The sequence below is a fragment of the Camelus ferus genome, chromosome 1 (genome assembly GCF_009834535.1).
Source record: "Camelus ferus isolate YT-003-E chromosome 1, BCGSAC_Cfer_1.0, whole genome shotgun sequence".
Lineage (NCBI taxonomy): Eukaryota > Metazoa > Chordata > Mammalia > Artiodactyla > Camelidae > Camelus > Camelus ferus.
In genome coordinates this window covers 9,931,997-10,493,328 of record NC_045696.1, presented here as the reverse complement: position 1 = coordinate 10,493,328, position 561,332 = coordinate 9,931,997, and the positions used below count along the sequence as shown (strand labels likewise).

Genomic DNA, 561,332 nt, shown 5'->3' with positions numbered 1-561,332 from the left:
AAAAAGTACTTTTTGAAATAATTTGACATTTTTTAAATGAAACATCATGGGGGAAATAGACCAGAAGTTTCTTGACCTGTTCAGTATTTTTACATTGCTTTCAATAACGAGGTGAGGGAGCAAGCATTGTGTTTTGGGCTCTCGGTGTCCCCTGATCCTGGTCTGGGGCTAGTCTTACAACAAGGGAGAAAGCAATCCTCTTCCCCAGTAAATTCTTCTTCCCTGAAGGAAGAGGACAAGGACTGTGAACTTCTATGCATAGGCTTGGGAGAAGGAAAGGAGACACCTCATTATTCATCTGATCCCTGCCTAAATCCCCCTCATGTGTCTGTGGAATCTCCATCGTGCAAGTGTGAACCCCTCTCTGTTTTTAGGGGCTCAAAATGACACACCCTCCAGGTGGTCAAATAAAACTTCAGGGTTAACAGTTACAAATCGCGAGCCCGAAAGGAAAGCATCACAAGCGAGAGCCAGCAGAAGCCCCAGGCAGCTGAGCCAAACCCGCCCTGACTTCAGATCCTGATACGAACAGTCAGAGAATACACAGCATGCTGTGCAGTCAAATAAATGTGAGAAGATAACATCAGGACAGCACAAGAGGCTGAATGATTCACAGGAACCCCAAATCTCAGTGGCTCTGAAAACAAAGACTTCTTCTTCACTCATTTTATGTGTGGCTGGCGGTCAACAATGGGTCTCTTGTAATCTCAGTGATGCCTTAATTCTAGGATCTAAGCTGGAGGACATGCCGAGTGGGGAAACAACTGCCTGCCTGTCCCTGCTTAGAGCTCCTGCCTGGACTTGGAGCCTGTCCCTGCTTCCCACTTCCTTCAGCCAGAGATATGGCCAAGCCAATGTCAGGAGAGTAGGGAGGTGGACTCCTCCCCAGGGAGGAGCTGCGAGTCACGTAGGACCAGTCGGATGTATGATTCTCCCACAAGGAGAGAGAATAATGGGGAGCAGTCATTACAATCTGGAGAGTTAAGAAACGATCAAACAGATTTGGTGGCAGGGGTTGGGGGGAGAGGTGTAGGAGGTGGTAAATAGACATCTGGGAGATGAAAAATATAATACAGTTGACAGTACAGATTTGAGCTGTGCAGGTCCACTTATATGCAGATTTTTTTTCGATAAATACATACTACAGCCCTACACAATCCACAGACGGAACTATGGCTACAAAGGATGACTGTAAAGTTACAACATGGATTTTCAACAGTGCAGGGGGTCAGTGCCCCTAACCCCCCACTGTAATTGACATTTAAAAGTCAGAGGATGGACTTAACAGCAGATTAGGAAAAATTGAAGAGAAAATAAACTGGGCAGAAGGAGGAACATATTAGTCAAGAAAAGAAGCAGAGCCAATAGGATGTGTGCATAGAGAGAGAGAGAGACATTTATATTAGGGAATTATGGGAGGCTGACTAGTCTGAAATATGTAGGGCAGACTGACAGCCAAGAGATCCAGGGAGGGGTCCATGTTTCAGTTGAGTCCAAAGGCAGTCTGGAGGCAGAATTACCCCCTTCCCCTGGGGACCTCAGTCTTTTTTCTCTTAAAGCCTTCAGCTGATTGGATGAGACCTGCCCACATTGTCGAGGGTAATCTGTTTCTACTTAAAGTCTACTGATTTAAATGCTAATCTCATGTTTAAAAAACAAAAACAAGCAAGCTTCACAGCAACATTCAGACTGGTTTTTGATCAAATCTGGGTACTATGGCCTCACCAAGTTGACGCATAAAATTAACCATCACTGGGAGGGTAGAGCTGAAGTGATTATCAAGGATGCAGTACAGAGAAACATAAGAATGGAAACTATAAGAGGTTAATAAATAAGATACATGAGGATAGAGTGAGATGATCTGTTACATGTCTCATCACAGTCTCAGGAGGAGATGTGAGGAAAAAAAAGATGAGGCAAAAGCAATATTTGAATATCTGTAAAGATAATGGCTGATGAAAAGCACCACTCGAAAAATTCAAGAATTTCAACAAATTCCTAGCTGGATAAATAAGAAGAAATCACATCAGAGTCAAAGTGCAGGACAACAAAAACAGAGAAGGCAGATTACCTTCCGAGGAAGAACAATTACATTTCTGGATGATTTCTCAGCAGTATTAGAAGCCAAAAAGTGTTCGAATCTCTTCCAAGTACATCAGAAATCTTTGTCAACTTAGAATTGAATAGCCTGCAAAAAATATCTTTCAGGAAAAGGGATAAAATAAAGACAGACAAACAAAGTTGAGGGGTTTTGACATCAAAAACCTTATTTCAGGCAGAAGGAAACCATTCCCAGATGGAAGTTATGATATGTAAGAAGAAATAAAGGAAAGAAACTGGTAAATAGGTGAGTAAATCTAAACAACCTTTGGCTGCATACAACAATAATAAATATTCTAGGTTTAAAAAACAGCTGAAACACAGAGAGGAGAGCACTTGAAAATGAAGTGTTCGAAGGTCCTCTTGTATTTCAAAGAAGATGAATTTGAGACATGGATCAGTATATTAAAAACTTCTAGAGTAACCTCATTACTAGAGAAGTGGTTCTTAATTAAAGGAGAGGGCATTTTGTTTCACGCGGGACATTTGACAATGTCTGGAAACACTTTTGATTGTCCCAGCTGGCACTGAGGGAGTAAAGGCCAGGCTTTGCAATAAATACTTGACATTTTTTACCTCTTTTATTTTTTTATGGCCAAACTTCCCACATGACCCTCTGAAGCCATGTACTGAAACCCAAGGCTGACGGCAGGAGCCACACTAAGTATTCATCCTGGATGCTTGACAAGGTGGTGGCCTGTGCCCTGCTGGCACCCGGCGTAGATTCTGTGGCCTTGTTGAGTCTCTGGAGCCCAGCTGTGTTGAGGAGGATGTGGGCAACTGGCTGCTGAGACTGCAAACTTTGCAGCTAAGAAGTGAAAGAGGGAGGCACCGCCCTGGTGAGAAAATGTCCAAAAATTCTGAGACCAGGAAGGGATTCAGCAGGTCATCTTGTGGGCCACCCCGAAAACATTGTAGCAGAAGCATGGGTCCTGTTTGTTTGAAAGGCCCCCTGAGGGAAGCCAGCCTGGGCCAGCCTCCCTGGTCCCCAGCCCTCCCCTTGCCGGCTCCTTCTGGGCAGCCCAGCCTTGCAGGAGGCGCTCGCTGCACCTCTCCATGGGGCTCCTGCCCCGCCCCCCCGAGACCGGATCCGCCTCCGAGCACCCCGTTCCTTCTCACAGCTGTGCCCAGCCTCACCCTGACCAGTCAGTTCCAGCTTTCTGGAATTGGATTCAAGCATCACTATGTTTGAAAGCTCTCCCAGGTTATTCCAGTGTGCAGCCAAGGTACAGACCACTACTCTGTCAGAGCAGGTATGAAAGGTCCTAAGTACCTGTTAACCTGCTCCCCCGTCTGTCTTCTAGTTCTCTAGCTGTTAAAGGTGTCACGCTTGCTTTTAAAACCCAGCTAACAGGGTCCATCCATCACCCTCTGCTTTTACAAGAAGGTCAGAAGTTATTCAGGGTTGTGAGACCCTCTGGGACATATTGTCATGGCACAAACATTTGCCTCCAAGCACTGCTCCAGGCTTCCAAGCTGCTCACCACTGGTCATTTGGGAGACAGTTCTCCCCACTGCTACCCTTGTCTCCGTGCCAGCATCTAACACAGTGCTTAGTACTAGGAAGTGTTTGTGCAAATAATGGATAATAAAAAATGGTAACCTGAAGCCTTCTTGATTTTTTTTTTTTTGATGGGAGTACCAGGGATTGAACCCAGGACCTCATGCATGCTAGACATCTACCGCTGAGCTAGTCCCTTCTCCACTGAAGCCTTAAACACCTGACAGCTACACCACAGATCAGAGTCATTGACACATGCAGATTACACAGAGCTAATTCTGTTTAACAAAACACCATAAAACATATGCAAGAGAAAAACAAAATCAGTGAAAACATTCCAGGTAAAAGAAAAAGATTATATTGTATAAGGTCATCCTGACTACTTTTTTTTTATTGAAATATAGTCAATTTATGTGTTAATTTCTGGCGTACAGCATAGTGATTCAGTTGTGTGTGTGTGTATATATATATATATATATACACACACACATACATATATATATTCCTTTTCATATTCTTTTTATTATAGGCTATTACAAGTTATTGAATATAGTTCCCTGTGCTATACAGTAGGACCTTGTTGTTTATCTATTTTATATATAGCAGTTAGTATCTGCTAATCCCAAACTCCCAGTTTACCCCTCCCCCCTCCTTTCCCCCCTAATCTGACTACTTTTAAATTGAGTTGAAGTTGTTTTTTCACTTTCAGTTGTATATCAGAAGTTACTCAGAATTTTACAGCATCTCAATTCTAATCCCTATTTTTAATGTTTTTATTTCTTGTTACCAAAATGCAGCCCTTATTTTAGTTAGCAGCAGAAGGGTGAATTAGAAGTCATACCCTCAGTGGCAAACTTTGTTTTAATGTTAAAAGCCATCTTTGAGCACAAGGACCAAGGATGGAATGTTTTTACCAAATCAGTTTTTTAAATTTCACTCTTTGGCTATTTATAAAAGCCTAGTGCTACGGATTTTCTCGATCCAGTGTTTGGTCAAATGTTCTCAGTCATCATTTATTACTCTGACCATCCTTAGAGGATATGAGAATTAAGGGGCTGCTATGTCCCCCAATTTTTTTCTCAAAGATTGGCTCTACTGTTTCCTGTCTCCTTGTGGTTCTTTCTTTATATCTTTAGCTGTGGAAAATCTTTTTTTGCTAGTCTTCAGGTGGTTCTTGTCTATAGTTTCCTGCTGTGTTGGGGTCCTGACGCTACCACCATCAATAGGGGTTTTGTTTGCTGCTTTCAAAGTCACTGGAAATGCCGTTTAATTTATCACAACTTCATTCTTGCCAAAAGGTAAAGAAGAAAGAAAGAGAGAGCTGTGACAAGAATGGACCAAATACTGTGAAAGAAACTTCAGTTAAAAAAAAAATCAAAGGACAAAGAAGATGGCAGAGTAAGAAGACCCTGAGCTCACCTCCTTCCATGTACATACGAAAATTACAACTAGTTACAGAGCAACTATAGACAAGAACCACCTGAAGACTAGCAAAAAAAGATTTTCCACAGCTAAAGATTAAAGAAAGAACCACAAGGAGACAGGGAGGAGGGGTTGGGATGTTGTATGATGAAGACGCATACACTCTGTAGGCGATCCACAAACAGGAGGCTCAAAACAGCTGTAGAGACTCTACCCCAGCAGGGAGGGGTCTGAGCCCCACATTGGGCCCCCAGCCCAGGGAGGTTCCTGCACCAGAAAGATGAGCCCCTGGAATACCTGGCTTGGAAGGCCAGCGGGGCTTGCGTACAGGAGAGCCAGAGGGCTGTCAAAAACAGAGACTCTGTTCTTTGTGTGCAAAAGCTCACACTCTCCAAGACCCAGCACAGAGGGAGTAATTTGAAAACCTGGGTCATACCCACTTATTGAGCTTGGAGAACCTCCCAGAGAAGCAGAAGGACACTGGGATGCCCCTGGGGACATAAGTGCTGGTGGCAGCCATTTTTGGAAGCTCATTCTACCACATGGACACTGATGCTGGAAAGCACAATTTTAAATCACTTCCTCTAGCCTGTTAGTTCTGGGGGCCTACCTCTCCCACCAGCTGGTGAGCTTCAGTCCCACAGCCGTCCAGGCCAAGCAGCCAGCCACACCCACTACCAGGCCAGCACTGCCCTGCAGCCAGATGTCCTAGGACATGTCCCCACAGCCAGCTGCCTCGGGACCCAGCTTCAGCCACCAGCACATCAGCAGCCCATCCCAGGATCCCCCAGCACATACAGCCAGGCACCCCAGAACCCAGCCTCTGCCACCAGTGGCCTAGCAGACACTGCAAAAGGCAGAACCTCGCAGCCAACTAGGCCAAGGGCCAGCCTTACCTACCAGGGCACCCACAGTAGTTAGCTGTCCCACAACAGAAGGACCCATACAGCCCACATAGAGGGCAGCCCTAGAGGATATAGGTCTCATGACTGGAGAGGAGTGTGCTGCTAGGCCCCATAGAATGTCTCCTACATAAGGCCACTTCTCCAAGATCAGGAAATATAACCAAGCTACCTAATACATACAAATAAACACAGTAGGCAAGATGAGGCAATAAAGGAATATGTTCCGAATGAAGGAACAAGATAAAACCCTAGAAGAACTAAGCAAAGTGGAGATAAGCAATCTACCTAATAAAGAGTCCCAGGTAATTATCATAAAGATGTTCAATGAACTCAGGAGAAGGATGAGTGAATACAGTGAGAAGTTTAACAAAGAGTTAGAAAATAAAAATATGAACCAAAGAGATCTGAAGAACACAATAACTAAAATTTTAAAATACACTAGAAGAAATCAGCAGTAGATTAGATGATACAGATGAATGGATCAGCAAACTGGAAGAAAGAGTAGTGGAAATCACCCAAGCTGAACAGAAAAAAAGAAAAAAATTTTAATTGGGAAAGTTTAAGAGAACTCTGGGATGATATCAAGCATATTAACATTCACATTACAAGGGCCCCAGAAGAAAAAGAGAGAAGAAAGGGGCAGAGAACTTATTTGAAAAAATAATAGCAGAAAATTTCCTTAACCTGGGGGAAAAAAACAGACATCCAGGTCCAGAAAGTAGAGAGAGTCCCAAACAAGATGAACCCAAGGAGATCCACACCAAGACACATTGTAAGTAAAATTTAAAATTTTAAAGGCAAAATTAAAAAGGCAAAAATTAAAGATAAAGAGAGAATCTTAAAAACAGCAAGAGAAAAGCAACTACTTACACACAAAGGAATTCTCATTAGGCTATCAGCTGACTGTCAGCAGAAACTTTGCAGGCCAGAAGTAGCATGATATATTTAAAGTGATGAAAGGAAAAAACCTACAACCAAGAATACTATACTTGGCAAGGCTTTCACTCAGATTTGAAGGAGTGTTAAGAGTTTTATAGACAAGCAAAACTAAAAGAGTTCAGCACAACTAAACCAGTTTTATAAGAAATGTTAAAGGGACTTCTATATGCAGAAAAGAAAAGACCACAACCAGAAATAACAGAACTGTGAAAAGAAAAATCTCATTTGAAAAGGGAAATATACAATAAAGATAGTAGGTCAATCACTTATAAAGCTAGTAGGAGGTTAAAAAACAAAAGTAGTAAAATCATCTATAGCCACAATAAATAATGAAGGGATACACAAAACAAAAAGATTTGAATTTGATGTCAAATATATTAAGTGGGGAAAGGGGGATGAAAATGCAGGGTTGTTAGAATGTATTCTAATTTAAGAGATCATCAACATAAAATAATCCTATACCCTCATGGTAACCACAAAGTAAAAATCTATAATAGATACGCATACACAAAAGAGAAAGAAATCCAAACATAACACTAAAGATAGCTATCAAGTCACAAGAGAAGAAAGGAACAGAAAAGAACTACAAAAACAACCAGAAAACAATTAACAAAATGGCAACAAGTACATACCTATCAATAAGTACTTTAAATGTAAATGGAGTAACTGCTCCAATCAAAAGACACAGAGTGGCTAAATGGATATAAAAACAAGATTCATCTATATGCTGCTTACAAGAGACTCACTTCAGATCTAAAGACACACATAGATTGAAAGTGAGAGATGAGAAAAAAGTATTCCATGGAAATGGAAAGAAAGCCAAGGTAGCAATACTTATATCAGACAAAAAAGACTTTAAAACAAAGACTGTAACAAGAGATAAAGGACATTACATAAATGATCAAAGGATTAATCCAACAAGAAATATAACAATTGTAAATATATATGCACCCAACATAGAAACACCTAAATATGTAAAGCAAATATTAACCAATATAAAGGGAGAAATTGATAGTAACACAATAATAGTAGGGGACTTCAATACCACACTTACATCAACAGACAGATCATCAAAACAGAAAATCAATATGGAAACATTGACCTTAAATGACACATTGGACCAAATGAGCTTAATAGACATATATATACAACATTCCATCCAAAAGCAGAATACACATTTTTTGCAGGTGCACATAGAACATTCTCCCAAAATAGATCATGTGCTAGGCCACAAAACAAGTCTCAATAAATTTGAGAGAACTGAGATTATATTAAACATCTTTTCTGACCACAACACTACGAGACTAGAAGGCAAATACAAGTAAAAAGCTTCAGAAACCACAAGCGTGCGGAAGCTAAACAATATCCTATTAAACAACTGAAGAAATTAAAGGGGAAATAAAAAATACCTGGATACAAATGAAGGTGGCAACACAATGATCCAAAATCTATGGGACACTGCAAAAGCCATTCTAAGAGGGAAGTTTATAGTGGCTAAAGCCTACATCAAGAAACAAGAAAAATCTCACATAAACAACCTAAACGTACATCTAGAAAAACTAGAAGAATAAACAAAACTCAAAATTAGTAGAAGAAAAGAAATCAGGAAGATCAGAGCAAAAAAAAATAAAACAGGCTAAAAAAAATAGAAAAGATCAATGAAACTAAGAGCTGGTTCTTTGAAAAGATAAACAAAATTGATAAACCCTTAGTCAGACTCATCCAGGAAAAAGAGAGAGGGCCCAACCCAAATCCATAAAATCAGAAATGAAAGAGGAGAAGTTACAATCAACACCACAGAAATACAAAGGATCGTAAGTTATTACTGTGAACAATTTTATGCCAATCACATGGACAACCTAGAAGAAATGCATAAATTCCTAGAAACATAATCTCCCAAGGCTGAACCAGGAAGAAATAGAAAATATGAACAGACTGATAACCAGTAATGAAACTGAGTCGCAAATCAACAAGCTCCCAACAAACGGAAGTCCAGGACCAGGTGGCTTCACAGGTAAATGCAATCAAACATTTAAGGAAGAGTTAACATTTATCCTTCTCAAACTATTCCATAAAATTGAAGAGGAAGGAATGCTTCCAAACTCATTCTCCAAGGCCAGGATCACCCTAACACCAAAACCAGACAAAGAAAGAAAAAGAGAGAGAGAAAGGAAAGAAGGAAGGATGGATGGAAAGAAGAGGGAGAGAGGAAGAGACGGTAGCGGGGGAGAAAAGATAATTACAGGCCAATATCCCTGATGAACATAGATGCAAAAATCCTCAACAAAATGTTAGCAAACTGAATTCAACAATTCATTAAAAGGATCATACACAGTGATCAAGTGGGATTTATGCCGGCAATGCAGGGATAGTTCAATATCTACAAATCAATCAATATAATACACCACATTAACAAACTGAAAAATATGATCATTTCAATAGATGCAGAAAAAAACCTTTGACAAAATTCAACATCCATTCATGATAAATATTGTCAAAAAAGCATATATAGAGGGAATATACCTCAACATAATAAAAGTCATATGTGTTAAGTCCCCAGCTAATGTCATACTTAATGGTAAAAAGCTGAAAGCATTTCTCCAAGATCTAGAACAAGACAAAGATGTCCACTCTCATTTTTATTCAACAGATTATTAGAAGTCCTAGCCACAGCATTTGAACAAAGAAAAAAATAAATAAAAGAAATTGAATTGGAGAGGAAGAAATAAAACTATCACTATTTGCAGACAACATGACACCATACATAGAAAATCCTCAATATGCTACCAAAACACGACTAGAGCTCATCAGTGAATTTGGTACAGTACAAGGATGCAAAATTAATACACAGAAGTCTATTGCATTTCTGTACACTACCAATAAACTATCAGAAAGAGAAATTAAGAAAAACAAACTCATTTACAATCATGTCTAAAAATATAAAATACCTAGGAATAAATTGATTTAAGGAAGTAGAAGACCTATACTTGAAAAACTGTAAGACATTGGTAAATGGAATTGAAGACAACACAAAGAGATGAAAAGATATACCATGTTTAAGGACTGGAAGAATTAATACTGTTAAAATAACCATACTACACAAAGCAATCTACAGATTCAATGCAATCCCTATCAAAATACAAATGGCATTTTTCACAGAACTAGAACAAACAATTCTAAAATTTGCATGGGATCACAGAAGACCCGGAAGAGCCAAGACAACCTTGAGAGAGAAGAACAAAGCTGGAGATACCATGCTCCCTGATTTCAAAGTGCACTGCAGTCATCAAAACAGTTTGTTACTGCCACAAAAACAGACACATAGATCAATGGGACAGAAGAGACAGCCCAGAAATGGACCCGCACTTACATGGGCAATTAATCTGTGGCAAATGAGGCAAGAATGTATAATGGGGAAAGACAGCCTCTTCAATAAATTGTGTAAGGAAAACTGGACTGCTACATGCAAAAGAATCAAACTGGACTACTTTCTCACACACGCACAAAAATAATTCAAAATGGATTAAAGACTTAAGTGTAAGAGCTAAAACCATAAAACTCCTAGAAGAAAACATAGGGAGTATGTTCTTTGACATCAGTCTTAGCAGTATTTTTTGGGTATGTCTCCACCGGCAAGGGAAACAAAAGCAAAAATAAACAACTGGGGTAACATCAAACTAAAAAGCATTTTTACAGTGAAGGAAACTATCAACAAAACAAAAAGGCAACCTACTGAATGGGAGAAGTTATTTACAAATATTATATCTGGTAAGGGGTTAATATCCAAAATATAAAAATAATTCATACAACTCAACACCAAAAAAGTAAATAACCCAATTAAAAATAGGCAGAAGACAGATACAAAGAACAAACTAGTGGTTATCAGTGGGAAGAAGGAAAGGGTAAGGGGACATACAGGGGTAGAGGATTAAGAGGTTCAAACTCTTATGTATAAAATAAGCTACAAGGATATATTGTACAACACAGGGAATAGAGCCAATGTTTTATAATATCTATAAATGGACAATAACCTTTAAAAATTGTGAATCACTATGTTGTATACCTGTAACTTATATAACATTGTACATCAGCTACACTTCAATAAAAAATATAGGCAGAGGACCTGAAGAGACGTTTTTTCCAAAGAAGACATTCACACAGCCAATAGGCACATGAAAAGATGTTCAGCGTCACTAATCAGCAGGGAAACACAAAGCAAATTCGTAATGAGATATCCCTTCACACCTGTCAGAATGACTATTATACTTCAATAAATATATATATATATATACAAAAAAACACTGTTGATGAGGATGTGGGATAAAGGGGACACTTATACACTGTTGGATGGGGATGTAAATTGGTATAGCTACTGTGGAAAACAGTATGGAGTTTCCCCAAAAAATAAAAAATAGAACTACCACATAATCCAACAATTCCACTTCTGGATATTTTTCCAAAGAAACAAAAACACTAATTTGAGAAAATATATGCACCCCTATGTTCATCACAGCATTATTTACAATAGCCAAGATGTGAAAACAATCTAAGTGCCCATAGATAGATGAATAGATACAGATGATGTGGTATATATACAATGGAATATTACTCATCCATAAGGAATGAAATCTTATAATTTTTGACCACAACGATGGCACCAAAGGGTATTATGCTAAGTGAAATGAGTGAAAGAAAGACAATATCATATGATTTCACTTTGATGCGGAATCTTAAAAACTTAACAAATGAACAAACGTAAAACAGGAACATCGAAACAGAGGACGAACAGGTGGTTGCCAAGGGGAGGGGGCTGTGAGGATGAATGAAATAGGTGGGGGAGATTTAAGGAGTAAAAACTTCCAGTTACAAAATAAATGAGTCTCAGGGATGAAATGCACAGTATAGGAAACAATATTATAATCTTGCATGGTGACAGTTGGTAACTAGATCTCTTGGGGTGATCCCTTTGAAATGTATAGAAATATCAAATCACTATGTGGGGCACCAGGAACTAACACAGTGTTGTAGGGTCAATTATATTTCTTTTTTTTCTAATAAATTATTATTTTCCCTTTCTTTCTCTAGCCTTCCAGAAAGTCTATGTAGAACTTGGGGCTAGACAATATGGTCTTTTAAAAAGTGACAATGGATTGCATTTGCCAAATACAACAAATGCAGTTTACATTTGGATGGATTCTGTTTAAAACCAGAGGAAGTTTTGTGGCCAATCACAATGACCGGGAGAGCTGGAGCGGGGAGGGGTGGGGCGCTCCAGGAAGCTGTGCAGAGAAGCAGCACTATTGACATCAGTACAAAGAACACAGGAAGTTCACAGCAAACTCCAAGCTACATTAGTCCTGCCCTAGCAGTCTGTGTGTGTTGCAACTTTAGCACTTAACAAAAAATAAAAAAAAAAAACAATTCAGATGCAATTCAGATATCAAACAATTCACCCATTTAAAGTGTAGGATCTGAAAGTTTTTAGTATGTTCACAAATTTGTACAGCCATCATCACTATCTCATTGCAGAACATTTGCATCACTCCAGAAAGAGGTCCCTTTCCCCTTAGCAGTCACTCCCCATTCCTCCCTATCCCCTCCGAGCCCCAGAAAATCGCTAAGCTTCTTTCTGTGTCAATGGATTTGCCTCTTCTGAGATTTCATGTGAGTGGAATGATATAGTGTGTGACCCTTTGTGACTAGCTCCTTTCACTAGTGTGTTTTCAAGGTTCATCCATCCTGTAGCATGGAGGGACATTCCACTTGTTTTTATTGCTGCATACTACTCCATTGTGTGCATTTACCATATTTTGTTTATCCATTCATCGGTTGAGGGACACTTGGGTTTTTTCCACTTTTTGAATACGGTATGAATAATACTGCCACGAACATCTGTGTATGGCAGGTTTTTGTGTAGACGTGTTTTCAGTTCTCTTGGGTATATAAACAGGACTTGGAATTACCAGCACACATGACAAATTTATGTTTAAGTTGTTCTTTGATGAACTGCCAGACTGCTTCCCAAAGCAGTTCAGCACTTTTTTTAAAGCATAAGTTTTTAAAAAAAATTTTTATTTGTTTTTGTTGTGGGGGGGTAATTAGGTTTATTTATTTATTTACTTTGATGGAGGTACTGGGGATTGAACCCAGGACCTCGTGCATGTTAAGCATGCACTCTTCCACTAAGCTATACCCTTGAACCCCCACCTTTTTTTTAAGTTTGAGTTCTATATTTTTTAATATTTTACTTATTTTTTTCTTTGTTTGCTTTTCAGCACTTTTTAACATTGTCTCTCCACAGCGTTAGTTTCACCCTGTTAGCTATTAGAGTGGTGGGACCATATTCTAGTCTTACCCTTGTCTCCTTAGCACTTAGAACTACAAAGGGGCTGATGGATGGTTGCTGAGATGTCTGCTGATTTAAAGTTCTCTATTCTTCACAGCCTATTAGTCCGTGTAACAACCTTTACACTCACTGTGAAACAGAGAAATATCCCTTGGTAAAGCTTCTCATGCTTTTACTGCCCCCTCCCCAAGCCTAACTTCGTGTTACCTCTTCCTTAATGAATCTCTTCCTTCTTATAATTTCTGCTTCCAGCCCTTTGGAACTGTCAGGATTTCCTTTCATGAGCTCCATGTCTTCGTCTGGCTCATTTGTATTCAAGGGGAAAAATGATGGGGTGTTGGGGGTGTAGAAGGAGGACCTGTGTCCAGGTTTGGAAATAAGTGAGAGGGAAGAGGGGAGGGAACTCTCAAGAATTGAATCCTGTGGATTCAAGAGATATACACTCTCAATTCTCCCTGAAAAGGACAGAGAATAAACATTCAAAGATAGAAGTGCCTAGTTAGCTAGCTCTATATATCACTATTAGATAAACTTCATTACTACTTTTTCAACTAAAGGTCTCCATCCCCAGCAAATCTCCCGAAACTCAAAATCATTCTCTAGACCATGGTTAATGGATTCTCTACATGATGAGTCAAACTGGAGAATTTCATGATGTGAGGAACCCCATCTGCTCCAGAGTTTCCAGGCGCCTCCCTCTCCCTCACTCCCCTGGCCCCTCTCCAGCGCCCCCACCTGTATTTCTCAGATATTACAGGGGCTGGTCCACAGTCACGTCTGCAAAGTCTTCCTGCCTTGAGGGCAAGAGCTGCTTCCAATGGGCCCCTTAACTACGCTGGTCTCTGGCTTTGATTTGCCTGGCAGCATGCTGTCGCCCCGTCTGTCCTTTCCTGTGTGATGACACGTCCCTTTGATGGTGAAGCCAGAAGCAAAAATAGCAGGTGAACAGTTTTGCTTCCTCTTTGTTCTCCATTTACAAAACACCTTCTACCCAGAGCAAAGGGCCCGCACCTCTTTATTCTCCCTGCTGCAAGCGTGGCTTCTCAGAAGCCCACCTCTGGAGGATTCTTGGCTCTTTCTGGTGCTGCAGTCTCACGGGCACTCTTGTTAGAAGATTCAAGTCGCTCTGAAACGCTTGCCTATAGCTGTGTGCCCACTTTAAACCTTTAGAATGAATCCTCTTTGAGCTCAAAAACCATCGATAGGTAAACGTTATTTAGTTACACTCCTTCATCTTCATGTGTTGCCTCTTCCTCTGCTGTGCCTTGGTGGCTGCCTTAATTTGTTCTAAAACATTTGGAAATGACCTTCCCACAGTCTATGATTTCAGCACATCTTGGCTTTTCCATGACTGGGCCATGAGGGAAGCTGTTTCTCCACATTTTCCACGTGGGCATCCTGCATTAATTCAGTCGTGGACTTATTCAGGCAGTACGACGGGATGGTGTGGCAGAATGAAAAATAGTCCCCTTAAAGATACCCAAGTCCTGGGGAAAGAACCACGAAAAAAGCACGGAATAAACCATTGCCAGAGAGGAGGCGGGAACTCTTGGGGGCAACTAAAGATTAATGTTGGCAACCATAGCAAAAATATGGCCAGTGTTTGTCCCAAGGGTCCAGAGAATGGCAGAATGGAGCTGAAGGCAAGAAACTTACATAGGATAAAAAAAATAAGAAACAAGAAAGAGAAAAACAGAAAATAAATAAAGAACAAAGAGGGATAGAGAACAAACATTCTAGGGGCCCTTTGGAACATCCCAAAGTTGGTTCAAGGTACCTCTTATGTCTTTAGCTTTTCATTAGCTTTTTGCAATGGATCTTTCAATGAAGCTGTTTCGGAATCTTGAAGACTTTTGGAGGCTTCTTCAATGCCAGTTAAATCCCATTCTGGTTGTTGATTTGAGAAGCCTTACTTTCTTTTCTTTTTTTTCTAGTATATATATTTTTATTGACGTAGAGTCAGTTTACAATGTTGTATCAATTTCTGGTGTACAGCGTAATGCTTCAGTCATACATGTGAATGAAAAATACTGCAAACCATATCAGTAAACGAAGAATGCTGAAGCCATCAAGTCATCAGTCACCACCCCACCTAGAGGAGACAAGCCTGTAGCCCGGCCTCTGCAGCCACTCACAGTGGTGCACTCTGAGGGGACTCAGAAAAAGAAAGGACAAGACACTGGCCCTAGATAGCTAGGTGCTTGTCAAAGGAGTGAATTCAGTGAGCTCAAATGTTTGCTTCATCCCATACATAGAAAAGCACTAAATTCTTTAACTTGAGATGCCTGGTTTTCTTTAGATAACAAGTAATCTTTTATTGTTCCAACTACCCGGTCTCTGTTGTAAAGCTCCTATATATCCTAGCTCCTCCCCTAGCTCTTTGGAGCAGTCCCGCAGAGTGATCTGAGAGGCTGTCATCCCGGCTAGAGTCCTCCTGCCACATAAAACATAACTCTCAAAAAAAAAAAAAAAAAAAAAGATACCCAAGTGCTAATCCCTGCAACCTGTGAAGGTGACTTTATTTGAGAAAAAATAACATAAAATAAAATTATATACACACACACACACTTTTTTTTTTTGCAGATGGGATTAAGTTCAAGGTCTTGAGATAAAAACATTATCTTGGATTATCAGAGTGGGCCTTAAATGCCCTTACAAGTGACCTCGTGTGAGAGGCAGACGGAGACAGTGGACAGAAGAGGAAGAGCCCATGTAACCGCAGAGACAGAGACTGGAGTGCTGTGGCCATAAGTCAGGAGATGTCTGGAACCACCAGAACTACAAGGAACAGATTCTCTGTTAGAGCCTCTGGAGGAAACAGCCTTGCCAACATCTTGATTTCAGACTTCTGCTCTCCGGAACTGCGGGACAAAACATTTCTGCTGTTTTAAACCCCCCAGCTGGTGGTAATTTGTTAAGGCAGCCACAGGAAACTAATAAAGCAGTGAACGCCTCCATTGTTTTAACCTGACCAGTTATAACTTCTTTTTTGTTTTTTAATTGAAGTATAGTCGGTTTACAATGTTGTATTAGTTTCTGGTGTAATATAACCTCTTTTTAATGTTTAAAATGGGAAGGAGGGTGAACAGGTGATTGTTTGTGAACCTGATACTACCCTCTTCCCCAGCAGGGTACTTAACTGAGACTGACTGCCTGCCATCTTGAATCCTGAACTCTCTAGTTCAGACATGCTCAAGCCAATCCACTTCCTTGGGAAGAGAAAAACACAGAAAAAAAAAAATGATCTGTCTCCTGCAACGAAGACTGTACGTGATTTTCCTTCCTGAGTCAAGTTCACATTCTGTCTCCTGGCTGCCTCACCTCTGGACCAAGCAGATGCCAAACACTGCCTTAGTTTCTACATCCATCAGAACTCTTCATTCAACAGCCACTAACTAACAGGCTGGCACTTTATGAACTGGATTACAGCCCCAGGATTGTGACTAAAAATACGCCCAAAAGGTTAAAGCTAGGAGGGGTAAAACCTTTGAGCAGGAGAAATCGTGGCAAAGACCGACTCTAGATCGGATCAAACAATTCTACAAAAACAGGAAACACAGGGCAGCTGAGACTTCCGTTCATTTGAAGGGCGCTGAACTGCCCCAGTGGAGCTGGAGTAACAGCCAGTCCTTCCTTAGCACCCTCTGGATGCAGGCCCTGTTCTAAGCACTTTTGCATTTTTACTGAATTCCCACAAGAGCCCTTTGAAGCAGAGACTATTATTTGCCTCATTTTTCAAAGGTTGAAACTAAGGCACAGAGAGATTAAGTAATTTACTTCAGATCACACAGGGGAGAAGTGACAGCAGGCATTTGAACCTAGGTGGCTTGGCTCCAGAGTCTGTGCTTTTACCCACGTGACAGGCAGACTCTGAGATGGCCACCCGTGCTCCCCATCCCCTGGTATTCACACCTTTGAGTAATCGCCTGGTCTTGAGTGTGGACAGTACCGATGACTCAATAGAAAGTGACAGCAGGGGTGGGCTGCCGCTTCTGTATTTAGTTTATGGAGGATCGTGGCTCCCTTCTTGCCAGCACTCTCTCTAGGGCCTTCCCAGCATGTACACTTTGTGGAAGTGAGCTGCCAGGCTGGAAAGGCCCACATGGCAGGACCCGAGGGTGCCTCCAGTCACTAGCCAGCAAGGAACTGAGGTCCTCAGTCCAGCAGGTAAAGGACTGAGACCAGGCAAGCCTGAGTCCACAGCCTGAGGTCTTAGTCATCAGCCTTCCCTGCTTCTCCTGAATACACCCTGTTGTGATGCCTTGCAGATAAGAGGCATGCAGTTATTATATCGCATACTGCGGGGAGGCGGGGAGGGAGATTCCTGGCTATTTCTACACATAAACACAGAAACTCTTCCTTGTCCTCAGTTTAAGCCTCTCTTAACTGACCTGTCCCAGTCCAACGTAAAATTTACTTCAGACGTCTGCCATGAAGCTTACAACCTGTAGGGGACTTTCAATTTTCTTCCTCTGTTGTGTCTTAAACAATAGTCAATTGTTTTATTGCCAAGTGGCCTCGCATGTGTCTTTATGTTTTTACTCCATTTGAAAGAAACAAACCCAGAAATAGAAAGTGATTTATTGTGTTACGTGCTTTGTGCAAGAAAGACAATGTAAAACTCCACTCAGCAGTTCCATACGCAGCAGAAAAGTCCCAGCAGTTCCATACAAAACTCAGCTAATTGGACACATCTGTTTATCTCCGTTCTTCCCGTGGGAGGGCAAACAGACCTCAACTCAAATCCCAGCGGCGTTATTTTCCAACTGACTACGTTGAGGAAATGACTTAAGGTGCCAAGAGTCTGTTTCCAAGTACAGAAAACTCCAACCTAAATCACAGGAACAGAATAAAAGAGCACAAACCCACATGTATAATAATGGGAGAAGAGAAAAAGAAGACAAGAGATGTTGACAAATATTTGGAATCTGGAAAGTCAATAAAGGAACAGCACTTGGCAGAGTAGAGAAACCTAGAAATTAAGTAAAGAATACTGGCCCATGAGATGGCAGATAAACAACGAGGAGCCTCAAGAAAGGCTCCAGAAATGGATGTGCCAAGCACCCCAGGGGGCAGGACCACAGGATGAAGTTGAAATGGGGGAGTTGGTAGTGTGTGTAAGCAGTTTTTACTCACTCCAGGTCCCCCCCAACCCCAGCTTGCACATAATCAGCTTCCCTTCCTCAAATCCCACTGGTTTATTCTCTTCAAAAAAGCTGAGAGGTTGGGAGCATTAGGCTCTGGGCGAGTTGAGGGGAGGCACTGCCCTGAGGGGACTGAGCTTCACTCTACAATCCAGGAGACTCCAGCCCTCTTTCCTTCTCTTCTAGGCGGCTGCCAAGCAGGCAAAAGCCACCCCTGCAAGGTGCCCCAGGCAAGGGATCTCGCCTCTTAGGAAACCAGATATGCCCTGAGAAAGAAAGCCTGCTGAGACCCAAACCAGAAGTGGGGGTTCCCCTCCAGACCTGCTGCTCCTCCATCAGCGAGCTGCACCTGCACACACAGAACAGCCGCTCACCACTTACTACTCGTCTTAAAAGCGGACAGTGAGGGCACCAGACATAGGAGGAAAGACAGACCAACACTAATGGCGCAAAAGAAGTCGGAAGAAATGAAAAAGATGCACAAAGCTGAAAATTATGGTTTTAAATTTTTTTAACTTTAATCTATTTTTAATTGAAGTTTAGTTGATTTACAATGTTGTGTTAGTTTCTGGTGTACAGCAGACTCAGTTATACAGATCCACATATATATTCTTTTTCATATTCTTTTTCATTATAGGCTAGAAAATTATGGGGTTTTTTTTTAACTATAATGCTCTCAGAGATATACAAGAAGAAACTGCATCCGTGAAACAAAAAAGCGCAGTAGAAAGAGCAATCAGAGACCAAGAAAGAGCTCTTAAATTGAACAATATTTTAGATGAAATACAATCAAGCACATTAAAACATCTGGAATAGACGTTATGAATAGTCACACTGAAAGAAAAATTAAAATTATAAACGGATTCACATCCAGTTTGGTCACATTTTGCAGCAAATAAGGGCAGGCAGGGCTTTGCACCCAAAGGAGTTCTAGTCTGGTTTTGCTACCAAAGGAGTGACAGAAAAGTGCTTTTGGTTTTCAGAGCTCTTTGGATTTGGAGGATTACAAGGGAGTGCTCATGACAGGTATTTATTGCAGAGTTTTTGTAACAACCGTGTCAAGATCACAGCAGAGTCGCAGCTTTGATAGTCTTGGCTTAGCCTAGACTTGAGGCACAAAATCGCTGTGCTTGTGATTGCAGTCAAGGTCAGGTTCCAGTTAATTCTCCACACTTCTCAGGGCAGCCGAAAGAGATGTGCTTACCTGCTTCTCCCCCACCCCACAGTGATCTGTTGATTGCTTGAATTTTCCAAGAAAATGGGAGTTGTGTAGAAGAGCGTCTGTTGAAAATGAGAAGTGGTGGGGCAGAGATTCGCAGTGCGTGCAGAAATTTTCCAGTTTCTGCCCAGTTGAGGTTAGACAAGGAAGTGTTGCCCTCTGGGGCCACGTGATCCTTCAGATCTAGCAGAACGAGATCTTCCCCACCACCACTGAGTCTTTCTGAAACAGAAAATACAATAACCACAATGGTCGGGGGAAAATGACCTTTATTGAACACCTTGTGCCAGATACTGGTGTTGGGGCTCAGGGAGGGTCACCCCCAAAATATACCAATGGCATATTGATTATTTTGGATTGAAGTTGCTTGAGAGGCAGCTGATACAGGAAGGAAACTGATCTTCCTCTGTCTCTCTGAAAGCAGGAAATAAATCTCCCATGCGAAAGATGTACTCCCTGCATCTGGAAAAAGGACACCTTTATTGCCAGAGACAGGAAATACAGGACCAAGGAGTAAACAAAGTTTGTTACTTCTTTAATTTACCCAAGCCCAAACTCTGTATAGATTTTTCACTAATTAAGCACCCAAAACCTAAAATTCTTTGTCCTGTCAATTCCTCACAAATGTACTATTTCTTTATCTAAAAAAAGTATAAAAATTGCCAGTTTTGGCCACTTCTTAGGTCCTATTTCTATGAGAACTCCATGGGTATGGATTAAAATTTGTTTCTTTCCTCCTGTTAATCTGTCTTGTGTCAATTTTATTATTAGTCCAGCCACAAGAACTCAAGAGATGGAGAGGAGGAAATTTTCCCCTTCCTGACAGTTGGCAATCCAGCAGGACTGGCTAAACCCTTCTTCTCAACCCAAGGTGCCACAGCTGAGAGCCTCTGGGACAGCTGACAAAGGCCAGCAGAAGGTCAGATTTCTTACCACATCAGCCTCCCAGATCTCTGCCTACAGGGTGGAAGGGAAAGTGGTAAGAGCCCCTTTTCTCTCTCTGTCTAAATTTAGATTAGCAGGAGAAAATATTTTTGGGAGCCAGTTCCTTGTGACATAGTGACTGGCATTTGGTAAATACATACTCTTGGTTTTTACTGATTCTTTTCTCTCAGAGATGGTCACGGGTTTTCCTTACTCTGTTGTGTCATCTGTCAGAAGGAGGAAGAACCACAGGGTGGAACACGGGCGTAAACCCGATAAGCCTGCTGTTGGAGCTGGCCTCACAAACTGGTGAGTTAACGGTTCTCACTAGACCAGCGTTTACTTAGACAAACTTGCTGTGGATCCTCTATGCAAAAACCAGATGAGGTTTTTCCTTCCATGTTGTTCTATGTCCTGGCTTTGCATCCAATAAAAATATTCTCTCTTGTCTCTACCATCCAGCAGGTGCATTTACCAGAGTGCATCTTGTGGCCAGTTAAATAGACTGGGGTTCTGAGATAGATGGTCACAAACAGTACACTCTTGGCCTGGCTGTCCCAGCTCTCAGGGGAGTTTGTCATAACAGGTCCCAGTCCATATGAAGTCTTTATTTTCTCAACCTTTGTTGCTTGTTAGTGCTGGGAAAGTCCCATTTCTGTAGCAGCTGCCTGGTGTCACAGGCTAGTGGTCTGTAACTGGAGCCATCACACATGGGAAACTGGAGATGCCATTTTCACTACACCATCCTTACCTGTGCAACAAAGGCCTTTGCTTTCTTAGACTATTCTTGGGAGGGGATTGTTGGATCATGGGGACTACATCATCTGTGCCCTCTTCAGGGACACGTCTTGTGTCCATAGTAAGAATCTGTTCTAAACCTGGAAAGTTACCTCCAGGTCTTTCCATAAAAAGTCACCTCCAGGTCTTTCCATAAAAAGTCTTATTGGATTGAGTCACTATTGGAATAAATATACTAATGAAATCCTACTTGTCAATGACCAAACGATGGGTCTTTTGAATTGGAAAAACCTCTATATTTGAAAAAAATGTTTGAATTGCTCTCATCTCGAGTAGCTGCCTTACTGGCATTTATGGGAGGTTCAAATTGAAAAGAGAACTCAGAAAAGCATAACGGCTAAACTTAGAGATTTTCCTTAATAAACAGAAAGAATAGAAATCAGATTTAGAGCAAAAATTTTAAACCAAATCTGACGTAAATCCCACCACTTCTCCCACCTATTCTCTTCTTTGTCCCCAACTCCCTGTCCCTGACCTTCTAGAAGATTTTTGCATCTCTGGGCCCCTGGTCTAACCCCACTCCCTCAAAACCCAGTTAACCCAACTCCATCCCCTTAGCCAATCCTCTTAAATCCTAAAGGTCCTCCAACTCCCCCTGAAAGCCCCTGAAACTCCCAGTTGCCTATTTTAACTTCAATATCTTTACAAGACTTACAGAGGGCACTCCAGCCCAGCTTCCAAGTGAGGGGGATACAGGTTACTTGCGTAAAGTGCTTAAAGTCACGGGGTGAATTTAGCAGAAACATGTGGGACTTCATAGTCCCTTAGAGTGACGCCTACTCTCTGGGACTCTGTAATCAGACTCTGCTAGCTTCAGGCATTCATATGCAATGTCCTTTGTGGTGTATCCTAACTCCCACTGCAAATAATTCTTGTCCTTTGGACAGCAGAAGGTCTTTTAAATTATAAAGCTCTTTCCATCCACTCTCAGAAGACCCCGCCAGGTTTAGAAAGGAGTTGGAAAGACTGGTGGCTATTCACACCCCGACTCACAGGGACCTGGATTGACTGTAAGGGGCACAGTTGACAGCCATGATTATACTGCAGTTTTGAGACAGGCCAGCAGATCCCTCGGGAAAACTCCCCTCCCAGGAGAGACATGTGACCAGATCCTCTCTGGAGAATGACCTGGAAGTAGCTCAGCTGGAGGCTGATATCCAAGGCCTGATGGGAACAAGAGCAGAGGGCTTCCCCCCAAATGAATTAGTCTGAAGTTGAATTATGCACTCAGAAGAAGGGAGAACATCCAAAAGCCTTTGTTGAACATGTGAACGAAAAATACTGCAAACCCTATCAGGAAGCAAAGAACGCTGAAGCCATCAAGTCATCAGCGGCTGCCACACCCCCCCCCCCCCCCCCCCCCAGTGAAGACAAGCCTGCAGCCCGGCCTCTGCAGCCACTCACAGTGGTGCACCCTGAGGGGACTCAGAATAATAAAGGACAAGACACTGGCCCTAGAGAGTTAGGTGCTTGTCAAAGGAGTGAATTCAGTGAGCCCAAATGTTTGCTTCCTCCCATACCTAAAAAAGCACTAAATTCTTTAACTTGAGATGCCTGGTTTTCTTTAGATAACAAGTAATCTTTTATTGTTCCAACTACCTGGTCTTTGTTGTAAAGCTTCTATATATCCTAGCTCCTCCCCTACCTGTTCGGAGCAGTCCCTCAGAGCCATCTGAGAGGCTGTCATCCCGGCTTGAGTCCTCCTGCCAAATAAAATGCAACTCTCAACTTTCAGGCTGTTGCTTCAGTCGACACTCCCTGGGCCCCAGCACCCACAGGTTTATTTTTCCCCTCCCGAGGGAAAATTCCCCCTCAGATCACAGGGTCAATGAATCCTCTGTCCAACCCTAGAGCCTACCATTAAACTTAAAATATAAGGTCGGGAACTGGATTTCTTAACTGACACTGGTGTTGTGAAGGAAAAGCCGGGCTGGGCTAACAAGCTAACTAACTCACAAATCTAAGTGTAACAAGTGTCGGATTACTGATCTAAGTTCTGCTGGGCTAAGTCGTAAATCTGAGTTAATTAGTGTTGGTTTGCTGATTTCCTGTTCATGGTTTTTTTTTGCTAGCCAGCTGGATTTTCAAAGAGACATATCTGGCCTTGAAATGTTGGTTTGCTGCCTCCCTGCCTCTACTTTTATGATAATGATGCTGCTAAAGCTGTTCCCTGCCTAATGGCCGAATACCCCAAGCTTGTAATTAACCCTGTAAAACCTCATGCACACGTCTTGGAGGTGCTCAGAGCTTCAGAGCAGAAGCCCCTCTGAGCCCGCCAGCATAATACATCTGAGTACTCCAAGTCTCCCAGGGGTGCTTGTTTCTTGGCTGGCCTGTCGTTTCCGTAAAGTGTAACATTCTCCATCACCCGCTCAGAGGATGTGTCACTACCTTGCCACCTCTGAGTCTACTCAGGCAGCTAACCTCACTGTCCATCCCTCAGCCCACCCCAGTATCTTTAGGGCCTCTTAACATCCATCATGCTTCTATTTTCAAACTCCTCCCTAGCTAACCTTTGGAGTAGAGATTTGCTATAGAAATTTAATGCTGCTATACAATGTAATAAGAAGGGTGTTTTTATTTCCCTGGCCTCAGATCAAGCCCCAAATTTCCTCCTTTTCTTATTAGAAGAAACTCATCCTGATTTAAAGTCTTCTGGAAAAGATGAGTCTTTAAAAAACAATCTCAATTAGTCTCTGGGCCACAGCCGGGAATGCAGTGGGATTAAGGCTGTGTGCAAGGCCTGGGAGAAAAAGAAGCCAGTCTGATCAGTCATACCCTCCCTCCCGGAAAACAGGGCGCGGAATTAACCCTATAATGGACTCTCTCTTGCAGCTGGGTGTACTCGGCTTTATTTCCTCACCCTGTGTACTCCAATCTTGCCAGTAAAGAAAGGAAATTTTGACTTAGAACCAAATCTATTGATTTGTACAAGATCTAAGGGTTAGAAACTCTTCTGTAATTCCTCAGGACCCTGGAGTCCCTAATTTGGCTATCATTCTTACCTCAGTTCCTGCTGATTCAGCCTGGTTTACGGTGATTGTCCTCTGCGAGGCTTTCTTTTCAATCCCATCTGTACCCTGACTTACAACTTCTTTTTGCACTTATATTTAAAAGGAGATAATTAGCACAGGCTCATACCTCAGGGATATCGTGAGTCTCCCTCAATAGTCTCCCAGGTCCTTAAAGCTGACGGATTTGTTCAGTATGCTGACAACCCTTTACTTTATAATCAAACTAAGCTAAGACAATGTCCAGGCTCCCTCATTCTCCTAAAGGCACCAGCTGAACTGTTATGGAAACGACAGGCCAGCCAAGAAACAAGCACCCCTCGGAGGGTTGGAGTACTCAGATGTATTACGCCGGCGGGCTCAGAGGGGCTTCTGCTCTGAAGCTCTGAGCACCTCCAAGACGTGTGCATGAGGTTTTATAGGGTTAATTACAAGCTTGGGGTATTCGGCCAATAGGCAGGGAACAGCTTTAGCAGCATCATTATCACAAAAGCAGAGGCAGGGAGGCAGCAAGCTGATATTCCAAAGCCAGATAGGTCTCTCTGAAAATCCAGCTGACTAGCAAAAAAAAAACATGAGCAGGGAATCAGCAAACTGACACTTATTAACTTAGATTTACGAGTTAGCCCAGCAGAACTCAGATCAGTAATCTGACACTTGTTACACTTAGACTTACGAGTTAGGCCCACCCCGGCTTTTCCTGCACAGAACAAGGCCCTAAAGCCCCCAGATCTAAACTTCAATGGGTGCAAACAACTGTTAGCTATGTAGGACATGAGATTACTTAGGACATTCACCCACAAAACGCCTCAAGGCAATTATATCTATACCCGTCCCTAGAATGATAAAACACTTATGTACATTTTTAGGGGCAGCTGGCCAGGGCCACCAATAAATTGCTAATTTTGCAGTCCTTGCTAAACCTCTGTATCCACTCCTCTGAAGCCATGAAGACATTAGCTTCCTCTGAAGCCTTAAAACTGGCCTTGTCCACACCTCCAGCCCTGGTTTTGACAAAGCTTTTCATCCATACTGCGAAGAAGATAACGGGATTCCTGCAGGCATCACAGGACAGACTTTTGCCTCTCACATGCATCCGATAGCATATTTTCTCGTGCCAATTAGACCCTGTGGCATTATGTACAATGGCCCCATGCTTACTTGTGGTGGCCACAGCTGCCACCTTGACTGACAAAGCCAGTACTCCTGTAAAAGGCTCCCGCATTCATTTTTTTTTCCCATGGTGGAAGGTAATTCGGTCTGTTTATTTATTTTTAGAGGCAATACCAGGGATTGAACCTAGGACCTCATGCGTGCCAAGCAGTGCTCTACCACTTGAGCTATACCTTCTCCCCTGCATTCATCTTGATGTTCCCCATGCTGTGTCTGCTGTCTTACCAGGTCACGGGATACAGCATCTCCCTACATGGGCAACAAACCACCTACCTCTGAGCGGGCTTTTAACACTAACCCTTCCATCATCTTCCATCACGGTCATACGCTAAAACCAGCTACTTTACACCTGCTCCTGACGGTGGAGAGCCCCACTCCATCCACATGATTGCCTTGAAACTATAGAAATGGTCTCAAAGCCACAAGAAGATCTCTTGGACATCCCTGACTTACTTTTATTTTGTGATGGCTCTCAAAATTTCCAATAATAACTGGCTATGCCATAGTTTCCCCACCTGAAATGCTTGAAGCATAATCTTTGCCCACCATACAACCAGCCCAAGCTGTTGAACTCATAACTCTTACGAGAGTGTGCACATTAGCAGAAGGGAAAGCTGCCACGATTTACACAGATTCCAAATATTCTTTTGGAGTCTGCCATGCTGTTGGCTCAATCTGAAAACCTCATGGATTCTTAACCTCTGCAGGTACTCCTGTTGTGAATGGGCATGTAATTGTTGCCCTATTACAAGTTCTCCACCTCCCTTCTAAAATTGCTATTGTTCACTGCTCAGCCCATACTAAGAAATAGATGCTCTATCTTTAGGGAATGATAGGGTTGACAGAGCAAAACAAGACCTCTTACCCTTTCTCCACCTAATTTTTAAACGTGCCTTCATCCCTGACTGATACTAGTAACTATCAGGCCAAAGCCCCACAATCCGAAAAAGACAAATGGATACAAAATGGCGCCAGTTATCAGATGGGCCAAATGGACTTCCTGGAGATCCTTTTCTTTCCACTTTCTGGCTTGCACTTACCTCCCGTCAAACAGGATATATGTGTTGATGCGGGAATAGTTAAGGAACTAAACAAACTGGTTTCATCCTACCATTCACAAAATTTCTGGCCAAATTACTTCCCAGTGCACTACTTGTAAATCTCACCAAACTTCCGGAAGAAATCAGTATACACCCCAGGAAGTCCTCCCAGACTTTCACTGCCCTTCATGGCAGAGCAAGTGGCCTGTATAGATTTGCCTCCAGCTTTAGGCTACTCTCCCTCTTTGTTATTGTCTGTACCTTTAGAGGATGGACTGAATGCTATCTGACCAGGTGTGCCAATACCACAGCAGTGACAAAGAAATTAATAACCAAGATTATTCCTTGTTTTGGCATTCCTTTATGAACTGAATACCAAGGAATTCACTTTACAGCAGGGATAAACCACACGTTTGCAAAAACTATGAGGTACTCCTCAAAATTTCATCCTTAATCATCAAGGCAAGTGGAACATAAAAAATCCAGACATAAAAAGAACTTTAGGAAAGATCTGTCAAGAACTGGACTTAAATGGCCAGAAGCTTTGCCCCTTGACCCCTATAAAGATCCAGAATATGCCAAATAGGAGACATGGATTGACCCCTTTTGAAATAGTTCTTGGACACCCAGTGCCTTTGGGTATCCCTGAATTTTCCATTTCTGGATTAAGTGGATATTATGGGAACTTCAATAAACAATGTGATGCTCTGGCTTCTATATGCACACGTTAACTAGTGTGCTTGAAGTGTATCAGCAACAGGTAAAAGGGGCTTGGCCTCCACCAGCTGCCACACCCGCCATCCCTACTGAGCAGGAGGCCGGGTTTACAGAAAGGGCTTTAGAAGAAAGCAAGTGCTGTCAGCTCGCCGGGATCCATGCCAGCCACACCAGAACAGACCCAGAACATCACTCTCAAGGCAACTGGGGACAGTTCCCACAGGCGACCTTAAACTAGAGATTTCAAGGGTCAATAAAATTCTACTTGCATTGTTAGATAAATAAACTAAGCTTTACTAATATTTGATATGTGATCTAACACCAGCACCTTCACTTACTGCCAGTGTCAGAGGGTCACGTCACATTCAGTGCTGCGTGACACACGTGAGAACAGAGTGGCGTTCCACAAGGTGGAAATGTGCAGTGGGGCTGCTACTTGGTCACTTTTGGAAAATGTGACTATGTCTAGCTCTTTATTTGGCCCAATGAAGTGTGTTCAGTAATTATGTTTGCTGTTTTTAACCAAATGCTCAGAAAATGGATTTGACAAGGTTCTTGTAAATAAACTGAGATTTAAAAGAGACTATTGTCTTTAATACTATTTTGTATTTCATTAATAATTTTTATACTGATTACATGTTGAAATAATAATATTTTTGGTTGCATTGAGTTAAATAACATTTATTTCACCTATTTATATTTACTTTTATAATGTGGCTACAAGAAAACCAAATTTGTCTGCTCTCTAGTCCTTAACTGAATTCTTTTTTTTTAACATTTTTTTATTGAGTTATAGTCATTTTACAATGTTGTGTCAAATTCCAGTGTAGAGCACAATTTTTTTCAGTTATACATGAACATACATATATTCATTGTCACATTTTTTTTCGCTGTGAGCTACCACAAGATCTTGTATATATTTCCCTGTTATACAGTATCATCTTGTTTATCTATTCTACATATGCCTGTCAGTATTTACAATTTAATACTGTTAACACAAGTGAATAACAACAGAATTGACTCTTGGCCTATTGCTAGTATGAACTTTTTTTTTTGGCACCACGTTATGATGTAAAAACAATGACAATCTGATCAGAACCTTCAAGAAGTCAGAAAGTGATGAAAGAAAATCATCACAAAGGCTGTGAAATGATTTTACACTCATTGTCATTAAATATTCATCTCCTCCTAAATTATATTGAGCCTTGGGAGACTAATGACAGTAGGAGGCCATCACACTGGGGAAACTGTGAAAGCAAACCTTCGCAAGAGTGTTTAAGTCACATGATAATTATCCACTCCAGCTCTTTCTAAAATGTTCCTACACTTGATGACAATGTTTAGAAGCTGTTTTTGATGTTCTTACTTAATGAAAACAATCACACACACACACACACACACACAAAAACATGTCATGAGGAAACACTTCTTTTTGCCTCTTTATGATGATAAAGCATATTCCGCTGTCCAAGGATGGAGAAAATACAGCTGAAGCTTTGAAGAAACAAGAGTTCAATTTCACAGGGTGGGAAGTTTGCCCTGCATCTACACAGCAACATGCCAGAGACATGGCTGTTTCTACCAAGCCCTCTTCAAAAGTGAAATACAGGAGGAACTACTTTTCTTTGTTAACCACCAAGGAAGAGACAAGATATATGTGCAACATCAATTTACTTCTTTAATTAAAACAGAAAGTTTTAGTGTCCCAGTTTTGGCTTTTAAGCACTATTCCCCACTGGAAGAAACCTGGTCCTGTTGGAGAAATGGCTAATTTCAGGGCTGGGCAGGAAAAGTATAAAATGAGCCTAGGACATCTTATGCCTGAAGATAAAGAAGTGCTTAAAGGTTAAAAAAAAAAAAAAAAAAAGACAGGATATATCCAAAGGAACATGCCCCAGCTTGAAATGGCTCCCACTGGCCAAAACTGGGACAATTTGAGCATTAAAATAAAAGACGGTGTATCTTCTAGTAACCTATAAGGAAAAAGAATATGAAAACATATATGTATGCTTATGTATGACTGAAACATTATGCCTTACACAAGACATTGACACAACATTGTAAACTGACTATACTTCAATCAATCAATCATTCAATAAAATAAAGAAGGTGTACAGGTGGAGTATAGGGGATTTTTAAGAGCAGTGAAACTATTCTGCATGATGCTGAATAGTGGTAGAAAAACAACATTATCTATTTGGCAAATCCTATAGAATTACACAACACAAAGAGAGATCCCTAATGTAAACTATGGACTTCAGTTAATCATAATGTTTATCAACAGAAAGTCATTCATTGTAACAAGTATACCATACCATTGCAAGATATTAACAATAGGGGAACTTGATGGGGAGACGAAAGGGGATAGATAACTGGGAACTACTGTCTATACTTTCTGCCCAATTTTTTCTATAAATCTAAAACTGCTCTAAAAAGTGAAGTCTATTAATACATTTTTTAATAAATAAAGCTATTAATGAACTATAAATAATTGAATAAATTAAGAAAGCTATTAATCCATACTGATAATAAACAGAAAGAAGAGAAAGCTCTCTCCTACAATATGTGGACCAATACTGACCAATATTTGCATTTGGAGAGGCAGGGTTCATACTATCATAGGAGACTGGTTCAGGCAGGGATCAATGGATGCTAATTCTAGATGTAAAAGTCTGATGAAGAGCTGGGTATTTGCAGGATCTCTCCACAGATTAGTTGCAAGGGGAAAATAGGAACAACTGAGTGGAGACATTGAATAACATCTTGACCATCCATTCAAAACTAGCATCACCAATGAGGGACAGAGGAACATTGTTTGCCTTCAGATGGGATAGCAGAGAACACACACAATTTATGCAGTATTCCAGACAGGAATGCATAATCTGATTCTAATCATGAGGAAACATCAGGCAAGCCCAAATTGAGAAGCATTCTATAAAATAATTGGCCTATTAAAAAAAAAAGTTGGTGTTGTGAAAGACCAAGGCCACAAAACTGCTCCAGATTAAAGACAGCTAAAGCAGTTCGGGGAAAAAGAAGTTTGTATGTGTGTGTGTGTGTGTGTGTGTGTGTGTGTGTGTGTGTGTGTGTGTGTACACAGAGATAAAAATATGGCAAAATATTATTAATTTGGTGAATCTGGGCAAAGAGTATGCAAGGGTTCTCTTAACATTTTTGCAACTTTTCTGTAAGTTTGAAATTATTTTGAAATAAAAAGTTTAAAAAAAATATGCTTTAGGGAAAAACTGCAAGTGTAACCTCTGGATCATTGTAACTTGAATGGAAGGGGATTCTGGGTTAAGGGACAGAGCTAGCACCACACAGGAAAGTAATTCATGCATCATCCATATACACACTATTACAGCATGTAGGTTGAAAGTGAAGTGCATAAAGTGCTACAGGGCGTCACAATTAAATTTTTAAAATTCAATTCAATTTTATTAAAATACAATCTAATCTTTACAATTATTGTATTAAGATGGGAAAGGCCATGAAAGTCTTCTGTGCCATGCAAATACTGTCAACTTAAAAACGAATTGTGTATTTTCTCAAAAGATGCTTACTGACCTTCTCTTTAATAAGTGGATAACATTAGCAAGTGATGTAGTGCTAATTAAAAATTGGCACTTGCCATCTAACTCTGCTTAGATTAAATCATGAGCCGTTGCAACCACTGACCAACACACCCTGAAAGGAGTTCAGGATGGAAGTCAGGAATGAGGCGCTCTGTGCTCTGGGAAGACTGGCTGAACAGGCCTTCAGATAGTTAGGTATTTTCAGGGGAAGATTTTATGATCCCAGTTCTCGTGTCTCCTCATATCTAGAAAAGCACTAGAATCATTAACGGTGATGACTGCTCCTCATGACTAGCAGCAGCCTCTGCCTGAACATGTGCTTGGCTGCACGTCCCCCCCTTCACTGAAATCACATATAATACTGAGCTTTCCCCCTGCCTCCTTGGTACAGTTTCTCAGAGCTTTCTGGGTTGCTCTTTCCCGGGCTATAGTCATCATTTTGCCCCCAATAAAACTTAACCCACAACTCTCACATTGTGTGATTTTATTTCAGTTGACAGTAACAATGTTGAAAAACAAAACAAAGCATTATATCTCTCAAAATTGCTTTTATTGTGAGCAAATGAAAATCAAAAGACACTATACAGGTATAAACTATATACAATTCTTTTGGAATTGTATATTTGGAAGTATTTCCATTTGAATTTGATTTTTGTTGCCAAAAATGCTATATGCATCTAAAAAGCCTCTAGTTGCCCACCTAAGAAAGTGGGGGAAAAAATACTTAAGACATATTCTGAATGAAATATTTCAGTCCATGAAATGTTTTGGGCCCACTGTTCTAAATATAAAAATATAACATATTCCAACTAGTTTGGAAGACAACTTTTGGACAGTAGGAAATAAAAATTACAATGAAAACCGTAAGTCAAAGAGTTGTTGGAAAGGCTTTTTATGTATGATTCAGCACATGCAACCAAGAGCTTCCTTCTTCCATTTGGATCCACATTCTCCTGGGGTTATTTTTCCATTGATGATGTCGTTAAAGCACTGACATACTCAGAATCAAACCTAAAATTTTATGAATCACTAAGTAATAATCTTAAGTTTTTAAAAATGAGGCCTAAAAACTGGACAGATTTACTAAAAATCATCGTTCACTTAAAATGGGTGAATTTCATGGTATATAAATTAGTCCTCAAAGTTGTTTATAAGGCAACATTGAAGTACATCGGTCTTTACAAATACTCATTATACCTTATAATTGATAATTAGTTTAGTTGTTATAATTAACAGTAAGCGTTTGACTGCTTATTTCATCTTTCATTATCTTTTCCCTTTTGTGTGTTTTCATAATGTACATAATCTATTACTAATATACTTAAAGTATGAAAATGAATATACTTATGTATATGCATGACTGGGACACTGTGCAGTACATCAGAGATTGACACATTGTAATTGACTGTACTTCAATTTAAAAAAAATTCATTGCAGTAAAAAATAAACTAAAACAATTTTTAAAAGATATTTAAATAACCATTTGAATGGTGGACTCAAATTGTTTACTGGTAACAACGGACGCTCAAAAGAGGTTACAGAACGCTGTTCTGGAGACCACCTCCAACCCAGAAACTCACGACCCCCTCCAAGGGGCCCATACGCCCCGGGCCAAGTTGCCCCGAAAACGAACGCTCCATGTGTCCCGGTTTGACTCGAGCCTACCCCACGTTCATCGCGCTCTGCATAAAGGAAACGGCCTGGCTCTCCCGGGAGCTTCCTCATTCTTTCCTCCCTTAATCCCCAAGCCGCCCCAACGCCGCTTTTCCAGGCTCCCGTGTCCGCGAGCCGGGCGGGGGAAGGCGAGAGCCCCGAGGGCCCGGCAGTGCCTCAGGCTGCAACTACCCGGAAGGAGTGCGGGGAACTACAGACCGCAAGGGCTGCGCATGAGCACTGGCAAAGCTCCGCGTGCCTCCAAGGGTCAAGGCCTCGGGCTAGGCGTGGTCTTCCCGGAACGAGAGGACGGAAGGCTACTGGGCAGTCCCTGACCGAAAAGAGGCGAAGGGAGGCGGCGGCTGGGCGGCACACCGCTGTCCCACTCGCGTGCACGGGAGCAGGGGGAGGGGACGAAGGCAGGGGGCGGGGCGACTGAGGAGGGGTGGGGCGCGCACGGAAGGGACGGCGCGTGCGCGGGGGTCGGGTGACGAGCGCCGAGGGGCGGGGCAGGGCGACGCGGAGGGGGCCGGTGGAGCGTGGAGCGCGGGGTCCAGAGTGGTTTGTGCGCCAAAGCTTCCCTAGCGCCGCGCTGCGCTACCTGAGGCAGCCGAAGATGTAACTGGAGGGGTCGACGGCGGCCCGCGGACTATGCTCGCGCTCCTGGGCGTGGCGACCCTGATGCTGGTCGCTGGAGCGCCATGGGTGTTGCCCGAAGCTGCAGGTCAGAGATAGGGGTCCGCGCGCAGGATCGGGGGCGAGGCGCGAGGCTGAACGGCGGCAGCTTGGGAAACCTGGGCATCTGGAAGCGGGTGGGAGGGACAGACTTCCTCTCTGGTTGTCCGTGGTCACAGCGCTCACATTGAAACCGACTTGGGCTCGAAAATCAAACGGGAGAAAGTGATGTTCAAGATCTTTCCACGCCTCTTGCTTGGGGGCGCCCTCCTCGCTATCCCTCCTGCCCTGTGACTGTTCCCGGGGCTCCCACCTCCGCGGGTTCTGGGTGTGCGAGACCCTTAAGTGTCGAGTTTGTTTCCGATAAATCCGACAGCTCGCCTGGACTGTTTGATAATAAACAAGCTATGCTGTTGTTCCTCAATTTAGTAGACAGTTACTCCGTCCCGCTTGGGAGCGGGATAAGGTTTGCAAGGATTTCTCTGCCCTCAGGAGTCGTGCAGTCTAATAAAAAGTGGTAATAAAAGAAAAATACGCAGCCAAAATACAGAGGCTGGGAGCCACCAGTCTAGTTTGCTGGCTTTCCTAACTTGGCAGAGGTGCGTGGGGAATGGCAACTATTATAAGGTTGACTTTGCAGTGAGAAGGGGTACCCAGAGACAAACAGGGCCATGCAATGAGCAGGAATCCAGGGGTTGGTAAGGCCACTTAGTGGGCTTAAATACTTTACTATTTGTTTAGAAAAGCATACCCTGGTTTTCTGGGGTACATAATATCTTGTAAAAAAAAATAAATAAATAAAACAGCCAGTTAGTTATTTTACCAGCATAGTGGGTTTCTTCCAGAGTAGCAGAGGAATTGCAATTTAGGGCAAGAAAGCTATAGGCAAGTACAAGAAGAAAAAGAACATTACTTTATAGAGAAAAAGGAGGAAGGAAGTTGGGTGGGATGGTTTTGAAAGACATCAAGAGTTGAGATGGCCGGCCTTTCCCGTCCGCCGGGCTTGTTGCTGGAATAGAATCCTTCGTGTCGGATCTGTAATTGAGGATTACTGAGGCTTCTTGTTGAGCTGCTGGCGCTTCCTGTAATTGATGGTGAGTGGAAGTGCGTGAAGGCTCTGGCCTCTGGCCTGCTGTCTTCATTTTAGGAGTCCAATACGCTATCCATTGCGCGACGGAGACACCCTCCTGTCTTCATTTTAAATGACGTTTCCTTTATCCTGTTTCACAAATGTTTTCTCATACTCTTCCACAAACATGGTATATAGTATAGTATATGGGTACTAGGATCCTGGTGTAACCCCTGGTAATTTCTTTGGAGTCTTTTGTTCATGAAAATTTTGCATTAAACCTATGTTTGCTTTTGGATAAAAAGAATTTCCCCAGAATTTTCATGTAAAATTAACACTCCAGGAGGGTGTTCATTAAGATCATAATTTTAACCTAGATTAGAGGAGAACTGAAATAAACTTTATACACAACTGGCATTTATTGCCTTCTTAACCGTGGTGCCACACACTATTCTAAATGTTTTAAAGGTATGAACTCATTTAGTTTTCAGAACAAAGCTGGGCACCATTATCCTCACTTTGCAGGTTAGGCAGACTGAGGCCATACAGCTAGCCACTGGTTTAGGGGGAAATCAAACCCTGGGAATCTGGCCTCAAAGCTCTGGGGGCTAACACTAGACTTTTTCTAAAGGTCAACAATTTAGTTCTTTTTTTTTATTTTTAATTTATAATTTGTTTACTTGTGTCTTATTTTCTTGGGGGGGAGGTACTTAGGTTTTGTTTTTTAAGTAAGGTACTGGGGATTGAACCCCAGGACTTTATGCATGCCAGGCATGCACCCTACCACTAAGCTATACCCTCCCCCTACAATTTAGTTCTTGATTATCCTATATGTTAAGCTTAGGTATCTTTCAATTAACTAATCTACTTTTTTCTCAAAGGAATAATAATATTCAAAACTAAATGAAATGGTAACTCTAACCTGAGATCATAATGTTGCCCTGTTTTTCAAAGTCATCAGAATATTCATGCTTTTTTAAATATGTGTGTGTGTGTGTGTGTTTATGCTTTATTTATTTATTTATTTTCCCCTTAATGGAAGCACTGGGGCTTGAACCCAGGACCTCATGGATGCCAAGTGTACGCTCTACCCACCTCGCCTAAAATATTCATACTTTTAAAGCAATTCTGGGATCCTAGTCTAAGAAAACTATCTAAACTATAGGAGGAAATTTATATTTGTATGGATGTATGTTTTTGGATTTATGTCGTACTTAAAAATATAGTAAATCATTTCTTGTCATCAATATGAATGTGAAAGGTTGGAAGCAACCAATTGTATAAATAGAATTATTGAATTAAGTACCCACTTATATATTTTACATGCTAAAAAGGTGAACTAAATTATTGTCAAAGGGATATTGTTAATACTAATGGAACAGAATCCACGACATCTAAGATCCTGTTTAATAATTATTTCCAATGTGTTCATTTATCAGTTGGTTATTTGTTTGTCTCCCAAATGCCAAGATGCTTCTAACTCTGGAGTTTCCTTACCTTAATAGCAGAAGGATTGCGTCCCTGAGGAATTACCTGGCTCTATCCCAGGCATCAGATTTCTTTGTTCTTGCTCAAGACCCAGAATTACTAGAGTTAGAATATTCTAGGCTAGAGACTACAAATGCCATCAGACCTTTTTGTTAATCCTGTAAACCCAATCACTGTTCTTTGGCTGCATGGGATCTATAAACTTCCAACAACTGGGATGGGAATTAAGTTTAGAGTGGCATAAGGGGAAGTATTCTAGTCAATGATGGAGTCCGAGAATGCGAGCGCAATGCAGAAAGTCAAGGCTGGGGAGGCTCAATGAGCACCTCACCAAATTAAAATAAATAATTTAGAAAATATTTTCTCAGATGTCTCCCATGTTGACTCCATACTGTAGTATCTCAAACTGGAAAGTAGAGGAAGCAGCCCCCATAAAAAAAGATCTACACGAGGACCCCTGGTGTAGAAGGTCTGCAGGAAGATAACATGCTTGCCCTGCACAGAAGTAAAGGCTAGAAACACTGGAGGAAAAAAATAATAAATTTAAAAGCTGGTCTTTTAAAAATTGTAATTCATCAAAATCAATCTTTTGTGATATTGAGAAAGTTCCTGTGAACTTAGCATTACTCTGAGGACTCTGAAAAACGTAGATTAAGTATGAAGCTATGTAGACCCTGCCTTAAGGAACTTGAAATCTGGTTGGAGGTTTGTGTTTAACATAAAGAAGCAATTTTTTAAGACATTTTTTTCTTGTTTATTTATTTATATATGTGTTTATTTTACAATGTCATTTTTTTAATTGAAGTATAGTTGATGCACAATATTATATGTTATAGGTATAGTATACATTATAGTAATTCACAGTTTTTAAAGGTTATACTCCAGTTAGAGTTATTAGAAGATATTGGCCATATGCCCCATGGTGTACAATACATCCTTGAAGCTTATTTTATACCTGGTAGTTTGTACCTCTTAATCTGTCACCTCCATGTTGCCCCTACCCCTTCCCTCTCCCCACTGGTAACCACTAGTTCCTTCTCTACATCTGCGAGTGTTTCTTTTCTGTTATATTCACTGGTTTGCTGTATTTTTTTAGATTCCAAATGTAAGTGATATCTTACAGTATTTGCCTTTCTTTTTCTGACTTATTTCACTTAACTCCTGGAGTTAAGCTCCACTGGCCTTCAAAACCAGGTGTCCTGGGGTCTCCTCCCAATGCCGGAACCCCGGGCTGGGGAGCCTGACGTGGGGCTGAGAGCTCTCACTCCTGTGGGGTGGGCCTCTGCAACTTAACTGTTCTTCAGCTTGTGGGTCGCCCACCCCAGGGGTATGGGGCCCGGTTATATCCCGAGCATGCCCCTCCCATCATCCCGCTGTGGTCCCCTTTTTATGTTTCCAGTTGAAGAGGATCTTTTTTGCTAGATTCCAGTCTTTGGTTTTTTCAGTGGTTGTTTAGCAGTCAGTTGTGGCTTTGTTGTAGTTACAAGGAGAGGCGAGTTCTTGGTCCTACTACTCCGCCGTCTAGACTGGAAATCGCCAAAAAAAACTTCATTCCGCAAGTTTTGAGAGCCTGCTCAATGTCAGGTACTGGGCTGAGTGCATGTACTTAATGTGAAGTTCAGTGTGCAGATTCATGACACGGCGGAAAGGAAGAGTAAGGTCAGCATGAGCTGCACTATTTGAGGAAGGTTTTCTGTTAGGGAGCGGACTTTAGCTGGGTCTTGGAGGATTTGGGTGGTCAGAGAGGAAGAAAAATTCGGATTGGAGGGGCCAATGGGAAAAATCAGAAAAGAGGGCGTCCAACTGGTGGAAGATTTGTGCTAGAACTATAAGAAATAAAGGGGAAAGGGATGGGGGAAAGAGATTCATTAGCAGTATGGGACTAACAGATACAACCTACTATACATAAAATAAGCAAGAATATACTGTATAACACAGGAAACTATACTCAAAATCTTATAATAACCTGCAGTGGAAAATAATCTGAAGTATATATATATATCTGAATCATTTTGCTATACACCTGAAACTAACACAGTATTATAAATCAACTATACTTCAGTTAAAAAAAAAAAGAAATAAGAAATAGGTCTTCAGATGGAAGTCCTTAAAAATACAGAAGGGTTCAGACTTGATATCTTCAGCAGTCAGGATCTTCTCAGATTCCTGTAGGGCTTGGCTGACATGATAAACCTTCATACCTCTACCTCTCGGTTTTATTGTGTAAATATTTTTTCCTGTGACTGTCTGTCACCTTGCAAACCACATCTGTTCAGTTCTCTCTCAGAGTATATCCCTCTCTGAACAGAGAATGTGAAACCAAATGGAGGCTGTTAAACAGTTGACCCATATATCCTTTATGTCATTGTCACTTTCAAGACCAAAGAAAAATACTGTTTTCATACAGAGACTTGTTCTAATTAAAACACATGTTTATCTTTACCTTTTTATGATCTATTTTTTCTGCCTTTATTGAGATATATTGGCATATAATGTTTGCTTTTTATAGATTAAAAAAACTCTGCCTTTTTCCAACTCTTGAATGCAGAGTTAGAAATAAATTAGCCCCCTCCCCGTGCTGAGAGTAATCACTAGGTTTTTGGGTTTTGTTTTCAGATTTTTAAATAGACTTTGTTATATTTAAATGTATTCATTCTTCAGTCAATGATATGAAGGAAAGAATAACATTTTTAAAAATGTCTATAGCATTCAGATGTAGATATAACTGTCTTTTTTGTCGTTGCCTTTACAGAAGGAACAAATCTGAAACCTCCTGAAAATGGAGAGGTCTCCATCATTGATGACAGTTTCACCCTGAAGTGGAACAGGAGCGGTGGATATTTCAAGAACGTGACTTTTTCAGCAGAGTATCAAATGTACGTCACTTTACTTACTGATTTGCTGAATACTTGTTATAATTTTAACCCGATTTTTTTTTTCAGATTTGGGAAACTTGAGTTTTTCCACTTTTTAAAGAAAATGTATGGCTACTTTGTATATTTGTAACTTCATTTCTACAGAGACTTAGTCACAGTCATCTTTGGGCATTGAAGCAAGAAATTTGGAGTGTGAGGATAGCAGACAACTTCTGTAGCCCACAGCCATGCCTTCTCTGTTCTGGATGCTCCAACTTCTTCAGACATAAAGTAGGATCTGACCTAGAGCATGCCTTGAGGATATGAGAGAGTGCCCCCTCAAGGCCTAGCCGCAGTTTTGGTATCAGCTGCCAGGCTTTCTTGTATCCCCATCATACACAAAATTTCCATTTTAGATACACGTTATAAACATCAGTATATTGAGCCCTGTGTTCCCACAGACCCAGTGTTTCTGGAGTTTCTGCCTCCTCCCTAGTGCTCACTTTCCAGTTACTGATTGCCAAGGGGACGGGCAGACAGGGAGTTGAAGAAGAAAGTTTACAGGAGGAAATACAGCTCAGGAAGTACAGTAGTTCGCTTTGGGCATTGGAGCCCTGTCTGCTAACCATGATCCCTGTGCAACAAACAGCCTAGGGATGCAGGCAGTGACGAAACGGGGCGTAGAATTTCCAGGACCAGGATTCCACTGCATCAACCACAGCCCTGTTGTTCTCCAGTTGACTGTTAGTAGTGTGTGTGTGTGTGTGCAGTTGATCCTTGAACAATGGCAGGACTTAGGGTGCCAACCCCCAAGCAGTTGGAGATCTGAGTGTGACTTTACAGTAGGCCCTCCATATCTGCGGTCTGCCTCCGTGGATTCAACCAACCTTAGATCATGTATTGTAATATGTATTTATTGAAAAAAAATCTGCATGTCATTGGACCCATGCAGTTCAAACCAGTGTTGTTCACAGGTCAACTATATGTGTGTGTGTACACGCACACACAGTTTTTCTCAGAATTGATAATTGAAGAATTTTCATCTTTAGAGATTTTCTTTAAATTGAACTTTGAGTTTTGTTACCAATTTTGTTCTTTGCCTTAGTTCAGAATGTTCTTATTAAACAACTGTTTTAAGTATAACAGATTATTTCACATATCTTTATTTAAAGTTACCCTCAGAATGAAGAACAGAGCCAAGACCGTGCTCTCGTATTCTTGTTCCTTCACGTGTCCTATTGTTTATACTAAACTCTCCAGTGCACAGTAATCTTTTACGCTTCCATTCTGACTTTAGTGTCAGATGCACTGTTTCAATGCGTTCTGACTCTATTCACTTCTAGCTTTATAGATGGTTGCCTTGTAAGAATATGCCAGGCCACAAGTTTAGGGAGTCAGAGTAGCAGTTAGCGTGGTGTAGTGTGGCAGTTAGCGTGGTGTAGTGTGGCAGTTAGCGTGGTGTAGTGTGGCAGGGACTTGAGCCAGGCTGCTTGGGTGTAAATCCATCCTTTGCTACTTTTTCTCTTTATCACAGTTTCCTTATCTGTTAAGTGAAGATAAAAATTAATCTGACCATATGTTATCATTCAAACCAGGATACTTCTGAGAGTGAAAAGAAGCACTTAATTTTAGATAAGCTGAAGCAATAAGCTTAAACCAGGACAGTGGCAGGCACACTGGGCTGGGACACCCCAGTGATGAAGCATCTAACTCAGCAGGTTGTGAGCGTCGCACAGTTGTGTATAAGTGTGCAGAACAGTGGTGCGGAGTACGTGATCGGCTGAAGTGTAGTTAGTGTCAGCAGCAGACAGACACTTTGCAGTGTAGTCTCAGAACGTAGGACAGACGCCACTGGTGAGAAGTAATACACAGACGCATAAATCAGCCGCTGGGGTGCCAGTGCATGTCGAACACACGCTGTCAAAGACATCAGTGTTCGTGACTTACGTCTCAAATTTATTATGCTGTGTGTAGTTTTCATTCAGCAGATACTGAGTGCCTTTTATGCCAAACACTCTGCTGGGTACTGGGAATACATTAGTGAACAGGGGAGACAAAGACAGCATGAAGTTCTGTCCTGAGATGGCTCTTATGAAATGAATTTCATATTGGTTACATATTCATTTTCAGGTTATATTTCTGCTCTAATCTAAATATTACATATGATAAAGTTTTTTTTTAAGAGCATTTGGAGTGGGGCATGCCACTGTGCCTCCTGCAGCAGGAAGGGCAGATGTGAAGCGTGCAGATGGGCTGAATCCATATCAAGGCCTAGTTTTAAATTTTTTATAAGGTTTTCTGTTCATAATAGGAGCTGTCCAGATAAATGGACCAGAGACACATTACTGGCTTTTTGTCTGTAGTTCCTTTTATTTTGACCCTCCATGCCCCTAATTTAAAGAGGTTTGTGTACTGTACCCACTTCCCAGGCCTCCTTACATCTCTTATTAATTTCTCTGGAATTAAATTTTCTAATAAATGACATTTGAGAAAAACAAAATCTGAATTTTGGGCTTAGATTTTTTAAACCTGGACTTTTTAAAAATAGACTGTGATGTGGAGGAGTTTCTCAGGAAGATTTGCATTTAAATTAAGGTATTATTAATGCCAACTCTAATCTCAGAGCACAGATAGGTAGAGTAGAAGGGGAAGCTGGCCAGGATTGAAGTGTCCCATATGCTAGTGTATGTTATTGCTAATTTTTTAGCAATAATTTTTATTGTTTCCTTTTTGAAAAATAAGGTAGACTTGAATTGGAGTCAACATAAAAATTATTTGGATATCATCCGTAGTTTATATCTTAATAAAAAGCACCTTACCTTTTTATTAAAGATGTTGTAGCATCTTTAAAATGAGGTCTGCAGTATTACCAAAAAAATTAAAGTTAGCTGATGCTAGAACTTTGAATTAGTCCTGACAGAAATGCCTTCTCAGAGGATAGTTTTTCTGCCTGGTGTAAGGCAGACAGAGCTTATCATAGGCAAAAATTTTGAAACCTATTATCTGTTTTCTGTCCCTCACCTTCACTTCAGCCTCCTCTTCCCCCTCTGTAGCAACATGACCTCTCTGTTTCAGGCACTCCATGCCGACTGGATTTCTTCATGTGGTTAAAGAATCTCATCAGTCACTTAAACCTTTTTTTTTTTTTCCACTTAAACTTTTTGATGGACTAAATCCACTTTGAGAAGTTTGTTAGTTTATGTTAACATTTTAAGTTCTTTGTCTCTAATGATGTAATAGAAGGAATTACGGTTTGTAGAAGGAATGGTCTGGTTTTGAGGAGAGCAGAGGAAATTCTCAAAGCATGCCGATTCTGAGGTCTTTCTTTGGGCTTGTAAATCTATTCGTAGGAGGAGGTCAGAAGGGAATCATCAAATCCAGTTCCGAAATTTTCAGAAAGGAAGAGAGGATCCCGAATACAAGCAATGGGCCAGAGGTTGTGCAGCTGTTTTTAACAAAGGCAGCACTAATCCACTTTTACCTTATGGGTTCTTTGTTTCTCTGCTTCTTTGAAATCCTGATGCAGCCACCCACAGAATTATAGAACTGTATTAAAAAGTTAACTGTATGTCAGAATTATTCCATTGTATAAATAATAACTTGGTATATATGCATTGAAAAAGAGTGGAATGTTTCCCACTTTAATGCTGTCGGGACCTTAACTCAAGTAGAAGAAATAACTGCTTATACTTGCTTTATAATGATGTAAATAGCAAACATGTTTGTCACTTTTTTGTATTTATAATGTTCATTCATTCATTCACTTTTTTATTTTAAAGACCAGGGATGGGTAATTGGAGAAAACTGCTTGGGTGTCAGTATGTTACTCGTACCGAATGCAGCTTTTCTTCACTCCACTTAAGAAGTGTTTACGAAAATATTAAATTGCGCATAAGAGCAGAAAAAGGAAACAGCACTTCTCAGTGGCATGAGGTTCCCCCGTTTGTACCATTTAAAAAAGGTAAGAAAAAGCTGCCAGCTGAATTACATTGTGTTCTTTATTAAATATTACCAGAACAGCTCACTTCCCAGGCCCGTTTATTTGCATACTATAAAATCTTCCATCTTTAAAAAAAAAAACAAAAAACAAAGATTCCCTAAAATCTGTATTTCCCTCCTGCTATGGCCACATTTCCCTGCTCTCCCTAGAGTGGTGGTTCTCAAAGTGTGGTCTTCAGGACCCTTTCAGGAGGTCTCTAAGGTCAAGACTTTTCCTAATAATTCTAAGGCTTACTTGCCTTTTTCATTTTCATTCTCTCTTGAGTGCACACTGGCATTTTCTAGAGGCTGTTTGCTGTGATCTGATGACTGACTGAATGCAAAAGTAGGTATGAGACACATCCGTCTTTATTAAGCCAGACATTAAAGGGACTTGAACAAAATGTTCAAACAGCACCAGTCTTCTCACTAAATTTTTTGGTTTGTTTTAGCAAATGTAGTCATTTTTATATCACAAATATTTTTTATCATGTAATAGGTTTATCATTACTATTTTTTAATGAGTTAATAAATATTTTAATTTTTTATCAGTGTCAATGTTTAATATGCTAGATATTCAGAGACATAGCCCATATAAACAAAAGCTCTTCCGGACCCTCAGTTTCTCTAAGGGATCTTGAAACTAAAAAGTCTGAGAACCACCGCCCTATACCGAAACACACAGAACAGTGATCTGTACCCCTCTCTGTACTCTTTCTCCCCCTCCCTCTTCCACCTTCTGCTTCAAGCTTCGTTCCCCATCACTGCACTGAAACCACTCTTGCCAGGGTCACTGAGACCTCCACAGTGCCAGGTGGATTCCCAGTCCTCTTCAGGCCCAGTCCCTCTGTGGCATGGGTGTGATTACCACTCCCTTCCTCTTGAAACCCTGCTCTCTAGGGCACTGTGCTTTCCTGGCTCTCCTCTTGCTCCTTGGTTGTTCCTTTGCCTGTTTCTTCTCGTCCTCCAGACCTTTAAATGTTGGGAAGCTGCAGGGCTCAGCCATGGAACTTCTCTCTACCCGCCCTCCCCTGGGAATCGTATAGCTCTCAATACTGTCTGTCCTCTGGACTCCCCACAATTGTATCTCCAGGCCCCTCCCTTCCCCTTACTTTGACTTGTATCACCAGCTCTCCTCAGCCTCTCTGCTTAGAGGTCTAAAAGTCAGCTCAGATTTGAAAGAGCCAAGCAGAGCTCTTGATTTTCCCCCTCCGCCCTGCTCTTCTTGCAGTGTTTTCCATCTCTGTTAATGACATCACCTACTTATTCGCTCTGGCCGAGAGCCCTGGTGTCACCTTTGACATCGCTTCCTCACATCCCCCATCCAGTCCATCAGCAAGTCCCGAATGATCAGCCTTCAGAGTAGAACCTGCATTGGGTCCCTTCTCACTTCCACCCCAACTCCCAGCCTTCGCCAAGCCACTTCCATTTGTCATAGACCTGCGGTAGCTTCCCCGCTTCTGCACACATTAACCCAGGTGGTCCTTCCAAAAAGTGAATCAAATCTCGGCACTCCTCCAATCGCATCCTCCAGTGCATCACGGACTCAAAGTCCTTCCCGTTGGCTGGGTTCCAGCTACCTCTGAGCTCATTTTCAACCACTCGGCCATTCGAGCGCCCCCTAGTGTCTCTGGAAAACAGTGAGCCCGTTCCCATCCCAGGGTTTCTGCACTTGGTGCCCCTCAACCTGGGACACTTCTCCCTTAAAGTCGTGAATGACTGAGTCCCTCGCTTTGTTCAGGTCTCAGCTCAAACGTCTCAGGGGGCCTTCTCCTCACTAACTTAGCTAAACAGCTCTTGCTACCATTCTCTGTCCCTTTATGTTAATTCGTTTTTCTTATAGCATGCATGACATACATAATTTGTTTTGAATTTTTTTTTCATGTCCTTCACTTCATGAGGAACTTTCTTTTTTTCATACGCCAGGCACATAAGTGCTTAGAACTGTATGAATGTTTTGGCTTGTGTTAGTGAAGTTCTATAGTTAATGTTTTGATTTTTACAGCTCAAATTGGTCCTCCAGACGTACGTTTAAAAGCTGAAGATAAGGCGATAATAGTAAACATCTCTCCTCCTGGAACAAAAGATAGTACCATGTGGGCTATGGATCAAGTCAAACTTTCTGTATAGCTTGGTTATCTGGGAAAACTCTTCCAGTCTAGAAGTAAGTGTTACTTTCACTTTTGTTTGATGTGAGAGGGAAAAAAATGATGTGAATTGATTCTAAAATTTGACTTTACACTTTTTTAACAAACAGGCTTCTGTTTTTTTAAATTATAGGAAAGGACTGAAAGTGTTTATTCCAGAGATAAAATTTATAGACTCTCACCAGAGACTACTTATTGTTTAAAAGTGAGAGCAGAACTGCGTTCATCAAGAAAATTCGGTGTCTATAGCCCGGTGTCTTGTATAACTACCACAGGTGAGGAGGGAGTTTTGCTTTAGATTCAATAACTATATACATAGATTGGCAATCTATTAATTTTGGCAGTTTTTCCATCGTTGCTGAAGTTTATATGATGGTTTTATAGATATGAAGACAAGCATTCTAACAGCATTTACATAAGCAAAAAGGTGTTTTGGGGGGTTTTGTCGCAAATTAATAGTGATGAAAATATTTTCTAATGACAAAAACTTTTTATTCAGAATCCACAAAAAGGGGAGGGAGTTGCCAGAGAATAGTTAGTCTTCCAAAAAGCATACCTTTAGAGATGAAATGTTAAAATATGAACGCATACTGATACATTTAATCAGTGACATCTTGCCAACAACTAAGGTTAAGGGAGGGAGCTCGGATTTATTATTTTAATTGTAAATTTAATATGCTTTGTTTTTAAAATCAAACAGTACAGAAAGGCTTAAAGTAAAGATTTCCTCTCCTGCCTTCTTACCCCCAGTTCCATTGATCAGAGGTAAGCGTTGCCAGTAGTTTGTGTGCAACGTCTCACACTTTTTTCAGGATTTATACAAACGTATTTGCAGAATTGCAGTTGGGGGGAATGTGCCTTTTAAATTAAGAAATAGGGTCCTGCTAGATTTATTTGAAACTTGCTTGTTTAACCTAATGTAAGGAGGCTCCCTTTTTCATGTTGGTACATACAGATCTGTCACGTTCTGTTAAATGGCTGCCTAGTATTACTGTGCGTATATATGCACCGTAGCTTATGTAGCTGTTACCTCATAATGAATGAAATGCAAGCCTTTTTATCTTCTTGTCCAGGCTGTTAAGAATTCTAACCATGTGTTATCTCCCTAGAGTAAATGTGTGTGTTTTTCTGTGTATTCTTTGTCTTGCAGTGGAGCATAAACTGCCTTCGCCAGAAAATATAGAGATCAGTGCTGAAAATCAGATCTATGTTCTGAAATGGGATTACACATTTGAAAACATGACCGACATGACCTTTCAAGCTCAGTGGCTCCAGTAAGTTCTATTCCATAAACGCCCCCTTGCAGTTTATTTGGCCCAGTTTATTACGTTTCTTTTCACTCTGCTTCAGCCACCCGCAGCCCCTTGCACACATGAGGACTGATGGAGAGGTAGTTAAGACGTACTGGAAATGGGGTGCTTAATTCTAGTCCCAGCTCTGCCGGTAACTGGCTGGATGACATCGAGCTAATCGCTTACCCTCCTTGGGCCTCAGTTGCTTCATTTGTTGTAAATTGAGTGTTTTCTAATAACGTCTAGTGTTCTTGCTGGCTCTTTTTCTTTTTTTCAAAGGTGTGATTCTAGTTGCATGTGTTACTTCCTCAGTCTGGAATAATTGGCATGTGACCCCAATCTTTACTTCAGAACCCACTTCCTCCATGGGTCCTTGAAATGACCTCAGTCCAGTCACTCTGTCTTATTCAAGTTAGCCCTCCCATCTTCTGGATTATTTTAGAAGTTTTGGCAGATTTTTTAGTGATTACTTTAGTGGAGAATTAACAAAGTTGGAGAGAACTCTGTAGACTGGGTAGAGACTAACCAAATATGAGTGAAGTCTTGGCACCACGTAGGTGGAAGAGGACGGCATATAGTTTATATTGACTGGAAATCGTAGGGGATAACTAGGAAGAAGAGAAGAGGAATGTGGAAGGTGAAGTGCATTATGGGGAGAAAGGGGTGGGAAAGAAAGAGACACTGAGGGCAGAGGACTAGAAGGACCAAAGGCAAGTACAGGTGAGGCAGGAAGGGAAGAGTGAAAAGAAAGACTAGAAAGAAACAAAAAACGAGGGGGAAGGGAAGTCGATACTGTGACTGATTTCTCTCCATCCTTTGATGTTAGTTTTGAACTAATAAGTTTGTATAATAAGTGCATTTGTGGGCATCCATGCCGCTACACATATGTGTGTACGTGTGTGTGTGTGTGTGTGTGTGTGTGTGTATAGACCGATCAGGAAACTGTGCAGGAGGTTTTATGTGTACTTCACTGTCAGAAGTACATTAAATAATAGGGCCCCAAACTAGACAGGGATAGTGCTTTCTGATGGCTGGTCTCTAAGTTTCTTTTGGGTACTTAGCACACTGTACAAAGCACTGAAGGAATTGTAGAGAGACAGCAGAATAAAACACATGGTTGTAGAAATCCGAAGAAGTCAGTGCTGATTCTGCGTAGCAAAATGTCATTTAAGACTGAGGAGTGGTACCCAAATTATAAGAAGTCAAAAACGGGGTGGGAGGAAGGGTATGGTTCAAGTGGTTGAGCACATACTCTGCATGCAAGAGGCCCAGAGTTCAATCCCCAGGACCTCCTCCAAGCAGAAATAAATGAATAAACCTAATTACCTCCCCCTCATAAAACAAGCAATGCATAAAGGTAGAGGGGGCTGGGGAGACCGAAGGAGCCATTTGGAAGGAGATGCGATGTGAACGAGGCCATGATTGTTGAGTCAGATGTTTTTAAACGGCAAGAGAGGGCATCCAAGGCCGGGCTACACACAAGGTGGAGCTCAGGATGTGGAGAGACCAGAATTAGGTGGGCGTAATGAGGAGGTATTCATTTTCCATTGCTCTCTAACACACTGCCACAAACTTAACAGCTTAAAAAACACCATTTATTATCTCTCAGTGACTTGGGGTCAGGAGTCCAAGCATGGCTTAGCTGGGTCCCTCCCAGCACAGGGCTGTGACTGCAGGTGTCAGTCGGGGCTGCTGTCTCCTGAGCTCATGTGGTGGTTGGCAGAATCCATTCCTTGAAGCTGCAGAAATCATGGTGGCCTGCTTCTTGGAAGCCATCAGGAGAGAGAATCTCTGTCCTCCAGACCCTCTTTTAAAGGGCTCATTGGATTGGGTCAGGACCCAATAGCCTCTCATTTGATTAACTCAAAGTCATCTGGTTTGGGGCCTTAATTTCATTTGTGAAATCCCTTCACCTTTGCCAAATAGTGTAACCTTTTCAAGAACTCATGGGTTCTGCCCACACTGAGGGGACAGGCATTTTGTCAGTCTTGGTCCCAGAGATAGGAATCTTGGAGGCCATCTTGGAATTTTGCCTACAAAGGAGGAAGACCTGCTTTGAGAGCAGCAAAATATTTGGGCGTGGAAGAGCAACGAGAGAGAAAGTCGAATAGTAGGACAGAATAAATTAGGCTTAGCCTCAGACTATCCTATAGGCAGGTGGGTGCCATTGGGAGTTTTGTGTGGAGGGGTGGGTGCCATGAGGCCTGTATTCGGGGAAGGTGAAGGTATGTGGTGTGTGTGGTGCAGTGGACTAAGGAGACACCGAGGACAAGGAAGCCAGTCAGGAGGCTGTTGTAGATCCAGGCTGGAACTGAGATGCTTTGAGCTGTTGGTTCTGAGCAGCTTCCTTAACCTCTTCAGGCTCAGTCATCTTCTGTGTAGACTTGGCTCTTATAACACTGTGGTCTGTATGTCTATTACAGCACTTACCCACTGGGGTGCTGGGACCCGTTGAGCAGCTGGCTTACCAGAAGGGAGGAGCCTTATTTGTAGTGTTTGCCAGTTTTCATAATATGAATACTCCCACCATGGTCACTTTCAACTGCCAACCACCATGTCACTGAACACGGAGTTGGGAAGACACCCAGTAAGCACTCCATCAATGGTGTTTTTTTGCCGTGTAGACACAGTAGACATAAATAGCCTTGCGCACAGATAATAAAGCAGTAAAATAATGAGGACAAGGTGAGATTTGAGTATTTATTACTTTTCAATACAATGTACTTATTTGTAAGTTTCTGTAACTTAATTTTTTATAATGGCCGTATTTAACAACTAGCCACCAATATTCCTGAAAATTTAGCAGTGGATTTTGTGAGCGGGTACGAGCCAGCTCTCGCACACCACCAGTTCATCACACTCTGGAGCTTTTGTGAATGTCTCTTCCACCGTATTGAGTTTCCTGATGAGGGGGAGGACTATTTCTGTCCCTTAGCCCCTAACAGAGTGTCTAGCGTACTATAGGTACTCAGTAAATGTTTACTGAATTAATGTGTTCGGAATTTTTAAAAAAAGTTTTTTTGTCTTAAAAGTGCCTTTTTAAAAAAGATTCCTGGGGACCATTCAGACAAATGGAAACAAATACCAAACTGTGAAAATGTCAGAACAACCCGTTGCGTCTTTCCTCAAAGTGTTTTCTCAAAAGGAATTTACTCCATCCGTGTACGAGCAGCGGATGGAAATACTACATCTCTGTGGTCTGAAGAGAAAAAATTTAATACCGAAATGCAAAGTAAGCCAGTAGTTTTTACTTTTACATTCTAATTCTCCAATTTGGTGCAAATTCTTAGGATTATTTTTTAATCGGATTTGAACTGTGTATCTTTACACATTTCTTCTAGCTGTCATATTTCCTCCAGTCATTCACGTGAAATTCATTGGTGAGGACTCACTGCGCGTCTCCATCGGGGCTCCAGAAGAGTCTGAAAACAAGTCTGGGTACCAGCTTTACCCGCTAATTTATGAAGTTGTTTTTCGGGAAAACACTTCAAATGCTGAGGTAAAAAGACTGCAATAAAAGTTTGTAATTTAGAGTTCTAACTGTGATTTGGGTAAACAAAGCTAGAAGTTAAAATTGTAGGGAAATTTTTAAACTTGCAAGACAATGTGATTAACTCAGATATTTACCATAGAAGTGAGCGTTTTTCTGAGTTTCACGTGATAGTTATGATTACCTGCATCTGGGCCCAAGTTAGTTTTTAAAATTCAGATCCTGAGCTCGTTCCTACTCAGAATCTCTGGGAATAGAGCTCAGTAATTTGTACTTGTAGCATGATTCCCATGGATTCATGAACCAGGGTTTCTCAACACTGTTGACATTTGGGTTGGATGAGTCTTTGTTGCGGGAGCTGCCCTGTGCATTACAGAATGCTTAGCAACACCTCTGGCTCACCCACTGGGTGCCAGTAGCCCTCACTCCCAGTTGTGACAGACAAAAATACCTCCAGATAGTGGGGAACCACTGAGAGGGCAACGATTGGCTTTTGGGGAGCAAAAGTATCTTAGCTGTTACAGTGGTTGACCTTCCAGGAGGAAAACGTGCCTCCCAAGTTCAACTTTGCCCAACAAAATCTTACTAATCGAGGAATCAACTTTGAAAAATCTTGTGCAGTTGAGTTGGTAAATTCTGTAACTTCATTTTCTGTTGGAAATCTAAGAAAATTCCGGTGACCTGGCTGCTTTCATTTTATCTGAACGCACTGTGACCATAGCATAATTTAGCCCTAATGAGTATTACGGCCAGTTCTCTGTTGTCCCTAGGTAAGAAAAACCTAAATTTGTGTCTCACACTGCCAAATCATGTGACCTTAGGCAAAGGTACTTGACCTTTGAGACTTTGTTTCCTCTTCTGTAAAGTGCTGGTGGTCATAGCAACTTAATTTTTTTGAAAGGATGTTTATAAGGTTTAAAATGAGGCAGTATATATGAAAATACCTACCACATTGCTTGACAAACAGTAGAGATTCAGTAACTTCTAGTTGCCATCCCGTCCTATGCTGGGTAGTGCATCAATAATTACAATGGTAATAACAACTCAAAGTTTATTGAATAAGTATTTTATATGAATTGTCTCAGTCATTCATCAAAACAACCCTGCCAGTTTGGCTGATTAAATTACCATTCAGCAAATCCTTGGGATGGAGTATTCGTGACTGCTTCACTGATGCTGGGCTGTAGACAATGGAACATGAGTGGACGTGGTGTGAGCAGAGGCCTTAAGTGCATGGTTTGGCTTAGCTCTTGTGCCTCTCCTGTTTGCCAAGAGGAAGGCAAGCTTCATGTGGTGTCTGGGCCACGGTGCATGAGAGACTTGTGGAGCAGACCTAAGTCTGGTCCACAGCCTCAGTTAGAGCTCTCCCAGACAGTGGGGACACTCACAGGGAGAAGAATTAATAGGTTTGGAGCCACAGACTGTTTTGTTACACAGCATTATTTTGTTGTACTTGTAATATCTTGTTACACAACATCATTGTGACAATAGCTGACTAATACAGGTGGGAGTAATAATTTGTCCTCATTTTATAGATCTGGAAATAGGGCCCAGAGAAAGTAAAAAACTTGCCTAAGGCCACATAGCTGTAAGGGATATCTTGATACAGGGGGTTTGAGGCCAGAACTCCTGCTCTTAATCATTCTGCCACTAAGCAGAGGTCATACAATGGCAATGAAGCCAAATCAGCATGTACTTATAAAAAGTTTTGAGTTGTCTTAGGAATACATCATATTATTTTTTTGGCAGCAGCAGTTTTAACTTTTGAGTTTGGTTATAAGGTGTTGTCCAAAACAGATATTTCTTAAACATACACCAACTAAGTGTTTGGGACAGGCCGATCTTAGATTGAATATTTAAGGAATTCAGAAAATAGATATTCCCTGTATGATTCCACAGAGAACTGCATTTTATCAATGATTTACTTATTTTTTATAGAGAAGAGTTCTAGAGAAGAGAACTGATTTTACTTTTCCTAACTTGAAACCGCTGACGGTATATTGTGTCAAAGCCAGAGCACTGGTTGAGAGCAACAGGTGGAACAAAAGCAGTGTTTTCAGTGACACTGTGTGCGAGGAAACCAAACCAGGTCAGGATCTTTTACTGTATCTTTCCTTCTTTAATGCCATAAGACTTAAAAATAATCAATCCATTGGAAATCGTAAAGTAATTTCCTTTTTACTGCAAAGCTATAGAGAGAGACTGTTTTCTCAGACTGTGTGAGTCAAAAGTAGACCTTCAAGCTGAGTCTTTCAGTTTTAGAAAATATTTTTAATACTCAACCGTGTTGTGTTTTTTGTATCCTTTGTGTTTCGTGCATAGCTGCATAATTATTTTCCTTTTATGATTACTCTTAGCATTTAATGAGACTATTTTTATTGTTAAATGTAATCATTGATGTAATTATCACTTGGGAATCACTCAGTTAGTTCAGCTGCAAATTTTTTTATGTGAGAATGGTATAGTCCCGTTTTGGATTTTACAGTGTCTGGTGTTGACTTGTAGACGCTGAGTCACAGAATGTTTTGGATTGTGTGTGCTGGCTGTGTGTCACAGAAGAGGTGCTGGAGAATACTTCATGTGGTTGGAGCTCCGTGTCATAGTGTTTCCTTCGCTGAGGGTCTCTTATTTCAGTTCCCTGGCCACTCTTTACATGTCAGGGCGGTTACCTGCAGCTGCTCAGTGCTACCAGCAACATTTCTAAGGGTACTATTTAATAGATTTTGTATTTCCTTTCACATGGCTGTATTTCTTTCACATAGACTGTCAGCACTATTAATGTATTGTGTGTCAAAACCTATACTGATGCTAAACACCATTTATTTGTTTTTAGGAAATACTTCCAAAGCCTGGCTCATAGCTGGAATTTGCACTGCAGTGTTTTCTATCGTCGTTGTCATTTACGTTGTGAAAGCCCTCTTGAGATGCGTCAGTTATGTGTTCTTCCCGTCAAGTAAACCTCCTTCCACTATAGATGAGGTATGTTGCTTTTCTTTGTCAACAGATTAGCTGGATTTTTCTTTACAAGAACAGGAAATATATTTGATTTTGACAGACTATAAATGTTTTCTTGATATTCAAAAAATAATACAGACTAGGGTTTTTTTCTTCAGAGTTTCACAAAATTAACTTTAGAAAGTCATTTAATAGGATATAAACGGAATAGTAAGATGTGTCCTCACGCCCATGTTGTATCTGGCAGCTTGCTTGCTGTGGCATTTCTTTTAATCATTGAAAGCCTTTTTTCACAGAAAGATTCAAACACTGTCATCAGTGCAGAAACTATTCTGGACAAAAATCACAGAAAAGGAAATAACAAAACATGGGTTTCCTCTCACAGCGCCTCAATGTTTCGGCTGGCGCTCGTGTGAGGCTGGCACAGTCAGTGACAGCCCTGACTGGTGGAGACCAGGGCCCAGAAATCTCCCTGGGGGTGCGTTCACTTGTGTGGGTTCCACTTACCTGCCTTGTTTTGGGTTCCCCTGGGCTTTGGAGCTCCAGACAGGAAGGTGGATGGTTGATGAGCTGTAGTGTGTTTGCACTTCCTGGCTCCATGAACTTGAGCACATCTCCTATGCAAACTTGAGCACGTGCCCTTAGGCTGTAGAACAGAGGAGCTGACCCCACCTTCCAGTGGAGTTTTGAGGGCACAGGAGGTAAACCAGAAAGGCCTAGCCTTACAGTGCTCTGTAAATATGAACTGTTTTACTCTTTTATGTCTGACTTCTTTAATATCATTTTATCTACCCTTCTGTTATGCAAAGAACTTAAAACTAGCTAATTATTCTTAATGGGACAGGGAAAATTAATTTATCTCTTGTGCTTCTTCTGGACATTTATGGATTGGATACAAAATTTTTTATCATTTCAAAATAAAATGTCCCCAATCCCAGTGCTCTCCCTTCCCTTCCTCACCCCTCCTCTTCCACCCCCGCCCCTGATAGCACAGTGCTCTTCACATAATTACCAAAAACGTAATATTAAGATGGATGTGAACTCCCTAAGGATGGTTTTATTCTAAACACTATAGTACAGTCAGTTTGCTCTTAGCTCGCTTTTTAATATGCATGCCAAAAAAATAGGCCTCCTAGATTGTAGATGTAAGAACCTGAAGCTCATTAGAACTAGAAGACTGACTTTTGTTATTTTAAATAATCTTGTTTATATGTTTGCCCTTTTAAATTAGTGTTTCTCTGAAAAGCCACTGAGGAACCTCCTCCTTTCCACTTCTGAGGAACAAACGGAAAGATGTTTTATAATTGAAAATACAAGCACTGTTACTACAATAGAAGAGACTGATCAAATTGGTGAAGATTACAAAAAATACAGTTCCCAAACTAGTCGAGATTCAGGAAACTATTCTAATGAAGATGAAAACAGTGGAAGTAAAATAAGTGAAGGACTTCTCCAAGAGGAACCTGTGTGACCGGAAATGAACTCTAAAATATTAGGGAGTCTAGTGGGAGTTGTAGTGGGAGCCAAGCTCCGAGCTCCTCTCAGTAACCATCAAGAGACTATGTGCTTGTGGGGGAAGAGAAAATCATCTTCCGATCATAGGTCCTAAAAATACAGGAAAGCACTTAACTACTTAAAATGAATTTGGAGAAGAGTTTCCTACCGTCTTTTCCTGTGTAAAGTCTTGAGAGACCTGTCATTGGACCTGCCTGGGATGAAATGAGTTAAACCCAGAAGCTGCCCCTGTCCTCCGGATGACATCTGAAGTCCCCGTGCTGTTTTGTGGGTAAGGGTAGGGTTTAGGGTTTGTGTTCTCATCGGCTAATTCTCTCACAGTGTTTTTCAGGGGTTATTTAGAACCTTGGGTCTTTTCTTTGGACACTGAAGTGTAGGCCCTTTGGAAATGTCTTTACAAAAGCCTGAATACCGCTATCACTTGGTTTCCTGAGAAGTTGCTTATTCTGAAAAACAGCTGCAGATACCAGAAGCATGATCCTTCCAACTTTGTCAGGGGAATTCTCTCCGTTTATCCCAAGAACATTAGCTTCTACATCACAGTTATCTATCCCTTATACCGTTTAGGATTAAAACCAGATAGTATTTTTAAAAAATTAAAAATTTAAAAAAAAACAGTCTTTTACTATGTGTACATTAAAGACTTCTCGATTCAGGACATTAGCACAATTGCTTCTGATTAGAATGTATAATTACTAAAATTACAGAGAAATGGGAAACTCATTAGAGAAGTTACTGATCCCTTTTAAGATATGGAGTATGTGACATAAGTCCACAGTGTATGCAAGAGGCCTGGGGGCCAGAAAAGACTGGCAGACTAGACAGAGTGAGAAGCAGAGTAAATCAGGAAGAAAGAAGCAAGCGACTTGTATAATTAGAACAATGTCGTGTCTAATCAACTTTTGACCATCAGCGTACTGTGGGGCGGTTTGTGTTTATGGCTTACGTGTATCATTTCTAACCCCAGGCCAGCTTCTCCACACTGTCTGACGCTGTTCAGGTATCCCTTCTGCTCAGCCCACGTGCACTCAAGAGAAAGCAAGTTAGGGGGAGGATATATATAGCTCAGTGGTAGAGTGCATGCTTAGCGTGCACGAGGTCCTGGGCTCAATCCCCAGTCCCTCCATTAAAAAAAAAGAAAAGAAAAGAGAAGAAAAGAAAAAGCAAGTTATTTCTACTCTCTGCTGGAGAATCCCTGGGGGACCAAACACATCTTTGATCTTTCTGGCCAGAGGCATCCGGTTTAAAGCAGATCTTGGTTGGCTCTTCACTTGTAAAGGCCCCGTCAGTGGGAATTTTCCTCTTAAGGGAGGACATTGGGAACTTGCCAGGGCCCTGCCCTGCCCTGCCCCGCCTGGCTTTTCAGACTGTCCTTGTGATGGGCCTGTCAGCACTCGGAGCCCAGGATTTACTGCAGGAAAAGGGCTGTGTCAGACTGGATGTCCATCTTTGCCTTGTCTTCTAGACTGAAAACTGAAATTCCATTCTTCAGTCTCTTCCCCATGTAGCTTAATCAGGCTATGCTCACTTACAAGGTGGTATGTATTTTTCCTGAAGGATAGTATAGTGCCTCAGTTACAATATTGATAGTCCTTAGGCTGGATATAATCTAAGAATTTATGTAAAAGATTTGTATTATTACAGCCAGCAATAACATTTACTATTAAAACATAATATAGATGAATATGTATGTAAATGGTGACTTGGGTCTTAGACCTACACATACACACACGATGTGGACCGTTTTCCAGGAGTACAGCCATAAAGTACTTACTAACATAGATTCTAATTAGAAAATTATAAATGCTACTCCAGAAATAAACACTTCAGGGTCTGACCAGAAATTTGTAACCTATAAAAAAGTTATTTTTAAAATATGATTTAGAGTTTGTATCTTCCCCTTAAACTGTGACCTTCAAAGCAGCCTCAGATTGCTGTTAAAAATTTGGAGAACTTACAGCAGCTTTTCCTTCCTCCCCACCTCCTCCTTACGTAACCCTTGGACTACCTGGCATCTTTGTGTGTGTTTCTTGTGGTGTCTGCCCCGCCTCCCCGCCCCAGGAGACCGGAAGCCCTGAGAGCAGAGATTTCCTTTTATTCATTTCTGTAGCCCGAGCACCCTTGCACGTAGAAACACAGACAGTAATAGTTCTCAAATGACCGAAATCTAAAAGTTGAACCAAGTAGGTGTTTCTGACACTTTGTATGTCTTGTTGAACTGGAGAAGAACATACCCGTATTTCCAATGTTTTTATTCAGTGAACTTTTGTATCTTACTTCATTTGCGTTTTTGTCTTAACCCAATTTGCTATTTGTTAAACAGTTTTTTACAATAAACACTCAGGCCAGAAGCCTTGGATTTTGTGGTGGTTGTGCTTGAATTGATTAAACTTCTGTGCATCACAGCTACTGCAACGAATGCCTTCACGAGGTATTCATAGCAGGGCTGCTGCCCACACCTGGTGTGGCCGTGTCCGGGGTTGGGATCCTGAAGGACTCACCGCTGCTGCCACCGCCCCATGGAGCTCCCAGTCAGGGACCCCGCTTGCTGGCTCTTTGCCTTTTCACCTCTGCTTAAGACTTGGCTGGAGCACAGCCTTGACTTAATGGGTTTGCGGCAGTGTCGCAGACCCTGCTCTCTCAAATGTTCCTTCTACCATCATTTCTTCTCAGGATAAGCTCTTTCGAAGGACACTCACCAGTCGCACGTGTAAGTAGATCTGCCATCCAGACATTTGAGTCTGAAGTTAAAACACCATTGACATTCAAGCTGGGAACCCTTCTAGAAGAGTTTGTGTTTTTAGTAAGCTCCCTCAAATGTTTTTTTCCAAAATGTACGGGGAAGTAAATATTTTAAATTCATCTCTGATGCCCAAGAAATGCCCTGTTACTTAACAGTAATAACAGACACCACTAACATCCAGTTTCTTCACCTGAGGGAGACAAGGCAAGAAGAGAGAATTTGATACATTTTTCGTGCAAAGGGGATACCAGTTTCCTGCCCTCTCAGTGTTCTGTCCCTGCTTAGAATTCATGTTTTAACAGGAAATGTCTTCTGGATGAAGTAATTGACACAGACCAAGAAAAGAAAAAGTGAGCAGAGCAGATATTCTGGCTTAGAAAAAGGTCTTGGGAAGAGGGAGGAAATGAAAAAATGACATCTTGTGATAGCAGACTTAAATTGAACATTTCTTCTCACAGAGACTCTCACCACTCCCACCCCCGACTCCCAACCCTCCCCCACCAAATTTCCTAAATCCATCAGAGAGGAGGGAGCTGAGGAGAAAGTGAATGACTGAATCAGAAAAACATTTTCCTATCTCTCCAGTAGAAAAATGGCCCATTTTTCCAAAAGACTGGAATTAGTCCTTAAATATGTAACAAATATAGCGTGTCTTTTTGCATACTCAACTCTATTGTCCGTTCCCAGATTTTATAACGCTTTAATACTCTGGAATTTAACATTTTAAAAGATACGGTTATGAGTTTTTAAGAACAAAGGTGTGTCATCCACTCTGCAGTCTTCCTAGAAGACCACCATGTACACGCATAGAAGTTGCCTTTGTGCCCATATGTATATATACGTCTGTCCAGCTCGCTCCCGAGGAGAGATTTTATAGCATTTGCCAACATAGATCCCCCTCTGCTAGGTGGCAAGCTCCATGAAAGCAAGGACTATCTTTTCTTTTTTTAACTTTGTAGCTGACACTTGGGAAGTGTTTAATAAGTGATTAAGCCGAGCGTTGAATTACATACTTCGACTGGATTCGCCACTAGAGGGAGGCAAGTCGCCCTATTTAGGTTCACAACTAGCTGGTATTTTGGAAACAGATTCCTGAATGGCTGTGTCATGAGGAAACAACGCGTAGCTAAGGACTATGTATACCGTTTAGAGTGTCTAGATTTAATGTGTAGCCAAAGGCTGTGTATGCTGTTTAGAGTGGCTAGATTTAACAGAAATACGGGACACCCAGTTCAATTTGAATTAAATTTTAATCTCAGGTAAACAGTAATTTTTTAGTATAAGTGTGTCTCAAATATTGCACGGGACATCACTAAAATTTTGTTGTTGTATAATGCTTTGAATAGTCTGGCATTTTACTTAAAGAAAGAAATGGTTATGATTTTTTTTAATATGAAAGTATATTGTTCCCTCTTCGAAGTCTTCTAAATGACTTCTACCACGTAAACATGGAGAAATCTTTGTGCCCCATCTAATCTCAGATGAACTACAAAAACCTTTTTAGCGTATGTCCCATGCAGTATTTGGGACATACTTACACAGAACATTATCCATCTGTTTATGTGAAACTCACATGTTACTGGATGTCCTGTATTTTAATCTGGCAACCCTGGTAATGTTAGCTTTAAAAAGTACTGTTAGGCCCTCCCAACCCCCCAAAACCAATATAAATAATGCTTCATACAGAAATTTATTCTAGCTCCATTACATGGAACCTGTTCTTGTTACAACTGCAAACAATGGTTAAGAGAGTTAATATTGCAAGCATTATATAGCCAGAAAAATAAATTCCAACCTAATTCTGTCCCAAGGAGGCGGCGTTGAGGGAAACATCTCCACGCTGTGGGGGTGCAGGCCTTTCAAGGGAATCTGGCCTCCTGCCAACCTCCCCTCATTGGTCAGCTGGTTCTGCTCACAGTTACTCGAAAGCTTACCTTTCCCACTGGACTGTGAGCCAACTTGAGCTCAAGGGCTTTGTTCCTTTGATCCTCAGGCCAAAGAGTGCCTGACATATCGTGAGGAGTTGTTCAAAGAAAGGGTCTGTTGAATTGAAATGGATTCACTGTTTTCTTTAGAGTTATTTCCTTCAGACCACTCTCCAGGACTAGGATTACTGGTCAAAAAGCAGGAATATTGACAACTCTATCTACTGCCTTGCGTGTATTTGTGTTTCTTTCTGGCCTCCTAGACTGCCCTCCTTTGAGGCAGGGACAGCCTTTTACTCTTACTCTTCTCAGCACCTCCATGTACGGACCTCTTACTAGGAGACCAGTAAATGCAGGTGAAAAAATGGACCTCCAGGCCCCCCTCCACTGCACTCTTTGCCAGCTGAGGACAAGGACCCATGGTGCATCCTTTTGCTCAGACCAGAAACTTACGAGGAGTCTTTGACCCTCCCTTCCTCCACACCTTATCCAATCCATCCTCAAGTCCCGTCCACTCCATTTTCTCAATCACTCTTAACTCCTTCCGCTTCTACACCCATTGCCCCCACCCTGGTCTATGTTGCCATCCCACCTCCTCCCTGGTCCTGCTCCTTGTCTGTCCTTCTCCAAGTCATTCTCGTCACAGGAGAGTGGCCCCTTGAAGACAATACTTGGGACGTATTAGATGTCTTTCCGTTGCCCTTGGATTAAGCCCCAAATCCTAACATGTCTCCTTTCTCCAGCCCAACCTTCCCAGCTTTACTCCTGTTCCTTGAACTATTACTCTCTAGGTTGTGTCTCCCTGCTGTAGCCCCCCCACCCCCCCACTCCCTACTTCCACATCACCCTAGAAAGTACTCAGATAATGAGGAGGGTAATAGCTCAGTGTTAGGGCGCAGGCATGGCATGTGCAAGGTCCTAGTTTCAATCTCCAGTACCTCCACTAAAAAAAGAATAAGAAAAAGGAAAGGAAAAGAGGAAGGAAGGAAGGATAGGAAAGGGTAAAGAAAGATAGAAAGGAAGAAAGGAAGAAAAAGAAAGAGGAAGGAAGAAGGAAAAGAAAAGAAAGAGAAAGAAAGAAAGGCAGAAACAATAAAGTCACGACCGCCCACCTGCAGCCCCTCCATCACCACCTACACTCCAAACCCGCTACGACCTACCTCAACCAGAGAACGAAGAAAAAAGAAAGAGGAGAAAAGAAAGAAAGAAAGGAAGGAAAAGAGAAAGAAAGAAAAAGAGAGAAAAAGGAAGGAAGGAAGGAAAAGGAACAAACAAATAATTATTAATTAAAAGAGAGGAAAAGTACTCAGATAGTGACGTTTCCCCTACTAGACTGCCAGCTCCTCGCAGGCAGGGACCTGACAGGCCTGCTCAGTACAACGATCCCAGTTCTCAGCATCCTATCTGGTACAAAGTAGAGCTTAACACATGTTTTTAGATGAATGAATGAATTACATGTCTTTACTTGGAACTGTGAATCCACCAAAAGGCCTGGAATGAAAGAAATTGGAAAATCCAGGACAAAGCAGTCCAGGGAAGGGACAGGTCTTGGTGTCTATTCTTTTTGATGTTGTTGTAAATGGAATTATTTTCTTAATTTAATTATCAAATTGTTCATTGCTAGTGTAAAGAAACAAAATTACATCTATCTGTCTATCTCTTGTATCTTGCAACCTCACTGAATTTGTTAGTTCTTACAGCGCTGTTTGTTTTGTTTTGTTTTGTTTTGTTTTGTTTTTTTTTTGGTGGCTTCCTTAGGATTTTCTATATACAAGATTTTATCATCCGTAAATACAGATAGTTTTACTTCTTCCTTTCTAATCTAGATGCCTTTTGTTTGTTTTCCTTGCCTGACTGCCCCAGCTAGAACTCCCAGTACAAGGCTGAGCGGAAGTGAACAGTGTCCTGTTCCTGACCTTGGGGAGAAAGCTGGTGGCCTTTCTCCATTCGCCGTGGGACTTTCGTGGGCGCCCTTCATTAGACGGAAGAAGTTACCGTCTATTCCTAGTTTGTTCCGTGTTTTTAGTTTTTATCATGATAGGGTGTTAGATTTTTGTGAAATACTTTTTCTGTGTCTACTGAGACCATCTTTTTTTTTAACCCTTTATATTATTAAAATAGCATATGACATTGATTGGTTTTTGTATATTAAACCAACCTGCATTCCTGGGATAAATCTCACTTGGTCATGGGGTATAATTCTTTTTACATGTTGCTGGATTCCACTGGCTAGTATTTTGTTGAGGATTTTTGCATTTATATTCATAAGGAATGTTGACTTGCAGTTTTCTTCTGATGCCATTGTCTGGTCTTGGTATCAAAGTCATACTGGCCTCGTAGAATGAGTTGGAAAAGGTTTCCTTCTGCTCTATTTTTTGGAAAAGCTGATGAAGATTTGGTATTAATTTTTCTTTAAATGCTTTGCAGAATTCACCAGGGAAACCATGCTGACTTGGTCTTACATTGTGAGAAGCTGGACTGTAATTGGCTTCTTTGGTGTTTCCCAATACTGACCATTTTAAAATTATAATATTCCTTAAGTACGTGTGAATTTAAAACTGAATATAATCTTCAGTTTGTAGCTCTCATACAACCACAAAACCAAATCAAATTTATAAGTGAATTCTAATCAAAACTGTAAAACAATAAAATTAAGGCAAAAAACATTAACCCAATATTTAGAATAATGTTATTTGTTAAAATTAAATTGCCACTGGCAGAATGAATCTAAAGTGAAGGTTCTTATGAGCTCAGCATGGCTTGTCTCCCGTGTACCCTATAATGAACCAAATTAGTATGTAATTACTTTTTTAAAAAATCAAACTATGATGAATCTCTGATTGTATAGTACATAGTTAATACCACTTAACCATATTTGGCAAGTTTAGAACATGTTAAGTCTGTCTCTGTTTATGTCCCATTACCTGGATATGGTCAAAATAGTGCTAGCACACCCCAAGGAAACCCTAAGCACAAACACATGATAGGTTCATTCTGATGATTCCAGAATTTGCTTATATATGTTTTTTTAAAGATTACCACCAAAATGAAAGCAAATTCTTAAATTTCTGGAAGATACTTAGTGTGCCCCACAAATAAGTCTGCAATTTGGGAAACATCGGCTTGGAACTTTTTTTTAATGGTGTGCCTCAATCCGTGCCAAAGAGCTCCACAGTGAATCCTTAGGCATGATTACCCTCAGAAGATAGTTACTCAAAGTATGGTTATACATGTAGCTTCTTGAAGTTCTTCCACTTATAAATATCTCATCTTGAACAACAAGGAAAGAAAAAAAAAAGTAAAAATCTTGTGCAGGTCACCATGACCTGACCCAGAAATGACTTGGTTGTTGGTTTTCCTAAGCAAGAACAAAGCAGTTGAGCAAATACTTAGCCACCACCTCCTCTACAAAACCACTTTTGCCTTTTAATGAGTAGGACTTTATAGTGAATGAATCATTGAGAAGGAAGCCCCACATCTATAGAAATAGCCTTGGAGAGGATGGGAAGCAGTAGACCCTGCTTCACAGCTGAGTTGGACCTGACCCCAGCCCTGGCCCCAAGGTATGACCACTGCACTAACCCTCCTGGCTGAGTTGACTCTGACTCATCCTCTTACTCTCATCTTTTGAACAAGATCCTAAAGACGGGGGTTACAGAACAGTCAGAGCTATGATCCAAGACAGATGACTAACATTGCAGCATCTCCTGGCCCATCCGCCCCAGGGAGAAGCCAGACCATGCTGGGTACCACATTGAGGTTATGGCCAAAGTGCAGTGTGGAACAGTGTTTGGAATCACTTCTTCCATCTTTGTCTACTGAACCCAATAAATAGCCTTAAAATGACCTAAAAGATCTCCTGTCACTACAGAGCATCGTGTAACATGTTCACATCAATTGACTCATGTGGGAAAGTTTTGCGGGGACTTGAATGCTTTCCTTTCATCTTAATTCAACTAGTTAACTCAGGAGCCAGATGGAAAAATGGTCAAGCCCTATAAGAAATTGAAAAAAACAAAACTAACTTTCCAAAATGGTAGGCAAATTTGTTAGGTATACTCTAAAATTCTCTTTAAAATTTCTTCTCAACAAACCAAGAAGCTGAGTATCTCCATATGTTTTATTTGGAGGGCTTATTTTCGGGCCAATTTTTATGACTGAAAATTACTCCATTTGCATCTCATTGAAATCTGTTCCAAGTTATGTTAAGACTTTTTACAATGTTTACTGCACGTTCTAACTGCACAGCATGCTCGAGGAACATGAAATAGCTTTCTAATAGAGGAATTAAGGAATCAGTTCCTTAATTTTCACCATCTGGCATCTCTTTTCTCCCAACCACATCACACATCTAAGATTCAGGCAGTCCCCAGAGAGCTCACCGTAAGAACTGCTATCCTGTCTAAGCATGGCTGACAGTACAGTAAAGCATCAAAGAGAGCTCATCTAATCATCCACTTTTCTGAACATAGAAAGCAGCAGATGGCTGGAGAGGCTGTGGAGAAAAGAGAACCCTCCTATATGACTGGTGGGAATGAAGTTTAGTGCAGCCATTATGGAAAACAGTATGGAGATTCCTCAGAAAACTAAAAATAGATTTACCATATGATACAGCAATCCCACTCATGGGTATATATCTGGAGGGAGCTCTAATTTGAAAAGATACATGTAACCCAGTGTTCATAGCAGCACTATTTACAATAGCCAAGACATGGAAACAACCTAAATGTCCATCGACAGATGACTGGATAAAGAAGTTGTGGTATATTTATACAGTGGAATACTACTCAGCCATAAAAAAGAATAAAATAATGCCATTTGCAGCAACGTGGATGGAACTAGAGATCATCATTCTAAGTGAAGTAAGCCAGAAAGAGAAAAAAAATATCATATGATATGACTTATATTTGGAATCTAAAAAAGGAGAAAAGAAAAAAGAGGACACTAATGAACTCATCTACAAAACAAAAACAGACTCATAGACATGGTAAACAATCTTATGGTTATCGAGGGAAAGGGGGTGGGAAGGGATAAATTTGGGAGTTTGAGATTTGCAAATGTTACCCACTATATATAAAAGTAGATTTAAAAATTTTTTCTTCTGTATAGCACAGGGAACTTATATTCAATATCTTATAATAACCTTTAATGAAAAAGAATATGAAAACAAATGTATGTATATGCATGACTGGGACATTGTGCTGTACACCAGGAATTGACACAATGTAGCTGACTGTACTTCAACAGGGAGTGTTTTCCCTGGCTCATCACAGAAGAGGAAGTCAGAAATCCAAAGCATGAAGATTCAACTCAGCCTTTCTGGAGAGAGGGAGCCCCATCGCAAAGAATTTGGGTGGCCTGTCGCCACTGGTGGACAGTCAACATGGAACTAAAGTTCAGGTCCTTAGAACTACAGCTTCAAGGAACAGAATTCTGCCAACGACAAGAACAGGCTTCAAAGGGGGTTTTTCCCCAGAGTCTCCAGACAAGCGCTCAGTCCAGACAACACTTTATAATATGCTGAGCAGAGCACCTAGCCATGCCTGCACAGTATGGTCAACAACCTGCAGGCTTAGAAATTGGGAGAGTTCATCTTAAATGACCAATTACCTATGGGGGTTGAGTGCATATTTCCCCTGAGCAAAAAGTGTTCATTTGACCTCATTAAAATCATAACTATGTAGAAAATAATAGATGAGTTTTGACTTCTTTCGAGAGAGAGGAACTGGTAAAATGAAGCATTTGTCTTGCATATTTGTTTTCCTCAGAAACTGTACTGAGGTTGTACCCAAAGCTGTTCTCTGTAACTGGCCCTGTAGCAGCTGTGACTGGTATCCACTTCCTGTAACTCACATCTCGATGACAATAACCGTCAAGAATGAATATGTGAACTGAAGCCTGCGTCTTCCTAGTTCTGTTGCTGTCTGTTATTTCAGGGAAAGGAAGTTGAAAAAAACAAACAAAAGAAAAAGGAGGCCAAGAGCATTCATCCATCCTACAAACCTCGATTGGTTACTAAATGCCCATACTGTGTAGTCGGGGCAGACCACGTTCAAGGATCATCGACATGGGCTGATTATAAACTTAGGATGTAAGGTTGCTTTTGTGTTGTCCATTCAGTTTTAAACAATTGTCACGGAGAAATGTGAATTTCTCTAATTCTTTGGCCTGTTAACCCACTTCCTCAAATGTAGAGTGTCTTTTATTTTGAAAATTTCCCCTCGACCAAGCATGCAGTTATCTAGTTACACTTCCTCTAATGCAGGGAAGCTTATTTTTTTAAGTGTGGAACTTAAGCAAAAACTCAACTGCCATAAGAACAGATAAACTACAGAGTTCACCCGAGAGCATGGGAATGGATAATTTAGAATTCTTAGCAAACACTTCTTTCTGATGTGACGCAACATTCGTTCAGTTTTGCAATTAGACACCAAACTGTGTGTCCAAGGGACAGGGGCTTCACGGCCAGCAAAATCGGTTCAAATCCCACCTCTGCCACCTACTGGCTGTGTGAGCTTGGGCAAGCAGCGTCACCTCAGCCTGAAGCCCAAGAAGTACTCAGTAAGTAGGAGCGATCATTAATTACACCACAGGTGTAATATAATCCCTCATACGGTAATAAATCCCTCATACGGCAGGTCACACCATGGATGAGCTAAGATAAGCAATTACTGAGCTAAGCAGTGATGGACGTACAGTTTGCTGGACAATTCATGGTTGCAGGATTATCTAGAAGATTCTAGAATCGGGTGCTTCAGCTGATTTGAAACCAAATCACCATTTCCACCCCTGCGTCTTCCCCATCACAATAAATAGCAACTGATTTCCTCCATTTTTCAAGGCCGAAAACCTTTTGCCACTCTTGACTCCTGTCTCCCATTCTATCTGCTGGGAAATCCCATCAAAACATCTCGTATCTGACCACTTTCACCTGCCTCTGCAGCTACCGCCTGGTCTAAGCCACCATCATCTCCTGGTAAGATGATTGCAGTCGCTTCCTAGCTGGTCTTCCTTCCTCCTTCAGCCGTTTCCCCTCAATCAATTTTAGGTGACTGCTAGCAATGTAAGCTAGATCATGCTACACTTTGACACCAAACCCTTCTGTGAGTTCCTTCTCAAAGTAAAATCCCAAATCTTTCCAATGATCTACAGGGCACCTCATCACCCCTCTGGTTTCATCTCCCCCTCGCTTTCTCCTCTCCAGCCACACTGCTCTCCTTGCTATTGCTCAAGAACACTAGGCATGCTCCTGCCTCGGGGCCTTTGCACTTGCCAATTGCTCCGCCAAGCATGCACTTCTCCCATGCTTATCCCCATGGCTCACATACAGGTTCACTTCCTTCAGGTTTTTACTCAAATGTTATTTTCTCCAAGAGGTCTGTGTCCTGTTCACTCTATCTTAAATTGCATTCCTACCCTTGCCAACACACACACATACACACATTTCCTAACCCACTTCCCTGATTTATTTTTCTTTTTAGGAAAAAAAAATTCTCTTATGTTTCTTGATTATTTTCTGTCTCCCTCACTAGAATGTACATTCCACAAGGACAGGAATCTTTGTTTTTTCCTTTTAATCTCTTTTAGTCACTGGAGTATCCCTGATGCTTAGAAAGTACTGGCACGCAGTAGATGCTCAGTAATATTTTATGGTTAAATGAATGAATGAACAAATGAGTGATTTATTCACTAAATTACAAAGTGTTAAGAAAAAGTGTTAAGCCCTATTTCTGGACTTTACTCGGAGTGACATACTGGAGGGGAAGTCAAGTGAGGAGAGCTAAACCTTCTTCACAGAGATTTCAGGTTCCTCCACGCCTTTGAAAACCTGAGCAAACGCAGGCAGCCATGGTCACTGTCATTCTCCAGACATCATGGCTTTGACAAGAAGGTTAAGTTAAACCCTTAATGAACTCACATGATTAAAAATTAAATTTTGACCTTCCAATCCGGGTGTTGTGGACTGAGTGTTTGTGTCTCCCCAAAACTCATTTGTTGAAACCTACCTGCTATATGATGGTATTAGGAGGTAGAACTTCGGGGAGGTAATTAAGATTAGATGGGGTCATGAGGCTGGAGCTCTCATGAATGGGATTGGTGCTCCTATAAATGTCACTGGAGAGCTTGCTTCCCCTCTTTGCTCTCATATGGGTGAGGACACAAGGAGAAGTTGGCCGTCTGCAACCCAAAAGAGAGTTTTCACCGAAACTCAATCCTGCCTACATCCTGATCTTGGACTTCCAGCCTCCAGAACTATGAGAAATAAATTTCTGTTAATAAAGACACCCAGTCTACGGTGTTTTTGCTGTATCAGTCCAAACTGACTAAGACGCTAGGTGAAACTGTTTTTTTCAAATGAATATCTCAAAAGGAAAAATAATAAAGGTTTAAAGGAAGTTAGCCAAGGAGACCAGCTTTTCATCTGCTACAGGCTGAACTGGGTCTCTCCTCACCTCCTAGAAACGTAGATGTTGAATTCTTAACACCCAGTACCCCCGAATCTTACTGTATTTGAAGACAGAGCCTTTGAAAAGGTAATTAATTAAGGTAAAACCTTAATCAATGACCTCATTAGGGTAGAGCCTAATCCGATATGACTGCTGTCTTTATGAGGAGAATAGGGAACATCTAAAAAAAAATACCTTCACAGAAACCTCTGGACTAATGTTTGACCAAATATCTGGATACCATGGCCAAACCAGGTTGACACATAAAATTAACCATTATGAGATGCTTGTTAAATTATCCCATAGTTGATTGATTCATTAAAATGAGTTATTGGCTTAGTTTAAGCTGTTGTCACTGAAAGAAAAAACACACTACTTTAAAATACTTTCAAATTTCATGGTTTTTAAAAAATAGACATCCATTTTTTTCTTTAACACTAATTGTACTTGAGGTATTTTTAAGAGCGAAACAAAAATGAGCAAATATTCTGGATTGTGGTAGTGGTTGCCCAACTCTATAAAATTACTAAGAATTATTGAATTATAACTTAAGATAGATGTTTTATGATATATAAATTATACCTCAAAAGTCTACTTTTATTGAAATATAGTTGATTTACAATGTGTTAGTTTCTGGTATATAGCAAAGTGATTCCATTTTATATATATTCTTTTCCATTATGGTTTATTACAGGATATTGAATATAGTTCCCTGTGTTATACAGGAGGACCTCGTTGTTCATGTATTTTATATATAGTAGTTTGTATCTGCTGGTCCCAAGCTCCTAATTTATCCCTCCTCTACTCCCTTTTCCCTTGGTTAACCACAAGTTTGTTTTTTATGTCTGTGTGTCTCTGTTTTATAAAAACAAAGGTTCATTTGTATCATATTTTAGATTCCACATATAAGCGATATCATATGGTATTTATCTTTCTCTTTCTGACTTACTTCACTTAGTATGATAATCTCTAGGTCCATCTGTGTTGCTGAAAATGGCCTTATTTCATTCTTTTTTATGGCTGAGTAGTATTCCATTGTTTATATATACACCACATCTTCTTTACCCATTCATATGTCAATGGACATTTAGGTTGCTCTTATGTCTTGGCTATTGTAAATAGTGCTGCTGTGAACACTAGGGTGAAGGTGTCTTTTCATATTAGTGTTCTCTCTGGATATATGCCCAGGAGTGGGACTGCTGGATCATATGGCAACTCTATTTTCAGTTTTTTAAGGAACCTCCATTCTGTTTTCCATAATGGCTACACCAATTTACATTCCCACCAACGGTGTAGGAGGGTTCCCTTTTCTCCACAGCCTCTCCAGCATTTGTTATTTGTAGACTTTTTGATGATGGCCTTTCTGACCAGTCTGAGGTGATACCTCATTGTAGTTTTGATTTGCATTTCTCTAATAATTAGAGAAGTTGAACATCTTTTCATGTGCCCATTGGCCATTTGTATGGAGAAATGTCTATTTAGGTCTCCTGCCCGTTTTTGATTGGATCAAAAATCTATTTAAAAAACAAATTGGGCAATAGATCAACTGTAAATCATGTAAAACATGTTTCTATTTCATGAAAAACATCCAAACAAGAGAGAATTCCAGGGCTGAGACAAAACTAGACTCCACAGTATTTCAACATAAGTAGGATAAACTCTGGGGACACTTGGAAAATAGTACTGTGGACAAAATCCTGACAGTCACAGAAAATCATCTTCTAAAAAAATAACTTTTTGTCTACTTACAAAGGAAACAAGTTTTTTGTTATAAAGTTGAATGACACCAAAAATGTCCACTGCTTTGGGAAGAAAGGGACTAAAAAGCATCTTTTGGATTTAGCCACAAAGAAGTCATGGTCCCCTGGAAAGGGCTGGGTCTCCCTTTGTGCTAGAATGACGTCCAGACTGGGCCCCCAGAGGTGTCTGGAGGAAGGAGCTCCCTTCACAACCCCTCGACAACACTTCCAGAAGACTTGGCCACCATCTGCTCACATCTGGGTCCCTCATTTTCTCCCAACAGTCACATCATCCTCAACCTGCCTTTTCCTTATTTAGCCTTCTTCTTTCCACCTGGCACCTCTGTCTTCTCCACCTTCTCCAGCTTTGCCAGTGTTTCTTATTGTTTTTAGGACAAGTGAGGTCTTTTTTTTTTTCTTGCTACCAAAATTTCCCACCCTCACGACATGACTGCCCTCCTCACAGTCTCTTGACAGGTGTCAAATAAGACTCAATCGGCAAATGCCACCGCCTGCTTAACAGCCCTTCTGAAGGGCTCTGGGCTATGTGAGGACATAGACACAGATGCCAGTCACAGTTACTGACTCACTTGAGGCTCAGAGACCCGCCTGTACAGACTGCACCCCCTGATGGCAGCTCCTGGAAGGAAGATGAACTGGAGGAGGAGAGAGCACTGCCCCGTGAGAAATGTAGAGGTCTGGTTGGTGGGTCAGGTGACAGAGAGGGTGGCAGATGCCAGAGATTTTGGGAACATGCCCTTCCTGAACACCCCTTGGGCCAACTTCTCAATCACCTGCTTCCCCCACTACCCAGGAGCTATGGGAAGGTCAAAGCAGCACTGATAGAACCGTGGGGTCCTCTCTCCAAGGCCCAGCCAGGGAGTCCAAGATGTCAGCAGCACAGTGTGGGGCAGGACTTGGAGGGAGGGCCAACAGCACACAGTAGGGCTGCTCACAACAGACGCAGCTCTGATGACACATGTGAGCCCTCCGTCTCTGCCTTCTCATCCTGTCTTCCCTTCTTTCTGCATCCAGGAGCCCTAAAAGGAATGGCTAGAGGAAAAGAACCCTCGAAATGCCTGGACTCCCAGCAACATGAGACAAAAGGACATCTGGATTGTAGAGATTCCAGATTTGCTATAAAGGTGACACAGTGGCTACACACACACACTGAGTGGAGCCTGGACATTGCAAAGATGCTAGTGTACGGGAAAACAATTCGTTTTCATATATTTATCAGTATCTAGCCACTTTAGCAAGCTAACAGATACTAGTAAAACTTTTAGCTGAGTCTCTTGAGTGTTCCAGAGCAGCAGTTGTCAAAGTGTGATCCCAGAAACCCTTTCAGGAGGACTGAAAGTTCAAAACTATTTTCATAATAATAATCAAGAGGTTATTTGGCTTTTTCACTCTCATTCTTTCAAGAGCGTGCAGTGGAATGTTCCACCAACTGCATTATGTGTGACAGTGCACCTGCTGAGTGCAGAGCAGACACAAGGACCCAGCTGCCTTCCACTCGGCCAGAGATCAAAGAGATCTCTAAAGTTACAAAAGAGTAGCATTTTTCTTATCAAATGCTTTTTTGTTTGGGAAAATACAATTATCTTTCATAAAAAATATGTTACACTAACATGTAATTGGTTTGTTACTTCTGAATAAATTGGCAAGCAAATTTTTTAACATTTTTTTCTCAGTCTTAATTTCTAATATGGGAAATATCAGCACAGATACAACCCAAATAAACAAAAGTCTCTTGGGGTCCTTAGGAAATTTTAAGAGGATTTAAAGGGGTTCTGAGGCCGAAAGGTATTTGAGAACTGGTATTCTAGAAAAAGTATTATACTGAATACCAATAGTGGTGATTTTGTACGCTCATTCCGAATAATTTTACCTCTTTTTTAGTTTTTTATCTTACTTAATCAGCCAGAACTTCCAGAACCATGTTAAATAATGGCCAAGAATGAGTGGGGAGCTAATGTCATTCCTGGCTGAGACAAAAAGCCTTCTAGCATGTCCCAAAGCTGGGTCCTGTTCCAGGAAATGTTGCTAAAAGAGCAACAGTTTGGGATGTACTGCTCTGATGTTTCAGAGTTGTTTCAGGATAAGGAATTTTCTTTTGGTATTAAAAAAAAAAAGTAGCTTTTGATTGCTAGTTATTATGATTCTGAGCAAATCTTTTTACCTACCTTTACCTCAGTATTTCTCATCTGTAAATGAGGCTGGTGGACCGAATCGGTGCTTCTAAATCATGGTTGGTTGACATTAAAATTACCTGTGAAATTAATGAAGGAAAGCTTTCTATATAGAGGAATTCCAGCCAATAAAGGAAAATTAATGAAAGAATCATAATATTAGCATTTTGCAACCCCCTGTATAGTTGACTCAGGAAAGGCTCATCAATGGATATTAAAACCATTCAGTTGGGGAGTGGAATATTTGCACCAGCGACCACATACTACTCCACTGATTGCTTACTCATTGCAGTGGGGAAATGGACCTTTACAATGGACACATCCAGTTGTCACCACCTGCACTGAGTGGTCACTAAAATTGAGACACACAGACATTACTGGAGCACTGATGTGATGTTTAAGTATGAAACATTCTCGCCAAAATGTTTAACTTGAACCTAAGTGAGCCTGTAGCTGAGGAATAGATCCTAAGTCTTGTGGGGCATAAAGCTTACAGAATCTTGGGAATCCCTTTTTAAGAAAAAGATTACAAAATCAGGTGCAAACATGAATGTCTGTACAGAATGAGAAGATAAAATTACAAGTTACAAGCCTCAAAAAGGAATAAAATAGTATGGACATCACAAAACCCAGGAAAATAACATATTTATATTAATTAACTGCCTGACACACATCTGTAATGCTTTGCTCCTCTGTTTTTGCCTGCATGCTCTTTGATCTGTTATGTAATATTTTCTACAGAAGAAGGGTTCTTATCCTGGCTGTATGGTCAAAGGTGTGTGTGTGTCCCCACCACCCACCCCAACTGACCCAGAGACTCTGGAGACAAGCCTGGGTAGTGGCAGTCTTTAAACAGACCCAGGTGTTTCTGAAGTGCAGCCAGAACTGAGAACACTGAGAGGGGCCGCCTCCAGGCCTCCCACACCCGCAGTTATGACTTGTTCTAACTCACACAACAGGATGGCAAACAGGAACTTGGCAAGAGACAGGAAACCAAAACCCCAGGGCAACAACCAGCTCGGTGACCCAGAAAACCCGCATTTGGGCAGAAGAGACTAAGGGGGCTGAGAGCACAGGTCGTGTGGTCCTCCGTCTGGCTGTGTCTGCCTGGCTTCTCCCTCCTCACCCTCCCCGGGCCTCGGAGACTCCTTCACAAAGAGCTGGTCTTGTTGCATAAACAGAGCCCACGGGTAATGGGCCCACCAGGTTAAACTGGCATGACCCCAGGGGGCACTGCGGGAACATGTGACTCGAAATTGATCTTCTGAACCCATTACTTTCCCTCCCAATACCCCACCTGCCAGCCCCTGGCATCCATTGATCTATTTTCTGTCTATAGATTTCCCTATTCTGGACATTTCATATAAAGAGACTCACACAACATGTGACCCTCATTTAGCACAGTGTTTTCGAGGCTCGTCTGTATTGAAGCAGCATGTATTAATTAGCACTTTGTATTTTCTCTCAATTGCTGATCACTTTCCATTATATGGATATATCACAGTTTGTTTACTCATTCATAAGTTGATGGACATTTGGGTCGTTCCCACTTTGGGGCTGTCATGAAGAGTCCATTAGCTGCCCACTTTACATTCACACGCAGCCACTTCCCGGAAGGCGCTGCACGATGAGCTGGTTGTCGCGTCCCTCACAGGCTGACCCAGACTAGCGCTCTTCCCAAATGACTTAGGCTCCGGGACCACGGGTCAGGTCCCCTCAGTCCTAACCCTTCAGGCACCCGGCCCTTAGGGTGAATCAGAGCCCCTGTCGTTCTTTCTTCCAACAGTCATGCTCCAAAAACACGGAACATTAAAGAGAAATAGTAGAGAGTCCCAGCCAATCTTTCTCGGAATCTCCTTGGCATCCGTGTAAATTAGTCAGTCTATTTGCATCTCCCAGGTTGCGGCATCTCCTAATTTCACCCACTGACTGTATCCAAGCCCCAGGTTCTGGTCCAATCCAGACTGTCCTGCCAGGCTCCACCCACTACCATTAGCATAATCCTTGGCAGGTTGCCTTGCCTCCCTGTATCTTGCATCCCGACCACAACATGGACCTCAAAGGAGATTCCAGTTTCCACTACAGAAGGAGAAACTGCTCCAGCCTCTCATCTAGTGCCTGGTTCGGATTCACTGGTCTTAAAATCTGGCCTCCTGCCCTGTCACACTTCTCTGTGTGACTTTGAGGGAAGACCATCTCAGGGTGAGAGAAACTGGGATTGTCCCCAAAACTGGAGAGACCATAGCCTTGACTTCTACAAAGTCATTTAACCAGAGCACAAGATAGAGTGAGCTACTCATCCCAGTTTACCCGGGACTTCCCCAGTTTCAGCACTGAAAGTCCCTCATCAGGGGAGACACTCCACCCCTGACTAAGCAGACAGTCACCCTGCAAAGCCTGGTATATTTTGGCCACAACTTTGGCTAATAAAGACTGAAGTGTGATGAAGCTAGAGGAAGAGGCACGCTGTCCACGCAATGAGGAAATCAATGGGGGTCGTGTAGTGCCAGGCGGTTGTTGGCCCAACAAATATTAAGACCCCCATTTCAGAGATCAGCAAACTGTGGACAGGGGTGACTTGTCCGCATTGCAAAGCTAGTGAGAAACAAACCCTTGAAAGGAAGGATGCAGAGTCCAGCAATGGGCAGGGCTTGGTATCATTTTGAACTGTTGGTTTTTCTTTTTTTAATTTAGATAAAATTCACATAACAGAAAATTAACCATTTTAAAGTATATGTTTCTGAAAATCAGCCCTTGACACAAGGATTTGTTAAAAAAAAAAAAAAGCAAAAACAAAAAAAGAAAAAATAATGAAGTGTATGTTTCAGTAGCATTTAGTATATTTCACAATGTGGTACAACCACCACCCATATCTAATTCCAAAATATTTTCATCACCCAAAAAGGAAACCCTGTCCCCATTAAGCAGTCACACCCCACACCTCCTCCCCGTCATCTCTGGCAACCACCAACCTACTTTCTGTTTCTATGGATTTGCCTGTTCTGACCATGTCACATAAATGGAATCACACAGCATGTGACCTTTTGTGCCTGGCTCTTTTCACTCAGCAGAACGTTTTCAAGGTTCATCCATGTGGTAGCAGGTGTTCCATTTTACGGCTGAGTACTATTCCATTGTGTGACTAGACCTGAGCTGAGCTCAGACTTGCCCTGAGCCCCTCCAGGAAACTAGTGAGACCTCAGCAAATGCTTGTTCTGGCTGTGGTTTTCTAACTCACCAATAAACTGTGAAAACGTTCTCACTGTAAAACAAAACTCAGAACCATGCTCATCAAACGGTGGAACACTGGTGCTCAGGATGTGCTGCAACAGTTAGGAAGCAGGGCTAGGTCTGCACGTGGGGAGAGCACGTCACCGGCACGTGGTCTGCTTCTTCAGTCCCTCCTCTGCAGGCACCTTCTCCCTGCCTGTAGACACCCCCAGGCCTCCCTCTACTTAAAAAAAAAATAGACACCGATTTCCTTTGGCCCTACCACTTCCTCGGCTCACCGCTGGGCTTCATCGCCACACTTTTCTCAGCTTCCTCACACCCACTCACTGGTTAATCCCTCTCGATTCGGCTTCCCTGCCTGCTGTTCGCTGAAAGCCACCGGCTTCCCCAGCAACCTCACCCCACGCTTTGGTCCAGTCTCCCCCATCTTGTTCCTCTGCAGAGGTGGACCCTGTTGACCAGCCCCCCTCCTTCTAAGCACTCTCTCTGCCTTCCTCCTCCTCTGCCTTATTTGTGTTCCCATCTCCCTGTCCTATTTGATTGCAAGATCCTGGAGGCAGAGACTATGATGTCACTTTATGCCCTTTGGAATGTCTCATGCCTTATCAGTGCTTCAATATTTGTTGATGTGAAGTCACTTGAGTTGTTCGTGTACATTTATTTCCAGCATGAGACAGGGTCCACCCATCCCACTCTGAACCACCCTGCCTCTCAGTGACGTGATCGGGAACCTCTCAGCTGCTCTTCTATGGGACTTTAGAATGTACCAAGGAGACTGGCTCACTGGGGTCTGATTTCTCCACACTCTGAGAGGGGTTTTTAGCACATCAAAGAGCATACGACCTCTGTCTAAGAAGAACCTATTCGATTTTTACGCGGTACTGGAGGTAGTCAGAAGGCTTCGAGGAATAGTTTCCTGAGTTTCTTGATGTCTGCAGTGCTTACCAGTACTTTCACACTTAGCTAAGTAACCTTTGATACTGTGTGGTTATAACATAATAACCACATGTCGCTTTGTCTTCTCCATCAACGGCGAAAAATCCGAAGGGCTTTAACCACTGGTAAAAGTTTCTTCTCACGTTAACCACATAGCAGCAAGTATTATGTGAACCAGATGGCTATTTTCATTAAGCGGGCTGAGTACAAATTACAAGCCAATTGCAAGCCGCAGGTTCTGCTGGGTGTAGGCTAGCCGAAAGACATCACCCCAGGAAGCGGACTCTCCTCTAACATCTCTTCCCTGTTGGTTCTAAACCAGTCTCAGCGCTGACACTCCTTCCAAGGTCTGTCTGATGATGCCATCAGGAAAGTCCAATCTGTGTTTACCTAAGCATGCTCAGGGCCTCCCCAGGCTGCAGGCACACCTTCCTGTGCCTTCTGACCTTTCCCCAGCTCTAGCGGACGTGCTCCTAGGAGGGCAGGTCCTGCCCAGTGGGTGTGTGGGGCAGGGACTGGCCACCAGTATCAAGTGTCCGGGGGCTTCTCCAGGATACAGCTCCCCTCTCCTTTCCAAGGAGAAGCCCAGACCCTCCCTGTCCTGAGGGTCTACCTTCCCCAAGGGACTCATTAGTCCCAGCCACTTCACTGCCCCACAACGCTACATCTGGGAAACTTGTCCTAACTGGGGCAGCTCCCCTAAGTGACCCACCATGTCCTTGGCCACCAGCTGAGAGACTTGACTCCTCTCCTTTAGCAATCGTCTCTCTCATTCAACTCCTTCTGTCCCACGTAGGGGAATTGCTGAAATGCTCAATAATTTCCAGGCCTTTCGCTGCCATTGTTGATGGTGAAACTGACCCCGGAGTTACACTGTGAACCACATCCCAGGGGACCCCACACCAGCCCCAAGTCTCCGCACCTTTTCAGGGCCCACCCCTTTCAGATGACAGCGTGACTCCAGAATCTTATTGCTCACACTCAACGTCCCTCTGGGGCTGCCCCACCAGCACCAAGGGGAGGTTACTAAGCAACCAGTGCCTTTAACTGGCAGCCAAGCCACCCACTCTTAGTCCCGTCCTGACCCTGGGAGAGGGAGGGGCATCTATGCTGGCAAATAAATTTAGCAAGAGCTATTAGAGATTATTTTGAGGAATACAAAAGAGGACTTGAGTAAACAGAAAGATCAACTTTGTTCTTATAAAATATGTCAATTATCACCAAATGATTTTCTAAACTCAGCAGTATTTCAATTAAAATGCCAACAGGAAAAAAAGGACTGAGATTCTAACTGTATTTTTTACGTAAATATGAATTACAGACTGGTCAAATACAAAACTTCTTCTAGGAAAATATGAATGAATTTGTAAACAATGCTAAACTACAGAAGTCCTTTCTTTCCAAGGCAAAAAAAAATCAGAAGCAGAAACGGAAATAATTAGCAACTTGATTACATTAAATCATTAATTAATTGATTAATCTTTTAATTTCTATATGGGAAAAATTACCACAAACCAATTCAAAAGAAAACTACAATTTGGAGGACACATTTGCAACACACATGACCAAGTAGGGCTAATATCACTAAAACCAATCAATTTAAAAAGGGACAATAACCATCCCCAAAAAGAGGCCAAAGATGTGATCAGACAGTTTATAGAAAAGAAAATTCAAATGTTCTTAAACAAACAAAAGGTGGTCAATCTCATCCATGGTCAAAAGACACAAATCTGATTTTTTTTTTCTTACCAAATGGGCAAAAATTGCCTAGTTTAACACCTGGGTGCTAGTGAGGTTTAGGAAAAGAACATGCCCAGGACTGCCTAGAGGTGACCGAAGCCCATTCCCCTCCGTGGGGCTCCAGGCCTGGCCTGTGGCCCTGCAGGGATTCTGCTTCCTGATATCCTTTCATACTCTCGTTTTCTGCCTGAACTAGCTGGGGTGGGTTCCGTTGGTTCCTGTTTAGACCAGTTTAGAGCCTCAGTTTCCTCTCAGGTAAGAAAAGATACCAACTTCCTCTTTACAAGTTGGTTGAGAAGATTCCCCAAGATACCAAGAGCTGATGTATGACAGATGGGAGTGGCTCCCAGTGCAGACGCACACCCCTTACCTGGAAACCTCTGGCCAGGTGTGTTTTGCATCTTGTGGTTTCAGAAAGGTGATATGCTGCAGGTGATATCATGCATCACCTCCAACAGCGTATGGGCCAGCGCCCTGCAATTACACTAGTTATCCATCTCAAGGGTAATGTGTAACTTTCAGATTTAATGGCATAATTAAAGACTATATATAGCCTTATGTTAACTCAGATTATGGATTACGAAAGTTTGTGGTTTTCAGAGCTCTGGGTTTTGGAGTTGTGGATTGGGATTGTGCACCTGTATTATTTCCCATGGCCTCATTATTCTGTGATACTTGGTCTTTTAAAAATTCTTCAACGCCATCCTGAAATATGACGTACCCAATTCTCAGTGGAGACAACTCTGGCTCCTTGGCGTATTTTCTCTTCTTATCAGCCCCAGTGACCTTTAACCAGCAGGTAGGGTGAGCCCCAGTTTGCGTGACATCACCGGGTTGTTGGTATGGCCAAGCCCAAAGTGGAGTTTCCCCAGGCCTTGGAACTACTTTAAGGGATCAGAGCCACTAGCTTTGAATTGGGGTCGCTTTTTATAGGGGTCCTGGTCTGATTGCCAAGGGAAAGATTGCTAAATCACATTAAAGATGGAATATCTTTAGAGTTAATATTCTCTCTTACTGAGGTTTTCTAAAAGGTGGAATGACTCCTGGCATATATAGATTGATCTGATGCCTTGACAATCATTGAATAAGCATCTTGCAACTCTGTTTTAAGATCTTAAACATGACATACAATTTTTGTTTCCTTTTTTGCAGCTTGACTGAGGTATAATTGGTATGCTTTATCCTGTGTATATCTGAAATGTACAGTTTGATGAGTTTTTACGTATATGAAACCATCACCACAATCAAAACAATGAATTTCCATTACCCCCAAAGTTTCCTTATTGTGCACAATTTTAAGATAAAGTTTGTTGAGATTATAAGGAAATTAAAAATCTCCCCCCTTATCAAATGCTTGTAATCTAAGCGTCCGTCTTTTTGATCTGGTTTATTTTTAAAAAGCAAACAAAACTCAAAAAGAAAAAGGTCTAGGTTTCAGCAGCACCAGCAGGAAAACATACAATTAATTCTACCCTTTCTGTAATCCTATATCTGCCACTTCAAAAAGAATCCAGTGTAATGTAATGTGGTACCCTGGACTGGCTCCTGGAACAGAAAAAGTGGAAACTGGTAAAATCCAAATAAACCCTGAGGTCTAGTTAATATTAAGGTGTCACTGTTAATTTCTGGGTTTTGACAAATGTAAGATGTTAACTTTAGGGAAACTGAAAACTAGATGAGGGGCACACAGAACCGTCTGTATTATCTTTGCACTTTTTCTGTAAATCTAAAATTATCCAAAATACCCACTTTATATAAAAAAGAATCCAATGACTGTTATTTTCTCAAAGAAAGTCATGTTTTATCACAGGTTCTTTTTAAACATAGAAGATTGTATTATATCACAAAATAATGGGCAGGCCATAACTCATCCATTGCAGTTTTTAAAAAGTAACAAAACAAGTTTCACTTTCTAGGGCTATCTTTCCCTTATAATGTTTTGGGGTTTTTTTTTCAATCTTTCCTCATGCTTTCCATTGTCACTTTAGGGGGTCCTTTACCTGCCAGTGACAACCCTGTCTAAATGCAATGTTGGGCAGAAAGTTCATATTTTCACGCTCAGAAATAAGACTAATCTGCTTTCAAGCGAAGAGACTAAAGAAGAATTTAATTCACGGACTAGAAATAATCTCTTCTGTTTTGCGTTTGCCCTGATGTTGGTATTGCTGTAGTTCAGAGCGGGAGATGAGGCGTGGGTAATGTTTGTGAAACATGTCTGTAAGGAAAAAAAGGGGCTCTCCCTTTCCCCCTGGTGGGGTGGGTGGAGGGGGGCAAGGAGGTGGGGCGAGGCTTTGAGTGGCAGGTGGGGGGGCGTGGCGGGGAGGACCCGGATGTGGACGCTTGGGTCCCCTAGGGATGCCGGCCATGGGCACGGCATCTCCGCTGTGTTACACAGCGCGCTCCACGCCTGCCGGCACGCCTCACGTTTCCTGGGCTTTGTCCAGCTCTAGAGCCCTGGAAAGTTGAACATGGGGCCTGAATTGATTTGATTTGATTTAGTTTGATTTACATGGCAAAAATGGTTCCATGGTTCTGTTTCCGGGTGTTGTGAAACTAGCGATAGAGGCGCCCACCTTTTTAACAGACTCACTCTTTCTGCTGATGAAAAGATTTATCTGGGTCAGGAAGTGCAGAATATTTTCAGTAATTAGTTTTGCCCGCTAGTCTTCTCTCTGGCTTCCTGTTTAAATGACACTTTTTTCTTGTAGACATTTTTTTTTAACATTTTTTTATTGATTTATAATCATTTTACAATGTTGTGTCAAATCTTGTAAACATTGATTAAATTATTCATGTCTGAGGGTATGTTGACCTTTACATTTAGTGACAGCGCTGGGACTAGAATAACACTTGGCACATGGTGAGTGCCGATAAATACCTGTTGAGGAATGAAAAGGTAAATGGGTTCCTCTCTGTTGATACTTGGCTAAATCAGCACTTCAGTGCTAGCTGCCTTGGTTTGAATCAAAGTTCTTTAGGACTATTCATTTCCCAGACAACGTGAGTAAGTTCTATTTGGGAGACAAGAGCATCGCTCCGGTCCAGCGCCTCACAATAAACATTGCACTTCCCTTCACCACAACCCAGCGTCAGTAGGTTGGCTTTACCGCCCTCTGGGGAGCGGACCCAAGTTTGGTTCCGTAACAAGGACACAGTACTGAAAACTTGACCTTGTGCTTTCTAAACATGCTTCTCTGTGCCTGGACCCTTTCTGTTCTCGCTCTCACTAACAAATGTACCGAAGTGAATTTGTGTTTATTTTGTTTCGATTTGTTTCATATGGATATCAGTAAATCACATACGTGCGGTATTTGAAGGTTCAAAGGAGAAAGGGAAAGAAAGCTCGAGATGACAAAGGTTTATGACTCTGCAAGAGAAGGCAAGTGCGCAGGCACTCAACACCCATGAGACGTCGGCCAGGTGCTTGTCACGGCTTGCTGCGCCGTTTTGTGGGGAAGGAAGGGGTCAGCCTACCAAAACCCTAAGCCTGACGGTTGCTGAGGAGTGAATGTGACGTGTCAGGTATCTCTTTTTCTCTCCGGCCCAAGCGACTGTTGGGGCTTTGCAGAGTCAAAACTGTATCTGTATAATGTCCTGAAACTATAGGCAGCCAGATTTTTGCACGGTCACGAAAAACAAGCATGTGAAAAACAAAAGATCCCTTTCTGTTCCATCCTGAATGTGGTTTCCACAGTCTTCTCAAAAATGATGAAGTAACGTTGCCCCCTTGCCTTACTGGTACTCAAGAACTAGATGTTTCGAGTTGTAAACTGTGGTTAGCTCTGGGTTGTAGGACTATGGTTTCTCTTTTTATTTTTTCACTATTTTATGGATTCATGACAATAGAAAGTTCTATTATTATAACAAGGAAAAAACAGTGATAAGAGCTTGTGTGTATTTGTTAAGTTTAGAAGTTCCAAATCAATTAAAATCCCAGGTTAAGTGAGGCCACGTACCAAGGGCCCAGCAAAGGCAAAAGTAGCAATTATCTGGAGCAGACATCAGATTGGAAGCCTGTCTTGTAAACTGCCTTTCTCTTTCCTCAGATACAAGTGCACCTTTGGACATTAAGCAGCCTGGTTTTTATTTTAGTTGCTAAGAAGCTGATTTTAGTAAATGCGTAGGACTTTTTGACTACATGTGGATATACTGCCTCCCCACCACAACACATCCTCTGACTTTAATTTCCCAGACCTACATCTTTTCCATAGGCCTATAATTTCTTAACCTAATATTTTGTACCATGTATTCTTTTTTATTTACAAATCTTTACATTGAAAATACATGCATATAGTACAAACTGCCATATGGTATATTTATTATTCCAGACTGCCTTAAAATTCTAGGGAACGAGGTATGGCATTCATGGTTTTTCTTGTTGAGTAGTAGAATTCTGCTGCGGTTTGGAAGGTCCTGCCCAAGCTAAGCCAACATGCTCATCCAGATTACTGGCATTATTATATCAAACACCAGCTTTTCCTGGAAGTCTCAACTCTGGCACAAACCTTTTCAAGAAGAATGTATACCCAGAAAGAATTGTGTGTGTTGAGGAAAGAGTTAAGCAAAGAAGACTGCTATTCCAATGATAACACTTCCCTACCAGTGGACCGAATGACGGGTCAGGACAGCCCACATCATGAGCCAACTCATGAACTTTTGCAACCAGAAAGTCTTGTTCACAAATGAGTGTACACAGATGACTGGAGAAATGCAGCAAGTCTCTTCCACCCCCAGCTGCCCTAGCCCCAAGCCCCAGAAAACAATGTTAATTCTTCTAACTCCCCCTTTTTAAGGTAGGCTTTTAAACCCGCCAAGTTAACAATGCACTGAGTTTCACAAGAAAAGGATGAATGCTAGCCCCAGGAGGCATAGCCCTGCAAGGACCACAACTCGGATTTTGAGAGATAGTTGGTATAGTGGCCAGCCTGGGGGTGCCAGGCTTTAGAAATGCATGTGTGCTGGGTGAAGGGACCATGCAGGACTGAACCGGCAAGAGCCCAAGGTAGAGGTGCTGTGAGCAGCCACCTACTTGTCTGGTGTCATCCTGGGCGATGGGCTGAATGATGGCCCCTGAAGATGTCCACATCTTAGTCCCCGCAACCTGTGACAATGTTACCTTACTTGGCAAAAGGGACTTTGCAGATGTGATTAGGGTAAAGATCTTGAAATGGGAAGACTTTCCTCGATTATGTATGTGGGATCACTGTAATCATAAGGGTCCTTATAAGGGATAGATGGGGCAGGAGTGTCAGAAAAGGAGATGTGTCTCTTGATAGATGAATAGATAAAGAAAGTGTGGGATGTCTACAATGGAATATTATTCAGCCACGAAAAAGGAAGGAAATCCTGCCATGTGTGACAACATGGATGGCCTTGGGGGCACTGTGTTAAATAAGTCAAACACAGAAAGACAAATATCACACAGTCTCACTTATATATGGAATTAAAAAAAAAGAAGAAGAAAGAAAAAACTGAATTTACAGATACAGAGACCAGATTGGTGGTTTTCAGAGGCAGGTGGTAGGGGTGAAATTCATAAAGGTGGCCAAAAAGTACAAGCATCCAGTTGTAAAATAATGAAGTCCTGAGTATGTAATGTACAATGTGGTGACCATAGTTAATAATACTGCATTGCATACTTGAACGTTGCTAAGAGAGTTAATCTTAAAAGTTCTCATCATAAGAAAAAAAATTTTGTGACTACATGTGGTGATGGGTGTTCACTAGACTTACTGTAGAGCTCATTTTGCCAAATATACAAATACTGATCATGTTGTACACCTGAAACTAATAAAATGTTATACATCAATTCTATTGTAAATTTTTGAAAAAGGAAAGAAAAGGAGATGTGATGACAGAAGCAGAGACTGGAGAAAGAGAGAGTTGAAGACACTACACTGTTGGCTTTGACGACAGGGGAAGGGGCCACATGCCGGGAATGCAGGTGGCCTCTAGAAGTGGGAAAAGGCAAGGAAAGGTTCTCCCTTACAGCCTCCAGTGTATGTGCATTTTTTAATGATGTCTGTACATAAGGCAGTTCTAAAATAAAGGTAAAAAAAATTTTAGAACCATTTTGGACTTCTAGCCTCTAGACTGTAAGATAATACACTTTTATTTTAAGCCACTCAATTTGTGGTAATTTGTTACAGCAGCAATGGGAAACTCATGCAGCCCCCCAGAAGACAGGGTCCCAGGCAGGCCACCAGAAGGCACCCTGGCAGAAGTGACCCCATCTCACAGTGGTCCCAACAGTTCACAGAGCCCCAGAGAAGTCATTCATTTGCCCCCAAAAAGGCTTCCCAGGTGAGTTACAGCATCAAGTTTCTTTACTACAGCTGGAATCATACTCTCTCCATGTGACAATGTGGTTCTGCCACTAGAAACGCTGACTGGCGACTCCAGAGTGACTGTAAAACAGGAACCTCACCATGTGGGACTTGATTCATGCAGGGCAACTATTGTGTTGTTACTGAAAACTCAGCCTCTGCACCCTGAAAAGCGAATTCCATCTCAGAAGCAGAGTTTTGGGAGCAAAGAAAAGAGCAATTTAATTGCTTTGCCCGGCAAAGGGAGTCACAGCAGGCTAACACCTTATAGGCTGTGAGCCCATCTTGGGGCTGGGGTCTTCAGGTTTTCTAGAAAAACTGGATGGAACAGAAAAGGTGATAATCTGTGCCAATTTCCTCTTAACCTCTGTGAATCTTCCAGAGGAACTCCGAAGGCTCTATCCAGAGGTTATCAGCCTGTTATCTGCTTCCTGGAGTTTAGTCTCGGGGTTAAAGTTATTCTCAGTAAAGAATTAATCAGCAAACAGTTTCGCATCAGGGAAGTCAGTTTCTTAGTCTGCTTTATACTGCTTCGTTGCAAGAGTACAAGCACAGAATTTTAAATGTGACTCTTGCTGTTCCCTAAACAATCTCCCTAAGCTGAGACGAGCATCCTCAGAACAGAAGCCAGGTGACTTACTCACTGCAGTTCCTAGCACCTGTTTTATGAGTCCTTTTTGACACATTGTCATAGCCCTCGTCTTAGTCAGTTGGAGCTGCCATAACAAAATACCATAGACTGAGGGTCTTCAACAACAGAAGTCATTTTCTCACAGTGATGGGGCTGGCCGTCTGCGACCAGGGAGCCAGCATGATCAGGCTCTGGTGAGAACTCTCTAGCTGGTAGGAAATGTGAACTAAAATGGAGTCATTTATGTTAAGGGGTTTTTTAATGGAGCCCTGGGGCCATTAAGGAGGTTGATCTTTCACACGTCCTCACCAAGTGGAACCATAAACCTTTGAACTGAGCCAAACCATAAATATTCCAAGGAGTCTGAAAGAACACCTGCCCCTTGTCACAGTAAGGAACTCATCCTCCTCTAGTGACAGTTTAACCCTCACACGCGTTTAGCCAAGACTAGCCTCTGCCTCCAACTTCCATTAAAATTCTTTGTGATGCAAATTTCCCTTCTTTGCCTTTAGAAGCCCCTGACTTTTATTTAATCAGACACTAGGTTGCTACTGTAAACTCTGATTGCATTTTTCTGGTCTCAAATGAACATTTCTTTTTAAAAAAAAAAAATTTTAATGGAGGTACTGGAGATTGAACCCAGGACCTCTGTCATACTAAGCATGCACTCTACCACTGAGCTATACCCTCCCCGACTCCCCCCCCCCAAATAAATACTTTTTGCTTGATTATTGCCTCCTAGGTTTATTTAGGTTGACACTGGCTTGCAGAAAAGTCACTAATCCCAACATAGGGGCCCCAGCCTCATGACCTCACCTAACCCCAGTTACCTCCCAAAGGCCCCACCTCCAAATTTCATCACAGGGTGGGGCTAGGACTTTAACGTATGAATTTGGGGAGGACACATTCTGTCTACAACACCCCTTCTCAAAACATACACCTCTGTGGGTGTGTGTGTGTGCACATGTGCATGCACACAGAAGAAGGCCCTCGTTTCTCCCAGACAGACACACAGTATACATCTGACAAGAGATTCCAGTATACATTTTCCAAACAAAAAGAATAACAGTAATCAAATCATAATATGTGTTTTTTTAAAAATTCACATATGTTTTAAAATAAGGGGGATCACAGTAAACAAGGTAAAGAAAATATCTGAAAGAGTATTCATATAAATCTGCAAAGAAAGAGAGTTAGAATAGTAAGTGTTTTTACTTTTTAGGATATGTAACAAAATTCTTTTAATTATATAGTGCTGATTTCCCTCATGAGAAATTATTGAACTGGGGTCTGAGGGGAACTCCTGGTGGTTCTTGGAGGTGAGATTTTTCATGATTTTTGGCCCAGAGAAGGTGTATAGTGAAGGAGGCTGGGAGCAGGCTAAGCGACGTGGCTGCGAGGGAGACTGGGAACCAGAGTTTTCTGGAAGGGGGAGTACTCAGAAAGCTGAGAATTCTGCAGATATACTGAGGGTATTCAAAACGTGCTGAACAAGACCACTGTCATGACTCCAAAGGTTTGTAATGAGGATGGAAGGGTGACATTGGGCAAGTCTCAACAATGGGACCAAGTAGTGTAGGAAGGTGTGGGCATGACTCCCGATTTGCTCACGGTGCTTGTGGTGACTCAGCAGAAGCCCCGTCTGACACTTCCTGGCTGCATTTAGCAGATTCACAGCAGCCACCACCCAGCCTGAGCCTGCATGTTAATGAACCACTGCTACTCAGGTCCAACCTGCCAGATTTTTCTTGGAAGTCTACAGGACCCAGAAGGCAAATTTAAACACAGAAAGATAATGATGCAATCTTAATCTTTCCCAAAAACTGGGATCCATTTGCGTTTCTCTGAATTACAAAACCCGGGAGGCTTCATGACACAAATTCTGCCCTGACAACTCCTGAAGACATTTCCCACCCGCCCCTCCCAGTTCCCACAGACAGCTTCCTGAAGCCCCGGCCTGGAGATGCTGGGGCTTTCCCAGGGGACTCGCCAGGGGAAGGAACATTAAAGCTTTGGTATTTACCTAAAATATAGACATAGTTTCTCTCTATAAAGGGATTAAAAGGGCCTGTAAACTTCCTCCTCCCTGTCCATTCTCTCTTCTCCCTGCCAAATTCCTAGATACTATCCATCCATGCTCTGTTTTAGAAAGAAATGAAATGCAGATTGTCCTGTTTTGTAACAGTCATTCCTGCAAGGGGACTTTCATAGGAGGGAGTAGAGGAGCAAAGGGGTGTGTCTTTTGGCTTCCCAGTACCTCCATTAAAAACAACAACAAACAGTGGGGGAGGGTATAGCTCAGCGATGGTGCCCATGCATAGCACACACTGGGGTCCATCCCCAGTGCCTCCACTAAAACAACAACAATAACAGGAGTATTCTTTTAGGGATTGGCCTTTATGGCAGCCTCACTGGGGAAGCAGAAGTGCACTTGCAGGGAACTGAAAGGAGGGTGCTGGGGCCCATCATGGACACAGTGAGGAGACAGGATCTAAGATGAATGTGTCCTTTTACTTACGTGCTAGTCCCTCTGACCCTGCTGCTGGAATGGCTTGGAACAGAGGCCACCCACTCAAGGCCCCGCTTAGCAACGCTCAGGACCTACTTTGTGTTCAGAGTTCTTGCTGCTCTGCTTGATTCGATGGGGGGCACTCATCCACCTACACTTTGGAGGTGCCCGTCTCAGCGGAGCTCAACAATGCCAGGAGATAGTGTCGAACAGCAGAAGATGGTAGTCGGGGATGGAGACAAAGTTCTCAGAGGTGGAAGCTCAGACAAGAGAAGGGGTTTTACAACTTAGATCATGAGGATGGGGAGGGGAGAAGAGGGTGAAGGAAGGAGGGGGAGTGCATAGGTTAGGGGGACAGCCTGGGAAGAGAAGTGGCACACACATGGCCTTCCTGAAGTACATCTGCAAAGACTCACGGATGATGGAGGGATGAATTAGTAGTATGAGATTAACGACACACACTACCACACATACAACAGATAAACAACAAGGATTTACTGCGTAAGTACAGGGAACTATATTTAATATCTTGTAATAAACAATAACAGAAAAGAATTTTTAAAAAATATATGTATATATACAATGAAATAAAATTCATATTTTTATGGCAAAAGAAAACATTTAAACATAAAAAAATTCTTCTCTGTTCTTGGCCTCCTCTCTCACCTGAAACTAATACAATGTTGTAAACCAACTATACTTCAATTTTTAAAAATCCTTAAAGACTTACAGATGGAACAGCAGAGTCCTGTGGGAGACTTCAGAAAGTATGATCAGGTGGGCAGAGCCAGGCCTGATTATGGAGAAACTGAAATGGCAGGATTGGAAGTTTGGTGTGAGATACAAGAGGCTTTGGACCTAGACAGGGCTGGCTAGGAGCTCACCCCACCACATATGGGCTGTGTCAGCTGGGGGTACAGTCAGTCAGATTTTGATGAGACAGGCAGAACCACTATGCAGTGTATCTGCGTGTGTGTCTGTGTTAGGGATGTGACCTTAAGAAATTGCAAGAGTTGGCTACACAGTCTACGTGAGACTCTTTTTTTCTGTGTCTGGTGTTGGAGCCTGACGTTCTCAGGGAGGAGGCTGGGAAGAGAAGATGGACAAGAGGAAGAGGATGCAGGGACAAGGGGAAACCCTCATCTTGCCATCTCCAAGCCTCCAACAGGGTGCCCTGCAGGAAAAGCTGGCATCCTTTGCTGGGAAGCTAAAGCTAAACACACACCTGGCCCAGGAGATGGGGAAGCTGTAGCAGAGGATGCAGCAGGTGCTAGAGAATCTACAGTCCTAGCTGCTTCCCAGGACACTAGCAGATAAGCCATGATGTTGTGAGCTTCAGCAATGCTCCATGCCCTGCCCCAGCCTCCTGAGAGTAAAGGAATGTGGCTGAATCTTCCCTTCTACCTTCCACATCCTATCTTAAAAAATCCCCCTTGGCCCATGGTGACTCAGAACTATGAAAGGAGGGGAATTCTAGTTATGGCTTCACTAGACAGATACAGTACAAGTCCACAGCAGAGCAAGTTACTTAATTCTCTGAGTCTTGGTCCTCACCCGAGAGATGGCTCTCGTGACCCCCCGAAGTGTGAGGACCTAGCGGTCTGACATAGCCAGAAGCACTCCTGGCTTCTCTCTCACCCCTCATCCACCCTCCTGAGGGAGGGGAGGTAAGCCCCTCTAGGTGATTAGCTTGAGGAAAACATTTCAGGAAGATCAACTGGCCAGAAGGTCGCAAGTTCACAGGAAGGGACTGGGTGATCCAGGTTTTGTAAGGTTGAAGTTTATATACCATGTTTATACAACATTTGTAAAAGAATACACAATTAAGAGTACAAAATTAGGTACAAAAGTATTTACTTAGAATGAGAAAATAAATCAAAAGTTACAAAATTTCAAAAGCTGCCAAATACCACTAACATCACAAAATTCAGAAAAATAAAATATTTGTACCAGCTAACTGCCTGACATACCTCTCTAATACTCTCTAACAGGCATTTCTGTTTAGGTACTCTTTGCCTCTCCCTATGACAACCTTTTAAAATATGCTCTACAGAAAGAATAAAAAGTTAATTCAGTTTTTCCTCGAGAATGATTTATCAAAATGTTTCTTCTTTTCGACAATTTAGAAAAGTTTCTTTTAACTTCACAATTTGCTGTTGATATATAAAGTCAAGACTTTTCTGGAAAACACCGCCACCACTGCCAACAGCAGCCTATGTGAGAAGTGTCAAAGGAGAAGTCAAAGAGGAAAGAGACAGAGGTCTGAACGACTGTGGCTAAAATCGCTTACTTGGCAGATTTCACAAAAGCATATGACCAAGTGAACACAGTGCGGGGAACCCCTTGCAAGGCCGGGGAAGAGGCTGTGGAAAGGAGGGCCGCTGAGGTGTAAGCACTCAGCAGTTTCTCAGTAAACCTGCCTACAAAGAGGGAGGAGCTGCAGATAGGAATCCACTTACAGGTCACATGCAATAACCAAAAGTATTGCATGATGCTCTGTGGCGTAAGATGGAACCAGATAAAGGCAGTAGATGCTAGACCTCTTTCGCAAGAAATTTCAGCAAGATTGACTGCCTGTTCTCTTCAGATTGAGGATTCCGTGGAAGAGTCATCCATCCATGACTTCAAAGTCTTCTACCCAGGAGGAAGAGGAAACCTGAAATGCCAGCCACTGGAAACTGGCCTTTTGATGGCAAGCAGCCTTGGAGTTGGGGAACAGTTACTTACTCTTGATGCAGGAAAACAGATGTGGGGCTCGGGGAGGGCTGTATTTCAGGTCTCGGTTGAGCCCATGGGATGTACCCCGCCAAGTGTGGGTCCTTGGCTTTGCGCAGGAAAGAATTCAAGAGTGAGCCACAGTTGAGTGAAGGTAGATTTATTCAGAGAGATACATTGAAAGGCAAGAGAAAGGCCACGAGGTGTGGGGGTTGGGTGCTCAGATTAAAAGTAGGTACACACTCCACAGAGAGAATGTGGGCCATCTTGGAAGAGGGAGAGGGGCAGCCACTAGGTGCCGAGCCCGCTAGTTTTTATAGGCTTGGTGGCTTCATATGCTAATAAGTGGAAGGATCAGTCTAAGTAGCTTGGGGAAGGGGCTGGGATTCCCAGGAAGTTGGCCATTTCCTACTCTTTGACCTTTTGTGGCTAGCCTTGGGACTGCCATGGTGCCTGTGGGCGTGTTACTTACCATGTTAATATATTACAATGAGCAGTATAAAGAAGCTCAAGATCTGCTAGAAGTTAAATCTCCCACCATCTTGAGCCTCAAGGCCTACTGGGGGTTGAATCTTACCATTTTGATGTTAATTGCTGTAGCATTCCTTGAATGGCTGTGCCCCTGTCCCCTTCCCATCTCACTCTGACACTGTGTGCTTGAGGTGACAGCAGGATGCCTCTCTGAGTAGTGAACTGGGTGTGCTCCTTCTAGCGTCTGCCAAGGATTGTCAGGAAAACACAAACCCTCTTTTTAGCAGAGAAGACCTTTGGAGGGAGATTCTCCAGCGGAGGAGAAAAAAGTACTCCCGGGGTTTTGCATGTACTCCTCAAAGACCACAGGGTTCACCGTCACTGCTCCTGAGAACTCTAAATCAAAGGCGATCATAAGTCTTCCCTAGCCTGGGCCGGGACACAAGCACATCTGTCCTTTTCTTTCACTTGATGTTTCTTTCCTGATTATAAAAGGAAAACATACCCATTGGGGAAAAAGAGAAAAGCATTAAAAAAAAAAGAGAGAAAGAAAACAGAAATTCACATCAGTGTTTTGGCGTACTTCCTCCAGTCATTTTCAGTGTGTCATTTTCGCAAAGATTCTGACTTATACCCTGCTTCTTTGACAAATGTATTGTTACGCAAATGACAGGCCAGCCAAGAAACAAGCACCACTCGGAGGGTTGGAGTACTCAGATTTATTATGCCGGCGGGCTCAGAGGGGCTTCTGCTCCGAAGCTCTGAGCACCTCCAAGACATGCACATGAGGTTTTATAGGGTTAATTACAAGTATGGGGCTATTAGCCAATAAGGCTCAAACAACAAAAAGCAAGGAATCAGTACACTGGAGCTTATCAATTTGGAACAGATCACGTTACTGACACTTGTTGAGCTTGGATTTACGAGTTAGCTTGTTAGCCCAGTAAACTGACACTAAACTTCAGATTTATAAGTTAGCCCAGCAGAACTTAGATCAGTAAACTGACACTTATCACACTTAGATTTGTGACTTAGCTTGTTAGCCCAGCTGGGCTTTTCCTTCACAGTATAAACACGTCTGTCTTGAAAAACTCATTCAAAGCATCATTCAAATACTGCTAGATATTTCGTCACACATTTTTACAACAGTGGCTAACTGCAAAAGAGATCTATAGTAAGGAAATAAAATGCAGAAGGTCCAAAAGTAAAGCTTGGCGTTGCCAAACATTAGGCTGCCAAGTAGTCCAGCAGGCTCCGATAACCCTCTTCTTTCATTCTTGGTCTTCCAGCCAATCATTCCCTTTTTTGCCCCCTTCCTTCCCTTCTGAGCTCGGTTTAAGCTGCATCTTGGGAGAACAAAAGAGACTCACATCCTTGCTAGCATCAAACTGGAGAGAGCGCAGCCTCAGACTCTGAGAGCAGGCCTCCTCCCTACCTCCCCCCGCACCCACCGGCTCCTGAGGTTCCGCCCTCATACACTTCATAGCCTGAACCAGGGCCAAACCCACAGATCATTACGAAATGTAGGGCATTTCTCTCTCCTTCCGCGTTGCTGCGCGTCCACTGTCCCGCGAAGCCCCTCTCCTTCCTTCACCAGGCCCTTTCAAACTACTATACGCTTAAAACTATTTTCCAAAAAGGGTCAAGAGCCGAATCCGTACTTAAGATACTAATAAGCAGGCAACAGTTTAAACGTAAGGGAGGAATGGCCGAATTGTGTGACCCCAGGCATCAGGGAGAAGAGGAGGTGGGGTGCGGGTAGGGGGCTCCACAAGAGCCCCGCCCCGGCCTTGGGATTCACGGGTTCTTCCAGAGGGGTCGCAAGCTCCCCAGTCGTGGCGTCCGGCGGGGTCCGCCCTCCTCGGGGCCAGGCCCAGGCCGGCCGGCTCTGCGCTGGCTCAGCGCTGGCTCGGCGAGGCCGGCCTCGGCGGGGTCCCGGCTCGGGCGGCCGCAGAGGAAGGCCTGGGCCGTGCTGGGCACTCGGGCCGAGGGGAGCCGTGCGCCCCGGGCTGCGGTTCCCAGGAGCGCAGGCGGGGATGGGGGGCGCGAGGAAAGTCCCTGCGGCGGGCGGGGGCGCAGGAGCGCGGCGGCTTCTCCGCGCGGGGCGGGGCGGGGCGCGGCGCCGGGAGGGGCCGGCCTGGGCGCGGAGGCCGAGCGGGGCTCCCTGTTGCCCGGGACGCGCCGCCAACGCCGCCTCCGCTCGGGAAGAGGCGGGCCCCGCGCGCCCTGCGCCCGCCATGGCCGCCTCAGCGGCGACGTGAGCGGCTTGGCGACCCCCGTGCCGGGGCCAGGCCGCGCCCAGAGCCGCCGCCGAGCCTGCGGCGCCCAGAGCCCCGGGCCATGCGGCCGCCGCCGCCGCCACCGCCGCTGTGGCTGTTACTGCCACTGCTGCTGTGGCTCAGCGGCTGCGGCGCAGCGGCGCCCCCGGCAGGTAAGCAGGGCCTGGGACCGACCCCCGACGCCCGACGGAGGCGTCGTCGCACGGGTAGGAGTCCGCGGGGAGCCTCGGCATGTGGGGGATCCATGGGAACCCCGATCGGTTAGATGTAAACGGGGTGTTCCTAGCGGGTGGGGGTCTGCAGGGAGTCCCGATCGGTTGAGGGTCTGCAGGGCTGCCCCGATCGGCTGGGGTCTGCGGGCAGTGGATAGGGGCCAGCAGGGAGCTAAGCGGGTGTGGGGTGGACGGCGCGGGGCGGGGAATTCCGGGCAGCCTCGGGGCTAGGAGCTGCCGCAGCCCGAGGAGCCGCGGGACGGCCGGAGCCCCACCCTGCTCCTTGTCTCCCACCCCCGCGCCTCCGCACCCCAAAACTAACCCGGCTGACCTCTCCGCATTTCTCAAAATGAACAAAGAAAAAATCGAATCCAGGGCTGGAGAAAAGGCTGCCCCTACCGTCCCCAGACGATTCTCCTGGGCCGCCTGAATGTAGCCTCTGCCTGGAGTGACCCCACTGGCCTGAGCTAGAAGCCCGCTCCCAGGCCTGCCTGCCTTCCAGCTTCGTGCCACGAAGGCCAGTCATATGCAGAGACCTCCGTCTTGGAGGTCGCAACCGTAACTCAGTGTTACTGTGGCCAGGTGTGTTTGATAGCGGGTGTGACCTCCAGATGGTCAGCTAGATGGGAAGCAGCACTCAGGACAGGACCCAGAAGAGTCCGGACCCCCAGTTGTGTTGCCTATAGGGGGTCAGCGGAGCCAGACTTTTAATCCCAGCTCTGCTCCCATCTGTTCAGTCCCTTACCTGAGCTCAGCCTCCTTACCTCTGACACTAACTGACCACAGGTAAAAGCCAAATATAAAAATCACCGGCTCCTGTACTCAGGAAGGAAGGGAGGGAGGGAGGGAGGAAGAAAAGAAAAAAAAATATAAAGACCTCAGTGACAGATGGACATAGGAGAACATTTTCTCTGTGCATGTGTATGTGTGTGTGTTTTGCTGGGCTCTTTCCCATAGAGAGGCTGATATCACTGGTTGGGTAACACTTAAAAAGTCTCAAGAATTTAGAAGTTTCCTCCCACTTGAAATCTCAAGGTGTTGTTTGGGTTTGTTTCTTCTACCAGCCAGCATCCCTTACAAAAGCCCTTAAATTCCTCAGGTCCTTGACAAGAGGGGCCTTGCATGTGAGGATAAGTGCTCCTGCTTAAATGGCAGCTCCTCCCTGAGGGTCAGACAAATAAGTTTGAATCCTGACTCTACTGCTCCCCAGCTTCAAGTCTTGAACAACCTATGTCTGCCCCTTCCCTGGGCCTCCTTCCGATGAGATTTGAACATTGGTAAAATGTTGGTAATTGCCCAAGCTGGGTGATGGCAAGTGGTGCCTTATACTAGTGCTGCTCCCAATTGGTCTGTAAACTTTTTGTGACTTTATTTTGTTTGTGACTTGTCTGCCATGACTCCAGAGGTTGGGAGAAGTATTTAGAAACTTTGCAATTTGATATTGCTGCAATACCCATGAGCATGTCCATCTTTCTAGTGATGACCTTTCACTGTAGTCTGCAAAAGTCTGGGTCTGTGGGATGCATGGTGAATAATCTGGTCCTTTATAGATCCTTTGCAAAGCAGCACCACATTATACTACCAAGTAGCTGGAATACATGGTGGCAAATTCTATAAAAGATAGTAATGGCCACCATTTATTGGGTCACTCTTCTAAATCAGACGAGGTGTTAAGTGCTTTATATACATCATCTCTCTTAATTTTCTCTCCCATTCTTTGAAAGTAGGTCATAGCCCCGTTTTACTCCTGAGGAAACCAAACCATCCTCTTTCGCAGAAAAGGGTTATATGTCCACCTAGGGAGAGTTACAGTTCCTCCTTTACATACAAAGAAAAATATGTTAATTTTAAAAATGCTTCATTGATCAAAAAAAGGGCTAAGAGCTGTAAAGGAAGAGACAGGTGGTCTAGGTAAATAAGGTGATGTCCAGTATTTACTGACGGGAGCGACTTCTGGTTGTGGGTGAGGACTCAGGGAATGTGTTTTGACTTCTGCTCGCCTGCCCGGTGCTGGAGGTGGGATCACTGATGTTCATCATAGTGACCCATCCATGGAAAGATCCTGAAGGGTCTTAGATTGTCAAGATTGAATGATTAACTTTAATGTTAGTTGTACTTTATTTTAGTATCTGTGTATGATGTGTTAATCAAACTAAGTTCTTAAGACCCAGAATAGCCAATTCTTAAAAACATGTAAACTCTCAAACATTCGGATCCAGGGTGGATCAGAAGTGGCCAGTTGAGGCCAGAATGTGGAACAGAAAGAGCTGTGAGATGCGGAGGACACACTTGACATCTACCTAGGTTCTGTCTTCTAACCATTAACAGTTAATGAACCATGGCCCCAGAGACCATGGAAAAGGAAGGTCGAGCGAGGCTGTGTACACCCTGCTTGGGACTGTGAGCTTTTATCACGTTGGAGCTGGGGTGTCATTAAAGGTGTGGTATCCATCTCCAGGGACCGTATCAGTTCCCTCTTGTTGCTGTAACAAATGACCACCGACTTAGTGCCTCAATACAGCACAAATTTCTTCGTGTCTGGAATCTTTGCTGTGAGCGCCTTTGCGATAGCTACCTTTATTGCAAGTATTTTCACTTCAAACATTTTCACTGCATAACTAATGGGCCATAAAGGCAATTTTGCCACAAAAGATAAAATAACTGGTTGACAGTTTGGTTTGACAGTTTGGTTTCAGGTGGTTTGAAATGTGTTAGGATTTCTTCCAGTTAGTGAAATTATTGATGGCTTTATCCAGCTAACAGATAGCAATGATTTGCTCCAAGAATTGGTTTCTTATTTTGAAACATACCACCTTGGGAAAGAAAGAGGCCTAGAGGGCCGTGAAAGCACAAAGTTGAGCGAACATTTCCTATGGAGATGAGCATCTATCAATGGACCTGTGACAGTATGCCAAGAACACACAACAGTACAGAGGCCCTCACAACACAGTACAAAGCTCAGTGACAAACATGTGACCCGTTGTGTGGAAACCAACTCCTCGCTTACTGAAAGAAGAAGTGTGAGACAAATCAAGCAAAAAAAAAAAAATGTGAAATTTGATGAACGAAAAACTTTGAAGACTAGTGCTTTGTAAAACCCACAAAATAAAATCAGGTATTTGCCCAGTATTGCCATGAATCTGTACACATTTTAAACATACTCAAATAGTTTTTATTTCACAGTGAAGTCTTTTAAATTTTGTTATTCATTTTTTCATGTTTCATCCTGTTCTTTTAATGTCTCTCTTTTATTTTTCATTATTTTACTTTTTACAGCTAAATTGCCTTACAGCCAGTTAGTTATTCAGTGAAAATGTTTGCAGTGAAAATGCTTGTGGCAAAGATGTCTATAGGAAAAAAAGCTTATGGCGAAAATACCTAGAACTAAATTGAGCATCTTACAGTCCTGGAGGTCAGCCGCCGCGTGCAGGTTTCACTGGGCTAAAATCAGGGTGTTGTAGAGATGGGTTCCTTTCTGAGGGTTCTAGGAGGAAAATCATTTCCTTGCCTTTTCCAGCTTCTAGAGAAACATCCTTGAGGTGACATTGGGTCCGCTCAGATATTCGAGGATAATCTCCTTGTTTTTAGGTCTTTGGATTAGGAACCTAAATTTCATCTGCAACTTGAACTCTCCTTTGCCGTGTGACCTAATGCGTTCACAGGACACAGACATCTTTGGAAGGCCACTGTTCTGCCTATGACAGGGTCAGACCATTGAATACAGTGGTCAGCGTGGAGCTGGGCGCCCTGTTGGTGGTCACTGAAGGCAGGGTCTGGGTCACAGGTTGCTGCTCGCCACCTGCAGAAGCAGCCATCCATCAGGACACCCTGAAAGAGTCACGTCTTAAAAACCACACTGAGCAGCAGTGTCTGGCTTGCTTTTCATTCATGGTCCTGCATTTGCCACTCACTCCATCTCTGGGAGAGATGGTATCATTTCATTATTCATGGGGATACTGAGGCTCGGGTTGGGTCATGGCAGGATCCCGGGGCTCTCGGAGGCAGGATTCCAGCCAAAGCCCTTAGTCCAAAAACTCTCTTCTCGCAGAGCCCTTGTTAGCACCACTGACAGCAGGTGCTAGGGCCCTAGATATGCTGACTCTTCAGATCCATCCAGATAAGTCCACAGTCTAAAGCTGTACCCACCCCCTGCCCCAGCCTCTGAGACCAGAGAAAAAGGCAGGACTTACACTGGAAGCAAGGAAGGGAAAGAGAGCCCAAGCTTAGCGAGGGTTTCGAATGGACAAGTGCAACGCTGAGGACACAGAAATGGGCTCCGTGATCCCTAAAGGAGAGCTGGCTGCTGGGCTGCAGGCTACTCCTTCCCCAAATCCTCTGCCAGGCACTGGGGAGTGAAGCAGCCCCCGAATCCAGCCGCACCCCACCTTCCTGGAGCTCGCTGCTCAAGAGTCTGGAGGAGGCTTTTGATGAGCAGCTGCCTAGAGAGGAAGCAACCATGTGCTCACGCTGTTCCCAGCTCCGCATATAAAATCAACCCGCGTGTGCCTCTGACTCCTAACGACCCTTTTTTTTTTTTTTTCCATTTAAGACAGGGAATACTTTATTCAAATCCATGAGAGAAATGGATAGCTTGGGCCTGTAACAAAGCGTTGTATTTTAAAGCATAGGTCAGTAATTGTGTATGAGAGTATATACTGATACATACAGATTAACTGATCAGACCACGACTCTTCAATGTTTAAAACAGAATAAGCTTCCCTGTAAAAGCAGCACCTTTGTGACATTTTAACTTCGGTGTTCCTCTCCTCCTTCCTCTCCTTCTCCTTCAACAGAACCTACACCCACCTCCTCATAATCCTTCTCAAGGGCAGCCATGTCCTCACGGGCCTCAGAAAACTCTCCTTCCTCCGTGCCCTTACCCACGTACCAGTGAACAAAGGCACGCTTGGCACACTTGTGGCCCAGGCGAGCCCAGGCCTCAGCAATGGCTATGGTGTTGCTCAGCATGCACACAGCTCACTGTACTTTGGCCAGGTCTCCACTAGGTACCACGGTGGGAGGCTGGTAATTAATGCCAACTTTGAAGCCAGTGGGGCACCAGTCCACAAACTGGATAACGCTTGGTCTTGATGGTGGCAATGGCAGCACTGACATCTTTGGGGACCACGTCACCACGGTACAACAGGCAGCAGGCCATGTGTTTACCATGGTGAGGGTCACTTTTCACTATCTGGTTGGCTGGCTCAAAGCAATCGTTGGTGATCTCTGCTACAGAAAGCTGTTCATGGTAGGCTTTCTCAGCAGAGATGACAGGGGCATATGTGGCCAGAGGGAAGTGGATGAGAGGATAGGGTACCAGGTTAGTTTGGAATTCTATCAGATCGACATTCAGGGCTCCATCAAACCTCAAGGAAGCAGTAGATGGAGGATACAGTTTGACCTATCAGCCTATTCAGGTTTGTGTAGGTTGGGCGCTCAATATCGAGGTTTCTACAACAGATGCCATAGATGGCCTCGTTGTCTACCATGAAGGCACAATCAGAGTGCTCCAGGGTGGTGTGGGTGGTGAGGATGGAGTTGTAGGGCTCAACTACAGCTGTGGAAACCTGGGAGTCTGGGTAAACGGAGAACTCCAGCTTGGACTTCTTGCCATAATCAACAGAGAGACGTTCCATCAGCAAGGGAGGTCAACCCAGAACCAGTTCCCCCACCGAAGCTGTGGAAAACCAAGAAGCCCTGAAGACCTGTGCACTGGTCAGCCAGTTTCCGAATTTGGTCCACAACAAGGTCAATGATCCCCTTGCCAATGGTGTAGTGACTGCGGGCATAGTTACTGGCAGCATCTTCTTTGCCTGTGATGAGCTGCTCAGGGTGGAAGAGCTGGCGGTAGGTGCCAGTGCGAACTTCATCAATGACTGTAGGTTCCAGGTCGACAAACACTGCCCTGGGCAGATGGTTGCCAGCGCCTGTCTCACTGAAGGTGTTGAAGGAGTCGTCTTCTCCCCCAAAGGTCTTGTCACTTGGCATCAGGCCATCGGGCTGGATGCCGTGTTCCAGGCAGTAGAGCTTCCAGCAGGCATTACCGATCTGGGCACCAGCCTGGCCAACATGGATGGAGATGCACTCATGCAAAGTTGCTGTTTTGCGGCTGCTGAGCAGATGGCAGAGAGGAGGAGAGGTTGTTGCTTCTTACAGAGCTACTCTTAAGCGGTTGGTATAAGAGAATCTGCCCATAACAACCCTTTGAAGTCGCACTGTTTTCATTTCCATCTGCAGATGAGACAGCCGAGGCACACAAAGGTGAAACAACTTGCCGAAAGTCCCGCACGGAGTGTGTGGCTTTGAACTCAGGCAGTTTAGTTCGGGAACCCATGCTCCTCACCACCAGGGCGTATACCAAGGACCCAGGTGGTGGGAAAACCAGGAGACAAGCTAAGCAGGGATCGGGAGCCCCGTGCCCTGAGCTTTTTAGGCAGGAAACTGCTCTGTATGGTGGCACCTGAAGGGAGTGGGCAGGGAGGGGGAGCCATGGCACAGAGGGAAAGAAGGTTCCAGAGAAATGGAGCAGCAAGGTCAAGACGAGGTGGAAGTGTGCCCAGCGTTTCCCAGGAACAAGAAGGTGGCCACGGGAGGCGGGTCAGGGAGGGGCCTTCTGAGAGGCGCGGAGGGCCGGGTGTTAGTGAGTGGGCCGTCTCTCGGACTTGGCTGTGAAATCCACGGTTTCTAAGATGCATTTTCTTCTCTGAATGTGGTGAGACAGGGGATTCCGAGAAACTCAAATACAAGAGCAAAACTGCAGGTCCCCTCTCCCCACCTAGGTAAAATGAAAGCTGAAGAAAGTGAAAGACTCATCTGGAGACTCCAATTCTTACCGAGAAGTCTTTCTTCGGGTACACGTGTCATTTGGGGGTGGAAGCCTTTCCTTCATCACTGGCCCCTTGGTGCACCCTTTCTCACCTCAATGTCTAGACTGGGGCGAGGGTGAAGGCAGAGGGAACTCCCGCTGGCTCCTCCCCGGAGATGGGGAGGGGGCACTATGGCAGGCAGAATAATGGTCCCCAAAGATGTCCACGTCCTAATCCCCAGAACTTGTAACAGTGTTACCTTACGTGGCAAAAGGGATCTTGTCGTGGGGAGATGATCCTGGGGGTTGTTGGGCTCCGTGGGCCCCGTATAATGACAAATGTCCTTGGAAGATGGAAGAGGGAGGCAGAAGCATGAGGACTCTGCCCAGCATTGCTGGAGGAGGAGACCGCGAGGCAAAGAATGTGAGCGGCTTCTAAGGAAGGAAAAAGACAAGGACCCATTTCTCCCTTAGGGCTTCCAGGAGGAACAGAACCCTGCTGAGACCTTGACATTGGCCCAGTGAGACCTGTTTCAAACTTCTGACCTCTAGAACTGTAAGAGCATAAATCTGGGTTAAGACACTCCATTGGTGGTAATTTATTTCCGCATCAGTAGGAAACCATTAGACAGTAGAAGGAGGGCTCTGAGACGCTTTGATGGGTGCTTACCCCTGGGGCCCTGCACAGCCCCTTCTGGAAGCAGATGTTTATCTCTTGGCTCAGTTTTGGGATCTGCTGGGCCATGACAGCCACGGTGTGTGGAATGGGCCTGCCCCGGAGACCAGCCTCCTGCCACCCTGTCTGTCTGCCTTTGACCCGGCTTCCACAAGGCCTGGTGTGAATGAGCAGGAGTGTCAAGTTAGCTGGTTGAATTAAGATCTGGAATGAAGGTCAGCCCAAGGTGGGAGCTGTGAAGACCATGGGTGTTGTGTAAAGGAACAAGCATAGCTAATGCCTCCTTCAGAAGAGGGGCGGCAGGCCGGGCCATCAGCCAGTGCAGGCACCCTTCTTTAAGACTGGATGCATTTACTGAAAATGTGTGGTTTGGATTTCCTGCTTTGAATTCTGGAACAGCATGTTTTCAAACTTTCCTTTCCACCTCTGGGTGTTTCTCATTAATCTTTTAATCTCAGAGAAAGTCTTATCATTACCCTCTGTTTTCTTACAAGAGGAAAGGCTTCTGTGCTTGCAGCCTCTAGCCCAACCCTGTAAACCAGCACCTGCTTGGGGCGGTTGAGATTGTGTCTTCCAGGTCACCCCGGGGAGGGAGATGCTGATTTTGGTGATGGTTCCCTGGGGAGCGTGTTATTTTGTCGTTTGTAGTTCTCAGACTTCAAAGTGCCTAAGAATCACCTGAGAAGCGGCTTGAACTTGCAGATTTCCTGGTGGGAGGTGGGGCCTGGGACTCTGCATTTTAACTAGCACATCAGTGATGGTGATGCTGGGGTCCTTGAGAAGCGTGGCAACTCTGATGAAGCCTAGAAGATAAGTCCTGACCCTCCCAGATGCTTCTGGGCTTGGCACGCCTGGCTCAGTGTGTGTGTGTGTGTGTGTGTGTAGGATTACCCATGAACTCCCTTGGTACTAAGCCTGGGGCTAATGCATGTCCGTTGTCCACCAATTTAATCCTCCCTCAACCTTCTGCAGATTCCTAAAGAGGGAACTGAGATCCGGTCTATTAAATTACCTGCACTTACTAAAGGTAGGCCAGGTGTTTTGGTTCCGCCAGACTCCATGCCCAGGACCCTTTCATAAGAACTGGAGCCCGCAGCTGGAAAGGCAGCCTCAAGCCCCTCTTTTTCCCACAGTCTGTGTCAGTGGTGCTGTCTTCAGTCAGAGGCTAAAGGGGTGGGGAGACGTGCCAGGGAGAAAGGGTAATTCCAAAAACCGAGGCGAATGAACAGTTTGGTAGAGTGCATTTGAATATTTTTGTAATTGATTTCTCTCCTCTTGACCCTCCCTTTCTCTCCCGCCTCTTCCCTCTGCTCTCATTCTCTGCCCCTTCCCAGACTCCCTTTCCCAGCTGCCTGCTCCTCGAAACCTGAAGGTCTACCTGTACAACACGCAGCAGGCTCTGAGCTGGGAGCCGGTGACCCTGAGCAATGACTTGAGACCGGTGGTCTACCAGGTGCAGCATCAGTAGTAAGCGACCTTTCTGTCCGCCTCCTTCCTGGGTGTGGAGGTGGGGTGGAGGGTGGGTTGTTATGGGATCTGAGGCCAACTGCTTTGTCTTGCTCTTGGCGGGATTGTAAGCAAATCCATGGGAAGCAGATACTTCTCTTGTATTTTTAAAATCTCCAAGGACAGAGATTTCACAACCTCCCACTCGTCTGAAGGCTGCAAGGATGCTGGCCATCAGAGAGCCCAGCTGTCTAAACACAGGGCTTCTTAGTTTGGTGCAAGTCGATTTTCTTATTGGTTTCAGGAAAAAGGTTGTATAAAAGGGCTTCCTGTCTTGAAAGGGCAGGAGGCATCTTTTAGCCTTCTAGGCCACGTCTGGCCTAATAGGGCTTTTATTCATTTAATGAACAACTAATTCTCAGTTTCTAAACTGGTGTTCCATTTTGCATTTTATTCTGGTCCCTTGTTCTGTCTCTCCCCTTTTCAAGCTTTTTTACAGTTGGCCATCAGTCAATTTGCAGTCTAGTCACATGTAGAAAGAAGAAAGGTAACGTCCAACTCCTTGTGTACCTTGTTAAAGGTGTTAATTGTAGACTAAGTAAAAATAATTGGCTAAGTCATTTTCAGATTACTGAAGAAACAAAATTAAGAGACATGGGAATGCTCGGTACTTGTGAGAACGTGGCTGGTGGACACAGGGCTGGATCAGGGTCTATTATTAGCACAGCCCTCTAGGAAAATAATTCAACTATTTATTTAGAGTCATGGGAATGTCCACATTAGTTTTACCCTAAGCAGATAATACAACCCACCATCAGGAAATATGAAACTTAATTCATGGGGCTATACCTCGCAATGTCTGTTCATGTCCATCAGTGGGAAGGTAGCAAATTGTGTCAAGTTAACTTGTGGTTGAACCCTTAGGCAACCTCTAAAAAGGATAATTATGTGTCATCTGACAGCAGTTGCAACTGTCTACAGTTTGGAATGTATCTGTGGTCAAGAACAGGTAGAGAATTTGGAAAAATCACAGGCAGGTAATTTGCTAGAGGAGTACATTTCCAGACGACTTCTCTTTCACCTTTCAGTGTCCATTGTAACAATATTTGTGTAGTAAGCATAGATTCTAAATTGGGATTTGAGGCCCATCTCTGAATCACATTTAGCTATTTCTTCAGTGATTGTAAATTACCAACATGATCATCTATAATCAATGGACCAGTCCACGAGAACCAGCTACATAATTTGTGGGGGCCAGTGCAAAACGAAAATGCAGGGCCCCTTGTTCAAAAAGTGTTGGGGATTTCAGGATGGCAACAGCAGAGCTTCAGATCAGCTGCTCTCTCCTAGGAGTACTGCTTTGTGCACTGCACAGGTCACATGCCCGTGAAGCTTGTCCTACTCGGCATTTAGTGAATATGGTCTCCTGGAACTAAACAAGATTTCAGTATGAGGAAGTCATGGCTGATTTATTGACGAGCATCCCTTAGCCTTGGCCAGGGAAATACATTTGTGGGTTGACTGAGTACCTCTAAATATTAGAAATATTTGCTAAAAGCCTTTGACAGTTGCACATCACAGACCAACTTCACTTTGTTTTCTACTTGGAAAGCATTCTGTGGACAATTTTTCAGGATAGAAGTTGGTTTTAGTAAAAAGAAACAAAGAGATGGGTTGAATGTGAGTGTCTCTGTCTGCAAAAGCTGAAGGTGTCCCTGAAAACTCAAACCAGGGCTGATTTTGTTTTTTCCAATTGCAGATTTGATCAAAAAGGGCCTTTGCTTTTTGTTTATTTGTTTTTAGATACATTTTACATGTTTAGGACATCTTAGTTGCAGTAAAGAATTTAATTTTGAGGCTCATGAGACTTAAAACTTTCCCTCCTGTTTCTGTCCAGTAAAGCGTTGCTATAATCATAAATGAAGGTGCCTCTGTTTTTTGATAGCCACAACAGCAAAGCCAAAAGTATGCAGAGCACTTTGTGGGAAAATTTAAAGTTTAAATCAGAGGTTGCAGTTACTGTGGCCTACAGGCTGTGTTTGGCCCACAGTCTTTAAATTTTTTTCCCCAAATTCACTCCAACATTTTAAAATCTGGAGATTTCACTTAAGGAGAAAAGGACCCAGTTTCGGGTTTTTCTTGAAAACAAAGACAAGCAGACAGCGGGACTTTTTCTTGGTCACACCCTACTTGGGCTGCTGCCAGGCAAAGACCTGCCCAGCCCAGTCTTCTCAGGGTATTTTTTTTTTAATTTCATTTTTTTCTAATTTTAATAGCAATACATGTTCTTTACAGAAAATCTGGAAAACCCAAAAAAGTAAAAAGAATAAAATGTAAACAACCTGGTGTCCAAGAAAAATCACTATTCTCATTTTAGTGTGTTTCTCTGTAGACTTTTTTTCTAAACGCATGTACTTGTTTGCAAATGTGCCAGTGTGTGTACGAGACTAAAACAAAACCCAGATGACTCTTCTGGGCCTGCTTCCTCTTTTATTTTTTTTTCCCTTTAACTTGATGTAGTTAAGTGTGTGACATTTTTTCATGTGATTCTTTCTGTGTGAACATTTTTATCCCATGTTTTGTTATGTGATGTATCAGACGTGATTTTTGTAACTTTTCCCCACTCCCGGGTGGTGTAGATAGTTGACAGTTTGTGACTGTTGGAAGTAATGTCCTTGAACATAAATCAGCCCCGATTGTTTTCTTACATTTCTGGAAGATGGCTTGCTGGGTTCAGCAGGGACAAACTTACTTAATCATTTTTGGAAGTGATGTAACAGAGGCAGGGCAGCAGCCCCGGAGTTTAGCAAATATTTACTGGGTGCTTTCTAGGCCCCAGGCCCTGGCCTAGGCACTTTCCTGGTGTCCCCTGGTTCAGCCTTCATGACAAACAGACTCAGATGCCATCGTTTATCCCCATTTTATAGATAAGGAGACTGAGGAACAGAGAACCCTGGTGGTCTGGCTCCAGAGTCCTTGTGTTTAATCACTATGCTCCCTCTTGTGATGAGGTTGCTTTCAAAATTAGATAAATTCAGGGACAGAGGCAGTCCCTATGAGTCCATTGCTGGGAGCCAGGACCACCTGCTGAGTGAAGCTCAGGTGGGCTGATTTGACTTACGCAGGGCAAGAGGCTGGGGTCTGCGGATGGGCATGTGAGGCTGTGTTCGTGTCATTATTCACCTAAGGGACCCACAGCACCTTATTTTCGCCCTTTGCAAATTGATTGGAGGCAGCATTCCAGAATGCCACTTCCCCACAAACTGCTGACCTGCATGTGCCAGCTGTCATTTACATTTGGATGGCTTGTGCCCTTTTAAACCCTGTTTTTGAGAAACAGTTTTAAGAAGTGGTTCTGAGAAAGGGGCAGGTTTGGAGGAGAGGGGAGGAGGCAGAACACAGGTGGTGAGTTCCCTGGCGAATCAGGGAGGGGGCCCTTTGCCCCGGTTCAACAGCTGGAATCGGCTGGGAGGAGGTTAGAGTGCCTTTAAGTATCTGTATAACTTAAAAAAAAATCACCTTCCCCCTTCTGAGGCACACCCCCCAGTCTGAGAAGGGGTGCCTGCGGTTGGGGTCCCTCTCCCCATTAAGGTCTGTGAGCCCAGGGCTTGGTGGTGTGCTGGTAGGACAGGCACCTTCTGTGGAAGCCCTGGCCACAAGTCTTGATGGCTTTCATCTTGTCAGTCACTGCTTTAATAGAAGGTAAGCCTCCAGTCAAGGTCAGAAGTACACTTAAGTCCATGTGGTGTGTGAAAGCCAGTGGCCGTGACCCCTAGCCTCATCTAACTTCTGTCTCCCCTGGCCTGCTTTCTAGGCCAGAGTTGCTGTCCAGAACATGGCCTGTCCCTAGAGGGGACGCTGCCTGCTGCTCCCCACTGAGGTGTCTAGAGCCACCTCCCTGCCTTTTCTCAAGTCTGTCACCTAAGGACAGAGCTCCAAGTTGGGGGTTAGAATCCCATGTGAGAATGAGAAGCTGGGACTCTGGGGAGTACATTCTCACTTACAAGGATGCATGGCCTTATATTTGGCAGGGTCTTCATGTGGGCAACCCTTTCTTTAAATGAGCGGCTTTGGGGTAAAAACAAACCCTGCACTAGCTGGAAGCAAGAGTGTGATTTGTATGAACACAATCTAAGACGTAGGCTACAGAGGCCAAGTTTGGAGCATGCAAATCAGTTGTAGGACAGAATGGGAGGAAATATTTGCCAGCTATAGATCTGGTGAGGGACTTGTATCCAGAATATATAAAGGTGGGGAGGGTATAGCTCAAGTGGTAGAGTGCATGCTTAGCATGCACGAGGTCCTGGGTTCAGTCCCCAGTACCTCCTCTAAAACTAAACCGAATTACCTCCCCTGCAAAGAAAAAAAAATTTATACAGAATATATAAAGAACTCTTACAACTCAACAATTAAAAGACACATGACCCAGTAAAAATATAGACAAAGGATTTGGGTAGACATTTCTCCAAAGAAAGTACTCAGATAGCTAATAAGTATATGAAACACACTCAACATCATTAGTTATCAGGAAAAATATAGGCACTAGGATGGGTCTAATAAAAAGGCATAATAACAAGTGTTGGGGAGGATACGGAGAAACTGGAACCCTCATACATTGTGGATGGGAATGTAAAATGGTGCAGCTGCTTTGGAAAATAGTGAAAAACAGAGTTACCATTTGACCCAGCAATTCCACTCCTAGATATATAGACCCTAGAAAACTGAAAACACATGTTCACACAAAAACTTTCATGTGGATATTCTTAGCATTATTCACCATAGCCAAAAAGTGGAGACAGCCCACATGTTCATCAACAGATGAATGAATAAACAAAATGTGGTGTGTACGCACACGGGACATTATTTGGCCATAAAAAGGGATGCAGTGCTGACACGTGCTACAATCTATCATGCTTGAAAACATACTGAGACAGGCTAAGTGAAAGGTGCTGATCACAGAAGGCCACGTCGTTTACAATACCATTTGTATGAAATGTCCATAACAGGCAAATCCATAGAAACGGAAAGTAGATTAATGGAAGAGTAGGGCTTTGGGGGGTTGGGGGGAAATGGAGAGTGACTGCTAATAGGTATGGGGGTTCTTTTGGGAGTGATAAAAGTGTTCTAAAATGGATTGTGGTGATGATTGCACAGCACTGAATATACTGAAATTGTACACTTTAAATGGGTGAATTTTGTGGTATGTGAATTATATCTCAATTTTTAAAAATCCTTTTATCAGGGGAGGGATTAGCTCAGTGGTAGAGGGCACGCCTAGCATACACAAGGTCCCGAGTTCAATCCCCAGTACCTCCATTAAAGATAAATTTTTTTAAAAAAAGAAAAGAATACCTAATTACCACCCTCTCCAAAAAAAAAGGGAAAAAAATCATTTCAAAAGCTCAGCTCTTGGCATACAATAGGCACATAAAAAATGCTTGATATGCTAATTAGCAGAGAAATGCAAATCAAAACAACAGTGAGGTACCGCCTCACACCAGTCAGAATGGCCGTCATTCAAAAGTCCACAGATGGTAAATGCTGCAGCGGGTGTGGAGAAAAATGAACCCTCATACGCTGTTGGTGGGAAGGCAGTTTGGTGCAGCCATTATGGAAAACAGTATGGAGACTCCTTTAAAAACTAAAAATTGACTTACCATATGATCCAGCAGTCCCACTCCTGGGCATATATCCAGAGGAAACTCTAATTTGAAAAGACACCTGCACCCCAGTGTTCACAGCAGCACTATTTACAGTAGCCAAGACATGGAAACAACCTAAATGTCCATTGACTGATGACTGGATAAAGAAGTTGTAGTTTATTTATACAATGGAATACTACTCAGCCATAGAAAAGAATGAAATAATGCCATTTGCAGCAACATAGATAGACCTGGAGATTGTCATACTAAGTGAAGTAAGCCAGAAAGAGAAGAATACCATGTTGCTATCACTTATATGTAGAATCTAAAAAAAAAGACAAATGAACTTACTTACAAAACAGAAACAGACTCACAGATACAGAAAACAAACTTATCGTTACTGGTGGAGGGGAAGGGATAAATTGGGAGTTTGAGATTTGCAGGTACGAACGACTATATATAAAATAGATAAACAAGTTTATACTGCAGAGCCCAGGGAACTGTATCAATATCTTGTAGTAACCTATGATGAAAAAGAATATGAAAAGGAATGTATGTTCATGTATGACTGAAACATTACACTGTACACCAGAAATTGACACAACCTTATAAACTGACTATACTTCAATAAAAAAGAAAAAAAAAAACTCAGCTCTGGGGAAACTTCTTTACGATCGAAGTGAGAATTCTGTGAAATGAAATTCTTTCTTTCCTTTGCAGCAATCCCAGTAGTAACTGGTACGACGTCAACAAAGAAAACAGTAAGGTGGACTGTACAAACATCATTGTGCCAAAGTGTGTCTTTTCGACAAACAACCTCTCAGAGGGTTTCCCCCCGAGTTTCAACATCTCTTTACGTGTTCAAGCTAAGCTGGCAGGCCTCGTTTCTGATTGGGTGATGGCGCCTTGGTTCCAACACTATCGGAATGGTAAGAGAACTTGGGCATCAACTTCCTTTATCGTTTCCAGGGTTTTTTCACTTTCCCCTGCACTCAGCAGTCTGACTCTGTGCACCTGACTCCTGCCTGTCACCCTGAATAACCAGCAAACAGGTGGGTATGATGGTCAAACTCAGGTACTAACTGCGATGGCTGGTGCTTGAGGAGGGTGACTTACTAGACCAGAGGGTTGCCAAACCACAGCCTGTGGCCAAATCCAGCCCATCAACCTGTTTTTGTAGATAAAGTAGATAAAGTTTATCAGAAAAAAAGATGTCAATATATACAGTGGAATATTATTTGGCCATAAAAAAGAATAAAATAATTGCCATTTGCAGCAACATGGATGGGCCTGGAGATTGCCATACTAAGTGAAGTCAGACAGAGAAAGACAAATATATCTATCACTTATATGTAGAATCTTAAAAAAAATGATACAAATGAACTTATTTACAAAACAGAAGCAGACTCACAGACATAGGAAACAAACTTATGGTTACCAAAAGGGAAATGGAGGAGGGATAAATTAGGAGCTTGGGATTAACAGATACACATTACTATATAGGAAATAGATAAACAACAAGGACTTAATGGTATGGCACAGGGAACTATATTCAATAACTCATAATAATCTATAATGGAAAAGAATCTGAAAAAGAATATGTGTATATACATATATAGATACCTGAATGACTTTGCTGTACATCTGAAACTAACTTTGTAAATCAACTCTACCTCAATTGAAAAAAAAATTTTATCGGAACGCAGTTTCCCCATCTCTTCATGTATTTCTTGTCTGTGGCCGCTTCCGTGCTACAGCAGGTGAGTTGAGTAGTTGCAAAAAGGTCTTTCTGGCCTGTAGAGCCTACATTTACTTTGGCATTTTAATGAAAAAAATTTGCTAACCTCTGTGCTAGGGGGGTTACTAGGCTACTGGCTTCACTGATCACCCTTCCCTGGCACTAATTCTTTTATGTTCAAGACAGACTTTAATTCAGCCTTAAACAGTGCCTGACGCATGGCAGATATTCAGTAAACACTTGTTGAATGATTGAATGAACACACGTGTGCTCCCAGATATTGGAAGGGGGGCATAAGACTCACCTGATACTAGTTTATACATGTGTTTTCTCAGTGGTTCATTTTCCGCATGGCCAGCTGAGCCTCATGTTTCCTCAGTGTCTATGCAAACACAAAGTATGGAACGTCTTGGGAATCTGTTTCAAGCTAGACAAAGGTGTAAGACAATTGAGGAAAGGTGATCACAGTCTAGATATTTTGTGATATATTAAGCAATTGTTGTTTGTTTATTTTAGGTGTTATAGTGGTATTTTGTTTACTTTTTTTTAAAGGAGAGATCAGATCTTTTCAAGATACGTACTGAAGTATTTACACATTTACACATATTTGCAATGACGTCATGTCTGAGATTTGTTCAGAATAATCCAGAGGTGGGGAGGGGCAAGGACAAGGTGGATGGGCACAGGAGAAACAAAACTGGCTGTGACTTGATGGTTGATTTAAAGTTGGGTGATGGGTGGGTATAGCTCAGTGCTAGAGCACATGCTTAGCATGCATGAGGTCCTGGGTTCAATCCCCAGTACCTCCATTAAAAATAAATAAGATAAATAAACCTAATTATCTACCAAAAAATAATAAAAAGTATAATAAAATTGGATGATGAGTCAGATATAGAGAACAAACTAGTGGTTACCAGTGGGGAGGGGGAGGAGCGATTCAGGCATAGGGGGAATAAAAGCGCTTTTGTGGGATTATACAAAATCATATGTGTGAAACTTTAAAAAATTGCAAAGCACTATAGAATTGAAAGAATTTTTCATTCAATAAGAAATAAAGTTGGGTGATGAATCCATGACCTTTGATTACCATCTTCTCTGTACTTTCTATGTGTTTGAAAGCTTCTGTAATAAGAAGCTGAGAAAAAAAAAATTGATGGTTTGTGCTGGTGATTTGGGGATGGGAAGAGGAGACGGTCCAGTCCCTGCCGGCTGGTCACCTACTGGGGACAGGTCATTTGTCTTGAGTAGAGAACCATCACATGTCTGGGAATTAGTAGGGAAAATAAAGTAATGGTGGTAACAGAAGCAAGACCTGTGGTGAAAGTCTCGGGTCTAGCGTCAGCCAGCTGCTGCGCTCTGCCCTCCCGGGCTGGTTGGGCAGCAGTGTTCTCGGTTAGTTACTGGGGAGGGGATGTCATGCTCGGCTCCCTCACTGGTGAAGCTCGAGGCAGTGGTGTCCTCAGAGCCCATCACTGCCTTCATCACTCGTGGTGGAGCTGCGATGTGTAGGTCCTGTGAAGATGCTTTACTAAGGGCTGGAGAGGGGAGAATGAGATGGTGGCTGGAGGGGGCCGGCATTGGCATCACACAAACCTGGGATCACATCCCAACTCTGCCACTTACGGGCATTGACTCTGGGCAAGTGACATCCCTTCTGGGCTTCAGTTCTCCCCTCCTCTCCTGGGACATGGTGATGACCTTGTGTAGCTGTTACACAGATCTGTGTGGACGTGCATGCAAAATCCATGTCCAGGTTTATAGGGATCATTCGGTGTATGGAGGTTGCTCTCAGTGGGTCACCTGTGGCTCCTTCAAGCCTTCCTTCAGGACTGGAGAGAAGGCAGATGATGTCTGCCCTTGAGACACAGACTCATTAGGTTGCAATCAGATTCCAGATCCGGGCCACTCTTCAGAAATGCGAGTCTTTCAGGGCTGACCTTTCAGCAGTTAAGTGATTAGTGGTCCAGGCTCCCATGCCCTCTCCCATGGGTAAGGCCCAGACAAGTCTAGAGAACACGTTCAGGGGAGGCCGGGCCCTGAGGTCAGTGTGCTTTCCCGAGCTCTGGTCAGAGAGCTGTTGGAATGGAAGCGCGGGATGTGTGTGCCAGTGTCTGTGAGCAGGTTATTGGGGGGTTTTTTGACCATTTTTTTTTAAGTAGTCAGTTTACAATGTTGTGTCAATTTCTGGTGTACAGCATAGTCTCAGTCATACATGTACGTACATATATTCATTTTCATATTATTTTTCATTATAGGTTGCTACAAGATATTGAATATAGTTCCCTGTGCTATACAGTATAAACTTGTTGTTTATCTATTTTATATATAGTAGTTAGTATCTGCAAATCTTGAACTCCCAATTTATCCTTTCCCACCCCGTCCCCTCCGGTAACCATAAGTTTGTTTTCTATGTCTGTGAGTCTGTCTCTGTTTTGTAAATAAGCTCATTTGTGCTTTCTTTTTTAGATTCCACATATAAATGATATCATATGGTATTTTTCTTTCTCTTTCTAGCTTACTTTACAGTATGACAATCTCCAGATCCATCCATGTTGCTGCAAATGGCATTATTATATTCTTTTTTATGGCTGAGTAGTATTTCATTGTATACATATACCACAACTTCTTTATCCAGTCAATCTGTCATTGGACATTTAGGTTGCTTCCATGTCTTGCTATTGTAAATAGTGCTTGTGAGCAGGTTTAATGAGAGCTTTTTGTTACTTGCAGCAAATCTGCTAACATCACTGTAGCTCAGCCCTGTCTTTGTTTGGACTTAGTTCCTCCACCAGAACAAATGAGATCAGAGGGCATGAGTCCAAACCCTGTGGGGACCAGTTCCTTTCACACAGAGAGAAAGGTGACCAGACCACACGCCTAACCCTGCCCAACCTGTGAGAGCCCAAGTGAGAGTGTGGAAGCAAGAGAGAAATCCAGCCCCACTCTTGTGAACACATGATCATTCACATCATCTGTGGGTGTAAGATGTGCAGAAACAGGCTTCTTAGAACTTGGAGGACACAGCTGTACTTTGATCTGAGTTTCTCTGGCTAATTACACAATTTAAATGCTTACTTGATACATGGTGTAATCTTTCATTTATTGCTCATCATGAGTCATAGTCCTTGCTGTCCTGAGAATTGTATGAAAAGCCTTAACAAATAGACTTATGGTGGTAATACTTCTCAGTTATTATATTTAAGCATTGTATTACAAAAAGCTAGAAGACACATAAATGTATTTTAAAGTTTGTAAACACCACTTTAGGTTCATTTATATAGAAAATATGTAACTATATATATATAGTAGAGAAGGACTAACAAAATCTTCTCCCCCTCTGCATGAAAATTTGAACTATGCTTAACCTTTCACCTCTGCTTCTCTGGAAATCTGATAAAGATAGCACGTAAACCATGTTATTAAGCAGAAATGTTTATGGTCAGGAGGACCCCTGACTGGTAAACTGCATTTCAACTGGGACAGTCTTAAGTACCCGGTTGGCAGTCATCTTTGGGGTGTTGCTGAGTGCAGGGATTCTTGTAACTGGGCGTGTCCCTTGTGGGGACTCCAAAAACTATTCTGGAGTTGTTATGAGAGATACTGGCTCGTGTGGCTTTCAAGCCAGGGAGGGTCCTGTACCTGCCCAAAGTGGCTTCAGATACTTGTACCTGAGCCATCTCCAGGGGCGGCCAGCAGCCGTGTGGGCGGCCGCAAGGACCCCAGAAAGCCCTGGTGCTGCCCTGTAACCTTCCAAGTAAATCTGGTGCCCAGAGAGCGTGTGGTAGTCTTGTGTGCCGGAATGCAACCTCATTACCAGTACAAATATGTGTGTATGTACATAATTATATATATATGTTATATATCATTGACTGTAATTACACATACAATATACATATTGTGTGTATATATATATATGACGTGGTTATGTATGTATGTGTATATATACGCACATAGGTTGACTGATTGACTTTTTAATTCTATTTCAGCGACCATCGGACCTCCAGAAAACATCTGGGTGACCCCAGAAGAAGGCTCCTTTAACATCAAGTTTTCTTCTCCCTTTGACGTCCCTGCCAGTGAAGCCTATTTTTTGTATTACGTCTATTACTGGGAAAAGGGCGGAATCCAACAGGCAAGAGCATTATTCTTCTTTGTTTTGAGTTTCTTTTCTTTGGAGTTTCTATATAGCAAAAGAAGGTCTCCTTTAAAACGGCCAAGGGAAATAAGGCATCCCAGTATCCCCTGAGAGGCCGAGGCTTAGTGGGCAGACCCTCCTCTTCAGGACCCCTGCTTCTGCTCACCGTGCGGAGACTCCTCTCCCACCAGACCCGCCTTTAGGGCCCTCTCTGCCTGGTGTCACACGGCCCCGCTGTCTGCACCTGGACTCAGCTGGAGTCCCTGGTGCTTTTGCCACACTCCGGAGTTTGGGGAGGTTCTGTGGGCCTGTTTCTACAGCAAGGAATCTGCTACTGCAGCCTGCAAGGTTTAACCATATAAAAGCCTCTGGTTTGAACAGTTTGCAAAGAGTGTGATGTGAATAGGTGACAAGTTCACTTACTGGAAGGAGAGAGAGCGTTCTAGGGAGAAGGACCAGTAGGTTCAAGAAGGCGCCGCACATTTGGGGAGCTGCAAGTGCTTGGATCCATCAGAAATGCAGGCCGTGTGCGAGCCTGGGGCGGGTGCTGGGTTGACAGAGGTGGGTCAGACCCAAGGGGCCCGGTCAGCCCTGGGTGGCACAAGAGAAAAAGGATGGCGTTTAATCACCTCCAGTGTCTGATCAGCCAAACTGCAGTTAATGATGTTTTATTATCTATGTAAACTTCATGATTTCCTACGTCCCACATTATTATAATTTTTTATAATATAAGAGCTTATGTTTATACAGAGCTTTCTTTGTATCTGGCACTGGGCCAGGCACTTGAGATACATTTAATCTCATTTAATCTTGACACCACCCTGTGTCACAGGGAGGGAAACTGAGTGGTTACGTGACTTGCCCAAGGGCGGCAGCTGACAGCTAGCGGAGCGGAGGGGACATCGAGCCTCATGCTCTTAACTGTCGCTCTTCTCCAACATAGTCCACGTTTGCACGTCGTTTCTTTGTGGTGACTGAGAACACGGAGAAGGCAAAAGTCACTGAAGAACAGACTCCCAGCATACAGGGATGAAGGAAAGACTCATTTTCCAAAATCGGAGGTCAAGGTCTGGTCCACTGGAATAGAGAAGGCCTGGAAAAATCCAGAAGGGATTCCTCTTTCTGCTTTTCAGCCAGAGCATCTATACTTTGGACTTTTGTGAGCAAAAGATTCTGGGGCCAAAGTGACTGTGAAAGCCACCGACCAGTATGCTTTCCATTGCAGCTGTGAGTCTGCATGTCAGGGTCCCCAAGACCAACTCCTAGGTTTGCTTAAAGGACGCACGAGACTCAGCACCTAGCTGTCCTCGAGGCTGTGATTTATTACAGAGAAAGGACACAAGGCAGAGTCTAAAGGAATCTAGGCAGTTGCTTCCAGGAACTGTCCCTAGTCCTCCAGGACACACTTAATTCCCCCAGCAAGAAGCTTGACAGCGTGTGAAATGTTGTCAACCAGGGGAGCTCCTTAGAGACTCAGCGCCTGGAACTTGTACTGGGGGTGGTCACATAGGCACCCTCTGCCTAGTATATACACCCAAACTCCAGGCTCCCAGCAGGAGAGCAAGTGTTCAGCACCAAAAGCATTGTTTATACACTAAACCACCCTTATCCGGGAATGGTGAGGCCACTCCCCGAATGCCAGCCGTGCGTCAGCCGTGCAACCAAGCCTTTCTCCGGACTGCAGTGTCAGGCCTAAATGTTAGCTCTTCTCTGCGGCCTGTGATTCTGAATTTTGGAAAGGCCAAGTGGCTGCTGAAATAAACTCATAAAGGAATGCCGTCCTTAAAATTGCTGGATGTGGCATCAGGAGCAAAAATTTCTCTCCTCTGCCCTGGTGGTCATCAATATTAAACAGGAGGGGAAAAATTAAAAGTCATCTGTAATCCTGCTATTCGTGTACAACACGGTTATTTTGTGTTTTTAAAAATAAGGTCATGTTCTATATACTGTTGAATAATCTGCCTTTTTTCAATCAACATATATATGCAGCTTCCTCTTTCCACAACACTGAGCGTGTGTTATGTCCCGCCATTCCAGATGGCTGTAGCCTGTCTACTGTATCTCATAATAAGAAAGCAGCCCTTTAAGGAGTCCTGTATTGCCATAATATGGTGTATCTTTTCCTTGTTTCCCTGTGGAGCAATGACAGCCTTGTCCAGGCCGGGAGTGAGAAGCCATTGACTGGAGGTGTGGAGGTGACAGGACCTGAGGGAGGGTAGAGGCTGGGAGGTGGAGAGGAGACAGACTCCTCTAAGAATTTGGGACCCAGCCCTTTCCTGATGACATGAGTCACTAAGACCTTTTCCATCTGCACTCTAAAAGGAACCAGCACTTTCCAGTGAAAGCCAGAAGCAGCTTGAGAACCAAAGGAACATTATTTCTTAGAATGACTGTTCTTCTGTTTGTTGACTAATTTCAAGTATCTAGATGAGATTCACCATGAGATACAAAATGTTAAGTTGAAAGGAGGAAGCTTCATCCTCGCAATTGAAATTTGCAGTTTTAGCTTCGGACCCTCCGTTGCCGTGATGAGTCTTTGGTGGGACCCCTGAGGCCTCATAGCCAGAAACACAGCCCTGAAGACATCAGCCTCTTTTTATTTTTTTTAATTGAAGTATAGTCGGTTTACGATGTTGTGTTAATGTCTGATGTACAGCATAGTGATTCAGTGATACATATGTACATATATATTCCTGTCCATATTCTTTTTCACTGTAGGCTGTTACAAGGTATTGAATATAATTCCCTGTGCTGTGTATGTCAGCATCTTTCTTGATACTATTCATCAGTTTTCATATATGAAATTTGTCCACTGTAAGCATGTAGAATGTGTATTCTGTTTCTTTAACAACAGAATTATCTTATTCTTTGGTTATTGTGTTCAGTGTGAATTTGAGGAAACATTGGAATAGATGGGAGGGGCTTGATCATGTCCATGCGGGTAATTTTCACATATGGTTGTTGGTGTTTTTTATGTAGGTTACACGCCCTAACAGGAGCAACTTCATCACGTTGAATAATTTAAAACCCTTAAGAGCATACTGTTTTCAAGTCAAGGCAGAACTGTTTTGGATAAGCGGGAAAATCTCGAGACCTGGGCATTTAAGCGACATATCTTGCTCCGAGACAACAGCAGGCGGTAACATACGCTTTCTGAAGTCCTTTCTGAGCTGGGAAAAGATTACTCCTAAAATCGTGAAATCAGGGGTTGCTAATTAGGTGAAGGGCGGTGAGCATGGGGAGACCCAGAGAGAAGGGGCTGAGCAGACAGCACTGAACTGTAGGCATAATGAGCTCGTGTTAAAGTCTCCAGGAGGGACAGCTGCCAGACAGCTAACGCTTTGTTTTAGCATTGCCTTTCCTAGCTATTAATTGAAGCACACAAGGCTGGGTGGAAGCGGGGCAGTACCCGTCCATTTCGCTGGGACATGAACTCCATGTATCGCAGCGGCGGATGAGAAATTACCGTGTTTGTGTTACGTGTGGGATGCTCATCTTGTTCACTTTAATTTTGTCTCTTTAGCCTCTGCCAAGCTTCAGCAAGTCATCCTGATCGCCGTGGGAACCTTTTTGTTGCTGTCGGTGGTGGTAGGGACCTGTCTCTTCCTGGTCCAGAAATACAGAAGCTTGGTTAAATACTGGTTTCAGTCTCCGCCAGGGATCCCAGCACGATTAGAAGAGGTATGTGTGCACACACGGAAAAGGGGGATGTGTCAGCCCTCCACGCCTCCTGGTACCACATGGGAGTACAGCCACAGGCAAAGCCAAGGGCGCAGAGATTTGCATTAAAAGTGGTTCTTGGTTACTTGTACACCCATGTTCTTAGCAGCACTATTCACAATAGCCAAAAGGTAGGTGCAACCCAAGTGCCCCATCGATGGATGAATGGATCAAGAAAATGTGGTGGACGTATGAATGGAATATTACTCAGCCTTAAAAAGGAAGGGGATTCTGACACATGCCACAACATGGATGAACCTTGAGGACAGTATAATAAGGAAAACTAGTCACAAAAAGACAAATGCTACATGATTCCATTTAAATGAGGTACTTAGAGTACTTATCTTCATAGAAACAGAATGTGAAATAGTGATGGCCAGGGTCTGGAGGGAGGGAGGAAATGTGGAGTTAGTGTTTATACTTTTTTTTTTAAATTGACGTATAGTTGGTTTACAATTTTGTGCCAATGGAGTTAGTGTTTCATGGGGACAATTTCAGTTTTGCAAAATGAAAAAAGTTCTAGAGACAGATGGTGGTGGTGGTTGCCCAGCACTGTGAATGTGCTTTACACTATTGAACTGTACATTTAAACATGGTTAAGATGGCAAATTTTATGCTATACGTATTTTACCACAATTAAACATTTTTTATTTTATTTTTTTATTGAGGTATAGTTAATGTATGTGTTAATTTCTAGTGTACAGCACAGTGATTCAGTTACACATATATAGATACAGATATGGATGTCCTTTTCATATTCTTTTTCATTATAGGCTATTACAAGGTATTGAATATAGTTCCCTGTGCTCTACAGTAGGACCTTGTTGTTTATCTATTTTATGTATATTTGTTAGTGTCTGCAAACTTGAACTCCCAATTTACCCCTTTCTACCCTCTCCTCTCTTGGTAACCGTATTTGTTTTCTATGTCTGTGAGTCTGTCTCTGTTTTGTAAATAAGTTCATTTGTGTCCTTTTTTTAGATTCCATGTATGAGTGATATCATATGGTATTTTTCTTTTTCTTTCTGGCTTACTTCACTTAGTATGACAATCTCCAGGTCCATCCATGTTGCTGCAAATGGCATTATTATTGTGTTCTTTTTTATGGCTGAGTGTATCCCATTGTATAAATGTACCACAACTTCTTTATCTAGATCTGTCGATGGACACTTAGGTTGCTTCCATGTCTTGTCTATTTTAAATAGTGCTGCTGTGAACATTGGGGTGCATGTATCTTTTCCAATTAGAGTTTCCTCCGATATATGCCTAGGAGTAGGATTGCTAGATCATAGGGCAAGTCTATGTTCAGTTTAAGAAAATTTTTAAATGGCACGAGGTTGGCCAAAAAGGTGGCCTGGTCTGGCTGGACCAAGAAATCGGCTGCAGGAGGTTCCGAGGCAACACATCAGTCCCAGGGAGCCTGGCTGGAGGACGTGATGCCCCCAGGGAGCCTGGCCGGACTACGTGATGTCCCCAGGGAGCCTGGCTGGATGACGTGAAGGCAGTGGAAACAGCAGTCAAGAGCCCAAGCTCTGGGTCAGACAAAGTGCACTCAGGAGGATTCTGGGGTAAACACACCCTGAGCCATGAGCACAAAGCCTTGCACATCGAGGGCTCAGGGAATGTTACTAGTATTTTAAAAGATTTAAGAAAGAAAAGTGGAGTGAGTGGGTCTTGCGGAAAGTCTTGTTTTCCTGCCCAGCCCCAGCCCTGCTGAGGCTCCTTGTGGCAGCCAGGCCCTCTGAGGTCACAGCCAGGAAGGACATTATTAGGCTCAGAAGTTAGCTGATCAAGAATATGTAGACGTATTTAGAACCTGTAAATGCTGTGTTTGTGCTGTAATAGTTATGTATTTCAAAAACTGAAATCTCTTTAAAAAATTTCATCCGATGCTTTGATTTTTTTAAAAAAAGAATATTTAGAAGTATTTGTTTCTAGGGGGTTTATCGTTCATCAGTAACATCAAGGTAAAATACTGGAAACAGAATCTTAGGGTGTTATATCTGGTCTATAAAGACAGAGTGGTGCTTCTAGAAAGAGCTCTAGTCTCTTGTCTTTATCGGTGTCAGGTGTTTAAGGTACACAGACATTATGCAAATTGTATGTTAAATTCCATACTGGAACCTCCATACAAATGCTGCAGGATTCTATTTGCAAGAAGCATCTAAAATAGTCACACTCACAGAAGCAGAGAATAGAATAGTGGTTACCAGGGCCAAGGGGAGGGAGAAACGGGGAGGTGCTTTCAAACGGTGTTAAGTTTCAGTTCTGCAGGATGAGTAAGTTCAGAGATCTGCTGTACCACGTCGTGCCTGTAGTTAGTACTGTGTTTCGCACGTAAAAATGTGCTAAGAGGGTAGAACTCATGTTACATGTTCTTACCACAAAAAGAAAAACAAAAACAAAAACCTTCCATGGTTAATATTGTCACAACGTACATAACAGCTCTCAACTCAGAGTTTTACTTGCATTCGTAATCTCTCTCTCAGAGTGGAAATAGCAGCTGGGCCCTAGTATGTGAATTTACTACTAGCTGTTTCCTTCTGAGCTTTAATCTAAAACAATAAAGTCTTTCGATTCACTTTCCTGGGAAAGTGTGAAAAATCTACATCAAAGGTCACTGAAGTTAACGTGTGAAAAATGAATCATGTTTCACTTATATTTTCGAGCTTTCACAAGTGCACATGATCCATTACTGTTCCTCTTTGAATCAGCCAGCGCTAAGCTTACTGTATTTCAGTACCTTTCAGGCTTTCCAAGAGCCAGGCAGTAGGTTCTTGGTAACTGGGTAAAGTTACCAAGTAAAATCAGGGTAAAATACTGGAAACAGAATCTTAGGGTGTTACAGCTGGTCTATAAAGACAGAGTGGTGCTTCTAGAAGGAGCTCTAGTCACTTGGTTATGACTTTAGGCTTATGGCTAAGCCCAAAGCACAGGCAGGAGGGCCAGGGAGAGTCAGGCCGGGTGGGCCATCACTTCGCATTGAAGACCTGCACTTTCTGACCCTCCCAGAGCCGCACTGCCACCACTGTGGGCCCAGATCCTCTGTACCGTGTGTGTGTGTGTGAAGTAGAAACAACCGGTGGGCAGAGTGGGCTGCGAAAAATGCTTGTGAGCTTCCCCTCTTTGCCCCCATTGTTGGTGAATGAGAGGTCCCGTTTCCTCCTTCACCGAAAAGTTAGAATTCCAGAGACCTTTCAGGATGAATAATCCACCAGCGCGCATCCAGTGCAGCAAGTGAGAACTTGCTTTTCCTGAGTGATGCCCCTTCACGCCTTCAGAGCGTTCCCCTGGTTGGTCCTTGGATCCGTGTGCACGTTACCGAGATGAGGGGTGAAGGGGATATTCAGGTGTTAGTGGTTTTTTCGTTGGTGGGCGGAACAGGAAGCTACCCCTGCATAAAATAGGATTGTGCCAACTAAAACTAAAGCAGAAAGGTCTGGTGTTTTGAACTGAGAAACTAATCATGATGGTGGTTTTCAATCTTCTCAAGTATTTAAAGGACCCGGATCAGCCCATCTTAGACGCCTTGGACAACGACAGTTCGCCAAAGGATGATGCCTGGGATTCTGTGTCCATCGTTTTGTCCCCAGAGAATGAGGGAGAAGATGTTCTCCAAAGCACTGTGAACCAAAGCGCAGGTCCGAGCCAGCAGCCCGTGGAAGGAGGACTCCAAGCCAGTGAACCCACTGATGTTACCGTCAGGACTTGAGGGAGCTCAGGACTCCATACTCCTGTCACCAAGAAACCCGTGGGTGCCTGGGGAGAGGTCGTGGCTCTCATGGGAGAGACAGACTGATTTTTTTTCTTTAAACAAAGAATTTTCTAAATCATACTCATTTCTAGAATGATTCTACATACCAAAACAATCAAGATTTCTTTTAAACACTAAAAAGACACAGAACTATTGGTTAGCAACATGGCCGTGGCCCCACGCTGATATTTTGTGCATTGTTGGCTGGGCCAGGCAGTCAGGAGACGGGGTCTTCTCCTTGATTCTGGCAAGGAGTTTCAGCCCCTCGGGCAGGTCACGTAACCTGCCCTGGCCTGTCCCAACAAGGGGCACTGAGCGGCCCTTCACATCCAGTCTCCTGGCTTAAAATGTGCTTAATCTTGTAAATAGTTTCCTAGTAATTTAAGTATTTTTTTTTTCAAGCTAGAAATAAAAGACTGCATAATTTGCTTTTTAAAAGCCTACGTGAAGTTTTTCCTCTTCACCTTCTTTATTTGGGCGTATCTTCGGCGAAGTTTCAACTTCTAAAAATTAGTGTAGCTAAGCTTTTGTTTTCTTAAGTAACACCCAGTAGAGCTACTGAGGCCTCGTGATCACGTGACAAGAACTTTCGACCTGTGTCACCTGATCCCTTAATCCCCTGAAAGGTTGTGAAGGGGATTTTCAGCACTGTGTAAGCACTTCATTTGTACATGATGTGTCACTTGTATTGCGCAAGGCTTATAAAGAGAATTAGCTACTGGACAGCAGTAATACCTACTGGGCCTGCAAGTCTTCTGAGGGTGCAAGTTTTTTTTTTTTTTTAATTGAGTTTTAGTCAGTTTACAATGTTGTGTCCATTTGTGGTGTATAGCAGTTTTTCAGTCATACATGAATATACATATATTTGTTTTCATATTCTTTTTCATTGTGAGCTACTACAAGATCTTGTATATATTTCCCTGTGCTATACAGTATAAACTTGTTTATCTATTTTATATATACCTGTCAGTATCTATAAATCTCGAACTTCCAGTCTGTCCCTTCCCACCCCGCTCCATGCTAGCAACCACAAGTTTGTATTCTACGTCTGTGAGTCTGTTTCTGGTTTATATTTAAGTTCATTTGCCTTTTTTTTTTTTTTTTTAGATTCCACATATGAGTGGTATCATAAGGTATTTTTCTTTCTCTTTCTGCCTAACTTCACTTTCTCCAGGGACATCCATGTTGCTGCAAATGGCATTATGTTGTCATTTTTATGGCCGAATAGTATTCCATTGTATAAATATACTACAACTTCTTTATCCAGTTATCTGTTAATGGACATTTAGGTTGTTTCCATGTCTTGGCTATTCTAAGTAGTGCTGCTGTGAACATTGGGGTGCAGGTGTCTTTTTGAATTAGGGTTCCTTCTGGATATATGCCCAGGAGTGGAATTGCTGGATCATATGGTAAGTCTATTCCTAGTCTTTTGAGGAATCTCCATACTGTTTTCCACAGTGGCTGCACCAAACTGCATTCCCACCAGCAGTGTAGGAGGGTTCCCTTTTCTCCACTCTCCCCAGCACTTATAATCTGTGGACTTTTGAATGATGGCCATTCTGACTGGTGTGAGGTGATACCTCATTGTAGTTTTGATTTGCATTTCTCTGATAATTTGTGATACTGAGCATTTTTTCATGTGCCTATTGGACATTTATATGTCTTCATTGGAGAATCGTTTGTTTAGATCTTCTGCCCATTTTTTGAGTGGGTTGTTTATTTTTTTTCCTATTAAGTTGTATGAGCTGTTTATATATTCTGGAGATCAAGCCTTCGTCAGTTTCATCTTTTGCAAAAATGTTCTCTCATTCCATAGGCTGTCATTTTGTTTGGTTTATGGTTTCCTTTGCTGTGCAGAAGCTTGTAAGTTTCATTAGGTCCCATTTGATTGATGGTGCAAGTATAGATGGGCTCTTTTGTTCAGAGGCTATGGGTTAAAAACCCATTTACACGACTCATAAGATTTAGGAAATGGACACGTAGCTTCACTCCTCTTCTCGACACACACACACACAAAGTGACACTGCCATAAGGTCTGCTTTAGAAAGAAGCACCTCCTGGCAGCCTAACTTTGACAGTGGGAAGAGGAGACGCTGACGGCAGGTACACGAAGCTTCTAGCACTAGTTGATGGAATCACCTTCTCTTGGCTGGGGCCCTGTGCCTCTGGTGAGGGATTAGCTCTTGGGCTGAATTTGTAACCCATCATTGTGTACGCTGCCATCCAGGGTGATAAGAGGAAAGGACGCCTACTCGCAGCCCCCACCCACCTCAGGCAAGTCCTCATGTGAGACATCTTCTTTATCAATTAGGTGCACCTTGAGTTGGGACAGCTTTGAGAGAGTTAGTAGATGGAAATTGGAAAGACGTCCCTCAGATCATTTAGGAAACTTGAGATAGAAGAGCTTTCTCTGTCGGGCCATGCGATGCTGCCCAGTGGGGAGAGGAGGACATGTACATGGCAGAAAAAACTGGTTCAGAGTCCAGGCCCAGCAGAAAGCGGGACAGATAATCAAGAAGTAAGCTCTTCTGTGCCACCCTCCATTAAAGGTATCCCAGCTAGTAAGGGGCAAGCAGGCTGGCCATGGGGACCAGATTCCGATAAGGCTGAACTGGGTTTGGGGCAGAATCCGTCCATTGTCCTGGGGCAGGTGGTCACTGTGGTTCAGGCCCAGAAAGCCCTTCTTGGTTAAAGGCAATGGCTTAAGTGAGTGGCAGACTCAGAGTCCAAGCCCAGGGCCAGCGCTGTTTCCAGGTTCCTCTCGGGCCAGGCTCTTCAAGGTTATTGCCTTATGGGGAGGGTTTCCAGTGACACCCGACTGGCTTCACCCAACGGAGTCCGACCACGCTGCCCCTCTGGGCACCATCCTACTTCAGTAAACATCCAGAGGTGGCATGGGGCTGGCCTGTCATCTGGGGTAAAGGACAGGAATTATTTGAGTAAGATAGTCCTTTTTTATAGTATTCTACTTTGTCAAATAAATGACTAACAGATGGGATTAATAACTTCGGACTTTAATTTCTAGTCAAGCCAAGTACATGATCATAAAATGTTTGAGCTGGAAACAGTCTTGTAAATTATAACAGGGCGAACTGCAACTCACACGCCAAATCCAGCCTGCTGGCTGTTTTTGTACAGCCTATAAGCTAGAAACGGTTTTACAGCTTTAAATGGTTGGAAAAAAATCAAAAGAAGAATAACATTTCAGCACACATGAAAAGTATATGCAATTTAAATTTGAGGGCCCATAAATAAACTTTTATTGAGACCCAGTGACATTCATTTATGTACTAAGGCGTTTTGTGCTGTAAGGCAGAAATGAGTTTGTAAGAGACTGCCCCCAAAGCCTAAAATATCTACTATCTGGCCCCTTACAGAAAGAATTTGGTGACTCCTGATCTATGCAATATGTTCATTGTACAGGAGAAAAAAGAATTTCCATAACATTGTATAGGAGAAAACAGACCCCCTCCCACTATTTAGGTTTATTTGGTTACAGAAGTTTATTAAAAGACCCCATTTGATATTGAGACTGTCTAATTCGAGAGTCATATATTACACGGGAGGAGGAGTGTTTTAATTCTTGCATGTATTCTATAAAGCACGTTATGGACGAGGACTAGGGAAGGCTAGATACGGAGCTTTGTAGTATGCTGGTCAATGGAGGAAAGTGGGTCCTGGGTGAAGAATAGGTCGCCCTGAGATGATGGATTATCTGGATCAAAGCCACTGCTGGCCCATAAGGTACTGCTGTGTGAATTAGATGAAGACGTCCGTCTTTCAAGACATTTTGCTTTGTACTATGAATTTTCTTTTTAAAATTATTATATTTTTTAAATTGAAGTATAGTTGATTTACAATGCTGTGTTAGTCTCTGGTTTACAGTATGGTGATTCAATTATACATATTTTTTTTCATATTCTTTTTCATTATGGGTTACTACAAGACGGTGAATATAGTTCCCTGTGCTATACAGTAGGACCTTATTGTTTACCACCAATTTTCTTTTTAAGTGAACGCACGATCTCCTGCGCCCGCACTGTGAATAGCGCCCCCTGGGGGCTCCGCAGTGCTCAGCCGTGCAGTTGCAGGCGGGACCTCAGTGCCCTGGGAGAGGAAGCGGCTGGGCGAGCCCCTCTTGTTCCCGATGAGGCCAAGGCCAACAGGGTGAGGAGCTGATGGGCGTGGGGGTGGGGAAGGGAGGTCCCCAGGCAGGCGATGGAGGCGGGGTAGGGGCAGAGAAAGGAGGCTGTCCTCCGTGTCTGTTGGGCGCCGGCTGATGTATCGTAACTGGAGAAATGTCTGCTGCCATCTCACCCTGAAATCGCCAGCGTGAAGAACAGCTCAGGTCCTAGCCCATGCTTGGGGCATCTGCCTTTGTGACTTTTATTTCATTTACCATCACTTATTTCTGTCTATAGTGTTTTTAAAAAGCCTGCATAGTCACTAGGTATGCTGCTTTCTGCTGCTAGAAAACAGCCGCTCATCTCTCAGGTGCCCCAGAGCGCCCCAAAATGAATCTGCTGTATGTCAGAAAGCCCGTGGTTTAGATGAGAACATCCGAAACCGTCCTTACTGTTTGGTGAGCGAGGCATCTTCATGTGGTGCAGTCAGACCTCCTGCTCTTCACGGAGCCCCTTGGCTCTCTGATGGGAATATAGGAAAAGTGACTTCCTCCTCCTTGCCTTCAGCTTGTGATGAGGGAAGGTGGCCAGCTGCATCGTGAGGGCGCGGAAACTGGTCAGAGTGGGTACTTGGAGCAGCACTTGGCTCCGGGGAGGGCTCGGGTCAGTACATTCGCCAGCACTCTAGGAAGACGGAGGACGATGCCTGCCTAAAATTTAATCCTAGTGCAGAAATACAGGCAGGAGGGGCTTCTCTGGGCCCCCCAATTATTGAAAACAGGGGAGAGGCAGACCCCAGGGTTTCTTTACATACATACTCCTAGTTAAAACATAATCACTTGCAAAGGATATTAGCTACTTTTTCCTTGTAATTAAATAGTGATGTGTATAACAATTTATAATGAATATGAGTATAAATTGGACTTGTTTCATTTTTGCATTCAGGTGAATAGAACTATTTGATATCACCTCTGTGGATAATAAGTATACCTTTTGTAGTTGAGAGCGTAAGAGAAGACCTAAGCCCTCCAAGAGCCGATGAGCCCAGACAGACCCCAAGGTCCTTGCGAATGGGCAGGCTAAGGGCTTGGCATAAAATTCAGTTAATCAATTCAACCAATTTTTTTTCATTAGTTCCTTTCTGCTGTGAACCTTAGTATGACTGTGTGTACCTGCAAGTATTCCCCTGAACAATTCTCAAGTACCCAGCCCTAGGCTACAACTAAAAGGTGTACATAGCACCAACAGTCAGGGCCATGCATTCATTTGCATAAGTTGTGCACTGCACAAACCCAGGAGTGCCCTTTACACACACAGAATACAAATGTATTTGATTCCTTTGAGACAGAATTTCTTCATGAACGACTGTCAAAATTAATGGTGACAGCGGAGGGTATAGCTCAGTGAGGAGAGCATGCTTAGTATGCACGAAGTCCTGAGTTCGATCCCCAGTACTTCTGTTAAAAAAAAATATATATATATATATATAAGTTTTAAAAACTATCTCTCCCCAAAAAACAAACAAAAATTAATGGTGAGGTTTCCGTGCTAACTTGCAAAATCAGATTTAAAACTTATACACCAAAAAGCCACTAGTAGACTTTAAGACAGTAATGTGAATGACTTTTTTCTACTATTTTCCAGCCATTTTCTAGAGAATATTCCTTTTTATAATGAAATAATATCACAAATTTTATACAAAAGGAAAGCTCAGTGCTCTGGCCCAAGAGACACTGGGCTGGAAGGGAATGAAAACAGGCAGATTTCAGGATGAGGTTAATTCCTCCCCCTCCCCTGGCATCTGGGTTTTTCTTCAACCAGACGAGAAGCATTTATGACTGTAAGGTAAAGATTACAATTTGTCACACACCTGTCATATCACAGGGCCACTTTAGTGCAAGTCTACAGAATGCTGTTAGTAAGAAAATACAAAGAATTTGTTCTATTTGATTTATTAATCAGTCTCTCTTCTGCAAGGTACTTTAATAATTACAGAGAAAAACAGCTACTTTACAGTGGATTCTGGAACAGAAAAAAATATATTTTTCTTTACTATAGAAAGCACATTAGTGGGCTACCTGGCAAAATTTGAATAAAGTGTTTAGTACCACGTCAACATTAACTTCCTAATTTTGGTACTGTACACCAGTTGTGACTCGGGGAAATATACACAAAAGTATCCAAGGGTAAAGAGGCATCTTGTCTGCAGCATGTGGTCAAATGCCTCAGAAAAAACAGACCAAAGCAAGTGTGGTAAAGTGTTAACATATGGGGAATCTAAAAGTTATACAGGAATTCTCTGAGCTACTTTTTGTAACTTTCCTGTATGTCTGAAGTTATTTCAAAATAAAATATTAATCTGTAAATTCACAACCTGCACACCAGGAGGTAAATACACTTAGCATCATACCGAATCCCTTTTTGGCACCTGGAGAGGGTGCTCCCAAATCAAAGATCCGGTGATGTATGCGCTGGCATGATCCATGGTGGTCGAAAGCTTGTCCTGCCACACTTGCAGAAATTTAAAATATCCTATTTACTGCAGCTTAAAAAATTGAAGATGCATATATTATCATCTAAAAACCCGTTTAAAATGACTTAAGCTGTCTTAAGTCGGCTACAAAAAATAAGCACTGGCAGGCTCCAAACCAACTCCAGACTTCTTTTTAAAGGCAGCACGCCACCTTGTGACAAAAGGCTAAAAAGCCATCAGATGAGGAAGGGAAATACCCCTTCAGCCAAAAAGTCACCAAGGAAAGAAGGGCTCAGATTTACTGATCACTTATTGTTTCCAGGTACCATTAGGCACTTCTTCATGTTAATTCTCAAACCACACTTACACACAAACAGCCTCAGGGTTTCATAGCTAGTAAGTGGCAGTGGCAGAATTCAGGAATAGGAAGCCAATCGCCGATCTAAACGTAAATTCATCTTCCCCCAAGAATACCAACTCCAAAACCAGAAATCTCCAATAACAAAGCTACTGGAAATCCTCTTCCTCCTCCCTCCAGCCTCAGCATTTCTATTGTCCATGTCAGGCTGGCCACTGGCTTTTCCTAAGGCCACAACATCCACACCTAAGTTTCCCTCTCCTTTGGCTAATTCTCTGCCTTCTATCTATTTTTATGAAGTCAACAGAGCAGCAGTTTCCCCAAATTTTATTTCTCAAAGTGTTCCCAGAAATAAATTTCCAAGACTCAAGTATGGAAAACACCACAGAATTAACACTTCCTAAAACCATACAAGACACATTTTATACAAAGCTCTAAGAAAACACTTCACAGGAAACAAAAAAAAAAGTTTTAACTTAGTTAGTTCAGCCCAGGGTGTCCCACGCTTCTGTGACCAGGGCACACTTTTTCCTAAAGGAACACCCATGTGCTAGGGCGGCTAGGGAAGGATGGCTAAAGTTCCTACGTCCAGTAGTGAGAGCGAAATCAGATAGTACACAGGACACGGAAACTTCTCAATACACGTTAGCTACCAGTGCTGAACAGAAAATGACACGGAAAACCGCGCCCAGCAACGCGACGATTCAGCTGGCCGCAGAGTACTGAACAAGGAAAGCAACACGGCGGGCCGTGACAGGAATGCTGATGAAAAAATGACTCTGTGCCAAAGGAAGACACGGCCAATCCGAGTTCTTTATAAACTGTAGTTGAACTTCGTTGTCTGCAAGTTCATTTACTTGCTAAAATACTTGTTACTCCCAAAATCAACCCATACAGCACTTCCTGGTCATCTGTGGACGTGCCAGAAGGGAAGCTGGAGACGCCTGACACAGATTCCTAGCTGAGGTGGGACAAAGCTCCGCCCAATGATTTCAGCTCTCAAGCTGTAAGGTGTCCTTTTCCTGGCCTATTTTGTGCCACTTTTTTTCACATTTTTGTGTCTTGTCACTGATTTCACTGTGTAAAATGGCCAAGGCTGGGGATGGGCCTTATGGAAAAAAATGCATGAGTTAGAAGCTTCCTTCAGGCATAAGTTATAGGGAGGCTCTGAGCTCAAGTTAATGAATCAACTATATTAAATGAGGTGTTTTTAAACAGAAACACACATGAAGCGACCTTATGTATTGATGGCTGAGGAAAACATTGTGGCCGAAGGCTCACCTAACCCAGCGTGTCCCCCAGGAGCAATGATTCAGAATTCGCTAATTCAGGGTGGGGAGGCTCCAAAGAACCTACCTATTGTGGGAATTGATTGTATTCGGAAAGCTCAAAAGCCTAAGGTATCAGGGCAGGGAACAGAAGAGGTGGGGAAAACATCTGGGGCTTGGTCATGATGCAGCTGAGGGGAGAGGAGGGTAAGAAAAGTGATACTGTCTTTAGATATCGAAGAACCAGGCTGTAAATATAAACTTTGTTTTTAATAAAATGCAAATATAATAAAGACTATTTTTAGGGAAATGGGGGTGGGTTGTGAAAACAAAATTTGTGCCACAATTCCCTCAAGGTAAAGAACTCCTCCAGGATTAAGTGAGCATGTTGATTTTCCTCAGTAATTCTTCGGAAAAGCACTGAGCCTATCAATCACTTTAGGCTATTCCTTTGTTTTCAGTCAAAGAAATAAGAAAAATGATCAGCAAAGGGACCAAAGTAATAATTTCTACTTCAAGTAGTTCCTACTTCAGTCCTTCCAGTCTGAACAGATGATACCGTGAAGAGACTGCTCTGAAATAACAGCACAGGCTGTTAAAAACAAAATGTGTCTAATTGTTTAGAGCAGAATAAAATTAGCATTAGATGTTTCTCTCTCAGGATTTAACAGGTTGTTATTTGAGATTTAAAATGTCAAACACTAGCCTCAAGCTTTTATAAACTTTAAACAGAATCAAAATGAGAGTGTGATGACAGGAGAGTACAGGAAAAAACTTGGATAAATCTCTAAGATCGGCAGAGATTATCAGATATGGGGTAATTAAGTATAAAATGGAGCAATGGGCGGGGGGGTCCCGAGTTGACATTATGATTGAAAACCATCCCATTGTAGAAAAATGTAGAGAACCTGAGCTCAAGCATCTCTGTCAAACACTCCTGGGCTCTTGCTCAAGAAGCAAATGTGACATGGCATTGATCGGAGTCTTAAATCCTGCTACTTCATTAGGTTGATACATGTCAAAAATGTATATAATGGAAAAACCTAGCCTCTGAGGCAATAACACAAAGTATACAATGAGGATCTTAGAAACAGTGTAATCAATAAAACAATGCTCTGGTTAGTACTCGTCTACACAATGAACACCAAAAGATACTCAGATTCAACAGCCCTGAGTCTGTGTAACAGGGAAACCTTTATATTATGGGAATCACATTCATTTTTAAATGATTATGAGGGACTCAGATATTCTAACTCACAAAGTCTGTTAAGAGTGGATACTAAAATTGTCTCCTTTTTTCCTAAAAATGAGGAAACAGGGAAATTAAGGGATTTGCTCACAGTTAAAAAACAAATTTGTGGCAGAGTCAAGAGTAGAAAAACCAGCCACTATCTGTAGTCAGCCTTCTGGAGGCCCTTCCTAGCCTTCCCGTTAGTATTTTACAAACCTGAGTATAATTCTCCTTATTTAATAAAGTTGACCAGGTCGACTTGAAGAACTGAAAAATGAACAGCAAACCAAATTTTATGGTTCATTTTCTCCAACAGATTTAACAATATTAGAACGTTTGAGAAGTAGTATTTATTGCAACAGGTTACAAGGGAATGGAAACAAGTAATTAGTCTTACAATCTGTTGGAAGCAAGACAGAGTTTACCGACATTCTGAGGAAAAAACACAACAGAGAAAGAAGTAACTGAACAGGACGGTATCCAGACAAAGGCACAGCATTCCACAGCCGCTTCATACTCTGTGCACACTAAGTCCTCAGGGAGAACAGACGTTAAGCAAAATAAGGCTTATATTAGAAGCTGCATATAATACCGTTGATATTATTCTGTCTGACAGCAAAAGGCTCTAGAAAAATCTCTCTGGAGAAAAAAAGTGCAACACAAAACCTGTGTAACAAAGGAAAGGAAAAGTAGAGCTAAAGACCCAGTGGTCCCTTTGAAATCTCTCACGGGAATACACACAGTGCAAACACAGTGTTCCAAACTCAGCAGAAGTTTCTGCCTGGAGTATGAACTTTCAGGTTAAACATGTATTTTGCAGGAAGAGTTCACCCTAAAGCTTGAGCGCCAGAGCGAAGAGAGACTTGCAGTCAGTAAGTAAGTGGATGAAATGCCTACTTTTTCACTAGGTTGTAATAATCCGCTTTGGGAAGAAGTGCTTTATCTTGAAACTAATTATTCCACCTTTTGTTATATGGTTCATGCTTTCAAAGTGCACTTGTCTCAAATTTGCTTGATACTGAATTTTGTAACGTCAGATAATAGCAGGCTGTCAAAAGAGAACCCCGGGGATGGATGGTTTAAGCTGCTTTTTTAAGAAGCATGCTGCTGAGCTGCCTTACGGTCTCCTTGCACCAGCCATACAAAACTGAGCCTATCTGCTCAAGTATCGTCCCTTCACAAATCAAGTCATATTAGAGGAATTGTTTTTAAAAGAGGCTTTCAAACTAGTCCTTCAGGCATTTAAAAAAATCTTCATATAAAAGTCCACTTCTTTTATACATAAGAACAAACACTTTTTTCCTTTAAAAAAATCTCATTTTTAAGCCAAAATAAATTAAAACTTGCTGAAATACCCTTTTTAATGGCTCAATGCTTATTTCAGCTATAAGGAGCTGTGTTCTTTGCACATCTTTGAAAATTAGAGATACTGAGACAAAGTAGTTAACTCTAAAATGATATGATGATACAACTCTGGCTCAGGGAACAGACTAAACTTGAAGTCTTTAAGAATAAAAAACTGACACTCATCATCCCATCTATATAGTCTTATGTACATATTAATAATCTATTCAATGAAAAAAAGGACAGAAATTTCATAAAACTATCTCAAAACTTAGAGCATAAAAGTGTAAAGAAACAAAACATTTAATGTACAATCTATTCCATTTGGCAATGTGTAAATTATATTGAGAGATAAAAACTTATCTACAAATAGAATATAACAAAAGGAAAATGTGATTTGAAAAGTGATCTCAGGTCCATAGCTCTTCAGTTCTTCCAAATTTGTAGATCAGAGTGCTAGAAAGATATTAAAATAAATTAGGAGGAAAAATCACACAGAACAAGCAACAGAGAATTTATTTTCTAAATATGTTTTGCTGGGTACCTCACTGATCCCTTTTGTATCAATTTCTAAAATTAAAGATTGTGGTGGTGTTGGTCTGAATTTGCTTGTTTTTTAAAGCCGTTTGCTGACCTTGATGGCTAAGTTTAATTAAATATCCTTTCTTAAAGTCTAGAAAGTTATTAGATAGGATACTTGTAAGGAAAGGGGGCATTTCTCATAGTGGTTGGCATTAGGGCCACTCACATCTCTAGGATTCTACAGTATCTGACTTACAAAAACTGAAGAATCCTAAAACAGACCATGCTGCCATTCTTCATTCATTTAACAAATAATTATCATAACTAAGTACTGGCTAGGCACCAGGCACCTAGCTAAGCACTAGAAAGGTGACTGTGAACCAAAACAAGACAAATGTGCACATTAACGGAGCTAAGAGTCCAATGAAGGAGACAATCAAATCCCAACTCAAAGACATGCTCTAAAGGCAAAGCACATGGCACCAAGAGAGGGAAATACAAGGATCTGACCTAGTTCGAGGGGGCAAGACAGTTTTCCTGAGGAAGTGGTGACCGAACTGAGATCTAAAAGAAGAGTGGGAATCACCTCGGCAAAGCATAGGGGAAGGAGGAGAGGCGCGGAGGTGGGACACTCTGGGACCCTGAGTTGAGTTGTGGGTATGTTGGATGGCTTGGGTTTAAAACGTCAGCCACCTGAGAGGGTATAAGTAAGAATCCAGACACGTGGTTTAGCCGTGGAGACAGACATCTGTGCCTCAATGGCATGTAGGCAACAACTGAAGTCTTAAGATAAAGGAGCTCACCTGGAGAGAGAGAATGAGTCAAGAAGGGGCCTAGGACAGAACCTTAAGAAACTCCAGAAGTTAGTGGGTGGAGGATCAGCTTGCAAAGGAAACAGAGGCAGAGCAGCCAGAGAAGCAGGAGCTGTATACAGCTGGCTGGATAACTTGCCAGCCTCTGGGCAGAGCACACAGTTGATGTGGTCGGCAGTCACTGTCCACGTGAGCACAGGCCTTTAGACTGTTCATCCAACTATCATTTATATGGACTCATCTACCACTATAAAGGGCTGAATCTGAACTTAAATTTGATCTCTAAACAGTGCCTAAGATGTCTTCATGAAAACTCACTGTATTCCCAGAAGGTTGTCAGCCACTTGCCAAGAAATACAATCACAAGATAGCAGAAACCATCAAACATCTTTCAAAACCAAAAGTGTCCAGGCCACAGTGCAGTAAGAGGAAACCCAGGCAGAGCACGGCGAGCTGAGGAAACAGTTGAGAGTTCAGGGCTAGAGTCTGCAAGGCAGAGTACAGAGAGCCGGAGAGAGGGAGCCCCGGAGGTCTGCAGGGGTCCCCCCTGAGTCTTCTGTCAAGTACTGATAGTAGATGCATGTGAGGAAACTCCCCAAGAAAAGGGAAGGAACCTTTGGAAAGAACAACTCCCAGAGCTCCCACAGGGCTGGGAAGACTTCACAATCTCATAAAGCAGAGTAGAAAGCCTCAGAATACATGGAGCATCGGAAAGAGTACTCAGAAGTGTAACTGCCTCAGTAAGGGGGACATGCAACCCTCGTCTAAAGCTGCTCTGGTCCTGCCTTATGAAGCTTAAAAGCAAGACTCAAAAGGATCAAGCTGTTTCCCAGTGACTGGATTGCATCCAGAACAAAGCTCAAAAACGTTTAAAGAAATACCAAAAAGTCCAGCCCCCAACCAGCTGCATGCAAAGAACACAAATAGGGGAAAAGAGACCCAAAATGGAAAGAAAATAAAAATAGTCAATAGGAACAGACTCAGAATTGACACAATCAGGCAAGGACACTGAAATGGTTACACACATACTTCATATGTTCAAGGAGGTAGAGGGAAGCATGTTAGAGAGAGATGTGGAGAATGTAAAAACAAAGACCTAAATTACACTAACATAGATGAAAAATACAATGTCTCAGATGAAAAACACACCAGATGGGAGTAACAGTGTATGAGATACGACAGAAGCAGAGATTAGTGAACCTGCAGATACAACAATGGAAACCATCCCACGTGAAACACACACGACAAAAACGAGAAGCAAGCATCAGTGCGCTGTGGGACAACTTCAAACAGTCTAATACACATGTAACTGGAATCCCAGAAGGGCAGGGTGGGCAGAAAAAATATTTGAAGAAATAATGGCTGAAAAGATTCCCAATTTGATGATAACTATAAATCCACAGATCTAAGAAACTCAATGAGCCCCAAGCAGAAATCTGAAGAAAACTACACCATAGCACATCATAATCAAACTGCTTAAAACCAGCGACAAAACAAAGTTCTTCAATGCTTAGATCTTAATACTTTTGTGGGTGGGGTGGGGGGTAGGGGATATAATTTTCATAAATGATGCCTAAAATACCTATCTTTACATTAAAAGACATTTCATTCTGAAAAGTATAGGATACAGGCTTCACTTTGGAAGCTTTTTAGAAGACTGCCCCCCAAAAATACTTTTAATATTGTTTTATTTTTATACTTTTAAGTTATCTTAAAAACCTAATCAAAAAATCTAATTCCCCAACCAAGTTTTATATATGATGTGCATACTATGTATTAATTCTAACTTCCTTTCTTTGTTTCTTTTTTTATTAAAGGTACATGATATGGTTTCTTAATAAAACACAGGTTATGGAAGCAGCAGTCTGGGTTCAAATCCCTGTTCTGGATTTGCTAGCTAGGTGTCCTTAAATTATGCTCTGAGTCTTATTTCCTCATCTACAAAACAGGAACACCATCTGGGTTATATACTTAAGATAATTAAATGGGCATGTAAAAGGTAACAAGATCTCAGCTGGTAACATCCAGCTGAGGTCTTGGCACATAGCAGGGCCCCACTTAAACGCTTGTGTATGCTTCTATGCAACTGTAGAATTTTCACCTTTTAAAAGAAGTTCTACACATTGTAACTAATCCAAGGGATTTTACATGTCCCATTGCACATGCTGCCCTTACAATAAAGATGACATTTCTGTAAAAGTATAGGTCTAAGTAAGAAATTAGGCAACTTACCTAAAAAATATAAGTGCATTTTGAAAAAACACAGCTAGTCCTGGATAAACATCAGTATCTGCACAAAGTAAAACAGATCAGAAGATCACAAAAGGCAAATGGCAGTCACAAAGTCTTTGTGCCATTCACAATGACATGCTCTGTACACTACAAAATGCTGTGGTTATTCATTAACTCTAAGAAATCCACGAAGAAACTGAAATGAGAAAATGCCGGTCTCATTCTCCCAAAAGGAAGGATTGCTGTCACTCGGATAAAAGACAATGAATTTATCAGGTTCTCCTTTTATCTAAAGTAGTTGCTATGGTTTGAGCTGCATGGAAACTGCTAAGGAAGCAGCAGCTCATACCTCCGTGTCCTGTGGCCAATACAGAAATACACAATGTCACACAGGTACACATTAAAACAATTTTTTAACAAAGGTACTGGGGATTGAACCCTGGACCTTGTGCATGCTAAGCACGCACTCTACTACTGAGCTGTATCTTCCCCCTACAAATTAAATTCTTGATGATTTAAGAGTCTGTTCATTTATTTTCTTTCATGAATTCAGGAATTTTATTGTGCAAATCTGACATATATAAAAAGAATTGTAATTTATCATCATGTTCTCCTGGGGAGACAGGTACTATCTTCATAGGAAGAAAAAGAAAAAACTGGAAATGACTTATATTTTTATGGATAGTTAATAAAACTATAAATGTTGTTTAAAAATACTAGATAGGATGAAGAAATGCTCAATTTGTAGCTTTGGATATCACACAGCAAACAATAGAGCTGCATGCTTAAAAGCTCCAAGTTTGAGTCATACACCCTGGATCTGAATCCTAACTCTACCACTGACTAAACGTATGACCATGGGCAGATTATTTCACCTCATTATGCCTTAGTTTCCTCACTGGTAAAACGGACATTGTAATAGCACCTGCCCCAGAGCGCGATAAATGTGGACTATGCATAGTGCCTAGAACAGTACGCGGCCCATAAAGTGCTATGTAAACACTAGCTGCTGTTATGATTCCAGAAAATCTGCACAGCAAAAGATTTGAAATACTTGTTAGAAATGCTCTAAGTATATTCAGTTTACAAACTGAAAAGTGTATATAATGAGCAATGCTGTAGAAATATGAAGATGAGACCCGTAATTGAGAAATTCCTCAATATGTACTAGTTCTTCAAAGATTAAGATCAACCAATGCGTGTATAACCTTTACAAACTTAATACTTCCCTACATACCTTTCAGGAATGATCATTTATTCCTGATTTCATAATGGAAACTAGAAAGTTTCACATGTTGCTTCATGTACGTATGCAGACTTTCCAAGGAAACTAATAACAGCAACCCACCCTTCTTAGAGTCAGGGATAAAATGAGCTTAAAATGTCCTTCCCGATATGATTCCATTTAGAAACAGGCAAATCTACAGAAAGTAGATTAGTTGTTGCCTAGGGCTGGCAAAGGGTAATGAGGAGTGATAGCTAATGGGTAAGAAGTTTCTTTTTGGGGTAATAAAAGTGTTCTAAAGTTGGATTATGGTGATGGTAGCACAACTCTGTGACTATACCAAGCATTGAACTGTACACTTTAAATGGGTGATTTACATGACATGCATATTATATCTTAATAAAGCTGTTTTTAAAAAAGCACTTTCAAATGAGCTTCATACTAGAACTGTCTGCTCCGTTAGTATTTTTAATTAACTAAAATAATATATTTTAGATATATATGATGAGTGGTACTAAACATTAGCCAACGACTGTCCTCTTGTACTGACTTATTTTGTACAAAAGACAAAGGTGTTCCAAAGATCTTATACTCATCATATCAAGATAGTAAAAGGCCAGCTGTGAATCAGGACAAAGAGATGTGACAGTTAAGCAGAGTGACAAAGATTCCAGAGACAGAGGTATCAGAAGGCGAGTAAACTGTTATCTGAAACTGATTCACGTCTGTGGCGTGAAGGGAGAGAGCCAGTGCAACAGCGTCTTCTGATTCCTCCACTTCTGCTTTTCAGCCCCAACCTGGATGGAAAGCTGTCGTGACTGGAACAGTTGCAAAGCTCAGAATGGTGCACAGAGAGCTCTCTCCACTGTAGCAAGTTTCTGCATGAAGGCTACACACACCTTCAGTCTTACCCTTAAAAAAACTCCCCCTTGTACCTAGCACTGAACAATTACACGCTGGGGTTGGAAAGAAGAGGTATTAATAGAACAAAAGATACTAGGGTTCATAACGCCTTGCCTTGAAACCCTTGGGGCAAGGCATGTTTTGGAACTCAGAATTTTTCAGATTTAAGAATGGTAACAAAGGGTATAATATCACATAGCACCCCCAACTGAGTTTGGACGAGCATCCCATAATCAAATACAACCACATTCCTCTAAGAAAATATGTGAATACTTATCATATGAAATAAAGACCATAAAGAGCCCCGGGTCAATTGAGGCCAGGTTTTGCTGCCAAACTGGTTATGAAAAACTCGACCTTCAACACTTTATGGATTTTAGAACAGTGTAGAAGGGGCTGTGGATCTGTACAGGCTTCTCACTTTTACCACCAGTCAGTAAACAGGTCTCTAGCATAGAGCCGGAAGGAAGGAAATCAGAACCTCCAGAGATGGCTGAGTTACCTGGTCTCTGTCAGTGGCCTGGATTTCCTAACATGGTTATCCCACTGCACTCAATGACCCTACCAAGTTTTATTAAACAACTTATAAACCTTTGCGTAGAGTTTTATCTCCATGCTAACTGAATAATTAAACTAAATTTTACTCCAGGTGGGGTTAACACACTAAGCCAAATATAAAAGACATCGGAATCTCTCCTATGAAATAAAGGAGGAATAAATACTTACTTTGGGTAACATACGCGCCAAAAAGAATCCACATAGAAGCAATAAGTGACCCAAACATCAACATGAAACCAATGAAGAGCCAAACTCGAGCACCTGTGTGAAGAATGAAGAATAGGTTGTATGACTTTGCTCATTTCTGCATTCTGCAGCTCTTTGTCTTAACAATACATAATACCGGAACACGGTTAACCTAACATATGTTATGCCTATCAAAACAGTCATGTATTTACATATACCTGCTATAACAATTAACTGAATTAAGATAAAAAAAAAAAAAGAAATTAACTAAAAGGTGTTAAGCCACACTTGGAAATGGAAAAGAGGTAAGTTACTATTCTGCTGGCTAACAGTTGAATAAACTAAACTAGGCAAGCTTCATAAGTAATTATTTGACTAAGCTGATTAATTAAACCCTAACTGAAAAATTACCCTGTTGTATATATTATCAAGGTAATTGTTCTATTAGAAATAGCAAATATATTTCAGATAGCCATTACCACACAGGAATGAAAGACTGCAAATGAATAAGAAACATATGCCCCTTTTTCATCAATGTTAATATCATGCCACTACTCAATATGGTGCTAACAGCAGCCATGTATTCAGTCTCTTATGGCTGAGGCAGGCAATCTGTACCACATGCCCTTGAAAAGATCAAGGACAAAAGCATCTCTTCAAACCTCTACTGTATAGAATTCTAGAATTTACACAATAGAATCTCAATAAAGTGATCATCCAGACACTTGAGTAGATTCAACACATTTTTAGGAAAGAAGGTTAGCATTTGTGCCAAACCCTGATCACAGGTATATTGACAGCCTGTCGCCCTGTGGAAGGGGAATAAAGCTTCCCTGAATTGAAAATAAAATCTGAGCCAGTTTCCATAAGAGAAAGCTAAGTTTGCCGCAACTGCAGATATTCTGTTACTAGGTGAACAAAAATTCATATATTTTAGGCACCAGATATGCAGGAAGCTCAAAGCTCAACACAGTAAGAACAGCTGATATTTGAGAGAAATGGGTCCCTAGATTATCTAAATTTTATTATAATACTAAGCAGGTCCCCAGAAATACACAGTAATGTTTAGTTCCTTCGAGAAAGACATCCTCCAAATTCAATCACAGCTTTTATCTAAAGTGAATGAAAGGAACTATCACAAATTCTTGTAATTATCTTCCTTCATGTCCTTTATATATGACCACACAAAAACGTTCTAATAGAATTAAATAAGAAAAAAACTTCCCTTGAAAAATGAGTATGTTTTCCTTTAGCAAAAAATAAACTATAACATTTTCCCTTTTTTGCTTTGACTGCAAGGAAGCTCATGGCCAACGTTAATGAACAATTAAGAGGATCCATCTTATCCTAGATTCTAAGTACATGATCTTTTTTCTACCTAGTATCTGTTCCTTTTTATAGCTTTCTTATTTAACAGTTCCATTTGTAGTGTATTATTACTTTGATAATACTTTCCTGCAAATTCCTCTGGGAATTAAATGGGGCTAAATTACAAATAAACCATTTAGGTAGCATGGAAGCTTAGTGTGGCAACATCTGAGCAAGCCTAGAAGACAGTCTGCCCTTAAATTTTGAAGCATTAGACAGAAATTGCACCTAAGGCACTACATATAAATATAAATTGTATTGTGAATTTTAATTGGGTAGGGAATAATCATGGAAGAAAATATAACAGTCACTTACTAAGAGTAAAAACTATGGGCTTTGGAACCAGACAGACCCAAGGCAAATACAAGCTCTACCTTTAAGCTAAAAAGCTTTCGTTAAGTTACAGTGAAATTTTCTACAGAAAATAAGATAATAGTAACATAATCCACAGCAATGTCTGAGGAATATTCTTTAAAGAAAAATGATCAAATAAATTATCATGTGCTCTATGTACATTTTCACTTGCCAATACATGCTTTCTTATTTTTTACTCTCAACCATTTCTGACATTACTGGGGCACAAGACATGCATGCATGTGTATGCACGCACGCTCATGCACACACACACAAACGCACTTTTAACTTAGGTTTGTCTGTCATTTGTCACTATCCGCATCCTCTCCAATTCTTCAACGATCCCAATGGAAGTGAAATTATAAGATCTGCATCAGCAATTAAAGCATCAGGAACAAAAGAAAGCTAATCTGTCCCCCCTGTAACTGGCTTATTTCACCCAGCATAATGTCCTCCAGGTTCATCTGTGTTGTCACATATGGCAGGATTTCCTTTTTTCTGTTGTCACATATGGCAGGATTTCCTTTTTTCAAGACCCATTCCCTTTATGTGAGGAATCTAAGAGTCAAACTCACAGAAACAGAGAGTGTAACAGTGGCCACGGAGTGGGAACTGGGGAATTGCTGTTCAGCGGGTAAACAGTTTCAGCTATTACAAGATGAGTAAGTTCCAGAGGTCTGCTGTACAGTATTGTGCCTATGGTTAGCAATAGTGTATCATGCACTTGAAATTGTGTTGAGAGTAGATCTCATGTTAAGCGTTTTTACATTAAAAAAAATTTTTTTTTAAAGCTAAGCTCTTTGGCTCCTTTATTTGGTTTAAAGTCTCATGATACTTGCTCTATGATTCCATTTATAGATTCTAGAAAAGGCAAAACTACACTGATAGAAAGCAGATCAGTGGGGGCCAGGAGGTGGGGTAACAGGATTAACTACAAGGGGTAAGAGGGAACCTCCTGGAGTAACAGAAATATCCTGTATCATGATTGTAGTAGTAGTTATCTTGCTGTATACATTTGTCAAAACCTGTTAAACTGTATACTTTAAGTTGGTGAGTTTTATTTTATATTTCATACAAATTATCCTCAATTAGACTGACCAAAAAAATACACACACACACACACACACACAGTACTACAGACAAAGAGACGAAATGGTTCCTGATTAGAGACGATCACAGAACGGTAGCTAAAAGCATGGGATCTGGAACCAGACTGTCAGTGCTCAGGTCCTGGCCCCACCACTTATTTGCTTTATGACTTTGGACAAGTTATTTAAGTTCTCTGTGCCTTAGTTCTTCATCTAAAACTGAGGACAAGAGCACCTACCTCATAGGACTACTGTGACAATTAACTGAGTTAATACGTGTCAAGCATTCAAGCCAGTCTCAGGCACACACTAAGTACTCCACAAGTACTTGCTATTATTCTTAATCATCCTTCAAAATTCCCCTCCCACCTAGTCCAAATTTCCGACCATAACACAAATCACCCTCCCTAGTCCTCAAAGGTTGGAGATAGGACATCTAGCATTGTGCTTTTCATGTATGGCATGGAAATTCCACAGAAAACAAAACTACTGGAATTCTAACAGAATGTGTTATAACCTGAATAAGAGAAAATACTACTAAATGACAATTCAAAAGAGTTCAAATTAAAAAAAAAATGTATATGCAGACAAACAGCGTGTTTCTTCTAAATACTTTCGTTGTAGTCTGTTGGTGTTAACTCAGGTGATCACAACTGAATGTGAAAAACACTGCAGTCCTAGTTTTGATCTCTTAATGCATGCATACTTTGTTGTTAGTAATCATGGTCAGCCATCTTGTAACTAATATTATTGGTCAACATTTGGGATAAAAATAAATCCATCATTAGCACTGGAGGAATAACCTGGAGCCCAAGATCCATCTATTTGAATGGTAACATTTTACCTACATATTATGGGCATATAACACGACAAAAAATAGAAACTTCTGACAGTAACTTTAATTTTCTTAATGATTTAAATAACACAAAAAATTTTTCTTAAAAGTAAATTTTAAAAAATCCTATATAATCATTACCATTCCTAAATAAAGACTCACTATGGGCTTTGCTTTTTCTGCTGATAAATCTCTCTTTTTTAGCCAGCACACATTAACAACTCAAAAGTGCATTTACCTGTTCTTCCTAAACAGCCGCTTTCATAGCTGTCACCTCTCACCTGAGCATTGGACACAGCATTTATCCTAGAACAATACAAAATCATCTAATAAGCTTTCATGCTGCTAAAATATTCACAGATATTTACATACCATTTAGAAGGGAAACATTTCCTAACCAAAGTCAGTATCTGAATAACTGAACGTATCTTTTAACTTAAATATCCTAGTGGGTAGAAATGTTACGTTAGTTTTATTTTTCTAAAGTACACCCAGAAAACACACTTAATTTTAAGAGATTACTATCACTTGTCTCCAGTGATTATAAAAGAGGGGTCAATTTTCTGACTTCTTTGCCTGTTTCACATTTATACATGAATGACTCACTGTGAGGTATCTCATTTTAAGGTTCTTGTTATAATCAGGGTTTAAAAGTTTCTCTTGGTGTTAAAAGTCAAGTGATTTTCTCTGATCCATTTCTCAAATTCAGAGAACACTGGTCTATATATAAGAAACAGGTCCACTTTGTTCAGCTTCTCTTTCCATTTTTGTTATAACAAGGTGCTTTGTAGAAGGAATTGTCTTTTCTTAGCATCCTGAATGAATATAAGTAGTTCTGTCTTCTACAGTTTCTTTTTTAAAACCCCTAACATTTAAGAAAATTATGTAATCTTAACATTTAACATTTTTTTAATTATTAAAAGATATCCATGAAAAGCTTCCAAATTTTTATGAAGTGAAATAGTAGATAAACCTGAAAATGATTTAATAAAAGAGAAAAGCCATGTATCAATCTCATGTAAAGCCAATCCTGCCCTTCCCCAAATATTGGCAAACACAGTCAAGTATCACATTTAAAAAATATAATACTCCATGGTAAAAGGTAAGTGTGTTAGAATGCTCCAGGATGAATCACTACTAAAAAATCTAGAAATATAACATATTTTGTTACAGCTAAGATGCCATTAATTTTTAAGATGCACCATTATTTTTTTATACTGACAAGAAGGAAAAAAATACTATCTTTTGTAATGATGAGATACCACTGACTACAAAAAGCATCCTGATGTTCAGAGATAATAAAATATAAAAATAATCTTAGGACCTATAAAACATAGTAATTGGGGAGAGGGTATAGTTCAGTGGTACAGTGCATGCTTAGCATGCACAAGGTCCTGGGTTCGATCCCCAGAACCTCCATCAAAAAAATAAATAAATATACCTAATTACCTTCCTCCAAAACAAAACAGAAACAACCATAGTAATTAGTCAGTTAAACAAATATAAGGACAAACATCACAAGATAATCTCTATACATGATAAAAAGATTATCTGACTAAATTCAACACTCATTCTTGATTTAAAAATCTTAATAAAGTGGGAATATATACACACATATATTTATGTTAAAAAAGAATCTATTAATTAAGTTAAAAAGTTATTCCAGATAGTATTAAACTTTGAAGCAAAAATGTTTATAGAAAAATAACCTTGCATTGAGAATTACCTTCATACTTACATGAAGAAAGCCAATGTGGAAAAAACACCACATGTGTGAAAGGCATGGTTCAGCTGTTCTGGCTTAGGATATACCACGGCTGCGTCAATCATTATCCACCAACCTGTAAAAAACTTGAGAAAGAATCCATGTCATTAAAGTACCACTGACACTTTGGCTTAGCATGATACCTGTTCCTTAACATTACCCTTTTTCTATGGACCATGTAACTGAAACATAAAATATGCCTACTTTTAGATATTGAAATACGAAAAATGAGAATCCCTTGTTTACTTATTCTCTATAGCATATGAGGTGAATATAATGAAATCTCTGTAAGATTCTGAAGTTCTGCTCTCAATGCAAAATGAAAATTTTACTATCTAGGAACGAATTATCTCCTTCTTTCATCCACCATAAAATTACATGCAACCAAAGCTCTCTTAACTAACCTCCAACTAACCAGCTCCTTGATTATCTCATGTGTTTCATTCTCTCGTTCATATTCAAAAGAATATGAATATTTCTTTTTAATGTGCCCAAGCATTTTTGCTTCCACAAATGAGATGCCATGTCTCCAAAAAATATCTAAGCTCGGTATAGTTTTATTTAATTATTTAATTGATTAAATACTGTAAAACTGACTAAACATGAGTTAGTAAAATGTAATGTTTCTAGGTAAACTAGGCTGAATAGACTTAAAGCACACAAGTTACTAAGAATTTCACAGACAAATTAAGTGCAGACGAGACAACCATAAAGAGCAAGAAAAACTAACAAACAGATAAAAGAATTCTGCATGCAGACTGCTTCATAATTATTTTTAGTTCTTACTCTGCTTTATTTATTCAATTTTTTCTACTAGACTTCAGGTATAGAACTATATACTGAAAAGATGAATTTATCTATCTTTAATTTTTTATTCTCTTCAATTATAGTTTACCTGAAGATATTTAATATAGTTCCTGTGCTACACAGTAGGACCTTGTTATTTATCTGTTTTATATATAGTGGTCTGTATCTGCTAATCCCAGATTTATTCCCCACTTCCTTCCCCTTTGGTAACCGTAAGTTTGTTTTCTATGTCTGTGAGTCTATTTCTGTTTTGTAAGTAAGTTCAACTTAGATTCCACATATAAGTGACATCACATAATATTTTCTTTGTCTGACCTACTTTACTTAGTATGATATCTTCTAGGACCATCCATGTTGCTGCAAATAGCATTATTTTATTCTTTTTGTGGCTGAGTAGTATTCCCTTGTATATATGTACCACATCTTCTTTATTCATTCATCTGTCAGTGGACATTAAGGTTACTTCCATGTCCTGGCCATTGTAAATAATGCTGCTATTAACACTGGGGTGCACGTATCTTTTCGAAATTAGAGTTTCTTTTGGATATATGCCCAGGAGTGGGACTGCTGGATCATATGGTCAGTCTATTTTTAGTTTTTAAGGAACCTCCAAACTGTTCTCGAAAATAGCTATACCAATTTACATTCTCACCAACAGTGTAGGAGGGTTCCCTTTTCTCCACACCCTCTCCAGCATTTATTATTTGTAGATCTTTTGATGATGGCCATTCTGACCTATGTGAAGTGATACCTCATTGTAGTTTTGAGCATGAAAAAGATGAGTTTAAATTAAGTGTAACAGATACTGAAATTTGCTTCAAAAATGTAGTAGGGGCAGGGAATGGCTGATGGAACACTAAAAGATTAGACGTGATCTGATTTTTTTTTGAAGCTCAATGATAAGTGCAGGGGATAAGAAGGGACTCTTTATACTATTGTCTCTATTTTTGTTTATATGTTTGACATTTTCAATAATAAAAAGTTAAAAGAAGAAAAAAAAATGTTGGGAGGAAAATTAAGCAATAGTTTGTGAACAAATTTCTTCCTCTCACTTCCTGCCTGTCCTGCAGCCAGGGAATGGAGATGGCAACCCTTCCCTAGAGCACCTCAGGGCTTCAGTTCTAATGCGGCCTGAGATTGTTACTGCTGTCTACACATCCCGGACTTCGATGAGTCACAACATTAGTTACATCAAATTCTGAGTCTTTGAGAACCTTAAAGGAATTATACATATTATGTAATTGACTTAAAAATGCTACTGCTTACAAAAATTGTATTATCACAGGTATTCACAGTTCAAAGGAATCAGGATTAATTTTCAGGGCATTATGCTGTACACCTGAAATTGATACAACACTGTAAACTGACTATACTTCAATAAAAAAATATATATATATATAAAATTTTTCTTCAGGGCAAAAGATGAGGCATAATGTCACCAACCTGGCTTTTTCACTTACCAATATACCTGCTACCACAGAAGCCACCGCATTTCTTCTTTCACTCCAATCAATACATTCACATTCTGGCCAACGGAAATTATCTAGGAAGCCTGCCATTTTCACCCCTTAAGCATGGATTTTTCATTAAATACTATAATCTACAAGTAAAAAGACAAAAAATAATCAATCTAAGGAAATGTTTTTAAGAAGTAAAATACCTTACTCCTTTCATAAAGATTTAAACAAATTTACTTTAGGTCTAACTCTACTACACTGAAGAAGAAAAATTCAATACGTCAATGAATGTCTATAGAGATGTACGTAAGACTGTGCTAGGACACAGAGGGAGCTTACTGTTTATTAAATGAGTGTGGTAGTTGTAAAACATGTCTGCAAATTCTTTGACACTTCTCGCATTGAGAGGTGGATCTATGTCTCTCCCTTTGAATTTAGGCCAATAAAAAAGGCTGGTTGACCAATAAAGCAGAGAAAGTGATGCTATATAACTTTTGCCAGACAACTTCTGAGACTAGATAATAAAAAACAATGCAGCTTATAGCTGGTTCTCTGGAACACAATACTTGTGTCCTGAGTTGCTTTGTAAAAAATCCAAGGCCACAGTGCTATGAGGAGACCATGTATAGGTGTTTGGGCCCACAGTTTCAGGTGGGGGCCCAGCCGACAGCCAGCCATCAACTGCCAGATGTGTGAGTAAACACTTCTGGGTGACTGCTGATCCATCTATTAGCATTAACCCCACACTTCAAGCCTTCCCCGATGAGGTCCCAGATATACAGAATAGAAACCTGTCATGCTGACTATGCACTGCCCAAATTCCTGACCTACAGAAATCATAAGCATAATAAAATGGCTATTTAAACTACTACATTTTGGAGTTACTGCAATAGATAACTGGAAGGATAAAAATCACATGCATAAAGAACCATAAAAGTACAACATGCTGTGGAATTTTCCAAATAGTATATTCAGATGTGATGATTCAGGAACATCTTAAATTTCAGAAGGAAAACTATTTGAAAGCACAGAAGAGTGCTGAAAAGCAAGCAGAAACTGGAGGGGATTTGACCCTTGAAAGAGAACACAATGAATAAGATCCACTTTTATACAGCTTTTCCCCAGAAGAATCCCTTAACCTCCAACTCCCAGCCAAGTGAATCCCTGTGGTGCAGAATAGCTAGAACTTGAGCAAAGTCAGTCTTTTTGGCTTGAGGTATCAGAGGATGAAGTTCAGGATTAACAAGAGCAGCTGGAAATTGAAGGAGAAATCTTGGAGAGGTGTAAGTCACAGGAGGGAGCGCCAAACACTTTAATATAAACTCTCTTAAATACCTTACAGATAACCCCTTAACAGCACGTGCATAGAGGAGACTCCAAGGACCTCTGCAGGAAAAAAATAGCTAGAAGGCTGAAAGAACTAACCAGATTTCAGGTGATGCCCCCTGCAAGACATTTTGGAATCTGAGTCCCACCAATGCAGAAATCAGTAAACACCCTGAAGATTTCCAGATGTACTCTATCAAAGTGTAAAGCCAAATCTCCACAATTTCAGGGTGATCAGCCAGTGTTTTAACAGCTGTTAGAACAAAAAGTAACACTCTTCAGATGAAGATAACTGAATCCAAAGTGTCTATAACATATCATCCACAATATCCACTACAGTTGACCCTCAAACAACACAGGTTTGAACTATGCAGGTCCACTTACATGCGGATTTTTTTCACTAAGTACGTTCTACAGTACTACACGATCTACAGTTGGCTGAATCAGAGGATGCAGAACAACAGATATGGAGGATCAACTGTAAAGTTAAACATGAATTTTTGACTGCACAGAGGGTTGGCATTCCTAACCCTGTGTTGTTCAAGGGTTGTGTATAGTTAAAAAATTACTATTCACAGAAAAAAGAAAAATGTGACCCTCAAGGAGAAAAAAAAAAGTCAATAGAAACAGACCCCAAAATGACTCAGATATTGAAATTAGCAGACAAGGACTTTAAAGTAGCCAGTATAAACATTTTTAAAGGAACATGGTCAAAGTAACTGAACTCATAGAGAATCTCAATAGAGAAAAAGAAACAAATTTTTAACATAAATTTTAGAACTCAAAATTATAATATTTGAAATTTAAAATTAACTAGATGGGTTTACTAGGAGATTAGAGCCACTAGAAGAAAAGGATAGGAAACTTGAAGAAAGATCAAAAGAAATTATCCAATCGAGAGAAGAGGGTTTTTTTTTTAAACTGGGGGAAGAATGAATAAAGCCTCAACAAACTTAGGAACACTAGTAACTGGTCTAATATATATTTAATTGGATCCCAGAAAAATGAAAAACAATTTGAAGAAATAATGGCTGATAATTTACCAAATTTGGTGAAAAATATTAATCTGCAAATCCAGGAAGCTCAGCAAAACTCCAAGGAGGATAGATACAAGGAAAACATCATAATCAAACTGCTGAAAGCCAGAGATTAAAAAAAAAAAAAAAAAAGAAGAAGAACAAGAACAAGAAGCAGCAACTTTAGAGGGAAAAAAATCACATTACATACAGGGGTAGTAGAACAAAATGCATGATAAATGACTTCTCATCAGAAACAATGGAGGCCAGAAGACAGTGGAAGGACAATTTTTGAAGTACTTTTAAAAACAATCCCAAATTCTATAACCAGTGAATATATTCTTCAAAAGTGAGGGTGATGGCAATTCTACTCTAATCTACCCAAGAGAAATGAAAACATATGTCTACCCAAAAACTTGTACACAGATGTTCATAGCAGCAATAATCATAATAACCAAGGAGTATAGCAATCCAACATATATCAATTGACGAATGAATAAATAAATGTGGGCTACCATACAATGGAATACAAATTCAGCAATAAAAAGGAACAAAGGACTGATACATGCTACAACATAGATGAACCTCAAAAACATTATGCTAAGTGAAAGACAAAAGACCACATATTGTACATTTCATTTATATGAAATGTCCAAATGAGGTAAATTTATAGACATAAAGTAAATAAGAGGTTGTCTAGTGATGCAATAGGGAATGAGGGCTAACAGGCACAGGGTTCTAAAATTAGACTCTGGTGATTACTGCACAACTCTGCAAATATACTAAAAATTACTGAACTGTACACTTAAAACCAGTGAATGTTATACGTTTACTGTATCTCAAAGCTTTTTTGCCTTTTTTAATTTTTACTTTTTATTGAAATGTAGTTGACTGATAATGTCAGTTTCAGGTATACAGTAAAGTGATTCAGTTACACACACACATATATATATACACATTCTTTTCCATTACAGCAATAAAGCTTTTTTTAATTAGGATAAAGTAAAAATATTTTCAGGTAAACCAAAACTAAGATAATTCATCATCAGATTTGCACTAAAAAAATGCTAAAGGAAATTCTTCAGGCTGAAGGGAAATGACACCAGATTAATCTCAGATCTACTGGAAGGAATGGAGAATACCAGAAATGATCAATATGTGGGTAAATACAGATGACTGTTTTATTTCCTTCTCTTTATTTAAAAGACAACTATTTACAGCAAAAATTATAACACTGTGTAGGATGTCCACAAAGATAACTTATTTCTAAGTAGTATATCAGTTACATTTTCAAATAATATGCTTAAATACGGATTTAGGTGAAACACTTCTAAATTTAAAGTAATGAGTCCAGTTGTTAACCTGAAAAGAAGGACAATAAATATACCACAGAAGGTCCAAACACTAGAAACACAGACTGGGAGACAACATCTGCAAAACAAATACCTGATAAAAGATTCGTACCTACAAGTAGAAGGAACTCCAAAAGATGAGTAATAAAAAGATAAAATATAAGCAATAAAAAGTGTGCACAAGACCTGAAATGGGCAAAAGACTTAAAAAGACAATGAAAAAAAAAAAAAGCACATGAAAAGGTATTCAAAATCATTAGTCATCAGGGAAACACAAATTAAAGAAATATCATCACATATCCACTAGAATAGCTAAAATTAAAAAGACTGTTGGTTGTAGAACAAGTGGAAATCACATACATTTCTGGTGGCAGTTCTTTACTAAAGTTAAAAAATAAACCTCCCTAGAACCCAGCAATTCCATTCCTAAGTATTTACCAAGGAAGTAAAAGCACATATTCACACATCAAAAAAGACTTGTACAAGAAAGTTTACGGCAGTTTTATTCATATTAGCTCCAAACTGAAACAACCTAAATGTTCATCAACAGAAGAATGGATAAGCAAATTATGAGTGAATCACACAATGGAATACTATTCAGCAACAGAAAAGAATGAACTGATACATATAACCATGCAGAAAAAAGAAAATCTCAAAAACCTGATTTACATGAAAGAAGGCAGACACAAAAGAATATATCCTGTATGATTCCATTTAAATGAAGCTTAAGAGGCAAAACTAATCTACAGTTCCAGAAATCAGAGCAGTGGTTGCCTGTAGGGGTTGAGGACTAACTACAAGGAAAATTTAGGGGTGATGGAAATGTTCCATACCTTGGTTGTGATAGTGATAATGCAGGTACATACATTTATCAAAAGTTACTGAAGTGTATACTTAAGAACTGTGTATTTTACAGTATGTAAACTTTGGCCACAAACATTTTTTTAAATGTCATCATTCAGATATGCTTTAGCTGCATTAAAGCCTTACTCAGTATGTACTATAGGCACATTTTATCAAGATATTTCTGCAGATATGGAGATGAATCGTTATCAAAGATTAAATATTAACTGGTTAAAAGCAAGTTTAGGGAAGGTTGTGAATTTGAGACGTCTGAAGGTTAAAACAAAAATCTTACTCCCTGTTATAAAATATCTATTTTATAACAGTTCTATAAACTATTCTATAAAAAGTTCTATTTATAAACAGTTCTATAAACAGAAAATATACAGTTGTCCCTCAGTATCTGCAGGGGATTGGTTCCAGGACCCCCAATGGATACCAAAACATGTGGATCCTCAAGTCCCTTATATAAAATGGCATAGTATTTGCATATAACCTATGCACATCCTCCCATATACCACAATTATCATCTCTAGATATAGAACTTAAAATACCTAATACAATGTAAATGCTATGTAAATAGTTGCCAGGACTTGGCAGATTCAAGTTTTGCTTTTTGGAACATTCTGGAATATTTTTTTCCTGAATATTTTCAATCCCAAGTTGGCTGAATCCATGGATGTAGAACCCAAGGATACCGAAGGCTGAATGTACAGCTATTTCCAAATACTGACTTCTGGAATATCATGGTCTTCTCCCTCCTTGGGCTTCAGCTGATGGGTCAAGGGAAACATCAAAACAAGTAATACAAATTGTTACTATGAAGAAAAGAAAATGCACGGGATCCTAATAAAAAACAAAAGGGACATCTATTTTAGAATGGTCAGGGAAAGCCTCTCTGAAGAGGCAACATTTGCTAAAATTTTTAAACACAGTGAAATTTAAAATCTGAATGAAGTTAATTATATTAAGGAGAAGCAAAAGAGGTAGAGCAGGGACAGGAACGATTATATACAAAGCCAAGTCCCTTTGATACTAGCAAGGTAGAATGAGCTGGTACCAAAGAGAATCAGGATATAGTAAGTTAGTGGAGGAAGTGACTTGCAATAAATATAAAGAGAGACAGTTAAGGGCCAGGTTACACTGCAGATTAATGTGGACTTCATAATGGATTTGGAGTTTCACTGAGTTTGTAATGGGAAACAAACAGAATAAGGTTAGGATAACAAGAGCAAAGGCACCAAGACAGCCACTACTGGTAAACATTTACAAGGAAAGTGACAGCTAGTATATTAACAACTAACATTCTGAACTGAGAAGACTGACTTTCATATGGGTTTTATTATTGATATTTTCCCAAAAAGAAGCATATTTTATCATGACACAGTCTTGATTTAATGAAAACCGACAATACAAACACTGATCCCCTGGATTAAAGTGGAAACAAGTACACAATATTTAACATAAGATAACAGGACTTTGGAGACTAAATGAAGGCAAAGACTACTTAGAGAAAATCTGAATGTTAAAAAATAGAATAAATGTTTAAGTTAAACAGTTTACTTCATGCACACATTTAAAAATCTATTTTTGAAAAATATTTAATGGCATGAGAAATAGTAATGACTAATACTAAATGAAAAAAAGCAGGTTATTAAAACTGTATCTATAGCATTATTTCCTTTAAAAAAAAGAATCAACACTGTATATATGTGTGTGTGTGTATATATACATATGTACATAAAAAACACATACATATGTAAAAATATTGGAAGGACAAATACCAGTACTTTCATAATGTTATTATACATATATGTATGTTTGTTTTACTTTGTCTATTTTCAAAATTTGCCACACTGAGCATGAATTACATTTTTTCAAATGCAAAGTTTTAAAAAGTTATTGTAATTAACACAATGAATTGTTGATATTTAGTGCCTATTGAGAAATCTCTTATATAATGTAACAGATCTGTAACTACTTTTAATAAACTTAAAAAAACTTTTTTGAGGTCAAGGAAATTACTGGTATGCTCTCCCACAAAACTGACCCCAGTACCAATTTAAAAAAAACAAACAAACAAGATTACTGAACTGAACTAATGGACTCACAAGTCTTATAATACATTAGATAGCAATTATTCCTACTAAGAGAGGCAACTCTTTTTAAAAGGAAATGAATTCTTTTTAGAGGGCATTTTAAGTGATTCAACTATGAAATTTTCATTTCCAAGCAGTTTAAGAAACCAAAGGACAACTGCAAAAAGCAAGAGGAGAAAACTACACACTTTAACATACAAACATAGTCTAAGCAATTTCCATATACATCAAAGTTCCAAATAATACAGCTAATTCAAAATTTTTTCCTTTAATCAAACCTTCATACCAGCTATTTGTTCATCTATCCTTTCACTAGTTGTTAAACGCTACTAGTGTTAGGCACTGAGTATACAAAATGATTAAGACAACCAATGTAGGGAACAGTCTAGTGAGGGACATTGTCAGAACAACAGATAATTGCATTACAAAATGTGCTATAATACACATACACTTGGGACTATAATACAAAAGTGCTTTAACAGAAATACAAAAAGAGTGTTATAGAACACTACTTGCTGGGAATAGCTGGGGAAAGTCTGATCAAGGATTTGGTGTTTTGAAGCATGAATAGGAGTCTAACAGATGAAAACGAAGGAATAAAATACGCAGAATTACATAGGCCCACAACAGAACAGGGTAGAGCTTAACGAATTTCAAAGAGTGATAGAGATTAACCTGTTTGGAACAAGATCATGAAGGATTCTTCAGCCTACTCAAATCTAACCCTATCCTCTAAGCCAGGGATTAGCAATCTTCTGTAAAGAAGCAGATAGTATATATTTTTGGTTTTGCAGGCCAAACAATCTGTGTCAACCATTCAACCCTCATATGCCCGCATAGCATAAAAGCCACCATAGACAATATATGAACAAATGAGCATGGCTGTATTCCAATAAAATTTAATTTACAAAATAGGTGGCAGGCCAGACTTGGCCCACAGATCATAGTTTACAAGTCCCTGCTCTAAGTAAGAAACCACCAGAGGCTTGCAAGCAGAGAAGTGACAAGATCAGCTCCATGATTTAGAAAGGAAATCCTGGTGACAGCAGTGTGGAGGGACTGAAAAAAAATGTGAAAGGCATCTCTAGACAGGAAGAGAATAAGAATATAAACTGAGGCCATACTGACACAGGCTAAAGAAAAGATTTTAGTTTGAAAAATATTAAAGTGGTAGCTTTTAGCAAGCAGGGAAGAGCTAAGAATGATGATGTTTGGGTGCCCAACGGCTGGCGAAACACCACTAACCAAAACAGGGAAGGGAGAATGAGAGAGAAGAGCATGAGCATAATGTATTTGATATGACCAAAGGACATGCAGGTGGAAATGTACATAAGACAGATGTACAGAAACCACTGAAAAAGTGGTTTAAGACAGAAATACAGATTAGAAGTTCACAGTGGTAACTGAAGTCAGGGGGCAGCTCAGGGAGAAAATATGAAAGAGGGCTGAGGACTGATTCAGAGTTCATCTCTGACTCACTTCCTTTCTTCCTTGACTTACTGTGTGTCAAGCATAATAGCAGACTTGCATATATAATGGTATTTAATTAGCAAAACACTCCTCCAGAGCATGTATGGAATATCTACAGAACATCTTCTACAAGCAAGGCACCATGGGCAAAATAAAGACTGAATAAAACTTTGCCCTCATCATTAAAGGATTTACAAACTGGCAGAGAAATCATTCAACACTTAATTAAAATTAAATTACAATTTGTATCATTAAAAAAATCTGTTACAAAAAAAAAATCAGGAGATTGGGGTCGGTGGGGAACTCATGCTTAGCATGCACGAGGTCCTAGGTTCAATCCCCAGTACCTCCATTTAAAGATAAAAAAAATCAGGACATTAACAAAATTTAAATGTCATTCAAGATACTATGTCTACATAGCCAGAGCAAAACAAATTGGCTCAAATGAAACAAAAATAAAATCTATACCCTCCCCATTATTACTAGTACTACTATTAGTTACAGGTGCTTATAGGTTACAAACAACTCCATTCCATCCTCAAAAAAACTATTCCTTTGAATACTCACAAATATTCTAAGGCAATTACTATCATTACCTTGTATTACTAAAAAGATTTAGAGAACAACTTGCCCAAGGTCACACCGCCAGCAAGGAGGAAAGACAGGATTCCACTGAAGTTCAGATCTGATTGCAAAATCTGTGCTCAAGACCATTACACTGTACTGCTGTCATTGGACCAGTTTCACAGTATTTCTCTCATTTTCAGTTTCTTGAGGAGAAACTTACTATCCCACTGCCATGGTGAAGAGAGCAAGAAGAACAAGATGGAAGAGAAACAGTCCCAGTTTAGAGGAACAGTGTGATCATCTGGAAGAAGAAAGCAGTCCAATGAGGTCCACAATGACGGCGGTGATTACTGTTGATTCGTATCTTGCCAAAGGAGTCTGGAGAATATTGTTTTTCTTCTTGGGTTGCTATAAACCTGGTTTCTAGGCACTCACAGTGTGAATATTTAATAGGCCCTAAAATCCAACACCATGAATTATTCAGAGAGCTAAGTACTTTTGGAAAAGACATTTTACATACTTAATCTCAGGATGCTTATTATTTACTTTCTGACTTGTAAATCATATATAACAAGGATAAAATTTAATATTAAGTACCATGAATTTTGGTATAAGATTTAAATCTAAAAACCAAAGTAAAGGATAAGGAACACAGATTTTTAAAGACACTTTAATTTTACAACTATATAACTTGCCCCAGTAATATCCTTAACAACTTTTAATTATTCAAAATGTGAATCCTCCCCTCTGCTACCTCCCTATGCAGTTGATTTGCAGATTTAAATATCCAGTTTCAGAGCCATACATCCAACTACTTGCTTGACATCCTCAGATGTCAAAATCAACATGTCCAAATCCGAATTCATGATCTCCTGCAAATCTGATGCTATTCCAGGTTTCCCTACAATTAATGAATCCTCATTCATCCAGTTATACAAGCCAGAAATGCAGGTGTCATCCTTGTTACTTCTTTCTGACCTCTCACATCCTATCCATCACCTGATTATGCCTCCTAAATATCTCTCGTCTAACTTCTCTACCTAACCCCTCCACCACCATCACCTGAGTACTGCTCTCTCACCTGTCCCATCACAATAGCCTCCCAGCTGACCTAGCCACATCCACTCCTGCCCCCATCAAAATGTTCTCCACACTGCAGCTGGAATTATTTTTTTTTAAAGGGCACAAAGCTGGTATCTCCCTTCTGCTTAAAATCTTTCATTGCCTTCCCAATTACTATCTTTAAGATAAAGATAAAACTGTAATATGGCCTCGTCCTTACTTGCCCCAGCCTGCTCTTAAAACATTTTCTCCTCTTTCTCCAGTGATTCTGGTTTCTCTTTTAGTGCCTTATGTTTGCTAAATCACCCCATCTAAAACCACACCCCCTCCATCTGATAACTTCCATCCCCAGCTCACCTAGTTAACTCCTGCTCATACTGCCAGATGTCTGCTTAGTTGTCACTTTTCAACTAAAACATCAGCTTTCCCTTTGTTCATTCAACATTTATTTACAGAGTGCCTGCTACATGCCAGGGACTGCTGTGGACACTTAAGATACAACAATGAACACATCAAAGGCACTGGTCATGTGAAGCTTTGGGGGATGTGGGGAGGCAGAATAAACATAATTTTTAAAATAAGTTAAGAAGGGAAAGAAAGAAAAGAAAGAAAGAAAAGAAAAGAAAAGAAAAGAAAAGAAAAGAAAAGAAAAGAAAAGAAAAGAGAAGAAAAGAAAAGAGAAGAAAAGAGAAGAAAAGAAAAGAGAAGAAAAGAGAAGAAAGAAAGAAAAGAAAAGGAAAGGAAAGGAAAGGAAAGAAAGAAAGAAAGAAAGAAAGAAAGGAAGAAAGAAAGGAAGAAGAAAGGAAGAAAGGAAGGAAGGAAGGAAGAGAAAGGAAGGAAGGAAGGAAGGAAAAGAAAAGAAAAGAAAAGAAAAGAAAAGAAAAGAAAAGAAAAGGAAAGAGAAGAGGGAGGGAGGAAGTAAGTAAGTTAGTTAGTTAGTTAGTAATATACCATGTCAGTGATAAATGCCATAGGGGAAAAACAAAGCAGAGTAAGGGGCACTGGAAGTACAGGTGATAGCAGGGACAGCTGAAATGTCAGGGTAGGCCCCCTTGAGAAGATGACACCAGCAAAGACTTGAAGGTGGGGAGAGAGCCCCTGGGCATCTGCCAGAGAGAACAGCAGGGCAAAGGCCCCAGGGCAGCACCAGGTATTCAAGGAGCAACATGGAAGCCAGGGGGGCTGTAGTGGAGTGGGTGAGAGGGAAAAGTAGGAGAAAACAAGGTCAGAGAGGGGACAGGGGCAAGGAAGAATAATTACAGAGCCTCATGAGCTACTGTAAGAACCTTAGTTTTTACTGATTAAAATAGGGAGGCCTAAGAGTCTGAGCAGAGTGACTTAATGTTTAAGAGGATCCTTTCGGCTACTGTGCGGAAAACAGACTGCAGGGCTGAGCGGAAGGAGAGAGGCCAGTTAAAAAGTTGCTGAAATAATCCAAGTGAAAGATGATGCTGATTTCCATGACTAGATCTAAACCCCTTAGCATTTCATTATTAATTTTATTATCTGCTTAATACCTCTCCCCCTGCGGAGAGTAAGCTCCATAAAGGACAGTTCAAGTCCATTTCTGCTGACTAGTCTTCCCAGAGCCTAGCACAGTGCCTGGCACACAGAAGGCACCCAAATACCTTTTGAGTGACTGAATCTAACTATTTTGTCTTTCAAATTCTCAAATGTAATACATGTCTCATTACCCTGTCTCACACACACACACATAGAGCCTACTTTATAGGTAGGTTTATTTAAACCGATAATTTGTGGATGCTGGTAATATGAAGTATCATTTCAGTGAGGGAAATAAATCTTGTGACAATATATTCAAACATATTATTCCTTAAAATCATCCTCCTTGCTTTCCCAACTCCATAGTCTGCTAGAATTTTCTAAAACTCAGATTGGATCATTCCATTCATTCAAAATTCCAACAGCCTATGAGATATAGTCCAAAAGATACAGGGTACTTAGTTTTCCCCTAATATAGCTTTCTTACTTCCTAATATCCTGACACACTGTATACTCCAGCCACAAAGAAATAAAAGGGACAAGGTAGCCAATACTTATATCTACTGTTATGCAAACTGCCACATACATATACCCACATATATTTATATATATATATAAAAATATATATATATCTGTATCTCCTTGGAATGCTCCTTTCACCCCTTTGTCTACACACGAACTCCCAACTCAACCTTCAGGACACACATCAGTCAAGTTTGGAAATCACTGAACCAGATTATTTCAAGGGTCCCTTCCATTGCTGAGATTTGTGAAACGCCATCTTTCCAGTAATGAAGCAGTCTCCAAGAACAATCTGAGCTAGAAACTTCAAAATATTTCATCATTAATTCCATTTATGTCAAAACATATAATTAACAAACCAAGTGAAATGTGTAAGCCTTTATTGATCCTGGTTCCAAAAAAAAATTTTAAGGTAGTCTGGGCCATTTGGGGGAACTGGAATACAGGTCAGACAGAGAAGATTACATTATTTTCCTAGATGTGATAATGATACAATAGTGGTTATGTAAAGAAAATAACCTTATTAGAAGAAGCATGCTTCCATATTTAGGGGTTAGGCGTCAATGTCACCAACACACTGTCAAATGGTTAAACAAAGAAAAAAAAAGAATAAAACAAATATGGCAAAATATTAAAATGTTGAATCTACTGTTCAATTTTTCTGTATGCTTAAAATTTTTTTGTAAAAAAAGTTGAAAACATAGAAAGGCATACAATCATGAATTGCCACCTAAATGCAGATGCCTGCTAAACAATCCCAGAGCTCATCCAGCCCCGGCAAAATTCCACTCACTCTCTGAGGTCATTTCTACCTAGGGTTCCCCGCAGGAGCCCTGCTTAGGGAATCTCTGCATCGTCTGGGATTGCTCAGTAAATGCCCTACTCCCCAGTTCAGAGAAACTGGCTTCAGGGTCACAGCTCTGAACCCACACAGCTGAAAGGGAACCCACCTGGCAAGCAGTAGAGGGAAGGCAAAGGCCTACAGTAAGGACATTTCTAAAGGCTCAAAGGAAATGGACACCTTGAAGTAACAATTACCCTTTTTCAGCATTAGCCACCACACACAGGTAGCTGAAAGACTAGGCTGAGTTAGCACTGGCCTGGCCCACTCCTACATTCAGCTTCCTCCCAGCTGTGACTACTTGGCCAGGCTCGTTTATCCATTCCATTTTTAACAGAATAGTCGCTGACTGATAGGCACTGTTCAAGCTTTAAACCTCCCCAGGCTATTGTCTTCTGGTACGTAAACTGGGGGTACGACAGCACGTCCCTCAGTGAGAATTAATAAGAAAAGCAGTGTCCAGCACATGTGATCACTCAATGCTGTCAACCACCAGCTACCAAGAAGATGGTTCACATACATACCACTGCTTTGTAGATGGCACTGTGTTCCTGGCAGTACTGCCATTACTGTTTAATTGAGAAAAACTATTACTACTTCTGGGTGAAGATGGCAGATGTACATAAGCATCTCATTTTGCTCCCTCCTGAAACTTCACTAAAACTGCAATAAAAGTTTTTAAAAAGTCATAAACTCCCAAAGATAGCAAGAACAGAAGAGGAGACCATAGCAATAAAATTTTGAAAGCTAGAAAGCAGATGGACAATGGTACCTGACTTAGCACATCCAAGAAAACTGAATTTCCAAGCCAGCAGCAGGGAAAGCTAAGAACCAATCCAGTAAAAACTTGGTGGAAGCAGGAAGAAAAGTCAGATCCCACAACCTTCCCTTTCCTCTTCACAGTACTGGCAACTGCTCCTTCCATATCCTGGCAGAAGTCTGAGGTTTACCCCCTATTTCTTGTGTTCTGGACTGGGGGATCCAGGCACAATGGAAGATGTAGGTATTATACTGAAAACTAGACATAAAGGACTGCTGTCCCTCTGTTCTGGTGCAGGAGACCGGCAACCAAACCCTTTCCCTCCAGACAGGAATCTGGAAAACTACGCAGTGAAAGAAAACTTTAAACAAAATCATTATAATGTCACAGATAAGAGAACATATTGCATTTTAAAACAAGACTAGGAAGCTATCATAAGAAACATTCAGAGACTAAAAAACAGCCTTTGAAAATAAAAAACATGATTGGGCAATTTTTTAAAAAATCCAGGTAGAAAGGTTGGCAATAAAAGTTAAGAAAATCTAGGAATAAGTAATATAGAAAACAGATAAGAAAATTAGAAGACTTTTAAAAGGTTCACATCTAAATAACAGGTGTTTTAGGAGAGACTACAGAGAAAATAAGAGGGAGAAAAATAATAAAACATTCAAGAAAATTTCTCCAGAATAGAAAGTACTGTATTTCCATATTTAAAGGGCCCATCAAATACTCAACCTAATGGATGAAAATAGACCCACACTAAAACAGACCATTTTAAATTTCAAATCACTGGAATCAAAGCATAGATTCTATAACTTTGCAGAAAGAAAAAAAAATAGACCACATACAAAAGATCAGGAATCATAATAGTATGGAATTCTCAGCAGCAATACCAGAAGCAAGATGACAATGGAGTAACAACTTCCAAATTCTGAAAAAAAAATTATTTCTAAGTAAAATCTTAATTACCAGCCAAAATATCAGTCAAGTATCAGGACAGAATCAAAACATATTCAGACAGGCAAGGTCTCCAAAAAACTTAACACTTCTTGTCAAGAAGCTACTGATGGGGCAGGTTATAGCTAAGTGTTAGAGTGCATGGTTAGCATGCATGAGGTCCTGGGTTCAATTCCCAGTTCAATTCCCATTTAAAAAAATAAACACATAAGCCTAATTACCCTCCCCACCCCCCAAAAAACCAAGACAAAATAGTAAAAAAATAAGGGGGAGAGTATAGCTCAATGGTAGAATGCATGCCTAGCATGCATGAGGTCCTGGGTTCAGTCCCCAGTACCTCCATTTAAATAAATAAACAAACAAACCTAGTCACCACCCCCACCCCAAAATGAATGAATGAATGAATAAATAAATAAATAAATAAAATTTTTTAAAAAAGAAAGAAAGAAACTACTGGAGTTTGAGGGTCACCCAAAGGAATAAATCAGTAAAAGAGAATACAGGGAAGATATCCACACAGGAAGGCAAAAGAGAACCAGCTGTGCCCCAGACAAGGAGGGCAACCAAGCCGGACTGAAGCAGTGTAACATGTCCCAGTGCTCTGCCAGCTTTTTAACCTGAGGACTGAATGCCCCACGAATTTGGCCCAGATTCCTATCTGTACTCAGCTGGGCTTGGCTTGAGCTTGAGCATATGCTGATGCAGTTCCAGTTCTCCTTCCAAGCCCTGCAGGCTGCATCAGCAAAGGATATTCACTTCCCTCCCAGAGGGTTCTGCTTTGACCTACTCTGATAGCTGCAGGCAGGCCACTGGGAGCAGCTAAGAAACAGAAAGCACAGAGCAACAGTCCACTCCCTCTGAGAGTATTTCTGCTGTCCTTTCAGAACTTGGTCCACACTAGAGCCCTCCAGGTGCCCTCACTGTAGGGAACCCCATTGCCCAAGACTCACTCATAACACTGCCCACTAACTTCCTCAGAAAGGACCCCTGTAAACACAGGGAAACTGAAGTCAGTCTGTTCTGCTCATCTTTTCCTGGAAGCTTTCATCTAATGACAATATTGTCCTTTGCTATCAGGTATGTGCTTATAATTATGAAGCAAAATGTTAATATTAAGTTGAGAAAACTCTAGCATCTTCTAATAAGCCTGTCTGGACCTGATCTGTGCTCTGGGGGGAAATAACTTTGTTATCACAGTTTACTTAATGAAAACTCCACTGTTAATAAAGACACGGTTTATGGTTCTGCAAGGTATGAATTTAACTGCAGAAATTAATAAGGTGTTATGATTTTATAGCCTGGTAGAAAAGATTAATCCCAAAGGTCTTATGATTTTGTTGCCCTTTGCAACATTAACCAATTACACCTAACTCAGTAATTTTATTGAGCCATTCCTTTCCCTATAGACTACATAAATATGCATTCCTTAATTCCTGTTAAAACCAGCTCTTTGTGGTACTCAATAAGTTAAATAAAACTTTGAAAAATGCCCATAGTTTGTATGAGAATTTTGTTTTGAACACTATTTATTCCAAACCAAATATATCATTTAAAATATGTGTAAATATTTATATACATGTAAATACATATATATGTGTATAGTTATGTATTTATGTGTAAAGCTTATTTTAAAAAGCAAGAGATTTAACAAAAAGATCAGGATAGAGGCTGTTGGGCCAACTGAGTTCCTTCAAAATCCAACGACCCCATTCCTGGGCTCTCAGATGTCTGACATTCTTTGCTAGGTGTGTTTGCCCTAACAAAGTAATAGCCCTAGGTAACGCTCAGGCTGGCTTGTTTCAGCCTACCTTATCAGAGTCAAACGCCACCACACTTCAATGACCCTAAACCTCTTACCTCACCTACAACCAATCAGAGACTTGCACACAAGCCCACCTTATAAAAGACTCCAACAACCGGCCCTCCCTCGTGCTCACAAAGGCACCCCACAACTGTGTGGCCCACTGTTGTCTATGACAGAGTACCCCAATAAACACCTTTCTATTCTTATACTTAATCGCTGGTAAATTCTTTTACCAACCTGCGTGTCACTGGCTCACCAACTGGCCACCCCGCTGTGTATCACAACAGAGGCTACCCCTGGAAGATGTAAATGTTTTGTTTCTTAATTTGGTTGTAGATACAATGCTGATCACTGCAGTAGTAGTATTTAAATTGTACACTTACATGTGCTCTGCAGTTTTTTCAGTACCTGAGGTACAACTCAAAACAAAACAAACTTATTTAAAAAGAGAACAAGAATTTCTGTTATTGTTGGATATTCAAGGGGATTACCACAGGAGGGTATTACACAACATATGTCCCTTCATATCCTCTCTTCCTGAAGGCCCTCCTATTCATTCCTGCCAAGCCAATCAAATGAGTCAATATAACTAAAGTCCACACCACTAAATGACAGCAAGGTTAATAAATTCATCATTGTTTAACCTGGTCTTCAAAATTTTCTTGATCCAGTCTCTAAATATAAAAAGATCCACAGATTCTAAGAAATGCATTTGAATCAAACTAATTAGCTACTGCCTTTAAATTAAAAAATCCTCTAAGTTATAAGAAGATTCATAGTGAGACAAGAACTAAAATTATACTCTAAAATACAATAATCTGTTTAAACTATCTACCTGAGGGGGAGGGTATAGCTCAAGTGGTAGAGCGCACAAAGTCCTGGGTTCAATCCCCAGTACCTCCTCTAAATATAAATAAGTAAATAAAGCTAAATACCTCCTCCTCAAAAACAAAAACAAAAACAAAAACAAAAAAAACTATCTACCTGAAACTTATCCCGTAATCCCAAAATGCCATTTTCATGCAGCAAGGCTTTTAATTACTAAAATCCATAAACAACCAAAACATCCATTATTATGGGAGTGATAAAATTACAGTACATCGGGTGGGGGGACAGCTCAGTAGTACAGCATGTGCTTGGAGTGCACAAGGTCCTGGGTTCAATCCCCAGTGCCTTTGTTGGCGGGCGGGGACAAAATTAAAAATTTTTTTTAAGTTTAAAAAAAGTTAGAGTACACCCAAATTGTGGCATACTATGCAGCATTTTAAAAATGAGGTAGGTCGTTGGCATGTACTGATAAGGAAATGTATCCTTATGTTAAGTCAGCTGCCCAACAGTATTATGGGTATCATCCCCTCCTTGGGACTGGAATTGAGGATGTAAAGGATGCAAAGTGAAGAAACAAGGAATTCTAACTTTTTACTCGATATACTTCTGTGCTGTTTTAACTTTTTACTTGATATTCATTTTTAATATTTTTAAAATGTTTACAACCTGAACATATTACTGTAATCATTTAGAAGGAGTAGATAAGGATAAAATAATAACATAAGTGTTTTACCTTGGGCTCCAGAAGTGAATTCAGAAATGACTAGACAGTTAGGCTGCGGTAATCCTAGCGGGCAGAGGAGGACCGGGCCGGGCGAGGAGGGGAGGGCGTGTCTCCAGAAGAGGAACGCTACATCCTCCCCCCACCTATTATCAAACCAGCTTTTCCTGCCGCATCAACATTCAAGTCAACTTTTGGTTTTCATCTTAAGAACGAAGACGCTTGCAACACTATTCCGGTAAAAACGTCTAACGTTTGCTCTACGTCTGAAACCTATGCTTGAAAGATGACAAGTGACTGAAGATGATGGAAAAGAGGTGTGATAAGCCTGGGAGTAAGTCTTGGGACTTGCTAAGAAAGGAATTTATAGTACAGGTAAGTGAAGATTTGAGAGAAGAGGTGGGACACTCTGAAAAGAGAAATTAATGTCATTGAGAGGCAAAACGCTGATTATACATTCATTCCAATCGGAGGCTTGAATCCCTCAAAACACACACACACACACACACACACACACACACTAGCAGGGGTAAGGGAGCGAGCACATCACTGCTTTGGCTTTAAAAGGTCACAGATTTACCTTTCAGATTAAAGCACCTTCCAGTGATTAACTCGGAAGCCAATTTACAGGTTAAAAACCAAAATGGTCTTCCCGAAAACAACTACCTTTGCTACATGAGCAACTCTCTGCTGCTCCTTGTCTAAAAGGACACCAAACACTTTATGATTAATTCCCGAAAGAATGTTGATCCACTTTCACTTCCTCTTCCCACCTCGGTACCTGACTCTCATAAACAGAGTCGGGAAAGTCCACTAAACACTGACATTCCCATCGATGGTTCAGAACAGACGGGAGGGAGGACGAAATACTTGAGTGGCCCCCACACGCCTCACGGACCGCACACCGTCTCTCCCCGCCCGCCTGTCGCCCCGGGAAGCTGACAGGCTCGAGATGGAAACCTTTCCAGACCACCCCGGGAAGCAATTAGACGCCGAGATAACGCGGCTTGCGTCCCGCCTGGGCCAAGTGCGGGCCACGGTCGCCTGAGGGGACGCTGGCAGGTGCGGAGGGGGCGGCGGAGGCCCCCGCCCCGCAGGCCGCCCAGAAGCTCCGCCGGCCCGCTCCGCCCAGCGGCGCCGCGCAAGAGAGAGGCCGGGCCGGGCGCCGCCGCACCTCGCAGGCCGGGCCAGGTCGGCCAGGGGCGCCTCCTCACGCGCGGGCGGTGGGCGCGAGCCCCGAAACCGGCCGCCCGCACTCACCCGGCTTCCCCGACGCCCACGCCGAACCCAGGCGCGCGCGCAGAGGAGGAGGCAACTGCGCCGCTACCGGGCCGGCGTCCTCCGCTCCACCTCAGCCCCCGGGAGCCGGGAGTGGGCGGCGGGTGCGAAGCGAGGGCGCCGGCGGGGCGGAGCGCGGCGCCGTGCGCACCGCAGCAACCAATCGGGACGCAGCAAGTGGCCGGCGGGGGGCGGGGCTGGCTGGGGCGGGGCAAGAGGGGCGGGGCAATTACGCCAGTGGGAGGGGCGAGGGTGTGGAGATTCTGCGAGCTTCTGGGACCCTACGGCCGGACTCCGCACCTTATGATTCGCGGCCCCATAGAGAGCTCACCCCTCGTGTTATTTTCCGGGCGGCAGCACCAATGCATTTCTGCTCAAGGACTTCAGGTGCAGCATCTGTGAGATCACATGCGTGGGGAGCCCAAGACCCAGAGGGCAACGGCTCTCTTTGCCTTTAGGCCCAGCGGCGTTGGTCGCGAGCCCCCCAGTGTAGGGCACGTGCTCCAGGAGGGTTCTCAGGAACTGAAGGTCTGCAGAGATGTCCTTTTCTAATCCCCGCCACGCAGAAATGAAGGCCTAGAAAGGTGCAGTTACTCGTCCAAGCCTACCAACTAGTACTGTAACCTGAGGTTACCAACACAACTAACTAATCTTCTCATTCTGTCCTGATGCTTTTCTGGGCCATCCACCAGATTTTTGGTTTTCTTATAGTCAGGTCTTTTCCTACTGTCTCATTTAAAGATGCTACATCTTGAATTTTTCGTATAACTTAAGCCTTTGAAAGCCCCGCCTTTATTTCCTACAGAATGTAAGATGCCATTTAGTTGTTTGGGGAAAAGACATTGTGTAAGTCCAGTTATTATCAATGGGAGTCTTAAAAAGTTCTTATCTGAAGTATCATGAAATAAAAGGTTTTGTGTCCCAAGTTGTCACAAAATACCGTTCTCGTACTCCTATTACTCCTTTAGATCTTTTTTTTAACATTTTTTATTGAGTTATAGTCATTTTACAATGTTGTATCAAATTCCAGTGTAGAGCACAATTTTCCAGTTATACATGAACATACATATATTCATTGCCACATTTTTTTTCGCTGTGAACTACCACAAGATCTTGTATATATTTCCCTGTGCTATACAATATAATCTTGTTTATTCAACATATGCCTGTCAGTATCTACAAATTTTGAACTCCCAGTCTATCCCTTCCCACTCCCTTCCCCCTTGGCAACCACAAGTTTGTATTCTATGTCTATGAGTCTGTTTCTGTTTTGTATTTATATATATATATATATTTTTTTTTTTTTTAGATTCCACATATGAGCGATCTCATATGGTATTTTTCTTTCTCTTTCTGGCTTATTTCACTTAGAATGACATTCTCCAGGAACATCCATGTTGCTGCAAATGGTGTTATGTTGTCTTTTTAACTCCTTTAGGTCTTATACTTGTAAGAGGAACAACTCTATTTTTTCTTATTTTTTCCATTATCTCTCAGTTCTCATTTTCAGGGATACTATTTTTCTATTGTTTATATTTTATCACTTGGTAGATTTACACTTGTAGTTACATCATCCTGATACAGGGCTAGGATCTTAAGTGCTTAATAAATATTTGTTGAATAAGTTACTTTTGAAATATGTGCAGCCTTAAAACCAGTTAAATTGCTGACCTATAAAAGTTGACTTTTTAAAATAAGCTTTTAAATCTTACTTCTTTTTTCATTATTGTATTAGAATTAGATTTGGTTACAAGGAGCAAAGGAAAACAACCACAATATAGCAGTGGCTGAAACAAAATTGGTATCTTCCTCTCATGTTGAGGAAGTCCAGAGTTAATCTAGAGCTGGTCTGGCATGTCATGGAGTCAGATCCAGCCTCCTTATTCCAGCCAAGAGAGTCACACAATTACTTACTTATGCTTTCAGATATATGGGCATTTGAAAGATATCAGCCTCTATTCCTAATGTCACCTCATGGTATAAAAGAGCTGCTGGAGCTCTAGCCATTATGCCTGCATTCCAGCAGATGAGAGGACAAAGGGAATACCCCCTCTCTTTGAGAACCTTTCCCAAAGTTTGCACATAGCATTTCTGCTTTCATTCTGCTGGCAAAAAAAAAAAAAAAACAAACAAAACAAAACAAAACAAAAAACTTAGTCACTTGGCTACACTAAACTGCAAGAAATGCTAGAAAATGGGATTTCAGGTACTGAGGAAGGAAGAATAGATATTGGGGGACAAGTAGAAATTTCTACTATAGTCTCAAATCTCATCACTATTTAAAGTATTAAGTATTTTACGATTCATTGACTTTTTTTTTTTTAACTTTATTACAGAGTATCTGTTGGCAAATGCTTACCTCCATTCATGAAGAAAGATGTTACTGTTGACCTGCCATTGGGTACACATGCTTTGAGTTGCCTTCTCAGACTTGAGTGGGGACTAAAACAATGCAGCTCGTTTCTCTATCATTCTATAAGCTTCTACTTCACAAACAGAGTCAAACATTTATATAGCTATGCTTTCAAAAATATGGGCATTTGAAAGATAATGGGATTAATTTGCTGATGTTGACATTTCAGTGTCAGCATTTCAAATGTACTGATTTGAGTATTTAGTAAAGTTGCAAATCAGCTGGGGAAAAAAACTCCACACATGCCCTGATTTCAGTTGGTATTCCATTACGTAGCTACTTAAGCATATGTTTTCTTAAATTCCTATTACCTGAGGACCTTGGAGGGGCTCTCCTAGATTCTGGAGCCTTTGTGACTTCAGGACCATTTTCAAGTTTGGGCCAGGACAGGTTCTAAAAGGCCTCCTTCATCTAAAACTGGACAGGTAGAATTCAGTCCAGTTGGTTCAACCTTCTTAAGAGAAAGGAACAATCCAGGCTGTCCTTCACACCAGGTCCCACGGGTTCTGGTTTGTTCTCACTTTCTCAGGTCTGCTTCGTGAACTTACTCTAATGGAGTGGTGCTCATGTCCCATCTTTTGAAAGTACACACCCAAGTGTACCGCAGAAGCTATGTTGAATAAAGCATATTGTGTAAATATGTACTTCCAAAAATATTGTCTCACTTTCTCCATAAGCTTATGGGGTCATGAAACAAAAAGACTTCTTTTTAATAAGTCAGTTAGAACTGTTGTATTGGGATAAAGGTGTCTTGAGACTAAGATCACACTCCTGTGGATCTGAAATGACGGTCTCCTGAAAGGATGAATTTTCAGTGTCAATCATTTGGGGAGAAGATGGTCTTTAGACGGGAAACAGGATACTAAAGCTTGGAAGACCATTTGACTCAGGCAGAAAAGGAAACACTTCTTTCTGAAGTCTAGACTCTGATGCCAGTGGATACATTTATCAGTTGACTTCTTTCAGTTACAAGTAAAAGAAAAAAAAAATCTCAAACTGGCTTTTCAGAGTTGTATAACAACAACAAACAAACAAAAAGCCCTAATTTTAGAACAGAAAAAGGGGAACATAATCTCAGTTGAAATAGAGATATATATGGGAAAAAAGAGAAGTATGATACTCTTACAAATGAGTCAAGGTTTTTTGTAAGTCTCATGTTAAAATCATCATGTTACGATATAGGAAAAGGTAAAGGTGAAATAATTACAGGTACTCTTTTTCAAGGATATAGTCGGGCACCAGGGTTTAAAAGACTGCTGAGGCAAATTCTTCAATGGATAACAGGGATCAGAGGATGGGTCAGAAAAGATACAGTAGTATATTAGCACAGGAAACCATAGAAAAGTTAGACAGAAGGCCTCTGGGGACAGTAGAAGCTGGAAACACAATAGGTGACCCCAAAGTTAGTGAATCAGTTCAATATGTAATTTTTATAGTATAGATTGACTTTAATTACACTAGGTTAGCACATATAAAATATTTTTTAAACGCTTATTGATGAAATTAATGAGATTGCTGACTTTCATATATATATATATATATATATATATATAATCTACTGTATTAGTTATCTATGGCTATATCCCAAAATTTAGCAACTTAAAACATCAAACATTTATTTATAATTTTGCACAATTTTTAAGTGTCAGGAATCTCAGAGCAGCTTAGCTGAGTTGTTCTGGCTCAAGATTCCTGATAAGCTTATAATTAAACTGTCAGCTGGGGCTGCAAACATCTGAAGACTTGCCTGAGGCTCTGCTTACAATAAAGCTCACTCTCATGGCTGTTGGCTGGAGGCCTAGGTTCCTGGATACAAGTGCCTCTCCACAAGGCTGCCTCAGGAGATGGCAACTCGCCTTATACAGATTGACTGGTCTGAGAGAGTGAGAGAGGAGGAAGCTTCCAGTGTCAAAAGTGACATACCATCACTTCTGCTATATTCTGTTGGTCACACAGACCAACTCTAATACACGTGGGAGAGCACTAGAGAATAATGTGAATATCAGAAAGTGGAGATCTTTGGGGGTCCTCTTGGATGCTTGCTATGACCTCCATTAGTTTAATAACATTTAGTTCTAAATTAAAAGGGGTTTCCAATCTCCTCTGGTACATACTTGCATTCAGTACTACAAATGAAAACTGTAATAGATGTGTGGCACTGATAATTTAAATGCCATAAGCCATGGTGCCATCAGTAATGTTTTCCTAAAATAGGGTACAATGCTTGATAAAATTCCCAAGATTATAAAATACAGTTTTCACAGTAGTTGCACCTGTGGAAAAAAAATAGTGTATTTAAAATCATGCAAAAAGTATGTCATGTTTATATGTAAAATATAATCCCATTCTAAGCTTAGATGACTACAAGCAGACTTTTTCACCCACGTGAATGTCTGGTGGGACATTTGAATGTTGGGCAGGACATGGAACAATACCTCTATTTGGTCAACTGCCGTGTACATTGCAAAACGCCCAGCCTCCCTGGCCCTACCTCCTAAATGCCTGTGGTCAGGGGTGATGTCTGAAATATTTAACAACTACGATGGCATGGACTTACCAATCAGTCAGAATAGATGCCAGCCAGCACGACGTACTGGTCCAAGTGGGCTAAACAGAAGCTCTGGCAGTAGCGCCCCTCTAATGATTTTGTCAACTGAAGATTCCCCCATACATTTCCAAAATGTCCTCTAGGGGGCAGGAACGCCTTCGCTGAGAACCACTGATTTACCTTTGAAGACCCCACCCTGCACCCAGCATTTCATGTTCATCATCCCAGAGGATTACAACACTCCTGCAAGTTGGGTCTGATGATACTCATTTGACAGATGAGAAAACAGAAGCTCAAGAAGGTCACATGGCTAGTGAGTGGAAACCCCTAGATCTGAATTCAAATCTCCTGAGCTCCAAAGCCCGTTCCCTCTCCCCTACATCACATTTCCTCTCACTCACTGGTATTAGGGACAGCTGGGGAGGCCAGGACCTCAAGGGAAATAAAGGACAACGATAATAGTCCAGCTATAAAAACACACTGAATCCCAGTCTGGAATCTTCACTCACTAATGTGATCTACTCCAGTCTCTTTTCTGCCAACACCATAACCTCGTGTGGGTAAGAACAGGGATCTGAAATCAGACCAACCACAAACAGCCTGAATTCAAATCCCCAACTCTGCCGCTTTCCAGCTGTGTAACCCAACCAAGTTATTTCATCTCTGCTTTAGTTTCTCCATCTCTCAAAAAAAGTTAATAATAAATAATGTTGCTGTTAATAGTGGGGTGTATGTATCTTTTTGAATTAATTCTTATTTTGTGGTTGGCTTTCTTCCTTTGATAACTATGTAAGTTTAAAAAGCTAAAGCTCTAAACATTCTTAGAAACAATAAACAGTACATATATGTAAATTTTAAAAAATATGTGCAGTATATTGTGTATATGTATTTACATGCAATATATTGTATATATGCAGTCAAATTGTAACAGTTCTACCTAATAAAAGTGAAAAAAAAGTTAATAATAGTAACTATGTTATAGGATTGCTGGGAAGATTAAGTTAGTTAATGCAAGGAAGGTGTTCACCTCTGTACCTCACACCCTGTGACTCATTATTATGACACATCTCATTCCCGATTCATGATAACTTCAGCTTGCATTTTCTGACTCTATGCCTCATAGTCTGTCCTTATGTAACCTGGCACTGCTATTTATTTCATTTGCTCAGTATTGATTAGTTCTACTTTCTGTGAGCACGTACAACAATCTCATGCTGGCTTAACAGATAATGAGGTAGAGCTATATGTGTTGATTTGGAAAGATTTTGAAGATACATTAACAGACAAGTCAAATAAAAGATAAGAAGAGTATCTATAGTGTGCTCACATTTGTGTGTTTTGAGAGATGGAGCCAGCGTGTGTGTATAAATCATGTACAGTTGACTCATGCAGAAGTTAGGGGCACTAGCCATCTGTGTAGTCAGAAATCTGTATATAACTTTACAGTGGGTCCTCTGAGTCCGTGGTTCCCCATCCGCAGATTCACCCCACTGTGGGTCATGTAGCACTGTAGTTCGTTTATTGAAAAAAAATCCACATATAAGTGGACCCTCGCCATTCAAACTCATGTTGTTCAAGAGTCAACTTGAACACACTGTGAGTGTACAAAAATTTTTGGAAGGATATTGTGGTCGCAGGATAATGGCCCCCTAAACATGTCCTGACCCCCAGAATCTGTGAATATGTCATATTGCATAGCAAAGGGAAATTGAGGTTGCAGTTGGAATTTAGGTTGCTAATCAACTGACCTTAAAATCAGGAGATTATGCTGGGTGATCTGGGTGGGCCTTGTAACCACAAGGGTCCTTAAAAGTGGAAAAGGGAGGCAGGAGAGTCAGAGTGATGTGACATGCAAAGGACTCCACCTGCTATTGCTGGGCTTGAAGACAAAGGAAAGGGCCACAAGTCAAAGATCCAGGCAGAAGTCTAGAAGCTGGACAAGGCAAGGAATTGGATTCTTCTCTAGAACCTCCAGGAGGAATGAAGCCCCACCAGAACCTTGATTTTAGCTCAGGGAGATCCACTTTGGACTTCTAGAACTGTAAGATTATAAATTTATGTTGTTTAAGCCACTAAATTTGTAGCCATTTGTTACAGCAGCAATAGAGAACTAATACAGATAAGCAAGAAACTGTTGATAGTGATTAGATCTGGGGAGTAGGCTCAGGAGGTCTGGATCTCGGGGAGTCTGGGGTAAAGAAGAACTCGTTTATTTATTGCCTATCCTTTTTCATTGATTGGATTTTTTACTATATACATGTGAATTTTCAAAATAGATTTTCTTTTTCCAAAATAAAGAACCTTACCTTGTACTGTGTAACACTTTATCATCCAGTTGATGTACTCGCTGTCCTCAGGCCAATGACTTTGGCCCCTATGGGGCTGTCGGCAGGCAGGCTCCATGAGCGATGCATTTAGAACAGGCATCTCCCAAAACTCTCAAGATACTCAAGTTCATAAGGGTGGGACCCAGAGGCACATACAGATGCTCTTCCAGCCTTCGCCAGCTCATGTCCAGAAGGCCACCCAGTCATGACTTCTCAGGACACTTTTTCTTGGTGTTAGAGAGAAGAAAAAGGGCAGGTGGGCTCTTTGCTTCCCCACAGGCTGTGGGCAACATGATGTACAATGGGAAGCAGTGGGAATTGACATCCTAACTACTGCTTGATTAGTTGTAGGAATAAAAAGTTTTATCTGTGTAACTAAACACCATTCTCTCTCACTTATTTTCACAAAACATGCATTTGCTTTTATCTAGTTTTTCTCTACTTTGTGGATTCTTGTTTATGGAAGGCCACCACTCAGTTTAGTAAGAGTAGCTATTTGTTGTAAGAAAGACACCAGGGCAGAGGGGTGGGTATAGCTCAAGTGGTAGAGTACTTTAGCATACACAAAGTCCTGGGTTCAATCCCCAGTACTTCCTCTAAAAAATAAATAAATAAGTAAACCTAATTACCTCCCCACTAAAAAATAAATACATACATAAATAAAAATGCAATACATTAAAAAAAAAAAAAGACACCATAGCAAAGGCCTGGGAACACTAACAAAGTTTTGTGGGGTCTTGGCAGAAATTGATAAGTAATAATCAACTTTTGCTGCAGCTGTAAAAGCATCTAAAATGAAATTCTTAAAATATTGGCAGTCATTTTTATGCTTAACACAATTTAAAATAGTTCTCTTATTTCTTGTGCTTCTGATGACATGTCTTGCCTATAGAAAAGTAGCAAGCAACCTAGCAAACTCAGAACCCCTCGACATCATCCTTTACTGTTTTCTTTTTTTAATAAAAGCTTTCACATGTCATAAAATTCATTCACTTAAAAGGCACAATTTCATGATTCTGAGTATGTTCACAGAGTTGTACAACCATTATCACAATCAATTTTATTTATTTTATTTTATTTTTAGGGGGGTAATTAGGTTTGTTTGTTTGTTTGTTTATTTGTTTATTTACTTATTTTTAATGGAGGTACCAGGGACTGAACCCAGGACCTTGTGCATGCTAATCAGGCCCTCTACCACTGAGCTATACCCTCCCCACATACCACAATCAATTTAAGAACATTTTTCTCACCCTCAAAAGAAAACCCATAACCATTAGCAGTCACTCCCCATTTCCTCCCAAACTCTCCAGCCCTAGGCAACCACTGATTTACTTTCTGTCTCTATAGATTGGCCTATTCTAGACTTTTCGTATAAATGGAATCACACAATATGTGGTCTTTTGTGACTGCCTTCTGTATTTTCATTTAAAGCCTGCAGCTAGCTGAAAGCGTGACAGAGAACAGTTCCAGTCAACTCAGGAAATTGACTGAAACTGGCAAGATTAGCTTCGAAATCAATACTGCCCCCAGAGAAGAACTATGGAACATTTTTTCTTCAACAAGTCTTAAACAATAATAAGAACTTCTGTTCTTCTTGTTGTATTAGTACAACAGAGGACATAATTTAATACTTAGGATGGAGTGCTCTTCATGTGTCAGCAACCATGCTGGATTCTTTACATGTGATAGCTTATTGAATCTTCACAATAATTGATCTGAGAAACCTAGATGTCAGTGAGGTTTGGTACTTTGCCGAAGATCACACATCTACAAAGTGGCAGATCTGATGCCCCATGCCCTACAATCCAGTATATAGTCCCTGTTTGTCCCAAAGCCATGAGGTTCCCATAATCTCATCTGTTTCGGTCACATTTCTTAGTTGTAAACTGCAGTCCCCACTCCAAATGGATTAAGCAGGAAAGGGATTCATTCTAGGACACTTGGAACTTTGCAGTGCATGGAGAAAGTGGTTCAAGGTTGTTTCCAGAAACATGCCTAAAACCACACTGAAGAACTGGCCTGGTGAGAAAAACGCCAAAATGGCTGTGGCCACCACCACACGCTACAAGCCAGGAACTTGACTGCCACCGACACTGATGCCACTTCTGTGCCAGGAGCTCCACCTGGCAGCTACTGCCTCCTTGCACCAGCCAAGTGGAACTTTCAAAAAGAGCCAATGAATTTTCTCCCATGCCTCATTCTGAACCCATGTCTCCCAAGGACAAGCCTTGTTGGCAGAGCCTAGATCACGCACCTATTTCTGAGCATATTTAAGAAAATTAGGATTTTCTCTTCTGCCAGGACCAACTTCAAAGGTCTGACTTCCTGTGCTAGGAACCACATCTTCCCCAGATGAACGACACATGCCATCATCAATATGGGTGGACAATTTGGAAGATGATGGGCAGCCAAAAGTAGAACTGTCCACTATATCATTTAAGCAAAGCTCACTGAGACTCTTGGGGCTCAATGGGCAAATTATGGTGAAAACTGCGACTGAATGGAAAAGTTGAGAGGACGATGCCACAGAATCAGGGTCCCTCACAGAAGGCATAGAGGTCCAACTATAAATGCCAAAGCCAAGTTGCCGCTGGATCATATGCTCCTCACTAGAAGTTCCTCACAGTGTACCAGGAAAGACCCCTCCAACAAATACACACACACACACACACACACACAACTGTGAGTAGGTCTCCTCTTGTAACCACATTAAGCTCCCTGGGGTGTATTCGGATGTATGTGTCCTGTTGAGACCTTCAGGTAGGGTCTATCAATTAGTGGGGCTGGGAGACAGTGGCATATATCAATCATCTGGGGAAGATGTGGGTCCTTGAACAGGAAGCCAGACCTTTGAAATCAGTCTTGGCAAGAAAGAAAATCCCTAGCCCTTACTTTCCTAGGCTAGATTTGGGGCAGTGGAGGCATGCTTAGGGTGTTTGAAGGCTCTGCCAGAGGCGGGAGAAGGGTGGGCTCCTTCACTCCACTGCAGGCTGGGTACTGGACTCAGAGGCAAACTAGAGAGGGTCACAGCTGGATTATCCCATCCTAGGGGCTGTCCTCCCTTCCCTTCTGCCGTCCCTGAGCCTTGAAGAAAGCTGTATTTGGATGTTCCAGTCTGGCCTCAGCCAGGCAAGAGGTACCATGACAATATTTGTGAGTCTGCCCTTAGGCCAGAGAAGGAGAGGAAGCGCAGTGTCCCCCTCCTGGAGCTGGGGCAGTGAGGGCAGCAGGAACACCAAACAAAGCATCTGAGGGTTACATTTGGGGTTGAGGGGTCCTTTTACTGATTTCTGAGGGTCCAGATGCTGTGAATGGTGGATCCCCTTGTAGGACTTCAGTAAATGCATGCTGAATGAGCAGTACTTTGTTGAGAAGGAAAGGCAGTAATTCTAGGAACAGGCAGATCAGCACGAGTCATGCCTGAGAGGTATCAGAAATGTCCCAGAAGGTGGCTGAAGCCCAGGGATGGTGACCCAGGCAGTTGGTAGCAGTGAAGTATAATCCTAGCCATAGAGACAAGGTTAAGGGGACTCCCATCTCTGGGAGGAGTACCCCCGAGAGCAGGGCTATATCCTAGGTATACAGTGAAGCAAATGAATAGTAATGCAGTTGTTCTTTTAAGGAACTTAAAACTATTGCACTGACCAACACCAAGCCTTGAGCACACAGAACAAGGGTGACCCACACTTCACATGGTTCGGAGCTCCTAGACGTGATCTGAGGCTCTATCCTCAGGGTGTTGGGCCAGGGTTCTGGTCCTACAGTTTGAAGAAAAGAGCCATGAAAGGCTGGGAACCAGGCAGTGTTTGATTGTACCTATGAATGAGTTCAGATATCTCAATAAATTACTACTATACCTGAAAAGCTGACAAAGTTAGAAGGTAAAAAACCAACAGAAAAAGTCAATGCGGCATCAAAACAGAGGTGTCAGATTCCAATCCCATAAACTCCAATGAACTGGCCCAAATCCCTTTTTTTCTAGCTTGGGAGTTAAGTTAAATAAATGACTCTGTTTTACATAAGCGAACTTGCCTTTTTAACTATAACCCATGTCTCAGTCAGTTTTGACATCATCAATCAAGAAGATAAAAAAATGAAAAAAATTAAAATCAGAAAGATAAAAAGAATTTGTGTTGGTGGCCAATCAAAAATATGCTTTTTAAAAATTATTATTAGTTGTTTATACAATGGACCATTGAATAATCACTAAAGTTAATTTTATTAATTAAATTTATTAAGATAGACAACATTTACAAACATAAAGTATGCTGTGCTGAGATTAAGGAGTTACTAGACTTTTCTGGTAACTTTACTTTCTCATTATGTAATATTGAAAATGGTTTCTTTTATATATGTTGCTGTAGTGTAATTAGGCATCATGTATCTAATTCCAATGTTTAACAAGATTCACAGAATGATAGCCTTCTAAAATGTTTTGGAACTACAGCTCTTGTTATAAAAGCTATTATTTTACACTGCTCACAATTTTATTTAGAGTAATATATTCATTGCAGAAGCTAATAACTCATTCAATACAATAATCAAAAAATCACATATTAAACCAATTAATGTCCCATCATCTAGGTAGAAATGCCTGAAAAGTTTCTTTTGATGATGAAGTTTTATTTAACTATCATACACTGTACAAAATAACTTGTTCTTTCAAAATCAAAGTGGCCATGCTTCTGAGCCACATCCAAAACACAGCTCTCTGAATTAAATTAAGGAAACAGACCTGCTCATTTTGACAACTCTCCATATCCTTCTAGGTGCCCAATTCTGTGAATAAGGCAATTACACAGACCGAAAAGAGTCAGGTTTTCTGAAAGTGAATGGGACACAATCTCTCATCCACTTCTGTAAATGGATGTCAATCTCTTGTCATTTGCCAAAGGTGCAAGAGAGCACAAAATTCCAACATCTTAAAAAAAAACAAACCCAACATCTTGTCTTTGTTTATTAAAGGGTTCCTAAGAAAATAAGTTGAGATTTCCATGTTGCTGAAAAAGCCTCTGGGGAGTCTGATACAGGAGAAAGAGAGGCTTCATGTAGGTTTATGTAAACCTAACATTTCAACCTCTGATTAGGATGAAGGCAAAAGTGAAATCTTGTTTCCACTGAGCCCAAGGATTTTTTTTCACCTGTCAAAGAGTCAGAAAATACACTCAAATTCTTTAAAAGTGGACACTGGAGTCTATTTCTAGAATGGCTAAATCAGCTGGCTTGGCTGATGGATTTATGCAGCCAATGGATCAAGAAGTTAGGGAGTTAAAAATACAGCCCAGATATTTGATGTTTTTCTTATTCAGTCAGTACCCACAGAGAAGCCCTTTATCAAAAAAAAAAAAAAAAAAAAAAAAAAAAAAGAAGAAGAAGAAGAAGAAGAATGCAGTATCTCCATTAGGCTAATTTTCTGATCTTAATATTTCTAACCATATAGAGAATGTCCCAAAAGATTTAAAAGTTTTGAGCTTTAATAACCTCAGGTGTACAAATTCAACAAACTTGGAAACAAACATACATCATTTGGAGGTTTACTTGCCTACATTCCATGCTTTGGGACTTCTTATAATACATTAGTTGTTGTTGTTGAAGTACCTTGTTTGAAGATGGCAAACAGAAACTATTTTTAAGTTATTAGAGCTAAAAACTGCACTAAGACTTTGGAATACCCTTTACGATCTCCAGCCTGCGTCCCTGACCTAACTCCTTTCACCTGATGACTGATATTTAAATTCTGAAATGGGTTAAATTGTTTCTTTAAAAGTAATTCTCTTGTCTTGCCTTATTCTCAGAGCAAAGCTGGTTGAACATTTTTCTAACTCAGTTTCTTACAGCTTTCTCATTCATCAATTGGAGATCTGATTAGTTTTGTGAAAAGTACAGAGACACACAGTTCTCAAACTCTTGTGTTACAGAAATAAATCTCAGCCTCTATGTAATGTCAATACTATGGAAAATGATTTGGGGCAGTACTTTGAACACTGACATGGTCATATTTTAATAAGTTTCCACACATTTATCCAGTTAAAAAAACCTGTCTTAACTCCAGGTGTTTTCTCCCCTTCTCCCTGATCAACGTTATTCAGGTTTTTATCTGTGACTTCTTTTGTTTTCATAAGGGTCTCATATATTTCCTGGGCTCTGGCAATTTCTTTATGAGCATCGAAATGAACTTTTTGCCTGGTCAGGAGAGGAACAATTAAATTAAAATCATTAATTCGCTTGTTTAGTTTTCTGATGTTTTCTTGAAACTGCTCACAAACTTGGTTCCACTGTTTCTGTTCAGTTGGTGTCATTGGATTCCCAAGTTTTTTCCTCGACACTAAAATTGCCTCTCTGAGTTGATCAATAGTATCCTTTATTTCCTTTTGCATTAGGATCCACTCTGGTTGATATCCATTATCTATCAATATTCTATTTAGGTTGTGAGTCATGGGATCAATATATGAACAGCCAGAAAATTTTTTTAGAGGTTTTCCTTTCCCACTGAGATTGTCAAAGTCTCCTTTTGCCATTGATTCCTGAATGAGATCCTCCACTAAACGCTCTATTGCTTGAGTTATCTTTTGTTCTCTACTGTGTCTTACATCTTTAACAGTTATACTGTCAGTGAAATACTGGCTTTGTAGCTTCTGCTTTTGGTATTCCATCACTTGCTCAGTTGCACGGTCTGCTCTAAATTGCCTATACTGCTTCTCTCGTTGGCTTGGAGTCCCAAAACCAATACCTTCAAAACTTAAATAATGCCGGTGTTGGGGTGTTTTATATTTAAATTTTTCTTCTTCTTCTTCTGCTTCTTCAACTTTACTCTTTCTGGCATTTGTTTGTTCTATCACGTGGGAAAGCACCTTCCTATAAGCTTCTTCAATCCTTATAAATGTTGCAGAATCAGCAGTACTAGAGCCACCATCTGGATGGTATCGCTTGGCAAGCTTACGAAAAGATTCCCTGACATCATCTGCAGAGCATCCTTCATCCAGATTCAGCAGCCTATAATACTCTCTCATCTTCTTTTTGGATTTATGAGTTGACATCATTCTAATTCTAATGACACCAAGATATGAACCCATTTTCATTTGATTAGGAATCAGTGAAGCATTTATCAGATGAGATCTTAAGATCTGAGCCATCATCACATACATTGTGTTCATCATTATACCGAGTTCTTCCTAGCAATGATCTATAAAATGAAACAAATATAGGGTGAAGAATGTCGTACTATCAGCGAAACTCATATTTTCAGCAATAAGGACAAAATTATACATACAGTAAGGGGCAGTTCTTTCTAATATTGCTGAGAGAGAGGATTAGATAGTCTTACTGACCGTGATTGGCTTCCAACAAGGGGAAGAAAGTGCCAGACTGATGAAAGGCAGGACATTGCTCTTATCCCACAGCTGGCTCCTTAATTCCAAGGACACAGTCTGGCAACAGGAGGATTTATGTCCCACAGCTGCTGCATTAATTCCAAGGACATAACCCAGTATCTCTTTGTTCTTTTTTTCCCACCAAAGCTTCTGTTTTAGAGCTTAGCTCCACAGGAGGAAACAGACAGTAATAGAAGACTGGCATCACTGGAATGAAGATAAGAATGGCAAAGCCTTCCAATAAAAGACCCTGTAGCCCACTCAGGGACTGGAGCTGCCTGGACCAGCTATCTGGCGGATGGCTCCCCACTTGAGTGTTTTCTTTTCTTCTCTCTCTCTCAGCAATAAAAGCAGGTCTTTCTTCACTCTATCTCTCTGCATCTACTGAGAATTCTTTCTCAGTTGGCGGGCAAGGATCCACACATTTGAGGGAATTGGCCACCCGCTTGGTGGGCTTTCCAATTTGGGGGTCCCTCTATCCACTAACACTGCTAAAACTCGGCAATAGCTATGTTTCACCTATGTTAGCATAGAAAGGGAAGTTAATGATGTTTTGCATTCACATACTGTGATATAATCTGGGTTCTACGCCTTACTAATTAACCACAGAATTTTAGAGGTGGCGAGTTCTCAGAGATCATCTAATCCAGTCTTCTCATTTTATGAGAAAATGTAGGTCCGGAAGGTTAAGCAGCATAACTAAGTCACATAGCAAGGTGTAAGCAAAATGGGTAAGGTTAGGTAGGGCACAATAAGCCTCTCCCTTAATTGTCTGTAGCCCCAGCCAGATTATAAACTTCATCAGCACCACTGTTTCTTTAGTTAGTGTATCACTGTCCTTATCGTCCCAGGGATTCTTCTCATGTCATGAGAAGACTTACGTGAGACAATCAGAGAACATGACAAAGCATGTACCTAGTCTGACACTAAATCGAATAGAATCAAGTGTCCAAAAGACTGTAAGCTCTACAGCTTGTTACGAAGGAGCTGTCTGCTGCATGCCGTAAAGCCAAGATGAGAGGTGATCCCTCCCAATATGGTAGCTGTTATTTTAAAAACGCACAGCATAGTAGAGGAGAAAGTCTTGTACATCGATAATGGCAATTAAATGCTTAAAGTGGTTTAACTGAAAATAGGATTTTGATTTATAAACGCTAAAACTGAGCTCCTGGGGACTCCACAGTTTTCTGGACAATTGGGGTCAACAGCTTTCAGAGTTGATTGGGATTGTGGTGACTGTGCTAACTGCGGCCGTTGAGGGGAGCGGTCAGTCCCAACTCCAGGAACGCCCTGTCCCGCCCCCTACTCACCTTCTCGTACATTGGGAAGGGGCTCAGCGGCTCCCGCCCCCATGCTGAGCCTCTGCGCATGCGTGCGCTGTCTGCCCTTCACTCCCGTGGTGATTCCGCCCAGGCCGGTAACCAGTGTCTCCGCTGGACTAGACCATCCGCCGTTTGGCACTGAGTGATCTCTCGGGGGGTGCGGAGGGCACTATTATACCTAATCGGGACATATGTCCTACCTTACCTAGGAACCCCAGGATCTCGCTTAAAACGAACTCTTCCCAAGAAGACACAAGCAGGACATTTCGGGAGGCTACGCCCCGCCCCGGGCAATCTGCTCCGCCTCCGCCTCCTCCCCCACCTCGAGCCCGAGATGGTTCGGTCGATTGGGATTCTGGGCGATGTAGTTCGCCGGGAAGGGCTGCGCGCGCAGGGCCCCGCGGCGCGCGTGCGCCTTCCGGGAGGGAGGCGGGACCAGCCGAGTGGAAGAAAATGTTGTCATGGCCGGAGCAGTGACGGGTAGAGCTTATTGTAGACCTTGGGGAGTGTAGGTTGGGACCTTTGAAGCCCTAAGGCTTCCGAGGGCGATGCCGAGGGGAGGGGAAGGCGAGTCCGTTTCCCCAAACGTTACTTGAACAACCTCTTAGGGGCTGCAGCCATGGACACCAGCTCAGAAACATGAAAGTTCCACTTAATCCAGAAAGATCTAGGTAACCCAGGCTAGAAGCCTACTCTTTCATTAGTTCAAGTACTTAGTGAGCAGCTCGCTTAGTCAGGCGTTGGTGAGGAGTGAGGACGGTCGAGGACAAAATCAAATTATGTGTTTACTGACTTTAAGTTAAGCCACTGTCTTGGGAATTTGCTATTTCCCCCTCCTGTACGGGGGGATAATTAAAAACAAAAAAGAAGGTGGCAGAAACTTGAGGAGTCAGACCTGAGTTGAAAATCCTGTTTCTTACGCTTGCTTTTTTCTGTTATATTATATAAATGAGGGTACCAGCAAATGGTAAGTGTGTATTTAGCACTTTTTGCCAGAAACTGTGCTAAATAAATGCTCTCTATATAGTCTCTTAATGCTTACAGCAGCCCTGTGAGAAAGTGCTATTGTTTTCTCCATTTTACTTATGATGAAATAATAATGGCATTAAAATCACTGAGTTTTTGTGAGACTTATACAATGTATGTAAACCACTTTGCACCGTGCCTCGCAATAATTTTTTTATTATGACTATGTCTCCTAAAAGGAGCCAGAAATAGGTACTAGCCTAGAAAGACCTCTGAGTCATAGACAATAATCTGTTACCTTCTGCGTAGGTGCACAGAAAATGGTTTAAAATCTGATTCAGTGAGATTTCCTTAAAAGCAAACAATGAGCAAAAAAGAACTGTATGAAAGATGTGTTTCTATAAGTTTTAACTCTTGCCAACATTTTAAACATAGCTATAAAAGGGGAAAAAATACAGTTTAAAAAACTACTTATATAGCACTTTGTATTTTCCAAAGCACTCATCACAAATGGCATTTTGATGTTTGCATCTTATAAGTAACTATACTTTAGCCCCAATAGTTAAATGATTTGGTTAAGTGACTAGACTTTGTAAGTTACTGAAACTGCAAGTAACATTTCTCTTTTTAGAATGTCAGTTTTATAGTGTGATTCTGTACACGTAGAAGGTGAATTGGAATCAGCTGAGTTATCAATAAAGCACACTTTCAGCTGCAAAGTGTAAACTAGCTAATGAACTTGGATTTTTCTCATATATACGGAGTGTGGAGGTACGCAGTTCCTGGTATTGGTTCAACTACCAAGAGTTGCCACATTTGCTTTACCAGTTTTCTCTCTCTCATTCTTCTGACATCATTCAAATGATTTTCTTCTGAATCTTTGCATGTAGTGCGGTGCGACAGCAGCTGGAGGGCAGAGGAGGTGGCGTGGCCCGTCTTGTCCTTGCCAAGAGGCGGCAGCAAGCGCCGGTGTCCGGGAAGGTCTTCATTCAGCGAGACTACAGCAGTGGCACCCGCTGCCAGTTCCAGACCAAGTTGCCTGCGGAGCCGGAGAACCGGGTACGCAGCGTGGCTTCCTGCACCTGCCCCTGGGCGAGGGTGGGAGCCTCCCGGGGGCAGGCACGGAATGGGTCGGGGCCAGGGGGATACAAAGAGGGCCACTAAGCAAGACCTGGTTGGAGGAGGAAGAATAAGGCCAAGCACCTGGGTCTGCTGCCCTTCCGGAGCTATGGTACCCCGTGCCAAGAATTCGTATGCCACGGTCTTCCCCTGCTGTCCCCCACCCGACCCCACCCTACTCCGGCTTGTTGATAACAGTGATGAGGAACTGATTCCTGACGCTCCAGGCCACCTACCTTAGCGTGTTGTAAGCTGTATCCTCCAATCTCACCACGCAAGAGACATCATCATCATTCTCGTGACTGGCGTTTGTGGCCACTGTGCGGCCGCGCTGCTCGGCAGAAAGGGTTCATTTAAATGCTCTGCTAGGCAGTGCAGAGAAGTCTTCTTGGAACTTGAAAAACGCAGAGTATTAGAGAGGCCTGGACAGGAAACTGTCTCAGAACCAGGCCTTAAACTTGTCCCTCGGAGTTACGATCACTGGAGGCCAGCTGTGTTGTGTTGGCTTGCATATAGAACTGTCATCAGGATGTGGGTCCTTTGGGCAACCCTGCACACAGAAAAGGATGTGTTTCCCCTTTCTACAGACTGAGGAAAAAATACATATGTATGTTGATCTTTGTATCTTACTTTAAAGGTGCAGCGAAGCGAGCTTAGGTGAGTAGGTGCGTTTTCGTGGGCCCACGTGTGTTCACACACCCAAACAAAGACTGCTTTGGTCTTGATCTATGAAAGGTAAACTTTATTGTGTGTTTCCTGTTCAGAGGATGGGAGCAGGTTTTGTGGCTCTTTCTTCTTTGACAAGGAGGGTGAGAGACTGGGAGGTGATTTGGCATGTGTGTGGGTCCAAGACATGCTGGTTGTGGAATGAGTAGGTGTAGTTGGGTCTGTATGGAGCAGTCGTTTAAAAGTAGCTTGTAGGGAGGCAGGTTGTCCTACCTGACTGCCAAGGTTGGAAAATAAACAGTGATAAATTATAGTGTCCTTCGGCTTAGAACCCTCAGCAGGTTAGTAGCCCAAGTATGTCTCTTTAAATGCCAAGTAAAGCTCAGACATGCCTTGTAAAGATGGTTTGTAGATTAGCTTGTTTGTGAAATGCCTTAGAAATGCTGCAGTTTGGTGTCACCATGTGAAGAGTTACCAGCCTGACCCTAGGTGGACGTGTCCACAGTGGTTTGAAGAGAGAGAAGTTAAGCAAAGTTGCCTGTTGGCTAGAGCTACTCAGTGTTGTTTTTAAAGTAATTTAACATCACAGTAAATATGTTTTACCTGTTAGGACTTATATGCAATAAATCAAATGTTTTATTTTTAAGCCTCTTATGGAAACTCTGACTTAACACTGTTTATGTACTTTCAAATTAGAAGGTAAACTGTTCTTTTTCACTGCACTTATTTGGCTGTTGCATGATTCCTTTGATCAAAGGTTTTAAAGTCAAACTTCCAACTTATAATTGAGCCAGATACATGTATGCGGAGTCAGACATCAATTAGCCTTGCTTTCTGTGTGTGGTGGAACCTTTATTTTGTAGTTTGTGTTAGTTTGTGTCCCAGAAACACAACATAGCCACAGTACTCCACTGGTTCTTACAGGAAATTGATGTTTCTAAATCCTGGAGTCCTTTTACTTCGACTTCACATCGCCCAGAACTGCTCGTGATTCTAAGTACTATATGGAATGTTACTTGGTGCTATTCAATTGTGCCTTTGAATTTTTTTTTTCTTTTTAAATGTTTGGGTTAAAACAGTAGCTTATACTTTAAACTGCTTGGAAAAGCTTTGGCTTTTTTTTTTTTAATGTGTTGAGATTAAATTTAAATTACAGGTTTAAATTTTCCCTGCTTTGTTTGATGGAAAATTGAAAGGTTTCATTGTTTCTCTACGACTTACCCTAGAAGTTGTACTGATTGCTCTGCCACTGGGGCTGATTTTCCTTTTGTGGGAACGTCGCACTTGGCAACTTAATAGAGAAAGAAATAAACATATGAATGTTTGGTATGATTTTTAAAAATTTAAAAAATAATAATAATTGCATGTATTATGTCCTTTACCCCAAAGTACTTAAGTATTTGTTTCCTCAAAACAAGGGTTTTCCTTTACGTCACCATAGCACACTGTTAGCAAATTCAGCAGATTTAACATAGTTACAGTATTATTTAATGTACTGTTTTGCATTCCAGTTTCAACAACTGTCCTAATGATGTCTTTCAGACAACTCATAGGCTTTTAAGTTAGCAGGTCAAATGAGTGATAAACCAAAGCATTCTTGTTCAGTTTAGTTACGAGCAGAAAGAGTTCACCATTTGAAAATATAGTTCTTTTCCTTTTAAAAGGTGACTGCATAGTGCACAGTCAACAGTCCTTGTGAGTATAAGATGTGACCAAAGGATCAAATTTAGAGTCAGAACCAAACATGTAGGTTGATTAGCATTTTTTAATGTCATCATGCTATCTTGCTTATTTAAACTCCATAGAATTTTTAAAGCCTGTTTACCTTCTACATAGCATTATTAACCATTTAAACTCATGTCATGGTTAGAATCAACATATCTGAACTGCAGTTATTTTCCACAAAGTCTAATTATTACCTCAAGTTTGTTAGCTGGGGTGTGTTACAGTCTTATGCATAAGGACCAATTTTAAATTAAAGTACATTGGATTAGATGTGTGACATTTCCTAGTTTAGAACATCTTTTTCATAATTTTGTGCTCTCACAATAGAGTTGAGCATTTTGAAAGTTTCCCCATAAACAAGGGAGAGTAGAGAGTTGGCAGGAATTTAGTTAGCATACCAAAACTTAGCCATTAATTGTGTTTCTGAGTGGGTGGAAAATAGATGTGATAGTTTTAAAAAGTTACTAAAAAATAAATTTTCTTACTTTACAGTTATATTAAATATTTTCTGAGCTACTGCAAGAAGCATGGCAAAAGTAACCTCTTCTCTTTTTGTACTCTCAAATGTAGTTCTGATACAGGAAAATGTGGGGCGAGAGGAGGGCTGTATCCCAGGTCTTGTTTGAGTCTGGGACGTGCCCCGACAAATGTGGGTCCTTGGTTTGCACAGGAAAGAATTCAAGAGCAAGCCACAGTTGTTACAGTAAAGGTAGATTTATTTAGAGAGATACATACTCCATAGACAGAGTGTAGGCTGTTTCAGAAGGCAAGAAAGGCCATGAAGTGAGGGGGTTGAGTGCTCAATAGATACACACCATAGACAGTGAGATCCATCTCACTCAGAAGGGGGAGAGGCCACGAGGTGTGGGGTTGTTAGTGTTTATAGGCTGGGTAGCTTCATATGCTAACAAGTGGGAGGATTATTCCAACTACTTTTTGGGGAAGGGGCTGGGACTCCCAGGAATTGGGCCACCGCCCACTTTTCGACCTTTTTTGGTCAGCCTTGGAACTGTCATGGACCTGTGGGAGTGCCATTTAGCATGCTAATACATTGCAATGAGTGTATAAAGAAGTTCAAGGTCTAGAAGTCAAATTTCTTGCCATCTTGAGCCTTAAGGCTTCCTGGGAGCTTAATCTTCCACCATTTTGGTGTTATTTGCTGTGTCATTCCTTGAATGGCTGTGCCCTCCCCCTTCCTTCCTGTCCCAGTTCCACCCTTTGACTAAAGCAAGTGAGGACTCTTGTTTCTGTTTTAATCCATCTGTTTCATTTTTTCCCCTTTCATTTACTTGTTCTGTGATAATGGCAAAGAAGTTGATTTATTGCCAATAAGTTCTGGTGCCATAGAAACCAAAATGACACTCCCCTGAACACTGATTTATGGCTCCGTCTGCATCCCAGAGTCACATATTGTTCAACGATGTTTGCAAATACTGTCTTCTGAAGCTACAATTCCCAGAAACACCGTGAAAATGCATTTGTCTCTCTGCCATCTCAATTCTTTTTTTTTGTTTATTTGTTTTATGATGTACGGTATTATGTTAGTTTCAGGGGTATCAAATCATTTTTTACTCTATTTGATCAAGGAAGAGTTTGCTGTTGTCAACTGAAATAAAATCACACAACATGAGAGTTGTGGGTTAAGTTTTATTCTGGGGCAAAATGAGGACTATAGCCTGGGAGACAGCATCCCAGAAAGCTCTGAGAAACTGTTCCAAGGAGGCAGGGGGAAAGCTCAGTATTATATATGATTTCAGTGAGGGGGGACATGCAGCCAAGCACACGTTCAGGCAGAGGCTGCTGCTAGTCACGAGGAGCAGACGTCACCATTAATGATTCTAGTGCTTTTCTAGATATGAGGAGACACAAGAACTGGGGTCATAAAATCTTCTCCTGAAAACATCTAACTATCTGATGGCCTGTTCACCCAGTTCTCCCAGAGCACAGAGCGCCTCATTCCTGATCTCCATCCTGAACTCCTTTCAGGGTATGTTGAAGGTCAGTGGTTGCAGTGGTTCCTGATTTAATCCAAGCAGAGTTGGATGGCCAGTGCCAGTGTGATCCAATCCCTGTAGAGGCAGATGGCAAGTGCCAATTTTTAGTTAGCACTGTACACAGGGTTGGCTTGAAAAGAAAGAAGGTGGTAGATTCGCTTAATTAGTTAAACAAGACTCAGAGTCCAGAGGGGTTGGGGAAAGGTACCCTGGAAAAGAGGAGAGCCACACTCATTTGGATATTTTTCCCATTTCCCTCTTCCCAGGTGAGTTAACCAGTTATCGACCCATCCTAAAGTAGTCAGTAGGGGCCGCACACAGGATCTGTGGAAATTTGCTGACAGTAAACGGCCCTCCCCAACCCAGGATGCCTCCTCTTCATTTTTGGTATTGATTTAGCATGATGATTTATTGTGCTTTGAGCTTGAGTTATCTGCATTTGACTGGTGCTGAGCTCTAACACTTTCTGTTCCTTGAAACTATGAATAATGCACATATCTCCCAGGCCATCAGTGGGGGAAACATGCAGATCCTGAGAATCAAGATTTGAATTGTTTCCAACCCATATTACATTTACCCTGCATGTTTATCAAAATCACAGCTTTACAGCACAACTATTCTATGCTTTTCTCAGCCTTCACAACTTGTTTTCAGCTTTATTGAGGTATAATTGACAAATAAAAATTGTATACATTTAAAGTGTACAACTTGATAATTTGTGTGCAAATTACAATTAAAAAATAGTGTAAAAAATTGTAAAAAATTGTGCAAAACGTGTACAATTGCAAAATAATAATCACAAGCTAATTAACAACATCACCTCACAGAGTTACCATTTTCTTTTTCTTTTCTTTCTTTCTTTTTTTTTTTTTTTTTTTGAGATTCCAACTACAGGGTAGAGAGCCTTTGACAATCCTTGGGAAACCTGGGCTTCATTTATAGGTAAAGAATTTTTATCTAAAGTTAAGATCCATTATGTTGTCTCCTATGCATTGGGTTTGTTCAACAGTTAAGGTCCTATGTGATCTGAGTTGCTCTGGTGCCTTCATTGTCTTTGGCTTTAAACATTCTGGCTCTGATGTGTCTGGATATGTATCTTTTTTTGAGTTTATGGAGTTTCTTAGATGTGTAAATTAATGTTTTTTATAAAATTTGTAATGTTCATAGCCATTATTTCTTCAAATATTTTTCTTGTCTCTTCCTCTCCTTTCAATGCCCGCATTATGCATGTGAGGTGTACTTAATGGTGTCCCAAATTTCTCTGAGGCTCTGTTCTTTTCTCTTCATTCTTTTTTCTCAGGTTGCATGACCTCTATTTTATCTATGTTCGAGTTCACTGATTCTTTTTTATGCCAGCTCAAGCCTACTACTACTGAGTCCCTTTAGTGACGTTTTCATTTCAAATGTTATATTTATCACTTCAGAATTTCTGTTTGAATTTTTAAAAATAATTTGTATCCCTTTATTGATATTCTATATTTGATGAGACATTTTCATCATACCTTCTTTTAATTCTTTAAGCATACTTTCCTTTCATTCTCTGTACATAGTTTTAATGGCTGCTATGAAGTCTTTGCGAAGTCTTCACCATCTAGGCCCCTGTCAAAGACATTTTCTATTACCTACTTTTTTTCCTGTGTATGAGTCACACTTCCTGTTTTTCGCATGTCTTGTAATTTTTTGTTGAAGGTGGGCATTTTAGATAATACATTGTAGCTGCCTTGGATACTGATTCCCCCACTCTGAAGGTGGTGGTTGTTGCTGGCTTTGTTGTCTATTTCTTAGCGACTTTGCTGAACTAATTCTGCAAAGTCTATTTCCCTACAATGTGTAGCCTCTGATGTCCCTGCTCAGATTTTCCCCTCTTGTTCTTATCTTTTAACAATGGCTGTTTAGGGTTGCCCTGGGTAGGAATAAGGCACTTACTGAGCAAGGGATGCGCATCAACCCTCTTAGCCACTTAGATTTTCCCCTTTGCCACTGGATGTGTGTGCGTGGCACAGTTCAAGGAATTTATGTTTTTGCCTCATATTCAGCTAGAGACTAGTTACTTGGAGGTTCCCTGTCTGATCATTCCTCAGAGGGTACAGCCTTCAGCACACACACAGTTTTCTGCTGGGGATGAGTACAGTATTTTTAGGCTTGATGTTTTTAGCAACTAGAAGTTGCTTCGGGGTCAGAGTGGATTACTGGTGAACCAGTGTTCGTCAGAGATTGTGTTTAAGCCCCTTGTGCCAGTGAGACTTGTGTGGGTGGTTCTGTGTGTGGCTTGGGGACACTTTTAAGCCCTGCCCTGATTGCTCCTGAATAGGTGCAACCTATCGTATACACATGACCTTCCCAAACCCAGAGCTGACTAGATCCCAGGAGGGCTCTTCTTGGCTGTCTCTTTCCCTGGTTAGATCAGTGCTTTGTCATTCTGGAAGTCCTGTCCTGACAAACACATTCAAGGGAAGCAGAGTGTAGTGGTTAAGTGCACATGCTCTAGATCCATACTGCCTGAGTTTGGATCTTGGATATGCCTAGCACTCAGTGGATGTTCTTGGCTAAGTGACTTAACTCTGTGCCTCAGTTTCCTCATTTATAAAAAGGGGGTGATGATGGTATCCACCTGATAAAGTTGCTATAAGGATTCATTGAGCTAATGTAAAGCATGTGGTGAGCACTACGTCAATGTTTGTTTTGAATTCAGTGTTTCAATAATCAGAATCAGGAACTTGGAGTCCCTTTCCTTCTTTTGAACTGATCTGAATTCAACCAGAATAGTATTTGATGACTCATTCTGTTCAGATTTGAGCTAGGAGGGCCTGGAGTGGAATTCTTACCCTATAGGGTAATATGAGGAGCTTCTTAATAATTCAGATTCCACATACTCCCTCTAGAGAGTCTAATTCTGTGGTGCTGGGGTGGAGCTAGAATCTGTATGTTTAATGCGTTTCCAGGTGATGCTGGTGCAGAGGACCACTGACCACACCTGAGGCAAACTGTCTGGACCCTTGCATCGTTCTTTGGCTGACTGTACCCATTGGCTTTCAACTGGACAGAGGAAAGATTTTTGTCTCCCAGGGGACCTTTGTCCGGAGACGTTTTTGATTGCCACAAGTGAGGATTTTTTTGGCATCTAGTGGGTAGAGACCAAGGATGCTGCTCAACATCCTGCAATGCACAGGACAGCCTGAACAACAAAGAATTATCTGTCCTGAAATGTCAGTAATGCTGAGGATCAGGGACTCCACTGCGGACCATTCTTTCTCTCATTCCTCCTTTTCCCTTAATTCTCCCTAGATTCATTATCTGCCAAATCTGCTAATCAAGGAATAGTAGAATGTTGGAACTAGAAGGGACCTTGGAAATCATCTAGTCTTACTCATCTGAGAGAAAAATGACATGCCCGAGGCCATACAGTTAGTGGCAGAGACTACTGCAAGATTTTTCCTTATAACCCTTCCCATCCAGAGGACGAACATGATTAAATGCTGCAGAAGGAAAAGAAGGTGCTAGAGTAGTTGCATATTGGCTTGGCACGTAGCTTTCTAAATCAACAGTCTCAATTCTGGGAGAAATTGTTTCAAAATTTAGTTAGTAGTACAGAGACCTTTGTTAAATCATTGATTAGATTTTAAACATTCTTTGTATCTGAATCATCAACCAAAAGTGCTAAGCAGTATGATTCATTTCTCAGCATAGCTCCTGGGAGCCTTTATTCCTGTCTCCTATAGCTCTGGGGCATGCCTGAACACTTATCTTCTTCTTTAAAAAAAATTTTTTTTGTTGTTGGGGCAGTAATTGGGTTTATTTATTTGTTTAATGGAGGTACTAGGGATTGAACCCAGGACCTCGGGTATGCTAAGCGTGGGCTCCACCGCTGAGCTATACCCTCCCCACTTCATTTTATAAGATGTCAGTGGAAAATGGACATTTCACTGAAGATTATTTACAGGACACAGAGGAGAGGGTTCTATTCGAAGCCACCAAGCAAAACTTCCTACAAGTTCCTTATAGACATCCCATTCTCCTGCCTTACACCTCTCACCCCCTTCCTTCTCCCTACTTTGCCTCTGAAATGCACTTCAAGTTTCAACACTTTATGTAGAAAAGAGAAGCGCTGAAGTGTACCATCTACCCAGCCTTTCAAGGACCATTTATTTTTCTCAGTTGGGTTTTGCAAAGGTGAGAGGTGAGATGGTAGTGTCTGTCTCATTTCCAGTGCTGAGTGGTTTCTCAAAGGATTCAAACTACGAACATTTCTCTTCTCTAAGGACCAGAGTAAAATTCTGCCAGTAAGAAAAATAAGATTTTTTTTTTCCTCCAAAGCATTAACATGACAAAAATACCTAAAACAAAGTAGCAATGGCAGAGTGTTCTTAATCAATAAATTCTCCATTTAAAAGGCCATGCTCAGCATAAGAACCATTCACACAAACTTTAGGATCTTGATTACTTCTGAGAATTTTAGGGGAGGGGAATCCAAGATTTTCAGTTGAACCACTATTTATAATAGCAAAAAAAAGGGGGTGGGTATTAAATAACCACGAGAGATTGGAAACATAAATTAGGAAGCTTCCAATCCTCTACAGCCTGTGAAAATACTGATGTGGATCTCTAGGCACAGACATGGAAAGGTGGCCACTGCATTTTGTGAATAAATAAGTCTTGTTAAATTATGTTGGAGAGAGGATGAACCAATCTGTACTACCAGCATATTGGAATGCCCGTTATTCCACCCACCCTTGATAATGCATTAGTAATCTCAACTTCGCCAGTCTGACAGGCACATGGGCACATACGTACACACAAACACACACTCTTAAAACCTCTGTATTGTAATTGCTAATGAGAAATGAGAGAAATCTGTTTACTATCCAAATTCCTGAAGGATCAGTTTGTCCACCCTTCTACTGCAGAAAGCTGATAAATTAAGTTACTTTGATAAGTGGTGAAACTTTCTCTGCCCTGGTGGTGAAGGCCTATTTGAGGGGTGCTGAGAAAAGAAAAATGGAAGAGAACATTTCCTAAATGTTTCTCATTCTGTAAGGTCAGTATTATCCTGACACCAAAACCAGACAGAGATATTACAAGAAGAGAAAACTACAGACTAATATGCTTTATGAATATAGATGAAAAAATTTTAACAGATTACCAACGAGTCAAATCCAGCAGCATATTAAAAGATTATACACCATGACCAAGAAAGATTTATCCTTGGAATGCAAGGATAGTTCAGTAGGATATGAAAAATCAGTCAATGGAATACACCATATTGAAAGAATGAAGGGGGAAAAACACATGATCATCTCAATGGATGCAGAAAAAGCATTTGATAATATCCAACTCTCATAGTAAAAACACCCAGCAAACAAGGACTAGAAAGCAACTTCCTCAACCTTATAAAGTGTATTTACTACAATCCACTTAATAGGTAAGACTGAAAGCTTTCCTATGTGATCAGGAACAAGAAAAGGATGTCAGCTCTCACCGCTTTTATGTAGTGTTGTGTATTTATTTAGCTATGTAAATTAGAAAAGAAAAAGAAATAAAAGACATCTTTTATTTGGGGAAAAAAAGGAGGGGAGAAAGAAGTAAAACTACATATACAGATGATTTTATCTTATATATAGAAAATCCTAAAGAGTTGACAAACTATTAGAATTAATAAATGAACTCAGCAAAGTTGCAGGATATAAGTTACAAAATGCAAAAATAAGTTGTATTTCTATAAACCAGCACTAAACAAGCTGAAAAGGAAATTAACAATTCCATTTAACATAGCATCAAAAGGAAAAAAAAATTAAGAATAAATGTTACTGAGGAGGTAAAATGACTAAATTATGACTAAAAGTCATAATATATTGTTGAAAGAAATTAAAGAAGACCCAAATAAATGGAAAGACATCCCATGTTCTTTGATTAGACTTAATATTGTCAGGATGGAAATACTCTCCAAATTAATCTACAGATTAAATAAAATTCCTTTCAAAATCCCTGTGGGCTTTTTTGAAAAAGATGGGCAAGCTGATTCTAAATTCATATGGCAATTCAAGGAACACAGAATACCAAAACATTCTTGAAAAAAACAAAGTTGGAGGAGTCACACTTCCTGATTTCAAAACTCACTACAAAGCTAGAGTAATCAAGACTTCGTGGTACTGGCATATGATGGACATACAGATCAATGAAATATAATTGAGAATCCAGAGAAGTAAACTCATACATTTATAGTCAATTGATTTTTGACAGGGATTGCAAGACAATTAATGGGGGAAATAATAAACTTCAGTAAATGGTGCTGGGACAACTGGATGTGCATATGGAAATGAATGAAGCTGAACCTTTACCTCACACCATGCAAAAATGAACTCTTGACGGATCAAAGATCTAAATATGAGAGCTGAAACTATAAAACTCTTAGAAGGAAACGTAGGTGTAAATCATTGTGACCTTGGATTTGGCAATGTTTTCTTAGATAGGATACCAAAAGCACAAATAACAAAAGAAAAAATAGAAAAATTGGGCTGTGGGTTTGTCACCAGTTGTGGGTTCTGGCCAGCAGAAGTCCCACCGAAACGGAATGAATTACTCAAGACTCTATGGAAAAGTCAAGACAGCGAGAGGGAGTCGGGAGCCAACTCCACAAACCTCTCAAATGCCCTCACATTTATTGTGTACAATCAAAGGAGAAATCATTGACAATTGTGTGATGGAATGCAGGAATTTAGGGAAAGACAGGGTGGGATCTAGATTGTAAAGTCTGGCTCAAGGTCAAAAGACCCTTTATCTTTTGGTAAGTCATGTTTGTGTTGACATCAGCGAGCCTTACAGCTTATCAGGGTTGAACGTCTGAGAAGAAGCTGCTTGACATTTTTCTTGGACTCAGGCGGCTGTGCCTGTCTTAGGTTGCCCCCCTCTGGGGGTCTTACCCGTCATTGGCTAACCAGCCTCCTCACCTCTGAGTCTGCAGCTTTTTATAACTTGTTTACCATTCCAGCCCAAGACTCGTTACTTTGGGGGCCCACAGTTTACCTTTAGGGAAGTCATGGGAAGAGGGGAGCAAGATACATTCTTATAGATACGTTAAAGCAGACCACTAGCCCAGCCAGTTCCTTGCTTTGGGGATAGAATACTATCTAACAGCAGGCACGCCCAGCGCTTATAGCCGAGGGTCTGGGTTGTTGCTTTGCAAGGAGCAGAGTGCTATCTAAAACCTCAACTGTGCAAGCAAGGCAGTTACTAAGCACATTTGCTCTTCTTTAAGGAGACAAGTGGCTGGGGTCTGTTACAATTTGTTAACCCAATCATGGGCTCCCACATTGGGCTTCATTGAAATGAAAAATAATTGGGCTTCAAAGGATACCATTGAGAAACTGAAAAGAGAAACCACGTAATATGAGAAAATTTTTTCAAATCACATATCTCATAAGGGTCTAGTATCTAGGATATATAAAGAACTCTGACAATTCACCAATAAAAAGACATTTAACTCAATTTTAAATTGAGCAAAGAATTTGAATAGATACTACTCCAAAGAAGACATACAAATGGCTGATAAGACATGGGAAGATGCCTAATATCATTAGTCATTAGGGAAATGTAAATCAAACCACAATGAGATACCATTTTGTACCACTGGAATGACTGTAATCAAAATGATCGAAAATAGCAAGTATTGGTGAGGATGTGGAGAAATCAAATGACACCTGTTTTATTTTGTTCTTGCATATAACAGAAACAGTCAAGGAATTGAGTGATATTGCTACATAAAACTATTTTTCCTATACATTTTTGGAGGTTAGTGGTGCAGAAAAATTTAAAATGCAATTGACTATCAATCTCCACAAATAATTCAATTCATGAACCTCTTTTAAAAATAAAATCAGTTTGGAGTATTGAAATCTTCATGCAGTGCTTTATTGCAATGCTCAGAACACAGGTGGGGCTTAGGAGTTAGCATTTTTAATAAGCTTACCCAGGGAATTACCAGGTTAACAGATGGAAGATTTGCGGATTAGAATTTCTGTTTAGATAGTGTTTAGCATGATTTCTGTCACAAAACATGGAAGTCTATCTGTATTCAAGTGACTTCATTCCGAATGTGAAGTATTTTGAATGTAAGTTTGATGTATTTTATAACATACGACTAAATGTAATCTTTTTTAAGTTGAAGTGTAGTCAGTTTACAATGTGTCAATTTCTGGTATACAGCATAATGTTTCAATCATACATGTACATACATATATTCGTTTTCATTATAGGTTACTACAAGAGATTGAATATAGTTTCCTGTGCTATACAGAAGAAACTTGTTGTTTATCTATTTTATATATAGAAGGTAATATTTGCAAATCTCCAACTCCCAATTTCTCTTCCCACTCCCTTTCCCCCTAGTAACCATAAATTTGTTTACTATGTCTGTGAGTCTGTTTCTGTTTTGTAGATGAGTTCATGAGTGTCTTTTTTTTTTCTTTTAGATTCCACATACAAGTGATATCATATGTTATTTTTCTTTCTCTTTCTGGCTTACTTCACTTAAAATGACGATCTCCAGTTCCATCTATGTTGCTGCAAATGGCATTATTCTTTTTTGTGGCTGATTAAATGTAATCCTGATGTTTTTAAAGAACTATGAATTAATCTTTTTATGGTAACAGAAGGAGTTTTATCTTTTTGGGAGGACAGTTTTATTGACTATAATTCATATGTCACACTTCATCCATTTAAAGAGTACAATTCATTGGATTAGGTGTGTTCACGGGGTGGTGCAACTATTACACAATAGATTTTAGAATATTGTCATTACCCAAAAAGAAACACTGTACCCTTTGGTCATCATCTCCAAATATCCTGGCAGCTATTAATCTACTCTGTCTCTAAGGATTTGCCTATTCTGGACATTTCATATAAATGGAATCATAAGTATGCAGTCATGTGATTGTCTTCTTTAACTTATGTTTCAAGGTTCATCCATGTTGTAGGGTGTGTGGGTGTGTAAGTACTTCATTTCTTTTTATGGCAGAATAATATTTCATTGTATGAATAGTCCACTTTTTTATCAATTCATTAGCTGATGGACATTTGGATTATTTCTACTTATGAGTTAATTTTTAATTGTTAATTAAAAATTGACTTCTGTTAAAGGAAAATGGCCTTATGTTGTGGTTAATATAAGGTTTACATGGCTTGTGAAAGAATGGCTATCAGACTGTCTCTTTTAAACAGTGGTGGGTCTTGGCACGAGTGATCTGGGATGTCAGCCGCTGGGAGTGTTCAGGAAGCTAGGTGTTCCCCAGCATGTCTGTCATCAGTGTCTGTGTCCTCAGAGTGAGCCACAGCCACCCTCCACCTCTGTAGAAGTCTCTCTAAGACTAGCAGATCAAAGAAATAGACATGAAGAATTAAGTAATTAGCAGATGACCTGCTCTCTTCCCCAGCTTCCCCTTCAGTAATCTCATGAGCAAACTGTGTGACCAGGGTAGCACCTAAAGGAAGGTAGCACGGAGTCGACAGACCTGCGCGCAGTGGGAGATGGCGGTGAGTCTGATCCCCTATCTCCATGATTAACTGAGATTACTTCCCCTTTTCTCTTTAAAAACTTTGATGGCTGAACACAATCTTCAGAGTTGATTTTGGGACGAGTCTGCCTGTCCCCTGATTGCCAGCTTTCTCATTAAAGGCAACATTTTCCATTTTTACCAAACCAAACCAAACAAAAAACCCCCAAAACAAACAAACAAAAAAACCCCAACCAACTAACCAAACAAAACCCAAAAAAAACAATAGCAGAGGTGTAATTTATGTATTACAAAGGTAACTGGTAAAAAGCAGCTTGGGGAGAAAAAGCTAGTAGGACTGTCAACATAACATGAACTTAAAAAAAAAAAAACCCTGGAATTTTATTAATCTTCCTGAACTACTTACAGCTGCATCTGTCACTGGACCTTTGCCAAATGGGGGCTGCTGAGCATGGGAATCCCTTGTGTCTGGGGCATCCACCATTGTGTGACAGGCAGTTTCACTGTCTCTGACAGCCCAAAGGCTGTTTTCCTGTTCTCTTTGACCCATGGCCATGAGAGCAGGGTGAGTGACCTAAACTTGACCAGATAATCCTGCCTGGGACATTAAGCCTGGACAAATGACCTAGAGATAACAGGCATTCAGAGTGCATTTCAGTTGTGGGAGCAGCTATAGACGAGTGCCTGCTGGAAAGGGAGCTGACAGAGCCCAACTTGGCTTGGCAGCAATGTCCTTGCCAGTCTCTGCCTGGGCATGATTTTGGTTGTGCTTCTGGCTGCTTAGCAGGGGAGAGAATAGCCAAGAAAATTCTGGTGAAAGGAAGTAATGAAGGACTAGCTGTACGAGTTATTAAACTTTATTATAATTAAATATCATGGTATACTTGAGTTATTTTAAAAAGTTTACATGGTAGTTAAAAGTAGTAAAAAAAAATTGAGAAGGAACATTTAAAGACTATGAAATTTCTTAGAAATTTTAATATTGCTGTTTAGACTATTTGGGTTACTTATCATTTTGGAACTCACAGTTGAATCCTTTCTCTTTGATTCCTGTGTGTAACCAACCAGCAGACTGAACCCCTTCCCCAACCTGTCCCATATCTTTCTACCTGAACACAATGTATGATCAAGGGGCTTCCTGCTTACACAAATAGAGACATCCTGTAATAAAAGACAAATATCTGTATTTATTACATTAATCAAAGTTAACATTTTCACCATTTTAAGCATTATGACTTTTTTTATAACTTAAATGACCTTTTCTCATTGAGTATCATTATAAACCAGTGGCACTCACACATTCAACATGTCCAAATAATATTCAGCTTATCAAAACTAGACAGGACATTCTTTAAGCTGCCTCCTTTTTTCTTTTATCATCCTTGCTGCTTTCAACTTTTTTTTTGGTTTCTGTCAGTCAGATATTTCACACGTTTTGATTCTATCGAAGATACTGAAATCAGCTACTTTCCATGGAGTGCTGGTTCCTTTTTGTGATTACTGTCAAAGTAAGGACTGGAGAATTAGTTCTAAAGTCATAAACTCAGTATTGATTTTTCTAATTTACATACTGGTACCAGCCTCCACTTTTATTAACAGTATGTGATTTTATCAACCAATAACATTTTCCTTTATATCTTTTAACTTTCTAAAGGCTTCATAGGATAGTGTTTGGCATATACAGAATACGTGCTTAACTATGTTGAGTGAACTCTCCAGAACCAGTGAGTCCGTTGCTTCTGCAGCAAACGCACCTGTGTGAAATGATGTACCTGTCCTTCCCATTTGATGGCAGTTGCTGACGCGGTCAACAAGAGGTAGGGTAATGTCGGCCAGCTGCCTGGGGAATCCTACTAGCACCAGAGGCAGTGATTAGGGTCTCCTGGCAAAGGTCCCTGTCGGAACTCCACTCTGCTCCTCTTGACCCCCTACTCTTTCCTGTCTGAAGGTGAGAGTTTACTGTCTTTTATACGTAACTACTGTAAGAGTCCTGTGCTGTTAGGGTTTGAGTTTAAACTCTACATGAGGACTTGAACAGGGCTTCTAGGTACCCTTCCTGTAAGGCTGCACCCCTGTCGGGTAGGCAGAGCTCTTAGGCCACACCATCTTGAAGGTGGCTCAGTATCGAAGGCTGGCTGCCTGCCTACGGGCCAGGTGGCCATTCCCTGTTTGCTCAGCTATGATAGAAATGTGGTCCCAAGCTTGGTGTCCTGTGTGTAGGGTCAAGTGCGTGTACCCAGTATGTCAACCTAAACCTCCCAGTTCCAGAACTGCATACCAGACTGGAAATGACTGGCTGCAGTGGGAAATAAATGTAGTCCCATTATACTCTTTACTAGTCTGGGTTGATTGCCCTCCATCCTCCCAACTGTGAAGCTAAAATCTGGGTATTACAGAAATTGTCAGTTATTAGAGGAATGTTTAATGATACTTCAGAGCACAAAGAAAACTGTCCCTCAGAAATGGGAGCTACCCAGATATTTTATGACACCAACTTATGATCAGAATAATTAGAGAAGTCTCAATTCAAATCAGTACAGATACCTAATATGGGGAAGAAATATTAACTTGTCAGACTTGTTGATTAACTCTTCAAAAAATAAGAAAGACTAAGTTTTCGTATCTTGTTTGGCTGAAAGTTTGGAATTCTGAACGGCTAGTCTGATTGAATGAACAAGGAGGCCCCAAAACGGTAAAATGCGAAAGACCACACCACTGGAGACAATACGTACATGTCTTAGATATTGTTTAGGCTAAGTCTATGATAAAAAGCCTCCCTGTAAGCAGTCAGAATTCTCCCGAAGCTGGCTCCATTCCTGGATTAGGAGGCTTCATTCCTCTTTGACCCAACAGATCTTGCCATTGTCTCCAAGCTGCACAGTTCCACCGGCCACCAGCTGGAGGGCTGAGGGGAATATTTTATGTTCTGCTAATTTTACTCTTTCAGATAGAGTTGCAACAGTGTCTCCCCTCTTCACTGGAACAGCTTCTTGTAAAATAATTTGTCCAGCATCTACATCTTCCTGGAAAAGAAAGCAAAAGTTTTGAACATTAACCTCTGGCCAGTACAATTTACACATAAACACTAGTAATACTTTGATAGAAAAAGACATACTCACAGCTACAAAGTGCACAGTACACCCAGTGAGTGTGACTCCGGAGTCCAGGACTTGTTCATGGGCATTTGAACCCTTAAACGAAGGAAGCAAGGATGGGTGGATGTTAAGCATTTTCCCTGGAAATTAATAAAAGCATGCATAGTGGTCAGAATGTTAAAATCTTACCTATTCTGTCAAAGGAACATACACTTTCCTGTCTAGAATCAGGAGTCAACAGGAACAGGATTTCTCTGGGATGGATGTTTCTTTGTTAAAGACAGAAATGAGGTAAAGGGAAATATAGGTTCTCATGCAAGGAGGTCCTGGGAGCAGCAGGTTTCTGCCTTGCATGGCTGAAGACACACCAAGGGACTCTGAATAGGCACCTGCAGTGACTCAGAGTTGGATGGGAGAGGGTATAATCTGGATCCTAGAGCCCTTGAAGAAAATTCAGCTTGTCGCTGGCACATAATATAAGACAGAGACAGGAGGTTCCTGTATAGTGTCTATGTGCCTGACTTTTAACCACGAAGTGGCACGCCCACCATGCCAGCGTGAGCCTCATGTCACCAAAGGCACTGCCTGTTGTCTGTTACACCACAAGTGCTCTACTCAAACTGTATTCACTTAGGAAAACAGACTCTTTGGAGAGAAAATGCATTTACTGACCAAATATGGGCACAAAAAAGGACAACAGGAAGCAGTCAAAGCCTCTGTGGAAAAGGCATTAACACCAGGTATTATGACATCTGGCAACCAAGCTTTTCTTGCCATCTTCTGGCAACGGCTCCCACTTCCTCAGCAGAGGAAGAGCTCTTCATTTTGGGATCCAGGGAATCACTTTCTCTTGCTTCTAAACAAGTATAAGTGTCTCTTCCCAATATTTATTCAGAAGATGAAATACTACATTTGTGAACCCAACCTAAGCTATATTAGAAAATGTAGTTACAGCAGACCAAAGAAAACCAATAAAGAAAAAAGGATAATAAACCACAATTGGGTCATTCTTTGGGCTAAGGCAAAGGAAATTCAATTATGATCTGTTTCAAAATAAACTGTCTCAGTAAATATCTCATGACTGGGATTGGCTGGCAACTTAACCTCCCCATAGTCCATTTTCAGTCAATTTCTCAATGTGGTGTAAGACATTTTTTGCTTACCATTCCATTTTCTGACAAAGGGGCCAGATAAAATTCTCATGAATCCTGCAAGACAGACTATGTCTGTGGAGAACTCTTCAAGGACTTGGTCAACTGCAGTGTCAAATGCTTCACGACTTTTATATAATTTATGATTAATTACCTATGATAGAGAAAGATAAGAACAATCTGTTTCCAACAAATAACCCCAAATAATTTAAAACTCAATCTTTACACAGGCCATACTTCATCTCCTTCTGAAGATGTCAAGAATTAAGGAATGGACAGAATGAAATAGAAAGGCAAGCCCAACACCCACCCCAAATCCAGGAATCCAAAGTGAACACCTAGGGGTAGATTAAGAGTTTAAATATAGCCTGCGGGAAAGACACGTTTCAAAGGAACTCACCCTGGTGGGAATTCCGGCTTTTTCTGCTTTATCTAAGCCAGCCACTGCAGCTTTGTTGGAGATCACAACAACAATGTGTGCAGAGCTCCTTGGCTCCCTAGTACTGTCTATGAGAGCTTGAAGGTTCGATCCTGAAAAAGTGAGAAAAACACAGGTGAGCTCCCATTTTTTAAAGTGTGTGCCATTTTGAACAGGGAATGATCAAGGCTTTTGACTGTCTTAGAAAAGATTGGCAAAATATGTAAGGCTTTTAAATTCCCTACCTCTTGGAATAATGGATTAATATCTTATGAAAACATAGGCATTCCTGGTTCAAGGATATGTAATTGCTCCTGCGAAATAATATCTTATGATTTAGCATAGCAGTAGAAACAATGTAACATGATTTTAAAACTGGCTGATGAAGAATAAGCTGCTTAATTAAGCAAGAAAACTCAACCCTCTCAAGAATAAACCACTACGGCCCTTTAGAATAGTTTCTCTGCTTTACCATCATCTTGGGTCTAAAGTATACTGAAACCTTAAAATGGTCTTGTAAAGCAATTATACTTTTGGAAATATATCCTAAAGTAATTAGCTATGCACTTATGGACTTACTGAATATTTACAAGAATGTTCATAGCAATGTTACTTACAATATTGGGGAAAAATCGTGCTGCATCCGTCTGAGAGAATACAGTGCTTTTATCACTTTACTCCTCTGTTCACAAGAGTCAAACACAGCTGTCATATTCTCATTACTATTAACAATTTAAAAAAGCCACAACTGTTGTAAGACTTTTCAACTACAAAGCTAGGATTCAAAAGAAGTTGAGATTTCTGTTCTTTTTGTCTTTTCTGGTTTCTCTCTCTTCAAGCATCTTCCTGACACCCTCTACCTTTCCTTTAGAAGCTGTCTCAAATGCCTGAGAAAAGTAGAAAGACTGAGGATGTAGAAAAGATAACACTCCTTAATGATACCCAGCTCCACTATGCTGAGTGTTCTCACAGTCTGAAGGAGGGGTTTCTTTGGGGGTGAGGGGGTGGGGAGGGAGAAAAGGTGGAGCATTTCTACAGCTCTGTAGTAAAAAGGAAGCCACATCTCACCTGTTCCGGATATTAAGACAGCAACTCTTGCCTTTTTTGGTTGAACAGAGAAATGATTTTTCAGGGTGCCATTCTCCAGTACTGATCCATTTATTTGCATGGTTTCAATCAGATGCTTGACTTTCACACGAGGAGAACCTTTGTTTTAAATACACCCAATAAATAAGTAAAGAACGACTGTATTCCATAACAGTAATATGGAAAGAACAATATATTTTTTTTGGAAAGAACAATATTTTATAAAAACTTTAGAATACTGTATTTTATTCTGAAAATAAGATATGCAAGGATTAAAACATAAAATAATAGGTGTGCTTTACTGATCATTACTCATGCATAAAAACCTCCCTAAGGTGAACATATATAATTACCCAACTGAAAGCTACAGCACTATATCTAAACATACAGTGGATATATTATTGCCTGACAGTGTTCTGTCTCCCCCTTCCTGCAAATCTTCCATCCACAATAGTGCTACGACCTCTTGGCCACAAGGGTAGGCATGTGACGCAAGCAAGGCCATTCAAAGATTGGATATAGGATGTTGAGAAAGAGAGGGCCTCTCTTTTGCAACATAAGCTGAAGGATGTGGGCTCAAGACATGTTTCCGGTATTTGGGGAGCCTGCCTGAAAATGAAACCCACACAAAAAAGAATGAAAGGCAAATACAAACAAAATTAACAAGACTTGACATCTCTGTTAGTGAATCTCAGTTGGTTATCTGCCACTATGCCAATTTCTAGTACTTCCAGCAGAGTCCTGAGTAATACACAGAACTTGTCAGAGTGCTCGCTCACTCTTCCTTGAATTGAGCTGAACCACAAAGCAGAGCCTGAGACAAGGTCTTGCACACGAGGAGTTTACTCTGGGAAATGATCCTAGGGGACTAAAATGGGACCCTCAAAAGAGCCATGCAGACTGCGCCTCAGAGCTGCTCCCTTCTTCTGTCCCTCAAGTGGGTATTTATTCACTAGCTCTCACCCCATTGGTCAAAGGTTGTCCTTCAGGGTGTGGTTGTGCACATGTGACTGCTACCCAGAGGTGTCAGAGCCCTGAGGCCGAAATGAAGAGACATGTTTATTACTGACAGGAGTGCTGGCATGTTATAGCCGTATAAAGACAGTTGCCATAGCAATGGCTGGGATGAAAGGTGGGCAGAGAGCTTGCAGGGTGGGGTCGGTTATATTTAAGATTATATACCTAAGAGCAACTGAATAAGGGGCAGTTACCTTCAGGACATACAACCACCCTGCCAATCACCCAGGCCTCTTCCTCGTGCTGCTGAAGATCCTGCAGAATCTGCTTTGTCAGATCCTTAGATACCACGAGGGCAGCCCCGATCCCACAGTTAAATGTTCTGGCCATCTCTTCTTCAGAGAGGTGTCCTTCCTGCTGTAACCATGAGAAGATCCTGGGGATCTTCCAGGTCTGGGCGTCTGAAAACAGGCAAGAGCTGTTCAGTTAACCTATTGACACAAAGTATAAAAGTATGCACATATACCAAGTGATGGAAATTATAACCAGCACTGCTATTTATATGCAGTAGACTATACACTGGCCTTTCAGAGGTTTTCTAGGGGGATCCATTTGTACCTGAGGCATTAAGAACACTTGTGTTGTCACACTTGGCCAGTACTGACAACTGAGTGAGGTCTGTGCTGCATTAACTGAGGATATGCTTAGAAATCCCCTTATGGACTAGATATCCTAATGGCTTTCAGGAATATGGCTAGATCAACTCTCAATTTCCTGATGTGGTGACCTTCGAGTTACCCTTAACCAGTGGTATGCTAAAGCCAGTGTGTAGAGGCCGTTAAATACAGCCACTTAAAAACCGGCTAGGATGGGAGTATTTATAGCACAGAAGCTGGCAGATGCACAGATTAGCCCTGCCTCCTTTCCCCATTCATCACCAGGCCATTGTTTTTAATGACTGACAAGGATGATGATTCCTTCTTTAAGGTTTTGTTTTTGCTCACAAGGAAGCATTACTATCCCAGGAATGTCTTAGAACTACTATATGACCCTCCGATGTATCCTTCAACTCCACACTGTGCTAATGAAGGGACTCCCATTCACCCCTGCCCCGCCCAGCTTGGTCCTTTTGCTTCCCTGGCTAGGCTGGAATCCCCCCTGACCAGGTCCGAGCTCACCCTGCCTGTTTTCTCACTTCTACACAACCTATTTCCGACTCTTCTGACTCTTCCCCAGCTTCACATATTCTGACTCTGTGGTTAGCCCAGCAGATCTGTCTACTCACCTGCACCCACAGCTGCTCCACCCCATAGCTGGATCAACTCAGTTTTTTCCTGTTCTTGTTTCAGGGCTACACACATTCTTATTTTGGGAGAACGAACAATTACACAGTGAACTTCACCTTCTGTGCCGCCTGCTGTCTCTCTCTTGTCTCTGACCTAGACCGCTTAATTACTCCTATCCTCAAGCCTCACTAGCCCTTCTTACTTCACTGGGACAAGGCATTATTTCATGTGAACTTCTTCAGGTCCTGCTACCTGAAACCAAGTGCATATTAGTCGATTATGAAAGCTGGAACGGTTTCTCTGACTTTGTCTCTGTACTCTATAAAAATATGGAGGGAAAGCCCTACCCCTCGCTTCTGCCATGACCATAGTTGTCATTCTTCCTTCCCTTTTACCAGTAAGTTTCCTGAAACACAACCTTCAGTCATTGTCTCTATATCTCTGCCTAGTCGCCCTCCACATGCCATAATCTGGGAGGTGGTATCTACCCTCACCAAGCTGCTTTTTGAGCTAATGATGAAATATACTGGCCTATTTGGGGGTCCTCATTCTAGACCTCTAAGCTGCACCTGACAATGCTGACCAGTGTCATGCTGAAATCCTGGCTTGGAGTTGATACTTTTACATGGTTTACTCCCTGCTTCTGACTGTTCTTTTTAAGAAATTCTACCTCTGCCAACCTTCAAGGTGGATGGAATACTGAGGAACAACCTTTTGGTCCCCTCCACTCTCTTGACAATAACTATTACGATCTGCACGAGCACCCAACTTAACTTCTGCTCACAGAAACATTACAATAAACACTTCAGAGACTTAAAACGCTGTATTCCCACTTCCTATTCCAAAATCTACTACTCTTCCTCCTGTGTTATGGACGTTATCATTACTCACCTACTAAACAAGAGACATTGGGACTTCTTTTTCCTTCAAAGCACAGAGTGATTCTCCAATCTGTCTCCCTTCTCTGTGCCTTGGTCTAGGTCCTCTTTATCCCCAGCACGGACTGCTTAGTAACTACCACTTCCCTTCCCAGCATGTTCTTGGTTCCATCTTGATAGAGCTTGAGCTTCCCAAACCCCTTGGAGAATCTGCTTATATAAGTCAGCTTCATCTTATATATAAGTCAGTTACACGAGATTTTATGCCTTATAAACAAGGCTAATAAAGCAAAGAGGTAGAAAAGGGTCTTATTTTTCCCCCAGAAGCTCCAATGATTAAGAATTTTGCAGGTATAATCGCGTGTGCACTAACTACCCATGGAATTTCCTCCCATAATGTATTTTTTCTCCCAGTGTTTTTCTGAGCATAAGTTCTTTTTAGTGATCTTACCTAACTCCACCCCAAATTTCTGAGGGAGGACTCTGGGGATGTTTTCTAGCAAGCCTCCACCAGTAATATGGGCAAAAGCCTTAACATGTCCTGAACGTAGGACAGGTAGCAGCAAATGGCTGTAGATTCTAGTTGGAATTAGAAGTAAGTCCCCTGTGTAAGAAAGATAAGACAAAAACTTAAGTCTATGACCACAAAAGCAAAGCATATATAAAAAACAATTCTGAAATAGAGAATGATCGTGACCCTGCTCCGACCCACCAGTTCTACAATGATGTTCAAATAGTCAAATGACAGGATAAGTAATTTGTTCCATTCTAACTTTAAGTAATGAAAGACTAACCCCTCTCAGTGGTTGCTCAGACATTTCCAAGCAGCAGAATTTAAACACGAGTATGTTTACCTAAGGTCTGGTCACCACAGCCAGAGGGTGCTGGAGAGGAGTACTGGAGGGAAGATTTCGCTACAATTTTCCTCACAAGGCTAAATCCATTGCTGTGAAGACCAGAGGAAGCTATTCCAATAACAACGTCCCCTTCAGTGATTCTTTCCAGGTGAGGGAGTTTCTGATCCCGCTCCATGGCACCAACGGCAAAACCGGCTAGGTCATACTCTCCAGGTGGGTACATGTCAGGCATTTCTGCCGTTTCACCTCCTGGCAGAAAGAAAACAGCAAACAGCTGATGAAATGTACTCTATTAGCTGCCTAACAGAACTTTCAACCAAGTACGATTTCAGGGGAAATAGCATTAATTCCCACAAAGGGTAAGTATAGCCTCCAAACATCATTACCTTTGCGTCATGAATGCTCAGTTGAATTTAATGTCATTTCTCTAGCAGTTTAGTTTCAGAAGTGCTTTCACATATATATCTTTACAATCATTCTATGTTCCGATAATGGTACAGGCTTAGATAAGTGATTTAATCAGGCCTGCCTACTCCAAATGCTCTGGCCTAAAAAATATGCCACAGTTCACTTTACCACCAAATTGTGTAAAGACAAGGTCTAGGCAGGCAGATCTAAATTAGAAACTGTTCTAAAAGATGGTTGAAAGGCAATTTTGGCTTTTGGGAAAGTCTTGCCCACAGAAATGGCAACATAAAAGAGGAAGTTTTGTTCGTTGGTCAACCTACAAATTCATTTTGTTCAAAATTCTCTTATATATTTAAGCAATATTTCTGTAAAGCTTGGATACATTTTATTCTTGTGTCATTTCTGTGGGAAAATAAGGCTTAAGATACAGAATGCCAGAAACTGATCTGCCTTTGCTGCAGGGCCAGGAGGAAACAACCCCTACTCTGTCTGTTTGGCACTGAGAGAGATGGAAGTGGAAATGGTGGCCAAGGATCACAGAGAAAGGTAAGGCCTGGCTGACGGCATATGAGTCGGGGTCTGTCCCCTCAAGGGGACAAACCCTTGACAGGGGGCCTTGAGGGCAGCAAGGTCTAAGTTTTCCTTAGGTAGTATTATCTGTATTTTATTTGGCTCATCTTGTGGTATATAGTTTCTCTTGTTAGCTATATTGGCACCAATTATGTTTATATATAGGGCTGAAATTCAATTAAGGACATGTGATTACAATGGATTATCATACCGAGGAGAGCACATCCAGCTTTTTTACAAGCTTCAGCAATTCCAGTGACAACAGCTTCAGTTGTATTGAGGTCAAGTTTTCCACAGGAAAAATAATCAAGAAAAAAGAGGGGTTCTGCTCCTTGTGCCAGAATATCATTTACACACATTGCAACCAAATCTTGACCAATGGTATCGTGTTTATGGCACTGCTGCGCAATCTGTAGAAGAATAATGTAAACATCCACGTAAGAGAATAAGCTCCAAACTGGATCTTGTAATTTCTCAGTGGAGGCTAACAAGTATTATTGACTTTTGGCTAGCTGCTCTGAATACCTAAAGACAAAAAAACCCCACGAAATTCTGATAAGCTCCTTGGTCCAAAAGTACTCTCTTTAATTCCCCCAAATTACCCTTTTATCTAGAGAGCCTCAACAATACTGTGTTACTAGAAACATGTAGATATTCTGGCCAATTACATGATTATTTGGTATGGTCTCTATGGTACATTTATGTCAAGAGGGGAAAGATATATATTTGATACACAGTAAAGCCTTATCTTTCACAAAAGGCCTTTATTCACATAAGTGTCTGATTACCTTCAGTTTAGTTCCAACGCCGTCTGTTCCACAGGCCAGAAGAGGATCATTAAAACCGGCTGCTTTCAAATCAAAAAGACCAGCAAAACCTCCAAGATCAACATCACAGCCTGTTGGAGAAAATTATTAGCTGCATTTCAATAGCCAAGAACTGATTAAGAAGGCAGTTAAATATTAAAGGGGCAGACATATCCTTTTGAGTTGAAAATCATGGACAAAAAATGCTTTTCTTAATATTAGAGACAAGAAAGCAGAAGACTAGGAGCTTGGCTTACATTGGGCAAGTCTGACAGCAACTCGGCATTAATCTGGAACATTTTCCTCAGTGAACTACAAAGCCTAAATCAGTTCACAATGTTTGTCATAGTTAACTAACGAGCAAAGGTCAGGATCTGACTTACCTGGTCTGGAGGTGGCTTTTGCTAAAGGCTTAATTTTCTTGACCAGCATATTTCCAGCTGCAATGTCTACCCCAGATTCCTTGTAAGTCAGGCCTCTAGAAAGTTAAAAAAATAAAAAAATAAAAAAATAAATAAACTAAGACGTCACCCAAATGCCAGGGGAAAATTATTTTAATCTTAAAATATTATTTAAGTTAACCCTACTTCAATAAAAAAATTATTTAGCTGAAGATATCGCTAGTGATTTTCGTATCTCCTAATGTGCTGGGCCCCATCCATAGATTTTGATTTAACTGGTCTAGGGCAGGTCCTAGGAACTGAAATGTGTTTAAACAACCTCCCCGGATGATCATCACTATTTGGAACTACTTCTCTAGCTTAACTGTTTCTTCCAGAAATACTTCTCATAGGCAGCTAAATATACTGATATTTCGCCACAACCTTTCTTTGTTTGATTTTGGTATGGGAAGGAAAGGAGTGCCAAAACTGAATCAAAAAAGTGAAAATTAGGATTATAAGAAAAAGAAATCCCTCAAAAATGAAACTGAGCTCTTACTACAATAGAGAACTATATCAGTTTCCTTATAGCTAAAGACAGTAAAAACTAAGATAAAAAAAAATATGAAAAAAGCAACACCAGGTAATGATATTCACTGCATCATTTCCACCTAGAACAAGGCCAACAAGTTGAAGCAGTACACTTAGAGATCAAGTCTGTAAATGGCACTGCGAACTGAGTGGTCTTGCCTTACAAAAATGACATGGCCCAGTAGGATGTAGTGATACATGAAGAAATATGTCAAGTCTTACTAGAAACAAGGTGCCAAAGTAAGAATAGACTTGAGAGCTTTGGCAGTTAACCCCAATAAAATTAGCAGTCCAGGGTCACACACAGATAGGAAACGAAGTTCTAGTGGTTAAAAACAGCTTTTTCTCTGGTAGCAGCTGGCACTGTAGCCTGTCATTTTCTTCATCTTTAAAGAACTTAGACTAGTATTAAGATTTCAAGTCCCTTGAAATAGATAATTTCAATAGAATCTGGTCATTTTAAAATAAAAAACAAAATTTTAGCATGGTATTTTGATATTCTCATTTCTAAAAAAAAATTCCATTATTTAAATTAAAAAAATTTGCCTATCAATAACAGTATAGCTTGAATTAAGTTGCTAAAAATTTCGCATTTTGTCCTAAAACAAATTTATTTCTCATAGATGAACTCTGTGAACAATAGTAATTGTGACACGTCCTTATATCAAAACACCCACATTTGCAAATAATAGTTCATTGATTTTACAAAGGAATAGTTAGTTGTACATGACAATAAATGAATCAATAAGGGGTTAAAAAACACACTTCAGTAATAAATATAAATGCAGTGACCAAATGAGATGGCCAAAATTTATAGTTAAATTAAGTTACAAAGTTAGATGGCCAATATTTTCATCTTGAATTCTTTGACAAAAACCAGGGACTAAGACATAAATGCAATAGTAGTATGTAAATATATAACTCAAGGGATAAAAATCTTTACCCCCTCTTTATTGATGAATAATTGACAAATGATGATTGCGTATATTTAAAGCATACAATGTGAAAAAAATCCCTAACATCACTGTGAGTTTATTGAACTTTTCAAACATGAGGAGCTGCCATGAAGTTTTTTAAATTTCATTTGAATATTATTGTAACTAGTAAGTTTTGATTCAAGCTAAGTGCAAATCAAAATCAGATCAGTCTCAGAAAGAGTTAAGAATATAGAATGCCCTAGTACAGGGTTAATGGAGTTTACTCCATAGCCATTTATGCCAGTTCTGAAGCTGTGCTATAATCACTTGGTCAGAAACTTACCTGGGCTGCTGAAGGAAAGCTATGGCATGACAGCCGATGTCCTTCCTGTAAATGGCTCCCTCAAACTTTATAGCAGCTAGTCCTTTCTTGGCTTCTTCAAGGGCTGAGACAAGATTTTCCCGGATGGCTGTTACAGTAAGGACCCTACCCCCATTAGTCACCACTTTGCCATCTTTTAGGGCAGTGCCTGCTTGGAACACCTCTAGTCCTAAAGCTTGAGCCTCAGAAAATCCTGTGAGAGAGCACATTTGACATGTCAATAGCAATAATAATATTTTATATTGTGGTTTATAATTTCCAGAATTTAAAAATAAAATATTTATTTCACTTAAATGAACCTTCACAAGAATCCTATCAGGAAGGAATTAATGTAATATAATAGTAAATAGACCCTTTCTCCTAAGAACAGTCTGTTCTATTCTAGGGTGACAACTGTAGTCCTAAAACCTTGTGTTATCATAAATCTCATGTAAGAATGATTATTTCAATGAGTGAGGGGGAAAAAAAGATGCTAAGCCCTGAAAAGTTTGAGACAAAAATACACAGTTATTTTCTCCCTGACAAGTTAAAAAAAAAAAAAGATTAAAAAACAATGAATAAATCCTGCATATGATCACATTTTTTTACTTAAAGGAATTTTTTTGCTTTTGATAGCCAACTAAATAAAGTTGCTTTCTTTCTTTTTAAAATAACCAATAAGATCATTGCAATACCAAACACATTCTTAATCTTCTCGCTAATACAACATTTATAAAATTTTAAGACAAATTTGATTTAAATTAGGTTTTGGGCTCAGCCTAAAAGAAAATCCCTGGCTTCATTTTCTTTTCAATTACTTTTGAGATCTTATTTATATTCTACATCTAAAATATTATTAGATGGCATTTTCTAAATTCTGAAATGATCAACACGGACAGTTTATACAAAGATAACCTCTTAATTAAAAAAAAAATCTTAAATCCCCAGCTTGTCCTTTTCCATTTTCACTTCTCTTTTAGCACTAATCATATGTCTTCCCTAGATGTTTTTATTATATAGAGGCATTCAGTCATAGGTACCCAAATATCTGCTGGTGTCGTTAACACCCAATAATGCAGTGTCAGAGATTACTTTTATACTTCTCACCTCAACCTTAGGGAAGTTTCACCAACACAGAAGATCTTGATTCTATCCATCCTCTATTTATTTCAAAAGGTAATCAATTTCTAGCTGCCCAGTTGCCACGTGTGGGATCAACAGGGCAATGGACTTATTGTCTGGGCAAGACAGTAAATACAGTGTTTGAATCAAACACAGGACTGGGGTCCTAAGGGAGGCCAAACTACAGCCTGCTAGGGATCAGAGAGGTCTGCTGTTGGGCTTAATGGCGCTGGGACTTATTTAACATTCTAAAATAGTTTTATTTAACATCATTTAACTAGATGCCTCATCTCCTATAAAGAGAAAAGGAAGAGAAGGTTATACTTCTGAAACTTTAAATTCTGCCATCCAAGTGACTATGGGGTGCACCGCCAACTGGGGGGTTAATCTGTGATCATTCAGAGATCACACCTCTGAAATTGATTGCATTGATGTACTTTATACCAATGTTCCTCCGACTCTCATACATTCTCATTATCTTCCTGGCTCTTGGAGGATGAAGAGAAAGGCAGCACTGGGCGATACTCTGGAAATCTGGCTAGGCCCACTTAAATCTTCATTGTGCAGGAAGGGAAACGGATGGCAGTAATTTGGATATCTGGACACTCATATCCAACAAGCAATATGGTTATGTTAAGAACCCCTGCAAAGTTACTGATGGCTTTACATCCTTAAAAGGAGAACACAGCATGGGACAAACTCCTGTTGTGGTCCTGGTCACTTGTCACATTGTAATCCAACCTTCTGTTCCCTGATATTCACCTGTTATCTCTACACCCTTGGTGTAGTCTCCTGGATAACCTTTACTCGCCATGACAACAGTTACAGCAGTGTGGCTGTCAAGCCAAATAGGAAGAGAGGTGCAGAGCAGGCCATCTAAGGTAGACTGAATCACTTCATAAAGATCGCTTTTAAGAAGTGGGAGGATCACCTGGAAAAACAATCAATGTGACAGGTGAGAGAAATTCCAGCTCTCCTTTAGACAATTTATTCACCGGGATACCAGCAGAACTTGCATATGTTTCTCAAAGGTAATTATTTCAAGGCTGATAAATCTTAAAAGATTAAAACAGCACACATCTTTTACACAGTAGTACTTTATATTACATTATCCTTATTACTCACCTGGCACTCTGGATCTCCGAAACGACAATTAAACTCCAGAACTTTTGGGCCATTGTTGGTCAGCATTATACCAGCATAAAGAATACCTTCATTAAAAAAGGAAAAAAAAATTGATAATGAAGACATTGTGTTGTGACTATGAAAGCTAGAATGTAAACTTATAGTAATCAAAGTTTTGGAATAACCATAACAAATGTTACAAAAGTGGTCAATTAAAAGGTGGTTAAAAAAAAAAAAGGGAGAAAATGGTGTCAAGGTGCTCTGTAAATAACGTCCACAGTGACATCAACATGCTTACCTGTGTATGGCACACCCTCCTGCTGCATGCCATCCACAGTCCTCTGAAGAATGGTATTTTTAATTTTTAGCAACAGATCCTTAGAAACCTGGGTAATACACATAAATATTTAAATGCAATTGGTATTTTAAAGAATCATCCTGTAAGTAGTATCACGTGAGACAATGAGAACTATCATTGGGCTAAGCACTTTAAATTCATAAACTTTTTTTTGTATATAAATTTTTCTTTTTCTTTTCTTTTATTCATTTGCAGGGGGAAGGTAATTAGATTTACTTACTTATTTTTTTGATGGAGGTGCTGGGGACTGAACCTAGGACCTTGTGCAATGCTAAGCATGCACTCTACCACTGAGTTATAGCCTACCGCCCTAAATTCATAAACTTTCAAAATCCTCACATTGACCCTATCAAGTAAATAGGTATTTAGCCTTATTCTTCTGAAATGGGAAAGAAGACCTCTGATGATCATAAGCAGAAGCTGGATTATGTATTTATTGATCAGTGTCAGCTGCCATTTCAGGACTAAGTGACTCTTCAATCGCCCTTCATTACCAAACCTAGAGATTTTTCAAACATTTACATCTTTAAAGCCCACTAAAAATAGTTTCTTGAAACATAATAAAAACTAAAAATGTCCTCATCCACCTTGAGGCTCTTTGTATACTTCCAGTATATCCTACACATACTTCATAAGCCTATAAACTTGAGAATCTAGAGTTTATAAATTGTAGAAATTAGACCCAGAGATAGTTTTCATATTAAAATCACTTTTACCAAATGGTAGTTTTAATACTTAAATAGTCTAAAGTAAACCCTGTTTGGGTTTTAATCTTTCAATTAAGAAAAATAAAGGCACTGTATACAATTATAACTATCATTAGTGAAAGGAATGGGTGAGTTTCTGAAGTGCTAATCTATTTATAATAGACTCAATGCAGATTTTTAATAAAAATTTGTCAGAAATTGTTTGGAAGCATACTTTATCCATTAAGAAGTAGAAAGACTAGGAGAACAAATGATAGTCTGACTTGGTCCTCTATTTACCACATACACTCTTACTGAGTCTTATTTGTTGGGCCCTGGATATGCAAACAAGAATAAAAGATAATTCTAGATTATAATTGGCTCCCATGGGTTGAAAATAGGGTGTAGAGAGGAGTGGCTAGAAGGATCTGCTCAATCCATACTTAAGTTAGTACTTTAAAGGCTTTTAGAAAAGGTTAGTTTTAGAGTGAGACCAGAAAAGATACTTTTCACTTAACAGGAAAACCAAATTGCTGATTAGTACTATCATTCACGGGGGGAAAAAAAAAACCCAGAAATGTGTCATCTAAGAGCTCTTTGAGAAGACCAATTACCACTGAACTTCAGCTGAGCCTCTAGGAGGTACCTGAGGTGCTGGACAACAAGCTCCCATTCCCCCAGTGTTGGGGCCATGATCTCCCTCCAGCAGTCGCTTATGGTCCTGTGCTGGGGGCATGGGGTCCACAGTCCTTCCATCAGTGAAACACAGACACTGTAGAGAAAACAAATAGTCCACTTAATCTTAAATGCCAAAAAGTGAAAAAAAAACTTAATAAGGAGGACTATATGTACCTTAACTCTTCTCAAAGGAAGTTTCATTTTTAAAATAAAATGATTTAAAACATACATAACCCTAAGATTTCTACATTAAGAATCAGAAGATATTATACACTTAATTTCTGAAGGATCTGTAAATTTTAAGCTAGGTTAGGATGGAAAAAAAAAAATCAAGCTACCCTCACAGTAAAATATTTCAGTCCTTCTCTCCTTGAAATAATGTGTGCTACAACTCCAAGTCCCCTACTGATACACTGGGGATGACTGAAAGAAGATAAGTTCTTTTTTCATTTGTATCTCTAATACTAAACATACAAATTCCTTTGTAACCGCTTGGTTTATGCTCTTAGATAAAGTAACCAGAGTAAATGAAGCTTTTTTGGGGCTCATAGATCAGATTAACACAGCTTCTTATCCTCTATAAAAGCCCAAAAGATGAATATACGTACAGAAACCTCTTCTCCTTCAAGAAGTTCTTCAATAACAACTGTTTCTCCAGCTTCTCCAAAAGCTTTATCCTTATTGTAGGTAAAAAACAAAACAAAACACAATAACAAAAAGAGAAGTAAATTATAAGCCTTTAATATTTAATTAGCTATTGTTATTTTCTACCATTTGTATTATGAAACCAATGCACTAGTATTATAATTTCTCTTTCCATTTCTGAAAGCCTTAAAGGAACATATGAATGTTTTCTATTTTTAAAGTGGCAATGATGTAGAGTTAGCACTGGTACAGATGAGATGAACACATCATTAAAACTCTCCTGGGGATCTAGCTTTCCAGTTTCAAATAAGGTTACAGAAAAACAGATGTTTTCATTATTACCATCTAACTCTTATTTCTGATTATAATCATAAATGTTTGCTTAAATAATTATAGCAAAGAATATCCGTGAAAGTAGATTTCTACAAGGGGTAGAAACCCAACCAAACCAAGATAGATCATAAAAAAGGCAAAGTGTATTAATTCTTTGCTTCACCTCTCTTAGTTCTGGGACACAAAGGACAAATACTTTTGTTCTCATGAATGGTTGAGAATTTATTTATATGTCCTACAGTCTGAGGACTTCCTACTTTTCAGCAGCTGACAAAGGATTCTGGGTAGAACCTACTTCCAAGGAATAGAATCATTGTAGATCTATAATAACCCTTTTATAGATTATGGATTATAATACATAGTATAATGAGAAATAATTTATCTGTGTGTTTGCTATGTTTTCCTTGCCTTAGGAATATTGTAAACTTAAAAGAATTTATTTATCCAGGGTGACTAGAAAATTATGAATTTCTTTCAGAGGGATCAACTTACATGCATGATCTCCTGTACAGCTTTGCAGGCCTCTTCTTTGCTCTTTGCAACAATCACCCCTTTCCCAGCTGCAAGACCACTGGCCTTCACAACCAAAGCAGGGAAGTCTGCACTGTGAAGACAAGAGTAATTTTCAACATCCAATAAATTCTTATGATTCAAAAGTTTAAAATGCTTTGGATATGCTATAGCAACAACTGATAAGCAGAAAGAAAAAAACTGCTAACACCATTTTGATGTACTTCCTGCCAGGATTTTTCCCTTATGTATTCTTTTATAGTTATCACCATGTGGTACACTTTTGCTTTTCTCACTTATCATGAGATCATATAAGTAAAATCTTTGGGGGAAAAAAGCAGTTGTTTAGTATGGATATGGCGTGATCTTTAAGATATAAAGCTGTGAATCATACTCTCCTTCAAGAAGATGTGCTGTATAAGACCCATATAAACATGGGCACACAGATCATTAACTGAAGTAAGTAACAAAATTGTTACTTTTAAGGTGTTTGGCTACTAGGAAATAATAAAATTCAATGTAGAATAAAGAACAATTAAGAATGAAACTGACCTAACTAAAAGGAAAACATACCAAGTAAGAAGTGTCAACAAAAAAGGGGCCAAAGGTATATATCTACCAATATTTTTATTGCTCAATGTTTTCCATATAATAGAGAACAGGATGTTTAATTTATGATTTAGAATTGAATAGTGGTGGCAGAAGGCCAAGTGATGACTCCTCACTTTAGTTAATTATTTATGAAAATATCAATATCCTTTATGTTTTAAGATGCCACTGCGTCAATTTGGCTAAGAATACATGACTATAGAACCAAATGTATTTTTTCCTCTAGAAACTATTCAGTAATAAATATTAAAAAATGTATCTTTCTGCAAGGCCACAAGATTGTATACCTTTATATGCATAGAATTCCATTTTATTTTGATGTTGGGAAAAAGGCAATTTACATAGTATGAGTTTTTCCCTAGAATTGCCTTAGTATAATATATATATTACTTAGTATATTATAAGTAAATATACTATATTATATATGACATATAATATATAATACCATATACTTACTATAATATATAGTATATTCATATATCATAACAAGACAACTGCCCTTCACAGGCAGTCTTCTACTTACCTCGTAATGAAGGTACAGGCCTCTTCAGGTTTGGTGAAAGCTCTCCATCGTGCAGTTGGGATTCCATGTCGGTCCATAAATTCTTTGGCAAATCTTTTGCTGGACTCTAACTGAGCTGCTTCTGCTGTGGGGCCAAAGCATCGCACTCCTGCAGATGTCATGTTATCAACAATTCCTAGTGATGGAAACAAGCAGCCTTAGGTGAGTCAAGGTCTCTGCAGGGCCTTTTCATCCTGAAGAATTAGCATTAGACTAAATCTACATTGAGCTAAGACAGATGGCAGAGAATAAGTTTTTCATGTTGTTTACAGGCTGTAAACATAAATGCTACTGATACGTGATTGAAATCCAATAAATTACTTGTTGTATTTCCCATGGCTACAAATTTGATCTCTCATTCATCACATCACTGATGCTTGGGGAAAAAAAAATTTAGAATCCATAAATTTCAAGGAGATGAAAGCTTTTTCCAATGTAATATTATATTAGAAATCCTCATCTTTAAAATATACTGGATTAGATGATCTCCAAGCTCCTGTTGGCACTGTGTATACCATAAAAATAAAAAGAAATGAACTTTACCAGCAGCCAGAGGTGCCTCTGGTCCAACAACTACAAATTCAATTTTCTCATCTTTGCAGAATTGAGCAAGGGCAGTGTGATCACTGATTGAGACATCTATGAACAGAAAAAAGAAACAAACCCACCTCATTTAAAAAACACCATTTAAGTTAACTAAATGTCATGCTGAAAAGCACTATACTTTAGGATGCCTATTAACTGTTGGTTTTCTATTACTGGTACAGATGAGTTTTACTGTGAGAAGTTCAGAGCAGAGTGCATTATAGAGTAACCAACAAAACTCAGTTCCCTGCTATCACTACAGTGATAGCAAAGAGCTGAATAAGTTTCCCAGGAGTTACTTTCCCAAGAGGTACTTTCTTGACTATGATGTTCACGTCACTAGTGTTGATTGTAAGCAAAGAAGTGTATCAGAGAATATACCCAAAAACTGGTCTTTTAATGTCATTCATTCAAGATTTCCTGAGAACTACTATGTGCTAGACAGTGCCCTACTCAATGGATTAAGATGTGAACACAACACAGGGTCCTTCCATTTAGGATGCACCGTGGGAATGTTGGGAAATAAATCTCCAAGCGAAATAATACCAAGTGTGAATACGTTAGGCAAATTTGATGAGGTAAGTTGGAGGGCTATTTCTGATTAAGCCAGGAAGGGTCTCTGTATAAAGATGTTTATGCTAAAAACTGAATGATTATAAGACCTAGCTCACTTCTCCAACCTACAAGCCAGGTAAACTTTCTTTCTTGATCGAGTTCTAAGTAGTAGTAGGACCAACCATGCACTAACCATGGGTTGGTTATATAGGCACTCTTCTGCTTCACCGCATATGGGTCACCATTCTTAAGCTGGCTGAAATCTCAAATTACTCTGCACATATGTGGTATTTGTGATGTGCAGGGGATATGTGTAGAAAAGGCAGAACTCTCAAACTACAGGAACTGCCTCAGTGGGATAAGGATGGAGTACCATGCACTCTGGGTTAGTAGCTGCATACACAACTGGGCTGAGCAGAGCCAACTATATCAGCACAGCAAAGGGTGGCAAGAGGAGGATGACACACCTAACCTGTTGCTGCAAGTGACAGCAGCCTCACCACAATCTTGGGAGACTTTTATGGGTTGGTTTGTATGACATCAATTGCACCTAGATAAAATGTGTCAGTTCTTTAAAACAAAATAAAACAAAACAGAGCAAAACAAAACAATACCTAATTCCCATAGCTAAGATCCCAGGGAAGCAAATATTCTCTTACTTATCTTTTTCTTATTAATTTTGGCCCTATGTATGCAGTTATCTTCTCCCAGTTTGTGGCTTGTTGGATCTATGTTGTCTCCGTAAGTATTATGTGCCATGTAGGGTACTAGGCATAGTGCACACAGTGCAAAATAAGACAGGTGAGTTCCTTGCCCTCATGTAGCTTACATTCTAGAGCTAATGTTCTATGGGGGAAATGAAGATAAGAGACAATAGAAAAGTAAAAGTAGGTACAGATAATGATTCATAACTGACAACAAATGAAATGGGAGTGGACATGCTTTATTTAAAAACTTTAGGAAAGTCCTCTTTGAGGAGGTAACATAAGTTGAGGCCTGAATGATGAAGAGCCAGTAATGCTTGGGTTCTAATACAAAGTCCAAGGCAGCTCTGTTTGGGAAATTGGCAGGACTGCATGGATGGAGAACAGTGAGAAGAAAACAAAGGATATAAACGATCAGGCTGGGGGAAAAAAAATCAGGCTGGAAAGGCAGGCAGAGGGCAGATCACAAAAGCTTTTAACAGGAATGGTAAGGAGTTTGAGTTTTATGCTAAGTACTATAGGAAGTGACTGAAGAGTTTAACGTAGCATAAGAACTGATCATTTTTTTTCATATTTACCAGTGGAAAAGATAAAGGTTGAGATCCATCACAGAGTAAGAACTGCCAGAACTTACATTTAATAGCACTGCTCAATTTTTCATTCCCCCAAATACACACCGAAACACTTTAGCCTATATTAAGCACTTTGTGAATTTTTCAATGGTTATGTAATCTTAAAGATTTAAAATAATTTAAGGTAAGGAAATGCCACACTCTAACAACAGGATAACTTAAATTTACAAGTATCTGGCAAGTATTCAAATTACCACATAAATTTTTGGGTTAAGAAAAGCATTCAAATCTGAATAGCAATTGATCTTATAAAGAACAGATGTGGTTGGCAGTTTATCATTTACAATCGTTAACTATCACTTTAAAACATTACCAGTATTTGAAATCTTTTCAGAGCAGGCAGTGCCTGCATTTCCTGGGGTAACCAACACCTGTTTGACATGATTGGACTGTGCAAGTTTCCAGGCCAGTGCATGTTCCCTTCCTCCACTGCCAATGACAAGTACTCGGGCTGCCATTGCTTTGTCTGCAAAGCAGGAATTTCAACAGGAAAATGAAAGCTGCAGAAAGAAAACCACAGTTGATACCTTGGAATATATATATTTTAAAAATCACGATTTCTAAACATGATTTAAGTAGTCATTTGTAATCACACAAACAACATTTTATTCCAGCAATTCACTTGTGAAATATTAGGACTCATAACTTGAGAAATACGACCACTCATAAATGGTGGCTGAGTGCCTTGCTCCATTAAAAAAAAAAAATCTACGAACAAACACCTTTCTTTGGGCTTCACTTTTAGAAGATTTAATAATCATCAAACCTCAGTTAAAAATAAATCATTTTAAATTTAGACCCCAAATTTAAAATAACTTTTTAAACCTTTAGTCTTACTAGACTTTAAAGTTATAGTAAGTTGAAAGAAACATTTAAGACTGGAGCCTGTAAAAGGTCAGAGAGTAAATATTTTCACCTTTGAGGGCCATATAGTCTCTGTCGCAATTACTGAACTCTGCCACAGAAGCACGAAAGCAGACTTAGACATAAATAGACAAATGTGGACTGGCTATGCCCAGTAAAAACTTACATAAATAGGCAGTGGGCTGTAGGTCACTGTTTGCCTATTTCTGCTCTAAGCAATAGGAAGCTATCAGACGTTTGTAAAGAAAAACATGGCTTTGTTTCAATAAAACCTTATTTATGGACACTGCAATTTGAATTTCATATAATTGGTAGAGAAGGCAAAAATCAAACTTGAACACGTCTCACTTAGTTCTGGCGTTTGGTCCTGAGCAGGATGGGCAACTGTGTCTTAACTCAAGTTAGCAATGTGGCCTTCCTTGGTTAAGCTCTTACTACCTGTAACTCAATTTCTTCATACCTTAAAAGGTGAAATTAAGAGAGTTTGCTTTATGTGGCCATGTAAGGATTAACTGAAATGAAACATAAACTATTAGTACAATTTCTTACACTCAGCAGTAGTAAATGTTAACCTGCTATATTTTATTACTTTTGCCTAAACTGATAGAAAGCAGTTTTAACAAGGAAAAAAAAAGCCAAGGAATGAATAATTCGTCACAGTCATTTACTAATTTTCAGAATATATTTAATTATGTAGAAGGCAAATTGATAACAGGAAAATGTGAAATCGGTCACTTCTTGTGAGATGCTAGGATTACACATTTAAAAGAAACTAAATTGACAATATAAAAACTTTTTTAAGCACTTTGTGCCAGATGCTACTACAAATGCTTTTCACGAATCACTTCACTTAATCTTTAGAATTCTATGAGGTACATAGGAATACTATCCGCATTTTATAAGAAACTGAGGTTCAGTTAGGTTAACTTCCCGGAGAGCACACAGCTAATAGAGGGTGGAGCCTGGATTCTAACGGAAGCAATTTTGCTTTAACAACTGAAAACATGAGAAAGAAAAGAATTACTAAATTATCATCTCAAAGAGGGGAAAACTATTTCAGATTAATGGAAAACACAGACTTGCCATGTGTATTGAAACATCTGAAATAAACATACCTTTAAATCTATATAAAACATTACGTTTAGTTTGAATAGGAGGGGCAGTAAAGGGCAATTGTTCTGATTACACCAGTGGATCGCTGAAATAGGATTAGGACTCAGCCTGAGGGAATCTACGCCAGGAGTGGTTAGGAGGCCACCAGCCAGAGTGCCTTGGTTTGGGTTAAGACTTACTGGCTGAGATATTTTGAGGGACTTAAACTTTTTGGGCCTCAGCCGTCTAAATGGATAACATAACGAGAATTAGAGAGCCAGGAAAAGCAAAAGCCATTTCAAGGATTTGGTGAATAATATAAAGTAGAATCCAATTACAAAATTGGATTAAATAATCTGCAAGAGACAAAGGGTGCTTAACGAGAAAATATGTAATTTCGGTGTGTGACCTAAAAAAAGCAAGATGATACGAAAAAGCCCTGACATTCTGGAAAGCAGAGAAAGTGACAGATTCTACGTAAACCTCAGTGAAAAGTGAAAAGCACATGGCCAACCCTCACCCACCGCACTTACAAATGAGATGAAAGTTCCTACAGCCAAACCAGTTTCTACAGTTTCATTCAACTTCTAGTATTAAGTCGCCAAACCAAACCATGAATGCACTTCACTGAAAAGCGGAGAAACTTACCCACAGACACAAAGCGGTCTAGGCGCTCTCACTTTGAGCCTCACCTGCGCGTTCGGGGCTCTGCAGCCCGCCCCGCGCCGGAAGTCGGCCGAGGGGGATCCGGCTCGCGCGCCCCCCCGCCCCGCCCCCGGAGGGCTTCGCCTCTCCATTGGCCCGCACGGTCCGTACCGCGAGGCAGTCCCGGGTGATCCCCTCCCGTTCGGGCAGGGCGCGGCCTGATCCTACTCCAGAGCAAAGCTATTAAGTCCTTGTACGTTTACAGTGTAACACTATGGTTATCAGCTGCCACGTAAGGTCGCTATTTCTCCTCCAGAGCCTCCTGAGCTCAGAGGACCGGGAGCGCCAAAATGCTAAAGCCAAATTCAGCTAATTGTATGCTGCTCACGGGTCTGAACTGACCAGCTACTGGGGAAAAGTCTCGTGACACGCCTGGCTCCCAACGAGATCAGAATGCAACAGGCTTTGGTCGCAGGTCGCTTAGGACCTCTGTCTAATGCTTAAAAAAAATTGAGGCCGATTATAGGATGCCATGCGAGCGAGACGAGGGTTAAAACGCGTTCTTATTCGCACCACAGTGGGGGCAGGCGCTGGTTAGCGCTTTCCCGGATGGATCTGCCGAAACTCGGTGCCATCCGAGAATGTTGGAGGGCCCATCAAACACCATACTGCCCTCCTTCCTTTTTTAACTCGTGAAATCTAATCTTGGGCGTTCAGTGGTTAAAATAAGCCTATTAAGCACCCCAACCACTGTTGGAGACTGACAACTTCAGCTGACACGGTCGCCTCAAGAGAGCCTTCTCCTGTAATGGCGCCTGCGTCAGTCACTAACATGGCGGACATAGTCGTGCGCGGCGCAAACGTCAGCAGCTCTACCCCAGACGCTCAGAAACAGCGGAGGAGAGCTCGGCCGTGCTCACTGATTGGCCCAGAGGCGGAGAGTGTCGGCCTGGGCGCTCCCACAGGAGCCAATCAGAACGGCGAGAGACGGAATTGGCCGCTGCGCCTCCTCCCGAGGCATGCTGGGAGCCTGGAGGACTAGCGAGGAGGAGTTGAGAGAACGGAGCGGACGCCATGGCGACCAACATCGAGCAGATTTTTAGGTCTTTCGTGGTCAGTAAATTCCGGGAAATTCAACAAGAGCTTTCAAGGTAAACGCTTCCCAGACTCTTCTGCTCCTAAGGGACCGATAGGGCTCCATGTAGCTTTCCGTGGCACCTTTCTTTAGAGACGCTGTCGTTGCTCGTCTCAGGCCCCGCTACAGCCCCGCCTGGGCCTGGGATCCATTTTCCGCCCCCCCCCCCCCCCCGCCATCCTCCCTCTCCTTTCTCAGCGAGGAATTTCGCCCTTTCCGAGGTAACCCCAGGCTCCCTCTTCTAGAACCGAGTTGAGATTGCTCATCCTTTTCCCCGATTTGGTCATCCCCTACCCTTTGGCTACTTGTAGGCCTGGTTGTCCGCTGGGGACGGGCCTAGTTCCTTCCTCAGCTCCTCCTCCGCCGCCGCGCTTCCCCTCCCCCTCTCCGCCTCCGCGAATTTCGCCGGCCGGTGCCTATGACCGGAAAGGGTCTCTAACGGCCGTTTCTTGGGTAATCTTAAATCCGCTTTATTATTGCAGGCTTCAGACCATTTGGGGGTCGGGATATTTCAATTAGATTATTTCGGTCCTAGTGTCCTGTGGCTTCCACCAGGCAGCATTCTAACATGAAAAATTTAAGTTAAAATAATTCAAATTAATGTTAGCTATTTTGACAGAATATTCGAGGTGAGGACGGAAGAGGACTTTGAATTACTAGTAATTTCTTAGTTTAGCAAATGGAAAGTGGACTTTATGTGTAGGTCTAATTTTTTTTTTTGCTACCCCCGCCCCTGTTGACGTATTTGACCAACATGCTTACTTTTGCCATTGCTCTGTAGTTTACCGTTGGTTACACAAAATTTGAATGTCAGATTTCCAAAGAAATACTTGTTTACTCAGAAAGGAAAATACCGTGGGTCATGTTGTTATTCAGTGGTTATCTTTAGTATTTTTGCTTTGTATAACGTTAAATATTTGTTCCGAGTTCAAATGTATTGCTAGTTGTATTTTAAAACTTGAGGACTAGAGCAGGACGGACGTGAATTTGAAAATCAGCGGAAAACACAATTGTAATTTGAGCGCTCAAATTAACAGGATTATTGGGCAAAGATAGAGTATCGCTAGAACTATTATTTTTGCAACATGTATTTTTAAGTTGGAAATATATCTGCTCATTCATTGAGTTGCTTTTTAAAATTTTGTTAATATCTAGTAGTTTTTAGGTTGATTAGAAACGACCTTGAGCTAAAGGAATAGTTTTTTGAAAACTTTTTAATAAATTGCACACAATAAGTAGTTAGGTTTGCTAATCGTAATGTTTTGTTTCTATACCTTTAAAAAATAGGTTTTTGTACTAGAAAACAAGTTTCATTGCTGTAAAAAATCTAGAAAAAAGAAAATTATTTTAAAAATCACCACATAGTTATTGATGTTCTTTATTGTTCTTGAGTTTTTAAATTGTGCGTACAGATGCACATGTTTCGTGATATGTGACCGTTTTGTTTTGGGGTTTTTTTTTTTTTTTTTCATCTTTGTGTTGTGAACAAGTTTGTCTTCTATCGCAGTCTCAGTACTCTTTGGAATATTTTTCACAGCTCCATAGAATTGTGTTGTAGGAATGTATTGATGATTATTTAGGTGTTTTGAAATTTCCTCCACTTTCCAGTAGTTGAATGAACATTGTAAGTTTTAAGATGATTACTTTCTTGTAGACCTACTGTTTTTTGTTTTTAAAGTCCTACTTTTCCGATTTTTAAATCCGTGGTCTTTTTAGTAAGGTTAAGCACTGTGTAAGTGCTTAGGAAAAATGTAATTGCCATTTCAATGAGCTGTAGTTTTTTTCCTCATGTATTTTACATATATAGGTTTGGGTGAGGAGGCTGATATTTAGGTAGTTGAAATGAGTTGTTTATTATATACAGGTGGTGGTGAAGACAGCTCTGGTTTTGAATACCAGCTTTATCTCTTAATAGTTGTGTGACCTTCAGCTAAGTTTTTTTGTCTTCTGTGCCTCATTTTCCTCATTTAAAAATCAGAACAATATTGCTGATTCTAGACTTTTGTTTTTTTTTTAGGATAAATGAGTTTTAAAATGTAGAACCATGTGACCCTAATTAATAGTTAATAAATGTTGAATACTATTATATGATTCATTGTATTAGGAAAACCAAATGTTCTTTAATAACACTTGGTTAACAACTGATTTTTTTTTGCTTTGGCCGTTCAGACTTTTATCAGGTAGTGGAGCGTAGTTGATCTCTTTTGTTAGCTAAAATTTAAGTTAAATTGAACATGCTGTTGAAATTTTTTTTCAAAACAATATTGTAAATTTACACAAAATAGTACAAATGGTTAGCTAAATGATTATGTTCTTAGGTCCATTAAGAGTATTCTTTCGTGAATTGAAAGTATGTTAAGCTTTCATTCATTAACTGTTAATATAAGTGAATTGTTGTACATGATTTTTGATAATTGGGTAAAAGTTATATAAAAACATTTTTCTTCTCAAACTTTATGGCATTTCAGTAAGTCTGATTAGTTTAAACCTGATCCAATGCCCCAAGTTACCCTTTTTTACCCAGTGTGTCTGTGGCTAACTTTGTGTTCCTTGAATACTGTTGATCCTTGTGATCCATGCATAGGTGTGGCTTTACTGTGGCTATAGCTTCTACCATAATGTTAGGTCATGTATTTTTATTTGGTTTTGTGATTGTGATCTGAATATTTTTCTCCCCTGAAGTAAATATGCTGGTTAGGGAGTTTTTTTTTTTTTTTTAAAGATAAGCTTAGAAACCAATTTTAAAGACTTTCATAACTTTCACGGTTCTGAAAACTTTAAATAACTGTGAATATAAAAATGTACCAACTATAAATACATAGTTTTAAGGAAGCACTATTGGTGGGGAATATGATCCAAAAGAAATACAGAATGGTAAAATGTATTAATGATACAAGATTGTTTTAATCAGTTGAGTTGCAAATGTTTATTATATGGCATAATAAAAATATTAATGAATTTTGATGATTTTTCTTGTCAAGCGGAAGGAGTGAAGGCCAGCTCAATGGTGAAACAAATACACCTGTTGAAGGAAACCAGGCAGGAGATGCAGCTGCCTCTGCCAGGAGCCTACCAAATGAAGAAATAGTTCAGAAGATAGAGGAAGTACTTTCTGGGGTCTTAGATACAGAACTACGATATAAACCAGGTAAGTTGGAGATAATCAGCTGTCTTGAAAACTTTACAATTTTTTATTAGTTAAGTTGTATTTCTTGATTGCAGGGTATAAAAGATGTTTGTTATATAAATTTAAGTTTTAGTTTAATTGATTTACTGAAGATTTTCTTTAAATTCTCTTTTGAAAATAACAATTGTAGTGGAAGATGAACATTGATGCACTTTTTTGCTTTGCTGGTGGAATATCAGTATCTTTATTTGATTCAATCTTGTAGTTCGTCAGTGCCAGGATTTTGAATGCAGGTTTTCATTGAATGATTGTTCATTGAACAATTGTGTAAACATCAATTTTTGAAGGTAAAGGAGCCTGGATCAAATCTGTAACAGTATTAAAACACTGGGAGGTTTTATTGTAAAGCTTAAGCTTAGAGATGACCTTGTTTCTGCATCTACTTCTAAAAGTGCAGTGAATGGAGAGGAAATTGTTGATGGATATTTAGCATTTTTGGAATTGATTAAATAATTGATGCTTAGAAATGAAGGATTTATGATTAACCACAAAAATAATGTTTTAGTTTTGGAAAGGGGGGAGTGTGGTATGAGGGTTTCTTTTAAATGTTTTTTATTTTTGGTATAGAGTAAGGTTTAAAAAGTACAGACTCTAGCCATGTTTAGATTCATGGTTCTGGCAACCATGAATCTAGCTGATATTTGGTACCTAACAAAGAATTAGCAGACCATGATTAGTTTCGTTTTGGAATAGATTTTGTCCTGTATTGGTACACTTTTTCTGTAATCTTAATGACCTGGATTTCTGATTAGCTTTTTCTCAGATCACTAAGGTTATCTAAGTTTATATTGGCACTAGAGTAAATCTCATCTGGTTATAAAGTGGATTATAATCTTTCAGATAGACAGATTGAAATGTTTTTAAGTTATGTGTTAAGGGCTGTAAGAATTTCCTTCCCCAGATGACTTTATTATCATTCTTTGAAATAGAAACATTAAAAAAATTATTTCTTAGTAATCTTAGTATTGGGGGGGAAGAGGTGTCATTTTTATTAGGATGTAGCATGGGTGAAAATTCAAGTTCTATATTGAGTTTTTACATTTGTTGTTCAGACCTTTATATGCTATATAAAAGCAATTACCAGCATTTGCTGAGGGCTTACTTTGTGCCAGGCATTGTTCAGTGTACTTTGTAAGTTTTAACTCACTTTGCCCTCTAACTCTAGAAGACAGTGTCAGCAGTTTGGCTATGTCCATTCATCCAGTGAGTGATGGATTGATCTCAGGATCCAGAAGCAGACAGTCTGTTCAGAGCCAGTGCCATGTTGCTTCCTGTATAAATAAAGGTTATAAAATAGTCACAAAAGTTATTTAACATGAGTACTTTTTATAGGAGTTCTAGCAGTTAATAATATGAAGGATATTCGTTTGTAAGTGTAGTTTAAAAGTAATTTGCTACATTTTGAGAGCTGGAGAAAATAATTGTTTTAAATGAATTTAGAATATATCTTAATATAATTCTAAAAGTTTTTATAATTAAGAACTTATTTTTAACCCAGGCTTTAGTTGTAAAAGAAGTATTAGAAATTTGTTAGTCTTCAGATTAACTGGTTTATGGAAAATAGTTTATTTTATTTAACAACAAGTGTCATATATTATGGTGTTTTAACATGGAATTTAAGTTCTGGCTTATATGATTTATCTAAATCTATTTAGGGGAATGTTTGACAAGTTAAAGTTAATTTTCCTTGATTTCAGACTTGAAGGAGGCTTCCAGAAAAAGTAGATGCGTGTCTGTACAAACAGATCCTACTGATGAAATTCCTACCAAAAAGTCAAAGAAGCATAAAAAGCACAAAAATAAAAAGAAGAAAAAGAAGAAAGAAAAGGAAAAAAAGTACAAAAGACAGTCAGAAGAATCTGAATCAAAGTCGAAATCACATCATGATGGGAACATAGATTTAGAATCGGATTCCTTTTTGAAGTTTGATTCTGAACCTTCGACAGCACTGGAGCATCCTGTAAGAGTGTTTGGCCTGTCTGACACCAGTGAATCTCCTGCAGTTGTGCTAGAACCTCCTGTAGTATCGATGGAAATATCAGAGCCACACACCTTAGAAACTCTGAAGTCAGCCTCAAAAATGGCAGAACTGTCAGTTGCATCTACATCAGTAGTCTCAGTGCAGTCAGAGCAGTCTGTGGCAGTAACGCTGGAACCATCCATGACAAAAATTCTGGATTCCCTTGCAGCAGCACCAGTGCCTACTACTACAGTAGCGCCGAAGTCATCTGAGCCAGTTGTAACAATGTCAGTGGAGTATCAGATGAAGTCTGTGCTGAAATCTTTGGAGAGCACACCTCCAGAGCCATCAAAGATCATGTTAGAGCCTCCAGTAGCAAAAGTGCTAGAGCCACCAGAAACCCTTGTATCATCAGAGACACCTGCTGAGGTACACCCTGAGCCAAGCACATCAACAACAACGGATTTTCCAGAGTCATCGGCAACTGAAGTGCTAAGATTGCCAGAGCAGCCTGTAGAAGTACCATCGGAGATTGCAGATTCATCCATGACAAGACCACAGGAGGTGCTGGAGCTGCCCAAGACCACAGCGTTGGAGCTGCAGGAGTCGTTGGTGGCCTCAGCGATGGAGTTGCCGGGGCCACCTGCGACCTCCATGCCGGAGTTGCAGGGGCCCCCTGTGACTCCAGTGCTGGAGTTACCTGGGCCCTCTGCTACCCCGGTGCCAGAGTTGCCAGGGCCCCTTTCTACCCCAGTGCCTGAGTTGCTAGGACCCCCTGCGACAGCAGTGCCTGAGTTGCCGGGGTCCTCTGTGACATCAGTGCCACAGTTGTCACAGGAATTGCCAGGGCTTCCAGCACCATCCATGGGGTTGGAGCCACCACAGGAGGTACCAGAGCCACCTGTGATGGCACAGGAGTTGCCAGGGCTGCCTGCGGTGACAGCAGCAGTAGAGTTGCCAGGGCAGCCTGTGGTAACGGTAGCAATGGAGTTGACGGAACAACCTGTGACGACGACAGAGTTGGAGCAGCCTGTGGGGATGACAACGGTGGAACATCCTGGGCAGCCTGAGGTGACAACCGCAGCAGGGTTGCTGGGGCAGCCTGAGGCAGCGATGGTGCTGGAGTTGCCAGGACAGCCAGTGGCAACGACAGCGCTGGAGTTGCCAGGGCAGCCTTCGGTGACTGGGGTGCCAGAGTTGCCAGGGCTGCCTTCGGCAACTAGGGCACTGGAGTTGTCGGGGCAGCCTGTGGCAACTGGGGCACTGGAGTTGCCTGGGCAGCTCATGGCGACTGGGGCACTGGAGTTCTCGGGGCAGTCTGGGGCAGCTGGAGCACTGGAGCTTTTGGGGCAGCCTTTGGCAACAGGGGTGCTGGAGTTGCCAGGGCAGCCTGGGGCGCCAGAGTTGCCTGGGCAGCCTGTGGCAACTGTGGCGCTGGAGATCTCTGTTCAGTCTGTGGTGACAACAACGGAGCTGTCAACGATGACCGTGTCGCAGTCCCTGGAGGTGCCCTCGACGACAGCGCTGGAGTCCTATAATACGGTAGCACAGGAGCTGCCTACTACGTTAGTGGGGGAGACTTCTGTAACAGTGGGAGTGGATCCCTTGATGGCCCAAGAATCCCATATGTTAGCTTCTAACACCATGGAGACCCATATGTTAGCATCCAACACCATGGACTCCCAAATGCTAGCGTCCAACACCATGGACTCCCAGATGCTAGCATCCAACACCATGGACTCCCAGATGTTAGCCTCTAGCACCATGGACTCCCAGATGTTAGCAACTAGCTCCATGGACTCCCAGATGTTAGCAACCAGCTCCATGGACTCCCAGATGTTAGCAACCAGCTCCATGGACTCCCAGATGTTAGCAACCAGCTCCATGGACTCCCAGATGTTAGCAACCAGCTCCATGGACTCCCAGATGTTAGCAACCAGCTCCATGGACTCCCAGATGTTAGCAACCAGCTCCATGGACTCCCAGATGTTAGCAACCAGCACCATGGACTCCCAGATGTTAGCAACCAGCACCATGGACTCCCAGATGTTAGCAACTAGCTCTATGGATTCCCAGATGTTAGCATCTGGCACTATGGACTCTCAGATGTTAGCTTCCGGCACCATGGACGCTCAGATGTTAGCGTCTGGTACCATGGATGCCCAGATGTTAGCATCTAGTACCCAAGATTCTGCTATGTTGGGTTCCAAATCTCCTGATCCCTACAGGTTAGCTCAAGATCCTTACAGATTAGCTCAGGATCCCTATAGGTTAGGTCATGACCCTTACAGGCTAGGTCATGACGCCTACAGGTTAGGGCAGGACCCCTATAGATTAGGCCATGATCCCTACAGACTAACTCCTGATCCCTATAGGATGTCACCTAGACCCTATAGGATAGCACCCAGATCTTATAGAATAGCCCCCAGGCCATATAGGTTAGCACCTAGACCCCTGATGTTAGCATCTAGACGTTCTATGATGATGTCCTATGCTGCAGAACGTTCCATGATGTCATCTTACGAACGCTCTATGATGTCTTATGAGCGGTCTATGATGTCCCCTATGGCTGAGCGCTCTATGATGTCAGCTTATGAGCGCTCTATGATGTCAGCTTATGAGCGTTCTATGATGTCCCCTATGGCTGAGCGCTCTATGATGTCAGCTTATGAACGCTCTATGATGTCAGCTTACGAGCGCTCCATGATGTCCCCAATGGCTGACCGATCTATGATGTCCATGGGTGCTGACCGGTCTATGATGTCGTCATACTCTGCTGCTGACCGGTCTATGATGTCATCGTACTCTGCAGCTGACCGATCTATGATGTCATCTTACACTGCTGATCGTTCAATGATGTCTATGGCAGCTGATTCTTACACCGATTCTTACACTGATACATACACGGAGGCATATATGGTGCCACCTTTGCCTCCTGAAGAGCCTCCAACAATGCCACCATTGCCACCTGAAGAGCCACCAATGACACCACCATTGCCTCCTGAGGAACCACCAGAGGGTCCAGCATTATCCACAGAGCAGTCAGCATTAACAGCTGAAAATACTTGGCCTACCGAGGTGCCAGCATTACCTCCTGAAGAGTCTGTATCGCTGCCTGAACCTCCTGTGAGTCAGAGTGAGATTTCAGAGCCTTCGGCAGTGCCCGCTAATTATTCAGTGTCGGCATCTGAGCCTTCAGTGTTAGCGTCAGAGGCTGTTGTGACTGTTCCAGAACCACCACTAGAGCCAGAGCCTTCGGTTACTTCCACACCGGTAGAGTCTGCTGCCGTAGCAGAGGAGCATGAAATCGTTCCAGAGAGACCAGTGAGTTACGTGGTGTCTGAAATTCCCATAATGTCAGCTGAACCAGCTGTGTTAACATCAGAGCCTTCTGTTATGTCAGAGATGGCAGAAACTTACGATTGCATGAGAGCTTCAGGACGTGTTGCCTCAGAGGTATCTATGTCTCTGCTGGAACCAGCAGTACCTATCCCAGAGCCATCCCAGAGTACTCTAGAGCTGCCAGCCATGGCAGTCTCAGAGCCGCCAGCTGTAGCTGTCCCAGAGCCACCAGCCGTGGCTGTCCCAGCGCCACCAGCTGTGGCTGCCCCAGCACCACCGGCCGTGGCTGCCCCAGAGCCACCGGCCGTGGCTGTCCCAGAGCCACCGGCTGTGGCCGTCCAAGACCCACCAGTGGAGGCTATCCAGGACCCACTGGCCGAGGCTGTCCCAGAGCCCTTGGCATTGTCTGAGCCAGAGCATGTTACCATTCCTGTGCCAGTTGTTTCTGCCCTGGAGCCTGCTGTACCAGTCCTGGAACCAGTGGTGTCAGTCCTTCAGCCTAACATGATTGTTTCAGAACCATCTATTTCTGTTCAAGAATCCACTGTGACAATTTCAGAGCCTGCTGTCACCATCTCAGAGCAGACTCAGGTAATACCTACTGACATGGTTTTAGAGTCTACGCCAATAACACTGGAATCTAGTGTTATAAAAAGAATGAATTTACTATCTGGTGATGAAAATCTTGCTCCAGAGACTGGCATGCAGGAGATTCCCATGCATTCGGATGAAGAGCCACATGCTGAAGGACACCTGAAAAATGACTCCTATGAAACTGAAAATGGTATAAATATTGATCTTAATATAAATAATCACTTAATTGTTAAAGAGATGGACCATAATACAGTGTCTGCTGTCAGCACTGGTGCTGTTGGTGAAATTGGTGAAGAGAAAGTTGTGCCCACCAACGAGACTGAACAATGCACAGTATTGGATACCTGCCCTAGTGTTAGTGAAGCTGATGTAGGAGGAACTCTGTCTTCCCCTGGTCCCCTTGCTCTTGAACCTGATGCCATGGGAACTGGTAAGGGTTTTGAATTTGCCACAGCATCTGCTCTCAGTTCAGTTAGTAAATATGATATTGAAGTACCTTTAACTACTCAAGATACTGAACATGACATGGTAATTTCCACCAGCCCCAGTGGTGGTAGTGAAGCTGACATAGAGGGACCTTTGCCTGCTAAAGACATTCATCTTGATTTACCATCTAATAATAACTTTATTAGTAAGGATGCAGAAGGACCATTCCCTATACAAGAGAGTGACCAGACATTAGCAGTTGCTCTCAGTTCTAAAGAAAGTAGTGGAGAAGATAAAGAATTATCTCTCCCTCCTAAAGAGATGTTGCCTGAGTCGGGATTTTCTGCCAATATTGATGATATTAATGAAGCAGATTTAGTGAGACCATTACTTCCTAAGGACATGGAACGTCTTACAAGTCTTAGAGCTGGTATTGAAGGATCTTCACTTGCGAGTGAAGTTGAACGGGATAAATCTGCTACCAGTCCGGTGGTTATTAGTATACCAGAAAGAGCTTCAGAGTCTTCTTCAGAGGAGAAAGATGATTATGAAATTTTTGTGAAAGTTAAGGACACACATGAAAAAAGCAAGAAAAATAAGAACCGTGACAAAGGTGAGAAAGAGAAGAAAAGAGACTCTTCGTTAAGATCTCGAAGTAAGCGTTCCAAGTCTTCTGAACACAAATCACGAAAGCGCACCAGTGAATCTCGTTCCAGGGCAAGGAAGAGATCATCTAAGTCAAAGTCTCATCGCTCTCAGACACGTTCACGGTCACGATCAAGACGCAGGAGGAGGAGCAGCAGGTCAAGATCAAAGTCTAGAGGAAGGCGATCTGTATCAAAAGAGAAGCGCAAAAGATCTCCAAAGCACAGATCCAAGTCCAGGGAAAGAAAAAGGAAAAGATCAAGCTCCAGGGATAACCGGAAAACAGGTAGAGCTCGAAGTCGCACCCCAAGTCGTCGGAGCCGGAGTCACACTCCTAGTCGTCGAAGAAGATCTAGATCTGCAGGGAGAAGGAGCTTTAGCATTTCCCCGAGCCGACGGAGCCGCACCCCGAGCCGACGGAGCCGCACCCCGAGCCGAAGGAGCCGCACCCCCAGCAGACGGAGCCGCACCCCGAGCCGAAGGAGCCGCACCCCAAGTCGACGGAGCCGGACCCCAAGCCGACGGAGTCGTACGCCTAGCCGTCGGAGGAGATCAAGGTCTGTGGCAAGAAGACGAAGCTTCAGTATATCACCAGTCAGATTAAGGCGATCACGAACACCTTTGAGAAGAAGGTTTAGCAGATCTCCCATCCGTCGTAAACGATCCAGGTCTTCTGAAAGAGGCAGATCACCTAAACGTCTGACGGATTTGAGTGAGTCATTTTAAAATTTAATGGTATTAGGGAATCTGGGTTTTTTGTTGTTTTTAGTCAAATGGAATACTTGGGTTTATTGGTTTAAGATAAACATTTTTATCTTTAAATTTTTATGATTAGCTTGTGTTTAGAAAATGTAGGAATGAATACATTTGTAATTAGAGTTAAAAAGATCTGCATTGGAGTATATTAGAACCAAGGTATTTCCATATGTGTTTCATTTTGCCTGAACCATGTTCCATAACTAAAAATGGCAAGTGGAAGTCCAGTTAAAGACAAGGCTAGTTATCTGCTCAGATTTTTGTTATATGTACTCCAACATAGTATTGTTGCAAATAAGCCTAAAACTAAGTGTTTCTTTTTTGTAAAATACATGTCTTAAAATGGCAATACAGGACTGTTAAGTGTTTGTGAAGATAATTCTGCTTGGTGTAATGGGTAATGGAAGTGAGTAGGAAATTTTGCATGTTGGGAGTTATTTACCTGGGTGGATGTGATAATAGGAAATGAAGTAAAATTTATTAAAGTAATTTTAATAATCTGCTTTAGTTTAAATGAAGTGCTCTAATTTCCCCTAGTTTTAAAAAAGTGTGGAGAGATGACTAAAACTTGATGGATTATGCATGACTACCTGTAAGAATAATGGGTAATGTATCATTATCTGTGTGGATTGGACATTTCCAGGTCAGGGTTGTCTAAAGAAAAAGACCCTAACAGAAAATAAGGGAGAATGTGTTCAGTTCAACAGATAGTGTCTGAGTTCTTTTTTAATTAAAAGCAGAGGAACAGTATGTAGTTCTTGGAGTGATTAAAACTTAGTAGAGGAGAAAGATAATGCACATGTCTCTTTTACCAAATAGTGAAATTGCCAAAAAGAGAAGAATGTGATGATTGCTGTTAATTACTGGTATAGATTAGGTACTGTAGGAGCACAGTGGAGAGGAAGGTTAAATTCTGATTTAAGACTTACTACTTTGAAGAAGTGGCAGTTTTGAATTTGGTCTCAAAGAGTGATTTAAAATGTCAGAGGTTCAAAGGAAAGTAATTTAAGGGTGTGATAGTTTTGGAAAATAAAGTAAACTTTGGCAAGTGTGTATCTTAGAGTGTGTGGCAGGGTGATCACTGTAGTTGTATAGTTTTAGCTGTTTTGTATAGTGTTTGAATGGAAAGGTTAATGTGGACTTAACTCTTTTTATTTATTTATTTATTATTAATTTTTTTTATTCCTTTGTTGGGGGGGATTAGGTTTATTTATTTAACAGAGGTACTGGGGATTGAACCCAGGACCTCCTGCATGCTAAGCATGCACTCTACACGAGAGCTATACCCTCCCTGCCAGTTTTTTAGAGGGCATTTGCTTAAAAACCTTGAACCAAAGAGTGAATTAATGACAGCTTAGGGCAGGAAATTGATGCCTTTAATTCTGTTAGCATATAAAACTTAGATAATACAACATGTACAGTCTTTTAGGAAAATTGCTTCTTATATTTTCCTTTTGCAGATAAGGCTCAGTTACTTGAAATAGCCAAAGCTAATGCAGCTGCCATGTGTGCTAAGGCTGGTGTTCCTTTACCGCCAAACCTAAAACCTGCACCTCCACCTACCATAGAAGAGAAAGTTGCTAAAAAGTCAGGAGGAGCTACTATAGAAGAACTAACTGAGGTAAGCTAGACAGAATTTGTTTTCATTCTTTAATGGATTATTCCAGTGATGTTGACTCTGGAGCGTGCCAAAACCCGAATTGTGGGCTGAACTGATAATGGCTGGCACCGAGTGGCCAAAACCCGAAATACAGACGTGGCAGCAGCAGAAGCTCTGTTTAGCAGGCCATTATCCGGGATGGCTAAGCTCCGCTAGCTAAAAGTTACTTCCCATTACTTTTGCTTTCCAGTTTTAGAAGCCAAACTGACTGAGGAGTGGGACGGTTCGTTTGAATGGAGGAGGTTGAGTGAGCAACACGCAGAAGCTCGCCTACAGTTTCGTTCCCATTCACGACGAGTTCACTGATCGCCACGAGTGTACTGCATATACGCAAAGACACAGACAATCTTCAGAAATGATGTTTTGCCACCGGAGCTTGGAAATTAATGAGAATAGCTGGCCATTGCCTGAAAGGAACTTCTTTCGCATCAACATTTCGGGTTTTGGCTGTTTGGTACCAGCCATTGGTGATAATGGCTGGCCATTATCAGTTCTTCCTGCGGTTCGGGTTTTGGCAGTAACATATATATTTTAAACACACTTATTTTTGTTTTTAAGAATTTGATCTTTTCAATTGAGGCTTTTTTTTGTCTTTTGGCTTTTGTTTTATTAATTTTTTTTTTTGGAGGACGCTGAAATATTGCTGCTAGGATCCAGAAATACCACACTGTTTCAGATATTGAAACTTGTTATTGGCTAGCCTTATGCCAGCCTGCCACTGTCAATATATTCTGTTCCCCTTGGTTACAAGCTTGGTATACTCTGTTTTTGGCTAAATGGGCTTTTTATCTTACTATAATATTTTCAATTGATAAGGGATGTGACAAGTTCTACTGCTTGTATAGAGAGACAAGTCCACCCAAATTGAACTCTGACCCTTTTATAAAGCCAGGTAATTGAGTCTGTTCCTTTGCTTCTCAGGAAGGAATTGACTTTGCTTTATATGTCAGACCTCATCAGTTGTACCCTCTCCACCATGCCTTATTTTCCATTCTTGAGTTCTGTTCCTTTAGAGACTCAACCTACAAAACATTTATGGCGAGACATGCTACTATCTAACCCAGTTGCAAATGTTTCACAATTTATTTTGCCATAGATTTGGGGATTATACAGTTCTTAATCTGTTTCCTCAACTAGATGTGTTTCAATATGAATTACAACTTTTTTTTTTTTAAGTTTAAGGACCTAGTGAAGGCTTCTATTGCTTGCTTATCAAATCCAAGCTCCTTATTCAAAACCTTGTGAAAACTTAGTGTTTCCCTATATGTTTTAGCCTCATCTTCAGCCCTCTTGTCCCTTCTAATAAGTTTCTTTTAACCTCTTTACTGCCACCTGACTAAGGTGACTTTCTTTTTCTTTCTCCACTAATATTTGTTCTTAACTATGAAAATCTGGCTTCAGACTCTTCCAGGAATATTCCTTAATTATCAAATTCTGCCTGATTCTTTTCTCTTTTAAGCTTTTGTTCTTTCGGCACTTATGTACTCAGTTTGTATTATATCAGTTTGCACTTGTTAATTGTGTTGCTCTGTAAAAGCGTTCCTCAATTATCCCATGTGTATGTATTCCGTCTCTTGAACTAGATTGTAAGCTCCTTGAGAGCAGGGACCATGTCTTTTACTTTATTTTTTTGTATTCCCTGGACAGTGCCCAGTACAGTGCTCTGCACATAGTAGGTGCTCAATAAATGTTGTTGACTGACTGACCAACTAGATTGTGTTTAAATAATAGCTCATAAGCTAAGTTACTTATCTGTAACCTATCATTAATCTTGTTTTATTTTTGAAAGTTGATTTTACGTGGTTTTGGTTTTAAGAAATTACATATTATTCTGCATAAAGTGTAAGGTTTATGTTTTATTTGTGTTTACTTTTTAAGAAATGCAAACAAATCGCACAGAGTAAAGAAGATGATGATGTAATAGTGAATAAGCCTCATGTTTCGGATGAAGAGGAAGAAGAACCTCCTTTTTATCATCATCCCTTTAAACTCAGTGAACCCAAACCTATTTTTTTCAATCTGAATGTGAGTATTAGTGTTTATGGACTGGTGAAATAGCACAACTTGTAGAACTATTTAAGTAAAACTGAAATAGATTTTAATTTTTAATTTAGGTTAAATACTGTGAGAAATAATGCACAAAATCATTTTCAGATTATGTTGGAAATATATTGAGTTTTAATTAAGAAAAACATTATTTTTTAGATTGCTGCGGCAAAGCCAACTCCACCAAAAAGCCAGGTAACATTAACAAAAGAATTCCCTGTGTCATCTGGATCTCAACATCGAAAAAAGGAAGCAGATAGTGTTTATGGAGAGTGGGTTCCTGTAGAGAAAAACGGTGAAGAAAACAAAGATGACGATAATGTTTTCAGCAGCAATTTGCCCTCTGAGGTAAGTAAGAGAAATATTATGTATTTTTCCTTTTTTATACCTAAATCTGCATTTTATTGTTACTTTATATCTGATTTGGATTCTGTTTCACTCTTCTTAGGGCCGGGTTAAACGGCAGGGCCGGGTTAGACGACAGATGAAACAACCCGCAGCTTCTCATTTGACAGTAACTCGATGCAATTCACTTTGTGGAACCAAGCCACAAAGTGAAAAGCATCGAATTGCAGAGAACAGTGTTATCACATCCCTACCCAACATTGGGCCCTCCTTGCACTTGTGGGAAGGTAGCCCAAGGTACAACTACTTAGCTTCTCGTTTTGCTTCAAGGCTCTATAGCTCTAGATTTTGGTGGTAGCAAATGTATTGGGTGGAGGGATTGAGCAGAGAGAGGCAGACCCTCAGGTTCAACACAAGAAGTGGATTGGAAAAGGTCATTGTAGGCTGATGTGAGCATCTTGAATACATAGCCCATTGCCCTTAAATAATGGTTTCTTACTATTTCTCTGGGTTGTTTGTCAGATAGCCGCTAATTTTAATAATTTCCCCTTCCCTGTGCTACCTTGGCCCTTTTGAATTTTTGTGTTTAACCTAATGCTCAGCCTTGGTACTCCATTTCCCTTCTCCTTCCTTTTTTGCTACTATTAAAAGTTGGAGAAGTGGATTTCACACCTTGAAATTTCCAGGAGGCTATAGTTGTATCTTGTCAGAATGACGCAGTAATAACATCAAGTGTCAAAACAACCCCATTAAAATGCCGCCTGATTAAATAATGTGCTGCTAAATAATAGTGCACATGAAAACAGCAAAACTGTATATATATGTAAATATATATATATATCTGTATCTTTGTATGTATCTCTGTATCTGTACCTTTGCTGTATCTTTTAATAAACAGTTTACTTTTATTTAACTTGTTGTGCAAAATCACGCTTGGGGGATCTGGGAGGGTGGAGACTTACTAGGGGGGTGGGAGTTTTAAATGATACCATAGACTAGTCATCACCTCTTGCTCTTGGTTTCCAAAGCCCAAACATTTGTCCAAGGACTGGACTAGATACTTGATGCCCTCTTACAACATGGGACTTCTTCCCCAGTTCTTTTCCTTGCAGTTCTGGGATGTGTAGGTCAGAGAGACCTCTGCTCTTCACCGTTAGGTTCCCTTTGTTGGCCATATCATCATCCAATAAATACCTCTAATATTACAAGTAAATCCTGTTTATAAAGTCAAAAGTGAACAGAACCCAAATCAGAAACTTTGATAGTATTTTCCCCCACCTGAGCTATTCACAGGTGATGTTTTCACTGTTTATTTTGACCTGTGGCATTTGAAAAGAGCAAATTCTATACAGTGAAGCTGTATATAACTAGCCAATCCAACTTACAGTCACTGTTGATGATCTATATTTTTACATGGGGTCCAACAGTTGAAGCAAATTGTACCACTACCAGTGAGGGGGAGAGAGCTTGTTTGGACAATATTTTAATGAAGCCAGTTAAGTAGCTCAGTTGCTGATTCCCAAATCAGACTGCCTGCACATCACAAGAAGGAAAGGTTAATTGCCATTTGCAGCTGACTTAAATCTTGCAGTAGCTGAATATAATATACCCTCTATGGTAAGAGGGCTGAACAGGCTGACTTAGAAACTCAGATACATATGCTTTTAGTAACTTCTTGAAGATTAAGCATTTAACAGAGTTGGAAAAAACATAAAGGAGATTATTTATGTGAGAAAAATTTTCCAGTGAGTGAAGCCTTATAAATAGTGCATAATTCCAAGGGATTTTCCTGAGAAGACGTGACCATACCTGTTTTAACTTGAACATGGGGAAAGTGCTTAGTGAATCCTGGTGATTATGTTTCTCTTTGCTTGAGAGTTCGTATATAAATACATATAAGTATTCAGCCATTTTCATTCTGAACACTGAAGCTGTGGTGCCTTCTTACATTGTCATCAATAGTGGTTGTTGGATTTTAATGAAAAGTTCTTTTCCAAAGAAATCCCAGGAGGGAGTAGGTGGGTATTTAGATTTTATAATAAGTAAAGGAGTCTTTTATTAAAGCAGGAGGAAAAAAAGTTCTGTTCTTGAAGCAGATTTCTCTTGTGAAGAGGATAATATACAACTATTTGACATCAGAGGTCTAAGCTAGTTTCTTAGAAGATTAGACTCAAAAAATATATATTGACTTTAAATCAAGTAAAACAATCCCAACATTTTAGGAAGGGGACACAATTTTGCTTCTGCTTTCCAGGGCTCTACTTTTATCCAGTAGCAATGATAAACACCTAGAGGAAATTGTTCATAATATAAAATATTTAGTTCCAGTATTTACCTGTATCTTACAAATATATTTGTAAGATTAATGTTCTATATGCCAGTGTTTGTAGAATGCTATTAGTGACATTTTATGGGAGCACTGACTTGATTTCCTGTTGGGTTGGAATACTTCATAGAGTAAAAAAAGAAAAGTTCTTTTAAATGGTCAATATTTTAACTGAATAGTATTTTTAATTTTTTTAACCTGTCTTTCATTTTAATAAATATAAATGGAATTTGTGGTTCTTTAGTTTTGAGCATAAAACATTTAGGAAAAGATCACAGATTTTACCTCAGCTTTGCTATGATCCTTAATCCCACCGATTGTTTTGCACGTGAGTGCTCTTTGACATAAGTATGAGTGGATAGCCGTGGATGGATCAACATAAATCCTTATCTTATGGAATATCAACTCATCAGACTGTGCCCTTCTGCCATAGCATCGTCTTCCTACCCAGAAGCCAACCAGCATCATCCTCAGTAAGGAGTGACTGCAGAACTCTGAGCATATTTGTGTGAATTTGATTTGTAAACTGAAATCAAAAATGTTGGAAAACATTTAAAAAATTGTCCTCATGGGCATTAATTCTTGATAATAAAGTTAGCGAAGGCTTATTGGGTAGAAGATAAAAATGTATCTCTGACATAAAATTTCCTTGGTTTACCATCAATCATAAATGTCCAGAGGTAGTTTGCCATTAAGGTCTAGTGATTGCTTACGTGTTAGGACAGTTTTTGTTTCTGGCAGCTGTTCCTGATTTGCTATTACTGAATATTTACATGTCCCAATGGAGCTAAAATTCCCTTACATTTAGAAGCTCTAAATTTTTGAAGTTTAGGAAAGCTGAGTTCTTATGGTAAGATGAAAATTTTAATTGGAAGTGAAACACATAGGTCTTGGCAGTGCTAAAATGTGTTAAGTACAGCCTTGTTATTCATTCTTCTCTCCTTAGATTCTTCTAGGTGATTAACATAGAATTTCTTTGAAACATTTCATGGGTTATCTGTTTGTTTTCTTGTTAGAATTCATTTAGATTAAATATATAAGTTAGCTAAGAGTTACATTAGAGAATTTAATGTGAAATAATTAAAAGATGATATAATTCATTTTTTAAAAGTAGTCAAGCCATATAACAACTGAGACATTCTGTATTTAATGTGGCTTTTGTTCTTGTAGGTGTCATTTTCTGTATTAACCTCCTTACATTTTATTAATTTTTGCTAAATATTTTAAAATAATGTTTTATAGGAAGGTCAGGTGCTTTTTCTTTAATTCTGTTTTCTTATAATTAAAATTTTCCTTTTATATCATCTCCTAATTTGAGATAACTGTGTAGAAAATAATTTGCGTATTACAGGGATTATTTCCCTTACCTGACTGATCACCTCTCCTAGTAATTCTCTTTTATATTCTTTCATTGACTTTATTCGAAACGCTTAAGGTAATTGTCCTATTTGTGTAAACAGTTGGGTTAACAAAGAGGGGAAGTAAATTGACTTGGAAGGACATTTTAAATGAGGAAGATACAAGTGGTACACCATTATAACTTAAGCCATGAAATGCTTGTTACCTGGTGTCAGTTACATTATGTATGTCATTATTCCTGACAACTTTTTAGGTTATAGAAGTAGTAATCTGTGTTGCTGAAGTAGGTGAAATAATTTGGACAGATTTTTATTAATGGGAAAACTGGAATTACAATTCAGGATAGTCTTTTTGATGTGGATTTCACCTTTTAGAACAAATCTTAGAGAAAGAAAGTTAAACATTTGCCCTCATAAAACCTAGAATAATACTACACATTAGGTAGAAAGTCTCTTTTGTATTAGTGGAAACAAGGCTGTTGATAGCTTGATAATAGTAACTTTCTATAAAATTTAAGATTATTTTTTCCCCCGTTTTTAACCTCAAAACTTTTAGCATCATTTTGGTACCTTTTACACATTACTGTTTTCAAGTAACATTAAAAGATAATTTTAAGACTCTAAAGCTCTTTTATATTAGTTCACTATATGTTATACACACACGCACACACACACGCGCGCACACACCACACTATATAGTCCAATATAGTAGTCACTAAGTCAGCCACTGAAAAATCAGTTCCTTAATTGCACTAGCCATATTTCAAGTGCTTATTAGCTATCTCTGTAGAAAATTCTGTTGGACAGTACTGTTCTAAAGGGTAGCTGTGGTATTTTGAGTGTTTTAATACTGATTCATAACACTTGGTTTAATCTTTGAATATTAATGCTTTGTGGATTATAGTTGGCTTTTTATTGCATATCATGAGTTACCTTGAAAACCTGGAAATGTGCTTTTTGATGCAAATTCTTGGGGATCTTTAAGAGATTAAGATGATCTTGATTGATTCTATTTTGAGTGTATTTCTTCATATTAAAAAGTTTGAATGTGAAATAGTCAAATCACTATTTGGTAACAAAGTTTTGACATGAAGTTGCAGCTCACTTGGTAAGCCTGTTGAATAAAAACTTCTATTACCTCAGGAGAAAACTAGTTGTAATTACATCTAAGGTAAATTTATATTAAATATCAACATTACTATATTAAATAAATATTATTTAAATAAATAAGTTAAAAATTCTTTTCAGAGTGAGATGTGAATTTAACGTAAAATATTACTAAGATTTGAAGTTTCATCCTGAGGAGAAATAGTAAGGTATTTAGGTTATTTGCTTCCTTAATAAAGGTTTAAAGAGGAAAATTCGAAGATTTAAAATGTCTTCAGAAGGATGAATTCACAGATAGGTATATTAATTTGTTTTCCAGTTGGAGAGAAGTAGTTTTATTCTAGAAGAGTTGGTGTTTTCAGAGCCATCATAACTACATATGGCTATTTTACAGTTGGAAATTGGGGGATCAGAGCTTGGGGTGGTGGTGGGTAGGTATATTTTCCCCAGGGTCTCCTCTGAGTTTCAACTTTTTAGAATAAAAACTTACTATTTATACCTAAACACCTTACCACTTAGATTTGTAGTTGGGTATGAAACAAAGTAATTCTGGCAAGGTTAGTTAACAGAACTTGAGATACATTTGTTGGGCCTTCAAAAATTACATTGCTGATCTTACCTGACAGTTTTCAGAAACATCTTAAGGCAGGTGAAAGAAATTTAAAATTCTGACCTGAAATATTTGGGTTCCCATTTAAAGTCCCAGCATTGTAATAGACTGGGACTATTGTAATTAGAAGTGAGAAGTGAACATACTGAATTTTTTAGTGTTTCAGTCTGGCTTTGCGTATATAAGCCCCAGAAATACTCTATAATTAGTGTGGATAATTTACAAAGTTAACTAAGAAATTAGGATCTTTTGTTAATGAGATCTGTACGCAGTCTAATAAATAATTACAGAATGAATTCAGTTTAATTTTCCTTTCATTTTAAGAAGGCAACTATATAGAAATCTGTACTTTGTGGTACCTTGTGTAAGAAAAAATTAATTTTGCTAAAGGAATATTAGATGATTCAGCAAGATAACTAAGAATGATGGAGTGTTAAGGGATTCTGAAGATAGGAAAAGGAAGATTAGTAATCCTTATGCATCAGATCTAATTATTCTCTCAGTCATATACCCTTCTCTACTATATAGGTCTTAAATATTTGTTTTTTTAATTACAATTTTTTAAAAAAAATTTTAAGGGGGAGGTAATTAAGTTTATCTATTTTTTTAATGGGGGTACTGGGGATTGAACCCAGGACCTCATGCATGCTATGTAGGCACTCTACCACTGAGCTACAGCCTCCTCACTAGGTTTTATTTTTAAAAGAAGTATTTCATACACGTTACATAAATTATAGGTAGCCTTACCTTAGCTTTCTTAGCTATTCAAAAAAAACTTTAGCTGTTAACTTATTTTACTGGCTTACTTATATTTGTCATATCTGTGCAGTACCTACTAATCATTCTTTGTATATGAATTTAGGAAAAGCTTCCCATGTCAGATAAGCATTTTCAAAAAATGAATTTTCATGGGTGAAATACTAGAATATATTAATGGGTTAAGTCATATTAGATGAATAAACAAGTATTAGGAATTGGTGAGTTGACACATCAACCTGAGCTCTTAATGTTAGAACAGAAAACATCAAATACTTACTTGATGGTTTTTTTCCTTCTGTTGTTGATTGAGCCTTCCACAGATTTGACAAATAAGGAATTTGCTCTAAAGGTTATCCTTAAAATTATTCCTGGACATTATAAAACATCTTAAAAAGTTAAGTCACCTCTGCTTAGCATAAGCTTTTTACAGATAGAATATGAGCTTTGAAAGTGAGGACCTAAGACATGTCAAACAATCTTAAGTGTTTCAATTTATGTTTTAAGTATGTACCCCCACAGAAATATTCTAACTTCTATCTTAAATGTACATAAGCTGAAAACAAAAAATTCATTTATTTATATAGTGAATATATTCTTTGAAGAAACTGAGTTCTTAAGACCAAACTGTATGAACAACTGCAGAGAGGTGAAAAGATGTGCACACGAGCAAGGGAAAGATCACTGACATGTTGGTTTTGTGCTTGCTTATTTAAGAACCTTGCTTATTGCTTCTGAAGGTTATGCTAATAAAAAGTAGGGTAAAATGAAAACTGCTAATGAGTTACAAAGTTAATAATTCAAAAAATTCTCAGTTTACTATAAATGACTGTTTTGTTAGTGAAGGCTAGAGGTTTTTCAGTTCTTCATGGAACTTTCTGGGTTTGTAATTTGATGTGAAAAAAACATGAAATCTGTCAGATTTTGGGTTGGGTTCAAGTGCTGCCTGATACTTTATAAGAATCCTTATGTATTTTCTAAGGTTATTTTATCTTTTTGAGTCTTCTCCCTACTTTACAGAATTTTGATACATAAGACTATTGTTTTTGACTTGTAGCAACTAAAGATATGAGCATTTTTCAGAATTCAGGGCGTCTACCATAATTTGAGATAATTATCTATGTTTTCTTTCTTAGCCTGTGGACATCTCTACAGCAATGAGTGAGCGGGCACTTGCTCAGAAAAGACTCAGCGAGAACGCATTTGACCTTGAAGCTATGAGCATGTTAAATCGTGCTCAGGAACGGGTATGTGGCAGTTTGAATGTCTGATAATTTCACTATCTAGAGGGTTGTTACATAAGCAAAGTCTGTGCCATGCTGTTGAGATGTAGAAACTTGAAAATCTAAAGAAATAAATCGTTTATCTTAATTAGCTAGGCTTATTTTAAGTGAGAGTAATATATAGCCCCCCAAGGCTAGTCATTTAATAACTATTGTGTACCATGGGGACAGGAGCTGTTTTCTTGAGAGAATGAAAATAGGAAAAATTACCTGCCCTCAAAGAGTTTATAATCTGGTATATAAGAATAGCTAAGTGCCCATACTGGCCCTGTGAGGTGTAGGTACTATAATGAGTTTCCATTTCCAGCTGAGGAAACAGTGTGGCTAAATGAGGCCCAAGGTCACAAAACCTAGAGTAGAGGAACTGGGATCCAAACCTAGGCAGTCTGAATCCAGAGTCTGCTTTTTAACAGTGGACAGCTGCTCCATATCCCCTTCACTTTTCTGTAGTAAATATATAGAAACAGTAAGTAAATGTACAGATAGAAAATACATTGCCTGACAATACCAGGTGTTCAGTAAATATACTTTGAATGAATGAAAGCTGATTCTTTAACGATCACAGTGTTTGGGTGACCAATTTCCTGTAAGTATTACTTTTTAAGCATATATCTTGAATTTATTATGAATTTATACTTCAAAGGTAATTAAAAATTCTGTTGTTGGCATTATTAGGATGCATTTATGAGATGTGTAAGGAGGGCAGGAATCCTTTGCCATATGAGCAGTTTTCTATGTTTTTCATGTGTCCATGTGATATTTTGAAGAATGAGTATTATAGTTGTGCTTTTTAGTTGTTAGAGATATAAAAAAATCTCAAATTTTGTTATTAATGGGATCCAGTGAACAGTTTTTGAACTGTTGATTTGGAATGTTTAGGGAAAACAATTTTAAATATGTACAGATTCAGTAATACTGTTTTTAAAAGTTGAATACTTAAGTCTGTTAGCCTTTTCAGGAAAGTAAACCATTTCATGTAGGGAATTAATACCAGTGGTATTTTAACTAGGTATGTCATTTTACTTAATTGAGGCATCTTCTTTTCTTCAGATTGATGCCTGGGCTCAGCTGAACTCCATTCCTGGCCAGTTCACAGGAAGTACAGGAGTGCAGGTTCTGACACAAGAACAGTTGGCTAATACTGGTGCCCAAGCCTGGATTAAAAAGGTACACAGCTTACGCACATACAGCAGTGTCCAAGTACAAAGTTAAAATATTTAAGAAAATGTTTAATTAAAAGTGCACCAAGAGGCCAGTGACTCTAACCAAAGTTGATGAGTAAATTTGCTATGTGTATGTACTCCAGGATGGACACTGAAGATGGACCTGATTCATGAGACAATGGCTAATGTATAAATATGGCTCAAGAGCCACTCAGTTTATGTCCTGAGTTTATTTTTTATTGTTGTTGCTGCTGGGTTTTGTGGGGGTGGTTTTTTAAACTGTGTTTTGAATGCTAACAGGGTGTCTCAAGGTGCTGTTCAGAATATTCCACAGTTCCTGTTGGACAACTAATGATTTCAAAGCAGTGGTTCTCAAATTTTTTCTCATCATGGGATACTTTATTACAGGTTTATTTTTGCTGAATCACTGCCCCCAAGAGCCCTATGCCACCTGATTTTCCATTCCTCTATTCCTGTCCTTCTTTCCCTCTTCTTTAGTGCTTGCACCCTCCTGTGAGCTCCCTTGGCCCTTATTCCGCACTCCTGTTGTGATCTCCAGCCCCAGATCCCTATGGTTGTCAGCTGTTGGTTACAGCAAGTGGTTGGGAGGCCCCAGTATTAGTCTGCATGTGGTGATCTTGCCAGGGGACTGGAAGGCTGGGGGAGGATGGCTGAAATGTGGGGTGGGCAGTGCTGAAGGGTGGTGAATTGGGCGGGATGAGGATGGGGAATACTATCTGTGGACCACCATTTAGGCCCTGGTGGCCTCTGGTGATCCACAGGCTCAATTTGAGAACCACTGATCTCATGAAAAAACAGGATATGTTAAGACCTAAATTCAAGGGAGAGGACGGACGCCTCGTGCTGTGAAGATATAGGTACTCCTCGTTTCAGATACCTGCAGTGAGACGTGTGAACTCCACCTACGGCTGCCTCGTTGGGGGAACCTTAGGTGGTTATGAAGGGCTTTCTGGAGAAATGTGTTCTTGGTGAAGGGATGTGGCTTGGTTGGATGGGTGATGGGGAAATTTGTTTCAGGAGTACTGACAGCATAGCAGTGCTGAAACTGGGAGGCTGCGTGGTCTAATGGATTGGAAAGGTTTCTTTATCCTGCTGTACTCCTGGCTCCTTTTGTGATTGTGGGCAAGTAATTCCTTGGAATTTCAGTCTCCAAGTGCCTTCTTACTGTCTTGTAGGATGGTGGTCAGTAATGTGAATGGGTACCTATAGAAAACTGCCATGAGTGCCACTGAATGAGCTGAATTTCTGAAAAAGCAGATTTTTGGTTGCTTTGAACCTTTTAATCTTGTAATATTTCCCCCTCAATTTTGATAGCATTACCTCTGGTGATCTTATTAACAAATTAATATAAAGTATATCCTCACTTTGCCTGCCGCCCCCATTTGGTGGGGGTGGAGAATAGTTAACACTAATATGTATATAGTGAGTACACTATTAGATTGATTAAAAATATTACAACTTTTAAGTAGTTTCCTAGGAGTTGGTGTTAGAAAAAAAAATGAAAATCTAGCAAAATATTTTAAGCTAATGAATTAGTTATGGACTAATATTACAGTATTTAAAATATGAAAGTGATCCATAATAGTGTTTGGAAAATGGCTTTCATCTCTTTGGGAATAGTTATAAATGTACAACTATTTCTTCAACAATTTTAATTCTTTAATACTGTTTAATGTTGAAGCTGAGTACTCCCTATCTCAGGAAGTTGGACTTGGAGCTTATTTGGGTATTTAGACATGTAATAATCAGTCATGTACATTACTTTTTAGAAACTTTAGAATGTGATTCCGTTGCCAAATGTTGGTCTTCATTTGTACACTCAAGTTCTGATGCGTAATGCTTCCAGACTTCTAAACAAAATCATGTTAACATAACTTTTACAAATTGATTCAATTGGTTCCCTGTAAACATTCCATTATTATTATTATTATTATTATTATTATTATTATTATTATTATTATTATTATTATTTTCCCAGGCTTGTAGATAGTTGACAGATTTTGAATAATTTACATCATTTAAGATGTAACTGTAATGTAAATCATCTTGGATAAATTATCAGGAGATAAAGCTGTGTTCATTCGCCCAATTTTTAAATAATTACAGAAGAAAGCAATGCTTTCAGGAAAACTTCCTTTGTGTGTTATTGAAGCATATTTGCTGCTAATTTCAATTAAGGCAGGAACATTTTACTTATAGAAATGAGCAAAAACATGGAAAAAGTCACTAGGCAATGTTAAATTTAACATTCATCTTCACTGTCAAACATCACAAAACTATACTTGTGTTCAGAAAACTTTTTCAAATGGTCATTTGGCGTTTCTTGCCTTGCTATAGCCCAACAGCCTCTTTTTATGTTAAAAACCACATGGAATGTCAACATTCTCTATATTCCTTTTTGTTGCAGTATATTCTTAGATAAAAAGCATGAGTTTTATTACTAGTAAAATTTTTTAAATGGTTATTGACTCGAACCAGTTATTTTCTGGAATGAAATGAGTTGGACATGATGTGATGAATATCATTTACTGTTGTAGTCTCATTAGATGAATTAGCTTTTTGGTGAACTGTGTACACACTGGTGTAAAGAAACATTTAAAGATATTAGAGAATGGAAGCAAAGTTGGAAACCTGGATTACTTGGGGATTTGTATTATACTCTGCACAGTTGCCCTTTTTTTTAGGAGTGTTTCCTGGAAAAGAGGGGCGGATGAACCTGGAAGTAAGTAAAAGTCATTCTAGGTGTGTAGCAACAAAGCAGTTGGTATCCAAGCATCAGCTAACTTTTCTCTTTATACATCAACACTGCATGGCCTGCACCAAATAAGGAACTGAACCAGGGGTATGTTTTTACCTCCACAGCTGCCTCCTTCCATCAGAGCACCTTGTTGAACTTAATGTCTAGTCACATGTCATTGGCATGTGTTCTCCCCAGCATATAATTAAAAATTTAGCTGGGAAAAAAATAAGCGTATACAGTATTACTACTGTGTAAAAACAAGATTTAAAAGATTTAGTATTAACTCATCAGTAGAGGAAGTGATTACTATTTCCAGAGCTACCAGAATTTTTGACTCCCTCTGTTGATAAGTTAGTAACTTTTGCTTATATTTGCTAGAGAATATAAATCTAAAATATTTAATAACAAAGGGAAATAGAACATAATTTGGAGATGTTACGTTATAAATTTTTTTTAAATAGCCATAAAGTTCAACACAATTCAGTGATTTGTTAAATGTACATCTATGTACACTCTGCCCTTTAACAAGAGGCATCATATTTTTTTTTAACATGTGAAAATAATTGACTGTTGACCATGCTAATGTATATAGCTGTGCATCTTGTGACATTAAGTGGTTTGCTGCTTTGATGGAAATTATGGTTCAGTGGGTTGGATACAAGAGAGATGACTGTTCACAGAATAACCTGTGAACTTTCACCCCTCTGTATGGAAACTTGTTTCAGGGCCAAATCCTTGTAGCTGTCTTCTTGCCCCGGTCAGTGCCAGCCCTACTATTCACAACACTGCTGCTACCGAGGCCTAGGTATGTAAACATTTAAGGAGTTTTTTTAAAAGTCTTTTAACATCCAGCTAGGTTTTAAAAGAATTCAAGTTCAGTTTGGTATAATTACAGGGTATTTTATGTGATTGTCTTCCATTTCTTACTGTGTAGATTTATTTAAGAGTTACCTTTTTGCTTCATAGGAATTTTCTAAGTAAAATATTTAAACTTGATTTATGGTAGAATGGGAAAAGAAAAACAACTTTGTTTGGTAACAGTATGCTTCCTTCAGTGTCCAAACTATTTCTAAATGATTTCTGGGCTTTATTCATTAACTAGGTACACCTGGGACAATATTATTGACTGTTTTAACATTGCCTTCTTTTTATTTTGCAAGCTAAGAAGAGATACCAGTGAACCTAAATAGTGGACGAAAACAGGAGTGTTCTGATTTTTTTTTTTTGGAGGGGGGCATGAGTGCCACTGTTTTAAAACTGTCATTCATTTGCCTTATTTGACTTTCAAAATACTGTCATGTTTATGTGAAAAAAAATTAGAACATACACACTACAGTATGTATATAAGTATAGAAGTTTTTCAATTTAATTGCTGAAACAACTATCAGATTTAGAAGTAAAATAAGATTTTCTCTTTAAAAGTTACACTGAGTTTGTAGTCAAATTCTAACTATAAAATGGGGTTATTTTACCTCTTTCTTTGGATAGGATCAGTTCTTAAGAGCAGCCCCAGTAACTGGAGGAATGGGAGCCGTTTTGATGAGAAAAATGGGCTGGAGAGAAGGAGAAGGATTAGGAAAAAACAAAGAAGGAAATAAGGAACCTATTCTAGTTGATTTTAAGACAGACCGAAAAGGTAAGTTTTTTAAGAATGTTTATCATACCTTTAACACTTGGGCTTTCATTGCTGTCATACATTTGTTTTCTGATTTCAGTGATCCTGAACTGGAGGCACTTTTTTTTTTTTAAATATCCCATGTAGTATATTTAGGAGAACTTTGATACCAAATTTCGTTTTATTTTTTCCTATCTTCTCTTTTTATATTTATTTATTTTTGGGGGGGGGTTAACTTCTTTTTATTGAGTTACAGCCATTTTACAATGTGTCAAATTCCAATGTAGAGCACAATTTTTCAGTTATACATGAACATATATATATATTCATTCTCACATTTTTTTTTTTCGCTGTGAGCTACCACAAGATCTTGTATATATTTCCCTGTGCTGTACAGTATAATCTTGTTTATCTGTTCTACATTTTGAAATCCCAGTCTGTCCCTTCCCACCACCCATATCTTCTCTGTTTTTAGTCTGCTCATTATTTTGTTTGTTTTTGGGGGGGTGGGGAGATAATTAGGTTTATTTATTTTTAAAGGAGGTACTGGGGATTGAACCCAGAACCTCATGCGTGCTAAGCATGCGCTCTGCCACTGAGCTGTACCTCCTCCCTAGAGACACTTAACGATATATGTACAGCTCCTTGTTAAGAAAACAAAAGTTTAACCCATTTCAGACACTACATAAAAAAAGATGGAAACACTAATTTGAAATTAAAAGGCAACTTTTATGTGAATATATAATTAAATTTTAAGTTTGATATGTTTAGAAAATGAAATTCCATTTTGTTGTCTTGACAGGGAGCATATGCTTGCCTTTGTTTCTAGAATTTTATTTTATTTATTTATTTATTTATTGGATTTATTTTTTCATTTTCAGTTATTTTACCCGATATATTCTCCTTATTTCCTGTTAGAGTGCTCTTTAGTCTTCACTTTATAAGCCCTTTTTGCATGTCCTTTTTCAAGCTTAGTAATTGAGTTCTCTATCCTGGGGCTAGAGTAGTAGACCCCCTGCTGACAACAGTGCTACCACTTCTTGTTGCATTTCTTCCCTTGGAATAATGTCCAGTGTAGTTTCTTGGGGCTGCCAGCTCAATGTGATTTTAATAGCTTGTTTATGCCTGATTTTTAAAAACTGGAAAAATTTAAATGAATTTATTTTCCTGATCTTCGTAATTAGATCGAAAGTTAAGTTGAAGTTAATGTAATTAAATTGTCTTAATGAATTTGGAAACCAACTAGCTCTGACTGAATTACGTGTTTTAAAAATGTTTTGCATCAGAATTTCTACATTGTCATCCACATAAGAATACTGTGTTAACACAACGATTAGAATTTTATTCCAAATTGGAGGGAATTTATTATAATTCTGCTAATCAAAAATAAGCTGGAAATAACCTAAGAATCATTGTATACTATAGCATTAATTCAGATTAAGTTTGAAAAAGACATTGTACTGATTGTCACATTGTCATTATACTACTTAATACAAGTTGAATAGATTCTTTGTGTCATGAAAGGTGGTTTATTGAAAGAAAACATCTGTGGATGCACTGCATAATTCCAGGGAGTAGTCCTTTTGGAATTATGCAACGTGACCTGGGTTTAGGAAAACATAGTGGCAGAATTGACAAATAACTAGTTGAAGAATTCCCCCTAGGATAAATGGAAAACATTGGTTTTAGATAGTAATATAGCTGAACCCCTTTGGAAAAATGAGGCTGTGAAGTCAGAAAGGGCTTGTTTGCTGGGGAAAAATTGGACCCAGTTATCCATGAGAAAACTTTTCTCACTTTTTTACTTTGTTTTGGCCTAAAGTCCTTGTCCCTTGGGGAACATACTAAAGTGAGCATCTTTTTTTAAGGAATGGGAAACCTTTAGAAATCATTTGCAGATATCGACTATGTTAAACTTACAGGGAAACATCTGGAGTTAATTATGGCAATTTATGTATGTAGTCATATATTCTAGTATTTTCTGAACATTTTAATTTTATACAATTTTCTAATACTAAGACATGACTACGTATAGATTTGTATATTGAAACAGCAAAACAAGTCAAGATTTAAACAGAAATTAAGGGTAGTGGGAGTTGAATATTTTTAAATGATGCTTTGAAATTTATTCAGTGAACATAATTTGTTTTTGTTTTAAGGTCTTGTTGCTGTAGGAGAAAGAGCACAAAAGAGGTCTGGGAACTTCTCGGCTGCAATGAAAGATCTGTCAGGTGAGAGTGTGCTTTTGAGTTTTCTCTTGCCCCACCCTCTCCTTGAATTTATAATTTGTTGCCACAGATGTAGAAATAATTAGTAACTTTTTTTTCTTTCTCTGTAGGCAAACATCCTGTGTCTGCCTTGATGGAAATCTGTAATAAGAGAAGGTGGCAACCACCTGAATTTCTCTTGGTCCATGATAGTGGCCCTGATCATCGCAAACATTTTCTCTTTAGGGTAAATATGAATTTCTGCATTAATTGTATACAGTTATTAATTTGATGACTTAATGTTAGAGGGTAAGGGATTAGCATTATACGATCACAGGATTAATGTGTTATGGGTTGGGAGTATGTTTATATGTGGGTATAGTAGTGGAATTTTTAAACATTTAAATATGCTTTAATATGACCTGTTGATATATTTTTTAAATGTTGGAGGGACAGAGGTGGGCAAAATCTGGTGAACGGTTTGTTGCCCTTTTCCAGTGGAACCCGGGGAAATAATTTAGTTTTTATCAGGTTTTTTTCCCCCCTTCAGTTTGGAGACCTGCTCTTAATTTGCAGTCCCTTTTCTCAAATGATTTGCTTCTTTCTGGGTTGAGATTAGTTTGACTTACATAGTATGGGGTTTTAGATTTTTATAAAGTATTTTTCTAGCATTTAGTGAAAAAAAAATACAAACCTAATAGATATTAAAGTTTGATGCTGTTCCTTGTATGTTTTTCTTGAATAGGTATTGAGAAATGGAAGCCCTTACCAGCCCAATTGTATGTTTTTCTTGAATAGGTATTGATAAATGGAAGCGCTTACCAGCCCAGCTTTGCCAGCCCTAATAAGAAGCATGCTAAAGCCACAGCAGCTACTGTGGTTCTTCAAGCAATGGGCCTTGTACCAAAGGACCTCATGGCTAATGCCACTTGCTTCAGGAGTGCCTCACGTAGATAGATTGAGGTTTTATATTAATCATTTCAGATAATTTTACTCTGCATCAAAATGTATTTCCTCTTTAATGTTGTAAATATTTGGCAATTTAAGACATTGTGTAAAAAGCAATCTGTACAAACATCTCCAGGCTTTGATTTTTGTACCATGGAAATTGTATTTAACCATACAGGGTTTTGGTATGTTTATATTGTTTACCTTAGTGATGTATTTGTTTAAGTGGCTAACATCCAAACGATTGTTTGAAGGCATCCGTAATCTTCAGTGTGGAATGTTAAATAACGCTTTTATACTGTATTTTGTACTATGATGTAACTCCCCTTCCTTACGGCTAGGCTGCTGTAACACTTGCCTGTAATCAGTGAAGGGCTGTGCACCTTGTACTAGTTCACAATGGGTTCTGCTGGACAGATACTGGGCCAGTGTTATTGAGGTAATCAAGCAAGATCTGTTCCACAGGGCTAATGCCACCGTGTCCCCTTTAAAATTTTGTAGAGGTTATAAAAAGAAAGTGGTTTGTTGTGTGATGATCAGCACTAAGTCCTGCGTTTCTGTCAAAGCCACCTGGGCCATGAATGAGAAGGGAGTCAAAATGAAGTCTGACTAGAATTCTGCAGAGGCCAAGTACATTTAGTATGGCATTGAGTTGTGATATAGTTTTACTTTGATGTGCATTTTGAATTTCAGCTACACCTAGATAGACGTAAAATGATAATTAAAATGCTGTAACCAACTTATCTAATAAAATCGGCACCCAGCCACTATTTTGTTGACTATGAGAAAGTTTAAGTTTATGTTAATTTTTAGGGTCTGATAGAATATTTCATGTGTATTACAGTGGTATCCATATGCTATGTCTCTAAACTTTATTTTCAAAAGCTTAAGGCCCAAATATAAACTTCTCTGGAATAAATGTGGTGGTTTATTTTCTGAATTGCAAAGTGAACACATACTTCTTCACTACTGTTACTTCTTTACCCAATGTTTTGATTTCTAAGTGCTTTTATTTAAGAAAGTTTGAATTACACACACACACACACACACACACACACACAAATGCCTACAAGAAAATATTAAATACTACCTTGTCACGACAGCTGAGCATACTTTACAACTCAATACTGTTCTATGTGGAATACAAAATACTCTTATCTGAATTAACGTACATTAAAACAAACTTTTAAACAGGTAGGAACTAAACAACTAGGTGGTAGCAGCAGTCAGCTTGGTAGCTGTGTCTACATTTGTTTTCTCCCTCTGTACAGCTAGAACTGGCTGGTAATCCTAAGTGAACTGTTAAAGATTTGCCCTGATGCTATTAGTCACAATGCCGTAACTGGTCCTAAGCCTCAATTTCCACTTGCAAGGAAACACTCAAGTTTTCTACCCATTTTATAATCACGTTATATGGATCTAGAATTTTCATTCAAGTTATTTAAACTTCTTAAAAAGTTCATCTTCGTATCTGACTAATCAAAATAGTAAAAACAGTATGTTGATTTTAAAACCTTAATCCTTCTGCTTACTGCATGTAATAAAAATTACTATAAAAGGTTAATGTTTATAAACACTTGAATACTTAAAAAGCTATATTCCTGTTAACTTCCAAAGTGAACTTTAAAGCCAAAGGAATAAGGATCTTGAATTTCTTTGCTAGAAGGCTTTTTTCCTCAAAAGACTCCTGTTAGGCTTACTTTGGTGTTCAGGATCTCCAACTATAAATGTAGTCACTCATTTCCACATGCCGTAAAGATGATTTCCCCAGTGTTGGTGTTTGACTAAGTTGGTTCAGAGTCTTAGGGTGCAATCCACAGTTAGCAAGCTCCTCATGAACAGCCTCCTGTGGAAATTTGAATGCAACTTAATTAAAAGCACGTCAGTCTTTGAACACTGAAGAGTTTAAGTAGCAAACTGATAAAACGGACAATTTAAGAGTCTTTCATAAACTCTAAATAAAAAACTACGTATGTCCAAAGTTTTTAAAAGGCAAACATGGTTAAATAAACACCCACAATTTATAGTAAAGGAGCCAGGCACTATTAAGTTTTGGATCTCAGAGGACAATGAAAAGAACTGGGAAGTTTCTTAGTCAATGTTGAATACATCAGCCTGAATTCATAAAATTTATCTCACAAAAAACTCAGTCTTTATCCCTTCCTCTTAGTAACTAGTGATAATAGTAAGTAGTACAGTTTAATAACTTGAAACGCCCCATTTTGGCTTATAAATCGCTTATTTCCTCCATCCAGCTTGAGGAAACGGCAGACGATCTGCTCACAGCAGTCTCACCTTATCTAGTACTTCATCCATTGGTGGGCAGATATTAAACACAGCAGTTGGCTCGTGTGTATACAGTCCTGCAGAAAATGACCCACTCTGTGAAGATCTGAGGAGCATGGTCATGGAATGTAGAGAATGAGGCATGACAGGACCTGTAATTTCCAAACTAAATTGATCTTTGTATCCAGAAAGAGCTTGTGTCTTCACATTTACACTGCGTGCCTTCAAAAAAATTTAAAGAAAATCATGGTCACCATCTTTCAAGATTTTGTCCCTAGCTAAAATGTGTTCCATAACTTCTCTCATCTGGGTTTTCTTCTCTAATAGTTATGAAACAAAAGTAGTTCATAAGCCGTCAAAAGAATGTTACACCAGTAAAAAATGTTAAGTAATTCTCAGCTTCCAGAATCCTCTTCTCCAAATTATGAGATTGTCAATTTAAGTATTAATTCTAGAGAACAGTTTCTTAATATGGTATTCTTTCTGACTTATGAGTATAGTTTCAATACAGAATATTGGGAAACTAAAAATTCAATTGTGTTACTACTATATTCAGTATACATTTTTTATTTACATGTGTAATTTTTTCAATAATTTGGATATATAGTTATTCTTTTCACTTATCCATGATCCAGTTTTTGAGACATCCTGTAATTTTACGTAACATTCTTGGCTCTGTTCATTTACTGGTTAAGAAATGAGACAAAATGAGATTAAACAACTTTTTCTTACGGCAATAATTCAAGTATAACATTTCATATAATTAATATATTTTCATTTAATTGCTCTGATAGAACTTTATACCAAGGAATTTTTTTACTGGGAGGAAAGCAAAAAACAATTTGTACCATGTAGATATTAGGAGTTATTAAAAACACATAAAGAATTTATCCTATCAAAACAAAAAGTATGACTTTAAAAGCTAGATATTAGTGTAGAATTTCCTTTGTTTTCTTTTTATTACCTTAAGCATTTGCATTGTGGCACCCCGGAAAGCTACTGGGGACAGGAGAGTTGGTGGAAGTCCTGCCTGTGGACCTGAGGTAGCAATTAAACTCTTAGAGTTGATCAAAAAATTTAGCAATGTAAAGGTGTTCAATCCCTTTACCAACACAACAGACTCAGGTCTGTGATCCATTTGTATTTCGTGTTTTTCTTTACGCCTGAAGATGACAATCAAGGAAATTGCAAATGCAAATCCCATGCCAATAGGAAAAGCAGTTATCTTGATCCTGAATCACCTGAAACCATTTTCCCCATTCCAAACTGGAACTGCTCTAGCTAATCCTCTTCACTGCAATTATAAGGCATCTATTTAAATCAAAATGATTTCCTTTGACTGTCTAAATTTGCTAGAAATTGATACCTAAAAAAACTAATTTCTTTTCTAGTCAAAAATATGTTCTATTCCCTCCCTACATTTAACCAAAATGGAACATTTTCACTTAAAAAAAGTTAAATAATTTAGGGTTTATTGGTCCTTAGGGCTTTTTTCTTTTTTGTTTAAGGATTTTTTTTTAGTGTCATGATGGAGAATCAGTTTTAATAGGATCTTAAAGATAATTTAAGATTATAGTCAAAAAAAACTGCCACTAACTTAATTCAATGAAAATCAATTCCAGTTAACAGCAAATGAAAGGATACAACTTGATAGAAAGTACGTCTGGTTTTTTGATTCTATCTTGCACACCCATCTCCTCTAGCCAGGAAAAACTTTCTTCTTCATCCTCATCGCTGACTGCTTGCTCCCTAGGAAATTGCTACAGTCAGTTACGGTTCCCATTTCATAACGCTGTTTCCTCTATAAAACTATTGCACTGAACCCCTAAGTCACCACATGATGTGAAAGGTTCTCTTAATCACATACTCATGTCCCAAGCTTGTTTCAGATGCTTTCTTCTTCTCATGGCAATTTTCTTTTATTAAAGGCAGAGAAAATTCAATACCTACATGAGAAAAGAAAAATGTAACTGAGTTTTCTTTGATATAATCTAAAAGAATTCAATAGGTGTGCCCAACTTGTAGAGTATGATATCCGAAAATGAGGTTTTACACTTGAACGGTTAAGACAGTACTTTTCAAGCTTTTTTGACAGCAGCTCACAACACACACATCCTTGAAACAAAAGGTTCAGGAAACAACACGTACTCTCACTACATCTGGTACTCCTCCATCAACTATATTCTACTCTATTTCATTTATTTTAAACTGTGCTGAATAAGCCCACTACATAGATTTCATGATCCACTAATGGGTTGACCCAGCCTTAAAATCATGATTAAAAGGTGGTAGGTTAATTTGTACTGCAAAAGAATTTCTACAGAACATATCCAGATTGAGACTTTTCAGTTCAATATATGTTTAGAGATCAGAGAAGGGAACACCACTAACATAAAGCCATGTGCAGTGGACTGCTTAATTACATGCTGGAGAAAAATAAAAAATGAAGAAATAAAGTAATTAATTAGATAAAACTGGTAAAAGAGAATTCAAAAGACAGTTCAAATTTTAGCTTTTAAGGAAACTTTACTGTATGGTGTGGTATTCTCACTTAAACCTGTAGTTTTACCTTCGTTTTTCATAGCTTCTCTTATACCTCTGGTCGTAGGAGATACGAGAGCTGTGATTACATCATTTCCAGCTAATCCTGCTGCACGGAACAGGACAGTAAACTGATAGGTACAAACGTAGAAAAAGGGGCAAAGTCTTGTCTTCAGCAGATTATATAGAGAAGTAAAGCTCACAGACCTATGAAGCAAAAAATTTTTCTTTAGGTACCATTAAACACTTAACTCAACACCTACTATTTAATCTTGTATAGTTTAATTTGATACTCACCTGATTTAAAACACAAATATTACAGATAATGGTTTGAATTTTTGCCATGACACACAACCTGGCTTTTTAAAGAACTGAAATTGGTCATGGGACTCATTGATGACTTCTAAATAAATAGTGTTCACCATTTAAACACTAGCCATTTTTTCTTTCAACAAAACTTACTTAATAAGTGGTTGCTGACTTTTAATAAGCAGCTTCTACTGATGAGAAAGAAAGCAGCCACTGATAAGAAGTAACATTTAAGATTATGTCTCTAAAATAGATAAACAAGTTTATACTGTATATATAGCACAGGGAACTATATTCAATATCTTATAGTAACTTACGGTGAAAAAGAGTAAGAAAACAAATACATGTACATTCATGTATGACTAAAGCATTATGCTGTTCACCAAAAATTGAGAAAACATTGTAAACTAACTATACTTCAATAAAAAAATATATATACAAAAAAAAAAATTAGAAAGTAATGCTGAAGTAGAATACTATTCAGCAATAAAAAGAAACCTAATTATACATGACACCATATGGATGAGCTTCAAAACCATTATTCTAAGGGAAAGAACTCAGAACACTACATTTATATACAATGTCTAGAAAAGGCAAATCTACTGATACAGAAATAAATCAGTGGTCATTTGGGGCTAGGAGTGGGATCAGGAATTAATGCAAATGGGCATGAGAAAACTTTCTGGGATGAGGTAAACGATCTAAAACTTAGCAATGGTTGTACAACGATATAAATTTACTAAAAGGCATTTAATTGTACACTTAGAAGAGTCTGTGTACATTAAGTTATTCTTCAATAAAGAGGTTTTCTGTATGTTAAAAAAATTATGTCTCTATATACTTATCGAACACATATATATTCCACAACTGCATAAAGAGTGAATAAGAGCTAAAAAAGTAAACAGTTTAAATCTTGGTTATTAACAGTTTAAATAATTCAGAAGGACATAGAAATCCTTCTACCACTTTACATTTCCACATCATAAAATAAGGTGAGAATACTGCTAAAATGAAAATTCGCTACTGGGTTGTACAAGTTTTTACTAATCTTACCAGTCACTCATTAAATTGTGTTGCAGGGTTTCATCATTCGACCATGGGTTTGTCTTTCCAGCCATTCTTCTGTCCGCTCCAATACGAGGGAACAGTGGTAGCCAAGAAAAGGCAGGGTGGAGCCAATAGATAAGGCTCTGCTGGAAGGCACAACGGAGCTCAGTGCAGAGTTTGGGATCCTAAAATCCAGACAAAACGTTGGACAGTTTTTGCCCCATTAAAAGTAGAGAATTTAATTAAAAAGACACTGAATATACTAAACACATTCTCAGAATCTTTACTGCTTCCTATAGGAAAGTGTTAGTAACTGTTACAGGGGCTAAAATGTAGTTTATTATTGTTTAGGAAAACCTTATCTGCCAGCAATTACAATCTGTTAAACCACATATTAGAAGGAACACTCAGACACAGATGGGAACATTCGCCTGTCTCTACCACCCTTGAGAACAGTAACTATCTCTACCACGAGAGCAGGGGTGTGTGTGGGGATGCATGTGTAGGAAACACTATGTTCAACCTCCTTCCCTCACAAACGGTTCCAAAAGTAGCCAGTAAAAATGATGTGAATCACAAATCATCCAGATCTATTTGTCGAAAAAGACAGGCCTCTTTTAGGTAATCTCTTATAACCTGGTTTGAGTTGATGAGCTCCTTGAAAGTAATGCAATTACATTTCTCTAAAATCATTCCAGAACTCATTATTAACTCTACTGAATTTAAAACAGACCATCACCCTAATGGCAAGAATTAGTGCATTTAAAAAACAGAGTATATATTACGTGAAAAAAATCAGTAAAATAACCAATCTGCCTTGGCAATCCTACTCAACTGCTTTTCATTTCTTTTCCTTACATTTTCTTTCTCAAAAAGCCTTAGAAAAGAATGATTAGTTTAAACAATTCCTCCATGCAACACTGACTTATTCTCAGGATAGCTCTCTAAATTTAATGAGTAGTTACTGAATCTGATTTTAAAAAGTATGAAAGTATCATTTGGGAAATTAAAAATTTTCCCAACTTTCTGTGTTTTAAATGTCAGAAGAAAAACTTAATGGAACTATCTCTGATATTCTGCAGAGAAGTACATTTTACACTTAATTTGTTAGCTTAAAACATAGCTATTTACTTTGAGAATTACCTGTATACTTTGAGGCAAAGTAACTTCTGTTGCCCTACAATGCTGGATGACACCTTGAGCCTCTTCCTGTGCTTTCAGATGATCTGCCCAGGTAAAGGGCTGAGAAGAGGTGAAAAGGAGTCGAGTTTTAATACTCCAGTCCACAGGTAACTCAGTACTTTCTGAGGACGGAATATCAGGTTCGGAGACTGATACGTGAGGAGTCTTTTAGGAAACAAAGAACACAAAAATTAGTAGAGTACCAAGAAAAAAACCCTTCAATATACAGAATTCATCAATTAACACTCATGATCACTGAAATTTCAAAATGCCATCAATTGTATAATAAATAACATTGAAAATATACACCCACTGTGGAAAAAGTCTGGAAAGAGCTACACTAAACTTCACAGTGATTATCTCTGGAAAGTGTAAATTGTTGTTGGGGGTGGGGGTGGTGAAGGGCAGTTTTCACTTTTTAGTTTATTATGGTTCTATACAGTTTAGTTATAAGAGATACACTATTTTCATGATAATTAAAAAAAAATCTACTACTGATACTACTAAAGCACAAATCTTCCAAGTATTTTTTTTTTGAAGAGTACCCTTTAAGCCTCTAAAACTCTGGACCCAGGGCTAAGCTGTTCTTGTAGGTAACTTAAGTTGGGCTCTTAAAGGTCATATTTAAGAAGCATATACTGATCTCAAAACTTCCTCCCAAACTATTTTGCTGTTCTTTCAATTCAGTCTTCTCTCCATTACAAGGATTCTTTTGGATGACATTATAAAAAAGTAACAGGGAAGGGGAATTCCAACAGAACCCATGAAGGCCATTTATTTGCATGGAAGGAAGACCCTGCTCGCATTAGGACAAACTACGCTTTTCTTGAACTATCACCAAAGAAGTAGCTGAGGGATGGAACCAAGAAGAGTATGCTCTGTGTGTGGCGGTGGTGGTAGTGAGGTTCAGTGATAGGACAAAACTTGTGGAGATCATCTGGGGATTTGAAGATTCAGTGAAGGATTAAGTTCAAAAAGCAGCTAAGCCTGGAGGGGTTGGCTCTGAGTGACAAGCTGGAGTTGTCACCACCCACAGAAGAGTATCAGAAATTTTGGGGGTGGAAGGAAAACCCACATCTACACCCATTTTAGCAGCGCTAAATTATAAACATTATACACATTATAAACATTACTACAACATACCAAATCCTTTATCACTCAGGACTCTGTGAAACTATTTTCCAAGTAAAATGCTTCTGAGAAGCACGAATTTATAAAAATATACATTCTAATGACACTTAAAAAGTATTACCTGGAGTAGTTCAGTAATAGCTGTTCTTTCAGGAAACTTCTCTTCCCATAGTAAATCATTTTCTTGATTAGAATCTAAAAACTGAGGTTAAAAACAAAGGTCCATTTACATTATAAATGACACTGGAGTTTGCTTTAAACACAGGGACGCACTGGCATACAAGTTTCTCAGTAAATGCCAAGTGCAGGAATTCACACGAGCCCAAATTGGGACATCAGAGTGTTTCACTACATTTTTGTGTCTGGACTTTGCTATCAAAATGGGGGGGGGGGGGGGGGGAACGGCAGGTGATGTGTGCAGCTAACAATAATTCAATAATCAATAATCTCAATTCAAAAGACCCAGAAGGTTTTGGCTAAGACAAATACTAGCAAATTCTGACCCCACGAATCCTCAGCATCCTTCCAATTTTGAGCGCGTGAGAAGGGAAGCAATGAAGCACGCAGGGAAGTGGGTCTTGTAATCTTCCCAGCAAACCATGGGCTGCCAGTAGTCGAGCAATCTTCCCACCAATCTCGAATGCCACACCAGAGGGCTGGAGCCCAAAGTCCCCGGGCCAGACCGCGGGTCTTTTCCTCAGGACCCGCCGACGCCCGGCCAGCCCCGCGCGTCCGGCGGCAGCTCACGGGGCACATTCACGCCAGCCCGACCTCTCGGAGCAGCCACCCCCGGAACTCAGGGATCCCCGGCGCCGTGGGCGGCTTCAACTTCGCGCCCATTTCCCTCCTGGAACGTGAGAACTTGCCATCCCCACTGCACAGCCCAGTGGACCCACGAACCACAAGAGCCCCTCGGCTCCCGGGCACAAAGACACTCACCGAGCCCGGCGCCTCCCGCTGGCCGCGGGGCGGCCCGTCCGGAGGCTCGGCGGCGGCCCGCGGCCGGTTGTCCAGGCGGGCGAAGGGGTTCCGCCGGGCCGCGGCCGGGCCACCGCCGCCCCTGCCCGCCGCCGGGAAAGGGCGGAGGGGCAGCCCGGCCGCCAGCGCGGCGCGGCGGGTCGTCGGCTCAGGCCGCTCCTCGGGCGAGGAGGCAACCCCAAGGCTCCGGCCCCTTTTCCGTCGGAGCCGCAAGGTCTCTGGCGGTCTTTTGAAACTGGGCGAGTAGCCGGGCACGGAGAGCGCCATGACGCGCGGCGGAGACCGAGGGGCCGTCCGCTTGCCCCGCAGGCGCTTCCCGCGCACGCCAGCTCCGCCCCTGGCGTGGCCCCGCCCCCGAGGCGTCTCTCAGCGCTTGCGCCCTAGGGCGCCCCGCGAGGCCCCGCCCCCGGCCGCACTCCTCTGAGGCCGCGGGCGCGCCAGTGCCCGGCGTTTCCTGGGACCCTTCCTTGCCTCTCCAGCCGTGCCCATGGCTGTAGTCGGGTCACTGGGAACTAACTGGCTGGGAAGCAGGCGGTCCAGGGCACCAGAGTAGCTGACCGCTATTTAAATCCGCAGCAGGGTGTGATGAGCCCGGGGCAGGGCGCCAAGGTGAAAGGAAACATCACACTTGAGCTTCTGCTTGCATAAACTTCCAGAGGGCAGTGGCAAAGTCCAGAGCTGCAGAGAGCGGCCTGGGCCTCCTCCCCATACCCCTAAAACAGAGAACCCTGATAGGAAATCAGCACGCTGGCTATGCAGGGACAGCCTCCCGCCCCGCTTCCCAAGCATCGCCAGGCAAGCCTTCCACGCAAATACTGCAGCAGCCACGTGCGAGTTACTGTGATGCTCCTGTTGGATCCGGAGGAATCCCTGGAGTGAATGAATATTTGAAAAACAATTTAGGTTTCTATGGGCTAAATCCTTTGGACTTGCAAATATATTCAAATGATTAAATTACAACAGCAAAGGCGTAGGTTGAGAATGGAGTTGATACAAAATACCGTTATTTGGCATAGCAAGAGACTCCAGCTTTATCGATAGAGTAGCGTGGCTTCTGCTCAAAGCAGTTTCCTTCGTGGAAAGAATTTTATAACAGAGGCAAATATATAAAAACAATAACTAAAAAGGCATCTGAATATTCCCTTTAGATGTTATAGAATTGTCTTGACCTTTAGTTTGATTTTTTTTCAAATTTTTCAAGTACTTTTCAAATACTTCCAATAACTCTGAGCATCTTGTTTCAGCAGGAAAACATGCTTAAAAATGTAAAAACTTGCTTTTGTCTTCCTCGACTTTTCTTAACAATTTCCAAGGGAACTCTGGCTTCAAATACTGGAATAGGTTCATCCAACTGAGGTCTGAGAAAGAACAAAATTAAAGTTGAACAACTTGCTTCTTTCTTCCTTGATTTTTCTGAACAACTTCCATAGAAACTTTAGCTTCATATAGTGGAATGGGCTCATCCAACTGAGGTCTGAGGAAAAATGAAATTATTAGAGATGTGAGACCTAGTTAAAGACGAATAGAGCACATAGGATGGTAGTGGACAATTGCTATAGTTCAACTCTTATCAACTTAAACAAACTTGCCCATTAATATTTCCACCATAAAAAGTGGTTAAATTTTGAAGGGGGAAAAACACCTATTTTATCCACTCATCTTTTTTGATAAACAGATCCAACTGGAAAAAAAAAAAATTGTACTTCTCCCTCTTCTCAAGCTGTGGGTTATTTAAAGTTGCTTTGGAAGGGGTGATGAGGATAAGCAAAGGGTGAGGCATTGTATGGAATGGAATAAAGAATTAACTCACGAACCACTTCTATCTTAGGGAATACTTACTGGTGTGTCACAAGACACACTTTGAGAAATATTAAAGAGCCGCTATTTATCTAAACAAAATAACAAAATATAGAGGCAACAGGTGTACTGAGAAAGCTGAAACAAAAGTGGAAATGCCCATCCTATCTCCTTGAGAAGAGAAAAATAAACAAGACAATGATTTGGTCATTTAGCATACCTAAAAACACCAGTTGATAACTTCTCCATCACGTCTTTTAAGATACGTAGCTGGAATGATTGTTAAGGTGGCAACATGAACGAGAGAGGAGTAAATAAAACCATTTGATAAGCAGAAGATACTAGGCAAGTCACTTTTTGAAAAACAGAAATTCTGTAAGGTTTCAGGTTTACCTCTAAGACAGGGAAACGGGGGAACTGATTTGAGAGAGGTGGTGACATAGCAGAGCCTAAACTAAGCACACGTGATGAAAGAAGCAAGCCTAATGCCTGTCCTCAGTAATGACTAGTGTTGTCCCAAATGGACAGCAGTATAATGGCGTCTGGGCTTCATTTTAGCAGTACAAATGGTATTTTTAGTTAAAAACAATTTCAGCATTTACATCTCTTACTTTGAGTGCACATTTATTTATTAAACCAGCTGATAATATATGCGTGCAGGAAAGTTAACAATCTGTGTGTGTGTAATATATGCCAATAAGAGAATCAAAAAAGTGTAAAATTTGAAAATCTAGTCATTTGATTGATACTATAATATTAGAATTGAGCCTATATAATTGCTAATACAGAAGAATTATTTACGGTGTATAATCACACAATTGAAAGATCTCTGTTATATCACAAACAGAAACTGAGTCATGCGTCATGCAATTGAGGGGGGTTTGCACAAGTGAGAACTAAAGTCTGATTTAGGATTTTAGAATTCAAAACTTTAGAAAATGTAAATTAGAAAATACAAATATGAGCTACTTGAAAGATGTTTAGGACCTAAAGAATACTGATTCATTTATTCACGTACTACAAATTCTTCCTACTTCTGTTAATGAAATTACCAACAGTATGTCTAAGTGTATTATATAAAATGTTAATTTCTGATTTTTGAAAATTTAACATTTCACAAGAACATGTCATGTTTCAACATGGTCCATGGTTTTGTCAAATAGGTTAAAATCTCATGGTGGGGGCTGAGAGAGTGACTGAGAGAATTAAGTAACACAGGCAAAGCAGCCAGCCTACCTTCCGACATGTAAAATTCAAAACATGGTAAATAATGTTACTTTTAATACATGGTATTCTCTATCATTGACATCCCATAGTATTCTTTATTATTACAATGTTATTGGACATTTCATTATTTAAAACTGAAATTTAAATAATTCCTTTAGGAAGTTAGAAATTAATTTTCCAAATCTAATAGGAAAATATTTAATCAGAAATACTTTACACACATACATTCACTATGTTAAGGGGATGTTCTGGTTTTGAAATGCACTCTTCAAAACTCAACATGTGCAGTATACTAAATTAAATACTACTATTTGAAATCTCTGAATTAAGTCTGCTATTGCTCCTAGAGGAAACCAGACTTGATACATTATTACACAAATATAACAGCACACATTTGACAAAACAAAAGAACTAGATTTGTCACTGAATGACCTCCATTTTTAAAAAATCAAACCCATCTTCATTTGATGATGATTTCCTAGCACTGATATTCTTAAAAACACCCCACAAACTCTTTAATTTAGACAAATATTTTGAACTGTTTTGCACAATGGCACCATCATAAGAGTAAGGATGTGACCAATAATTTCTATAATGCCAGTTAAAAATGAAGCAAAATCTTCCATGTACCCTATAGTTTATCTCTTACTCAGAACAAGCGAGGCTGCCTGGGTCTGATTCCTATCCTGCCACTAGCTAGCTGCATCCTTGGGCATGTATTAACCTTTCTATGCTTCAGTTTCTTCACCTGTGACATAGGGATAATAACAGTACTTAAACTTCACAGGGCTGTTTTAATGTTTAAATAAATTAATATCTAAAAAGCACCTGGAACACTGTTTGGCATATTCAGTGAAAGTTAGCTGCTGTTATTATTATAGTTACTATTATCATTATTAAATAACTTAATGATGAGAGTACAAGGTAAATTTCAAGCCAGAAATTCAAGGCAGTAGGAAAAAAAGGATATAAAGATACTTTCCCTGTTGTACATTTGACAAATTCCAAACTTCATCATTAAGGAAAGCCACCGTCGCTCCCTTGAGGAAAAGGCAATGGCTGTCTGGAGGATCCAGCTTGGATAGAATGTACAAAGACTGATCAGTTACTGTGAGTTTAACAGCAGAAGGTTGATTGGTATCTTCAGCCAGAAAAACTTCTATACAAATTAAATAATACCCAAATAATCAGCACACAAACTTTAATAACAGTATGTATACTATAATGTTTTTCTTTTCTAATTCATTGTTCAAAATGATGAGACAGCAAGGTCAAATGCAAGACCAATCTAGAGGTGATGAAGTGGGAGCTGGCACACGTGCAAGCACACATGTGATTTCTGGCTGCTACTCACCAGTCATCTTCGAGAGGATGTTGAAAAATCGATGAAGACTGGTATATGAGAGTTATGATCAGCCACAATAAAAATATTTAAATTTTGTTGAGAAATGTAACTTTGGAAGACAATGTATATACAAACACGTTTGTTGTAAACTCCATTTTTAATAACTAGAAATTGTCATAATTTTATATAGAAATATTTTGTTAAGTATATGTCAACAGGAGTGTTTGTTATTAAGGAAAAAGTTCTTATTAAAAATACTATTAAAAAATTCAGAAGTCACTACTTCCAAACCACTAAATAAGAGTTAAACAAATTCCTTTGCTAGGACTTTCAACAGTTTATTCAACATGTAGCTAAAAAGTGAAAAAAATTTTTTTTACCTTTCTTTAAAAATAGGATATAATTCAGAATTTATACTAATTTAGCCATAAAAGACTTGCCTCAAAAGACTTAGGCAGGAGGGAGGGGGTTTAGCTCAGTGGTAGAGCACACGCTTAGCATGCACAAGATTAGCATGCACAAGATCCTGGGTTCAATCTCAGTAACTTTGTTAAAAAAAAATACTTAGGTATTATTCTTTGTTAATTACATCCCTTTGGTGTAATAGTAATGCTTTATTGTTTCTGATAATACCTGCAAGTTTTCTTCTGTTGTTACCCAATGGCCTCCAACACCAAGCAGGGTGATGATATCATGTTTATGTGGTAGTAGTTGTAATTTTTCAGCTGGCTCATCGTCTTTAGTATATAATCTCACTTACGAAAGAATTGTTTAAAGAGGAGAGAGAGAGAGAAAATATATTTTATATTCATCTGACAAAAAAATTAATTCTTCAAACTGGTTCTCTTTTTAATGTAAGAACAAGGAAGCATTTTTCTTAGAAAAAGGTAACACAATGTATTCAGACACATTAAAATATACTTTTTGCACTGAAACTAGTAATAAAGTTTACTCTAGATTTAATTATAAGTGAAATAACTAAAGATAAAAAGTTATTTTAATTTGAAAATCAGGCAAGGTAACATACACATAACTAAGTCTGATAGTTTTAATCATACAATTGATAGGTTAATACTTTAGGAAACATTGACTTCTGAGTAAGGAACTCATACATTGAAGATAGTCATACTTTGACATAATTATTGAAATGTCTATTTGAAAAGTTAATGAAGTACATGAAGCCTACATTCACTTTTGCTGAAATATTTTTCTGAGTTAATTTTAAATCTTGAAAATACTGGCTAAAAAGAAACACAAATGATGGCCATAGAAGTATTCATTATGATTCTTATGATAGAAGACAATAGTCTAACAAAGTATAAATGGAATCCCTTTGCAGGCTTGAGAAACCTGTTTTTTAGGTGCGATGGGCCTACCTACATGTGTACAGATTAGGTGTTAAATAGATATTGGTTGAACTACAAAAGTTCAAGGGAAGGTGAAAATGCAAGAAAATTCTGTGCTTTTCCAAATAGGGACTGCAGAAGTCAACCACCCGGTAGAGGGCAGCGGTACACAACAGAACTGACTGAATAAGCATCTGGCTGAGACCTGAACTAATCTGGGAACCACCGACGAGGTCCTGTTTGTAGATTTCTTGTAGCGATACTTAAACTCCAATGCCTATGCTTTAAAAGGAAAGCATATTCTCCCTTTCAGTGTTAACAAGGAGAATAAAATGAAGACGTCCAATTTAAATAGAAAAGTTGAAAAGAAAAAAGAAAACAACTGATAAATATCAATTTAGTAAATGCGTAAATAATTATTCTCCGGTTGTATCTTTTTTCCAGAAATTCACCTATCGCATTAAAAAAATTACACAGACCACTGATTTAGTAAAGTACCCACCTCCAGCATCTAGGACAATATCTACACCGAGGCCACCTGTTTCTTCTAAACAGCTCTCAGCAACATGGGCTTTCCCGTTAGATAAATCGATCACTCGGGCTGTAAAGGACAGGAAGTCAGGCAATTGTACTGTTCTCTATGTGATCAACACAAGTCAAAGAGAGAAAGAAAAGTAAATAAATATGTTCTCTGAAGTGAATTAAATGGTTGAAACAATTAGTGAGTCCTAATTATACTTTTTTCTCATCTAACCCATTATTGGTAAGGATCAATTTAAATAAAGGGGCTGGTATAGTCAATAAAATAAAAATATGGGCATTTTGTAGATAGTGTGTTCCAAGATACAAAGAACTGTTCTCTACAGCTAAAGGATATCTAGCCAGAACTGAGGATCTCTAAACCACAGAGGTACTATTTTAAGAACTGGAGTTGAAAGGTTAAGCAATTTAGTATTTAATAGAGTTGAAAGCTAAAAAGTACAAAAACACATTTATGTGATATGGTACTTCTCTACCAGAGGCCGTTTTATCCTTTCTCAGTCATAGAAATCCCAACCCATATACTCACTCCCCACCACTTGCCCCCCTAAAACAAAACAAAACAAAATCCTGAAAGTAAAACAAGCAAAAACTCCCAGGATTATTTTAAGCAGATTTAGTGAAAATTAAACTATTTTAACTGACTGCTTTAAAGTATTACATTAACAGAATAAGCCAATGAGAGAATTCAAAAATTTCAGAATTTGAATTAGCAAACAAAGACACATGTCTTTATTTCATTTTTGTATCTTTTAGCACTTTTTCATTAAAGAGACTTCCTCTTAGAGCTGCTCAGATTTGAGGTGTAGCTGAGTAGGGATCAGAGACTCAGGGGCGGAGGCGGGGGTAGGGAGGACACAAGAGAAAGGGGACTGTAGCAGCTATGAAGGGCAATGCTTTTTTTTTTTTCCTCCTCTCCATTCCATTTCAATCTCTTTTTCCTTTTTTTCTTATTTTCCTCCTTTCTCCAGCCCCTGCTTTAACCTCCTTTCCATTTCTTGGTAATCTCTGCCAGAAGCATAATGTAACCATGGAAATAACACAGGCTTTACAGTTAGACAGGCCTGCATTCACATCCCATTCCAGGCCTCCTTCTAGTTGTATATTCTTGGACAAGCTAATTAAATTCTCTGAGATGCTGCCTCCTAATGAGTTGACACAGGCTTGTGAGGGATTTAGGGAGATACCACCCATATTAACACTCAATGACCCTTTCTTTCTTTCTTCCCTGCCTTCACTTACACTGCTCATCTTCTTTTCTCTTCATCTGGTAAACTCCAATGTTAATTCTGTTAACTGCACTCTATTAAATTCCATTCCTGTCTGTCTCCTCTTCTTTTTCATTTTTTCAGTCTCTGTTTTCTATCTCCCTTCCATATTCATTGCTGTTCAGATAAGCTCAATTTTTTCAAGACCTCCCCAGCCTCCAATACATCCTGTTTATCATAAACTGTATCTGCCCTGAGTTTCTGTGTAAGTGGCTCATCTCCTTTCCTAGCGTACCACAGGAAGCAGACAACTTCAGAGGTGTATCACTGGGTAAAAGAGGGTGAGAAACATACAAAGAGAAAGTGATGCAAAAATATTTTGATTTACTGACTAAAACCAAAGAGGCACCAGGTGTTTCTAAACTGTGTCAAAGTTCACCTAATTCATTTTGGTTAAGTTCATAATACTGGGGAAAAGAAGAAAAAACACAGAAAAATAGAGGTTTAAAAAACAAAACTATTGCTTAAGCAAATCTGGACTTGGCACAGATAACTACCTGCATTTAAAAAATAACTTGCATTTGGCATTTTGCAGTTTGTTTTTTAACAAGTGTGGTTTTTAAGGTGATACCCCTTCAAAATTTCACATTTTGAAGTCTGTTTTGAGTACTATTACCCACCTATGGAAGGCCTAAATCTTTCAAGACACTGCTTATCTTCAAGGCTGCATGCTGTTGAAATCACTTTGGCTCCTCTATGGTGTGCTAACTGAATAGCTATTGTACCAAATGCCTGTGAGGAAACAAATACACGATGCATTTATAGGGCAGAGGCTGTATCTAATTTGTTTTATAGGTTATTTAACGAAAATATAGTAGTCTAGTGCTATTTCAGTATATTTTTAAATGGTGTCTAATAGAAAAAGAAAAAAATATAGACCAGGTTTGGTAGGGGAAACATTTGATTGACTTTCTTCCTTAGGAGCAGTGGTGAAAAAGCTGTGATACATGCTCTCAGCCAGTCTGACCACAGCACATAATTTCAAGAACGAGGGCCAAGTTCAGAACACGGCCTTGGAAAGAGAAAGATGGGCCTTTAAGAGCCTGTCAGCATAATGATCGAAGCTAATTACATAATATATATGCAAGTCCAGCAACCACTCTTTGAAGACCAAAGCACTTCAAAAGTTTCATCCTTTTGCTGACCTTTTGGCTAAGTTCAGGGAAACACTACTATCCTAATGTTGGACATAAGGCTGAAGCCAATGCTCAAGACAGTTCTGCCTTTTTTTCAAAGAAAAGTAGGGGAAAAAGTATTTTTTTTCCTTTGTGGATGTTTATTTTTCTTTTTGCTACAAAGTAGGAAAAAGCATTTTTATCAATAGCCAGATTAGAAAATAAAACTATAAATTCACCCCAAGTTTTGTAACATTTTTTGATTATAATATTATACTTTCATGTATTTTCTTTTAAGGTATATTTTGATGATACCTGTAATATGTTTAAATTAGCACAGTTTTGATCTTGTGTGATTGTCTATAAATGTAACACTTTATTCACATAAGAGTAAGTATGAGGGACATGATACAAAATTGGCAGGGAGTTCTGTGGTACGGCTTCAAAGACTATGAGCTAGTTCAGGCTTTATGTAAAAGGCATGAATAAAAATGGCTTCTCTGCTTTTTTGTTTTTAATGTTCTAGCAGATTTAAATTAATAAGAAACTAAACACACTAATGCCGACTTTCATCTCCTATTGATATAAGCTGAGTATTTTAGAAAATGGGAGTTTGGTAAAGGTATCAGTGAATAAGCTAACTGGCAATGAATTATACTAGCAAATGGATGGCCCATTTCTGAATTCCCTAAGTTTACTGTATGTTGGTCTGTTTCTTGACAAAACTATTAGCACCTACACTTGCTCCGTCCATTATCAGCACCGATTTTCCAGTAGAGAGATGAGAAAGATAATGCAGAGCTGTATAGGCTCGTACTCCATCCCGAACGGTTCCAGCGGCTTCTGTCCATGTAACTTTTTCTGGTTTGTGAACTATTACAAAGAACAAGAGGAAACAATCCTTTAGCAGGTCCCATTAGCCCTGCCTCCTGGATCTATTTCCCTCCATCTCCGCCCCCACCATGGCCCTGGTCCAAACCTCTGCTCTCATTATCTTTCACCTACATTTCAGTTTCTCTGCTTCCATTCTTGCCCACGCATAATCCACTCTCAACATAGAAGCCAGTGTGTAGATGCATTTTTAAAACGTTTTACTGTTAAGAGTAAAACATGGAGAAAAGTCCATGAAACAAAGTAGGGTAGATGAATAAAGGTAAAGCAAATACACAAGTAACCACTATCCTGGTTAAGAGAGAGAACACAGCTCTCACCCCACAGCCTTGCCTCTCCCACCAGGTTTTTTTTTAACTGAGAGATAACTGATGTCAAAGCTCACTACCATTCTAACTCAATTTCTTACTTGCCTTCATATTTAATAACTCAAGTATCCATTCCTAAACAATATAATTTTATTTTGCTGGTTTCTAAAACTGATCTAAATGGAACTGTACCATACACATTCTTTTCTATCTTTTTTTTTTTTTTTTGCTCTGCATTGTTTTTTAAGACACATCCTTTTTTATACATGTGGCTATAGTGCTTTCATTTTTGTTGTTTTATGGCAACATCTAATTTAATACAATGGATGGTTAGCCACTCTCCAGTGAGAAACATTTGTGTTTTCCCCCCATTCTTGGCAGTTAAGCATTCTTAGCTAAGAATGCTCTTGTATAAAAGTTACTGTTCCACTGGTACACAGGTTTTCTCTAGGATATTTACTGAGGAATAGAAATCCAGCCTCAGGATATATTCTTTGACTTTACTGCAGATTTCCAAAGTGGCTAAATGAATTTATTCTCCCACAGCTGTTGCTGTGAACATCTTTGTCAACCCTGGTTTTACTACACATTATTTTCCCATCATACGGGTGTGTAAGGGTTTCTTACTGTGATTTTAATTTATTTCCCCCTGATTATTAATTAAGTTGAGTACCTTTCCGTGTTTATTGGCCACCTAGAATTCCTTTTGGGAAGTGCCTGTTCAAGTGTTTCATCAATTTTTCTATTGTTATTGTCTTTTTCTTGTTGATTTATAGGAATTCTTAATATATTTTAGATGAGTCATTTGCTTGTTTATGTGTTATAAATGTTATTCTCAACTTTATGGCTTTTCAGTCTCTTTAGAGGTGTCTTTGAAAAAACAGAAGTGTCAGAATGACCTTTAAAAACATAAATAACATCCTAATACTTCTCTGCTTAAAATTCATCAATGGCTTTCCAGTGCACTTGGAACAAAATGCAAACTCCTAATATAGTTTAAACTATATTAACTCTATATTATCTGACCATTAAGCTGCTCCTTAATGTTTATTTTTTGTTTTGCTTTTATGTTGTACACTGAATGTGCTGTTTTTCACAGTACAAGCAGTCTTTCCGCATTTTACCTACAATAAAAGTTTACAACAGTTTTCATAGTCTTTACCAGAAGTGTTTTTCCTCTAATGGCAATAGATTCAAATGGGTTAGCACAGTCAGCACTGCATTTACCAATTAACTAGTGCCATCTAGTGGGCAAACTGAGCATCCAAGCACATGATGAAAATGTCCAGACAGACAAGCAAGGCATTAAAACAGTAAAACATACGAAGCACCAGGTGATATCACACACAGTACTTTATTCCTTACCAAACTCTTTATGAAGGCTATTTCCCCAATTCTACTGACTATGAAATGGAATTCGGGGTAGTTAATTTGTCTGAGGCCACAGAGCCAACAAGTTTGAAAGTCTGACTCTAAAGCTCATCTACTGTAACAGCGCCTACTCAACCTATGTACAATTTATTTATATGGATTTTTTTGGGAACACCTTCCATCATAAGAATTGGGACTACCTATATTTTCATTAAGAAATCAAAAATACAGTGCTTAAAAAAATGCTAAGAGTAATAAAACTACATTTAGGATTCCAGAGGCTTTAAAATTGCAGGGTTAGATGTGGCTTAACTCTGAGGTCTTGCTTTTTTGTTAGGTCGTCTACAAGTGTTTATTATGTTATGAAAACTAAGAAAATAATTAAAAGAGAGCCATGCATGTATCAATAATAATAGCATGTCAGAGCTCAAGAATTACAATTTTAATTCTTTGTACCTCAGGTCCAAAGGAATAATGGTGAAAGGGTGTGCCAAATTTTGAATCAAAAATAGAATTATTTTTACGTTTGACAGATGGCTTGAGAACTGAAAGCACAAAAGAGCTGAAAGAATTACTGAACTTCTTCACGCTATCCTCAATATTCTGCAACAAGATTAATCTTTGGGAGTCGTCTGGAGCCTAGTTCTTTGGTTTGGTGAAAGAACGCTCACTTGAAGGTGACTAAGTTGTGAGCTTTTATTTAAAAGTATCATCAAGGAATATTTAATAGGAACTAAAATAGAGCTGTGGTAAACTGAATTATTTCCCCCTGCAAATCTTCAGGGAACATACTGAAATTACTTTCCTCTTTTACAGAATGTTGTAGTTACAGCAGAGATCAGAGGTTATCTAGTTTGGCATCCTTGTTTATAGACAAATTACATGTCTCTGGGTCTTGCCTAAAGGTCACACACAGTTAGTGGTCATTTTAAAGTACTTCTTTTAAAGAAATATTTTGTTATGTTTTATTCTCAAGAAATATCTAGAATTTTGTTCTCTGTATATGCTGGTGGATTTTTGGACTATAATCCACCTGATTTGTAGGAAAATAAAAGGTCATTTGTGTGATTCCCTTGTCTTAGTTTAAACTTTATAGTGTGAAGGAAAAGCCAGGCTGTGCTAACAAGATAACTCACAAATCTCAGTATCGGAATACTGATCTGAGTTCTGCTGGACTAACTTGTAAATCTAAGTTAATTAGTGTTGGTTTGCTGTTCATGTTTTTTTGCTAGCCAGCTGGGTTTTCAAAGATACATATCTGGCTTTGGAATGTTGGTTTGCTGCCTCCCCGCCTCCACCTTTGTGATGATAATGCTGCTAAAGCTGTTCCATGCCTATTGGCCAAATACCCCAAGCTTGTACTTTATCCTATAAAACCTCATGCGCACGTCTTGGAGGTGCTCAGAGCTTTGGAGCAGAAGCCCCTCTGAGCCCACTGGCGTAATACATCTGAGTACTCCAACCCTCCGAGTGGTGCTTGTTTCTTGGCTGGCCTGTCATTTCCGTAACAATAGCTAGAAAATTCTGGTGTTTCAATTTACTTTTCTCCTTCTAGACCATCTTACAATTCTCCAGTATTCAGCAATGCCTAAATACATGGACCTTAATTATTTGTTTATTTTTTTAGTAGTTAACCTTCTGTAACAATTTAGTTTACTTTGTCAAAACTCAACCTAGGAATCCAAACCAAAAGTTTTGTTTGACTCCGTATTTACAAGGTTTCAAAAGAACAGGGGCAATAATGGCCCGAGGAAATTCTAGAATTAAAAATAGTATAGTTTCTCATAAAGGAGATGGTGACGGTCCTCAGTTTTCAAACTGCATTATATCAAAATAGTCATGGATCAGAGATCTTCACTGCATGGTATCTGAAAGTGAGCTTTATCTTTCAAAGGAAGACATACTTGGCTCCTTATCTATGTAGCTTAATATAAAGATTAGCAAAGGCCTCAGGTTTCTGGAAAACTGCCTTTTAAAATTAATTTTTAATGAAACAATATAGTATTGCTTGGAAATTTTAGACATAGTAAATGTCATTAATTTAAATATAAATTACTTACAATTTATAATTTCAGAAATGCCAAAGATTTCACTCAAGTTCGAGTTACTGTATGAACTCAAATGTATACATTTACTATTTTCAATAGTCCAAAATCCAAACTGGCCCCATATGGTTTGATTAACAATTATATCATTCAGGAAGAAACTTAGGAAAAATCTTAATGAAATAGTTCAAGAACACAAAAGAATATGTTGGTCTGTAGATCAGATACAAACAATAACATGAATCCCACCATAAGGAACAGCCGACTGGCAGTGCCACCAGAGCCCCGAGTTCTGTGGATCTACTCTGGTCACATTCTCTTTCCTCCCCCACAAAGGTAACCTCCACATGACTTTTCATCTCTATCCTTAAATAAGATATGCTTAATTAAATTGCGTATGTTTCTGAACTTTACAGAAGTAAATGGTATCACACTGTTTGCATTCTTCTGCAACTTGTTTATTTCACTCAGCAGTTTGTGAGGTTCATCCGTCTTGATATGTTTGGCTGTTATTTATTCATTTTCATGGATGAGTTGAATTAGAAATATCTTTAGCTATGCATCTTCCCGGTGATGAACATGTGGGCTGTTCCCATTTTTATTCCACAGTTGCAAACCATGCTACTATGAACTCTTGAGCACGTCTACTAGTACACTTCAAGCTTTTCTGGGGCACAGGAGTAAAAGTGGAATTACTAGGTCTGAGGTGTTAACACATCACTCCCTTTATTAGATCATGCTAAATTATTGTCTAATGCCTTTGTACCAATTTACACTCCAAGTGCATAAAAGATTCTTTTGCTCCACATCCTTGTCAAACTTTGTAACTTTGTCAGTCTCACGGATGCTTAATGGTATCTCTAAGTGGTTTTAATTTGCTTTTCCCTGATTACTAAGGAAATGTAGCATCTTTTTACTATGGTTTCATGAAGTGTGTGTGTGTATCTATTTACCCATTTTAATTTACATACTCAAGAAGTAAATTGTTGTAAGAAAAAATTTTAATTAACATTTAAGTTAATAGAACACTGGTCAAAAGATACTAGCAACAGAAACCAAGAATAACTGTTCTTGAGTCTTTCCTGACTCGACTTTATATGTACTGTCTAGATTTTATACATTTAAAAATTTCAGTTAATAACCAAGAATAAGAATTTAAAAAAATCTGATTAGGGATATAGTTTCAGAGCCAAGGGAAATTTGCTTTTCAAACCTCTTACTGCAGGAAGGGTATAGTTCAAGTGGTAGAGCGCATGCTCAGCGCCCAAGAGGTCAGAGGTTCAATCCCCAGTAGCTCCTCCAAGCGGAAATCAATAAAGAAACCTAATTACCTCTCCCTCATAGAACAAACCTCTTATATGAGCAATGTAAGGGAAACTTAAAGGGCTATACACTGTTTAGTCTGAAAATGAATTTTACAGATACAAAATATAAGCTAGAAGTATTATTTACTTATAGTTATTTATTAGGTACACTCACGGCAGATGCAAAGAAATCACAGTTACTAAAAACCACATGTATCTGTTAGGTAAGACTTCCATGAACTCCCAAAAGACTGAACCCTCACGTACCTAAGTAATGCTCATGTACGCGAACAACTTCACAAAGTCCGGGGTCTTCAGAATCCAGGGGTAAAATTCCTGAAAATTAAAATGAGAAACTTAAGGGAAACAATCCAGAAAATGAATTCCTTCCTAATGAGGTGCCAGTAAGCATTAGTCTAAATTCTCCTCAATGGAATTTTGAAGAAGGTTCCAGCAATTACTAGTGTGGATAAGGGAGAGATTTCAGAAATAAGGAAGGGAAGTGGACAGTCTACTTTCTGACATGAACACCATAATATCTATACTACCTCTGTCTCTTTCCTTCTCTTCTTTCACCTCTGAGTAATGGTAAAGACGATGGCTGATGTACAGAGTCACGTCAGAGTCTTGGGGGCACCTGGGTTCCTCATTAAACCTGCCTTTGATGCACACTTATCTTTCCAGGATATAATCTCAGTATGCTTCCAATAAAATCCCATTTTCCCCTGTGCTAGTCTGATTTTACCTTTGGTCTCTTACAAAAATAATCTCAAATAGTACAATGTCACTGACTTCTTGGGCAGATAAAAAAACGTAAGATGGACAATAAATTTTAAAGAAAATACCTGAGTCAAAGGCAGTTCTGTAAAAGCTGATGAAAACTTTCCTACAAATTTATTCTTAACAGCTTCAGGCATGCTGTAAAGCTATATATTTTCTAAGTTTACAAGGTTTACCATGAACATTTTCTACAGAGAAATGGTGATTTTAAAGACTACTACTAAAGTCATACTTTATATTTGTGTGAATGTCTAGGATACAAGCATAAATATATGTATTTGAAAAATGGTATTAACTATGGATATGAAAAAAAAGCAATATATTAAATGTTTTCAGTGAAGTTCTAGTTTTACAAGGGTAGTGAGGGAGAAGCTCTGTACGATTCAAGTCGGGTGTGGAGAGTGAAGCTTCTACATGGCCAAGTCAGTGGGTAGTCTTCAAGCAGATGACCTGTGACTTGGCTTTTCTCTGGAGTCTTCGGTCTAGCTATAGCCTGGGGTCCTGTTTGAGAGGGGCTGCACCACAGAGAGTAACAATGGCGGTCATCTTTCTGCCATATCTATAGCCAAATACTGAAAAGTTTTAAATATTCTGCTATTGAGGTCAAATTCCCAATTCTCTTCATCAATGGATATTTAAGAAAATCCCAAACTCAGAAAAGTATTTGTGTATAAAGCAAAGTCACAATAAGCATCAACAATTGTATAGAAAAAAGAAGAGACAATAGTAAAATAGAGGAATGGAAACGGGACTATGACCTATAACTTACCAACTACTTCATCATCTGGTTGAAAGAATGATACTTTGCTTCCAACTAAAGAGGGGAGAAAATGTATAATTAGTACTATGAGGTTATTCAATATAATCTATTAAACTTTAAAAGCCATGGGTTGATAAAAAGTCGCTAACTCAGAAAAGGTCATGAACTTCTAGGACATTTTGATAATCTATGTGACAGTAGGACAGAACACTTCAAATCTGGATTCTCTATAAAAACCTGGGCCATGTGGTTGCTGACACCATGGAGAAGGATGTCTCTCTATTTAGCTAAGGATGAAGGGATAAAGGAAAATAATCCACTCCACGGCTCTCATGATTACACTGAGTTCCACCCCTACTGTGGCTAATCCAATCTATCATTATTTTAATTGCAGAATCCTAGATGCACAACGGGGAATTCTAGTGAGTCACATATAAATTTACTTTGATGTGGGATTATGGAAAGAAACTCAGAATGGTGCCAAGAAGTTTGGGGGATTGTAGAGAATGATAGTTACGTTTTCTCCGTATGTATAGAGAAAAGGCCTCCGCAATCAGTCAACTCTCCAGAATATTTTTGTTCAAATAGTTACAAGAGGAATGAGAGGAAAAATACCAAACTTCATTGAATGTCTACTTGTGCTCAGCATTTCAGCACATTATCACATTCTTCACGGCATACCCATTACATAGGATTATTACTCGTACTTAACAGACAAGGAAACTGAGGTCGAGCAGTGAAGTAACGTAGAAGCCTGAGGTTGGGAAGTGGCCTCTTCGCTGGTTCTGCCAGGGCCCAAGTTCACTGCTTCTTCGGATCCCTCCTGTGCCATCACCCCCAAATAATTTTTGCTCTTTTTCTGTACTTTTCTCTTTCCCTTCTGCTCAGGATTCTTGTCTTCCTAAAATTACTCTGTTTCTTTTTTCTTGGCTTTCTTCATACTCCTTTCAATTGTCCTTCAAACAGTGGCATTACCAAGGATTTCACGCTGTCTGTGGGTCTCCTCCATTTCTACTCTCACTCTGGAATGAGCTCATCAACATTCTATTTTTTCAAATACAACCTCTATGCTGACAACTTTCAAATATCTAAATATATATATATACACATATATGTGTGTGTGCGTATATATATGTGTGTGTGTGTGTGTGTGTGTGTGTGTGTGTGTGTATATATATATATATATATATATATATGTATGTATAATTCCAGCATAGATCTCTCACCTTTGAGTTTTTAAACTCATAGGTATTTCCAGTGAGATATCACGTAGGCACCTTGAACTCAACAAGTATAAATCAAAACTCACTTTCTCCAAATTGGACCCTCTTCCCTTATCAATTGGTGGCACTAGTTCATATCTTAACCAGAATCTTGTAAATCATTCCCAACTTTTACCTGTTTTTAATTCCCCTGTTCCAGTCAATTATTAAGTTCTGCTGACTTCACTTTCTCAGTATTTCTTCAATATATTCACCACCTCTGCCACCATCTAGGTTATGAACTTTGTTGTTTCTTGCCTGTTGGTCTACACCCAAATGGTCCTCTTGCCTACAGCCTGGTTTGCCTCAAATCTACCCTTCATATGGCCACTCTAAAAATCTCTCTACAACCCAATCTGAGATATGAGGCTCATCATGGATCTGGCCCTTCCCTACCCTCTTGCCCCATTTTTTGGGGGGGAGAAATCAGTGTTCATATCATCATTAAAATTTTTGTTCAATATTTTTTATTCTGCTACATCTGAAGGAGAATTTTCTTGACAAAATATTTTTCTGCTGCCAAGAATCCTGCCTACAACTCCTGCCCAGAACTTAACTTTGTTCCAGCAACACCAAACTCCATAATTCTTCTATATGTCACATTATTCATGGCATCTTCTCTGCTGAGTATGATTCTCCCCCTGCTCACCCCTTACTGTCTAACTTACTCCAAGAAGCCTCTCCTGTTTCTTCTGGCTGGTTGGGCACCTCTCCTTGGAGCTTTCAGAATAATCTGCTCATACATGTGTATTTGTGTTTCCTTCAGGTTGTGAGCTCTTGGAGGGCAGGGACTTTGTCTCATTTATCTTCATATCCCAAGCACTGAGCAAGTGCTTATTAAATGAATAAATGAATAGTATGATAAATGAATAAATTAATGAGTGAATGATTGATTGATCATCTTCTGGCTATTATAATTCTTATTTTTATTCTCCTATGAGTTCAGCAGAAGAAAGGAGAGGGAATGAAATTATGATTTAGCTATGTTAGAAGATTACACTGAGAAAGAATAACAAGTATAGTACAGGTTAAAATTACAGGTAAAATTCAAATAGTTTAACCACATGATAATATATGCAGAAAGAGCAACTATAAGCTGATAGATCATGAACTATACTAGCAGCGAATATGAACAGTATGTTTATTCAGAAACAAATTATTTCAAGTACTCAGGTTTATTCTTCTGCATGTTAAAACCAAAATTTACTGAAATTTTTCTTTAAGACAATCATAAAATCTTACTGGTTATTTCTCCCCAGAACCCATTTTCAGATGAGTGAACTCCTTACCTTTTACTCAATACTCAATTTTAGGTAAACTTTAAAAATGTAATGTAAATGTAGTTACTATTATAGAAAATTTGGCCCAAAGCCAAAGCCAACTTACACAAGTAATTTATGCTGGTCTGTAAACATCATGAAAAGGACAATACTCGTCATTCTATTCAATGGATTTAAATATATAATCTTTAAATACTTACTAAACTGTAGTAAGTTCTTCGATTATAAAATACCAATTAAGTTCTATTTTTCTTTTTAACTAAAAAGGGAAAACACTACTGTATAATTAACTTTTATATTTGAAGAAGCGTGTACAATTTTATGTCAGTAAACCAATTAGCTACCAATTAATTTCTTTTATCTTAGAAAATAAATACAGATATTTGTATTTGTAAACTTACCTTCTAACACAATTCCAGCAACTTCCCTCCCAACAGGAAAGAAATCCTTCTCCATCTTCATTTCTGCCATAAGCTAAGTAATGACAAAGGCTTGAATTTATTGTCAAGAATAAATCCTACCCTCTTTACATACATGAGGAAAGCAAGAGCAAAAAATTAAACCACAGAAAAAACAAGTATGACCCATTTTTGGCATCAAGACAAAGCAAGTAACTTCACAAAATAGGTTCCTCTATAGAGTAGGAAACTGAGTTTGCTGAGGAATTAGTTGATATGCAGGACTCAGGTATGAGTTTATCATTCAAATCATGATTAATATACTTCATCATCTTTATTCTGCCAAACATGAAAGGAGATAATAGTCAAAACAATTCTCAGTTGGCTAAACACTTTGTAGCAGTCATCTCATTTGGGTGGGGTGAGGGGAGTTTGGAGAGGACATAAAGGTGCTCCATTTCCACTCCTTTTAAAATTTTGAGTGTTTCTCACCGGTCCTGGGTTAGGGAGCAGGTGGGAAGAAGTGATGGATATATATAGGGAAACTGCCACATAATTTCAGATTGGAGTCTCTTCTTTTAAAGGATAAATTATTTTGAAGAGATTAGTATTTTGTTAGATTCTAACAAAATTAAGTACTTGATTTTTAAAGTGACAGGGTGTACGTAGGTAAGTCTGCAGTTTAAGTTCCCTTTACATTTTTCTAAAAGTATAAAAGTTATTATAATTTTATAATACTAAAGATTCTGAACATATTTGTAGGCATATTAATATTTTATGAACAGTAAGTAAAAAGAAATTGAAATAATTCTCTTGAATATTTCTTTTATTTTTCAATTCTTTGATCTCTTACATGTACTTGATTGCCAGAAAAGTCTCTTTCTCAGTGTGGAACTTTATACTTACCCTAAGATGCTCATATAACATTCTTACAGAAATAATGGATGTTGTACAGAATTTCTTTTTTTTTATGCACACTTTTACAGAGCTAAAATTATGGTTACAGCAATTGCACCATGCCTCCTTCACTTACCATTATCATCAATAGTTGTGCAAGATTTCATCAAACTGATTTTATAATAATTTACCATTTTTCTTTTTTTTAAATATTTTATTTATTAATTATTATATTACTTAATTTTTCTTTTTATTTTGGGGGGGAGGTAATTAGGTTTATTTATTTTTAGAGGAGGTACCGGGGATTGAACCCAGGACCTCATGCATGCAAAGTATGTGCTCTACCACTTGAGCTATGCCCCTCTCCACCACCATTTTTTTCTATTAGACATGAAGATTAATTTCCTAGACTAGGATTTTAATGGATTTTTTTGTAGTTTTAAAAAGAATATCTTGGAAGGGCTGAACACAGAACCCTGCAGAAAAGGAAGAGTAGAGTATTCCTGGTGAAAGGCCTTCAGGGCATCTCACTAATTTACTTCTCAAGTCATGCTCCTGTTACAGAATTGCCCAATGGAAGCCTATACTCTTGTCCTGTAGTTTCCCTAAATGTGACTTTACTGATGAAAACTTATATTCCTAGAAATTATGGTGACATTATAATTCAGTAAGTTAAGAGTCCAAAAAAACTATAGTATTCATCTTTAGAAAACTGAGTAAATGGACCTGCTCTATCCATCATGGCACATTTATTTACCATTTGAAGACTTTCTATGTATTTCACGGTCAGTAATGGAAGATTACTATGGAATGGTGTGAGGTGGTGTAGGAGAAAGAGAGAGAAAGGGAAATGAGAAGAATAATAATTATATCCTATAGTATATAATCAAAACTAAAGATATTAACTAGAAATACCTGTAGACTAGATAGTTAAATTAATTGATATGTTTCTAGTTTCCATTTTTACTATATTTAAATTGTTTTTCTTCCCTGATTATAGGCCTTAGTAATTATAAATTCTTAGCTTTTCACAATGTAAAGAATTTTATAAAATATTTGCATATGATAATATAAAAATACATGACTTCAGTTAGACTAATGATTTACCTTAATACGGAAATATACAAATGAACATTAAATTTTTTTCCTGGTTGTTCTATTCTTTTAAGAATGGTAATTTCTTGGCACTCAGAAAGTTATTATTAATTTTTATACACTAAATATACTACAAAACTCATTTGACTTTTGACAAAAATAAAAGCATCAATACCTTTGTATTTATTGGGCTGAGAGCACAAGCTTTAACTTTAAGTTTCACATAGTTATCCTCTGTAACAGGAAGATTTTCCTAGAATCAAATGATAAAAACAATTCATACTCCTTTGAGAAAAGGCTTTTATGTTGCAAACATTTTTATACATAACTGAACAAAATCAAACAGACTCCCTAATCTTACACCTAAATGAAAAAGCTACAAGCAAGTATCCTATAGTATACAATCAAAAAGAATATAGAGAATGCTGTGGTAAAATCTTTAAACAGCCTTAGTTAGGGCACCTATTTTGAAAATGTACTTAAGACACTGACATGGATATATATGTCGGCAACGAATATAGGAAAACAACGAAAAAACATAATCTATTTAAATAGTCTCAAAGCATCAAAACTTCACAGAGGGATAGTCTTAAACACACATACACATAATATATAAAATATACTGATTTTGGAACTTCCTTAATTCTATGAATAAAGTTCTTAGTGTCATTTGCTAATCTTTATTTGACATCTCTTGGACATTTTAGCATGCCCCATGGGACTCTGAGGTCAAAATACAAACTTAATGGGACTTGATACTCCTCATATTCCACAGCTAGATAGAACTTCAAAGGCAAAGATATTTCAAACTCGAGTGTTCAATGTCATCCACCAATGACACCAATAGTTAAAACGCTCTTTTCAATCCCTGATATGTTCAAATATTCGATCAAAAGTTGGCTAGAAGAGCTACTTGCATGGTGCCTCTTGTGTCCTATCAAAGGGATCACTGTGCTTTATCTGACATGAACACAATATTTTGGGATATCCTTTTTTAAATCTCAGATGTGATAATATTGGGTGATAATATGAAGATATTCAATATATCGACAAACTTGTGGATTTTAACTCATGATTGTGTGAACCTGGCAATGATTCTTCCTAGGAGCCAATCAAACCTCTTAGAGCTTCATCCTGACCAATGGTAGAAGCCAAGCTGTCTGAGATTTAGACTCCTAACCTAAATGACTTTGGAGTTGTTCAAAGATAACACAGAAAAACTGGATTGTGTTCATGATCCAGAAATTTTAATTACTACTATGAAATATACATACACTACGAAATACATATTGCACTTAGTTTTCATCCCTAAATTTACAGTGGAATGATTTTGGCCTGCCACAACCTTTCAAACCAATCACCAATATATGAAAATTCCACTATCTATGCTTAAAGTGGTGAAAAACTAGAAATCATTTAAAGCTTAGTGAATGAGGTTACTTTGCAAAGCTCAGAAGTTAGTTTGGAAAACAATGCTTTTCTATCTCTTTTATTTCATAATATGAGAGAAAGTATTTTCTGAAATATGGCTACAGTCTGAAAACTCACTTTATTGTGGTATTCAGAATAAACTGGGTTAATTTTGCAATATGTAAAGGCTACTGAAGTTATTCTGTTTTCCTAATATCTTTTATACCACTACCCTGAGGAACTAAAAACTCTTCAGTAGCAAGTTTTTTAAAAATACATTTATACTACAATATGGACCACTGTTTTTAAATAAGACTAAAGGTAAGAAATTTATAGAGCTTCATTTAAATAATTTTCACTCATTTAGTTCCACTCAAAATAACTTGAAACAGGCCATTTAAAACTGGGATCTATCACATAAGGAAAATGCACTATCTTGTTTGATTTAATGATTAAACAATTTTTCTTACCCTTTCTTGGAATACAAATGTTATTTCTTCACTTGTAGAACTCTGTTGAAAATATAAGCCTTTCATAGTCACCTAAAAACAAGAAAGAAAAAATAAACATGAAATAAACTAACCATCAAATGTCTTTCAGATCAAATGAAAGTAAAAATTGAAAAACAGTGCTGGTAAAGGATAATGATAACTATAAACGTAGTCTTAAACTTAGGTAATGGTTCTTGAAAGTGATCAAACAAGAGAATATGCAACAATCTGTGGTACACACCTGAGAATGGGCCCAGGACAGTTAACCTTTCACACAGAGGTGAGCATGTGCTTAATTTCACTCTACTATTCAATAAAAATTATTAGATACACTTGAAAAAAACTTACACAGGTAAAAGAGCTCATTTTAATAACCAAAGGTATCATTTAAAGGGCTTTCAAAGACCTAAAAAGGATTATTAAAAAGGAAAAAGTTAGGAGGGGAAATATAGCTTAGTGGAAGAATGCATGCTTAGCATGCCTGAGGTCCTGGGTTCAATCTCCAGTACCTCCATTAAAAAAGGAAAAAGTGGACAGTCAAGACGCTCATTGAAATTGCGCCCCTAATTCATCTGTATCAGTTTATAAGCCATTTAAAGGAAATATTTAAATCTGTATTCTTTGGATTTCTTGACGCATCTCTAAGGATTCCACAGTTGTTTCTTTAATCTTCATAGTAATTGTATGGCAAGGTAATTTTTTAATATAAATTTTGTAGAAGTATAAAATATACAAAGAAAAGTACACTATTGACAAGTGTATAGCTGCTGAATTTTACAAAGTGAACATGGCCATGTCACAGCAGGAAACACATCACTAGAAATCCAGATGCTCCCTTGTTGCCCTTCTAGCTACTCCTAAGGATACTCAATGTCCTGAGTTTTAACAGCACATTAGTTCTGTTTTTGACTTTATGTAAATGAACTCATACTCCTCTATGTCTGACTTCTTCCTTTCAGTATTATGTTTGTGAGTTTCACCTGTGTTGCTGTCTGCAGTTGTAGTTCATCCAATCTCATTGTTAAATAGTATTTCACTGCATGGATAAATTACTATTTATCCATTCCATTAAAGACAGACATTTGATTGTTTCCTGTTTGAGGCTTTTACAAATTATCCTGCTAAGAACATCCTTGTAAATACTTTTTGGTGAAAGTATTATTATTGAATTTATTTTATGGATGAGGAAACTGTCTTACAGAGGCTAAGGCACATATCTAGGGTCTCATGGCACCAGTTTGGCCAGAGCTAGGACAAACCAGGTGTGGCCAACTCCAAAGTCATTTCTCTTAACCATTATATTTAACGGTTTTCTATTGAGCTGGTAACATTAGATATATCGCTTAAAACTAGAATCTTACATCCTTTAGTTTAGGATTGGTAATTATTAAGTGCCTGTTGACAGAACTAGCAACGTAATTTGCAGGGCTCACTGTGAGATGAAAATGTGGGGAACCTTGTCCAGAAATTAACATTTCAAGACGGTGACAGGCGAGCATTAAACCAAGCACAAGTCCCTACTGACTGTGAGGTCCAGTGTGACTGTATAGGTCCCGTGCTCATGAAGCTGGCCCTGCAAGCTGAATCTTAGTGGATCTAACGGATCTGTATAGAGGGTTTTTACTGAGCAGTTCAGCAATGGTTGCTACTTTCTGGAATGTGATAATCAAACTGCTAAAACTAACAGAAATGAATATACATTCAAGACATATATGGAAATTATGTATGTAGCACGTATCAACATTAAGTATGTAAAAACAGAGTGAGTCAGGTCATATAATTAAATTAAGTCTAGCCCTTTCGTTACGGAAGGTCTTTGTGTGTGTGTGTGTGCGCGCGCACGTGTGTAAATCAATGTGTTTGTTGGGGTGGTAGGGGAGAAGGGAGGAACCTAAGCATAGAACAGCAGCTATGCAATTCCCTTTGACATAAATCTAACCTCTTCTGCCTAGCTGTCAAGGCTGTCTAAAATGCATTTGCATTGTCCCAAGTCTACCTGATTCTTCCATTTTCCCAACACATACCCAGTATGACTTCACACCATATGGTCACCACTGTCTCAGGGCTCCAGGCATTGCTTGCTCCCTGAGACTATGCTGTACTTACTCCACAAATTCTGTGAAGTAAATAAAAGCTCAGGTCCTACTCCCTCTCTGAAACCACCCACCAGTGACACGCAATCTACCCCATCTGTTCCAAGCTTCTAGATTTCGAGTGTTACATACTAACAAACAAAACCTTGTTCTATTCACTTACTAACTCGTGGGTTTTCCCAGCTCTTGCTTTGAAGAATCAATATCCATTATTATTAAATAAATAAATCTCTGTTCCTACTAAGTCTGGAGCTACTAGAGCTGCATTTTTTGAGAAATGGAATAATTTACATATCAACACTTTGATCTCAAAGCATCCTCCTTTGAATTCTGGAAGCTACTATTTTCTCTGCCCATTGCATCTGATAACATATTGCATGCCTCCCCAGATCAGCAGTCACATGGACGGTATGCACCCCGATTTCAAAGACATTGGAAGCCAACTGCTTGTGTGAACCCTAGTGTCCTTTATGTAAATATTATATGCATAATAATGTCAGTATTTTTGGTCATATCATCCTAAATAGCTCTTCCAAATTAGGTTAAAATCAGTCTGGGTGGTAGAAAAAAGTAATGTTTAGTTGGTCCAAGTAGGAACCATGTGGTAGCAAAAAAATTCTCAAAGTTACAAAGTGAAGAGAAGTGTTTTTATGAAAGTGGCCAGAAGAAAATTGAGGAAATATTATTTGTTCTGCAAACCCATGAAAGGAATTCTGAGTTCTTAACATGGAGAAAATGGTAGAATGGATTATATTCAAGGCCCACTTAGTTTCTTAGGCACTGGTCCAGATTAAATGGAACACCTAATCCATTATTTAATAACATTTTATCGAATGTAAAGATATTTGCACATAGGAAACAAAATAACTGAACACTTCATTAAATAAAAATATGAATTAAAATATAAACTATTTATCATGTCATTTCCAAGAACGAATGCCATGTAACCTCAAAATTACATATTCTACTATAAGCTTCTTTTATCAAAAAAGTGCTACATAAAACTTTTAAATGAAAATAAACCTGTTTTAAAATGTAGGCTGATGAAATGAAAGCCCTGTAAAAAACATAAAGATTTTATATTTTTCTAGATACAGCCGATTTTAAATGTATTTGACGTAAGTCCACAAGATGAAGATTATGTTTGTAGCACTTTAAATTGTTATAATGGTCACACATTAAACCTATTAAAAATCTGGAGGAACAAAAATTAAGACACCTCTTTTAAATAATTTTTGTTACAAAGCAGAACAAGGACTTTACATAAATTAAACACTTACCATAAATAGTACTTCAAGAAAGTAGTTGATGAAAGTAGTTAATCTTTTAAGGAATTTCTAAAAAAAGTCAATGGGAAGAAATTTCAAATAGCTTCACTTTAGTTATAATAGCAATATGAACCCCACTTGCTCTTCCCTGGTTATCCTTAATCCCCCAGGGAGCTCACCTATTAATAATTGCAAATAAAACCTTTATAGGTTATTTCTTATCTACACTTTCAGACTAGAAGTGTTCTAAGTATCAGATCAACCTCAAATTCAACAGACATAAAACTAGACTCATCTTTCCCCTAAACAAGATTTTGCTGTACCAATTGTCAGTCACTGAGGATATCTTAGAATCCATCATAATTCCTTCCTCTGTATTAAGTTATCGACCATAAAGCTTTCTTTTCCTTTATAATGTCCTGGCTCACCTGCTCATTTTACGTGTTAGCACATCACCTGCACTATACCAGGCCTGGGCTATGGCCACATATGGCTGCTGAATGGCTTCATATCTTTCCTTCATCCAATACACCTGTTACTCTAAGGGTAACGTAAGCCTTCTGAAAGTCCAAACTCTTCCTATGTGCTCACATTTCTATTATTCCTCAACACAAACTTTGCAATATGCTGGCCATTTCAGGCTCAGGATTCAGTTATAATGCTTCTAACTCACCCTTGTTTTTATTTTAAGGAAAGCACAGATATATTGTCAAGCAGATAGGCCACCAAAAAAACCCAGATGAAGACAACTCTGAAATGTGGCCATAATCGTGCCGGGACTAGTGTACAGCATTACGATAATAGCTGGACTGCGAGGGGTAAATCTTCAGTTATACTGAAGACGTGGCTTAATGTTAAGTTTTAACAATGTTCCTACTCATCTGTGAGACTTTTCATACACATCCGCATATCAGATAAAGAAGTATGGCAAACCATGTGCCCATAAAAAATACGGTCAGCATAATCAAAGTAACTAGCTGAGGTTTGGTTCAAATATACCTTGCAGGTTGTAGAGGAGACTGGTAGTCCTAACTAGACAGGCCAGCTCAGCTTCTTAAAGAGGGAGGGACAGCTCTACATCATGTGGGCAACAGTCTCTAGAAGTCTGTATATTCTAAGGCCACTTTACAGATGCAATGAGGACACAGGTGTTTTGCCAGATAGTGTACTGCCCTCCTGCCTGATACAGATGGGCACGAGGTACCCTGAGACAGTGGCTCATACCTGGATAAATCCTGGAAAGCGTTTCCAGCTATTAACATGTATTATAAGAACTTTTTACTTTCACATTTTAGGTTCATAATTTAAAACTTAGGAAAATGCATGAAGTTGCATGGTCCCTATTTCTAGATGGGTTTAAACTAGAGGCTGGATACACATTTACAATGGCATCATCAAGGAGAGTCGAGCATCAGGGGATGGGGGATGAGATAACCATATTAAAGTCTCTTCCAATTATGAGAATCTAGATTTATATGAACATTATCAAGACATACTCGACAGAATTCATACAATTGTGGCATAATCTTTACATCTCACACAATCTGAGATCTAAACATAGGTGAAGAATTAGGAAAGTAACATTTTCTGTTTTCGTGCTGGCTTTAGTCATTAACAACAACAACAACAAAAGCATTTGCTTTAATATGTCAAATCATTGCCTATCTATTCAACAAGTGGCTTCCAACAAGTGACCTCCAAAGGAATTTTGGATTAATTCTCCTGCCTCCAAGAGAACTTAACTTTTGTTATCTGTTGACTTACAAAATACCTTCTCACTTAAGAATTCTTACTAGAGGGATCCCTTTTCCAGTACCACGGTGGCAGGTGGGGGGGGGGTAGCGGGTGGGTTGGGGGAGTGGGATGGTCATTAATTCAAAGATTAGAAACCGCTGGTCCAGTTACTAGTTGATGTGGGGCCATTCAACATAGTACGATCCAGAACAGAAACTTAACTTTCATTTAGATTTCTGAATTAGCATCATATTTTCCAGTATTGTGTTACTGGGGAACAGGGAAACCAATGGTGGGATGAATGACAGTCTTCCCTTCATGCTGGCTTAATCATACGACACTGGGACAAAGTAGATGGTGATGAGGAAGATCCTCCTTACATCTCTACTTTCCTTCTTCCCCTCCAAATGACTTAACTAACGAATCTTCTCCACAGACTGACATTGCAGCTTGTCAGCACAATAGGATCTTAAGCCATTTCTTACTTCAGATGCAAAATAGGAACTGTAATTTTGATTAAATATTTACTAATAAATTCACAATCAAGAGAAAATAATTCACGAGATGTCATCTTTATTATAATGTATAAAAAGAGAAGAAAATTATTTTGCAAAATACTATGTTTGAACATATGTGGGTATGTGTGTTTTTGCCCTTCTACTCATAGTCTCCTTAGCTCAGAGCAGTACTGTTTATTGGGTCTAGAAAAATCATAAAGCTGTCTCTGAAATACTCTATGTGAAGCTTACAAGAGCAAGAAAATATTCATTTTTATCAATTAAAAAAAAGATTTCAGCAAAAACAAACCCCCAAAAGACAGTGATTCCATAGTGAACCACTTTAAAGAATTCCCAAGCTTTCCCATCTTCCTCCCTCAAGGAGGCACACAAATGAACCAAGAACATTACTGTCTGGGATATAGAACTCATTCAAAGGCCTAAATATCTCCTTTAGGTTTTGAACACTTTTCTTCAATCTAGAATTTTGATTCTGAATGCATAGCACAGAGAGTTGTAAAACTATCAAAATGTTTCACTGCAACTGACAGGCAACTTTACCTCATATAGTGAACCCTCTGTTCCAAATCAGATTCAGTCTCATCCTCTGCTATGAACTGGAGCAGAGACATCAATGAGTCGAAATTAGTGATAAAAGATAATAATTATACACTGCAGTGGTTGGTGGATAAGATTTAGAAGTCATAACTGAACCTACTCTGAATCCTCGCTTTCCTACTTTAGTCACTGTATGATTTGGGCCTCGTAATTTTAACCTTTTGGGCCTTAGATTCCATACCCATAAAACAGGGATAATAATAGTAGTTACCCCAAAGGGTTGCTGCAAGGCTTAAATAATACATGCGAAGCACTCAGTGCAATACCCGGCACAAAATGAACGTTCACTAAATGTTGGCTATTTTTTACTACTATTTCTGTAAATTGAGCAGAGAACTTGTAAAGTAGTTCCAAAGCCCATCTCACAAAGCAGCAAGGGGTTCTGTAAGGTGCAACTTGAGCTTTAACACCTTTTAGTTTCTGCAGCGGGCTATTAAATCATCTGGATCTGTGCTGTCCAGTATCAGCCACAGGTGGCTAAGGAGCCCTTGAACTGTGTGTGCCTAGTCAGAACTGAGATGTACTGTTAGCGTAAGATGCACATCAGATTTTGAAGACTTAATATGAAAAAAAAAAAGAGAGAATGTATAATATCTCAATAAAAATATTTGATAATGTGTTGGAATAATATTTTGCATATACTGGGCCAAATGAAACGCTAAAATTAACTGCATACGTTTCCTTCCATTAAAAAAATGTGGCTTCCATTAAATCCGTATTCAGCAGAGCTGATGCAGAACCTTGCTACTCATAACGTAGACTAGCAGCACCTGAGAGCTTGTTAGAATGCAGATTCTCAGGACCCGCCCAGACCCACAGACTCAGCATCTGCACTTCAACGTGATTCTCACGCACTGCTCCAGAGTATTCCTGTTTTGCTTAATTTGGAGGACAAAGCTGGCAGTCTAGTTACATAAATGCGAATACCCTTGCTTTAAGTAATTGCTCACCAAAATAAAAAATAAAGTGGAGGAGGAGAAAGTGGTGGTAGGGAAGGAGTAAGGCAGAAAAAAAAAAATCGCAAAGTATAGGAACAAAAAGACGTAAGAAGGGGGGAAAAGCCAACCAAGAAAACTCAGTGGAAGGGCACTTCAATACTTCAGCCTCCATAAATGTGGAAGAAGATGCAAACTAAGATAAAATCTACCATCAAAACCTGTAAGGACCAGGAAATCGTCAAATCAAGTCTTACCCGCCTCTCAGTGGCCTCAGTTAAGCTAGGCCTGGGCCCGAGGGGGTCTGAGGTTGGCGTGCGATGCGAACCACCATCCACCCCAGAGCTGGACGGTTCCGCGGGGTGTCTCCCGATCTTTCGCCCAAAGCCCCGTTTCCCAAGACATACAAGGCGTTTTTCAGCGTTCACCTGCCTCCGAGGGGCCCCAACGGCCTGCACCTTCGCCACCGCCACCTTCGAGTCCCTCCGCAGGGAGCCCGCCCCTTTTGGGTCAGGAGCTGTTCCCATTGGTCACGCCGCTCGTCACTCTCGGAGGCCCTCGCACGCTCCAAGGCTGTAGAGAACGCCATAGCAACCGAACGTGGAACTACACCTCCCGGCATGCTCTGAGGCGACGCACCAGGGGCTACCGATAAATGAGAGAAGTTGTAGTCGCCGAAGGGTTCAGTTTTATGCAAATTTCACTCAAAGACCACACCCTCCCTCATTCCAACTGTATCCCCATTCCCCTCCTTGGACTGTGTCCCGCTCCCTTTTGCCTCCACATTGTTCTCTCCTTTAACAGCTTCCGGTAGTTAGTTGGATGCATCCTAACTAGTGTTTTGCCTCTCATGGCAACGGACAGATGCACTGAAATCGTGGAACAAAATCTCCATAAACCCTGTCAGGAAAACCCCAGCCCAAAAGCCTCCAATTACGCCTTCTGGTAAGGGGCGGGGAGGAAGGAGAGTTCATCCTCCCCTTTTGAGCTTGCTGATTGGTTATTCGGCTGTCACTCGTCCTTTTCCATTTTTACTGGCTCCCCCTTATCTCGTTTCCCCGGCATGGGCGGGGCTAGAGGATAGGGGGCGGTGAGGAGCCCGGGCCTCTTCTTCCGATTGGCAGGATTTTTGTCCCCACCCACCCGTGGGCGGAGATGGAGGGGTGGATGGGAGCGGGGAAGGCAGATGAGGGAGATGAGGAGAGAGGCGGGAGCGAGGGAGCGAGGGAGGGAGCGAAGGAGGTAAAGAAGAGCGGAGGAGAGGGGAGGGAGCGCAGCTTGGTTGCTCCGTAGTACGGCGGCTCGCGAGGGAGAATCCCGAGCGGGCTCCGGGACGCACGGAGAGGCGGGCGGGCGGGCGGGGATGGTGTGCAGGGCTGCGGCTCCTGCGTCCCTTCCCGAGTCGATTGAGCTGCACTGATTTGTGCCTGGGGCGGCAGCGCGGACCCGCCTGGAGATGAGGTGAGGAGCGGGCTGGACCGCGGCGGCCTGGACCCGGGAGGCGGCGGGGGCGGGGGTCGGCGCGATGGCTGCCCGGGGCGCCCGTCCCGCGGTCGGGTGCGCGTCCCTCTGGGCGCCCTTCACCCTTTGCCGCGCTCCCGGGAGGCGCGGCACTCGCTGCCCCTACGCCTTGTCCTTCCCATCCTACCGGAGGCGGCGGTGGGGCGGCCGGCTGGCGGGCTCCGGGAGGCCGGGGCTCCGCGGCAGACCGAGGGGGTGGCGGCCGCGGGATGGACTTCGGATTGAATGGGCGTCCGCAGCCCTGGCCGACGGAGCGGGGTCTCTCCAGGAAGGAGACCCCATGGGGCCAGGGGGTGGTTGGGCTTTCCAGGGCTGACCTCGCTGCCCTCGGCCGCCTGAGCGTGGCGGGCCGGCCAAGCCTCGCCTCCCCGCCAGCCTCCCGGGGAACCGGAGCTCGCAGGGAGCGGCGTCGCGCCTCCAGCCTCTCTCCCCCAGCCTCGAGTCCCCGGCTCATCCCTTTTTTTCTCTCTCGTGTGCCTGCAAAATCCCTGTCAGTGAAGGGCAGTCAATGCCGTTTGGCCCTGAGTCCTCCTGCCGGGTCTGACTCTGATGGTATTTAACAGAGAGCGGCTCTGCTTTAAGTGGGAGCGTGTCCCCGGTGCCTGCCGCTTCCCTTTCCCCTCTTTACGCACAGACACGGTTTCATGGTGTGGACCGAAGGTACAATTGCGGGCTCTTGCTTCAACAAGGAGATGTAATCAGAATCCCCAGGAAAAGGAAACCAACGAGGAATGGATTGCGCCTTCCTTTACTTCTTGTTTGCCTTTGGATTAGAAAGCAACTTCGTAGATTACATTTCCTATGGGCATCTTTTGTTGTGATTCAGACTAAAGGCTTTGCTTTTGAAGAAATAAATTAGCAGCTTCTGTGTTGAGTTGGAGGCTATGGAGATTTTTGATAGCCTCTTAATATGAAAGTTTCCTTTAGAACTTTGCCGTCATCAGTGTTATTCTGAAGGCAGCACCAGCCTGAAATTTTAAATATCTGCAGACTCCGGACAGACGCGTTTCTTTGTGTTTATCTGCTGGCATCCTGCTCTTAATATTTGCGTAGTCAAGAAGTACAGATAATAAAAACAAGTACAATAAAAAATACCATACCAAAAAAAAAATGCGTATGGAAAGTTCCAATTCTGTCAACGGGAGGCAGTTTTTACTAATCCCTTTGAAAGGATGAAGACCATGCTCAGAGATCTCATGGATTATGTAGTGGACAGGATCTAAGGGCAGGAACTGGGGCCATGGATCCAGCAGGCCAGCTGGTTTATGCAGTGTTACTCCTAACCTCTGAAATAGAAGGAATTTGTTGGGATACCTTTATTTTTAGATGATTTAAGGTGTAGAAGATTAAGCACTCCTCAGAGTTACGATTCTCCCTATCTCTTGAGAACAAAATACTGTGTTTTTGTTTTAAATTTTTAAATAGTTAACCTGAAACATTTATGATGTTTTAATGTTTGGTTATAACTAAAGAAAAAATATTTTTAAAATACTGAATTCATGCTGTAGGAGGTTTGTAAAGACCTTAGAAACTTTAAGAAATCTAAACTGAGAAATGAGGGACACTAATTTTGGGATAGTTTAAAAACGATTTTAAAAACTTCTTGAAGGAGCATTTCTGATAGAATTTTTTTAAGGTTATTTCTTTAAATAAGAATGTATCTATTGAAATTTCTGAGGCACATGATACCTTCACAACTCTATTACTATTCCGCCTGAGTAAGAGAGGAAATGAACACATTTTTGATGTACTTTGGAACCCCGTGGATTGTTCAGATTCTAAGCATTGTGAAATAGGGCATAAAATGAGTGGTAGCAAGTTAGTTCTGCGAAATGTTTGTCCTTCTTGGCATTTTCTGCAATTGACTAGCAATTTCCTTTTTCTTAATGTTTATCTCTAATATTGGTAGTAAAACTCTGCTTAAGTTCATCTTTTCCCTAAATAACTAGATTGAGGCAAACTCAAATCTCCTATAAGGAGGTTAAGGAGGAGGTGCTGGTAAATCCCTTTACTCTTATGCAGCTTTTTAGTTTGCTAGATTCGTGAATTATAGGGAATTTATTACAGAACTGTTGGGTTTGTATTACTCAGTTCACATTCCGCTGCTGTAGAGCTTTTCTCTTCTGAATGGTTCCACTTACTGGTGGGTTTCTCGAAGTCTGGACCTCAGCTCACTTATATCAGCATTAACTGAGGTTCTTGTTAAAAATACAGGGCTTTGTCACATCACTTCAGAATCAGACTTCTGGAATCTGATTTCCTGCAAGTTCTCCAGGAATTTTTCTTGCACAGTAAAGTTGGAGAACCACTGGCATTGTGCTTCCTTCTCTCTGAGCATGTCCTAAGACCATCTCCTGAAGAGGAGAGCAAGTTTTTCAAGTGACAGAATTAGTTTTATCCCTTAGTCTGCTGATAAAAAAACTGACTATGACCTTTGGATATGTAATGCCAACATTATATAATAAACATTTCAGAAGGGCAGAGACTTTGGTTCATCATTGTACCCCCAGTGCCTAGAATAGTGCCTGGAAGAACTCAGTGAAATATTTATGAGCGAATTAAATCACAGTGAGGCCACGTCTTTAAACCTTTACTTGTAAAATTAATCTTATCACTGATTTTATAAAGTAGGAGCCACAAGTGCTATACTCCAGTCATTTCTGTAAGTTTGGTTGGCTCTGAAAGGAGAGAACCTTTCCCAGGTGTAGAATGCTCCAAGTGATAAGCTGGAAAGAAGGCTCCTAGCAAAATGTTTGGTTAGACTCAAAATGTAAATTTAAGGCACGGGGTAGTGGTAAATGACTATGTTATCTCCATATCAAAATGTCATTCTATAAGTTGTGATAAGCCCAACATAATGCAATAAAAATTGGTTTCCAAAAAATATAGAAAATTGGTATGTTTTCCAATTTCATTTTTCATACTAGTAATATGACCTTCACTCCTTTCTTTCAGAGTCCAGCATAGGCCCCATAAATAACAATTTCTGGTTTATATTTGAGGATATGGTTAGTTAAGAGCACAATCTCTAGAGAATATTGGGTTTGACCACACATAGTCTGTGACTTTGATCTAGCCACCTAACCTCTCAGTACCTCAGTTTTTTCAACTGAAACTGGGAATAGTTACAGTAGAATTTAATGCTTTTAAGTGCTTGCATAAGTTCTTGAGACATGTTCATTTAATAAGTGATAGTTAAGATGATAAAAAAATTGGGGTATATGAAAATATATAAAACTCTAGCTAGTCCATTCAGTTTTTGTACTACTGCACTTCATGGTAGTAGAAATCCACTGCTTAAAAAAAGAAGTCTCTTGCTAATTTCTTGATACTAATATGTATAATTTTAAAATTATTATAATAACCAGATTAAACATTAGAAGTATTTAGTGAAACATCAAGTTTGATGTAAATGTGTTTTTCTACATGAAGATAAATCTTGTCATCACTGTCAGCTTCATAGTATTATTTCAGAACCAAACTGGTAATCAGTTTATGTTAATCAGGTGTTATCCCTTGCATTTTAAAGAATTGTGTTTACGGTAAAACAATTGACCTGTGCATTTTTTTTCTTAACATCATGAATCTTTTCATGTCTGTATGAAGTCAGTTACAATAGTAACCAAATAATACTTCATTTGATGAATCTGTGATGATTTAACCAGTTTATTTCTACTAGACATGTTTATTTCTTTTCCCCATCACTATTATCAATAACTCTGCAATGACAGTCCTACATACATCTCTGTAAATACTTGCGAGGTTATTTATTTTTTTTCCTTAGGACACATTTCTAGAGGTGTGATTGCGGGGTCAAAGTACATACTAAGGTTTAAGGGTTTTGATACATATTTCCAGTTTGTCAGTAAGGTTGTAGCAGTTTACACTCTTGACATGGTGTATGAGAGTTCCCTTTCCCTCTCCCCTCCTTTTTTTTGGGAACGACTTAACCAGAGATAAACTTAGTGAATTGTTTTTAGGGAGAAGAATGGGATGTTATTGTGACCTGTTTGGTGGTGTGATATGGAAAGTCGGAAAATTCATACACCCATAATAAAATGATGGCTAACATTTATCAAGTCCATTTACAGAATTTCATAAGCGTTAACTCACTTAATCTTCACAAAACTCTGTTTTTTTTTGTTTTTTTTTTGGTTTTTTTAAGATGAATGTGCCTTGGAAACCGAGGTACCAGCTGGTTAGCAATTTAGAGAACCAGCAAGTGGTCGTGCAGATTTGTTACTTAGAGCCCAGACTTGCAGCCACAGGGCTGGACTGCCTAGTTCTTGGACATGTTTTACCTTTTAGGTAAAAAGGCTTCCTTTTACTTTCCTGATTTCTGTTTTGGAGTAACCTAGCAGTTCCCCAGCGTGTATTAATTTATGAATTAGATGGGGCACAGATTTGAATCCCTCTCATTGAGGAGTTAGTTGCATTCATTAGATCACAAATAAGCCTCATGTACTGTTTAGCGTTCACCTCTCAAAGCAGCGTGGTACCCTTTACTCTGTGGTGGTTTTCCTAAAGTGCCCCTGCATGAGAGACAGGATTAAAGTTGCAGAGAAGACTAGTGAAATTTGAAAAGGCAGTTTACTTGTGGTGTGGACTTGCCTTGGAAACACAAGACAACATACAGAAGTCTGATCCAGGAGACAGCCGGGAATCTTTCCAAACATTTCCACGTTGGCCAGTTTGGAGATTTGAAGCGGCCGGTGGGAGTTCACTTCAGGAATGCAAAAGCTTTACTGTAGAGAGATGTCACTGACCCACTGGGAGATCCTTTTAAAAAAGCCCTTCTATTAATAAATGTGGGGGGAAGGGTATAGCTCAGTGGTAGAGCACATGCTTTGCTTGCACAAGGTCCTGGGTTCAATCCCCAGTACCTCCTCTAAAAATAAATAAATGAACCTAATTACTTCCCCCACCAAAAAATCGAGTAGCACTAAAGCTTTGTTGCTAACATTTGTAGCCCCCAACAAGGTGAATTTCTAGCAAGTTAATCTGCTTGAATTTATCATTGCTCTTTTAACCTTTTTCTAGTAGAATTAATAATTGGCAGCTCACCTTACTAGCTTATTGCCCAGAGAGAGCGCTAGTGAAATTGTTTTGGCTTCAGCTCTCTGGCCTGAGTTTGTGCTGCCCAGCGAGGTAGGACTGCCACGGCTCAGTTTTAAGCTGGTCACCAAAACCCATTCTCACTGTTGGGTAGCTTGGGGCTCCACCCAATTGGGGTGGGAATAGGTACTGAGGACACTATACTCCTCATCCAGTGGGAGAGGCAGAAAGTGAACTGAGGGATGTGATGGAGTTTTAGATTCAGCTGCATTTGAATGTGAAAATGACAAGGTCAGAGCAGTTGGTCAAACTTTTTTTTTTTTAATTGTCCGTAGTTAAAATTAAATGTCCTCTCCTTAATGTACGAGGGCCAGGTTTTGATCCTCTGTGCTTTGGTGAACATTTTGACGTGTTCCTCTGTCAAGAACGATATTGTTCATCCCTGCATTTCATCTTCAAGTCCTTCTGGTGATTGGCAGATACAGCTCATGGAAATGGACCAAGCCAAGTGGCTTTTAGTGATCTTTCACCCACCTGGTTAAGGAGGATACTGATTCTTATGATAAAAGTTTGGAAATAAGATGCCACTGGAGCCATTCATTTTGTGTGTGTGTGTGTGTGTGTGTGTGTCTAATCACCTCTCTCTGAGGCAAATTCCCTGAGCAGTTTTATTCTACCCAGGGTAACGTGTTGTGTTATAAGCCATTGTATAGACACACACATACCCCCATTCCTGTGCATTAGCTCCAATAAGAATGTTCGATGTAGCTTCAGTGTTTTATAAAAATCAATTCATTTCTGCTGTAATCTTAAGATAATAGATTTTAGAAGCAAGTAATCTTTCAGTTTCTGGAATCATTTGAAACTCAGCTACTCTACTTTTGCAGAATTGGAGTACTGCATTTTGGTCACTGACATAAAAGCTGTACAGCTAGTGATGAGAAAAACCTTGAAAAGTTGACCAAAAAAATTAGTGCCATTTTTGGTGTACATACCAAGTTTCAATGCGTAAAGGTCCCCCTCCCTTATTTCTCCTTTCTCCTTCACTTACGATAAATAATATTAAAGTCAGTAAATGATAAGCAGTTTATTATAGATAGTACTACGTATTTTCAGATGCCTTGAGATATAGTCATTACAATTGCTGTTTTAATATTCTTTAAATGATATGAGAACTTGAGGAGGAAGAGAACTTGGTAGAGGGGTTAACTGGGGTCTGAACTCCAGGAGGCACAAAGTTTTGTCTATGATGCTCACTGTCTTACCCTCCGGACCCAGAACAGTGTCTGGTACCCTCAGGACCTAAACCAGTGTGTGGTGCATGGTGGACACATAGCAGTTATGTGCTGGCATGGTGAATAGATTAGTGTTTGAGGCCCTGATTATCTAGAGGCCTGAGTCGCCCAAGTGAAATGAGCAAGGGAGAGACAGGTGAGGCATAAGGGAGACAGGCTGGTTTGGATTTTATCCAGAGTCAGTGGAAGGAGGGAGCTAATGTAAGTTCTAAGCAGGAGAGTCCTGTGATTTGCTTTTGTTTAAATTGATCACTCTGAATCATGTGGGAGTGGATTGGAAGAGAGCAAGAGAGAAATGCTGAATTGACCAAACCTCAGTTACCTTCTTGCATTATTTCTTTTTATGAGGGGGAGGTAATTAGGTTTTTTCATTGATTTCTGCTTGCAGGAGGTACTGAGGATTGAACCCCCAGCCTCTTGGGTGCTGAGCATGCGCTCTACCACTTAAGCTATACCCTTCCCCTGAAAGCTGACATTTCTACCTAGCCTTGTACTTTTTCTTTACCATGAGGGTAATCGATTTACTCTTTGAGGTCTGGGGGATAGGGTGAGATGAATGGTGATTTGCACAAACTTTTTAAAGTTCTCTGAGGAAGAGAAAACCCCATAAAACTACTATTATTGTTTATCAAATAAAACAGTGTAAACTAAAGATCAAGACTTATTTAACTTTTAAATTTAATTCATTATTCATTAATTAACAATTTAATTCAGGTTATGACTTTAGATTTCTGATAGGAGAGATTTTTCTGTTTACTTTTTTTGATGAAAGAAACTTTAAATATATGGATGTGAATCCTTAAAATAGCTGTATTATGAACTGAGTGTCTATAGAAGCTATTCACTTTGAAGAAGATCTAGTTTGTAAAATGCAACTATTGTCTGTCCAATCTGTTGTTTTAATTAGTGTTGAAAGGAGGGAAATACTGCAGTAATTGTAACCTTACATTACTTCCTTAGTTCAATTAGTTTTAAACCATAGTCATTATCTGTTATCTTTAGCTGTTTTAACCTCATTAGATGAAGTGACATTGCAGTTGTGATTTGGTAATTTAAAAAATAACATGCTCTTTCTTACTACAAAAGCAATACATGATTATAGAAGAAAACTGCTGAAAATACAGATAACGGAGTGAAAAAGCATACCCCGAATCTCACTGTCCAGAGTTAATGACCAGCCCTACCCTGTGAGGGGTCTGCTTGCTCAAATTACCGAGAAGGTTAGGTGTGTTCAGTCGGGGAGACAGGAAGTCATGTTAGGGATTCTGGGTGCTGAAGATGATCCCATGGATGGGGCAGCCCAGGGCCAGTCAGCCTAGACATTTGTGGCCCTGGGAGGATGCATCTTGGTGTTACTACACCTTCCAGTTCTTCAAGAGAAGCTGGAAATCTAGAAATATGGATTTAACATGAAATCTCTGATATTATGTGGGCCACAATTTTTATTAAGACACTAGGGTTCAAACAAAGCATACCTGAGGACTGAATTCAGTCTTTGTTGCCTTGACAGTTTATAACCTCAGGTATATAGAGTTTTGTAGCCTATGTTTTTCACTTAATATTTTGAAATATGGAATATATTTCCAAACCTTAAAGGCATGCTTCCTTGGCAGTGTGTACCTATTTTCTGTTTCCTTACCAGCACTGGGTAAAACCATCTCATAAAATCTTAGCCAGTTTTATTTGCTTTTTTTTTGGTACTAGTGAGTTTGAACATTTATTAAATGTTTATTGGCCTTATACAGATTTACTTGGTAACCAGCCACCTTGCTAGAATTTTTAGTTCTTGGTCATTTAGTTAGTGCTTCTCAACCTTTGTGGTATTACATAAAATTTGTACTGCATTAGTCCTAGTAATTAGTACTAATGGCAGGCATTATCCCCGGAACCTGAGGGCATCAGTACCTTGAGCACACCTGTAACCCATGGTAAAGAACTAGTTTGGGAAGTTCTGAGTTCGGTCAGTGGTTCAGTGAATGTTTGAGCACATGCTCTGTGCCTGGCATTGCTTTAGGTGTCCAGCCTTGAACCAAGACAGAGGTCTCAGCTCTCCAAGAGCTTATGATTTTTTTCATTTCTCCTGAGTTTCTCATGTAGACCATCATATTTCTAAAAGACAATTTTAATTTCTAGAATTTATCATTTTTTAGCTTGTACTTCCTTATTGACATGAACTCCTAAAACAGTGGCAAATGCTAGTCAGCTTCTAATTTCTTAAATTTAGTTAATTCTCTTAAGTTCTGTTAAACTCTAGACTGTTAGCAAAAGTCTAAAATGGACTTTGGTGGCCAGTTCCTTTATTTTGATGATGAGAAAACCAGGGTACAACGCTGGGTCTGTGTACTGGGAACTTCTGGAGTGTCTGACTCAACACAAATCCCTCAAAAAACTATCCTCTAACCTGCACACCCACTCCCCAGTGCTTCTTCCTTCCCACAGAAGACACAGGATTGAACCAGATTTGAGGACCTGACCCAAGCTAGTCCAGTAATCAGGGTCGCTTTCCTGGAAATTTGACATTGGGCCCAAGAGAGAGGGCTTTGACCTTAATGTGTTCATGGGCCATAATGTAAACCTTGGAAGTTGTAGGCAGTGAGGTTCTGCTGCTGTGTCTGGGGACAGAGAAGGGTGGTTTGTGGCTGGAGAGACTAAGGCAAACATCCAGAAAGAAGCAGAAAGACAGAACACTACCTGAGACTCTGAAGACTTTAAACCTTCTCTTCCAGTCCTTTCTGGGCCTGGTTGCATCCTGATCTTGAGTTGTGTGTAGTCCTCCTATATATTCTTAAGATTACCGCTCCCCTACTCACCCCCCAACACACATTTTATTTGAAGCCAGATCAGGTTCTTTTACTCTGATCTAAGCCATATTCTTTTTATATTCTTTTTATAGTCCTACTTTGTCTCTTGTAATTCTTGACTGTCGTCTGAGGAAGTTGTGAATTAATTATTTTCTCCACATAACAACAACATCAGAAATTAAGGATAGCAACACAGAAGTGCATGGATTTAATCTAATGCGGGTAATCACAATTTTATTGGAAAGGCCATTTTGCAAATGTGGATGCCGCCTCTGACCTCTCTTAAGCCAGGTCAGATCTCTAGCTGAGCGAGAACAGAAAGGAAGAGATTTTGAATTTACTTCCAAGTGGCCTAGAATTTCAGTGGATCTATTGCCCTTCACATACATACAACATTTTGATCTCATGAAAAAAATGACACTGCAACTGTGTAGGGTGTGAGTTTGAGGTCTGTTCCAGCATGTTCTTTTCAAGTTCTTAACTTTAATGTCTAAATATCAGGAAGTTGAATCACAGTGTAATTTATCTGGGGCTATCCTTATTCTTAGATTAGCTTTCTGTTTCATGGTGACGTTGTAAATACTCAGTGCGAAGTTTAAGTATTCCTCTATCCTAAAGGAGTTGGGTGGGGAGGAAAAAAAAGTGATATGAAGGGAAGGAAAGGGCTGTATTAGAAGCAAGTTCAGTGCTATCATTTTCCTTAGTCATAATTGTATTTGTCTGAACTTTTTCATTTGCAAGTGGAAGAAGCCCAAACTGTCTTGAGAGAAAAGAGAGATGTATTGACTCACGAAACTGTCTAGTCCAAGGGTTCTGATTGGCCTGGCTTGATCACGTGCCTGAACCTGTCACCTGAACCATTCCCACCATTCCAGGGGAATGCAGGCCTCTCATTGCCTGTCCTGGGCCTTGGTTCACCTTTTGTACCAGTTGGTGAAGTTAGTAGTAGCTAGACTTCTGGAATGAGCAGAAGGAGGGAAAGTGGGGTCAATTATGAGAAGAAAGAATGCCAGGCAGGCCAAATGCATGCCTAACACACTCATCGTACACAGTGGTCATACAGGAAGGGGCTGATGGTGACCTTCTGTTTTCTTATAAATGATAGTCTTTAATAAAACAATACAAAGCCAGCAAAGCAACCCAAAGTATATATGAACTTTCTTCTCAATAAAGTTTACTTTTAAAATTTAAATGTTCATTTTATTTATTTATTTATTTATTTATTTATTTATTTATTTATTTATTTATTTATTTATTTATTTATATTATTAGGGTTTGATTTACTTTTATTATTAATTAATTATTTAGTGGGGGTACTGGGCATTGAGCCCAGGACCTCGTGCATGATAAGCATCACTGAGCTATATACCCTCTCCCCTGTTTGTTCCTTTAAAAACAAAATATATTTTACTATCTTGTGATAGAATGAAGTTTGGGATGCTCATCTGTAATCTGGCTTGATCACTAACTGTGGGCATTATATTGACTCTTTCTGTAACTGTAGATTTTCTCAGATTTTTTTTCCATGCCTAAAGGTATGTTAGCATTCTCTCTTGGCTCATGTTTGGAGGCTTTTTAACTTACGATTCACCTGAAACTGCTGGAAAAACATGTGTGCTATGGAAAAGTTGGGACTAGAAAGGGATATCCTTTCTCTAGCCAGCTGCTTTTTAAAATTAGACTCCAGGAAAGATAGCAACTTGACCTTTTTCCAAAGGGCACGGGCTGATTTTTGAGAATAGTTTTGTTTTGTTTTGTTTTGTTCTAAGAGACCAATAGCATTAGGTGATGAGAACTTCCGGTATCTGGGAAAATGTCACACTTATTTTTAAAATTATATTTCTGCAGTGTAATTTATTTCAGACGTTCTGATTACAATTCCCCTCAGAAATTCTATTTCCTGGGCTTTCTTCCTTTTATCTCAGATTGTCAGTTTCATTTCCTTCCATGTACAGCTGGGACCTCAGATTGGGTCACATCACCTGTTTCCTTGCCCTCTTGTCTCTTCTGTCATTTCTGCCCCACGGATTCCATCATTAGACCAGCACAGCTATCTGTGTTCTGTTTCCTGTATTTGTGCTGTTAAAAGCCAGTTGAAGAAAACCCTACGAACTTGTGGACTTCTGTCCTTACCCACTTAACTGTGTCCTTCTGTTTTTCTCTCCATTCCTCACAGACATTGTACCAAATTCGCCCCTTTCCTCAAGCCCCTCTGCTCCTCCCCAGAGGCCTTCACTCTCTCAGGAGCACTTCTGCCTCCTGTCTGGGCCTGCTGCCCTCTTCCCAGGGAGCTCTTGTAAATCTATCCGATTCGCACTTACTCTTTGCTTCTTGAGATAAGAGGGAGGAGGAGGAGGTAGGTGTCTCCTTCCCTTCCCCTGTTCTGGCTGCTGTCCTCTTCTGTTTCCTCTGAGACTCATACTCCCCTGTGCTCACTCGCCTTATTCGTGCCGCAGCTGTATCCCGTTTGACTGCTGTCTGCAGGTGCGGTGGTAGGAGCGAGGAGCACAGTGGTGACAGGTTCATGTCTTCACTCTATTTATATCTCACTGGGACAGACATACATACCTTTCCTCCCCCAAGTCACAGAAATAAATGATTTCTAGCTGTTGTAAGTACTATAAAGAAAGCATCCAACAGACATAGAAAACAAACTGTGGTTACCAAAGGGGAAAGGGGTGGGGAGGGAAGGAATAAACTAGGAGTTTGGGATTAGCATATACACACTACTATGTATAAAATAGATAAACAACAAGGACCTACTGTATAGCACAGATTTCTATAATCAATATCTTACGATAACCTATAGTGGAGAAGAATCTGAAAAAGAATGTATATGTGTATGTGTGTGTGTGTGTGTGTATATATATATATATATATATATATATATATATATATATATATATAAAACAATCATTTTGCTGTACTCCTGAAACTGACACAATGTTATAAATCAACTATACTTCAATAATAATAATAATAATAATAATAATAATAATAATAATAATGTGTCCAAGAGGACCTAATCTAGTCTTAGAGTCCAGGGAAGATGTGACATTTACTTGGCATCTGAAGGATGTCTAGGAGTTCATCAGGAAAGGAAAGAAGTTTTTTGGCTGAGGGACCAGCACGTGGGAGGGCTTGTGGCATCAGGGGAGCACAGTATACTTGAGTAGAAGGCCACCATGGCTGCCCTGAGGATATTGGAGAGGGAGATAAGGCCAGCCCTCGCAGGGCCTTGTAGGCGCATACAGAAGGGTTTGATGTCCATCTAAGAGCCCCAATCTGAATTATGCTTGGCTTTGTGTCTTCTGTGTCCCCATCCTCTGTTCCTTCCTTCACACCCACTCAGGTTTGGCCCCCTTGACCTTGTACTATTGGCATCTCACGTCTTCCTCTAACAGCCATGTCTCTTGAAGAGTAGTCTGTAGGGTGCTTTGTTCCTGTTACCTGTTGCAGTCTGGTTCTGCCTCTGCTCCTCCATCGCTGATTTCCTGTGCACAATTTCCTATCAGTTTGTTGACCTTTCTGTGACATTCGACACATTTTGCAGAAACAGTCTACTCCTTTGGCTTTCTCTGTCTTCTTGCCCTGTGTGTTCTCCCTTCTCTTACATCTAGGTCTTCTCAGTCTCCTTTGAAAACTCCTTATCCTTAAACGTTTCTGTCCCTACGGGCTGTTCTTTCTACCCTGTTTTGACTCTACCCTGTCTTCCAGGACAGTCATCTCCACACTTAGTTTTAGCTGCCATGATTAAGTCCTGTTATCTGCCTGTCCATACCTGGAGCTCCATCCTTTCTTCTGAGTTCCAACCCTTTATCTGAGTGTCTGCTCGGTTCCTTGGGTGCTTCAAATGCATTGTGTCTAAAACATAGCTCACCACCACCTTTCTTCCCATCGACTTCTTTCTCTGCCTGTATTCCCCATTTTGGTGAATGATTCTGTTACCTACCCTTTTGTTCATTCTTTCAGCAGTTATTTATTGAGTACTATATAGCAACAACTATGTTATTAGATACTCTGATGTAATAAAAAAATAGTTAGTCTTTGTCCCTGGTTCCCATCTAAGAGCTCCTAAAACCTTTGGACTTTCCTGAGTTGGTGGGAGTGCCTTTGGTTATTCAGAATGAGCCCTTTGGGATCGTGCCTGAATTTATGCTAATGAAGGACTTTGCTCTTCCCACCACGATGGCCTCTGGGGGAGGGAGGAGGACCTGGAGGTTGAGGTCAGTCATGCCTACATGATGGAATCCCATATAACAATCCTCCGGTGATGAGGTTCGAGGAGCTTCTGGTTTGGTGAACACTTAGATGTGCAGGAAGGTGGGCACTTGTGTTCCATGGAGAAGGAGAGGGTGTGGAATCTCTGTACCTCCCTTCCCACATATTTTGCCCTGTTAGCCCAAATGGCCAAATGGTTGTTCCTGAGTTACATCCTTTATAATAAAACTGTAATCACAAATATGATTTCCTCACTTGTGTAACTCACGAATTATTGAACCTAAGTGGTGGGGGCGGCTGTGGTTGTGGGAGCCTGGGAATTTGTAGCCTGTCTGGCAAAAGTGCTGGTAGCTTGAGGAATACTTGAGACTTGTGGCTGGCATTTGAAGTGGGACTGAGCCCTTAACTTGTGGGATCTGCACTAAATTGAATTGTAGGACACTCCCCCCTCCTCCCCGGTTGGTGTCAAAACACATATCCTGACTATAGAGTATATAGATATTTATATGATTGTCCTTCGGTATCTGCGCTGTGGTGGGGTTGGTTCCAGGACCTCTCATGGTTACCAAAATTCCCAGATGCTCAAGTCTTTCATATAAAATGGTGTAGTGTTTGCAAATAACCTACACACTTCCTCCCGTATACTTTAAATTGTCTCTAGGTTGTTTATAATACCTAATACAATATTAATGCTATGCAAATAGTTGTCAGTGCTCAACAAATCCAGGTTTTGCTTTTTGGAACTTTCTGGAAAAATTTTTTTCCATTTATTTTTCGATCTGAGGGTAATTGAATCCACAGCTGTAGGACCCGTGGATACTGAGGGCCGACTGCATATGATACAGACTCAATACCAGTCCCTAAGCCAGACGGGCTGGCAGTCAGGTACAATTTAGCCCTGCAAGTGGCAGCCTGGACTCTTTCTGATTCCGAAATTGGTTGCTAGATTTTGTCAGTTCTGCCTCCGCAACATCTTTTGAATTCATCTCTTTCTCTCTCTCCCTGTTGCTTCTGTCTTAGTCCAGGCCATCATCATTTTTCACTTCAGGATTTGTTCATCCTGGCTGCCGCTTCCTGACTGGTCTGTCTTCCCTAATCCTCTTGGTCTCACCTGCACCTTGTTGCCAGAGGAGTGTACTGGTTCCTGTGCTGGCTCACAATAAAACCTTTCTCCATGGTTTCATCTCATATGGTGATGGGTTTCAAACTTCAGACTTTCAAATCAGCACCCTTGTATACGCTTAAAAGTTATTAAGAACCCCAAGGAGCTTTTCTTTATGTGAGTTTTATCACTGTTTGTCAGATGAGAAATAAAAACTGAGAAATTTATAAAATATTTATTGCAAATATTTGTAATAAACCCATTACACACTTTGCATAAAAACAGATTATTATGAAAACTGTTTTATAAGACAAAACAAAAATTTAGTGAGAAGAGTGGCACCATTTTACATTTTTGCAAGTCTCTAACATCTGACTTAATAAAAGACAGCTGGATTCTCACAGCTGCTCTGTAGTCAGTCTGTTGCGAAATGTTGTTTTGGTTGAAGAGTTGAAGAATATCTAGCTTTATGCAGATACGTAGTTGGAAAAAGTAGGAGTCTTTTAAAGGCATCTTCAGCAAATACTTTTTGATACTATACCAAAATTTGTGGGGTTTTTTTGATACTATACCGAAATTTGACATTGGTAGTTTTTTAAGGATTAGTTGCAATTTGAATGACTGTTTTACTCCTGTATGATTTTATAACACCATGTTTTGGTCATTTGGAAAATACTGCTTCACTGAGTTCTGTGGATCTTCCAAATGTTGATACATTTCATTAAACAATATCACAAAATCTCATTTGTTAATATTACCATCCATCTTTCTAGAAAATTGTCTAAGCTTTTGGGAGGCAGTCTTAACACACAATGGCAGATGCTAGTTTTCCAAATTTAAAATTTTTACCCAAAAGCTCAACTTTTACCATCAGCTACAAATACCTCAGTCGTTTTTCTCAAAGCAGTAGACTCGCTTCATTTTTGAGAAACCATCTGCTGAATACTCAAGTCTGAATAACTGTAATTTTCCTCTTGTTCTGCCAAATAAAAATGATGTTTCATGAAAAAATTGGCTATTTCAGCTAGTAACTCATTTGCACAAGTGTGTTTCTTTGAGACATTGGTCATAGTCTGTAGTGTGCCACAGACATTGCTTTGTGACTCCTTCTCTTCAGTCACACCAATATTAAACATATGTATGCAAGGGCCAAGATTTAATAAAGTGACACTTCTTAGTGACTCATCAGGGACATTCTGGAATGAATTTTTTTCTTTTTACATCAGTTCATTTATTTAAATATGAATATGTGGCAGAGAAGAACACATTGACCACTCGTACAGTTAGGTGCCACTGCTAAGGTGGCTGCAAGTTCCCCCACCCTTGTTTTTGTATCAATGCAAATATAAATACAGTGAAAAGGGAAGGTAATGTCTGGGTACTATGAAAATAATAATTCTGATGTCAGGATCCCCAAAAGGGCCTTAGAATCTCCAGGGATCCACAGACCACACTGAGAATTGTGACATAGGATAAAGTCTAAACCTTTATGCACAGTCTAAACCTTTATGCACAGTCTAAAGAGTGCTTTATTCTCTGTCCCTGTTGACCTTTCTGATTTTCCCTCTCCATCTATACCTCACCTTTCCTATCTCTGGCCACCTGCAGCTCAAAATGTGGTCCTTTTGCCACATGAATTTGCCTTGATATTTCATTTCCCTCAACCAATCCATGTACCTTTGCCTCTTCCTTTCATTTTTTAAAAAAAATTTTAACTTTTAATTTTATTTGTTTATTGAAGTATAGTCAGTTACAATGTGTCAATTTCTGGTGTATAGCGCAATGTCCCAATTATACATATATATATATATATACATATATTTGTTTTCATTAAAGGTTATTACAAGATATCAAATATAGTTCCTTGTGCTATACAGAAGAAATCTGTTTTTTAATCTATTTTTATATATAGTAGTTAGTATTTGCAAATCTTGAAGTCCCAAATTTACCCCTTCTGACCCCCTTACCCCCAGTAAACATAAGATTGTTTACTATGACTGTGAATCTGTTTGTTTTGTAGATGTGTTCATTAGTGTCTTCTTTCTTTTTTTAGATTCCACATATGAGTAATATCATGTGGTATTGTTCTTTCTCTTTCTGGCTTACTTCACTTAGAGTGACGATCTCCAGGTCCATCCATGTTGCTGCATATGGCATTATTTTATTTTTTATGGCTGAGTAGTATTCCACTGTATGAATATGCCACAACTTCTTTATTCAGTCATCTGTCGATGGACATTTAGGTTGCCTCCATGTTTTGGCTGTTGTATATAGTACTGTGCCTCTTCCTTCTGCCTCCCCTACTCTGGCTCTACTGATAACTTTGGCCAAATAGGGTCTCCCTGAGGTGGAAGTTCCTGCCCCAGCTATTTCCCTCTGATTCCCATCCCCGTCACAAACTTTTGACTGTACCTCTTTCCATCTATTTCCTAGGTTCCTCTGATTTATAATTCTTAATTTCACAGTCCTGTCATAACAGGAAAGCATTTTACAGCCCTCTTGTGACTTAAACTTATTCATGCTGCTGTTTTGCATGCCAAATCTTTTTACTGCTAATTCAGTGAAACATTTGAACAAATAGGCGGTAGGATTTTTTTTTTTTCAGTCTTCTGTCTGCTTATATCAGAAATGGTATTGAAGATAGGTCTACCCAAGGAATAGCCTGATTCCCTTTAAAAACTACGTGAATGATACTCATTTTCCTAATTAGGATACTCTTCTGTTGTCTTCTAGATTCTGGGTTATATGCAGCTGAGTTCAGCAGATAATTGATTTAGATAAGCAATCTAGAGTTGTGCTGAATTCATGTAAAGTATGCTTTAGAATGACTTTTGTGTTGTCTGACACACACCCATCAACCCTGCCTCACACATACCCATCCCTGCTCAGGTATTTTGCAAGAGATATAGCCCATCTAAAGTTTGTTTTCCACAATTCTGTGAGATAGATGGTAAACACCCTTATGTTACTGATGAGAAAACAGAACCTCACATTTACTGCCATTTCTAGTAATGAAATGTTACAAATGGCACATTGAGTAGCTGAACTTAAAAAATTCTTTAGTTACCACAGAAGTAAATAGGAATATAACATTATGAAATGACACTTGGTGTAAATGAGCATTTATCAGGGCTTCAGTCCACCTCTTAATTCTAGAGGAACAGGAATTGTTTGTGAAGGATGATTCTAGCTATGGCCTAAAGTACCTTCAGATTCTGAGGTCCCATAACTCTAGACAGTTGCAGCAATGTTAGATACATCATGCAGTTATGCCTGTTATTATTGCTCAGTAAATGAAATCTATAAACTCCGGCCTTGTGTTCATATTGGTTTTATTATGAAATATATTACCTTTTAGATTTCTTGTAAAGTTTGAGCTTCAGTTTACAAAGCCATTAACTGATACGTAATTATCCTGCAAATTATGGGTTTGAGTTAGATGGGCCTTTAGGCCCTGGCTTTCCTGGTAACTGTAACCTCTTAGAATTGTGGTCAAGATGCAATCCAGATTCTCTTGGAAGTAGACTGTTGAGTCACATTATCCTGAATAGCCTTTTGTCAGATTCAGAGATCTTAGAAAAGTCCTAAATTGGAATGATACAGTGACATTCAGCCAACTGGTTTGGGGTTACTTCTTTGTGACATTCCTAAACCCAATTCAAGAGTTCTAGAACCAAGATTTGTGCAGACAGTGGGGGTTGGAACTTGCAAGTGACGTATCAGAATGTAGCTACTAGCATTTTCTATGAAAATCCTCAGCCAGCCATTCAGGCAAGCCCTATTATTTCATGGTTGAGAGGCAGCATAGCAAAGGGATTAAGAGCACAAATTCTGAAGCCAAACTGCTCAGCTACTGATTGTATTACCATAAGCCAGTTATTTAGCTTCTCTGTACCTGTTTCCTCATTTATAAAATGGCTTTGTTTCACAGTTCTTGCCTTGCAGGGTTGTTGTGAGGATGTTAAAGCATCTAGCACAATGCTTCACTAAATAATAAGCACTTTTTGAGAAATGACTATTAACATTATTTTATCATTACCTATGATCCAATCCTGGATTTATAATTTAAGATAAAAAGAAGGTATTATACAGTATCAATTCCAAATGATTCTATGACCTCTTTTAACTTCTCAGTTGCTCTTTCCATCTTCTGGAAGGTTGGCATTTGTCTTAAGATTAGTAGAGAGGAGAGGACCAGATGCATAGTAGGTTTAAAAGTGCCTTCATCTACTTATAAAAAGTTAATTAAACATAGAGCTCTTATAATCCAACAACAAAAAGAAACAACCCCATTTAAAAAATGGGCAAAACACATGAATAGGCGTTTCTGCAAAGCAGGTGGTGCAAATACCCAACAAGCACATGAAAAAACTTTCAATGTACTTAGTCATTAGGGAAATGGAGACCTATAGTATGAGATGCCACTTCACCCCTATTAGGATGGTTATTAAAAAGCAACAGCAAAATAAAGTTTTGACAAGAATGTGGAAAAAATTGGAATTGCTGATAGGAATGCAAAATTTTGCCACTGCTATTCCTTAATATAAAGCTAAATACAAAGTTATATGGCCTGGCAGTTCCATTCCTAGGTATATACCCAAAAGAATTGAAGAAAAGTGTTCCAGGGAAAATTTGTGACATGTTCATGGCAGCACTGTTCACAGTAGCCGAAAGGTAGAAACACTCAAATGTCCATCAATTTTTATTTAATCAATGAACAAACAAAATGTGGTATATTCTTATAGTGGAATATTAATCAGCCATAAGATGGAATCAATGATACATACCACAACAGGGATGAACCTTGGAAACATGCTAAGTGAAAGAAACCCAACACAAAAGGCCACGTACTGTATCATCCATTTGTATGAAATACTCAGAATAGGTGAATCTGTAGAAAGCAGATCAGTAGTTGCTAGGGGCAGGATACGGGGTTTCTTTTGGAGATGATGAAAATCTTCTGGAACCAGGTGTTGGTGATGGTTACACAACATTGTGAGTGTATCACGTGTCACTGAATTGTACTGTGAAATGATTTAAATGATAAATTTTATGTTCTGTGTTTTAAAAAGAAAAAACTTAGGCATGGCATTTATTTAATTTATCTTAGTGGTGGCTTTGTTAAATTTTTTTTCTTAAACTTGTTTTTTCTTTTTGGCAATTTAAAGATGTGATCATTTTCATTTCCTGTATAGTTCAATGAAATATAATTATTCTCTTAGATCTAGAAAAGATAGAAAGTAAAAGCCATGAGACTTTTGATACCTGTTCTTTCCTTAGCACACAGGTTCTCAAACTCTAGTCTGGAGCCCCCAGGGGTTGTTGAGACCCTTTCAGAGGGTCTGCAAGTTTAGATTATGTTCATAATGATGATTAAGACGTGATTTCCCTTTTTTTACCGTCATTCCTCGTAAGTGTTCAGTGTAGTTTCCAGGGGCTTTATGCATTTGATGACATCATGTCTTTAATGATTATGTGCTTATGTATGTCTTTTTTTAGAATTTCTAAGATAAGTTCTTTGAGTTCCTTAATAATTTTTAAGAGTGTAAGAGTCCTGAGGCCAAGAAGTTCGAGAATCAGTGTCTTAGCAAAAATGTTCTGTGCTAATAAAAAACAAAAAAATGTGTGAAATGCCTGCCTGCGTTATGTATATTTGAAAATAGAGGGAAAATAAATTGCAAGCCAAAATTTTCATTTTCTTTTCTTTGATTGATTGATTGATTGGTGATTTTATGTCTTTATTGCTCAGAAGTTATTAGATTTGGAGCCAACGTGTTCTTTTCAGGACATTATAAATCTCCAGTTTAGGAAAAGGATCTCGGTTATTGGTTAAGTCTACAGTTTTAAATTTGAACACATTTTACAATAGGAATGACTTTAGATATGTTGATTAACTTTATTGTATTCCGTTCCCCCTAACTTTTGTAACACATTATGTATTTGAAGCATCGTGATAACAACTGATGTTTACTGAGTGCCTACTGTGTGTAGACAGTGTTCTAGGTGTTTTCCCACGTGATAGCTCATCTAATCCTGCCAAGAACTCTGCAGAATAATTACTGTTATAAGTGGTTAAGTAACTTACCCACAACTGGTAAGCGGCAGATCTGGTATTAAGACCCATGCAGTCTGGTTCCAGAGTCTGCACTGTTAACACTATGCTATATGCTACCTCTGTGTATGTGTACCATGTAATAATAGCTCTCTGGGAATATATATAGAAAGTTCCCACTGGAAGGTCCACATTTCTACCTCACTGTATGTAGTACTGTGTGGCAGTGGTGGTAGGTTTGAGGGGGGCCTGGGTGTAGTGCCTAGGGCAGGAGCTCCAGCGAAAAACAGCTTGCAGGAGACATGGGGAGCAAGGATAGGAGGATGGAGAGGCCGAAACTCTTGACCAAGACACTTCTGGTCCAGTTTTCTAGTTGGATGCTTCCTTCCTGGAGACTGGCTCAGTTTTATGACTTGTAAGAGCATCTCTCCCCTTTTCTGCAGCCCTTTGGAACAAGTTAGATTTTCACAGTTTTCTCCTAACCTGTCTTTAAGTGATGTATTTACTCCATTTGAATGATTCTGAGGGTTTTTACTACCAACAAGAAATGAGAAAGAAGGTTGAGGTGAGGAAGGTGTTAAAGGTACCCTTAAAAAAAGTAACTGAGAACTAGTAGATACAGCTGTTAGTGGTGATAGGGGTCTTTGAGATTCAAATAAAGTAAAAGTTGTCAACCTCTAAGAATGTCACCCACCTTGATTTGGCTCCTCCAGGCTTGTTACCACTGAGACAAGGAGAGGCTCTTTGCCAGGAGGAATAAGCCAGGCCTCTAGCCATGAGCTAGAAGTGGGGAAAGTTGCCAAGAGATCTGCACTGGGCTCAGCGAAGTACCCTCCCACCTTCTCCCAATTTTTTTCTTCCTACTGTCAGTCTGTCTATCTCAGATCCCTCTCTAGGTCCAAGATCCACACTGGAGCTACCTGGGAAGCAGGGATGGGGCTGGGGATGTTCCAGGCAGTTCGTGTGAATGGGAGGCTCCACTTGTGTTAAAAATTGGGTGTTTTTGAACTTTTCCTCAAGGGACTTTCTTTGCTCTGTGACCATATGGGTCCCTCCATCAATGAACCCTGGGAGGGAAGCACAGCTCTTGCAGGGCCAGTGAGATACGGAGCCAGCCCAGGAATTCCCGCTGAAAACTGTGACCGGACAGTAGGTGATCCTCCTTCCTGCTTCTTTAAACACCTCTATTTTAAAAAAAGGTTTTTAAAGCTGAATCCTTGAAAAAATGTTGTGTGGACTCCTGAAGAAGTTGGCTGAAGGGGACCTGGGGCAGGGGAGGGAGGAGGGCAGATATTGTCTCTCCTTTGCCACCCTTGGTACCGTGGAGTGGGTTCCAGTCATGTTCATGACTATTGTCCACAAGTTCTGGTTTGTTTACATAGAAGCAGGGAGAGAAGAAGGTACTTTTAACTAGTGTTATCTCTGCATGAAAAATGGCTATTTGTGAGATATTTTCATTTACGCTTTTTATATGTTCGTGGTTTTATTTTCCACTTAATTGTTTTTATGACACAAGATGTCTATGATATTAAAATCTCTCAGAGTAACATCCTGTATACTCAGCTGCCCAACTCAGAAGCTTATACCACATCCTGGACTCCTTCCTCTTCCTTACACCACTTGTAACCCAGCACTGTTGATCTGGCTTAGTTCTCATTTTTTCAGGCCACTCAGCTACTTCTCCAGCCTTGGATCTGCTCTCTCTCCAGCCAGTTTTGTCCTCCTTCCTTTTCTTTTCCTGTAAGAGCAGCAGTTTTCAGACATTTTCATCTTAAAACCCCGTCATACACATAAAATATATTGATAACTCTCAAAGACCTTTTGTTTATGTGTGTCCTCTTTATTGATAGTATCAAATTAAATTTCAAACGGAGGGGGAAGGTATAGCTCAGTGGTAGAGTGGGTACTTAGTATGCACGAGGTCCTGGGTTCAACCCCCAGTACCTCGATTAAAATAGAAATAAATAAATAAACTTAATTATTTAGGTTTATAAATAAATAAATAAATCTAATCCCCACCCTCAAAACATATCTGAAGCCAGAGATGAATTGAAACAAACAAAAACTCTAAGATGGAAAATTTACCTATTTTAAAAACTTTTAGTTTATTAATTCATTTAAAAATTAATAGTGGAGGAGGGTATAACTCAGTGATTGAGTGCAAGTTTATCAGGCACGAGGTCCTAGATTCAGTCCACAGTACCTCCATTTAGAAAAAAAAAAGTAAATAAATTCAATAAACCATATTACCTCTTCCCCCCCAAAAAACAACAAAAAAGAAAAATCAATAATAAATTCATAACAGGTTAGCATCAAAAACTCTAATGATAATAGCTCTGTTTTTCATAACAAAGAATTGTAGTGAGAAAAGTGGCATTGTTTGCATTTTTGCAGACCTCTTTAATGTCCGGTCTAATAGAAGTCAGCTGGATTCTCATTACTGCTACATTCCCTTGGTCATCACGGCCAGCTCTCAACCTTGTCAGACCCAGCACTCCTTTTTTGTGAAGCCTCTTTTGTTCTCATGAAGTTAAATTCATCAGTAGTATACACATAATTTCAAAACTCTCAATGTAATGTCTCAATATTTTTATAAAGAAGAAATAAAGTATTTCTTTGACATTTGAGTTTGTTGGAACTTGGTCTGAATTTCACAAGGAGACAGAGAGTGAGATGCTCATTGCAAATACAGTAGCTGCCAGTGCATCCTGATGGAGATGATTCAGATATTGACAAGGGCATTATTATTATAATTATTATTTACATTATTGTTAATGACATGACTTTTCCAAAATTGTGAAGAACTTTTGGTAAAACTGAAAACAGTGTTCTTTTGAATTGTGCTCCTATCAACTTGTGTGTATAGTAAAAACTTGCAAAAGTTCCTTTGTATTTATATGTAAAATGGAATTTGGTTCTAGGCTCAGATAATTATAAGTGGATTTTTTTCCCCTACAGGAATGTCTGGAGAGACATTCTAGTCACATGGGTCAATTCCTTGTATGGGACTGTTCTGAGTAGCCTGTTAAATGCCAGTGATGCCTCCCAGTGAATGTGACAACCAAAAATACCCCACATATTTCCGAAATCCACTGGGGAATGGTACATACCTATTGAGAACCACTGATTAATGGAATCTTAGCTGGGTTAAAAAAAATTGTTTTTGATGTTGAATGATCATTTAAAAAAATAATTTATGTTATAAAAGAATTTCTAATTGGGAGAATAATTGCCTATAATCTCATTCAGTATAATCAGTATTAATATTTTGTTCTATATTTGTCTTGCCTTTTTTGGTTGTTGCTGTTCTTTTATAGAAAAATTTTCCTATCAAAAACAGGATCATTTATAAACTACTTTTTTTTAACTTGACTTAATGCAACTTGATTTTACCTAATTCATATGTCTCTCCTTTTTATTTTGTTTTTAATTTTATATATTTATTTAGCGTATATATATATATTTTATTGACGTATAGTCAGTTTAAAATGTTGTGTCGATTTCTGGTGTACAGCATAATACTCATCATACCAGAACATATATTCGTTTTCATATTTTTCACCATAAGTTACTGTAAAATATTGAACATAGTTCCCTGTGCTATATTGTAGAAACTTGTTTGTCTACTTTATATATACTAGTTAGTATCTGTGTCTCTTTTTTAATAATAACAAAATCATTTTTATTCTTGCCTTTATTCTTAGCACCAATTCATGGAAGATGTGAAAGTGCATACTCATGTCCTTTTTTGGTGCTAATGTTGGGTTCAGGGTGGAGGGGCAAGAGCAGAGAATGGACTTGTAGGGAATTGGGTGGCCTTGAGCAAGTGACAGTCTCAAGTATTAGAGAGAATGTATGTAAAGTTTCTGCCCTGGGTGAATGGACGGCAGGCTTCCAGAGGGCAGGAAGGGTATTTTGGACACCATTTTTTCTCTGGCACTAGCTCAGTATTTGGCTCTTTGAGCAGATGAATGTGGCAAAAAATTTGATATTGGTTGGGCTGTGAATAAACTTTGTTTCATTTCTATCATGGTTATACCTCTATCACAGGTAAACAACTATATTAATTGTTCACATCAAACTCCAATAGATCTTGCCCCAAATGGTCTCATTGATTAGTTCAGGTAAAGATGTTTCTAAAGTTTTTAGCACACCTGATTGTTGTATGTATGTCTAGATATGGCTTCAATATGTTATTACTCAGGAGTCTGGTTGATTGATTGATGGTGAAGCCCTGCCTTTGACACATATAATTAAATGAGTTTGCATCTAGTGTGTTCCTTGAGGAGGCCTGGTGTGTTTACCTCAAAGGCTGTCTGTCGAAGGCTTGACGTGATGTCTCTAGGACTTACTGGTACCTTTAAGACATCTCTACAGGTATGGTTTTCTTTCCTTGTTGATCTTTTAATTTTTCTTTTAAAATTTTGTTTTCAGCTGTTATGATTTAGCAAATCGGTCCCTTTGAATGATTTAATGTGTTACCATTAGAATTCTAAAAGATATAATTTGAAAAATGATTTGCCTGTTTTTAGGAGAGTTTCTGCTTACTGAAGGCCCAAAGCACGTAGGCTGAAAGTGGTTCTGAAACTTTAGCATGTGTCAGAATCACTGGAGGACAGTGATAAAACACATTGTTAAGTCCCACCCAGTTTCTTATTCATTAGGTCTGAGGTGGGGCCCAAGAATTTGCATTTCTAACTAGCTGCCTGTTTATACTGGTGCTGCAGGCCTGGGCCAAGACTTTGAGAACCACTGGGCTAAAGTGTTGAAGTCCATAATACAGGGGCGACATGGGGCCCAGTGTGTTTCAGGAGAATCCCTCTGTGCCCCCCTAAGCTATTTAGAATAATAAATAAAAACTGGTTTTGGTACAGGAAGAGAAGGAAAGTAGGCATAAACCCTTGAAAATACTGTGTGATGGTTGTAATGGTCATTCAAATGAAGATAACAAAAGAGGACTGGAAATTAATTTTTATAAGTTTATTTTACTTAAAAAAATAAGAATAATGCCTGTTCATAATGGAAGTGTGCAAATACAGAAAATTTTCTGTTCTAGAAGAGAGGAAAAATTTCCCCAAATTATATTTTATCACTTGAAAATATCACCTGTTAATTTTTTGATAATTTCCGTTCAGTATCTTTTTTATGCATAAGACTTTTGTTTTTGTTTTTCCCCCCAAAATGAAGTTATTATCAAATAAATGCTCATTATAATGAAAAAATCATGAAGAATACTTAATCTTTCTAGACACAATAGCTGTTAACTTCCTGTAATTTATTATTAGTGATCTCTTTTATGAATATAGTTACTGCTATGTATTATCCTGACTGTATGGTTTTATAACCAAACTTTTAATGTGTAATATCTTTTCATGTCATTAGATATGATTCTGAAGCATCTTTTTTAGGTACAGAATATTATAATCTGATAAGCACAATTTGTGCCTAAATCTTTTCAGTCTTCTGATATCCTTTTGGATAAATTCCCTCAAGTGGAATTAATAGGTCAAAGAGCATGTAAAGTCTAAGGCTCTTGGTATATTTTACCAAATTGTCTCCAGAAAGTACTTAGTAATTACTACGCAGGCTCCAAGTCTACACTCAATACATTTTAATATTTATGAGCTTGATAGATGAAAAATAGTATCTCCCTGTTTTAATTCAGTTCTTTTGCTGATAAGAAATTTAGCACTTTTTTAATGTGTTAATTGCTCCCTTATATTTCATCTCTTTTGAATTTCTGCCTTGTCCTTGTCACATTTTCTTTTGGAGTTAACCTTTTTTCTTAATTTACATGAGCTCCTTATACTTAGGAATATTTCTTTATTCCCAGTTTTTCATTTGCTTTTAAAACTTGTGGTATTTTTCTGTAGAAGTATTTAACACCTCCCCCTGCCCCATCCACCATTATTTTCCAGTTTTAAGGATTTCTGCCCATGGTCCAATGAGAATGTACTCTCTTAGTCCAAGATTTTATAAATATTAACCTGTATTTTCTATTTTCTTTTAGCACACATTCATGGTTACCTTTTTTTTCTTTTTTCTTTTTTTCCCGCTAGAGTCTTTAAGGCCCTTTAAGTACATTTTGGTGGTAGCAAATTTATTCTAGTGTCAACAGATGCAGTTTACATTTTCTTAACGTTTAATTATTTGGTCACACTATGCAAATATTAGGCAAATTTAGGTAGCAAGTCGGAGGTTTTCACACTGCTCTGAGGAGCACTGGGATTTCTGAGAAGTCTTAAGGGGTTCGCGTTGGTAATACAGGTGCAGCAGGAGGGCTGAGCAAAAATATGAGTAGTTCCAGCTCCAACTTCTCCCAAGATCTACAGACTTAGATGATCAGCGCGGCACCTGCTAGGCAGATCTTCTTGGGCACACCTAATGGCAGGCTGCTTGAAATTAACATGGTCAAAACAGAATTCCTGATGCTATCCCCAGTCTAATCTGCACACCCCAGACCTTTCCTTCAGAGAAAATGGTACCTTATCCACCCAGTTGCACAGGCCAGAAACCTCACTGCTCTCCTTGATTCCTCTCTCCCACCCACTGTGTATCTACTCCATTGTTAAGTTCTGTAGGCTTTCTGTTCAAAGGATATCCCAAATTTGACCACTCCTTGTCATTTCCAGCGTTCAAATGTTAGTCCTGGCCACCACTGTCTCTCACATGAGTGTCTGCCGTGATCTCCTCGCTGGTTTTCTTGATTCTGCTTGGCCTGTATGGAATCTGTTTCACCTAGCAGCTTCTACACTGTAAATCAGATCATGTTATACCCTTGCTTAAAACCTTTCAGAGACTTCCTGTTACACTTAAAATAAAACTCAAGCCTCACTTTAAGAGATGCTTGTATTCTGGTCTCTGTTGCCTCTCCGATGTCCTCTTGTGTTTTCCACACTCCCTTTGTTTACTTTGTTCCTGCCAGACTGGCTTCTTTCTCTTCCTTGAACAGATTCTTTTCTTTCTGTGGGTCTTTGCACTGGCTGAACCTTCTCTAGAACTTCCCAGAAACCACTGTGATGTCTTTAAGAGGCTCTCCTTAGCTACCCAGGCCCGTGGAGAAACCCCAAATGCTGTTTCTAGTCTTCATCTGCCTTGTGTCCCTATCTCATTTCCTTCGGAGTTGTTCTCTGTATGTGAAATGTTCGTATTTTTTTGTTTTACGTGTTTATTAGCTTTCTCCCCATTCTAGAATGTAAGCTCCCTGAGGGCAGAGATTCTGTTTTGTTCCCTTCTAAATTCCCTGTGTGTAGCCCAGTGCCTGGTTCATGGAGCTACTGGTGGGAGGTACTTGGTAATCATTTATGGAACTGCTCCCACTCTGTAGTGCCAACTCTCACTTTAATCAGAGCAGCTCAGCTTTTAAATCTTGAGCCCTAATATGAGGTTTTGTTTACAGACAGTTTTCTTGGTTAACAAAAGTTTGAAGATAAGAATTTACTCCAAGACTGGGTGAGGAAGAAGAGATTTTAATTTGACATTTCTCTCGGAATGTTGCATTCATTTCATAAAGGTATTGGTTACATGGTTCCTGACTTTTTAACCTGAAGGGGCAAGCATGAATACACCATGATTTTAAACATTTCTTGCTCAAGAGTACGCTTTCTTTACGTACTGAATTGCATAGCATAGATTGTTTTTATCCTATAATTAGGATGGTTATGAGATTATATCATCTTATATATACCCTTTCTAAGGAGTGCTTCCTGAGTCTCAAGCCAAACCATTCGTATAGCTTTATTGTGTAAATATTAACATTTGTATAGCTTTATTGTGTAAATATTTTTGTTCCAGGTGTGTTATTCATACATACAAACATATTCACCTTGATTTATATGTACATGGTAGTGTAGTTTATGACTGTGCTTCCTGTTTAACTCCTTTACTGCATTGGTAACTCTGTACCAGGTTGCTCCTCTCTAAGTATTAGTTGATTTTTGTGATAGTTGTCTTATGACAATTTCAGTATTTTAGTTTCTGGCTACTCTTTTTTTTTAAATTGAAGTACAGTTGATTTACAATGTTGTGTTTGTTTCTGGTGTACAGCGTAGTGATTCAGTTACATGTCTATATGTAGTCTTTTTCATCGTAAGTTGTTATAAGCTATTGAATATGCTGTGGTATACAGCAGGACTTTGTTTATCTGTTTGGTTTGTAGTAGTTTGTATCAGTTTCTTGCTTCTCTTATTAATCAGAAACTCATCTCAGTTGTGTTTTGAGTTACTACTTTCTGCCTTTTAGCCAGTGAGTACAAAGAGATTGCCTTTTGTTTTTGGCTTGTGTGTTTTCATGTTATAGCATTGGGAGTATAAAGTTTTATAACTGTTCCTTTCATTGTGGATTATATATTTTTATCAAAGCAAAAAATTTTTTTAATCACATATAGCTTTTTCTTTGATATGATGCTGTATTCAATTTAGTAACTTCCTTTCTTTTTGTGTTTTTGACTTTTAAATTCTCTTTTATTTTAGGTGTGTTCTGTTTAGCTTGGCCTGCTCTTTTCCCAGGAGTCTATTATTTAATAGATACAATATTCTTTTGCATTTTACTGTTTCTAAAGCAAAATGTCTTCTAATTTTAAAAATAACTTACAGTTAATTAAAAAATTAAGATATATTTGACATATAGCATTATACTAGTTTCAAGTGTGCAGCAATGACTCTTACACTTAATTTATTTCAAAGGAAAGTAGTAGATTTCATTTCTCTGGACATTTCTTGTTCTCTTTTGTCCTGTGGAATATTTTCACTAGCACAATTTTTTGAGGATTTTCAAGGAAGGAAATTTCATACATGTCTCAAGGGTTGAATGAGAGGATGGCTCTGAATGCCTGAAGTGTAGCAAATTGGTCTGCCCAGACTTTTGGAGAGAAAACAAAGCAGAACAAAACAAGCAGTGGGCTAGTGACTGCCTGGTTGGAGGCCAAATTGTTATCTGCCTCTCACAAGATTAAGTTGTAAATGATAGTGGAGGTTACTTATTTCTACCTCCTGCCCGTTGGTGAGTGATAGTCTTTATCAAAGTTTAGTCAGGGGTATATGATGACTTCGTAAGCTTTTGCTAAATTATGCTGTAGGGACAATCCCCAAATCCTAGTAGTTTACAACAACAAAAGTTTATTTCTCACATTAATGCCCTTTGTGGGCTTTTTCCAGGACCCAGGATGGAAGAATGAAAAAATCCATAATAGAACACTAGCTGTTGCAGTATTTTTTTGGATGTAGTGACATTACAAAAAGGTTTCCTAGGTTTTTGGAGGGTGTTTAAAGTTGGAGGTGGGGCAGGAAGGTTTGCAGCCTACGTTTTCAAGCACCTTGGTAGTGAGAATTTACTAGTGTACCTTCATCACCATTTTTGGGGATCTCAGCAGACAGTGGATTTAATACATGGTAACTGCTTAGTAAATGTTTGTTGGATTAGTGGACAAAGACCTAACAATAGTAAGAAAGTCTTTTTTTTTAAATTATCTTTGTGTCTTTTGCAGCTTAGCTTGAAACAGTTTTATAGAGCATTTCCTATAAATTACACCTGTTATTTATTAAATGAAAAATGCTTTTGCGGGAAACAGCCCTCAATCTGTCTATGGAGTGTGTATCTCTCTGAATAAATCTACTTTTACTAAAAAAAAAAAAAAAAATGCTTTTTTGGGGGTCATTTTTGCCATACCAAAATATTGTTTTTTAGTGACCTACATATTCATTATAGAAAATTTGAAAAATGTGCATTAAATACAAGCAAGGAAATGATCATCTTCTATTCTGGCTACACAGGACCACTACTGATAATGTTTATTAAATATCCCACTATATTTTCTTTTCCTCCTTTTTTCTCCATATAGTTTTGGAACCTTGTCCATGCTTATAGTTGTATTGTGATAACTTTTTTTTTCTACTTTTTGCAGTATCTCTTGCTTAACACATAATGTTGTGAGTCAATAATTGTAAGGGTCATGGATGATGTAAATGAGTATTGTAAGATTAATTTTAACTTCCCCTTGTTTTCTCTCTCTCTTCCCGACTCTGTACTTCTCCATATGAACTCTTCACTCAGTCAAGAAAGTTAAACCCTATTTCTTGTTCACTGCAGCAAGCATGGAGACGAGCAAAAGAATTATGAAAGGTAGAGAGAAGGCCTGAAAAATAAGATGATTCTCAGACTAGGTAATCAATACCTGGAACATCAAGTTTTCTTTTTTTTTTTTTTTTTTTTTTTTTTTTGTCTTTTTCGTCTTTTACTCAGAGATCACTTTGTCATATCTTGGAGTTTTCAGTCTTTGGAAAGTTAAAAATTTGATGCTATGTTGATTTTAGTCCTATTATCTTTCTGTGACTGATGTGCTAGATAAGTTTAATGGGAGTCATTCAAGAAGGTCGCCCCTGCTTGAACCTATGTATTGAGTGCCCTCTTTATGTAAGGTTGAAGCACTTTTCAGTTAGCAACGGATCTTTTGTAAGCAGCCCTTCGTTAAAGTTCACTGTGCCTTGTTCTTTTGTATCATTAATCATCTTCCCTCTAAGCTTTGGAAACATGGCTGACTCTTGAATCTTCCGGCCCCTCAGAGTGCTGGAAATCCACCCTGCTGAGGAGAATGCATGAAATATTTGCTGTGTCAGTGTAGATCTGAGAACTGATTTGTCTCCTGGAATGCAGAGGCTGAATTCCTTATATGTTACTAAAAGATACTTTTTGTGTCCATTTTATAAAGGGATCTGATTGGGGTGCTAGAAGTTACCATATAGATCACATGATTAACCAAACTATTAAACTCTTTCTAATATTTCTGGACTTAATGTAATTTCCAAATATTTTGAAATAGCAAATATAGACTCAGGGAACTCAGTGACCAATTTCTGACTTTTGGTGAATTTTTCTATTCTAATTGTCAGAGTTGTTGTCCGTGTTTGAAATGTCTGCTCTGCCAAATAGGTTAGGAATGTGTGCAGAGCGACAGTTTAAATAATCAGAATGTTTGCTGTTGAAGCAGATGCCTCTGAGTAAAGCTCCCAGATCAAAAGGAGAAAGGGAGGGGAAGCAGGAGAAAGAACCATCACGTAACGTCTGAGACTAATGTGGGCCCTGCAAGTTATTCTTCGGTTCCCATCCTCGATTGTAATTTTCCCAGTTCTACTAAGGTATCTCGGGAAACTCTGCATTGAGAGAGTGCTGATAACTTCTTAAAGAAATGTGATTCTGTGATAACTTTGAGTTTCCATGTGATTGCTTATCTAATCTTAACATTTCTCTCTTTTAAGAAAAGTGTCCATTATTGTGGTTAACTCACAGGTCAGACATTCATCCTGGTTGTCAAGTGTCTCAGATCAATTCTGAAGGCTAAAGTGAACTTGATGGTCCTTATCACAGTACTGATTCTGTTGAATAAAAGACATCAGGGCTTTGGTCTCTTTTGTGTTGCAGTTTTTAGCAGAATTTAAAAGAATGAAAATTTCCAAATATGGATTAGCATGATTTATGAGACTGTTATCAAGATTAAAGTAATATGTTAAAAATCAGCTTAATTTAGTTTAATCTAAGCTTAGGTCTTGGTAACTGATGTAAAGGATAGCTTAAAATTTGCTAAACTTTATTAAAAGCCTCAATTTGGGGATAGAAACAGTTTCCCTAGGGTATCTCATAATTTCCTTTATTTTGTAAAGAGTGTCTTTTGTCAGGATGAAGAAAAAAAAATGACCATTCTTTTTAATCAGGCTTAATTGCAATGACTGTATATAAAGGAGAAAACAGCAATTTAGAGAGGTAATTTCTTAATTTATTCTTTCACTCCTGTGTGAACAACAGAAAAACCATAGGTTCATCCTAATAGTTTTATAACTATAAAGAATTTAATAATTCTTACTGTATTATATTCCTCTTGAATTTTCAGTTAAGTATTTCTATAAGCTACTGTTAGCGATGGAAGGACCCCTAAATTAGGAAGCCCACCAAAGTGTGGGTTCTTGCCATGGGCTGTGAAAGAATTTGCACAGCAGAGGCAGAGGGATGAAGTGAACAGCCACTTTATTGCTCAGAAGGGGAAATGAAAGGAAAGTGCTCAGCAGAGAGAAGGGAAGAAAAGCGAGGAAGAGGTGCTGAGAGCTGTCAGCTAAGATGGGCGGCGGTTCCGGCCCGGGTTGGGCCACATGGACTTTGATGAGAGGCTCCTGCCATCATGTCCTCCTTCTGGGTGTGATGGAGCCACTCAGTCCTTGTTTGCGTTTTTCAGTTCTTGTATGGGCTTTTCCTGTTGTTGTCATGGGAATCATCAACTGTCATGGCACTGGTGGGTGTATCATTTAGCATGTTAATATATTACAATGAGCATATAATGAGGCTCAAGGTCTACTGGAAGTGAAATCCTTCACCATCTTGGACTGGGTGGATTCTAACCAGTTTTTATTTCTTCTCTGCAGCTGCCCCCTGAGACTTAGATAAGAGTAATTGGTTTCTATTACAGGGAGGGGAGAAGACGGTATGATCCTGGGGGCAACAGCCTTGGTAACAAAAAGGAAAATTGCTTTTAATCAGAATGCCTGCGATCTGGTGGATCCACCCACCCCCAAAACCATCTCCAAAGATTCTGTTCAGCCATGAAAGTTTTAAAGGGAAATGGGGCAGTAATCTCAGCTGTCTAGATAGGTGGTTAGAGCCATTGCCACCCCCCAGTGCCTGCAGGCTTGTCCTAATCAACTGCTTGAGCCTGCTCTTCTGTGACTCAGGGAGGCCTGCGAGACTTCAGCTTTTCTATAAACCAGAGATAAGGGTTAGGGGTGCCCACAGGGTCCTACTCTCTTTCACTATCAGCTAGTTGAGAGGCATTTGCTTTCTAAAACTAGATTTCTTCTCTTTCTCTATTTAACCTTTTATTATGAAAAATTCCAACAGCTATAGAAGTCAAGGGAGTAGTTAACCCCGAGATCATATCCACTGCCCAGCTTCAGTAACTGTTAACTCTTGGTCAGTTTTGTTTCATCCATCCCTCCAATCCCAACTCTAGATTTTGAAGCAAATTCTAGACCTCGTATCGTTTCATTAAAGTGAATTGCTTTTGATAATGACAGTAGAAGCCATTTTCCCTCTTGGCAATAGCACAGACTCTAAGGGCTGAATAGAATTTATAAGGAGACAGGCTCTGTATTGAGGAGTTTACCTTTTGAGAAAGGAGCTCATATTTTCACTGGAAACTTTCTTCAAGTTTCTCTTGTCTTTCAAATAGGCACGTATTTGCAAGTTCTTAAGTTCTTATCTGTTTGGAAATTCCTGTAGCAAGTTCAGGTTTAGTCATCCTGCACTGCTTTGGCTGTGCCTTATCTACATAGTATTGAAAGGAAGAAAGAATTAGTTCACCAGGACTTGGCTTTGTGAGAAGATAGACATGTTGGATATATTTAGGAAGTGCCCCTTAATACTGTAATAATATACTAGCTTTTAAAGCTACCTCATAATAATAGCTTTTAAAAAGCACAAATAAAACACTTAAAGGTGATCTCTTTTCCTGGCCATCAGTAGGACAATTTAATTCCTCTTTTGAGTCAAAATAAAATATTCTTTCAAGTACTGGAGATTTACAGGTGTTGGTTGACTCATCTTTTGTTGTTAAACCTATTGGTTTCGCAGGCCAGTGTGCCTTTTTGTATGCTTTCACCTTGCACTTTAAGCTGAATTCCTTTTGTCCTTTGAAGGAGGCATAAAACTGTCAGTTTATATTGAAGGATGTGAGAAACAGAATTTTTACTTTTCTCTATGATTTCTAAATTTCAATTAGCTTTAATAGTAATCATCATAAAAGTTTCTTGACTTCTAAACAAAAGTAGATTCAACAGATTAAATAGAATACTTGAACTGGTTTCCTTCTAAAACTAAAACCAATTTTGACTTAGTTAATTCTTTGTGTTTAGTTCTTGCACATATAAAGCTGTGGGGTTCATGTTTGTATTTTACTTTTGTTACAGTCCCTAGGGTAACAGGTGACTTGGCTGTATGGGATGCTGGAAGTGCTGGACTGAGCGAGATTGGGAATCTAACTTGCAGTATGATTAAATATGTCTTATTTTCTTCAGTAGCTAGACAGAATTAATTATATTTACATTCCATCTATTTCACAGAGATGTTGTTAGAAGTCCTATAATTAGATTTTTTTTTTAATTTGTAAAAATATTTGTGCTGCTTCACAGATAGGTGCTATATAAAAGCAAGGTGTTATTAACATCTTATTTTTCTTGATTTGTGTTTTTGACGCTAGAAGCATACACTGATTTCTCTCTTTTCCCAGTACAGGTTCTGCTACATGTTTTGAAATTTGTTCTCTTAACATTTTTAGCAGCTGGGATGCTACAGAAGCAATCTTGTGTCCTATTTTTAGTACACAGTGATGATTCTGGATAGATGGCTCAGTTAATGGCAAGGCAATTGAACTGTGCTAAGTGCTCGCCTGTGTATCCTCTGGCCTCTCCCCTTTCAGCGTAGAGTTACTGTTTACAGTACATTTCACTGTCTGTGCCTGGGTAGTCTGAATCTGTTTGCCTGCTGCCTGGTGGTCTTGAATGCAATTTTTGTCTTGTTTCCCCTCACCCCCACTATTTTATATCTTACATTTCCGGATGGATGATCTGCTTGGCTAACTACTGCAGGGAAGTTTAGTGCTGTCTAATAAAGTCAGAATGAGATCCTTCACGTTAGGTGGCATGAATGAGTGAGCAGATCTGTGATGTCACTAGACTCCTCAGTTTTTCTGGGCTTGCATTGTGTGCTTCTTGTTCCCCTTATCTGGTTTGGGTTGTATTGTTTGGAAAAGTTTGAACATTCTTCACGTATATTTTGCGGAATACTCATTTTCTTTTAGTCCCAACGGTAGTTGGCCAACTTTGTATTAGTTAAGGTTGAAAAATTCTAATTTTAGTACTACTTAAAGGATTTCCCAGCCTCACTGGAATGCATATCTAAGCATGAGATTTTCACATAATGAGAATCTGTGATATATTTAGGTTTTGATGCTGCTGAATTTATAGAACTGGAGAGCCTGAGGTTTTGGGATGGTACATTTTTAGGGAACAAGAGAGGTTCCTCTTTCTCACAGGGTGGTCTCCTTTGTTACATTGTTATTTGACCTACTCAAAGGGTTGGCTTCTGTTACATTTGGAAATGAATTAACTTTTAAGAAGTGAGGTGACTTGCTCAGGGCAGCATTCCAAATATATAGGTAGGGCCAGTTGTCAGTGGCCCTCATTGTATCATAGAACTTAAATTGGCATCCTGTGACAACCTCCTTGCTTTTAAAAGGTCCGTAAGAAACAGTGATAACATACTTTAGTACTGAATAAATAAAATAAACAAGGAAGCCTTTGATGTTAAACTGGGTTTATTTGATTTTAGGACCAAATAAATGAACATTCTTTCTAAGAAAAACTTGTGCTATGTGCAGATAAAGAGAAACCTAAGCATTTTGATTATTGCTTCCAAAATAGCAAATTTCTAGAACATAATAGCCTGGTTTATCTTTAAAAAAAAAAAAAAGGCTACCTTGCCTGTGTTAAAATACTAAGTTAAAAAGTCATCAGTGTTTTAATTCATAGCTTTTTTTTTTCTTGTAAAAGCATATGTTTAAGCATCAGCTTTATTAGTTGGACTATGTTTTGCGTATTTCTGTTGTAATTCCAGATAATTGAGTTGAAAATTGCATGGCTAATATAGTACTGTAAGAAAGTGAGTTCATTTCTGTTCTATTCCTTGGAATAATTTGTATTCCTTGGAACTTCTACAATCAATATTTGGTTTTTACTTTGGTATTTATCACTTTGGAGAATTGAAATTGGTTCCTGAACATTTGTAGGATTATACAATATCAGTAATCTGACTGGGGAAAGACTCCTTAAATAGTTCTCAGTTTATGCAGGTGACCCCTGAAGGTGGAAGGGGGATCACATGGAATTCTCAGTATTTATGTCATTCATTCATTCAAAGACCCATTCATTCAGTACACATTGTGTATCATTCATAAGCCAAACCATGTAACAGATGCTGGAAATGCAGAAACAAATCCTTGTTCTCTAGGGACCTTGGTCTTGTCTAAGGAACAGATGAAGAGTTTACACTGGATTTAATTCTAAGCTTAGAGCATGCAAAGGGAACAATAGAGGAAAGCCACCCAAACCATTCTAGCCTCCAAACAAGACATGGGGCCCAAGTTTAGAATAGCAAGAAGAGTTAGCCAGATCAGGAAGGGAGGACAGAGAGGGAGTGTGGGTAGAGTTCTGCAGGGTGTAAACTCACTTCTTTCGTAAGAATGGTTCACTAGTTAGTAGTTACCAATCTGTACTAGTTGTACAGTAAATAAAATATTTATGGTTGCCTAATGTTGACGTTTATTTTGGATCTCTTTCCCTTGGTGCTTTTCTACAAACTGTGCGCTCAGTTTTCCTCCTCAGTTTTGTACTTGTTGATAGGCAGTGTCTACATTTTCTTGCCAATTACATAATTAGTGTTTATTTGGATTTACGCTGCCACCTTCCCAAATCCAGCTTCTTAGTTGCTGCAGAGGGGCAAACTGGAAAAAGTAAACTGAAAAAGGTAAATCTGGTCCTGACACATTCCTGTTAAATCTCAGTAGCTCCCCTGCCTGAGTGCCAGTGGGATATGGTCTAGTCTCAACTCCACCCTCACACCTTTGCCCTTTGAATGACTTCTTTCCTCCTGCTTGTTCGCCCTCCACCCAGAAAGTGATTCTGCAACTTTCCCTTCACCCTTCAAAGCTTGTCTGGTGACCTTTCTACTACACTGAGTTGATCGGCTTCTCTTCTTTGCTGCCTTTGTACCCTGACCTGTCGTCCATCATTGTATGAAGGACATACAGAGTGATTCTCGGTTTTGTTCTAAATGTGAGCTCTTTGAGGCAGGACCCATACCTTTCTCTCTTTGGATCTTTATGTTCATCAGAGTAACTGTTATATAATAAATAGCCATTAATTGATTTAAGTTGAACTATGTAGAGTTTAAACATGTAGTTTTTTTTAATGTTTACTGTTAGTGAACAGAAGTGCATAAGTTAATGTTCCAAGTGTTTTATTTACATTAAAACTCATTTTATTCCCCTTGTTAAAGAAAAGAATTATTCTGACACTTGTTAAAATTGTAAGGAAGACTTTATTCAAGACTACTGAAGTAGAAGAGAGACACCAGGCTCAACTGAGTACAACGAGGATGGATCAGGGTTTATAGCCAAGGAGCAACGGGGTCAGTGGATGGGAAATTACTCAAGAGGAGACACCAAGGGTAGGGAGATTCTTGCTGAACCGACCAAACTGGAATCTTGCTAAAGGCAGGCCAAAGACTTGTACATCAAAGTTGGAGATGAGGAACTTGATCAGATATCAGATGTGATCAGGTAGCAGGGGTAGGGAGGTTCTCATTAAACTGACTTAGGATTCTTGCTAAAACTGGGCTAGGCAGACTGAGAATGGGGCAGGTCCAAGGCTGAAGCTAGGCCAGAAGAGGGCTCAGAGGAGCCTGATTAAAGTTTGTCAGGGAGAGCATCTTTGTCATTATGAGCCTTTTGAGTTAGGTACTATTATTACCTGCATTTTACAGATGAAGAATCTAAAGCTTAGAAATAGTCTAAACAACTTACACAAGGTCCACAGCCAGTAAGTACCAGAGCTGGATGCTTGCTGGATGCTCTGGAGCTGCAGACTTCAAACTTGTTGATCGTTCTCTGGCTGTGCTGCCTCACCTACTGTGAGAATCAGTAGAAGTTTGCCTTTTTTTCAGAATGACTTGTGGTCTTGCTGCTGTCAGTGCTGTTGTAATGCCCATGATTTCCCCTGGAGTAGCATGCTCAGCTTGCAGTGAAGTATGAGGTTTAAAAACCAGCAGCTTTGTTAGAATTCCACATAGACAGTGTGATTATTCATCTCTCTATATACATTTCTATTATATATATACATATACATATATATATATATATATATATATATATATATTCAGAATAACATTCTTCAGTCAAATTTCTGGATGTCACCTGTTGAAATATAACCACAGAAGGAAGAAAATATAAAGGTTCAGATATTCTGATCATAAAAGGTAACTTTAAACATTAATCCATCTATTTCTGTGCAGAACTCTTCGAGTATGGGTAAGTTATCTTGCAACTTTGTCAATGGGCTGTTTTCTAAATGGTAATGAGTATGACCATTTTTGTATGATTTTACTCAACTTTCTAGAAAATAAAAATTTAAAATTAAATAGTTTGTATAGCTGCTGCTTATGTGGACTGTGTCCAAAGGAAGCCACCTTTAGTGAAAACAAGGCTCCTTAGATTGAAAGACATTTTGGAGGTGACCCTCCACTGCTGGGTTGCCCTCCTCGCTGCAGCATCTCTTCTATGCTCTCGTCCCTTTTCCATTCCTCGCCATTCAGAAGTGTTGACTAGTTGTTGGATGCATTTTACACTTTTATATGGTGCTTTGCCCACACCCTTGGTGCTGTTCTCTAGTCTAGAATGCTGTTCCCTGTGTATCTGTATACAGGTATTAATTTAAATCACACTCCTTGCTAGTTACTCTGCAGAGTAGCTTCTTATTCTCTTGATGGGGTTGGTAGCTTTTTTCTCCAGGCTTTCACAGTCTGATGGGTTATCTCATTTGATACAATGTATTGAAAGTAGTAACTATGAATTATTGTACAAGTTTTAGGTGAAGATTATTTCGATTTTTAATTGTTAAAAATTAAGTCATAGTAAACATCTGTGGGCATAGATCTTTGCATTTTGGATTATTTTCTTAGGGCAGATTCCCAGGAGTTGAATTATTGGTTACGTGGGTAAAGAATATTTTTCCTACTCTTGATTGTCACATTGCTTTCCAGAAGAGCTGTAACAGTTCATCCCCCCACCAGCAATGGGCTATGTGTGCTGTACTATTATTAGTATTGGAAATCTGCAATAATAAACTTACTTATTTTGAGATTTTACTTCATTCCTTTGTAGTGAGCTTTCCAAGCTGGATTGACCTTAATTAAATTGGCTTAAATTTCCAAGTAAAAATTCCCTTTGACGAAAACTTTTTAAGGTCCATTTTAAAGGTTGGGGTGTAAAGGAAATAAGAAAAGCTTTGTCAGAGAGGGAATAAAAGGATTAGTTTTATAATATCCACATAGATGAATGTTAATCAATGAACTGCATGTTGAATGAATTAACTTTTCTTCCCTTCAGTAGCAATAGTTATCTTTTCAAAATCTTTTGAATGTTATTTGGAGTTGTGAAGCTTAATAGCTCTACTGGACTACACAATATTGAAATTAAATGCAGTCAACTTTATGTTATGTGCCTGAATTGTAATTCTAGATAAACTGAGTTGTAATTTACATCTTGAGAATAAAATTGGGCTCTACAAAGTTTTTCATATTATGAGAGTTGAACTATTTTAAAGAAAATATGAAATTGAGAAAGTCTGAGGTTTCCTTCGTTTTAAATTTTATTCCAGATCACAGACACTTCCAAGATTCCTTTCTGTACCTTAATGGTATAACCGGATCTACTTAAAGAAATTGAGTGAAATCCTCAATTGAGTAAATGATGACCAGGATTCTTTTCAGCTTTTCTCCTTTTTCTCAGGCTTAGATATATTTCAGTGTAATTCAGTCAAGTGAAGTGAACTTAAAGATTTGAATCATGTATCTGTTGCCTTCTCAGATGCTCTGGTTTTCTGTTGGCTGCAGTCTGTTTAGCGTTTTAGTGATGCTAATGTTATTGAACAGTTTTTTTAGTCCTAAAACTTCCTAGTGGTGATAAATCTTGTCCTGCATAGAAGTCCTCTAGGTCAACTAGCAGGGCACAGTTGGTTTTTGTTAATGACTGCATTGTCCTTTACTCTCATTCATGACACTCGGTGACTTTTCAGTGACGTTGCAGTAGGGCTTTTCCCTTGGACTTCGCCCGTTCTTTAAATAATCTTCAACTGTAACAGGAGGCAGCCGGCATCTTTGCGTGGATCAGATTATCAATTGGTAGCTATGTAGATTTCCTTTTTCTCCTGATTGGGCAAACACTTAACAGTCCTTAGCGAAGACTCTAATAAGAGATTAAAACAAATCTCCCTTGAGGTTTCCACTTGCTGGCTGGCATCAGGAGTTGGTTTAATTGTCATTGCTGCCCATTGTGGCACTACATCTGTGAAGATGTCAGAGATCTCCTTTTCAAGGCTTACATGTAGCCAATTTAATGTTGAAGAATATATTCAAATGTAGAGCATTTTATCAATACTAGCGCATGGTGGTTTTCTGTACAGCATGCGTATGTTTCATTTCTTCTTTACTGTAATCTGTAAACTCTGGTTGCAGCTGTTGAACTGCTTTTGCCAAAGCAGGCTTAAAAATCCGGCAGGAAGCCTTCCTGCTTTCTTGCTCTTTTCAGTGTTGCAGTGCTGTTTTGCACAATCAGTGCTTTCTAGGTAGTTTTTTTACTTCTTTTCTAAAACTGAGGCTTTCTCTAAAATTTTGCTCTGCCTAACCATGACCACTGTTCCTGCAGCCAAACTGATAAAATCAGGCTTGGTTGTTCCCTGTGTTTAGAGGTTTATAAGTTAATTGCCTAGAGATAAAGGTGAGAGTAGTCAGTTAGTACACTGTGTTGACTTAAGACTAAGTGTGACATCATTTCTTGTGCTGTAACATGGAAGTTATTTTAATATTTTCTTTTAAGTGTGCATTTGCCTTGTAATGTGTTGAAAATTCAATTTTTATTTGGAAGAAAACCTTAAGATCATCTCCTTTTTTTTAGTGACCATATTTATCCACATGACACAGAGGACAACATTTTGTTCTCCCATTACCTAGTTCATTACATTTTTTTTCACAGTGATAAGTATTAACAATTACTTGTGAAATTTCTATTTTGGCCACTTATTTTTATTTAGGAAGGAAGTGAAAAGTGAGTTGATAATAGGTCAAATTTATAGAATTTCATTAATTTTTTTGATGATCTTGAAATTCCTTAAATTTTTGTTTAAAACAAAAATCTGAAGTGCCCTTCTTCCACTCATTGATTCTTAAAATTATTGTTTGCTGTTTGGTTTGGGGTAATCTGTTTTTTTCCGGGAATTACTTTTTCAGCTTTCAGTACCTTGTGATAAAATTTTATTCTTAATGACCCTCTTGAAAATGGGACCTTCTGGAAGAAATAAAGTCCCTCAATTATTTTATCAAAGTTTTATGAATAGCTATCCTATAGTGCTGTAGAATCTGATTTCTTAAAAAAGTTAGACAAGCTATGGTTAAAAGTAAGACAAGCTTACTTTTCAGATGTTACTTTGCAGTTAGTTGGTGGTCTAGAGGTGGAAATAAGCTTCAGAGAGGGGCTGGTTAATTTCCATTTCTCTCCTAAAACAGAAATGCCTTTCTGTCTCTTTGTTTTGCTGTCCCTCATTTTTCAACTTTATAGCTACGTTTTGGTTTTATTGCTCCCTGATAAATTCTCTCTTATTGCAAATATTAAAGGAAGGGTGATTTAGAAGAACTGGGGTCAAAATCTGCTCCTTGAGCTCTGTAGGCGAATACCCTGGCCTTTCTCTTTGTGGAAAGTGAGCAGGAGTAAATGGACCAGTCTTTTGAAATGCCAGTGAGTGTTGCCAAGCGATGTGCTGACAGCTGGGCCTGACAGTGATTGCTGGCCACTGGTCATTGCTGACCCTTCCCCTTCTCACCTCCATCCCCTGCGACCCCTTACTCCCCCAACAACAACAGTCTGGAAGGCTTGCCTGTTCTCTTTTGAGAGGACAACTTGAGTATTCACTACAGCATTTTAGACAGAACGCTGACAGTGTCTCTTTGAACTTAGTAGTAAGGTTCTCTGTTTTTTTTATTGGATTCCTCACCCTTCATGCAGTTTTAAAATCTTATTTGTAAACCAAGCTGCACATCCCTTTCAGGTCACCTTGCTCAACTTCAAACAGTAGCACACGTAGAAGCTACATTTGAGGCCCATGACTCCAGACATGACAGTTCGGCATTGATCAGCTTGGCTGTATGTTTGGGATTTGTCAGTTCCTTTGTCCATTTATTGTTTGGCTTTCAGTACCTTTTCTCTGTGTTTCAAAAGAGCTTTGTGTACATCCAGCCTTTATGTGTAATCTTACAGGGCAACTTTCTGCCTTTTGTTCACCTCCTGCTCATTTTTCACAGGAGTGGGATCTGGTGTAAGATGTGCTTATAAAGCAGGGGAAACAGGCTCTTTTAGCTGTTTTTCATTTATTGCAGACTTTTTTTTTTTTAAATAAGAGATTTCCTTTGATTTTCCCTCTTTAAGCTTTTCTAATTTTGAATTTTGGGAGATGTAAAGGCCTCTAAAAGTAAGAGATGTAGAGACAATAGGGTTTTTGTTTTGTTTCCTGTGATTCCTTTTAATTTTTGTTCTGGAACAGGGGTGAATAGGGGTAGAGCGATGTCTAAAAATCAGACCCCCACAACTCTCAACTATCAGACAATATCATGATATGAGTGTATTATGTACTTTTATATATTCCTAAGAGTATTTTTATATCTTTTAAGCTCTTAATAATATTTTTTCTTTTTTTGTCCACATTTTAACACTTTTCCTTTCCTTTCTTTCTCAATGTTTCACTGATGTCAAATTTCCAGAAATTTAAAATTTCTATTCTGTACCTTCCTATCCTCTAGATCCTTTAACCTAAAATTAAACCTTTTGAACAATTTTCCAACAAAATTAAAAAATTTTTTTCTTCATAAGAAATTTAAACTTTATTGCCTTAGTACCATGGAAGTGTATTTCAAATAAATTATCTTGAATAAGGGGAAAGGACACCGTGAACTGGGTGTAGACAAGAGACCTGTTGAAATCTAAGCTAAAAATGAAGTCTGTTTTAAATATGGGGAAGAATAGGTCCCTTGTTTCCTTACCTCTCTGGCCTCTGATACCGTCTAGCTAGCTTGCCTTTCTCTGGTGGCATATTTGCCTGCAATCTAGAACTGTCAGAATGCTGTAAATTTACGGAGAATAGGAGGCAGAATGTAAGCCTGATACACTTACTATGTTCCGTTTGATATAAGATCCCTTCTCTCCAAGCGTGTCTTCAAATGCTGAGACCAGGTGTTCTCTGGTTAACAGTCCACCAACATGGTCCGAGCGGCAGAGGGTCCCCAGCACGGCCTGGCTCTCTGCCCCTCTTGTAACCTTTGCTTGTCTCTAATTGTTGGGGCTCGTTTTCCTTATTTATATAAGAAGATTATAAGATTTTTGTGAGGGACTGGGTATTAATTAAGTAAGAAACAGATGATGTATGTTCATAATCTCCTTTTGGTCTTTAGGGCATTAATTCTTAATTAGCCCTGTTTGGTGGTTAGAATTCTGCTAATTTGGATTGCGTCTAATTGTGAAGTTTCATTTTTCTGTGAATGAATAGTTTGAACTACCTTATTTCGTCTCGATACTTGTTTTTGTATTTGTCCTTTCCTCTTAATTTTAAAATACATTAGAAAATTTTTAGACTTTCAGGAAATTTGACAGAATAGTACTACATAGCCTGTTTTTAAAGAAGTTTTAAATAGTTTGATTATTATAAAGTAAAAATTTTAAATTATGCCAATAACTGAGTTAAAAATTTTTTTTCCTCATGATTAAATTTTGCCTTTTTAACTGCTAATTTTACTATTATGTGCTAGAAACCAATTATACATGTTTTGTGTTTTTATTTTTAAAAAAATCATTTAATATTTTCTAATCTCCCTTTATTTGTGATGGCAAAATATATTAAATCAAATAACAAACCTGTTTTAACACAATGTTAATCATGCAAAATAACATTGTAATACTGTTTTAAGGGCGACCTACCCATTTTATAAATATACATTTACAGAGATCTACATTAAATACATCAACATTGGAGATTTTAATATAAATACTGAAACTAGGAATCAGTATTTTTATAACTTTCTGTAATTAGCTCTCCTTTCTGAAGCTGAAATGAATCAAGGTTAAAGACTTTTCTCAAATATATTTTAGCTTTTGGCTGAAAAATCCTAACATTTAACCAACTTTTCAAACTACTGTTTACCTATTTCTGGATTGCTCAATATTTAGTCTGAATGTTTTTCTGTTTTTTTTATATGTAAATATGGGACAGTTTGCCCCACTCTAAAAATTAATATAAGTCCTGCAACATGTTTATGAAAGATTTTAATAACTTGGGGAAAGTATGTATAATGTAAAGTGTGCAAAAGAAGGAAACAATTGTGTATTTGCAGAGAAAAGACTAACGGGAAATAAAAATACCAAACTGTTAATACAGAAATGCTGGGCGCGCTTGTCTGCATGGTGGCTGCCTTCACTGTCTATAAGAACAGATCATCCCCCAGAAGCACTTGTTCCAGGGCAGCAGTCCTGCCTCCCTGCTCCCCAAGCAGTGTGGCCAGGCACCCTAGGGAGAAGAACACCCTTCTCTGTTTACCTCTAGATAGGTTCTCGGGGTTCTGTTTGTTTTCAGTGTAGGTGACCCACCTTACCCTGCTGAAATCCTATCATATGGGTAGAACTTGTGACTTCAGTCACTTTTTTTTTTTTTTTCAATTGCTCTGGGCTTTCTGTTAGATTAAAAAAAAATAAGACTTCCACCTTTTACTTGGTAAATGCTTACACTTTACTTTTTTGTGTGAGAAGTAAAAGCTCTTTGAACTTGTCTGGCAAAATTCTGTTAAACTTATTTCCCCCATTCAGTTTCCTCTGTGCTGCTATGACACTTAAAAAAAAACAGACACATTTGATTTCCCTTTCTTTGTTTTTTTGGTTTTGTTTTGTTTTCCAAGGCTTTTATTGCTTGGGACAGTATCCCCTCACTCCTCACCCTGCAGCTCCACGCTGGTTAGTTTACTAGGCTAACTACTTCATGAATGTCCCATTAACTTCTTAATTCTGAAAGTATGAGGTTATATACATTAGCACTGAAACCAGACTGACTCTCTTCTGTCATTTAATATCTGTATGTAAACTGAGCTTTAGTTGCACATCTGTAAGATGGGATAGTAATATTGTTTAACCCATAGGGTTATTAATAGTGCTGAATTGGCTAATATGGGTCAGGTGTAGTAGTAAGCATTTAATAATGGAGTTTTAGTTAATTATTATTTGTTGGGGTTAACAGTATAGCTCAGTGGTAGAGTGCAGTGTTTAGCATGCACAAGGTCCTGGGTTCAGTCCCTGGTACCTCCATTTAAAAAATGAATAATAACAATAATAAATTAACATAATTACCTCCCCAAATTATCATTTGTTACTTACATTTCTCTCTCTCTCTCCACCCACACACTCATACACAGATTTTTGCAGTGAACTATAATTTATTTTGTTTAATTATAAACTCATTTTAACCCCAGCTTTATTGAAGTATAATTGACAAATAAAAAGAGTATAGATTTAGGGTATACAACATGATAATTCAGTATATGTATACATTGTGAAATGATTACCACAATCGGGCTAATTAACACATCCACACTTCACATAGTTACCTTTTTTTTTATGTACATGGTAAGTGCACTTAAAATCTATTCTCTTAGCAGATTTCAAGTTTACAATACAGTAGTAGTAACTGTGGTCACCATGCTGTACATTAGATCCCCAGAAATTATTCATCTTGTTACTGAAAGTTTGTACCCTTTGACCAAGTCTTCTCATTCCTTACCCCCAACTCCTGGCAAGCACTGCTCTGCCTTCTGGTTCTGTGAGTTCAATGATTTTAGATTTCACATGTAAGTGAGATCCTTAGTATTGGTCTGTGTTTGACTTATTTCACTTAGCAAAATGTCCTCCAGGTTTATCCATGTCATGAATGGCAGAATTTTCTTCTTTTTTTAAGGCTGAATAATATTGCATTGTATATGTATCCCACATTTTCCTTATCTGTTTGTCCATCCACAGACAACTTACGTTGTTTCCATGTCTTGACTGTTGTTAATAATGCTGCAGTGAACATGGGAGCTCATATATCTCTTTGAGATATTGATTTCATTTCCTTTGGATATACCCCCAGAAGTGGGACTGCTGGATCATATGGTAGTTCTATTTTAATTTTTTGAGAAACTTCCATATTATTTTCCATAGGGGCTGCACCAATTTACATTCCCACCAACAGTGCAGAAGGGTTTCCTTTTCTACAGCCTAGCCAGCATTTGTTATCCCATGTCGTTTTGATAGTAGCCATCCTAACTGGTATGAGGTGATATCTCACTGTGTTTCTGATTTGCATTTCTCTGATCATTAGTGATGCTGAGCGCCATTTCAGTGTGCTTGTTAGCCATTTGTATGACTTCTTTGGTAACGTATCTGTTTAGGTCCTTTGCCCATTTAAAATTTGTTGTTGTTATTTTGCTATTGAGTCATGTGAGGTAATTATAAACTCCTTAATTTAACATTCTTGTAAAAAAATTTTTAAAAACACTTTCATAAAAATTCTAGAAATTTGTTTAAAAAAATTTTACAAAAAAAAGTTTTACAAAAATGGAATCATACTGGGTGTGTGTACACACACACACACACACACACACACCCCTGACTTCTTTCACTAAGCATAGTAATTTTGACATTCATACATGTTATTGCTTATAGCAACAATTGGTTTCTTTTTATTGCTAAGTAGTATTTCCTTGTGTGGATATATCACTGTTTATCTATTCATCAGTTGTTTGGGTTGCTAGTTTTTGACTCTTAAAAATAAAGCCTACATGAATGTTTATATAGAAATCTTCCTGTGGACATGACTTTTCATTTCTGTTAGCTAAATATATAGAAGTAGAGTGAGTCGAATGGTAGCCATATAACTTTTTGATGAAACTGTTTTCCAAAGTGATTATACCACTTTACATTCCCACCAAGAAGTGCCTGAGAGTCCCACTGTTCCACATCTTTGCCAGCACAGACGGTGTGGTCAGTCTTTTCCATGTTCTCCATTCTAGTGGAAATACAGTGGCACATCACTTTGGTCTAGTTTCCCTAGTGTCTAATGATGTTGAGTATCTTTTTATATATTTATTGGCCATCTTTGTGAGTTATTTTGTGAAGTGTCTCTTTATATCTCTTATCAATTTCCTAAGTTACTTGTCTTACTATTTTTAAGTTGTAAGTGTTCTTTATATATTCTGAATACAGTTCCTTTGTCTGCTGTATATGTTGCACATATTTTTTTCCCAGTCTATGGCTTGCCTTTTTGTTTTTGTTAATGGCATATTTTGAAGAGCTAACATTTCATTTTGGTGAAGCCTAGTTTTGCACTCTCTCTTTTTTTTTTTTTTTTAAATAAATTATGCTTTTTTGTGTCCTAAGAAATTGTTTCCTAGCCCATGGTCGTGAAGATATTCTATCTTTTAGAAATTTTTTAATGTGAAACTATGTTGTTTTAAATTTGGCCAGTACAAAATTTTGCTCCATTTTTAATGAATTTTTATGTATTTTGTGAAGTAAGGATCAGCGGTTTTTTTGATTATTGTTGTTGTTATTTTTTCCTTTTCTTTCCACTCCCCCCAACATGGATATCCAGTTGATCTACTTCTGTGTGTTGAAAAGACATTGTTTCCCCAGTGATTTGTCCTTTGCCACTTTACAAAAAATGGATTCACCAAAAATGTGTAAATTTATTTCTGAACTCTTCTGTCCCATTGACCTGGTATGTCTGCCTTTGTGTTAATCCCACATGGTCTCAGTTGTGTTGCTTTATAGTAAATCTTGAAATCAGGTAATAAATCATCCAACTTTCCAACTTTGGAAAGGAGTGGTACTTTGAGTTCAGAGGAGGATAACCTAGTGCCTACAGATAAAGATGAGATCAAACCAGTTTGCCCCAGGCTTCAGAATGCTTGGAGGTTCCTGGCATTCCCAAAGGCACATGCCAGTTTTCCAACTGAAAATGGAAATTCTTTAAAAGTCTGTTTCCAGATCTTTTGAACCATTCTTTCCTGCACCCCCAGCAGATGGGTGACTACTTCAGTCCCCGTCTTCCTGGAGAGATAGAAAGAGCACTAGACCAGATGCTCCAGACTAGAGGGGTGAAAATAAAGGGATTATATCCAAGTCCACCCACTGAAGTGTAGGCCTCTCATCTCCTTCGCCTTTCTCCACTCCTCCCCAGAAGCCAGCTGAACCACCACATCTAGTTGAATAGCTTCAATAAAAAAAACAAAAAAACCTCTACATACTAACCTTAGGGGGTCTTCCAGTGAAAAAGGACTGGATATATTTGATCATCATATGAATAAGCTCATCCGTCAACAAATCTGCCATCCACTCCCAGCTTCTGAGCATCTTTTAGTGCCTCATTGTTAAATATGAAGGTGCACCCAATGATCACCAGATAATAAGAGGAAAACCTCAAAAGTGAAAGAATGATCCAAAACAACTTACAAGCCAACAAACAAAAAAGGAATCAAATGATGCAAGAAACAGAAGTAAACTAAGAGTAAAATAAATTAAAAAAAAGCAGAAGAATAAAAGAAGTTGTATCCATTTTAAAAAGGGAGGAGAGGGGAAGAACACTAGGAATAAATAGTTGAGAATAAGAAGGAGCTTTTGGAAATTTAAAATTTTGTGGACAGATGAAATTGAGGAGTATTAGGGCAAGGGACTGTCATTTTTTAGTTCTAAATTTATCTAATTTTTTTCTGTGACTATTATTCATTTCTAACTGTGTACATTTATCATGTTGATAAATTAAGCATAAGGAAAGATATTAAGTTTGAATTTTTTAGTTGAGGAAGAGGACTGGCTTGGTTTCACACTGACTGTTCATGAACAAATAATGCCTGATGAGGATCTTTGAGCCGGGTTTGGGTTTGGTGTGCTGGGCAGGCACTAATACAGTGTGCATTGTTTACGGCCTTTCTCTAAATCTTTAAGCAGCGATCGCAGACGATGTTTTTCATGAGTGCAACACAGGCTACGTGGAATTTGTTGCCCCTGCTCAAATCGAGCTTGGTCACCGGATGTGTGGTATTGCTCTAACCACTTCAGCTCTCCGATCTCATTTTGTTTGTGTGTAATTTAGGGATGGTAATATAGTACCTATGTCATAGGGGTGCGATTTGACGGAAAGAGGTAAGAACTATAAATCACCTAGTACAGTGCACAGCATGTACTACGTGCTCATTAAAAAGAGCAGATTGATTTCTTGAATATGTGTAAGCACGTTGGACTGTCCTTTATGATTGGATTACTGCATTCTGTTGATTCTTAAAAAAAAGAAAGAGCAGTTGTTGGGAGGAGGGTATAGCTCAGTGATAGAGCACATGCTTAGCATGCGCGAGGTCTTAGGTTCACTCCCTAGTACCTCCATTAAAAAAAACACAAAGAACCAAAACTCAAAAAAAAGTATATTAAAAAAAAAAAAGCTGTTGTTATAACTGTCACGTAGATGGACTAGGCTGCCCTGCGCTGTTATCAGTTACCAGAGTGAAAGCTTCTTGTTGCGAAAGAGTCTTTCATCTACGTTCTGCAGTGCCCATCACTGCACCTGGCCCTGAGAAACTGTGCAGCCAAGGAATGAATGAATGAACCCTTAGTTGTAACTTTCATTCTCAGTGCTATACCCTAGCTCAGGTATCAGTCTTCAGTCATTAGTGGATTTATAAGTATCTAAGAATGAGGTTTTCATAAACTTAAAATATTGCATTTCAATTACAGGCGTCGATTAGCAAGGTGAAAGTAACAGAACCATGGCTCAGTTTCCAACACCTTTTGGTGGTAAGTTTAAAAAGATTTCCCTTTTTTTCATTTACTTTGGAACCATATTTTTAAAAACTCGGTATTGTGGCAAATTTCAGATGTACACATATGTAGAGGGAAAAATATAATCAACCCATCATAAAGTTTCAGTGACTATCCACTCATGGCCAATATTGTTTCGTCTGGATTCTTTTGAGCAACTCCCAGACATCAGGTCATATCACCCACAAATACTTGTGTATGTTTCTAAAAGATAACACTTTTAAAGATATAATTCCAATACCATTATCACACCTACACAATTTACAGTAAGTCCTTAATGTCTTCAACTATCAAGTCTGTTATAATTTCCCTGATAGTCTTTAGATATTTTTTGGGGTATGGTTGGTTTGTTCAAATCAAGATCTGAACAAGAGACACACATTGTGTTAGTTCACGTGTCTCCTCTAAGTTGTTTCATTAGTGAATCCCCTTCCATCGCTGTTGTTTGTTTGTTTTGACTTTGTTTTGTTTTTTTTTTTTTTCAATTTATTTTGTTCAAGTTTCAAGTGACGGGGTCATTTCTTCTATACTTTTTCTGAAGACTGGATTTAAAGCATGGCAGTTTTGTTTGTTTTATTTTTACTTTAGTTTATCTGCTTGAAACATCAATCTGCATAAGATGTGTTTTTCAGGTAATTTTTCCTAACATTATTAGGAAAGTGTTAAATGTTGATTTTGCTTCCTGGCCCAGTTTTTGTTTTGTTCTGTTTTAAAAGGGAGCATGCCATGTTAATGAATTTCTCTTGGCAGCTGTCTAACCTAGTCATCATGAAGAGAGTAAGTCGGCACAAAGCACCAGCCCTGTGATCACATCTGTAAAAGTGATGTGCTGGTACAGAAGTCTGCCACCTTTTCAAAACCATTAGTGTTCTTGTTTTATTTTGTGTTTTGTTTTTGTCCCCAACTTAATTACTGAGCAAGCTTTTTTTATTTGCTTGTTTGTTTTTGTTTTGTCTGTTGGTTTGAAGGCTTTGCTTCTGTTTATAATTGCAGGGACGAATTCTGACAGGGCAGTAGAAGTTGCAGGGCTGTCAGGCCTGTGAGGGAAGGGATCATATCTGTCTCAGGCACCATTTTATCCCGAATGTCTAAGGCAGTGCCTGGCACACAGGAGGCGTCAGGCAAGTCTGTTTGCAGGGCCTGAATGAACCACTGCTCCACCTGTCGCTGTCATACCAAACCCTGCAGAGAGGGGAGACACAGTGTTTAGACATTTTGCTTGTGTGCTAGGCACCGTCACATACTGCCCTTCACATATTGCCTCTTCCCACCTTTTTGGAAAATTTCTGAACTTTTGGAAGCTTTCTACCTATGTAGTCTACAGGTATTTTGGTGAATTCATTTGAGGAGACCTAGCACTCCAGTGACGATGATCTCAAACGAGAGATTATCTATCTGGTCAGTCCAAGAGCCGACGCTGAAGAAGAACCTAAGGCCCTTTCCCTTTACTTTGCCATCATTTGTTTTTTTCCAGGATACCCATTTATAAAAACAGCTTCAGTGAGTTATAATCTATGTACCGTAAAATTCACTACAATCTAGTAGTTCAATATTTTTATCACCCCAAAAAGATTCTTAGGGAATCTCATAAGATACTAATTGTGAAGCTCAGTTTTTCCATAACTTTTACTTGGGGCATTTAGGACATCTGAAAATGCTGTTTTAAATTAGATTATTGCTGAAGTTTATGTAAATAAATGATGATTATTAATTTATATTTTCATACAATCCTGCTAACTTTAGGGATATGGGGTAAGTTTTTTAAAAAAGAATTTGTGCCAGTGTCTTTTTTTTTTTTGGCTTGCTTTACTCTTAGTTTTCTAATTTTATCTTCATAACTTCCAAGGATGAACAGATGTTAATTTATCAAATCATTTGTAACATAATGACAGAATCTTAAAGTACTATGGAAACAGTGTGTGTGCACACTTTGTTTTTTTTCTCCTCGAATAATTCTTTGTCTTTTCTTTGGATTGTAGGCAGCCTGGATATTTGGGCCATAACTGTAGAGGAAAGAGCGAAGCATGACCAACAGTTCCATAGTTTAAAGCCAATATCTGGATTTATTACTGGTAATTGGAGTCAGTATTTGTACATTTTTACTTATCGCAGTGCATATTTCTGTGGAAAATCTCTTATGCAGAGTGAAGGTGGGCACATATGACTGAGGGGGCAGTTTACCTATTTTGCCTTAGCCTGGGGTCTGGATTTTCACAGTTGCTTTACCTCCAGTGTACTCAAGCCCTTTTTGCTGTCCTTAATGGATGCCAGGTCACTTGTTTCAAACATATCACTGATGGGAATTGGTTAAGGTTAATGGACCACATTCTTTAAGTAATGTAGCATTGGCCTGTTGTCCTTGAGCAAAAACACTTCTTTAATTCTGATCCTGAACTGGATTGAGAAACTTAAGTAAATTAACAGATTCTGAACATAAGAAAAAAAAAGAATCTGTCTATTTCTGTGTCCCTAAAGATTCTTTTGTACTTTGCCTTTCTAGTGTCTTTCCTCTTCGATGACTCTTCAGGAATTAGCTTTAGTAAAAAAAATGAGATGTAGGTTTCCTGGGGACTTGTTTTTGTGTGTGTTTGTCTCATAGTTCTCATTAGCTTATTAACTCTTAGTCATAGATGTGGTCTTTTAATCATTGTTACTTACTCTTCATAAATATATTAAAAGTACCAAAAATTTGAAGTGTAGATGATTGGGAGTGGCAAAGAACTTTCCTATAAAGTAGACATATGGGTCATCAGTTTCTCGAGGATCCTGTAGGTGCACTTTGTCATAATGTGTAGCTGTTACCATCTTAGTTGCCAGCAGATTGATTAAGGTGGACAGTCTACCTCTACAAAATGGTATGTTTTTTTTTGAGGTGACTTTTGTTAAGTGTTAATTTCTGAAGTCATTGCTGTTGGGTTCATTTGACTGTTGCTTATAAGCTTACCATTTGGCTTTCAAAATGTATTCAGTTCAGTATTTACAGGATTATTAGCCTCCTCCTTTTTGTAATTTTGCCATAAGAGGATATCTCTCAGCTGCTGTTTTCTTCTGAAACTTTTTCCATTTAATTCACAGGTGATCAAGCTAGAAACTTTTTTTTTCAATCTGGATTACCTCAACCTGTTTTAGCACAGATATGGTAAGTTGGGACTTCATACAAGCAGAAGGTAAAATAAAATTGTCCAGTTATATCTAATTTCAATTTCTTAAGCTACAGTAGGAGAACATATATCTCTAGTCTTAAATACTCCACTACTTCTTACCAGAGAAATACTTCTGAAAAGTATCTTTCTGATAATGGAACTTAAAAAAGAAAAAAGTGGTGACACGTGCAAGGAAGCTAGCACTGTCATAAATTTGAATTTCCAGTTGAGAAATCTACATTTTGATTTTTTCCCACCAGTTTCTTTTGGCTTCATCCACATCACCCATACTCATCTGAATGTCCCACATTTCTTGCTTTATAATGTGATGGTTCTGTATCTTTCATTAAAAAGAAAGTAAAGAAAATATTTGAGGGTTAATAGTGAAATAACCGGTTTTTATTACAACATTATACAAGGTAAATGCATAATAAATATTGTTGAATTCCTTGATTAACTAGCACAAATTAGCATTCAGTCTTTGGAAATCACAGGAAAGAAAAAGAGTAAGTGGAGAAGAGTGGTAGATACAGTTTTGGGTTCTAGGTTTACGACTTTGGGAAGCTGTGCTGAATTGTTTTGCCAAGAAGCCACAGTTTTCCACGATGTATAGTTCTAACAGTTAATACTTCATTTCCTGGGCTTATTAGTGTTGGGGAGGCAACTTGCCGTAGTTGAAAGAGCACATGATTTGTAGTTTGAGTCCCAACTGTATGACTTTCTATCTTTATGATTTGGAACATGTATTTACCCTCCCACCTCAGTTTTCTAATCTAGAAAATGGGAAGACTTAAAATATTTCCTTACAGGGTTATTGAGTGGATTAGCAGAGAAACAGTATATAAAGGACTTAGTGTAGGCCCTGGCACATGATAGGTCCTCAAAACAAAACCCTCAAAAGGTAGCTGATATCATCATCAGGGACTGGGGATTCCACATAACTAAATTATCCAACTAATTGGTTGTCCCCTTAAATCATCAACTTTTAAATTTTTTAATTTTATGGAAATTAATAAAGACTAATATAGTTCTTGTTACCTTAAAATTTTTTTAATTCTTTAATTTTTTAATTTTTTAAACATATCCATCCATACATATTTTTTTCTTTTCAGATTCTTTTCCATTATATCTTTTTACAAGAAGTTGAATACAGTTCCCTGTACTATAAAGTAGTAGATCAATCATGTGTATTCTTTAATTTGTGGGGGGAGGGGAATAAGGTAATTAGGTTTACTTATTTATTTTTAGAGGAGGTACTGGGGATTGAACCCAGGACCTCATGCATGCTAAACATGCGCTCTACCACTTGACTTATACCCTCCCCTCCTTGTTGCCTTTAAGCAGAGTCTACAGAATGTAATCTAATCTTGATTATAAGTGTCATCAGTGTGAAAATCATTAAGTATGTTCTGAAATAGCAAAACTTTCATAGGGAATTATGTATTATTTATGTGTGGGCATATTTGAATTGAAATTAAATCCTACCAGATTCCTGTGCTTTTTTTGGTATCTGCTTTATTTTCTTTTTCCTGGTTGTCAGCACATTGGCTGCCAGACAGTCTCAACTGTGTTGCCCTTCTGGTATTAACTTCTGATCTACTTTGAACTAGAAAAATGAGATAACCAGCTTTTTTTTGGAATTATTTTTAAAAATAAAGTAAAATGCAGAGAGAGAGGGAGAAAGAGAACACTCATGCGTATGTGCACACAAGGGCACTGACCTGTTGGTTCAGTGCATGAGTCTCAATGCAAGAGACTTGTGATGTCTGTGTTAAACCTCTTTTGCTTTGTGTCCTGGTATGTGTTTCACACTATCTAGTGAGTCAAGATCACTCATTAGAACTTCCTTTCCCAGACTTAACTTCATCCACTGAATTCTGCTTTTATACTGTATTTCCAATCTGTGAAGGTTCATTCAGGAAGCAGTCTTATAATGAATACTCTGCTGCAAGGACATCTTACTTTACATTTATTCATGCAACAGTGGAAAAATATTTATTACATGTCTTCTATGGGGCAATGACTGTTGCAGGTGCTGGGAATACAGCTGTGAACAAAATAGAGAAAATGTGTGCTTTCATAGAAATTGCAATCCAGTGGAAGGAGGTGGTCAATAATAGCATAAAAATTGTTACATGTTAATGAGTATATTGGAGAAAAATAAAATATTATTTAGGAAACTTCACTTTTTTTCAATTAAGACAGCTGTTAGTTTTCCAAACTGGTTTTTTTTTTAAACCAGTGTATACCAAGTCATTTTTGCAGACTTATTCTTTTCATAGGGAAAATTTTTATTAACAGTGAAGATAATGAGTTGGCAGACTTAGGTTGAATCCAAAATTTTCTTTGTCTTCAATTTTTCTCTGACATTTTGTCAAATAAATTTGTGATGGCGTATTTTACTTTTCATCAAGAATTGCTATTAGAGATTTTTTAAAAAGTTTCTTCTGTATAGCACAGGGAACTATGTTCAATATCTTGTAATAACCTTTATTGAAAAATATGAAAATAAATATATGTATGTATATGCAGGACATTGTGCTGTACACCAGAAGTCGACACATTGTAATTGACTGTACTTTAATTAAAAAAAAAAAAAAGAAGAATTGCTATGGGGGAAAAACACACCTCTAAGTATCTTTTCCCAAAATAAATTTTTTTTTAATTTTATATTTTATTGAAGTATAGTTGATTTACATTAGTTTCAGGTATACAGCAAAGTGATTCAGTTATACATGTATATGTATATTTTCAGATTCTTTTCCATTATATGTTATTACAAGAAATGGAATATCGTTCCCTGTGCTATATAGTAAGTACGTAGAAATATCTCAGGAAAGCAGTTTTGAGTTTCATGAACCACAGATGTCCCGCTAAGGTGCCGGAATGGTGCAGGGCAGAGCACGAGTGAGATCCGTCGTTCAGCACTAGCTCTGATGCTTGTTCACTTTATAAGCCTGGGCAGTACTTCACCTCTTCAAACTTAGGTTTTTAAACTTATAAATAACAGCTGACCTAATGAAATCATTTTTTTCTCCCTCTTGCGCTCATCTTGTGTTCTCCTGTGGTTTTTCTAGTTGGGTCACAGGAAAGGCCCATACCCCTTTTGGTAGAGAGAGGATTGGGTTTGAGTCTAAAGTTTTATTTTAGGCAGTCCCTGTGTCAGTCATCTGGGGAAGAAGAAAATACTGGATTGAGAACTGGGAACTGTTTCTAGTTTCCCTCTGTCTCTGGACCTTACTTTCTTTGCTCTGGACCTTTTTTCAAATACATGAGTGATGTGGACTGCTGGGGAGTGTCTGTCAGAAACCTTTATAACTTTGTTCCATGTAGAAACTATATTTCAGTTTCAACTAATTTATGAACTTTTAAATTGTAACTTATTAATACTTTGGGGCTACTTATCTCTTCAATCCAGTTTCTAATTAAGAACACAGGAAAACCTGAATTCTCCCTCAGAGGACGGATTCAAGTCAGTGTATATAGTGCCAAATTGTAACAGTGGCCAAAGACAATACATCTTCCTAGAAATTGTCTTAATAATAAGGAGCTGGACGGAAACTTGCCAATATTCTATATCCTTTTGGCAACTTACATGCTTAACGTTGTTCCAGCCTTGGCACAGTGTGGAGAGGGAGAAGAAGAAAGCAGAGGGGAAAGGACAAGATCCAGAGATGTGGGGGAAAAATTAGAACAGCTTGGTGACCTGGTTCAAGGATGGGGCAAGGGGGCAGGGCAAACACCTGTACGACGCCTTAGGATTCTATCTTAGGATACTTCTGAGTATATGTCAGAAGGGCCTTCAGCCTCCAGCAAGATCAATTTGCCAAAGTCATTTACCAAAAAAAAAAAAAAAAAAAAAAACCAAAACCCAAAACACCCTGTACATTCCAGAGTCTTCAGCATCTCTGTTCATGACACTGACCATCTGTCCAGCTACTGGGAGCCATGCCTGGTGCCTCTCCTTACGCTACACAACAGATCCATCAGCGTATCCTTTTGACTCCATTTACAGACTGTATCCCCAACCTGGCCATTTCGTTCTGTCTCCTTTGCTACCATCCTGAATTGTCATCTCTCACCTGTGTCCACTCTTGGAGCGTCCTGACCAGAGTTGCTCTTCCACACCTGCGCCTTTGGATTCCATTCTCCAAGCAGCACCAAGCAATTTTTTTTAAAACTAAATCTGTTTAAAACCCTCTATTGAAAAGAAAACCCAGAGTCATTACCAAGGCTGTAAGGACCAATATGATCTGGGCTCTTGCTTTTTCCTTCTTTTCTCATTTTGTACCACTCCCTTCCTCAATTTTTGCACTCTGGTTTCACTGAGCTTCTTTCTGTTCTTTAAATGGACTTCTTTTGCCTCAGGGGCATCACAGTTGGCATTTCCTCTTTCTGTAATGCAGCTCTTCTGGAGCCTCACCTATCTGGCTGATTGCCCTCCAGGTTTCATTTCATGTGTCGTCTCCCCAGAGAAGTGCTTCTTGACCCCTGGTCTAGAGTAGTTCCCTCTGCCACCTGCTCCTACCCAACATGTCTGCTTTCCCATGTCCTTGTTTTATTTCTTAATAGCATTTATCGTCATGTGGGATAATCTGAATAGTTAGTTTTCTTGTTGAGCGTCTGCTGCCACTGAAACAAGCTCTCTGAGGGCAGGAACCTTGCCTGTCTTTTTTCTTGGTTGTAAGCGCAGTTGCTAGATAGCGCCGAGACCTTAGTAGGTGCCCCTGTTCAAAGAATATTTGTTGCCGGGAGGGTGTAGCTCGGTGGTTGAGTGCATGCCTAGCTTGCATGAGGTCCTGGGTTCAATCCCCAGTACCTCTGTTAAAAATATAAACTCAATAAACCTAATTACACCTACCCCCAAAAAAATATTGTTGGAGGAATAAACAAACAGATGATTGAGTGATTAGACCTGGTTAATCTGCCCAGTGAGAGAGATGAGCAGCCTGTGATGAGCCTTGTGGATGAGGTGGGCCCCTAAAGGCACCTGTCGGCTACAGCTCTGGTGCAGTGAATGAGATGGAGCAAGAAGGGGCTGGTCTCCCGCCTCCCCCAAACCCTGTGATAAACAGAATAGTTGCAGAATTGCTTCACTCAGCCCTACCACCAACACCAAACCCATTCGGGGCGTTCCAGGTCACTGACAGTTGTTTTGTTTGTAGATGGAGGATATACGAAGTACTGTGTTCAGAAGTTGCTCGCATTAGTTTTTTTCCTCCCTTCCTCCTATGTGAACATGTTACTTATTTAAAATACTGTTACTTTTATTTATTTCTGTTTTTATTCAGTTGGGGGATCTCTCATCTTTGTGGACTGAATTTCATTTTTTGACTGCATAACACATTAACAAGGTTCCCAAAGCCAAACTGCACAAAAATGTAAACTCAGAGAAGGGTCACGGCCTCTCCTATCCTTTCATCTCATTCTTACTTGTTTTATTAATTTCTATTATCCTTTCTTTGTTTTTGTGGGAAAAAAGCATGTCCGTAATACATTATGTATACGAATTTATATTTAAATTATTTCCTCTTTCCTTCTTCCTTTGCAGGTAACCTCCTTCTTTTGTTCTTTGCTTTTCTTACTTAACAACATGTCCTGGAGATCACTCATATCATTCCATAGAGATCTTTCTCATTTTCTTTTTACAGTTATATAATACTTACTGTGGAAGATATACCATAGTTTATTCAACCAGTCTCCTGTGTTGTCTGCATCTGGGTTGTTTCTTTTTGAAATAATTAACTAACTAATATTTATTTATTTAATTGAAGTATAGTCAGTTTACAATGTTGTGTCAATTTCTGGTGTACAGACAGCATAATGTTTCAGTCATACATATACATATTTTTATATTCTTTTTCATTATAGGTTACTACAAAATACTGAATGAAGTTCCTTTGTGCTAAATACATAGCAGAAACTTGTTTATCTGGGTTTGTGAGGGTTTTCCTTGTAGTTTCAATTGTATGGGATAGTCTTCTAAAGTTCAGTAGGTATTCTGTGAGAATTGTTTTACATGTAGATGCATTTTTGATGTATTTGTGGGAGAGGCTGAGCTCTGTGGCCTTTTACTCTGCCACCTTGAAGCTCTAGATTATTTCTAATACTTTGCAATTACAAATAATGCAGCAAAGTGAGTTAAAGTATATGTATTTTTGTATTGTTGGAGATACAGCTTCAGGGTAAATTTCTAGGGTTGAATTGCTGTGTCAGAGAGTAAATGCATATATAGTTCTGTAGATGTTGCCAGATTTTACTCCATTTGGAGTTGAAGCACTTTTCCCACTGACAGTATATAAGAGTGGTATGTGGTTTATTTGTACAAGTCAAGCAAAAACCTTACCCTTAGAACTCAGCATGCTTGTGGTCCTTTTCTCATCTCAGCCAAGCCTGTTGTTATGTACAGATTTTAATAATAGACTAAACATTGTAGTTAAGATTTGTTTGTTTTCAAGAGTCATAAATAGCAATCATTCGACTTATTTTTTATTAGAAACACTTTTTATCATCCTGTTTTTATAACTTTAGAAGTTTTGTAAATTTAATTTCTCAGACTCTTAGTTTTTTGGGGTGATTATGAGAAATGAGTAAACTGAGAAATAACTATAAATAGGAGATGAAGTGGCTCACAGAGCTGAAATCATTTTTGCAAAGAAGTCTTGAGAAACAGAAAGAATTCTAACTTGATTCCAGTGTATTGGGAGGCGGCAGGGAGGAGAGCTGAACTTTGCAGGAGTAATGACTCTATTTCCAAAAAGACTTTGCATTTTTACTACCAAGGAGTCCCAACAGTTAAGTTTTGTTAGTTGAGAAAAAGAACTTTTTAAAAACGATTACACAAAATTCTCAAAAAAGTTTTGGGATTGTGGTAGGTATTTAGAACCTGAGCATTACATGTTTCTTCTTCCATTGAGGCTTCTTCTAATTAAGCCAGTACTAGGAAGTCTTGTCTCCCCTAACCCACTCGCTATCCCACACTGGATATTTCCGTTTCTCTCCAGAAAGCATGTTTTGGGGGCAGTGGTGTGGGGAATAAGGAGTAGGAATCTTATCTACCTGATTTTTTTTTTAAGTATGCCTGTCGATGCTGATTTTGGGGAACTTTTATCCAGGAAAACCATTTGAAACAGCTGAATATCTTTTAAAAAATATTTAATAAAAGAAAGAAAGCTCACCATTTCATTTTATTTATTTAACTTCCTTTATAAAACCTGAAAGATACTGCAAAAATAAAGCAACCAGAGACCAGTCTCAATTAAGATCATAGACACGGAAAATTGAAGCAAATGCTTAGCAAATAGAATTTCACAATGTATGAAAACTATGACCAACTTGAGCGTATGCCAGGGGTGCAAGATTGGTTCAGAATCAAGAAATTCTCACAACATTATTATATCAGCAGAGAAAAGGAAAAAGAAAATGTGTGGTCAGATCAGCACATGCTGATTAGGCATTTGGTAAAAAATACAGTAACCATTTCTAATAAGTAGAAAAGGGAACTGCTTAAATATGTCAAATTACTTTCTAAAAATCAGTACCAAATATTATTCTAAATAATGAAACACTATGGCCATTTTGTTTAAACTCAAAAGTAAGCGGGGATGCTCACTGATTCAGGGATGTCTTAGAGGCAATAAGACCAATAAAAAAGGAATGGTGTAAATACTGGAAATGAAAGTTAACTCTCTGTTTGTCTAGTTATGAGATTGTGTAAGATTCATAGAAGTTTGGTAAGATAGCTGAGTACAGCCAACAGAAATGATTAATAAAGCAAAATTTTTCTCTGTGCTTGAAATAAACACCTGAATATGGAAGTGGGGGGAATGCTGTAAGTAAAAGAGCGACAAGAAGGATAAAATTCCTAATAATACGTTTAACAAGAAATGTAAATACTTGTATGAAGGAAGTGAAATAATCTTATTAAAGGAAATATTAGTAGAACTGAACATACTATTTTCTTTGGACAAACTATCATAAATATGTCAGTTCTCTAAAAATTAATGTATCTAATGCAGTTTCATCTTCGATTTCAATAGAGTTGTTTGCAGAATAGATAAATGATCTTAATGTTCATAGGGAAGAAGAAATATCTGTGAATAGCCAAAGTTAAAAAAAAAAAAAAAGGCTTGTTAGATACTAGAACATGCCATACAGTCTAGTGCAATCAGATTATTGTCACATTGACCTGGGACTTGTTCACTCAGAGTAGATAATCCAGAAATAGGTCTCATTTCATATGAACATTTCATAAACCGTAAAAATATTTTTTACTTCAGTGGGAAGAGGATGGATTAATTAATAAGTATTGCTGAGAAAGCTAGGTATCCATTGGGATACACTCTACACAAATGCATGCAGTTACAGTTGGTTTCAAGATTGAAATATAATAAAATAATACAACCTTAGAAAATAAAGCTATATGATGAAAGGAATATTTTATATATATAAAAATGTAGAATTTCAGTACGGTAAAGATACGATACACAAGATGGACAAAGTTTTAGAAAGTCAACAACTGACAGTTGATATGTAATATACAGTGAGCTCTTTTAAACTGACAAGGAAAAGATATGCAATCCACCAGAAAAGTTGGCAAAGAACGTGAATGAGCAGTTCGTGGAAGTACCAATCCAGATGTCCAAGAAACATGGCAAGCGATGCTCAAGGCCGCTAGCAGTGAGTGAAATTCAGATTCCACTGCTGTGGTTTGCTGAAGGGGGTCATGGACCCCAAAAGGCCTGTGGCGCTCCTCCCTGAGGCAGAAGGGGGTTCCCCTAGCCTTGGGTTTCCCTTTAATGACTTTATGACCTTTTACATTTTTCCTGAAGAATAGTGTTGACTTTTACAATTCTTCCCAGTTTTAGTGATTTTTACTCTTTGTTGTATTATCACGCTTTTTATTGTGACTCATGTTCTCTTTCTTTAACTCCAGTGACATAGGGTTATCCTCTGTGTCACTTAATTTTCCTTTTTTTTGTTTGTTTGTTTTGATATTTTCTGGATGTGGCTCCTTTAAAGAATGGCTAATCATGGCATGTTAATTCCAGCTAGTCTTAACTTTTGATATTCCAAATGAACGTTTTTTTAAGATAGGTTTGTAAAATAAATCCTCACACCTTTAATATCTAGACTTCAACAGATCTAAATGACCTTTTTTAATGTGTGCCAAAGAGGTTAAATCATGAATATACACAGTTTTGGTTTGCAAAATGTAGTTTCTGGTTGCAACTACAAACCCCTTTTTTCCTTCTGCTTACTCTTCTTTGAGAGAAATACTTCACGAATAGCTCATTGGAAGTTGCATTTGACCGTTTATGTTTGAGCACCACTTTCAAATAGTTAAGCGCATTTGTAAGCTCATTTAATTAATTTTCCCAGTTTTAAAAGGATGATAGTATTATAGCATAGCATAGCAAGTCATGTCCCCATAGTGAGGTTTGTAGGACCCCAAAGAGGTGCTGATGCAGTCTAGTCAAGTGTCCTGAAATAAACTGTTTCTAAATACTTTTCTCCCTTAATAGCTTTATTGTCACGTAAAGGGTATATTCATTGGTTTTTAGTCTGTTCAGAGTAGTGCAACCACCACCGCTGTCCAGTTTAGAAGATTTTCATCACTCCAAAAGGAAACCCTGTTTAATGTCCATAGTATATATATCCTGAAACGGAGACTGAAAATTACCTTGTGTGTCATCTAAGTAAAGAGTAACACAATAAAAAGTATTTCACATTTATATAAAACCTGATCCATTTTCCCCTACAGCTTGGTAAACAAGTTTTGTTTTTGCTTTGTTTTGTTCTCCGTGGGATCAAGGGAGCTGTTTAGTTTTTGTGTGGGTGGGAGTGGTGGTTTGCGGAAGGTTCTTTTAGGGTCACAGTCATTCTAAGCATAAACTGTTGGCTTGCAGGGCGCTAGCTGATATGAACAATGATGGGAGGATGGATCAAGTGGAGTTCTCCATAGCTATGAAACTCATCAAACTGAAGCTGCAAGGCTATCAGCTCCCCAGTACGCTTCCCCCTGTCATGAAACAGCAACCAGTTGCTATTTCTAGTGCACCAGCGTTTGGTAAGTCTGAAATGGGATCAGTTCCTGTATTTCATTGTATATTTTTAAGATAAATATTTCCCCTTTTCCCCCCCCTTTTAATTTGTAGCGTTGTGAAATTCTAGGAGGTAGTTCTGTCTGAAAAATGATGGCCCTGTGCAAAAACGATAGTGCCAGAAGAGAAGTGTGTTCACAGTCTAACCCTGGAGTGAGAGTAATGAAAACAAAAGCCAAGGTGCAGATGGTCAGGGAAGCAGAAACAAGCTTGAATGTACGGTTATGTCTTCTGTCTCTTCTTGCTCTTCTGGGATTCTTGTCTCTTCACATTGACACATACTTCCTTTTGGTTTTCTGTTTCCAAGATATCTTTGTGTTTCCTTGTGCATAAATATCTCCTTTGGTTAATGGTGTCTAGAGATATGTATTCTATTCATGGTATGGAGGCAATTGGCCACAGTAAGTGCTTTCTTAGAACAAAATACCACGGGGAAAAAAGTAAACATTATCATCCCAATTTAAAAAATAATTCTATAAAAAGCTGTCTTTTAGTCAGATCTTTTTTCTTAAAAATTGAATAGTAATTAGTTGACTAAGATCACCAACAGTTCTGATTTCTTCTCTATTCTTACCCTAGACTTTAATTATTTAGGTTGATTTAGAGATCATGGTAATCAGATCTAACATCTGATTCATGGGAAAGTTCCTAGACTGTTTAAACAAAACACAAAAATTGTGGATAGAGTTTCTCTCCCTCTCTTCATCCCAGTGTATCTGATGACAAGTGATACAGTGAAGGAGATTGGGGAGGGGCAGTCGGTAGTCGTTCAGGTTGTCTCTGCTACAAGGAAGGATAAGCTGAGATAAATAAATGGCACGTTTTTACTTAATAGAGTTAAAACATGCATTGTTTAGCTGCAAGTCTGGTTATTTTAAGGGGAAAGTTACAGATTTGGGGTGAGGCAAATAGGATAGTGACCCAAGAGAAGAAGGAAAAATTCAAAAAGTCAGGTGTGAGCAAAGGCTAGGAAGAGCGGTAGTGAACAGTGCAGTCGGCTCCAAGGGCCCAGGACCCCTCTTCCCCTAGTCTATTGCCTGTTCACAGCACCCGGCCCTTATGCCAGCTTCTTTATTTTTTTCTTTAAAGGTAGTTTAATTTCTAGTTCACTTTTTTTTTTTCGGTGGGGGTGCAGTAATTACGTTTTATTTTATTTTATTATTTATTTTTTGAATGGAGGTCCTGGGAATCAAACCCAGGACCTCAAGCCTACTAAGCTTGCTCTGCTACTGAGCTATGCCCTTAACCAGCTTGTTTAAAAGTGGACGTTGCTCTGAATCTCTGAAAGTCCCTGTAGCCAACGTTTGGTTGGGACCCAAAACAGCTAAAATGTGTTTGGTTCTCTTTTGGCCTCCCCTCCAGGGCTGCAAGAGGAAACCTCGGAGTGGAGAAGGGGTCAGATAACCACGGGCATCCCATTTCCTCGTTTCCCCTCAAACCCAGGTGTCAGTAATTCTTCCTCTGACATTTAATATGTCTTCTCTTATTCCGTTCTGCTGTAGGAATTTCAGCTCTAGGAATATTGCCGATTTATTTTCAGGACGTGGTGGCCTCCCTGCCAGAGGGTTGTACAGTCATTGAGTCACCCGCCACCGCCTCTAAGGAAAGCCGGGATTTCTGAGCTGCTCTCCTGCCTTGGCTCTTCCCCTTGGCTTCTCTGCTGCCTTCCCTCCCCTCGTTCTTGTCGCATCAGCATTCTCAGTTAACTATTTTCAAGAGGATTAATCATGAGGGAATAGCAGAAAATGAGAAAAGTTAAAGTACATGGTCCAAAAAAACCCACTTTGCCCACGTTTACTCACAGATCTGGCCTTTGCTATTAAATCTAGTTCCAGCCTCTCAGCTCAGCCCAAGCTAATATTTTTCTTACGCGTCTTCTGGCGACTTGATAACTTGAGAACACACTTTATTACTGTTGTCATCTTCTAATTAATATTAGACATTATCTGACCATAGATTTCCTAGCCCTGTGGTAGGCCTTCACATAAAGTATTTTATTTGGTCACAACAGGAACCCTAAAAGTGTGCAGATGTTATTGGCCCTGTTACATAAACGAGTGAACTGAGATTCCAAGAAGTTGAACAGTTTGCTCAAGACCGTATTTCTGAAAGGGAAGTAGAGCCTCTCCAAACTCAGAGTTTTCCTAAAGATTCTTGATTTTCTTACCGCATTCCCTCTCCCACTTTCATTGTTCCACAGGCATCAGAGTGGCGTGGGGTGTCATCCCTCTTCCACGGTTAATGCAAATGTTAACACCCCATGGAATTAAGACTGGGTAGGGGTTGAACAATCATTTTGTTAAGAAGAGGAAAATGGGGCGCAGTGATCCTGTGACTTTCCTACGGGTCCCCAGCTGTATTGCAGGACATTCTATGAGTGCCTCATCCCTTCTTCCTGCGGTGAATTTGCAGACAGCATAATTCTTCTTTTCAATATTTTTAAGCCCCAGCTGTGTCCTGGCTGCTGGGAAGATGGTGGCAGCAAGAAAGACATCATGGCTCCTGCTGCAGTGGGGCTGCTTGTTAAATTGGGGGAAGCAAACAAATGGTAATTCCATAAAACAGCATAATGTGAGAGAGACTGACAGGACAGGGGTTTATGGGAGACTTCTCTGAGGAGATAGCTTTTGAGCTGGCTTAGGGATGAGAGCCATGTGAGGGGAGAAGACCACCAGGCAAAAGCAACAGGTCCTAAGGCAAAAATGAGCTTGGTTCACAGGAGGAACAATAGTGAGAGCCTTGGGGGGAGAGTGTAGCTCAGGAGTAGAGCGTGTGCTTAGTATGCATGAAGTCCTGGGTTAGATCCCCAGTATCGCCATCAAAAATAAATAAATAAGCAAATAAATAAAACTAATTACCCCTCCCAAAAGAAGCAAAAAAAAAAAAAAAAAGATACGTTAAAAAAAGAGAGAGCCCTGTAGCTGGAGTATCCTTAGGCCTTAAGGTCAGGTGGTAAGGCAGGAGCCAGATGGCTTGGGACCTGATAAAACCACTAAGGAGTTAGCATTTTTTTTTCTAAATGCAATTGAAAGCTTTTAACCAGGGATGTCACGTGGTTGAAAGACACTTAGGAAAAATAATCTGTGTTATCTGAAGACTGGATTGCGGGGGTGGGGGGAGGGTACCACAGGGAGATGATGGTAGAATCAGGGAAATCAGAGAGGAGGCTTTTTGCCTCTGGCAAGAGATAAGGCGATTTAGATCCTGGGTGGTGATAATCCACGTGGAAGTTAGGTAGAGTTGGATTCATGATACCCTGTATTGCGGAGGAAAAGTACATCAGATTTTGGCAGTATTGAGTTTGAGGGCCCTAGTACATTTCCAAGCGGAGATGTTAAAGAGGCAGATGAATCTTTGTGTCTGCGACTCAGGAGGGGTCTGTCAGCCCTGGGAGAGTTTGAGTGTGGATGGCATTGAAAGCCCTGGGACTGGATATCTTAGAAAGTTGTGAGAGGATTTCAGTCTTTCCATTGAAGCAGAGGATATAACATGGAGAATCCCACACGTGGGTCGTCAGGAAAATGAAACTTAAGGACTGAGGGACTGATCAGTCATTTACAGGAAACTGAAACTGATCCCATGACCAATGAACTTCCACCAAGAGCCTCTCCTCCTCCTCAAGTCCAGTGCTTGGACTCTGACTGCATTCTCCCCTCGTTGTTGCCCGTAAGTCCAGCCCACCCCAAAGCCTCAGAGGACTCACCTGTAGCTTGCTACAGTTTGCATGTCCTGAATTTTAGTCCTTCTGCTGTTTCTGAATAAACTCAACTTCTGGTAATGCAGGCTTGCCTCAGTTTCCCTCTTTATCTAGGTTGACAAAGTGTAGCTAGAGCAGGTTGAAGACCTAGGACCATCCCTGGCCATCTGTGACATTTAAAAGTCTAGTAGAAGGGAAGAAGCCAGAAACAGAGTGAAGTGGGAGGAGGCTGGTGTCCTAGTAGCCAAGAAAAAGTGTTTCAAGGAGGGAATGCTCCGATGTTGAAGTTGCTTCTGAGGGATTGAGTAAGAACAGGGTAGGCATGTGATGGGGTTTGACAGGACAAGCTTGTGTCTGACCTTGATGAGTAGTTTTCTGGAGTGGTCAGGACAAAAACCTGCTGGGGGCTTGGAAGAAGGGCGAGTTTAAGTGTAAGGGAGAGACAAAGCTGAAGGAGTGTGTCAGCCCAAGGATGGGAGGTGCTCCTGCAGTTTTAGAGCAGAGGGGAAAACGGTGGAGGGGAGATGGGAGAATTTCAAGAACTGAGACTTAGCAGAGTGAGGAGGGATGGCATGTAAAAGTCCAGCCCACCCCAGAGCCTCAGAGGACTCTGGAAGGTGTGTTTATTTGGAAGTATTCAGAAAATACTCATTCATTCAGAAAACGGTCTGGTTGATAAAAGGATAATAGTCTTTGCAGTGGCAATTTAAGATGAGTAAGTAACTTAAAATGGAAAGATTATGATGTTAAAAAATAGTGACAGTGATTGTGCCTGAGATAAGAAGATGAGAACAATCTGGAGCAGTATGGTCCCTGGAAACTCTCAAAACTGACCCAACAAGTCTGCCTTTTGGGACAGGATCCCACACCGAGGAGGAATGGCTGGGACCTGGAATAAAAATTAAGCAGGGCAGCGACACAGAGACAGAAGGAGAATAAGGTTCAGACCAAAGCGGGGGAGGAGAACGGAACCTGGAAATCCCAGGAAGCAGGGCTCTCATCCAAATGAACGACAGGCAGTACCAGGCAAGGTCAAATCCCACACAGAGTTATTATCAGAAGAAGAGAGTGAAGGGCTGAGCAGCGCCGCTGTGGACAGTGGGAGCACACCAGTAACCTGCTCTCTCAAAACAGGCTGAAAGGTACCAAGAAAATGGTACAAGTCATGAAAGACGGACACAGATCAGAATTTTAAAACCTCAGAAATCAGGTGACCACTCAGGAAAGAATGAGACATAAAAGAAAAAGTCAGTTCAGAAATGAAGACTGAACCAGAAGCAACACAAGAGAGGCTGTCTGAAGAGAAACATAAGATAAAAAGAGGAAGATTTCACACTTTAAAAGGAAATGAAAAAAAGAGATAAAAGGGATCTGAGAAAAAGTGGCAAATATTGAAGGCAAAGAAAAGTGAATAGATGGTGTGTGGGGGTCCCTGAAGAAGAAAACCAAAGCCAGGGCACAGAACAAATGATTAAAAACTGGTTCAAGACAGCTTTCTTAAAATAAAAGATTTGAAACTAAATTTGAAAGAATAGAGCATGTGCCTGAGAATACTGATTCTGAGAGATCAGCACTAAGTTATGTTCTAGTAAAACAAAAAAATCATTCGGGCACGTAGAAAAAGAAAGCACATGGTTTGCAAGAGAAAGAAAATTAGAAGGCCTTCAGACTTTTCTGCAGCAGTGCTTCATGCCAGGAGGAAATGGAGTAACATATTTAGGATTCTCAAGGAAACAGTCAGCCAAGAATTTTGTGTCCAGAAAAACCACACCAACCAATTTTCCAGCTCTCTGGACACTAACTTAGTACCTTATAATTAAATGCAATTCTGACGCTAACTTCCAGACACAGTGTCAGATTCCACAATTGTAAGGGCTCAGTCCCAGAGGACTGCCCTCACTTCAGGCCTGAGTCACAAGTAATGGGCCCCAGGGGACCCATGCTTCTGTCTGACTTGACTGCAAAGTCAGAGGTTTCCCGCAAACCTGTTTCCCCCTTTCTGTAATTTGCTAGAACAGCTCACAAACTTAGGGAGACATTTACTTACTTTGCTGGTCTATTATAAAGGATATTATAAAGGATACAGAGGAACAGACAGGTGGAGAGGTGGACGGGGTGAGGTCTGGAAGGGTCCAAAGTGCAGGCGCCTCTGTCTCTGTGGAGTGGGGGTGCACCACCCTCCCAGCACATGGATGCATTCACCAGCCTGGAAGCTGTCCAGACTTTGTAGTGTAGGAGTTTTATAGAAGTTTCATACATGGGCACACTTGATTAAATCATTAGCCTTTCATTAGCTACATCTGCAGCCTCTCTGCCCTCCCCTGAGATCTGTGGAGGTTGTGGGTGGGATGGGGCTGAAAGTTCCAACCCTCTCTAGTCATGCCGTGGTCTTTCCTGTGACCAGCTCCCATTCTGTAGCTGTTTATTGTCCCCCAGTCACCACTCACCTCATTCAAGACTTTCTTACCACTCCTGAGATTCCAGCGGTCTCAGAAGCCCTTGTGTCAGGAACCGGAGACCAAGGTGTTCCTGTCAGTCAGGAAATTAAAAGGGTTTTAGGAGACCTGTCAGGAACCACGACCTGGGGACAAAGACCAGATATAATATGTCTTATTATGTCACAATATCACAAGTTGAGACAGAGAAAGAAAAAAGAAAGGAAACATTTATTTTAGTTCTATCATTTCTTCATTTTTTTGGTTAGAATACTTCACTTCTATAAAGAGATACTTCATCAAACGTTTGGTTACTCTGAGGTTCAGTATGTAAAGGAAAGGCAGAATAAATGTTTGATTTATTTTCCCCCTTTATTCACTCACTAGTTTTCAAAATAAATTGATCCCCCATGGTGACAAGTTAGGATTTTTTTTTTTTATTTTAAATATCATTGTGAATCTATGAACTGAATTCTCCATGGCGGCTTTCAGTCCACTGCAGTTAACTTTTCTTACTGGCCTCAGCTTCAGCCAGTAGATTCCTGTTCAAGGTGGGCCTTGAGCCCTCTTGATGTGATCCTGGAGAATTTTTAGTACTCTTCAAAATGACTAATCTGAATTTAGATTTTCAGTGGGGCTCTACTACAACTGGAAAGTGATTTTCTTCTTCATGCAGTCCTGGGTTAATTGTCATTGAATGCTGAAATGTGGTTCCATGCGAACTTGGTTGGGGTTTTTCCCTTCACAGGTATGGGCGGTATCCCCAGCATGCCCCCGCTGACCGCTGTTGCTCCAGTGCCAATGGGCTCCATTCCAGTTGTCGGAATGTCTCCACCCCTTGTATCGTCTGTCCCTGCGGCAGCAGTGCCCCCCCTGGCTAATGGGGCACCCCCGGTCATACAGCCTCTGCCTGCGTTTGCTCATCCTGGTAGGTGACCTGCTGAAACCACAGGCTGAACTCTTACATGTAAAATTACACACAATTTCACTCTTCCTTTTTGTGAAGCCTTCTGTCTTCCCTTTCTGATTATATTTAAATGGTATTTTATTCGGAAGAAATTATCTTTTTTGTTTTCTTCTTCATGTAATGTCTCATTTTGAGGATGTGCTCGATTAGAGAGGGAAAGGAGAATGAAACGGTGCCGCCTCTGGGTGCCATCGTGCACAAAGGTGAACTCTGTAGCCAATCCAAAAGCATCATTTCCTTTTAAGGGCTTGATGAGAGCGGCTGAAGTTTGAACAGCATTTGAACATTTTTCATTTCCATGTATCAGTTACTACTTTTCTTCAGCTGCTATGGATTGCTGATAAACAAGCCAGTCCCTCAGGAGTAGAATTATGTGGGAGGGGAAAAAAAAAGAACATTGCTTTTTTTTTTTGAGGAGGTGGAGTGAATCAGACACAGAGCAGGAAGGAAGTCTATTGAATAACTAAATATATTAAGGTTATAGTATTACATGCTGGCTTAATTGAACAAAGGATTAAAAAGTTCCTGGTTTAGTTCATTTCATCTCAAGACTTTATTCAGTCTTTTTCCCTTTAATTGAAATAAAACATAAACTACACATGTAGATAGCCTTAGTCTAGCAAATCTGAATGGATTCATATCAATATGGAGTTTTTTTTTTTAATGTATTTAATTTTTATTATTTTTTTTAATGAAGGTACTGGGGATTGAACCTAGGACCTCGTGCATGCTAAGCACACACTCTTCCACTGAGCTATACCCGCCCCCCCAAGTTTTTAGGTACTTTGAATATGTCTGAGTAAATTCAGTAGCGATAACAGTGTGTGTTTGAGCCTTAAATTTGACTCTCCCTAGGCTCCTGGATTTATTACCTCTGTCTCTAAGTTACAGCCAAGGAATCTTAGTGGACCTCTTGGTTTTATGATGTTCTTGTCACATGTAGTTCATCTTTCATAGGTGACCATGACTGCAGGTGTGATGGCAGCCGAGAAAGTACTTGTGATTATTTTCCCGGCAGCATCAGTGAATCCACACACTGTCTTGTTTTCTTTAGTGGTTAATGGCGAATGTTGGAAGATAATAGACAAAGCTGAGGGGAATGTGGATATGGCTGGGTTTTTCCCCTGACACACAGCTAACCAGCCTGAATGAGACTCAGATGCCTAAGCTGGCGCTCCCAGCGTCACATGTTATCTGGCCAAGACTGCAAGTCTGTAACTGCTTGGCTCTTACATCTGGACCTAATACCTCAGCTCCTCCTGTGCCATCTCTCTATTTGAGCTATTATTTCTTTAACTGTTGGAACAGATCCTGTAAAATGTGATACTAAATGTTTAATGAAGAGTCAAATTTTATGGATGCAAACGTTACTACTTAGTAAGGTAATTTTCAGAAGGAACAAGTAAAACAGTTTTGCCTGGAGGGCAGAAAGCCAGGAGGGAATAACTCTTTTTGAGTCCAGAATGGTAAGAAGGGAGGAATAATTTCTGCGTTAGATTTGATGACTATGCATTTTAATTTTTGTAAATAGGGAAAAGTTCCTCATTTTTGTAGAATTAAAAGTCATTCAACATTTATTTATTTTTACAGCCGCCACATTGCCAAAGAGTTCTTCCTTTAGTAGATCTGGTCCAGGGTCACAGTTAAACACTAAGTTACAGAAGGCACAGTCATTTGATGTGGCTAGGTAAGTTTGCTTGTTTTTAAATGGGCAGTTTGGTTAAAGCAATTACCTGATTGACTCATAAGTTTGAAAATGAATTAGCTATATTTTTATCTTCTGTTATAGAATACTAATTTTCTTAATTCTGGATAATGTTACAAGGTTTTATTTATGTGTTGTAGAGATGACAGAGACAAAGACACGACTTTTCCTTTAAAGGCTTTGCATGTTGATTTTTTTAAAGAAGATAATAAATAGACAGTAGTAAATGTTTAAAACTAAAAAAGTAGAACTGTAGGTATGAGGGGAGAAAAGCAAATTAACTATTTTGTGTCAATCTTTTAAAAGTTTTTGTGTATAAAAATTTTTATATGAAGATTAGAGCCAAATTAGCCTTATTTAAATTTTATCTCAGATAATCTTCTGGAGTCTGTGCCAGTTATTAGTAAAACTTCAGATTACTCTTTATGAAATGTGTCATTCAGGTTAGTGGGCAGTTGTTATTAATCAAGTATGGGGTGCTATTTTGGTAAAGCTTACGTGACCTGTTTGCTCATATTTTGGCCAATTTTGGTTTCACATTATCTTTCATATTTTTGTGTTATCTTGGTTTCATCTTATCTTTCATCTTTCACATTTTCATTTAAATTTTTTTCTCCTGCATACTCCTGCACTAAGATGAAAAATTAAGTCTCCATAAGCTGTCTCAAAGCTTTTCAAATGAAAAGGTCATGTAAATGAAGATGATTCCATCTTTTCTTGTTTCAGTCCTCATTAGAAATCTTTCCTAAGTAAATCAAGTCATTTTTCCACTTTAAAGGGACGAGCATGTTGAATATAATTCAGTCATTCATTACCTTTAAAAAAATAATGTAAAGAACATCCATAAACTGAAAAGCACTGTGCCAAATGCTTTATGCACATTAACTCCTTCAATGCTCACCTTCTTCCCCATAAGAGGACTCTTATTTTCTCTATGTTATAGATGGGGAGGAAGCTCAGGGGCCGTTAGTGACTTGCTCAGGATAACTCATCAGTGATAGAGCTAAGAGTTGGACTGAGGTCTTTCTGGTTTTAAGGTAGACATTCTTAAAATTTGCTCTAGAAACTTCAGTTAATTGTAGTGTATAGGTACTTGTGTTCGTTCCATTTAATTAAGGTTTTACTGCTAAGATGCAGGAATATTTATCGGGTATCTGCTTTGCCAGACACCACATCGGTCCCAGTCAGCCCCCACAACCACCTGTGTGGTAGAGACTGTCTCAGAGTTGTGAGGGAGTAGATACCCAGAGAGGTTATATTTCTCACCCGTGGTTTACAGCTTACCAAACAGCAGAGCTGAGATCAAATTGAAATCATCTAACACTAAATTCCATGTTTTTTTATTCTTTCTCCCATACCATGTTGAACTTTGAGTGTTCTCTGACTTTTCACAGGTGATTTTGAAATCTGTCCTAAAATTGATTTGTGGCATTAGCAAGAATAAACAACCAGTATTAGCAACATTAATGCTATTTAAATGTTGGGTCCACTTGCTCAGACGGAGTAAGGCCAATCGACTGCCACCTGGCTGTGGTGAAGGAAAGTGCAGCATTTATCGTGAGGTGCCAGACGAGGAGTCTGGAGCACTAATGAAAACTCCAGCTCCCTGTTAGGTTTCAGGGAAACATTTTTAAAGGCAAAGTGAGGAAGGGAGATTGCAGGGAGTGTGGTCAGCTTGTGTACAATTCTCTGATTGATGGTGAGGTGACAGGGTGGTGTCATGGGGTTAGTGTTATCAATCCTTAGGCTCCAGCTTGTCTGGGGACTACGTGCTTATGGTCATCATGTAGTTAACTCCTTCCATTTGGTGGGAGTTTTATCTTCTGTAAAACAACTCAAGAAATGCATGTCAGATACTGTTATCTAGGTACTTCAAGGAGGAACTAAAGATTCTATGATTGCCCTGTGGCTGATTTACTATTTAAATTGTTACCAGTTCTGGTTGAACTGCTACTTTTGTGACTGCACGATCATATCCTTTCAATCATTAATTCTTGAGCCAGGCTTTAGTGACTCAGCAGAGTCCTGGGAGATGATGGCTTTTCTACAAACAAGAGGCAGGCAGAGGACATGTGGGGAGACGTCTGTCCTGGGAAGGCCCCCTAGAGTTCTGCTTGGGTACAGAAACACTGGGTATTTTGGTAGTTATCTTTTCAATAATTTAAATTTCTAGCAAGTTTTTGTAATGTGGCATCTAACTTTTTGGTTAATGAGTTTTTTTAAGTCTATGTAAATGCTCAGGAATTTGGCAAAAAACTATGACTTGATAAGTGTAATCTTGGACACCTTCTTTGTAACACCCTACATTCCTGGGGTGCAGGAGAGAGATAATTAGCTTCTTGACAAACAGGAGCTGGAATCGGCTAAACAGTTTAAAATGAGAGAGTTGTTGCAGAAGCATTCACAGCAGAGTGGACCTCGGTGCTTTTTTTATTAGGAAACTTTTAAAATTGAAACGGTAAATTCATATAGGTACTTTTCAAGTGTTGGGAGCCATTTCTGTGCTTTAAAAAGTGTACATAGTCAGTATAAATGCATAGATAACATACATAAATGATAATCCAGTAGTTCAATTCATGATTAAAATTCTACTTTAACGTGCTCGAAATAGAAACTTTTGTTGAAATGAAAGGAAATTGCAAATGGGGCGTTAGTTGTCTTCTGTCCTGGAAATGGAATGCCATTTTTACGGTCAGCTCAGCCATACTGAGCCTGTCGTGTGTAAATTGCCCGATTTAGACATCTATCTGGCTCTTAACAAGCCCTGGGTACCAAGCGGGTGATACTGTGTGGGAACTAATCTGAGAAACTAATCACTAAGGAGGTCTGCACCCAGACTGACTGCTAGCAGGGCTTCCTCGGCTCAGAGGCGCTGCGGGGAAAGGCCGGCCCTGGACCACTGTCAGAAGCAGGGCCCCTGATGCTGACTTGCCGCCGCCCCGGGAATGGTTTCATGTTGGGACAGCTCTCTGGGAAACTCTGTTTGTGGGAATTTGAACTTCCTAGAATGAAATAATTTCCTTTCATTAAGAAATACATCCTGTATCTTGGTGTATAAAAAGTTACACATTTTAAAGAATTAATATCTTTAAAGGCAGTTTGCCTTTAGCATTGCTTTTCAGACCAAAAGATTTGGAATGTTCTAGAAGTTTAGAAAGGCCTGGACATTATTGTATCACCTCAGTGCCAAGGAGCTTTTCCGTACTTTTGTAGAACCTTTAAATTATTAAATTGTATATATAACCTGAAACAGTCTCTTGGTCTCTTGTGTTTACCCTCGCTTCTGAAAAAATAATGAGCTTATTTGTTTCAAGAGAAAGGTTTATAACCTTAAAAAATGGAAATAACCATTACAGAAAATTCAGAAATAGTCATCAAATAGTGAATAAAATGCTAAAGCTCGTTTTCTGGAGACTTGTTAGTTTCCTGTTTTTTAAGGACTTAACGTAGGTTATTCCTTACTGTTCATCCTTTTTCCCTCTCCTTCCTGCTTTCCCCACAGCGTCCCTCCAGCCGCAGAGTGGGCCGTTCCCCAGTCTTCCAGACTGAAATACAGACAGTTATTCAATAGTCATGACAAATCCATGAGTGGACACTTAACAGGTACTTACAAATAAGAATTAATTGAATGAAATATGATCTCTGTTCTGAATGCACTTTGTTTCTAGCTGTTGGGCCAAAGAGTTTCCAAATGTCTCTATCTGTTTACTTTTTTTCTAAATAGGATTTTTCATTGTCCCTCTTATCTCAACTTCTTATTTACTGGTAAGGCTGTAGTTTCTCTACTTTCCAGTGCCTCAGGCTTTTGCCCCAGTGCTTCTTGGTGAATAGAACCTAGACCAAGGATCCTTCAGCACACCAAATGCCACTAGTGTGCAAATCCAAGCACTAGCGAAGAAACCCTGCTGTCAACAAGGACTGGTTCACTTTCTGAAGTTCAACTTTGTAGGTGAACTTGAAATTGCCTACAAAGAATCAGCAGTAATACAGAATTAAAGGTTTTTTGGAACTCGGCTTTGCCACTAACCAGCTGGAGGTCACTTTACCTGTTTGGATCTTATTTCTTTATGTATAAAAGGCCAGAATTATGTTATATGGTCTCTAAGGATTTTTAAAAAAAGGTTCTGTTGTCTACATCTGAGGCATACAAAGGATTTCATGATATTAATCCAGAAATCTTTCTAATAAGGGGTTAAACACTTAACATTGATTAGAAAGTTATAAAGAAAAGCATACTTTTAATAAAGGAAAATAGGGACCTCTGGTATGAACATTAAATGTAAAAGGCGGGGAAATATAACTGCTTTTTAACAAATATGAAGGGGGGGTGGAGAATGGGTTAATTTTCCTGGGATGGAGAAGCACTGATACTTAACACAAAACACTTTTAATTTCTGATTCTTACTTTTTTTTTTTTTTGCTATCACTTACAATTGCAATTTTTACTTCTAAAAGAAAAATTCATCCTTGTTTACAAATGTCCGGATTGGATGAAATTTTTTGAAGGGTTTTGATCTAATCTTGAGCCCTGTCCTAGGAAAGAGTCTTAGCAGTAATCGCAAACAAGCATGTATTTGTATTGGAAACGGTGAATTATGAGTATCCGCAAGTTCTCTATATGTTTTGCTCACTCTGCTAAAGGAGTAGCTGTCACTCTTAAGCACAACATGAAAAACCAGGCGAGCTCATTTGGGCACTGAAGGAATATTCAGCGGTATAGTTTTAAGTACAGTTTAATGTGATTTGACACCAGTGCATCATACAAACCCAGACCTATATTGTCAGTGAATCTGAAAACGTTTCTTCAAAGCATTGTTGGTGTTTGCTGTGAGTTACTTAAAATAGTATTCAGATGCAACATTTATGCAGAAAGTCTCTTTTCTTGGTAGGACGTGTGTTTTATGACTGAAGTGTAACACCTGTATCCCAAAGTCACTTGGATATTTAAAACTTTTAATCTCTGAGGCAGAAAATAAAATTTGAAACATACTAGAAAGAGCAGACTTTGGCTACTGTTTATCTCTATACTTATTACTGTTTTGCCCTGGAAAGAATTTAAGCTGGGAATTTCATTTTCATTTGTTGAGATAGATGAAATACAAAGATTATTGTTACAGGCACAACTATGAAAATAATTGTATGAATCCTCAACCCCCAAAGCAGTTACTCATTCAGCTTAAGAATAAGAAGAATGACAAGAAAGTTGGAATGTAAAGAGGCACAAGTGAAATTTTTACTTTAATTCTTGTGAATGCCATCAGATTCTGGCTGCGTCTGCAAGAATATGTTGTTAGGCGTAAGAATGCCATGGATTGGTCCCAAGAGAGGGAAGTGAGAACCTCTGAGCATGTAATGTGAGCCTATTCACTGTGGGAAGTGATGCTAATCTCTCAGGGGCACAATTTACCCCACTGATTACCTGGGTTTATTTAGCTGATACACCTGCTTAGGTGGGCACCCCCTTGTTCCTCCACAGCTTGATGTGTATGCTGTTGTGTGCTCTTAAAAGAGACACTCTTACAAAAGAGAGAAGGAGATACTCTTTAATCAAAGTTACATAAGCAATTCTAGAATTCTGGTAAGGCTGTTACTGCTTTTCCTCTGAGAAGAGGTATTGTATTAGCTCCTTGCATTCTGAAACAGTGAATGGGTTATTTAGTTATTCATATATTAATCACAAAAGCTAAAGGCCTGGTCATTTTGGACGAAAGCATTAACTTCACTGAATTATCTCTGTCCTTTTCATTCACGCTTCCCTACCCAAACACGGATGCCCACTGTAAGGTCTGTGAACTTGAGATTTCTGTTTATCCCCATAATGTTTCCTTATAAGCCGGTACTCCTTTCATGCACATAGGCTCCTACAGGATGGTTCCGTGCACACACAGCTTGATTTTATGATGTCCTGTTATGCTAAGCTACTGTCTTTGCTGTTGCTGATCTAACTTAACGTTTCACAACCTTGTCTTAGGATTTAGAGTCAGGCATTAAAGTTGCAAAAGACAGTTGTGATCTTCTAGTGCAGGGCTCGATGGGCTGTTTCGCTAAAGAGCAAAACAGTAAACATTTTAGGCTTGCAGTCCTACGCTATCGTAACTGCTCAGCTTAGCTGTTGAAGTACGAAAGCCGCCATCCACATATTGTGCTTAAGTGAATGGGTGTGGCTATGTTTCAGTAAAACTTTACAAAAGCAGGTGGCAGGCCCAGTATGGCCGATGGGCTGTGGTTTGTCAATCTCTGTTCTAGATCATTTCCCTCATTTCAGATACAAAGGAACTTCCTCTTAGAGAGGAAAGTAGTTTTGTTAATGTCACATGTCATTAGGGAGTGGAAAAGTCAGAACTGGAATCCATATCTCCCGACATCCAGGTCCAGGGCTTGTTCTTTTCATGTCTCGTTACACTTTTTACTGAGAGTAGATGAAATACGAACTTTCTTTTATATAGTTCTGAAGTAGGCAGAATTGTTTTAAGTGTCAAGTAAATCATTCACTAACGTTTTGCCAATTCTGCTTTAATGTTGCCATGTTGCCAACATTTTAAATACAGTGATAGAGACGAAATACAATGATCGGTGAACTTTCCTCATTCCAGCAAAACCACAGAACAAGCAAAATTTTATAGGTGGTTATCGTCCCAACACAGTTTCTACCACTTTCCATTCCTTGGTCTACCTGTCATCCTGGGACCACACCTTGGGAGTCAATGGTAGAATAAGGCATTTGTCTCTCCATGACACTGGTTTATTTAAACACACAACACCAGACACATAGCCTTTGTCTGGTATCTAAGGCTAGTTTCATGCCAGAAATAAAGACATTTACAAGTCTTTTAAGAAATGAGGGCTGATTTTGAGAGGAGAGTTGAAATTCCAGGAATTCTTCTTTATCGCTAACCTAGGAAATGGCTGTGATATTAGCCATTTGTATAAACTTGAGCAAGTCTATTTTTGTTTGTTTGTTTGTTTGTGTAATGGAATGGGTAGAAGAGTTCTCTCTAAGGTCCCTTCCTCCTCTAAGATTCTTTGAATCTTGTCTGAATTTGACAGTCATCAGGTGGAGGCTTCAGGTGGTGGCAGATGTTGAATTTAGAGAGAATAAGCTTCAGCTTGGTAAATAAAAACCCAATACAAATAGAGACGGTAACTTGGACAAAAGAGCACGTTATGTTTTGAAACTCTAAACTCTTACATACTCATTCTTTATGAAATATCCATTGAACAAAAATGTATTGACAATATGCCAGATGCTGTGCTGTGCTGCGTGTTTCTCCCCTTTTTCATTGGGGCTTGTTTTCCTTTATAAAAGCCCTTTAGGTAGTAGCAAATATTGTTTCAAGCACTGTCATTGCACGAGATTGCACGGTATGCATACAGAACACTGATCTGCCTAGACAGTGAAGGTTTGCTAATTCATCTTTTATTTTTTTCCCGGTTTTTGTTTAGGTCCTCAAGCAAGAACTATTCTTATGCAGTCAAGTTTACCACAGGCTCAGCTGGCTTCAATATGGTAAGGAATGAAAAATCTCCTTGGTTTGCATAAAGTGGAAACTTTGTTTCTTAAATTGATATGGCCTCATGAATCTTTAGGTTAATACTGTTATTTATAATGGAGTATATGGAGTGTACTTACTTTTCAGTGAGCTGTAAGATTACCTCATTAAAGGTCATGATTACCTCTCTTTTTCCCCTTTTGATTTTGAAAAATACAAAAATAGATTAATATAATGAATTCTCAAGAACTCAGCACACTTTAAGTAAGTCTCAGTTCACTGCTAACTCTGGTTCTCCCTTCCTCCTTTCAATTATTTGAAGTCACATCTGTCATTGTATCATTTTCATCTGTAAATATTTTTGCTTGTATCTCCAAAAGACATAGGGATTTTTTTTCTACATGACTATAATACGAATAGTAATAGAGTATTGAAGTACTGAAACTTTTAATACTAATTCTTATCAGTAAGTTAATCAGATAATATTTAAATTCCTTAGATTACTTCATAATTTTTTATAGTCGATTTGTTCAAATCAGGACTGAAATATACCTATATTTTGTAACAGTTGGTTGATACCTCTTTTATTTAAGTCTTTAACCTAAAAATTCCTGCTTGTCTTGTTCTCTAATCCTTTCCCACCTCACCCCTGGAAAAACCCCCAGATCATTTGTCCTATAGTTTCTTTTCTTTTTGTTTTTTAATTGAAGTGCTGTCGGTTACAATGTGTCAGTCTCTGGTGCACAGCACAACGTCCCAGTCTTGCATATACATACATAAATTCGTTGTCCTGTAGTTTCTTATAGTCTAACTTTTGATGGCTGCATCCTTGTGATTTTGATTCAGTCTTGTATTTCCGGTAGATTGGTAATTAGATCTAGGGAAAGGTTTCTCCACCTCCATTCTACTGACGTTTTAGGCCCGGTTACTCTGTTGTCGGGGGCTCTTCTGTGGATTGTAGATTGTTAAGTAGCATCTCTGGCCTCCTCCTACTGTAGTAACATAATCCCTACCCCCAGCTGTGACAATCAGAAGTGTCTCCAGACACTGACAAATCAGTGTGCAGTACAAAAATCAGTCAGTGGTTGAGAAGCACTCATCAGATTCAAGTTTGAATTACATCAGAGAAGTTACAGTGTACTTTTCAGGAGGTGCATAAATGTCTCTTTGTCTATTTTGTAATGATTTTTAGTAGCTATTAGTGAACATTGCCTAATTCCTACAGGGCTCCTTACATTTAAATGTTGACTAAAATGATATCTTAAGAAGTATGTATCTCTCAGTTATGTGTTATCCATTGATTCTGCCTGGAAAATAAACCCGGTCTATACGGTTTACCTGCTAGGTTTGTGATTATGCTGCAGGTACGTTGATGTGGTTGTTCCATAAATGAACAAGCTGTAGTGCCGCTCTCTTGGCCCATCCTGGTCCCTTCTGCTTTGTATTAAAGGGTCTGCCTTTTGCAATAGGATAATAATAGATCAGTTAATAAACATCTTATATCTATGACACATCCAGACTTCTTTAAGTCTGGGTGTGTTTCGGTATCCTAGGGCTCTCTGAAATAAACACTGAAGACCTAACATTTTTGAGGTTGGTGGTTCTCATGACTCTAGAATATAATGAAATGTTTAAGTTTCTCATTTATAACCTGCCCTCATTGAAAAAAAATATTTGAGTCTTCTCCTACTAGAATATTATATTCTTCTACATGATAAACAGATGCTTTAAATATTTACAGCCACTCTTTAGGCGAGTGTGGGGGAAAAACAGGAATTTAATCACACTTACCTAGGAGTGGGCAGTGGTGGGGCATGGGAAGGAAGAGAGAACAGGGTGAAACAGGCAGGGTTTTCATTTGTGACTCTGTTCTGCTTAAAAATAGGAGTCTGGCCGGTCTGGAGAAGGCAAAGCTAGAGGGGCAGGAAAGAGATCAGTGGTTGCTGGGGCTGGGGGCAAAGGAAGGGGTGACTGTAAAGAGACATGGGGGAATTTGGGGTGATCATCAAACTGTTCTATATATTGTAGTAGTTACGCAACTGAATGTTTGTCAAAACTTGCTGGTGGGGGTTGGAGGGTGGGGTGAGTAAAGCTCAGTGGTAGAGCACATGCTCAGCATGCATGAAGTCCTAGGTTCAATCCCCAGTACCTCCATTCAAAAATTAAAAACAAAAAATATTTGCAGAACTATATTCTAAAAGGGGCAAATGTTACTATAAGGAAATTTTACCTGTAAAAGGAAGAAAAAGAGGTTATGGCACCTGAGGAATTTCAGATTTAAGAGGAGTTTCTTGATTTATGGCATCAGCAAAGCCAGTCGCCCAGCGTAACATCTGTCCTGTTGGCGTTTTGGTGAACAGCTTTGTGGCCTTGTGTCCTCTTTTAGTGTCCAGAAGTTGTGAAGTAAAATCAGATTCTGCAACTTGGTAAAAAATCTGTTTACTTAGGTCCTAGAGCAAGTTGATTACGAAGAATGGTAGCAATTGAATGCTGAGATTAAGGAGCAGAAAATACCTTTCCTCTGTGGCTGGAGGCCATAAAGATCCACCCCCTGTAGGTCTGGATCAGGGGTTGGTCCACCGAGCTGAATCTGGCCTGCACCTATTTTTCTAAATGAAGTTTTATTTTAAAAACAACCATGCCCATTCAATTATTTGTATATTATCTATGGCTGCTCTCCTGCTCAACAGTAGAATTCAGTGTGATAGAAATTGTGTGTACAGCAAAGCTTAAGTATTTACTCTCTGACCTGATACTTCACAGAGCGTAGTGTTTAAAGACACGTGGAATATGAGTATAATACATTTTAAATGAGTTTGCAAGGATTGAGAAGAATGTGATTACAATCATAGTTGACATTTGTTGAATGCTGAACACCATCCCAACTAGGAGGATTGTCTCATTTTGTCTTTTCTACAGTGGTATGAAACAGGTACTACTTTTATAAACTGAGGCACTGTGAGACTCAGTTGGCCTGGAGTCAGAATAAGAAAATAGAACGTTTAAGTCACTCATGAATAGTAACAAGCAAGCACTTTCACGAAACTAGATTACAGTTAACTTTTTGTTGAACAGGAATCTTTCTGACATTGATCAAGATGGAAAACTCACAGCAGAAGAGTTTATCCTGGCTATGCACCTAATTGATGTAGCCATGTCTGGCCAACCACTGCCACCGGTCCTGCCTCCAGAATACATTCCACCCTCCTTTAGGTAAGGAACATTTGCCTCTTAAAAGAAATTGTGTGCTGAGCATGTGAATTTCAAACTTGGCTTTGCAGGCTGTGTATCTTACAGTCATTTTTATTCCCGGCAGGTAAATGAATCTATCCATGAATTCAAGACAATCTTCTGTAGGTTCTGTGTTAATCTTTGCCTGTTCTGTTCTTTATTTACAGTATATGAGCAAAATAATCAAGTAAAACCTAAAAAAAAATGGTGATTTTTGAGACAGTCCATATTATAGAAGCTCAACAAAACTTTAGCAGTTAAACCGTATCAACCTGTACACAGAAAATAAATCTAGGAGATTCTGCCTATGAATTCTATATATTTGAGAGATAACAAAATGCTGGCAATGCAGAAACTATGATCAGGAAGATAATTAAAGAAAATTGTGGTCTGAAATGCAATCTCAGTGGAGACGTTGAGAGGGTAGATCAGGGTCCAGTTGGGAGGAATCTGCAGTGACCGGTGTCCTCCACCTCCATATGTCTGCACACATACACACCTCCCAGACAACTACATCTTAAGGCTTTAACTTAAAGGACAAATTTGAGACTTTTCAAGTGTAAAGAAGAGCAAAAGAAACACAGATGAGAATTTCTGCCCTAATCACTCAAATGTCAGGAAAGACTGGTGGGAAAGGCCCCATAAAAGTAAGAGAAATGGAGTCATCGCTGTTTGCACATTCACGGTACAGGAAAGCGGAGAGAGCTGTGACTGTGCAGAAAGAGACTGGTAGCTGGGCAGTTTGTAAGATCTCACAGCTACAGGAATCACTACAAGAGACACTTAACACTGAGAGCTGATAAAAAAGCATAAAAAGAAGATAGGCAGATTGGTTTAAAAGAACAAGATTAGTGGTGTGAAGTGAAAGTAATCAGTAAACTAAGCGATTTGTTTTAAGGACTATGAAGTGTAGGCATTTCGTGTGTTGATTAAGAGAGAAAATGGAGAGACTTCTTAAAGGGAAAAGAGACGCTCCCAGTTAGCTGAGCTGCGAATCTTCCCTGGGAGGAATTTAATGTTCCATAGAGGTGATAACAGCGCACAGTCGCTCCGTCCCAGGTGCCGCCCTAGCCACTTGGTGATGAGTAGCTGATTTCATCCTTTGGAATTGCCTTCATTTTATTGATGATTCTAAACGTTTGAACAAGTTTGGCACTCAGAGTTTGATGATGTTCAGATATTCATTTTTTAAAAGCTCTTTGTAACTAGAAAAGACCAAATCTTTATCTTTTCCTCACTAAAAATGAAATTTACTCCATGCTACGTGACATAATCTTTAAAAATTTTTATTCATAATTTGCTCAGTTCTTCCTCGGCAGCTTTACGTGAATCCATTTATTTTTTTCTTTTTTCTTTTTTTTTGCAATTGCAGAAGAGTTCGATCTGGCAGTGGGATATCTGTCATAAGCTCAACATCGGTAGATCAGAGGTTACCGGAGGAACCAGTTTTAGAAGACGAACAGCAACAACTAGAAAAGAAACTACCTGGTAAGCCAGTCTTTATATTTGACTTGTAGCTTATTAGAGATTTTCTATTTGTAAGGCAAAGATGGAGGTAAAAGTAAATTTAGGTTTTGACATTCTTGCTACTATGTTCCTTTAACTTCACCTTAGTCAGAAAGAAGACACTTTTAATACACTTTGGGATTTGAATATATGTATAGAAATAAGAACATTATGTATTCTGCTACTGCACCCTTGTTCTAGCTTTTAAATTGAGGTCTGATTATTTACCACTTAACAGAAATTTTATAAATGTTATCTGTAAAACACTCAAACTTGATAAGCTTTTCAGGTGGTTGCTTAATACCACTGCAGAAGCAGAATGTAAAATTGCCCACTGTTATTTTCTCATGTTGTTAGAGAATTGGAAGCTCCTTGATAACAAGAAGCTATTTTAAATTTAGTATGAACCTAATTTAAATTATCATCATTTATAATGATAAATCATCACACTGTTAAAATATTCTGTGGTAGTTATGAATTATTAATGATGAGATGCGGATTGATATTCAGAAGTACTAATGACATGTATTATAGAGTCCCTTTATGTTACCCTTGTCAGTGTCATTTTGCTGTATTTTAAGTGTTTAAGGGATAATTGACTTGCTGAGGACACTTGCTTCTCACAGTTCTGGAAAACAGGAAGTCCAAGATCAGGGTAGCCGTTCAATTCTGTTCCTGGTGAGGGCGCTCTTCCCAACTTGCAGATGGCTGCATTCTCACTATGTCCTCATGTGGTCTTTCCTTGGTGTGTGCACATGAAAAGAAAAGGATAGCTTTCTCTTCCTTTTTTTGTAAGGCCACTAATTCATAATGAGGGCCCCATTGTTAGGACCTTATCTTAACCCCTGGCTACAACGGTCCCATCTCCAAATATCACCCACTGGGGCTTAGGGCTTCAACACATGAATTGGTAGGGTAGAAAACATTCAGTCCACGACATTGGCCTTACCTAGTCACTCTCTGTTCTCCCTTTCCCCCAGCCCCTGGAAATTACCAATCTGCTTCCTGTCTCTTTGGATTTACCTATTCTGGATATTTCATATAAATGGTGTGATGCAGTTGGTGACTTTTTTATGTCTGACTTTTTTCACTTAGCATAATATTTTTGCGATTCATTCACATTGTAGTATGTATCATTACTTCATTCTTTTCTCTGGCTGAGGGGACTTTCAGTTTTAAGGTAGCAGGAGTAAAAGGGATGCTGCCTCCTCTGAAATCATTAAAGGAGCAAGCAGAACAAGAAAATGAAATTTATTTGCATCTTTGACCTCTAATCCCTAACTACTGTGTGTAAGGGAAGTCTGTCTAAAGCAGTGAAGGCCAGGCAGGAATGTGGGAAGAAGCCAAGAATGGATGCTCACAGCCACACATCTGAAGGCAAAGTATGAAAGGAAAATTCTTGAAATAGATCAGGAAACAATGGGATGGCATGCTACACAGGCTGGCAGTGAGAGGTTCCCTTGTCTGGGTTGGCTCCAAGGACGCATGCGAGGCAAACACAAAATTGAATAGACACTGCTGAAAACATAGTAAGAGACATGGAGGATGGAAATTTTTTAAGTAAAATAAAGTGGATGTAAACAGTGTTAGCAAGGATTAGAGAAAAAAATAATTGACCTGGGAATAGATCTAAAATTCGTAATTGGTGTTCTGAAAGACGGAAACCGAATAATGGGTTAGAAAAAATTATTTACAGAATATCATCTACCTAACAATTAGGGCACAACTTGCTCTTCAGTGTGAAACACAGGGTACTTACCTTCCTACCTCTGCTTTCAGAAAGCATCATGTTAAGATTGAAGCCACATCAGCACAGTTTTAAGCAAAGGGAAAAAAAGGTTGAAAGGGAGAGATTCATGTATGAAAGGGATGGGGGTCAGGTGCTGAAATCAAAGTCATAGAAAAGGGAAAGGGCAGAGAACAGAGAAGGAATGGAGATGGAGCGATGATGCAGAATTGCTGTCGAGAGATTATTCTAGAAATCACGTTTGGTGTTTTGAACACCATGATTTGGTGTTTTGAACACCATGATTTGGCGTTCCTCCTGGAGGGGAGAATATGTAAACAAGAGGTTAGGTGGAGAGCATTTAAAAGGAGGGCATCTTCAGTGAGGGCAAGGCGGAAGGCAGCTTAGAGAGCTCTGGTTTGCAGTTAACACTACACATTTCAAATATACCATTGAGCTTTTCCTTTGACAATAGTATGTTGAAAAGCACAACTTTGTGGGTTCTTTCTGGGCAGGGTAATTAGGTTTCATTTATTTATTTTTAATGGAGGTACTAGGGATTGGACCCAGGACATTTTCCGTGCTAAGCAAGCGCTCTACCGCTGAGCTATACCCTTACTACCTGAAAATCACTTTCCCTCCCTGTTGTTTCTTGTTTTAAAGTCACGTTTGAGGATAAGAAGCGTGAGAACTTCGAGCGCGGCAATCTGGAACTGGAGAAGCGGAGACAAGCGCTCTTGGAGCAGCAGCGCAAAGAGCAGGAGCGCCTGGCCCAGCTGGAGCGGGCGGAGCAGGAGCGGAAGGAGCGGGAGCGCCAGGAGCAAGAGCGCAAAAGACAACTGGAGCTGGAGAAGCAACTGGAAAAGCAGCGGGAACTAGAACGGCAGAGGGAGGAGGAGCGGAGGAAAGAAATCGAGAGACGAGAGGTGAGCAGCTGTGACGCAGCCCCGTAATTAGCATGTGCGCTTTTTCAGAATTGTCCAAGTAATAAATTAATACAGCCTTTTTTTTCATTTTACAACTCAGTAGTTTTAGTTAGTCACGAAGTTATGTAACCATTCCCAGTAATTTATCACCCCTGGTAGGAACTCCGTACATACCCACTAAGCAGTTACTCCCATTCCCCCTCCTCCCTGACCTTAACAACCGCGAATCTACTTCCTATCTCTATTGCTTTGCCTATTTTGGACATTTTGTATAAATGGAATCATAGAATATGTGGCCTTTTGTGTCTGGCTTTCACTGAGCATAACATTTTCAAGGTTCATCTAAGCTATAGCGTGAATCAATACTTTATTACTTTTTATGGCTGAATAATATTCCATTCCATGGATAGACCACATTTTAGTTATCCATTCATTAGGTGATGGACATTTGGGGGTTGTTTCTACTTTTTGGCTATTATGAATAATACTGCTATGAGCATTCATGTACTAGTTTTTGATAATGCAGCCTTGTCGCAAACTACTGGTATCAGTTAAGAATTTTTTCCCAACCTTTTTTCTGCATTGATATACATATGTAGAAATAAAAAGATTGATATGGTAGAAAGGTTGGGGTTTAGTGTAATTTTTTTTAACCACTATAATGGTATCATACTAATTATATTGTTCTGCACCCCCACCTTTAAAATAGATGTCTAGGCATCATCTCTGTATTTTACGGAAAGCTTCCTAAATTTGGTACCATACCTGGATAGGGGCAAAGCCAATCTCTTGTCTGTCTTTCCAATTTTAGTATATTGTTACAGAGGCAATGCCATGATTCTCTCTTGTGTGAATGAAAGGTATTTTAAAGATGGGGAATTTTTCTTTATTAAAAAATACTTTATCCCCTGATGGTTGCTTTAGAAAACTTGTAACCATAAGCTGCCTTTTATTTAGGCAGACACGCACAGATACTAACAGGATTTTCATTTCTAGAATGACAGCCAAAAGACAGTCTTCCCTTCTTCAGTGTTTGAAAAAAAAAAGACATTTTAGAGCGTTTATTCAGAATTATTTAATTGGCATTTACTATGTGCCAGGCATTGATAGTCCCTGGAGATGTCGTGGTGGATAAGTACTCCACCTGTCTTCCAGGCCCTTACTGTGCAGTTGGAGCACAGGGATGTAAGAAGCAATTGAACAACTGCAATACAATAAAGAGTACCAGGTTCTCTGACAGATACCCTGCCTAGCAGTCATCTCAGTCAGAGTTGAAGAGAGCTGACGTTGCCAGAGAAATTACAGATCCTTCTGTGGTGAAAAGGAAATGAATGAGGAGGGAGATGGGGGTCACAATTTAAAACTTGAGCTAAATAATAACTTGCCATGTGCCAAAAGAAATAATAATTACTCATTTGGTGGGAGAATGCTTTTTTGGTTTTATTTTTTGTTCTGGAGGTTTTGGTTTGATTTTACTAGATTAAAGAAATGTTCCTTGTTTTTTATGAGTCAGTGAATAAGGGAGAGCAGGTTTATTTACATCAAGCATCCTTAAAGGCATAAAGAATTGAATGTCAATACTGAGACAATCCTGCCTGTTCTCAACTATATTAGCCTAAGTATTCTCTTTTTTCCCGCACTTGTCCAAAAATTTTTTTTGCTATTTTATAATAAAAATTTCTTTTAATATTTAATAATATTTAACCCCTAAAAGAAAAGACTTACTAGATGTAAAGTTTATTAAGCGATATTGTATAGTGTAAGAAATAAAAAATTAATAAATCGTCTATGTCTGTCACAGGCTGCAAAACGGGAGCTTGAAAGGCAACGACAACTTGAATGGGAACGGAACCGGAGACAAGAACTATTAAATCAAAGAAACAAAGAACAAGAGGACATAGTTGTGCTAAAAGCAAAGAAGAAGACTTTGGAATTTGAATTAGAAGCTCTAGTGAGTGGTTTGATTATGCTTTGAGAATCTGCTTACACTGAGCCATGAAAATACTAATCATTCTTATTATTTTTCATCTGTTAAAGAATGATAAAAAGCATCAACTAGAAGGAAAACTTCAGGATATCAGATGTCGATTGACGACCCAGAGGCAAGAGATTGAGAGCACGAACAAATCTAGAGAGTTGAGAATTGCTGAAATCACCCATCTACAGCAACAATTACAGGTGAGAAAACATGTCCCTTAGTAGCTTTTTGGCTTCCATGCCTTTCTCTGATTCATTTCATTCATTTATTCACTCAGCAAACATCAAGCATCTGCTAGGCGCTGGGAAGGGAAGACAAAATAGACACGGTCATTGCCTGAAAATAGGTTGTCTAGTAACTCAGCACACTTGCTGACACTGCTGCGTGCTGGCACGGTGCAAGCTCTGGTAAAAACTGAGGATCCAGCAGTGGATAGCAGAGACAAAGAGCCTTCCCTCATGGAGCTTACCCTCTGTTTCAGGGGAGACAGGCACTAATGAAATAAGACAAGTATGTAATCTATTAGAAAATGAAAAGTGCTGTGGAGAGTGAGTAGGGAGGAGTTAGAGAATTCTCAGCAGTAAGGAGGGCTGTGATTTTAAATGAGGTGGTCAAGAAATGCCTCTCTCTGAGGGTGCTGCTTGAGCAAAGACTTAAAAGAGATGAGTGGTTGAGCCAAGTGGCTATCTGGCAGAGCAAGTTCTAGGTAGGGGAACAGCAGTGCAGAAGACCTGAGGCTGTAGCCCATCTCTTTGATGTCAGTTTCAGCAAGGAGACTGCTGTGGGTGTAGCAGGTAGGCTGGATCATATAGGACCTGTAGTCCACTTACAGGACTTTGCCTTTATCGTGTTAAGCACAAGTAAATAAGTGCAGTTAAGTATATTAGGGGGAGTTCTGGAGATTTATGTATAGAGAATAGTTGGTAGCTTGTTGATAATCAATTGACCACGTTTGTAAAAATCTTTTCTAGACTCTGTTCTATTCCACTGATCTGTGTCTGTCCTTTCACCAGTATTTCACTCAGTTGATAATTTTAGTTTCATAATAATTTTTGAAATCAAGTAGTATGAGTTCCTCAATATTTTTCTTTTTCAAATTATTTTGCCTATTTAGGCCCTTTACATTTCCACATAAGCCTTAAAATCAGCATGTCAGTTTTTACAAAAGTACTTAGGATTTTTATTGGAATTCCACTGAGTTTATAGATCAGTATGGGAAGAGTTGACATCTTAATAATATTGAGTCCTATGATATCTCTCAATTTTATTTGGGTTGTTACAAATTTCTTCCAGCAGTGTTTTGTAGTTTTCAGTGTACAAGTTTTGTACGTATTTTGTAAAGTTCAGCCCTAACTATATAGAGGTTTTGATGCTATTGTGTGTAATGTATTTTAACTTTAATTTACTACCGTTTGATGCCAGTATTTAGAAATAATTCATTTTTATAGTGACCTTATATCTGTGATACTGTTTAGCTCATTTATTAGTCCTAATAGCTTTATCGTAGTTTCCTTAGAATTTCTAAATGCATAAACATTGTGAATAAAGATAACTTTATATCTTACTTTCCAATGTATATGCCTTTTATTTCTCTTTGTCTTAACTGCATTGATTACAACCTCTAGTACTATGTTAAATAGAAGTGGGGAGAGTCTTGTCCTTGATCTTAGAGGGAAAGCATTCAGTCTCTCACCATTAAGTATGCTGTTAACTGTAGGTTTTTGTTGTTGTTGTTGTTGTTGTTGTTTGTTTGTTTGTTTTTTGTAGATGCCCTTTATCAGGCTGAGGGACTTTCCTTTTGTTCCTTGTTTGCTGAGAGTTTTTATCATGAATGGATGTTGAATTGCATCATATTTTTTTCCTGTATCTTTTGAGCTGTTCATGTGTTTTTATCCTTTATTTTGTTAATATGGTGATTTAAATTTGGTTGAAATTTGAATGTTAAACTGACTTTCCATTCTTGGGGTGAACTGAACTTGATATTAGTGTTTAAAAAATGTTTTACTGGATTCAACTTGCTATTACTAGAGATCTTTTAATTTAAATTCATGAGGGATATGGTTTATCCTTTTCTCATAACTTCCTTGTCTAGCTTTGGTATCAGGGTAATAAATAAGAAAATAAGTTGTAGGATATTCTTTATTTTCTGAAAATACATGAAATGGTAGTCTTCACTTAATACCCGTGGGGAACTTGTTGCAAGTTGCCTGATGATACCAAAATTATGGATGCTCAAGTCCTTTATATAAAATGGATAGTACAGTAGTCCTTTCATGTCTGCATATTTGGATTGAAATTTGACCCTAGGCTGGTTGAATCCAGATATTGTGGACTGTAGTGGTAGCTACCATTTATTGAAAGCCTGGCGTGTGCCAGGTCTGCTCAGTGCTAAGAGTGTAATGTGAATATTTAATAGAGTCCCACAATAATCTGGTAAGAGCACTATCATCATTCTCACGTTATAGGTGAGAAATTGAAGATTCTAGAAGGGAACATTCTAGAATCAGTTTCTAGCATTCGATTTCTAGCTGGAAAGCAGGAGTCCAAATCGGAAGCCAGGTCTATGTGACTTTAAGACTTTACTTCTAACCTTGATAGCACACACTGCCTCCCTAGATAACCCCATCAGCTTCTCTCTTAAAATCCTGTGTATTTCTATAACTTTCTCTCACCTCCTAAAATAGTTACCAGATTCCAGTCTCAGTACAGTTAGTCCACATGTGTGGATTCAACCAACCCTAGGATTCAGGGGCTGATTGTACTATGCCATTTTATATGAAGGCCTTTAGTATCCTTGGATTTTACTATTGAGGGGATCCTGGATCCAATCCCCCATGGATACTGAGGGATGCCTGAGTTTCTTCCTTAAATTTCTGGTGGCATTCAGTGGTGAAGCCTTCTGGGCCCAGAGCTTTCTTTGTGGAAGGACTTTTATTGCAGAATTTATTCAGTAGAAACAAGGCTATACCAGTTTTCTGTTTTTTTTCTTTAGTCTGTTTTAATAATGGTATCTTTCAATTAATTTTTGCATTTCATCTAAATTAACAAATGTATTTATATACAATTATTTACAATATTCTCCCTATTGTTCTTTGCCAGTCTGTAGTATCTGCAGTGGTGTTAGTTCTTTCATTCCTGATACTGGGAATTTGTATCTTTTCTCTCCCAGTCCAACGCCTCCTCTCCTTCCTCCTTCCCTTCCTCCTCTACCTTCCCCTCCTCCTCCTTTTCTCCATCTAACTAGGAGCTTATTGGTTTTATTAATTTTTTTCTTTTCCCCTATAGTATGCCTGTTTTCAATTTTGTTTACTTAGGCTTCTTATTATTTCCTTCCATCTATTTGTTTTGGACTTAATTTGCTTTTTTCTAGCCTCATTAGGAGGAAGCTTAGATTATTGAATTTGGACCTTTCATTTTTGATAATGTATAAACACTTTAAGCTATAAATTTCCTTCTAAGCATTGTCATAGTCATATTACACATTTTAATGTTATATTTTTATATTCATTCAATTCAAAACCTTTTTTTGACTACCTTTATCATTTCTTTGATGGGTTATTTAGAATTATGCTGTTTAGTTTCCGAATACTTGGATTTTTTTTTTTGTTTTACAGCTGTCTTACTGATTTTTTATTTATTTATGGTATGATCTGTGAACATATTCTGTATGATTTTAATTCTTTTTAATCCTTTTAAGTTTATTGAGACTTATGTTACGGCTCAGCATGTGACTGTCTTGGTGACTATTCCATGTGCGCTTGAGAAGAATGTGTACTTTGTTGAAGTTGGGTTGGGGGTGGGTTTCCATAAATGTCAGACGATCAAGTTGATTCATGGTTTTGTTCATGTCTTCGGTGTCCTTACTGATTACCATTGAAGGCCTCATCAATTTGAGATACTAGGATATGACATACAATGTAAATAGTGTCAGAAGTTTACTGCTAGAAATTGTTTGACAATATTTTAAAATGCATGCACCTTTTTAAAGTATATTCTTTTATATGGTAACTCTTTATGTGTTTTTCATTAACTGTTTATGAGAAGTTTCATGAAATATTCCCCTGTAAAATTTAAGAGTGAAGATCATGTGCTTATTTATTATCTCACTGAATGACGTGTGCCCAAACATGTAAGATTGATGCTTAGTGTGTTCAGTTATTGGTAACAAAATAGAAATCAAGATTCCTAAAAAAGTAATGAAGTTAAAAATAATTCATACTTTGAAGAAAGCCAGGTACATAGTAGGCAATGAGATATTGATTTCCTTTCCTTACAAGAGTTAGCAGATTCCTGCTATGCAAATAAGTCAGGTAGCCCTTCATGTTGGTTTGACCTATTTTAGAAACTTCGGTTGTACATTTAAAAGTAATGTTTATATAAGTAAACCAATCTCAAAGATCTGAGCCAGGCTTCATCCTGATACTTCATTGTTTGTCCTGGTTCAGGAAAGAAACTTTGGGACTGGGTAAGAGGCCTTGCCTGAATTTAGTGAGGAGAGTAAGAGGAGAAACTCGGTTGGCTGTGCTCTTTTGGGAAAATGATCTAATTTGTGCATTCTGTTTTCTCCAAATTGGGGCCAAGAGGTGTGCACATGTGTTTGTGTGGATTATGCATATGAGAAGATGCTTCAAATCCTCTGCATTGAGCTATGTATCTCTCTACCGTTCAGACATGTAGTACACAAAGGTTTATTGTACACAAACCAGTCTGTATCTAAAGGTGGTTGTTCCAGAAAGGACTGGTTTATTGTACACAAACCAGTCTGTATCTAAAGGTGGTTGTTCCAGAAAGGACTGGTGAAAATAATAATAATAATAATAAAATATAATTAATAATAATAATAATTATTATTATTACTACTACTACTACTACTACTTTATTAATGGAGGCATTGGGAATTGAACCCAGGAGCTCTTGCATTCCAAGCATGGGCTCTATTGCTGAGCTATACCCCCCACCCCTTGAAGTCCTCATTATTTTTTTTCTGATGAAAATTTTTAATTAGGACATTTTTATTTTTTCAAACCAAAAGTTAATATAGAGAGATTTTTTTTTCTTAAATCAGGGTAAAAATAAAAGTTAAATATTCCTTAATAAAGGCTGGAAAAGCTGTCCTTTTTTCCCCCCCACTTTAGGAGTTTATGCTAGCACCTTCCATGTACCTTAGCAAGCCATGGGTGCATGCACGCACACACATGTACACACACATACACATGCACACAGTGAGTATAAAAACATGAACGCATAAACATTTTCACACACAACCAGAACCATGTGTGTGCAGACTTCCAAACACATATATGCATAAGACTTAATGGGATTCCATATGGACTGCATCTCACATCCTCAGCCTTGCCCTCATCTACCTACCTCCCTCTGTTCCCCCCAAAGCTGATGTTTTTGTGGAAAAATTTCTGGGTGTCTTCTTGTTCCTTTATGTTCCATCCTGAGGACCCTTCCAGGGACCCTGTCCCATGGAAGAGCTGTCCTTTTACTAAAATGTATAGAAACTGTATTGAATAATTTCAGCAAACACAGTTGCTTGTTGAGTCAGCCATGAAAACTTCAAACAGCTTCATACAATGTGTTTTAGCTTTTATCTATGTCAGTAAAAAAATAGTTGGTTCGAGATTTCTGTGTACCTGTTTAAAACTGTAGCTCTATCCTGAATGGTGGACAAACGTGTGGCAGCTAAGATTCTAACTGTTAATCTCTTTTTGATGTCTGTTTCCAGTTTCAGGTGTGTGGGAATCCTCATTTCAACACCATTAAAGATCAAAGTTCAAGACAGAATAGTTCCTGTTAAAACTACTGAGTCAGTTTACAGACAGCAGGGTCACTGCAATGGCATTTGATCCCAGCACAGTTGCGAGGTCATTCCTTTGAGTTTTCTCTGCTGAGTTGTACTTTAGGTACATTTTTTAAAGCTTATAAGTAAGCAGTAAGTCAACAAAAATGTAAGAAATATCAAGGGAGCTATAACTGTCTTAACTTTATTTCAGTGAAAAGCATTTGGCCAACAGTTAATTCCTCAGCAAGAAAACAAGAACCCTGACTAGCGATTAAATGCAGTTTCACTATAGAGGATTTGGGATGAGATTAGGAGAGTCTTTGAGGGATGAGAAAACTGACCTGTGCCTGCCTGCACTTGGAGGGTCTAAACACGGTAGTTTTCTGCATCATTCATTGCTGTTTTCTCTTTCTCTCCTAGGAGTCTCAACAAATGCTTGGAAGACTTATCCCAGAAAAACAGATACTCAATGACCAATTAAAACAAGTTCAGCAGAACAGTTTGCACAGTAGGTGTTTAATTTTTAAGGTTGACATTTTCCTTTTTTTCCTGGCAAGAATTTCCTTAGTTGAAATGAGAGCATGAAAAGCCACTTTTCCTCACTGCTCATTTGTTTTTTCCTTCTTGCAATGTTTTTCTGAAATAGGGGATTCACTTCTCACACTGAAAAGAGCCTTAGAAGCAAAAGAACTAGCTCGGCAGCAGCTCCGAGACCAACTGGATGAAGTGGAGAAAGAAACTAGGTCAAAACTACAGGAGATTGATATTTTCAACAATCAGCTGAAGGTAACTATTCTGTGTGCAGCCTACATGTACCTGCTACTCCTTCACTTTTCTAACTGGCTAGGTGATTAGTTGATACTTGTTCCCAGGCAGAAAAATATATTGTGCTGATTTGTCAGCCTTTATGAAAGCCTTCACACTTATGGATGAATACTGAACAGTCTAAGTTGAATTTTTTCTCCTTTAAAATATGAAAATGGATTTGGCATCTCTAAATTAGGGCTGAGTGAGAGGCCCTGTCTCCTGGCATCTGTCTTTTAACCTGAGTTACATTTTTACACATCCCCATCCTTTTTGGCTGTTGGGAACTACATCAAGTTGAATTCTAAAAGCTAGGCTCCAAAAGCTTGATCTTTGAAGACAACTCAGAACGAACTGTTGTCTCTTTTAAAACTAAAAATTTTTCTGCCTCTTCTTACCTTCAAGATTGTCCTTGAATACAGATCTGTATTTTGTTACCTCACATTTTAAAATTTTGTTGCCTAGTGGAGTAATTGCTTCTGTCTCCGTGGCAGAAGTGGTGTATGGTTTTGCCATATTTACACAGTAAAACCCAGGGAAATGCCAAAGCTCTTAGGGAATGTAGCAGGGGTTAGATCACAGCCTTTTTCTGATTTGATACTTTTCATTTAACTTTACGACTTTATCATCTTAAGAATGATTATTATCTTGTAATAAAACTGGAAGGCGCACAGTTCATTTCCTAGCAACAATGATCACATACTTTAGATTAAAGTAGTTATTAGAGTTTTTAATCAATTATGTTCTGATAACAAATTGGATTTTACACTTTTTTTCCTCAAATATTTTCTTCTTTCAACCTACAATCCTTTATACAGTTTAGCTTTTGGCACTAGGAAAAAGTTAAAATCCTGTTCTTCATTAGTAGAAATAGAAAAACAAATCAGAAAACATATCTGAGATTTTTAGTTGACTTTTGAGTTGAGATTCTAGGCCAAATTGTCTAGACATCTGAGCTAGTATTTGTTTTTTTGTTTTTTTTTCAAGGTAGTAAGTAATGAACTTTCCTCAGTTGTACAATTTCAGGAAAGTGATCTTAGGGGAAATATTATTTGAGCCAACTTAGTGTTTCGGAGATTTTTTGTCTTTATGCTTATACAGGATGGGTGTTTGTGTGTGTGTGCACTATATATGTATGTTCTATATTTGTACACATGTGATGATGTGTCATAAGTCAATATTGAAAGTACCGCTGTCAGTTCTCCTTTTCTAGAATAAACACGATAGAAATCCCTGCATTAACTCTGTGACTTGTCACTATTTCAAGCAAAAAAAGTATGGCACTGTTGCAAGCTTGTAGTCCTTTTTAACAGTCTCTGGGAATATAGACTGTTAGGTATTCAGGTTATCTTCTGAACCCAGGTAGTAATTCAGATTTCTGCCTTAATCTTAAGATTCCTTTCTCTAAAAATCTGACCCAAAACAAGATTTACATACGAGAAAATGATACTCCAGTGGGTGATTTTTGATAATGCCCAGATGATTTACAGATTATTTTGGCTGTTGCATTACTATCGTCATTGCTAAAGAGAACATCCTTAAAATATGCTGTGAGTCACTCTTACTGTGTTTAATTGACTTATGCTACCTTCAGTATTACAGTCTCTGATACAAAGGCTAATTTTTTTAGCCCTTTGTCTCACTAGTCCTTTTTCCAAATATACTTATTTTTAAATAAGAACATTTCTTTCTGCTGTAATTTTTATTTTAGTTTTTCATTATTTTAAATTTAAGTCAGTATGGCTATATTATTTTGTTATTTAAAACTCATTTGGAGGACCTAGTGACCTATGTTATGTTACCTTACTGCTTATTATTTCTAGTATTCCTCTCAAATCTGTTAAGACCAAAACAGAAACAGACTGAAGAATCAAAAGATTTATAATTTGAGACAACTCAGAGGCAGATTTAAGATTTGACCTTTTGGGTATCTCCTGCTTTCTTTTCTTCATTGTAGTCACATTGGAGAATATGAAGCCTTTCTATTCCTGACTTTAGAGCGTGTATTCATTAGCAATTACAGTATCTTGTAAGATGAAATAGACCAGGAGAGCCAGCATTCTGACCCTTTGGGGTTTCTCCCATGCTAGTCTTGATTCAGCAGTGTCTTTACAGCACCCTCACTAACGATGCAAAAATTACTCCTCCCTTACTGAGAGTGAAACAATGGCAGCTGTCCAGTCATCCCACACATTGAATCTGATGATGTGAATTTGCTAAACTTCCCTCTCCCAAAGGGAAACCAGCCCGCAGGGTATAGAAAAGAAAATGGATCGTTCATCTAGGGAAAGAAAGTTTAATTCCCTCATTATCAGCTAGTATGGTGACAATGGAGAAATACCTTATGGAGTGCAAAGGTTTAAAATCAGTTGGTCGAAACATTAAACCTATATTCAATGGCTGGCACCATAAATGAGGACTACATTCAGCAAAATCCAACTCTCACAGTTTCTTTGGTACAAAACTACTTACAATAAGCCATTCACTTCTTTTGATGCACACTAAAGGTCGTGTCCAGTTTGTCAAGTATAAGGTCATATAGGGAACAGTAACACCCTGCTTTAGCCCAGATTCTCAAGTATGAGACTGTGATTGGGAACTACACTTGGATTTAGTTTCTTGAATGAGAAATAGTTTTTCCTTTGTTTCTTTGCTTTTTTTTTTCAATATGCAATCTGGTTTAGTCTATCTACCAGATGTCTAGTTCAGATTCATTCTCATGAGAATCTCTCCTTTTTCCTTCAGTTAAGCAATAATTACACTTATGCCTCCTCACCCATAATAACTAGTAATGGAAATGCTCAAGTCATTAACTGAAGAGGGAAAAAAATTACTTTTGCAGTTGGGTATTTGTTTCATATTGGTAGCAACATACTGAGAATATAAAACATATTTATAGTGTTCTGATCAGATGTTATTCAGGGCTGTGGAGCATAAGGTCTCTAGAATCTTGGACCTTTACATTTTTGTCTGATCTCATGGAAGTTAAGAACTCATTTTTTCCATTTAGAAAAGGCTATTTTTCCATGCATTTTAGTAGACATTTACCTTATAGATACGATATTTATGTTTTCCAAAAATGATCCCAACATGTAAGTGTCTTTCTGTCTTTATCACCCAAAACCAAGAATTACTTGAAAAAGGAAACAGGGTGAATAAACCTGGCTTTTTTAGGTCTGTAGAAAAGGGGGGAAATAAGAGCACTTTGATGTTGAAGCTTTTATGCTAGAATTCCCATCGATAGCCTTTGTATTTTCACTGCCTTTTATGTGAACAGTAAATTTTAGTTTTTTGATGATCAAATGAAAAATCTGACCAGCGTTTTAACCAGGAATAATTGATTTTGTTAGTAATTATTGCTAGTATGAATGAACACTTCTTAAAGTAGTTTTAATTCAGTGGACCAGATTTTCTGCTTTTTAAATATACTCAATATGCAGCAAGTAATTTATCATGCTGGGGAATCAATAGTCTTGTATTCATGTTCTAGAAACACCAGTTTAAAATTAGCGATTATCTATGACTTTCTCTTTTTACCTCATTTTACAGGAGAATCAAACATTTTTTGGAGAATTCATAGAGTCATTCTGATAATTATTTTTCTTACATACAGTGCTGAGCTATAGGTATAAAATTGTGGTCTAACAGGTGTCAGACACCATTACCAATAGGGACTTTTTGGACAGCAGCACTTGACCTCACCTTGCCTTTGGCAGTGTTAGTAGTTACTGTAAGTTTTCCTTGGCACTGATAGCTTAGTGTTCCATATTTTAATATGCTAACTATGATAACAAAGGAGCAACCGGAAGCACAGCTTAGAGTTTTCAGAGCTCCATTGAGACTCCACACAGAGACTAGATGATGTGTTTTGTGTTGAAAAGTTGAGTCCTTGTCAGTTCCCGTCTAGTCACTGTGCAGGACAAGTCCTAGCGTGAATGCGTTTACCTTAGAGCATTTCTTTCTTTCAGTCAGTGGCAATGGAGGGAGGCAGCGTGGAAGTGCCTGGCAGTCCTCCTGGGCTGTGTCATCCACTTAGACATCTTTCTAAAGGTCTCCATGCCCTACTCAGGCAGTGCACATCTTAGACTCAGAATGGTGAACCATCTTCAGCTCTGTGCTTCACTTTCCCCCACACAGATGAGTGCTCAGTGTCTAAGACAGCATTTACCATGAAGTACTAAGCCTTCTTTGTACAAGTTAATAATGATTAGTTACCATAAATCGTGCAGTATGAGTGAATCTTTCCTCTTGACAAATTTTGTGTGTGTGTGTGTGTGTGTGTGTGTGTGTGTGATGGAAGCACTGAACTACAATCTGGATAAGGTACTATATACTGTAGTCTTTATAACAAGCGTATTTTAGATCATTGAATTTGCCATGTGGCTGCATAATTTGAAAGACAACACTTAGTCATTATTTGGGTTGATACGCATATTTCCATCATCAGATAGTATAGTCAGCATTACTATTCCAAAAGTGAATAGTACTTTATTTCTTAGAAAAATGCCACTATTTAAGACTAATTCGAAATTAAGAATTGTATTCCTTAACATACTTGGGAAATAAATGACTTGTTAAATTAGACACAAGAGGATATTAGAAATATAAATTCTGCCCGTAATGATACCTGTCCTAAAAATTGCTCCTAGGAACTGAATTGTTGAAATGAGAATGCCAGTTATAGTAAATAAGATTCTTGGCTTAACTAAGGCTTTTATGCTCTTGGTTTCAGAAACTTGCTTTCATGGCAGGCTCATTCATTATGAAGGCAGTGAAAGGCAAAATGTTTAGCAACCAGGGGAGCAAAGAAAAGAGCTGGAGAAGGAACTGCAGAACAGAATGAGAAGTCAGGAAAAAAAAATGCATGCGAAGGGAAACAAGGAAGGAAAGAAAAAGATCCAGAAAGAGGAACTGCAAAGACAGGAAGAGAAATCAGTGTGAATTCAAATAACAGCGTTGCTTTCTCTTATTGGTAGAATGTTTGGCTGTTTCATGATTTACTGTCTTTTTTTGTTCAAGATTAAATTTAATTTTTTACCTGTGTGATCCTTTTGAAAAGACCTCTTCTTTACAGAAGTAATGCTCTCTCATTCAATGTACCTGTGATTGTGGAAACTACGTAGATTCCTTAAATATGAAAAAATAATTAGAAAACTCCCAAGACTCAAAGTAATTAACAGATATTATTGTATTAGATTCTATGCCATACCAATAGATTGGTTGGTTGCCTGGGTTTTTTAGTATCAGTGTGGGGCTTTCTTTTGAGGTATAAAAAAATACTTAACAAAAGGTGATTGGGGGAGGGAAAAAAGCAGAACCCAGTCTTTTGAAAAAAAAAGTTGGTTTTGTTTTTTTTTTTAAATGGTTGTGCTGGGGATTGAACTCAGGCCCTCGTGCATGCTAAGCATGAACTCTACTGCTTGAGCTATACCCTCCCCCTTAAAGTTGTCTTTTTTTATTCTCTTTTTTCAGCCAAACCCCTTGAAGTTTTATTCTTTAGAATGACACATTTGAAACAATGGGATATTGCTTCATAAATAAAGCTGAGACATTTGGGGAAAATTCGGATTTTCAGGAGTCAGTTTTGTCTTTCTGGTAACATAAGGGTATCTAGCAAAGCCTCTTGGGAGACATGGGAGAAGATTCTTAGTTAGCAGACCCTGTTGCAGAGAAGACAGGGTTTTCCAGCTCTGCTCCCCCTTTCTGTCCACCTGTCGCCTCACCCCTTCACAGACACACACACACACCAGGCGTGCGTGCACACTCACATCCCAGCTCATTCGTCTCCGGCTCTCCCATAGCACTTAGGATACATCGACTACTCGCCTGTGCCCTGGGGGATTGGATTTACTGTTTGGTTGAATATTGACTTCAGATTTAAAAGTAATATTTAAGCATGTTTTTAAACATTAGTATATCCCTTCCCGGAATTTAAATAACCAATCAATGTATTTTTTATACTCCTCCCACTTTTCATGCATCAAGAACAAATACATTTTGTAATTTGTGATAAATGGAATATTGACTTACCTTGATTTGGGTAAAATTTCTGTTTTGAATAGTTATTTTTCAGATTTTTCCACACAGGTACATGTTCCCCTGTCTTCATGGGGTTTGTTGATTGGCTTTCTTTAATAGCTTTCCATTTGTTTTACAACCACTTAATTGGGATAAGTTACTGTATTTTAAGACTCAACAGTCCTTTAAAAAATTCTCATATTGTATCCTATGTAATATCCTTGGGTGAAAAATAAAGTTTTTTTAATTTTTTTAAATATGAAAGAAAGCATGCTCAGCTGTGAAATCTGCAATTCCCCCCTCCCTCAACATTTGTACGGAAGGCAAGACGTTGACATTTACAAGGTACTTCCATATGGATTCAGCTGTTTGCTTTTGATAACACCTTCCCTTTGCCATAGATAGGACAGGTACTACTTCCCAAGTCTTACAGATAAACAGAGGGTTGGAGAAGCACCAGCCAATGAACCTTCTTCGTTTATCAAGCTGCCTCCCAGGGACAGGGAGGGTCTGGAGGCTTCCAGATTCTTGGCATTCATTGAGGTTTTTTGTGGAAGCCAGGAAGGCTCCAGCTGAGTGTCTTGGGTGGAGTGTGGGAGGAAATAAAAATAAATAAAATAAAAGCACTTCTGCTTTTGACTTTGTGCAAGTATTAGGTTTAGACAAAACAAACACTTGAAATTTCTGTTGCTGATACATAGATCAATGTCCTTTGAGGTCAATTTAATATTAACAGTACCAAGATTGTTTTAAATATAAAGGGTGTGTCCTACACGATTTTCTTTTGATGTATAGTGTTGAATTCAGGAATTTCCAGTAATTAATCAAGGTATGCTTGGTTTTATCTTTCTTTTCCAAGAGATAGCCTGAGGCAAAAACCAGAAGCAGAGTAATCTTTCAAAAAAGTTAAATGACCAAATTAGCAATGTATGTCCACGAACTGCTCGCCTTCCATAGGCCTTCTATTGCTAGTTAATTTTTTTCTCTCTTCACAAGCCTTTATGCAACGTAATGTTTAAAAGGAATTCCGTATGTATTGTTTGGTGGATACTTCCTTATGTTCCAAGAAATATCATTTCACATAATATATTCACTTTTGAGTGTTTCTAAGACCAACTGAAGGAGAAACAGAGTTTTTTAATCAAGTGATTCTGTGCCACTTGCATAGCAATAGAACAACTGTCTTTAGAAACTTGAAAGTGAGCCATATTTCTCAGGGCAAAAAATTGGATCTTCTTGAGGATTCAATTTGTCAAGCATATTGCTTTTGAAATGCTTTGGCCACGTGCCACAGGATGTCCAGAGATGTTTAATGGTGCAAATATCTTAATTCTTTGGGGAAAATAAATGACTTTTCCCTCTTGGTTGAAGGAAAGAGGTTAAAAAGCAAGCTGATTGTCTTTTAACTAATACAAGACAGAATACTTAGTTGCAGATCATTTTCTTATTGTGGTTTATAATCTATGTTTGCTCCCACCCCCCCTTTGAGAATCAAATAAAAGCTATGAGCTTACTTAGCAAGAAAAATACCCATACACCCTAGTTTGCATGTAATTTCATAGTGTTCACAGAGCCAAAGCTGATTCATAGACCCTGGATAAGAAACTTTGCTCTAAGAATTCTACAGATATTATTGGTGAAAAAAACCTTATTATAACTTATATATAGTACACATTTTGTAGAAATTTTATTTTTCCCATGTATTTGTGTGTAGCTAAAACTTCATGAATGAATGCTTAATTATTTCTTATTATATAAGTTACTGTACTTCACTAGGAGATAATATTAAGCTATTGTCCACTAGACCTAATGTAAAGCATATCATACCCTTGAATAGAACTCAGAAGAAAAGTCATCAAAGTTGTATAATCAATAAGTATTGCTTGATAAGTATGCAGCCCATGAATAAATATGCAATTGTAGAGTTACTAATTTTAGAAAAAAGTCAGTTAATTTTAGGAATAGCCACAAGTGAGATTTTACGTTTTGATTCATAGTAGTTTCATATTTGTTCTATTTTTAACTTAGTTATAATGGAGAAATAACTGTGACGAGATTTAACAGAATTTGCACAGTCACTTAAATCAGGCTGATCTCCGGGAGCGTAGATTTTTTCTTAGCTACTTCTCCCAATAGTTCTCTCATTTCTGAATAAATAAAGAAAGAATTTAATGACGCCAGATTTATTTGTCACCTGAAAAATATTTAAAAGCAACTTTTCAATAACTGTATTGATACTTGAGTTTCTTAAACAGTGTTGAAAAGGCGGGAAGGAACATGGCCGCCCTGGGCTCCATGTGAAGGGGCCTGGCGGTCCACCACCCTCGTCTTGCATGGGAAGGCGAGCTGTTAGCTAGTTTTTAGTACATATTCCTTCATTCTCGGATTGCCTTCTCAGAAGTTCAGCGTTTTAAAAAAAGGTAATCAAGTTCAGAATCATACCTTTTCTGTTATGTTGCTTCATGCCGTCTTAAACTCCCAAATCCGAGAAAAGGGAGGAAGTACCTGTTCATAGCCTCTTGATTTCCTTACCCTTGACTGTGTATCTCTGCAGTATTTGACTTGGATGAAGGAAATGACAGGGAAACTTTTGCTGCCTTCAAATCTGGATCATAAGATGTCAGAGCCTTCTGTTACCTCATTTGACATCTGTTACTCTGTGGCTCCTGCAAGCTCTGTTTCCTTGGAGGTACTTGAAGTTGCAGCTTATTCAGCCAATTCCAAAGATAGGTTCAGCTTAGCTTCTAATTCTCTTACACTGCCCCCCCCCCCAAAAAATGTGCCATAAAAATTTTTGAGTGTCTTCCTTCATGTATTTGATGCATTTAAAAATTATTTTAAAACTGACTCATTAACATGATTTTATTCCCCCATACATTCTTTCAATTCACTTCTTACTGCTTTTCATTTTATAGTGCCTCCTCATATGTTATGGTTTTATTTCCATGTGTCTTGACTTTGTATCTGGCAATTTTTTTTTTTTAATTTTCTTTATTTAAAAAAATTTTTTTTGAAGAATCACTTATTTATTTAGGTTTTTTTTTGTGGCGGGGGAGGTAATTAGGTTTATTTATTTATATTTAGAGGAGGTACTAGGGATTGAACTCAGGACCTCGTGCACGCTAAGCTTGCACTCCTCCACTTGAGCTATACCTCCCTCTGCCGTATCTGGTAATTATTGATCTATAAATTAATATCCACTTACTAGAGCTCAGTATAGAAAGGAAATGTGCAGTGTAATTTGCCAGTAAAATGAAAAACCTTCATCGGTACACCATGGCTGGAATCCATTCTAATTGGCCAGTGCTTGTGCAGTAAGTACATGTTGTTAAGTATTTTGAATATCACTCTGCCTATAGATGCAGTTTTCTTAGATGAAGTAAGAACTTTTCTTTTTGTAGGGGGATAATTAGGTTTACTTATTTATTTGTTATTTTTTTTATTTAAATAGAGGTACTGGGAATTGAACCCGTGACCTCGTGCATGCTAAGCATGTACTCTACCACTGAGCTATACCCTCCCACTAAGAACTTTCCTTTTTTAATATATAATCAGGTTTCTGAATATCATGCTAAAATGTTATTCCTCCTCTGTCATTTCCTGCTCTTTTGTACTTAATTGCAGCTCAGAATTATTCTGCTTACTGGTTATGCCTTTTTGGTTTATGCAATAAGAATAAAATCCTAAATAAAAAGGGCACTGAGATAAAGAATAAATTTTCATGGTGATGAACTGTGTCTAAGAATTTAACAGATCTTAAAGCTTAAACAAAACAAAACAAAACAAAACAAAACAAAACAAAACCCTATAGATCATCTACTCTGATTCAGCTACTGGCCCATATCAGGGACCTGAGATTAGAATCCTCGTATCTTTGTTCCCAGTTCAGTGCCTTTTACTTATATTCTGTTACTATGAATTGTTTTTCTGAACTAATTTGAGAATTTTATGCAATTGAAGATGAAATTCGAAAATAGGGGGAAAAAAGTCAACCTTTCATCTCTTCTGACCCTTCCTTTTGCAGGATCTCAGCCATTGGGCCAATGGTAGAGTGAACCATCCCAGTCTGTGCGGGGACTGACTTTTGGTTGCCCCTCCTAGGACCTTTAGAGTTCATTTAGCAGCACTCCACTGCTGTTTTCCTTTGCGTATAGAGTTATTAACTTGAACCAAGAGAGCAGATTACTCTAATAGGAATTAACCCATGTTTTCCCTGTGTCTTTGAAATATCAAATCTTAAATATGAACCAGTTTTTTCATTCATGTTTTCAGAGATTACTATTTATGCTTGATTCCAAATTACTGTGAAAAGCAATCCTGTTAGCGCATTAACGTTTTAGATCCTGTGGTATGTCAGGGAGAAAGAATGAAAAGTAGAGTTCTTTTTACCTGGTGTTGGTTTTCTCTTAGCTGGAACTTTAAACAGAGCAAGGCTTCATCATTACTTATTATTACTTATGACCAGTCTCCATTCTTGGCCTTTCATGCCCCTCTGTAGCTAAACTTGTCCCAGGTCCCCTTCATAATTTGGAAGTCACACGCCCCATGGCTGTGGCCATAGGGAATAGGCCACCAATTTGTGCCTTACCAAAGCTGTGCCTCTTCCTGCTGCATCCTGCCTGAATATGCCCAGGCTCACCTGCTGGGCTCTCCACTGAAGCCCCTTCCTTCTCCATCTCAAGTGCCTCCTTCCCTCCAGCCCTCCCACCTCTCTCTGCCCCTGCTCCCCCTAACCTCCAGATCTCCAGGTAAACTTTCTTCTCATATCATGTTGATCCCTTTTAGTTTTTAGGACCTCTCAGTTTCACTTGTACATGCCTTCTGACTTTATCTTAAGAACAATCTAACTAGTAGGAAATGGTTGGCACCACTCTTAGGGCTTTTCTCCGGGAATAAGTGCATTTTAACACTTATCTTCTACTGACAGCCTATCTTTGATGTCCAATCTCCAGATGGAATCTAAAGGTAGGAATAAGGCAGGAAGAAACCTACCTGTCCAGACTTACCAATGAGCAAGACTAGAGAAGACAGGGCAGGCCTTAGTTCTTAAACCTCACCATATAGACCCCTGGACTGCCCCCCTAGTTAGCCAGACCAAGAAGTCAACTGGAAATTCTCTCTTGTTTCTACTGGTCACTTTGACTCATCTGATGTATTGTTGACGCAAGTAAGAGGAGGTTTGGTGACTGGATCTGTTAGTGAACATTTGATTCCTATGGAATCAAGGGGTTCTCCCACTCCCCCAACAGGTATTTCTTTGTTCTTCAGACTTCTGGGTGTTTCATCTTCTGACTTCAATACTTTAAATATCATAAAACACACTTTATTTTCAGTAACCTGTTAAGGAAATTACTTATTCCTATGCTAGTGTCAAATAAGGAAATCGGATCCAAAGTGGTGATCAAATTATAGCTTAGACTTTCAGTCTGACTGCTGGTTTAGTTTGGGGCAGCTGACAGTTTCACACATGGTTTTAGTAAGAAGAGATGCACCAAAAGAGGTCTGATTTGAAGAAAAATAGACCCAAAGGGGTGTGCAGGAGACTCAAGGTTGTGGAGCAAAGGGACGTTCTTTTGTTCTAAGGCAGCATGTCACAAGAAGAACGTGAGGTTGTAATGGTTAGATGGAGGGAGTCTGTGAAGAAGTGGGTTTATCTTTAAAGCCAGTGGAGGCTGAGTGTTGATTCATTATTGAAAGAACCTTAAGGTTGCATTCGTGATCACCACCATGTCTTAAAACTGATCAAGTTCCATTATTATTGCTGAGTCTTGAGTTGTGTGGTTTCTCTAATACTTGTCATTAGCAAACTTCTTCTAGACAAGGTGCAGTGTGTTGTGACTCAACTAAAATACGATCTAGAACAACTTTCAGAGATCAGTCATGTCAAAATGTAGAGTGATTTCTGTTTTCCCAGATCATGTTTTCCAGACCTCCTGAAGCTTTATCTCCTAAGTGTCTGGGCTTCTCCACAGTGGAAATGTCTGTCAGCTGGTGGTGTTACATGAACTGTGTCTTGACTATTTGTAGGAATTAAGGGAAATCCATAATAAGCAGCAACTCCAGAAACAGAAGTCCATAGAAGCTGAACGACTGAAACAGAAAGAACAAGAACGAAAGATCCTAGAATTAGAAAAACAAAAAGAAGAAGCCCAAAGGTGAGTCTTTTCAGTGGATTGTGGACCATCTGGAAGGAACTTTGAGTATTTACTATTCTGTGCCGGGCTTCTCCAAGTACTGACCACACCAGAAAGAGCCTTGTCTTCAATGTGTGCATAAGCACGAACACATGTATATGTAAATCTTCGCATATAGAAGTACCCCCTGAAGGTTTTGGTTAGTTCCCAGAGCTCTCTCAGGCTCTGACGATGTAGATAAATGGAATTATACAAGGAAATTGGGACACTTGGTATGCTCATTTGCATGCCAATGACCAAGATGCGTTTCCAGTTCACAGCCTTTTAATAACAGTGGCGGTCAGAGTACTGGGTTTGAAATCAAAGTCCCTGAGCTCACTGGCCACACAGGGTTTCTCCACTGGGACTGACAGTGTGTCACACCATCTTCTTTCTTCTTTTTTTCAACTACAGATTAAACAAGTTCAAAAGGAGGGAATTTGCTTTTGCTGTTGCTGTTGCTGTTTAGGACACAGACACATTTTTGTTTCTTTTTGTTTGAGTATTTGTGTTTGTTGTCTTTTATTTTTACTTGTAGCTTTCGGTAGTCAATTGTAGAAACTTATTTAACTTTTGGTGTGTCTGATTTTGTTATTGGATATTTGTTTTTTAAACTTCAAGCTGATTTTAGGCTCCCAAGAAACAAAAATGACCAAATATCCCGATATAGTATAAATTATATAATTTGGTTATTGAAATTAGACTGAGAAGATGAAGAAAGAGATGCTTTAGGAAAGTCATTGTCTTTAGTGGGCAAAGCTCAGTGTAACTGCCCAGGGTGGTGTGCTTTTGGCTTATGGGTCCATGTAGCATTCTACGTCTGGTGTTTGGGGTTTTTTTCTTGCCTTTGGGTAAGTAGGTCAGGTCTCAAACCAATTTACAGAACTATTTTATGGTTTTCTTGGAGGTAGGATTATGCCCAAGAATTAATTCCTTGGCTGTATTGATTAACTCTAACTCCATCCTTTTCTTATCTTCCTAATTTACTATTTACAATATACTGTGCCGAACTTTCACATTCCTGCAGAGTACAAATAAACACACAGTCTCATAATACAGAAAGTTTAAATTTTCTGCTTATAATTATATGATAAATAGTACCCAAAATTTAACTTCAGAAATTACGTGGTTATATGCTTTTATAAGTGGTGACTATTTATTGATTGATTGATTGATTGATTGATTGATTGATTGAAGTACCATCAGTTACAACGTGTCAGTTTCCGGTGTGCAGCACAGTGTCCCAGTCATGCATATACATACGTATATTCCTTTTAAGTAGTGACCTTTATTAGTAGAATATGTTAAGCAAATTTTATTGTGTTTTTTCTGTTGTTGTTATGAGTAACAATTAACATCCCTATCCCTCCAAAAAATGTTTTCCATTGCTTTCTTAAAAGATGTTTTAAAAATTATAAATAAAATGCTTAAGATTTAAATTACGAAGGATTCCACTGCAGGACATTTTCATGTTTATACAGAGTAAACATAGTGTTTTTAAAATGGAGAGTAGAAGTTTTATTTGTTTATATTACGTGCCCTCGGCTGTTTTCTGATTCCGGGAGATGACCTTTGTGCATTGGCCATGTCACAGGCTAGCGATTCAGGGTGTGGACTTTAGAACCAAGCTGTCTGGATTGAACCCCGGGCCAATGTGGCTGTGTGACCTTGGGCAAGTCACTTACCACCTTGGCCTCATTGTCGTCATCTGTAGAAAGCGGCTGACGACAGGACCTATCTTCCTGGTGTGAGGGTTAACTTCGTAGCCAGCAAACCTGGAGGACTAGTTATTATTAACACAATATCATTTATTTTTGCACATGAGTTTCATTTAAGGTGTTGTCTGATTTTATAAAATACTATAGAATGAGAGAAGAATCATTTCCAGTCTTCTCCTATGGATTTCAGGCTGAGGTCACCATACTTTTCAAGGCCTGGGTTTAATCACAGTTTCTCTCTTGATGTCAGCTACTTTGAAGCACAAACACAAAGTAATCAGGTTCAGTAGAATATATAGAAACTATTGCTTAGTGAGAGACGCTCACTACCTCAAGTGTTCAGAATAACCGTTTGCTTTTCCATGTCAGTTGTGGAGAGCCCCGTGTGTGCGTGTAAATGTGGCATGTCCCCTCAATGGTCTAATTATTCAGGGACTTTTTTAAGCAGTATTTCATTTGCAGTGTTGGGTGTTCTTTCTTTTCGTGGAAGTTACGTTCCTGTGTGTTTTTTGGCTTTCATTTTTCTTGGCAGTTATTTACCAGCTTTAAAATTGAGAAGTCTTTTTGTTCTTTTTCTATCGCTGTGGAAGATACATCAGAAATTGGCTTACTGTGTTGTCTAAATCATGTGATTTCATCTCACTGGGAAGGGGAGCCCCCCGAGAGCCTCTGTTTCCCTGATTCAGACCCCTCCATCTGAAGAACAAGATGCCTTGATGTTTAGCATCCCATTGACTTAGACGGAGCTTCTTGTGAAAAGAGGCAGCGGCAGTGTTGACTTGGAGTTGCTTCCTTGCTGTAATCAGGCATTTTGTTGACAGACGAGCTCAGGAAAGGGACCAACAGTGGCTTGAGCACGTTCAACAAGATGATGAGCATCCGCGGCCGAGAAAACCCCACGAGGAGGAAAAACTCAAAAGGGAAGAGAGTGTCAAAAAGAAGGACAGTGAGGAAAAGGGCAAACAGGAAATGCAGGACAAGCTGAGTCGGCTCTTCCATCCACATCCAGAACCAGCTAAGCCCGCTGTCCAAGCACCCTGGTCCACCGCAGGTACGAGAGGCCAAAATGATTCTGGCAAATAAGTCCTCTTCTCCCAGATCCTCTCGGGAAATGTCCATGTCTAATCAGGCTCCGTCTTGGCTGTATTAATAGAGATGAGAATGTTAGTGTCTTTGTTTGGATGGTGCAGCTGTTCAGTGCACCATCGTTAGATATCTGCTTAGTTCTTCTACCACCGTGCCAGCCTTTGGCCCCATTACACTGGCATCCAGAGGTCCTTTGCAGGCAAAAGTGGCATAAAGCTTCTTTCATTTACCAAGCCCCATTCATACATCTGGGTTCCAAATGGAGGTCATAACCTTTCCCGCAAAACAGAACCTGCTGCTTCTCCGGTTTGTTAACGTTCTCTGGGAATTTCTGAACTACTTCAGCAGCAGGAAGTGTCACTTCTCCCCTTGCCTGCACTGGCGTGGCATTCACCATCTCCAGTCTGCACTGCACACAACTGCTTTTACCTTGTGAGACTGGTTTTTTTGTTTTTTGTTTTTTGTTTTTTTGCTCTTTGAACATAAGTTGCCTCTTTACATCATGATAAATGAAAGACTTTGAAACAGCTGGAAAATATTATCCTTTAGATCAGATGCAAACTAGAATGTATTTTTTAAATGCTTGTGTGACTGAAGGGTATTGTAAAGCTTTGCAGATGATACTCAGCTGAAGGAAGTGATTGCCTTTTCCTTTGTATGGCAAATGATAAATGTTAATTTGTTTCCTGTTTGCCCAGTGGGCAGGGATGGGGGGTGAGGGAGGCTGACACCTTCCCTGCCTCAAGCTGAGTGCAGTCCAGGGGAAAAGGCAGGCAAGGCCTACATCAGTATTTGCTTGTCTTTTAATGTGGGAAGTTAAAGTTGTGCTCCTTTGCCCCCTTCCATGTGAGTTGACTGATTCACGTTTGGGTCGCATTCGAACTGCTGCATCGCACTGGGCACCCTGGGCGTGGGGAGAGAGGCCTCGATGCTTTACAGATGTGCGCTGCTGGAGCCTAAGCCAGGAGCTGGAGACCAGGGGCCTTAGACAGCCTCACTGCATTCAGCACTGGGATGACCTTTGTTTAGAATCCACTAATGGTCTCTCTGATGGGTTGGAGTTGCTGACATCAGACTTGGCTCTCCTTTGGTTTCAGAACCAAACCCATCTTCACTGCGTGTTCCAGAAATTCCTTGAATAGACAGGAAAAGTTCAGATGTTAAGACAGGCAGTGGAGGAGGTGTCAGTCATTCGGCTTGTGTCATGCGTTTGTGTTCCGCGTAATGTTTTGTTTTTGTTCCCTTCTCCTTTTCTTGTAAACAGAAAAAGCCCCACTTACAATTTCTGCACAGGAGAATGTAAAAGTGGTGTATTACCGAGCACTGTATCCCTTCGAGTCCAGAAGTCATGACGAAATCACGATCCAGCCAGGAGATATAGTCATGGTAAGAAAGACTCCAGAGAAAATGTGATTTCTGCTGATGATTAGCATCTGTCCTCTTTCTGTACTTTATTTAACAGCTGTGAAATTGTTGGCAAGTGTGAAATCTAATAATCTAGCATTTGGGGTTTTGAAGAATAGCCTCAGTCTTCTTCCTTTTCTAGTAGAGTGAAAAATGGTATTGAAAAATGTATCCTAACATCACTTTAAAATAGAGTTGTTGAAGAAAATGGGTTCTTAACACAGCTTTGCATATTTTTAAGTCTGTAAAGCTCTGGTAATAATAGTTTTTTAAGTGCAAAATACTTGATCATCATTTTCATAGTTGCCAATGATAACTTTTATCCTTGGGTCAAGCCGTCTTTTTTTTCCCCCTTTAATTGTGTAAACTTTGAATTGTATGAAGAGTTAGGATTTAAATACAATTAATCTGCTTTCCTTCTCCCTAAATGAACAGATGAAAGAGTTTAGGATTTTGCTGTCACAGCTTCTTTAATTACAGTAATAATTAAATATAATCCTATGATTGTAACTAAAACTATAGTAAGAATTAAGGAAGAATAATGCAAGGTGGGTGACCTAAATGATTTCCTAAAAGAAAACAGCAGTTCCTCAACCAACTTATTAACTTAAGAATGAGAGAAGTGGTCAACCTTTGCATTACTGTTGGCTTTTTTTTTTTTTTTTTTTTTTTTTTTAACGAGAATGGTTCAGAGTTGTAAAAGAACCATGAAAGTTAAGAATTGAGACAAACAAGGTTGAGGGGTATAGCTCAGTGGTAGTGTGTGCTTAGCATGCACGAGGCCCTGGGTTCAGTCCCCAGTACCTCCATTAAAAAATAAAAATTGAAAAAAAGTAAACCTAATTGCCTCCCTGCACCCCTCCCCAAAGCAACAACAAAAAAAAAAAAGAGTGAGAGAAAGAGAATTGAGACAAACACGTTTCCCATACTCGGAACCCACGTCTGAAGTATAAAAGAGTGTTGTGCATTCACTATCATTACTCATGCATTCACCTTGCATTTCTGTATTGTATCTGTATGTAGAGGATATGATCTTTCATGGGCAAAAATATATAGAAAGAACAGTGTCTAGTCCTTAAAGAGAACTCAATCCCTTCTCCCCTTACTTTCTGATAGCTTTTTCTCCAGTTCTTATGGACTGGAAATAAGGGAGTCACAGCCAATGGTCCAGAATCTTTAAAAGTCAACAGCTCCTTGACAATAATGAAACCCACTTCAAATAATCTCCTTGTCTTCATTCAGCAAACAGTTTTTGAATGCCTGGGTGCCAGCCTCTCATTCTTTACAGAAAGAACTGCTGGTTTCTCTCAAGTGTGGGCACAGCACTCTGCACGTGAATGGCGTGTTTCTCAGCCTCTGCCCCGTTTTCTCTTCCCTAATGGAAGAGGCTGCTTCACTCCTCCTGCCTGGTCTTTCAACATGGTGCCTTGTAAAGCAGATGAACTGTGAATTAGCTAAATAAAATGCAGTAGCAGAAATCTAAACATTATGAAGTTACAATGCTGTAGCAGATAGGACCTCACTACAAAGTTGCTTTTTTGCACTGTAAAAAATAAAAGAAAAAAAAAGAAAGAAAAAAGGGAAAAAAAAGCCTGATGTTTTTGAAACTGTACTTTGTTGCAATGCAAGATGTAGAAAAGTAACATTTTCTTCTTGAGATAAGGAAGGGTTACAAAGTGTTACGATGAGGAAATGTTACAGGTGATCTATATTTTAATGAGTAAATATTGCTATTTTGGGGGAAAACATAGTCTTGTTACAGTGCTTTTGAGTCCTTTTCCTCAAATTGGCTAGTAAAGCAGCAGCTCCACTCGGAGAATAGAATGTAGATATACTGTGAGAACACAACATTGCATTAAACATTTATTTTGCCTTGCTTTCAAACCTGCGCTTTCCTGGTGGAGGTTAAAGGGGAATGGGTGAGTGCCACTGACTGTCAGGAAGTCTGCATCTTATTAAATGTTTTGTTCTTTTAAATCGCTTTAATTCTGTGTAAGTACACATATCTTTGGGTGTTGTTGTGGCAGTGAAAATACGTTTTGAGTTTGTGTGGTAGGTTGTGCTTAAAATTAAAAAAGAAGAACAGATGTAAAAGTTCATGTACCTGGTTTCTCTTTGCTCGATTCCGTGTAAGGACTAATTCAAAAGCTCTGTGTTGGCAAGTTATTAGGTCAAGTCTGTGTCTCAGGTTGTGGACAAAAGTAAGTTCCAAGTAGGTTAAAGTTAAAATTCTTATTTAAAAGTTTTTTTTTTTTCTTTTTCTTTTCCTTCTTCTTTTCTTTCTCTTTTTTAAGGAGAATACTGGAATAATTTTCTGGCTAAGAAATGCCTTTCTGAGTTAAAACCAGAAGCCATAAATGACCAAAATGGACAGATTTGACCATATTAAAAAATTAAATCTTGTAGACTGCAAAATACATAAGAAATAAAGAGCCCCTCTCCATATTACATAAAGACTCTGAAAAGTTAATATGAAAGAAACCCACACCTTAAAAACATTGTCTGAGGACATAAAGAGACATTCACAGATGAAGAAAAGTAAATGATTTAAAAAATATACAAAAGGATACCGCTTTCATTGGTGATCAGGAAAATGCATATTTTGAAAAATGAGACAGCACTTTTCATCTCTCAGCTGAGTAGATTAAAAAGTTTGCTAATACCCAGCTTTGTCAAGAGTGCAGGGAAGTGAATAGTAATATACATTGTCAGCATGGTTGTATGAATTGGCTAAGCCACTTGGAAGGCAGTTTGGTGATACCTATTCAAATTTAAAATTCTCATTCCCCTTGACCCAGGAATTCTGTGACTCTCCCTCATCTAGGCTGCTTCTGGCACGTGCAGAAATAAATGTGTGCATGGATGTCTCCCTGCAGCATTGTTGATAAAAGCAAAAAACAAACAGCCCAATATCCATCAGTAAGGGAATGGTTTAAATAATTGATGATACAGCTAAACAGTAAATATAATGAAAATGCTTTTAAAAATTACATAGATCTACGTGTACAAATAAACTCTCCAGTAAAAAAGCAGGAGTATGTAGAGTATAATTGCATTTGGTTATAAAAAACCGTGTATATATGTGAATGTTTGTATGTATATAGTCTGGAAATACAGACATCAGACTATTAACAGTGGTTACCTCTGGGTAGAGGTAGAGAGGGGGTTCATGTTTAATTTTATGTACTTCTATATTCATTCTGACAAATGTACCAACATTTGTAATTTTTAATAAAACACTAAAAATGAATCCAAGTTCAACAATTATAACAGAATGTCTGTGCAGGCCCAGAATGGTGTTTACTTTATCCCAGACATCCCAAATATGTAAGGAGGGGTCTAGGCATACCATATTCTCTTGCTGAAGGGACAGCAGTGGTGCCTTCATTTTATACCACAGAACGCAACGTGACACCCAAATGCTCTCAACTGTATTATCTTTGTGAAGTTAACAATCGATGCAAAAAAAAAAAAAAAAAAGGAAATTGACATGTAACAGTAACTATTTTTAAAATTTCATAAAGTTTGCAGTTAAGGAACATGATCATGAAAACTATGCACTAGAACATTCCTATCAATCTTTCTTAGTTGAATAGTCAGGAGTTCACTTACCTTTGTGGGGATAGTAATCATCAGATTCTCAGATTTCTCAAATTTTTTTGAGAAATAGCTGGCAATACGTGTTAGATTTTAGGTCTAGCAACGTTTCCTGTTTTAATGTAGGCAGTCCTGGAGGGGGCTTTAAAAAACATTTTGCTTTTGAAGAAACTTGATTATCAGCCCAGTTTTCTCAAAAAATATTTTTTCATGATTAACAAAAATTAAAATGGTCCTTTATATATGTATATAAATGTATTCCTGTTCTAAATGTTGTTGATGATACAAAAAAATATATGAGCATGTCTGCCATTCATATACTTAAAATCTTGTTTGAAAAATAGGGAGAAACACATGAAAAAGCCAATGTGTGATGAAGTTCCCGATGAATGCTCACTAACTCTGCTAGGAATTTAGAAGAAGAGAGGAATCAGAGTAAATTCATGTGCTCAGGGAAGACTTCTGAATGGAAGTGTCTTAACTGAGTTTGACCTTGACAGCTAAGGCTTAGACACTTTGAAAATCTCTGGCCTGCCTTCTGATCCGGAGGTCCCAGTACCTGGAGGGTGAATGAGTCAGATTTGACATCCACAGTGTATTGGGATAGCAAAAGAAATTAGAACACCTCTACTCACTGTTCTGTTGAAGTTTATCTTAAAAATATGGACTCATCATCAAACTCAGCAGGTCCTAAATGGTGGAGGCCTGAGTGCATCAGTCCTGCTCAGGGAGCTTAAAAAAATAACCTAGCTGGGGCTCACCCCCAGAGACTCTGGGCACTTTTAATTGGTATTTAGGGTTCAAAATCTTCTCCAGGTGGTTCTGTCAGGGAGTCAGTTTGGGGGAACCACTGATCTAATCTTTTTTTCCCAGTTAGGACGAACCCCAAACCATTCTGGAAAATATCCTCTTCTTAGAAATAGCCAAAAATGGAGACTTCTTTAGTGGGTGTCAGCCATCAACTAGTCAGTTCGTTCAGAAAATTATCTCTTAATTGAGTGATGCTCTTCTAACAGTTTAAACTCATTCTTTTTTCCTTTTCTTCTCTTGATAAAGATTTCTTTTTTAATGTAGTCAATACCTTTTCTTTCCTGCCTTTCTTACATTTCCATAACTTTAGCATCTAAGCCTGTTGGTCATAGTATCACTGCTGTGTTGAGGGACCAGGACACACATAATTCCGAGGCAGTGGGCCAAATCCAGCTCCTGCTTGTTTTGTAATAAAGTTTTATTGGAGCACATTCAGACTTGTTCATTTACATCCTGCCTACAGCTGCAGAGTTGAGTGGTTGTGAAAGTTAGAGGGGAAATTTGCTAACCTCTAGATAAGAGCTTTAGAAAACAATTTTAATGTCCTCATCCAGGTGGTTAGGGGGAAACCTCGTATTTCCAAACTGGCAAATGCATGAAACCCGTGCTGCTCCCCACAGCCCCCCTGCCCCGCCCCAGCACATCCTGGGCAGCCACACCAGCAGGTCTAAGTCAGTGTACAGTGTGAACCTGTTTGCTCTTTGTCCTGTTTGTAAGAGGAGAGAGAGTTTCTGGCTTTAGAAATATCAGTACTGCCTGATGAAGATGGCAGTCACGAAGCATATAAATGTTGAGAGAAGAGATAGAGTATTGGGTTTCGGCCACTTGTACTTGAACCTGGTAGCTGCTGTGTGCACTTGACTGTTGCATCGGTGCCCTCCAGTAGGCAGTGCATGATCACTAACATTGTGTGGACCGGATCTGTAACATGTTCCCAAACGTGTAAGCAACATCTGGGGTTTGTGCTTCCTACTTTGGCGTTTCACTAGAATGACCCCCAAATGCTTTGAGGTGTTATAGTGGGGCTGATTAAACGAAACTGTATTAAGGCCAACACTATTATTATTAAAATCCCCCTGACTTCCAGCTACCAATAGGTGAATTTACCCTTTGTATGTATAAGTCCAAATTACAGGCAACCACATTACAAAGAAGTATGTGCTTGACTTTGCTTATTCTGTCCTAATCTTGTGTAGTGTTTTATACAATTGGATTGACATTTAAAAAATATTTTATTTTTGGGGGAGGGGGTGATTAGCTATGCATGTATTTAATTATTTAAGTGGAGGTACTGGGGATTGAACCCAGGACCTCATGCATGCCAAGCACATATATTGCCTGCCCCCACCCCCACACCCCCACCACCCCCATTGGCATTATGAGTAAAGTCTTTCAAATCCAGGAAGAAGCATTTCTCATTTTCATACTGAGACTCTGTGCTTTTTCCTAAGTGGTTAATTTAATTGAACATTAAGAATGAATTTTTACTATATTCTCTGAATCTTAAAATTTAAATGAATAGATTCCTATAAATAAATCAAACTAATTGAGACTATCGTTTGTTCACGTTGACCCGTGATTTTCCTTGATTCAGAGTGAAATAGTGATGTCACTGTTGCCCTGAAGGGATGTCACTGTTGCCCTGAAGGGTGGCAGAAACTCTTGTTTGCAGGGATACGAGGCTGAGGTGGCCCCCTCTCCCCTTCCGAAGTATGCACCAGCCCCTTGCGGCGGTGAAGCCTGTTCTCCGTCATATCAGGGACAAGGCCGGTGTGCTTAACTAGGGTGTGGGCTGGACCTGCCCAGGGAACATTCCCTCAGGGCTTCAGATCCAGTTGCAGATGTCGACCCAAAGTCTGGTTAACCAGCTAGCAGTAGGTCACAGGACATAATTAAGTAAAGCAGCTGACCTTCCAGGAGGCCCACTAGGACGGACCAGTAGGAGTTTCAGGCAGGCTGTGAGCAGGGGTCACATTCCAGCCCTTAAAGGAAGATAAGAAGGCCAACCCACAGCGCCCGGGGTACTAGACAGGTTTCTAGAGCAGGGAACTCCCCATAGAGAACCAGAAATCTCTGGTCACCTAAAGTGAGGGTCAAATAGAGACTAGGCTTTTAGAACAGAACAAAAGAGGACTGCAATACAGAGTCAGCTGGACATCAGGAGAGATGGCTTTAGAGAATCTGTCATTAAGCCCATCTCATACTCCAGGCAGTGTTCTACATACTTATCATTCCTCACAATAACCATAATAAATCAGGTACTATTATTATTGCCCATTTGATAGATGAAGAAACTGAGGCACAAAGAGATTAAACTTACCCAAAGTCAGCCAGCTAATAAATTGCAGAAGTGCTATTAAAACTGAGGCAGTCCAATTGCAGAGTCCTACTCTTGATCATTCTACTTTGCAGTCTTGAGGTGAAGTTATTGTGTGTCTGGCTCAAGCTCCTTGTTCACTGCCGCCTGACATCACCTTTGGTCCTGGGACACATGGAGGAGGCAGGAACTTGACTGTTGAACCTGCTGCGAAGTTGGGGAGGCCCGGATACAACCTGGCGTAGAAACAGCAGTATTTCCAATGCAGAGCAGCTCGGAAGTTCAAGTGCATCATCATATCACCAATAAATATACATGAGGAAGGAAAGGCACCTAGTAGCCGTTTGAGTTTAGCAAAAAAATAAGATCCAAGAGGAAAAAAATGTCATCTTAAATCCTCATCTAGAGAAGCAGTGGGGTTGCCCAGAAAAAGGAAAGAAGAAAACAGTGTTTTTTGGTGGGGAGGGGTTGAATGAGAGGTGGCCCCCAAGTGGATACAGGTGTTAGCAGGAGTAACGGAACAGTAAAGCCAAAAATAGAAGCTTTGGGAGCGGTGTTGCACTTTTTCTCAGGGAACTCCTTTTTGGAGAATTCTCAGCTTTAGAAATTGCTTTTACTCCTGACAATCAGGGTTCCCTAAGTTGGAGCAACAAGGAAGCTCTCCTACGTACTGAATATTTTATAACTAATGTGTGCAATTAAGTAGTAAGCCCTGTATTCTCCTCCCTCCGCCTCTACCCCAGGCATTTTTAATTCAAATATTACACCATATTACTCTACACTGAATATAAATGTTTCATTCCATAGTTTTGTTGTGGTGGTTGTTGTTTTACTGAATGTTTGAATGGGTCATAAAACTTGTATTTTTGCCACATTTTCCAAAGTCATTTTTAAGACCCTATCTACTCATCTCTGATTTCAAAAAAGCACTCTTAATGTCCAAGGAAGCGTTGGGGGTGTCACCTCCTTGGCAGTATGCTAAGGGATAAAAGTTGGATAAGGCCTCTGACAGAACCTTGTTTGACTTATTGTAATGAAAACAGTTTTCTAATAGTAACTGTAATTGTCCCCAAATCGATCTCCTGTTGTTCATAAAATAGTGAGGTAATTTGTAAAGATAAGTAGGGTCATTCTGGTGATTTTGACTCATCCTTTTGAGTCAGAATTAAAATTAAATGCAAACATTAAAAATACACTCCTGTGAAACTTTTAAGCCGCAGATTTCTATCGTCTCGTGCACTTTTGTGAATATTAAAGTTAAATGGATACAAAAGAAAACTATAGGACCTTAATAACACTAATTTATTGCTCTAAATAATCATTTCCCGAGTTTTCTCATCATGTCTTTGGAGCCTTTAAGTAGCTGAACATGGTAGTCAGCTTTGCTTCCTACAGAAACCATCTAAGGCTATTTTTTTTTTAATCTTTGTGTCCTTAATGCTGAATGAGTACTGCTTAGTTATTAGAGATTTTTAGAGTGCTAAATGTATACTGATTGCACCCTTTGCTTTCCAGTTTAAATAATAAACCCAAGACAAATTATTTTTAATAATTACATGACTTCCTGAGGGATGAAGTCTGTCAGATCACTTTCCAATTCAAAATAGCTCTAGAAATTTAAACTCTGGGCCTTATTAGAATTCCAAGCACTTTATCTTAACTGTTATTTTTAGGAAAGAGAAAAGCTAAACAAGCACAAAGAGTAAGAATTTGACTATAGGACCTATGGTTTCTTCAGAGTTGATGTTTAGAGACCATTTTTCCAGACTCTTAGACTAAGAGTAAGGTGAAGTGTCTGTGCCATGTGTTAGTCTGACCGGGTCAGAGGCAGGGGCTTCGTGTTTGGTGTCTTTAGGGAGATTGATTTAGTTCCACTTAAATTAAACTTTGTGACTTTCCTGTAGGTGGATGAGAGCCAAACTGGAGAACCGGGGTGGCTTGGAGGAGAATTAAAGGGCAAGACAGGGTGGTTCCCTGCAAACTACGCAGAGAAGATCCCAGAAAACGAGGTTCCTGCTCCAGTCAAAGCAGTGACTGATGCCACCTCCACCCCTGCGCCCAAACTGGCTGTGCGTGAGGCCCCCGCCTCTTCGGCCGTGACGTCCGCGGAGCCCTCCACGACCCCCAACAACTGGGCCGACTTCAGCTCCACGTACGTGCAGGGCGCCGTCTGAGGACCTCTGAAATCCCAGCATAGCGATCTTTTAAGTGTTGTTAACGTCTTGGGTTGAGCCTCTGTGTCACTTCCATGACCGCTTTCTCTCACTGGTCTTCTGGCAAACTGTGGATTGCATTCTCTGAGCTGGGTTTATTTACATCGTTGCTCAATGGTGATTTGTGCTGGGATGGTATAAAGCCTACCACCTTGTTTCGTTCAATAATTTGCCTATATCTTTCATTCTTGTGGAAGAAATTGAGGAATATAATTTCCTAATAATCTGTTTGACACCCATGTCCATCAGCAAATATTCAGTTATTTCCTGCATGTAAATAGCACTGTTTTTTGGCTGGACAGAGACAGAAATTGAGTTCAGACGTGGTTTTGAACAAGATAGATAGTTTCCTTTAAAGCTTTCCTCTTTCATCAGTCCTGTACACATGTACAGCAGTGAAGAGAGATGTGTGTTCTTGGCCACTGTTAGTGCTGTACCCTTGGTCACCAGAAAATAGCATTAAAAACAGTGTGTAAACAAAGGTTTGAAATGACAGGTGAAGCCACCATCCACACGGCCAGTTATAGGACTGATCTAGGTGTGCAGTTGTCTAAAAATATTTGCTGTGGGCATTCAAGTAAACGTGATGTGAGTAAGAAGGGTTTTACATTTATTTTCAAGTCTGATCATCTTTCAGAAGAAACAAATCAAAGGCACAAAGTCAAGGAATAATGCTGGAGAAGGATCAGGTTGATCAGATAGAGGAGACAGAGGTGTGTAATGACCAAGGGCAGAAGGAAGTGGAGGGAAAGATGCAAGTGGTTTTTATACTTATATTTTCATGTAAAAGGTAGAAAGAGTTAATGAAGGTCTTCCCTACATAATCTCTGCTAGAAAGCAGTCTTCTACAAGTATGATTGAAACCAACTTGAAACTCTTCTCTCTTGATCTTTTTTTTTAAATTGAAGTAGAGTTGATTTACAACATTGTGTTAGTTTCAGGTGTACAGCAAAGTGATTCAGTTATATATATATATATTTTTTTTTTTCAGATTGTTTTCCATTTTAGGTGGTTATGAGCTATTGAATGCAGTTCCCTGTGCTCTCCAGTAGGTCCTTGTTGCTTCTCTAGTTGGTGTACAGTAGTTTGTTTTCCCTCTCTTGATCTTGATTGCAGAGTTCTGACTTTATAAACTAAAGCTTAGGCTAAAATAGAAGGCAAATACCATGTTTTCCAGGAGTTTGTTTTGCTGTGGATCCAATCAGTGTGACTTGCTTGATAAATGTGTGGTGTGCAGCCCTCCTGCTGTCATTATGGGCATCTTATTTTCCAAACCCAAAGTCAGGATGTGCTGTCTAATGGCCATATTTTGATTTTCAAATGTCTCTATGTCTTATAAAGATGTAAAAAACGTAAATTGCACTTTAAATCTGCACTTACACAAACGTGTTTATTTAAAGTTATAAAAATCCCAAAATTAAAACGGTCACTGAGATCAGGACAGATGAGGATACCCCTTAGTTACCAGGTGTCCAGGTACATGGCCTGGTACTTGCCGTGCGATGTGTGGGACAGAGAGATGGTTTTAAGAAGCACCCGCTGCCAGACTGGCATTATTTCCTATGTGATATGAAACTTCTTTTTTGCTGATTTAGTGTGGTTGTTGCAAATGAAGATAATGATCCTGTGAGGATGTTTCTCCAGCACCTCCGGGCACTTCCCAGTTACAAAGTATTTCCCTACTTAGTATTTCATGTGACCCTCACAACTACCCAGAGTGGCAGAATGTTGTTCCCATTTATCAGTGAGGAAATCAGGATGCAAAGAAATGACTGATATTTGCCCGAGACCCATCAGTAGTGTGTGACGCTCAGACACAAACCCAAGTGCAGTGCTCTTTCCTCCCCTTCTTGTTCTTGAACGTAGGAAGCCCTGTCCGTGTACTGGGTCTGTGTTGTGTGTGGGAGAAACACGGGCATACTGGGGAGTACTTGCTACTCACGGTGGCGTGCTCTTCCTTCCAGGTGGCCCACCAGCACGAGCGAGAAACCAGAGACCGATCACTGGGACGCGTGGGCAGCCCAGCCCTCCCTCACTGTTCCAAGTGCCGGGCAGTTAAGGCAGAGATCGGCCTTTACTCCAGCCACGGCCACGGGCTCCTCTCCATCTCCCATCTTAGGCCAGGTAAATGCAGCCAGTGGGAGCGGGACGGGATGGACAGATTCAGCAAATGCTGAAGTTGGAGCCATTTAGGAGTAAGCCTCTTCGTGTGTGTCTGGCCTGCTGGCAGGGCGGGATCTGGTTCACGTTTTCTCAGTAGTCTCTAAGGAGCCTGGACTATGTCGGGGGTAGTGACCATTCAGAGGAGGGTAAGATGCCTGGGTTGGTCAGGGAAGGTCACCAGAACTGCATTTTGAGCTGTGGGTAAGAGCTTATTAGGAAACGCAGAGGGCTGGCATGTCAGACAGAAAATTCTGTGAGGGGAGACTTGCAGTAGATCAGGGTGTGTTTCAGGAAAATCACAGTTCTGTCCATTTGGCTAGACCAGTGAGTATTTATCGGAAAAGCTAAACTGATGACAGATTGGTGGGAAGCTCTTAAATGCCTTACCAAGAAAGTAGTTTCTGAAAGGATAAAGGTGGTTATTTTGAATATTTCTACTTAATGCAATAAAGATAAAGGAATTAAGTTTCTATATAAAATCAGTCAAGCCAAACAGAGAAATTGCCCACCTGGCAGGCATTTGGGGGTTAGGGGACAACCGGATTGAACTCGGGCTCCAGGTGGGTTCAGGTGGAGGTGGTGTGTGTGGGGAGATCTGAGCGGCGGACATAGGGGCAGGGACAACACTTAAGAGGATGGAGTCCCAAGTAAAGGAAGGTCTGGGATTGAGAAGAAGATTTGACCTTAAAGGGGAACAAGGAAGGCAGGCAGAGAAGTTGAGCTTTAGTCAGAGGAAGGAATTGGGTTTTAGACGTGTTCATTTAGGTGAAAGGGGACATCCAGGTAGTCCTATCTGGCAGGTGGAACATAGATCAGATCTAAGGAAATGAGGGCGCTCTTCAAAGGAGGGAGTGCAGGGAAGATGGACCATGCACGGAGCACGTGTCATCTCTGACCTGGAAGAAAGGCTGCTTCTGACAAGGGGTGTTCCCTTCCTTCGCATCGGTCCAGCTCAGCAGGTGGTGAGTCTCAGTCAGTAGTGGTGACTCTGGTGGAGGGGGAGGGCCAGGACCTGGGAAGCAGGGGAGGAGGGGGCTGTTTCCAGAAAGGGGGGGTGTGGTGCTCATATTAGAGGCTGTGGTCCGGGCAAACAGGAGACTGTTCAGTGTGGCAAGCAGAATGTATTTGTATCAGGTTGCAAAGGAATACAGAGGAAATGACTGGTGGAAAAGTGGAAAGATTTGTGACAGCCAAGAGAAGCAGCAGAGCGGAGGGAGGGCATCAGGAAAGGCAGGGACCAGCCACGTGGCCAGTGGAGGAAAGGATGAAAAGCCAAGTCCCAGAGAATCTACGTGGAAATAGCATGAAAAGCACAGAAAAGAAGATGGGATTCTTTTTCTTCTGGGAGAGGAAGGATGAAGAGAGGTTGGAGAAAGAGAGAAATAAGTTCAGGTTGTGCGCAGGCAGCTTTCTCAGGAGGGGCCCCCAGGAGCCTCTGGAGCCTGCAGAACAGGAAGTCAGCAGAGAAGAGTGAAGCCTGACTTGGCTGAATTTAACCTGAATCCGTAATTGTCATCGCACATTGTGTTAGCTTTCTCCAGCAATACTTCACACTTTGAGGCTAGAAGTAATAACCGTGATGTGAGCTACTGCCGTTATGATTATTACTGTGATAGCAACTCTACGAATAGATCTTTCTTAACAACCTTTTGAAGAAAGTGTCTGTCTTTTAGAGACATAGAAACGGAGGCCTAGAGAGATTGAATAGTCATCCAGGGTCACACAGTTAGTAAGTGACAGACTTGGGATACAAACCCAGAGTCTGTGTTCGGTCCGACCCCAGGCTGGTTATTTGGGCACATCCACGTGGGAAGATGGACAGGGAGGCTCAGCGAAGGTTTCTCAGGGTGAGAGGTGACGAAGTACCAATGAGGGCCCTGGTGAAGTGACAGAGACTACAGGGGAGTGGCTGAGAGGATGAGAGGACAGGGAAGCGCTGAGCTCCACACTGGGGTGGGAGGCTCCCTGCAGGCATGAGGGAGGAGATGGGAGTGGAGGCTGTGTGGTCCTGGGGGGTGTTTGGAATCCAGAGACCCCTCCTTGGCTCTGAAGACTGGACGGAGTGTACTGTTGAGATGGAAGGAAACGGGGATGTCGTAGGTATGGGAAGGCGGGACCCACGGAGACCAGGGTTTAGAAGTTACCAACACAGGAGCCGGAACTCTTTGACCTGTTGTAAATTCTCCACTTCTCAGACATCGTCACAGTTAAATGTCACTATGAAAATATCTTCTCAAGGCAAGTACAGGTTGATTCTGAATGGACTGTCGTTGGTCATCAGCCCTGGTTCCCACCCATTTACACGCATTGTTAAAAGTTGATGTATTTTTTTAGTATTGTTTTAAGATACTGTAAGTGTTTTGTGTTATGGTTTTGAAAATGATAAATGCCTCACCCTGCCTTTCCAGCCTCGTCTCCTACTCCACCCCTCCATGAAACTAGGCTACACACGCCCCCGGATTGTGCTTCTCCTCCTGGACCCTTTGCAGTGTAGCACCTCCCGGCCGTGCCCTCCACCCGGGGTGCCTGTCCCCAGGAGCCCTAGCTGTCACAATCCTCCTCGTCCTGCAAGGCTCATCTCAAACGCTGCCTCCTCTGTGAAGCTTCCCCTGGTGCCCTCGGGCAGCGTTGCTCCCTCTCTTCTCCTGGTTCCCACAGTGAATAGATGGCACCTCTTTTTAGCATATTTCATCCTGCCAGGTGGTATACAGAGTTGTTTGTATCTCTTTCTTCCTCATTAATTACGAGTTCCTTGGTAATATCATCCTGTCCATTTTATAGTGCTTTGTGATTAATAAAGTGTTTTAACCTAAATTGTTCTGGGGAGGCAGAGGTGGCATTTTTAAAATTCATCTTTGTATATGCCTTGCATGTAGATGGACAATAAATGGTGATTACCGTGTATTCACGCTAGTCAAACCCCTGTCTCTCTAAAAAGGAACTAACACAAGCACAATCCAATGCAAGGCGTATTTCCCTGAGTCCACTGAAACAAGGTATCAGTGAATTGTCTTTTGAGGTTTCATAAGGCTTCTACTCTGGTATTAATCCTCCACTAAACATCCAAATCCTACTAGGGGTGGGGGAGCCCTGGGCAACTTGAAAGTTAAAATAGAACCAAAATATATAAGGCACACAGCCAGGTGCAACAGAATAAATATGATGTCCTGACTTGTTTAATGGAGAATTCTAGGTGGCCAGACCATGGTTTTGCGAATAGGCTGGCAGGTTTTCCCCTCCACGTTTGGAATAAACAGTAACTGGGAGCAACAGAGCATACGGCACCCGTGCTGGCTGGAGCAGGGTCTTCTGTGGCCGCGTGTGCGCACCCATGTGCTGGTCACAGGGGAGGGAGCAGTGTTCATGTCATCTGAATTAATAACAAGCCACAAAGTAGTGAGAGGTCCTTTATGTTCTTCCACACAAGGGTGAAAAGGTGGAGGGGCTACAGGCGCAAGCTTTGTATCCTTGGAGAGCCAAAAAAGACAACCATTTAAATTTTAACAAAAATGATGTCATCACCGTCCTGGAGCAGCAAGACATGTGGTGGTTTGGAGAAGTTCAAGGCCAGAAGGGTTGGTTCCCCAAGTCCTATGTGAAACTCATTTCGGGGCCCATAAGGAAATCTACAAGGTACGTTTGTGTTTATCTGCCTCTATTGGTTGAGAACCCTGTTAGGCATTAAATTGTTTGCACTGGTTAAGATTCACAGATAGGAGTGGCAGGACCATTTTAGCTTCTGAGAGCGCGAGCGAGCCGAATCCTAACCACTAAACCACCGCAGAAGTTATTATACTTGTCAACAGAAGAGATCCTCTTACAGATAAATGGTTGTTTTTTTGCATTGACTTATGCAAAAGGGAATTCTACTCTGAGACCTGGGGACATTCTTGTGGCTTTGTTAGAGATTTTGCTCCCTTCATGCTTGGTACCCAGTGCTGTGCCAGGTACATGTGAATACTTGGAGGCCCAGAGAATTTAGGGAAATTATTGGAAGAATGAATTATCTTTTCCATTAGGAAGCTTATGGCTTGGAACCTTAACATAAAGGTTATTTAATTGTTCTAACCATGTAGATGATCAGAACGAATGTTGGGCTTGAAGAAGAGATGAATAGCTGAGATGCTGGATGAGAATCTATCAGTCATGCTTGGAAGTAGACGAGTGCATTGGCTGTGTGCCCAGCACATTAGAATGAGCTTAGAACCAGGCCTCTGTGTCTCCCCGTGATGTGTTTTGACTTAGCTGAGTGTATCTATTTGAGCTGTAGATTGTCAAGGTTTTAAATGTTAAATGATTTTTAAAAAGAAAACTGTGTCATTTGTGCTGTTTTCTTTGAGGATGAAAAGTAACATACATTCTCCCCTCTTTCAGCATGGACTCTGGTTCCTCAGAAAGTCCTGCTAGTCTCAAGAGAGTGGCTTCCCCAGCAGCCAAGCCGGCCGTGTCGGGAGAAGGTGAGAACCCCATTCAGATTCTATTCTTTAGAAGTGGGAGGAAATTGGGTCATACAAACAGTGGATGTCTGAAACGAGGTTGGATTTCATTTTTAAATAGTCTACATTAACTTGTATTCATTATATTAAACTCTAAGGTAAAATGATATTCAGCTCTTTACAAAATCATAGTATTTTATAGAGAATTTCAAAATACTGTCAGTTATTTTGATCATAAAAACTGAATTTTCCAGTTATACTTGCTTATGAGCCCTTTGACTTTTGAAAGAGGCCCATCAAAGTCCAGGGTCAAGTTCTTAGAGCATCTCTGCAGCTAATTTTTGGTGGTTACTATCTTCTGACTTACAGATAAGTATTTTGTTTTAAAACCATAACCACACGGTGTAGTAAAGCTGTCACAGTAAACATGAGTGCCATCTGTGCCCCAGATGAAATAGAAGTTTCATTTCTGTGTTTCATGTGAATAACCACACCAGATCATTTAGGCCTAAAAATTTCATTTTGAGTATTTATTACACAAATGATTAATGGCTTTATTTCCCCATCTTTACTTTGTGACATAATCTTATGGATTTTATATGCCAGTATGTGGTACGGCTTTAAAAATGAACAAAGCCTACATAATTCATAATCTCATGTCTTTTCTACACTTGGTCCAGCCATTGTCAGAGTCCTAACTGAAGAGTGAGCACTCCCCGAGGTAGACAGGCTTTCCGTGTAGAAATATGCAGTGTCTGTAGCCAACAGATGTCTACACAATTGTATAGTGTTTCAAAGTTTCCTTGAATAAATTACATGAGGATAGAATCTTTCATTTAGTTTGTCTGCCATTGAGTGTTGCATTCCTTAGAAACCTTACTTTATGAAAAATAGAATTATTAAAACAGTCATTTCAATGGAGACAGCAAGGATCAAGGTTCAGTGGTATTTCAGAAAGTAACAGAGCTACTTTCTCAAGAGGAATTTTAGAAGTAAAAACCGTTTTTTCAGTTTATGGGTATAGGTTTTATAAACCTCATCATCACTGAACAAATCCAGCATTTTATTGCATCCAGTTTTTGCCATTAACCACCAAAGCAATCATGGGTTTAGTTCTCTTGATACATTCTGTCATCTTAAATAACTTTTTTTTTTTATCCACTGTTAGGAGAACAAGGTAAAAAGTCTTTTAAACACAGCACATGTAGTCAGTAAGGCAAATTATGTATGTCACCCCTCCCCCCAAAGTCAGTGTGTTGCATACAATTCAGTCTCACTGGAGCACCAGAATTTATATCCTGGCTCTCTGATGTAGTAGCCGTATAATTTTAGTCAGGCCTCAATCTCCTCATCTGTAAAATGGGCATAATAATCACCACTTAAGGTAGGAAATTATTACGGGTTTATGAGATAATACGTGTAAGCTTTTAGAATAAAAGTCAATAAATGTCTGCTACTTTTATTTCCTTTTTGCTTCATTTCCTAGATTATTGATAGACCCACGTAAAGCAGTGAGCATTCTCATCCAACAGCAGTGTCAATGAGTGCTGATTTTTTTTTTTTAAAACATGTCCAGAGGCCTTCACACTTGGGGCCTCAGTAAGTAGGTCACAGATGAACCACACACATCCTTAAAGTTGGGCAACAGAAGAGAGTTACATTCTAACCTGGTGGCATTTATTACAGCCATTTTGAGATGATTTAGGTATTGGAAATATTAGGAAAGATTGCTGGCCTTCTGCAGGGGTGTGGGAGCATCTGAAATTCTGAGAAAAGGTACTTACATCTATTAATTCATGTATTAATGAATCAGTGTATTAATGTATTAAATGTAATAAGATTTAAAGTAAAGCCTAAACCAGATTAAATAGATTGTCACTCCAGGTAGCTCTTTAAGATAGGGGCTTGGGAATGGCCCGTGCCCTGTGTTAAATGTCTGATGGGGGAGTCTGAGTGGGGAGGCGCCCCTGCATTTCCATCCCCACGTCTCCCTGTTTTTGTAAAATCCTGGAGCGGCCAGCCTCACGGATGCCTGTGGGCACGCGGGGCAAGTAGAGCCAGAGCTCTTCCAGTCTCCTTGTATCTGCCGCTGCGGTGTGAAGTTCAGCCAGAGTTCATGCTTCTGAAGTTTCTCAAGGCATTTCAAAAGTGACTTCAAAATTTGGATCCATTTTTAAGAAAGCGACTTTTTCAGTGCAGGAATCCCTAGGAAAGGCATTGATTGCCAAGGCTCCTCTCTTAAATGGCCAAACACCAGCTAAGGAACAAGTGAGGGAGCAAAATGAAAAGAGAAGGGTCAGCATATTGAGAAATCAGAAAAAGGAATATATTAATGGGAAAAAAATGTCCTTATTAAAGCTGCCAAACTCTGATTTCCCTGTGCGGGAAATCATTTTTCCAGTTCTAACTGGGGAGGTGTGTTACCGGTGCTGGAGGGCTGAAGACAGAGAGTGTCCTGTTCTCCCTGGCACATTTGGACGACCTTGTATCTCGGCCCGCCGGCCTCCGCCTGCAGGTCAGCACGGCTGAAGCGGCCCCTTGGAGAGCGGCCCACATTAGCATAAGCATTAGGAGGGCTTCTGGTTTTTTGTGTTTGTTTTAGCTTTCATTAGGGCCTCCTGCAGAGGCCAAAGGATTCCTCCGTATTAAGTGTCTGCCTATTAATTGACAGTAGGCTCTACATATAAGGACTATCACATGAACTATTAACAACAAACATACCATCCATCATAAAATGAACTTTTCAGGCAAATGGTGGGTTTTTGTTAAATTGCTTTTTTAAAAAAAATATACAAAGACCTAGGATAAAATGGAGAAAAGTGAAAACAAGAAACTATGTTCATCTTTCTGTAAGTCTTTTATTCCCTACCTCGTGTAGGGTCTAGAGTTTTGTGTCAGGAGATCTTTTGAGACTGACTTACTATCTAAGCCTTAGTTAAACCAGCTGTTTATCATTCAAAAGAAAAATTTCCTCTGAAATGCACACCCTTCACGTTCAAGACAATAAGGAACATTTGTTCTTATCATTTAAGACTAAATTGCATGAGTAGTAAAATGTAAGAAATTGATGTGTCTTTTCAACACGTTCAGAAAGGTGTGATTATTTTCTGGGGCTGGGTGGACACTACTTTTATCAGCAGCCCACTTTACCTGTGTATGCACTCAAATGATGGGATGCCCATTTTTAACTAAATCATGTGTATTTTAAATATTGCGTTCTTACAGCTTCCTACCATCTGTATATACAGCACAATAGGACTTAAGTTTTCACTGAGGCACTTGAATAATGAAAAATGTGTTTAATTTACATAAAGGATATACCATGTCTGAAAGTCTTCTAAAATTGTGACTTGGTACCTTCAAAAGTGAATTACAGATATTTGATAAGCTCACCACGAGCCTGTGTGTCAGTGTATCTAAACCAGTGCTCGACACAACCTAGGTGCTCAGACAATGTTAGCTGGAAGTAAATGTGAAAACCATTTTCATGTAAAAAAGAATCCATGACATTGAATCGGAGTTCACTCTCGGTACTGGTGTTGGTAGACAAGCGGTTGGGTTTCTTTGTTCCTGTGCCTGGGCCTTCACAGGAATCGTCTCCCCGGCTGCAGTTACTGAATTTTTAAGTGCAGTCGGGAAATTTGGAGCCCAGAGTGTTCTGCAACTCTGTTTTATCTGTGACTAGCCTTTCTCTTGAATGGATCTTATCCTAATTTCCTTATTCATAAACTTGCTTTTGCAAAGCTGTCTGGGATTTCTGTAAACAATCAAGCTCTCTCCGTATCTCAATATTTCTCCCCACCAGAATTTATTGCCATGTACACTTACGAGAGTTCTGAGCAAGGCGATTTAACCTTTCAGCAAGGGGATGTGATTTTGGTTACCAAGAAAGATGGTGACTGGTGGACAGGAACAGTGGGCGACAAGTCCGGAGTCTTCCCTTCTAACTATGTGAGGCTTAAAGATTCAGAGGTAAACCCACATTAACTGTTTCCTCCCCTTTTCTGTGCAGTGGTTCTCTTTTCAGGGAGTCATGATGTTTGACGACGGAACACTTTGTTGGGTTTTGCTGAGTTCTGGGACGTGACAGCCAACATAGTGTGACCTGTCATTGTTGAACTTGTCTGTTGGTGCTGCAGGGTCAGCCTTGGCTTCCCAGAAGCAGGAGAATCCCCGGGGCTAAGTGGAGGCTGCCTGTCATGAGGCTGGTCAGCTTCGATAATATTCAGAATTCCTCTCCATTCCTGAATGCCACTGACTTAAAGATTTGGAGTAAATGTTCTTGATAAAGTCTGCATGGTCACTGGTTTGGGGTACTCTAAGAAAGATAACACAACAGTATTTTGCCCATGTAAACAGACATATTTTGGTGATACTGGCCCCCAAATATTGAGCAGTAGAGAGTTTTTACAATTTATATTTTTGCCTACACAGTAGGAAGACACAAGATCTGGGAGACTGGTCCACTTTGATCTTAGTATCTCTGTTAATCAGAGACTGAATTTATTTAAAATGCTGTTATCCTTATAAATTAAAAGTGGCTCCCAATTGTTGTGAATGGGGCCCTAAAAATTCAGATGCATAAAATGTGGTCTTGAGATTGGGCGAGATTAATGAGATGGTGACGTGGGCCTACCAGACTATGGGAGCCCATCTCGTAGTGGCCAGTTTCAAGTTAGTGGAGAATTTCACTGGTCATTTAACAGACTCATAGCTGCTTGTGGAGCGAGGCTGGGCCTGGTGACACCATCAGCCTTCTTAGCTTCCCTGCAGTTCCCTGAAATAATTTTATTTGCTTGTTTTTGTTTTTGTTTTTAAGGGAGTGTCTTTTTTGTTGTTCTTGTTTTTTCTTTTGTTTTCCCTTGCTTTGCTGTTGTGAGCAGCTTGCTAAAATTCCCCTGGAGGGATTGGCAGAAGTCCGCATACCCTTGGAGAATTTGGCAGAAGCTGGAAAGAAAGTACTCCTTCCCTGTAGGACAGTCATTGTACTGTCCTCTGCTGATCGGGGGCGGAGGGGGGGGGGGCGGAATTCACCTCTTCCCCAGGCCAGCCAGTTGGCTCCGCTGAGAACCATAGAGATGATATTTCAGGGGAGTGGGGGGGGGGGACATTAAAAACTAAAACTATTTCTGCTACCACACACAAAACTTGTAAAGTGGCTTTACCTTTGGGATGAGTTTAACATAAAAGCCATGACTTGTATTATATTTTAATAAATTAGAGTTCTCTACCCCCAAAACATCCAAAGTCAGCAAGTTAAAAAAAAAAAAACAAAACACTGTGACTATTTTTAAAGGTAAGCTGAGTTGTAAAATGCTTTTTTAACCACAGTCTTAAATTATCAGCCACAGAAGAACTAGCAGTACTAAAGATTTTGGCCAAACATTTAGCTACATTATTTCATAGTAATGAAAAAATCGAGAAACTCAGCATCCTACTTGGACCTAGAGTTCAGTGTGTAAGGCAATATCCTATCACACTTAAAAACCAGCCCCAGCCTCAGGTACCAGAATTGACCTGTGGGCAAGGGAGAGGTTGTCCCATCCCCGCTTCCCTCCTCTGCATGAGGAGGGCTGGGGCACGTAGCCTGGGGCAGCTTGTCTACCGAGTTCTTGAGCGGCTCCAGGACAAGAACATGGCTATCTGAGTCTGTCTTCACTTACGTGCTGGCCATGGTGTTGCAAAGCGAGCACATTGAAGCTGCTTGGACTCTCGCATTGGGTATTGCCAACTGCTTTGTTCTTTCTATGGAATATAGAGAGTATTTTATAAGCCTGTACTGGGAAAGTAACTGGTCATTTGGAATCTTGTTTCATTAGTATTCCTTTATTTTGATACACAGCCTATAAAAACTGCAAGGGAAGTGGGTAATGAGAGTAAATACTGGAATTCAAACTTTCCCTGCTAAGTGATTATTGAATATCCATATAAATATAGGGACAATGATAAGTTGTGTTCCTGGTAGATAAGTTACATATTTTTATTCTTACTATTATTCTCATTTAGTTAATTAAGCCTTTTGTTTTGTTCTGTTTTCACTGGAATACTTAATGTATTGGAAGATAGGAACACAAGGGTGAAAATTAATTCGGAATAAAGCACTTTGTAACAACAGATGACGGCCTGGCCCCGGTCCCGACTCGAGGCTCCTATGGGCTTACTCAGCTAGTTTAAAATTCCATGAGTATCCATGAAGGAATTCATCCCCAGAGCACTTTTGGAACACTTAATAGTTGGGGGGAAAATGGTCTCCTTCTGTAGGTTGTGTGTCCAGCATTAAAAGAGAAATTTTAGTGTTTAAACAGGGTAAGATTTGGGTGGAAAGGTTACACAGGAGAGTGGCTGCCTCTTTGGATAATGGATTGGGGGAAGGGGTGTTTGAATTGCCACTGTATTATTTTCATTCTTAAAAAAAAAAAAAGAAAACTCTAAATCAAAGTTCCCAAAATATTAATATTTTCATGTATTAAATGGGGGTGTTGGGCTCATGGTCGTCTGTGCTAGTTTCTGTACTTTTTTATGTGTGAAATATTTAATAACCATTTGGACATAAAGCAGGAGCTTGGTGTTTGGGGTGTGGTCTACCAGTCTTCCTGGCGGGTTAGCCCCTGTTTGATTTGCCCCACTGGACAGGTTGCGCCTGTTTGTACACAGTCACTTCCTGAGCCCTCTGGGATCCTACAGTGCCATGTACTTTGCTAATTTTTGTCTTAAGAAGAGAGTAAAAGCTGCATGCTTTAAAGTACTTGTTCTGTCCCGTGTTTCGCTGATAGACATCGCAGTGTCAGGAGATACAGTGCTACTGCGTTTCCCCAGGACGAAAAAGGGGGTTTAGGGGCTCAAGGGGGTTTGTGTCATCAGTAATCGTTTTTTTTTAAGTTGCTTGACCGAAACTCAGTATGCAAATGAGACCTTCTGCTCTGTTTTAAGGGCTCTGGAACTGCTGGGAAAACAGGGAGTTTAGGAAAAAAACCTGGTAAGTTACAAACCCTGATGCTTATTTTTCAATGTTTTGAGTGTAATTGATCATTGCTCCCAATCTTAGTTTAAAGGGCCAGAAGCCTTTAAAAAAAAAAAAAAAAAGACAAAAGAATCTTTCCTAATAGTATTTGGAGTAGATCCTTTCCTTGGGATCCATGAATAATGGAGATACATGATTATGAAAGATGGCTGGTGCTTTGCACATGGGGAGTGGGGACGTTACCAGACAGAATGTTCTCTTGGGACATGAAGAAACAATTCAGACCAGATGGTGGGCAGTTGTAATGCCCGGAGTGTCATTCCTACTAATTTTGAAGCCATTGGGGTGGTTTTCCTCAGGTACACAGTGAAGGAACAAAATTATAGTCATCCCTCTGAGCTCAAAGTGTTTTAGTTTATTTAAACAAAATCACATGTGCTATAAATAAGAGCATGAAAGAGAGAAGGTGCAGATGTGCAATCAGACAGTTGATGTGGCCCGTCTTCCTCATCTAGGTCCTTTGAGCTTTTTTGCTATTACAGCCTTAAGAAATTACAGGCTGGGAGAGTCACTGCTGTGCTGAGGGGTCTGTGTGTCTGTGCTCAGCTGCCAGTGGGCTTACCTGGCAAGGAAAAGTGGATTTTCAGGTAGTCACGGCTTCTAGGCTCAGATATTGGACCTCCCAGGTCAAATCTCTGTGGGTTTGGTTTGTTTGTTTGTTTTCTTTTTAGATTTGTTTTGTTTTGTTTTGGGGCTTGGGCGGGGTGTAGTTAGGTTGATTGGTTGATTGATTGATTGAAGAGGTACTGGGGATTGAACCCAGGACCTTGTGCATGCTAAGCATGCGCTCTCCCCCCTCAAATCTCTGTTTTAACTATGAGTGTGCTCCATTATGAATTCTCATTCCAAAGGGTCCAGAGGGGCTTAACTTTGCACTGAAACCAACAAGCTGCTCAGGGACATAAAAGACAGAAAAGAGTGTTGGGCTGGTTGCTGGCCACACAGCCAGGTCCTTTGAGGAGCAGGAACACTGGGGGCCAAATAGGGGCTAATTTGGACCTTCTCCAGACCAAAAACTCTCGGAGTGTAGAGCTAGTCCTTGGCATGTTGGGGGAATTCTCATCCCCAGCACAGACTTCCCAGCTCAAGCTCTCTGTAGAGCCCAGGTATGTGTGAGCTGGGCTCTTTCTTGCTTCCACTGAGCTCTGGAAGCATCTGGCAGGGCTGGGCTGCACCGATGGCCTGGTGCTCCTAGCATGGTGGCCACTGATTTCAGAGCAGGGTCCTAAGAGGCTAATGTGCCTCTTAGAGAAGCAGGAAGTACTGTCAGAACGTGGGCGTTTTCTTCTTTCCTTCCATCTGTCTTTACTTCATTCCTTCTTCCTTCATTTCTTTGTTTCAAGAATGACCATGATGGGGAAAGCGTGTCGAGGAACAGAACAGTGTGTTGTTCTGTATTGCTTCTAGACGTGCAGAAGGCAGTCGCTGCAGATACGCCAGAATTCGGTCAGAGAAGGATTTTGTCCTTTCCTAGTCGACCTCTTGTGCCAGTAGAAATGGACTTTTCCAAGCCTGGTCGTGGTGCTGATGGAATTTTTCCCATGAGACACTTTTAACATTCAGGAAAAGTACAGAGCTATTTATTTTTTCTTGGGCTGAATTGTTATTTCCCGTAAAATGCCTCTCTTAACTTCAGGATCCTCCTTTAACTTGAAATAAGGAGAAGTAAACTTGGATTGACACGATTTCCTACCTGCCGTTCAGGGACCACCCTCAGAGTGTGAGCTGCCAAGAAAATGGTCTTGTGGGTAAAAGAGAGAGTCTGAAGAAAGTCATAACACACCAGTTGGCTAGGAAAGCAGCTCCCAACAGTTTCTGAAGAAAATAGAATTTCTTTCTCCTGTCCTTGGCAGGTGGAAAAGCTTCACTTGATTTCCTTTATCCACTCAACCATCCCTGAGTGGACTGTGTGCTAAGCACCGTGGGAGGGCAGAGGGCAGGGTGATGAATGAGGCCCAGCTGTTGGCATTGGGGTGGCCACAGGAATGGTGGGAGGGCTGGGATGGAAGGTGTGGGACCTGGGGCAAAGGGTGGAGAGTTTATGGAAGCAAGTAGGTAAGTTCTGAGAGATGAGGGAGGCCTGGAGCAGACTGGGCAGAACCAAAAGACAAACTCAGCCCCTGAGTCCTGCATGTGCGTTGGAGGTCGGGAAATTGGGGAGTTTGGGATCGAGCCTTCTTCACTCAGTAGAAAACCAGCCCCGCCCCTGGCTTTGATGATGTTGCCCTGTGAACCCAGGAGGTGGTTGTGCCTTCTTCTTAGGCTTTCCTGCTCCTGATCTAACAGTGCCCGGCCACGTTTGATCTTGTTTTCCAGAAATCGCCCAGGTGATTGCCTCCTACACCGCCACCGGTCCCGAGCAGCTCACCCTGGCCCCTGGCCAGCTGATTTTGATCCGAAAAAAGAACCCAGGTGGATGGTGGGAAGGAGAGCTGCAAGTTAGTATCTTTTCCTTTTGTTTAAAATTTTCTGTCCAGATTTGAATATGCAAGATCTCAAAGGGATACTGTTTTCATTGCAAAGTATAAATAAACCGGCACTGCCTGAATCCTGCATTCGTGTAACGAGAGACGCCACGTTTTCTGAATCCATTTGGTTCCTAAGCTTCAGGCAACCAGTGAGAGAATTGTGAGAGCTAAGGAGTCTTCTGATTTGTCCAAATCTGTCAGATTCCTGAGTTCAGCCAGTGAGTGTTGGGATGGTGAGAATTGGTGATGCGGGATGGAGTCATCCTTAAGTGTCAGCGTTACAGAAGCAGGGCTGTGTTATCAGTGGTGTCCTAAGGTGCGGTGCATTCAAAGCCCCATTTGTACATCACGACAACTTTAGTTCCTCAGTGCGTGTGTGTATCCTCAGTTCTTGGTTCTATCAAAGCAAACTTTGGTCAAGAAGGGGAAGGTCTATGTTGTGGTGAAGTAAAGAAATACCTTTCTGTGCCTATAGGGCAGCTAATTAAAAACTAAAGTGCCAGGAGAGTGAAGAGTGAGCTGGTGGACCAAAGAAGTGCGTCTTGGCCGGAACAGAAGGCGTGGCCCGGAGTAGCCAGATGCCAGACTCCCCCTGTGAGCTTGCTGCTGGGAAGCCACAAAAATCCCACTCAGCAGGGCGAACAAGATATACTTTAAGGGCTCAGAGATCTGAGCATTGGAGTCCTGGGATCCACTCCCCTGTTTAATGTGTCTCTTCCCTCACTGGGTGGGGAAAGACCTTCCTCAGATGATGGATTGCATTTCCTGTAAAGCATCATTGCTTTGTTGGCCTTCCCGTCCATATGTGACCCATCCCTGTTCTGAAGACTTGAGCGGTCACCCTGCCCCGCTCCTCAGCCGGCCAGCAAAGGCTTCCCACAGGTGCCCTCTTCCCTTTTCAGCCAAATGTCTCACCAGTCTTGCCTCTCACAGCGACACCTCCACTCCAGCCTCATTCAGGGATTAGCTCTTGAAAACAAGCAACAACCCTCAGACTCTGATGCCTCACTGCCTTTGCCCATAGCATCTCCCCACGTGGTCATCTCCACCACCTCTTCCCCACCCCTTTCCTCAAGAGCTGGCCAAGTCCCACTTCTTCCAGAAGCTTTCTGTGACTACCCACCGGAAGCGATGTCTGTCCCGAGAACTGGGCAGCCCCGATGCTGGTACCACTCTTGGTGTTTAATATTGATGTTGGTGTTATTAGTTAGCTTTCCATGAATATTTCATATTTCCTCATGTAGGTTATCAGCTCTTTGAAGGCAGAAACTGTATTTTTTTCATCCTCACACTCCTGGTACCTTGATCAAAAGAGAGTTTTGGGTGGTTCTTGCAATCCACAATAAAATAGGTGAAATTCCATGTCCAGGAGGGCATCTGGTGCTTTGACTAGACTTTCGTGTGGATGCACAAATGAAGAACTTGCCAGTGAGCTCTGTGTTGTGCCTTTGTGAAGCTGCAGGGATGGGGGAAATAGTGGAGTCATTGTGAGCCACGTGGCAGTATATACTCAGTAGACAAACATGGGGGAGCTTTTAAATGAGTGGCTTCAACCACTGGTGATTCACTGTGAAAACAAAAGCTTTAGTCCTTGAGCCAAGGGCATGAAGTCTATCAGAAGTTAAATTTGATCAGCCTTCTAAAAGCAACCCAGAAGTATCCTTCTTGATCAATTGGCAGGTGAGAGGGCAGAGGCAAGATGGTGGAACTTTCCTTTTCTTTGAATTTTATTTCCTTATTTTGGGAATAGGTAATATATTTCACATGGTTGCAAATTCAAAAATTACAAAAGGTAATTCAAATGTCTCCCTCCCTACCCTGTCCCCTAAAGGCAAACTGTTTTTATCAGCGCCTTGCTTCTAGAGATTTGTATGTGTGTGTGTGTGTGTGTGTGTGCACGCACGCATGTGTGTGTGCATGTTGTCAGTTGTCCTGAGTTCTGCTCCTGGTGGTGTGCAGAAGGGCGGCCATAGCCCTTCTCATCATCCCTAACTAGAGTTTTCATCTCACAGAATTGTGTCAGGATTGCGACAGCTTTATTGTAAGTTCCTCCATGTCATAGTCTGTCCCTTTCCAACAACTCCCAGCATGTAAACACTCAATACATGGATTTTACGTCAAATTAGATTAAAATGAAGGAGAAAGGAGTGGCAGTGGAAAATGTGGTTGTATCCATCACACAGGCCTGATGGATTCTGAAAACAATGTCAAGTTCAGACTCCCTGAGTCCTACATATATTGCACATACGATACCTTGTATATATACGGTTATCTATTACCCGTAAGAAGATCGCAGGCATGAGTGTGAATTAACAGCTGAGAGTGAGCATCTCCTGAGCAGAGTTTTCTGTCCTACACACTACATTGTACTCTGAATGTTAGCCATACAACCCAGCCCTTGCAAGAACATTCCAGGCTTTGCTGACCATTGGCCGCCACGATTTGAATTTTAGCTGCCGTGGTTTTGTTTTGTGATACAGTAATCCACAGATTCTACTATTGATGCCATTTGTTTTGTGTATGTAAACTGTGTCTAAGTGCAGCGTGTTTGGAAGCAAACTATAATAAGAAAAAAACCCACAAACTTTGTAAACATTTTAATATAAAAAAATTTTTTTTTATTAGGCACGTGGGAAAAAGCGCCAGATAGGCTGGTTCCCTGCTAATTATGTCAAACTTTTAAGCCCGGGGACAAGCAAAATCACTCCAACAGAGCCAGCTAAGCCGACAGCATTCCCGGCAGGTAAGCAGTTTACGCTGTCTCCTCGGAAAATGGTCTGCGTGTCGTGTTAGTCTTTCCACTCAATTTTCTCATGAAGTAGCTTCAATTGTCTTTCACATCGGCTGTGAGCACTTCTTGTACTTGGTGGGACTGACACCCAGCTAATGTGATATGGAGTATGTTTTTCAAAAGGACCAAATATCTAAGCGGCTTTGCTCCTCTGGGTACAACAGAGCCCTTGTGGAGCTGGCTTCCTCGAGGGGCCATGAATGCTGTGGCATTGAAGCCGGATTTTTCTCTTGATTTCCTTCCAGCTATTTAAATTGGGATTTGGGCTGGGGGGTGAGGGGGACAAAAAGGGCCTCCTAAAAATAAATGGCTGGGGTCTAAATAGGTCAGGAGATTGAGCTGGAAGGCCACGGGGGTCTGCTGGCTGTAATGTGCTGCTCACTGAAGACTGAAATAGCTCTCCCGTGACATTTCCCTGTGAACAGAGGGGCTTCGCTTAACAGGCAGGATGTTATCCACACTCCCCTAAAGGACTAAAAAAAGGAACAGAGGGTGCTGCAGCTGAGGGTGTTGGCTAGTTTCTGATTAAAGAGAGCAAATTAGATGCTTTGGTAATATTTAAGATGGGTGAGGTTAAGGGGGCAGACTTGTGCTTTAGGTCTTCAAGCCATCAATTCTTGGGTGGCATTTGTGGAAAATGCAGAATTTTTGTTCCAGTACCTTGTGGTTAAATATCTCTGCTGTACATCTCCATTGAGATCAGAGTGAAACCTGGCAGCCTTTGCAAGAAGTGAAAGGATTGGCAGACTCTGTGGCTGATTCCCGACCCCATCTGGGCCCCTTTGCTAAACGTGGCTTCATGTGGGTGGACGGGTGTGGTCCCGGCTGGAACTCCTCTCCTTTGGGGACTCCTGTGGGGTCCCCTTCATCAGGTTGGTTGAAACCCACAGAAATAGTTTGCCAAAGTGACTGAATTAGCTGGCGGATCTTTAAAGCCTAATCCTATATATGGGTTGGTTAGGAAAGATCAGCTGGGGGCGCAACCTCACTAGGCAGACTTTTGTGAAGTGTAAAAATGTCAGGGAACGAAAATGGCATAACCTCCTATAGGTTTGAGGGAAAATGAGAAAAGAAAAATGATTCTTGAATGTGGAAATTTCTTTCTTTGAGACATGAAGATACAGCAGAATAAAACACCGATTTTACTTTTCACTAAGAGCTGAACGTTTTGGAGGTCAAATGATAATTACCTTCCACTTAAAAAAAGAGTGAGCTACAGTGAAGTCCCCAGGATACACAGCTGGGCCAGTGGTCAGAGTCAGCGTTTTGAAGGAATTCCACTGCACTCACATAGGAAGGAGTCCATGGAAGCTTTCAGTTGTCACTGTGCATTTTCCGCTGACAAGTAAACATGAACGAAAGAGGAAGATATTAGAGAAACTAAAGCTTTGTTCAGCCCTCCATCTTCCTCCGCTGCCCACGCGGCTCAAAGCCCATCAGAGCCCTCCGCGCGGTTAGGTCCTCTCCGGAAAGGGCGCGGGCGTCCCTCGGCCCCCGCGGCCGCCGCTCACCGGCCTGTCTCCCGCAGTGTGCCAGGTGATCGGGATGTACGACTACACCGCGCAGAACGACGACGAGCTGGCCTTCAACAAGGGCCAGATCATCAACGTCCTCAACAAGGAGGACCCCGACTGGTGGAAGGGAGAAGTCCACGGCCAGGTGGGGCTCTTCCCGTCCAACTACGTGAAGCTGACCACCGACACGGACCCCAGCCAGCAATGTAAGTACCCCCGCGGCGCGGTTGCCTCTCCTCTCTGGTGTCTCACGGTGAAACATGCAGCATTGCTCTGATTCTGCTGAGCTGTGTTTGCAGAACTTAAAGCTAGACCATTGCTGCATTCGCAACAGTCTCTTTGAAGACCTTCTGTAATGCAAGACTTTTATCTCGTGGGGTTTTTGGTTTTTTTTGGTTTTTGTTTTTATAATCATTCCTTCTGTAGCATGACCCCTCCCGCCCCTCCCCCTTTTCCTTTTTTTTTCTTTTTAATCATTTTGGCACCATGCTGTTTACATGCCTGACTCATTTTCCTAGCTTGAATTTTGCTCATTGTTTTGTTTTGCTTATGTGTTGTTTTCCTCCTTTTTCTAGGAATCATATGTTGTCCATCCCCCCCTCAGGCTTGAAAGTCCTCAAAGAGACCCACTATCCCATATCACTGCCCAGAGGGATGCTGGGAGATGCAGCCTTGATCATGTGACTTCCAGCATGATCACCTACTGCCTTCTGAGTAGAAGAACTCACTGCAGAGCAGTTTACCTCATTTTACTTTAGTTGCATGTGATGGCAATGTCGAGTTATTACTTGCAGATATAGAAGCAAAAATTACAAAAATACACAGGGTAGTGGGTCCTTTTGTGGCTTTCCTAGTGACTCAAATTGACTTCCCCCCACCTTTGCACAGGTGCTTTCAATAGTTTTCCAAATTATTTTTAAATAAATATCTTAGCCTTTTAATAACAATAAATAAATACATAAATAAATTACTTCTTTGCTATTTTGGTTTTGCAAAAAGACCCACTATCAAGGAATGCTGCATGTGCTATTAAAAAAAATGTTCCAAATGTCCATAAATCTGAGACTTGATGTATTTTTTTTTTTTCATTTTGTCCAGTGTTACCAACTAAATTGTGTAGTTTGGGTTTTCACCCCCTACTGTAGAAGCTCAGAGGAGTTCAGTAGATCTGTTTTAAAGACGTGTAGAATGAGGCCAATTAAACAGAAGGTGTTTTGTGCTTGTTTGTGTGTATCAGATGTACCTTGTTGAACATGTAATAATACATCCTGTACATAAGAAATTAGTTCCTTCCATGGCAAAAGCTACTACCTTGTATGATGCTCTGATCATATTGCATTAATTTTATTTTGCACAGTGACCTTGTAGCCACATGAGAAAGCACCTGTGTTTTTGTTCGGTCTCAGATTTATCCGGTTGAGTTCTGGTGTTTTCTGTTTTGGGTTTTTAATTTTGTGTGTTTTCATACCATAAATCAGTAGACAACACCATGGAGGTTGCCATGATCAACGATACCTGCAATCTCTTCTGAGTCTCTGTTACATGAAGTTTTATTCCAGTTACTTTTCATGGAATGACATATTTTGAACAAGTAATTTTGACAAGAAAGAATGTATAGTTTCCCTGCAATTAATTTCCAATGTTTACATTTTTTAACTAGACTGTGGAATTTCTACAGATTAATATGAATTGGAGCTCATGGTCTGTTGATGTGTTGGATGTGTTGTAGCTGAAGCCATGTTTGTCTTTTAAACACTAGTTGGAAGCTCTCAATAAAAACGCCGTTGCCAACAGCACAGACAGCGGGGTGGGGTGGGCAGGAGAGGGGCACCTCGAGTACCATCTACCAGTTCTACTAATGACTTTTTAACAGTAGTGGTCTGTTTTTGTCTCTCCCCTTGGGGATTCCGTGCTGGCGATTGTGCAGAGGTCCTTCTCCGCTCACACGGTGCAGGGAACGAGGTCTTCTTGTTCCCTGGCACTTCAGTATTTTCATGAACATGAATGTAAAATATATAAATATATAAACCTGCAGCTTTAACAACTGTAATACAACCTTTTGAATTAGTTATGTGTATAGATAATTAAATTCTTCATATAAAAGTTAGACGGAAATGTCTCTGTGTTCTTGATGTTGGCACCTGGCAGTGGTGACGGGGAACCAGACTAGACGTCAGCCTGTGACCTGCCTCCCACGTGTCCATTGTGATACCGACACCGTGAGCGCCTGCGTCTTTGAAACGCACCCCCTCCCACGCCCCCATCAGTATGCAGACAGTTACCCCTCATAATACTGGTTTTGAAGGATAGAACTACCACCCAGCTTAGCAACTATCTCATCAGGCTTTCGGTAAATTCTATGGACACGTTGGCAGGTGTGCGGTGTGATTCAGAGTACAAAACATTTTTCCAAAAAATGTATCACAATAAGAGTCTATTGAACATGCGAAAAATACGTGAGTAAATATGGCATCTCTCCCATGCCGTGGTTCGCCATCTGTTTCTGTCTTGCACACTCCAGCCTTATGGCCTTTGCTGAAATAAACCTGTGTACCCGTTGATGGAACTTTTGGCTACGATGGCCACATGCTTGATTCCGTTCATGAACTTTGCTTATTGGTCCTCCCCTGCCATTCAGCTGAAAAGTGATTTCCTTCGTCAACTCAGCAGATATTTGAGGGGAGAGAGCCACCGGGTGTGGACGCCTCTCTGGGTTCTGGGGAGAGTGTGCTGCTCCGTCAGTAGAGTCAGGGTCCCCGTCCTCGTGGAGTCCATGTGCTAATGGGAGGAACAAGCAGAAAACCAAACAACTGCATAAATTTGTGTACCTGAATATATGTGGTGGGGGGTGTGATCAGCTGATACATTCTGTGTGAGGGCAGATATGAATGCCAGGTGGCACTGAGCGCGATGCCCAGAGCCCTTGGGGCGGGGAGGGCGTCCGCAGGGAGAGAGCAGAGAAGCCTTCCAGGAGAAAGGGATGTTGAAGCGGAGACCTGAAGGGTGAGGAGGAGCCAGATGAGGCCACAGTGAGAAATGGCTGTTTTAGGCAGAGATGTCACACAGAGGCCCGGAGGCAGGTGGAGAGATCCCCGTCACTGTCCCCCAGCCTGCCCCCTGGTGTAGCAAGCCCCGTCTCTTGGCCAGAGCCCCTTCACCTGTGTAAGTCGGCATTTCTTCTCCAGCTTGCATTTGGCAGGCAGGGAGGCCGTTATCCAGGTGAACGTCACCCTCTGTAACTTCCTCTCCAGTGCCCTCTCGTAGGTTGTCCCTCTAGGCTATCTTCTGGATTTGCGAATCTGACGCAGGAAATTGCTGTTTCCCCTCACAGATCATTCAGTTTGCATTTAGTTGTAGAGTATCCAGCTGACCCCATGCTTCTCAACCAGAGGGAGGACTGCGGCACCCCGTGGGGAGGGGATGGGGAGTCTGCTGAACACCCTACGATGCACAGGACAGTCCCCCACGATGAGCAGGCCCAGATGTCACCAGTACCATGGTTGAGAAACCCTGGCCTCATCCCGCTGGGTGCGTGGTTAATGTCCTCCTGTTCTGCTCTGTGCGAATACATTTGCAGCTGAACTTTGGGCACAGTTTTGCCCCACTGGTGCTTGGACAAGAACAGTAGAAACAAGAAGGCCTTCCTTTTGCAGTTTTGACTTGCTTTCCCGTGGCCGGCTGCCTCCGCCCTGCAAAACAGGACCCAGAGACCTGACGGTGGCCAAGTGGCCTGGGCCCCAGACTGCCTCTGTGTAAAGCAGTGTTTGGGGGAAGCCGATGTAAAGCAAGGGTTCATTCCTCTGTGAAGTTCGAGTATTACACCATTGCACGTGCAGTGCACACTCGTGTACCCCCTGTCCTGGAAGGGAACTGGGCAGGCCCAGACTCCTACAGCAAAGGTGACTGGGCTCTCTGCGCCTTCTCTGATGCCATCACAACAGCCCGGTAACACCAGCCTAGGGAAACCCTCGAAGTGGTGGGTTTAGTCATATGAATATATTTTCTGTTATTCCTGTTTCTTACCTATAAAATGGCAATTTGATGTAGTTCAACTTAATACACTGTATGATCGCTGGACACGCAAGTAGGCTAGGTGCTCGCAAACTCCTGTTGCGTGGGTGGGTCCGAGGATTAGTGAACAAGAATACAGTGCTGACTTCCAGTTCTTGGCACACAGCACATCACCCTCGGAGAGGAGACCAGCTGTCTCTGCAACTCCCTTCCCCTTTAGGTGTGAGCTTCCCAAAACCAACAGTCTCCTTGGAAGGGGCTGCTCCCGAAGTCTCTCGTTCATTGGTCTCTGCAGGAGGCTGAGGACCAGGGATGCCAGGCGGCTCCACCTGTGTCTGGGCCAGGTCCCTGTGCCAACCTGGGCGCTGGAAGCACCCGCCCAGATCTCAGCTGGGGAATGAGCCCAACAAATCAGTCACTCCTGCTTCCTGGCAGAGAGAAAATCTCTTCTAAGAGAAAGTGAATATTCATTTTTTTCTTCTCACAAAATTGTAAGTTAATCCTATTCACTCTTTTTAGTTCCAAAAATACCCGAGAGGATTTTTATGGAAACTACATGGAATGCCAACAGTCCCGAAACTGCACAGAAAAATAGCCCTTTCTTCAAAATGTCTGATATTTTGGATCTGGTAGGATTGGGGAAACATAATAAAGTCAAGGATCATGATAGCTTTATATGAATATTTCACTGTAGCCAGACTCCTTTTGGGCCTCTCTTTAATAAAACTCCACATATTTTAAAAAACAGACTTCTGAAATGCTTTCTGGAGTGTGGTGATTCCTGATCAGAGGTCCCCATTGCCTCTCTGGGAGGTTCTGTTCTTTAAATTGGAAACTCCCTGCCATATTTAAATGATATAACTTGAGTCCTCAAAATGTCAGGTTTTGTTTGTAAAAATGAGTCAGCTCTAAAATTGTTGTGTCAATGCAACTTCCTGTTAAGTATTCTACCTCTTAGAAGCTGCCATGTTATTGTTTTATGTTGTTAACAGGCTGCGTAGGGGTGTGTGTGTGTGCGCGTGTGTGCATGTGTGTGCGAGAGAGACAGACATGGAGAGAGAGTGATCTACAGGTGACTTAAATGCCTCCGTCTGTAGTTTGGTAACAGTGGGTGAATGGTGAGCTCCCAGTACAGCCAACAAGCAGACAAACATCTCTCTGTAGAAGATTCTGGCAGAGGCTGACAGCTGCTGCTCCCACATCTGCTTGGCACGTAGCATCAGATGATGTCGCAAGCCTCAAAAGAGGAAGAGTCCCTTCCTTTGACTCAGCCCATCATGTTTCTAAAAGTTGGACAGATCCTTCTCTGGATGTGGTTTTTCCCTAACTGACCCAGGATGGGGAGAGGCATTTTTGATCTGCCATTTTTCATTAAGGATGCTGCTTCACTCAGGACTGGACAGCTGGACTCCCCTTACATGCCCTGTGCTGTCCCTTCCCCTCTCGGTCCCTGCCACACACAGTCATGCACATTGACCCACTTGTCACAGTCCAGGCCCCACACAGGGCAAGGTCTATGGTGGGGGCAGGTTTGTGCAGAGATGCTCCCCCAGATCATTCGATAAAGTTGAGATCTTGAAGAGCACTGGGCACATGCCCTGCACATTGTAGCTGAGGACACGGAGGGTCTGGGAGCTACAGTGACATTCTCAAAGGCAGCTCCCAGACTCTCTGGCTGGTCCGCTTTCACGTGGTGCCCTTTGAGAAGAACAGCCCTACCTCCGCCAGCGCCTCAGAGCCGCCTGCCTCCACATAATCAGCGACTGCATCTGTGGAAAGATGGACAGTGAGTTGCCCCTCCCTTGTGTGGTCCCTCCACCGCTGGGGTTGCCGTGGGAATTCGGAGCTGTTGGGAAGAATCCCAGCGCGTTGCTGCACCTTTCAACGTATGAGCTCAGGATGCAGCTGGTCTCCTCAACCTTTAGTCCTTCTCACCCTGACTGCAGGCGGACTATCCAAAGGCACAGGCTTACCAGAGATGCCCTCGCTCTTTGCCAACCTAAGAACACATGTTACCGTAGCTTCTCAATTTTCATTTCTTGGCTGCCAGCAAAACATGGTGCCGTATAGAATAACACAGCTTATCCACAAGTTCAGTTTAATGTTTGACTTCACTTCTCTTAACATTTTGGAATATTTTATTTTCCCATGGACGATAGTAGAGGGAAGTGTTGGAGATCAATCAAAGTGACTGTATCCTGGGCCCGGTTAGAGGCAAGGAAGCCATGCAAGATGGTGATTCAGAGCAGGGGGTTGTGTGGCTGAGGGCAAATTACTTAACCTCTTCGTGCTTCAGGTTCCACCTTTACATCTGGAGAGGTAGTAGATAGTGAGCCTGGCAGATAGCGAGCTCCCAGTAGATACTAGCCTCGTTGTTGCTGGGGAGAAAAGGGCATTTGTGCCCAGTCAGTGAGCATCACGGAACCCATTTAACCAGATTCCTGCTTTCTTGCATTAAACCCAGGCAGCATTTCAGAAAACATGCTTTTGCAGATGGAGATTTCAGAGAGAAATTTGGACCGCTTCCCTTAAAACTGTCAGACGCCTCATTCATTTGTGCACAAATCAGGGCCCCTTCTCTGTTAGCAGGAGGCCCACCCGTGTGGAAGCAAACAGCTTTTTCCAACGCCTTCCTGTGCTCCCTAAACGTGCAGGGACACTCGGGACTTGCGCACATCCTCGGCTGAACTGCTGGCAAAGCCACCCCGTGTCTCACACGGCTGCTTGGCAGCGGGGAGGCCGACAGCGCCAACGGAATGCACGAGGCTTTTAAATGTCACGTCTGTGGCCTGCTCTGGCAGGCCCATGCAGCGCTCCACAATAAACCTGTCACACAGGCATTGAGTCACTGGATCCTTTATTTCTCATCACTGCATTCTGTGGCCTTGTGTTCTCTTGCCAGCAAAGACTGGAATGTTCAGCCCCCAAACATGCCAGGAGCTCGCTGTTTTTTAAAGCAACCGTGCAGCTTGGATACGGGATGTGTGTCACATGGTGGTGCTTCTCCAAAGCGCCGTCTCCGGAGCAGCCACCTCCAGCACGCTTGAGGACTGGAAGTTCATTCTCTCCCACCACCCCCTCCGCAGGAGCACACCCCGCCGTGTTCTCAGGATCCAGAGCTTTGGGCCTTGGACACCTCTGCTCCTGTTTGCTGGGCCTCCAGCAGAGCACAAGGCCTACCATCTGCCCCAGCAGAGGAAGCAAAGCCAGGATGCCCCCTCCTCTCTGGGGCGTTACCTTGGAGTTCTGAGGGCCCCGTGGGAAGGACGCCCCACATCTGAATCCACAGTAACCACCCTCTGCTGACGTGATCTCCGGCAGGAACCTCCACCCCACCCCATCCTCAAGGGGCAGAAGTACATCTGCCCGTCCTCTCCCTCTGCCCACCCCCTCTCCCCTGCTCCGCATGTCAAAGGCTCAGGACACTGCTTGTGAGGCTAGCCTGCCTGTGTTTTCCAGCAAGCAGCTTCTCTGCTGTTGCTCCCTGAGAATCTCTGCTGAGAAACAGGGAACAGGTGATGAGGCTCAGTGGAACAGCAGCAGGCAGGGCTCCAGCTCTCTGGAAGCCTGGAGGAGCAGGAGGAGGCCACCAGCAGACGAAGGAGCAGAACCATTTCAGTTAGCGGTGGATGAAATGGGCCAAGCGTGACGGAGGGCCAGGGCTAGAGCAGATGTGAGGGCCTGGGAAGGCCTCTCCGGAGACGTTCCATGCGGGGTCGAGGTCCGACTGCGGGGAAGGAGTTGGCAGGCAAACATCAAGGGGAAGAGCATCTAAGGCCCAGGAACAGCCAGTGCAAAGGCCCTGAGGGTGGATGAGTTTCTCCTGTTCCTCCCGTAAGGATGCGCTAGTCTAACTGGTATCTGCTCCACGCTTGCCGTCTTCCAGCCTCTTTTCCATGCCATGGGCGGAGAGCTATTTTTAAAAACCAACTACTTCTGCTTAAAATCAGCCAGGGGAGTCCTGTCCTTGTGGGATAGAGACTCACATCTTACAGTTGCTCTGTAAGGCCCCGCTTGATCTGCTCCCTCCTGCCTGTGCGGCAGCCCCCACCCCGCCCTCTCCTCGTTTGTACCTACCTATTTGCCCATTTGTGCTCAGCCTTCCTCAAGCAGGGCCTTCCTTTCTGAGGTGCTGACAGGACCACCGTTAGGTGGCTGCTGTCATCTAAAAGCCTTCCAGGTTTCCGGCATCACAAGAGGTTGTGGGTTCAGGGGCAATGGCCTCTCCAACTTCCAGATGGAGATGCTGATGCTTGAAGAGGTGACGTCCCGGGCTGGTCCCCAGCATCCTGGTCTGATGTTCTTTCTAGTTCGTTCTGCTGCTTTTCAGGTCGCCATGATGGCCGTAGACAAAAAGTCCAGGCTTCTGTTGTTGCCCCAGTGGGTTTCCAACTGGCTCTCTTGAAAATTTTCTCCTCTGACCCCCATACTACGTGATGGAAAGGTCCACTCTCATCACTGGTCCCCACTGCGGCATCCTGGGTGTGCAGACAGCACAGGCACGGAGCCTTTCCCCACCTTGGAGATCCCATGACTCAACCTCCCAGAGTTGTCTTCCTCCCAGGACTCCTGTGCCTGCATGTCCGGTGGGAGGTGGTGCATGGGCTCGGGGTCCACGGACCCCATCATCCAGCCCCGCCCTGACTGTTGAGCCTTCCCTAACCAGACCTTCTGTCTATCATGTCTCTTCACCACCTCTCCAAGATTCTTGCATCAAGCTGAAACCACTGGTCATCACACCAGAATGCCCTCACCCCATCTTCCCCACCTCTGCCTGCCCACCTCACTCCTTCTTTCTCTGCCTTGGCCAGCTCCACTAACCTGCCATGTCTGAGCTCCTTGCTGAATCTTAGTTAACTAATTATACATAAGATGAGTGGGTGGAGACTGATGCACAGACAGTCTCATTAAGCTGTGAGCTGCTTGGGAGCCAGGCTCTAGTGCATGAAGACCTACATGGTAGCAGCACGAATAAGTAGCGATGGTACCGCCCTTTGTATCTTAAATTTGCATGATGCCCAGTCTTCCTGTCCTCTTAGAAACTGGAGGGCACACCTGCCTCGCATACTTGTGTGTCACCCAGGATGCTCGCTCATGGCCGTTACTCGGGAGGTGTCGGTGGCGGACCGTCCTGTGCTGCCCTCCTGTTGTTCCGCAGGCTCACTCCTTACCTCCCAGCTAGGCTGGAGGGAAAGGACGCATCCTGTGTCCAGTCTCCCACCGTGTGTGGCCTCGACCCCTGCACCAGCTGTGCTTGGGAAGGCACCACTGTTGAAAAGACAAATCCACGTGGGAAGACCCTAGAACAGGAAATGAGCTTATCAACCATAAGCCCTGTTACTCATCATTCGTATGCCGCCCTGAATACCACGTATTTATCTTGTATTTGGTTTTCTGTCTCCCCTCCACTAGAATGGAAGCTCCATGAAAGCAGGGACCTGAGCACATCTCTGCGGTTGCTGAGGGTGAGCAGGAGATGCCCCGGGGCTCAGGTGGTCTCTTGTGTTCCAGCGGGGTCAGTTTGCCAAGTTAGGAGAGACTGCAGGCTGTCCTTAGACGCCTGTGAAGATAATTCCCTTGGGATGAGAAGTACACCCGCCCTTGTGGACCGCCCAGAGCTGGTTTGGTGACCAGAGTCTCCCATGGGCTGGGGCTGCCCCGGGACTGGTCAGCCAAGGTCATTTTCAGAGGAGACCCAGCTGCCTTGACCCAGTCTGGCTGCTGCCCGCCCCTGCCAGCCTCCGGCTCCAAGAACAGGAGTGTCCTCCCAACCAGGTCATCCAGGAATGGACTGGGAGAGCCATGGATGAGGACCACGCTCAGGCCCACCCTTTAAAAAGCTCATGGTTTCCTTGTGTGTCTTCACTTCCCAAGACAGCGAGAGCAAAGGTTTTATTCCTAATCAAAGAAGTCATCATATGTCTCTGGACTCCACTGTCCCATCTGTAAAATGAGGTCACTGGACAGAGTGACCTCTCAAGCTCCAGCCCTAGAGTTGGGGGTCAGGTGGTGGCAGTGGGGCCTCCAGGAAGAGAGCATCGGAGGTCCTCTGGGCCCTGGGGTGTGGCTGGCCTTGGAGGACGGCATTCTGTGGTTACAGGCCATCACACCCCTTGGACAAGTTGCTTGAGTGACCCGCCTTGGGCTGGATTTGGTTCAGCAGCTGTGGCCACTGTCATCCTGCACGTGCCTGGACAGATCCAGTTTCTAAATTGCTCCCTTTTCACACCAAGTGCCTTGATTTCCAGGCAAGCTTCCCTCTCATGGCATGGCCCTCACTCGGCTCTGCGTCAGAACCACCTGGAAGCTTTGCAAATTACAGGCACCTGGGGTGCACCCCAGCCGGTCGGATCCGATTCGTCTGGGTTACAGCAAGGACACTGGGCTTTTTAAAAGCTCCTTAGGTGATTCTGATGTTCAGCCAAACTCGACGGCCGCGGCCCTCCTCCATCCTCCGCACGGCTGCCACGGTGATCCTCCTGAAATACAGCCAGACCTTCCCTTCCTCTGCAGCCGAAGATGACAATCCAGAGGCCTCGCTGCATTGCTCAGAACCTCCTTGACTGCGCTTCCCCACCTGTTAGGGGCTGAGTGTAAGTCCCCAAAACTCATGTGTTGAAGCCCTTACCCTTATTCCTCAGACCTCAGACTATGACTGTATTTGGAGATGGGGCCTTTAAAGAAGTTGTTAAGATGAGGCCATCAGGGTGGGCCCCATCTGATCTGACTGGTGTCCTGAATGAGAAGAGGAGGAGTGGGCACAAAGCATCCCTGGGGATGAGCACACGCGGGGGAAAGGCCGTGGGAGGACCCAGGGCGAAGACGGCCGGCCAAGCAGAGAGGCTTCACAAGAAGCCAGACCTGCTGACACATTGATCTTGGACTTCCAGCCTCCAGACCTGTGAGACAATAAGCTTCTGTGGTCCAAGCCGCCTAGGCTGTGGGACTTTGTTACAGCAGCCCGGCTGACTGATGCACCTCCCTTCGAGCCAGGCGAGAGGCACCGTGGTCAAGAATGAGAACTCCGGGGTCGGATTCCCTCTGCGCCTCATTAACTGAGGCTTTGGCATGTTACTTAACTTCTCTGTGCCTCAGTTTCCCTGTTGGTTCAATGAGATGAACAGCAGAAGCTACCACGTAGGATTATTGGTGAGGATGCCACGAGTCCATGAACTATGGTGCTTGGAACTTTGTGGCTCGAAGAAGCATTCAGTGTCAACTTGCCTTCCTCCCTGGGCCCCAGCATCTGCTTCTCTCTCTTCCTCACCTGCCTCCTGGCTCCGCCACTCTGTCCTTACCCCCCTTTTCTCTGACTGCTCCCTGCTTGGATCCCTCCCTCCTCCCCACCCTGACATTTGCCTGATGAAGTCCAACTCAAATTCGTCCTCCTCTGGAAAATATTCCCAGATCCATCTAGTCAGAACTACTGCCTCCTCCCTCATATTGCAATAAAAATGTGTTTGGACTTCTAACACCCAATACCCTGTGTTCCCAAAGAATTTATTTACAGTTGCCACTAACAACCCTAAAAATACTGTGGGATAGCGCACATTGAAAGCAGGAACTCAGAAAGAAAGAAAAATAAGGATAGAGACATAAACGGGGCCGGGAAGGAGCTAACAAATGCATACCATAGGGCATCGGACACAGCGCCAGGAATTCCAGCATCGCTTATAAAGCCAGGGTTGATATGTTTTTGATTTAAAAAAATTACTAACATTCTTTTTAAAAAAAAATTTTATTGAAGTGTAGTTGGTTTACAATGTTAGTTTCACGAACATTCTTATTTATGCAAAATGAAGAGATGACTTATTCCTGAGAATAATTTGATTTTTGCCACATCTCAACAGTCATTAAACTGCCTAGTGGCCCAGGTAGGCTGGGTTCCCCTTCTTGGGAGAAATGTAAGCATATCTGGAAACCACACTGGCAGTTTGCAGCTTCAGGGTTATGACTGAGTGCAGCTGAGTGGAAGTCCCTGGTGAGTCCCAGGACAGGCTGGAGAGGGTGCCAGGCTCACCAGGCAGCGCACAGGGGGTCTTTGGTGCCATCAGGTGGAACGTCCCCCACCTCTCACCACAGGCCTCCGCGCCCACCTGGCTTCTCTAACCACCCCCTAACAATCCAGTCTTAGGGATTTGCAACTCTGAGGTCTCGGAGACTGATGACAAGGTGCCTGGTGCCCTTTACGAGGTGACTGCAAATCGGCAAGGATGGTTTCCCACATTCAGGCCGAACTTGGAGTAGCCTCCTGTGTGGATGAGAGCTCCACAGGCCCCATTAATGTGTATCCTGCTGACCAGGGCCACTCAGCCGGAAGATTTGGGCTGAATGTCCCCAGAGACATCGGTAGATCCTTTCCCTCAAAGATGGAAAACCATCACCCAAGCTTCTGTATTGCCCTTTCCCATCCCTCCAGCATCACAACCCCTGTAATCGGCTTCCCACCTTATCTTCCACAGCATCTCTGCATTCACCTGGCATGCTGGCCCCACACCCCCAATCTAATGGCCCCATCCTCCCTGGCCACGTAGAAACCCAGCGCAGGGAGGACCAGGTCCTCGTAGAAGCTTCCTCCATCAGGATGGAGAGCATCAACTCCTCTGAGTTCCTGCAGCCTCCACCATGGGCACACACAGCCCGCAGGCCTGTTCTTTATTGCTTGCTATTGTGAATTTAATTTTCATGTCGAGTCTCCCCCACCGCCGTGAGTTTCCTGAGGACAAGGACATTATCTTGCTTATTTCTGTGTCTCTTGGACTTCAGGGAAAGTTAATGCATATTTATTGACCATCTTACAGTATATTTTGGCCCTTTCATAGCAGGAATGAGTCCTGTTTATTTGCTTTGCTCTGTGGCCAGCTTGCTGTGGGGCCTGGTTTGGTTTTAAAAATGATGGTCCCTGTTGGGAAAGGAAGTGGAATGATTGGGTGTATGGAGAGGGGCAACACTTGCTTTTTACTCTAAATATTCTGCATCTTTTGAACTGTTTATAGAAAGCATGTGTTCACGCATGATTTTTGTAATAAAGCAATTTATTTAGATTATGCTGTTCATATGTAGAGTGTCCCACTGAGGAGACAAGACTGGTCTTTTGGGGTAAGATTTTCCCCTGCTTTTCTCCAGTGGCCCAGACTCAGATCCTTGCAGAGGGACACCGTGGCTCTCTCTGTTCTGTAAATGTGTCTAACTATACAAAATTGTAAGAGACAGCACATAGATTAGGAATTTTATGTGGGTTGTAATTGGGGATCATTTTTAACTGCCTGAAGTCATTTGCAATATTATTTCAGCTGCGAGTGGATTATAGTTAGTTATAAGAACCCCTCCATCCCACCGAGATGTCCATGAAATTTATTTGCCGTGTTTTACCCTCTCATTTTTCACTGGGAAAGGAAGCCAACAAACTGTGTTTATTCTGGTTCCCAAAGGAGAGAAAGACCACGTCCCTCCACCCCTAAAGAAAGCTCTCTTATTTGAAATGTCTTTTCCATTTACCCTGCTCTGAATAATGGAGTTTTAAAACTCTCTTGTTTTTCTAAGTATTACATTTTCAAAGGAAGGATATTTTTGAGTTCAAAGCGCTGGTTTCAAGTCTTTAATAGTTCACTTGGTCTGGCATTCACCAGCAAGAATTTTTAAAACGGCATCCTATGGGGTCAGTTCAGTAGCTAAAAAGATGATTCCAAGCCAACATCATTGGCATATAATCCTGAGACGAATCTCCCCCACAAAATCTTTGTTTTTCATTATGTCCTGGGTGCTGGAGAGGCCACCTGGACCACCCCTCTGCCTCCAGGCAGGCTTTTAGGGGGGCCAACTTAGGATGGAATTTATTGGGGCAAGTAGCCCAGACTCACACAGCACTGCCTCCCAAACTTCTCAGCCTGCTGGGTCGACTGAACAAAAGCTGGTGCTGCCCAAACCTCCTCGTAATCCCCAACCCCCACGAGCAGGAGACTTCCAGTTCACCCTGAACTGGCCCTGGCACCTGGAATTGTTGGACCAATGGCCCACATCCATCCTGGACCTTCTGCAGTTGCTCTGGCTCTGAGCTTCTTCAAAACCACAGTGTGTAAATCTTGAAGACTCAGAAGAATGAACTTTTAAAGTCCCAAACAAGCCAGCTCCTGTCATCTTTCCTCACAGGTCCTTGTGTCCGGTTCCTTAGTCACTTTATGTGTCTCTGATCATGTGCACCATCCTTGTTGCAGAGTTGTCCACTTCTAGGAATGTCCCCGTTTCTCAGTGGGGTGCTATTGGCATTTGAGGTGGGCCTCTCTCGGTCCTGTGTATTGCAGGTCATCTAGAGTCCTGGCTCAGCCCACCAAATTCCAGCAGCCACCTCCAGTCATTACGACAGCCAAGAAGTCATTCTCAGCGTGGATATGGCGGGGGTGGGTGCAGTGCAAGCCTCAACCTGGTGGGGCGCAGTACCATCTTCAGCCTGTGGCGGTGAAGGTGGGGAGGGGGACGCGATACTGCCCCCAGCGGAGGACTCCAGGGTTCTTAGCTGTATGCTCTAGGGGGCTGGCACTTCTCTTCTTCCACCATGAATCTGCAGCGCACAGCACAGTTAGTGCCAGACTTGTGGTAGGACATCAGTAAATATTTGTCACATGAATGAATGAATGAGGTCTATGAACAAGCTTCAAGAGGGCCTGTGAACCCTATAAAATTGTGTGCAAAATGAGTGTGTATATTGTGTGCATTGTACACATATGTTTTCTGGGGCAAGAGTTTGTAGCATCCACCAGATTCTCCAAGGGAAATTGTGACCTATGGGGATGTTCGGAAGACTGATCCAACCAGTGTCCACTACTAGCCTGATGTTTGTGTCCCTGCAAATGTCACTGCACAGTATTTGTGAGGTGAGTTTTAGAACTGCTTCTCTGTACCAATATTCTGATATCCCTGCAGAAAGGAATGTCCTGAAAATTCCAGGGGAGACTTCCCTGAGTTCATACAAATCTCTAATGCAATGTATATTCTACCCTTTAACAAGAAATGGCCTTAGTCCTGGGCCTTTGGACTCACTAACAGGAAACTTTGGCAAGAATAGGGCAGGCTTTTTCTGCCCGAACTCGAGAGTGTTTCCTGGGTGGCTTTCCAATGAAAGACAAAGAAACTGGGAACATCACTCAGCTTCCCGTCAACCCGGGCTCACGCAGCAGCTCAGCAGAGGCTGGGTCAGCCCAACCAGTGAGCAATCATGACTTGCTTCCTTCCTTGGAATTCACTGTCAACGCAACTGTTTTAATAAAACACAATCAACGCACTGAGACAGGATGGACAGCTGGGCCAAGCTGGTGACTGAGCCAAAGACCCAGTTTCCAGAAATGTCTGCAGACCTGCGTGAAGATTCATAGCCCTGAGGAATTACAGTTTGGCTGCACTGCAGTGGCTTTGAGTGAGGTCTCAGATGGATGGGTGTGGAGGGTGTTAACATAATGATGGCACATCCTTGATGCTTCCCCAGCATCCATCTGCCCATCCTGGGACTGTCCTGTCCCAGGAAGAGAAGCTACAGCATTCTAGAAAGGGCATTTAGCCAGGGGAGGGGACAAAACTGGAGGCTTAAAGCACCCCAGCTTGGAGTTAATCTCTGGCGCAGTGAAGCATTTACCAAGAAGCCTGTGATATCATTCACTCAGAGGGATCATTCTATTTGCAGAAGCTTCCAGCGTCTAGACTAGATCAGTCATGAGCCTAGAAACTCTCTCGGGGGAAGATGGAAACTCTGAGGAACCCCTGAGAGTTCAGAACAGGCGTCTCAAACTTTAGTATCCCTAAAAAGTCACCTGGAGAGCTTGTTAAACCACATTCCAGGCCCTGACTTCACACAGTCTATTCATCAGGGGCTGAGAATCTGCATTTCTAATAAGCTCCCAGTCTGGAGACCCCAGTCTAAGAACCACTGGTTTCCAGTAGGTGGTTTTGCTCTGTGCTCTATGGCGCCCCCTTGTGGGGAGAAGAAGGGATGAGAAAAGCAAATGAATGGGACTCAGAGCTCTCACCCCCACCTACATCCAAGACACCTCCCAGTCTACTTTACACATCTGGTTTTGGTGATTAAACAAAGAACCCCTGATAGAATGGACGGGGATGGAGGGCCCACTGTCTGGAAGAGGTGGGTCCAGGCCTGCATGAGAGGTGCTGCCTAGAGCCAAGCTTCCCCATCCCTCATTCCAGTGTGCCTGTGTCAGGGGGCAGCCTCTGCCTATAACCTGAAAACATTTGAGGCAAGCAAATCCCAAATATCCAGCTAAGGGAGCAGAGGCCAGCGCAGGTACCACCTCCTGTGCGTGCACCATTTCAGTCAGCAGAGCCCACTCCCTGGGTACCTGTGGCTGCAGTGGTGACTGGCTGTCTGCGCCTGGAGGGGTTTCCTGCCCACCTGCAGGTTTTTGAGTTAGCGTCTGGGTGCAGGGCAGCACCTGGTCCAAGAGAATTTGCCCATCACTGTCCGGATGTGCCCCACATCTGCCCTGGCCCCCGGCCCATCAGGATAACCACTTCATCCTCCAAAAACCAACCTCAGGGTAACTGTATGGCCTCCTGTAGCTCGGACCCACAGTAGTGATCTGGGGTAGAGCCTAGTTTCTGGGGTCAAAGTGTCGGGGTTTCATCTCGACTTCACTACCACCCAGCTGAGAGACCCTGGGTGAGGCAACCCCTCTAAGCCTCAGTTTCCCGTCTGTAACATGGAGAAAATTGTAGTATCCATGTGAGCATTAAACACAGCTGTCCGTGTACCACTCCTGGTACTGCACCTGTCATGGTGTGAACCCTCAGGAAATGTTGGCCAATTGTTACTAAGTCTTCTCTCTTAACACTATTTCAGTGGTTTTGATGAAGCTGGAGTGTTCTGTTTGTATTAGTTTCCTGGGGCTGCTGTAACAAAAGACCACAAACCGGGTGGCTTAAAACAGCAGACATATATTTGCTCATAGTTCTAGTGGGAAGACATCCAAAATCCAGGTTTTGTCAAGGTCACGTTCCTCTGAAGGCTTCCGGGGGGAATTTGCTCCACGCCTGTAGCTCCTGATGCTGCTGGCAATCCCTGGCGTTCCTTGGCTCACAGATGCGTCACTCTAATCTCTGCCTCTGTCGTCACACGGCATTCCTTCTGTCTTTCTCTGTCATCTTCTTATAAAAGGACACCAGTCATATTGGACTAGGGCCCACCCTAATTGACTATGACTTCATCTTAATTTGATTGCATCTGCAAAGACCTTTATTTCCAAGTAAGGTCACCTTCGCAGGTACCTAGGGTAGGACTTGGACATGTCTTTTTAAGGGACAGCATTCAACCCACAACACTGTCTGACTAGAGTGAGACCACAGGGCCCGGCAGCCGTGAGGACCCTGGGGGTCTTCCCTGTGAAGCTGGACAGGGCTTCCCCAGACCTGGACTAAACTGTCCTAATGGTTGTGTTTTGCAGGGTGTTCAGACTTACATCTCCTGGATATGTTGACCCCAACTGAGAGGAAGCGACAGGGATACATCCACGAGCTCATTGTCACGGAGGAGAACTACGTGAATGACCTGCAGCTGGTCACAGAGGTGAGGGCCACTGCGGGTGCCCAGGTTGAGTGGGGACAGGGCCCTGGCAGAGGGTGGGGTGGGGGAGGCTGTCAAGGAGGCCTGTGTCTGGATTCCCAGTGTGAGAAGCTTTCTGATGCATGGGACCATCTAGACGGTAAATCACATAGGAGAGTCTTACCCAAGAGAAGATGGTGATATTCTCATCCGTGGCCAACTCTGTGTCCAGGGATCTCTGCAGACGAAGGACAGATGATCCCATGAGGGGTGCACAGAAACAGACATGCGGGCTGTGCAGTGGGAGTCGGGCTCCACTCAGAGAACTTGCTGCTCGGCCACCAACTAGTTGATGCTGCAGAGGAAGTGCCATCACCTCCCTGGTCCTCAGGGGCGGCAGCATCTGAAAATGGCAGCCCCCTGGCTGATATCTTGATTATTCCTCGTGCTACGTATCACCCCCTCCCTCCAGAAAAATCTATTGCAGAGAATGAAGATGTTTCCTCCTGGGGTCCTGTGTGCCCTCCGTCCTAGATGATGCCTCGTTTTGTCTCTCCTTCCAGGGAGCTGTTGAAGGGCCTTGGGCACCTGGTCCAGAGGATGGGGAGATGCAGAGTTGGGAACCCTTGCTTTTCAGGAAGCATTTGGTCCACACATATGGGAGGCTGTCATATTAGGAAACCGGGGGTTGCAGAGCTGGACGTCAGAGTCACCCAACAGTTTACAAAGTACTGTGATAAGTTTGGGACCCCTCCCACCCACAGCAGGTGTGAAACCACCTCCTCTGATTGTCTTCACAACCGGGAGAGACATGGCTCGGGGACCCAGTGTTGCATGAGTACAGGAGGCAGGGTGGGCTGACAGCCCCCAAGGCCACCATTAACACTTAGGAAGCATTGGTGCAAAACAGTGCCCCTTTCTCAAGACACATGACTGTCACTAAAGATACAGTCTCGGGTGTCTAGGATATGAGTGTCACCCCCTTCGATGTGGCACCTTGTGCAGTGGCCAGGTGTGTGCCAGGATCAACATCAGCTACGGACTCATGAGACGAGGGCTCCCAGGGATCGGCCTCGGTCCAGCCAGTTTATTTTAAAGACAGGCTGTCCCCATCCCTAAGGAACCTTCCAAAGAACGCCTGGCCTCCAATGGCAGATGCGGCCTCTTTCTAGGCAGGGGCTCACCATGTGGGGCTCAGCTGAGATCTGTGATTTACTGCGAGTTGTTCCACCACCCAGAGATCAGGGGGGCTCCTTTATTTCCTGGAGTCCAGGAGAGGAGCCACGCCCACCCCTGAACTGGGCGTGCTCGTGCTGGCTCTGTCCCAGGCCCAGCCCAGGCTCAGGGCAGAGCAGTGGAGTCTGTTGCCCCAAGGCTGCTAGTTGGAGGCCCAGGTGCCTGGGCTGCTCCCCTGGAATTCCCAAGACTTGTCTGTGCAGCTGGGGGCAGGGATGCGGGAGCCACCCCCACCTCGTACCTCTCTCAGCCCCCCATTTCTCCACTGTGCCCCTTTCCTCACTGTGGCAGGTGAGAGCCTGAGTGCTTTTGTCCAGTTCCACCGCTGAATCCTGGTGGAGTTGAGGTCTGTCCTCCAGAATTTAGTGGGACTCCTGGTGAAACAGTGTGGACCTGATGGAACCCCCCCAACAACGTCCCCAGGCAGAGGGGGGACCACCTGCTTCAAAACTGCAGCTCCTGGGCCTCCCAGCAAAGCTGCAGATGCCTTGGTCCCTCCCATCGCTCTGAACAGATCAGTGTGTGCGTGTGTTTGAGTTTCAAGCTAACTGTTTGCTTTCTGAACTGCTTCGTTTTCTGCATCTGTAGATCTTTCAGAAACCCCTGATGGAGTCTGAGCTGCTGACAGAAAAAGAGGGTGCTATGATTTTTGTTAACTGGAAGGAGCTGATTATGTGTAATATCAAACTACTGAAGTAAGCCTCTCCTTGCTAATCCCCCGCCTCGCCTGCCCGCCGCCCTTACACACTAGCTCCTGCGTGGTCCTCCGTGTGCCCCTCTCTGCATGCGCCCTGTGTTCCTTCCTGCCGTTCTCCCTCATTTCCACTTACGAGCACCATCACTCTTTTTCACCCTGATGCTTTCTTTCTTGGAAATGCACCCCAAATTTTTCACCGAGGAGAATAAATTGCTCAGCATCCCAGTTCATGCTTTTACTGTGGTTCTAGAATGAACAGAGCTAGGCAGATCCTGGCTCTGGATCGCTGGCCAGCTCCAACCGGGGTGGGGACAGCCCCCTCCTCAGCCCCCAGCGCCTTCCCTCAGACTCAGGTTCCACTGGGGGATTACTGAGACTTTCTTGACTCCTGAAGACTGAAAACAGTGGAGCTGTTCACACCCACGGTCAGTGGCAGTTCTCAGGATCCTCCCCTGAGAAGCTGGCCTGGAGCAGTAGATATTTTATGCCTTTTAAAGTTTTCTGAGGCAGCTGATGGGCCAGGAGTCAAGAGACCTGGGTTTGGGGCCCAATTCACTGCCCATCCTGTTTCCCCACCTGTAAAATGAAGGGATTGGACTACATCCTCACAAAGGCCTTTCCAGTTCTTAAAAACAAAAGAGCAAACAAACAAACAAAAAAAAAACCCCAAAATAAAACCCCTTCAATTCCATGTCCAGCAGGCCCTCAGTATCACATCTCTTGCTAGAGATGAAGTCCATGGTGATACTGGGAGCTGGGGAAGCTCAGGCCCAGTGAACTTGCGTCCATCCCTCATCTCTGGGTCCATGTAACTGGGAAGCAGCTATTTCCTAAATGTGGTCCCTGCGTTTTTATAAAGCAATTTCAGGTCCTCACTTTCCGGAGTGTGTTTGGGAGTGGAGGAAGGGATGGAGAGAGAGGTTCAGAGCAATGGATGAGAAGAAAAAATATAATGTCTTCTCTCTGTGTGTTCTAGAAGGCAAGTACTCAAAGATGACCCCAGTGAGGGTGTGTAGAGAAGGTATTTCTGTTATTCACCCTGGGGTGAAGCGATCACCCCACTCTTGCCGTGGAGAGAGGCTGTCTTGTCCTGGGGGCTATTGGGTTAGTTAAGCCTGAACCTACAAGTACTAAACCTAAAGTGTTGGAGAAACTTGTTTTAAAACAAACGCAAAGCTTTTCTGTTCAAAATATCCCTGCAAGTAAAAACTGCTCTCCTTGGGCGTCTACGTGGGGCGTGGGGAGGCGGGAGATGTCTGATGTCCCTGAGCGCCCCGCCCAGCCCCGCGCTGTGAGGACTGGCCGGAGGTAAACTGCGCTGCTGGCTCCCTGTACCTTTCCGTTGTCTTCGCACTCTTAACCCTCCCTGCTGCTCCTGTCCGGGAAGCAGAAGCCCCTTTCTTGAGCTCTGTCGGGGCCAGGCCTGCGTGCCCCTTCCTCCCATTAGCTCTGATGTAATCCACGGCCCTGGAAGTAGGAATTGAGAGCGCATTTGCAGCTGCGGAAACAAGGCTCAGAGAAGTTGAGTGACTTGTCTAAAGTAACAAAGAAAGTGATCGGAGCCCCGGGCTGCTCTGTGGCTGATGCCCAGGGTCCCGCTAGGGGTTCCGCCCTGTTCTGCTCCCCCCACTATCCCCAATGGAAAGAAGGTGGCAGACGTCTCAAGTTTCTATCCGGGCTCCAGTGCCTTCTAACTTGTTTTGGGCAGTTACCTTGGGCAGATAACTCTCTAGCCCTTTGTTTTAGAACCTGTAAAATGGCCGTCATGGCACCTGCCTTGTCTAGCGTGCAGGGTCATTCGGATCTGTAAGGAGATCAGGTGTACAGCGGGCAGCTGTCAATCACAAAGGACACGGGCACCGCCCCTCTCCCATCATAGGGTCCTAGTGCTCTGCCCCTTCGATCTGATTGGTTAGTTTGGCTGATCTTTTCATCTGCCAGATAAAATATGTAGTTGGGGCCTTCTGGGGACTAGATTTCTTTATTCCTTTCTTTTCTTTATTCCTTTCTTTTCTTTATTCCTTTCTTCCTTCCTTCCTCCCTTCCTCCCTTCCTCCCTTCCTTCCTTCCTTCCTTCCTTCCTTCCTTCCTTCCTTCCTTTCTTTCTTTCTTTCTTTCTTTCTTTCTTTCTTTCTTTCTTTCTTTCTTTCTCTTTCTTTTTCTTTTTCTTTTCAACATATTATGAAAATTTTCAACCAGAAAATTTTTCTTTCCAGAAAAACGGAAAGAATTGTATGGTGAGTGCCCATATTGTAGATTATACAATTTTGCTACATAGGCTCCATTTCTTCGTGCAAAGACTAACCTCAACGACGGGAAGATACAGGGCTCCTGGCATGCTGGAAGAGGGAGGCACTTGTGGAGGGAAAGAATTTAAGGCAGCTCTCCCTGGAAGGCCACAGTGGGCAGCCATACACCTGCCACTCCTGATCCAGGGGCCAGTGACTCCTTGTACTTACAGGGGACACAGGATTTATTAAACAGATAAAAAAGAAATAAATAAAAGAAACATAAAAGGGCACATGAACTTCCTACTAATGCTGTCTCTAGTTGGGGGTTAGAATGGATGGTTGACTCTCTTACCTGGGAGAAGAGAGCTGAGAAACTTGCTTTTAATAAGCAGAGTAGGGCAGAAGGATTTAGGACCTTTTAAAATTAAGAGCTAGGGGCAGCTGTTAGAAGTGATAACAGAAGGAATGCAGAAATGAGACTGGGCCCCGCAAACCCAGGTGCTGGCAGTGGTTTTTTCTTTTCTTTTTAAAATTAAGATCTTTTTCTGCCTCCTTGCTTGAAAAAGAAAAAGAAAAAGAAAAAAAGAAATGAAAAACCTCAAAAAAAAAACCAAGAGACCTTTTCTTAAGTATAAACTATCTGCCTTACTTTGTTTTTAACTTAAGAAGAATAGACACAATTTTATTTTAAGCAGAAAAACAAAGAAAAATAAAAAGTAAAAAATATCTTGGGGGGTAAAGTCAGGGTGAGAGAAGGAAGAAAGAAAGGGGCTTTGGCTGGGAGTGGGAAGGGTGAGAGGGAAGGATGGTGAGCCGAGGAATGAAGAGGAAAGACAGCAGAGAGGGAAGAGCAGAGGGGCGGTGGAAACTGGAAGGAGAGAAACTTGCCCGGAGTGAGGATGGGGAGGATGCCAGAGTGGTGGAGGTGGGGCGGGGCAGGGCGTGGAGTCAGACCCCCTGGGTTCCCAGGCTGCCTCTGTCACTGTGTGACTCTGGCCAGGCCACTCGATTTCCTGTGCCTTGGTTTCCCCAACAGTCAATAGGGATAATAAATAATACACGTTTAAAAAAAGTGCTTGACACACAGGACACATTCATAAATACCGGCTCTTGTGACCGTCACCTGATCTGTGGACTTCAGGGGGTTAGGGGCATGTATTCACTCAGCAAACCTTGAGTGCTCTGATGTGTTCATTAGCTGATTGATTATTACCACAGTTCAAGGTCCTAAATCTGTAGACCTTTAATTAGGTTACAAATCAGCTCACCAAAGGGTGGGGCTGTGTCGACAGCAACATAGTCATGTTATCCCTGAACCTAGAGACACCCCGTTTCAACCCATTCAAGCCCAGTCCTCAAAAGCCTCACCTGTGCAGTAAAACATCCCAAAAGCTGAACCTAACAGGTGCCTGGTCCATAGCAGGGGCCTGATTTTAGGTCTACCTCCTGGTTGGACCACTCAAGTCTACAGTGTGGACCTCCAGAACCCAGGAACTGGTTTAACTTCCTCATGACAGTGATGATCTGTGTGTGGTCTTTTTTCTTTTCCCTTTTTCTTGTCACCCTATCATTAAAAAAAAAAAAAAAAAAAGGAGAGAGTGGGTAGTGAAAGTACTTTTATCCTTGCATAGAGATTGTGTTGCTCCTCACTAGAAAATATGGAATGATGGAATTTCCTCCTGTTTCCATCCATAGCAAGTTTGTAACATGGTTATTCAGAGCTCTCGTTCCCCAGAATTGGTGGCAGCAACACCCTTGAGCAAATTTCTACAAAGGAGATGTTTTACACTGGCCCCTGCAGTGGGCAGTGGCCACCTGGCCATCCTGGGGGTACCAGGTACCATTCTGCACACCCCAAGTATGCAGTGCTGACAACACCTCTCCCTGCAAGGGCATAGGTGGAATCGCTAATTGTTCAGACCATATAATGTGTTGTCCCTAAAGTTTCTCTCCTTGGCTTGCCTGATCGGTTCCAAAGATCTTTTTCTTTGACCACAAATGTGGAAGAAAGAAAATAAAGTGATCTGAAGTTTTTAGAGCCTAATACTAAGATTGCAGAGTTTCCTTAGAATTATTTAACCCTACCCATGACCATGAAGGCAGCCAAAAGGATTCACAGTGACATCCTCCCAGCCTTATGTTAAAATCTGTATCATTCCATCCCTTCCTTCCTTCCATCCATCCATCCATCCATCATCTGTAATCACTAGGGTAGGCAGAACACACCCACAGCCTCATAGGTTGTCATCCTGCCCTCATAGTACATTGCTATCCCTTCTTGGCTTCCAGGATATAAATTGTTTGGATCCATGGACCTATTATCATATGAATAGACCTCTCTCTTCAGAACTCCTCTTAATCCAGTCCATTTCAAATTAGCCACAGCCAGGAAGCAGTGAACGGCATGGAGGGTTCAGACAATCATTTATACCTGGCTTTCGTGAACACAAAGGAATTATTTTCCTGTGGCAGTTGATTTACCCTCTTAATTATATTTTGTTTAGTCTGAAAATGAGCCTGCATGGCCCCTGGCAACAGGAGCTTCCCTTGGGCAGCACTGGCCCTGGAAACAGATTCAGTGCTGGGGTCCTACCAACCTGGATGGTTACTCCATAAAGCAAGACAGCCACACAGGAGCCCTGTCTGAGTTATTTAAAAAAGGAGCCCATATTTTTCCAGAAAAAAGAAGAAAAATTGTTTTTTATGCTGACTTGTTCAGCAGAGTTTTTGTTTTGTTTTGTTTTTCTAAGTTTTTCTTTCTAAGAGCCAGCAAACAGCCATCAGGTCAAAGAAAGATGTCCCAGTGAGACCTCTCTGTAGCGCTAGACTCATCGCTTGTTCTGTTCCTTGTCGCCCACATAGACCCTGTAGTGGCCCTGGATTTGTGCCCCTCACACACATTCTGTTTCTGTCCCACCTGGAAGTGCTCCGTGTCACTGTCGGAGAGCGCGAAGGCGGGGGGGCTCACTTCTCGTGTTTCCGCGCAGAGCGCTGAGAGTGCGCAAGAAGATGTCCGGGGAGAGGATGCCGGTGAAGATGATCGGGGACATCCTGACAGCGCAGCTGCCGCACATGCAGCCCTACATCCGCTTCTGCAGCTGCCAGCTCAACGGGGCTGCCCTGATCCAGCAGAAGACAGACGAGGCCCCGGACTTCAAGGAGTTTGTCAAAGTAAGGAGCCCAGGCTGAGCTGAGTCCCTGCGAGGGGCTGGCTCGCACATCTGCAGTACGTTCCTGCTGCAGGCCAACAAGGGCCGAGATCTTCGCTGAAAAACGGGAGGCTGGCCCTCACTGGCGAGTGTGGCTGAGACCAAGGGGGTGGGCTTGGAGAGGAGGGGCCAGCCGTGGCCTGGAAGCTCTGATCCATTGTCCAGGTGTGGAGTGGTGTTATCTGGATACTGGTTTAAATCCTCCACCTCATTTGTCAGGCTCAGGAGGGCTGGTGGGTCTCAGGTTTCCTATTGTGTTTAATCCAAGCATCCTCACTTCCTTTGCTGGTCTCTGCCCGTCACCTGCAAAGGAAACAGTCAATGTAGCAGCAATATTGATGGACCCTTGGTTTTTCTCTAAGTTGGTTCTTTCTGATGGGCTCAAACTCTGGGAAGGCTGTGGGGTTGAGTGTGGGATGCCAGGACCTCTGCCTTGGAGGATAACGAGGGTCTGGAGAGCCATGTGTCCACCAAGGGACATCTGAGGTAGGTGGGCCTCATGTTGCTGGAGTTCCCAGACGCTGAGCCTGCTGCCCTGGGACTTGGCCTTGGCCGGGATGGGCCCTTGCTGGCCGTCATGTCTGTGGAATCATCACTGTGAGCTGAAAGTCCCGTCCCTTCTTGGCCGCAGCATCTCGTGTTTTTTCTTTCTCCCCATTTCTCAATATTAAATGCCTTGATTTTCCATCCAATGAATGGGGCATCTGAAGTCATTCTAAGGGGAGAAATCTGGCTGAGAAGTAGGCCTAGGGTGGGCTGGAGACTGGAGAGCTGGGCTACTGGGTGCCACAGGCCACCCGGGATTCCAGCCAAGGGCTGGGTCCTCCCTGGGTGCAGGCAGGATGAGTTCATCCCTGGATGCACTTGAACTTCAGGGAGATGCTGACCCCAGCCCAGGGAGGGGCCTTGTTACCCCTCCCCTGCTCGCCCCTCCCCTCATTACCTCTCCCTGCCTCGTCCCTGCGGGACTCTGACCTGCTTTTGCCAGCTGCGAAATGTTCCTGGAATAATGGTGTCCATAGCTGGAGCCGGTTCAGGCGCGGACAGGCCCCAGGGCTTGGGGCCCAGGTCATGGCATTAAACCCGTTCCTAAGGAGTTAAACCTGACTGTCACCATATAACCCCTGTGACTTGTAGCCGGGGTCACCTTCTTGGGGTAGAAGGGCTCTTGCCCTCCAGTGAGGATGACAAAAGTGGCGGAAAGAAAGAGAGAGGGAGTCCAGGGTGGAGACAAACACATGGCCCTCACGTCTCAGCTTTGCTGTCCCTGCCCTGCCTGGGGCTCCCTCCGGCAGATGCAGACTTTGCCCGAAACAGACAGTGACATTCGACCCTTCCAGCATCTCTGAGACTCATGGGGAATTTTTATTCTGACCCTATAGTCTTGTGACTCCTTGTTCCTGGGACTGCTGTAAAGTTTCGGCAGATATCCAGAGGAAAGATTTTCTGTGCACCTAGAATCTCATTTCTGGAAGTAAGGAAGCACGTGTCCTGGGAGCAGGGGTTAATCCTGTGGCTGAGTCACATCCGCGGGCAGCTCCCACCCTCCATCTGGAGCGAGCTTCCTCCTGGCCCAGGATAGCGGTCCAGCCCTTCCAGCTCCAGGCTCCTCAGTTGTTGTCCAGATAAATGACGTGATGATGTGACGGGTGGGAGCCCCTAAATAACGTTGTTGCTGAATGGATTTTGCAAATGTCTTAACTACACTAAACAAAACAAAACACACTGTCCTTTCAGAGACTGGCCATGGACCCTCGCTGTAAGGGGATGCCACTCTCTAGTTTTATACTGAAGCCTATGCAACGGGTAACAAGATACCCACTGATCATTAAAAATGTAAGTACCTGTCTTGCCTTTTCAAGCAGAGAAATGCTTTCTCAGCAGGTCAGGGATCCTGGGTCATGGGCAGGCTCCCCCACCAACACACCTGGTGTCTGTTGTGTAGAAATCATATACCAACAGGCTGTGGGAGGCATCTGCTTGCTAACTCAGAAAGAAAAGCTGGTTTATCATGAAAAGAGTTAGTGACACACAGCCTTCAGCTGTGTGACCAAGCGGCTTCCACTGTATAGGCTGGACCATGAGAGTTCAGTTCTTTTCCTAATACAGGTGTAGTGTCTTCTAAAATTTTTTAATTTTATTTTTTTGGAGGGGAGTAATTAGGTTTTTAAAAATTTATTTATAATGGAGGTACTGCGGATTGAACCCCAGACCTTGTGCATGCTGAGCACGCACTCTACCACTGAGCTATATGCTCCCCTCTCAGGGGTAGTGTCTTTATGCCTTGGGTTTCCTAGAAAGAAAGAGAGAAAGGAATATAATTTCCACCACCCACCTTCAGAAAGCCATTGTGAGATACTCTCTGTTGATATTAGATTGCTATTCTCCTGTCTCTTCAAGAAAGCCAACATCAAAGGAAAAGAAAAAAAATGTGCCCACCTATAAAATGAGTGAACAGACTTACACATCTTCTGAGCCCATGATTCTTTAACCACAGGGAGGAGAGCTGTTGGAGAGAGGTTTCAGATCCGCTTCTTTTGAATGGAGAATTTAGAAACCCAGATCTGGACACTGGTGTGCTCACTGCCACGCGGGTGTTGTTGCCTTTGAGGCCTCTCATTGGTAGAGTCAGGAAATACATGTATGTGTATATATTCATACACACATATTTACATATATATGTGTGCAAACATATTTATAATGCCATCAATATATGTATATTATAATATATATTAAAACCCATGAGTTCACACCAATACTTCCTGCTCTAATCTAATACCACAGAATTTCTTCTAGCTTCCCCTCTTTCTGTATTTATAATTCTCTTCTCTGCAAGAAGCCTGGCTCTCATCATCCTCCATATATTTACTTATTTGCTGAATGCCCTTATATGTAATACATTTCCCTCCTGTGTAAGCTGCCTCCCCAGTCCAACCCCACATCAACCCCACAGAATACACTGTGGCCACACTGGCTGAGTTAAAGAATTAGTTTTGAAAGATACTTTCAACCTACTGTTTCCTTGTCTCCAACTTGACAATTACTATTCAACTAACTGAACACTTTTCTTTACTTCCCCCAATATTTAACTGCAAATTAAAGTTGGAAACAAGTTTTTAAAATAGATGTTCTAGATCTGGCCAGTGGGGAGGAAAACAAAAACAGGAAAGATTTGAGAGGCATAAATATTAAAAAGGAAAAAACATATTTTCATTATTTGCCAAAACACGATTGCTACCCTCTTTTAGAGAGAGAACCCAAGAGAATGAACTGAAAACTAAGAAGAGAATTTTAGAAGGTGGCCAGTTATAAGATAGATATGGAAAATTGTAAAAGTACTAAGACTAAATTTTTTTTTTTTATAATACTGAAGTGGGGCAATTCTTAGCATGGCCCCAAAGACAGAACTTGAAAGAATTTGGAGTTGTAGCAACTTGAAAAAAAAACTTATTCTGGGAACAACCTAGGTGTTCATTAAGGAGAGTAGTTAAAGTGGTGAATCTGTATATGAAAGAGACTTTTATTTATTAGCTGGAATTACATCTAGGAAGTGCTATTAAATTAAAAAAAAAAACTTTTCACTAGCAATCCTACAGTATGGTCCATTTTGCAAAACTGAGGAGAAACTCTATGTCACTATTAAATATATGTGGAGCATCGAAAGGAAACAAATGGTTGCCCTTAGGTCTGGGCACGGTTACCTCTGGGGCAGGAGAGTGAAGGGGAGAGAGCAAAATTGTTCTCTATACTTCTGCATATCAAGAATATGTTAATATTATTTGCATAAACAGTTTTCTTAAAAATTCTGTGTAACAAAAATAGAATAAACAACATTAAAAGACAAATGACAGGTATAAACTGAGTAAACATATTTTAATTGTATGTAAGTAGATACTGAAATATACATCTATCTATCTATACATGTAAAGCACTATTACAACTTGAAAAGAAAAAGACAAATACCTTAATAGAAAAATAGGTAAAACATATAACCAGACATTTTTGAGAGGTGTGTAGAGTAGCAGTAAAAAATGTGTTGTCAGGAACCAGGCTGCTTGAGTTTGAATCTCAGGAGCACTACTGTGTGCCCTTGGGCAAATTACTTAACCTCTCTGGGCCTCAGTTTCCTCATCTGTAAAATAAGGACACTAATAGTACCTACTGCATAGTGTTGTGGGAAATTAACTGAATTAATAAGTGTAAAATGTCTGGCTCATACTAAGCAGTATATCAATGTTAACTTTATCATTTAGTGTGCTTGTGTTCTAAATGTACACAAAATTTAAATTCACTGATAATAAAAGAAATGCATAACAAAACAAGAAAATACCTTTGGCTTTTGGCTTGCCAGATAGGCATATATTGAAAAGATTGTGAGTCCCCAGTGTTGACAAGGTTGCTGGTGAAAACTAAACTGGTTCAGCCTTTGGGAGGGAGGGTGATGTATACATCAAATTCCACATTCTCTTTGGTTCGGCACTTCCATCTCTAGGAATTTATCCTAAATCAGAGGAATATTGAAGTGTTGGAAACATGAAGTTTTGTAGGAAGGGAACTGTTTAAATGCATTGTGGTTTATCCTTAGAATGACATAGTATAGAATCCTTAAAAATGATGATCTAGATCCATATGAACTGCACATCAAATGATGTGCTATAACTGCTACTAAGCGGGGAGGAAGCAACGTACAAAACGGTACAGTGTAGTACGGCAGTATGATCCAATTTTTATTTTTTAAAATCTATATGTATTTATATTCAGGCAGAGTGCATTAATGAATATGTAGACAGAGGTTATTTCCAGATGGGGAAACTGTGGGTGGCTTTTTAGGTTCTTTAATGACTTTCTGAATTTTCTAAATTTTGTACATTGTACAGTAGTACTCTTATAATGAGAAAAGCAATAAACCTATTTTCATTTTGAAACAAAAGAAAATAAATGAATTCACACCATTCAGCTGGGTGGGCTCCTGGTCTAGAACAGTGGTCCTCAGACTTGGGGAGCTCTAGAAAATTCTGATACCTGAGTCCCACCCCTGGGGATCCTGATATGGTCAGAGTTGAGGCATTAGGGTTTTTCAGAGGGATTCTAATGTTCAGCCAGGATCAACACAGAGTTGGGGCTGTTGCTTGGAGATGATTGGTGGACGCACCAGACCCAGATTGGGCGTTCTCCTCAAATTGGGTGCTTACTTAGGCCTTTAAACCAAAGTGTACCTTTAGGATAAGGTATTATCCAGGCTAAGGCCCACTTGAGTTATTTGTATGTAGGACAAGATGTGGGCAAGTACACCCTCAACACCCTCCTGGTCCACTCCAAAGGTGGCTGAGGGTCATTCTTTATTCTTAGGGTCTTTCCTCATGATGCTTGTTTTTGGTGTCCTCAAAGTCCTTTGAGAATCTGATGGTAATTGCTGTCACTTACTGAGCACCTTCAAAGGGCCAGGTACTTTGCAAAGTTCTTCCCTTGTATCAAACCATTTAGTCCTCCAAAGCACCTTGTAAAGAAGGTGCTATTAGTATCCCCATTTTTCATTTGAGGAAATTGAGGCTCAGAACGTTTATGTGAGTGACCCATATCACAGCTGGTCAGTGGCAGAGTAGGGACTTAAACCCAGGAGGTCTTTCTCCAGAACTGGCTATCTTAACCATTAGCTTGGAATGATTTATCCAGAAAAATGCATCTTTGAGCAGATGCACCCATTAGCATGCAGTTCCAGAGGTGCACAGATGCCTGCAGCTGTGCATGGATCCAGGAAAGAGCCATTCTATATGGAGAAATCCACTCAGGATGTGTTATTGCCCTTGCTGCAGCCATGGCCCTCCTCATACCCCAAACATAAATCATGTGGCAGTCCTTGCTCCCCAAGGTTCCCCTGCCAGCAAGGAGCGGCCATCTTTCTTCATGTCATTGCTGAGGTGGGTGCTCAGAGCTGCAGTTGCTCATGTGGGTGCTGTTCAGGAAAGGTCTGTGTCTTTCCCTGCTTCTGCTCAGTCTGGCCCTCCAGGACAAGCCCACCCACACTGCCTAAGGCTGCTGTCTTCTGTTCTCTGATGTAGATCCTGGAAAACACTCCTGAAAACCACCCGGACCACAGCCACTTGAAGCACGCCCTGGAGAAGGCGGAGGAGCTGTGCTCCCAGGTGAACGAAGGGGTGCGGGAGAAGGAGAACTCGGACCGGCTGGAGTGGATCCAGGCCCACGTGCAGTGTGAAGGCTTGTCTGAGGTAGTGCCTTAGGGTGGGACCTGGGCCTCTCCCACCAGCTTGGCAGCCAGTCTGAAGGAGGATGAGAAAAATCATGAATTGTCTTTCTCTCCTCCAGCCTCCAGTTTGCTGATTCTGTCTTCAGCTGCTTCTAATCCATTTTATCCGTATACTGAGTTTTTAAATTTCAATTATTTTCTTTTCCATTTCTAGCAGTTCTATTTATATTCTCTAATCTGCTGGTTTCTTTCTTGTCTTTTTCCTTGCACAAAAGGCCATGCTTCTCATTTATTTCCTAACACATGTTAAACATAGTCCTGCCTATTTCAGATCTGATCATTCCAATAGCTAAAGTTATGGGTTTCACTCTTTGGTCTGTTGCTACTATTGGCTCTCACCACACATATCTGTTTCTCTGGATGTACTTTGATTTTTGATCGTATACTTTGATTTTTGACTGTGAGCTGTTTCTCTGTATGTACTTTGATTTTTTGATTGTGATAAAGTCCTTGGAACTTTATCTGTGAGATCTTTGAGGTCTGAAGTTGTATTCCCCCTGCAAGCGTTGCTACCAGGATCACCCTAAGTTAAATATAGATCACACTGGTGTGAATTATGACTGTAAACTTACATGAGAGCTACATTGTGGTTTCAAATTCTCAGGGGCATTTTTTCCCCCTCCACTTATACCAAGTTCAAAAGCAAGCAAGTTTTTGGGCTAATCCTTTCTGCGCTGAGTTACATGTCATTCTTCCTCTAGGGTCCAGCTCTTTGAAATCTCCTGTTATGTCCCTCCCCTCGCTTGGGCTCTGGGTATATCTCCTGTCTCCTGCACCCCACATAGCCTTTAAAATGGAAGCTTAAAGTCACCAGATTTAAGGAAGGGCTGTGTATCATTCTGAGGAGCAGTAACTTGATCCTAAAGACAGTGGACCTGAACAGCTCCTGAGTCTGGCAGGCTGAAATGCCACCACGCACTTTTAAAGGGGCCCTTCTCTGAGCCTCACAGCTGCAGTCACAGGACTTAGTGAGGCCTGGATCTTCATCTTAAAACATTCAGGATAAAGTAAAGTCTTGTCATTTGCTTTTTTGTGGCTTATATATACTGTTTGAAATAGACTGTTTTCTTTCGTTAGTGATGGTCTTTCCTGGCTTTTGTCCACCAGCTTTTGTTTTGTCTGTACAGTTAGGGTTCACCACCATGTGGAAAGGGGGCATGTTGATTTTTGTTCCCTGGCCCAGATCTAGACACACCAGTGATAAAGTTTCAAGTAGATGCTGTCTTAGGCATTCTTGTTTCAAGATAGAGAACTGCAAATACTGTTGCCAATTCATATGGGTTCAGTGTTAGCCTGGCCAGCTGGAGGCCCTAATCTTTGAGTGTGTATGAACCGTATCACCTCTGTGTCATCCAAGTGAATCACTGGATTCATTGCCCCCCAGTGGCTTGAACTCTCTCTTGGCAAGTAAAAAGGGCTAGATTGATCTCCAGGCTTCTGTTCAGAGGGCCAAGGGGTGAAGAGTACCCTTTGGAGGCTCCTGTTGGAGTGTAACACTCCGTCTTTGGGGATCCCCCAGAGCCTCACTGGGAGGTTAGGGACCCTCGTCCCTCCTTGTACCTGAGAGTGGAGTGGACTGGCCACTCTTCCTTGATGCCTATAGGTCTCTGTTCACAGGGGCGCCACTGATTCTTTCTCTCATATTGGAGGCAGACAGGTGGCCACCAGCATCTCTTGGAGGATGTGTGTTCTCCTCTTCATTAAGACTCTCCTCAGTGAGGTCTGTAGGGTTCATAGCTCTGGAGAGAGCTTCAGCCTTGAGGGCTGCTGGGTGGCACATACCCCTGGGGCCCAAGTGTGGGCCAACAGAGACCCTGAGGGTCTGACTCCTGCCTGGATCATATCACTTCCTGGCGACAGCTGTGGCCTTCCCCTCCCTCAGTCTTTCCCCTGCTATCCAAAAAGGAGGGCCTTAGTGGGGACATATCTTCCACAGTCTCCTTCTGCCCATTTAAACCTGCTCACAGAAAATAACAGAGTCCAGCAGAATGATAGAGCATGAGATGATAGAGCCCAGGAGGGATGACAGAGCTGTGCTTAAGGACTTAAAGCCATCCCCAAGGTTTGGGAAGTGGCAGGAAGAGAGCTGTGCTCTTCATGTTTTCGGAACCAGTGAGTTGGGTGAGATTTAATGTACACCAAACACAGTGTCTGCTCTGCTTGGCTCTGAGGGATCAGCCAGCACCTTGAATTTTGAGGTCCACCCATGCGGTGGGGGCCTGGACTCCAGCTGTGCCTTGGGAAGCAGCATTTGTCCTGTGGAATTGTTCAGCTACAGCTGCTGCTTCCAGAGTCCACACAGGACTGTTTGAGCCTGTGCAGGGCCATCACTGAAGCTGGTTCACGTCCCTTCTGGTGGACCGCCCTGCACACAGCACATACTCATCAAGGTGGGAGTGTTTTCTTCCTGCTGCCCAGTTTCCCCCGTAAATAAAATGGAGAAAAGCCCCAATCACCCTGAGACACTAGCAGACCTCAAGAAAAAGCATTAGGAATTACAACTAAGATTCATCTTGACACATGGAATCTCTAGAACCACACCTTTGACTCCTTGGCTCCAAAAGTCACTGCCTGAAGTCTTCAAAGCAGTCCTTGATTTGAGTCTAAGATACGGACTCACTGGGGCCTGGTCTCAGATTCTGCTGGAGCTCATGCTTTCAGATGCAGACAAACAAAATAAAAAAAAACAAAAATGACCTCACTTCATCATGTTTTCTTTGGGTTTTGCTTTCCTTTCTCAGCAACTTGTGTTCAATTCAGTGACCAACTGCTTGGGGCCACGCAAGTTTCTGCACAGCGGGAAGCTCTACAAGGCCAAGAGCAACAAGGAGCTGTACGGCTTCCTCTTCAACGACTTCCTCCTGCTGACCCAAATCATAAAGCCCCTGGGCTCTTCCGGCACCGACAAAGTCTTCAGCCCCAAATCAAACCTGCAGTATAAAATGTACAAAACAGTAAGTTTGATTCTAGATCGTGATCTCAGGGTTGATTCTGGGGAGGAGGAGAAAATTTCCAAAAGGAATCAGAGTTTTAGCAGGGCTTGAGGGCTCTGGCCTAGAGGAGGTGCAGGGAGTGAGTGAGGATTTAGGGTGACCGTAGCAGCACGGTCCCAGCAGTATCAGAGAAGGAACGACACTCAATGTGATGGACGAAACATCTATGAGCTGGCTGCCAAGTGGCTGCGGTGGGTTCCCCAGTTGTGACGAAGGCACGCCCTGCCCTGGTGGGGGTCATGGTACTAGTGTACAGATGAGGCCGGCGTGGGAAAGCTTAAAGCTAGAACTCAAGCACCCACCTCCCAAGCATCCCTGGGTCCCCCTCCAAACTTCTCAGGAACGTCTGAGCACCTCGCCTTTTTCAGCAAAAGCCAATCTAAACAATCAGTGTGTGGAGAATTTTCCTTAGCTGCTTGTTTGGTCTGCTTCTACATGCATGGCTGTGTTTGTGTGTCTTCATGCCACGGGATATTGTTTTTCTAAATTTGTCTCTTTGGGGGTGTTTTTACAGAAGAATTTTCTCTGAAGCAGCAGTTAGCCTTATTTTGGGAAAAAGAACAATGTACTTACATAGATTGTCACTAGCAAATTTGTATGAATGTCTTTGGAGGGTACTGCTTGGAGGTAAATTTGATGGAGACTGCTGATTAGAACGTACAACGGGAAAAACAGACCCATCCATTCTTATTCTGGGGGACTTTAAGAATACCTGTAAAATGGAGGGGGAAAATCCATGTTTGTAATTTGTAATATCTGAAAGTCAATATTAACACAAAATCATTAATTGGGTATAGTTTACTGAACCCTCTACCCTAGGCACACACACACAGACACACACACACACAGACACACACCCTCACCCTCAGTCTACTTGACTGAAACACGTGCACATAAGCACACACACACACTCATAGTTTACTAGGACACACAGCCCCCGCCCTCTGCCCTAGTCTGGTTTTATAATGTCTGTGCATTATTTTTCAGCCTATTTTCCTGAATGAAGTTCTAGTAAAGTTACCTACTGACCCTTCAGGGGACTGAACCCATCTTCCACATTTCCCACATCGACCGAGTCTACACCCTCCGAGCAGAAAGCATAAACGAAAGGTAAGACCTGTCCCCTCCCCAGCACTGGGCGCCCGGATTCCACCAGGTGTAGGACACACATGGGACATTTAATCAATCGGAAGGTCCCAACATTCCCTGGGTTGCAGTACCGCTCCCTCTGGCTGGAGGTGGGGGTGGGAAGGTCTTAATACTTTTTTCTAGAGCCTCCCAAAAAGTTCAACCCATGGCGTGAAGTTTTTAAAGTAAAATGAATTGGAACGAATTTTGCTTGAGATTTTTTTTTTTATGAGGGGGAGGTAATTAGGTTTATTTATTTATTTATATTTGGAGGAGATACTGGGGATTGAACCCAGGGACTTACGCATGCTAACATGCGCTCTGTCATTTGAGCTATACCCTCCCGCCTTGAGAATTTTTAAAAAAGAAATTTTCAGCGTTCTTTGAGATAAATGAGCATCTCACGTTTCCCAAAGTTTCCCAGGTGGCAGCAACCAGTAGGAAAGCGACTTGGGGGTTACTTAATAGGACCATCCGAACCTGACCCCCTCCTCAGTGGGCCCACTTGGACAGGCATTCTGACTCCTAGAACTGGGGGCATTTTTGCTTCATTCGTGCCTTTAAGGCTCTGCCCTGGAGCCAAATCAAATAGACGATTTTCTGAAGGGTGAACTTGACACAAGATCAACAACATTCCAAGAGCATTTGTGCCAAGCGAGAAATTGGCTAAAGTTATCATGCATATGGTTCTCGGAAAAATGAAGGAGAAAACCATCGTGCCAAAATGCTTCCCTAGCGTGTGTTTACTCTTTCACGGAAAGTGGTTCCTTATCTGGGACATGGTTTCTCCCCTTGGGTGGTTTAGTAAGAGAGGTCCTTCTGGCCTTATTGGATTAGGCAAGTATGTGATGCTTTTCAATAAGGGAAGAAGAGGAGCTGTGTGCCAACGTCTCCCCCAGGACAGCATTTATCATTATGATAGATTTCCTTCCGTGGGGACACAAACACAGGTCTTGATTCCATCCATACCAATGTCGTTGATGTCTTTGCTATGAATGGTAGAAATAATTATTAGCATCTTATGACGTAAAACCAGGCTTTGCTGTGAAAATCTAATGAACAAAGCAGAAGTCCTGGAAACTGAATTTGTACAGACCTGGAGTCTTTTCCCTGAGTTCTGTTTGGCATCTTCCTGTCTGTTCCTTTCCAAGGACTGCCTGGGTGCAGAAAATCAAAGCGGCTTCTGAGCTCTACATAGAGACGGAGAAGAAGAAGCGGGAGAAGGCGTATCTGGGTGACGCATTGCTGGCCGCGTGGCCGGGGTTTCCCACAAAGCCGGGGCGGAGAGCCACTCGGTCGGGCCCAGAATCCCGGGAACTCGGAGATGGGCCCTGAGGTCCAGGAGAGCCTGAGGGTGGATGTGGGCGGAAGAGGAGAGTAGGGTTCAGGGGGAGGTGTGGAGGGCAGATTCCAGGAGCAAGGGAGCAAGAGTTTAAGGATAGGAGGGGACAACTGTTCTTGAATGGGGGGGGGCAGGTACATAAAACAGATCATGAGACAAATTGGAAAGGCAGCAAATGCTAAAAGGAAGCATTTTGTGTTGTTTTTCTTGCGGTCACAGTCCGTTCCCAGAGGGCCACAGGCATTGGAAGGTTGATGGTGAACGTAGTGGAAGGCATTGAGCTGAAACCCTGTCGGTCACATGGTAAGGACCCGAGAAGCCCCCTCTAGCACATATTGCTGGTGGAAGCCTCTTCTGCATCCCCCCCACCTGTCTCTTTCCATAATCCTAAATTTCCTCCCAGACTTGGTTTTTCTAGCACTTGTTAAAAATCTGTAATTAAAAATATGTACTCCTTTCTGCCATTTTGCTTTCCAGAGAGATCCAGAGAGATCTGAGTGGCTGCCCATTCACGATACAGTCAGTCCCTCTGTATCTGGGGGTTCTGCCTATGCAGGTTCAACCAACTGTAGATCGAAAAATGTTCAGAAAAAAGATTCCAGAATTTTCCAAGAAGCAAAACTTGAATTTGCTGCCCACCAGCAACCATTTGCATAACAGTTACATTGTATTTATAACTATTGATATAACAGTTACATTGTACTAGGTATTGTAAGGAATCTAGAGATGATTTGAAGTAAACAGGAGGATGAGTGTAGGTTACATGCAAATACTACGCCATTTTATATAAGGGACTTGAGCATCCCCGGATTTTGGTATTTGTGGGAGTCCTGGAACCAATCCCCTACAGATACTGAGGGATGACTGTGGATTTGACACAATTTACGGCTAAAGTGAGGGGAGAGGGAAGGCTTAGTTCTGAAGCCCACTAATGTTATAATGCTGGATTGTGGAAGTTTTAGCCTGGATTTTTCATTTTATGCTACTTATTAAGTGGGGCAGTGGAGGGGGATCAAAATGAGGAGTGTAGAGGAAAGAGTTGCCCTGTGGCTGTGACCCTGCCCTACATGCAGAAGCACCAGGCAGCCGGCGGGAGTCGAGCAGGCTCTGTTCCCTCCAGGAAAGAGTAACCCGTACTGCGAGGTGACAATGGGCTCCCAGTGTCACATCACCAAGACGATCCAGGACACTCTGAATCCCAAATGGAATTCCAACTGCCAGTTCTTCATCAAAGACCTGGAACAGGAGGTGCTCTGCATCACTGTGTTTGAGAGGGACCAGTTCTCGCCAGATGGTGAGTAGAGAGCGGTCCCAAGGCACTCTGCCCCTTTCCCTGTCACTTGGCTTTCATGGATAAATGTTTTCTACCTGAGAACTTTGTGCCCAGAATCCCTTGGGCTTCCTGCCAGAGAGATGAGGTTGGCACAAGAGGAGACTCAGCCTCCCCTAGAAAGAGGCCTTCACCAATGCCAGGGCATCTCAGAGAAGATGACAAAGCATGTTTGGTCCAGAGTGGTCCAGCTGCCCGAAACAAAGACCATGGTCCTCTGCTTCCCCAGAGCAGGTAACTGCAAGGAGGGTGGTCCCCCAAAGCCTCAGGCCAATTCTTTAGTCCTCAGCTAAAAGCCACAGTGAAAATGAACAAAACTAGTCAGTAAACAAGAATGTTAGCCCGCAAAAACTGTGGCAGAATCAGGCACTGCCTTTTGGGTGACATTGCTGATGAATCAAAAGGATGGAATTCTGTTGAAGGCATCATCCCTTCAACCAACTTTCTACTTTGAACCTGGAAAAAAATGGGTCTGGCCAATAATTTCAAGGAACTTCTCTCTCTCTTTCTCAACCTAATAAAAATAAGAGAGTAAGTTTAAAGATCATGGTCTTTATTATATTCAAAAGAGTATAATTAAGTGCTAGGAGTGAGGGTCTAATGCAGGCATGATCCGCAAAAGGCTTAAATTGCACTGTGTGAATTTTTTCTTCTAGTACTTTTATATGAATTATCTCATTGTGAGTTAGTTTCTATTTGTTATATCCCAAAGATGGTCATGTAGCTGCCTAAATGTTAGAGTGTGGCCAGAACAACCTGACTCTCAAGTCTGGGCTCTTAACCACTGTGTTTCATTGGCAATTTTTTATTCTAATAAATAAAGACTTGAGGTTGATTTTTTGTAATAGTGAAATATTATGACACAAACAGCAGCTCCACTGGGTTTAAGAGTTTATGTTGAAAATCCTGGTGGTGGTCTTCCTTGGGAGATTATTTCCATGAAACACACAAGGGGTGAAATAAACCGGCATCTTCCACCAGAAAAAATTCCTAGGTTTTAAATGGGAAACTTGAAAGAAGGCTTTTTCCTGTACAGGAGGATGTGGATCATAGTGTATTCCAATTAATAACTGTTGATGAAAAAATGAAGGAATTAATGGTCTGGAGGCCTATTTGGACTTCATCGTGTGATTGGCATAGCATATACAAAAAGGTTCAAACATGTTCACATCTGTTCTCATAGTGACACTCAATGTCTGATACAAAGTGGTGTTGAGATTGTTTGGGGAGCATCACTGGAAGCTTGCAGCCCCTGGGCTGTCGCCTCCTGTCCCACCTCCTCACATCTGCTCCCTGGCACATGCAGAGAGCCATTAGAAAGACCCGCCCGCACTCACCATCCTTGACATTTCTGATAGGAAATGCAACATCTGATAGGAGTGCAACGTCACGAAACTTGCTCCTGTGACAATCCTTGGGAGAAATTACCTGTCCAATTTTTGTCCCAGAAATAGTTGACTTTCTTCTGGGCTACTTCTTTGAATTTCATGTATGTTGCAAACTGGGCAGCTGATACGACATCTGGTTTTGCATTGCCTCCCAGGAAGCTCATGGCCCTTTGGAGGTCCCCAGGTGTGAGGAAAGTCTGCATTTTGAGCTCCTTCTATACTCTCCTTTGTCCCCACCCTGGTACCTTTCTCTTTTCACTCCATTTAAAAATTATGCTGTCACTGTAATTTCTGGATTCCCGGAAACTGACTTAACTCCCTTTGGGAAGAGGGGAAAGTCTAACAAACAACTCACTGGGACGTTCCCAATATGCCAAGTACGCACCTTGAAGAGAAGGAATCCTCCCTGAACAGGGTCTGTGTGTTTCTCCTTTCAGATTTTTTGGGTCGGACGGAGATCCGTGTGGCTGACATCAAGAAGGACCAGGGTTCCAAGGGTCCAGTCACAAAGTGTCTCCTGCTGCACGAAGTTCCCACAGGAGAGATTGTGGTCCGCCTGGACCTGCAGTTGTTTGATGAGCCGTAGGGAGCCGGCCAGGGCCTGCTAGCAGAGCTCCAGCCCGAGGCAACGGATGCTGTCCAGAAATGAGGACCACCGTTTGGTGTTCGGCCACAGGGCAGCAGGAAAGCAAAGAGAGGCCTCTCAAAGCTTCCTGGGAATCCTTCTTGACAATCCTTCCCCCAAACAATCTCCCATTTTATGAAACAAAACTGTGTTTCCCTTTGTCCTCACTGCAGGTCTCATCGTGGCTTCTAGGGTCTTTGAAACCCCATAGCCCCTGGCTCTGTTTGGTTGGGAGTCTGGTCCGTCCCTGGGCCTGAGGCTTGGGTCTGGTTAATGTAAAACAGATTTATAAATGCAATGTCTGTATTTTTGGAGAACTCATGTAACCCTCCTATTTCTTACCTCCACCAGCCCCCAAGGAGGCCCCCTGACCTATGACGCCCAGTCCCTGGTGTGTTTAGAAATAACATGATGGTCTTGTCATTGTTTCAGGATCTTGTTCCCCACGCTGGGACCTTATTTGAAATGCTGCCCTGGGTCTGATCACTCGGGCAAGTGGTCTCCTGATCTCTGATCTAGGTCTAGCTCTTGGAAGAGCTGGTCCGTGGAAGATTCTAGCAGGTGTGTTGGTAGAGCTTTTCCAGTCTCCTCCAGGTCTTTTATTGATAGATGCTGATGAAAACTGTCAGTATCAGGTGATCTGATCGTGAGCGCCAGCGTGCTTGGAAGAGGGCTGAGGAAGGCTGTTACCTACAGAGTTCCACTCTGCTGGATTAGATCACTGCAGGTCACCTGAAAGGCTACTTTACGACGTTGTTGGGTCCTGGTTGCCAGCCCAGTTGGAAAGCTCTCTTTTGGCTTGGAGGTCCTGTGATGTTTTATGACAAGAGTAGTTGCCGGTGGCCAGCTCTGAGCCTGTTCTTGCTTGAATGAGCTGGATCCTGATTGCCGTGGGAAATCTCAGCAGATATCCTTGGTATGTCCCCCCTGAAAGCATCCCCAAGGTGTGAGAAGGAAAAGTGACAATCTGTGGAGGAAATCTATTAGATGGTGGGGGAGAGACCCTAGGAGCACGCACGCCCCTCAACTCCAGGGAAGAAGACCCGAGACTTTCCCAGACTCCACCATACACAACCAGCCTCTCAGTAATGGAAAAATCTGCGTGCTTGTTGCCATAGTCAGGAGTGTATGACCGTGTGCTAAGCTGTTTGGTTTGAGTTCTTTGAGTTTTTCTCCTTCAATGCCAGGAGATAGGCTGGCTAAGTAGATAAGAACTTGACTTAGGGTCATGAAAAGTGTGGGTGGTATTTTGTTCGCATGTTAATGTTCTCACAATCCCTGTTTGTCTTTTTCATGAAATGTTCTTTGCATGTTCTCTTGGTACTGGAATCTAGCTTTCCTGTGTTAGACAGTGTTCTCTCTGATTGTAGGTCCTTAGAATTTAGTTAGGGTTGTAGAGACACTTTCTAAAGACAGCATCAACATAGGGGCAGGGTGAACTACCCACCGTGCTGGGAACTGAATGTGTGGCATCATACTTTCCCATGAGACCCTGTCATTGTTCAAGTGATTTTTTTAAATGTGTGTGTCGGAAAGGGCCACAAAGTTTACATTTCATACTTTTAAGAAACACTTTATTATTTATTTATTAAAGATAGTGTAGAATTTTATATCAAGAACAACAGACATAGGTATTTTTTGAAACAAGCAGATATACCCTTTAGTTAGAAACTCTCAACTGAAGACACTGGAGACCAAGTTCAACTCCAAGCATGCATTTGTTCCCCACCTCCCAGCAGAAAACATGGTTAAAATACTTTAAGTTTATATTTTTTGGATGTTGTTAAGAAACTGTTTAAAATTAAATCTACAAATAGACCCACAAATCATGCTTTCCTATTTCTATACCCAGTGCAGTTTGATCAGTGTATTTATGAAGGACATGTTACTATGGTAGATAAAGAAGGATTACCTGTGTAAATTGGGTCGTATTGGGTCACCATCCCAGTCCCCGTCTTTCGGTCCTCTCTTTTTTTCATCGACTTTGTTTGCATGTGAATGTTGGGCATCACCGTTCATTTGGTTGGATGTCATGTGCTCAATGACATCCAAGTATCTGTAGCCTTTCTAGGTCCACCAAGTCACCTACTCGCAGAGTCCCGTTATTGGAAGTAATGTAGCATGAAAAAGCAATATGTGCGTCTTTTTCACCAAGTGACTATACTGAGCATCTCTTAGATGCTCCTCCAGGGTGGCGATTATGGATTACTGTCCTTGTCCTCTCTGGGGTCATTTGTTACATGCCCAATTGAACTTACGGATGAGTTAGGCTGGCCCTGGGGTCCAGCTGTGACTCCTGAGTCTTGTGTGAGATACAGGAATGTGGGTGATGCCTGGAGTCTAAAATTTTTTGACCTCTAGTCCTTCACTTCTACCTTTTTGGCTGCCTGGGGAGTATTTCATAGAGATGAAATGTCCCTTGCCAATAAGCAATCTGTGTCCTAGTTCTTTGCTTTCAAAACCAGGGTTTCTCCAGGCTGCTGCATCCTGGTGTTCTGAGTCCAGCCCTCCAGACATCCCTGTGAGCTTCCTTCTTCTCTGAGCCACACTGACCTCCTCTAAGCCCAACAAGGGGGCCTTTCTGCTTCACAAGACTGTGCCCTGAGGACAGAAGCCCTTGAGCTGGGGCTCCTTTGTAGACCAGCTCTTCTGAAGGAACAATCTGTACCCCCAGCCCCCTGGGGCAGGGTCTCTCTGGCAGGCAGCATCCTCTCCTGGAACCAGGTCTGTTGTGACCATGAGAGCCTGAAGATGTGGCTTATTCAGATCCAGGGCTGGCCTGACACAGGGAGACAGATCCTTCTAGGCTGGGGTCTCCAAGGATGCTCAAGAAACTGGGGCCAGGCTTCGTGGGTTGACTGTTTGGATTACACGCCCTGACCTCTGAAGGCAGAGGAGAGAGCTATGTTCCCAAAGAACATTCATATTAAAGGGGGCCTTTTTTTTCTTCTTTGCTTTTTGAACAATCTAAGCATGACCTAAGTCAATGAAAGTGACGGATTTCATCTAGTTGAGTAGCACTGAATTAAACTGGAAAAAAAAATCCCATCAGAAAATGGGAAGTTGACTGCTTGCATTGTCTTGGTGACCTGGTACCCCAAAGTCCTGTCTGTTCAGGAGTTGCCTGGTGCAAACATACAGCCACTGACCATACAGAGCGGGGGTGTTCGAGAATCTTGTGGGGCTGGATAACAAAGCGGAAGTGGAGGAAGGGCTTCTGATTTTACTTGAAAGGAGATCTTGGGGTCTATTTGAGAGTTTGCCAGTACTTGGTATGAGCAGACAAAAAGCCTTCTCTATCTCTACTCCACATCGTTCTTTTCCTAGTTGGTTGGGTCTTTTTGATTCTCAAGAAGAATTTTCGTTTTGTGTATGTAACGATTTTAAGAATTTCCATTGGGAACAGCAAGAAGGTTTTCATTTTATTTCAATTCCTTTTCTTCTCCATTTATTTTTTGGGGCTGGAGGTGAGCGTCACAGTGGACACTAGCACTTTGAAATGAACACCTGCAGACTTACAGGCAGCAGGGTCATTTCAGACTTAGAGTCATTTCAGTGTGAGGTTAGTGGAGGCTCTGCTTTCTCCAGATACACTCGCTTTACAAGTTTAGAGCCTCCTCAATGCCCTAAAGTGAGGCGATGACAACAGACGAGGCTGGAGATTCTTCTTTGGCTTTGAAGGTTAAGACTTTAGTTCCTACCAGGCGGAAGCATAATCAGTAGCACCAGAAACTGGTGACTGACACGATGAGGCCCTCAGACGCTGTGGTCTGAGCCACCCTAAGAGGTATTTGGTAAACTGATACCTCCTTCACTTTGCACCCAGGGGTGCTGAGTGCTGAAATGCCTGTGGGGACTTCTCCCAATTGCAGGGAACAGCTCAGATCAGCTGCCAAGACTCCCCTGGGGGCCCTGAGCTGTGTTTTATAGGGGCTGCTTAGTATTGTGTCAATATACTTGGGATGTTTACTGTACTGAGAATGCAGCCGTTTATTTGAGTTAGAGGAAAGGAATGTTCTAGAATGTTCTAGAACTCCCGTTTCCTCACCCTGCATTGTGTCAGATCCAGGATATGTTTGGAGGTCATTGGGCTCACCTAAGGTACATAACCTGCTTACCTTCAGGAGCCAAGAATCTGCTCCTGACAAGCTTGGAAAACATTTCACAGGAAAAGACAGAAAACGCTATCTTGGGAGCATTAAAACCCAGATGCCAACCTGCTGGAAAGTCTTATCCCTGGGTTGTGATCTCTCAGTAACATAGTAATGTTGACTGTGCATCGTTCATTCAGGGAGTCCCTATCCTGGGCCAGACCACTATCCCAGGGGCTGGGAGGTGGTGAGGAGGGACCTGCTTTTGTGGCTTTCACAGCCTAATTGTAGATCTAATTTTGAGTCATTTGAGTAACACCCAGTGCTTGTAAAAATTCATCTCCACCGCTGCATAATTATTTCAGTGACACGCAGATCCAATCAGTTCCTCCGCTGAAAGGAACTCTCTTTAATCTGACCTCGGGGAACCAGACAACACCCACATAATCATTTTTTCAGCTATGTGTGGTTGCCCTATTTAAGGGGTAGGTTCGCCCTTACTGTAAGTCAAGGTGTTTTGTGAGTTGTTTTTAATAGGCTTTTGCTCTACTTTCTATACCAGCCTATATTGTTAAAATCTGAATAGTGTGAATATTTTAGGATTCAAAGCGCACCAAGTAAACCTGTTCAGAAGTGGGCTTACATGGTCAGCCTTGAAAAAAATTGAGCGTTTCTCTGATATTTACTGAGAATTATCAGTAACCAGGGTTACTTTTAATGCAGTGGAAAGAATGCATATTTTTCTTCTTCTAGGAACTCTGGTTTTGTACTTTTTCATTTAGAAGAATAACATTTCTGTGCGTCTGTGTTTCTAAAACTATGTTCCTTTGCATTTTTCCTATTATACTCAAACCCCTTATTTCCTCCTGGTTTCTCTGTCTAAACAGAATGAGGGCCTGGGGCAAAGAGGGCGTTGCAGGAAGCAGAGAAAGCGGGGTGGCGGCTTTGCAGCTGCCGTTCTACCCACTGTGGCCGCTAGGGGGCGATCTCCCCCTGGAAACTGGCCGGTCCCTCCGGCGGATCCCAGGGCGCTGGCTCCACCTACTGCAGCTCCAGGATATCGCTCTTGTTTAAATCACAGGACGAGCTTGCTGAGTCTGAGACTGAAGGCAGGAGAGGGAAGGAGGTTAGTGGCGAGATTGGGGCTCGAAGCCAGCACTCCTGGGGTACCTGGTGACACTTTGCTTTTCTCTGCTGCTGGGGTTGGGGCTATAAAAGGGGTCTTTAGCCTTCCTGCCTTCTCTGCATCTGCTTTGGTGAAGGCCCCTGAGATTCAGCCGTTTGGGGGCCTCACATGTAAGTTGGAGGTGTCCCCTCACTGCTGGGCCGTCCCTAGAAGTCAGGTCCCCTCTGCTTGGATTTGATAACAGAGTCTCTACTTGGAGACTAGGACTTCTGGAATTTCAGATGTAGAGGAACTGTTGGGATGCAGCTCATTGCATGGTGTGTGTGTGTGTGTGCGTGCCTGCTTGTGCACCGGGGACAATGAGTGGATATGTGGACTGAACAGGGGAACACGTTGGTCTGACCCTCTCATAGTCACACTTGGGACCCACTACATAATTGGTGGGCTCAGTGCAAAATTAAAAGGTGAGGCCCCTTGTTCAAAATTATTAAGAATTTTGAGGTGATGACAGCAGAGAATTCAACCAAGAGCAGATCCTTCTAAGCACAGGGTCCTGTGTGACTGCACAGGTCACACTGCCCGTGAAGCCGGCCCTGGTCACGTATTTTCAGTTGGTTTTTGAAGCAGGTGGGGCTTCATCTTTCGCTTCTTTGTGGAGTTTCCCTGGCAGATTACGGAGAGGGGGGCTGATACACTTTTCAAAATGTCTGCTTTTATTTCATAAAAGCACAGGTGGTCTGGACCAATCAGAGGGTAGGGGACCCAAGCCACTAGCTGGCAGATATGCCTGCTATCCCGGCTCCCAGTCCAGGGCATGCTATAGATGCCAAGAGGCTTTACCATTTAACCCACTGATTTGACATAAAACCCTTCCTTTTAGTCATTAGTCATCCCCTAGGGACTTTTCTCCTCTGCTGATAGGACAGAGAGGTTTTTCCAGCCTCTGCCTTCCAAGTGAGCATCCGGTAATAATTATAAGAAGCAGGGAGCTGGGGGTGGGGTGTGTGCTCAGTGCCTGTTCCCCTGGGGCTGGGTGCTGTTCCTCAGAGGGAGGGCGTCCGGCCTGCTGCCTCCCTGCCAGGCCTGGGCCCTTGGTCTACAGGTGTCTGGAGGGTGCTTGCTTCTGAGAGGCAGTGGCTTCCCAGCTGGGCTCTCCCCATAGGATGGTCTGTGAGTAGGGTGATGTGAGGAGAGAGGAGGGGACCCCCTGTGTGAGTAGCCTCCAGCTCTAGACACCACGGGCCCGGGAGGCTGATGACCACGGAGCTGCTCCTGCTGTGTGCTTGTTACTTCCTTTCACTAGTGTTTTCTAGCGCTCGACCTGATGCACCAAAACCTTTGTGGTTCTGCTTGGTCTTTGCAAGCCAATTTCACTTCCGTACCCACAGAGCAATAATCCCATCTACGTTTCTCAGTTCTGTCTGGGATTCTAAAGTTTGCTAAGTAAAAATACTGACAGAAAGTTGAACAGAAATTGTAAATTCATCTTGCATGGGTTTTTGACTGTGTCACTTTGAAAGAAATAGCAAATTATAGCTTCGTCTCTACGTGTAATGCAATTGTCCAAACTACTGGAAGTTCAGAAAGGGTTTGCTAGAGGCATTTAATTAATATTGTGTCAGCATTAGTTGTCATGAATGAACATTTTGTTGTACATTTTACAGATTAACATCCTTCAAATGTCACCTGCTAAATATTCACTGTCAGAAAGTAGATATTCTAGCAAGATCTTTGGTAATGATATTTATTTCAACACATGCATTTAAAACATACATTGCCAATAGCCCAAGTGTCTTTGAACTATAAAACCAACTTCAGATCTTGTCTGCTGAAGCCCAGCTAGCTGAGGTCTGTACCCCCACGGACCCCTTCTTTCCACCCCTTCATAGCCCTTCCTGGACAGAGAAGTTGGCAGTCATACAATTCATGTCGCATTGCCTTAGCTACGTCACGTCACCTTGTATCCTCACATCTGTAAGTGGTCAACATGTGTGTAAATACGTGTATACAGTGGAGAATCTGCAACAAAAATGTCCTGTGTATGATAATCAGTTCTCAGCTACCGGTTTTCTGCATTTTATACAGTTTCCAGCTAAGAAAAAGGCAGAATTCCACTACCTAAAGTGAAAAAGTTATGCTCTTTAAATGGCTTGTCCAGAAATCCCTGCTGTATGTTTATGGGGCTGTCCCTGACTAGATGTACACATGGTATGGCAGAGGCCATGCTGGTGAATGTTACATAAACTAACAGAGATTCTGTAGTCATAAATATTTAACTTGTTATTGTAAAATGTGATTTGCCATCGAGAGATTATTTTTTCTGTATGTATATGAGAGTATTTTAGGAATCTAATTTAAGTGCATAAAACTATAGAAAAAAAAAATTAAAAACCTGTTCCAGGAGTAGAAAACTTAATCAGATTACTTGGGTTCAACCCAACTAAATTTCTTTTATTAAAAAGAAAATCCGAGTTGCATATGTTAGAAATTCAAAGAAATCATTTTGGGGCGGGGGCAGGGAGCGTGATGGATTTGAATGGAATGGGTGGCGGTGAGATAAAGTGATGTATCCTTCCGCCGAGACCTCAGATGAGGCCTTGGTGTTTCATTAAACAGGTAACATATTCTGGAGGGTGTTGTGTCAGGAAGGATGAGAGGATTGACAGCCTGCTTCCGTCAGGTCCGTGTGATGTGTCCCAGAAGTTTCCATGAGTTTTGGCAAATTGGTCAGGAATCTGGGGCGGACCCAACCGTCCTTCTAGAGAGGTCCGAATGTGGGCAGGTGGCCACCCCTGACTTCCTGGTCACCCTCTGCAGTTCTCTTTCAGGATGGATTCAGCATATCCCATTGGCGTTTGCATTTTCCATGCAATTTCCTGGGGCATTTCACCGTCTTTGTCTGTTTCACAGCTGGGCGGCTTGAAGGGTGATGTTTGGGGTTTCTGGGTTAAGCTGTTTCTGGCTCACAGAACAGGCAGCACAGAGCAGCCTCCTAGGTGCCTGTGTCCCCGGCGGAGATGCCAGAGGCAAGAGACACCTTTTCCCTTCCCCAGGGAAGGTTCAGAGGTCCAGGCTGCTTCTGGGGCAAGACTTTCTATACTTGCCACCAGAAATGTCCCCGCAGGCCACCTAGGGAGGGATGGAATGCAAAATCCCATGAAAGTCAAGGTCTAAACCTCTGAGAGATGCATTCAGAAGTCATTTCAGGAGGTGGCAGCCCCGCGAGGCCAGCCTCCTCTAACAGGCTGGGAACGAGGCGTCACTGAAAATAGCCACTTCCCAGGGGAGCCAGGGCATTGCGCAGAGGTCACTGTTTGTGAAAAGTTGAAGGTCGTGGCTTGAAAGGACATATGGGGAATGTGTGCGTTAGGTTTTCAACATTTCTTTCAACAAGCAGTATGCTTCCTAATGCTGGCGACCAACAGTCAAAGTCCCTTTTCACTAGGCCTGAAACTGGCAGATGCTGGGGTCCAAGTGACTTTCTGGACTTCAGGGGTGTGGGGAGCTGTGATTTCTGGAAGCTTCCTGGAATCTACTGTCAGACAAGCAATCTGCAAATTACCTTGAGGAACTGTCTGTGTGGGTGTCACTGACTTTATTCCCAAATATGGAGCTGTTCAGAGATCTCCTTGTTTGAGGTGGCCTGGGAAGGCTGTCTCAGGCCCCCAGCAGCCCACGCGGTCTGGGCCACCCGCTCAGGATGGGTCCTGACCCTTCTTCCTCAGCACCATGCCCTTGTGGCTGCGGTGGCAGTGGGGCTGTGAGTGGGAATGAGCCAGCCAGTCAGCTGTCCCCTGGGCCTAGTTGTCTGGGGACAAGAAAAGCCAGAGACCACGGGGTCCTGCCCAGCAGAGCTCACAGCCACTCCAGTTAGCCTTCGCCTGTTTGGAAAAGAATGTATCAATCCTAATGAGGCCCTTGTGTTTCCTGTGACAAATGAGTCGCAGTGCTGGTGGCATGTTGCTCCTCTCACAGCCCCGCCCAGGGGTAGGACTAAGCCACACTCGTTGGGTGTCCTGCTGACTGTAATATACTTCTGTTGCCAAATACTGGTACTGTTTAATTTCCCATCAAAGGGAGACTATATTGTCTGATATGTAAAGTCAATGGAGTTCTAAAAATTACTAGACACTATTATAAATTGTAGAATTATGTATTTGTCTAAGGTTTGATGAAGCAGGGCCAAAACATTAGGTTTCAGTTATTGTTTAAAAGAAGCTGAGGCTAGTTTTGCTGTTGGAGAGTTCCTTTGGCACCTTATTATGTATGAAATGTTAAATTTTACAGATTAAGATTATGATAACTGAGGTTTTTTTTTTCTTTTTCTTTAAACCAGTAGCAACATCAGTTTCAGACTGCTATTCCTATGTATCTTGAATCTAAAAAGAACAATCTCTTCCAAACAACTCATCGGTCACTTTGACCTGTACGGTTTCAATTCACATAGTTCGTCAATAAAAGGAGAAAAACCCAACCCTGTTACAGTGGATTATTTTGGCTTTTTTCTGCCCCACCTCCTTTCTGAGCAGACAGGAGACTGGTAACGGTGCAAATGGCATCTCTTGCTGTGTTTTCTTCTCCACAGACAGGGCTGTAGCAGTGAAAAGAAATTTGTGCAAAAGTAAATGTAAAAAAACCAAGCCAACAACCCTTTCAACTCCCCCACGCCTTCTTCAGACACGAACATTAGCACCAAGTAGAAATGGATTTCCTGTACCGCGTACTTGTGAGAACTGGAGAAGCTGTGTAGCACGGGGAATGTCAGGGGTGGTGAGCGAGACGCAAATGCAACACTGTCTTACAGTGACATTCAGAAGGATTCCCCAGGCTCTCTGCAAAGAAGTTTCCAACACAAATAACTCCCTGTGTTCAGAACCTTGACGTAACTCTGGGCACCATTAGCAAAGCAACATGGAATTTTACTGTTACCTGAATCTCCATGGATAACCTTTAGCATTTTCTTCTGTTCTGGTTTTAAGGTGATTCCTCCTTATTTCATCACTGATTTGTCTGCATATGATCAAACCCCTTAAATTCGATGATTGACTGGGACACTGGTGGAATTGTCTTAGCACCTTAAAAATACTGACCCTAAAGTGGCCTATCTTTGCCTTTTTTAAATCAGTAGGCCCCATTTTTGATAAACATAAAAAATCTTATGCCCTTTTCTTGGTTGTTATTTGAACTTTTAAAAATAAAGTAAATGTCATTAAAAGCAAATGAAATAAATTACTTTCTCCAGACTACACCTAGTCTTCTCCAAGACTGACAAGGTCCGACTGGCACAGCTTGGTGGGTGGAAGGAATCACTGGTATAAAACACGTTGAACAACGCCTATTTAACCACAGTCAGCAGCCAGCATAATCAAGGCAATATTTTATTTTAGAATATTTACTGCTTTTCTTCTAATTACAGAAGTAATATTTGTTGGTGCAGAAAATTTAGCAAGCACAAAAAAATACAAAGGAATTGAAGTCACTTAATGGAGATACTCTTCCACACAAAAATAAGTGGTGACATTTTGACGCACATCATTCCTGCATGCGCATATGCGTTTGAGATGCTTTTGTGCTATTAATGGCTAATACACATTCAGCACTTCCCAGATGCAAGGCACTGCTCAATCACAAAATTTATATAAATCATCTCACTTCTATTTTGGCTGCTTTTTAGACTCAAATCTGTATCTATCATCTCATCTATTTTTCTACAACTTGATTTTTAAGAACTGCATAGTATCCCATTGCCTGAGGGTATTCCAGTTTATCCTCATTTTAATTTTTACTACTTATTTATTTTTTATACTGATTTTTAAAAAGAATTCTCAGTGGTCACATGTTGAGGCTGTTTTAAAATTTTGACCTTGGTGAAGAAAGTGCCGTGAAGAATACTGTTGTACACAGAGCTCTGGGTTAATCTCTGAAGACCACGTAAGGCAGTGTTTGAAGCATTTCATCATTTCGTCCCATTTCTATATACTTAGTCTACAGGAAGTTTGTTGGGTTTGATTCTGAAGGATTAGGGCAGTATTACCCCCAAAGATATTTTGTCCATCAGCCGTCATGTGGGATGCCCTGTCTGGTGCAACGTGGGCCTCACTGTGGTCAGGAGGCAGGCCGGGAGGAAGGCAGATGAGTTTTGGGGAACCTGGCATATTGGTCAGGTTATAGACTCAGCTGCTGAGACTGAGAGCCCCAACATCCCGTGGCTTCAATGAGAGGTTTATTCTCTCTCCTGTCGACAGCCCAGAGGTCCGCGGTCTGGCCTGGCAGGGTGGCTCTGCCTTGAAATCGCTCGGCTTTGACCTTGGAGTGTGTCTGCTGCAGCTGCCACCGCTCGGCCGCATCCAGCCGAGGCAAAGGGAACTGCCTGCCTGTTCTTCGTGAGGCCCATCAGGAAGCCACAGGCACTGTTTCTTCTCTTCTCTCATCTGCAGGAACTTAGTTCCACGAGCAGGTACCGCAAGGGAGGCTGGTACGTGTGGTCTCTAGCTGGCTGGCCAGCTAAAAGTAGCTAAAAGCTACTCCTGGGAAAGTACCGAGAGGCCCGAAGTGGTGTCTCCATCAGTTGCCGCATCAGGCGATCGTGGAGCTGGTTTGCCAGGAGGAAGCCCAGAGTTTCAGCAACATGACAGCCAGGAGGGCAATGTCATGGTGATGGAGGGCACACTGGTCCCAGCACCAGAGCCCTAGGATGCAGGCAGTGGCTCTGGGTCACTCATTGCCCTGCAGGATTTCGTAGCTGCCATCATCCTGCCTCTGCCCACCCAGGGGAAGTTCTGGAAAAGGAGTCAGTTTGCTGTCTGAACACTTGGAGGGTGACCAAGGAGTGGGCACCTGAGAGGGCTGTTGTCTGGACAACTCTGTTTTCTCTAAGGCCAGCAGGAGGGGAAATGTGGGGAAGAGCTGACCTGGGTTAAGGGGTAAATCAGGAGCACCTCAGGGACAAAGTGGGGAGGGGCACAGGGACTCACCTACGGTTAGCTTTGCCTGTTGGCTCCAGTGGTGGGGGACTGTGTGCCAGGACGTGGCCAGTGACGATCTGGAACAAGAGGGTGGGTGTTTAGTGAATGGTCTGGGCTCTGGGACCTGACCCACCAGCTGTCCAAGCACATGACCCTGAGCAACTCTCTAGAGCCCCGCAGTGTCCTTCCTCACTTGTGAAGTGGTGACGTCAGTCTCCCCCGAAACACAAGGCTGTTAGGAGGTTAAGTAAGATATACACGAAACGGCCTTGAAAGCTGCAGAGCATCCTTCAACTAACTAGGGCGTGTTACATCAGGATTAAAGGCACTTTACTGGGGAGAGACTTCCCTGGAGGACTTTGGGGTAAGTCAGTCTAATGATCAGGGCCCAGGGGTTCCGAATGGGCCCTTGAAGACAGATTTTGGCAGGCAATACTAGATGGACGTGGTCGCGTGACTACGACCTGTCAGATGCTGTTTAACCAGTGAATCCGTGGGGTCAGGTGGCCCAGAGAAGTCAGAGGCCATCAGGTCAGTAACTGAGCCATTCACTGACACCTCTACGCCCGTGCGGCCCGGTTCTAAGCTGTCAGCCTAGCCTCGCCCGCAGCAGCTCTGCAAGTGGGCACTGCTGCTTCTTCCACTGACAGGGAGGAGACCGAGCCTTGAAGGTGGGGCGCTTCATGGGTTGGACGCAGCAGAGGCTTGCATGGACGGACATCCTCCATGTGGCTCCGAGACATGCTCTTAGCCGCCACGCCTGCTGCTCCAGAGGGCAGGGCAGTCTGCGTCATGTCCCCTTTTGTGGAACTTCCTGCTGAATGAGTTTTGTAGAGTGGTTATTACCTGACTTGGTCACTCGACAGTCTGGGAAGGGGTTACCATCCAAGGGAAGGAACACACTCACTGGCTGTAAAGGTTCTAGTCCTATGGGGATGTTTTATAACCTGAAGTGCAGTGGCCACGGTGTACTAGGCATTGCTCCAGGCAACTTCTGGGTAACTGTAATCATCAGGGAAGCAAAAAGCTTTGTTTCCTTTGTGTTTGGCTCCCCCAGCCTGGCTGGAAGGGACTTAACTGACAGGACCAATGGGCAGAAGTCCAGCCAGAGCAGTGACTTCTAACATTTAGTGTACCTGCCCCCAGAACAGCTGCTCCCAGTGGGGAAGAAAACCCTGATTCTATTCTGGGCGGAGCTTCCTGGCCGCTCCTTGGTTGTGAGGACGTTCGTGGGGGTTGTGATGGCCAGCGGGCTGAGAAACCTATTCTGCTGCCTTCTCCTGTGAGGTGGACGGTTCTGCTCTGGACCTCTGCCCCTAGTTGGGTCGACAGAGTGGATGCTTAGAGTAACTCCTTTTAGATTTTCTAGATTCTAGAATGGAGACAACTTTTTGGCCATAATCTCTCTGAAAGCCTTTAGAGAAAAATTACTGCCTTCACAGTTAGGACAACATGGAGGGCAGGGCTGTAGGACAAACCACTTTTGAGGTCAAGCCAAATGCACGTGACAGAAGTACTGTTAGAATAATCAGGTGAGTATAAACCAGCGCTGTTTTAAGAGCGCCAAGCAGCCCCAGTCACCTGGCTGATGTGGGACCTTAGGGCAAGCGATGGGGCTGGCCCGTGCGCTGCAGAAGCTGCAGGGAGCGAGCGGCAGGAGAGCAGGGCCAGCTGCCTACGTCTGACCAGCGTGGGCTCCGAGAACCACCTTCAGCGTCTTCTCTGACTAGAGATGGACACCAACAGGTGAAACTCCAGGACAGCCACCGGTTCGCTTTACCTTAACTCCACCTGTAGGCCCAGCCCCTCCCCAAGCTCTGGCCTCAGAGACAAAGGACGTGAGGCAAGATATACCAAGTACTTAACGGTGCTGGGCACAAAACAGTACCTGGAATAAATGTCAACTATTTTTCCTAAGGGATAGGAGCGTCCACAAATTCCTAAGAATAATCTACAGAAACTAAATTCCAAAGGGTCTTTTAAGTTTAAACTAAGGGTAGACACTGAAAGATATAAAAATAAGACTCCCGTATTTCCATTTTACAAGAAAATAAACCTAGTATATTCTGTTCAGGAAGCATTTTATTGTTGCTCCAAGCTTAAGAATTTTCACTGACAGAAAATCAACACTTTTAGGAAATCTCCCGCATTGCTCTGCTCAGCTTCTGAATCTTGGTTTTTGCAGACATATCAACATATTTCTCTCCAATACGGACAATCATTCCACCCATGATTGATGGGTCAGTCTAGGAGAGAAAATAGGTTGAAAATGTGAAAACACAATGCTATTTCACTAGTCAAAAGGAAAGATGAGAAAGTGCTCTGAAAAGTCTACGTGCTACATAATTGTAAGATGTGGTAATTACATCTAGAAAAAGACAGAAGTCAAATTGTCAATGGACTCTAATAATTTATATTGAAAATAAATATGTAGGTTCTACTATAGGTAAATTTTTATATACACAGATCTAATTTTCCACTTTCTATAGCCATTTTACGTGTTAAAGAACCTGAGGAAACACTGTACACAATTAAAAACCTACCTTAACTTCCAATTTCAAGACTTGGCCTTTACTTAGGAAGGTCTTCAGGACCGTTTTTAATTCAGTAAGAGTGGCTTCATCTAAAGGCTAGAAAAGGACAAAACACCCTTTAAATTTAGATAAAGCAAAACAGAAACTTACCATAGTAGAAGGAGAGAAAAAACATCCCTCTGGCTTACTTCACCAAGACAGGCCCTGTGAACTCCCGTGCCTGGGGACCCCCCGCGGCTGCACTGAGCGGTCACCATCGATACTGGTGCTCACACTGCCCACAAATGCCACTCCCTCCCCATCTCTGCTCTATGGTACCAGCAGCGCAACCCGGCAATGATTCAGGGGGAAAACCCCGAAGCTTGTAATGCCGGGGGATGCAGGCCGCTCCCCCGTGCCGCCCCCTTGGGTGTGGCCTGAGCCCGTTACTTCCTTGGATGAAAAGCTGCAGCCGACCTGGTTCTACGATCTGTGACCCACGGGTACCAGGAGCTCTGGCATGCTGCCCCCTTCTCTGAGGCTGAGAGTCTGTTGGCTGGCTCTGCAACCTGTTCATACAAGGATCACGAGTGCCCAGACTCTGTTCTCTCCCCTTGTCCCAACTTTTACTCCTGGTGGGACGACATGGTAACCATTGCTGAAGGAGCGGCCTGTTACCTGTCACCAATCCTACCTCACTACCCACACCTCTAAGAGTCCAAAAGCTAGAAAAAACCCTTTCCAGCTCTGTGAAGACCTAACAGTATGTTCTGGGGATGGCGGCAGTGAAAGGCTATCAGTGTTCAGTCAATCATGTGCTGAGGCTCTGAGGTTAGAGGACTCAGAATTACGTGCCACCTTCCATTTAGATGCGTACCGGGTGGTAAACACCTGTCTGCCAGGCGTGTTACACCACGGTCTCCTTCAATCTGGACAACCCTGGGAGGCCGGGAGTTATCACTCCCACTACACATGTGGAGAACTGAGGCTCACAGTGGTTAAGAAACCCACCTAAGGTCCCACTTAGAGCAAGAGAGGACTAGCGCCAATATTTGGAATCAGTCTATTTCTCAAGTCTGTTCCTTTAATCATTAATCAAGGTACACTTTTTTTTTTTTAAACAGTGGAAACTTATTTACCCAGGATTTTCAACATCAAAAGCACTAGGATCAATTGGTTTTAAAAAATTTTTACAAAAGCAAGCACTCTTAAAAAAAAAATCATGTCCTTGTAACCACAGAAGAATGGCTGGCATCAGTGCTTGGCCACAGGGATGGTGTGACTGTACCGTCTGGCTAGGGAAGCCGCGTCTGAGCTCCACTGTCGGGGAGGACCAGCGCGGCCATGCGGGGCTCGGGGGAACATCTGAGCTGTGAGGCTTCTCAGCCAGGTATGTGCTTTGGGGGCACCAACTACTGAACTACAAGTGCACAAATATGTACTATGTGCTAAAAGGTCTCTTCGAAATTGTGTTCTTCTGGAAAGTCAGAAATCTCTCAAACACTAGCAGTATTAACCCAGGTGAGATCAGGTGCTGTGTACCCCAAGTAAATCTACCGTGCTCTACTGACAAGTCCCAAGGCTGTCTTCCCGTACTGGCTGAACTACAGTGAGAAGAGAAGACGTATTTAAGACAGCAAGGAAATGACCTGTGAGGAGGCAGTGCCTGAGGACCCGAGGAACGTGGACCTTTGAGAGAGGCCTGTGCTCAGATCCTAGTCCCACCTTTTGTGGGCTCAGGCATGCAACTCCATCTCCATGGGCTGCAGTTTCCTCATTGGTAAAATAAGGATAATTACACTTCTGCTTCACACAGACCTCTGATGTTAAATAAAATAATAAATTATAAAGTACTCAGCCTATGGTAGGTTCCAGTCAATGGTGGCTGTTATTACAGTCAACTTCAGCAAGTCAGCAAGATCAAAGGGCCCAGCCACCTCATCCTTTCCCATTCATGACCACAGAAGATGAGAAACCCACTTCAGTAAACTACTTAGTATGGTATTTACAGAATAACTCAAACCTGTAGTAGACTGCAAACCAGTATTTCCCAACACATTTTGACCCAATCTACAGTCCTTATGAATAATTGCTGGTTAAGGAAGCACTAAGAAGACACATGCTGGTCCTTCCAAAGCAGTTCACAGAAACTGGTATAAATGAAGCAAACCCCCGAATGACAAGCCACCTTCCCAATTTCTTGATTTTAGCCTGCTTTTTTTTTTTTTCTTTTTTGGTTCTGCGAAATGTGACACATGGAATGTCAAGGCAAATGCAGCACCAACAGCTTATTACTTACAGACGCAGTGGTAACCATGCAAGGTACTTCTCCGCGGTGGACGCTCATCATGGTGGAGAAGGCAGAAATGACAGCCAGGGGTGTTGCTCAAGCGACCATTCTCAGCAAGCAAGTCTGGGAAAGTAAAGATATCTCACTTATGTCAGGTTATTCATGAAATATTATATTCACCTCAAAAGCAAACTTAGATTTGTGGCTTTAAAATACTATATTCAATGTATTTTAAGAATGTGAATGGAGAAGATCCAACTTGTTATTTAAAAAGTATATTCAATGTTAAAAAAAAAAAAAGAGACTGTGCTGACAAGCATTTAAATTTGTAAGGGGGTGTGTGTCACACAAATCTGGAACAGATTTCTTGATCACAGCTTGCAATCTGATTTTCATTTTTATGCCAGATTCCAATGTTGGCTACAAATTCTCAAAATTAACTAACACACTGTCTACATTCACAATACACTTTTTTTGGATTCTGAGTGACCATAGGATTTGAAAAGCAATCCAAAGGTACCAAAGACTGCAAATGTCTTCAAGGACAGAGGCACAGCCACTGGCTACAAACCATTTTTCTCTTCTTGGTATGAATCCCACTGGTCTCCTCCATGCGTTGCAACTACTGACTATGCAATCAGACATTCCTACATCTTAATATCCTTTAGACAGTGCTCCTCAAACTTCAGTGTGCAAACAAGCCACTTGGGGAGCTAGTTTAAATGCAGATTCTGATTCAGCAGGTTGGGAATCCCCGAGATTCTTGACTATCAAAGGCAGGTGATGCAATATTCCTGGTCCACGGACCACAGTTTCAGGAGCAGAATTTTCAAAGATTTCAGTAAAAAAGCTCTAATACTTACTGATCAGATTGGACGTGAGGGGAGAAAACCTCTCTTTTGCTGACATGTCATTCAGGCTTTTCACTTTAATGGAACGCTTTACATAGGGATTCATAATAGAAGCCGCCATTTTGGGTTCCTTCAAGATTTGCTAAAAGTACCAAAAAATAATTTCTTAAACTCTTGAGAGCATAAATGATCCCAGCTGCCACACACATACCTTCTTAAGAATCATGCATTTCATGAATGAAATTAGCACTCTCAAAGCACATAAAGAAAAGTTTATAATCAAATAATTTTCTCTGCCTTTAAGAATGCACCACAGATGATTTTACACAGGAAACTATTTCTCGAAAATATTTAAAAACACTTTTATGAAGTTTCTTACATTTATTTTTGCTTTTCAAGAGAGATTATAAAAAATTAAGCAGTCAGAAGATTCAGTTCACTGTATATTTTAATGTATCTACTGCGAGTAATACTGTAATCACCCCATGGTCAGAGGATGCTAGTGATGCCCACACTCCAGTGCAGACCTAAGATGCTCTCACTGCAGAGGCCTCCTTGCCTCTTCCTCAGCATGGGGGCCTCTCCGTCTCAGGCATGGATTCTGTCCTGCCTCTCAGAGCTCAGGGGAAACCACCCAACACTGTGAGAGAACTCTTGGTGCTTCCAGAGCAGCCTCAGTCAGTCTGCTAGGAAAAATGGACAAAAAAATGCGAGTGCAGGTCCTATGAGAGAGACCACTTTGTTTCCGTGAGGTTAAAACATAAATGTCCGGTCAGTGACAAAGTGCAGCTTCTGGCACGTGGCTCCCCTGAGTGTGGGGCCAGGGTTCCAGTGAACAAATGGCTGTTTTCATTGGGTATCTTTCAGTAACGCACCTCAATCAGCCTCCTAGTCACCTTGTGAGCACCCTCTCCCAGGCTCCTGGCCAACGTCCATCTATGATCCAGGCTACTTGCCTACACTGCCATCTAATGCTAAAACTTCAAGGTGAGTGGCCCCACAGAAACAACATTTTTTCATAAAAATTGCTGGCTAATACTAACTAAAAGCATCCTGGTTTGAATTGACCAGTTTTTTATGTTTCATATCTGTTTCTGCTGCATCATCCAGTGGACAGTTAGTGACATCTGTGTAGCGTCACACTTTCCTCTCAACGCCAAAAAATGGCTAATTTTCACTTATAAAGAGTCTTAAGGTAATAGCCTCCTTTTTTATGTCTCCACATCTAAACTGACTTCCAGGTTTTAATCAAACCCTGGTCTAATGTCCACAACCCAGGTCATTCTCTCCTTCATGAACACCACTGTTTAGATTTAAAATGGGTATAAGTGGCAAGTAGCGGGCAGTAATTACCACCTCCAAAAAACTGCTACTGCTACCCCCTCCCCTAGGTCTCTCCAACAGTAAGGCCGTTGGTTCTGTGAGGATCATAAACAGTTGATCGGACCAACCAAGATGGGAAGCATTATCTGCAGAGATAAACTGGACGGAGGAAAGAATGCAGAGCTGACACCAATGTCTGTTAGGACAAAAGTCCCAATAAAAGTTCAAAATAAAAAATGATCAAAACATCTAAGTATTATTCTATACAACTAGCCTGTGAAGGTTTTTGCCCCTCTTCACTATAAGATTAAAAAAAATCTTTAGAAATAAGTAAATTAAAAATGACAAGAAATTCTTAAAACTTAAAATGAAAAAGCCCACAACTTTCTCGAGAGAGAGTATATACTAGCTGTGCCTCCCTCTTTAATGCAGAACTGACTGCTAGAGGCGGTGACCCGGAAGTGAAAGGGGAGGAAGGAGCAAAACATGGGACAAACGTGCAGGACCTTGTTAACTGGAAAATTCAGAGAAAACTGCAGAGGAGAGTCTCCTGTGTAAGTTACACTGCAGCTTTTGTTAATTCCATTCATCTATTCCTTTCATGTTTTAAGAAAAAAAAAACCTAAAAGTAAAAATAAACTTTCCCCTGTAGCCTCCCAGTCTTTCTTTGTTGGTTCTCTATTGTCACGAAGCCCCTGCACCCCGACTAATTTTCCAGCCCAGCATGCTCTGCTCATTTCCCCCTCAGATCCTGGGAGTAAAGTAATAATTGAAACCAAGGAAGGGCTTCATAAGGAAAACAAATTCCCAGTAAAATAAAATCATAATATTTTGTAAAGACTATTGTGGAAATATCTGGAATGTAAGCATAGATTTTTTTAAAGGTGACTTTTGAATTCTCTTTGGAAATGGCAGTATTTCTTAAGTTACCATCTTAAATTGGGTTCCTAATATTAACATCCACATATGCATCTGTTTGTACCTATTGTACAATAAGTTTGGAATAATAGCACCCAATATTATTACTATAAACAGGATCACGAAAAGTTTTTTCTTTTTCTCTTAGGATAAACCCCATTAGGGATGCATAGTCAAGTATCTCAGGAAAACATATACAATGAGAACAATAAGCAATGAACAGGAAAGCTGCTTACTGCTACTCTCAGCAATTCCTTTTCCACTTGCTCCAGTTTATTCTGTTTAGATGCAGCAGAATAGAGAGCGGTGGCATAGCGACCTTCGATACCATGTATCTGAACAGGTGGCTTTAAATAAAGGCGGGGTAGGAGAGGAAGAGAAAAGAAAAATTAGGTTAGACATTATGCCATCAATAGCAAGATAAAAGATTTTAATTTAAAAAATACATCTTTTATAGCACAAAACAGTTTAAATATATCTTCAAAGAGCTACCCCAGATGACAATTCTCATACAAGTTCGGGGTGTTTCCTCGGCCAGGTCACCCAATCTTCACGCTCCCAATTCTTCATCTTAAAATGAGGGGCTTAGGAAACACGGTATCTAAAGTTCCTTTCCATTCTATCTATAATTCAATTACGTGAATTTTGAGATGAGCTTATGCTTCCTTTAAACTCAGTTAACTATTCAGTTCCAAGTTGGAAGGCTTTAAATACTGATCAAAGGCAGTTCTGAACATGTTAAAGCCAGGAAAACAGGTGTTTATGAAATGTATACAAGCATACTTTGATACATTTCACAGTGATAGTAATACTATAAATTTCCCTTACAGAGCGTCCCCATCAATGTTCAGTTTAATGGAGCCCTTTAGCAACTTACTAAGTGCCTGATGCTTGAGTTAATTTTTACAATGAACTGTAGGCCCCTTATAACCACACTACCATCAGTGTATGACTACATGTACCTAGTGGTACTGTAAGATTGTAGTGGAAAAGCTTAGGCTTTGAATGAGAAAGATTTAGTTTCAGCCCAGTTCTAAGACCAAACCGAATAACCTTGGGCAAGTTTTCCCAAAGTTTGTTTCCTCTTTTGTAAAATGGGAAGACCAGCTACTTTCCATCACTATTATCTGGTTTTAAGAAATTCTCATACTTCAAAGGTTATGGATGGGCCTGTCACACAGCAGGCTTTCAGCATTATTCAGTTCCGTAGCCCCCAACACATATCACATTTTGGGAACCACAAATCATGCAGGAAGGTTTAGGTAGTAACTGTTCAAAATCCATGCCCTAAGTGTATTGCTGTCTGAGTCAGACACATTCATCTACTTGACAACTACAAAAGAATAAGCTGACATACCCTCACAAGCTTGGCAAACGGCCTGACCACAGATGTACTGAAGCATCGCACCTTTAAAACAAAAAGAGAAAGTAGATCAAGTGAGATTACTTGAAAGATTTCTGCATTTAAACCAATAATAAAAAATGTTAAATGTGACTTCTAAATGATTAGCTTTTTATCTTCCTTTCTATCACAACACAGATTACCTGAGAGTGAGCTGCTTTTTATAACCTAGAAGTAAATCTCCCCATTGAGAATCATTCCAGGTTGCTTGGGAAAGTGCCTTCCCACTAACTTCCTAGTTTACTAGGAACAGGCTGAGGCTAGCACACCCATATGAGAGAGAAGACATTAAATTCGACGAAATATGTCTTTTAAAAAAATTTTAACAAGATTTTGGGCATTTATACTATCATCCTCGAGCATGATTTTAATAAAAAGTGGGAGGATTCCAGGTATGATCTGCAAGAGATGTACCTCCTTAGAATCCAAATGCTATCTGAAAATAAAAATTAATTCTTTGGTTACCGCAGAAGTATGATGTGAGAACAGGCCCCAGTTCTGAAAGATGGTATCTTGTCTATCAAGATACTCATAGTTCAAAAAGCACCTGCAAGGGCCCAGGTCACCTTCAAATAGCTGCAGCTCTGGGGTGTACTATACCGGTTGTGAGGATTAAAAGACTCTGTAACACTTAGGGAAAGTTTAAGGAAGCTGTAAGGTGTCGTGATATGTAAAGCATCGCGTTGACATGCAGTATAAACAGCACGACTTTTCCCCCCAACTTTATCTTCTGTGTGATTCTGTGAGTTTGAATCTCAGCCCTAACCCTTACTGTCTGAGGAGCCAAAGACAAGTCGTTTTGACTTCGGTCTCATTTTCTTTGTAAAAATGTGAAATGTGCTTTACAAATACCCCTTAGCATTATTGGTGACCCCTGACAGGCTTGATCACAACGACAGATTCCCTCTTCAGTGTCCCTCAAACCAGCTGCTTCCCGGGGCTGTGCTCGGAGGACGCTAAGGTCAGTCCTGCGCGCAGCCTCACGCCCACTTGCCCGCCAGCGACCCGAAGGGAAAGCGAGGCCGACGGAGCTGCCCGGCGTCTCCCCGACTCGCCGGGCCGCACGACCTTGAACGGCGGCCACGCTTCCCCAGCTGCGACCTCGAACCGTGGCGCTTAGCGTCTGGTACGGGTCACCCCCAGGAGGAATCCTCCCGCAGGCTTCCAGGACCGCGGTTCTCTCACCTGCCGGGAGAGCCCGGATACTGCTGGGGTGGCCATCATCTCCTGGGCGGCTGTAGGTCAAACCCGAGTTGACGAGAGAGACCGGGAGCGCACGCGTACGTCAGCGTAGCCCCTCGGTCCGCTGGGAAATGTAGGCCTAGGTGGTGAGGGACGCATGCGCAGGATCTCTTTTAGGCTGGGAGTTGTAGTCCTTAGAAATCGGTTGTCTGGGCTCGACCCACAGGACTGGGGGTGGGGCTAGTGGGCTCGTACAGCACCGGGAAATGAAATCTTTTGTTACTGATGCTTCTCATTGTGGAATGGATTTATTGTCCCTAGTTTTAAATTTCCATTTAGTTAAGTACGGTGGCATTTGTTCCGTTTCACGTGCATCACTAGCACCACTAGCTCGTTTACCCCTTCTTTCTACCACGCCAAGCGCGGTAGTCTAAATTGCGTTGTGTATGTGTGTGTATAAATTATATATTTATATTTATACGAGACTTACAGCGCCAGCAGCGGACGCTAAGTACCCAGTAGCCGGGTCGTCACTGCTCCTCCATACCTCTATCCCACCTTCACCTGAATATAGCACTGATCTCTTGGTTTGTGCAAATGTGTGAGGTTCTGGTGCTTAAATACTTGCTTTGGAGTAGAACAGAGGATTATCCGAGAATCAGACCCAAAATAGACCTGGGGTTTGAGCAAATGTGACATTGAAACTGAGAATCCAACACTAGCTTTGGCTAGTTCGTCTGCATTCTTAAAAACAATCTATTTTCAACCTATTTTCCCCTAAATGGATCTCACTCTAATTTTCTCTTCTGTACAGAATTGGCTGGCAGAGCACAGATTGGAGTTCCCTGGTTGCAGTAATGGGGTCCTGTGGTCAATTAAAAAGTGGTTTTCTGCTCAGATCTATTATAGACACACAGATTAAGTAATTAATTTACCCTTTCCTAGTGCAATTTTCTCATCATTGTAATAAACTTGTTAAATTGCAGAAAAGTAGAAAAAATGTAATTGCCCTTGTCACCACCTAGAGGCAGCTGTTGTCAATATTTGGTGTGTTGTCCCATTATTTTTTCAGATAGTAGCCTGAACTGCTCAGACTTGAATCCCAGTCCTTTTGTTTTCCTTGACCCAATTATATAACTTCTCTGTGCTTCAATTTTCTTATATATAAAATAAGTATTAGAGTAGCACCTGCCTTTTAGATTGTTAGGGAAAATAAGGAAGCTATTTTTATATGTAAAGTATTTAGAACAATTGCCTGACAGACTGGCACTCAATAATATTCTTTATTTTGTGTTTGTTTTTATTATGGATATGGACTCACTATCTGAACATAATTTAGTATTTTGCCTTTTTCCTTTAAACAAGGAAAAAAGATACTAAATTATGTATAGTTTGTAAATGCATGCTTACAATATTAGGATATATCCAAGTTATAGAATTTTCACAAACATCATTTTACTGCTGCAGAATAATCCATCAAGTGGATATTCTGTAATTTCATTAATCAATAATTTTTGAACATAATTCAGATAGTCTCCTTTTTTTGTGAGTGCCATTTTAAACAATGCTGCATCTCTTGAGCGTCTTTAGACATAAATTTTTTTTCTTCATACTTAGGATAACTTCAAAATAGATTTCCAGAGCTGGTACCACTTGGTGAGAAGGTATGAGCCCTTTAAAAGTCGTTGATGAATGAGGCCGTGCTGCTTTTCAAAACTTTTAACCAGTTTACCCTTTCACTAGGAGTGCATGCAAACCCTTGTTTTACTTCCCCCTGCAAACTATTTTCCGAGGCTGTTTTCAAATAAGTCTAATGGAAAGTATATTCATTACGTGACACATTTTACTGAGCACCTGTTACGTGTAGGCAGCTCTTCTATGCCCTTCTGGTGCCCTGAAGGTACAGCAGAGTACATGACAAAGGGCTTGCCTTTATAGACCTTATATTCTATGAGAAATCAAATCACAAACCCATGTCTCCTAGTGTGTAGGTGTTATTAGATGTAATACAAGTCAAAAATTCTGAGCCAGATACTCTTGGAAAATTCTAGACTCTCTATCACGCTGATAAATAATTATAAGTAAGCTGTAAGGCTGGACAGCAGCAGGGAGGTTCCCTCTATCTGCTTTGTGTTTACCCCATCTCACCGCAACCTTCCGCATGTTGCCGAGATAATAGTGTGTGGTTGTTTGAGTTTTTGAGTTTATCAAGTGGTTGCGCACATCTGGTTTCATTTTTTTTGAGGGGGTAATTAAGTTTACTTATTTACTATTAGTTTTTTCTTTAATGGAGGTACTGGGGATCAAACCCATGACCTCATGCATGCTAAGCATGCGCTCTACCACTGATCAATACCCTCCCCCCTTTGGTTTCATTTTTATTTTGAGTCTCAGGATAACTTAAGATGCAGGTAGTCTGGTACTCACCTACTTTATCGGTACTGAAACTTCTTGGATCCTGCATAGGCAGCTTATCTAGGAAATGGCAGTTTGGGGTCTCAGGATGTATTTCTAGGCATGAGATTTTGATGCCAGTGGACGCTGCTTATATCTTGGTGATTTGGGCGATTGGAGAAACACAGAAGCCCTGAATGAAGCCTGATGCCTCTGCAGTCAAGCCTCCCTTAGCCTGCTCTTGGATTCCTGGGTGTCTGCTGAGATCTCAGCATAGGCGAAGCCCAGCAATGACAGGTGAGGGCCTCAAAAGTGAACTCTCAAGAGGGACCAGCTGACAACAATTTCCTAGACGTGGGGCTGTCTTAGCTTCTGCTATGCACAAATAGAGAATATGGAAAGAAAAAGAGAATTTTGTCTGATAGAAGAAATGATAAGACTTAGCACTTTACATTTATAGTGCTTTCCTCCTGCACAAACTTAAATTGTTTTAAAAATAGTTATCTTAACAGCTGAGGCTGATGGAGTCAAAGGGATTTGCCCAACACCACAGCCTACAGCTACAGTGGTAGCGAAACCCAGACATCAAATCTCAGCTCTTCCGTTTTATGCTGACTTTCCGTTCAAAACAAATATTTCTCACTGTTTTATTTTCTCTAGAAAGGCACCATATGCTGGCATGAAAAACAGCACTGTGGTGTCATGAGACCCTCAATTGCACGTGCTTTAAAAAAATAAAGTGATTTTCCCTTGACCCAGAAAGAACCCTTCTGGAACTGAGAAATCTGGATGAAGGTTAATGTGTAAAATGTTCACTGCACTCACTTTAAAACAGCAAAAAATTGGAAACAAATATCTGAGCATAAGAGAGTGGTTTTTAAAATGGAACGTTGTGCAGCCATTACCATGAGATGCTCAAAAAGTGTTTAGTGACATAAAAAATATTTAATGACACTGAGGGAAAAATTAGAAGCCACATTCTGTACTTTTCTATAATGAACATGTGTCGCTACCATAATCAGAAGAAAACAAACAAAGCATAAATACAAAACAGAAATAGACTCATAGACCTAGAATACAAACTTGTGGTTGCCAAGGGGGTGGAGGGTGCGAAGGGATAGATGGGATTTCAAAATTGTAGAATAGATCACCAAGATTATATTGCATAGCACAGGGAAATATACACAAGATCTTATGGTAGCTCACAGAGAAAGGAATGTGACAATGAATATATATATGTTCATGTATAACTGAAAAATTGTGCTCTACACTGGAATTTGACACAACATTGAAAAATGATTATAAATCAATAAAAAAATGTTAAAAAAAAAAGAAGAAAGCAAACAAAAAGAGATGCCATGGTCCTGTTACTTGCTCTGTGTCCCGAAAATGACAGATGTATTCACGCCCAGCTTCTAATGTTGAGGGTGATGCTTCGAGTTGACAAATTCCATGAAGGCTCAGGCTCCAAAGTTGGACCAAAGGACTTCTAAGTTTTCTCCTCAATATTAGCTTTAACTAGACATTTTCTTTAGCTTTGCAGAATACATACCAAGGTTAGTATCTTCAGGGCAAAGGATGTTAAGATTTTCCCTATGAATTTTGTTACACTGAAAGGACCTGGGAAATGTTTGCATTATTCTTGTATTTATTTATCTTGGCATGAATTCCACAACAAATTCCTCTTTCTTTTAGTTCTTTTCTCCTCTGAGTTTGTTTTGAGAACTGTACGTGGATCCTTTGTTGGAGACCGGAGCCACTTGCTGCCTTGGGGACCCAGGCTGGCAGCCCTGGTTTAGAACATCACATGTAGCTTGTCTTTTTGTTTAAATCTTAAGAATGGGAAAATGGCTTTGGAAAATAGCGCCATATCCATGGCGCTAAAGGGGGTTTTAGGCCAGTCCCACCAATCAGCAGAGGCCCCTGGGCTGGAACTGATCTGGCTTTGAACAAGAGAAAATGTTGAAGAAATTGGACTATGGGACCCCAGCTGCTGTTACCATATGATTTTAAACTGTTTATCTTTGGGGTCTGATGCATTTGCCTCAGAGGAAAAGGGTGAATAAACATGTAAAAAATGGCTTAGGGATATTTTTGAGTCTTTGGAGAAAGCTGCATTAGGTGGGTCTACAGCACAGACCACCAGGATCTGAAGGCGACAGAGGGAGGGCCAGGTACTGTGGGAACCGGTACCCCTCCCTGAGCACTGGCACCTTCTCTCCCCTTCTCCACGCCAGCGATTGTGCCTACCCTGAAGCTTCACCTACCCGGCGCTCAAGGTCACTGCTCGCGCTCAGCCTGGTCCGGGTTTCTGAAGCATCGTCCTGACACTAGGGGGCGCCATCTCATCACGTTGTAAACTCAGCTTCTGGCCTTGGAATCAATTTCCTTCTAGAGCTTTCCCCATTCAAACCTCTATATCAGAGCCCACACAGGCAAGTAAGAGTCAGAGTATTGTAAGCCTGACAAACAGATTCCCGAGTGATGCTCTAATCCAGGTTCCTTGTGTTTCGGGGCTCAGAGGGGTACAGTTTCTCGTTCCTGTCACACAGCCTCAGTGCGCAAGCCAGTATTAGGACCCCCGGGAACTCCCCCTCCTAACGTGCTTGCTAGTGGTCACCTTCCCCGCCTCCCTCTCAGCCCTCCCACGTCTCTCAGCAGGTTTGGTACTTGCCTCCGCAGGCTCTGGAAAAGATGGCCCCTGGGTTAGAGCAGACCGAAGTCTTTCTTGTCAAAGTCCTTTTTCTTTCTGGGTTTTGGGCAGTTCAGGGAAAAGCTATACCATTCAATGGGTCCCCTGTCCCGGGAGATGGTAATGAAAGAAGCAAGGAGCACATGATAGATGCAGAACATTCTAATGTTTGTTGACTTGGTAAAAATGTGGCTGTAAATTAGGAAGAGCGGTGCCAACAGTGAACAGTACATGTTTGGGGACCTTTCTGATGTGAGGAACACCCTGCGGCTCCCAGCTCCTAATTGCCGGTCCTGCCGGAGCCCTGAGGTCCTGCGGTTGGTCATTATCTGCTGTGCCTGCAGACATAGGTGCCAGGCTCGGCAGCCCCACGGCCCAGGGTGGGAATCCCAGCCCTGCCACTCACCAGCTGTGTGGCGGGGCCAAGTCCCCTCCCTAACCACTGTGCCTCAGTTTCCTTACCTGGAGATTGGAGATAGGATCTATACGGATCGTGTGACTTAATGCCTGTAAAGCATTGGCCACAGTGCCGGCACCGAGTCAGTGCCCCATGAAATTGAACTGTCTGTCATCTCCTCCTCAAGACCATCTCCCTAAACATCGTCTTTCTCTAGAGGCAGGAGGGACCTGGATTATTCTTTATTATGGAATTTTAATTCTTATGTTCATCTCCTTCTTGAGCCATGGCCCGGAACGTGGAACAGAGCTTCATCGCGTCTTCTGAAAGCTGGGAAGTGGTTATTGTCAAAAACTAGCCCCTTTTTGAAGGAGCTCGCCTGCAGGGGGAGCGGCCGCAGCTGGTGAGTCAGAACTGGGTCTTCTCATCTGGGAGTTTACAAGACAAGACAGACTAGTGGTTTTAGAACAGTCACCTCTCAGGATATACTGGTAAACAAGAAAGCACTGAACACTGTTTACTTAAAAAAAAGGAGTATGGATATTTGCTGCGAGTAAAAATGTGAGAACAGTGGAGGCTTTGCAGGAATTTGTGAAAAAAGGAAATTATAGGATAAAATAAAAAAGTATACTTTTTCCTTTCACACAGTTATTTAGCTGTTGTAAAAGGGAAAGTAAAAGTCAGGGCAAGGAATGCGTACAGACAGGAGGGGAGGCGCTCCCAGAACAAGGACAGTGTGTGGTGCAATGGGATTTTGAAATACCCAGCAGAGAGATGGGGTCATCCTGGATTCCACAGTGAGATGCACCGCCCGAGAAAGTGTTGATGAAACCTGGTGGCAGACTAGTCACTGTGTCATTTTTATCAGTAAAGGAGCATACAGGGTGGAATGCTTGCTTTGAGGTTCTGGGTAAATCAGGCTGGAGCTCTGTTTGGAATGATGCAGTTTAGTACAAGGAAGATGGATTTGGACAAGGGCGAGCCCAGTGGTCTCAGCCCATCTCACAGAACCAAGAACCTGGGACCCACATAGACGAGGTGACTTGAGAGTAAAGGAAGCTTTTTCCACCCTTGAGTGTAAAGGTAGCCACCATTTCTGTAGCAAATGAATTAGCATGACCTTGCAGATGGCCCTCGTGACCCAAAAGTGATAAAGCATACTGAGGCTTTTCATTTTGCTGAGTACCAGGGAAGGAAGAGCAAAACGGAGTCGGTGTTGCGAAGAGAGCTCTCGAAAATGAAGCTGGGAGGCCATTTGGAGAGGGTGACCTATGTACATCTCAGCCTGGATGGAATCTGACCTTTGACTTGATCTAGTCATCCAGAGGGTCGACAGTCTATCTACTTATCAGACCCCGACCCTAAAACAGATTGTGATTCTTTAAGGACAAATAATTTCTGACTTGCGTCAGAGCCAATCACATTTCTCCCCCAGCAACTTTTAAACACCTCATGGCTTTTTGTCTTTATAAACCCCTGACTCTTTCTGAGTTACCCAAATCTGTGTCTCCCGAATTGCAATTCTTATGACCCCCAAATAGACTCTTTTCTTGTTTGCAGCCTCCTGCATCATCATTATTTTTGGTGGGGGGGGAGACTGGGCTGATGACATATTTCTGTGGGTTTTTGATTCTATGTGTAGAATTGCAAGGCTGGATAAAAGCACTGTCTATTTTGTTTTTAAGCAATGAGGGAGTTATTGGTGGGGTGATCTTCAGAGATTAAGGCCAAATCGGCAGGAACACAGAGTAGTTCAGTTCATTTATAGTGTATGGTTTGAAGTGGGATAGAGGATCATCCCCTGATTCACTCACTCATTCTTTTGGACATGAATCCATTTAACAAATATTCACTGAATGTTAGAGATCATGATGCTGCAGGGAATGAAGGCAACTAAGACAGACCCTGCCTTCAAGGAGATGCTGCCATTTCTCTTTGAATCAGTTTTTCACTTTCAAAAATCACCTTTCCTTTGTAATATATATTGGAGAAGAAATTGGTATGGGTGTTCAGCTAAAAAAATCTAACTTAATTGCAACATAATTTTATAAACTCTGGGCTTTCTTGACATCTTTACATTTGTAGGAATTCCTTCTACATCTGAGCTCCTAAGAGACAGCAAGCTCCTCTTCTCATATCTTCGCAGCTAACTGAAACAACGAAAGGGACAGAAATGATAAAAAAATACAAGTCATTCGAATTGGCAGAGCATCACTGTATGGTTATCAAAGTGGTTGTTCATCAGAAGTAAAGTCAGTGCCATCTCGACAGCACTGGATCAAATTGGTCCACTTTTGATGATGACCCGAGGACCAGTGTTCTTTCTTCTTGTGATCTGTGATGGTGCTGTGCACCCTGGAATCAACAGACTTCATGTAATACAGGTTTGCTGACATTCTTGAGGCATGGGAATTCTCCTTGTTTGTGTTCCACACCAAAGGTTTCCCGAGAGAACATCTTAGAAGCAGCCTTTCATGGTGGTAGCCATCAATCTTGGCTGCTGATTGAAATCAGTTGTAGGACTTAAGAAACTACAGATGTCTACTGAACACATATGAATTACAATCTTCATGTACACTTTATTTTTAATTAATCATTGAGCTTGAATGTTCAATGATCAGACAGGGGTTAAATAAATTGTAGTATGCCTATGAAGGAATATTATCCACCATTTAAAATTATGGCGAGGAAGAATTCGCTGAGATGAGAACATATTCGTAATGCATTGTTAAGTAAAAAAAAGCAGGTTGAAAACAGTATTCAGTGTATAATATGATGATATTTTTGTTAAATAATCATGTATTTGTATGCATCATACAAAAAGCCAGAAGGAACCACACAAATATGTCCAAGGTGGTAACGTGTGAGTACTGATTTTTGTTTGTCTCTCCCATAGTGCTTTTCTGTGTTTTCTAAGTTTTAAGCATCAATCTTATATTGCTTTTGTACTGGGGGAAAATTCCTTCACCGTTAATGGTTTCCCCATTAGGAACAACAAGATGAGGAGGAGCAAAGAAACTAGGTGACCTGACTGCCTCATTCATTCATTCAATTATGATTTCCATCTAGCCTTTAAAATTTTTCCATTAAAATTATTTAATCTGTTTTCTACTTATTAAGGAAAAATGTCTTAAGCACCTGCTGCTGCATGGACAGTTTTAGGCACTTGGTGTGCAGAGGTTCGGCTCTCTCAAATCCAGCAGGCTGAAGAGGCTGTGCAGAGCTTGTGGAAATGTGGATTCCCTCCCTGGAGACCCCACTGATGTAGACTTTGGCGAGGGGAGCTGGGAATTTCCTATTTTAAACAAGTGCCCCATGCGTTTCTGATACAGACTCTCTGGTACCACCTTTTGAGAGCCTGTGAGGAGTGGGCGCTTGAACTTAAATCACTTGAAGTCTAAAGATAATCAAAATGGTTCATGTGAAAACCTGGACTGTTGGTTCCATTATGGAATCTTAACTAAGTTCCCCCAGGATGTCCTTGGACCCACATTCCTTTGCTGAGTTATTTTAGAATGTGACATGTGTAAGTGGGATGACATTCAAAAGACACCCAGCCAGGTTGCCAGCTTCCTTGAAGGTCATTAGATGTGGCAAACACCTTCCTTCCTAAGGACAGTCAGAGAGCCACAGTGCGAGAAGTCATAACAATTGTGACAGCAACCACCACTTAGTAAGTGCTTAGTCCGTGTTGGGCGCTTGTCTAAGCACTTAATATTCATTCGCTCATTGAATCCTGTGAAAAACCCATAGGTACCTATAGATAAAAGAATCGCCATTTTACAGATGAGGAAACTGAGGTTTTAGAGAGATGAATTAACATGCCTGAGATCACATGGCCAGTCGGTTGGCTAGTCTCCAAGAGAGCCTAGGCTCAACTGCTATATTACCCAGCCTCAAACTTGACCAGTGGCCGCTGTGCAACCAACGTGAGACTGCCCCTGGGGCTCCAGAGCAGTGCCCACCCCGCAGCTTGCTGCCCGGCAGCCTGGTTGAACATATTCGGGTGTGAAATTATTATTTAACTTCAACCTTCGAAAACTGTGTCCTTCATGGTCGCAGCCAGTACAAAGTTAAAACACTTGACAAAATGCATAAAACACAGCCAGCAGCATATTTCCAAATCACGTTGTAAGCCAGGCAGCGTTCTCTTAAAATACATTCTTAGGGGCAAAGCCGTTAAGTGAACTTCCACCGAAGTCTGTGGACCGGGGTGTCCCTTTAGCCGGGGAAAGCTGGGGATTTTGGGAGACCAGCCTTCTGCAGTGGGAATGGCAGGGGGAGGGCTTCAGGGAATTTGGGCAGTGACAGAGATGCAGGGAAATTTACTACAGTTTTTGCTCAGGAGCAAAACTCACATTTGAAAGTAGACTATCTTCTACTCTACTCCAGGCATTTTTTTCCCCCGCTCTTATTTGCAATACTATGATGAGTCATTATTATTATTATTTCATTTTTAAATTTTATTGAGATATGATTCACATACCATAAAATTCGCTTACCTTTTTAAAATGCACATTTCAGTGGTTTCTAGCACATTCACAAGGTTGTGCAGCCATCACCACTATTTAGTACTTCATTTTTTTAATGGAGGTTCTGGGGATTGAACCCAGGACCTTATGCATGCTAAGCAGGTGCTCTACCACCGAGCTCTACCCTCCCCCCATCACTACTATCTAATTCAAGAATGTTTTCACCAGACCAAAAAAGAAACTTCATATCTGTTAGCAATCTCTCCCCATTCTCTCCTCCCCCAGCCTCTGGCAAATTATGATGATTTTTAATGGTTGTATCTTTTCTCTTCCATTAAATTACATGAGACCATTGGACACATCACTCTTCTTGGCACAAAGTAGGTGCTTAGTAAATGCTTTTTTTCCCTTGGTGATAAAGCTCTCAATCTTAAGACTCTCCACTCTTTCTCTGGTCTGAGTGATAATTTAAAAATTATATTAAATGCCTGGAAAAAGAAAATATGCAGCTGAGTTTTTTTCCCCCCTTTCCCCTCCCATTTAGGACGGCCTGAACTCAGAGGTCTCATGTCAACCAGATGAATGTTTTATGGGCTTTATTTTTAATTCAGTTTGATTTAGGAAAAGGCAAGGATATCTTGGGTCTTATAATGTAATGCGAACATTGACAGTTCACTGACAGTTCATGCTTTTCCGGCTCATAAAAATACAGTGAAGAAATTAACAGCTTGGACTGTGGGAAAAAGAGAAGTTATGCTGAAATTCTGATAGACATGGATCTGAATGGGTTGTTTACAGAGTGAAAAGCAGGTCACACATTGGCTGAGATGCAGCTTCCGTCACGCTGGGAATCTACAGACTCAGTGCCTTGTCACTGGCAGAACATGAAAGCTAAGATTATCCCCTAATCCTGTGGCATTTTTAAATCCATGGAATGGGCTTTGCTGCTCAAAAATTTTCACTTGAAGTCACACACTCTTTGGCGATACAAATATTTTGTTTACCCCTGCAGTATCTATGGAAAAACTTGTCAGAATGAATGTCTGCGGCGGTTACCGCAGATGAAGTTGGTTTTGTCGCTGTCTGGGGTTGAACATGCTTCCTCCACCCCAAGTTTCCACTTCTTTTCAAATTCAAATGGTGGAACCTTATGTGGCAGCTCTTCCTCTGATAAACAAGATTTTAAGATTCAGTGCACTGCTGGAAGTGGAAACAACTCAAATATCCATCAGTGGGTGAACAGAGATGCAAAATGTGGTGTATCCATACAACGAAATATTATTCAGCCATAAAAAGGAACGATGTACTAACATATACTACCACGTGGGTAGACGTTGAAAACAGCATGCTGAGTGAAAAGGTCACATATCATAAGACTCCATTTATTTGAAATGTGTCCAAAGAGGCAAATCTATACAGAAAGCAGGTTGCAGGTTGCCAAGGGCTGTGGAATCAGGAATGGGGAGTGACTGCTAATGGGTACAAGGATTTCTTTTTTGGAGTGATGAAATTTAATTCCAGAATTAGATAGTGGTGGTGGTTGCACAACTTTGTGAATATACTAAAACCCACTAAGTTGTACACTTTAAAATGGTGAATGTCATAGTATGTAAATTATATTTCAGTAAAAAAAAAATAAAAATAAAATAAAAAGATTTACTGCCCAACCTCCCAAGGGGTTAAAAATAAGAGCGGGGAAAATCTGATCTTATTTTGCTGGTGCCTGTGCTGAAGGTGATTTAGCCACTCCCTCTGCAAGGCATTTGCTGGAGTAAAACCATTCCTGCCCTCACCACTGCAGCACGTTCTTTTGCGCCTTCATCATTCCTGCCTGGATCGTGGAACTAAAGCATTTTGACAGCTGCAAAGGACCTTGGAGATTCTAGTCCAACTCGCTCACATGGCAGGTGAGGAAACTAATTCCAGGCAGGAGAAGTCACATGTTCAAAGTTGCCTTGTTCATGGCTGAGCTGGACCTGAAACCCAGCGTTCTCTTCACCTGACCTTTTTTTTGCACTTGTTCTCCTCCCTCTGGTCAGTCTCTCACTGCTCAGATACGGTTGCACGTTGCACAGACCTTAACCTTCTTGAAGCACAGCTCTTATGCCACCTCCCCCTAGAAAACCTTCATGGCTCCCCACTGTCCTCCAGCTCCTCTCTGCTACTTGGCTCCCACGGTTCCTGAAATAAACTATCTATTGGCCCAACACACAGTGTACTTTCTGATATCACGTCTCTGTTCATGTTTTTTGTTACAAAACTTTGTATATACGTATGCCTTCACTCCTCAACTGAATTCCAAATTTCTTGAAGCCTGGGATCATGTCTTAATGCATCTTGACCTTGGGGTATAGGGTTCAGTGCAGTTCCTTGAACTTGATAGGGCTCAGGAAATACTTGTAGATGAGTTGATCCCATTTAAGACTATAGCTAGTCTTTACCCAGATAAATCTAAGGACCATCTGAGGGGAGTTCTGTCAATAGGTGGCTATTTTGTGCCTCATCTCTTCTGTTGAAAGTCAAACACTGAGTTTAATTTTGGGGTGTTATTTGGACAAAAATGTTCCAGAAACCTCTCATGAGAACACATTTAGTTTCAAAAAGGCAAAACTCAGTGACTTGAAAAAAAAAAAAAAGAATCAGAGATTATTTTTGAAATAACCTTTTTATTTAGTACAGAAGTAATTTGTGTTCATTGCAGAAGATTTGGAAAATTCCAAGAGAGTTCCAGGAATATAAAGGAGAAAATAAGAGGTGCCCATAATCCCTAGCCCCTACTGATAATCTTTGATTTGTACAGCCATTTTTTTTGTGTGCATATATACACCACAGCTGTATTGTTTACAAAAATGAGATCCCACTCCGCATGCTATTTTGTAACCTGCTTTTAAATTCAATGAAAAATGAGAATTTAAAAGCACTGCATTAAGTGGGAAGAATTTTTTTTGCTGTCAACTCAGATGACTCATTCTGATGACGTGGAGAAAGAGCAACTCAATATTTGTTTTGCTTCTTTGCTTTTCTTGGTGCAGGAAAGGGTATAAAACAGACAAAGCGGGAAGAGTTCCGAGAACTAAGAAATGAGTGCCTTTCTAGGTACCAAGTCACTGGGGGGCGTGGAGCCTCTTCACTACTTTGGGTCTTGATCTTCTCACCAGTTCCGTGAAGGAATTGTGTCCATTAAAGTCCTTTCCTAGCTCTAGACTCTTGTGAGCTTTGTTTTATATTTCTCCTTGTCTCTTCTTTGTCCTTGGACATTTTGGAGCCCTCTATGTGCTCAAGAAGGCAAGGAATGTGACTGCTTTTTCCCTGACTTATGCCAGCACAGTCCCTGGCAAAGAATTGACACTTAACAAATATTTGTTAATGAATGAATGGATGAGACTCTCATGAAGGATGCCCTTTGTCACAAACATCTTTAGATCACATGGTCTTCTTTTGGAAGCACCAAATAGGAATTCTATATTTAGGTTCTTGGAATTAGAATAAAAATACAAGTGAGTAATATCAATTGATTAATGGAAAATATGTTTCCACTCTCAGGATCCCATTTGGCTCTCTCTGTGGCTCCATTAGGGAGCTATTACTAGTTCCATTCCACAGGTAGGTGGATGGCCGGCCAGTCTCCTCTTTAGGCCTCCTTATTCCAGGCCCCAGGTCCCTTCTGCTACCCCTCATTGTCTTTTCAGGTACCCCATTTCCTCTCTGGTTGGGAAAGTCACTCTACAACCACTCAAGCGAGCGGAAAGCAGAAGTTCTCAAACTTTAGTGTTCTTAAGAATTGTCCAGGGTGTAGTGATCCACATTTTAAATAATTGTTCAGGATGATTTTGATGCAGGTGGTCTGAAAAGCACACTTTGAGGAACACTAACTTGAAATATTTCAGGTGTAGTGTGGTGTCAAGCAGAGGAGGCACTCATGACAGGGCCAGCAGGGTCACCTTCCTCAAGCATCGGCTTGCCCAAGCTTCGGCTTCCAAGGAGACTGGGAAATAGCAACACAATGGTTCATGTTCATTATAGGTTCACTGTGCCAAGAGCTTTTCTAAGTGCTTGACGTACATCAACTTCTTTAATTCTCTTAAGAGCCCTCTGGGGTGGGTCCTGTTATTGCCTCCTTCGTACAAGGAAACTGAGGTTCAGACAACTATGCCTGGCTTATCTACGATCAGGTGAAGCTGACAGCAGGATTAAGTAATCAAGTCCTACGATTGCCAGGTTATGGAAACCGAAGTCTATTATTTTTTGTAACAGCTGGAAGAAGCTGGTGAGTGTCGTTGGCCAATAGGGAGAGTAATTCACAGTTTGGCTTGCACACCCACGTCCTTCTCTGTATGTGGATTGCTCTTGGCAATTATGAAACAGGAAAATGAAAGAAAACACCACAGTGAAACGAGTGAAAGTCGGGTCTTCTTCCCCTGGGTAAGACCAGTCCTAGGACCAGCGCCTGCTGTGTTCTGAATCCAGTGTTACTTGTACCTCAGAACTGAACTGTTCTATCAGGGAAATTCGAGCACTTATTACTGACCAGGAATTTGAGGATATTAAGGAATTATTATTATTATTGTCATCTTAGGTATGGTACTGATATTGTGGTTATGTTAAAAAAGAGTGCTTATATTTTAGAGCTGTATGCTGAAATACTCATTAACTACCAGGAGGTTTTAGATTTCCTTCTAAATAAGCCAGTATGGGGAGGTAGAGGAATGAAGCAGGATATGATATGATATATATGATATATATATGACATAACATATATGATATGATATTACTATATAGTCGTTGAAGCTGGCTGATGAATGCATAGGGGCTTATACGATTGCCTCTAGTTTTGTGTGTTTGAATATTTTCACAACGAAGAGTAAAAAGTAACTTCCTGTTTCATGTCCCTTATCCTCGGAAGTGGATTTAATACATGTGACTAAAGCACTCGAGGTTAATAATGGATCAATATGGGATGGCTGCAAGAGAGCATTTATGTTTTTAACAAGGTGCTGCGATGTCTGAATCCAATTTTGGAAATTTCTGGCATCACCCCAACCCATAGAGGAAGTATTTGGTATCGGCTCTAACTTTCTCCTTCCCTGCTTTATGTATGTGCAGAATCAGTCTTGATCCCTCCCTTTGGGGACACTTTTGATAATCATTACCTTTTCTTTTCTAATAATGCTATATAATAGCACGGTGTTGCATAATGTTCAAAACGCTTTCATTTGCAATCCCTAAAATCCTCATTCCTTTTCTGTGAGTAGACAGTGCATATCATTAAGCATAGGAACAAACAGGGATTCCAAGAGATTAATTAGATTTAGTTATTGGACTGGTTAATTAATTCTTTCATTTATGTGTCTCTCTTCAAAACAGGAAGCATGCATTGAGCATCTATTATGTGTTTGATATGGTGCTGGGTTGGCGTGATACAGAGGTGCATAAAACAGTCCCTGACTTTGAGGTGCTCACACTTTGGAAGGGAGAAAAGTATGCTAAGTGACTGTGTCTAGAAGGCTGAGAGCTTCATGGAGAAGATCAGACTTGTGCTGGACCACGTAACATAAACAGAAGTTCATCCCACACCCAATTAACGTCAGAAACAGAACCCGAACCCAGGGGTCCTGCCGTCTGTCTGGTCCAGCACAATGTCTGTGTGGCAATTGCTCTTCTCTTTTTTCATCTGAAAACTCCAATTTTCTTTGTTCCTTGTACCTCCTGCAGGATTTCTCTTAAAGCCTTACAATGACACTGCCATCTACGAGGCACAAAGTGCAGCAGAGCTCTTTGCTGGGAATGCAGGGAGCAGTACGTTCTGGAGACGAACGGGTGGAGGGCAGGATGCTGATCAGGGTATCATTCCTTCTAGAATATAGCCCAGGGGCGTTCCATTCTTGCGTGATATGGATGACGGCACCCTTGCACTTGGATGGCTTTGCAGGCGACTGATGGCGGCGTGGAAAGCCTCACTCCTGTTTACCTGTTCTCGCAGCCATCACTCACCTCGTCCCACAATCCTCCCCTCCCAACTTGCACACAAAGCCACAGAATGACTTAAAGGAAAAAAAAAAAAAATCAAAAGCCTTCTCCCGACCCCTTTCTAAAATGTCAAGTGTTTCAGTTTTGAGAAAGAAAGAAAGCTGAAGAAGGCATGACTCATGACAGGGCTGACAAACAACTATCTGGAGGTATGCTGGTGAGTCACACCGTGGAGATCTGCCTTTATGTTGTGGAAAAGGCCGGGGATAGAAGGAGCATCATGGGACCAGCCAGTAAAATTCCACTACTCTCTGCAGCCGGTTTGGAGGTAATTTAAAAACCCTGGGTTTTTTTCAGCCCCAATCCAGTGCAGGGCTCTGGAGACCCTCAGGTTTGTTGATCTGTACAGGAAAACAGAAAGAATGATTATTAATAATTGGAACAAAACCATTATTATCTTTCCATGCCCAATGCTATGCTGAACCAGCCCTGCTTGTTTCTTCGAGCCAGCGAGACTGCTGGATTTTCTTGAAGGGTATTGGGTTGCTAAGCAACAGTGCTGGCAGCATCCGTCATGCTCAGCAGTGTCAGCGCCTGCGTGTGGCCTGCAGAAGGCGCCTGCTCCCCTCCCCCCTCCTTCTTGCCCCTCCCCCACGTTAATTTGCATCTGGGGTACAGGACCTGTGCTAGGTGATTCTGTGTATAAAACACCACAGTGCAGCACATGAAGCACAAATATTGTTTTTGGTTGCAAAGCAGGTCATGTGACGTAGTTGAAAATACAGACTCATTTGTGTACACTCTTCACATAAAGAGGCTAGGCATAATTTAAAAGCCTGCATGTCAAATAGCCTGGTGTGTTCAGCCTTTAAATCATTTTTTCTCTCTCTGCCCATACTGCAGCTTATTTATTCCCTGTTCTGTCCATACCTAGCCCACTCCCTTTGTTCTGCAGTCTCCTGGGTGATGGAGTTACTGTTTGTGTGTAGGGCTGTGTGGACAAAAGGGAGTCTATTTCTACACAGGAGACAGCCCTGTGATGAACAGTTGGAGGCTGCCGTTTACAAAGCCTGTAACTGTGGCAGCTTTGCTCCGGAAGTGCCCATTTTCTGGGTGGGGTCCCCACCTGAGCCACATCTGTCTGTGCCTTTTACTTCCTCTCAAGGGGCAGCTGCCTGGGTCAGCTGATTAAGTGCCAGAGGCAGAATGATGGACAGGAAAGAGGGTCAGACCTATATTCAAACCTTTTCTCTTCCCCAACCAGCGTGGGCATCTTGGCAAGTTTCTCTCCCCATTTCTGAGCAGAATGTCAATAAAAACCACTTCATTGGGTTATTGGGAGGGCTGAGTGTGTTAATGCATCAGTATGTCCGGCCCCCAGTGTTTATTAAGTGGCAGATATTACAAGGATTGAGTGAATCACAGATGATTCCCAGTTGGAAGGGAGTTTAAGATGTCATCTGCTTCAGCCCAACAAGGAATTCTAATTCCCTTACTTCTCCCAATGGGTAAGCAGGGCAGGGTCCAGCTGAATTGCCAAAGGTTACACCGAGTTGGTATTTGATGACAGGGTTGGGTTGTAAGCTCTGACTCCTGGCCCAGTGATCTTTTTTCTGGGTCCATTACGATATCTGTTGCCTTCTTAAAAAAGTTAGCTCTTGGCTTTGGAGGCCTTACCATGGACTGATGTTCCTCCTTATACAGTTGGACAAGTTTGGCTGGCAGGAACCTTTGGCTGACTGCAAAATTTTGGTGGTGATCAAGACTTGGAATTTGACTGGAGACCTGATGAACCTGAAGAATGCGCCCTGGGCACCCGGGAGGATGACTTCCTGGGTTTTCCTCTGGCAGATCTAGCATGATTTTTACTGCCTTTGCTCTGAAGCTGTTAAGCAAGTGCTACATCTAATGCCCAACCGAGGCGGAGCTCTTCAACAGGAAGTATGTGGGACGCCTTATCTGAAGGTAATTTTCTAATTCTAGGTTTTAAACCACAACCACTGAAGATGGTTGGTGCCAGCATGGCCTCCTCATTTATTACCAAAAAACTTATTTTGTACCTTTGAAGGCCCCTCCTCCCACCCCCCAAAATCTGTACCATTCTCTCTTAGAGAAACCACTCCTCTTGAAGGAAAGCTGGGGCCCTCCTGGTCTGGTGTTCCCAGCTAAGGAAGAGCCAAGCAGACAGCCCTCAATTCTAGCCTGAGACAGCCATGTCACATGGTTCGTTGGGCATGCCACTCCTTTTTAGAGGCCTGGGAAGAGGAACAAGGGATCAGTTTGCTCCAGGTCAGAGTTGAGTGAGAAGACTGCTGGGCAAAGAAAATTGCTGATTGTAACCTATTAATCGGTAGTAAAATCAGCTGATCGTAGATTACGGCCAGCTTTTGAAAAAATTGGAATAATAAGATATAGAATAGAATAGGACGGAATGGGATGGAATGGAATGAAACTGAATGGGAAAGAATAGAACAGAATAGAATTTTCTAAAAAGTGCATTGTGTATCGTCAGGGTAAGAAGTATTATTTCAATATATGGGTAAAACATTCATTTCTTACTGTGAGTTTTGGCTAAAAGAAACTTGAGAAACACTGGTTTCCATGATTCCTTTTGCCTGGAGCTCCCTTGGCCATTTTGAATGGATTTTCAAGGCTCTACTTAAGACCCACCTCCTCTGAGAAGCCTTAAATGGTCTTCATTGCTATGCGCTGCCAGTTCTGAAATATTTCTCAGCTCTGGAACACACCTCCCCCAAACCCCACTCCCTGCCAGAGGAGGCCATTTGACAGGAACCTGCAGAGACTCAGTTCTGATTTGGATCAAACCTGTTTTTGTTGGGGGTCGTTTCAAAGGTGCCATAAAGCAGTTCTGAGGATGCAGAGTAAACCTCTGGCCTTACGTTCCAGACTTCTTATCGAGGTTTCTGTAACCAGTCCCCTTTGCATGCTTTGACTCTGGTGACAGGATTTATAGACCCCCAACGTCAAGCATGGGTGGGCAGGTGGGGGCCTCTCAGGGCACTGCTGTGGTCACAGAAGAGCGAATGCTTAGGCCACTCTTTCCTGGTCACTCCCCTGGTGGCCATGTCACGTGAAGGGTGGTCCTTGCCTTGCTCCCATAGAACAGAATTAGTGAATATTGCTTTGTTGCCTTGGGGAAAATTATGGTTAGGCTCCTGCAAGCCTCTGGTCACAATATTTTTGTTAGTGTGTTTCTGTTATACATGTATACATGGACATCGAACTCACGGCCAACAGAATAACATGTGCCTAAAGGAAGCTTCTGCAACACACGTATTTTCTGCATAAGGCCCAGCCCTCTTATGGGTAGGCACCCTAGACAGCACTTCAGCAGTGTGCTTGGGGGACAACTTAGCAGTGAAGTCACCAACAGAAAGGGCAAAATGTGAAAAATGTGATGCTGAAGAGACTGGGAAAAGGACACTTGTGCACAGCACAAGAGCTGAAGTAAGAATGGAGCGCACTGCCTTGATCAGCCTCACTGGGAACATGTGCAGAGGTGATGCAAATTCTTCACTGCTCTGAGCATATGCACGCCGGTGCGTGGAAGGTCGTCAAAGCGCCATGAGTACTGATTTGAGGGCTACAAATAAGTTTTAGCAAGTAGGAGAATTTGCAGCTATGGGATCCATGAATAATGAGGATCAAGTGTAGACCCAGTGTCTGTCTGCCCAGTCCCCAGGACATTTGGCACTAAAGACAGGTGTAGCCCTTCCCTCATGAGCAGCGGACCACCATGGGAGACCAAACACAAGCCAACAGCGAACCGGTACGTCTATCCTTTCAAGTTGTGCTAAGTGTCATAAGGGAAACGGAAGGGTTCAGACCTCTCTGAAACCAGATGGGTTTGAGGAGACTATTCCAGGCTGTGGAAACAGCACATGCAAAGGCCCTGAGATGGGAAAAAGTTTAGAGTCTCAAGCTTCTAGCATTCAATCTATCAGCAGGTCCTTTTCGTTCTAATTTTCTAATATACCCAGAATCGTTCACTTCTCACCACCTCCCTGTACCACCCTGTGGCAAGGAATCAAAGGAGAACAGCGTGGCCGCAGCACAGACGGGAAGGGGAAGGTGGGCTGCGATGCTGGCAGGGGCCAGATCATGCAGGACTCGGGAAGCCCTGGAAAAGAGTTTGGCTGAAACTGAAATGCAGTGAGAAGCCAGATGTAGGTTTTAAGCAAGTGAGTGATGAGATGTGATTTGAATTCTAAGACCAGGTCCTCCTGAGAAGAGGAAGCATCCGGAGGGAGTAAGAGCAGAAGTGAGTTTTCCTGTGGTTGTCCTGGCAACCCTGAGCCTGGGGTGCTGGTAATGGAAGTGGAAATAGGTCGATTTAGAAGGTATGTCAGAGGTAGAAGGGACAGGACTTGCTGATGGCTGAGAGGTGGTGGGTGAGCAAATGAATGGTCAGGGAGCAGCCTGGGGGTCCTCTGCACTCAGCCTCTCGGGCTCAGCTCTTCCTGTTCTTGGCCAGTCCGTCTTGTTTCTCCATCCTGGTCCTCAGGCTTGGCCCTGGCCACTTCCCACACTCTGACCCCTAACTCTGAACTCCTTTCATACTTACTGTCTTTGTCTCCCTCCTGCCCTTGTCACACAATGTCCAGCACGGTTAGAAGCTTCTGCGTGTACCTTATCTCTCCAGGTGGACTGAAGCACTCAGAGGGTTCTTTCCTCTTGTGTCCTATGTCACTTCTGATGACACCTACTTTGGTATCTCCCACTTGGACCCCACCCCCCTGAGTCCAAAATTCATTATCTCCAGCTGCTCACTCGGTGCCTCTATCGGAACGATTAAGGGGCATCTCAGATGTAACTTGTCCGAGACTGAGAGCCTAAACGCCCCCATTCTCAGCAAGTCCTTTGGGCTCTGCCCTCCAGATGCGCCTGCCATCTAACCATGCCTCACCATCTCCCCGCCCACCCTGTTTTAAGCCACCACTATCTGTCACTTGGATCATGACAATGGCCTCGGATGAAGTCGTTCATATCCTTCGTCTCTCTGACCTCACCTCGTGCTGCTCTGTCCTCCCGAGCGCCACTCCTGCCACGCCGAGCCCCGTGCACTTCCTCAGTCACGGGGGCCTCGCTCCCACTCCGAGCCTCTGTGCTTGCTGTTCCCTCTGCCCGGAGGTCTTTCCTGCCACATCTGCTCTGCTCATCCCTTGTCTCCTTGAGTCTTCCCGCAAATGCCCCTTCTTGGTGAGGTCTTCCCTGATCATTCTAATAAAAATAGCAAATACCCGCTCTTCCCGGACCCCTCCCCCACCTCCCTGATCCGTTCCCCCCACAGCGCTGATGATCCTCCGCTAGTCTATATATTTTCTCTTATTTATTTTGTTCATTGTCCATCTCGTCTTGCTAGAATGTAAACTCCACGAGAGGAAGAGTGTTTGTTTATTTTGTCACCATTGTGTCCCTGGCTCCTAAAACACTGCTGGCAAGTCCAGCTGCAAGGCCAGCCTCGTTAGCCTTGTGCTCAGAAGACCCTGCACTTGGTTGAATGCTCTGCCATCCATATCTGGAAATCCTTGATACATTTTGAACAAGCCCCCTCACCTGTCTTCACTTCACATTGAGCCTCCACAGATTATGGCTGCCAGGCATATAGTAGGGACTCAATAAATAATTTGCTAACTATTGACTGTGCTGGCTGGCAAAGCAGATGCGACATAAATGGTGGCTGTCGATCAACTGACTGGAGGGAGAGCTGATTCTTCATTCATTTCTTCATTCATTTATTCCCTATGTCATGCCACAAATGTTTATTTATCTGAAGAGACTGGAATTAAGGTTTTTGCATACTGGCAGTGAACCTTGGGTATCAAGCTCACACACCGTAGACTTGAGATATTTTAAGAAACACAACATCCTGTGATGTAAATATGATGGTCTCCATTTACAGAAGAGATGGGGAAAGTTGAGTAGTTGCCTGAGGTCACGTGCAGGGGAAAGCTGCGGTGAGTACCATGTTGTGTTGCCGGCGGGGCTGCGTTACAGGGCAGCTCTGGTGTCCTCAGTCCCTTCCTCCAGGATTGCTCCCCATTCTTGGACTTCTCCCAAAATAAACCTCTGCCCACCTTTTCTTACCTCCTTCTTTGCACCTTTCAGAATTGGAAAGGATCTGTTCTCACTCATTAATTTCCTATTGTGAATTAACTAATCCACGTGTCACCTCTGCCAGGTGGAGTTACACTTTTAAGTCATCCCATAGGAACGAGAGGCAGTGCACTGAGGACTTTAAAACCTCAGGAAGAAAGTGGTGAAGCCCTGGGATAGGCAGGGACCCTCAAAGCCCTGAAGTCACCCCCAAATCTGTCCACATATCAGGCCTGGATATAGAAATGGAAAACTAGTCTTTTGGCCACAGATTCTAGAAAGCTGTGAAATGCTAGGGAAATTCATTTTGAGTAACACCTTTTATGAGAAAAGAGAAAATGAAAACAGTTAATCATAGGATGAGTTTTGTTAGACAAAAATAGCAATACAGGTAGAAACACAAATTAAAAAACTCAAGTATGCACAGCTGACATCTCATGAGGGTGGGGGAGCTGGTGATTAAGTCAGAAGTTACTGTCTACATCCTCTGGAACTTACCAGCTAAAAATGAGTACCAGACCTTAGCTATAAAATACACAGAAAACCAGTGCTACAGGAGCCGATGAAAAGGTGGCGGTTCCAAATGTTTGACCTTGGCACTTGTCTCTGTGGTTTCATTTGAAAATGGAGTATGCTTGAAATTCACAGAATTTATAAAATTTATGAAATACATAAGAATATAACATATAATATAAATACATATACATTCTCTACATAATTATAAATGTAAGTAATAATAAATATGATATATAATATTATGTAGGCATATAATGTAAAAAAATAAGAAATAGATATAAGAAATATAAGTATTGAAATTGTGAGATTGTGTTTTGCACTCAGACCCACTTAGGATGCTTTAATTGGCAAGTAAAAGAAAATGAACCCAGCCCAGCTTGGGACAAAGCGAGGCTTTACTTATTTATTTATTGTTTCTGCTCAGGTGTGAGTTGGGTTGGGAATCTGTCTACCCACTTCAGTCCCTGCAGCTTGGCTCTCCCAGGCATCATCCCTTCTGGCTGTGGACTTGTATCTCCGGCAGAGGAACATGGTGCCTCATCTCCAGGTCTCTGTGGCTTGATGCCCAGAAAGGGGCAAGTGGAGCATCTCTTTCTCCCAGCAGGGACATGTGAAATTGTGGACGAGCTGGACCGCCCTGCTTGGTTACACACCCCTTCCTTGGCCTTCCAGATTGGTGGGAGCCTTGAGGGCCCTGCTACTGGCCAGGCCTGTGCCATTGTCACCACCTCCTCAGGGCCACGTCAGCCTGGGGAGAAGCAGCTCCTCAAAGGAACAGGGAAGGGAAACAAGAATCTCCTATAATCTCAGCTTTCTTTTCCATGCTAACAAAAGGCATTTTCTCTCTGAGACTGATACAAAGCACTGCTTTTAAAAGAATGTTTATAAAGCCCTTTTGCCTGGTGTTTCCATAACCCAGGTGTTTTGCATTCCAGTCAAAGATTTGGATGAAAAAACGCCCAATCTAAGGATTAATTTATTTCTTATTTTGGGAGCAGTTGATAAAATGTGGGCTCTGACTTTAAACTAAAAATCTTATGCACAGCAAAGGAAACCATCAACAAAATGAGAAGGCAATCTCCTGAATGGAAGAAAATATTTGCAACTCATATATCTAGGAGACTAATATAAAAAATATATAAAGAACTCATACAACTCAAAGGCAAACAAACAAAGAAAAATCTGATTTTAAAATGGGCAAAGGAGAGAGAAGCAAGATGGCGGAGTAGAAGGATGCTTGTAGCTCACCCTCTCCCACAAATACACCAAAACTCACACCTATGGACCTACTCAGCCAACCAGAGCTCCTGCCGAACTCTGACAGAACATTGCCCTCTTAAAAAGACAAAGATGCCAAAAATCTGGTAGGAGAAAAGGAAAAAAGAAAGAAGAAAAAGCAAAACAGTGTGGGACCGATCCCGCGGGGAGGGAGCAGCAAAGGAGGACTAGCGCTTATTTGCTGGGTCTCCCCTCCAACGGAGAGGCCAGCGGGATGGAGGGGGAGCCTCCGAGGCTCAGATCTGCCCTGAGCACCCCTTGACCGACAGAACTGAGTTAAATGGGCACAAAGGGTCCCCGCAACACCCAGCCTGAGACGCGAGCTGGCAGCTGGGGCCGGGACAGGCTGCCCGAGCCGGGTGGAGGATGGGGACGGCTGCACTGAGGTGGCCCCGGGGGGCTGCAGGGGGCTGCGCGCCATGGCTGGGAGAGGATACAGAGCAGAACAACCTCGGTCCCCCATAAATTGCGGAAAAAAAAGCAAAGCAACACAGCTGGTGTGCCCTGGGGGGAGGGGCGCCATAGTCTTTGTCTCCTCAGACCCGCGGCGCCATTACTTTTGCTTCTCGCGAGAAGAGAGGCGGGGCGCAGCCACAGCCACCACCTCCTCCTGTGCGCAGCGCCCCGGCGGGGCGGGGCCGAGGCCTGCATCCGCACTGGGGGGCTCTGCAACCTCCTGCTCAGGACTGAGAATTGTTTACAGCCCGAGGCAGACAGGATCTCTCTGCCCTGGCACCCCAGAGAACTTGCCCCGCCAAGACAAACAAGGAGCTGAGATTTGGCCTGGAGCAGGGACAGGGCGGTTCCGTGGTCTTCCCCGAGCCTGCCTTCGGAGCACCGACCAGAGGTGGAGCGGGCAGCTGCACAGAGCAGAGGAGCACCCAGTGCTGGGAGAGGACGGGCGGCCACCCCCCCTTCCTGGCAGGAACACAGCACCTGACCATGGTGCTGGGAGGGCGTGCGATCTGCCCACCTGCCTCCCCCCCACCCCCTGACTGCGGCATCAGGAGGGGGAGTGACCTGTCCGCCCACTGGGTAAGAGCTCAGCACCTGACCCAGTGTTGGGAGGGGGCGCGATCTGCTTGCCGACAGCCACTGGGAGCAGCACAGACAAGGGCACCAACAGAGGGCCTCTGGAAACAGCAAGCTGAGTTCGTGAAACAGGGTGAAGACACAAAGACCTCTCGATAAAATCATTAAGAGCACACCATCTCCAGGAGAACTAGATAACTGATACTCCTTAAGCCACAGTGCCAGAGAGATATGAGCAATATGAAGAAGCAGAGGAGCCACTCCCAATTAAAAGATCAAGAGAAATCCCCTGAAAGCACTATCAAGGAAATAGACATTGATGGCCTACTAGAGCACGATTTCAAAAAAGGAGTGATCAAAGTACTGAAGGAACTAAAAGAAACAGTGTTTAGAGATATAAAATGTCAAAACTGAAACAGAAGCTATAAAGAAGAACCAAGTAGAATTAGTGAACTCATTTGCTGAGATGAGAGCTGACCTAAAGGCTGTACAAAGCAGGCTAGATAATGCAGAGGAACGAATAAGTGACCTAGAAGACAGGACAACAGAAAACACCCAATCAGAACAGCTGACAGAAAAACAAATAAAAAACAATGAAAGCAACATAAGGGACCTATGGGATAATATAAAGCATGCCAATCTACGCATAATAGGGATTCCAGAAGGGGAAGAAAGGACAAAGGGAATTGAAAAGGTATTTGAAGAAATCATGACTGAAAACGTCCCAAACCTAAAGAAAGAATCAGATATCCAAGTACAGGAAGCTCAGAAGGAAGAACCCAAACAGACCCACACCTGAATGAAAAAAAGATGCAGCCTAGGATACTCTATCCAGCAAGGCTATCCTTTAGAATAGAAGGAGAGTTAAAGAACTTCACAGACAAGCAAAAACTAAAAGAGTTTTGCAACACTAAACCCATGCTAAAAGAAATATTGACAGGTCTACTCTAAATAGAAAAGAAGCATGATGCTACAAAAATGAGAAACTTATAACTGGAAAGGTGATAACTACCATAAATTACAAATAGAATAAACACAAAATTGTAAAAGAAGACATCTAAATCATTAAGAGTGGGAGAGGGAAGCAAGGAAAGCCACTGTGGAAAACAGTATGGAGATTCCTCAAAAGACTAGGAATAGACTTACCATGTGACCCAGGAATCCCGCTCCTGGGCATACATCCAGAAGGAACCCTACTTCAAAATGACACCTGCACGCCAATGTTCATAGCAGCATTATTTACAATAGCCAAGACGTGGAAACAGCCTAAATGTCCGTCAACAGATGACTGGATAAAGAAGATGTGGTATATTTATACGATGGAATACTATTCATCCACAAAAACTGACAACATAACGCCATTTGCAGCAACATGGATGTTCCTGGAGAATGTCATTCAAAGTGAAGTAAGCCAGAAAGAGAAAGAAAAATACCATATGAGATTGCTTATATGAGGAATCTAACAAACAAACAAACAAACAAAACAGAAATACAAAACAGAAACAGACTCATAGACATAGAATACAAACTTGTGGTTGCCAAGGGGGTGGGGGGTGGGAAGGGACAGACTGGGATTTTAAAATGCAGAATAGATAAACAAGATTATACTGTATAGCACAGGGAAATATATACAAGATCTTGTGGTAGCTCATAGCGAAAAACAAAATGTAACAATGAATATATACATGTTCATGTATGACTGAAAAATTGTGCTCTACACTAGAATTTGACACAGCATTGTAAGATAACGATTACTCAATAAAAAAAGAAACAAAAAAAATGGGCAAAGGATCTGAAGAGACATTTTCCCAAAGAAGACATAAGATACATGAAAAGATGCTCAAATCACTAATCATCATGGAAATGCAAATCAAAACCACAATGCGCTATCACCTCATACCTATTAGAATGGTTATTATCAAAAAAGACAAGAAATAAATGTTGGTGAGGATGTGGCGAAAAGGAAACCCTCTTGCAATGTCAGTGAGAATGTAAATTGGCGCAGCCATTATGGAAAACAATATGGAGGTTCCTCAAAAAATTAAAAATAAAACTACCATGTGATCCAGCAATTCCACCTCTGAGTATTTTACATTAAGAAAATGAAAGCACTAATTTGAAAAGGTATCTGCAGCCCCATGTTCATTGCAGCGTTATTTACAATAGTCAAGACACGGAAACAACCTAAATGTCCACCAACAGATAATGGATAAATAAAATGATATGTATGTACATAAATCACATTTAAAAAATATATACATAATGATTATTCAGCCATAAAAAAGAATGAATTATTGCCATTGTGACAGCATGAATGGATTTTGAGGACATTATGGAATAATGAAATAAGTCAGACAGAGAAAGACAAATACTGTATGATCTCACTTACATGTGGAATCTGAAAGAACAAACAAAAACCTAAACTCATAGATACAGAGAGCAGATTGGTGGTTGCCAGAAGCAGGGGGGTGGGGAGTGGCAGGTGGGTGAAATGACTGAAGGGGGTCAAAAGGTACAAATTTCCAGTTATAACATAAGTAAGTCATGGGGATGTAATGTACAGCATGGCGATTATAATTAATACTGTACCGCATATTTGAAAGTTGCTAAGAGAGTAGATCTTGAAAGTTCTCATTCCAAGAAAAAAAGTCTGTAACTATGTATGGTGATGGATGTTAACTAGATTTATTCTGATGATCATTTTGCAGTATATAAAAATATCAAATCATTATGTTGTACACCTTAAACAAATATAGTGTTACATATCAATTATACTTCAATTCAAAAACAAAAACAAAACAAACAACAATACAAAACCTGGGCTCTGCAATCAGACAAATGTAGATTTAAATCTTGCTTTTGCTGCAAAGTATAGGAACTTGGAAGCATTGCTTAGGTTCTGTTGGCCTCGTTTTCCTTGTCTGCAAGATGGGGATAAAATTATACCCCTCTGAGTTTTATGGTAAGGGTTACACAAGATAACATCTAGTACAAAACAGCACTGAGTCTCAGCAGATGTTCTTTTATTTACCTTCCCTTTCGAGTACCAACTGAGTAGCTCTTAACCTCTTGTGATGCATTGGAAAAGCAAAAGGTGACAGCTTGCAGTGATGCTCTGTGCCTACTCTCATCACTCACCACGTTCATTATACTGAAATAATCCATCCAAGTCTTTTTCTTTTCCATTGGAAGGCAGGTTTGTTGAGACCCAGGGCCATGTGTTATCCATTTTTATGTGTCAAACTCAATGCCTGGAACATGATAGAGATTCAATCAATGAGGAACTGCTGAACTATTGAACCACCAGGCAGAGCTTCTGAGGGTGGCCGATCAATGGTGCCTTTAGAAAGGCAAGAGACATGGGTTAGACGCACACAGAGCAAATGTATGACTACTTTGGGACTTGTTTAACCTGGGGTACATGTTTACTTGGACCCCAAAGGGATGTTTGTGAACATGTCATCTTAGTGGTTAGAGGCAGCACAGGGAAGAGGTGGAATGACACTGCCTGGGCTTAAATCCCTATTCCACCACCTACTTGCTTGTGGGACCTTGGGCAAGTTTCTTGGTATATTTGTACATCAGTTTCCTCATCTTTAAAATGGGGCAATAGTGGTGCTGACCACAGAGGATTGTTGGGAGACTTAAATGAGATCATGTTAAAAAAAACAAACCCTCATTACTTAGTATGTGCCCCATATTATATTTGCTCAGAATAAAAACTACTGTCTGATATATCAGATTTAGGCTGCGGGGAGGCGCCTGATCAGGGGCCACTGGGCTTGCTCGGTAGTCACTGTATTTGTAGGAGTACAGGCTTAGCTGCTGTAACAAAGACATTCCAAAATATGGTGACTTAATCAGATAGACGTTGATGTCTTTCCCATGTAACAGTCTGGAGGTCAGCAGTTCAGGGCTGTCAGGTCAGCTTTGCATCCTCAACATGGCGGATGGCTTCCCGGGCCATCTTTGTGTTCTGAGGAGCCTGCGACAGTTCCTGTCATCTCCTTCCAGCCATGGAAAGGGACAGAGGGACTGGGAATGGGGAGGGGATTATCCTTCCAAGTCTTTGAGGGGAAGATCAAGGAGTGACCCCCATTGCTTCTGCTAGCATTACTTAGTCACATGACCAAGCCCATTGCAAGGGCGGCTGGGAAATGTAGTCTTTGGCCAGACGGCCATGCTGCCAGCTAAAATGTTACACTGCGGCAGAGTAGAAGAACAGAAACTGGGGGACAATCAGCAGCCTGCCATAGCCTCTCAGGACCTCATTAAAAAGGCCAGAGTGATAGTTACCTTTCCAGAGGGCTCTTTGTCGGATTCCCACACCAGCAGTGCACTATACAAAGCCAAACTCCCCGCGAACCAGAAGGGAATTTAGGAAATGATTCAGGCTCCCTGGCTGACTCATACATTGAGTATCCTGGGGAGAAAAGTGGCCATACACCCTTTGGAGACTTGGGGTTTAGTTTATAATAATAATAACGACTTTGGCACAGAAAACTTCCTGAGGGTTAATGAATGACTGGCTTGGATTAATAGCGCAAATCGCTGCCTGAAGTCTATCAACTCCTTCCAGCTTCATTTAATCTACAGGAAATTCTTTGTACACCCAGCTATTACTGCTTGAATCTCACAAAATAAAAATGAATGGGTGCTTCATTGGAACTTGGCGGGAAAAAACAAAAAAAACCTGGTCACCATTGTGTGTGACCCCCAGGCTATTACTATTTTTTTCAGGCACACTTCCTGCATTTTCCTTGCTTCTCTTTCTGGCTTCAGTTTGCTACTGCAGCGGCAGCTGGCCTTCCAGATTAGCTTTAATCCCCCTGCTATTTATAGCGCATTCTGTGAAGCGCATCACGTTTGTGATTCGCTATTTAAACGTAGTCTTCCCAGCTAGACTTGGAGCTCCATGAGGTCAGAGGCAACTGGTAAACTCCTGGCTTGGCAGAGCCCGGCCACGGCACCGCTCAGTAACTTATTTGTTGAATTTAACCAAATAGAGCTGCTGCTGAATTTTAAACAAGTCACCATCGGTCCAGTGGGTTCCTCAAAGCAAACCTGGGAATCTTGGCATTTCATTGGATTTAAGATAGTGCACTTTTGGTTCATCAAAATTTCATCAGTTTCCTGAGAGAAGCAGAAAGGCAAGTTTGTGGATGTGGTTATAGAAGGTGACATCTAATGCCATCAAGCTGCCATCTGTGGGGAGAAACCAGGGGCGTGTGAAAGTAGCTGGTGATTCCTCTTGCCTGTAGGGACACTCACTTCTTCTCTGGCCTTGCATTCTCTGCCAGTAGATGTCATTGACAAAATAAGCATGTTTCCCTTGGGACAGTCCTCTTGGTTCAGGGAATTAGAGTTGGTGGATGGTTCCAGATCTCCGCCATGCTATTCAAACCCCTACCTTCTCATCTGGCATGTCTGTGAGGATTTGCCAAGTGAACGGTCTAGGCCCTGAGCAAAGGTCTTCCTGGCACATCTTGCCACTGTGGCTCGGTGAGTCGAGCAAACGAAATGGATTGGCAGGACCCCGTCTCAATGGAGGACGGCTACCCAGGCCATCAAGAATCTACCCTGATTCCACACTGATTCCCCCATTGCGGGCCTCAGATAGCTCCCCGCCCCAACCATCTAATTAAAACAAGCCAAGTGGGTCCCAGCCGCAGAAAATTCCTGGCAACCATGGAGGTGTTAGGGGCTTGTAAACCAGCCATGGAGACTGAGTTAAAGAAACAGGAAGCCTGGCATAGGCAGTGAGGGAGGTTGGGTAGGAATAGGATTAAGGGCTTAGAAAATGCTTGTTTCCTTCTGTTGTCCTCGTGAGAGCCGATAAGAGGATTTCAGAATTTTGGGGGAGAGCCTTAGAAAAGAAGGGGGGAGTTTAATTAACTGGAGGGACCCTCCCAACTTACATTTCCCAGTGTTTGTGACATGGTGTGTTTGCCTAAGTTAAAGGTGCTGAAAATAGAAGGAAGTTCTCACATTAAGCTCTGACATGCTGTCATCTTCTGGCCAGGGGTCTTTGGCTTTTATCGTTTCCTTCAACCCAGGGCACAAAATGCGCTGCGGCCTCTCAGATAATAATACCACAGTATCGTGTCCAAGTAATATGCATCTAACTATTTCTCCATAAACAGATAGATTATTAAGGTTAGGTGAGGTCAAAATGTCTACATCAAAGGGAGCAGGGTGGAGTAAAGTTTTCCCAAGTGAAAACACGTCAAATAGCTCAGCCACAGACAGACTTGCCCGATAAATTGCTTTTTCAGAAGATGAGAAAAGGACAGACACTTGTAGTTCTTCCACTGAGAGCTTTCAGAAACTGAGAGAAGCTTCCCTCGCCCCTTCTAGTGAGCCATTCCTTCACCTCTCTGGGCCTCAGACTCCTCGTTAGGTTAAATGAGGTACTTTCTCAGTCGACTGCCCCTGGGTTTTTGCAGGAGTTAAAATGAAAGAGGAAATTCAACACGTGGTAGGTTGAACAAGGCCTCAAGGGTGGGCCCTGGCACCACGGGGCCCAGTGTCTGTCAGTGATGGGCTTGATTCTGATCTCCTTCAAGAAAGGCAAATGCTGAAGTTCCAGACCTTCCGAAGCAGAGCCCTGGATGGTATCCATCCTACTCTCAGAAGACAGGACCTTTGCTTTCTTCCAGACCTTCCTGTAAGTCCACTGCTTAGGTGAGCATTTTGAAGCATCATCGCTTATATTGCAAAATGAAGACCACAACGTGACCTGAGAAAACCGAGCACAAAATTTAACTTAATGACATCTTTTAAAAATTACTGGTCCTGGTCATGTTTTTATCTGGTGTGTCTTGCTGTTCCAGTGGATATAGTTTAAGGAATGAATGCCGTTCAGTGATATGTTCTCTTCCTCTCTCACGCTTCTCTCTCCTCCTGCTAATCGTGAGCGTGCACACATGTGCGTGCACACACCTGCGTGCTTACTTAATTTATGTGTCTCCAGTTATTACACCCTGCACTGCTACCGTCTCGGAAGCAGCGTGGAGTAACAACGATCGTGAGGCTTCGACTCCAAAGGCCAGAGGATGAACTCTAGCTCCACTGACCTGCTGGGCGGCCTGAAGCAACTCAAGTCTAAACCTTCCTGTTTACTCAGTTTATTAGTTTCCTATTGGTACTGGACTATGTTACCACAAACTTGTTGGCATAAAATAATACATGTTTATTCTCCTAGAATGCTGGAGGTCAGAAGTCTGCAATCAACTTCATTGGGCTGCACTCACATGTTGGCAGGGCCATGATCCTTCTGGGGCTCTAGCAGGGAATCTGTTTGTTTGCTTTTTCCAACTTCTAAAAGCCACTTTTTTTTTTTGCATTTGGCCCCCTCCTCCCCTTTCAAAGGCAGCAGCGTAATATCTTGCTTCAGTGGTTACGTTGCCTTTTATTCTGTCGACTTTCCCTCTGTCTCCTTTTTACAACAACATCTGTGATTGCATTTAGTGTCCCCCCAGATAGTCCAGCTTCATTTCAAGACCTTTACCTTAACCACATCTGTAAGAGCTCTTTTTTCATATAAGGTAACATGCACAGGTTCCAGGGATCAGGGCCTGGACCTCTTTGTGGTGGGGCATTATTCAGCCTAGCACACTCATTAAGTAAAGATAGTAATTCCTATCCTAAAGGACACAGAAATGAAAAGAGGAATATTTGTGAAAATGTACATAATGGAATTTAATAAGTGTCCCTGAGTCTAGAAGAGGGAGGAGCTGACCTCCCATTGGCCAGTCTCTATCCCGATGGACACAATAAAGAATGACAGAGCCAGGGCTGATGTGGGCTGGAGCTTGTTCAAGGGTTGAGCTGGCTACAGGTACCAGTGGTCTTGGCTATAGAATGACTCCAGGAGCAAGGCTCGGAGGAAGGTGGAAGATGCTTCAAGAAAGGGACCCAGGGGCTCGTGACCAGGGAAGGCAAAGCTCTCTGACCTTGCTTGAGTGTCATGTGGATTCACGTTGCCTAAGTGGGAAGATTATTATTTTTATTGCTTAGAGATTTGACAGTAACTGGCCCATAATGCTGGGAGGTGTTGGGCTCAAGACCCCATCAAGAGTCTTAATGCATTTGAGGAGGGTATAGCTCAGTGGTAGAGCACATGCCTAGCATGCACGAGGTCCTGATTTGAAGCCCCAGTACCTCCATTAAATAAATAGATGAATAAATCCAATTACTCCCTCCCCCCAAAACCCAAAAAATTAATTAAAAAATAAATAAACATAAATAAATAAAAAAAAGAGTCCTATTGCATTTGGGACCCCAGCTTTAGCCACAGCAACAAATATCTCCTTTCTCTTTCTTGATCCGTCTGTTCACCAGGCAGTTATGATGTTATTACACGGGAAAAGAAGACACACAAACATCCTTTGTTTTCAAGAAGGCAGTGTGGTCAGGTGCCCAGTAGGCTGTTAATCTCCATCTAATCCCTCTTCCCCATGAAGTTTCATTATCCTGGGGAATGAGATTGCCTCCCAGCATCCTTAGGGCACGAGGCTCGGGGCCAGTGGGTGCAGCCACTTCCCTGGAATTGTCACCATCCTCCAGCCTCTGGGGGAGAGCGGCCAGTGCTCAGACATGGAGGTGTGTTGGGAATTCCACGGGAGCAGCCAGGAGGCCCACGGTCTCTGCAGGTAACTCCTGGCAGGGGAAGCGAAGAGAGGGAGCAAGGGTTGGGGAGGGGCTCTCGTAGGGGAAGTCACAGGTCCTCAAAGTCCAGTCACGAGGTGAGGAATTACAGTTAAGCGCCTGCCTGATGCACCTGTGAATTCGTATCACAGGGGCTTGATACAATCTTCACTGTTTAATTGCCCGAGACCAGCTGATGCTTTTCCGGTAAGAAAGCAAGACGAGGTGAGATCACATCCGCCCCGTGTGGCTCGTCCTCCCTGCACGTGCTTTCCCAGCTGTCCCTCCTTCGACTCTCTTGTTAACTCAGTGGGTGGCTGAGATGTAACTGCAGAGGTCTTACTCTCCACTTCACAGGAACTGGGCCAGGAGGGCCTGAGTGGCTTCTCAGAGCCACACAACACAGCCCGAGGCCAGGGCTCTGTGCGTCACCCCAAGAACCAGGAGCTAGCCTGCTTCTCACCTCTCTTCTGGATTTCTTCACTCCAAAGATGGCATTTGATGTTCCTCAGAAGCATCTTGCTGAGGTAGAGGGTGACTACCACCCCAGTTTGCTCAGGACTGAGGCATTTCCTGGGCTGTGGGATTTGCAACTAAAACTGGGCAGATTGCGATGAGTTGGTCACCCTTTGTAAGGCCTCCCACAATCACCCTGTCACCTGTCCAGAGGGGGCTTGGGGGAGAGTGGCTGTGTCTGGCCTGCATTTTCCAGTAGCTGCACAGCCCTTGTGTCTGTCAAGGTCCGACTGGGCAAATAGAAGACCTTCTAAGTACTTAAGATGGGAATAAACATAATACAGGGAATTGGGGGGAGGGGCGATGAGAAGTCAAATAGGGAACAGTCAGACAACTCAAAGGTTAACAACAGCAATGTGCCATGACCACCCCTTGGCGGCAGGGACAAAGGGAGGAGGTAAAGTTGCTGGCTCCGGGGGTTGGGGTCACCCTTGAAGTTGGAGCCATGGTGGCCTGATCTGTGGGAGCTGGAGCCACCAGAGGAGGGAGGAGGTGCTGCTCCTGGGCAGAGGGAAGGTCATGTACTGGCTGCACCCCACCTCGCGCCCTCTGTCTCACAGCAGGAGTTTCTCCTCTTTTTTGGAAGGTCCAGGGGGTGGGGACATTGGCCAGGCAGGAGAACTTTCCTCATGCCCGGGTTGCCCGTCCTGGGGAGATCCCGGACTTCTTTATGTGTCAGCTTCAGTGCTGACGCGTGCATTTGGAAACAGTCCCATGTGACAATCAGCTACTTTAATCAAAGAAGCTCAGAATCATCAAACATTTAAGCTGAAAGGTATCTCCAAGATCACCCGCTCAGACGCGGAGCAGAAGCCTGGACTGCTGACGGGGGTGTGGTGCCAGTTTCAGGACCAGAACAAGGTCCATCCACTGGTCAGGCTAGGGCAGCTTCGGCCACAGGCTGCCTCTGCCCTCAGGACCACTGGGGCAGGAGGCTGTGGTCCCACTGCACAGGCGCTGATGGAGTGAGCCAGATCCAGCCCTTCACAGTGACAGTGGGGACATCAGCATGAGACTCCTGCCTCTAGGAGGTTAATGATTGTAATTGCAAAAGCTTTATTGCAAGAGAAGGAAAACTTTCAGGGAAAGAAGTAATGGCTAGATGTTCCGATTCCACCTTTATCCAGATCAACGACAGGATGATTTCATGGATGGTAAGATTTAGATGAATTTTTTTTTGTTATTTATTTATTTTAAATTTTTTATTGATTTATAATCATTGTACAATGTTGTGTCAAATTCCAGTGTAGAGCACAATTTTTCAGTCATACATGAACATATATATATTCACTGTCACATTTTTTTCTCTGTGAGCTACCATAAGATCTTGTGTATATTTCCCTGTGCTATACAGTATAATCTTGTTTATCTATTCTACAAGTTTGAAATCCCTTCTATCCCTTCCCACCCTCCACCCCCTTGGCAACCACAAGTTTGTATTCTATGTCTATGAGTCTATTTCTGTTTTGTATTTATGCTTTTTTGTTTTTGTTTTTGTTTTAAATTCCACATATAAGCGATCTCATATGGTATTTCTCTTTCTCTTTCAGGCTTACTTCACTTAGAATGACATTATCCAGAAGCATCCATGTTGCTGCAAATGGCGTTATGTTGTCGGTTTTTATGGCTGAGTAGTATTCCATTGTATAAATATACCACATCTTCTTTATCCAGTCTTCCGTTGATGGACATTTAGGCTGTTTCCATGTCTTGGCTATTGTAAATAGTGCTGCTAGATTTAGATGAATTGAAAATGTTTTCTTCTGTTTTGTTCCTGAACAATATTACGTTGCTTCTGTAAACTCTATATCTCACATACATAATATGTGTGTTTATTTAACAAATATTTATTGTGTTCCTACCATTCTGTCATTCCACAAATGTTTATTAGATCCTTAATATTGAGTGAGGCACTGTGCCAGTGATGAATGAAGTGGGCATGACTGGCATTCTCTCCAGGCTCACTGTGTCCCAGGTCCTGGGGAGAGCACCCCCTCTGTCTTTACTCTCTCCCCGCCCTCCCTTCCTCGTTTCCCAAGCCCTGCTGCCCTGGGAGGCTCAAGGCTAGGGGGTGAACGGTAATAGATGGTGCTTCTTCCACATTTGCCTCTGCCTGCTCTTGCAGAATCTCCAACCTCTCTGCAAAGACAACTTCCAATAATTTATTGATACATCACAGGAAGTATAACTTTAAAAGATTCTTCCTTAGCTGAATTTAACTCCTATCTTGAGCCCCCATGTTGCCATGTCATCTTAGGGTTTCCATATTTTCCCTTGGTTGTATATGTTCCAAAGGGCTCTGATATGCCAAGATATGCTTGGAGGTCCCTCTGGTCCTTGCTGATGTCCATGGAGTTGTCCATGGTCATTAGTCCACACAGGTTGCTAAGGGTCCCTCCCCTGCCGGAAGCTCTGTGCAGTCCGTTGGCTGTGTGTTTTCTGTCTGCACTTGGGTGCATAGTCACCTGCTGCTGCTTCTGCCCCACAGTGGGGGTCAAAGTCCCTTCACTTGGCAATTTTTCCTACTCTGGAGCCTTGGCCCTGCTTATTGGATGTTACCTGAGCAAAGAGGCCCAGGACACCGCTGCTATCAGATTCCACATGGAGACTGGTCCAGCATTTGGCCTGGGGAGAGAATGGAGGGCCTGCTCATTGGGACCCACCAGCACCTGAGACCCATTGCCTCCTTTTGGTCCTCTCTCTCCCCCGATTCCAAGGGAACTTTATCTAGACTGGAACACGTGTTCACCAGGGTGCTTTTTCCAGTCTGTCACCTGGGGCTGATCTTGGTCCTTTCCATGTCCCTTGGAAACTCAAAAACGAGAAGCTATTCTGTTATCACATGCCTTTGCTGAGGCAGTGGCATCAGATGGCTTGGCTGCTACCTCTAGGTTGGAGGAAAGAAGACAAGACCAAGGATATGGGGAAATTGTGAATAAGACCATTGTTTGTTACTTCAGTAACACTGTCCTCCCGTGTGATACATATACTTATATGTGGATAACTAAAATTCTAGAAGGTCTAACTACCTAATTATAAATGATGACCTCTGTTCATAGATTATGAGTGATTTCTGTTTTCTTTAAAAATTATCTATATTTTAAAATTATACACGTTTTTGTTAGATGATTTTCATCCATATCCATGGCTTTAAATACCATCTATAATGTGCTAATAAAGCTAATATTTATGTCTATAGCCTAAACCCCTCCTCTGGGCTCCAACTACCCAGATGTGGTATCTTTATCTGGAAGTCTCACATATGTTATCAATTAAAAAGTCTAAAATTGGAATTTTGAATCTGCATTCTCCTCACTCCTGTCCCCCAATTCCCCTCCCCCTTTTTTCTTCCTCTGAATTTTAAAAATTGAAGTATAGTAGTTTACAATGTTGTGTCAATTTCTAGTGTACAACATAATGTTTTCAGTCATACATATACATACATATATTCATTTTCATATTCTTTTTCATTGTGTGTTACTACAAGATATTGAATGTAATTCCCTGTGCTATACAGAAGAAACTTGTTATTTACCTATTTTATGTACAGTAGTTAATATCTGCAAATTTTGAACTCCCAATTTATCTCTTCCTACCCATTTCCCCCCCTGGTTACCATAAGTTTGTTTTCTATGTCTGTGAGGCTATTTCTGTTTTGTAAATAAGCTCATTTGTGTCTTTTAAATTTATTTTAAGATTCCACAAATGAGTGATATCATGTGGTATTTTTCTTCCTCTTTCTGGCTTGCTTCACTTAGAATGACAATCTCCAGATCCATCCATGTTGCTGCAAATGGCATTATTTTATTCTTTTTAATGGCTGAGTAGTATTCCATTGTGTATGTGTATATCTATCTATCTATCTATCTATCTATCTATCTATCTATCTATCTATCTATCTATCTACCTATCTATATCTATATCTATCTCACAACTTTTTAAAATATATGTATCACAACTTTTTTATCCAGTCATCTGTTGATGGCCATTTATGTTGTTTCCATGTCTTGGCTACTATAAATTGTGCTGCTATGAACATTGGGGTGCATGTATCTTTTCGAATTAGAGTTCCCTATGGATATGTGCCCAGGACTGGAATTGTTGGACAGATTTTTAAAAGTGCACTTTTCTGTCTTTTTCATATCAGTCAAAGGAACTCCAAGTCTCTCAAGTTAGATTTTTTGAGTAATCCTTGACCTCCACCCCAGACTTCCAATCCGGTCCGTTTGTAGATGAGCTATATTTCCCTCCAAAATATAGATACTCACCCCATTCCACCTGCACGGCCATCACCCCGCTCTAAGCCACTGTCATCTCCAACTTGCACGACCTTACAGATTTTTCTCCCACTCTGTGTGTAGTTTTCTTCATTGATTACTGGAGATACTGGGTGATCATTAACCCATGTTCAATGAAACCCCGAGGTTTCTCACCCTGGGGCCCGCTAGAGAGCGTCCTGAGTGAATCAGCGTTGTTGCAAACAAGTGTCCTTGTGACTTTCTATTTCCGGCTCATATGGGGAGACCCAGTTTTCTTTATTGGAATCTTCCTAGACATGGCTTGCTTCTCCTGATTAGTTTTCAGGTGAGCCCCACTGATTCAGCTTCAGGTGCCCTGGCGGATGGCTGCTAGCCTGACTTCTTTGAGGTCTGCCCAAGTATCCTCAAAGTGAATGGCCCACATGCCATGAGACTTAAGCTTAGGTCATTCCAAATATATTTCTGATTTGATGAAAATCTGGTCACTTTTTCACATGAAGTGTTCATCATTCTTTAATTCTCGTTCCTTCTTGTACTTCTAACCTTCCATCTGGGGTTACTTTCCTTTTCCTTTTGGATGCTGATCTGCTGGTACTGAATGCTCTTGGGGTTTTGTATTTTTTTCTTGTCCGCAAATGTCTGTAGTTCACCTTTATTCTTGAAGGATATTTTCCATGGATAGGGGATCTAGGTTTTTCTTTTGGCAAATTGAAGATATCATTTCATCGTCTTCTGGCTCTCACTGTGGCTTTTGAGCAGTCAGTTGACTATCTATGGCTTCCTTAAAGGCAATGTCTTTTTTTTCCCTCAGGCTGCTTTAAGATTTTCTTTCTATCTCTTTCTCTTTACTGAAAATAAGAATGTCTTTTTCATTGTCTTGCTTGGGATTCACTGGTCTTGATTTTGCAGATGAATGTCCCTCCTCAGGTCTGGATAATCATCCATCATCATATATTTGAAGATACTTTTCCTGTGCCTTTCCCTCTCTTTACTCCATCTGATACTTGCATTAAATGCTTACTGGGTCTACTCATTGTATACCCTACTACCCTCTCTTCTGTCTTTTTAACCATTTTTCTTCCCATACTATACTCTTGATAGTTTCTTCTGCTTTAGTTTTGGTATACAAATTCTCTCTTCAACTTGTCTACAGAGTGGTTGAAATAATCCACTGGGTCTTTAATTTTAGCTAACGTATTTTTCACATTTAGAAGTTCTTTTTTACATCAATCAAGACCCTTTTTTTTTATAGTTTCCATTTCCTTGCTAAAATTTTAAAACTCGTTGATTATTTCTTTGACAGAATTGTTTTAGTCTGTGTTTTAGTCGTTATAGTTCAAATATCTGAATGCTTTGTGTTTCTTTTGCCTGTTGGCTCTCACTCATAGTGTGATGTTTTCTTGTATGTGTGGCTATCTTTGAATATGACCAACTCCAGTGTTTTCTGGGCATACCCAAAGGGCACACCACATAGGATCATGAATATAACCTTTTCATGATTCCCCAGTGATCTGCCATGGTTTCCCTCTCCTGCCCTGGTAGCTCTCAGTCATGCTCAAGGAGAATCCTCCATCATCTACAGAGCTGTGTGAAATCACCTCATTTTTGCCTTCAATGAAAGTTGCTTCCTGCAGGATATTGCCACTCCCTCAGACAATCAAAGCCACTCTTGCTTATTATGCCAAATCCCTAAGGGACCCTTAGAGGACCAGAGTGATTCTGCATCCCCTGAAGTTCTCAGAAAACTGAAGCCACACAGCTTTCTGTGCAACAGTGACAGGTAGGGTGGCAGTGGTGGTGGATGTGGTGGGCCCCTCAGCTGCTCAGTTTAGTTTCTAATATTTTGAGTGAAAACAACTCCTTCCATTTTCACGTGTAGTTTCTCTGGCTGTATCCCATGGGGAAAAATTCTGGTCACAGGGATCAGAGCAGACTGGAAAAAGGATGGCCCCTCCCCTTTGATGATAGTGGTTATTTATTTGTTTTAGACAGCAGCCAAGCTTATCAGCCTAACTTTCCCGTCTTTCCAGGTGCTCACCTGAGCTGCTTTGTGCACACAGCTTAGCTTCTGGGTGGTTTTCCTCATGTTTTGCCAGACATGCCCAGACATGTGAGAACCCAGGAAGGGATCTGGGGGTGGAGGTGGGAGGATGTGAGTGGGGAGAGGCACAGAACCTGCTTTATACATTACCAGAAACTGCCACACACACACACACAACACACACCCCCCACACACACACACTCACTCACTCACACTCACTCACTCTTCTATTTTTAGCCTAAGTGCCTTCGGGCTCTTGTTGGGGAGAGCACATGAACTCTTTGGAGTCCCCAGGTTCCACTTGGTAAATTTCCTACAGCTCTGAAAGTCCCCGTTGCCGTCCTCCCAGCCTCCAAGCTTGTGGTGCTGGCCTGCCCACCCGCTTCCTGTTTCACCTCAGTGGACTGTGAGTCAGCTGCCAGCTTCTGGGGAAGGGCCCGCGCGCCCAAAGCACCCCACCTCCTGGTCCCAGACACTCTATGTCCCATCGCCGGGACTGCTCCCAGAACAGAGCCACCCTCCGCACCCTTCCTTTGAGACTCAGCTTAGCCTCCCTAAAAATGAAGTTTATTCCATTTTTGTTGGCAGGATGGGACTCTACCATTGTAATATCATCTGAATATCTGAGGAATTACACCTTACACCCTCATGAAAAACACAGCGGCTTGTCACGATAAATGATGAGACTGTGAATAATGCAGTTTTGAGCTGAAACGCCTTCATATTCCAAGAACCAGTAAATTTCTTTTTTCTTCTGTATTTCCTCCCCTCCCCCATTACATTTAGGTTTAACAAGTCATGAATCATTGTGGTTTTACTCCTGGGTAAAATTGTTTTTCTACTGTTATTGCATTGCCAACTGATAGAAGCCTAAAAAAGGAATCTGATTAATTCGTAATTTGAGATGAACTTAAAATCTCAACCATCTTGAAGGGAGAATGAACTACAACTTTTCAAAGATGCTTGAATCTTCAAGTAGAAAGGACCTCATGGAATGCCAGCTTAATCCTTTCACAGGACCAGAAAGGAAACTGAGGCCCAGAGAGGGAAAGTGACTGGCCAAGGTTACCAAGCAGGTAACAGGTTGCACCAGCACTAGAGTCCAGGTGTCCTCACTCCAGACCAGCAGCCTCACTTGTGGCTGGAGAAAATGGAAATGTAGCTTATGTTTAGATTTTTAAATCACACCAACACAAAGATCTTTATTCTATGAACAATGAGGATTGCTCTGTGCCACTCATTTACGCATTTCATAATTGTTTTCTCTAAGAGCACACAGTATTTCACATACAGGATTCCATTATTTACCATCTCAGTATCTGAAGGAATTGCATTGTCCAGGGGAGAAATTGGAGTTATGGATGAGTAGCAGGGTATTGTGGGTCCCTTGGGGCCCCCTGCCCTTCTCTTCGGATGTGAGGCTGCATTGCAGGGCTCACAGTAATTCTCTCAAATCACTATTTAGTGAGCACCTACTACATGCCAAAAGCTGAAGACAGAGTGGTGAGAAAGCAGGAAAAGCCTCTGCCCAAACAAGGAAGACAGAAGCAATAAACAAGCAAAGAATTGCACTGGGGACACTGGGAAGTGCCACAGCGGGAAATGCAGTGCGGGAGGCCACCATCTGGGAGAGGGTCCTTAGGGGAGGTCTCCCCAAGCAGAGGCCTGCGGGGTTGGGAGGGTACGTTCCGAGAACGTCTGCAGGAAGAACATTCCAGGTGGAAGGAAGAATGTCAACTGGAAGGCCAGAATGGCTAGAGCTGAGGAGGAAGGGGAAGGTTGTGGGTAACGAGTTCAGAGAAGGGGGCTGGGCCAGATCACGTAGGTGCAGAGAACATAGAAGGAGTTTTTTAAAAATGTGGTTAAAACACACATAACATAACATTTACCCTCTTAACTGTTTTTAAGTGTACAGTTCAGTAGTGTTAAGTACACTCACATCTATGCAACCAATCTCCAGAACTTTTTCTCCTATAAAACTAAGTATCTGTACCCATTAATTAACAACGCCACTCCCTCTTCTCCCAGCCCCTGGTAACCACCGTCATATTTTCTAACTCTATTGAATTTGCCTCCTCCAGGTACCTCTTACAGCTGGAATTGTGCAGAATTTGCTCTTTTGTTTCTGGCTTCTTTCACTGAGCATAATGTCCTCAAGGTTTATCCATGTTGTAGCATGTGTCAGAATTTCCTTCCTTTCTGAGTCTGAATAATATTCCGTTGTGTATATACATCACATTTTGCTTCTCCCTTCATGCATTGCTGGACACTTAGATTGGTTCCATCTCTTGGATATTGTGAATAATGCTGTTATGAACATGGGTGTACAAATATCTCTTCCAGACTCTGCTTTCAAATCTTTTGGATGTGTACCCAGAAGTAGAAATGCTGGATCATATGGTGATTCTGTATTTAATTTTTTTAGAGTAATCACCATACTGTTTTCCATAGTTACTGCATCATTTTACCTTCCCATCAACAATGCACAAAAGTTCCAGTTTCTCCACATGCTCTCCAACAGTTGTTATTTCCTGATTTTTGTTGTTGTTGTTGTTAGTAGCCATTGTAATTGGCATGGGGTGGTATCTCATTGTGGTTTTGATTTGCAGGTGTTGGATTTTAGTCTAATGTCAGCAGGGAGCATTCAGAAGATTAGAGGTAGGACTAAGGGTGGGGAAACAGTATTCTTGGACTCAGAAGGATCCCATTGGCCGCCTTGTGGAGGATAGATGGCAGGAGACCTGGAGATGGACTGGGAGGCACTGGTAGCTTGGATGGGGGTGAGAGCCGAGGAGGTAGGGAGAAGTTGTGCGATCTGGGTGTACTGTGAAGGTAGAGTGGACAGATTTTGCAGATGGATCGGATATGGAGTTTGAGAAAAAGAAAAGAGTCAAGGATGATTACGGACTTTTGGCCTGACAGGGAATGGTAACCCCGTTAACTGAGATGGGGACCAGAGGGGTGGAATAGCTTTCAAGTGGGGAAGGAAATGGAAAGTTGTGTTTGGAATGTCTAAATCTGGACATTCTAATACACATTAGACATCCAAGTGGACATGGATCGAGGCATCTGAAGCTCAGAGAGAAGGCTGGGCTAAAGACAGGAATTTGATTTGTGGGTCATCATACACATCTAGCATTTTTAGCCCCGGGGACCCAGTGAAATTGTCAGGGGTCAGTAAACTACCACCCACAGGCCAACTCTAGCCTGCTGCCTCTTTTTGTACCAATGCTAAGCTAAGATGGTTTTTACCTTTTTGAACGTTTGAGAAAAATTTTAAAAGAATAACATTTCATGACACATGAAAATGGTATGAAGTTCAAATTTCAGTGTTCACAAATAAAGTTTTATGGGAACTCTGCTCTGCTCATTCGTTGATATATTGTCTGTGGTTGCTTTCTTGGCCTAGGGAGTGGGTGAGGGAGGGAGGGAAGAAAGAGAAGAATGAGATGCTGGGCAGGGCCTGTCAAGGGTCAGTAACTACCCCTGTGAGTCCAGGGCACCAAGATAATTTCAATTCCGTGAGCAACCACGTCCAGGGGCCCAGCGAGCCAGGACGGCTCGCCTCCTGCACCCAGGCCAGCTCAGCATCTTGTGGATGGCTGGAATCAGAGTGAACCACGATGGGCACATCCATTGGATGGGGCCATGTCACACAACTGATGTCCAATTGTGTTTTCCTTGCTATGTTAATTTCTCGAGGCTGTTGTAGCACATTGCTGCAACCACAGACTGGGTGGCTTTAATATCTGTTCTCCCTCAGTTCTAGAGGGTGTAAGTCTGAAATCAAGGGGTCAGCAGGACTGTGCTCCTGACAATGGCTCTGAGGAGGATCCTTCTTTGCCTTCCCTTTGGCTTCTGATGGCTGCCGGCAAGTTTTGACATCCTTCGGTTCACGGTAGCATCACTCCAATCTCAGCTTCTGTCTTCATGTGCCTTCTTCCCTGTGTCTCTTTGTCCAAGTTTCTTTCTTCTTATAAGGACACCAGTTGTTAGATTAGGGCCCACTCTAGTGCAGTGTGATCTCATCTTAATCTGATCACATCTTCAAAGACCTTATTTCCAAATAAGGTCACAGTCGTACCGGAGTCAGGATGTGACTGAATCTTTCTGGGTGACACAGTTCTGTCCTCTTCCCTTGCACACACAGGTGTCACAAGGTTTAATCAAAGACTGCCCAGGTTCTTGAGATATTTTTTTAAAAGGACATGGCCAGGTGACTGATCTTGGGGAAGAAAAAAAAGAAAAAAAATCCCTTTATTGGTTTTAGGATCGTGAGGTGTACTTTATTTCCTCACCGCTACCTGACTGCCGTTGGGCAGGCTGGCTGCCTCCCATGGGCAGACTGGGAGAGGGTAACACAAGCTTCTGTGATGTCACTACTGAGCTCAGGCCACCTGCTGTGGAGTTTCCTGAATGGTGAGGGGGTTCTCTGGAAGGTTCTGAGGTTCGAGCCTGAGATGCCCAGGAGATTGATGGCGAAGGAGCACTGGACCCAGAGTCTAGGGACTGCTACCCCTGAGGCTGTGCGACCTTCAGCAAATCACCACCCCTTGTCCTCACGAGCCTCAGTTTCTTCTCCTGCCAGAAGGAAATAACCACGGCCCGTATCTCTCTCTCAGTGTGGCTGTGAGGATGAGAGGAAATCTGAGGCCTGGGACCCAGCAAGCCCTCTGCAAATGTGATGCTGTTTCCAGATAAAGTAAATCTGACATCACAGAATGACTAAAAGCTTGACTCTTAGCATTTCATCTGTTGTGGATCAAGTTTCTTTTCAACAAATCAAATTTTGTGAACTGGAAAAATTACTGGATAACATTTGTTTTTTCAATTTCCTTTTTTACCTTCTTGTTGTGGTAAAATACACATAACATAAACGTTATCATTTTAACCATTTCAAAGTGTACAATTTAGTGGCATTCAGTAAATTCTAGCTCCAGAAATTTTCATCATCTCAAACAGAAGCCCTGCACCCATCAAGCGGTGACTCACCATTTCGGTCCACCCTCAACCCCCTGCCCCTGGCAACCACAAATCTGCTTTCTATATCTACAGATTTACCTATTTGGACATTTCCTTTGAATGGAATCATGTAACACGTGGCCTCTGTGTCCAGCTTCTTTCACGTAGCCTAATGTTTCCAAGGTTCATCCACTTGGTGGCGGCAGGAGTCAGTGCTTCATTCCTTTTAATGGCTGGGTAATATTCCATTGTATACATAGACTACATTTTAATCTATCCATTCACTGATGGGCCTTTGGGTTGTTTCCACCTTTTGGCTATTGAGAATAGTGCTGACCATGAATGTTCTTATATAAGTTTTTTACTGGAATACCTGCTTTTGAGTTCTTTGAGGTGCATACCCAGGAGTGGAACTGTGGGGTATTATGGTCACTCTACATTTAACTTGTCAAGAAAGTGCCAAACTGTTTTTCACAGTGGCTGCACCATTTTGTATTCCCATCAGCATGTATGAAGGTTTCAATTTCTCCTGGATAAGGTCTGAACCCTTGGTTTATTCAATGCAGTAAACCCTCCTGGGCCAGCCAGCTGCTTGCTCTCTGTCTTTCCTGCTGTGGCTGGAGGCCCTGGGAGCAGCCAGATGGTCCCTCACTCTCATCCCCTTGGTGACCTCTCCTGGTGGATCACTCATGGCCACTCATGTAGGCGGTTCTTCCAGAATCAGAGTGTGGACTCTAGCAGTGAGGGCAAGGGTGCAGCTGACTGGAACCTCTGGGGCAGTCATGGGGACAGAGGACAGCTCTGGCCAGTGTGGGGATAGTCCCCATGGTCCTGACTTGATCTGAGTCCAGTCCCTCTTCCTGGCTGCCTCCTGCCTTCCTAGCTGAGGAGTCAAGTCTGGGGGATCTGTTTACTCCCAGCCCACATTTTCCAGCAACTCCCGACTCTGATGTAATGGGTCTGCTGATCCCTTTGGGGTTTTCTCTCGTCCTAGACTTTCTTCTCCTGCCCTTTCGACTCCAACCCCTTATTTTTCCAGTGCACCATGGACTGGCTTTTATAGCTCTTTGGTCCTTAAAGAACATTCCACTGTCTCCTCGGGGAGAGGAGGAGGCATCCTAGTTTATACTCAGACACATGCCATAAACTCATAAAAACTCACACATAACCCACAGTAACTCATTTAGACACAACCAACCGGGCTGAGTTATCTAACTTAATGTATTGTTTACTCTCAGTGCTGTAGAGTGATGGGAAGAATGTGAGGTCAGAGGACCCCTTGCTCTGATGGGGTGGCCTTAAGCTCTCATCTCCTCTTGTGGGGGGATGAAAAACCCCATGGAACCAGCCTCCGGGTCACCATGAGCGAGTGGATGAAAGCCGGTGCCGGCAGGCCTCTTTCACATGGCAGCATTTTTATCTCCAGGACCGAAGGGAGCCATTTCTTACCACACTTGCCTCGGATGACCAAACAGCCCGCTGCCCTTCCTGGTGGGATGTCCTTTGAAGAACATTCTGGAAGTGGGAGTTTGGCCCAAAGCAGCTCAGAGGCTGAGCTCCTGCCTCAGAAGGAGGCTGAGGAGGTGGTGATGTCTACGGAGAATCCATGAGAATCATCTCCATCTGGGGAATGTGGCGGGGGGTGTTTCTGGCGCCTGGAAACATTCCATTTTGGTTTTGAGTTCTTCGCAAGCTATTACAGGAAATGATGTTTTCAAAAACAAAGTTGTCCCTGGCCCGGGAGCACCAGGTCACTCCACGCAAACAGTCCCCGTCGGCTCAGGAAGGGCCCAAAATATGCACGTGCACGAGCGATACCGCGCGGCACGTGAGGCTGCATAACTTTCGCGGGCCCTTGCCTCGGTGTCCGGGTGGCAGCCCGGCTGTCCGCTTAGGAGTCGGCCTCCAGGCCTGGCTTTTGGCCTCTTCCTCACCTGTGGGGTCTGAGCCGGGATCTAGACTCCAAAGGGAAAGGACAGTTTGCTAGAGCCATTCAAATCCCTCCAACGCGTGTACTTCACTTTCACGGGAATTCTGTCCCCATCCCTGTAAGCCCAGCTCGGATTCTGCACGATATTTTATATTTGGAGGCACTGATCTGGGGAGGGGAAGGGGCAGTCAGTAGTGGAAGGTCAATGTTGTCTGCTTTCACTTTGTGTGTGTGTGATTGTGTCTTGCCAACCTTTTTTTTTTTTTTTTTCAGCCAAAGAAGAAGACAGATGTCTGTTTTTTGCTACAGAGCCCGAAACTCAGCTGCTTGCTCAGAAAACATCAGTTCCCATCAGTTCTCAAGGTTGACCCTGGCACTGGACTTTGGGGGCAGGAAGGAGAGGAAAAGGGGAATAAGAGGAATCTAGGAAGGATCAGTACTTCATTCCTTCAGGTCTCTGCTCCAGGCTGATGGAAGGTAAATAAAAGTAGTTTGGCTTGATGGGCCCTGGGGGGATGGTGGGTGGGGTAGAGAAGGGGTTTGAGGGGCAGCCTTTGTCTCTGAGTTTGCCCTGCTACAAGGCCCCCTTCCCTGCTCAGAATCCTGCCTGCCCCCAAATATACACCCCTCTGCACACACACACACCACACCCCTACCACACCACACATATACCTAACACCACATCCCCTACACATACATATACACTACACCACACACACAAACACCATACACACACACGACACACACTCACACCTCATACCCTGTGGGGTTGTGTAGGGAGCTACTCAGGAGAGCTCACCCTTTTGGAGAAACAGCCCAGATAAGTGTTTCCCAGGGCTCCCCTCACCCAGCCATGTCACTTGTCTGGGAAATATGGTAAATCCTTATTTGGCAGGATTTGCTAGGTGTATCAGCCTGCTAACGCTGTGTAACAAAGTATTTGACACAAACTGAGTGGCTGAAACAACAGAAATTGACTGCCTCACAGTTCTGGAGGGTGTGAGACTCTGTTCCAGGCTTCTCTTCTAGCTTCTGGCAATCTCCGCTGTTCCTTGGCTTGTAGATGTATTGCTCCATCTCTGCCTTCATTGTCACATGGCGTCCTCCCTGTGTGCATGTCTGTGTCCAAACTTCTCCTTTTTATAAGGGCACCAGTCATACTGCAGTAGGGTTTACCCTGCCTTATCCTAACTAATTATATCTGTGATGACCTTATTTCCAAATAAGGTCACATTCTGAGGTCCTAGGGGTTAGGATGTCAAGACATGAATTTTGGGAGACACCATTCAGTCTGTAACACCAGGTATACAAGTGCCCACCTGCCAGGGGTCACAGTCTTCTGGGGCTTTGGACTTTAGGGGCAAGACTTATGGCTTCTTGACCACATGTGTGGAGACTGAACAAGAGGCCCAGGACTTTGAGCAGGTTAGGTGCTTGGTATTATACAGATTGCAAAGACAAGCAAAGACCTGTGTGTCCCTGGGCCCTCAAGAAATGTACAGTCTGTTCATAATAAAACTCGACAATTGTCTAAAGTATCAGAGCCAGCAAAGCATTTCCATGCTCATTATCCAGTCAAGCCTCACAACTAACAAACTTGAGAGGCAGGTCTGTCAAGAATTCTTATCCCCACATCCAGAGAGAAAAAGTAACTTGTGCAAAAATCATGTTGTTGGTTGGAAGCAGAACTTGAGTTCTCAGACCCTGCTTAATCCTCTTGGGAGGTGGAGCCATGTATACAGGGGTGAGGGAGCTTAGGAAGGTTCACCTTGGGGGGGTCCAGAAAGGCTTTGTGAAGGAGGGGTCATCTGAAGCAGTCCTTAAATAAAATCTGAGGAAGGAGGGAGCTTTCTAATTGCAGGTGACAGTTATGCATAAAGGGCTGTCAACTGAGGTGTCCCTGAGCCACATAGTCCTTGGGTGACATGGTTTTCTCACCAGTAGGCAGCACCCATCACTATAGTCTGAATGTTTGTACCACCCCCAAATTCATGTTGAAACCTTAAAGTCAGGTGGGATGGTATTAGGAGGTGGGGTCTTTGGGATGTCATTAGGTCATGAAGGTGGAGCCCTCATGAATGAGATTAGTGTCCTTGTCATAGAGACCCCAGAGAGCTGGCTGCCCTTTCTACTGTGAGGATACAAGGAGAATCTTCCACCCAGAAGACAGCCCTCATCCAACCAAGCTGCCACCCTGAGCTTGGACTTCCACCTCCAGAACTGTGAGAAGAAAAGTTCTGTAGTTTATAAGCCACCCTGTCTGTGGTATTTTGTTACAGCAGTCCACATGGACTAAGACACCCATTGTCACCCATGCCTCATCCATTTTCCCCAGTTTCACTCAAAAATAGACACTCTATTAAAAAATAGATACTCCTGTGGTTTTCTCTCTATTGGGGCTCAAATCTGGTCCTTGAGACCAACAGAATCAATTCTCCTCTAACCTCTTCTCCCTCAGCAAGATTCTCTGCTGGCTTGGTGTGTGTTGATTAATGCAGATAAACCCAGAGGATGAAACCAAGCTGGACTCAATTGATTTTGGGCTCTGTTAGGACCCCCTCTGCTTCCCCATGGCTCAAACCCCTTCTGGATCACAGCACATCCGAGGCAGGACTCCTGTCTGCATCCCTCCAACCCTGGGAGGAGAGTGGCCTGCAGCTGTGCCTGCGGGATGCCGGCTCTGGCCTCGAGGATCCTTCCCATGGCAGAGCCGAGCTCTTCTCTGCACACAGCCCAGGCCGCCAGCCCCCTGCTGCCCACTGCCTGCAGGCTAGGGTGGGACTTGTGGGATGGGCAGGACCTTAGCAGGCCGGGATGTGGGGGAGAGGGGAGGCTGCAAGCATTTGACGAGCTCAGTGCTGTTCCCAGGTGCTTTCTGGTGTGTTATCTTGTCTGCTTCCTAGAAGGGCTTCCTTGGAGGACTGGGTAGATCCATTGTTGCCATTTAAAGCTGAGGTAAAGAGCCCTCCATGCCTTGCTCCAGGTCCCACAGTTAACAAGCCTTGAGTAAGACTGAACCCATCTCTTCCGAATTCAAGTCTCATTTCCCAACCTGATGCGGCCTCTGGGTGGAGGCAGCTTCTTGAGGGGCGATGCGTCTGACGTCCTGGCAGAAGAACCCTCTGTGGAGGCTACTTGATTTGCAAAGGGATGGGGAAGGGAGTGGGGCAGGTGCTGCTAAGAGCATCAGAATTCCTAGGAGGGTCTGCGGTTCTCCCACAAGTGATTTTCCTGGGGGGAAAGATGGTGTCTCCTGTCCAAGCTTGGATGAGAGGATTTGTGGAATGCATTTAAAACGAAGAAGGCAGACAAGGCTTGTGGAAATGGGTAACTGATTCAGCTAAGGACATTTACCAGCTCTCCCCTCAATCTTTTCTTCAGCACATTCACTGTTTTGCCTAAGTTTAAAGCAAAGCCCTTTTGGTAGTCACTTCTTTCCATTTAAGCACAGGCTCGGGTGGCAGGTAAGCACCTCAGGTGGCTGACAGCCCAGCCCGCTGACAGGTGAACGTGTCTCCCATGTGACCTCTATAGGGGAACAAGATGAAGTCTGACTCCAAGCAGCTGATGACCTCAGGATGGACTGGGGGTTGAGAGTCCACAGACCCCCAGGTGATCTGTGAGGGGCTGGGGATACACAGCATGGCCAGAGAGACCGGCTGGGAGAAGGTGCTGTTCCTCCCTCTGAAGCCTTGTGGCAGCTGCCAGCTCAGACTTTGGACCATCACCCTGACCAGACACCAGGTCCCAGCCACTGGGTGTCAGACCCCGGGGAGCTGAGGACATTGTGAGGGCCTGACCCAGGCTGTGCACCCATGTTGTCTAATGACTGAGGTGCCTCCCACTTCCTCAAATGCAAGTTTCAAGTACAGGTGAGTATTGTGATGAGTGAAATACCAGTTTCAATGTTTCATTAATACATCCTTGTTCAATAGATCCTCACAATGTATACTAACATTTAACATGTACTGAGGTATAATGAGGACAAATGGAATTATCTGACACTGCTATGGGCTGAATTGTGTCCCGTCTCTGAATCTGCATGTTGAAGCCTTAACCCCCAGTAGCTCAGAATGTGACTGTATTTGGAGATGGGGGCCTTTAAAGAGCTGATTAGGTTGAAAAAAAAAAAAAGATTATAAGGTTGGGGCCTAGTCCAGTCTGACTGCTGTCCTTATGAAAAGAGGAGATTAGGACAGAGAAAGGCACACAGGGACCACCACATAAGGACACAACCAGAGATGGCTGTCCGCAAGTCAGAGAGAGGCCCCTGGAGAAATCAACCCTGCCGACACCTTGATCTTGGACTTCCAGCCTCCAGAAACGTGAGAAAATAAATGTCTGTTATTTTAGCTGTCTAGTCTATGGCAGTCTGAGCAGAACAACAGATACTAAGGGGGCTGTCCTGCTTCGAAAGTTGTCTAGCACTGTTCCCACTTCTGATCATGTGTGGAGTTAAGGAGTCACATGACAGGCTGGAGAGGCTGGTTGGCTGGCCAGTTCCCCCCATCCCCACCCCCAGGCATCCGTGTGAGATACTTAGCATTGATACTCTCAGTCTTGAGATGCTTGCCTTTGGTGGGTGAACCCCCTTTTGTTGCAAGCCAAGCCCATTAAGCTAAACAGAAGGCGGCAGACAGGATGGGAGAAACCAAGGCTGCAGCCAGGACCCCAGCCGATGACCACCCACCCACCCAGGATGCTGGCCCTCATCTTTGCCCCGCAGTGTGGATGCCTTTGTGGCTGCACTGGAACGGCTTCCTGTGGGTCCAGCTTCTCACCATCACTGCTCCGGGGTCAGACTCTGGATGGGCTGAGCCCAAGCCATGTGCTTAAGCCCTCATGGCAACGTTGGCTGGGAAAAGGGACCGGTTTATGTTTTCAGCTTTGGCACCAGGACTGCCTCCCACAAGATGCATCCATAGGATGACAATGTTCCCCAAATGCAGGGATGCTGGGCAGCCGAAATAACCACAAATGTCTTCTAATATTGGGATAAGTGTGTTTGTATACACACACATGGAATGGGGTTGGGGATCACCTCGATGAGCAGAGTGGTGAAGAGAATGAGCTTTGGCAGCACACAGATGGTTCTGAGTGTTGGCAACCTCACTTACTAGCTTTCGAGCCTGGCTTTTTCTACAACCTAAGCCTCAGTTTTCTCACCTGTAAAATGGGGCTAATAACACCTACATCATAAAACGGTAGACATGATTTTTGTGGTTGTTGATGTTATTATTAGAAATATCATGATAGCCATTTTGTGACATGCGTCATGGGCTCCAGGACTAACTACAAGATCTGATTAGATTGCTCCTCCAGATTTTTCACCTGTCTCTCTGGACGCAGACGGTCTTTTTCACCTCAGAATAAGAGCCATCGACATGCAGGTGCTTTCAAAAGGATTAACCTAAGCTCGAAGCATGAGATTTTTATTGCTGTTTCATCCTGTGATGGGTGGTCCTCCAGCAGTGTTTTATAAAAGCTATGGCTCTTTGGGTACACCCAAAGTCCTTTGTAGCACTCACCTTCAGAAAGATAAATAGAAGGGGAAGGAAATTGCAAGAGTAAGAGAAAGCAGAACAATTGAGTTTCCCACTGGAATTTGCGAGGAGATGGAGTTTGGGAGTAGGAGTGCGGACGGCTAGTTCAGTGGCTGGTTTTATTAGCAAACGGGCCGGTTATGAGAAGTCACTGGCATTTATGGACATGAAATTGTTACAGGGTGGGCACTGGGACACAGAGAGACTCAGCGCATGTGGAGGGCCAGTGTGTGCCCAGCCAACGCACACAGCACCCTTTCTAATGGGTCCTTTAACCACAGGACTTCTGTACCTTTTGTAAATAGATAATGCTGCTTGGAGTGATCCTGGCGTCATGCAGATCCAGAAACCATCCAAGAAAGATGGGATCGTATTCAATAGGTTTTTACTGTGAAGTGTATTTCATTGTGTTCTAATTCTTGGAAACTTAGGGAGGAATGAGTGATGTAAACACCAATTCTCTATCCACCACAATGCTTAACAGAGCAGAATACCTTGTTCTTCTACCTACTCAAATAGTTACCTAATAATAACAACTAATAGTTACCTATAAAGTTGGCACAGCGGACTCCTTTTCTTTTCTTTTTTTTTTTTTTGTACCGAGAGAAAAATAAGTACGTGGTCAATTTTTGGATTGCATCACATTGGAAAAAAAATTTACCTAAGCTCCAATGCTCCTTCTGTCATGGTCTGACTTAGTGATACCCTGGTAATGGGGAAACCAGAGGAGGGGCACTGATGGGCACAGTGCTGCGAGGGAGCAGAGAGAGCTGGGTAGAGGAGATGGATTTTGAAGCAATAGGTTTGAAGGACTGATCCATAGAGTTAATAGGTATCTCCTGAGCACTGACAATGTGCCACGCACAGTTCTAGGCACTGGGGATACAACAAAGAATGGAATGGACACCACCCTTGCCCTCGTGGTAGGTATGTGGTTTTCAGTTTATTCTAGGCCAAAAGAACGAAAGTTGAGAAAGATGGAGGAAAGAGGGAGTGTTGTGTATGCTGGCTGCAAGTGGGCTTTTTTTTTTGGGTGGGGGAACATTCATTCCATTCAACCAGCATTTACTGACCGCCTACCATGATAGGTTTTGTGCCAGACACTGGGGATACAGTGATGTCCAAGCCCCATTCCCAGCACTGGAAAAGTTCAGAGTCTGGAGTTTGGAGGTGTAGACAACACGTCTGAGCTCTGGAAGAGGGAGGCTCAGAAAAAGAAGATGCAAACCTTGCTGGAGACGGTGTGGAAGGCTTCCTAGAAAGAAAAGGGGGGGGGGTACGTCTCCATCTTAAAGGATGAATGAGAGCTTGCCAGATAGCACAGGGAGGAGAAGATTCCAGGAGGAGGGAATGGAAGATATCCATTGGGCGAGGGGACACAAGAAGGCAGCTCTCAGGCAGGGAAAGGCTGATGGTGAAGAGCCCTGATGGGAAATCTGGTTTCAATTTAATCTGAGACATGATGGGGCCACAGCCAGGTTCAACGAGTAACTCAATGAAAATTACATTTGGGGTTGATGACGTCTGAGTGCTTGTTCAGAATCATGTTCTTAAACAGGGAATGCCTATTAGCAAGATAATTAAGGCCCTTAATAGGAAGGACCATAATTTGTTGGGTTTTAGAAGACTTAGAGGCTGAGGAACAACAGTACAAAACAAATATTGACTGAGTTGAGGTTTGCCAAGAAATTCAAGTCTGCACTGCACTAATAAAAATGAAATGAAAATACCTTTCTGTGGAGACTAACACTAAGGCAGTGATGACTATAATGAATCAGAAATCCTTTGTCCATAGACCATTCTGGTTGACAATAAGAGATTAAACATTACCCTAATGGTAGGGAAATTATTAATAGCTGCTACTTATTTATAGCCATTTATTGCCAGTCTCTGGGGAAGGGGAAGAAGCAGAAAGGTGCAGGTACAGATGGCTTTGAAGCACGTCAGCAATGCCTGTCGTTTCTCCTTTCTCTTCTCTCCATTCCCTTTTCCAAACTGAAAAGCTGGGACTCGGTGCCCAGGTGGAGGAGCAGGGAGGGAGGAGCAGAGCGATCTGGGAGATGGCTGAGGAAAGCAAGAACAACAGTTCAGATTCTTTATGTAGTCCTTGGTGTAACTTTACTCTCATTTAAATTTTTCCCGCCTTGTAATTTAGTGAAGTTGGAGCTTCAAAGTGTCAAAGTGTCTCTGGACATCACCTCCAGCCGTGGCTCTCAGCCCTGGCAGGCACCAGAAGCACTTAAACAGAAGGCTGAAAACTGCACGTTCCCACTCCACCCCCTTTCCTGGGTATTCTGTTTCCCTAGATGATGATGAGTAGAAATCCAAAATCTGTAGTTTGTAAGGTCCCACGGGGGAGTCAGATACCTCGCCTGGGTGGAGGCACTGACTTGCAGGCTCATGGCTGCTCTCTGGGGTTCTCTTTAAGTTGTAAATAGCCCTGGGGAGGTGGAGCTGCTCTGAACTGTAGATGGCTGAGTGAACTGCTTTGAATAGGCTGCCTTCCCAGACATGAGTGAGATTTGCGTGACTTTATGGTGTGGGGAGTAGGGGGTTCAGAGGAGGGCTCTGAAAGAACGTTCTGGAAGGGGTTTGGAGCATGGAAGCATTGGGCATGTTAGGGCAAGGAAGAAGGGACAAGGTAGGAAAGGTCTCGGTGGTAGGAAAGGCTTCCAGGAGGGAGAAGAGAGGGCACCCAAGGTGCCTCTGAGAGCCCTCCCCTGCCTGGGGATTTATTGTGCGCACCACACCCCTGGACCTCAGAGCTCGCTATCTCCAGCCTCTCCCCTTCCCTGCAGGTGGGTGGGGCATACCAGCCTGCTAAGGAAATTCTTGGAAAGAAACTGCAGTGCAACCATCTAAGACTGGTACTTTTCCACTGCATGTGTTGATCTTTGCTTCTAGAACTCCTGGCACGTACACCCCTATGATCTCGTAAGGGGCTGGGGCTCTCCGGAGGGACTTTAAGCTTTGGCTGCACCCTGTCACGGTGGCGCTATGAGTCTGTTGACGTCACCACCTTAAGTTTTTCTCCTCTGACTCATTCACCATCTTCAGTTCTCCTCAGTCTCGTGTCCACCCATCTTCAGAGATTTGTGATGAAGGGATGTGTTTTTTCACTGTGGCCTACGCTTGCCACCTGCCTCCCAATTTTCCTCTTGTCTTCAGAAACTAGTTATTTTTACGAAGGAGCATGCGTCCCTCCAAACCAATCTGAAAACAAATATGGTTTTGGCATAACGAGCCTGCCTCCTCTAAGGTAACGGCTGCTCAGTCCCAGTAGCTGTCACTTCCTTCACGTGAGTGGGGCGTGTGTTTCCTCTCGTGGTTCCTCTTTGTTTCTCTGCCCGCCCCGCTCTGTGGACGGGACTCCTCGCTCCAGACCCCGCATATCTGATCCGTCTCATCTCCTGGAACCAATGGGCAGAAGATTCTGACCACGTTGTTGTCTTCCTTCAAAATCTCCTCCAGCAGCTTAAGATTTTTGCTGCAAGACTAGGCTGGTTTCCTGTCTGTCATCCTTATCAATGTCTTCTCTTTCTGGGGTGAGTCTGGTGGGCATTGCTTTAGTTTTGTCAATTCCATACATATTCTGTGCTCGGGGTCATGAGGGAGACAAAACTAAAAGGGACTCATCCCACTTCAAGAAGAGATTTCCACGTGATGGAATTTTCTTTCTCATGAAATAACCTGAGAATAAACAGTCTAGTGTTGGGAACCAGGGCTCCTTCTGTCTTAACTTTGCCCCCTTTGCATGATCTGAGATACTTCTCAACCAAGTCTTGATCCAGTCCTGATCCGGAAGTTGCCTTTATCACTTCTGTTCTCATCCCACTTGCTAGCTGTTAGTTACATGGCCATACCTAGAAGCAAGGGAAGCTGAAAAATGTAGTCTTTTTCTCTGAGTGTCTGGGAACTCAACTGAAAACTCCATTAAATATTCAAAGATTAAAAAAAGTTTCATGCATGTATGAAAAGGCTGTGTATTTCCTAATTATTAAGTGCATTTTCTAGTTACTGGGTACAGAATATTGGGTGTATATGGTCATTAGGTCAAGCTTGTTCATCATGTTGCTAATTTTTGTCTGCCAAACTTTTCAACAATTGAGACCTATCAATTGAAATTTCCTCTGTGATAATGGATTTGTCAGTTTTCCCATGAATTTCTATCTTTTTTGTATTTTGAGCTAGTTAATTAGATGCATTCATATTTCAAACTGCTATGTCTTCTTGGGGAACCAACCCTTTCTTCACTATTGAGTGATCCTCTCAAGTCCTAATTATGCTTTTTCTCTTAAAGTATATTTTATCTAGTATTGACATCTGTCTGCTATCTTTTTTCATTCTTTAATGTTTAAGCAGTTTATGTTTTTAATGCTTTAGATATCTTACCAATAGTACATACATAGATTTGTTTTTTAAATCTAATCTGACAATTTATGTCTTTTCATTGGAAAATTTAGACCATTTATATTTATGTAATTTTTGATGTATTTAAATTTGTTTCTGTCTTCTTAATTGTAATTTCAGTAAAAAGATTAAAAATAAAAAATTTCTGTTTTGGTTGCTTAGAAAATTCCATATCTGTGTCTTTTCTTTAGCAAAATAGCTTTAGCATGCTTTCGTATCCTTTCAACGTATCTTCACTGTGTTAATATCCATCCACCACAACAAAAAATTCCAAGATGTGTGATCCTCTTCATTTCACATATTTCTTGTAGTTTCTTCTGGATTTGTTTTTCTTATTTGAGTATCCTACCTTCAAAAAGTGTTTTGAATGTGAGTCTTAGCATGGCTGACTTCCTCAAGCCTTGTATGTTGGAGGATATTTTTATTACATCCTCATATTTGAATGACACTATTGCCAGGAATGGAATTCGAGGTTCAAAGTACCCTTTTCAATGCTTTAAATCTAATACTCCATTATCTTTTTGTATTCAATGTTGTGGTTAAAAAATGTGATGTCTACCTGATTATTTTTCCTTTGTAGATGATGTGCTCTTTTGGAGAGTTTTCAGAATTTTCTCTTTGAGTAGATATGCTTAAATTTAATTCTAATATGTGTAAGTGTTGGATTTTTCCCTCTTTCTCCTCTTTTGGAATTCTGTACACTCTTTCAATTTGGAATTATTTATCTTTAATTCTGGGTAATTTATCTCCATTAATTCTTCAAATATTTCCTTCTCTCCATTTTAATTTTATTTTGTGACTCCTGTTTTTGAATGCTGGTGATTCTACAGATTTCTTAACTTTTCTTTTATTTTCCATTTCTGCATATTTCCCTATTTTCTTTCTGGAGACATCCTCATCTGATTTTCCAACTCATTAATTCATTCTTCAGCTGCATCACTTTAACCAGATAGCAGATTTACTGTGTTATTTATTCCCATTCTATAATTTTCCTATCTTGTATTTTTCCCTATTTTTGTTTTATATCCCTATGTTCTCATGAACAAGGAGAGAAAAGGGGGAAGCCCAGGGAAAAGCCTCAGGTAGGGCACCCCCATTTGTTGTCACCCACCAAGCAACTCTTGAGGCCAAGTCTTCCCCTTCAGATTCCCAGGGGGAAGCAGTACTGGGAAGAGGAACTTACAGATTTTCATCAACCAACCCTGGGGTTGGGAGAGCAGGGAATGCAGAGGCTACTCAGCCTTCACTTTTGTTCAGAAACATTTCACTGGATTGGGCTTCTGGACTGCCTTAATTTTGTCCCTAAACCAGCAATCTGGGCCATTACTACCAATTTCTAAAGGGTGAGGGCAGCTGTTGATTGTCCCAAGGCAAGGGTAGGGAAGAAGAGCAGAACTCAAGCTGCTTTTTCTACTTTATCCTCCTAGAGTGGCACCTTAGCTGTCCTTGCCCCAGGCTGCAATACCTCTCCCCTACCTAACACACACAGCAGTTGTTTTCCAGAGTTCTCATAGTTTTTCCTTTGGATCCTGGATTTTGTGTTTCTTACCTCAATTGAGTTGATTCTGAGGGAGACAGGTAATGATTTGTGTAAATTTTCCATTGTGGCAGGAACTGGAACTTCAACAGAGCCCTCTGCAACCACAGCTCTGTTAGTTAAGCCAGAGGAAAAATAATAATGTGTATAATATATAATATATGTAAATTACATACTATAATATTATATTAAGATTATATATGAGATATATATATATATAAAGATTACTATAAGGAATTACTAGATTTATAAGTTAAAATAAAGTATAAATGTATCTTATTTATACAAAATACATTTATATATCTTATATAATATAAAGTTTATCTAAATCTTACATACGATTTGTATATATGTATATATTTATATTTATTAAAAGGAATTTTTATAAGATTTATTATAAAGAATTGGCTCATGTGATTATGGGGGTTGGCAAATCCAGAATCTGCAGGGTGGGTTGGTAAGCTGGAGACCCAGGGGACCCAGGAGAGCCAGTGTTCCAGTTTGAGTCCAAAGTCAGTCTGCTGGAGAATTCCCTCTTGAACAGGGGAGGCTGGTCATCATTCTGTTCAGGCCTTCAACTGATTGGGTGAGGCTCCCCCATATTATGGAGGGCAATCTGCTTACTCAAAGTCCACCAATGTAAATGTTAATTGCATCCCAAAATACTCTCACATCCAGAATAATGTTTGACCAACTATCTGGGCACTCCATGGCCCAGCTGAGTGAACACATTAAATTAACCATTACACCCACTATTTAAAGTGTAGTCTAAGGACCAAGGTTGGCCTCACCTGGGAGCTTGTTAGAAATTCAGAATCTTGGGCCCCACCAGAGAATCTTCATTTTAACAAAATGCCTATATTTTAACAAGATATAAACCTCCATTTATTGAGCCTGAGCTTCACATCTGTAAAATAAGGAGTTTGGATTACATGAGAGACCCTTCTGGACATGCAGGGACCATTAAAAATACATAAACACTGTCTGGGCTCACCTCAGACCAACTAAGGCTGAATCTTTGGGCTAGGACCCAAGCATTTGTGTAGTATTTTTAAAAACTGTGTTGATGATTCTGTTGCCCATTGAAGGTTAAGAACCTCTAGAGCAATGTTTCTCAAACTGAAATATGCACACAAATCACCTGGTGATCTTGTGAAAATGCAGACTGTGGTTCATGAGATCATGAGGCTGGAGACTGCATTTCCAACATGCTCCTGTGATACTGATGCTACTGCCCTAGGACCACTCTTTGAATCTATAGATACTACACTGGATGGTGTGTGAGATCCAGTTCTGAACTGCTCTGATCCCTGCAAATTGGGAGGGCTTCACAGTTTCACCAAGGTGAGCTCCACCCAGGATGTCTTAGTATCTAACCAGGAAATCTAAGGCCTTGCCCTTTGTGGCTTCCAGCATCTTCTGAATTCCCCACATCAAAGAAATCAGATGTCTTCCTGCTGCTGTTACCCACATGGAAGCAATTGTATAGTTCCTATGGAAATGTTGGCTCTATACCCCATGACTAGGGTAGAAGACTCTAGAAGACATTACTTGTGCCCTCCATGGGGTTGGGGAGATGGAGAATGGTTATTTGGTATCAGAGTGACCTCACGCAGAGACTGAGAAATTCAAGCCAGTGGGGGACCAAACTCAAGATGTGTTCCCCATGAACCCTCTGACATGGCTCCCACTGCAGCTCCATTGAATCCTCTCATCTCCTCAACTGGAATGACTTCTACTCACTGGCTGCCTCCTCAGCCTTTAGTTTAAAGCTTTGTTAGAAAACCTAACTCACCTGACCTGAGTTATAAGTATTTTAGGTCTGCTTCTGCTCTAGACTGCCACGTTCTACAGGAAAGCCCCCACCACTCTTTGCTTTCCTTCCAGCCCCTTCCACCATCCTTCCACAGTGGTGGCTGGGGTGAACCTCAGAAAGCCTCAGTGAGCTCACTTCACTCCCCTGCGTGGTGCCTCCCAATAGCTTTGCATGATGCTTGGAGTAGAATCCATCCTCATCACCATGGGGCCCTGAAGGACCCCTCACTGTCATTCTTCATCACTTTCCCCCTTGCTCACCACACCCTCTTGCTGCTCCCAATGCTCCAAGCTCACTCTTGCCTTGGCTGTTCCTTCTGCTCAACACACTCTTCCCCAGATCTTCATGTGGCTTCTTGTCATTTATTCCACAGCCTCAATGTGACGTCTTCTGAAAAATGTTCTCAGACCACCCTTCTAAGGGGTCTTCCCCATCCCAGCATGACTCTGTGCCTCATTATCCCATTTTGATGTCTTCAGAGCATTGATGCCTATTAGAATAATCTTATTTATTGATTTGTTTTCTTATTTATTGCCTTTAATATTATTTCTTATTTATCTCCACCCCTCCCACACCACCCCAACTAGATTGTAGACTTCACAAGGGACTCTATGGTTTAATCACTCTCTCTAGTGCCTACAACCTTGACCTTCAGGAGCAGGAAGTACCTGATTATTAATGGGATATGTCAAGAATCTTTCACTGTACTTAGTTCAGTGTGTTCACTTAGGAAGCTTTTAAAAAATTATTTCAACCAAAATATGGATATGATTTTAAGTGTTCTCCTGAAAACTAATGCACAGAGAAGCCATGACCAAAATAAGACACATCTGACAGCAAAAGTCTGGGACTCAGCTGGATGCCATGTTTCATCTGTAGAGGCACATGTCGGGTCCTGAGCTGTGGAACGTTTGCCAATCAGATTCAAGGATCTCATATGAAGTTCAGAATAAGCTTTTGCTTGTACCCCCTGCTCTAAATTCCTCTTTGGTGCCCAGTGGAAAGCTGGCAAGAAGCAGCTGATGGGGGCAGATGGGGTCGGTCCTGGATCTCTGCTGTGCTCTGACATCCGAACACCTCCGAGAAGATAGCAGCTCTCAGCAATTGGCACAGGGTCTCCATGGGCACAGTCGCCCAGTTCCAGACTGCTACATAGGCAGGCGAGAGACCGTCAGTGAAGGCGGCTGGTGCTGACAGCGGCGCAGAAGTGAGCCAGAGGCCAGCTGGAGATTGTGCTGAGGGCAGCCGGGAACAGGTCTGTGTCTCCACCGAAGTGTCAAGCCGTCCTCTGACACTGCTCTCAGGGGTTTTCCCACTGTCCCAGGTCTGTGTGATTCACCCCCGCCTGGCTGGCAGGGCAGAGGGGCAGTGAGGCACTTCCCTTGTGCTGTGGCTTCATCAGGCTCGCAGGGTGGTCCCTGGGCTCCTCCAGGTGGTCTTGGGTGGGTGGAGACTGGCATCCAAATCGCACATCAGACTGAATCTGTTTTCAAGGTGTTTTTTCCACTGGAGATGTGAATTTCCATTAAAAAGTGCAAAGTGAGCATTAAAACATAGCCATGATGACAGTTATTTGCCCAGAAAAAAACAATCCCTAAGTTGTATTTTGTGTGTTGGGGAAAGAAGAGGCATCAAAGGGTGAATAAAGGCAATTCGGGACCTCAGCATGCAGGTGGTTTTTATGGTTTTGGTTTCAACAAAGATCCCCGGAGATGGAGTGGTTCCAGTGATCACTTGAGGGGTCTGGTATGAACCACACTTTTGGTTCAGCTGAATTTAATTCAAGTAGAAACCGTGTGCCTACTCTGTGCCAGGCACTGCGTTAGGTGCTGGCTATGCAGCAGTGGACGGAAGGACTGTCAGTTCCTGCCCTCTTGGACCTTACTATTCAGTGGGAGATGCAAACAAATGTCCCTTCCATGGCGGTGTGATGACAGGAGGGAGCTGCCTCTTTCTCAGCTAGACCCAGGGACTCAAGACTCCCAAGACTCAGTTCAGGCTCCTAACCCACCGACCTCTAGTTGTTTGACTTTGGGCCAATTATTGAAGATTTTTTAAACCTTAGTTTTCTCAGCTAGGCTATGAGGAAATGACATCTGCCCTGTCTGTGTTGTGGGT

At 41.2% G+C, this 561,332-nt stretch overlaps 11 protein-coding genes, 3 long non-coding RNA genes and 1 pseudogene across 24 annotated transcripts in view; 6 read left to right on the top strand and 9 right to left on the bottom strand.

Moving 5' to 3' along the window:
- The first annotated feature begins 32,959 nt into the window (after positions 1 to 32,959).
- Positions 32,960 to 56,290, top strand: IFNAR1 (interferon alpha and beta receptor subunit 1). The gene is given in 12 exon segments (XM_014561608.2): positions 32,960 to 33,191; positions 38,452 to 38,575; positions 42,334 to 42,515; positions 44,538 to 44,647; positions 44,649 to 44,696; positions 44,813 to 44,954; positions 45,830 to 45,953; positions 49,004 to 49,203; positions 49,313 to 49,470; positions 51,400 to 51,550; positions 52,295 to 52,440; positions 53,648 to 56,290. Coding segments are annotated over 12 exon segments (1,698 nt in total). The 5' UTR covers positions 32,960 to 33,118; the 3' UTR covers positions 53,888 to 56,290.
- Positions 50,173 to 62,479, bottom strand: LOC116661735. The gene is made up of 3 exons (XR_004317687.1): positions 62,469 to 62,479; positions 62,200 to 62,204; positions 50,173 to 50,260 (listed from the first exon to the last, which is right to left on the bottom strand). It is a non-coding gene; the product is annotated as an uncharacterized LOC116661735 (long non-coding RNA).
- Positions 62,480 to 91,834: 29,355 nt separating this feature from the next.
- IFNGR2 (interferon gamma receptor 2) lies at positions 91,835 to 120,386 on the top strand. 2 transcript variants are annotated; one of them, XM_032474168.1, is made up of 7 exons: positions 91,835 to 91,967; positions 100,843 to 100,975; positions 107,317 to 107,525; positions 112,321 to 112,466; positions 115,449 to 115,608; positions 115,993 to 116,150; positions 119,683 to 120,386. In XM_032474168.1, exons 1-7 carry the CDS (start codon positions 91,877 to 91,879, stop codon positions 119,899 to 119,901), a joined length of 1,116 nt encoding a protein of 371 aa, XP_032330059.1. In that variant the 5' UTR covers positions 91,835 to 91,876; the 3' UTR covers positions 119,902 to 120,386. The 2 variants fall into 2 exon arrangements, with proteins under 2 accessions (XP_032330059.1, XP_032330038.1); XM_032474147.1 differs by having other exon boundaries at positions 91,853 to 92,021.
- On the bottom strand, positions 96,774 to 98,030 carry LOC102523518 (annotated as a pseudogene).
- Positions 120,387 to 129,727: 9,341 nt separating the features above from the next.
- Positions 129,728 to 163,941, bottom strand: TMEM50B (transmembrane protein 50B). Its single transcript, XM_032473975.1, has 7 exons — positions 163,785 to 163,941; positions 144,857 to 144,996; positions 142,563 to 142,675; positions 141,063 to 141,130; positions 137,162 to 137,254; positions 134,308 to 134,365; positions 129,728 to 131,197 (listed from the first exon to the last, which is right to left on the bottom strand). Exons 2-7 carry the CDS (start codon positions 144,953 to 144,955, stop codon positions 131,152 to 131,154), a joined length of 477 nt encoding a protein of 158 aa, XP_032329866.1. The 5' UTR covers positions 144,956 to 144,996; positions 163,785 to 163,941; the 3' UTR covers positions 129,728 to 131,151.
- On the top strand, positions 149,702 to 150,837 carry LOC116661584. Its single transcript, XR_004317538.1, has 3 exons — positions 149,702 to 149,715; positions 149,780 to 149,781; positions 150,758 to 150,837. It is a non-coding gene; the product is annotated as an uncharacterized LOC116661584 (long non-coding RNA).
- A 12,605-nt stretch (positions 163,942 to 176,546) lies between the features above and the next one.
- DNAJC28 (DnaJ heat shock protein family (Hsp40) member C28) lies at positions 176,547 to 180,081 on the bottom strand. Its single transcript, XM_006187494.3, has 2 exons — positions 179,771 to 180,081; positions 176,547 to 178,273 (listed from the first exon to the last, which is right to left on the bottom strand). The coding sequence occupies exon 2, from the start codon at positions 178,245 to 178,247 to the stop codon at positions 177,084 to 177,086; it is 1,164 nt and encodes a 387-aa protein (XP_006187556.1). The 5' UTR covers positions 178,248 to 178,273; positions 179,771 to 180,081; the 3' UTR covers positions 176,547 to 177,083.
- Positions 180,082 to 196,922: 16,841 nt separating this feature from the next.
- Positions 196,923 to 221,372, bottom strand: GART (phosphoribosylglycinamide formyltransferase, phosphoribosylglycinamide synthetase, phosphoribosylaminoimidazole synthetase). Of its 2 annotated transcripts, none has more exons than XM_014561586.2 (22): positions 221,228 to 221,372; positions 218,937 to 219,123; positions 216,691 to 216,786; positions 216,109 to 216,283; positions 214,959 to 215,070; positions 214,097 to 214,165; positions 213,457 to 213,582; positions 212,065 to 212,152; positions 211,767 to 211,852; positions 211,404 to 211,572; positions 209,502 to 209,733; positions 207,654 to 207,748; positions 207,253 to 207,362; positions 206,676 to 206,874; positions 205,484 to 205,735; positions 205,081 to 205,233; positions 202,720 to 202,926; positions 201,491 to 201,628; positions 200,405 to 200,535; positions 200,017 to 200,158; positions 198,878 to 198,993; positions 196,923 to 198,781 (listed from the first exon to the last, which is right to left on the bottom strand). In XM_014561586.2, the coding sequence occupies exons 2-22, from the start codon at positions 219,079 to 219,081 to the stop codon at positions 198,590 to 198,592; spliced, it is 3,033 nt and encodes a 1,010-aa protein (XP_014417072.2). In that variant the 5' UTR covers positions 219,082 to 219,123; positions 221,228 to 221,372; the 3' UTR covers positions 196,923 to 198,589. The 2 variants fall into 2 exon arrangements, 1 of the variants encoding a protein (XP_014417072.2); XR_004317017.1 differs by having other exon boundaries at positions 198,641 to 198,781; positions 198,878 to 198,949.
- An 854-nt stretch (positions 221,373 to 222,226) lies between these two features.
- SON (SON DNA and RNA binding protein) lies at positions 222,227 to 254,369 on the top strand. The gene is given in 14 exon segments (XM_032472495.1): positions 222,227 to 222,375; positions 225,341 to 225,507; positions 227,244 to 233,225; positions 234,730 to 234,890; positions 236,808 to 236,954; positions 237,135 to 237,323; positions 244,614 to 244,724; positions 245,811 to 245,927; positions 250,173 to 250,320; positions 252,459 to 252,530; positions 252,638 to 252,753; positions 253,305 to 253,433; positions 253,435 to 253,491; positions 253,494 to 254,369. Coding segments are annotated over 14 exon segments (7,659 nt in total). The 5' UTR covers positions 222,227 to 222,298; the 3' UTR covers positions 253,680 to 254,369.
- Positions 226,048 to 263,694, bottom strand: DONSON (DNA replication fork stabilization factor DONSON). Of its 4 annotated transcripts, none has more exons than XM_032472806.1 (11): positions 262,890 to 263,694; positions 262,072 to 262,152; positions 260,781 to 260,984; positions 259,644 to 259,822; positions 258,310 to 258,488; positions 257,608 to 257,686; positions 257,385 to 257,489; positions 256,705 to 256,903; positions 255,750 to 255,962; positions 255,155 to 255,300; positions 226,048 to 226,817 (listed from the first exon to the last, which is right to left on the bottom strand). In XM_032472806.1, exons 1-10 carry the CDS (start codon positions 263,193 to 263,195, stop codon positions 255,163 to 255,165), a joined length of 1,683 nt encoding a protein of 560 aa, XP_032328697.1. In that variant the 5' UTR covers positions 263,196 to 263,694; the 3' UTR covers positions 226,048 to 226,817; positions 255,155 to 255,162. The 4 variants fall into 4 exon arrangements, with proteins under 4 accessions (XP_032328697.1, XP_032328763.1, XP_032328656.1 ...); XM_032472872.1 differs by lacking the exon at positions 226,048 to 226,817 and adding an exon at positions 239,938 to 240,172; XM_032472765.1 differs by lacking the exon at positions 226,048 to 226,817 and having other exon boundaries at positions 254,445 to 255,300.
- A 224-nt stretch (positions 263,695 to 263,918) lies between these two features.
- CRYZL1 (crystallin zeta like 1) lies at positions 263,919 to 293,516 on the bottom strand. 6 transcript variants are annotated; one of them, XM_032473119.1, is made up of 14 exons: positions 293,261 to 293,511; positions 289,232 to 289,288; positions 285,838 to 285,909; positions 284,133 to 284,210; positions 281,969 to 282,041; positions 279,035 to 279,079; positions 277,753 to 277,821; positions 272,306 to 272,439; positions 271,072 to 271,183; positions 269,146 to 269,244; positions 267,931 to 268,052; positions 266,923 to 267,028; positions 264,946 to 264,995; positions 263,935 to 264,402 (listed from the first exon to the last, which is right to left on the bottom strand). In XM_032473119.1, exons 2-13 carry the CDS (start codon positions 289,232 to 289,234, stop codon positions 264,946 to 264,948), a joined length of 963 nt encoding a protein of 320 aa, XP_032329010.1. In that variant the 5' UTR covers positions 289,235 to 289,288; positions 293,261 to 293,511; the 3' UTR covers positions 263,935 to 264,402. The 6 variants fall into 6 exon arrangements, with proteins under 6 accessions (XP_032329131.1, XP_032329010.1, XP_014417131.1 ...); XM_014561645.2 differs by having other exon boundaries at positions 264,946 to 264,991; positions 293,261 to 293,510; XM_032473180.1 differs by having other exon boundaries at positions 264,946 to 264,991; positions 293,432 to 293,478.
- A 532-nt stretch (positions 293,517 to 294,048) lies between these two features.
- On the bottom strand, positions 294,049 to 294,978 carry LOC116663273 (proline-rich protein HaeIII subfamily 1-like). Its single transcript, XM_032478580.1, has one exon. It carries the CDS (start codon positions 294,976 to 294,978, stop codon positions 294,049 to 294,051), a length of 930 nt encoding a protein of 309 aa, XP_032334471.1.
- On the top strand, positions 294,253 to 484,033 carry ITSN1 (intersectin 1). The gene is given in 40 exon segments (XM_032472559.1): positions 294,253 to 294,464; positions 344,713 to 344,772; positions 346,776 to 346,868; positions 347,872 to 347,935; positions 357,848 to 358,008; positions 364,923 to 365,102; positions 366,732 to 366,828; positions 370,349 to 370,449; positions 374,290 to 374,353; positions 377,412 to 377,549; positions 378,940 to 379,055; positions 381,463 to 381,725; positions 383,527 to 383,676; positions 383,763 to 383,903; positions 389,915 to 390,002; positions 390,141 to 390,280; positions 402,344 to 402,471; positions 405,029 to 405,258; positions 406,558 to 406,679; positions 415,326 to 415,573; positions 417,599 to 417,758; positions 421,225 to 421,430; positions 422,172 to 422,254; positions 426,039 to 426,205; positions 429,164 to 429,209; positions 431,571 to 431,692; positions 434,348 to 434,465; positions 436,042 to 436,233; positions 453,484 to 453,605; positions 455,406 to 455,512; positions 460,733 to 460,916; positions 462,692 to 462,790; positions 467,014 to 467,181; positions 469,961 to 470,173; positions 471,200 to 471,253; positions 471,255 to 471,322; positions 472,492 to 472,574; positions 472,902 to 472,985; positions 473,803 to 473,976; positions 475,838 to 484,033. Coding segments are annotated over 39 exon segments (5,151 nt in total). The 5' UTR covers positions 294,253 to 294,464; positions 344,713 to 344,744; the 3' UTR covers positions 475,987 to 484,033.
- A 6,238-nt stretch (positions 484,034 to 490,271) lies between these two features.
- Positions 490,272 to 498,805, bottom strand: ATP5PO (ATP synthase peripheral stalk subunit OSCP). Its single transcript, XM_006187486.2, is given in 8 exon segments — positions 490,272 to 490,453; positions 490,751 to 490,837; positions 493,020 to 493,091; positions 493,093 to 493,133; positions 493,874 to 494,003; positions 496,339 to 496,449; positions 497,460 to 497,510; positions 498,690 to 498,805. Coding segments are annotated over 8 exon segments (645 nt in total). The 5' UTR covers positions 498,729 to 498,805; the 3' UTR covers positions 490,272 to 490,339.
- A 47,111-nt stretch (positions 498,806 to 545,916) lies between these two features.
- Positions 545,917 to 561,332, top strand: part of LOC116661125 — an 18,845-nt gene continuing 3,429 nt past the window's right edge. Inside the window, exons 1-3 of the long non-coding RNA XR_004316886.1 lie at positions 545,917 to 546,026; positions 546,182 to 546,385; positions 549,443 to 549,780. This is a non-coding gene — a long non-coding RNA (uncharacterized LOC116661125). The remainder of the gene's footprint in view (positions 546,027 to 546,181; positions 546,386 to 549,442; positions 549,781 to 561,332) is intronic.

Coding starts and splice junctions, on each gene's coding strand:
- IFNGR2 (XM_032474147.1), top strand. CDS start 91,877: ATGCGGCCGCCGCCGCCGCCACCGCCGCTGTGGCTGTTACTGCCACTG. Junction 100,976..107,316: donor TACCAGGTGCAGCATCAGTA/GTAAGCGACCTT, acceptor TTTCCTTTGCAG/CAATCCCAGTAGTAACTGGT. Junction 116,151..119,682: donor TCCCAGCACGATTAGAAGAG/GTATGTGTGCAC, acceptor AATCTTCTCAAG/TATTTAAAGGACCCGGATCA.
- TMEM50B (XM_032473975.1), bottom strand. CDS start 144,955: ATGGCAGGCTTCCTAGATAATTTCCGTTGGCCAGAATGTGAATGTATT. Junction 137,255..141,062: donor CGGCTGTTTAGGAAGAACAG/GTAAATGCACTT, acceptor TTCTTCACACAG/GTGCTCGAGTTTGGCTCTTC. Junction 131,198..134,307: donor AATGCACTTATATTTTTTAG/GTAAGTTGCCTA, acceptor ATATCTTTCTAG/CACTCTGATCTACAAATTTG.
- DNAJC28 (XM_006187494.3), bottom strand. CDS start 178,247: ATGATGAACACAATGTATGTGATGATGGCTCAGATCTTAAGATCTCAT.
- GART (XM_014561586.2), bottom strand. CDS start 219,081: ATGGCAGCCCGAGTACTTGTCATTGGCAGTGGAGGAAGGGAACATGCA. Junction 209,734..211,403: donor CAAGGGTGTAGAGATAACAG/GTGAATATCAGG, acceptor GCTCTCTCACAG/GATTTTCTGAGGCTCAAGCT. Junction 200,536..201,490: donor TGTCTTAATATCCGGAACAG/GTGAGATGTGGC, acceptor TCACTTTTTCAG/GATCGAACCTTCAAGCTCTC.
- DONSON (XM_032472806.1), bottom strand. CDS start 263,195: ATGGCGCTCTCCGTGCCCGGCTACTCGCCCAGTTTCAAAAGACCGCCA. Junction 260,985..262,071: donor CTATTACTGAACTACTCCAG/GTAATACTTTTT, acceptor GTTTCCTAAAAG/ACTCCTCACGTATCAGTCTC. Junction 258,489..259,643: donor CACAATTTAATGAGTGACTG/GTAAGATTAGTA, acceptor TTTGCTTCATAG/GTCTGTGAGCTTTACTTCTC.
- CRYZL1 (XM_014561645.2), bottom strand. Junction 284,211..285,837: donor CATTTGTATTCCAAGAAAGG/GTAAGAAAAATT, acceptor ATTTGATTCTAG/GAAAATCTTCCTGTTACAGA. Junction 272,440..277,752: donor CGTACATGAGCATTACTTAG/GTACGTGAGGGT, acceptor TCTTTGTAATAG/TTCACAAACCAGAAAAAGTT.
- LOC116663273 (XM_032478580.1), bottom strand. CDS start 294,978: ATGAGCCGGGGACTCGAGGCTGGGGGAGAGAGGCTGGAGGCGCGACGC.